The sequence below is a fragment of the Equus przewalskii genome, chromosome 17 (assembly GCF_037783145.1).
Source record: "Equus przewalskii isolate Varuska chromosome 17, EquPr2, whole genome shotgun sequence".
Classification (NCBI taxonomy): Eukaryota; Metazoa; Chordata; class Mammalia; order Perissodactyla; family Equidae; genus Equus; species Equus przewalskii.
This window is the reverse complement of record NC_091847.1, coordinates 39,235,644-39,812,359: the sequence shown is the minus strand read 5'-3', so window position 1 is coordinate 39,812,359 and position 576,716 is coordinate 39,235,644. Positions and strand designations below refer to the sequence as shown.

Here is a 576,716-nt window from a genome sequence, read left to right as displayed (position 1 = left end):
TGTATAGAACTGGTTTATTTCACTTAGCATAGTGTCTTTAAGATTCTTCCATGTCGTTGCTGTTAATTGTTTTTAAGTGGCATGTTTTTCATCAACTACATAGCAATTAATTCTATCTACACCTTATACCTTTCTTTCATCTGTGGACCTCAAAAACTTTTATGAGTATAATTAACTAGACTTCACAACATCCCTGTGAAGTAGATAATTATGGTACGGCAAACTGAAGTACTAAGAGATTGCCTAAGGTACATAATGAATATATGCCAAAATTCTGAATGAGGACCAGTGTTATGTAGTCCCTTGTTGAAAGCCTGAGACTAGATTTCTTGTTTATGGTGAAGCCATTCTAAGAGTTCTTAGAAAAACAAAATAAATATTTAATATCTCTATATATTCATAGCAAGTTCTTTAATAGAAAAGAGTAAAATATATATTATCTGAAACCTAGTATTGTTCATTAGTGATGGCAATTTTAGTTATAGGACCTAACTAATTATTTTTTTGACTGTATATTGTTAGATTGCTTAAATGCCTTAATTGGATCTTTGAAGGTTTGCAGTGGATTAGTTTCATTTCAGTCTTTTAGCTATGGTACATGAAACCTTTATAAAACTATGAACTTATGTTTGTCTTGATTGCTGGCTTGTTCAAGTGAGGTGGGTTTTTTTAAAGGCAGTCTTATAAGCAGCAAATTATTGATTTGGTATTTGTTGACAGGACTAAAATGGTCTCTAATTTTGATAAAAACTAAACTTTCCCCATAATTTATGCTCGGGTAATGTGTTTTAACTTAGTTAATAGTAATTCCTAAAGGCCTTACCTCTCTGTGTTGCTACAATTTGAGTTGAAGTTCCTAAAGTACTTACACTTAGAGAAATAAAAGTACAGCTAACAGCATATAGTTTTTCTCAAATGAAGCTCTTCATTATATTACTTCACTCAAGTGATTAGTTCATTTTTGGATTGTGTATATATTAGCCTCAAGAATGTTTCAACACCTGTTCTACCACCTTCTTCCTCTATCGGATGCCCATTTATGGCTCTAAAGCAGAAACCTGTGACCGAGTAAGTAAAGATTTTGAGAAGTGCTCATTAGTGTTGAAAGAACAGGGTGGTAAAGTTTGGAGAAACATGCAGCATGTGTATACTTTAATTTTTTAAAAAATTCATCAAGTCTAGGGGCTGGCCCCGTGGCCGAGTGGTGAAGTTCGTGCGCTCCACTGCAGGATGTCCAGTGTTTCGTTGGTTCGAATCCTGCACGCGGACATGGCACTGCTCATCAAACCACACTGAGGCAGCGTCCCACATGCCACAACTAGAAGGACCCACAACGAAGAATATACAGCTATGTACCAGGGGGCTTTGGGGAGAAAAAGGAAAAAAATAAAATCTTTAAAAAAAAAAATTCATCAAGTCTAATAGCCAGTTGTGCTTTGTTTGCATGGTTTTTATTATCAGCAAAATTATGAAGTTACCACCTGAGCTCTAGCTAAACTTCATGGAATAAGGCTTATGTTAGTTGTCTAAAAATTTTTTGAGTTAACCTGTGGGAATTGTAACTCTTCTAGGGAAGTTTCAGTCACACAGAACAATAAAGACAAGTGTTGCAAATGAAGACTATGGTACTTTTTGAGGGAATGACAGTCTTTTGTAGTAAGGATAGTGAAATTGTTGATTCATTTTAGTAATTTATGGAAATGTAAATTTATTTATAAGAAATGTGAGGGGCTCACCAGGTGGCATAGTGGTTATGTTCGCACGCTCCACTTCGGCCACCCAGGGTTCGTAGGTTTGGATCCTGGGTGCAGACCTAGCACCGCTTATCAAGCCATGCTGTGGCAGGCGTCCCACATGAAAAATAGAGGAAGATGGGCACAATTATTACCTCAGGGCCAATCTTCCTCAACAAAAAGAGGAGGATTGGCCGTGGATGTTAGCTCAGGGCTAATCTTCTTCACCAAAAAAAAGAGAGAGAAAAAAGAAATGTAAAATCATTGACAATACAAGAAGTGCTTTTTAAATGCCATCTGTTTAGATTTGTTTTTACCTGAAGTAGTACTACTGACAATGAGTTGTTTTGTTGAAGACAGTAGTAGGTTGGCAAGGGGACAAAAAGTTAGAATCCTGGTAAGTCATCTCTTTAAGGTTTTAAAGAAATTGTACATTCTTTTCTGGTTTTGCTTTTGGTTTTGTTTAGTACTTAAGGCAGCTCTCTTAAGGGAAACCTCACTTTGTTTTAGGTTATGATATGACAAAGTTAAGGGTTTTAAAATGAGAAACTGCCATGTGCTTTATTCCTAGACATCTTTTGGGAGGCTGTCGAGTCATCACTTTCTAACTTTCTAAGTATCTCAGCTGTAGCTGGTGGGCTTCTGATTATTTCTAACACCAAGTATTAATCAAAGCAGGTATTGCCTTAGAGGTCTACTTACCCTACCAGAAAGCCTGGTGAGGTCTGCAAAGCCAGATAGTGCCGCTATAGAGAACCCTGGCATTGATTATCTTGCTTTTGTTGATCAAAAATGATGAACAGTCAAAATAAAAATTGGTGGCTTTGAATTGATGAATCTGAGGACTCTCTTCCAGTTCTCCAAGTGTATGAGCACTTTATTTCAGGGAGTCGGTCAGTTGTCAGTTTTCACTGTACTCTATCCTTTTTATTAGTTTCAGTGTATTTTAGCATGTGGCAAGAATCATTAGAACTACTGCCTTCACAGCCTCTGTGAACATTAGGGAAAAAAGCACATCTGATACTTCACTACATGTGCTGCTGACAGTTGAAAGTGAGGACAAGAAGCATTCAGTGAGTAGGTTGCACCAAAAATACTGCTTGGAAATGGAACCCATATCTATTCAAAATGCGTATTTTCCTTCCTTTCTCTACCTTGGATGTCTTTCCCCATGAAATCAGGAAAACAACTTTTAGTCTGGATACCAACCTAGTCAGTGTTTGTACAAGTCAGGAAATGATTTCTATCACTTTAAAGCTTTGTTGTATGTAGATTAGGTATTTAAATTGATTGCTGCCTTTCTAACTTGACAAAATTGCTTAGCAAAATTAATGTTATATGATGTCTTCTATTTACATGCCCGCTCTAGACTGAGGTGGCAGGCTTCTTTCAAGTATACCATATTACATGCTTAGTTAAAACTCTTGTCTTGCTTTTAAAGCTTGCTCATCTGTTTTCCTTAAAACGTAGAAGAAAAGGAAAATAGTTGATAGCAAAAGAGATTTCCAGGGATCAGGATTACTAAAATTATTAATAAAATAAATTTCTTTTTTTTCTATGTCCTGTTGAGTTTTTAGTCATAACAGTGAGTGAGGTAAATAACTTCCATCCAGCTGGACAAAGTAAAGCAAAGTGAAACTTTTAAATACCAGGCAGTATTGATGCAACCTGAAGAAGTTTAAAACTTGCTTCTCTAGAACCCAAGACTATTTCCCCTTATAAGCACTATTATACATTAAGGACTCTAGAGTAAAATAAACCTTTTTCTTCTACCAAACTTAGACTTGAGAATGACTTAAAGGTAAAATAATTCCCATCCAAATGTGGAGTTTTTTTCCTGAAATGAACATATCCTACCCAACAGAGTTTTTTTCCTTTTCTAAAAAATAGAGAATATAAGTTTTCAGATATTTAGGAGGATCATTTACAGTTCAATCCTGGTATGGTTTCAGAAATGCCTGCTTGTGCTGTCTAATATGTTAGCCACTAGCTGCATGAGGGTATTTAAATCTAAATGAAAATAATTTAAAATAATTAATATTTCAAGTCAGTTCCTTAGTCACACTAACCATATTACAAGTGCTCAATAGCTACATTTGGCTGTGGGCTAGGTATTGGACAGCGTAGATACTGAACATTTCCATCATTGTAGAAAGTTTCATTGCACAGCACTGGATAGAGTATTCCATTAGTGATAGATCACATTTTCACCAGTTTCCCCAGTATATAGTTTCCTGCTATTTACAAGTATCCTCCTTCCCTCCCCGCAAAAATACTGCTTATCAAAGTCTGTGATTTTTTCCCGACCAAATAATCTCCCCAAGTAATAAAAAAAAAAATAAGTAGTAGTCAGAATTTGAAATAGCTAGATGATGGTAGAAGCATGTTTAGATTTTTATTAAGTTTTTATTGAATCTTAAAAATATATGCCAAAATATGTGTAGTTGTGGTACTTTAAAAAGAGAATGATGCAGACTTTGCATGTCTACAATCCAAAATTGCAATACTGAAACAATCTACAAGGAGCATGTGATTTATGAGACTATTTTTCATATGTAAATTTTAGAAATAATTTTTTATTGTGTAGCCACACCTTGGAAAGAGCATAGAACACAGAGAAAACATTAAACTGATATATAAATAAATGATTAAATATCTTAGAGACTATACTTTAAGTGCATTTTAGAATTAATCAGCATATATTTTCAATATTCAGATTGAGTGAGGTGAGAAAAAGCAGATAGATATTCTATTTATTTATTTCTTTGACTCTTCAATAAGCCATGTAGGAGTAAATATCCTTACTTTGTATATATTGAAACTTATGTAGTGTTGTCAAATGAAGGTTGAGACTTGGGTATGCTAACATTGATTACGTAAGGAAAGGCTTTTTCGGGGGGCTGAGGAAGAGGAAAAATAAAGATAGTTACATGCAAATTACTGGAAAAATACTCATATAATTGTATGTCATGACTTAAGATTCTTTTCTCCCAGTTTAACATTTGTAGGTGTTTTCTGAGGGTAAATATAGTTGAGATTTTCTCTGTGCATATTTACTAAAATAGTGACTTGTAGAGAAATAGCACATAACTAATATATTAGTTGAATTATGTCTTCATAAAATGTAATATTACTTTTTATGTGTACAATTTGAATATATTTTCTAGTTTCAAAATGATTTTAAAGAATTACCTTTTCCTTGTAAAAGCCACTTAGGATTTTTATGAGAAGCTTTAAGATTTGTCTAGCTTTAAGCTGTAGTGTCATTTCAATTTCATGTATGTTTTTGTCCCTCATGCATTTGCAAGTACCCAGTAAGCCATGTGTAAAAATTTCTACCACGATGAAGGAATGCCTTTAATAATTTTTTATTCTATAAGCTTTAGGGTTTTAAATAAATTAGACATTTTTAATTATAGATTTAGTCTTAATTATCTTGTATTTTTTTCCAAAAAAAAATATAAAATGGAATATTTACATACTTTTATCTTTTTATTTGGTTACAAATATTGTTTGAATGTAACTATTAAAAAATTTTAATACCTTTTTGAATTACAGTTTTATACAAATTATAATTGCTTCTTTCACAAGACTTTTTGTACTGACGTTTTCTCATCACAAGACTGTTTCTGTATTGATTAAAGTTAGGAGGATACTGGTAGGAAGTAGTTCCTTGACGGCAGGTCTTGGATACAGAGAGTAGGATGTTTCATCTATGTAGACTTCTTTTGATCTGATTGGATATTGGGGGGCTGTAGTTTAGAGAGAATAAGTTTCAGTCTTATCTTCTCTGATCCCTCTATGCATCGTTTAAAGCTAACACGTTCTCCTCCTTAGAAATCTTTCCTCTTTTGCCTTCAATCAGTGCATTTTTCCATTTCTCTGTTTCTTGGACTTAGACAAAACACAACAAAACACTGTACAATGCCATTTCTCTTGCTTCCCATGAGCCTTATTTATAGGTATCCCCCCAAATTCTGTGGATAGTCTGTTCTTTCTCTGTATTCATTCACTTGGTGAACTCATCCACACTCTTTGCTTGAATTGTACTTTTTTATATGACTGATTTTCAAATATTGGATTACTCTAAATTGCGATTTCTGCCTGTTGCTGGGAAGCGTCTCCGTTTGAACAGCCTCTGGTAACAATGAGCTGACTTACTGTCCAAAATAAAACTCACTCCATCCCACCACTGCAGGTTTCTTTCTTTGTGGCCCTAGTGAATGAGAACAGTTGAGATCATCTTTCATTCTCTGATGTTGTTGTTCCTATACTTTTTTTTATAGGTCATTTTCCCTTTATTTTATTGTTTTCTTCTCTGTATTTTACTTTTTCCTTTTTTAAATTAAGGTAACATTGGTTTATAACATTATATAAATTTTAGGTGTACATTATTATATTTCGACTTCTGTATAGACTACGTCATGTTCACTACCAAAAGTCTAGTTGTCATCTTTAACTGAATACATGTGCCCTTTATCCCTTTCGCCCTCCCCCTACGCCCTTCCCCTCTGGTAACCACTAATCTGTTCTCTGTGTTTATCTTCCATATATGAGTGAAATCACATGGTATTTGTCTTTCTCTATCTGACTCACTTTACTTAGTCACCCTCAAGGACCATCCATGTTGTCACAAATGGCAAAATTTCATCTTTTTTTAAGTGACTGAGGGGTATTTCATTGTATATATATATACCACATCTGCTTTATCCATTCATCCATTGACAGGCACTTCAGTTGCTTCCAAGTCTTACCTATTGTTAATAATGCTGCATTGATCATAGGAGTGCATATATCTTTTCGAATTAGTGGTTTTGTGTTCTTTGGATAAATACTGAGAAGTGGGACAGCTGGATCATATGGTATTTCTATTTTTAATTTCTTGAGAAATCTCCATATTGTTTTCCATAGTGGCTGCACCAATTTATATTCCGACCAGCAGTGTACAAGGGTTCCCTTTTTGCCAAATCCTCCCCAACACTTATTTCCTGTCTTTTTGTGTGTATGTGTGAGGAAGATTAGCCCTGAGCTAACATCTGCTGCCAGTCCTGCTCTTTTTGCTGAGGAAGACCGGCCCTGAGCTCACATCCATGCCCATCTTCCTCTACTTTATATGTGGGACTCCTACCACAGCATGGCTTGCCAAGCGGTGCCATGTCCTCACCTAGGATCTGAACCGGCGAACCCTGGGCCACCCAAGCAGAACATGCAAACTTAACTGCTGCGCCACCAGGCCGGCCCCACCTGTCTTTTTAATAGTAGCCATTCTGACGGGTGTGAGGTGATATCTTCTATGTACTTTTCATTTGTGTTTCCCTAATAATTAGTGATGTTGAACATCTTTTCATGTACCTATTGGCCATCTGTATGTCTTCTCTGGAAAAATGTTCAGATCCTCTGCCTAGTTTTTTATTGGGTTGTTTGTTTTTTTGTTTGTGAGTCATATGAGTTTTTTTTTCATATTTTAGAATATTAATCCCTTATCAAATATATGATTTGCAAATATCTTCTCTGTTTGTTAGGTTGTCTTTTCATTTTGTTGATGGTTTCCTTTGCTGTACAGAAGCTTTTTAGTTTGATGTAGTCCCATTTGTTTATTTTTTCTTTTATTTCCCTTGCCTGAGGAGACAGCATATTAAAAAAGATACTTAAGACCAATGTTAAAGAGCAGCACACTGCCTGTGTTTTCTTCTAGGAGTTCTCTGATTTCAGGTCTTACATTCAAGTGTTTAATCCATTTTGAGTTAATTTTTCTGTATGGTATAAAAATATGCTCTACTTTCATTCTTTTGCACATGGCTGTCCAGATTTCCCAGCACCATTTGTTGAAGAAGCTTTTCTTTATTGTATGTCCATGGCTCAGTTGTCAAAAATTAGCTGTCCATAGATGTGTGAGTTTATTTGTGGGCTTTTGATTCTGTTTGCTCTGTGTGTCTGTTTTTCTGCCAGTACCATGCTGTTTTGAGTACTATAGCTTTGTAGTATTTTTTGAAATCAGGGAATGTGACAGCTCCAGTTTTGTTCTGTTTTCTTGGGATTGCTTTGGCTATTTGGGATCTTTTGTCATTCCATATAAATTTTAGGATTCTAGATTGGATCTAAATTGAAATTCTTGATTGGAAAATGTCACTAGGATCTGATTAGGTTTGTATTGAATCTGTAGATTGCTTTAGGTAATATGGAAATTTAGCTATGTTTATTCTTCCAATCCATGAGCACAGACTATCTTTCCATTTGTTTGTGTTTTCTTCGATTTCTTTCAACAATGTCTTAGAGTTTTCAGAGTACAGATCTTTCACCTCAGTTAAATTTATTTCTAGGTATTTTATTATTTCTGTTGCAACTGTAAATGTAATTGTATTCTTGATTTCTCTTTCTGCTAGTTCATTGTTAGTATATAGAAATGCAAGTGATTTTTGTATGTTGATTTTGTACCCTGTAACCTCACTGTATTTGTTGATTACTTCTAATAGTTTTTTGGTGGATTCTTTAAAGTTTTGTATGTATAAAATCATGTCATCCACAAATAGTGACAGTGTTACTTCTTTTCAAATTTGGATACATTTTAGTTCTTTTTCATGCCTAATTGCTCTGGCTAGCACCTGCAATATTATTTTGAATAAGGGTGGTGAGAGGAATCATCCTTGTGTTGTTCATGTTCTTAGAGAAGTAGCTTTCAGTTTTTCACTGTTGAGTGTGATGTTAGCTATGGGTTTGTTATATATGGCGTTTATTATGTTGAGGTACTTTCCTTCCATACACATTTTATTGAGAGTTGTTATCATAAGTGGATGTTGGATCTTGTCAAGTGCTTTTTCTGTATTGACTGATATGATCATGTGATTTTTATTCTTCATTTTGTTAATGTGGTGTATCACATTGGTTGACTTTTGGATGTTGAACCATCCCTACATCCCTGAAATAAATCCCACTTGATTGTGGTGTATGACCCTTTTAAAGGATTGTCATATTCAATTTGCTAATATTTTGTTGAGGATTTTTGCATCCATGTTCATCAGCAGTATGGTTTTCCTTTATCGTGTTGTCCTTGTCTGTTTTTGGTATCAGGGTAATACTGGCCTCGTAAAATGACTTAGGAAGCATCTTATCCTCTTCATTTTTGGAAGAGTTTGAGAAGGATAGGTATTAACTCTTTTGACTGTCTGGTAGAATTCACCATAGAAGCTGTGTGGTCCTGGACTTTTGTTTTTTGGGAGGCTTTTGATTACTGTTTCAATCTCTTTACTAGTGATTGGTCTATTTCTATTCTCTTTTTCTTCTTGATTCAGTTTTGAGAGGCTGATTCTAAGAATTTATCCATTTTTTCTAAGTTATCCAGTCTGTTGGCATATAGCTTTTCATAGTTTTATCTTATAATGCTTTGTATTTCTGTGGTATCTGTTGTAATTTCTCCTCTTTCATTTTTGATTTGATTTCTCTGAGCCCTTTTTGTCTTAGTGAGTCTAGGTAAGGGCCTGTCAATTTTGTTTATCTTTTCAAAGGAACAGCTCTTAGTTTCATTGATCTTTTCTGTTGTCTTTTTTGTCTCTGTTTCATTGATTTCCCCTCTGAATTTTTTTATTTTCTTCCTTCTTCTGACTTAGGGCTTCATTTGTTCTAGTTCTTTTAGGTGTAGCATTAGATTGTTTATTTGAGATTTTTCTTGCTTCTTGAGGTAGCCCTGTATTGCTATAAACTTTCCTCTTAATACCAGTTTTGCTGCATACCATTGATTTTGCAATGATGTGTTTTCATTTTCATTTGTCTCTGGTATTTTTTTATTTCTCCTTTGGTTTCTTCACTGATCCAATAGTTGTTCAGTAGTATGTTGTTCCACATATGTATGACTTTTCCAGGTTTCTTAGTGTAGTTGGTTTCTATTTTTACACCATTGTGATTCAAAGAGATGCTTGCTATGATTTTGGTCTTCTTAAATTTATTGAGACTTCTTTTGTTTCCCAACATATGGTCTATCTTTGAGAATTTTCTATCTGCACTTAAGAAGAATGTGTATTCTGCTGTTTTAGGATGGATTGTTCTATATATATCTATTAAGTCCATCTACTCTAGTATTTCATTTAATGCCAATGTTTCCTTGTTGAGTTTCTGTCTGGACGGTCTATCCATGTGATGTAAGTGGGATATTAAAGCCCCCTAGTATTGTTGTGTTGCTGTCAATTTCTCTTTTTAGGTCTGTTAGTAGTTGCTTTATATACTTTGGTGCTCCTATGTTAGTGCATATATATTAATAAATGTTATATCTTTTTGGTGGATTGTCACTTTTATCATTGTATAATGTCTATGTTTGTCTCTTGTTATCTTTTCTAGCTTGAAGTCTGTTTTTCTGATAGAAGTTTGGCTACACCCGCTTTCTTTTGGTTGCCATTTGCTTGGAGTTACCATCTTCCATTCCTTCACTTTGAGCCAATGTTTGTTTTTAGAGCTGAAATGGGTATCCTGGAGATAGCATATGGTTGGGTCTTGTTTTTTAATTCATATAGCCACTCTGTGTCTTTTGACTGGTGAATTCAACCCATTTACATTTAGGGTGAATACTGATATATGAGGCCTTAATACTGCCATTTTAGCTTTTGTTTTCTGGTTGCTCTATATTTCTATTGTTTCTTTTTCCTTATGTTTCTGTCTGCCATTTCGACGTAGTGGTTTTCTGTGATGTGTTCCTCAGTTTCCGCTTTTTTAATGTTTTGTGACTCTGCTCTGATTGTTTTGTGGTTACCATGAGGTTTGTATAAAAGATCTCATGGATAAGATAGTCCTTTTTCTGCTGATAGCATTTTATCTCCATTTGCCTGTGCAGGTTGCATCCTTTTCCTCATCCCCTTCTATGTTTTTGTCATCACAAATTATCCCTTTGTGTATTGTGAGTTTGTTACCAAATTGAAATAGTTCTAGGTGGTTTTTTTTGGTGAGGAGGATTGGTCCTGAGCTGTTATCTGTTGCAAATCTTCCTCCTTTTGCTTGAGGAAGATTGTCCCTGAGCTAACATCTGTGCCAGTCTTCCTCTGTTTTGTATATGGGACACCGCCATAGCATGGCTTGATGAGCAGTGAGTAGGTCTGTGCTCAGGATCTGAACCTGTGAACCCTGGGCCACCAAAGTGGAGTGTGCGGACTTAACCACTACGCCCTGGGCCGGCCCTGGTTTTAGTTATTTTTAATGCTTTCTTTCCCTTTAGCCTTTATGCTATAATTGTTTACTAACCTATTCTGATATAGAGTTGCAATTTTCTGATTCTGTCTGTCCATTTTTCACCTTGCTTAAAGCTTTGTTTACCTTCGCATTTTTGCCTCAGGTAGGAGAGCCCTTTTCAACATTTCTTGTGAGACAGAGGCTTGCTTACGAGACAGTGGTAGTGGACTCCCTCAGCTTTCATTTTTCTGGGAAAGCCTTTTTTCTCCTTCATATTTGAAAGTTAACTTTGCTGAATAGAGTATTCTTGGCTGACATTTTTTGTCTTTTAGATTTGAATACATCATTTTACTGTCTCTTGGCCTGTTGAGTTTCTGCTGAGAAATCTACTGATATCCTAATGAGTGTACCTTTGTAGGTTACTGTTTTGTTCTCTCTGGCTGCCCTCGATATTCTTTCTTTGTCAATGACTTTTGACAGTTTTAATATAATGTGCCTCAGGGAAGGTCTTTTTGCACTGAGATAATCTATGTGTTTTATTAGCTTACAGTGCTTCTAAATATAGTTTGTTTCCTAGGTTTGGGAAGTTCTTAGCTATTATCTTTTTAAATAAGCTCTCTGCTCCCTTCTGCTTCTCTTATCCTCCTGGGATACTTGTTATCTTTATGTTGCTTTTCTTAACTGAGTCAGACATTTCTCAGATAATTTCTCAGTTTTTTAAAAAAATCTTAGTTTTCTGTCCTCTTCCACCTGAATCATTTCTAGATTTTTGTCTTAGAGCTCACTAATTCTCTCTTCCATATTGTCTGCTCTATTTCCAATGCTTTCTACTTTATTCTTTATTTCACTTATTGACTTCTTCAGCTCCAAAATTTCTATTTGTTCTTTTTTTTTAGAGTTTTAATTTCTTTGGTAAAGTACTCCTTTTCATTAATTTTATTCCTGAGGTCGTTGAATTGTCTTTCTGAGTTTTCTTTAACTCATTGAGTTTTTTCAGAACAGCTATTTTGAGTTCTCTGTCAGTTATATTGCAATGTTCTGTAACTTCATGTTTAGTTTCTGGACAATTGTCATTTTCATTTTGTGATACCATGTTACTGTATTTTTTTATGGTGTTTGATGAGATGTTCTTCTGCTGGCTTGTAGTAAAAACCTTTCTTACTTGGATAAGGCTCTGTTTTACTTTGATTCTGAGCCACTTCTGGTTGTATTGAAGAGCCTGCACTTTCCACCCTCCACTGCCCCTGCCAGAGGTGTTCTCAGTGACCACATTCTGCTGCTATGCCTTTGAGGTTGCTGGTGCCTTGTTGCTTATGTGTGGCTATAGTTGTGGGCATTGCCACAAGGGTCTTGGGGCTGGCAAGCACTTCTGCTGCTTCTGGGGTCACCTGGGTTGCAGGTTCCCCTACTGCGCTGGGGGAGGGGGAGAATGGTGTGGGAGCCAGAGTCACGAGCACCTCTGGGTTTCTTGGGTCTGTAGGTACTGCTGCCATGGGCAGAGAGGTAGGGAGTGGGGCTGGGGTCGGGGTGGCAGAAGCAAAGTTGCAGGTGCTGCTGCAGCTGAGAGGAACCCACGCAATGGGCTCTGCTGTCACTTTTAGCAGCCTTTCCATCACCCCAGTCACTGCTGCCACGTGTGCCACCTGTGCTGTTGTTCCTGGGTTTTCTGGGGGGTGCTGGCAATGCTGCTGCTGGGGACACTGAGTTCTTATACATCATCACTGCTGCCAGCGGGCTGTGGTTGTGGGTAGCACTGCCACTGCCAGAGGGGGAAAAGTACCCGGGTAGTGGGCGCTGCTAGGGTTCCTGAAGCCTCTGGTCTCAGTCACTAGCGTGGTTCCTGGAACCTCTGGTCACAGGCACTGCCACTGCTGTTGAGGTGTCTTAGATGCATCTGCTGCTGCTTGGAAGGCTGGGGTCTGTGGCATCACTGCCAGGGGGAGGGGGCTGGGTCTAAAGTACTGCTTTAGTTCCCAGAGCCTTTGGTTGTGGGGGTGCGGCAGTGGGTTCTGGTTCCTCTGGGAGCGTGGGCTGCCTGGGCCTCCATTTGCAGGGGTTACCGCAGTCCCTGGGGCCTGTGGAGTCAGGTGTGGCTGCAGTTCCTTGATCATCCACTTTTGGGGGCTGCTGCAGCTGCTTCCCTGGTTCCACCACCTCCACTGGGTCCAGTCTGCTCACCTTCAGATGTATAGATGTATGGATCTCTCAGGTGTTCTGGTGTGCTGTGTCAGGAATCCTTTGTTGGTCTAGGGATGTCTTGCTGGTTGTAAGGTAGAGGGGAGAGACAACAGGAACAACTCACTCGGCCACGATGCTGACATCACCATCCTCCTTGTTCCTGTAGTTAATTTAGCATGAAGTCTTCTTGTTTCTCCATTTAACAAGTATCTTGAGTTTCCCATTCCCTCTGCATTTCTTCGTCTTTAATATCCACTCTGTCATTATATCACACCTATAATGTACTGCACCCGTTTTCACACCACCTCCTGCCTTGCCTTTTTTTTTTTTTAAAGCTCCACAAACTCTCCCTGCAGCGACTTTTTAAAATGTATACCAAGTTGTTATGGTATATATTCCTTATTTGTTAAGAATTTTTATTTATCCTTCCTTCTGGGCTTAGTGCTAGAGGCAATAGGAAATTAGCAAATAATTATTTCCTCATTTATTCAGCAGCTATTTACTGAGTAGTTACTGGGTACTGTACTAATGCTGCAGTGATGTCTCATGGAGTTGGCAGCTAAAAACAGTCTCTGATGGTAAAGGAAGGCTTCTCTGAGGAGGTGGCATTTGCTATGAGACCTGAACAAAGTGAGAGTGATGTCCTATGAAGAGATGAAGAGCAGTTGCTCCAGGCAGGGAGAGTGTCAAGTTTCAAGGCCCTCGAGAGGGACAAGTTTGGTGTGTTTGAGGATATCAAAAGGGTCATTGTGACTGGAACATAGTACAGAGAGAGTGGCAGGAGGTGTTGTCAGGAGACCAGGGGACCAAGCACATAACAGGCCATAGTAAATACTGTGGATTTTATTTTAAGCAATGGGAAAGCCACTGGGCAGTTTGAGTAAGGGAGTGAGGTGAGCTGATATTTGCCACTGAGTTAAGAATAAGAGTAGAGAGACTATAGTGGTAATATAGGAGAGTAATACCTTGAATTAGTGAGGTAACAAGCAGTAAAAGAAGTGTTTTTGAATTAAGGACAGAATGAGGAAGAATAGTTGGCTTGGATGGAAATTGTGAGATAAAAAAGGAACCAAGGAAAGCTCAGTTCTGTGTGCTTGGACAAGTCATGTATCCTCTCTAACATCTATTTTCCCTGAGTGTATAATAAGAAATATCTCTTTCCCACTTCTTTGAAGGAAGTGTTTTGAGGATCTGATGAAATAATACATGAAAATCCATTATGAATCTTAAAACACTGTGACATTGTGTTACTTTTTAACACTAAACATTTTAAAGCTTACCTTAAAATGGGCCTTGTGAATTAAGAAATTTCTAAAAGCTTAGATTTTACAAGGATAAGAATTCTATGGCATATAGTACAGCTTAAGAAATAGTTTAACTTATAACTTCCCTTTTGGTTTATAGTTCCTTCCCGATCATATTTTCAATGTTTAATAGTTTTCTCACTATTCATAAGGATTAGCGTGAGGCACTTTCTAACATTAATTGATAGTAAGTAGAGTACATTCCAGCCATAAGCTGAGCTGAGAATCTAATCATAGAGGGAAAAGAATCTATAAACAATATCTGTCTTTTGTTTGTAGTGTATTTAAGACACTGTGCTTCCCTTATTAAATATTTGCAAACAAATAAAACTAATCCAAATGTTCTATAGTTTATTTACTAATATGTTATATTAACCCTGTGGTGTTGCCTTTTATAAACAAACATAATCTATCATACTATAATAATGACCAATAAATAAACTCCAGGCGTTTTATGCTTATTTGTGTCATGCCAATTGTACTTTTCTTGACAACTTTAGATTAATTTAAATATGCATATGGCATTAAGAAAGACAAAAATTCTAAGCAAACTTTTTAGTTCCTGAAATTACTTACTCAAGTATGATTCAGCTGAATACTGTTTCTGTTTTCCTATTGCAGATTTCTCAACAGTGATGTCACAAGATTGACCACATTGATCACAGTAAGATGAAACTGATAGTTAAGCTTTTAAGGATGTTTCATTTTTTTCTGAGAATGAGAATAGAAAATATTTATGTTAGACAATATTTATAACTTTAAGTTATTATTCTTTCAACAGCCAATTGAATGTTCATATTTTCAATGAATCACATCTCACACTTCTAGTTAATTATTTAAATACTTTTCAAATAATGCTTTAAATGATTTAAAAATATTTAAAATGAAAATTACTTTTAATTTATAACTGAAATTGTATGCCTAATTATGTTAACATATTTCCATGTGAATTATAATCTGAACATCATCTTTCTTTAGATTTTGTTTTTACTAAAAAATGGCAAAATATTTAAGGTGTTTCCACATTTGGAGAAAATTACAAAAATAAAATTACTTCAGACTGTAATCACTTATTATGGAAAGACTGTGAAAATCACCTTGAAAGGATTCTTAGGCTTCTTGCTTAAATTTTTCATTGATATTTAAATTATTTATAAAGAGTCTTCCAAATAGGGAGAATTGTTGTTAAAGGATAGTTCCCTTAAGTAACTGATACTTTTCCTCTTTAATTTTATTTAAAGTGTTAATTTCTACTGTGTATAAGGAAGTATGTTACTTAAAGAAGAACTTTATCCAAAGCCTTGAGCCACATTATTATAAAATTCTAACTAGTGAAATCTGTATTGCAGTAATGAGATTTTACAGAATTTTTTAACAATCCTTTTAAATAACAGAAAAATAAATTTAGAGTAAATTGTTTACTCAGTGAATCTGCTTCTTTAATCCTGTTTTAATTGTTCCTTAAATATAGAAGGAGTAATTATCAGAAATGTAAATCCATGTTTACATAATCTTTGTTGTATTTATGTTTTACTTTTTTTTTTAAAAAAACTGGTTCTTTTGTTAAGTGTAACATTTTTCAGAGGCCAGAGAGAACTTTCATTGTATTTTTAAAGGTTTTATTGTCATCATTGAGTCTACAGATGTTTGGGACATGTTCATTCATTTTCCTAGGGGAACATTTTAGCTTCTCTGATTTGTAGCTCTTTGCCTGTTTGTTTTTTCTTAATCAGAACTCTGTTGTCCTAACTGAATAGTTTATAACAAAATATTAGCCTATTTCTGTGGTAATCTTCTATTTAGCATCTACTGCTTTACAATCAAGGAAGTTAAAATTAGCATTGGATGAAAAAGGTGTGTGTGTGTGTGTTTAATTAAAAAATGACTCCCACAGTATATTTTTAGTATATTTTAATATTTAATTGTTACTGTTCTAAATTCAAGAATTTCAGAAAGAGAGGTGGTGTTCAATACTGTCAGATGTAAAATAAGTTAAAGACCAAGAAGTATTCATTTGAGAGGTTCATAAGTGACTGATAACAGAAACCCTTACTTTGTAATAATGTCAGGTTGTGAGGCTTTCTCCAACCCCTTGAGTAAAGAAGAGAGGATAGATTTCAGTACTGATTCAGACGAAGGTGCTATTGAGATAATAGTTCAAGTGTTGACCATGGGGCTGGAATAAAATCAGTCCAGGGAAGTGCTAATATATTCAGAGAGAATGGAGAGGTTAAGGGACTAATCAGAGGTGGACAAGCTGATGAAATGAGATGATAAAATAAGAGCTAAAAGAGTAGAATGTTGTACTTAGAGAGGGGAATAGTATAGACTGTTTCAGAGCTAAAGCTGTAGTATTTATTATATAATATACACCTTAGTTTTTTTTTCCTCAGAAATTTTTAGAACTGAGGAGAATTTCTCTTTTTTCCCCCTATATTACAATCCACAAAAATGTCAAAATCTTCTAACTTATTTCCCTTCTGCTTGGCCATCATCAATACCACTGAAGCTTATATATAATTCTCAGTTTAATCTTATTAAAGCATTGCTCTGATTCTTTTATTTTCTTTTATTTTCCTGCTTGAAGATGTGACTTCTCATTTCCTACAAGATTAAATCTAGACTAACTTGGTATTCAAGATCCTTTTCAGTTTGGCTCTAACACATTTCCCAGCCAAATATCCTATTATTCAAGAAGAAGAACCCTGCACTCTACCCAGTGTGGACTGTATACTCCACCTTGAATATAATTTTGGCTCTGTGCTTACATTCATGTCATTCCCTTTCCCTAGAATATTCTTTTTCCTTTTTTATGCTTTTTTTTATTTCTTCTGATGAAATCAAACCTCCCCTCTAATGCCCTGTCCACGTGTAATCATTTCTCTGAGGCCTTCCCCGATCATCCTAATTGAAAAGGATTCTCCTTCCCTAGTAGTTTGGTAAATCTTAATTTTTATTATTTCTGTGTTACTAACATATTCCTTTATATTTTCCATATTTTAATACACATTTTTCAACTGTACTCAGCAATGTTTGCTAGCAATTATAAATATCCCAGAGAGAGCTAAATTAATTAGTACCTTTAGTTTCCTTATATTGAAATAAGGATATTAATATATGAATATCCAAATTTGAATCATAGGAAGTAGAGTGAATAGGAAAGAGCATAGATTTTAGAACGAGAGAATTCAAGTACTGATGGCACTGTATGCTAGGCATGTGACCTTTAGAAATTAGCCTCTTTTTGCCTCCATATCTTCACCTGTAAAATGATGTATTACATGTATTTAAAAGGATTGTTACATTTAAATATAATATTAGTTACCTTTCTTCCCTCTTTCTTGTTTAACTTTATGGCTTACTCCTTTACAGATACACAAAGGGACATGAAATCAGCTGTAAAGATTAGGGATATATCCCAAACATCCAAATTTACCTTACTTACACATTGTGACCCTTTCATCTATAAGTTTTAATAAATGGATTTCTACTTTCTATATTACGTATATTAATGATAACTTTATTGACTTATACGAATTCCAGCAAGGAGGCTGATTTGATCTACTGATATAATGTGCTTTTATTTGGGGAAAGGGGGTCAGACCTCACTAGAATATCAGCATCTTAAAAGCCAGAGTGAACTTTAGAACAGTGTAGGTTGTGCCACATTCTCCTTATATAACAGATGAGAAAACCAAGGTCTGGAGAGTTGGAAGGGAGGTAATATGCATAATGGTTAAGAACATGAACTGGCATCAGAAAAACCTGTGTTTAAGCTCGTGCTCTGATATTATATAGCTGTTGTGATCTTAGTCAATTATATGGTCTAAGATCCAGTTTCTCCTCTCTAAAGCAGGGATAATATTTATGTCTCAGGAGTGGTGTGAGTATTAAATGAAGCACCGCACAGAAGCTGACACGTACTAATTCTTTTGGCCCCTCATCATAGTTATCATCATCAACTGGAAAGTTACTTGCCAAAAGTCACATAGTATGAGGCCTTGGCCAGTTTTCTTCTATCCTGTTATAATTTTTACTATTCTGTTCTGTGATCACCTCTTACTTGATTAGAAATCTCTAAATAACATTTACAGGAAGTATAATAAAATAAGTCAGATTTTTTCCTCCCAAATTTCCCCAAATTCTCTCTTTTCTAAGAGTATTCATGCAATTTCACTTTCATGCACTTTTATTTATATGTAATTTCATTAATACAATGGCTATATCTTATTTTTAAATATTCTTATTTAATATTTTACTACATATTTAATAATCTGTTACAAGGCAACTTTTCAAATAATTAGAGTGGCTTTTTCTGTTTTTATTAAAATTCCTTTTTGTCCCATGGTAATTTTATTATATTCGTAAATTTTATAGAGATTAGTCTCTATTAATAGAAATATTTAACTTAATTGAAATTTAGAAGGAATTACTATATAATTTTACAATGTACACACTATCAGAAATATTGGTTGTTAGATGGTAAATTTCAAATGTCAGTTATGTACCTACCACAGATAAGATATAACCAAGTGTGGCAATGACCGATTGTTATCAGCAAATATCGATTTTCCCCCTCTCCTAATTTTTTTCCCAGCGCATCACTTGTTATTAGTGCCGTTGAGTCGATTCTGACTCCTAGTGGAACCCTCCCCTGCTCTTTTTGCCCCATCCTTTCACATTCTGGGGCTATATCAGACAATGCTCTGCTGCTATTCACAGGGTTTTCATGGCCAGTGTTTTGGAAGTGGGTAGCCATGTCCTTCTTCCTAGTCTGTCTTAGTCTGGAAGCTCTAGAAGCACATTACTACTACCTGAAACAAGAATGTCATTTCCCAACATCCTTTGCAGCTACATGTGGTCAGGTGACTAAGTTTTGACTAGAGATATATAAGTACTGTGTGCAACTTGTAGAACGTATCCGTAAAGTAAGTAGAAGCAGTCCTTCTTTTTTCCCCCTTCTTCCTTGTGGACGTGATAATTGATAATTGGACAATGCGTGGAAACCCCAAACTGAGAATGGACAAAGCGATAAGATAGAAGATCCCTAGTAACTTTAGGGTGTCACCCTGCCTACACTGGCCTGTCTACATCTGGACTTTAACATGACAGAGATAAAATTCTATCTTTGTAAGCCACTGAGTTGTCACTCACAGCCAAAACTAATCCTGATACACCAAGATAATTTGACAAAGAAAGTTATGCCGCTGTTAAAATGTCTTTGATTTGTTTACATTTCATTTATTTTTCTTGAACTCTGCTGTCACTTTCGTTGGCTTGAATTTTAGGAGAAGAATAGAAAAGGGAATGATTCGGTCTGTCAAGGAGAGGAGACTAGGGAAACCTTTACAGAAAAGGAAGGCATCTGGGCCAGATTTTTGAGGTATGAATTAGAAGAGAATCCAAAAAAAGGAAATAGGCACATAGATTTTAAAGAGCATATGTTCAGGGACATGCAGATATTTTAGTCCAATATTGTTGAAATGCAAAATTTGAGCAAGTAAATGAGCCTAAAGGTCAGATCTTGTAGGAATTTACAAATCAAGAAGTTTAGTGAGTCCTAGGTACCTAGTGAAGAATCTTTTAGTATTAATCATGTTAGTATTATTTATGATTTTTCCATTAAATATTTTCAAAATAAATATATTTTTATACAAGTGCTGAGGAAGGAAGAACAAAACTAATATTCGCTGCTTTTTAAGATGATAGGTGCTTTCTGTTTGAGCCTTTAACAATTTTAGAAGACATGTTGTTATATTTTACAGATGACTAGCTGAAACTCAGAAAGGTCAAGTGTCTTTCCCAGTGTGTTCTATTGGTAGTTAAGTCGTATTTGGAAAGTACAAAAATTGACCATTACCAGAGCAATCTTCTGTATTATCTGTATTTTCTGTATTTGTATTATCTGACTTTTATTTTTCTAATTTTCTAATACTGAAAGTAAAGATACAATCAAATTTAAAATATCTTTGGTAAAATATAATAACAGGGATCAAACCATAAGTAAAAGTTTATGTAGGAATTTCCGTATTTTATGCCAACTAATACATCTAAAGTATTAAATTTAAAAACTCTAATATAGTAAAGTTGTAAACTGTGTCTTAAACATTTTGTTTTCTAGAGTCTGAATTGTGAACAGTATCTTCAAAATTAGTTTGTAGCAATCATTTAATTTACTTCATACAGATCAATTTCCCATTGCTATTCGTAAGTGAATATTTGGATAAGAGAAACCTACATTCGTCCCTACTGCATGTCCCCCCAAAGTTGCATTGTTTTGACATTAATGGAGCTAAAAGCATGCATGATGTTCTCCGTATGAGTGACTACAGATGTAAATGATACTATGCTGCAGAGACCCAATTGAGCTTCTTTGAACAAGTGAAAGCGTGCAGTGGCACTCACCCATTTGGTTTAAAGATTAGTTCTTATCTGAAAATTCTGAATGAGCTACTATTTAATAAATCTGCCTAAAAAAGAAAAAAGACATTAACCTTAATATAGTCTAGACATTATTATAGAAACATGAGAGAGTATAGAAGGAAAATTAGTTTTCTACTTTGGTTTGGTGTTTTTTATTGTAATCAGCAGAGAGTCTAGCACTTAGACTAGGTAAATATTTTCTGAGTTAAAGTGACTTGAAATGTAATCTTAGTAGACCATTCTCTTCATCTCACACTTTCAAGAACACCAGTGCGCACTTCTGCTGTGAGATGTGCGTTTACAGAAATACTAGTCAAGGAGTAGATAAAATAAAGTATAGTCTGCTGAAACTGTTTCAGAGAAGAGAAGAAGGGTGTTGTAGACTGAGTTATGGGATTACGATATTTGACTCTTACTTTCTTTTTCTATAAATACACAAAGGAAAAACTGTGGAGAAGAAAAGATTTTGATAGAAATAGAAAAATTCTTATTGTATAACATCAAAAGGGTACCTAAGTTAGCATGTCATAGACATTTTAAGAAGTCTAACTAATACAAATATTCCTGATGCTGTCCTTATGTGAATGCATTTTTTGAATGCATTTTAAAACATTACATCAATAGGTACATTTCCATCATAATATAAGATAGTACTTGTAAACATTTCCACATGCAAATTATGCCACTTATTTTGTGAATAGCACATCTAATGCTTGCAATTTTATTCTCTGATTTTCTTTCCTCTCAGAATAAACTCCGCAACTATTGTTTATAAAATTCATGATTTTTGTCTCTTTATTGCCCTTACCACTGAATACTCATGTGTGTCTTTTTTTCTACACTGGTTGTTTCATATTTTCAGTGTCAACCTTATGGAAAGAAATTTTAGAAAACTTAACACACTTGGCACTAAACTAAATGTCACAGCTCCCTCAGATGTTACTTCCTCCATAAAAACCTCTAGATCACCTTGCAGCTGGACTTAATCTTCCCATCATTTCTGCCTTTCCTAGGATTTGTTATTTCTATCATAGCATTGTTCTCCAACACTGGAATCCTTGGACCTGAGTATGTAGATGTATTCTCTGTGGGGGGAGAGAGTTTACTACAAGAATTTATAAATTTCAACCTTTTTTTGTTGTTGTTGTTTTGTTTTTGTTTTTGTTTTTTTTGGAGGAAGATTAGCCCTCAGCTAACTACTGCCAGTCCTCCTCTTTTTGCTGAGGAAGCCTGGCTCTGAGCTAACATCCGTGCCCATCTTCCCTTAGTTTATACGTGGGACGCCTACCACAGCATGGCTGCCAAGCAGTGCCATGTCCGCACCCGGGATCCGAGCCAGCGAACCCCGGGCCGCCGAGAAGCGGAACGTGCGAACTTAACCACTGCGCCACCGGGCCGGCCCCTATAAATTTCAACCTTAATATAAGCATATTCTTGGATCATCTAGGATGCTTACCTTATAATCAATTACTACCATGTACTTTCAGGGCTATGATTGTGTTTAATTATGTCAGTCTAATGAGAAAAGAACAAAAATTGATTTGATATGTACAAATGGTTCGTTTGTACCAAGTGAAGGCCAGATGACATCAGAGTGAGCTAAATTAAAGCTTTGTAGTAGTTTGAATAGAAAGAAAGGGTAGGAATATTAAACTGTTCAGGGAACCCTAAATAGGCATGCCAAACTCAAATGTAACTAGAAAATAATGGTGAAGTAGCAGTCAGTTCCATATTCATTTTGAGGACAGTGATTTCATTTTAGCAAAAATATATGATAGTTTGAAATCTGTTAGTTTTGTAGCTTTTATGTGCATACTTTGTAAATTTGTTTTGGTACTATGTTTGAATAAGATCTGGAAGGAAGAAGAAGACTTTATCCTTATCCATAGATGTACTTTTCTATGTATTTCTGTAATATAATAATTTAGTTAAGTCAACCTGTGTGTCCACAAGACATTTTTTTCTGTCTTTATAAGGGCCTATACATACTTAAGTTTCAGAAACATTCTTATAGAATGCTTATCTACCTTATGAGATGAGTCATGTGTTTGGCTATCTCAATTTCGCCCGTTCGGTTGTAAAGTCCTTACAATCTAGTAAAGGCATAGATTATGTTTTCTTCATTCTTGCTGTTTCCTTACAGTCTGTTACAGTGCCTTGTACCCAATAGTGGTGCAGCAGGTATTTATGAAATAAACTGGCCTATGCTGTGTGCCTCTTAGTGTGTTGATAATCTGTCAGATTAAACTTGAATGGATAGATATATAGAAAACATATAGGGGATATATATTTTAACAGTTTGAAATTCATATAAGTTAACAAACTTCTCATTTTAAATTAAATATCCCATAGGATTTTGATCACTTACAGTCTTGTGTAAACTGCTTTAATTTGATAATCAAAGGATCTGTAGGGTGACAGTGGGAGAATGAAAGATTTCATGGCAGGCCAGAACTGAATGTGAAGATGCAACCAGAGTGCTTCAGGATACAAGACCGTGCATCACTGTGAAAATGTAGTTTTACATAGTTAGGGCAGTTTAAGAACACTCATTTCCCAGGGAAGAGAGGACACAAGGGAATGGAAAGGTATATGAGAAGGTACTAAGAACACCATCCTCCACCTTTGGGATATTGCCTGAAGCCTCAGTGCCTAGGCAGTGTTTCCTTTAGCTAAGATGTAAGGAGAACTGGCATACATTTAAATTCTCTAGAATAATATAGCAAGTACATTTTCCACTTTTCCAATTCTGTCACAGTAGATTTTTGTATGATGTTGCCACAGCATAGCGTTCAGTTGTCTTGCTAACTTCTTCAATGTCTTCCTATTTCCTGCTTAAAATGAATTACCTATTCCTAAATTTCAAAGCCATTTAGTTAGCCTTGTCCTATCTACATAACTTCATTTCCCTCTACTTTTGAACACACAAGATTATTTTCTAGTCAGAATACTCCTATAGCCACAAAATATAGTGATGATTTTTGTCTGCATGTCTTTTTCCATACATTGGTTCCAACTATGACCTTCACTGAGCTCCCTTTCCTCTCAACATTTGATCTTTATTTCCTGTCCACAGACCTCACTTTTAAATTTTAGAACCCCTGTTTCCAGCTCTTTATGTGACATTGGTACCTGGCTATCCCACAGGCACTAAATTCAACATGTTTAAACTTGAACTCATCGCTTCTAATTTTCCCAGAAACTTCATATATTCCCTGTATTGGTCAGTGATGTCAATATCTATTCACCCACCCAAGCTAGAAATATTAGTAATCTTCAACAGCTTCTTTAAAAACTCTCATCTGATCTGACATCAAATCCCATTGATTCTCTACATGCAGTGTAATAATAAAAACTAATGTTTATGGAATGCTTGCTGTGTTCCAAATACTGATCTATGCATTTGATCTATAGTAACTCATTTAATCTTGCTAACAACTTTATTTATCATCCCTGTTTTATGTAAGAAAGACATATATTTGCTAACAGATTTACACATCACTACCGTGAAGCTGTCCATCCAAATTTTAAAAAAAAAGGAAAAAAACCCACCTTGAATATGATTAAGCCTAGTTTACAAGAAAGAGCAAGGACAGAGGGACATTTTAAGTGACACCAGGGGGGATAAAATCAGGAAAGTCCAGACTAGGAATCTCTAGAAGATGAAAGGCCTGTTTTCTTCAACTAATAACATTAATGTAAGAAAAGGCTGGCTTGGGGATGTGGTGGAAGCAGTTACAGATTAAAAGAAAGTTGAGAGACATATCAGCCAATTCTAATGTATGGATCATATCTGAGTCCAGATTCAAACAAACAATTAAAAAATGTTATGTGACAAAGAAATGTGTACACTGACTGGATTTTAATATTAAGGAATTATCGTTAGAAATTATCTTAGATGTGATAGTAGTGTTGGACTGTTTATGAACCAGCAAATCTGTACCATAGAAGCATAAACATCTTTGTCAGAGGCTGAGCTTGTGAAAAAAAGTGCATTCAGAAATCACTTTTTTTACTTCGCACCTCTGATAAAAGAGGATTTGCTAAAGAGGGTGACAAAACATTTAACCCAATACCATTATTACACATAAAATATAATTTTGTGACTTTACTAATATATAATTCTCCTACAAAAAAATTCACTATTGTGTCATCCTTTCTCAAAATGGTGTTTGTTTCACAGAAACATGGGAAGTTCAAGGGAATAAAAACTAATATTTCTAGAATCTCTGTAAAAATGATGATGATGATGACAGTCAACATTTGAGTGCTTAAGTATGTACCAGACACCCTTTTATGAGTTTATTGTTTTAACTTATTTCATCCTCCTAACTTCATGAGGAGGTAGGATTATTATCCTCATTTTATAGTTGGGAAAACTGAGCTATAGGTTAAGCAATTTGCCCAGGGTCACATTAACTTCATTAATCAGGGAAGTTCAGATTTCCAACCTAGAAAATTTGACATGGAGCCTATGTCTTTACTATGCTATACTGCTTCTCTTTTTCTCATGGTACTAGGTGCTATTAATATTTATCTCATTTATTTCATTTATCTGGGAATGTGTTAATTTCTCCTTCGTTTTCAGAGTATAGTTTTTGCCAGATATAGAATCCTTGGTTGACAGTTCCTTTTCTTTTAGCACTTTAAAATGTCATCCCACTGCCTTCTGGCTTCCATGCTTACTGATGAGAAATTGGCTGTTAATTTTATTGAGGCTTCTTTGTATATGGGTTGCTTCCCTCTTAATGCTTTAAAGATTCTGTCTTTGCCTTTGTCTTTCAACAGTTTGACTCTGATATGTGTCAGTGTGATTCTCTTTGAGTTCATCCTACTTGGTGTACATTAAGTTTGTTGGATGTGTAGATTCATGTTTTTCCCCAAGTTTGGGAAATTTTCATCCATTATTTCTTCAAATACTGTTTCTGCCCCTTTCCCTCTTCTCCTTTTGAGACATCCATAATGCATATGTTGGTGCTCTTGATGTTATCCCACAGATTCCATAGGCTCTGTTCACTTTCTTCATTCTTTTTTCTTTCTGCTCCTCAGACTGGATAGTCTCAATTGACCTATCTTCGCGGTTGTTGGTTCTTTCTTCTGACTGCTCAAATTTGATGTTGAACCCCTCTCGTGACTTTTTCCATTATAGTTTCTATTTAGTTCCCTTTTATCATTTCTATCTCTTTATTGATATTCTCATTTTGTTTATATATAATTTTCCTAGTTTCCTTTTATTCTTTTTCCATGGTTTGTTTTAGCTCTTTGGGCATATTTAAGATAGAGAATTTGTTGCTAGTAGACCTGCGCTATGAGAAAATGATAAAGGGAATTCATCAGGCTGAAATGAAAGGACATTAGGCAGTAACTAAAAGCATGAAAAATTAAAGAACTCCAATAAAGGTAACCACATAGGTAAAATAGCTAAGGAACATAGCACTTTGAAGGAATAGAAAGCCAGTGTAGCTAGAGTACAGAGAGCAAGGATTCTGGTTGAGATTAACAACTAGAAGATATAGGGCATAGTAGAAGAAGATAAAGATCTTTTTCCCTTTACCTTAAGAGTAATGAGAAATGTTTGAAGTAGAAATTGATGTTTAAATTGTCAACAACCTCGTTTTTTTTTTAAAGATTTTATTTTTTTTCCTTTTCTCCCCAAAGCCCCCCAGTACATAGTTGTATATTCTTCATTGTGGGTCCTTCTCGTTGTGGCATGTGGGACGCTGCCTCAGCGTGGCTTGATGAGCAGTGCCATGTCTGCGCCCAGGATTCAAACCAACGAAACACTGGGCCGCCTGCAGCAGACTGCACGAACTTAACCACTCGGCCAGGGGGCCAGCCCCTCAACAGCCTCATTTTAATTGAGGCTTACAGAAGTTAAGAACTTGCCTAAGATCATACAATGATTAAGTGGTAGAATGAGGATTGTATTCTTGGAATGTCTTGATCTAACATCTTGACTACCCCATTTCCTGTAAATACAAATTTAAGAAATGTTTAAGGAATTATAAGCTTGAAATTTCCAGGACCTGAAGTTGTTCATTACTTTATTATTTTAGCAGATGATAATTAAATGCCTACTATGTTTGAGGGATGTGATTTTACCCTTTCTAAATACAGTCATGGTTATATTAACTTTGTTACTCCTGCTTGTGACCTGTTGCTTCTCAATAAACAGGGAAACTCACTGTGTTCAACAGTGCCCATTAGAACAAACATTATTTGATCTCTTCTTATGATTTCTTCCACCTTTCAATCCCTGCCCTCTAAAAAAGAATTAACAATGAAAGCTAATTATGTGCCAGAAGTATCACTTTATCTTAGACTTACTGATATTGAGTAACTGCTCCAAGTTGACGTAATTTGTAATGGTTGTAGATGAGATTCAAATTCATTTTCTCCATCTAAAGACAATGATGTTTCTACTATAACATACTCAAAGAATATAAAACTAATTTGTGTTCAAGAGACCTTAGTATGTATATTTGGACATAGAGTGCATAATGCTCAATAAACATTTGCTAGCTTGTTGAATGACAGAAGCAGGATTATGGGAGAAAAGAATTCTATAATCAGCCAGTGTGTGCCCTGAGGTAATTTTCTGGGACGCATTCTTTGAACATGTGTATGTTGCCAATCTCTTTTTTATTTAACTGTCCTTATTTTTGTATACCTCAGTTATAGTATTGATAACTCATTAAGGAAGAGACATGATGTATGCTGTCTATTGGAAAGTTGCTTTTTCTCAAGGATTCTGCCTGACAAAATATTTCCTAGGTAGGAATTGTGAGCCATTCATTCAGTCAGTCAGTATATTATGTGTTTCACATTCAGTCACTCATTCATTCATTCACTCAACAAACATTTATGGAGCACTGACTTATATGTTTCTGTTGTCTAGAGCTATTGGGGACACTGTGGTCAATAAGACGTTCTTCTGTCATTAAGTTTACTTTCTAGTAGAAGGACAGAAGTAAAGAAATAAATAAAATATTTTCAAATATTGATAAGAGCTCCAAAGGAGAGGGAACACAGAGTGGGGGGTCAAGTACAATTGAGGGCAATACACACATAAAGTTCAGAGAAGGCCTCTGTGAGGAGGCAACACTTGTGTTGAGAAATGAGGCACCAGAAGGAGCGGTCATGTGAAGATCTGAGGAAGTAGCAATCACAGTACCAGTGTGGCTAGAACATTGTGAGCTGGGGAAATAGAGGTAGGTAAATGTCATCGAAAGTAGTTAGAACTTATTTCTAATGTGAAGAGAAGCCACTGAAAGTTTTTGTTAGTTTGTTTTTGGCTGATTTTATTTCCCCTCATTTCATGTTTAATTTGAAAATGTTCCACATTCAACCTTTCTCCTGCTGGAGGCTTTTAAGGAAGAAGCCATGTGTAGTACATTGGTGGCATTAAAGCATTATAAATTCTTTATGCTTTGTGTGAATTTATATTTTCTGAGGCATTCTATTCTCATTCCTAAATTATATACTGTTGCTATCCTAGTTAAAAAGCTTCCATCATTTAAAGAGAAATTTGTGGATATGCATTATTGCTTGATTCAATAAACATTATGTTGTGCCTTTTGAATTACACGTTAAATTTGTAAAGATGGAAAATATACTGTTCTCTTCTTAGGAGCTTACAGTCTAGTGGAGAAACAGATACGTAAACTAGTCATTATAGATGTGGTAGATGCCACACTAGGGGTATATGTACAATGTTTTTGAATATAGAAAGGATGGTGTGATCCCTGGTGGTGGGAAAGGCCTCATCAAAAAGACTCATTCTGCAGAGATTTCCCATCCTGCTTTTTGAAGCATAGTAGGGGCTAGGTGTCACTGTTTGAACAGGGATGATTATGCTGCAAAAAAAAGTCTTCAGAAAGAGCTGATTTCCAGCTATATAGCAAAACAAATAAGTGGTATCTGACTTAGTATACATGAGAAAGTCGAATTTCTCTTCTAAGGGGAGGGTGAAAAAGCATTATAGTGCTCTTTGTTACTGCTGCCCTTTTCCCCTTCAGTTTTCTCTCACCATTTATCCTCCATTTTTGTAAGTGTTCATGAGATAGGAAGAAGATAAAAGTGTTAAAACTTTTGAAGGAAGGCTTCATAGCAAATTTGGGGGTTTTCTGAGAGGGAGATGTGATTATAATAAGGGAATTGATTTATTTCTGAGCTTGCGATAGCATCTTCTGATGGTCCTCAACTGGGAGCTTGGATCTTTGCCCCACTCAGAATCCCAGAGAGATAGATAATGCTTCCTATCATGATATTAAGCAGGCCCTCTCACAACGTACATGCCAGAGTGATAGGAGATTAATGTCAGTACAACTGGAATGGACAACATGACCATAGTGAAAACTATGCACTTTGTAAGTCTTTTGGTCAACAATCAGAGGGAAGGTACTTAGAAATTAAATTATATGAAACCTAGACTGATGCCTAAAGAGAAACTACAAACTTACAAACAAATGCAGAGTACCCTCAAGCCAGGATATGACATGAGGAGAAATGAAACCAGCACAGTGTAATTTAGGGCATAAGTATGCTGAGAGAATTGGAGGAACTGAAGGAGAAGGGGTTTTTTCTTCCTTAGCAGTTAATTTAAGTACCGAATCAAAAAAGACAGTGTGGTGTTGTATAGAGTGAATATAAAAAGAAAAGATAAAAGAAAAATAGCAGCAGCAGAATTTCAAGTAAGGATAGCAAGCTTTTTCTGTAATAATCATTGACCTTTAAAGTTAATTGCACCAGAGTATTTGCCCCCGAGTTCAGCATCTGCCTATAGAAGATGATTTTTAACATGGACAAAACTGCATGAGACTAAGAAAAAGGACAGTAGGTTTCTGGTAAAGAGACAGTAGCTTGAGCACATATACTTACTTCAGCTGACTGCTGAAGTCCCACTAATTTGATAGAGAGAAGAGAAATGCATTTCTTAGAAAGGCATAAGCAAATAAATAGGATAAGAATGAATAGCAAAAAAATTCTAGAAGCTGGAGAGCAGGCGGATGAGTTGTAACTTATTTAACAGATTGAGAGAACTGAATAATCAGCTGGCATTGAGAAAAGCTGAGAAGGAATGCTGTTTATATCTTTGAAATCCTCCAGGATTCAGAAATGATGAGTTCCTGGTATCTCTGGAAGGGGCGGCAGTGACGGAGGGGGAGAGTGATAGGTACAGGTGAAGCTCTAGGTGCAAAGACTGTATAAAACTAGGAAATGTTTATTAAACATTTACTGAACATAAATAGTCTTCACCCATTAGAAGACAGGAGGTTTATCCTCTGGAGTGGATAAAACTGAGGGTCTCTGGACTAAGGTAAATGAAACACCTCTGTGGGCAGGGGTATCATAGGAAAAGGGAGATTGAATGAGAGCTTATTAAATACTGAATACTGTGATCCCCCAGTCACCTTTGCTCACTTGGCTCATAGAAAAAAGACCCAAAGATTAAAACATCAAAGGAGTTCCCCAGTGAAATAGCTTAGTCAGATCACCCTACAGTGAAATCCAGTTGACAAACCCCATATAAGTTTAGGTTTTTAATGTTCCATTCTATAATATGAGTGGTGGGCAAGGGTCTTCAGACATTTGAGGAAAACCTATATTAGAAATGATAGAGACCTAAACAGATAAATAGAAAAAAGCAAATTACAGGAAACAGAGACTCTACAGGAGGAAGAGAACTTAAATAATTATTATAATTAATGTCTTCAGAGAAGAGAAGGTAATGTATCTATGTCACAAGGAGAGTTTGCTATAAAAAATGAACAGGCAAAAACCAAAAAACTCTTATAAATTAAGATATAAACCAAAAGCTTACGTAGAAGGAATAGAAAGATAACATTGAGGACATCTCACAGAAAATAGATAAAAGAAGATAGAAAATTGGAGAGAAACAATTACAGGACCAAGTCTGAAGGCACAACATCTGAATAATAGGAGAGAATATATATTATGGGAATATATATATATATATACACATACATATATTTGAGAGATAGGGAGGAGGAAAATTGAGGGAGGAGATGTTTAATAAGTAATTCAAGAAAAATTTTTCTCATATAAAAGACTTTTTGCGTTTTTTTTAATGTTCTTGCCCTGGAGTACTTCTCCCTTTTCCCATTGGAAAAGAACTTGATCAGGTCCTATTTGGTTTTTTTTTTTTGCTTTTTTATTGAGCAATTTAGTGTATTCACAATGCTGTGCAACCACCATCTCTATGTAGTTCCACAACATTGTTACCACCCCAAAAGGAAGCCTCATAGCCGTTAAGCAGTCACTCTCCCATTTCTCTCCCCACCACTGCCCACCCCAGCCTGCCCCCAACAATCCTCAGAAACCACCAATCTGGATTTTATCTCTCTGGATTTACCTATTTTGAAGATTTCATATAGATGCAGTAATACATATGTGACCTTTTGTGTCTGGCTTTGTTCATCTCATTTTGGAGGTTCATCTACTTTGTAGTATGTATATTTCATTCTCATTTATATCTAAATAATATTCCAGTGTATGTACATACAACAATTTGTTTATCCATTTGTCCATTGATGGACATTTAGGTTGTTTCCATTTTTTGGCTATTGTGAATTGTGCCGATATGAACATGAGTGTACATGCATGTACATGGACATCTTTTCAGTTATTTTGGGTATATATCTATGAATGGAATTGCTGGGTTAGGTGTTAATTCTATGTTAACTGTTAGAGAAACCACCAAACTGTTTTCCACTGAATCATTTTGTATTCCCACGAGGAATATGTGAGGTTTCCAATTTCTCCATATCCTTGTCAATATTTTATTTGTTTGTTTGTTTGTTTAGTACTATAGCTGTACTAGTAGGTGTGAAGTGGTATACCTCATTGTGGTTTTTATTTACATTTCACACGTGGCTAATAATTGCAAGTGCTTTTTCAAGTGGTTATTGGCCATTTGTATATCTTCTTTGGAGAAATGTCTATTCAAATCGTCTGCCTATTTTTTAATTGAGTTGCTTGTGTTGTTGAGTTTAAGAGTCCTTTGTATCTTCTAGATACTAGACTTTTACCAGATATATAATTTGTACATATTTTCTCCCATTCGGTAGGTTCTTTTCATTTTCTTAATAATTTTATTGATGCCTCCCAAATTTTAGTTATTTGAAATCCAATTTATTTATGTTGTCCTTTGTTTTGTGTCCCTTGGTGGTGTATCTAAGAATCTATTGTCAAATCCAAGATCATGAAGATTTACTATTATGTTTCTTCTAAGACTTTATGATTTTATTTATGTTTAGGTCATTGATATAGTTTGAATTAATTTTCATATGTGGTGTGACGTAGGGATCCAATTCATTTTTTTGCATATAGATATCTGGTTTTCCCAGCATCATTTGTTTTAAGAGACTCTTCTTTCTCCCATCAAATTGTCTTTGCACCCTTGTCAAAAATGAGTTGGCCATAGATGTATGGGTTTCATTTCTGTACTCTCTATTCTGTGCCATTGGTCATCTTTGTCCTTACACCAGGGCCACGTTGTTTTGATTGCTGTAGCCTTGTACTAAGTTTTGAAATTGGGAAATGTGAGTCCTCCAACTTTCTTCTTCTTTTTCAATATTATTTTGGCTAAATGGAGCCACTTGCAATTCCATATAAATTTGAGGATTAGCTTTTTTATTTTTATTAATAAAAAAGGCTGTTGGAATTCTGATAGTGATTGAGTCAAATCTGTAGACCACTTTGGGAAATACTACCATCTTAAAAATATTAAATATTGTAAACTATGAGCACTGGATGTCTTTCCATTTATTCAGCTCTTTAATTTTTTTTAGCAGTATTTTGTAGTTTTCAGTGTATGGGTCTTTCACCTTTTTGGTTAAGTTTATTCCTGGGTATTTTATTCTTTTGGATGCTACTGTAAATAGAACTGTTTTCTCAGTTTCCTTTTTGGGTTGTTTATTGTTAGTATACAGAAATACAGCTGATTTTGTTTGTGTGTATTGATCTTGTACTCTGCAACTTTGCTGAATTTTTTAATTAGTGCTAGTAGTTTTTTGGATCTTGGAGATTTTCTGTCTTTGGGATCATGTCATCTGCGAATAGAGAGACTTTTACTTCTTCCTTTCCAATTTGGATGTCTTTTTTTTCTTCTTGGTGACTAATTTCTCCAGCTAGAACTTCCAGTGGTAAAAGTGGGCATTCTTGTCTTCTTCCTGGTCTTAGGGGGAAAGCTTTTGGTTTTTCATTGTTTAGTATGGTGTTAGCTGTGGGTTTTTCAGAATGTCCTTTTCATGTTGAGGAAGTTCCCCTATATTCCTGGTTTTCTGAGTGTTTGTTTCTTCCTTTTTTCTTTTTATCATGAAAGAGTGATGGATTTTGTCAAATGTTTTTTCTGTGTCAATTGAGATACTCATGTAATTTTTCCCCCTTCATTCTACTAATGTGCTGTGTTACACTGATTGATTTTCTTATATTGAACCATCTATTTACTCTTAAAACTTATTTACCTTCTCCAGTAAGCCTTTTCTTACCTTCCCAAATTGAGCAAAAAATCAGTTCTTCCATTGTGCTACTCGCTAGGATGGAGAACCTAGACTATACTCTTATTACTTCATTTAGTTGCTATTTGTAATTTATTTCCTTACATCATTTTAAAGATTTTCAAAATCTCTTAAAGCTCTTTTCTACTGTATAGTCTTATGAATCTGTTTAGGAAATATCTCTAATCAGTTTTTAAATAACATGTAATAAGTTGATTTTCAGTAAGAATTTTGTATATTGAACAGTACATTAGTAAATATAATATCTTCATTTGAATTTCATCTTTGATAATTTTTTAATATATAAAGAGATTTTTTTCTATTTTGCAAGGGACACAATTTTATTTTATTCTTAATTATGTAAACATACTGTATCCACTTTTTGGCGTCTTTGTCAACAGCCAGGCATCTCTGCATAAACACCTAAAGGCCTCTTTTTTATTGTGGTAAAACTGCATAACGTAAAATTTACCATCTTAACCATTTCTAATTGTACATTTCAGTAGTGTTAAGTATATTCACACTGCTGTGCAACCAATCTCCAGAACTTTTTCATTTTGCAGGAGTAACACTCTATACCCATTAAACAACTCCCTCTTTCCCCCTTCCTCTAGCACCTGGCAACCACCATTCTACTTGCTGTTTCTATGAATTTGACTACTCTAAATACCTCACATAAGTGGGATCATACAATATTTTTCTTTTTGTAACTGACTTATTTCACTTAGGATAAAGTCTCAAGGTACATCCAATGTTGTGGCATGTGTAAGAATTTCCTTCCTTTTTAAAGCTGAATCATATTACATTATATGTGTATATTATATTTTCTTTATCCATTCATCCTCCAGTAGACACTTAACTTGCTTTCACCTCTTCTCTATTGTGATATCAACCTTTTTTTTATTAAGATGATGAAAGTTAACATCCTTGTGAAATTACAGTTGTACATCATTATTAGTCTTGTTGTAGGTACACCACTTCACCCCTCGTGCCCTTCCCCCAACCCCCTTTCCCCTGGCAACCACCGATCAGTTCTCTTTGTCCAGATGTTAACTACCACCTATGAGTGGAGTCATACAGAGTTCGTCTTTCTCTGTCTGGCTTATTTCACTCAACATAATACCCTCAAGGTCTATCCATGTTGTTGTGAATGGGACGACTTTGTCCTTTTTTATGGCTGAGTAGTATTCCATTGTATATATATACCACATCTTCTTTATCCAATCATCAGTTGCTGGGCACTTAGGTTGGTTCCATGACTTGGCTATTGTGAATAATGCTGCGATGAACATAAGGGTGCATGGAACTTTTGGAATTGCTGATTTCAGGTTCTTAGGATAGATACCCAGTAGTGGGATGGCTGGGTCATAAGGTATTTCTATTCTTAACTTTTTGAGGAATCTCCGTACTGTTTTCCATAGTGGCTGCACCAGTTTGCATTCCCACCAACAGTGTATGAGGGTTCCCTTTTCACCAGTGATATCAACCTTTTTAAATGATATTTTTATTTTGTTTATTAAGCATAGATTTAAATTTTACTATATCACAACATTTAACATTGCTATCATTTGCTAATGTTTGAGGTTCTTACAGTGTCAATAAATACGTTGGTTTAGTTTTATAATTTTTGTCCTAATTCAGAAAAGACATAATCACATCCAGTTTGGTTTCTCATATAAAAAGAATTATCATTACAGTTTCTCTTCTCTAGACTGATTTTTGCAATAATAAGGACATCTTGATGTGCTGTATAAGAACTTCGATGAGATGAATGCAACTAAGGGATTTGGTGAAGATCTTGGGGTGAATTTGCTGAATTTTCATTTATGTCCTCATTGGTCCTATCACTGCACCTCATGCTTCTATTCTTTAACAAATTAAAAAATGTAAAAAAGCATCAAAACCATCATGGCAGCTATGTCAGGGTTCAGCTGTGTGATAGCGGGATTGAGTATCATGAGCACTCTCGTCCGATTGTCGCTCACCACCATAAGTGATGTGTACGTAAGGTTCTCAGCCTATACTCTCTTTGCTTACTAAGAAATGTTATTTATTATTAAAAATAGAGATTTAAACATGCTATTACCTCATTTAAAAATATGAACACTTTGAAACCGTTTCTGAAACACTTGAGAAGTTTCAACTTAGAGTGTTCAGTTGTAAGCTCTCAGTCACATATGTCTGCTCACAGTGTTGGAACTGAAGCCCACAAACTTGTTTCCAGTAAGTGTTTGTTGGATTGAGTAGGTTTTAAATGTGTATGTGTAGTTTTTGCTTATATATAATTTTACCCGTATTGTCATCCAGTTACTTCCTATTAATTTCCCTTTTCTAAAGCGCCATTTAAGGAGGGATTCATATATGAGGACTTGGGGACCAACCCAATTATCAAATCACTATAGCAGCAATAGCTCATTTGTACCTCTGCCTCACAGACAGGATCAGCATTGGCTAAAGATCTGCTGGACCATTGCAGTAATTCCACACTACTTCTTTACATGGATTTTACTTGGAGATGTGGAAAAAGAATTGATTTTATTTCAGGTAAATGTTAATAATGAAAAGAGAATATTCATATCTTTGAAGCAAGTTGGGTTCATTATTATTTGAAGTTGTGCTTACATTTTCATAGGTAATGCTTAATTATTCCTAATCCAGTTTCTTTGTCTTAGTATTGTACTGTGATCATTTTTGCATACTGAATATTGGACTTACTAGGCAAAATAGAGAAAGTTTATTATTATCATCATACTCTTCAAATAAAATAAAGATATATTTTAGTAAGAAAGAAGTCATCTTTGAAATCAAAGTCCATGAGTGCATAGAAATATTTCTCCCAAAGAATAAAAATTTACCACACTGTAGCACGTGCAGCACCTGCAAATTTAATTATATGTTTAGTTGAGTATAATGTTAATATTAAGCACTAAGAAATTGAGTAATAAGCTTTGATAACCTGTTTCAGTTATTTATTATAAGCATAGTTTATGGAAGAAATAAGGCAAGTTACTATAAGTTAGCTTTCCTCTTTTGTATGTTTGTTAAATTTAACTACTTTCCTGAAATTAATTAAAATTGTTACTTAATTTTAAAATTATTTTTGGAGTACAAATTGTTTCAGAATATGATTGAAATTGTAACTTAGTGTTTAGAAAACAAATTTGTTTGACATATCCCTCTAGAAATACACTTATAAATTCTCCATATATCTTGAATCATGACATTGGAATAAATAAGAGAGTTTTTTTCTTGAAATTATAGTACAAAAATAACTGAAATATGAACAAAATTTGTATTTGATTATAGCGTCTGTTGTTAAAGGAAGCACTGAGAATATTTTTTCCTTTAGCCAAAGTTCATATCCGTTATGTTTTTAAGATTATGCTTCAGAATTTATCTCTTGTTTGAAATGATGTTAAGTAATGATTTCCTTAGTATGTGGGTTGTCTGCATTAAAACAAAATTTTTTCTTTCATATACATCCATTTTATCTCACCAGTAAAGTTATGATATGCTTAAATACGGGAACTGTATCCTCTTTTGGCTTTCCCCTAGTTCCTAGTAAAAGGGTTTTAATGAATGAGCTAATGTCTAATGCCGGATCAGAAATGCAGGGTTAATTCTGAAATTGCTTCTGCTTTAGTTTGTGGCAGTTGTGTTTTTGGTTGCACATGTTAGGTGAAAGTAATTGTTCTTATTATTTTTGGATGAAGTACTTTGTATTTCTCAACTTTTTGTATGTATAAAAAATGTTACATCTTTAGTCAGTCAGGATTAAGACTCTTTCAAAAGACTGCCTGCCTCTACACTTCTAAGTTTATTCAGAAATTAAGATGCTGTCTCATATATAAAACTGAAAAGGGTCTTAAAATCATATTAAGTCCAGTATTCTCATTTTAGAAAAACAGAGTGACTGGCTGTGTGTTACACAGCCAGTTTATGGCAGGGACTCCAGCATCAGTGTCTAACTCCTAATTTTGTTTTCTTTTTCTGAAAATTGGTAACTTTATTTCTTTTTAATGTATTTTATTTTTTCATGTTATTTTAGAAAAAGGATCACATTTCAGGCCTATTTCTGTTAATGGTATCACTACTTTCCACATCAATATATGAACCCTGGTGTCATTTTGGATTACTCTCCTTCCTCTGGCTCTAGATAATCAAAATTTAAAAGTGCCCATGATCTAGCTTCAGTATCCTTTGCATCCTTTGTTTTCTTTTTATTCCTACCACCGTTCTATTTAGGTCATGTGCAGATTGCTCGTATTAGTTTACTTACTAGTTTCTCTGTCTTCAGTGTCACGTCTCCTCTTCTTAGTCATTGTGGATAACATTGCCACATTAACATGTTGGGAATCCTGATTTTTCCCCCATACCTTTGTTTATGCTATTCCCTTTATTGGGAAGATTCTTTTTCTACTCTGCCTATATATTCAAACGCTGCACACCGCTCAAGACCCAACTCAAATCTCATTTCCTCTCAGTACTGGCCACGTCTTCCTCAAAGGAGTGCCACTTGAAAATGTCACGTCAGTAAGTGTCTGTAATTGACATCTAGACTCATGGTATCCTATCATCATAGAGTGCTAGAGCAGGAAGAGACTTTAGGTAGCACTTATGCTAGTCACCTCACTTTACAGTTGAGTAAGTGGTTTTCCTAGAGTTAAGTGACTAATGTAAGTATTTGGAGGGTTTAGAGCAGAGATGTAGTAAGACTTAAGACTCCTGACCTGTAATCCAGAATTCCTTCTTGTGTAACATACTTCCTCTTATTGTAAAGTGCCTTTTCTTTTTAGATGCTTTTTCATAAGAGCATTTATTATTTCCTCTTCTTGAGGCCGAGAATCTTGTTTTAAACTTTTTTGTACTCCCTTAATGTTTTGCACAAATAGACCTGAATTCATTCTTTCTTTATTTTATAGAGAATTGCTTTCAAATAAAAGTAATATTTTAAATAAGGTTATTATTTCCATTTTTATAAATATTAATGACCTAGGATTATACTGCTTTTATATAAAAGGGATGAAAGACTTTTTAAATAGTTCTTGATAGTTTGCATCTATTTCTAAGATTTTGCTAAACAAAAATAGTAGGAAATAACAAAATATAATTGAAAAATTTGCTGTGTCTTTTATTGCTAGGTAAAAGGTTTTCTCTTGTTTACAATGTTAAGAACACTGATTTGAGGACAAAACTAGAAATCTTACTAACATTTCTACATTACTTTAATCTTTTCTATTTCTAAGTAAATGGAACGTTTTCTATGAAATAATTTTATAACAGATTGTATTAAGTGGAAATACGATACATTGCTGTTGTCTTAGTTATTAAGCCATTATTAAAAACTGCTTAGGTTTTTAGGTTTTAAAGTTTTATGAATGTATCTGGTTTAAAGCATGTAAGTAAAGCGACAAGAATTATAGCAAATATATATACTTTAAAATTCTTTTATAACTCAGCATGAATAAAAATGGTACATTACAGAACAGCTTAAATACCTATCAAGTGAATAAAGCATGGGCTTCATGCTTATAGTTGGGGATATATGTATCATCTGCTTTAGATGTATTACAGAGGTGATGTCAAGGTGAAAGCAGGCTTGCAGAATGGTTGGAAATCATTGATATTCTGACTTGGAGGCTGTAAATGGCTCAGTGGCAGATGGAGTCTTTGTCAAGGAAGAAAAATGGCAGCTTTGGAGCATCATAGATGTTTTGCTAGCAGCTCAGCACACAGGCTGTGACCTTCTAGTATTCAAGAGGCTTTCTTATGCTCTAATAAATTGTCCTCAGCTTTTATTCACCTAAGGTAGATAAACAGTACTTATCATATTTCAGTGCAAATTGAGGTGTTTCATTATAGAGAAACATAAATATGTTTTATTATCTAGTTTTTAAAGAAGTAAGCTTTTAAGAGGAACATGCATTTCTTGGTATCAGAAATATTTCTCAGTTAGTTTGCAAGGGTAAAAACAATAGAGTTTAATTGAAAAATTATTTTTTTAGAATCACAGAAATATTAAAGTCAGAAAGTATATTAAAACTCCTAGAGAAACCCTCTTATTTTACAGATGAAGAACCCACGTCTCAGAGACTGTGATTTAACCAAGGTCACTAAATAAGTTTATGAAAAACATTAGGTGACTGTTAGATTATTAGTTATTGTTTATATAAAAATCTTCAGTTATGAAAGTAAAGGAAACTACTCTCTTTGAATAAGACTTGGAACACCACAGAGTACACCTACTTATTCATGACAGCTGCGTAATGAAAGCACATATTTTAGAGGCTTTTATTTACTATTCAATTGAGCATATTTTTATTGGAAAGAATTCAAGTTTTTCATTTTAGTCTGTCATCACTAGACCATTGTGTAAAAAAATTTTTGTTGAATAGGGAGTTTATACCTGGGTTATAAAGTTATATATGCATGAGCTATGTTCTTACTCTTTAATAAGAACATGTTTAAACAATATTTTGCTTAAATCAGAACCAATTCAAATATATTGAAAATATATTTGAGTTACGTTGACTTATTTGAGTATTTTTTAAAACCTTTTCTCTTAGAAATACTGCATTTCATATTAACATATTTAAGAGTTTTGTAGATTTTATACTGAGATGTTTTGAAAAATAGTTGCATGTATCAGTGAGAATTTCTTCCAATTTTTACAGGAATATATGTCCCCATGAGAGTACATTATCATATGGAGTATGTTCAATTGGACAGCTGACCTGTATTGAAGAGCAATAAGTCATGGCTAAAATTAAAAGTGGGAGCATTACACACTTAAAACCCACTAAAGCATTTGACAATTGCCAGAGTTATAGAAAGGAATCACTGTACATCACAGAAGAAAACGACCCTTTGCTATAGAGGGTCAAGGTTGCTGCATTCAGTGCTTCAGGTTGTAGTCGTTTGAAGGCCAGTGTCTAAAGAAGTGCAGTTAAAAGAGAAATTTAACAATTATACAAAATGATATCTGTGCATTTTCCAAAGATAAAATTCTACAACAATTTTCCAGTTGTTTTTGATTAGGAGAAAAATTTGAAAGGTTCCAAAATCCTGAAGTAAGTCTTGTTTTTATTTTTGTTTTATCAATAAAACTGGTCAGACCTTTTGGATAGAATGTGGGCGTGAAAAATATTAGCTATGACATCATAAAGGAGAATACTGTTCCTAACAGTGGGTATGTTGACATGTAGCTATTTCACCTATTATCTACTTTACTGGGAAGAAAATACACTCAGATAGAGGTTAAATGATGATTACTAAATTATTCAAAAACTAATAATTGTCTAAAACATACAAGTGCTGAGGGTAAGGCAGTGAACAAAACAGACTCTGCACTCATGGGGCTTACAGTCTATCAGCGAAAGAGGTAACAGTTAATAAATTAATATTTACTGTATTAGATGGCAACTAACATTATGAAGAAAGATATAGGAAATTAAGGGTCCTGAGTGCCAGAGTGGTGGAGTTGGTATTTGTTATAGAGTGGTCACTGAAGGCCTTTCTAATAAGATAACAATTTAGCAGAGATCTTAAGAAAGTGAGAGAGTGAGTTGTGTATATATTTAGGTGAAGTCTATTCTAAAAAAAAGTACATGCCAAGACATTGTATTGTGATTGGGAGATTGTGCTTCGCATATTCCGAGAACAATAAGGAAACCATCATAACTGGAATGATGTGAGCAATGAAGGAGAGTAATAAGTGAAGCCAGACAGATTTCACGTAAACTACATTCAAAATTTGTCTTTTTTTTTTTTAAGAGAAGACTGAAAAAAAATTGTGCTCAAAGCTTAACCAAAGCCCGTAATGTTGCCAAACCAGCGGTCTCCAAGGTAGTTTTGGTAGAGCACTGGTCATATGGAGTATTGCATGAAAAAAAGTTTCCGTGGGGGCCAGCCTGGTGGCGTAGCGGTTAAGTTCACACACTCTGCTTTGGTGGCCCAGGGTTGGCCGGTTCAGATTCCAGGTGTGGGCCTACCCACTGCTTGTCAAGCCAAGCTGTGGCAGGCATCCCACATATAAAATAGAGGAAGATGGGCACAGATGTTAGCTCAGGGCCAATTTTCCTCAGGAAAAAGAGGAGGATTGGCGGCAGATGTTAGCTCAGGGCTAACCTTCCTCAAAAAAAAAAGGTCCTGTGGTCAAATAAGTTTGGAAAACATGGGATTAATGTTAAATGAAGTTAAATAGATTTTATTTCGTTTAACAACTATTTCTGTGCATTTTTTTTTTTTGAGGAAGTTTGGCCCTGAGCTAACATCCGTGCCCATCTTCCTCTGTTTTATATGTGGGACACCTGCCACAGCATAGCTTGATAAGCAGTGTGTAGGTCTGTGCCCGGGATGCAAACCAGCAAACCCCGGCCCACCAAAACACAGTGCGTGAACTTAACCGCTATGCCAGTGGGCCGGCCCCTCTGCTCCTCTTTTAATGTGCTGATGTGTTTTGGGAATCTTCAACTTACTTGACCCTTCCTTTCAAGAGCATCTTACGGGACTAGGGTTTTTTGTGCTTCAGTAAAAGCTTTATTATTGTACAATCCTACAGGTTAACTATAAGTTAATAGAAGGATTTTCCACAATCTCTGTTTCATAACTTCTCCCCTTTCCTTAAGCCAGCACCTCTCCCTGCCTGCTTTTTCAGTAAAGATGACATTTCTTCTTAAAAAAATATTTCTCAAATTCATCCTTACTTCTCTGTGCATGATGCCTAAATCTTTTTGTAGGTTTGCATCATGCTTCACCTAGGCTGTCACAGTAGCCTCCTAACTGGTGGCTCTGCCTCTGGTCTTGCTGTGTCCAAATTCATCATCCTCTCAGTGACGATTAAATTGACATCACAAATCTATCTAGGTTATTCACCTACTTAAAATCCGTTGCTAGTTTCCCATCACTACAGAATAAAATTTAATCTCTTTTGCAGGGCATATGAAGTCTTCCACAATCTGTCTCCTGCCTAATCTCTAAAATTTTGCCTAAATCTTCCATACTTAGTGCTCTCCATCTTTGAAACCGTTTACACTTCCTTAAAGCAGGCAGTGGGTGCATAGTCCTTTTGCCTTGGTTCAGTGCTTTTATCTCTTCCTGATGCAGCCTTTCCCCTGTGAGTAGACTAATTTCTCCATTTTAAAGGTTTAAAACAGATGTAGTCTTCTCCAAGAACATTCTCAAGCCCTTCCTAGCTAAATCAGATGCACTGATGTATAATTGTGTCAAAGCACTAAAACAATGAAATAAAAATATGCATTTGTGTTTTCTCCAATTCCTATACCCTAAATCTTGTATCTATCTTAAGTGCTTCATACTTTAAGGGGTACCCAATAAATTTTGAAATTAGCTCTATGAAGTAGTTGAAGACCTTCTGATAACTGATCTGTCAATTTTCCCTCTTTCCAATTCAAAATCTGTTTGGATTATAAATTTAAATGTGAAACATAAACCTGTAAAACGTTTAGAAGAAAACATAAAGGAAAATCTATTGCTCCTAACTTGTTGAAAAGTTCTTATATGTGACACAAAAAGCACAATCCATAAAAGAAAAAATCAGTAAATTGGGCTATACAAATTAAACCCTTTTGCTTTGCAAAAGACCCTGTTCAGACAATGAAAAGACAAGCTACATACTAGGAGAAAATATTTGAAAACTACATCTCTGAAAAAGGATTCATATCTAGGATACATAAAAATTCTCAAAACTCAATAGTAGAATTGCCAACAGTCCAATTAGAAAATGGGCAAAAGACATGAAGAAACATTTCACCAAAGAGGATCTACGGATATCAAATGAACACATGAAAAGATACTCAACATCACTAGCTGTCAGGGAAATGCAAAAATGAGCTATCACTCCTCACCTATCAACAGCTAAAATAAAAAACAGTGACAAATATCAAATGCTGGCAAGGATGTTGAAAATTGAGTTCTCATACACTGCCAGTGGGAATGTAAAATGGTACAACCACTCTGGAAAAGAGTTTGGCAGTTTCTTAAAAAGAAAACACTAAACATGTGCTTACTATATCACCTAGCAACCGCACTCCTGGACATTTATCTCAGCAAAATGAGTATACATGTTTGTTCATAGCAGCTTTATTTGTAATAGCCAAAATTGGAAACAATCAAAATAGGTGAATGGCTAAACACAGCATGATGTGTCTATACTGTGCAATACCACTCAGCAATAAAAAGTTATCAACTATTGATACGTATAACAATTGGATAGATCTCAAGGGTATTAGGCTGAGTGAAAAAAGCCAATCTCAGAAGGTTACTCTATGATTTTATTTATATAAAGACAAAATTATAGTGATCGAGAACAAATTACTGGTTACCAGGGGTTAGGGATGGTGGAGGAGAGGGGTTTGGGTGTGACTATAAAGGAGTAGCACAAGAGAGATCTTTGTGGTGATGGAATAGTTTTATACTTTGATTGCAGTGTTGATTACATGAATCTACACATGTGATAAAATGACCTAGGACTATATATTGCACTGATTATATAATACAACTAATTGTAGTTAGTTTCCTGGTTTTGATAATGCAGTATAGTCATGTAAGGTATTACTCTTGTTGGAAAGTGGGTGATGAGTACCTGGGACCTCACTGTACTATTTTTGCGACTTTCTGAAAATATATATTTATTTCAGAATAAAAAGTTTTAAAAAAGTGTCTTTTTTTTTCTTTTATCTCTGAGAAAAAAGCTGTTTTACCTTGTATCCCCATGTTCACTGCAACATTCTTACAATAGCCAAGACATAGAAACAATGTAAGTGTCCATCTATGGATGAATGGGTAAAGAAAATATGGTATCTACATACAGTGGAATATTACTCAGCCATAAAAAAGAAGGAAATCCTGCCATTTGTAACAACATGGATGGACTTTGAGGGCATTATGCTAAGTGAAATAAGTCAGAGAGAGAAAGACAAATACTGTAAGATCTCACTTGTATAGGGAATCTTAACAAAAAGAGAAACTCATAGATACAGAAAACAGATTGGTGGTTGCCAGGGGCAAGAGGGTGGGGGGCAAAATGGGCGAAGGTCATCAAAGATACAAACTCCCAGTTGTAAAATAAGTCCTGATAAAAACAGACAAAAAGTCGTTTCACCTCCTCACTAAACCTAAGATTTTATTCATGCTTTTTGATTTTATCCTCTTCTGTGTCCTCCAGAGACTTGTGTTTATTGATCATTTATAAGACAGATCCTTTTCCTTTCTTGACTGTTTTATTTAGGAATGTCCTATCTTAAATAAAATAGTAAATAGAAGTAAACAGGGGCCACCCCGTAGCCGAGTGGTTAAGTTCGCATGCTCTGCTTCTGTGGCCCAGGATTTCGCCAATTCAGATCCTGGGCGCAGGCATGGCACTGCTCATCAGGCCATGCTGAGGCAGCATCCCTCATAGCACAACCAGAAGGACCTACAACTAGAATATACGACTATGTACTGGAGGGCTTTGGGGAGAAGAAGAAAAAAAGAAAGAAAGAAAACAAACGATTGGCCACAGATGTTAGCTTAGGTGCCAATCTTAAGAAAAAAAAAGTAAACAAAACCTTTACTTCCTTCTAGTTGTTGTGTTTATATATTAAAGATATATATCCGTGTTTATATGTGTAGCTCTAGTTCATTCATTTTTAACTGCTGTATACTATTTCACTATATAAGCACACCACAACCTTTTATTTATTTTCCAGTATTTCACTATACAAATAATGCTACAATTTACATTTTTATATATGACTCCTTATGCACATGTATGAGAACTTTTTTGGGTTACGAATCTAGAAGTGGAATTGCTGTGATATGGACTACACACAGCTTTGATTTCACTGTGTTGCTTCATTTCTTTCTACAGTGGTTATACCAGTTTATACCACCAGTGCGTTAGAGATTTCCTGCTCTACATTTTTGCCAACCTTTGGGATTTCCTTAAGTTTTGCCTTCCCACTCCCTCTATATAGAACCTACTATGAAGTCCAATAGATTTTACTTCTACAGTATAATTTTTTACTTCTTGTTCTACTTTGACTAACCAAGAGGTAAAAAAAAAAAATTTTGATTCATCTTGTCTTTCATGTTCATGTCTGTATTTCTGACTCTATTGCCACAACCTTAGTTCAGACCCTTACCTCTTGCCTAACCTATTGCTACAGACCAAATATTGCAATAACCCTATTGGAAATCTCTCCTTGCTCCGGTTCATCTTACTTAAAACTGCTCTATCAATATTTCTATGCAAGTAGTTGACCATTGTTACCATTTGTTGCGTGGTGTTAAATTTAAACAGCATGTGGTATTCAAGGTTGCCTGCAATAAGGTCCTAAACAACCTTTTCAGCCATGTCTCCCACTATTTTCTGCATATGCTTTATGTACTAGCCAGATTGGATTACATTCATTTACTTATTAATTCATTAAACAGTAGATAGTTAATGCTCTTATGCTCTGCAGGTATATTAACACTTGAGTTTTGTAGGTGCTACTGCTATAAAACGAACAACTCGTGATTCTTGTTTGCATGTTACCTCAAGCTAGTCTCTTGAATACACCCACTGCTTTTCAGCCTCGGGCCCTCAGCATGTGTTTTCCCTGCACTTGTGATGCCTTTTTTGCTAGTTACTCCACCCAGTGATCTATGCCTTTCAAAATCGTACACACTTTTCAAGGCCTACTTCAGATGTTACTGTGAAACTTTTTCTGACATGCTTAGTCAATTTTGCTCCCATACTGTATTTATATTGCTTTCATGGCACTTATTATGTTCCATGTATTTGTCTTATCCTTCCAAGGTGATAAGTGGAGTACTTTGTCCATTCATCTGTATTGCCCTCGTAGCATTTAACATAATATCTTATATGTGGTAGACATACCATTAACTAAAATAATTTAATTGAAGATAACATACTAATTAAATCCAGCTTCACCAGTTAGACCTATTTGGGGAAAGATCAATTTGAATTAGGAAAAATGCTTAATTATGTAATTTTATCTAGTGTTCTTACTTTAAAACACTGTAGAACAAATGGAGCTAAACAGTGTCTCTCTATATAATGATCTTTAGGACTTGCTTTGATGAATAGTAAATTTTATTTGTAATTAGTAAAACAGTTGTTCAGTTTGTTTTTAGATTCTTAAGTAGTTGCCTTATGTCAGAGTATTTCAAACTGTGGTCTGAGAAATCAGGAGTTGGTTCTACTGAGAGGCCTTAGCTACTGCTGGTTGCCTCCCCTGCCCCAAAGAACAGCCCTTCATTTCTTTTTTACTATATGGGGCTTCTTCACAAGGTTTTATTTAAGAAAGGACTCTTCTGTTGACATAATTTAAAATAATTGCTAAGAGAGTGTAAATACTTCAATTTCATCCAATTATTTAATATTTTTCAGTATCTTACAAAAACAATTATTCCTGCCCTCTTATTCTTTGTCTTACCACAGATTTCAAATCAGTAGTCCATAGAAATAGAGGCTTCAGATAATTAAGGAAATGATAGGTAATGGGCTTTTAGTATTACAGATAAATTGTTTATTCTTGACTATTCTGCATTTTAATATGGATTTTTGAGGAGGTATTAAAATATCAGAAGTTATTGGAATCGGTATACAAATTGTTAGGCAGGCTGAAGAATTTTCTAGCTCATGGCTTCTTAAATTTCCATGCACGCAGGATTCTGTTTCAGTGGGTCTGGGCTAGGGCTTGGGAGTCTTCGTTTCTCCAACAATTCCAATGTTGCTGGTCTGTGGACCACACTTAGCAAGGAGCTACCTTCCAAAGCCTGTCTCCACATTTGAGGACTACCACCTTCCCCCTAGGCCCTTGGGAAAGTGGGTTTTCCCTATTGCCATAGACATTTGTTTAAACTTCCTGTTTATCTACAGTCTGATTTATAGTTTGCCATTTTATAGAAATTTCTATTTTTTTAGAGAAATACTTTGTATAATGATTGCTCTGTGATTATGTGGTTCTTTGCTGAAAATCATCCTTCAAGCTTTTTAAAATAGCCTCAAGAACTAGTAGACTGTCAGTGGCAACTTTCAGAGAGTTTAAGTTTAATAAGGAATGAATAATCTTTTCAGTTTACTTTTCCAACAGAATGGTAATACTGACTTTTGTTATTTTGCAGGGTATTGTTTGAGGTTAGACATTAAGGTATTATAAAAATAAAAATAGGAAACTTAATTTTGTTTGGCTAAGGCTGTTTTAGTTGGTATAAGTACTGGTTTTGTTTTTTTTTTAAACCTGTTATTATTATCATGAATTAGTAGCAATCATATACCACAGCAGGTTAGGCTGTTAATTTTATCGGTAGCACACGTGAATTGAAAACCTAATTTGTGTAAATGGACAACCAATAGGACAGATAGTCATTTAGTTAAATAGCTCATACTCAAAAAGTTTTAAATCAATTCTGAGGGACATTAATGCTTTTCTTTAAAATATATGCTATCAAGTACTTTCATAGTCTTTTGGGCTTTTATAGAAAATTATAATAACTAAATCATAAACTTAAATCATAAGTCTTTAAGAAAATTCTAAGAATTACTTGTTTTTGATAAATGAAAATTGGTAATTAACTTTGTAGACCAGGACAGTAGAGCATTTTGGGGGAAAATTGTGATTTTTATCTAAAAACATTAAATAATTTTCATTTTGATAGTTATTCTATCAGCCCTACATTATTTCACTTAATTATTGTCAGTAGTAGAAATTGCTGCAGGAATTATATTACAAAAGCAACTTTAACATATATTATTATTTTCGTATTTCTTATTAAGTAAGTAAGCACTAACATTATTATAAAAGTTTTCATATGGAATTTATGTCAGATGTTGATAAAAGTTTTTTTCAGACCCAATCCAACGGTTTTGTATAGAGATAAACCTCCTTTGTTTCTTCTGGTAACAACCATTGATTTTTTTCCCCCCAGAGGTACATTAATACTGCTGATATAATCAGAACAATTGGAATTTACATTAAAAGTAAATGTGGCGAATAAAAAGTAGTAGACTGTAATAGTATAGTCTTGATTTTGCTTTACCAAAGTTCCAAAATCTAAAGGACAAAAATACTGACAAGGTCAAGAAAAAATGAAAGAAAGAACAAACGATGCAAAAAGAAAATGACACTGAGGTCTTGGTTTAATACATATGTATTCCAGGTTGATGGTTGATTTCATTAGCAAATCTCATTGTTATGCAATGTCTGTTCTTCTGCAGCAAAATGAATATTGTATTCTCACAGGCTCTATGTGTATCTCTTATGTTGCATTAAATGAAAATATATACATTTGTAGCTTTGGTTTACTCTTTCAAGTTTGCCTTTTAGGAAAAGAAAGAAAGTTGAATTTTATTCTTTCTTTTGTTGTTAAATTTGTTCAAAAGGTTTTCAATTTATATTATAGATATTTTTCCTACTTTTGTTCTCTGAAGTAAACAACTATAATGTGGTTAATAATGTAACCATTGTAATTATCCTATAACTTTTTAAATGAATAGAATATAATCTTGATTAATTTAAGCCAATAATTAATATCAGCTTCTTAAGCGTATGCTTTCTAACATATTTTTAAATCTTGAGTGGTTTTTCTTATTGCAGGAAAAATGTTAAGCAAGTGTACATATTATGCCAAATGTAAATCCTTCTTACTTTTGCAGTAGCAAAAATTGTATGTTGAGATTACTATAGTTAGATTTGAATTTTCATAAAATAGGAAATTCAGAAATCAATTTCTGTAGCTACACATTGGAAGAGTTCATTTAATAAAGAATAGGCTGCATGACTGTCTGGGTTATGTATATGAGTTCAAATATAGATCAAACTCTATTGGCCACAATTGTGATTTAATTTTAGTCATTTTGAGGCCTGATTATAATTTACAATGTCTCTTGGTTTTTGTAGTGTTCTCAAAAGTTGTCCTCACAACTAAAATTCTTTTGACAAGCTTTGAAACTAGAAAGTCCAAGATTTGATTTAATATCAGCTGGTTGTATAGCATTTAGAAATTACGTATATGGTGGGGCCGTCCTGCTGGAATAGTGGTTAAGTTTGCACGCTTTGCTTTGGCGGCCCAAGGTTCATGAGTTCAGATCCTGGGCATGGACCTATACATCACTCATCAAGCCATGCCATGGCAGTGTCCCACATACAAAATAGAGGAAGATTGGCACAGATGTTAGCTCAGTGACAATCTTCCTCACCAGAAAAAGAGAAAAAAGAGAAATTATCTATATGGTAAAAATTGGCCTTCTGGCTCACTTGATGCAATCCTAGTAAATATCTTGGTTATGTTGGACAAACATGAGCTGTGATAAATATGTACAGCAATTTGTTAATGAATCATATTAAGTATTTGCATTTTATTGTTCACAGTGGGTAATATAAAACAAGGAATTTCAAAATCTTAGCAAAGGAGATCCCCCAAATAATTAGAGAATAATATAGAGATAAATCATGTACAGAAAGACACTTTTATGGACCCAAATAGTCAGGCTCTGAGAGAGGAGCATCCTGAAAATGATGAGATCTAAACTGATAACGAGGTCAAGAGACAGTGGGAAACAAGAGAAACATGATCTGGGAGGTGGGAGAACATAAGCTTGGCACCTTTGAGAGAGAGAAAAGAGAACAAGGCAACTGTACTAGAGGATATGGTTTGCTTCTACCTATTCACCTCACATGAAACCCAGATTGTAGTAACCTTGTTAAATTTTAGTAGTATTCAGTCCAGATATATGGTATCTTGAGATGCTACCATTATGGACCTCGTTTTTTCTACCATAGTTAGAAATACCAAACTGAAGAGGAATAGAAATCATCATAGGTTGAGCTCCCAGGCTGTTGAATTGAGCGGGCTTATGGAAGGTCACCAATGAAAAAGAGAGGAATTGTTTTAACTTAAAAAGAGAAGTCCCAGGCCAGCCCCGTGGCATAGTGGTTAAGTTCGTGCACTCCACTTTGGTGGCCTGGGGTTCACAGGTTCGGATCCCAGGCACGGACCTACACACTGCTCATTAAGCCATGCTGTGGCAGCATCCCACATACAAAATAGAGGAAGATGGGCACAGATGTTAGCTCAAGGCCAATCTTTCTCACAAAAAGAGGAAGATTGGCAACAGACGTTAGCTCAGGACCAGTCTTCCTCACCAAAAAAAATCCCCAGAGAGTTCCCTTTTAAGTGTCTGGACCTGCCTACTAGTTTCTTCTCCTTCATCTGATCTGGGACCACAGTTAATGCTTGCATGCCCATTTTGTTTATCAAACAGAACACCTGAATTTAGAAAATGAAATATGAATCTGGAATATGAAAAGGGACTGTGAATTTAGCAAAAGATCTTTGGGATTGTTGGTATTTGTTTGAAGACCCAGATTAGATAAATTACAGAAGCCTTCCTAGCAAGATGGCTTGTTTTCTGGGTAATATTTCATTATATTATAACAACGGCTTACACTGAGAAAATATTCAAAGAAACTTTCATATGAAATTTATTATTTAATTTCTGGAAAGATGCTGTTGAGAAAATTATTGTATTGTCCAGTGTTGCATTATTGAAAAGTGTAGAAGAAATTTCTCTCAATTCTGAGAACTAGGAAAAGTGTTGGTACTTGTTTGTAAAATATGCCTTATAGAGAATGAGAACTTTGTAATTTGATCTTGTTTCCCACTTTACTTTGATTGCTGGGAAGCTCAGAGCTGAACCACCCACATCTTAGAGTTGTGCAAGGCCTTATGATAGGCGTTTCTGTGTTGCAACCTTACCTTGTGATTCATCTTTCTTGCTTCCTCTTATTTTCCCTTTATTCATATTAATTTATATTTTAAAAGCATTATTTTCTACTACTCATATTTCTGTAAGTCACCTTAAATTGTTTTGGAATCAGATGGGATATAAATAACAATGTAAAGCTTATTCATTGCCAGCAGAAAGCAAGCAAATTAAAGTGGGAGCCTTTTTTCCTCCTTGTGTCCCTTGCTGTACGTCCCCTCTTCATTTTGCAGGAATTTCTTAAGTCGCGGAGGACTAATCTCGTCTGTGGTTTCTTAGACCTGCCAGGGGCAGGGGAATCCTTTCTGAAGCTTTTTGCCTGTACAGAGCTACCAGGTCTAGTTCCTTGTGCTAAGCATGCCTACACAAGAGTGCCTGGCTGAGAGAACAAGTACAGCTGAAATATATCCTAGAGAAGGAAAAGATGCCTTTTTCTCCCATGTCAGCTTAGAGGGGGTCTTTTTCTAACTCACAGGGTACCATATATATTACCCTGGGTTTTGTCCCTGCCCTTGTAATGTAAATTCTTTTTTGTTTTTTGAGGACGATTAGCCCTGAGCTAACATCTGCTGTCAATCCTCCTCTTTTTGCTGAGGAAGACTGGCCCTGAGCTCACATCTGTGCCCATCTTTCTCTACTTTATATGTGGGATGCCAGCACAGCATGGCGTGCCAAGCAGTGCAGTGTCTGCACCCGGGATCTGAACTGTCGAAAACCAGGCTTCCGAAGCAGAACGTCCACACTTAACTGCTGTGCCACCGGGCTGGCCCCTGAATTGTAAACTCTTAATACCAAAAGTTGCTGACACTTGATGAAAACTACCTTGAATGGGCGCCAGGGTGGCCCGGGGTTCGCAGGTTCAGATCCCGGGTATGGACATGGCACCTCTTGACAAGCCATGTTGTGCTGGCATCCCACATATAAAGTAGAGGAAGATGGGCACAGATGTGAGCTCAGGGCCAGTATTCCTCAGCAAAAGGAGGAGGATTGGCGGCAGATATCAGCTCAGGGCTAATCTTCCTCGGGGGGAAAAAAAAACCTACCTTAAATGAAACAAAATTTCAAAATAATTTTCTTCTACATTTTTTTCATTATCTTCTAAATTTGACCCATTGTGGGAAACTAAGATAGTCATAGATCTTTGAAATAATCGAGATAATAATTTCCTAATTTAAAATTTAGTTTTGTTTTATATATGAATTACATGTTCAAAGCTACCTATTTAGTAGGAATTATATTTTAAGTTTTCTGTAAGGGAAATAAGGGCTATGTTTTTGCATTTCAGCTACCTGTAGGGTATTTGAATTATTTAATTTGACCAAGAAATGCAACTGAAACTGTTAATTCCTTAGTCATAGTTTTCTGAAAATTTGCTGTCTGTTTCATGTGTTATCCTAGTAAAGGCGGATGGGTAATTGCTTTTTGCAATAATGTCATTCAATATTGAATACATACTCCTTTCAAATGACACACATGAAGTGTTTGTAGTGAGACTGTTCTGAGATTCTGTACTCTTGGCAGTCTTGTCTACTAGGGTCTTCTTTTTGTTGTTACTGATTTTATTGTCACTTTGTTTTGTTTTCTATTTCCGTACATTAGAATTTTATTTTGCAAACAGAGTAAATATAAACCTGATTTAAGTAATATAATTTAACACTTTGATATGATTATATTGTTGTAAAAGAGTTGTCAAGAGCTCTTTGCATTAAAGTTAAAGCATCTGTGTTCATAATAATTAGAATGTAGATGCATGGGGCTGGCCCCGTGGCCGAGTGGTTAAGTTTGCGCGCTCCGCTGCAGGCGGCCCAGTGTTTCGTTGGTTTGAATCCTGGGCGCGGACATGGCACTGCTCATCAAACCACGCTGAGGCAGCGTCCCACATGCCACAACTAGAGGGACCCACAACGAAGAATATACAACTATGTACCAGGGGGCTTTGGGGAGAAAAAGGAAAAAAATAAAATCTTTAAAAAAAAAAAAAAAAAAAGAATGTAGATGCATGGCCTTAGTGTATGTAAACTTTTTTAAGATAAATACAATTTTGTAGATTAAAAATATTTAGGAGATTTGTTTTAAAGGAGGGAAGTAGTTTATCATTTGACAGTGTGTTTGTTTTTTTTATGCCCTTAATTTAAATCAACCTCTTTTAACTATACTAGAAATTTCAGAGAATGAAAAAACAGCAATTTTGGGCAAAAAGACTAAGTACAGGAAACTTAGTTTTCAAGCTACTAATTTTTTTTAAATGCTCACAGGTAAATATTTTAAGTTTTGTTTTCTTTTTGAAATACCAATTTAAAATAATGCCAGGAGTAGCTTCAATTTATGTAGACTTTTTGATTCATTCATATAATTGAGATATTTTTTCCCAAAGATTACCACATAAATTGTAAAGTCATGTTTTTTTGGAGGAGCTTGTCCTAATAAAAATAGGCTTATGCTTTGACTAAAAATTTAATTTTTATATTCTTTATAACTCAGAAATGTCTTTTATCTGCTTTCTTGAAGTAATTGAAATTTAAAGACTTTTCCGTATATTTAGCAGGTTTTTGAACAGTTGTTCTCAGGGGTTTTTTTTAAACCTTGTTAGCATTGCCTTGTTTTTACAATTTACTTGCCAGAAGTAATTTTTAAAACCTGCTTAAACAGATTCATTTTTCAAGTATTCCTTATTATAAACTGTGTGCCTATGCATGTCAGGATTAAGCCTTCCTTAAAAAAGGAAGAAAGACAGAACTCTTTATTGTCTGTTTTGACGTTAATAAAATTAAGAAAAGAACGAATACTTGAGACTCAGCCTTACCTGGCTTAGTTTTGTCACGTGAGCATTCACGTTTACTGGTGATCTGTGTGCTCCACCTGCCTTTCAGTTTGTTTACCAGGAAATCAAGATGTGTAAACTGCAGGAAGTACTATTTGACCCTCTCCGACAGTATCTCATTACAATAATTGCTAATCTCTGAATAAGACAGCCATGTTTTGTGAGTAACTGAGAGAGAGAGGTTGTGTTAGGTAGATTTTAGGTGTTTCAACAAATAGAGCATTGTAAATGCTTACTTGGATTATGTTTTCACCATAGCGTTTGATAAAAGACATATGGTGACCTTTGGGGTCAGCAAAGCTAGGACACAATAGTAGCTGTTCTTTCCTGCCTTTTAACTGAGAAATATCACGGCTTGTTTGGGAGTGCTGTCACTGCTCTGAATCGAAAGGATAATGGCTACTTCCTGATTAAACCCACTCTCCACAGTAAGCTGTTAATGTTATACTGTATGTCTTTTTCTCCTGTAAATGCAATAGCATTTGGTGTTTTCTTTACTTTTTATCATTGTCTTTTCATAGATATAGCTGTTATAAATATATTCTGAAGTTGAAGTTTAAAATTAGAGTAGAAACTACTGTTTTAAGTTTGGAGGATTTTTTTTTTTAATGAAAAAGTATTTCTGTTTGGAATCAAATCCAACCATCTCATATACTTGTTGTAGATTTTGGCTAAAGAAATTAGCTTTTTAAAAAGACATTGAAATGATAAATTATTTTAAGCTGTCACTTTCTTGGCACTCTAAGTAAAATTTAAAAAATAATTTATATAGTAAATCAGATTAATTTCTTCAGGGATTATTTGGATGAACTAATTTTATTTTTGTTTAATAAATTTCATAAATCTATTTACATATTGCTGTAATTATTTTAAGTATTAAATTATTGTTCTTAAATTAGTTAAGAGATCTTTGTGATGTAAAAACAACATTAAGTACGCAGAATATAAGAAGGGAATAATGAGCTTCTTAGTTTTAATCCTAAAGCTGGCAGTCACTCCATCTGTGGTCGTGGGACAATCACTTAAACTGCTTACCTCAGTTTTCTTGTCTGCTGTCCATATGAATGCTAAGTAAAATCTACAGTTTGTTTATTTCTTTATGGCGGTACAAACTATAAAGAAAATGAGTTTTCACAAGTATTTTTTAAAATGGAGAACTGACTCTGAAGATAGGACAGGAAAATATTTAGGAGTCACAGTAGATGAGGAAATAATAGAATAATTATTTCTAGTGTAAGATAATAGACAATAAGGTTTAAAATAAACACCATATAATTGGCCTTTTAATTTGAACAGAAGTGTTAGTTTTGCTCAGTCCTTAATATAACATTACCAAAGGATTATACATGCTGTTGGAAACATGACAAAAATGAGAAGTGGAAAGCTTGGAATGATTTAGTAAAGAGTCACAAATATTCTTAAAGTATTTAAGTTTTTCTCAAAAGTCTTTTTCCTGGAAATGAGATTATTCACAGTAGAAGGAAGAAAGTATGTATGTATTATAGGCCTGTAAGTATAGTTCGTCTAAATTGCAAGATGTTTAATTTTAAACTCTAGTATTAAGTATCTTGGTTATATAAAAGAAAACACGTTATGAAATTATTAAGCATTGAAGGCAGTTATTGAAGATGGTTATAGAACCTAAGATCCAGAAATATTTAAAAATGTTCTGGGATAATGTAAATAGAATCCTACTTTTATTTAGAGAACTGAGGTACCTTCTTTTGCAAAATGGTTATCAAAGTTGTTTTAGGTAACCTGGTAATTTTTAATATAAATTATTGGTGCATTCCAAGGATATTCTAAAGATTTTATTTAGTGAATATTCTGAGTCAAGTTATTCAAGTAGGACACATAGTAGTGCCTCTACCTAATTTGTAATAACAAATAGTAGATGTCATTTATTGAATGCTTAATATGTGCAAACCACTGGACTAATGCTGTTGTGGGAGAGGCAAACTTTTACCTTTATCCTCTCAGAGTTCTTTTAGGCTGGGCCTGAGAAGTAAATTGACATAAGACAGATCAACAGGTGAAAAGCATACAAATTTGTTTAATACAAGCTTTATGTGACACAGGAGTCTGCGTAGGAACAAAGACCCAAAGAAATGGCGAAACCTACTTGTTTTATATTAGGTTGAACAAAGAGAGGCAATTGTGCAAAAGTGACTAAACTATGTGGGGAGGCTAAAGGGAGATAAGAATTATTTTAACAAAGTCTGTTTGTGTAGAATTCTCTGGGTCTCAACTTTTTGTCCTTGATGAAAAGAATGTTACCTTCCCCCTGGTATAGGGAGGACATCTTTCATATAGGAATTTCATTTAGTGCTTTTAAGAAAAAGAAGGAAGATCAGAGTGTTCTTCTTGTGTTTGCTGTTTCTCAAGTGCCTTTAGCTCAAAGTAGTCAATATGCTGGAGCAGCATATTTTGGAGTGGCATGTTCTGAACTCTACTATCATCTCATTTTATATTTGTGATAATCACGTGAGGTGCAGGTACCATCATTATTCCCATTTTTACTGATAAGGAAGTAGTTGTAGAGAATTAATGATTTCGTCAGTGTTCTTTAGTTTTGGTCTGTCGGACCAGAAACGCTAACAGAATCCAAAATCCAGAACTCAGTCTTCAGTGTCATGCCTTTCAGCACTGTGTTTATATTTTGGAGATAATAAAGGTGTGTACACCTTTGATTTAGATGGTTTTATATTTTTCATCAGTTTATCAAATATTATGGAGTGCTTACTAAGTGTCAGACACTGTAAGGAAGTACTGGCAATAATAATGGAAAGCAAAATAAAATCCTTTGTTTCAAGAAACTTACAGTTTAGTGGGAGAGGCAGGAAATTAACAGGCCTTTACAGTACAGTCTTATAACTGACATAATGGGGGTCAGCTCAGGGTGCTATAGGTGAGATAAACAATTATCTGAGATAGTCTTTTATTTACATATTTAATTTGCACTTTTGGGTGCAGTTCTAGGTACATGGGATATATCAGTAAATAAAACTTTTCAAAAGTCTCTGCTCTTGTGCAATGTATATTTTACTGGGGATGGAGATAAACAATAAGCATAATAAATAGGCGTATAGCATGTTAGAAGGTGACAAGTGTTACAGAGAAAAGAAACAGTAGAGCAGGATAAGAAGGCTGTGGTGGTGATGGGTTGCAGAGGCTGGGGAAGGATTTACAGAGAAGGTGATATTTGAGCAAAGACCAAGGAAATTAGCTATGTGGATATCTTTGGGAAGAGCCTTCCAGGCACAGGGCTTGAGATGGGAGCATACCTGATGTGTTCAGAGTGATGAACAGGGGGCCAGGGTGATGGGAGCAGAGTGAGGGAGAAGAGAGAGTAGGAGGAGGTATTGACAGAGGTAATGGGTGGGAGGGTCAGATCATGTAGGACTTTAAAGAACACTGTAAAGACGGAGGAGCCATTGCAGGGCTTTCATTAAATCTGGCTCATATTTTTAAAGGATCACTTCAGTTACTATGTTGGGAATAGACCATAGGGAGGCATTGACCACCAGTTAGAAGGCTCTGGTGATTGAAGTGATTGAAGGTAGGGGGTTCGATAAGGGTGATAGCAGTCAAATTCTGTGTGTTTTTAGGGTACAACCAAAAATTGTTTCTGATAGATTGGATGTGGGATATGAGAAAAAGAGAAGACAAGAGGACTCCAAGGTTTTTGGCTGAGCAACTGGAAGGATAGTGTTGCCATCAACTGTGAGATGAGGAAGGTTTTCAGATGGAGCAGGTTTGGGAAAGGGATGGGGAATCGGGAGTTTGGTTTTGGATGTCGTAGAATTTTAGGTGTCTAGTAGATATGCAAGTGGAGGTTGTGGAAGGGCTTTCCAGATGAGATACCATCTAAATTGAGGCTGAAGAATGTATTGGACTTACTCAAAGAGGTGGTTTATGATGAAATTTATGAGCATAGTTTATACAATTTAATAAATCTTGGCAATTTCTACTTCACGTGTTTATGAACCAGAGTAACACCTAAACATCTAAAAAGTAATGACATTTAAAAAGTAATAAAGTTATTTATATCAAAGAACAAATTATTCTGGGTGTTTACATTTTCAGAGTATTTCAGTGACTACTGTATTCATGAGTTGTACTGGGTGCTTTTATGTTATGTCGATTCTCACCATAGTGCCATAAGGTAAATATTATCCTCATTTTGCATTTGGAAAAACTGAGTCTGAGGGAGATTAAAATTGCCTAGGGTAATTGATATATTAGGTGATTTTTCTGGATTCAGATCTAGGTCTTTAGATTCTATTGCCCATGCTCCTTATTTTAAAAATGTATATTTTCAACTTGTAGATTTTAAAAACTTTTAGTTAAGGTCTCAAGGAGTTATCTTTTTGAACATTACTTATTCTGTATTGTAACATAGTGATACTTTGGAACATATGTTTGTAGATTTTTAATCATGGAGTCACGGCATGATCAAGGCTTGAATTCCTTGATCATAGGAACTTTTGAATTCCTACGCAGCCTTCAATACAGTTACCCATTACAGACACTCCCTTCACTCCTAGCCTCCATTTCCGTGTGTGGTGCTTAATATATGCTTAGAAATTTTTATCTGGTATCATCATCATCTTTATCCCTCTTTCTAATATGCTATAAATTTGGGAATCCGAACCCAAGCTTGTTGGAATCATGTGTAAATTATTAAAACCTCAGAGATTAAGGGCATGAGGACTTTCTAATTAATGAAGAATGAGTTTTAACTCATGTATTTTGTCTGATGGAAACCATTTTTTCTTTCCTTCCCTTTATTGTCTATTTTCTGGGCAAGTGAATTTGATAAATAGCTGTGTTTCTGACTGGAAAAGCAATATTCTCTGAGATGCCAGTGGGTATTTTCACTGTAAAAGTGCACATAAGTCATTCTACTTCAGTAGGTATAGAAATATAGTTGTTCATTGAAGCAGATTTACGTTTGATGTAATGATACTGTATTTTAAAAACTTAAACCTTTTGCCTTTAGATAAAAATATCTTATTTCTTAAATTCTTAAATTTCATAAACTTCATGTGACTTAATACTGTTTAAGTTTATGATATGTTTTTAAAGACACACTTAAGAGCACGTGGTTCACACATTCTGCAGGAAAGACATACTTTAGCAAAAACATTTTACGCATTTTTTAAAGTACTAATTAAAGAAAAAACAAACCTTGCTGTGGATTAAAATAGCCTATAAGCCTAAAAGGTCATTTTAAGCATGTACTAAGGACATAGGTAGGAAATTTACCTAGCCTTTATGTTTCTGTTCTATAAATATATGACTTTATTTAGAGTGTGCTGTTTTATACATTTTTCAAATTTTTATGCTATTTTTTCAAAAGAATAAAAAATATATCTATTCATCCTTCATATTTCTTCTAAAGTCTTCCTTTTCTTTGATTATTATATCCCAAATACCTACATATAATTTATTTTAATATCACTGTAATTATTAAGTGAGCTTTTAAAGTAAATAAAAATTTTTGGTTGGCCCCAAAACATCCTTTTTTATTGTAACTAAATTAGCTGTGTAATGTCATATTTTAGTTAATTCTGTTCAGGATTAGAAGTATATATCTTGAATATTTCTACTTAGACATAAAAAATATTAATAGTATGTTAAATATTTGTGTATTCCTCACCTATTTTGTTTTTTATTTGGACAATGTCTTGTCTTTAATTAAATTGGGGGAAAGAAAAATTTGGACAATGTCTTTAATTAAATTGGGGAAAAGAAAAATGACTGGTCAATCAGAAAATTTCCTGTTAAAAGTATCCTGTTATTGCCTATTTTTAGTAATTATAGTGAACTAAATCTGTTACATACTTGATTAATTGGAGTGACCAGGAAATGATTATTCTGGTTATTTTTTCCCAGAATGCTTTCTCTTAGCATTTGTTATTAAAATTTTTACTTAATGTATTTGTGCAAGTATAAAATTTATTTTTTTATGATTTGAAGATAGTAGAGGGCTACTGGGTCCTGATTTGACAATTTGAGCTACTACTAATCTTGTTTGGTAAACAAAGTACAAACAAATATTAAATATGAGTCTTGATTTGATAATTTGAGCAACTAATCTAGTTTTGTAAACAAAGCATAATCAAATATTAAATGTGTAACAGTAATTAAATAACACTAGAGATGTCAAAAGGAGGGTAAGATTAATTGCTGAGTGATGTAAACAAGCAAAATATTTTGAGTTGACAATAAGAGAAGGGTCACCAAAATGACTAGGGAAGGCTCCTTTAAGGAAAAGGGACCTGAGCTTCAAGCATTGAAGAAGGGCTTCAAACATTAATTTTTATAACATCTTTATTGAGATATAATTCACATATCATACAATTCACCCATTTAGAGTGTACAATCCAATAATTTTTGGCATATTATATCATTAAGTTTTTTAAATTGTAGAAAATTATATAACATGAAAGTTGCCATTTTAACCATTTTTAAGTGTACAATTCATTACAATCACAATGTTGTGCAACCATCACCGCTGTCTCTTTCCAAAAGTTTTCATCACTCCAAACAGAAACCGTAACTATTAAGCACTAACTCTCCATTTCCTTCCCCCCGCAAGCCCCTGGTAAACTTGAATCTACTTTCTGTTTCCATGAATTTGCCTATTCTAGATATTCCCTATTGAGTGGAATCATATGTTTGTCCTTTTGTGTCAGGTTTATTTCACCAAGTATAATGTTTTCAAGGTTCACTCATGTTATAGCATGTATCAGAATTCCATTGCTTTTTAAAACTCAGTAATATCCCATCACATACGTATAAAACAAATATGGCATATATATGGATGGATGTATATATCACATTTATTTATCCATTCATCTATTGATGGACATTTAGCTACACAAATATCTGTTCAAGTCTCTACTTTCAATTGTTTTGAGTATGCATGTACCTTGGAGTGGAATTGCTAGGTCCTGTGGTGATTTTAGGTTTAGCTTTTTGAGGAACTGTCAAACAGTTTTCCATAGCGACTGCATTCAAGCATTGATTTTTATTCTATTGTACTATAGATACAAAGTATGTAAAAGTTTAGACTGAATGAGTACTGGCTTCAGCACATACTGTCTACTTTCTTAATAGGAAAAAAGAAAGAAACAGAAAGCCATATGGTATGTGTGAGAACATGTGTATATGTAAAGAGCCACCTCTTAAAGTGAATTTTAGTAAAATAATTATGCCTTCTGGTTGTGTGTAATCCCAATTTTGCTTTAATATTTTATAGAACATAGTCATCAAATTTCTATTTTTCAGTCCATAGGAATCTATTGTAAAAGAACAGGTAAGGATATTTTCACAGGTAATTAGTGTAACTTAGTATATTTCTGCCCAATTTTAAGATATTTATTTTTTAGTTGTGTTTTTTGCATTATAAAGTAAAATCACTCGTAATTATATCTAACTGGAAAATATTCCCAATATATTCTTTTTAGTCATTTTAGATTAATTTATTTACTTCATATATGTTAACATTTTATAAGTCCGAGAGAAAAGACTAAAGGCATTTCACTTGACATTTTTAAAATGACTCTTAAAAGTGTAAATTCTGGGGGCTGGCCCTGTGGCCAAGTGGTTAAGTTCGTGCGCTCCGCTGCAGGCGGCCCAGTGTTTCGTTGGTTCGAGTCCTGGGCACGGACATGACACTGCTCATCCAACCACGCTGAGGCAGCATCCCACATGCCACAACTAGAGGGACCCACAACGAAGAATATACAACTATGTACCGGGGGGCTTTGGGGAGAAAAATGAAAAAAAGAAAATCTTTAAAAAAAAAAGTGTAAATTCTGGAAGTCAATGTCAGTTAAGAGAACAATGTTTACCTATCTTTTCATAGATCAGTGAGGCACCACTAAGCCAAAAAGCAGGCTTATATCAGTGGCTCGATAAGATCATGTGACCCAGGAAATAGGAAGCAATATTGCAATAGGGAAACTTTTTGACCTAATTACAAATTTCCCTAGGAGGAGTATATAATATCACAAGGTCACAAGCAGTAAGGAATTACACTTGTGGATTCAATGTGGAAGTAATAATAACAGATATAATGGGTCATCCTGATAAGAATATTGTTTAGGACATCATAGAAGTAATTTTTGGAAATAAAAGGAAGACCAATCAGAAACTTCCTTTAAATATCTCATCAAAGGATATGCATGAGAATATTTGCATAAGAAGTTTGATAAAGAACAATTTTGAGAAAATTGACACAAGATAGCTCATGGAATCATTTTTTTCTTTGTTCAAACCTCTGAGACAAGTTGCCTTAATACTGATTTGAGCCTAGTGAGTCTTTCCACAGCTAAGTAGGAATTGAGAACGAGATTATGGGATGTCTAAATTATCGACAAAGGTTAGGCTTGGGGAAAACTTTTAGGAAATAGGTTTCCACAGGATTTAAACCAAAAAGACAATACTCTACTGAGCACAGAATTGTGGTAGAGTTAAATATATTGAATAACGTAGTGAAAAATTAAATAATTAGATAAAATATGTTAAATGTTTTTATTGCAGCACTGCTGACCTGGTAAGAAAGTAAAGACTTGAAAGGGATCAAAAAACAAGTGTAACAGAATTTTAAAGAGGGGGATTAGAAGACAATGTTTGTTCAAATGTCCATAGTCCTCAAAGTGATCTGGAGATTCAGTGCAATCCCTATCAAAATCCCAATGATTTTTTTCTATAGAAATAGAAAAAACAATTCTAAAATTCATATGGAACCACAAAAGATTAAAAATAGCCAAATCAGTCTTTAGAAAGAAGAACAAAACTAGAAGCATCACACTTCCTGATTTCAAAATGCACTGCAAAGCTACAGTAATCAAAACAGTATAGTACTGACATAAAAACAGACACACAGACCAATGGAACAGAATAGAGAGCCCAGAAATAAATCCACACATATACAGTCAACTGACCTTCAAAAAGGGTGCCAAGAATGCACAATAAGGAAAGGCTAGTCTGTTCAACAAATGGTATTGGGAAAACTGCATATCCACATGCAAAATAATGAAATTGGACCCTTATCTTAAACCATTCACTAAATGGATCAAAGAGTTAAGTGTAAGACCTGAAACTGTAAAATTCCCAGAAGAAAACTTAGGAGAAAAGCTTCATGACATTGATCTTGGCAATGATATCATGGATATTACAGCAAAAGCATAGGCAACAAAAACAAAAATAAATGAGCAAGGCTATGTCTAGCTAAAAAGCTTCTGCACAGCAAGGGAAACAATCAATGAAGTGAAAAACCAACCTATGAAATGAGAGAAAGTATTTGCAAACCACATATCTGATAAAGGGCTAATCTAAAAATATATAAGGAAGTCCTACAATTCAATAGTAAAAAAGTGAATAACCTGATTAAAAAATGGGCTAAGGGGGCCAGCCCAGTGGTGTAATGGTACAGTTCACAAGCTCTGCTTGGGCAGCCCAGGGTCTGCAGGTTCAGATCCCGGGCGTGGACCTACACACTGCTCATCAAGCCATGCTGAGATGGCATCCCACATACAAAACAGAGGAAGATTGGCATAGGTGTTAGCTCAGGGCCAATCTTCCTCACCTAAAAAAAAAAAGTGGGGTGGGGGGAGGCTAAGGACTTGAACAGACATTACTCCAAAGGAGACATAAAAACAGCCCACAGGTATATGAAAAAATGCTCAAATGTCACTAATAATCAAAGAAATGAAAATCAAATCCACAATGAGTTTTCAGCTCACACCTTTCAGGGTGGTTATTATCAAAAAACAAAGACAGCGCATGTTGACTAGGATGTGGAGAAATTGGAACTCTTGCACACTGTGAGAATGTAAAATGGTGCAGCCATTATGGAAAATAGTATAGAGATTCCTTGAGAAATTTAAAATAAAATTAACATATGATCTAGTAATCCTACTTCTGTATATTTATCCAAAAGAATTTAAATCAGGATCTTAAAGACATATTACTGCTCCTATGTTCATTACAGCACTATTCACAATAGCCAAGATATGGAAACAACCTAAATATCCATTGACAGGTGAATGGATAAAGAAAATTTGGTTATAATGAATACAGTGGAATACTATTCAGCCTTAAAAAGAAGGAAATTGAGGCTGGCCCAGTGGCGCAGCTGTTAAGTTTGCACCTTCCCCTTCTCGGTGGCCCAGGGTTCGCTGGTTCGCATCCCGGGTGCGGACATGGCACTGCATGGCACACCATCCTGTGGTAGGCGTCCCACATATAAAGTAGAGGAAGATGGGCATGGATGGCTCAGGGCCAGCCTTCCTCAGCAAAAAGAGGATTGGCAGTAGTTAGCTCAGGGCTAATCTTCCTCAAAAAAATAAAAAGAAGGAAATTCTGCAATATGCAACAACATAACCTTGTTGTGTTATGTTATGTTATGTTATGCTACGTTATGTTATGTTAACATAACGGCATGAACCTTGAGGACATTATGCTAAGTGAAATAAGCCAGTCACAGAAAGGCAAATACTGCATGATTGCACTCATATAAGGTACCTAAAATAGTCAAATTTATCAAATCGAAGAGTGGAATGGTGGTTAGCAGGGACTAGGGGAAGGGAGAAATGGTGAGTTACTAATCAATGGGCATAAAGTTTCGGTAAAGCAGGATGAATAAACTTTAGAGATCTACTGTCAAATATTGTACCTACTGTCAACAATAATGTACATTTAAAATTTTAAGAGGGTAGATTTCATATTAAGTATTCTTATGACAATAAAATAAATTTTTAAAAAAATTTAAAGAGAGTAAAAAAATACCAAAGTCAGCTTTCATTTCAAGGTAACTGCTGAACCCTGGTGATTGGATTATTTATTAGGCTGTGTAATAGTCTGTAGTAGAAATCAAATACATCTTGCTGTTATTTCTATTTCAAAATATCTCTATTTCCATTTAGAAACACTGTGATCCCTTTTGAATCTCACCTTTTCAAACTTTTAAGTTCCTTCTTTTTAAAATTATTTGTACCTTTAGTATAACTAACTCTTATCTACTTTGTCCCTTCTCATTTTTCTTCTTTCAATTATTATTTTATCATTCAATTTAGAAGATTGCTTGTCACGTGATAGGAAGCATCAAATGAATCCTAGATGTAATTTGATTCCCGGTATCTCAGTGCACTGATTGAAACACATCTAATTTTTCAAAATTAAATTAATCCCTGATATGCCAACAGACACACATTTAAATAGACTTAATTAATGACTTAGAACTTTCTGGAACTAGTATATATGAAATTCAAATGAAATTATTTTTTGATATACCACTGCTCTTTTCTGGAAAGAATACCTTTCCAAGTCTTAGTTTTCACCTAATACTTGGAATTAATATTCTTTCTAGATATAATTTCATCATTTTTCTGGTTAATTTCTTTATTGCCATTTCTTGAGAGGTTCTACTCTAGAGCCTGATGCTTCTACACTTTTTTTTTTTTTAAAGATTGGCACCTGAGCTAACAACTGTTGCCAATCTTCTGCTTTTTTTTTTCCCCCTGCTTTTTTTTCTCCCCAAATCCCCCCAGTACATAGTTGTATATTTTAGTCATGGGTCCTCCTAGTTGCGGCATGTGGGACGCCGCCTCAACGTGGCCTAATGAGCAGTGCCATGTCCGCGTCCAGGATCCCAACCCTGGGCTGCCGAAGCGGAGCGAGCGAACTTAACCACTCGGCCACGGGGCCAGCCCCACTTCTACACTTTTTACATATGAAAAAAACAAAAATAAAAACTATCTATATAGACTTGGAGGTTAATATTCCAATCTGAAGAATCCTCCCCTTTACTGGTTGATGTAGTGTTTCCATTTGCTTTGAGAGCTTTTCCAGGTCCACTAAGAAAATAGAGTTAGAGTTAGTGTCTGACTTACTCTCCAAGTCTACCACATCTCTCAGTCATTCCAGGATTCTGCCCTAGACCTTTTGCCAGTAACCCTAGTAGATGATAGAGTGGTATTCAAGGTATGTTTGTGGCCTAGGCCTACTGTGCAAACACTGCCTTTTCCAGGATAGCACCAAATGTGCTATTCTGTTCATCCAAATGTGGATGAACTTAACAGCTGGCCAGTGTCCTTGTTTGCCTGTTGCTCTTTCCTGGTCTCCCCTTTTATCTTTCTTCTTTCTTCCAAGATTATCCAGAATTCCTTTTACTTCCTTACTCATGTGGTGATTTAAAGCTTGAATTTCGTTACTAAGTCAGCTAAGGATCTATTGCCTAATGAATTTTTTCTAGGGTTCTTAGCAGATTTCTCCAGGTTTTGGACTTCTTTTCAATAAATCAGGCTTCATTTTAGAAGGAAACCTCAGTTTTTTTTCCTCAGAAACACTGATATCGCCTTTGCTGCCATCCAGCTTTTCTTTGATGGCCATCTAGCATCTTTCAGAAGGCCCTCTTATTATTCCAAACTTTATTTGGGGGCCCCATGAATCTGTAATTTTCATTACCATAGTTTAGATTCCTTGTTAGAGGTACCACTACTTCTCTGTTGGCGTATTCTGCAAATCTTGTACCTGATAATGAACAGGAAGCTTGTATGTGAGTGATGGATTATTTATCAGTCCTACTAACAGTGCCAACTTTTGGACTCTTACCTCTTTGGATATTTTATCTTAGTTGTTAGATTCTTTCACTTAGCTCATTCTTTCCCTTTCCTTTTTCTTGTCCTCCTCACACCTTAGGATACAACTTACTGAGGGTGGAAATGACTGAGTACTCTTAATTATTCATCTCTGACCCCAAAAGGAAAGTTTTCAGGAAGTCGAAAATTGGGAAGAGGAGAACAAGACATTGATGGTAATGATGTTTCCCTTGCTGGCCCTCTATTATAATAGATAAACTGTTTCTGAAAGGCAGGCCCTCTTTTCTAAGCTGTAGGCTTAGTACTAATAGTACCCTTCCTGAAGGTTTGGGGTGTTTCCTGAACCAGGCCTATCTGGTTCTTTGTGGAATTTCTGCCCAAGTAGCAGGACATATTCCTCCATCTAATAAGCAGCTAATAGAAGTCTACATCATCCTTCTCTGGAAGCTTTTCTAAAATCCTTATTGCCTAAGAAGGGTTGGTTTGTTCTAATCTGTTTATTTCATTAATCATTCCTTAGACACGATATTGAAACTGAACTTTGTGGATATTCATTATCCTGGTGTAATATGACATATTACAACTCACATCTGAATAGCTGGGATAATGGGTTCCATTGCTAGGTCCAGTTCCCCTCCCCTCATCCTGGCTCCCTCTGTGTGCCTCAAGAAGTGATAGACCATGGTGAGGGCTACATGGATTCGTGCGTGGCTGGAGAGCCTTACCCAAGTAGTCACATGGCCTTGTAGAAACTTTTTTGGAGGAGTGGCAGTCCTGTTTTCCCTACTTCCTTTCAGTATGCGTAGTGGATATGCAAACCTCAGTTTAAATACTCTGCTTATAATATACTCAGACTTACCAGCCAGCCTTTCTAAGAGTTCTTTGAGAAGAGGCAGAAGAATCTTGGAAAGGAGAGATCCTGGGATTAGATTTCTCTGTCCTTGTTATGACAGGAGGATGACTCCACCTGTCCTTGTTACCAACCACCCTGAATGTTCCCCTGACGAAGGGCAGATAGTCTATAACACAGAGTTAGCTTATGCATGTGTACCGATTCAGAGCCTTCAGTAACTGTAAAGCCAATTATTTTCAAGTCTTTGGTTGTCAGTTCTAGTGTATAGAAGCTCCCTTTACACTTATCTGCTGTTACTTGTATAAATATTCCCTATCTTTTTATTTTCCTACCTGGCTTTTGGACCTTAAGATGATGATTAATTCTATTTTCTTCCCTTCTTCTCATGGAATCTTCTCAACGAGGGTCTCAATTTTTCCTACTCTTCTTGTACTCTTCTTAATCCCTCCTACCACCACATTTTAGCAGATCTTTTTCTTTTCTTTTCTTTTTCATTTTAGTCATCTTATAGCATTCTCAATATTATATACCAGGCCAACAATGCAGTGAACCCTAGTGGATGATTATATTCATTTGAACCTCAAAATTGGTATAATCTAGCAATGTTGAACTGAAGCTTTTTAAAGCACCATGGCAATGATTCTCAACTCTCGGTGGCCATTAAAATCTCCTAGAGAGCTTTCCAAAACTATTAATGCATATCCCCCACCACTAGAGGTTCTGATCTAATTTGTCTGGAGTTGAGCCTTGGCATGGGTGTAAATATATATATATTTTTTTGAGGAAGATTAGCCCTGAGCTAACATCTGCTGCCAATCCTCCTCTTTTTGCTGAGGAGGACTGGCCCTGAGCTAACATCCATGTCCATATTCCTCTGCTTTATATGTGGTATGCCTACCACAGCATGGCTTGCCACGCAATGCCGTGTCCACACCCGGGATCTGAACCGGTGAACCCTGGGCCACTGAAGCGGAACTTGTGAACTTCACCACTGGACCACTGGGCCAGCCCCTGGTGTAAATATATTTAAGATCCCTCAGGTGTTTCTAATATACAGCCAGGGTTGAGAATCATTGCATTAAAGGAAGTTTAGGCTAAAACTCTTTTATGTAGTTAAAAATTCATTTAATAGTAAATATTTGAAAACCTAGTAAGTGAGGGCACTATGCTGGAATTCTCTTCTACTGTGAAATAAATCTTGCACTTCTTTGTTTCACTAGATTCTGAATTAGGATTTGTATCGGTCAAATTTTCTCTAAGTGGATGAGTACTTGCATTTGTAGTGGGCTTATTACTTTTATCTGAGGATATTATGTAAGTCATTTTCATAACGTCACTCCTGTCCATCAAGATTTAAAATAAATTGATTGCAATTATATAATAAACATGTAGCTTTGTAAATCAAATTCTATTTACTAAGGCAGATTTTGAAACATAATTGCTCTCTGCACCTTTCTTTAAAATAGAACGTATATATACAGATTGAACAGTAGAACCACATAAATTCATGTGAAAATTTGTTAGAGGAATGTTCTGGATCTGTGCTTTTATATATTTGTGTATAGTGTTTTCAATATTCTGGATCTGTGCTTTTATATATGTGTGTATAGTATTTTATATCTATATAAAAATTATCTTGCTGTGTAATCTGATTGGAATCTCATTTATCTGTCTTCTGTGGGGTTCTACTATGCCTTAAGAGGGAGATGTTCAATATGAGACTCAAAAACTGTGTGTGACTCAACTGACCCCAGGGTATTACTGTGTTTTAAGTAAAATAAAATTAGCTAACACGAGTGACCTAGTAGACACTAACTCCTTACCTGTAATGAGTTTGACAAGTTTGGTATAAATATGGAAAAGAGTTTATTAGCACAAATAGATCACTTGGATGGCAAGTTAAATTTTTAGGTTTCCAGTGTTTATTAAAATTAGGAGAAGAGGCCTAAGTGCCAACGGAAGAATCTGTACTGTGTGCTTTTCAAGTCAGATTTATTGAATAATGGGATAGATGTACTAATCAAGAGTAATACATTTGCTTTAATTGCCAAGTTTGTAGTATATTTAGAAAAAGGTAAAGCAAAGTATAGACTTTGGTTTATTTTATTCAATTTACTTGACTAGTTTGTGAAAGCTTTTTGATAAGATTTTCTGATATACTTTCTTAGGTTAATGGCTTTTGGAATTAAAGAGGTCCTCAACTTGTCAATCCTCTTGGATGTCTGTTCGTTTATTTATTCAACAAATATTCATTGAGCACATTCTATGGCTAGGGCAGTTCTAGGTATCCTAGCATATAGAATGAAGATACTGTAGTAAACAAAGTAGACAGATTAGCCAACAGTCTTGTGGGGGGAGTCAGACAATAAATAAGAAAAATAAATAAAATTTATAGTATTTTAGATGGTAATAAGTGCTAAGGAGAAATGGTGTTGGTGATGTGGTGATAACTTTTAAATAATGTGTCCAGGAAAGGCCTCATGGAGAAGGCAGTGTAATAGGACATTTCAATATTCTGAACTAAACTTGCAGGAGAAGGTTTAAAAAAACCATTATTGGGGCCTGCATGGTGGCGCAGCAGTTAAGTTCACATGTTCCTCTTCTCAGTGGCCCGGGGTTTGCCGGTTCGGATCCCGGGTGCGGACATGGCACCACTTGGCAAAAGCCATGCTGTGGTAGGTGTCTGATGTGTAAAGTAGAGGAAGATGGGCACAGATGTTAGCTCAGGGCCAGTCTTCCTCAGCAAAAAGAGGAGGATTGGCAGCAGTTAGCTCAGGGCTACTCTTCCTCAAAAAAAAAAAAACATTATTGATATAATTCTAAAAGTAAAGTCCCACCCAAGAGTATGGAAAACCTATAGTTTAAAGATAACTAAATTGCCTCGTGTCAGATGCTGTTAATTAGTACCATAGTTGGAAATGGTGTCCAATCCTCCTTATTCCCAGTGCTCTTTTCTTCCTTGTTATCTTGCTCTTTTATTTGGAGATATGAAGATGAGATGTACTTGGTTGTTGTGTATGTTATTGTTACAGCTTTCTATTTATTTAGAAGGTCTATAATTACCTAAAAGATATTCAGTTTTTTAGGTGGATAAGAAAACATAAGCAGTGATAAAATTTGTTGCTTTTAAGTACAAAATTACAGAACACCAAAAGGATCATATTGAGTAAGTTGCCATTCATATTTACAACAGATTGGGGACTGCTTCAACCTAAGAATGAAGTAACATTTTTCTTTTCTTTTCTTTTCTTTTTTTGTTTTGTTTTTGTTTGTGAGGAAGATTGGCCCTGAGCTAACATTTGTGCTAATCTTCCTCTATTTTATGTGGCACACTGCCACAGATTGGCTTGACGAGCAGTGTGTGAGGTCCGTGCCCAGGATCCTGGCCTGCGAACCCCACCCCCAGCCGCCAAAGCAGAGCACGTGGACTTAACCACTATGCGGCTGGGCCAGCCCCCTGAAGTAACATTTTTCTACTGTTATGATAGTGGGATTGGGTTAACTAATAAAAGACTTGGAATGCAGGCAAAAGACTAACTAACTTTGTACTAACTTTAACAAGGATATGAGGGGTGTCCAACAAAGCAACCGGAAACATTGAAGTTAGTGTGGGCTATCAAAATAGTTATCAAAGGAAGCCAAGGTCTTACACAAACAATAAATGGAAGCATCAAGTCAGAAAAATGAGGAAGAATGAAAAGTTGATAGGAGTGACAGAAGCAGGGTAGAATCAAGTAGAAATAGGAGATTAGGTTCATGATTGGCAAGTTTTTCTCTAACTGTCTCTCTTATAGGTCCTTAATATTTGTTGTTGAGTTTGGAGTGATAGATTAAAGGAAATGTGTAGGCCTCGCTGGCTAAGATTTTTCCACTTCAGAAACTGAAAATTGATGAGCAGTTTGTTTAATTATTGACAAGCATATTTATGAAAACTTAAAGTTATTCCTACATTAAAAACATTTTATAAGAAATATGGAGAGACTTTTCTAAATCCTAAGTTTCTTTCTCATTTTTTATTTTGTTTTTCTTTTTCTTCCCCCCAAAGCCCCCCAGTACATAGTGGTATATTCTAGTTGTGAGTGCCTCTGGTTGTGCTATGTGGGACGCCGCCTCAGCATGGACTGATGAGCTGTGCCATGTCCGTGCCCAGGATCCAAACCAGCAAAACCCCGGGCCACTGAAGTGGAGCGCACGAGCTTAACCACTCGGCTGCAGGGCCAGTCCTTCTTTCTCATTTTTTAAAACTGACTGACAATTGGTGATAGATATTAACTCAGAATTCCTCATCTGTAAAATTGAAATAATAATACCAGATCTACCTGCTTCAAGATTTGTTCTTAGGGTAAAATGAGAATATATATGCACACTTTTTTCTTGCAAATTATCAAATTCCATAAAAATTTTAATGATCATTATGCATTTTCCTTCAAAGCTTTTTATTAAAATTTATGTTCTTGGTTATAAGGCTCTAAATATGATAAGCAGCAGTCCCTGCTTCTCAAGGATCTCACAGTGCAATAGAAAGCCACATAGTGAAACAGAAAATTGCTTTCGTATGCAATGTTATAAGTGCTTTAATTTGGGAGAATATGAGAGCAACAAGAAAAGAGTATCTGAGACTTGCTCAGTCAGTCAGAATGGTTCCCTGGAGTAGGTAATGAGAAGAGACCTAGAATCCATAAAGGGGGTTGCCAAGGAATAAGGGAGGGACATTTGAGGGAGAGTGAACATCATGTACCGAATACGTGGAATGGATGCAGGGGAGACCACAGTGTATTTGGGAAATGCCAAGAAGTTTGGTCACTTAGTGTATGAGAAGAGAATGAGACCAAAGAAAGTCAGAGGCCTCATTAAGAAGAAATTTTTATGCCAGTCAGAGGACCTGGGATTTTACCATACATGTGATGTAGAGATACTGAAAGATTTTAGGTAGGGGAGTGACAGGATCAGATTTTCGTATTAAAAGGATTAGTATTTTAAAAAACATAGGATTACTGTGACCATGTAAAAGAGGTTTGGAGAAAAGAGAAGGAGAGAGACCTCTTAATGACTTTTGCATTTGGCTAAAGGCTATTGCGGTATTTCCATAAGTAAGTACTGATTTAGGATTGTACGAAAAAGATGGTGGAAATAGAAGATATTTAGGAAGCGGAATCAACAGAAGACAGTGAATAGTTTATGTGGTTGAGAGGCTTATTTGACTCTATTAAATCCCTCTGTTATAAAAATCGAGCTAGTCACGTAACCATTGGAATGTTGTAGAACAAGTCTAGTAAGTACTTAGGAACTTATAACATTGGATAAACTTGTTAGTTCCCAAAGTGAGTTAATATAGCTTTAGCAAGTTAAAAATATATATATATATATATGTATATATACACACACACATGAATATATGGAGATGTAACAATAACTAAATGGTTGAGTGCCTGAGACAGTTTGATAAATGACACACGAAAGGTCATACTAGGGACATTCTACATTCAGTCTTGGATATAGAGGCTAAAATTGAGAATACTGACTTCAAAATTTCAATAGAGAATGCATTGAGTCAAATAGTGTTGTAAAATATGAAATCCAAATAATTTTTTTTTATAACAGCTTTATGGAGATATAATTCACATACCATACAATGCACCCATTTAAAGTGTACAGTTTAGTTTTTGGTCCATTCACAGAGTTTTGCAACCATTATCACAATCAACTAGAAAATTTTCATCATCCCAAAAAGAAACCCAATACCTACTGGTAGTCACTCCCCATTTTTCCCCAACCGTCAGCAGCCCAAGGCAACCACTAATCTACTTTCTGTCTCTATCTAGATTTGCCTTTTCTGACATATATAAAAGACATATAAATGGAATCATGCAATATGTCGTCATTTGTGACTGGCTTCTTTCACTTAGCATGTTTTCAAGGTTCTTCCTTGCAGCACGTATTGAGACTTCATTCCTTTTTATTGCCAAATAATATTTCAATGTGTAGATATACCATATTTTATTTATCTATTTATCCCTTGATAGTCATTTGAATTATTTCCACAATCATGTACAAGTTTTTGTGTGGACATACGTTTTCATTTCTCTTGGATATGTGCTTAGGAAAAGAATTGCTAGGTAACTCTGTTTAGCCTTTTGAGGAACCCAAATATTCTTAACTTTTGAACATTTGAAATAGAATATTTAGATGGACATTTACAGACAGTTTTGTAGTAACAGTACATATATATGGTTCTATCATTAGATTACATTTATTTCAGTAATCAGTAAGCTATTTATAAATGATACTTAAAATTTTTTATCATTTCAATCCTTATTTTAAAAATTATTTTATTATTGAGTTGGTACTTTGTCTTACTTTACAGAAATACTAAAAAAAATTAGCTCATTGTTGTATTCATTATAACACTGTATTTAACTGTTAAATGATGTTTTCATGACTTTAATGCAGGTCATGTTAGAACATGTTTGGGATGTATACTTAAGGCCTTTATTATGAAGGTAGGCAGCTAAATTCTCTGTGAGCAGTGTTTTGAATCTTCCAAATAAAGACTCTGCATATTATATTAATATTTTGGCCTGTCAGTACAGTAAGATGTGGGCAAATTATATGTAATTCAGAAAATAATAAAAAATTAAGAGGAAAATAGAAGAGGTATATTTGAAAGGATTAGTACATAATTTGACTAAATTTTATAATTAAGGGAATGATGGAGGGAATTTTCATAACTGTTTGTGAGTTTTGGGAGAATATAATGTCATAAAGAAGGAAACTGGGTCCCTAAATTACTGAAAAAAGGAGTTATATGGTCTGAACAAAATTAATTTTTTGAATAATGAAAGTTATGAAATTATGTATCAACTTCTCAGGAAAAAGCACTTTTGCTATTTTGGTTAAAAACTAAACTGAAAATGTCACTGTTATCTAAAAACAAAACTTTAAATTATACTGTTATCTAAACTTTAAATTATACTGTTATCTACATGTAAAGTAATGATGATGCTCTTTTGAGGGGCAAGCTGACGTGATAGCCTAATATACTTCTAAAACATGTATTCAGGTTTACCTGTGAAAGAAATCCGCTTGGAAGTGAAAATGTTCTTGATATTTTTAACTTATTTTTGCTCACATTTGACTTGTAAAAGAAATAATGATTGACTTTTAATGAGCTGTTTTCCCACTCTTTAAACTATGTTTAGTTTGAAGAAAATAAAGATATTTTCTTCTGAATTCTGGCCAAACACATAAGAACAAAATACCTAGCAGGAAGTGTGCTAGGCACTTTCTTGCAATAGTTCTTTGAAGTAGATGTAATTAATCCCATTTTACTGATTCAGAAACCAAGACTCAACAGACATACTGGCTATGTGTTGAATAATACAGTGATTTCATAAAACAAATACAGGGCAGTAAAAAGTCAGTGTAATTAGCAGCTTCCTGGGTAGAAGCTAAAGTGTTCTATAGTTCAAAGATGGGAAGTTGTGGCCTAGGATTAGTCAGATACTGCTTTATGGATAAAGTGACTCTTGGGCCTATATTTGAAGGAAAATAATATTTGAATTGTTGGAAGAGGAAAACAGAATATGTCTCAGTGGCATAAATAGCGTGAGCAAAGATGAGAAAAGACAAGACTAAACATGACATTTCTTAGGAAATTTTCTGCCAGTCTCTTTCAGTTGTGAATAACAGTACCCCACTAAAATTCAATTAAAAAGGATAGGTATTTGGAAGGCTACAGAGAAGTCTCAAAGAATATAGGAAAGTCAAAAAAGCAAGTCCAAGGAAAAGAAACTGAGATTGGCCGTACTCTCACCTTCTGTCTGTCCGATTGCTTGGCTTCTCTGTTCATCTGCTCTTCCAACATTTTTTCCAACCCACTTTTCTTTAGCTTAAATATTCTTAGGCCCACAGTCTTTATGATCTCCCACTCAGCAACAACTTCCCCTGTTTCTATTCGTTAAAATGTCTATGTCAAAGAGAATCTGATTAGATCATGTCATGTTTTAGAGGCAGCTAACACTTGTCATAGGTTCTTAACCAGCCATTATCTCCTTGGGTCACATTTGGTTCAGACAGTTTTGACCATAGGAGTGGGGTCTTGTGGCTCACTGTTGAGGGCCAAGGATTCCATCAATAGCTAGAAGTCCTATCTGGTGAATCAGACAGTCTATATAGAGGAAGCATAGGGAAAGTTCAGTGGGGCGTGGACCTTCCTACTTCCTGGATGGGGGTAAAGGATGGAATGTTACTTTCATGAAAACTGTTGTTTAAAATTACTTCAAAGCAAAGATCATTTTTCTTCCTGGTAGTCTAGTCTATCAGTGATGCTGTATCTCTCCAAAAATTTTCCCTCTCTCTCTCCTTCCCTTCCTCCCTTCTGCATCCCCTTCCTACCCCCCTAAGCTCACTCCCCACCTCTCTCATCCCCATAGCTCCTCTTTTCCAGTATTTCTTCTCTCATCTGGTCCTTAAGATGAGGAGAGATTAGACAAAAGTCTTGAGTTATCTCAGGGTTAAGAGAAATCAGCAGTAACAGGTTATGCCCTAGTGTCCAACACAGGTTCAAAACTTAGACATTATATGTGGTATGTGAGGAGGTGCATTAAAAACTTTTTTCTCCTGTATTTTGAATTTAGTAAAGTGAGCATATATGTACATTTCTATTTACCAGAAAAATTAAAAAATTTTGTGGTAATTTAGATTTGAGTTAAATTATGTGGAGAATAGTATGAAATGAAGAAAATTGAGAGAAAATTAAAAAATGAAAATTATCAGATGGTTAACTTTTATAAGGCAAAGACTATGACTTATTCATTTTTATATTCTAACAGCTAAACCATTATATAATTTTGTAGTAGATGACCAATAATAGTTAAATGAATTTATTGATAGGCCAGCTATTTCAGTACAGGAGGCAGAGAGAGAATAAATCCTTCATGTGTAATAATTTTTCCTTGAAATTTTATCAGAATTCTCAAATTTCTCATTGTCTTTAACTTCAGTAGTTTAATTTTTGAAAAGTGTTTCTTCTACAATTAAAATTTATGTGTAGATTTGAACACTCATCTCTGTTTCTTCCACATTACTGACATAAGAGATACTACCATGTGGTCTTTATAAATATTAAAATTTACAAGTGTAGATGAATCATAAATTTAATCGTTAGAGAATAATTAAAATTACATAATGTCCTGTATATTATAAAATAATTAAAAATCTGCACTTAGAATTGGATTCTAAGATGGCAATTTATTTTCAGAAGCATTTTTACTTTTTCATACTAAATGTTTTTATATTTTTCTGAGTATGAGAAAATGTATAACTTTTAATGTAGATATTCCTAATCATTAATAAAATAAAGAGTAAATGTAATATCTTCCCACTGCATATATTTTCCTACTTCTCTGTTTGCTCATCTACTTATATTTCCTGAATATATATCCATATATTTCCACCTCATTTCCTGAATCTATACATCTTCCAATACCTTGTACCACTGTGATGTCACTTAGCTCAATATCTTGCAAGAAAGAATCTGTTTAACTCAGCTTTGATCAGGTTTCCACCATTGCGCCAACGTACTAGACTATAAACCCTTGAGGCAGACTACTTAACCTAATTGACTTATTCATTATATCCCAAACATGTAGCATGCTTCATGGTTTAATAAGTGCTTTCTGAAAGGTTGAACATATGATGTTTCCCTAAATGGTTAAACTTTTTATAGTTTTTGCTGCTTATAGCATCTGCGTGAAAGAATCTTGATCTATCCTTAATTAGCTGAGTATGTAGAGTAGAAGACTCTCAAATTTAAGTGGCATCCCAGGCGCCCAGCTAATATAATGTCACATATTTCTTTGCTATACACTGGAAAGGTCCCTGAGTCCTAGAGGAATTCTAAGAGTTTTGTACAGCCACTCTCACTTTAATGGACTGGGTACAAAAAGCATGGATTCGTCTAGTGGTGTACACTCACACACCCACACAAACATAAACATACATATATATAATAGTAATCATTCCAGTATAGCAGCTGGTATGATTAGAGACTGTAAAATCGTCAGTGCTTCTCTATAAAAACTGGGACACCAAATAGATCTGTGTTTTTCAAGCTTCTCTGATCATGTCCCAGAATATTTCATTTGTTATGACCAATACTTATATGGATTTCGTGACCCTCTAATGGGTTATGACCCACAGTTTTAAAAATATTGTTGCATCTTGGACTAAAAAATTCAGAAGAAAATAGAAATGAATTAAAATTTTTGGGTTGGTAGCCAGTGTCTCTTCTTCTTGCTTCTCCCAATGGAGTAGTAGGTTCTTCTGGAATTCTGATGTAAATTCTAGTATAAAAGAGCAGTGAGATACCAAAGCTTTAGCCTCTTTTTCAACTCTTGGAAGACCCTACCTATACAGAGATTGTCATCTGCTCCAGTGGAGGGGCAGGGGGAAACCTATGCAAAGAAATTCTGTATCCGCCCCTGTTCTGTGAAGCCACCTTTTTTTTCTGTTAAGTTCTGTCTGTCTAACTAAATACGTTGAGAATTTATAGCAGGTATATGTATATGGCCTCTTCTGCCAAAAAAAACTGAACCTACAATGTTGCAAATAGAACAAAACTTGTGATTTGTGCTAAGGATAGCTTGATGGAACTATTTAAGAAGTAGTACAAGATATAACGAGAGTTATTTGAGGTTACCTTCTAAGTGGATAGTTTAAGCTTTTAAGTGAATTGTTTATAAATAGCTAAAATCCACCTAAGTCATCTCCAAGTGATTTTACTGATATTTCCAATATTTTGGTAATGTTAAATATATTCTGTGAAGAAACCATGATAGCATAATAGTTTCAATTTCTTCATGGAGGTGACTGCTGACCCAGATAACTTCTTGCACATCAACCTTCCTCAAGAAGACTTTAATAAGGTGATATCTGCCCTCAAGCTGCCAACTCATGCTTTGACAAGTTTAGCAGCTCTGGTTACTCAATATGAAGCGAGCTACCTTACTAAGCAAGAAGATTTCGGTGTTTGAGGGAAGAGTATCATTTAGACCGGCACTGTACAACAGAATTTGCTGTAATGATAAGGTGATCACTGTTCAGCACTTGAACCATGGCGTGTGACTTTTAAATTTTGTTTAGTTTTATTTAATTTAAATTTAATTATCTGCATGTGGTTGGTTAACAATGGCTTACCCCATCAGACCGTGCAGAGTTAGACACTGCTTTTGATGCATTGGTCTTTTGTTCATCAAAATTGCTTGCTGTCTAGTTGAAAACTGTCCTTAAATATTGGAATGAAGTGTGAAGAAAGGGCTTGATTTTTTTATCTAGTTGACGGTATAACTACACAGAGAAGAACTATTTAAAGTGACTTTTAAATATTGTAATTTGCCTATATATCCCTGGACTACATTCTGAGGACCACAAGAACTGTGTTTTCAGTAACCATATTCTTGTGTTAGTGTTAGCATTGTTATTGTTATGCTGAGGCTAGTGGTTGTATATTGTGTCATAAATCAAATGAGTAATTCTGTGTTAAGTGCTGAAGTTTCAAGAATTGAGATTTTTGGCACAAGAACTGAGATTTTCGGTATGTTAAAAGCAAGACCTGGAGATGTAAATATTGATACGGTACAATAAAAATCCTATAGTTCTGAGTTTAAGTTGAAACTGTTGACATGACCTGTGTCATTAAAGAATAAAATATGACTGTTTTTTAATGAATTGTTTTCTTTGAGTTGTAAAATCTAAAATGTGACCATCTATTATTTTTCTTTGGGAAGAAGATTGCAATAAGATAGAATTAAGACTATTTAGCTGAATTATTTTCACCCTTCTAAACAAGTTACTCTTAGGTTAATAAGGAAACATTTTTTTTATACATATGAATGGCCTTTATTTTAATGTCAGTGTTTTTTCTTTGGTTATAATATTTGGGATATTGAGATATTTTGGTACCATTTAAACTCAAAACTTTCCGGGTGTTTCCAGGAGCACCTGTAAGTTCTGTGCTAGAGTCTTAAAATGTCATTTTAATATTTCTTGTGATCATTTTGAAACAGATTTGATAGAAAACTGGCTGTTGTATCAGGATTTTATAATTTAATAGTTACAGAATTGCTATTTTTATTGCCACATTTTTTCTTTTTGAAGATGATGTATTAACTTAAGGCATGTAAATAATGAATACATGTTTTCATTTATTCAACAAACATTTGATAATCAACTGTTTTGGGCAAAATATTCCGCGAAGGCTCTGTGGGAAATGTAAGATACTACAACTATGATTTCTACACCCACAAGCTTAAAGACTGTTAGGCAAATTTATGCAAGTTCAAAATCGTAATACAGGATAAAATATAAGTGCAGTAAAAGAGGCAGTGATAAATGCTTTTTTAGGGATTGTAAATTTCAGAGCTTTGACTTCTCAAAACTGTTAATAGTCACAGTACTGAGGGTTTGCTGTCAATGGCTTCCAGCTTGGGTGATCAGGTAAGCCTTCATGGAGTATCATTTTCACCTAGGACACAGGGACAATTTGATGTGTGAATATTGAGCAAGGGGTGAAAAACATTGTAGGAGGAGAGCACAACTGGCACTAAGACAAGGATTTGCGAAAGTGTGGTGCAAGAATCAGGTGATGATGACAGTTGAGTTTGATTGGGGAATACTGAGAGGGAAAGTTTTGAGATGTGAGAAAGTTCATAAGGTCAGCCTAAGGAGTTTAGGCTTAATTTTATTGTTAATGTGGGGAAGGATGAGAGAGTATGTGCCATTACAGTGATTTTTTTTCATAAGATTGGTTTATAGAGAAGGGACAGTTAAATGACAGTTCAAGAGAAAAATGAAAAAAAGAATAAGGATAGTGATAGTGACGGTCTCTAACAACAGATGGCTATAATAGATATTAAAGAGTTTTTACTTCTATTATGGTGTGTGAGAAATCTTAAAGTAATATAGTTGCTGAAATTTTAAATTTAATTTCAGAGCTTTGAAATGCTGTAATCTTTAACAGAAGTTAGTGAATAGTCACCGAGTATGGAGTTAATTTTCTCCCAACCACTAGTGTGATTATATACTTGCTTTTTAGTAGATAGGGACATGTTAAACTAACAATCATTAGTTTTAGAAAGTATGAAACATCAGCAATACACATGATTACTTACATTTGAAATGTTTGAAATTACTTTTTAAACCTGTCTAGATACCGGTTCTATAAGCAGTTTGGTTAGATTTCATATTTTTTAAGCCTAGTTACTGATATCAATAGCTAAGTAAAGGAGAGGAAGACTTAGTATTTGAGTGTTGGTAGGTCTAGGTTGAATTTTTGTGAGCCTGTTTTTAAAATTATTTTTAAAGTTAATATGACCCTAAGACATATTACATAGATATAATTTGTATAAACTTAATAGTAGCCTTAAAATAGATTTCCCACAAATTTGTGGGGTTTTTTTTACAGATCATTATAACAAGTTCTGGAAAAGCTAATCTTTGAAAAATTTTCATGCATTCTGAGCAAAGGCTATAATGTCAGAAAGCATATTATAGGTGCATTCTGTTCCCAGTCTTGCCTTCATTTATGAGCCCTCTGAGAAGGTGGAATCTGACCAGGGATGCATGCTGGGGCTCCAGAGGTTAGCAGTGGGCTAGTCAAAGTACCGTTTAGTGTGTGTTAAATATCAGTTTATTCATGTGTCTCCTATTGCCTCTGTGACAAGGATTGTCAGTATCAGCTTTAAATTCTTCAAGGTGTATTTCTGATCTTATTAGTTTTGTAGAAATTGATGTGAAATAAGACTACAGTACTAAGATTTGGTTTTGGTTATACCCATGCTAGTAAACTCCCAGGAGGTTGGCAGATTCTATTGCTATTTTGACTTCTGTAGTATAAAATTTTGTATAAAATACTTGAACCATTTCCTAAGTTTTGGATGGAAAGTGTAACAAGGGGAGATTTGACTAACTTACATATTTTATCTATGTATTTTATGTCTGATTTGATCCAGATTTTCTTAGCTAAGGATTCTTAATTATAAGTAAATTTAGTATTCACAGAAGAATTAAAGCATGGATTTTGCTATATTCTTTTGGACCCTAGCATTGATAAAATTCTATCATAAATTTAGGGAAAAAATAATTAATATAGTAAAATAGTAATCTACCTTAGAAGCAAGATATATCTTTCTAAGAAATCATAGTTTTTGACATTGACTAAAGGAAGGAAAGAAAGAATAGAAGAAAAACAATACAATATAGTTCCAAGTTTTAGCTTACTTTCAGAAAAATCATTTTTCTGGTTCTTTCCCCAAGAGGGAATTCTTAAAACTTGAATTCATTTGGTAAGTGGTACACTTAGTTGAACTAGTATCCACTTTTGTCTAGAACTTAATTTTTCTTTGAATTTATCCAGTTTGGGATTTGCTCAGCCTCTTGAATCTATAGAGTTATATCTTTCACCAAAAATGGGAAATTTTCGAGTATTGTTTCTTCAAATAATTTTTTAGCATCACATCCTTTATCCTCTCCTTTTTTGACTCCAGTGACAGGAATGTTAAAGCTTTTGTTGTTGTCCCACACATTCCCTGAGGCTTTGTAAATTTTTTTTTTTTTTCCCAAAGAAGATTCACCCTGAGTTAACATGCGTTGCCAATCCTCCCCTTTTTGCTTGAAAAACATCCACCCTAACTAACATCAGTGCCAGGTCTTCCTCTATTTTGTGTGTGGGTCACCGCCACAGCATGGCTGCTGATGAGTGGTGTAGGTCTGCACCCAGGAACTGAACCTGGGCTGCTGAAGTAGAGCATGCCAAACTTAACCACTAAGCCATTGGGCTAGCCCCCCATTAATTGCTTTGAACAGTTTTTCTTTCTGTTGTCCAGATTAGATCATTTCTATTGATCTATCTTGAAGTTCGTTGACTCTTTTCTATATCATCCCCATTCTACTATTATGTCTGTCCAGTGAGTTTTTTATTTTGGTTATTACATTTTTCAGTTCTAAAATTTCCATTGGTTCTTCTTTATATCTTCTATTTTGTTGTTGAGATTTTCTGTTTTTCCATTTGTTTCAAGTGTGTTCATTATAACTTGTTCAATAATCAGCAGCTCATTTATGCTATGTAATCAAGAAATAAGTGTCAAGAACTAAGCATCTGGGGGCCAGCCCAGTGGCACAGTGATTAACTTTGCGCATTCCACTTTGGCAGCCCGAGGTTCACCAGTTCAGATCCTGGATGTGGACCTACACAGTGCTTGTCAAGCCATGCTGTAGCAGGTGTCCCACGGATAAAGTAGAGGAAGATGGGCACAGATGTTAGCTCAGGGCCAGTTTTCCTCAGCAAAAAGATTTATGTTTGCATTCCCTGAGTCTAATTGCTGCCAACTTATGCAAATAGTTTTCTTTATCTCCTGGTTGATTTCTGTTTTCTTTCATAGCTTTCCATTTGGGCAGGGCCACAGAGTCAGGTGATTAGATTTTGCCTAACTGTCATGCCTGGTTTTGGCAGTGGGATCCCAGCCGTAAAGTCATGCTAATGATATGTCGAAATAAATTTAGAGGGCCAGATGAGAGTCAGTGAAATTGTGAAAAGCGAGTAGAGAAGTGGAAACCATATATGTAGATGACTTCATTTTAAGAATCTTAGTTGAAATTGAGAGTAGAGAAAAATGAGGTAGCAAACGGGATGAGTGGTCAAAGGAGAGTTTTTTGTTGATTTTAAAGATGGAGGATAACTGAGAGGAACCCAGTAGAGTGGAGATACAGAAAAGAAAGGGCTTGACCAATGGAATAAAGTCACTTACAAGTTGTGAAAAGGTAATAATACATTCAAGAGAATGAAGGAAGGCCACCTCCTCCATTTTAACAGGAAGGAAGGAGAGGATGAGTACAATGTCATTAGGTTTTAGATTTTCTAAAAGGAAGAAAATTGTTTTTCTACAGTGTTGTAAATTCAACATTTAGCTCCTTCTAACCCCGAACTCGTAGGTTCCTAATTGTTAATGTCAATAGAGCCAAGCATCCCTTTCTACAATTACCTTATTTTGTTCTTATTCTTTTCGATTTCTTCTTAAAACGCAGAAAGAAGAGAGAACTAAGTATCCAGGCGGAGATTGAAAAGGACATAGCAGATAGATAGTAAGATACATCACTTCAAACCTCCCAAGTAGGTGTTTGACCCAGCCTGCCAGGGCCAGAGTATTTGAGGTGCAGAATTAGGAGGATGTCCTCCATGAAAGAATGAGATCTAATTTGAGGATATGTTGTGCAATGGCTTGAAATTAGGAATTAAAGACCAGGAAGGGGGCCGGCCTGGTGGAGCAGCAGTTAAGTTCACACGTTCCGCTTCTTGGCAGCCTGGGGTTCACCAGTTCGGATCCCGGGTGTGGACATGGCACCGCTTGGCAAAAAAAAAAGCCATGCTGTGGTAGGCATCCCACATATAAAGTAGAGGAAGATGGGCATGGATGGCTCAGGGCCAGTCTTCCTCAACAAAATGAGGAGGATTGGCAGTATTTAGCTCAGGGCTAATCTTCCTCAAGAAAAAGACCAGGGAAGAGCGAAAGTGCCTCCTACTTAAAGTTGAGGACCTAGATTTTGAAATCACAGTAAATAGGACTGGACAGATGGCCACGTTAAGAAGTAGTATGAGATGTATATCCTTTAGACCAGTGGTTTGCAAACTTTGTTTTAAAGCAGTGGGACCCTTTCTTCAAACAGAATCTTGTATTGAATCCCTATATACAAAATAGATAAAAGAGGACCTTTGATGGAAGCAGATGGCACAAGGGCTAGAGTCATAGCTTCTACCTCTTCCCCTCCATGCCGTCTTTCAAGGCACTTAAAGGTCCCCTAAGACTCTGTAGAACATTTTGATAGGTAATTTCCAGCAATAACAAAGCTTTAGAAATCTCCTCTTTTTTGGTTAATTTAACTGTTATTAATACTGGCACATGATAAATCATTCAAGTAATAGAAAAAGATAGATAGTGAAAAATAATTCGGCCATCCTAGATTCCAGTTCCCCAGTCCCTTTACCTAGAAGTACAAACAGTTATCAGTTTCTTAAATATTTTTCCAGAAATATTCTGAGCATACAGGCCTAAGAATATACCCTCTTTTTCTTCATTGCACATGAGATCGTACTGTTTCTATTCCTCCCCCCAGTACTCTTTTCATTTAAAGATTAGCTAGTGTAGATTTACATCATTCTTTTATAACAGCTGCATAGTATCCTATTAAAAGGATATACCATAATTTAATAATTCCTTACTGATAGAATTTTTTTGTCTTTAAAAGTCTTTTGCAACTAATATGTTGTAATAAATATCCTTTACATATGTCTTTACTGATATGTGTGAATATATTTTTTTGATAAATTGAGGACTTTTGAACAGGACAGTGATAATATTAGAAAGACAAATAATATTAGCGTGACTAGGACAAAAATATTTTTGCATGATATTCACAGACACTTACCCTTATTTTGCTCTTTAAGTGTGTTGTTTTCCCTGTTAGGTTAGCTCTGCTTCTTCCCCTGGAAAGGAAGTTTTTATTCTAGTTCATGAGACAGGTAATCCTTGGCATCTTTCTTTCCTTGGCATCTGTGTGTGTGTGGATATATTTCATAGAGTAACATGACTTCTTTTGGTAACTCTGCTGTATTTTCTCAGTCTATTATGCATTGACCTCAGTTACGACCCAGAAATATCTTAGAAATTCCAGTTAATTTTAATTGTGTTTCTCGGTTAAGCAAAGCTTTAGGTCTTTTTGCTTGTTCTTTGGGACCCCTTGCATTTGTAGATGAAAGGATCAATTAACCCGACATGTCTCTCTTTTTATCCTTCTAACCTTTGTATTGTTCAAAATTTCTAAGTCTAGTTGATGTTTAAATTCATGACTCTATCTATGGTTTAGTTGATCCATACATATTAAATCTTGCTCAAATCTTCCTTTATATCTTTTTCTTATATCTTAGTTATGATAACCTCTTTCTCACAGATATCTCATTACAAAGGAATACCTAGTCCTTTGGATGGAAAAGAATACTCCCTGAATAGATTATGTACTGAGCAGTATGAAAATCAGTGCTTTACTCTTGGATAATTTCATCATCAAGCCTCTTGAGGTGTGAATAAGGCGAGTAAATCTTTAAAAGATTTAACAGAAATCTGTAGTTTAGCATGATACACATTTGGAGATAGAACTAAGGCCAATGGAAGGGAGGGTAAGGAAAAAGTGAAATTGTTAAATATTTTAATGCAATGTGGAGGTTTTTGGGTTTTGCTTAATTTTTTTACTGTCAAGTTGATAAAACTCTGTTAGGGACTTGAGGGCTAGTTTAATTCAATCTCATCATTTTTCAGATAAGGAGACTAGTATTTAGGGCTGTCTGAGACTTTCTCCAGGTCACAGGCTGCCATGCAGAGCACCTGCTTGCCAGCTCCCTTTTGTTTGAGGATGTGATTGTTTATAGTGGTAGTTAAAATGTGTCAAGCGACAAAGGAAATTGATCCATTTTATGTATTCATGTTTTAAACCACAATATACTATACTTAATGACTTGAAATAACTATTTCTGAAAATGTAGGTAAATAAAAATTTTGTAAATAGAATCGTTTTCCTTCAAACATATTCAGAGAATAATTTTATTTGCTGTCTAATAATAAGGTATTTCTGCCTCATATCCTATTTCTCAAAATCCTTTAACAGTAAAATTTTTGGATGTTGCTTGGTTTTTTTGGGGGGCGGGTTTGCTACTTAATATCTTGAAGTATTATTTGTCCACATGTTCAGTTGCCTGGACTTTATCTAGAAAAATAATTATATAAAAGCCTTTGTCAGAACTTTTAGAAAATAATAGACTTGTAAATCTCTACTGTTAGTGATGCAACCAAACCAAAAGAAGCAGCATAGTGACTGTCTCTTGATATTCTTCCTAATTATTGTATGGCACTTGAGGTTACAGTGTAAGGAAAAGTAAGGGTTCACCAAGTCTATTTTTGTGCTTTGAACTCCCACAGAGAACTTTTGGTATTGTTAGCAAAGATAAAGACGCTCTTTAAGGAAACTCCTTCCAGGAGAAATATCTAAGTCTATTTTCATGTCTACTTTCTGAATCTTCAGTCTATTCTATAGCTATACTTTCAGTACTAAAGGAATAGTGCAACTGAAGCACATGGCAGCTGATCGTGTTTACAGTTCTTAGCCAACATGTCTTGCCCTTCCCTATTTGCACCTGTTCAGGTTTCTACCAAGCAGCTGTCAGTGTTCATAATCTCTATAATTACACTAAAAGGAACATTTGATATGCATGAATTTGAACAGTGTTATCATTAAGAACTGGTCATTGAATCTTTTTGAAGTGTATAAAATCATTATGCAAGGAAGAAGTTGTTTGTGGTAATTTTGGTTTTTATCTATTCTCAGAATTGTTATAGGTAAATATTGTAGTCAAATACAGTTACTTCCTGTTACACAGTATGCGTGAGCATTATAATATACGTTAATTGCATATCATATTATCGATTTTAAGCAATTAGGACAAAACAAAATGAGTTCTAGAAGTCACTAAAGATAGGTTGAATATAATTTTATCATTGGTTGCAGTGGCAATAAATAAGCTTGAATCATCTTATTATAATAGTTATATAGAATTATTACTTAACAGAAAGTTTTGGTTAATTGAATTCCAAGTAACCCAGTTTTGATACTTCAGATCAAGCTCTCTCAATCTTAGCACTACTGCCATTTTGTGCCAGATAATTCTCTGCGTGGGGATGTCCTGTGCACTGTAGGGTGTTTTAGCAGCATCTCTGGACTCTGCCTATGCAATGCCAGTAGCTCCCTCTTGGTTATGACAATCAAAATTGTCTCCAGACATTGCCAGCTGGTTGCTAGTGGGCGAGGGAGGTATTACAAAGTCATCCCCGGTTGACAACTACTGCTTTGGATCATGGGAAAGATCTGTAATGAATCAAATCATTTATAATCCCTTCATCATCTTCTGCATGTTTTTCTCTTGTTTTTCACATCAACAAATTTATTTTCTACTGTAGTGTCATATGTTAATTTTCAGTTAAAGTAATCTTTATCCTACCTGGTTAACTTTGTAAATAGAGAATTCCTAAGTCATACATTAGAAACTATACTCTCATAAATGGCCTTAAACTAAGAGACATAGCTACTAATTAATAATCTTCCATAGATGAGTGGGTGGTAGATGGGGGAGTCATGTTATTATAGTCCATTCGTTTTGATCTTGTAGTATCTGGACTGTTTTTGTCCACAAAGGATCGGTTGGTTGGTCGCGATTTGGAACCTGAAGTGAAGGTGGTATTCTTAACAAATGAGGGTCAGAATGAGAGGCTGTTATAGGAGTGCGAGTATCAGGTCTGGATGCTCTGGCTATAACAGAAATCTGGAAATAGATGGTTTTTGGTACCTAAACTGTTTTTATTTTAATGAATACATTTTTCTTAAATGATCTGAATAAATGAGTTTCTATCAATTTTTATGTAGTATGCTTGAATAATGAGTAACTCATGTAATCATAATTGTATTTTTTCAGCTGAAAATTAATGTATTTTGCATCTAAATTTGTGTTCCAGCTTATTTTGAAAGTTTTAAGGTAAAACACCCTACTGTTGATACTCATGCAATCATAAGGCCTTTATTTTTAATTCTTAGCACACAATCTATCAGGCTAAAAAATGTAATACCATGCCAAGCATATACATTAACCTATAAATAGATATGACTGAAATATTTACTTGAAATTAATAATCTAAAAATACCTTAAGATTTCTTTTACTGCCACACATACACATGGGTAATTATACACACAGACGTTCATTCATTTATTAAAAACAATAGCCGACAATTTTTAAATGCTAGGTACTCAGCACTTTACATACATTAGCTCATTTAATCCTCCCAACTACAGCTTCATATCACTCATGAGGAAATTGGAAGGTCACTGAAGTTACGTAATTTGTACAGGGTCACAGCTAAGCTCCGGACACCTTTTGAACCCCGATAACACTTGTTATCACGTACCTTGCTGACACAATGTAATCTGAATCTTCCTTTCTTCAAGGTTTAGGTTTATACACTTCAACTCCAGTTTACATGTATTTTTTTGAGTGCTTACTTTGTGCCAAACTTTGTGTTTTTTGTTTTTCTTTTAAAATAATTTTAGATTCAAAAAACAGTCACGAAAACAGAGTTCACAATTTTTGACCCAGCTTCCCCTAATTTTAGCAACTTGTATAACCATAGTACAATTATCAAAATTATAAAAATTAGAAATTGACATTGGTACAATACTATTAACTAAATTACGGACCTTATTAACTAAACTACAGACTGTTAACTAAACTACAGAATTTCACCAGTTTTTCCATTTATGTCCTTTTTCTGTTCCAAAATCTAGCCTAGGATTCCACATCACATTTAATTGTATCTCCTTAGTCTCCAACCTATGACACTTCCTTAGTCTTTCCTTTTCTTTCATGACCTTGACCCTTGATGAATACTTGTCATTTATTTTGTATATGGGCTCTCACTTTGGGTTTGTCTGATGTTTTCTCATGATTTGAATGAGGTTACATGTTATTGAGAAGAATACCACAGAAGTGGTATGCCTTTCTAAGGGATCGGAGGATACATGATAACAATATGTTTTATTATAGGTGATACAGTTTCTCCACTGTGAAGTTACTCTTTTTCCCTTTTTAATTAGTAAATATTTTGAAGGAGATACTTTGAGACCCTGCAAATGTCTTGTTTCTCTTCAAACTTTCATCTACTGCTTTAGCATTCCTTGATGCACATATATTTTAAACCATCTTTGAATAGTTCTCACAGTATGGCAATCTGATCATTGTTTTGTGGATTTTCTTCTTATCTTTTAACTTTCTAGTTGATGGCTAAGATTCCTTCCAGAGCTATGCTTGTGCTTCAGCAGGGGGCAATGCTAAATAAAATCTAATAGTATTTAGCTTAAAAAGAAAATTTTGAAAAGCCAATCCTTCTTAAATGAAGCATGAAATAATATCAATCCTAGGGTAGCAAAGGCTAGAGTGGATTTGTTAAATTTCTTTAAAATGAGAAGGATATATATATAAGATGAACATGGAGTAGTTGACCAAATTTTGGGTTACTAGAACTAAGAAATACCCATTAAAACACGAAAAAAAAAAATTTTAACTCACGCCCAGTGTAAAAGAGTACTTTACGTAAAAAGAGAATACTCAGCCACCTAAGAGATCATACTAGCTAAAAATATGTATCTAAGATTAAAATAGTTAAAGTAATGCAAGAATAATGTATATAGTATACTTCCAAGGAAAATAGCTACATGAGCATATTTTTTAGAAAGAGTTAAACCCCTTCCCACTTAAATAAACAAAGAGAACAAAGAATAATAAAACTGCGCTTTTACTGAAGCTAAAAAAGGCCCCCAACCTCACACTACTAGTTCTAGTTCCACTCTTTCTTATTGCCAGGTTTAAATTTTATTTTATTTTTAAATAATGTTATAAAGAATTTACTGCTACTTTATTTCTACAGAATAGATTCTCAAAAGTAGATTGCAAGATCTAAGTATATGTATATTTTTAATTTTAATAAATATTTCCAGGACAAATAGTCTCCATTGAGCAATATATTACAGACTGCTCATTTTGCCTTCTAGGTTTTCCTTACTTTAGCCCTGAATCAAGTTATATCAACAGAAAGAAGTAAACTTAGAGTTCATAACTTATTAGCCTATAAAAGTAATGCCTATTATTTATTAAGTTCTTATATGCCAGGTACTCAGCTAAAGTACTTAGCTATATTATGTCATCAAATTATTTTTGCTGTGGAGTACAAAATCAAAATTTTTTTTAAACTTCCCATTATTTAAAAAAATAATAATATATTTAAATAGTACATATTAGAATTCTTTGAGACAATGAGTTTACCAGGTATAAATTCTTTAATATAGCCTTTTTTCGGTAAACTCTATCTAGGTAAAGAATCTACTTTTTTTTCTGTTTAGTGAAATAAGGCTTGCTGGTGAAAATAGTTTGTAGGGAAAGATGTCAGCCATGGGCCTTGCCATCAGACAGCCACTTGTTTCAAAGCTCATTAATGACTGTTTGATGACCCAAAACTGCTCTTTAAGCATTAGTTCCAGGTAGCCATCAGCACCAACTATGCCTTTCCATGATGAGTCCATGATGAAGAGAAAGAAAAGTTCAGTGAGAATGTGGACACACTCATTATAGTAGTGCCATCATCTATAGAGATGATTGACAGCAATATCAGAATATGAAGAAAAGGTTTTAAATTGTATGTGATTAGAAAACTCTTTGAAACAGTCTTAGTAATGATGCTATGTGTGAACCTGAGATTACCTTTACCATATGTATCTAGTTTATGAGAAAAATCATCTACATACCATATGGATTCAATCAACATTTAAACATTAATCTTGCATTATTTTAATTGGTCAGTATTTTTAAATGAAATCAAACTATTCTTCTTAGAAAATATATAGTAATTACATGAATTGGCTGTAGAATTTCATACAGAAATCTTTTTTTTTTTTTTTTTTTTTTGAGGAAGATTAGCCCTGAGCTAACTACTGCCAATCCTTCTCTTTTTGCTGAGGAAGACTGGCCCTGAGCTAACATCCATGCCCATCTTCCTCTACTTTATATATGGAACACCTACCACAGCATGGCTTGCCAAGCAGTGCCATGTCTGCACCAAGGATCCGAACTGGTGAACCCCAGGCCGCTGAGGAGCGGAATGTGCAAACTTAACCGCTGCGCCACCGGGCTGGCCCCTAGAAATCTTTTTATGGTTAGATTATTTAAATGGTGAAAGTATACTTGTGGTTGATCATAAGTTCATTTATAACTGAGCAATATATTTTTTTGTTTCATACTATAACTTGTGTACTCCTTAAAGCAACTGTTAATTTCATGATTTCCTTGCTTAATTGTGTGATCAGTATATACAGAGAGTTTTAAAATGACCAACCTATTCTAGATTTAAAACAATTTTTTCATTGAGATATAATTGATATATAACATTTTATTAGTTTCAGGTGCACAACATGATTTAGTATTTGTATATATTGCGAAGTGATCGCCACAATAAGTCTAGTTAACATCCATCACCACACGTAGTTACAAATTTTTTTCTCGCACTGATATCTTTTAAGATCTACTCTCTTAGCAACTTTAACATATACAATGCGTACACCATGCTGTACATTATATCCCATGACTTATTTATTTTACAACTGGAAGTTTGTACCTTTTGACCTCTTTCACTCATTTCTATTCTAGATTTTTAGTATCAATATAAACTATTACAGTAAGACCAATGTAAGATTGTACCCAAATAGCTAAGCAAATTAATAAAGATGCTTAGAAGTAGTTCAGTTGTTATAAATGGGTCATACTAAGGCCATTTTGAGACCATTGTTTAAATATGACTGTGGTAAAAACTCTAAAATATATTTGTCTTTAGGGGGAGCTCACTGTATTGGAGATTAATTACCAGGTCAGATTCTTGCATGCTTAAGACCTACCATCACATTGCTATCTCAGTTTAGAAGACAGGGTTACAGTCCATTCAAATGTGGTGGTATTTCTTGATTCATTAAGATAACATGGGTATTTTGTTGTAAGTGAATAGATGATGAATTGATTTAGGAAGAATAAGAGATTAATATGTTAATTTTCCTAAGGCTGGGGCAACACACATATGTGTAAAGTTACTATGTTCAAACCACTATTAATTTTTATTTTCATATAAGGAAACACTGCCAGTCTATTAGAAGAGGATTTGGTATACTTAACATTAAACTTTCATAAATTGGTATACTGTGTTATTTATTCTGTATTTTATCTTTCTAAAGAATATATATTTCTAAACTTATTTCATATTTTTAAAAAATCTGCCTAAAAGTTTGACTTATTTTAAATATGTGTAATTCTTTTCAATAATTCCACTCTCCAAGATAAGACCGAGAATTAACATTTTTCTCCCTCTCATAGATATGGAGTCTGGAGAACGATTACCATCCTCAACAGCCTCCTCTACTACACCAACTTCATCATCTGTACCGTCTGTGGCTCCATCAGTTTCAAAAGGCGGCCTTTCCACTGGAGCTGCTTCACTTAGCTCTACAGTCAACCCATGTGGTGAATACCCTTTATTAACTCAATTTTAAAATGCCATCTTTTTACTAATTGGTATTCGTGGTGTTTTATCGAACTCTGAATGAAATGTTCTCATTACCTCCACTGACCTGTTGAACAGTGGCTAGGTTAAACATCTAGTCTCTGCTTTTTCTGGGTTTTATCAGTACACTGGGGTAGCACTGGTTATTCCATGCTTTTCATGCTTACTAGAAGCTCTGAGAGTTTCATCTTAATGTCTTAATTTGACCATTTTAATTAATAAATTAATGCATGTGAAGTCTTTTAAGACAATAGGCCCATGAGGGAGTGAAGAAATACAAAGGAATTCTTGGTAGTAAGATGAGGTACCAATGGTATGGACCCTTTGCCCTAATTTTGCTTCCAGAATTTGAAATGACCTTCTGCAAACTCCCGCTACCCCAGTGCACAAATATATACTAAGGCAGATCAATTACTTGATGGAAAATATTTTAAAAGTTTCAAGCATGACAAATTTCTCTTAAATATGAACAAAGTTTATATTGCTAAAAGGAGAGCTTTACTTCAAAAGTGGAAATACACTCAATTTTGATTAATTATGTATAAAGTATTTTAACCCCAAAATATCACTCTTTGCCCAAACACAGGTTTGTTAGAATACATTCCTTTTTTTATACCTAAACTTGATTACCTCATTCCTTTATCACCAGTAAGCTTTTTAACCTTAAATACTTTTAATTTATAGATTATTTCATATGGTTATAAGCAGTAAAACTAAATGGTATTTCACTTTTTCAAAATTAAATTTGCAATTTTGGCTACATGAAATGCATAAATCTGGAATGTTTGCTAACAAAATACCCTAGCAAATTGTCAAATATATATTTGATCAATTATTTTTATTTTTTCTAATCAGTACAGTGACAACAGGGATGTCATTTTGTTATTGATTTATCAGAACAATTTTCTAAAATTTCTTTAGGGATTACAAAATAAGTAAAATAAAATAGCGTTACATTTTTAAAAAAATAAATAAAATCTCTGTTCTCCTGCACCCTGTACAGTCTTGGTTAGGTCATTTAACAGCTTCATCCACACTTCTCTCATATAATATAATGATGGCTATGTAAAATAGTGAATGCCTTTGGTGATATACCGTGTTCAAAAATAGTGATGCCACAATTGGCATTTTACCTTAAGTTACTTTGTCTAAATGATTGCACACAGTTGTCCTTTTGTAATTATTTTTTCCTGCTTTTTATAACTGCTTTCCTTTGTTGTCAACTCCTTTCAGTGTATTCTTCCAATCTGCTGTGTTACTTTGTATTTACTTCTGAATTAGTCTTTAAAATAGATGATGTTTCTAGAGAACTGTCATTTTTTTATGTTAAAGGTTTCAATAGCGTCCTTGGGTACAGAGCCTTAAGTTTTCTGGACACTTTGCTGTCACCTATTTCTCACTCAGTTTTCTGAATTGGTAACGTGAATTGCGTGCAATTCTAGTTAGCCACATTTCGGATACTACCTTTTGTTAGGAGTGGTTGGGAGTTGCAGAGGGTCGGGGTATGCTGAGTTGCTGAATAACATCGGAAATTTTCTTGTCCAGACAGGAATTTGTTTTTATTAAAACTAAAAATTAAAAAGGTTGTAGAGTTTTTATGTTGATGCTTACATTGAATGAAAGTTTAGTTTATTTCTATATTTATTCAGAAATATATCATTTATTAACACATTATACTTTTAGTACCTACAGTATGAGTTTTTTCCCCTTCTAAGAAAATGGTTTTTTGTTTTTAACTTTCACAGTGTTGTAGTTTATATGTAAAGTAAAGCTTTGTATTAACTCTACACATAGGTTTCTTGAGAGAATGCTCAGTTGTCCTGCATAACTCAGTTTATCATATTTTCCTGTTTCTCTTAATTGTTTTTAGTTACTCATAGAGTGATAATGGGCCTGGCCTCTTTATCTTAAACAATTTGAATCTCCTCAATTTTTTGATATATAGAGACAGCAAAACAAGGTTTTCATCTTTAAAATGTCAGAACCTCAACAGTTCTTTAATGGCCTCTTTGAGGACATTCTGTTATTTTAAACAGTTATTTTAATTGGCCTTTCTCTGTCATCTTCATTAATTTGGTATGTCTATAGAAATTTTTCTGAGTTACAAAGGATGTAATTCAAACCTGCTTTCAAACTTTGAATGATCAGCTAATTTCTTTTGAATTAACACTTTGTCAGGGTCTGGGATTATACCTACCTACAAGTTAGCCTGTTCCTATTATGGATGCTGGCAGAAGACATGTGTCTCCTGAGTCAGAAATTTTATTATGTATGGCACAGCAAATAGCATGAGCATCATGTTGGCATTGGCTCCTCATGCCTTCCAAGTCCCACAGGGGTGACACGTTGGGGCCCAGTTGGATCTTATACGTGCAGTGGGTTTGGGTCACAGCTGAGGAATATTGAGCTTGAGGAATCCACTGCTTTTATAGTAAATGAAAGCAAACTCACTGTTTGTCCGGAAGGAGATGCTACCGCATCCTTCAAAGTTGCTCCCTGCAAATGTGATCCTGAGAAATGGCCTGGCAGAAGAGTGGTCAGTGCGTTGTCTTGCTTACCCAGCAGCAGCGTGCAGGGACCTCGAGGATTGCCTCTCACAACACGCCTTTAATTGTATTATAGTATCTTGGATAGAAAATAACAATAAAGAATGCAATAAAGCATGATTAATAAATGCAATAAAGAATGATTAATCTAAGGCTATCTGCATATATGGGTTTTATTGATCTTAGAAGAGTAATACTTTTTTTCCCTTTAAGGTTTGATTTTTTAAAAATAACTTGCCTACTTCTAAAAAATAATTTGGGACAGCTTTTAATAAATGTATTGGCACAATAATCCAAATAATTAACTAGAATATCAAAAGATAGGCTCTAAAAAGTAAAAAGGTGTTAGCTGAAGAAAGCCACTGATATGGAACAAAACCTTAATGAACTAGCTGTGAAGAATGAAAGGAATACATAACGGGTTACATGGCTCACATCCTAGTGCTAGTAAATGTATCAGTTCCTCAGGAAGAAAACAGACTTTTTTCTGGCCCTGAGTGATATGGGGAATATGCTGCCAGAACCTTCGTGTAAAATGCCAAATGATGCACAATGTCCTACATGCCAGTTTCACAGATATTCAGACTGTTCCACATGTTGGCTCTGAGTGAAAGCTGAGAGAACAGTATTTAAGCATACTTGCACAATTAAACTTTGCAGAATAGATTTGTTTGAGATTTGTGGTCATTTGACCTAATACAAAGAGAAATTTCAGTGACAGTTAAGTTGTGCCAGAGACCAGTGGTTTTCAATCCACTTTTGAGGTAGAACCCTTCAAACAAACACTTATAAAAATCCTAAATATATAAAATAGATAAACCGTTTAGAACTTCTCTGGTTAAACCTGGAGAATGCCTGCTTTTCTTTTAAAAATTAAAGAGACTGATTTACATATGTATCTTAATTGCCGGCCGCCTGCCTCTACAGAAAGTGCCAAATCATGTTATATTGAGGAAATTGCAAGTTGATCAGTAAGGCCTCAACTTAGGGTATGTGTCAGTTACAACAATGATTAACTATGAATAGGAAAATACAGCAAATAAACACATCAGCCTATAGATAGGCAGTCCTGGGTGGGTCATGCCATTATGGACGTGATCTCCTAATTTTATATTCTCTCTTCCGAACTATGGGACTTTCGTGTTCGCTTGTGTATCTCGTGGCTTTAAGAGGGCTGATCACCTACAGTGCTGTTTTCCAGAAAGGAAGAAAAACGGGTGCATGCCAGCTTCCTTTGACCTCTTTTAAAGAGCTTTCTCAGAAACCCCACCCAGAGATTTCTTTTTACATCTCTTTCATCAGAACTATGTGAATAGTAATCTCATTCCAGGAAGGCCAGGAAAAATAGTTTTTAGCGGAGCATATTCCTGTCCGGAAGAAAAGAGAGGTTATTGGTAAGGAAGAAGGAGAGAATAGATAGGCAATATTTGCTATCCCTAAGTGGAACAGAGGGACAGGAGGTCAAGCTGGGGAGGAGGCTAAGGTCAGATCATGTGGAACTTCATGTGCCATGCTTAGGAGTTTAGTCAGAATAATGTATTGATTAAAAGCAAAGACTTTGCAACTGAAACACCCTGAAATTCAATCTTGCCTTGTCCACTTATTAGCTATGTGAATTTGGGTAAATTACTTACCCCTTTCTGAGCTTTGGTTGCCTCCTCTATAAAATAGATATAACAATACCCATTTTGCAGCATTATAAGGATAAATGAGATAATGCCTGATATATAGTAGATGGCTAGTAAATTGTAACTATTATTTTTATTCCACTTCATCCAAGTGGAAGGGTTTTATATGATCACAAAATTTTGAAAATGATAGCTCTAGCAGCATGTAGAGCATCAGTTTGCAATGGGGATAGGACTAGAGGCAAAGAAGATTTCTGGGTGAGAAATGACAAGGGCCAAAATTAAGAAGTTATTGGAGATGGGGAAAGAAACAAAGTTCCAGAGATATTAAAAGTGTAGATTCTTATAGGGTATATACCATATATAATAAATATCCCATATATAAATAATGTAAAGGTGATGTTTGGAAAGAGAAGCTCTGACATAATTTGGATAACTGGGTGAGAAATGTGGAGGAGGAATACGTTGCAAAGAGTAAAACACTCAGTTATCTTTTTGCATGTTGCATTTGAATGGAATATATGTTCATTTATATATCCACACTATTGTTGGTGGATATCTGTGTTGTTTCCAACTTTTGCCAGTTACAGACAATGTTATGACCATCATTATACATGGATTCTAATGTGTATAAGTATACATTTCTGAAGAGGTCTTCAACTTTACTGGTTGTACCAATTTATTTTTCCACCAGCTATGTATTAGAATTCCTGATGCTTATCATTCATGCTAACACTTGTCATTGTGAGACTTTTTGATCAATGATGATTATGAAGTAGTGTTCTATTGAGGTGCCTTTTTAATAAGTTTTTAGCTTTTTGGATTTCCTCTTTTTTGAAGTGATTCTTCAGGGCTTTGGTGCATATATCTATTGGGTTGTGTATGTATTTCTTATAGATTTATGAGTTCTTTCTCTATTTTGGTTACTGCTCCTTTTTTCAGTTATATTTTTAGAAGATATCTTTTCCTAGACTATGGTGTGTCTTTTTTTATTCTACATTGTGTTTTGATGAATAGAACTTCAATTTTAATGTAGTTAGATTTATCAATATTTTTATTTACGGTTATGCTTTTTGTCTTGTTTAAGAAGTCCTCCTTTACCTCCAAGGTTATACATATATTTTTTAAGATATCACTTACCTCTCATTTAGTATTACTTTGAAAGTACATAGTTATCAGATATCAGGCAAGTTGTGATAGACTGAATTGACTTTTTGGTTTTGGAACTATACCACTTGGGGTTGTTGGTTGATATATGAGTCACTTCAACAAGAGATAAATTAAACCACTAAAGCTGTTTTAAGCAGAAAGAGATTTAGTACAGCAAAGTAGGTACTTATGAAATTATTGAGGAGCTCGCCCATGGCCCCCATGAATGATTTCAGAGCATTACTGTGGAACTGGCCTGCTTGAGGAAACTACCTCTGGTTCAATAAGAGCACAACTGTTCCAACTGATGGCTCCATGGATCATACCACCCCAGCTGCAGTCCACCGATCGAGAACCACTGACATAACTGGCTTCAGGGCTGGTCTGTGCTGCCTGCTAGATCTGCACCAGCAAAAAGGATACCTCGTGCTGCCAACCTGCCAGCTTAACTCAGCTTTTCTTTCTTTCCAAATACATCTGATGGGCAGACTCTAAATTACGTCTAGAATCCTGGCTGCAAGAGAGACTAGTAAATGTAGTTTTTAGTGGCCCAGCTTCTGCATCACAGGAAGGTGCACTAAAAGGAGGTTGGAACAAATGTTAAGTGAGCCAATTATCTGCCCATTTGAGCTCATCTGTGATAGCGCCCTTGCCATATCTCCTCACCTGTGGATCGTAGTAAACTTCTGATACATATGTATGAGCTTTATTCCAATTTCAACAGTTATTTCCTTTGAAAAAAATAATATTTCATCAATGCATCCAATAGTTCATGTATACTTACTACAATCCTTTGATATGCTGTTTTATGTAACAATATAAATTAAACCAAATAGAATAAATGCTTAACTCAAAATGATATGGCTCTTAACTGTCACAGACAATAGCAAATATCTACTGTTTCCTCTTTAAAGATTATAAAAGGCTTTTCAAGGACTTCATTCCTTCTATACAGTATCATATCCATCAGTATAAAGCATGCTCTTAGTATCTTCTATCCTAAAAAAGCAATACATCTTTCACCCTAAATACTCTTCTGGCTATTGCTCTATTTTCTGTTTTGCATTACAGCCGAGCTTCTGAAAAGATTTAGCTGCATATGCTTTGCCCTTTTCCTCATCTTTCATGTATATCTCAACTCACACCAATGTCACTTTTCTATCCTCATCTCACTCAACCTTTCAGCAGAACTGACACAGTGGACCACACACTCCATCTTGAAAATGTTTTTTTTGGAAAAGTTTTTATCGAATTGGTGTTATTTCTTCCCTAAGTGTTTGGTAGACTCCACCAGTGAAGTTATCTGGGCGTGGAAGACTGTTTTTTGGGGTTTTTTTAAACTATCATTGGAAGATATTAAACCATGAATTCAACTTTTTAAGTATAGATATGAAACTATTCAGATTAGCTTTTTCTTCTTTAGTGAGCTTTAGTGATTGGTGTCTTTCAAGGAATTTGTCCATTTCTTCTAAATCATTGAATTTTGAGGCACAAAATTGGTCTAAATACTACCTTATCTTTTGAATGTCTGTGGGATTTGTAGTGATGTCTTCTCTTTCATTGTTGATATTAATCTTTTGTGCCTTTTCTCTTTTTTCTTTGTGACTAGAGGTTTATCATTTTTGCTTTTTTGGTTTTTTTTACAAACTAGCTTTTGGTTTCATTGATTTTTCTCAACTTTCTGTTTTCTATTTCATTGATTTCTACCCTTTCTTATTTCCTCTGTTTTTCCATGAGTGTGATTTCCTCTTCTTTTTTTCTAATTTCTTAAAGGGAAAGCTTAGATCATTTATTTAAGACCTTTCTCCTTTTTTTATATAGGCATTTAATGCTATAAATTTCCCTTTTAAGTACTGCTATTGCTGTATCCCACCAATTTCGATATATTTTCATTTCCTTATCAATCTAGTAAAAAATATTTTCCATTTTCCTTTGTAAATTCTTTGATCAATGAGTTATTTAGAAGACAATGATTTAACATTAGATTTTTTTATTGATGTCTATTTTAGTTTCATTGCGGTCAAAAACATACTGATGGTAATCTGTGCTTTGTTTTTTGACTTCCCACTGCTGCATTTTTAGACTGGCCCACTGTGGGTCTCCTCTGTGCCTGTGAAAATTATTGGGTCAGCCAAGGACTTAGGGCAAAGATGAGTCTCTTTTTCTCTGTGGTTTCCTTGCTTCTAAGATTACCTTCTAATTTCCAGCTGCTCTGCCAGCTTTGGACTCTGTACTCTGAAACTTCAGGCTTTCTGCTGTCTAAGCTAATCATTGTGAAGGAATGCACTCAATAAAGAAATACATCAAACTCAAGAGATCTTTTGTGTGTAGCTCTGTCTTTCAAAAGTAGATTTCTCTACATTCTCTGCTGGTTCTTTTGCGGCGCCCTTGGAGTCCTTCCCCATTTATGCACAGGGTACTTGTAGCTAGGCATTTGAATAGTTTAAGCTCTGAATTTGGGTCTCACTTTTTCTGTGGTTTGCTCACTGCTGGGATTTCCGCTTTAAATTTCCTGATGTTTTCTCAGTCCTGGATTCTGACCTCTGGCACCTTTAGTTGATAAGCCTGGTGCTTTTTCTTCCACTGTTTTCTGCACTTGTAGCTGTGAGGTGTAGGCGGCATTATCAGACCAGAAACTACAAAGTCACACTTCTTACTGCTCTTGTTACCATTTTTCTAGATTAAACTCTCCCCTGGATTTTCTCTGCTTTTGGATGCTTTCTAGTGTCTTTAGTTTTGTTGTTGTTTTAAATCCAGTTTTTATCATTATTTTATGTGGATGATTCTTGCGACCACATCACTACTACTCCACCATTACCTGAAGTTGTCCCCCACCAAACAAATCACTTTCTTTTAAAAACATTTTCACCTAAGAATCCAGGGGTGACGTGTGACCCGGTATAGTGAATCAAACATCCTATTTCCCAGATGATAGTGATTGGTTAAGGAATGGGCATATGATGGAAGTCAGACAAATCAAAGACAAAGAGATTCCATTCTGGAATTTTTATTGGAACTGGTGAGGAATGATACCCTTTTGTCCCACAAACCTGGGAAGAAGGGCCCATGTGAGGAAGCAGCCAAGTGAGGAAGGAGGAATTAAGTCCTGGTAAACGTTCAGTCAGTCTTCTTTAAAGTGAGCCTTTTCCAAAAACTTTTGCATTATATGAGTCCATACTTTCACCTTTTCCCTGAGCCATTTTGAACTGGCTATTTTGTACTTTTCGCCCAACTGATATACACCCTCCATGATCTAACCTCTGTTTACTTCAGCTGTGTCTGGTGCTGTTCTCACTCTGGCCCGTTATCTTTCAACCTCACTGACCTTTCACTTCTTCAGATACAAAACATTCTTTCCCAACTCAGCTTCTCAAACATGCTCTCCCTCCATCTGGAAGATCTTCATGAGACTGATTCTTTCTCATGCTTTGTCTCAGGTTAAATGTCCTGAGACATTAGTTACAGAAGTCTCCTCCTCAAGTATCTAGATAATTGTTCCATTATTATCTATTTCTGTGCCTAATAATTTTCTTCATGGTACTCTTCACAATTTATAACTTAACACTTAGTGTTGTTTACTTACTTGTCTCTTTTTCTACATTTAAAGGTGGGGACCATATCTGTCCAGCACAAAATATATGCTCAAGAAACAATTGTTGAAGAAAGGAAGGGAAGGAGAAATAAACTTGCAGGACTTGAAAATTAGATGATAAATTAACTCTAATTAATAAATGTTCTAGGCTGTGCTATACTTTGCTTTGATAACACCAAATTACTATGTAGATTTTAGTTGGGAATGGGCATTATAAGCCACAGAGTAAAGAATCTTAAAAAATCAGTTGACCTTACTGAAGAGGCAATGAATAAATAAAATCCTGAAAGTTCAAAGTTATTATTTAATTAGAAATTTTTATTTAAAAGATAACCAGGGGGCCGGCTCCGTGGCCAAATGGTTAAGTTCACGCGCTCTGCTTCGGCGGCCCGGGGTTTCGCCGGTATGAATCCTGGGCGCCGACATGGCACCACTCATCAGGCCATGCTGAGGCGGCATCCCACATGCCACAACTAGAAGGACCCACAACTAGAAAATATACATCTATGTACCAGGGGGCTTTGGGGAGAAAAAGGAAAAATAAAATCTTTTTTATTTTTATCTTTTTGAGGAAGATTAACCCTGAGCTAACTGCTGCCAATCCTCCTCTTTTCGCTGAGGAAGACTGGCCCTGAGCTAACATCCATGCCCAGATTCCTCTACTTTATATGTGGGATGACTACCACAGCATGGCTTGCTAAGCAGTGCCATGTCCGCACCCAGGATTGGAACCAGTGAACCCTGGGCCACCAAAGCGGAACATGTGCACTTAACAGCTGCACCACCAGGCCGGCCCCGAAAAATAAACTCTTAAAAAAAAAAGAAGATAACCAGGGCTCAAGTTTACAGTCGTTAGAGAATAATCAAGAGAATGAGATAGGCCTGTTTTTGAGGGTTTGGGGGATAAAGCCAAAGTTTCATTTCAGTTTCTTTGAGTATTTATGTTGTAGTATGAACTATTATAATATTATTTTCCTTTTTAGTTGAGTTGCTTGTACTGTGGATACCTACACATAATAAATAAAGGCCCTCAAATGTTCAACTTGCTGGCTTTCTTGTCCCTCCAAATGGGGTTTATAATTAATGAGGGGTTTGATCACAAGGCACCAGATATTTTTGAAATATTATTTTACGTAACTTTTATGAGTAGAACTTTGTAGTTTTAATTTAGAATTTTAGCAGTAAATTACTAAAGAAAGGTAATGCCTTCAAATCAATTCAGTACTCTTAAAAATAAACCCAGTGTTATGGATTAAATTGTGTCTTCCCCCAAGAAAAGATATGTTAGAGTCCTAACCCCCAGTACCTCAGAATGTGACCTATTTGGAGATTGGGTCCTTACAGAGGTAATCAAGTTAAAATGAGGTCATTAGGGTAGGCTGTAAACAAATATGGCTGATGTCCCTATAAAAGGGGGAATTTTGGACACAGAGATATGCACAGAGAGAAGCCCATGTGAAGACATAAGAAGAATGCCTGAGGTTACCAAAAGCTCGGAGAGAAACATGGAACAGACCCTTCCTTAGTGCCTTCAGAGGGAGCATGGCCCTGCCATAGCCTTGATTCCAGACTTCTAGCCTCCAGAACTGTAAGACAATAAATGTCTGTTTTTCTAAGCTACCTGGTTTGTGGTACTTCGTTATGGCAGACCCAGCAAATTAATATACCCCGTATGTTTTCAAAGCTGACTTGACTAATTTTTGTTCATTGTGGGAAAACTAAGAATTTTTAATTGATTGAAACATAAGTAAAGCAAGATTTTAGAATTAGATGTTTTTATAGTTATCTTTTTCTTTCATTATTAAAATAAAGTATATCTATATTTGAATATAGAAGTATGTATAAAATATTGTGTATTTTTAGCATTTAGTCTATGAACTCTAAATCCGTTCACTAGGTCTAACAAAAATGCTTATTACAAAGAGGAACTGCTCCCGTCTTTTAAGAATAGTCCTTTGCCTGAGGATTGATACATCATTTGCTGAGCTGAATCAAAAGCTTATTCACCACCTTCAATGTTACAGTGGCAGCTTCTCTTCCCAAGGTTACCTAGGCTTTTAATGACTTGTTTTTACATTAAAAAAAAAAACTATCTGAAAGGAAAATAGTAACTTTTACACAGAATCTTGGCAGATACCAACTTAGCCACATGGTCAAAGCTAATATTACTAGTACCACATAGCAACTTAGTGGACCCCAGATATGTTGCACTGAGAAGGGCACATTGGGTACCCTTCCCCGTACTGCATAACCTCTTCTAATCATGAGAAAGCATCAGAGAAACCCACATTGAGGGACATTCTGTAAAATACCTGACCAGTACTCCTCAATGTATCAAGGTCATGAAAGACAAGACAGACGAACTGTCATAAATTAGAGAAAATTAAGGAGACAACAGCAGCTACATGTAATGTGGGATCCTGGATTGGATCTTGGGACAGAAAAATGGCGTTAATAGAACAGATGAGATCTGAATGAATTCTTTGTTTTAGTCAATTAATCAAGATTAATTTCTTGATTTGAAAAATTGTTTTTTGTCATATAAGATGTTAACATATGAGGTATGGGACATATGAGGAGGTTGGGATTGTGTACTATTTTTGCAACTCTTGTGAGTCTAAAATAATTTCAAATAAATACTTAAAAATAAAAATAAAGACTTTATTTCCATACCTTCCACCTTTTCAAATGTTAAAACATAAAGGTTCATTGGCTGGCCGTTATGAAAATACAGAAATGAAAGGAAGATTATTTGGGGGGAAATTTTTTGTCACCATTGCCTCTAGAATTCTTTTTGTTTGTTCTTTAATCCAAGTTCAAGTTAATAGAATTTGTGTGTTTTGAGTTTCAGAATATTTAAACATTAGTATATTTAAGAATTTTAATATTTGAGCCAGTAATTTGAGCATTTCCTTAATTTACAGTAATTTTGATGATGTTCACTTTGGTTATTACACTCAGTTATTACTAAAGTAGTCACATGACCTTTATTTGAATGCGCTACCATTTTTGATAATTAGCCATACTTTGCAGGTTGTATATTAGAGGCTGATTTTGCAATGCTGTAAAATTATCCTTACAAATGTAAAGAACCAGAGACAAGTTTAAAGACATCTTGCAACAAATTTGTATAGCAGTGAAAGATTAAAGACGTTTTTAGCACACAAAAAACAACATATGTGGAGTTCTATCATAGTAAGCAGTCTCCTTGATTTTTTAAAAGATTAGATGCTTTAGCATACTTACTCCTTATAATTATTTTATCTAGACTTTTTCTAATTGATAGGAGATTTTGTTCACTGGTAGTTTAGGTTTAAGGCATTAGTGCAGTATTTGTATTATTTTGTTCCTGGGGAGGGGGGAGGCCTTTCTTGTGTTGTGGCATGAAGTTCATTAATATTAATAAAGACACTTACAGTTACCATGCCTTGTTACTGAGATCTTGGCATTTTGTGTAACTGCTTTTAATCACTTATGAATAGATTGGCTAGTAGAATTTGAAAAGCTCTGCCAAAACATATTCTGTTTATTATAACGTAAGTTGAGAACTTAGGCATTACAGATGTATATTAATTTTTATTATGCCAAATGTACACATTATTACCTATCAGTTAAAATAGAAACTAAGAGTTACATTCAAATATTGAAACTATGTTTGGATGTTAAAAAGAATAATTGTGGTCTTCTGAAAGTATTTTCATTTTGTAATGTATCAGTTTGCAGATGTCTTCTCTGAGCAAAATTTAAGAGTTTATAGTCATAATAGGTTTTTATTTGGCAACATCTTCTGATGGTAGGTGTGTTAATGTGGGAAAAAGTTACTTCTTCAAAAGCGGAGCATTCTAATATCCAGATAATTTTATTTTGTAAGATTAATAGAGCCTGTTTGACTTGGGTTGTATTTTGTTTCATTTAAGAAGATATTCTGCATTTTTATTAATACAAGATATGCTTTGTTTTAAAAGTAGTTATAGCATTCACTGAGCCATCACTTGTCCGTGATCAAACATCACCTTGTGGGCATAGCTTGAAATTTCAAGACAGTTGGAGAAGGCTCAGGGCGTTGTCCTGGCAGTGGAACCAAGAGTGTGATCTAAACAGCACCCCCCACTGTAGAAGAAGATCAAAGTCACAGCATAGATGCTGTTACGTCAGCTTATAATTACCCAAAGAGTTTTTAGTACCATTGTAAAAGCCTTTTATAAATGGAGCAGAGAAAAAAGTGAGATATATTTTTAATCATTTAAAGAATGACTTGTGGTTATTATAGCCTTTTAAAAGAAGAGAAACAGGGAATTGAAAACTTTCATTTTAGAGTTGTTCACAGCAGGTATTAGGAAGTGTTGTCCCTCCAACTGATAAGAGTTTGCTTTATGCCGTGTTGTGTAGAGAGTAAAAATGATTAAGAAATGACTCTTCCTTCATAACCTTATATCGACCGTAGTAATGGTATGATAAAAGACAGATTGTGAATAGTCATGAATGTTGAAAGGAGGCCCAAAACATATCTGTCCGGGAGATTGAGAAATACATCTTGGGCAATATGTTTTTGAGATGTTTAGGAAAGGATTGATAGGATTATAAAGGCAAAAGAAGTAAAAGAGCATGTTGTATAAGCTGGGGGCTCTGAAACAGAAGAAATAATGTGACCGAAAATACAACTGAGAAACTTTTGTTAAGTACCTATTGCGTTTCAGGTTATGCCAGGTGTTGGGGATACTGAGATGAATGAGATTCAGTTTTTGCTCTTAAGGAGCTAAAATCCTAGTTTAGAATTCATTTGCATAGAAGTGATAGTTAAAACAGTAGAAGCACATGAAATAACTGAGGAAGAAAACATAAAGAGAAAAAAAGAGATGGCTGGACTAAATCTTTAGGAATGCTTACATTTAGAAAAGAAAATCCAATAAGATAGATGGTAGTATTATTGAAGATATAGTTAAGAAGAAGATCAAGATAATTCCATGACCTGGAATTTAAGGGTGAACATGGGTTTTAATAAGGAAGAGGCAATCAGCAATGCCAGATTTATATAGAGAGGTTAAGAATGAGAAGAATAAAGATTAGTGGGATCTAGCGATTAGGAAAACTTTAGTAACTTTACAGACAAAATGAAAGGGAGGCATGGGGCTTGACACAAATATTAAAGATTCTGAGAAGTGCGAGAAATAGATGTATAAGTAGGAGACTTTTCTTTCAAGGTTAACACACTGGAGAGATGGTGATGGGATTGAGAGGGAAGGAGATAGATAGGGCAGGGGAGTGGTAGAAGATTGGGAGAGACCAGAGGTCATGCTGAGAGATAAAGAAATGGAAATGTGCAAGTTGCCTTACAGTGCAATTTAACCGTTAAAGATCTTGGAGGTGGTAGAAATTTTGTGTGATCAAATCCAACGTGTACCTAAATGGAATCAAGGAAGAGTAAAGGACCAAGTGATAATTTTTTTAAAAAAGGTTAGGATCACAAGTTGGTGAAGTAGGCAAAAAGAAACTAGGAAGCATATTTGCAAGTTTAAATGAAGATTCAAGACAACTTCCTGTTCTGATCAAAGGCCTTTGGAATCAGTCCCATGAATGTGACTCTGCTGCTCTTAATGAGTAGTGAATTGATTCATTCAGCAGATGTTGTGTATCTACGGTGTACAAGACACTGTTTAGGTATTTGGGATCTATTACTGAGTCCTGTATATAACAGTATGAGTTTGTAATATTGAAATATTAACTAACTGTTTTATACATTGTGATGTAAAAAATAGTCTTATACTACTTAAATTATGTTCAAACCATGAGTTCCTCAAGGCAGGAATTATGTCATATTTATCCTTGTATGCCAGTTACTAAACATAGCACCTGATACTTAATAGGTATGTTTGTGAAATGTCTGAATTACTGCAACTGTTGAATAAAGAACAGAATAATTCTAGAAGATTTTTATATGGAATTGGTATCTGTGTTTTTTAAAAGGTGGTAGAAAAACAATACTAAAATTATATATAGTGTTACAGAGCCTTTTAATGAGAAAGGTCCACTTTTTTTTTTATATCACTGACTTCTAGATTTTTGCTATGAAGGCAAAGTACAGTAAAAATTATGAAATGTATTATGAAATTATTTCCCTTCTGTAGTACAACTTTATTCATATATAGCAGAGAAATTCTCTTATGCATATTTTTGATAATGCTTGGTATCACTGTAATCGTTATAATGTGGTCCTAGTCGTCTTTACTCAATACAAAACCAAATCTTTTCTCACCAACAAGGACTAGGCCCTATAGATTCCATTGTCACTTGAGTACTTTCCATGCTTTTATTATCTTCACCAAGAATTTTATAAGAAAGAATAAGAAAATTGGGGCCGGCCCCGTGGCATAGTAGTTAAGTTTGCCTGCTCCACTTCAGTGGCCCTGGTTCGCAGGCTCCGATCCCTGGGTGCTAGCCCTGCTTGTCAAGCCATGCTGTGGCAGCATCCCACATAAAATAGAGGAGGATTGGCACAGATGTTGGCTCAGCAACAATCTTTCTCAGCAAAAAGAGGAAGATTGGCAACAGATGTTAGCTCAGGGCCAATCTTCCTCACAAAAAAAAAGAAAAGAAAAAGTAACTTGAGTAAAGTAGCCTCTTTGTAAAGTTGCCGGGCATAGATATAATTCTCTGTACAGGAGTATACTTTTTTTTCCATTTGAATCTACAGTGAATAAAGCTCATATTTTGTTGAAATTTTCTACTCAGTTCTTCTAGATATCACTCTTTTTAGAGTTAAAAAGTGAACTTTTTGTTATCAAATTGTGTATGATTGGTTCTTAATTATTGCTGCAAGAGTGACAACTTCATTTAGGTGTTGCCTGTGTTTTCTGTTCATAAGACTCCAAGGTTTAGCTCATTTACTTCTTCACAATAATAAAATTAATGTTTTTACTATGCATCTAAGAATGCTGCTTACTACCGATTCATTAGCTGTTGTAGAGTATTTCTATCAGTTTCTGATCCTTTGTTATTTCAGTTTGTTCTGAATTTTGTATAGCTTTGAGTTTTACCCCACAAATTGTTTGTATTAAATCACTGCTACATATATGTAGTTGACATGTAATTTAAGAATTATTATTTTGTAAAATATAAATGACAAATGATTCTAAAATCCCCAAACTGGAATGTTCAATTCAACTTGCTTATCAAGAAAACTGATGTCGAAGGAAATGTAAGTGATTGTTACGTTACATTACATTTGATGTCCTAATGGAAATGTTTGATTAAGGACATCTGGTTCAGGACGTTGAATGGTTGGTGAGACCCAGGGATTTTACATGCAATCACATGTGAAGATAAATACTGATTCTTAACATTACAGGCTCGCTTTTTAGAAAAACTATCTGGGTTTTTGAGGATTTGCCAAAAATAAAAAATTACACAATCTTTCTGGTGGCGTGTCACTAGTCTTAAAGATAGTGATAGTTGAGTTACGTTTTTTCCAGTAGCATGCCCTATTTTGTTTTGACTCACCTTCAGTGCTAGTGCAGCCTGGAACTCTGATAGCACAAAAGTACCAAATTCACACATTCTCTGCTTAGGCTTTGATGAACAAAAACAAGGGTTGGCTGACTTGGAAGAAATACCCAGTCTGTGTCCTTCCCTTGTCCTCCCCCTCCCAGTTTCTTCGTGGGCCTTCCTCGTAAAGACACTTTGAGGCTCGTCCCTGTAAGATCTAGTGATTGCTTTGTTCTAGTGGGTCTTCGACCCTCAATGAGAACTCTTTACAGGCTGATGTGAGACATACTCGATGCAATTTATTTAAATTGTACAACTTCAATAAAAAGTATAGTGTTATTTCAATAAAGAATATAGGGTTTATATTAGTCTTTGAGGGTACACTCTGACCTTGCCGACTACTTCCTCTTGTTTTTCAGATAATGAAAAAGCAAAGAGAAGAGATTTGGTTGATAACTAAATAACAAAAAGTATACTTATCTTTAACTTATATTTTTTAATTTTCTTCAAACATATTATGTTAAAACTAATTAAATTGCAATGCACAGTCAGGTCTGAGATAAACAGAAGATAAGGAAGCCTTATTCTTTGTTAACAAAACACAATACCTTTCACACAGTGAATTTTTAAGATAGCCTGGAGTGTGGGGTTTGATACTCCATTTTCATAGTTGCAAGCCACAGAAGCTTAATTATTTCCTGGAAGTAAAAGAAGATTTCCAAGTATTAGCACATTTTCTGCCAAATCCCTACAAAGTATGAAAAATAAGTTGTGTTTTTGATTGTATAACACTCCAGCCTGGGGTTATGACACTTAGTACAGATTTTCTTTAGAGTAAAAGTGGAGATTGAAAAGTCACATATTTGAATTGAATGTGATCTGTCTCTCACAGAGCTAAAAAATGATTTTTATATTAATAACCACCCTTGGATGCATTTAGAAATATCTTAGTAAGTTTATGCATGAAATCTTTATGTTGTCTTATACATAGCTTTATTAGGCTAGGATATAATCCCTTCTTGGTATGAACTCTCCTCACTGAAGAGGTATTGGGTAGAGAACATAGCTTCATTTCTGGCACGTGGAAACTGGGAACTCTTTGCCTAGAGTGCATAATAATTTGAGTAATGACTTGGTGACACATACTGGACTTAATTCATTGGTTTTCAACTGTATTTTAGTAGAACGTTTTTATTTTCCATCTTATGAATAAAAAATTTTGATAATATATTAATGTACATGTATTAACAGAAAGTGTGCCTCACTTCAGCAGGTCAAACTTTTAGAATTAGTGAAAATTATTTGCTTAAAACATCATTTCTCAAATTCAAAGTGAATAAGGCTATACCATTCATTTTAATTATTTTTACAATACTTTCGTATTTCTGGAAACATCTTATTCTATAGAGTTTGAAGAGCAAAAATGCAAAAGAAAAAATGTAATATAAAAATTTGATAAGAAATTATTATAAATTTTAACTTTAACTATGAACGCTGAAATCAGATAAATCTCATCTGTTTTTATAGTACAACTTTAAGTGTGTTTTTTTCCCTCCCAGGACATTTATTCAGAGCAGCTGGGGATCAACCGTTTAACCTGTCCACAGTGTCGAGTGCCTTCCCAATGGTCAGCCACCCAGTCTTTGGTCTACATTCAGCCAGCTCAGGGCATTCAGAATTTGGTGGTTTGGGGACACTTGCTACACCCACAGCCTTAGCCGCACATCCCCAACTAGCATCTTTTCCAGGTAAACATCTGTTACAAACAGTGTTCATGGAAAGGAGGAAAGCTTGAAAATGTTCAGGCAGTAGTTTGTTTATTAAATTGAACACAAAGAATAGTCTAATGCCTGGTATATTAAAACTCTTGTGCAAGAATTGGCTCAATACTATTTATCATGGGCAAAAAAGTAAAACACACTATCTGTGCTAGATGGCAATGCAATTAATTTGGTATTCAAGTGTTTAGCTAGAGAACCAGGCATCTGCCACAAAAATGAATAATTAGGCCAAATTTTTCTCCTGCTTTTTATTAGAGGGTAACAGGCAGAAAAGTGTACATATTTTAAGTGTAGAGCTTGATGAATTTTTCTCAGCTTTATTTGATTTTTTAAAAAAATATCTAACTTATAGTGGAAAACTAAAGTCCAGTTCTTATAATGAATATCTCTGTTCTTTTATTTTGAGTTCTCACTGCTCTGTACTTTATAAGGAAGATGAGCTTGGCTCTTAAATTTCTATATTTTTCCATATTTGCTCAAAACAACTATAAATTTGCACCACTTACATGGTAGGAGGATTAGAATTATCTCAAATTCTACGGATTATGAGAACTCAGTTCAGTAAGATACCAGCTAAAGCTTACCTTAGACAAACGTGCTGTAATTTGTCTTGCTGTATTATTTTGAAAGTCTGAACTTTAATGTGTTTCCATTGATTAATTTTACTTTAATAAATTTTAGTAAAGGATGCATAGTTTAGTGTTATGTAACATAGTTTAAAAATTAGAGCATAAATCTAGAAGCAAGTAGACCTGAATTTAAATCTGGCTTTGCTATGTTTTAGCTGTGTGACCTTGAACAAGTAATCCAACCTCTCAGCCTCAGTTTTCTCATCTGAAAAATGAGGATAATAATAATAGTACCTGCCTCTTAGGGTTCTTGTGAAGATTAAAGGAAATAAGCCATGTTTAGTGCTGAATGCAGTGTTTGGCACACATAATTAGTAGATAATTGATAACTATCATTATTATTTTGCCCACTTTAATGAGTAATAAATTGTCAAGTGCTTCTTTGAAAGGAAACAAGTATCTTATTTGAACTATATATAGAATGGAAAGATAGTTAAATATATATTTCAAGTACTATTTCCTGAGTCATCTTATTTCTTTAATTCAGTTGTCTGGGAAGGGGGGGTGGGTAGAGATAATGTGACTAGAAAGCTAAAATAAAGTCTTAAACTAAGTCTTAACATTTATTTTAAAAGTACTCTTAGGAATTTATTTCAGTCAGTTTCTAGCATGGTTGCTTAGCAAGATGAGCATTCAATAGATATTTGTAGAAATAGAGGATTACTGAATAAAAATCAAAATAAGTAATAGTGATATAGTTAGTTACTGGTATCTTAAATTTTTTTAGTTGTTTTATCATAGTTTATTATATTATTGCTTTTCAGCATTTCTAAACCACAGTGTAATTACTGTATCATTAAAATCAAATACCCTCTCCCCTGGAATGATAGTTAACTTGTGTAAAGACTTACTCTTCTGGACTTCAGTAATGCTGATACTTCTACTGTATAGAAAAAAATTTAATAACTTCCCTAGCCTCCCTAAACTGTTCACTCATTCATTTGTTGTACAAAGTTATTTGAGCATCTCCTATGTTCTGTGCACTAAGCCGGGCACTGAGGAATACACTAACGCAGTACCTGTTATGTTGCTTATAGTTCTTACGCAATAGATAAATAGACCATTACAACACAGAGTCTTGTAATAGAAGCATAATTTTTTGCCAAATGAACAAAATCTATGCCTAGTTTTAGAGGACTCATTTGTTTAAGTGGTAGATTTGGTATAACATCTTAAACTTAAATTCTCTATAATTGGCTTTGTTCAAAAGGGTAATCAAAATGCCAAATTTTTTTAAATCACTTAATTAATAAATGTAGACATACAAGGAAGAAATTACTAGGAATTTTAAATGGGGAATAGCTTTCTAAAGATTTTATCTACTTCTAAATTATTCTACATTTCAGATGATTAAATCTACAGATGCAAAATTATTTCATGGATAGTAGTATAATAAAGTTATTTCCTTTTATATTGAAATAGTGCTTCATGATAACTTCTTTTAAAATACTTATAATTTTTGGTCATTATATTTTTATATTATATTGCCATGAATATTTTTGTGAAGTATCTGGCTCTGTCAAGTATGAAAGATTTTAAAATTCTACTGTATCTTCTAGGTTCAAATTGAGATTCCGTATATCATCTGAAATGTTAGAATCTTTCAGTTGAATATGATTGATGTTGCTCCTGTGTGGTTAGCTCCTTTGAATACATTTAGAAATTCATCATGTGCTGGTTTATGTAATTCTTATTTTGTGTATTTCATTTTATCCACAAGCTAGTTTGTTAGTGACTAAATTTTGCTTTTTATTTTCTTAAATTGGAAGATAAATAAGCTTGTCATTTAACAAGAATTAGATTGTTTCCTACGAAATATTAGACATTTGTAAAGTTGGTAGTCAGCAGCTCTACCATTTTCATCTTTTTTTTGATTAATCTTAAATACTTGTTTTTTCTTGTGCTGTCCTCTTATTTATAACATACACATTTTCTAATTGTTTTTTTCTAATCCCTATTTTGTGCTTATTTACCATTGACATTCTAAAGTACATTTTTATGTTTTTTCTGAGTTTATGTCTAAAATATTTGAATATTATTATACTTTGATTACCTTACTGATTTGTTGATTGTTTACAAAGTCTGTACATTCGGCTGTAATGCTTTAATTATATAGACTCTGTATTAAATAATATAAATATCTTTGGGAAACCTCAATCCCTTTTTATCAGCTATGTAGAACCTAGTTTTCAAACCTATAAATAACAATAGATTCCAACTGTGCTGATATAAGCCCAAAATACACAGTTTTTCTTCCTATCTAAATACACTTCTTTCATCTAAACAGTGGATAAATGATTAATGCTTTTGTATAGTTATTCTTGGTTCAGTTCCCATCATTCAGGCGCTGCTGAATATACATTGGTGTCATTTCACCAGCAGCGCCTTCCTGCAGAGCAAAAGAATAGCTTTTGCAGTTTTCTGCTTATACTGTTTTTTTAGACCTTTCAGAATGGCAGCTACCATGAGCATTTCACTTTTTTTTAAACCACATTTAGATAATGAGGGTGCACATCACTTTACATCCTATTTTTAATGAAGAGATATTCCCAGAAAAGCTTTCAAGATCGTATAATACAATACACTAACAATGCTGAATTTTTCCCATACTCTATTAGTGGGGTTTTTTCCTCTAATTTCCTTGTGGTTGTTACAGTCAATGAAAAATATCCCATATCTCTTGGAAGATTAGCCTGAGAGGTAATAACTGATCTGGTACTCTAGCAAGTTAGCCAGTTGGAAAAGATTGTTTCTGGGATTTTAGATGGGACAGTACAAGACTTTCCTTTGGATTGTTTTCAAATCTTTTCCTAATCTTTACCCTTCCTTGAAAAAACGTATTCGATAAAATCTGGCTTCTCTCCTTTTCTAGAAGATTTAAGTAAGAGCCACTGTTTGAGTATCTAAATTGCACTTGATGATTTTCTGCCATTTAGTCATTTTATATTGATAAAACAATCATTGTTATCTGTAATTTATGAGAGAAAGTATAAACAAAATTCAGGCTTTCTTCATTAACTTTAAGAGGATAAACTTTTTTTTATAAAAAGGGGATAAGCTTGTATTTTAATGTGACTTAATTGTTTTGGAAACCTTCTTTGAGCACTTTTCATTTCTTAGACCAAAAGAAAAAATGCTCACTGATTTTGCTATCTTTATGTTTTTGCTTGAATAGAGAATGTTCTATGTCATAAATACATTTGAAGTATACTGGATTACAGTAGTCTTTGTATTATTATTTAAACCACCTGATTTATCAGAGCCAGATTTATGTTGCATGTAATTTGAGGAAATTTTTAACATAGGTTGTAGATGGTAACCTTAAATTCTAAGGTTTTAAAATAGCTTAGTATACATATTTTTTTTCTTTTCTAATTTAGAAAAATTATGGTATAAGTCATCAGAGAATCAAATAGTTCTTTAAAATTCTAAGTTTTTAATTTTATTTTTAAAACCATAGACTACATTTCTTTTTCTTTTTTTCCTTTTTTCTTAAATTTTTTATTTAGTCAATGATAGATTACAATCTTGTGAAATTTCAGTTGTACATTATTGTCTGTCAGTCGCGTTGTAGGTGCACCCCTTCACCCTTTGTGCCCACCCCCCACATTTGTTTTTCATAAACTTGAACTCAAGAAACCTGCTAAGAGAAGATTCTTGGATGCCATTTTAATGAGAGGAATGATGGGTGTGTTACTTCTAATCAGCTGTATTACATCAGAAAGATGATCAAAACTATGTGTAGTTCAGCAATTCTGCTCCAAGATGAAACTTGAAGTTTGTTTTCAGGAATAAAATGTAAAAAGCATCGTTACATTAACTAGAAAGTTAATTCAAGTATTTTTGCTTGTTTGTTTGGCGTTTGGTTTTGAGGTGCAGAATGGTGGCGAACAACAGATGTTCATACTCGTACAGGGGCAACCTTCTTTCCACCATTACTGGGAATTCCACCACTGTTTGCTCCTCCAGCCCAGAATCATGATTCTTCTTCATTCCATTCAAGGACTTCAGGAAAAAGTAATCGAAATGGTCCTGAGAAAGGTATCCATATTAACTTAAGTACTACAAACCCTCCATTCCGGAACCTATTTTCAGTAGTTTCAAGTTTAATAAAATTTATATAGCATGGTGCTAGACACTTTCACATTGTCTTGCTTAATCCTTATAATGACTTTGAGATTGGAGGTATTCTCATTTTGCAGCCAAGGTTAAATAAGTTAGTCAAGGAAATACTGCTTATATGTTAATGTGGCACAGTCAGGATTTGAACCCAGATCTTCTAACTTCTATCTCCACTGTTTTTTCCTCTGTATCTCATTCCCTCCTTTATGTAACCCAATTTAATATATTACTTCTTCTGTAATTAAACATTAAGTTCATTAAAACTAATATCCTGTACTCCTTTTTTTTAAAGTTATCATTAATATTTCTGTGGTTAACTTGTTAGAATATCATTTGCTAATTAGAATAGCATTTTAGATGGTTTATAATTTTTCTTTTCACTTGAGTAAGTGTTTTGGGGAGTTTGCTTGAAAGGGGGAGTATTTGCATTTAATGATCTTTCTAAACATTTTTTTAATTGAGTGAAATTCACATATACATGCAATTAACCATTTTGACAATTCAGTGGCATTTAACGCATTCACAATGTTGTGCAATAACCACCTCTATCTAGTTTCAAAATATTTTCATCACCCCAAAAGGAAACCCCAGACTCATTAAGCAGTTTCTCCTCATTCTTCCCTCCCCCGGTCCCTGACAACCAGTAGCTTGTACTCTGTCTCTATAGGTTTACCTATTGTGAATATCTCATATAGATGGAATCATACAATATGCAACCTCTTGTATCTGGCTTCTTTCACTTAGCATAACGTTTTTGAGAGTCATCCACATTGTAGCATATATCATTACTTTATTCCTTTTTATGGCTGAATAATATTCTGTGTATAAACATGCTTACTTTTATTTTCAAGGTGTAAATGGGTCAATTAATGGAAACAGTACATCATCTGTATCTGGTATCAACACATCTGTACTATCCACTACTGCTTCAAGTTCCGTGGGACAAACTAAAAGTATAAACTCAGGTGGAGGAAATCGGAAGTGTAATCAGGAACAAAACAAAAACCAGCCTTTGGATGCTAGAGCTGAGAAAATCAAAGATAAGGTAAGTTATTCTTTGTAGGACAAATATATAACAGATCTATATATAAGGATGCTAAAGGTCAAACCACTGGAATCTGTAGAATAATTTATGAATTATCAACTCCTATTTTTGCAGATCTTTATTTTTATGATATGGTACTAATATTATGTATCTTGAAAAATTAAAATTGTCAGCACCAGTATAAATAGTACAAATAATAATAATAGCTAAAATTTATTGAGAACTTAATACATACCAGCTCTGCTCTCATTGCTTTGCATGTAATATCTATTTCAACTTTCCCTAATGAGGTAGGTACTGCTATTACAAATGGGGGAACAGAACCCAAAAATAGTTGGTCATTAAGTGGCGAGGGTCTAAAATCAGGCATGTTGATTCCAGAGACCATGCTTTAGGAAAACAAAAACAAAAACCCTTTTATTATGGAAAATTTCAAATATACAAAGTAGACAGAATTAGCATAGTAATACTGTGTACCCATTATTCAGTTTCAACAGTTATCACCTCATGACCAATTTTATTTCGTTATATCCCCAACTGTACAGGTTATCAATTTAATGCCTCAGCTCTAAATTCACCCTTTTCTCCTTTGCCAGTTGGCACAGTATTAGACCTTGTAAATAGAGGATCCTAGAGAAACACTGGAAGAGGAAGGGGCTTCTGTTCCTGGTTCTAGTGTTTTCTTTTTGCTCTTATACTGTAGCTGCCAGTGGGTGGCATCCTTGCCAGCTGGCACCTTCTCTGCCGGTTGTGTTCAGGAGACGCAGTAGTGCACATTGTCTGGTGAGTTTCACTGGCATCCCAGCAGACAGCTTATTAGTTTTGCTGGGACGCCAGTGGGTAGCTTTCTACCTAATTTCACTGGCATCGCAGTAGCAGGTTCCCAGCAAGTTTTTCTGGCACTCCAGCAGGCAGTATTTCTGGTGTGCCGGCTTTGACCTGATACCTCAGTGAGCTTCTCTGCCATCCAGTGGGCAATAGCCACATCCTCTCCAGCAAAGTCTGAAGCTCAGCCTTGGAGGAGAGTGGCCCTCTTCCAAGTTTATCTTTATTTTAGTATTCTACCTCAGCCCTACAGTAAGTGGCTGTTCTCTACATCTGCTATTCCAGTATGCTTTAGAGATCTCTTTATCCCTCTAAGTAGTTCATATTCTGTTACTAGTTAATAATTCTTTTTTCTTTTTTTAACAACTGTTGCCAATCTTTTTTTTCTCCCTTCTTTTTCTCCCCAAAGCCCCACAGTACATAGTTGTATATTCTAGTTGCGAGTGCCTCTGGTTGTGCTATGTGGGGCGCCGCCTCAGCGTGGCCTGATGAGCGGTGCCTTGTCCATGCCCAGGATCCGAACCAGGGAAATCCTGGGCTGCTGAAGCAGAGCATACGAACTTAACCACTTGGCCACGGGGCTGGCCCCAGTTAGTAATTCTTTGTGATAAAATTTCCCTGTTCAAATTGCTAATGTGGTTTCTGCATCCTGACAGGACCTTGTCTGCTCTAGAAGTGGTATCAGGAGTACAGTGGATGTGCAGGTCACAAGTGGTAAATTCATTCCAGTGTTCTGGTCTCTCTGAGCCTTTGGATTGCCTCTTCCACATCATGCCAGGGAAGCTGTGACATTTCAGGTTTATCAAATGTAGGCCACCACTGAGTCCAAGTTTCTTTCATCCAACCAAGTAAGCTGAGATACCTCCAGCTACATGAACTAACACATTACATCCAGAATTTCTAGTAGGTGCATTGTATCAGTGTATTTGGTCTGCTCTCATTTGTGATTTCTTCTTGAGTGAGAGGTCTTGGTTTATTCTGAGTTACAGCCTTAGCATCAAGTGCAAACATTTTGAAAACAAAGATAATACCTAGAGCAGTATTTACTCGTCTACATTTTATAAAAAACACTTTCAGGGCTTGGTTTTCTGGGGGAAGAGAGTCAAAAGTTTGTGATCCTGTACACATCACTTTCTCCACCATCTCAGCTGTAATATCAAGGGGACTGGGAAGCTTCTGACAGCATAGCAAGAAGAGCAAGATATGAGGAGGCACTGACTGTGAAAAGCATTGATCTGAACTTTAAATCTGAACAATGCGCCTCCCAGGCTTCAATTTTTAATCCTAGGGTTTTAGTCCTTTTTTAATGATAAAATTTATTTTATCAAATTTTGCTTTGTCCTTTTTCAAGACACCATCAAGCTCCATATAATTTCCAGGATTGGCTGAACAAATAAAGATTTCTTTCCTTTTGCCCAGCATATTTCATAGAAATGCCTCCTCTAGATCTTTCGGTTCCCTTCTTAACAGAAGTTAAATGTTTTCCAGAATACAGTACTTATGAGGATCTAGAGGTAGGTCGTCTGGCGAAGCCCAGAAGCCAATGGCACCCATCACAAACTCAACAGGATGTGCTCAGGCCCCAAGACAAGCATTTCCTGTCCTCTTCAAGCCACCCCACTGAGCACTGGAGCCAATGTGATAAAAGACCCTTGGTTATTACTTTCCAGGGGACACAAGTTTCAGAGTCATACCCTCTACCTGTTGCTCCTCAAATGTTCTTCCCTCTTCTCCTTTATGATTTGTTTCAAAGGCATTCCCATTAGTGGGAGCTCCATAGGCCTATCCCTGTGCTGCTGCCAGCTTCTCTGCATGCCAGCCGCTGACTGAAGTACCACTCATTCCTTACTGCCATAGTATTTTGAAGCAAATCCCAGACATCAGATCACTGGATATATTTCTGTATGTATTCCTAAAAGTTAAACATCCATGTTTTTAAACCTTAGGCTATCCTACTTCTTAGAAGTATCCTTCTCTTTAGAAGTAGTGCTAAAACTAAGTAAAATCTAAACTCTTCAGTGGCTCCACAATGCACAAGGCATTGAGCAAGACTTTGGAGGCATGGTTATGAAACAGACCCTGTCCTTACTTCTAATAAGGAATCTACATGGACATTCCTAAGCTAAATCAGTACTGTTGAAGTAAAACGTATTTCCAGTAGCAAAAAAACTTACAGAGGCACCTCGTTAATGACACGAAGAGATGGATTCTGAGGTACCATAGTGCTGTCTATAGACATCTACGTAGAAATAACTCTAGAGAGAGATTGGCTCTCACACTAGAACTTAAGATTTCAGAAGAAGAGCACCTTTGTGATAATTCATGGTCTGGCATGAATTTGTGGTAGTAGGTTGTTCAAGTAAAATGGAGGTGAAGGGCATTGGAACTGAAGAAGAAAATCCTATACTTTTTACCCAGTATTTTTCAGTTTTAAAATAGCTTTTTGAAAATTGCCTTATCAGCACTTTTCATAGGTAGTTTGAAAAAATGTTCTTCGGCTAATTTTGATAATCTCTCCTAGGGGGCAGGGTTACTTATTTCAGTGATGCTCGTTGAAAATCATTGATTAAGCCCAATTCCCTCATACAGGCTGCATGTGTGTTTAGAATAAATATATATATTTTAAATTAAACAAAGTAAGTCACAGACTAAAACACACAAACAGCCTATTGAGAAAAAAAATGAGACAATTGAAGTTGAACAAAGATCTGCTCCTGCTGCCATACTAGTTGTTGTTACCATGGCAGCCAAAACAGTCTTTTTAAAAAATATCATACGTTATCACTCCCTCCAGTAGTTTCCTATCCCACTCAGATTACAGGCCTTGCCATGGCCTGCAAGACCCCGTCTCCTCTGACCCCTGCCAGTCCCGCCACCTTCTTTCCTAGGGCTCTCTCCCTCATTCCCCGCTGCAGCTGGACTAGCTCACGTCTCTGTTCTTTGAACAGGTCACACTCGTTTCCAGCTCATGGCTCTTGCCTTTGCTATTTCCCTGTCTTGAAAGGCTCTTCTCTTATCCTTATGTGACTGGCTCTAGCTCTCCATTTTTACCTCAGCTCAGAAAGTTCTTAGCTGGTAACTGCATCTAAGCCTTCACCCCACCCCACCCCCAGCACACACTATCTATCCAATTACCCTGTTTTAGTCATGGTATTTATCACTAAACATTTATCTTGTTTGTTGATTTTCTTCTCTCTGTTCCCTCCAGGGCAGACTTGCCGTTGGTTTGTTACACCCTTGTATCCCCAGAGACTAGAGCAACTATGCCTGGTACATAATAGCCTTGAACATGTATTTGTTTTGCTATTGAAAGAAATAAGCATACAGTGTAATGAAAGTTCATGGACAGGGTTCTGAAAAACTTTCCCAGATTGAATGGGGAAGCATTAATAAGCTCCTCTTTGATCATTTTTTGATGAACCTAAGAAGGCTCATTTTTAAAATGTTTAAATGACAGAAAAGAGACATACCACCAAATCATGTGTGAACACAAAAGAACTATACACACACACACACACACACTAATAGGGACTAAAGAGATGAAATTGGTGATGTTGAAACTCATTTTTCTCTTTTTCTCTAATATCTGGACTTGTCTACTCATGTCTACCTTTTTTTTTTGTAATGGGAACTAAATTTGTTACCTTATAAAAGCACGGACTCTGCACACTGTTGGAGTATGCTCAGCAAAGACCACCTGCATTGGAATCACACAAAGTGCTGGTTAATGCAGATTCCTGTGCCCGGTTGGAGTTGAGACCCAGGAATCTGGTGGTGGTTCTTTTCTGTGAGCGAACATTATGCACCCTAAAGCTTTAGAGCCTGTAGGCCCCATTTCTCATGTCATCTTTAAATGAAAAACTACACAGATTGTTTGGGCATTGAAATAGGAGTTTATTTTTCTCTGCTAAGTCACTGTACTTCCCGCATTTCTTTCCTTTCCTAGCCCCTTCCTATCACAACAAGTGATAACTTCAGTTTAGATGCCTTATGATTTTCATACTCTTGCTATACTGTACATGCCTAGAAACCCACAACAGATTTTAGTTGCAAAGAAGGAGCTGCTTCTCTGCCCAGTAATTAGTAGGCTTAATATTACTATAGTTTCGCTTTGATCTCTGCTCTGGGCTGGTTCCTCCTGTGAGTCACACACTATTGCAGTTCAGTTCCTCATCACTCTGCTTTACTGTGAGGGAAGGAGATTGCTCAGGGAATGACGGTAACTATGAGTTGGCTTATCGAAGGGTGTGTCTCTGGAGGAAGCATTACAGTTGCTGGTTTGGAGCAGTTAACACAGACTACCACTGCAAGCAGAATATAGCAGCAGAAGTGACTCTCCTCACTCATATGCATTTTATTTTGATTTAAATTGAATTTCAGAAGGCAGAAAGGAAAGGGTATAGTTTCACAGTCTGTAACTATGGCTTCGACTTGGCTTCCTGTTGTAGAGATGTATTGTTGTCTTTCGTTCCCCAAACCCAGTAGTCATGACAGGCTGCATTTCCATTAAGACCATAACTTTTGTAATTCATTGTTTTTTAAATTTATTGCTGCTGCTTCTGCATTTTGTTCTTTTTCAGCAAATGCTATTGAAATATTCCTAAGTAATTTTGGGTCGTCCTCAATCTTGTTGCTCTATCGTCTCTACATTTCTCCTTTTCAGTCCTGCTATTGGCAGAGCTTTAACCTTTCCATTGTTACATAGTTATTTACTTTTAATTCATCTCATGATTTTTCTTCCTTTTATCCTCTACTGTTGCCTGTTCTCTAAACACAAAACTTCCTTTTATAAGACCTTTCTACCAGCTTTGGATTTTGTTTTTTCCTATAGCATCTTAAATGTTCCAGAAATTAATCTGTCTCTGTTTATCATATTTTTCTTTTTTGTTGTGAAATATGAAAAATTAAATTAATTGACCTAACTGAAGCAGCCCCCTAAGTCTTTTGCTACCTATTTTATCTTCTCTACAGCGCCTATTACTGTATGAAATTATTTGCTTTTATATTAATCATCTGTCTACTCTACCACTCCCACCACAACCACTAGAATGTAAGTTTCTTGAAGCAAAGTCTCTATCTTAGACATCATTGTAGTCCAGCACCTAGGGAGGTGTTTTTGGCGTGTTATATGTAAATATTTGACTACTGACTTTCTATCTGCATAAAGAAAGACTAAAGCTAATATATAGAAGCTAATATATAATATATATATAATATAATAATATATAATATATATATAAAGCTAATATAGAACTTCAATGTATGTAACCCTTATCTTAATTGGAGTTATTCTTTTGTAAATTGCTCTTTTTAATGTGTTGTATGTTTTGAAGCATGGCAGTCACGTGAGCAGATCTACATATATCCAGTACTCTGTGCATGACAGAGCTTGTGCTTTTTATTGAGAATTTCTGTCAGAGGAGTCAGTTTGACCAGTTTGTTGGATAATTACCCTTACATGTGACTTTTCCTTTTTCCCAAAATGACATTTTGAGATTAAAAATATAATTTGAAAATTAAAAGACCATACCTCTTACTGAAACTTGAGTTTTTCCAAAAATAAAGTCATGCTAAAAATCTTGTCTTTAATCAGAAACCAAGGAAGAAAGCTATGGAAAGTTCTAGCAACAGTGATAGTGATTCAGGCACATCCTCAGACACCTCAAGTGAAGGCATTAGTAGCAGTGATTCAGATGATCTAGAGGAAGATGAAGAAGAAGATCAAAGTATTGAAGAAAGCGAAGATGATGATTCTGATTCAGAGAGCGAAGCACAACATAAAAGTAACAACCAGGTATTAATAGTTTTGTTGGTAGTATCTACATATTATTCATATTTAGGAATTAATTGGTTTATCTTGACTCTCAAAAGTCTATAAAGTTTAAAGTTAATCATTGCCTTTAGTTCTTCCTTTTGCATAAGAAAGAATAGGAGATGGAGAAACATTTTTAAAGGGATATTTGGTGTATTTTTAGCAATCTTTATATATCTATCGTAAGTCATAGGAACACTTTTTAAAGTGTCCCTTTTTTCTCCAAGTTTTGCTGCTTGATGTTCTTTGTTTTAATAGCTGTTAAGAAGTTGCCTTTTAATTTTTATTTGCAGGTGCTATTACATGGTATTTCAGACCCAAAAGTAGATGGACAGAAAGCAACTGAAAAAGCCCAGGAAAAAAGAATACACCAGCCATTACCTCTTGTGTCTGAATCCCAGACTCACTCGTCATTCCAATCCCAGCAGAAGCAGCCTCAGGTTTTGTCACAGCAGCTTCCATTTATTTTCCAAAGCTCTCAGGCAAAGGAGGAATCTGTGAACAAACACACAAGTGTAATACAGTCTACGGGATTGGTGTCCAATGTGAAACCTTTGTCTTTGGTAAATCAAGCCAAAAAGGAAACCTATATGAAACTCATAGTTCCTTCTCCTGAAGTACTTAAAGCAGGGAATAAAAATACCTCTGAAGAATCTAGTCCTTTGACCAGTGAATTGCGATCCAAACGGGTGAGTTAAAAATTTTTTATAGAAGAATTTTATCATTAGAAAAATGCTTTTATATAGTCTTGTAATATACAAGTTTAAATTAAATTTTACTGTTATTTTTATACTTTCTTAGTCACCAGGAATAGAATATGCACATCAGAAAACTAAATTTCTCTGATTTTATGTTTACATATACATCTGTTTAATATATTTTTGGCAACATAATCATGTCATTTTCTCCCCAGATTTAATGATTTAGCATTAAGAGGAGAAATGTGTTTGAATAAAACATACTTCCCAATTACTTTTATTTAAAATCAATGTCCTTTTTTTGTAATATCAATATATATTTTTTAAAGAAATGAATTCTTTAGTAATTTACCTCTTTAGTCATATGATTTATCAATTTTAAGTGTAAAAATCCTTTATAAAGAATCATTTTCTTTTGCCATTCCTAGTGAATTATATGAAATACAAAATATTTTGAGTAACTTTTACTTATATACAAACACCAGAATCACTCATCAGAGAATTTTTTTCATCTTTATTTTTTTGCTGTTGATTTTATATTACTGCATAGTGTACATCCATATGTCCAGGAGAATTCTAGTAATTAAATGACCAGTGCTTTTTATTCTAGAACCAGCCCAGAGTGGAGAAAAAATATTATGTTTGAACACAGTATCCTGTCCTTTGGTTACAAAAATTATCATTGGGCATCGTAATCATTAGATAGCACTTGTAGGGCACTTACTGCTTGCCAGCCATTGTTTTAAGTGCCGAACATGCATTTACTCATTGGATTCTAACATCTATAAGTACTACTAATATTATTATGCCCATTTATGGATGATTAAATTGAGATTCATAGAATTTAACTCTCCCAAGATCACATTGCTAGTTAGTGATGGAGCTAGAATTCAAACCTGGGCAGTGTGGTACTAGAGTCCTTGTTCTTAACCACTGTGATATGCTGCCTTTCTTTCTCAAAAAAGTTGCGATGTTCTTGTCCATTGACTCTTATTTTACTGTCAAGAATTTAAGATCAGGGCCAAAGAAAAATGACGTGAATAAATAAGGCTTTTTTGATAATCTAAATGAGTAGTTCTCAAGCCTACGTATACATTAGAATCACCTGGGAAACTTTAAAAAAGAGATACCACCTCCAAACAATTGAATCAGGATCTCTTGTGTTGAGATTAAGGTATTATATGTCTAAAAAGCTCCCAGGTGATTCAGATGTGCAGCCAGATTGAGAACTAATCTAAATGAAATAACCAATGGTAATATCATCATAATATCATGCATATGATAACTTGCAATGCACTGATCAATCATAAGAAATTATCGCTGGCATCACATTATTGATTTTCCACGAATAAATTAAGAAAATGAAAAATTACATTATTTGGGGGCCTGCCTGGTGGTGCAGTGGCTAAATTTGCACATTTTGCTTCGGTGGCCCAGGGTTCCCTGGTTCGGATCCCGGGTGTGGACATGGCACCACTTGGCAAGCCATGCTGTGGCAGGCGTCCCACATATAAAGTAGGGCAAGATGGGCACAGATGTTAGCTCAGGGCCAATCTACCTCAGCAAAAAGAGGAGGATTGGTGGCAGATGTTAGCTCAGGGCTAATCTTCCTCAAAATAAATAAATAAATAAATAAATAATTTTTAAAAAATTACATTATTTGGGTTATTTTAATTTTTCATTAATGTATATTCCACTTTAAGATTAATGAATTTACAGAGCCACATCAAGTTATTTGCATAATGAAAGGCTTCTTAGTTAAAGAGTTTTATATGGCTTCCTATTAGAAAGTCATTTATTAAACATTTGCTTAATAAATTTAACCAAGGTAGGCTTTTTACACAAATGGTCTTATCTAATCCTTACAAAATTGTATGAGGTCTAGAACTAATGCTCCGAGAGGTTAAATCACTTGTGAACATCATATAACAAGTTTAGAGCAGAAGGATTTCAAACCAAGGTCATATAGATTTCAAAGCCCATGATTAAGATGAAATAATCCGGTGTTTCTGAAATAATAATGGTAGTTAATGGGAGAAATTTTATGTGTAGACCTTCACATTAGGCTCAACTCTAAATGACTTTATCTACTTTTTATTGGTACCTAGTATTGAGTTAAAGAGTATTTTATGAATAACTTCTCTTACATCAGCTCTCTTTTTTTATATGACAGTCTAACATGTAGAATTTTGCTTTATTTCTTATGACAGTCTCAGTCACTTCATGCTACCTGCTATCTGTCTACCTCCCTCACTATTCTATGATTTTCTTGAGTATTATTTAATCATTGGATCCTTCCATACCTTATACTGTAGACATTTAATTCAAATCAATATACCTTAATTGGATATATAGACCAGGAGTGAATTTTCTTTAACAAGTTTTGCCTAGAGGATTTTGTGTGTGTGTGTGTGGTCTTCAGAGACTCAGATAGCGGCTGGGGGAGCAAGAGCTTGGAGGTAGGACAGAGCTTCAGCCCTGTCTCTTCCCCTCCGCCTGTCAGCCAAGTGGATATCTTAAAGCAGCAAGAGACCCGCTACTATGCAGGTCTCCATTTTCTCCCCTCGTACTTCATGTCTACCACCCCCAATATCTAAAAGGATAACATGTTTGCTTACTAAAAGAGTAACTGATACTATTCTTGGGATAAACTGTAATGATACTTGGTTATTTTTGAAAACCTTCAGGTATCAATATATGGGAAGTGATTCTTCAGAGTTATAGAGTGATGAGCAATTTCAGATTTTAAAATATAAAACTAGAGAGAAAGTTTTTGTTTTCATGGCTGTTTTGATCATAGATGCATTTAGAAGGAAAACTTACTACCTATAAAGAAAGAGTACAAAATTATTATGTGACATAATTTCGTACTAAGAAATGAAAATACACTAATTTTTCTGCTTAAAATTTAAATCAGCATATATTAAGTAAGAAGTATAAGTACATTTTATATATACTTATACAGTATATAATATGTAATATTTATCATAGATAAATCATAATTAAATGATAAATTAATTAAAATTAAAATAAAAATTAAAATCATCATTTATCAAGTAAAATTAAGTATATTAAAGTATTTTATGTAGAATTTTGCTATAAAATTATTTTTAAAAGGTATATGCAATTATTTAGCATAATTTCCATATTTTATTCACTGAATACGTACTAATTAAGCACTTTCTTTTTGTGAGGCATTGCCTTAGGTACAAATGTTATATGACGGTCTTTCTTTACAAAGGCTGATTTTACCTTAATTTTCTAAACTAATACCGTGAAGATGTTAAATAAGATTAAGAAGTTTATATAGGAATTGCTTACTGCTTTTTAGTACTGGTGCTTTAAAATATATAGTGTCATTCTATATGGCATTCCATCTGCCTTTGTAATTGTGAAATACCTACCACGAATCTTTGCTGACTTGAGTGCTAAGAGCCTGGATCTGATGCTCACAGTACTGATGATTTTAATTTTAAGGCAACCATTTTCGTTAATGAATTTTACCTTCCGAAATTCAACTCTATTTCTCTTATTTTAATCATTCTACATCAGTTTATTTTTATATATTATTTTAATTACACAAATTTAATAAAATTCATATGATTTTATTCTTTTCAATAAGATTCTGATAGCCAAGTAATTTTTTGTTTCTTATTTGCAGATGTAAATTTTATGGCTTAATGGTTTACAAATAAATTTTTCCCAAGAAAAGTATAATTTTTCTAAACTGTTTTATTATCCTCTTTCCAGTGCTGATGTGCTGAAGGCACTCTAAAGCAGACTCACAGAATGTTGAGCCGCATTCCCCCCAGCTTCGTAGCACGTATACCACAAATAGTACAGGGTAGAAGAGAAGGAGGTAAAGGGGCTCGAAGAATGGAAGCAGTGAGTGCTTCTAGTTGGGACAAACATGCAGAGCTTCTGGGTTTGGATTTTGAAGAATGAACAGGATTTTAGCAACTTGAAATTTATAAGAGAAGGACGTTTCACGCAGAGAAAATGGTTATAACAAGATGTGGAGGTGGTGTAAGTGTGATATGCACGGGGCATGGCAAATAGTCCAGTTTGACTAGAAACTTATGTTAGTGTCCACTTGAAAAGTCATTTGAATATCAAAATGAAAGTATTTAGACTTTATGAAGTTGGCAGTTATGGAGGAAGCACTAAAGCTTTTGACCAGAGGTAATAATAAAATGAGGCTTATATGAAGATAAAATTGGCATTGGCGTCTAGCATATATTGGGACTTGAGTGGGAAGAAATGATAGTATGGCTTAAATTTGAGCAATACTTCCACAAAAGAATTCAAAAGACACAGTAATATGGCTGACTTGGAAAAAGAAAAGTAAAGGATGTTTTTAGGTTTTCAAGTTTGGATTATTGAGAAAATGGGAGCAATAGTAATGAGAGGGAGACAGTCAGGAAAAATATATATTTTGAAAAACAAAGACTAATTGAATTTTAAACCTCTAGCCAAGGTTCAGCAACCAACTAGTCATCACTTACCACTACTTTTATAGCACTTGTATATTTGATTTAAATTTGTATATGAGCAGCTGTTGTCAGATAATGAAGGCAAATAAAAGTCATCTTTACGTATTTATTTTAAATTTTTGTTTCTTTGTGGTAACATTGGTTTATAACATTATATAAATTTCAGGTGTACATGAAAGTAATCTTTGTTCTCATAGTACATCATTGTATGTTTTTAACTTATGTTTCAACAGGAACAATACAAACAGACATTCCCAGCACTGTTAAAGAAACAGGAGTCCTCTAAGAGCCTGAAGAAGGTTATTGCAGCTTTGTCAAATCCAAAAGCAACCTCTAGTTCACCAGCACATCCAAAACAAACATTAGAAAACAACCACCCTAATCCATTCTTGACAAATGCACTTTTAGGTAATCATCAACCAAATGGAGTTATTCAAAGTGTCATTCAAGAAGCTCCTCTAGCACTTACTACCAAAACTAAAATGCAGAGTAAGATTAATGAAAACATTGCTACTGCATCCAGCACCCCTTTTTCCTCACCTGTAAATTTGAGTACAAGTGGGAGAAGAACCCCTGGCAATCAGACAACTGTAATGCCCTCTGCGTCTCCCATACTGCATAGTCAAGGGAAGGAAAAAGCAGTTAGCAATAATGTAAACACAGTAAAAACACAGCAACACTCTCATCTTCCAAAATCTTTAGTGGAACAGTTTAGAGGAACAGATTCAGACATTCCCAGTAGTAAAGATTCTGAAGATTCAAATGAGGATGAAGAGGAAGAGGATGAGGAAGAAGATGAGGAAGATGATGAAGATGATGAATCTGATGATAGCCAATCAGGTTATTTTCTATTTTAAAATTTAAATTATTTCTCTAAATGCTATGTGAACCAAAACACTTCAAAGAGGTTCTTAATTCACAGACTTATAATCATTGTTATTCACTGTGTTTCACGCAACGATGTGCCTTTCTCTAATGAACTAGTAAAGTGTAGGAGTAAATGGAGTTGGAAATCCTAAACTAAATTCTCAGCTTTGTTAATTCACTTAACATTAAACAAATAATAACTTTAAAGTGAATATAAATGATGCATGAATTAAGAAATAATTTCACAAACTTGCTTAATTGTCATTTAGAACCATTTCATTCAGGGCCACTCATTCATCCTTTTTTTCATCTTTTCTGCTGCTTGTTAAAATGTGTCACTAGATACCTTGAACAAAGGTCAAATTGTAGTCACAGTCATTCAGAAGGTCCCAAAAACCTAAATCCCTGTGAATGTTCTTTAACAACACAGAATTTATTTAATAACATAATAGAGTACTCTCTGAGTTTATTTAGGTTCACTTTCTACTTTGGGGTTTTTTTTTTAACTTCTTTTTGTTTTTATTCCCCTAAACTCTCCTTGTTCCACAGAAGACTGAAAACATAAAATATAAGATTGCTTAGATTTTAAATACAAAGCTGAAATACATATTATAAAAGTTTTTGGATTTGTTACCAGTCAGCCACAAATCCAATTGTAAATTTCTAACCACCAATATGAATAAGAAAATAAAGTCAATTACACAATTTAAAGTATCTATAAGGTAAAAACAACCTACTTTCTCAGGGTAAGAACAACTTTTCTTGGTAATATTTTTTCCTGGGGTTCCCATAAATACAACTTTGCATGATAAATAATGCATATCAATGTTAATAACTTTCAGAGACAAATTTTTATAATGAACATCAATGTGGGTAGATAGTACTACACAAAACACTATTCCACAAAAGCTGTTTTCTAGGATCCGTTAAGATACAGTCCGAGTATCAGTCCTGTGTTTATCAAATTTTATCTAGAAATAGACATTACACATCTGTAGAAATGGATGCATGTATAGGGCTACAGTGCTAGAACAAACTTAAGTTATTAAATCTTTAAATTATCCCACACAATTATTTCTGTAATCCTGGTCTTTTATGAAGACTGAGAAACCTGATGAAGTCTTGCACCTAAATTGAATTAACTACAGCCAAAAAAGGCAAGAGTCTCCCCCAGAAAATCATTCTATTGTACTTCAAAGTCCAGATGAAAGAATAAAGGAAGTTCCAGGCTTCTCTTTCTCATCCTGAACCTAGTAAGCTTCTTAAGTGATTGGAGTCTATTAATTTAAATAATCAGTTCTATTCTCTCTATTCTGTAGTTTCTCCAATAAATTAAAAGCGATTTTGAAGCCACTAAGCAGAACTCTTGTGAATAGTGTCATGTGAGAAGAACTGTTAAAGTGTTGAGTAAAACAGATAACTTTTCATGAAGAATTTTGAGGATTTATAGCCCTCATACTCTGTACTCAAATCAAGATTGTATTTTTAAATTTACTCTTCAGGAAAGTTGCTCATTTGAGTTCTCAATCACAGATGCTGATTCCTGAACTATTCCATTTAGATACAAACTGCAAACTGTTGGTAATTATTTAGTTATAATATACAAATGCTTCTTTTACTTCCCAGAATCAGATAGTAATTCAGAATCAGATACAGAAGGATCAGAAGAAGATGATGATGATGATAAAGACCAAGATGAATCAGATAGTGATACTGAAGGAGAGAAAACTTCAATGAAAGTGAATAAAACAACTTCCTCTGTCAAAAGCCCTTCCATCAGTCTCACAGCTCACTCAACACCTCGTAACCTCCACATAGCACAAGCCCCAGGCTCTGCTCCTGCTGCCTTATGTTCTGAATCCCAGTCACCTGCTTTTCTTGGCACACCTTCTTCCACACTTACTTCAAGTCCAAACTCTGGTACCTACACTTTATTTTTATTATTGTACAATAGAAGTCAAACCATAGCAAGAATTCTTATTTATACTGGGTTCCAGGGATGATCTCATTAGAATACAGTGTTACAGCTAGATTTTAGGTTGACTAAGAAAGGTCAGCATGTATTCTCAAAGGGTATCACCCATTACCATTTTTATTCTCTGTGCTTCCAATTTAAGAACCTGATTGATAACAGCTCTTGATTTTGTGTACTTTCCTGCTTTTGTGTTCAGTTTATGCTTCTAGAATTTAGAATTTGATTGACAGAGTTTTTTGTATTTTATAAAATTGAGCTCACTTGGTTACTTAAAATACAGTTGCATATCTGCCCAACATTTAGCCAATGTCATTTGTGTTAGTGAGTAGCATTATTATTCCATTAACATATTTGACCTTTTATAAACTTCTAGAGGTCTTCATTAAAAGTTTTTACATTAATATTCCAAAACTACTCTCTATTCTCATTTCAGTAGCTAAGAAAATAAAGAGGTATACAGTAAAATATTACGTTGTTTTACTTATTTTACTCTTTTCTTGGAAATTTCTAGTTTTGCTTTCATTTGCCACAAACTAGTATGATATCCTACTAATTTAAGGTGCATGTATTTGTGAAACTTGGTCATTGTCTATGAAAAATTTTACATAAATCATAACCCTATTCTTTAGTACTTTAGATTAATTAAAAGACAGAGTAGTATTTTTGACTTTGGATTTATATGAACATAGAAGTTATATTATTTTTAAATGTGTGAGCCACCTGTTGAAATTTTTCAGCATCTTAAAACTCATATTTTCAAAGAAAACAACTGTACATGGCTTTCAGAAACCTCTATCAACTATTTCCCTCCTACTTCTTTAGCTATTTCTTTAATACAAAATGAGAGGAAAGCTATATATTTTTATCTTGCATGGTACTTTCTTTAGAGAGAAAAACTACTCTGTCATGCAGACCAAAGAAAAAAGAAAAAAAATTTTCTATACAATGTTCTGTTGAAAACCATCTAAAAATATTGTACAAGTTGCAGAAATACACTAAATAGTCCAAGTGATTAAGATATATTATTTAAAGAGAAGTCTCAAAGCTATCAAAAACTTGTCATCTATATAAACTAATCTTTCATGTTAACTGCTTGAATTTTCTTGAAGGCAGTTCCAAAAGAAGAAGAGTAACAGATGAGCGTGAACTGCGTCTTCCTTTGGAATATGGGTATGCAAAGCAGCGTTTCTCTTCATGCTCCCTACATATTTATGCTTGTGTGACTTCTCATCCTCCACTATTAATAAAAGTGAATATACTGCCTAATGCTGATTAGAGCGGAAGAGCTAGAGCAAAGGCCAGAGAAGTTGATCTATCAGAAAACTGAAATGAAGGCTAACTGCTATGTTTCGGGGTGGCAGAGCTGGGATGGCATCGTGCAGCCGGGTGGGAACATGACTGAGAAGGAAGCAAGAGGAAATCATTTGGCAAAGGGCAGGGACACAGTTAAGAGTGTCAGAGGTTTTTGTGAAGATAGAATTACAGGACAGTGAAAGCCTCTGTGAGCAAAACTGAAAGACTTGAGCAGAGTTTGGCTAAAATGGTTTAATTCAAACTGAGAATTTTCACACTGGAGGTATGTGCTCCTCAAAGAGCAGGGAGCCAGATTTTGGGGCCAGCCCAGTGGCCCAGCAGTTAAGTTTGCAGTTCCGCTTCTCCACAGCCCAGGTTCACTGGTTCAGATCCCGGGTGTGGACATGGCACCACTTGGCAAAAGCCCTGCTGTTGTAGGCGTCCCACATATAAAGTAGAGGAAGATGGGCATGGATGTTAGCTCAGGGCCAGTCTTCCTCAGCGAAAAGAGGAGGATTGGCAGTAGTTAGCTCAGGGCTAATCTTCCTCAAAAAAAAAAAAAAAAGAAAGAACAGGGAGCCAGCTTTACTTTACTCTTCTCACTTAAAACTTTTCAAATGTAAAAAATCAGTACACATTGGTTAATAAATATGTCCAAATACTCAAATACCAGTTGTTATTTCTAAAAAATTTAGTGGAGTTTCATGTGTAAATTGAGTCTTTAATTTTTAGTTGAATTACTTAGCTGAAAATCTAAATAATTTTAATAGTAAATGTATCTGAGTTGTATGGTTAGGGGTTTGTATTTCTTTGTATTTTTCATGTTTCTGAAAGAGCATGTGTTCATAAATTTTTTTTTTTTAATTTTTGAAAGCTTTCTTAAAATTAAAGTATGTTATAACCCTCATTTCTGTTATGTGTAGCTGGCAAAGAGAGACGAGAATAAGAAACTTTGGAGGGCGCCTTCAAGGAGAAGTAGCATATTATGCTCCATGTGGAAAGAAACTTAGGCAGTACCCTGAAGTAATAAAGGTACATACTTTTCACCAAATAACATACATTTGGTGCCTTTTAAGCATGCTTATGAAAAAAAAAGTGCACTCCTTTCTCAGATAAAGTTCCTTGATACAACATATTCTCTTGTATGGGACTAATGTACTTAACCTAAATTGATCTCCTATAAATCCATAGCCCCTTGATAGAATATGCAAAAACATTAGTGTCATCAAGATAGCTATACATCAAAGCTGGGTTGTAATTATTAAAACCTGAAGTGGAAAAATATGTGATTTTTTCAGTATCTCAGCAGAAATGGAATAATGGATATCTCAAGGGACAATTTCAGCTTCAGTGCAAAAATAAGAGTGGGTGACTTCTATGAAGCCAGAGATGGACCGCAGGTATCCACTTTTTAAAAAGTATAGTCTTTGAACCAAAAAGTAGTACCATAACCTAAATGAAGTAAACTTCACTACTCTCTGGAGCATTGCCTTTTGTTAGTTAATTCATATGGAGCTATACATATAACTTTGTGGTAAACACTCACCAAGGCCTCAATTTATTATGTTTCAGTAACAAGGAGCTTTGACATAGTAGATGTCTCTTTCTGATTTTTTAAGTAAATTTTTTCCTGTTTATTGACTCTATCAGTAATTTTACAGTTCATACAGGTATAAAAGTATCTGCATGTTCATGTGAAATATAGGAAAACATTAGTTCCCTGAAAGGTAAACAGTTTTTAAAAATTAATTTGAGTAGGAAAAATACGTTGTGATAAGTCAGTCAAAAAGGGGATAAATATGACTTAGTTTTTTGGAAGGATCTTATCCATTGGATTATGCAGTGCTGTATGGTCCATTTTTACAAGTTTGGTAATTTAGGGGGAGGGGGTGGAATTCCTTAATATTATTGGAGTAAAATTTCTGGTTTTTGCAGAAATTGAATTTTTACGTTAATTATACACATTTCTGAAAATATCAGTACAGCTCCCTTTGAGCTTGAGGGTTGAGTCCACAAGCTCACTAAGCAGCACAGAGAACCCACCGTGGAGACCTCGTTTCCTACATTTGCTTTAATGTTCTGCCTTTGTTCCTTACTTGGATTCAGCTGCATATCCTTATTATCCGCCTTGAACTTTAGCAGCTCCATTGAAAGAGGTCCTAGTTAAGGAGTGAGGAGACCTAGATTCTTGTTAATCCATGAAATAGTTTTGTGATTTCAAACAACAACAAACTAGGGGCCCCCTTTTCCCAAATTTTTTTACCTGCAACATGGAGACAATAATTTTACTTCCACCTCAGGATTATGGTGAGGTTAAAATGAGATCATGTGCATGAAAATGTTTCAAAAGATTAGAATGCTCAGCCAACTGAAGTTGATATTTTCTTTCTCAACTGAAAGTTTTTCCCTTTTGGCCATTATAATGCGCAGAAAGAAATTTTTGCTGGCAATTAATATTTTCTATTGTGAATAGGCAAGCTTTTCCATCCTATCTTACCCTCTAATTTTATAGTTATAGAAATAGAAAAGGTCTTCCTAATTTTGCAGAAGGTTTATTATGAAAGCTCAAAGATTGAGAGCATTTTCTAAGATCACACAACCTCAACCGGGAGACACATAACCAGAACTCAAGATTTCTGACAGTGTTCTTCTGCATTCATCATATAACCTATTTTCCATTGTTGTCCATGACTTTTTAAGGAACAAGTTATATCCAGATCCACTGGATTTACTGTTTACTGGTAATTCTAAAATGCCAAAATATATTTATCTGAGGTTTAACTTCTTTATGGAAATATATTCTAGGATTTTTCTATTTTTCTTTCTATTTTTTAAACTTAAAAATAATTTTTAACTCAGATTAAATCTGTCACCAAACAGAATCTCAGAAGTCTCATGAACCACAGTGTTATTTTACATACTCCATATATACTGGATCAGTTTTTTAGTCATAAAACATATTAGAAGGCAATAATAATTTTACTTAAAAATCTGTCTCATTTTTTAATCTTTTGATTCTTGTTATCAAATCCTTACTTGTCTTGTTTATGCCAAAGATATCTCTATGTTTTGAAGTTCAGTAGATTTTTGTTCTGAGAGGGAAGCTAATTGCTGTTCAATAGATAAACGATTTTTTATTTTGTATCAGTGATAATTAGACTTAATCTATAAAGCCTCATTAGGCAGAGCAGAATGTTCTTTGACATCCATTCACTTTTTATTAAACATAATCAGTGTTTTCCAAATGCATATTGTCTTGTTGAAAGATAAATTCCAATCAAGGAAATATGATGAATTACTAAATCCAGAATACGTTAAGCTGCCAACATTTCAGCAGCCTGATAAGGGAAAATATTAGCAATTTTGAGAGCACTTTTCTCATTTAAAAAAAAAATTAGTAAGTTGAATTCATTTCAGGATACTTTTAGAGAACAACAATTAAAGGTAAGTAATCCAAAAAAATGTTTAGTTAATTAATTAGAGATGCATATAGTTGTGGAGCCATATACCTTTCTATATATTGTATGATCAATATGTATAAACATATAGTAATTAGAAATATATATAATTATATAATAATTTTCTATGAAAATTAACAAAGATTATATTTTTGTTGATTAACCATGATGTGTAATAATTTTGGTTGGCCTAAATTTTGTAGAAGATATAAAATATAATTTGGGACAAGGACACCGTTACCATGCAGTGAGGATCTGTGTGTATTTACAGTATATCTGCCTTTCTAAAAATTATATAAATAGTCTGATGGCTGTATATGTAGTGAAAAACAAAACTATGCATCTTGAAAGGCTGGAGGGAAATATGCAGAATTTTAACGATGGATGTAATGGTTGGTGGTACACTGGGTCATTTTTTTCTTTCTACGTTTCACGTTTCACATTTTCTGGAATTTGCTTGTATTACATATAATGTGAAAAACAATTTCCCATTTAAAAGAATAAATGCTTCTACCCTTTGTAATCCAATAAAGCTAAGCATCCCGTTTTCCAAATGCATGGAGATTGTATATAGTGATTTTAAATGTTAATGCTACAGTTTTCCCAGCTTCTTATATTTATTTTGGGTGATTGATGGCAAATGAAATACCTTATTTGCAGATTCATTAGTATTCTTAATCACTCTCCTAATAAAACATTTGCATTGGAAAATGTATTTTCTCCATCATATTTTTATTTTTTCTCTTGAAACTTACCCAGAAAACCCCAATATTAGTTCTATAAGTTCTAATTTTGTTCAAGGCATTTCAAAAATTCCAAGAATGGTATTCCAAACCTCAATATTTTACTAATGAAATTTAGGAGATGATAATTTCTCCTAGAAGATAATATGTGCTGTAGAGAACCATGGTTATTTTGTATAAGTTAATCATTTTTAACTCAAGATATTTCTGAGCTTAAGATGATGATACAAATCTTTATTAACAGCAAACACTTGTTCAAAATATTAACTAACTTTCTGTATAATACAGTAGGATGAGAGGTCTGAAAGCTCACAAGTATTGAAATTTAAATATATTCATCATTAACTAAAGGACAACAATCTAATGATTACCTTTAAAAAAAGAGAGAGAAACCCTAATTTAAGTAGATAGGATTGACACACAAGAAATGAGGAGGGAAAAGCATTTAATCTGTTCATTATCAGTTTTATTTACTTCAGTCTACAAATGTGGTAAGAGATCTGTAAAATCAGCTACTTGTCAGTATCTACTGATACTTAGATATTAAACACTTCCTACCAGCTTCTGTAGAAACCATGATTTTTGTGATGGTAGACTTAGTGGAACAAAATGAACTTTAACACTCTTCATTAGTTCGTGCTATACTGGCTGGCTACCTTCCAAAGAAATTCTGTTAACTATTTTAGCCAGTGAAACCTCTTGGAAAAAGATGTAAGATAAATGGATTTCTTACAGACTTCTGCTCCATTACATTATAAAGAATTTGTGGAACCTAATGTTTATCATCGTTTTCATTTTATTTTGTTTTTGAGTGTCAGAATGATAGGAAGATTGAGCTAGACAAATTTTAGTAAATATAAAACAGAGTTGTTTTTATTTACCTAAATATGGTACTTAGGTAAAAAGGTAAAAGGTATTTACATTTTTATATGAATATATGAAGGCTTTAAAATAATTTGTTAATAACAAAGATTATTTTGAAATATATGATAATCTACTTTGAAAAGCATTTTTTGTGGTTTGTAGAGAACAAAACATTTAAGCATAAATGTGACAACTAAGTTTATTTTTTTCAACTAGGAGGTTCACAGAGTACAATAATGAATATTTATTATATTCAGGCCAAAAAAGCACAGAAAAGGAAAGATGCAAAGAAGGAACGGGTTAAAAGTGACTTGGAAAATGTTGCTTTCTCTATTTGAGATGTCTTTTTTTAAAAAAGATATTTCTTCTTTTTAATAGCATAAGGCCATAAGAAAAGAAAAATACCTATAGTTCTTACTGAAAAAAGCCTTTTTCTTAGCCATTTAATCAATAAATGTTTGTGTCAAATACTTAATGTGCCAGGCTTTTTTTTTCCCCAAATAAATTTTCCCTAAAGGCATTTTCTATAAAGGAAATTCTGAACGTATTTCATTATAGAAATGAAGTTGAAAGCCTGGCTTTGAGGAAAAACTAGCGGTCATAGAGAAACTGAAGAGTACAAAAGAACAGAAGTTATGATCACTAGCTTGGAGAAGCTTATTGTCTGAGGAGGATAAAACACTAAGGACAATGCTGTCCAGCTAAAACCAGCATTTTGTTAGGAAGGAATAAGGGGAGACTTCACAACAAAGCAGGCAACGCAGTTTCTGGCAAGATTGTAGTGCTGGTAATTATTTCAAATAAGTGAAGAACAAAAGCTTGGGAGTCAACAACCAGGGTTCTAATTCAACTCTGCTGTTAACTGCCATACCTAATGCAACATAGTTGTGGGCACATAAGGACACTGAGAACATGAAAGATCAGTACCAGAAATCTAAGTCTGGAAACTTATGTCACTAATCTGCCAGGTAGGATTTTTGATGGCTAGGCAAGGGCGTGTACTAGGAGGCCAACTGTGTGAATCCAAGTGTGGAGCTGAGGAGGTATTTGAAAGTCTTGACTCTTAGAGGGTAACCTACAGTGAGTAACTGGAAAGCATAGACAGCACTGTGGAAACAATTGTATCGAATCACATCTTTCTCAATTGTTTTTAATAGATGACATCCATCTCCCAGCATAGATAGCTGTTCTTACTCTTTCACATCTTTGAGTGCTATTCAGTATATGATATTAACCGACTATGATTAAGGTAGATTGAGAATCCCTAATGCTGTTAAGTTTATGGTATATAAAGCTATCACTATCTACCTCTGACACCATAAAGTAGCTAAAAATAGACATAATACTAAACTGTGAAATAGATATAAGGAAGTCCAACAAAATTTGATTTTTCTCAAAATGTTAACTTAGTTTTTTGTAAAATATGAAATGTCAAGCTCTGTCAAAAATATTTGATACCCTTGCTTTACTTGTGCCCTAAGATTTTGAAATTGATTCTGTTAGTGAATGTAGAAAACCCAGTTAATTAGACAATTCAGTATCCCTAAGATAAGGTGCAGACAGACCAGTTGCTCATGAGATGTTCAGCTATACTTTAGAGTATCATTTGTGAAGAATAATAGGTATGTTGAAATAGAAAGTCATATTTAAATTAAATCTCATAATATCTCCTCTTTTTTTGAATTTCTGAATACAGAAAACATTTAAAAATTTATTTGAAATAAGTGCTTTCTTTAAAATTCTGTTTGGTTTTTAAAGCATAAAATACTTAAGAGCAATAAATTTGTCAGTTTTCTCAAGAATTTCTCCATCCTGTATCTTAACTTTGTTCAGAAAGAAAATCTCACTACCATTTTCTTTTTCCATGCCGCTTAGAGATTACTCCAAACCTTAATCACCTTTCTAGTCTCCATTCATGCTTCTCCTTCACATCCTGGTAGTCCTCTCTCCAAAAAAAGACCAATGTATTCATCTTCTTTTCCAGCTCTAATTCTCACATCCTAATCCAGATCATCCTTTCTTTATCTTTTGCAGGTAAATATTCACCCTGAGCTAACATCTGTTCCCAACTTTCCTCTTTCTTTCTTTCTCCTCCCCAAAGCCCCCAGTGCATGGTTGTGTATCCTAGTTGTAAGTCCTTCTAGTTCTTCCGTGTGAGCCACCACCAAGACATGGCAACCGACAGACAGGTGGGGGGTTCCACCACCAGGAAATGAACCCAGGCCGCCAAACTGGTGAGACACCAAACTTTAACCACTGGGCCGTCAGGGCTGGCACCAGACCATTATTAATTTTTAAGTGACAATTGAGACAACTTCTTGTCCCAACCTCTAAAATCTTTTTCAAATTCATTACTACTCAGGGTGTGGTCCTTGAATCACCTGCATTAGAATAGCCTGAGCCTAAGGTCCTGGTTAAAAATGTTGGTCCTTTTGGAAAGAGGGCTTTCTCTAGCTTACCTTTAAAGAACGTATGCCTTGGACAGAGTAGGTGCCTCAACAAATGTTTTAAGCTGTAGAAATTATTTTGTAATATATTACAGTTTTACAGTGTACTTTTCTAATGCTTTACAGCCTATGGTGTGAAGTGTACTGATCTCATTTGCTTATTTACCTTAATTATTTTGTTCAATCTTCTGAAATCAAACATAAACCCTTTTTTTCCTGTCTCTCTCATTGTAGTGTTTGTCTAAGTGAATGTGTTATTGCTAAAGATTTAAATTAGTAACTCTTGAAAGCAGAATTATGATATAATAGTCTTAATTTGTCACCATCTCCATTGTGTTGATCATTTCTTTTCTTTTTTTTAATATACTATCATTCTGCAGCATGCTTTCCTGCTCATCATTTTTTTTTTAATTTTTATTTATTTGTTTATTCACTTTTTTGAGGAAGATTAGCCATGAGCTAACATCTGCTGCCAATCTCCCTCTTTTTTGCTGAGGAAGACTGGCCCTGAGCTAACATTCATGCCCATCTTCCTCTACTTTATATGTGGGACACCTACCACATCATGGCTTACCAAACGGTGCCATGTCCACACCCAGGATCCGAACCAGCGAACCCTGGGCTGCCGAAGCGGAACGTGCACACTTAACCACTGCGCCACCAGGCCAGCCCCGTATTTTCTTTTTATTCATATATTTTAAATCTTAGTCAAGAAAGATTATTTTCAGGAACATTTACTATCTTAGTCTTAGAAATTAAGAAAAAAGAATTAACAAACCTACTCTTTTGATGCATAATTTCTGATTGACAAAAAAGCTTATAACGTGAGTCAAGTGATGTAAATTGTATTTGCTCTTCCAGAGGAAAAGTTTATTGAGAAAAATACTTCTTTTTTTCCTTACCCACAATTATTTTAGCTACTCAGTGAATTAAAGCTATAATATAAGCTTCAAATTTTCCCAGCAATCCATTTCTCATTTTCTAAAATCCAGGAGTCAGAAAACGTTTTATATAGCCCCCAATACAATAGGCAATTCCCTTAGAAAGTATTTACTTTATAAATGTCAAGGGCAAAAATGTAAATGATAATGCCACTATATTTATTTGTCTGGTAAGTTTTGGGCACCAACATATTCTGTTCCTCTTTGACACAGGTATATTTTCCTAGCTGAATAAAAATATAACTGTAAAAATTGTAGAGCCAGCCCTGATGGCCTAGTGGTTAAAGTTCGGTGCTCTCACCGTTTTGGCAGCCCAGGTTCATTTCCCGGTTGTGGAACCAGACCGCCCATCCGCCAGTTGCTATGCTGTGGCGGCAGCTCCCATAGAAGAACTAGAAGGACTTACAACTAGGATGTACAACCATGCACTGGGCCTTTGGGGGGGAAAAAAATAGTAAGAGTGGCAACAGATCTTAGCTCAGGGTGACTCTTTCCTTGCCAAAAAAAAAATTGTAACTCGATAAAAAAAGATAAATTGATCAAACCCTTTAAACCTTTGCTAAAAGTTGATTTTATTATTAATAAGATACTTTAAAAACTGAATGCAGATTCCTTTACGGACTCTTTTATTAGTCTCTCTCTTCTCCAAGTGTCACAAATGTCACTTTTATATTTTTCAATTTATGTGATGTGTGCTGCCTTGTTTCCTAAAAGCATGGCAGAGAAATGAAAACCTAAACTAATCAAAAGCCTCCCACACTGGTAAACATAAAATTGTTTTGATGGCTTCTTTCTTAGTGATTTATGGCCTAAAAATGCAGTTAGTACAACTGTTGTTCCTACTGACTTCATTTGAAATCTCAGCAAAAAATTATCTTATTTTCCTCAGAGTTAATTTTTAAAATTATTTGTAGCATGGGAATTACTGAAAAGAAGTAGTAGATATTATTTTTTAACATATAAATATATGGACTATATGCATGAATTTTTTTTTGACACAGTCCTGCCTTGACATAATCTTGGCTGTGCTTTCATGGCCGAATATTTAGATCAGTGACTTAGCAAGTATAAGAACATCTTCGTAACGTCTATTAAGTACATCTAATGGTTAAGAGCCAGGTTTTAGATGAGACAGTCCTAGATTCAAATCACAGTTCTATTCCTCATTGCCTCTGTACCTCAGGAAACTATTTAACCTCCGTAGGCCTGAATTCACTCAATGATAATGTAGGGACAATAAAACCCACCATATTAGATAGAACTGTTGTGAAGATTAATGTATATAATGTATTCAAAATCCCTGGAACAAAGCACAGTAGTTAGAATGTGAGATGTAGCTCTCATCCATTGTGGTAGCAGGAGTAGTGTTTGTATTTTTAGTACCCATTGAATGAGATACTCAGAGACTCCTTTTCCCATGTTAGGAATCATGACACAAAACATAACTGAAGAAATTTTTATTGTTTCTGGTTGCAGAATTGCCCACAGTGGTTCAAGCTAAATTCCTAGTTAGAGATTCTTTTAAGAAAAAAAGCACATTTAAAAAATTTTCTTAACCTTCACACTAAAGGAATTATCTCTTTAAAAAAAAAGAAATAATAAAATAATTATTTTAGAAACACTATTTTTAAAAGATGCCTTTCCTATATCAGAACATATTCCTTTGGACTCTAAGTAAGGTAATATAACAATGTATTCATTTTGATTAACATATAGAGGATAATGAACACCAGACTCAGATTGTATGTATGCACTGAACAGGATAATACCTATAATACACTAGCATTGTGCTGATCTATGTGCTTGCATCAGGAAACTTAAACTGTGAAATCTCAAATATATACAAAAGTAGACAGAATAATGTACACCATGTACCTATGATCAGCTTAGAAATTATCATGTGGCCAATATTGTTTTACGTGTACTCCTATCTACTTCTCCTCTTCCATAATTTGTTGAAGTGAATCTTATACATCTTATTTCATCTGTAAATGTTTTAATTTGTATCTCTGAAAGATAAAGACTTGTATTCTATAATAGTACCACACTACCACTATCACACTTTAAAATGATAATTTCTTGATGCCATCAAATACCAGTCATTGTTCAAATTTTCAATTGTTCCTTAATCATCATAATTTTCTGCAGTTTGTCTATTTGAATCAATATCTAGGTAAGGGCCACACAGTGGGATTGTTTCATACATCTTTTAAGGCTCCTTTAATCTTTCCACAGTTTTTTTACTTCTTGAAATTTATTTGTTGAAGGAACTAGGTAATTTGTAGAATTTCCCTCAGACTGGATTTTGCTGTGTAGTTTAACATACACTTCTCACCCTATTTTTCCTATGAAATTATAGTAATTAAGTCTAAAGGCTTAATCAAATTCAGGTTTGACTTTGGGTGTGGTGGGGCAAGACTAATTTATAGGTGATGAAATGAACCTCCATCAGGAGGCTAAGGTCTGGTTGTCTCTCTTTTTGGTGATTGGCAGCCATTCAAGTTCAATGCTTGGATCCATTAATTCATCAGGTATTGCAAAATGCTGATATTCTAACTCTTACTTTCTTGATTTATTAGCTGTAATATTTCTATAAAAAGAAACATTAATGTGTTATTTGGATAGCTTAATGTTTGATTGAACTGATGACCCGTAAGAACAACCCATAGAGGTGTCATCACACAACTAATATTTTCAAATATTTGCCAATTTTGTGGTCACTGTAGTTCAGAAACGGTGATTGTAAGATATATATCTCTATTTATATGTTTATAGATACAGATATAAATCTCTCTATGTACGAGCAAGAATACCAAAGATTTGCCAATGGCTATGAACAATTGTAAATACAAATTTAATTTAAAAACTAAAATTCCTAAAGTTTGTACCAGCTTTATAAATTCCAAAATATCTGTGACTTTACCTAGAATTTTCTGACATATTGATCACTTGTTTTTATTTTGTTTGTAATATATTATTTCTATAAAATGTTAATTAAAAGGGAATGCAGTGGTGTCTTCTGAAAGAAGAGGATGTCATTCCCCGTATCAGGGCAATGGAAGGTCGTAGAGGAAGACCACCAAATCCAGAGAGACAGCGAGCAAGAGAGGAGTCCAGGATGAGACGTCGGAAGGGTCGGCCTCCGAATATTGGCAGTGCTGAATTTCTAGATAACACAGATGCCAAATTGCTAAGAAAACTGCAAGCTCAAGGTAAGAAATATAGTGTCTGACGCTGTAATTATCATACTAAAAAGTATAAGTATTTCTTATGTTTTTGACTTATGAGTGACTGACACTGCTCTCAATTTCTAAAAAGTAGATATTTGTGTTAGAATAAAAATGAGAAAATAAGGAGTCCCACTGGTAACTGGAGTTCTTTGATTAGGTAGGCTCCTCTCAAGAGCTGTACTCATAAACACATCATACATTGTGTGTTTAGAATTACAAAGGTGGGTGATAAGCTTTTAAGGCTTGCACAGAAAGGGAATCAACCAGCACTTGGCACGTGCCTTAAGGTTGTGCCAACCTTCTGGAAATTCTCATTTTAACAGCTCCCGATTCCTTGAGGTGTTACAAGGGAATAACAACAAAATATGTGGATCTGTGGAGTAAATTTTCAGAGAACTCCAATTACTGGTAAGTAACCCCAGTCTTTTAGTTTGAGTTCTTCTGTAGTCTGAATATATTGCATATATTTTCAAAATCCCCAACTAATAGATTTAAATAAAAAAGTATTTAAGATCACCAGAAAGCATCACTTCTCAAGTACAAAGTGCTTGTAATAACCTCAAGTGTATTTATGATTCAGAATTATCCATAAATTATCAACATGGAGTTCCAATGCTATGTCTAACACAGAGAAAGCTGACTAAAATAAAAAGTTGTGCTATGCGTTTGAGTTCTAGTTGCAAATGTGAAGCCTCTTAAGGCTATCTAAATGCATAGGAACATATGTATTGATGTCTTATATTCACAAGAATATATATAAACATAAAAATCCATGGAAAATAAAGGTTTAATAATAAAAATTGACTTAAAGGACTAACAGAATTTACTTCCTCTCATTGGTTTTTTTTTTCTGGATGAAAAGCCTGACTTATGTCTATTTATTGTAAACACCATCATAAAAATAATTTCTTTGTAGCTGGTTTGTTTATATTATAAAACAAATATCCCTGACAAATCTCGTAGAACAGCATGCTTTAAAATAAAGGACACTCACAAGTAGAATCATTATTACAGTTTTTTGTTAATCTATCCAGAAATGTCTACACACATATACACGTTCAAACACTCATATATATAATATGTATATATATATGCATATATAATATGTTGTGGTATACATGTATGTATCTTTTGAGTTCTAAAATAAATGGACTTACAGAGTACATACTATTCAGCTTTTTTTCCACTTAGTTTATCTTGAATATCTTTCTGTATCAGCACTTAAAAATCAATCTTGTGTTTTTAATGGCTGAATCGTAAGTGATACCACGTATGGCTCTACCATACTTCATTTGACCAGTCTCTTTTTGATGACTGTTTAAGCTATTTCCTTAATCTTTGCTATCACAAACAATGCTGAAATATATACACATTAAACGTATCTTTACATCCCTCTCCAGATATGCCTAGCTACAGTATAAAATCCTAGACATAGAATCTCAGAATCTCTTAATCAAAGGGTATGTGCCTATTCAATTTTAGTAGACAGCAGGCAAATATTATATCCAAATAGGTTGCCCCAATTCATACTCCACCAGTGGCGTGTAGGTTAACTGCCTGGCATACAACTTAATGTTGTGTAAGTTTTTCTCTGCCTTAGTATCTTAGTTAAATATTTTTTGTGTTATTTTATTTGGTTTCTCTTAAGACTTTGATCTCTCTTGAACAGTTGCTAGTGAAGTGCAAAAAAGAAAGTTAATGTATTGACAGATATAGCCGTACATGATGAGTTTTTAAAATTAGAATCGTCAATAAACCGCTCACTCTTTTGAAGAATGGATAATTGTGCTGTGTGCATTGTTTGCATAAAATAAGAAAGCTTGAAACTAACTGATACCGAAAGCATGGGCTCTTCATGCATGTTTTGCATATCTAGTACTAATATCATTAATACTTAGTATCCAAAATGGCAACCTTATATTTGCAAAATTACTTGAATTTTAATTTAACAAAATAGAAGTTAATTATTCACCTTTTACCCAGTGTTTTTTCTCCCTCTAGATGTTGAATTGGTTTCTATTGTACAACATACTTCTGCCTTCTTATCTTATGTTGTATTTTGCAAATTCTGTTATCTTTGACCTTATTGTGTACATATGTTCTTTCTGAACATATGTATAAATATTAAATATGTAATAGTAAATAAATAATTATTGTCAATATTTACAAATATATGTGGTGTAATATGCATGTTTTTTCTTGGAAAGAAAAGAAAGTAGGAATAAATCACTTTATCACCACTTTTATTTCTAAAAGGCTTCTACATTAACAGTTTGGGGATTCTAGAAGTTTCTGTTATATTTTATTGTCCTAGTAGGACTCAACTAGATTGAAAAACTGGATTTAATTTGAAGAAATGTTCAAAGCAGTAAAATAAATGTGAACTTAGAATGTACATCCAAGCATTGTGAAATGGGAGCTCTCTAATTTCTTATAAAATACAGTTAAGAAACTGAAAAGCTTTGAATATGAAAAAGACTTTCAAACTATATAAATAAACCTACCTGTTAATTGGCAACACCATTTCTATCTTAGATTTTCTAAGATATCAAGTATCACCTGCCCAGTTCATGTATCATAGAATCTGACATGCCATAGTCTATATAATGCACCAGTGTTTTAAGATGTACCACTAAGAAAGAAGAGTGCTGCCAACTGTCAGGCGCATTCTGACTTTAGGTATGTTTAAAAATGCATCTTAGAGTCAAAGAAATGTGGTATATCCAAATTATCCCTAATTCTATGTGAAAATAAACTTTATTTCGAAAATAAGCTTTCATCTATGAAATTTAAGCAGACAAGTAATTTCCTAAACCATAAAAGATATTTTTCAAATTAATATTTCAAAATTTAGTTATAACAGATAATATTTTAAGCAACCATAAACCAAATAAATGAGAAGATATTGAGAGCAATTTATTCCTCAGAGCCTCAGTGAATTTTCGAGGTCTCTAACTCATTCTCCTTCCTCCATAGTGTCCCTAATTTTTTAACATTTTTTTACATCTTCTTCTCCAACTGATCATAATATAAAATTTAAGCTATATAAATTTGTAATGATTAATCAAAATGGTATCTTCCTTGCTGAAGTGGAAAGATAGGAGTTGAAATTTTTGGTGTTTGTCTGTCCTAAGGTTTTAAAAGTTAAAATTGCCTTATACCTGTATGGGGCTTAAAATTGACTGATACATTCATACGCAAGTATGCACCTATATAGAATTTCCTTTTTATAAACCAAACTTCTATTAGAGAGCATCAATTTAGCTTGGAACAAAAGATCACACTTATGTCACATTTTCTCGGAAACGTTTTTTTAACCACTTAACACGTTTTTCATTTTAAGGCAGATTTGGGTCTTTACAGCAGAATTCAGTGAAAGCTTTCAAGCCTTAGATGCTAGAAAAATATTTTACCTGATACTGTATAGATGAGAACGATGTCCTTCAGGTATATTATTATCAGAGGTTGCTGACTCTGCAGGCCGGATTATAGATTTTTATTTCCCAGAGTATTTAGTGAACAGATTATTTTTATGTGGCTCAGAAATTTTTGATGATGCTTATAACCTCGTAATATTGAAAACTATTGGAAAATTGGAGATATACTTTAGCATCAACTTCCATTTCAACTTTGATTAACACTCCCTATTTGGTAGATAAAATTAGACCTTTTTACGTCCCTTTCTCTTTTTTTAAGTGTTAATGATAGAAAATCAGCCATAGTAATCAACTTCACCTCAGCTGTTACAGGACCTAGGGTTAAATTTTTATCTAAAATCTCAAGGTGTTCAAATTTCTTTAAGGATTTTTAGAAGTAGTAGCATATAGACTATGGAGTCAGAAAGACCTGGGTTTATATCTTGGCTCCGCTATTTAACCTCTATGAGCCTTAGTTATTTCATTTGTAAGCTGGGTTATTATGAAGTTGTTCATTTGTAAGGTTGTTATGAAGGTTACACAAGATCATGTAAATATAATATGATAGTGCAGTAAGTGGTGGCAGTTATTAGTAGAGCTCAAGTTATTCAGTTATTACCCAATCATATTCATTGTTGATGAATATAATATGTAGGTTTCTTAAAACTATTCCTCTGATACAAAGTTTAAAACAATGTCTAATGTCCCGTGGTATTTTCGAAAATGATTTTATGAGTGATGTTATATATACCACGTTTATAGTTAGAAGTATTCTGACCAAATTTGTCAGCAGAAGAAAGCATAACATTACGTGCTTTCAACAACAAAACCTCGGTGGTGTACAATACTAAGCATTAATTGCTTGTGCAGATAGAATCAGCTGGAGGGAAGTTAGGCAGCTCTGCTGATCTTGGCTGGGCTTGCTCACGTGTGTGGAGTCAACTGGCTCCATGTGTCCCAGCCTCCAGCAGCCTAGCCAAAACATGTCTTCATCGTAAAGGGCAAGGCATGAGAGTAGAAATAGAAAGAGCACAAGTACACTTTCAGACTTCTACTCGCATCACAACTGCTAACATCCTATTGGCCAAAGATCACTCGGCTGGACTCAGAATCAGAGGATGAGGAAATATATTCCATCTTTTGATGAGAGGAGCTGCAAAGTCACATGAAAAATGACACATGAATAGAGGGAAGAATGAAGACTTGGGACCATTAATTGTACCAATCTATCCCCGTTTCATACATTTGTCCTTAAAAATTATGAGAACTAGGTCGTCCTTAAAACTCCTTGACATTCTGTACTCTTTCTCTTTAGGAGATTTAGTCCGTCTCCTTCATAATGAGAATATCAGTGGACTCAGAAACTTTACCATTCATGTAGTTGATTGAAACACTGAGTTTGAGGAAGTTGTGTTTGTTTTATTTGGGTTCTTTCTCTTTTTTGTGTGTTTTATCTTTAAGACTGAAGTGCATTGCTGCTTTTACATTTCAGCAGCTACTTTCCTGCTAAGTGAGGATTACACAAAATGTGAAAAAAATGTGCTTAGATTAGCCTCTGTGATGAGGATTGAGAGAAGCATCATTTTTGTGTCGTTCTGTATATGTAGTTTGTGTAGTTCTGTTTTGTGTTTGATGAAACAGTTTGGCAATTTCTAGAGAAAATGAACAAGACATTTTCTGCTCTACCATTCCTCTACTTGACATCTAACCTTTGGCAATTTTCATAAAAATTACGTCCTTCCTGATGATACCAGTTTTATACAGTTATTGTTTTTACGCTAGCAGTAATGTAAAGTTGTTAATAATATTCCTTGAATTTTTGTGTTTTTCAGAAATAGCCAGGCAAGCAGCACAAATAAAGCTTTTGAGAAAACTTCAAAAGCAGGAACAGGCTCGGGTTGCCAAAGAAGCTAAAAAACAGCAAGGTGAGTGATTTAAATGGTATCATCAAGTTGAAGAATGAATATTGGGGAATTCCTAAGAGTCCTCTCCTCTTCATTCCTCTGATGATGATATCTGTGCTTTGGTTTTTCATCACAGCAATAATGGCTGCTGAGGAGAAGCGAAAGCAAAAGGAACAGATAAAGATTATGAAACAACAGGTATGTGTACGCATTGGAACTGATTTTTAAAACACAGGCATTATTTTAGGAACCTATTTGTATATGTATATATGCACATTATTTTCATTTTGATTTCTGAGAGAAGTGTATTTCACATTAATATCGTGTATCTTATTTAGAAAGTTGTCATCTTCTATTAGTTAAAATTCACCTTATTTTTAAGCTAAGTCTTCTCTTCTAAGTTTTTTAGGAAATGATTACCAAACAGTAAATTTGTATAAGTAGTTTTAATATCCTGATAGACTTTGAATATAAGTTGACATCTTGAATAATTTTCAAACTTTTTAAATTAATGTATCAGCAAATGAAGGATATTGCTTAATGTTCACATATTTTATTATTATTATTATTATTATTATTTTTGGTGAGGAAGATTGGCCTTGAGCTAACATCTGCTGCCAACCCTCCTCTTTTTCCTGAGGAAGACTGGCCCTGAGCTAACATCTGTGCCCATCTTCCTGTATTTTATATGTGGGATGCCTGCCACAGCATGGCTTGATAAGCGGTGTCTAGGTCCACACCCAGGATCCAAACCTGCAATCCCCAGGCCACTAGAGTGGAACACACAAATTTAACCACTATGCTGCCAGGCTGGCCCCTTAAATGTTCACATTTTAATAAGAAAAGCTTGTTGTTCTAAAACATGTAAAATACTAGTAAAAAATTCAATTCAAGTTATGTAGAATAAGGTTTGCTCCCATTGCTTCTGAATACTTTCAAAGCTACTTAAAAATTACTACTGCAAAAAATGAAGAAAGCTTTATTTCAGTATATCCAGCATTCTATTGTATATCTACAATGTCCCTCTCCTCTGTAATTTTCAAAATTAAGTATAGATAGATGATGTATCTATTTTAAATAGATTTAAAAGAAATTTTAAATTCTCATAGGGAAAGCATCACATGACAAGATAGTGAACTTCATTTAAGATGGGAGTATGTGAACTGTTCTCCCATCTCCCATGACATTTGGTCACGTGCCATATATTGACGTTTTTGTCAGTGATCAACTGCATATACAATGGTGGTCCCATAAGATTAGTACCATACAGCCTAGGTGTGTAGTAGGCTATACCATCTAGGTTTGTGTAAGTACATTCTATGATATTCACACAACAACACATTTCTCAGAATGTATCCCCATCATTAAGCAATGCATGACTGTATTCACATAACCATTAAAGCATAAAGAAAGTGGAGATAAACTACTATTCTTTAAAAAATTTTAGGGGCCAACCTAGTGGCATAGTGATTGGGTTTGCATGCTCCACTTCAGTGTCCCAGGGTTCACTGGTTCCGGTCCCAAGCACAGACCTACACACCACTCATCAAGCCATGCTGTGGCAGCATCCCACATACAGAATGGAGGAAGGTTGGCATAGATGTTAGCTCAGGGCCAATCTTCTCACCAAAACAAAATTTTTTTCAAAGAGCAAGTAGTTATTTCTGAGTATGAAATGAACTCAATTGTGCTATTATGTAAATAGCTCCTAAATAATGAGTGGCTTGGGCTGCATTTGATGCAGTTATCTCTAAGCTTCTTTCCAGTATTGACTAAAGCAGTATGATTAGAGAGAGTTGATATAAAATTGGGATTCAGAATTTATAGTTTGGGACCGGCCCTGTGGCCGAGCGGTTAAGTTCACGTGCTCCGCTGTGGCGGCCCAGGGTTTCGCTGGTTCAGATCCTGGGCGTGGACATGGCATTGCTCGTCAGGCCACGTTGAGGCGGCGTCCCATATGCCTAAGGACCTGCAACTAAGGTATACAACTATGTACTGGGAGGATTTGGGGAGATAAAGCAGAAAAACAAAGATTGGCCACAGTTGTTAGCTCAGGTGCCAATCTTTGAAAAAAAAAAAAAGAATTTAGAGTTTGTAGTCAGGAAGCCTGCAGTTGAATATGGGCTCTGCTACTTAATAATTTTGTGACCTTAGATGAATTCCTTAACCTCTAAGTCTATTTCCTCCGTTGTAAAAGAAAATAGCTGTATTATCTGAAGATTAAATGAAGATAATGAATATAAAGTGCCTACCACAGTACCTGGCACAAACCAGTGCTCACTTTTTAAAAGACAGATATAATACACCAAACTATATCGTATACTCTTTTACCATAATTTAAAGTAATCAATTGTAGACTTGAATTTCTTCCTTAGTTGGTTACTTGTGATTGCTGAAGACACTGTAAGGTTGACTGAAAAATATAAAGTCTAATGAATGCAATTATTAAAATATTATAAATATTTACTGCTATTACATATATATGTAGAAATAAGTTCATATTTCATTTTAAAGTGAAATACTACTGTTTCTGTTATACTTTTTTATAGCTTATTCTGTTTCCCAGTGGCTAGAGACCCATCAAATCCCATCAGCACTTTAAATTCAACTTTGTGATCCTAAAGTCTTGAAGTGGTTACAACCTAAGTCTACACAGTCTTCACTGTTCGTCAAAAAAAGCAATGGGGTCCCAGTGTTCTAGCACTTTAATACAAATGAGCTGATGTTAGATATTCATCAAGATATTTATCTGAGGCTAGTCTCAGAATGCTATCTGACTTACTCCTTATTGCCAACAAAGTGAATCAAAGTATAGCATAGGTCTGCTCACAGAGTCAGTTACACAATGCCTATTTTAAAGTCAGCTTTAGACTAGAATAAAATAGTAGCATGTGCTTCTCCTCCTCTGGATTGTTTTTTCCACCTAGTAGGCCAAAAATATCACCAGATAATCCTCAAGGCAATTTTCTGGATGCCTTGCCGGAAGCATTATTATGAACAGAAGGAACAAAGGCATTGGAATCTGACCAGAGCTTTGTATGTACTATTTGACTTTAGGAAAAATATTTACTCTCTAGGAACTTCAATTCTCTCTTAGGTGAAAAGAAGATAATTTCAAGTCCTATGTTCAGGTTTTTTTCTATGATCAGTAAGATATTTTATGTAAAATGCCCAGGTCAGTGGTTGGGTACTCAATATTATAAGGAGAACCTATATTATAATAACTTGTAAATAATGTTCATCTCTGCTAATGCTAATGAAAACACTATGAAATCTGTGTACATATATATAAATCACTTGGACGGTTAAGATAAAGCTCTAGACTGAGTATACTTAAGCCTCAGATTCCATACTTATCTCCATGCATAAGAGAACAATGAATGACTTTTGCTGACTTGAGAACATACCACCTTGTAACCTTAGGATTGATAGAAGCAGAAAAATTAAATCAAGTGTATGCTTTACTTAGGTCTCAAGTTCTAATCTAAATAAATACTTCAAATATGGATCAAGTCCAACCTTCTCTAAGACTCAGAAATGAAACAAAAGATAGACTTGGGTTTTGGTTTTTTTTTGGCAAGCTTTAATTAATATTTAAAACCAAAATAGGACCACCAACAGCAAAATCATAGCATATGATCAATCTTCTAAATTCAGAACAGTAATGCCAGAAATCTCATTATCTTGTGGTAGACTCCTGCAGGGAATCAGTAACATCAGTGTGCAAAAAAAGAAATATTTAAAAACATATTAAAGCATAGCTTCCCCAGACAGAGAAAGAGAAATACTGCACGATTTCACTCATATGTAGAAGATAAACAAATACATGGATAAAGAGAACAGATTAGTGGTTACCAGAGGAGAAGGAGGCTGGGAGTGGGCAAAAGGAGTAAAGGGGCACATTTGTATGGTAACAGACAAAAGTTAGACTACTGGTGAACATGATGAAGTCTATAGAGAAATTGATAAATAATAACGTACACCCAAAATTACACAGCATTATGAACCATTATGATCTTAATAAAATAATTGAAAAAATAAGTAAATAAAAAATATAGCTTTAAAAAAGTACCACTAGCATCTGGAAATTGGAGCAGGTATTGTAATATACACATTATAAAATGCGTTGGCTCTGGAAATCCTAGGGCAAATGCAATTTGTAACTAGGAAAATTTGGGTGTTTTTTTTGGAAACTGTGTGTCTATTCTCATCACTGCCAGTTTAGGACTATCAAAGAAGTGTATGAACATGAAATTAACAATGTGCTTATAGCATATGAAAACACTTTTTAAACTCAAAAGTTTAAAGTCTTTTCAAAATTTAGGTGATCACTGAATTCTAAAAGGAAAACTAGTACATTAAATTTAGATAATGTGAATACCAGTTATGTCATGTGAATCATTCTCTAGAATGTTAAATTGTAATTAATCCGTTTTTAACAAATGTTACAGATTTCTGAATTGGGCTTATTACAGTAGTTAAAAGCAATGTCATATTATCATGTTATTTATCATGTGAAATAAGAAACTATAATGTGGAAATTGTTAATAATCTATTATAATTGTCTGGCACTATAAACTTTTTTAAGTATCTTTTATTTAATCTGACATAGTGAAAAAGGGCAAGCACTTCTCCCTGTTTCATATGAGAGTAGTTATTATTGGCTCAAGATCACACAATGAATGACAGTAACTCAGGACTACCCATAGGTTTTGTGACTCCTGATATACTATTTTTTATATTATTCTATCTCATATTTATTTCAAATTAAGTATTATGTGTAGTTGCAAATATTTGTAAAGATCCGCTGGCTAAATGAGTTCAATCAGCTTGATTTACCTGATTTCTATATACTTATTTAACATTTGTATTTTATAAATTGTTTTGAGCAATTTTATAAAATCATTAATTTGATCTGAATGTATATATAATATTAAGCTAATTAATTAATTTTATATCCTCTATGGACAACTGTTGGTAATTCTGTACTTGTATCTTAAATTATTTTATTCCACTTAAAGACTTTTCACCTAGATATTTAGTTTATTTTATTATCTTAAATTATCGTAATTATTCCTACAGGAAAAAATTAAGAGAATACAACAAATCAGAATGGAAAAAGAACTTCGAGCCCAGCAAATTCTAGAGGTACAATTCTTTAATTTGGTATAATTAAACTAATACAGCCGTATATTTTCAAATCTGCAAAAATAAAAATTTTATCTGCATGCTCTCTCACTCTTACGAATCGATATGTCCACCAAAAATTCTCTTTTAACATAATGCATTAAGACCTTACCTGAACCTTACTTAGCAAGCTCATCTCATCTTCACAGTAAAAACCCAGGAAATAAGATAGAAGAGAAAGAACAATGGAAAACCTCTGGACAGCCAATTTAGTTGTCATAAAGTTCATGTGCCAAAACGCATGTTCTTTACTTTTAGAAAAGTCATTATGACTTGTAGTCAGATATTTGCTTTTAATTTAGAAATAAAAACATTACAAAAGTAAAAGTAAATTTTAAATGTACAAACAGTTTAACCAGCTCGGTTTTCTGGTTTCTGTTATACCCCTCTTCTTTGCAAGCTGACGGACTAGCTCTATAGGACATATATTGGCATCAGCAAAAGTGGTAGCCAAAAGACAGCAGGGGAAAATACAGAAGAACTCTATGTGGGAATTCAAAAGTCTAATCTTTTAGTTGAATGGGAGGCAATTTTCAGCACCTTCACAGCCAAAAGGCATTGTTCTATCAAATTGTGCAGTATAGGGCCTGGCCCCGTGGCCGAGTGGTTAAGTTCGCGCGCTCCGCTGCAGGCGGCCCAGTGTTTTGTTGGTTCGAATCCTGGGCGCGGACATGGCACTGCTCATCAAAACCACGCTGAGGCAGCGTCCCACATGCCACAACTAGAAGGACCCACAACGAAGAATATACAACTATGTACTGGGGGCTGTGGGGAGAAAAAAGGAAATAAAATAAAATCTTTCAAGAAAAATTGTGCAGTATAATAACTGATATTCAGAATAATTGCCCCAGTCATCAAGAAAAAACCAAATTATGTTTAGTGTACTGTTTCTAAGCAGGCATAGATCTCAAAATTGTTTCCATTCAAAATTGTGAAAATAAACTTGTAATGTTCAGAATTATAACCTCTCAGCTATTCAAGAAACGATTGCAATAAAGAACAATTTATTACCTGAGAGCTCCGGATAACTGAGGTTTTCAATGTTACGAGTTTTATCCCTTCTAGAAATATACACATATTCCTTTATCCATTTCAAATTAACTTTAAAAAACCCCAAATCGAAAATATTCCTGTCTTAACGTAAGTTGACAACTACTAGATAGTTATGACACGTCTACGTAGTTAATGACTTTAAGATTATGAAGCTCAAATTTGATAGCATGATCTTGATATTCAAAATGTGCTTTATTGAAGATTATAAGTTTCCATTCCATTAAAAAATGAACAAAAACCTTGAATTTAACCACAGTATACAGCCAGGAAAAATCAGATTTAATGTTTTATTTGAATCTGCTAAGTAATGGATTTATTTCTCTCAAACTTCAAGTATTAAAAAAGAAATTTCAAATAAAGTGGGCATGTGCATTTTTTAAATGTTACTGACTTATTTTTTAAATAACTTTTATTTATCAGTTAAAATTTATACTGTTTTCTGAATTTTTTACAGTGATCATGTTTTGCTTTTAAAAATCAGGAGAAACAGCAATAATGACATAAAATTCTTTTTTGTGATTATGTTTTAAAGTAAAATAACATAAACACTCAATTATTTCAGACTTTTAACAGCTTTTGACAAAAACAAGAAAAGCTGACATACTCATGAATTTAAGAATTTTGGTATATCTTAATGCTAATCTATATGTTAGAAATGAAATTAGTATGTTAAATATAATGTTAACTGGGGGAAAATTTGTAATTGTCCACATCTGTGTTATGTATTGTTTTGTACCTTGTGAGGTATGTAGCTCCATTTTCAAGTCTGAGATTATTTTCAAGCTGTGGTGGTGCTGTTGCCTGACTTTGAGAACTGTTTCACATACACAGGCTAAAAAGAAAAAGAAGGAAGAAGCGGCAAATGCCAAATTATTGGAGGCCGAGAAACGAATAAAGGTTAGTTTAGATGAGAAGCAGAGTTTTTATGTTTTAAAAATAAAAACTATATGATATTATACCAGTATCAATTATATGATAAAAAATAGCTCTCCTCAAAATGGCTATCTAAAAAAATGCTGAGTACAGATACATCTGTATATTGTATGCTTTTATTGTACATGGTATGTATACATTTTTATCTCATTTTATAGATTTTATGTGATGCTTTGAGCTCTTTAAATAGCAGACATGCAATCAGAAATGCAAACTATTGCATAACACCTATATGTAGCGTTGCTGGATAAGAATGATCGCCAAAAAGCTATTTTATGTCATTTATGTTTCAAATTGTGTCCCAAATCTGATTCGTATCTTAGATTTTAACTTTCTCTTTGTTAATGTCCAGCAACTATTTTAACTATTAAAAAGTGAAAAGCCAGGGCTGGCCCCGTGGCCGAGTAGTTAAGTTCACGCACTCCGCTTCAGTTGCCCAGGGTTTCACCACTGAGGCGGTGTCCCACATAGCAGAGCCAGAAGGACCTACAACTAGAATATACAACTATGTACTGGGGGGCTTTGGGGAGGAGAAGAAGAAGGAAAAAAAAAAGAAGAAGATTGGCAACAGATGTTAGCTCAGGTGCCAATCTTTAAAAAAAAGAAAAAAAGAAAGGCCTACAGAAACAAAACCTAACTTTATCAACTGTTATTTACCAATAATAAAATTAGCCATTGTTAATTACTGTAACTTCAAGTATTGTTTGGGAGTGTTTTGTTTTTGATTTTCTGGCATGAAGCGTAAGAGAGTAGTACCCTCCAGCCTCCCCCCCCCCCGCCACCCCCCCATACACACTCATTCCATCCCTTACCTTCTGCTTTTTCTGAAAATTGATTACTGAAAGAGGGTAGCCAAGTGATCCTACTGGTTCTGGAGACAGCCACCACAAATATATCTTACAAAAGCCAGGAAACTATTTGTTACCTTTTCTATAAAGACTCTCTTACTTTGTTCTTTAGATTTCTACCCCTTTTCATGACTGCCCTTAATATTAATTTTATCTCTGTTTTATCTTTATAAAAATATTTAAGTCGGTAATGTTCATAGAATTGTTTGCATTAAGCCCCAGCCCCTTGGCATGATGCCCTGAATCAAAGGTGGACATGAAAATCTCAAACTGATCCCATTGTCTCTTGTCACTTTCATTCATATACAGTGTATAGAAATGACATAAGTTCTGTTAATCATAGAATATATGTGGAAATTTATATTCAGAGTGGAGAGAGTTCTAAGCAGCTCACTTTGAGCATTGCACCATAATGGATTAAAATAATTTTTAAATGTGCCAGTTGTATCCAATATGCTCTGACCGTCTAGCTAATCAGTTAAGTGAATGTGCCATTGAAGCATGCTGTTAGGTCATTGAATTTAAGTTTAAATGGCTATTAAATAAAGATCCTTGCTAGTATAATACAGTTTTTATGTATTAGGTAGGACCATATGAAATTTCAATTATTTTTTTTTTTTGAGGAAGATTAGCCCTGAGCTAACTACCGCCAATCCTCCTCTTTTTGCTGAGGAAGACTGGCCCTGAGCTAACATCCATGCCCATCTTCCTCTACTTTATATGTGGGACGCCTACCACAACATGGGTTGCTGAGCAGTGCCATGTCCGCACCAGGATCCAAACCGGTGAACCCCGGGCCGCTGAAGCGAAATGTGCACACTTAACTGCTGCGCCACTGGGCTGGCCCCTTCAATTTTATAAGTAAAAAGTTATTGAGTAGTTGCCGTTTTATGTGGTTCACCCTAATGGAAAGCTATAGAATCTCAGAAAAGGAACTTTTAATACTTGTAGCATATTCTAAATCTTCTCTGCAAATCATATATTAAAAGTTTCTTATTTTTAAGGAAAAAGAAATGAGAAGACAACAAGCTGTTCTTCTGAAGCATCAGGTCTGTATACATATAGTTATACAATTATTGAAATGTATATTTTGTAATTTTCTTAAATCTATTTTGGGGAAACTCTTCGAAATATTTTCTTAAAGATTTCCAATATAATTCCTGCTTAAGTTTTTCCTTCATCTTAGAGTTTATTGCCTTGCTTTGGTATTGGTGTCTTTTGGGGGGTTAAAAATTGGTTTCATGACTCTGTGATTTCTGTTTCATAATGTTGTGCCAACTCTTTCTACCAGGAGTTGGAGAGGCATAGACTAGATATGGTATGGGTATGTTTATTTTTGTACATCTAACACCGCATTGTGATTTGGTTGTGATATGGTTGTCATAGCAATGCATAAAGTGTAGCACTGGCTGCTGTCATATTACATACTGCTGCATGGCTTTACAGCACAGTGCATTGCATACATCTGCTTGTCTGTCTATAAAGAAGTGTGATACATCTCCAAGATTTTTAATTGAATAGTGCAAGCCTTCTATAAAGATGCTGTCTAAAAACTTACATTACTGATGTCACAATGTTGGGTCACATTACAATTAGATACAATTATGACCCATATTCTCCCATCATTCTAGGTGCAAAACTGCCATTGAATGCAATGGGAATTTTGAGTTAGGTTGATGAGAGAATATGAAATATATTCTTGTTTTATAGACAAATTTTAGAAATAATTTTAGAAATATCCCTTTGGGGGGACCACATACATTTAAACGAAAAGAATCGATTAAATATTATAACTATGAGATTTTTTATTTTAAAATAAAGTGAGATTATCAAAGTAAGCTAGTGCTTACCTTGTTTTCATACTGTGCATTTTAGATTTCACTTATTAGCCCGTGGTGCAGCTTTTGTGGCTTTAAGTAGCGCATCAAGTGGCAGACATCAGTAAATAGGAATATCTCATTTCATTGGTGTTGGTATATGAACCACAATTAGTTTAAATTGGTATAATAGCTTTAAAAAACTTTCTAATTTGTTGGTGGTTTATTGGATTTACAAAATGATAGTGTACTTGAAATAAAAATAACTAATTCTAAAACCATGAAGTGAAAGTGATTATAGATCAATTTCTGCATGATCTAAAAATTTAACACCACAACCTCTAGTTTAATTGGCTACAGTACATATTTGTGGTTTTTCTAATAGCAGATGTAAGGTAACTGACCTGTTCCAGCCAACCATTATGCTTTTTGTTCTGCCAGCTTTTGAAGGAGCATCACAACTGACCATGAGTAAATCTTGTATGCTTCTGTTTACACTGTCTCCATGTTCATTGCTTTACCTTTTTGCTTTTGATTGTTCTTGTATTTGCTTTCTAAACCTGAACTAAAACATGCACAGACTGGCCATTCTTGTCTTATATTTAGTATTTACTGTGACTTGTCTATAAATGCTAAACATGCTATACTGAATTTGTTTTGTTTTGTTTTGTTTTGTTTTTTTCATTCGTAAATCAAGCTATTAACTGTGGTTGAGTTATTTTCCTAATTTTATCTGGCCTAATAGGAACGAGAGAGAAGGCGACAACATATGATGCTTATGAAAGCTATAGAAGCTCGTAAAAAAGCAGAAGTAAGTATATGTTTCTGGAAAAATGTTACCTTGTCATAAATTAATATTTTTTCCTAAAGCATTGGCACTTCTATGTATTAATTTTTCAGCGTATTGGTTTGTCATGATTTACTGGCAAACCAAAGGTTAGAGACAATAACTAAGTGTTAGAACATAAAAGAATGTAAGGATTCCAATGTATGCCTTGGCTGAGATTTTAGTTATCTTTTTTTAATGTAATGAATGACATTCATTTGGATAAAAGTAGCTGTTACTGTAACCAGAATTTCACAAAATTAATGTTACAGCATACCTAGACAAGTCCTGTGTGTCCTAATTCAAACAAGTCAGTCCAGCCGTGGACTTCTGCCATCAGAATTATTCTTTAGCATTCTACGTGTAAAATTAGTACTAAGTACTTTTCTTAAGATAAACTTTTAACAGATAATTCAAAATAAGACAATTATTGAAATAAGTCAAAATAAGCTTATTTGGAATTTAATAGAAATTAATTAACAGTTAAATGTTACAAAGGAATGCATTCTGCATTAAAACATTTGAATAGAGGTATGGCCATTATAACCAGGGCTGTGGAGTTTGAGAGACTCAGATTCACATACTGGCTCTGAACCAACTTGCTTTACCTCTTCAGGCTATTTCTTCTTTGAAATTGAGATAATGATACCTACCTCCTAGGATTATAAGATTACCAAGTATTTAATAAGTGAGAATTAATGAAAATAACAGTCTAGAAGTTGAAAGGCCTGTATTTTAGCATTTTGACCTCAGCTCTGGCTTAAGTTACGTTATAGATTTCTGATATGTAGAGACAATATGTGTGTTGTTTAGGAACCTGAGCATTATAACCAAGTTACCTGGATTTAACTTCTGGTTTCAGTACTTTTCAGCTATATGACCTTGGGCAAGTTATTTAACTTCTCTGTGATTCAATTTTTTCCCATAGGATTTGTAGTGATGATTAGATGGGTGTGTATCTGTGTGAGTGCATGTGTAAAGTTCTTGGAACAATGCTTGGCACCACATAGTGCTTACACTTGTTTTTGCTACGTAGGTGTTTGCTGTGTAGAGGGGGGCCTAGCAAGATGCATAGTCAGGGTTGGGAACCACTAACATAGATCACCTCTAAAGGCTCTTCAACAATCACTTTCTTTGACTCTCCTAAACTTTACAGAAGTTTTGCCCTAACGTTTTACCTACTATCTTTTTTTCCCTACCCTGTCAATTATCCGGGCCCATTGACACCCTCTACACCTAACATAATGATGGAATTTATGCACGGATTTATGACCATAATCTCTGAGAAGTGACAGGCAGGAAAAGAGAGAGGTAACACATTCCAGGAATTGGCATGGCTGCTCTCTCTCTTCCCTTCTGAAAGCAGTATGGGTGGTAGAATGAATAGGGCAGAGGATTAATTAAAATTCTGAAAGCTCAACCTGATTTCCTCTAATCTGGAGAGATAGGAACTGAGGGAGTAACTCAGGAAAAAACCTGGAAAATCCCTCAAGAGATAAGTTCTTCCCTACCAAGTATTTTTCTTACCAGAAGGACTGAAAAGAAACAGGGCTTGTTGTGATTTTTCTTGGCAAGGAGGAAAGCTAAGGAAAGCGGAATAATGAAAATAACCCAAAGCATTATCTTCAGACATACTAGGATTTAGCAGAAGGGGAGACGCAAGAGAAATGTAAGGATAAGACCATCTGAGGGAGAGAATGCCTGGGTTAAGAGGTACCCAAAAGACCCAAAAGACACGACGTCTTCTGTTGGTTTTCCATTTTTGCCCCGGTGGCCTGGGAGGAGAGTAGGAAAAGTGCTGAAGAGAGGTGGGTAAGGTTGAGGTTGAGTGGAAAGTAGCAGCCCAGGATAAATGAAGATAATTAAAATTAAATCTTCCAGGAATCAAAGCCCAAGAGCACCTTTCATAGGAAAATGATATGCCCTTGACTAGATAGAGTCAATCAGTACAGTGCTTCCAATAAAACGTGGAAAGGAATATGAGAAACCAGGTACAGCTCTCCCTCTCCTAGCTGCCTTCATCCTCCGAAGAAAGAAACGTGAATAGTGTGTAGAATATTCTCCCTTCAATCTGAAGTACTTACAAGTATAAAACCAAGTACCAGATAAAGTGAGAAGGATCTAAAGGGAAATTAACCCACCTATACTGGAGCAATACAAGTTCTTGCTAGGGCTGCCCACATCAAGCAGAAGTATTTAGAAAAGAAGTGTCAAGGCAACCATGCCAAAATATTAAACAAACAAACAAACAAAAAGTAAATATGTGCTGCCGGGGTCCAGCCCCAGCCGGATCCAGGTCTCCTGAGGGATGGACGGCGTCGGCGAAGGAGGAGGCAGTGAGACAAGGAGTTTGGTGTCCAAGTCTAACTTTAGTTTGTATATGTATGATTTATATAGGGTTCAGGGTATGCAAGGATGATTTCATGAAACAGTCCCAGTACATATTTTTGGCTCGCGTTAGCGGGTTTTTGCAAGGTAGACAATAGTCCTAAGAGCAATTGATTGCAAGGTAGACAATAGTCCTAAGAGCAATTGATTGTGTGTAGGCCCGGGGGGAGTCAAGCTTCTATAATTCTTTACTTCAAGGAGGCTACCCCCAGCGGCCTCCTGACTCAATGGGCCGTGGCAACCACTGTCCTCCCAGAGAGATCTGTGGGGGCCACAGATTTCTTTGTTCCCTCTCCACTCCTATCGCTCCACCCGACCAAAGGATGGGTCAAAATGTTCTTTCCCTAGAAGATGTTTTTCCCCAGAACTTTCCCTAGAATATTGCAGTGTATCATTCTCATTCCCAGGGCTGGGCTGACTTCCCCTGAAATAACCCCAGGTGCAGAACAGAGTGAGCAGAAGCAGGAAAGTCAGAAGTACCAGGGAGACTTGTTGCAGGGGCAACCTGGTAGAATCCCTCGAGGGTCGCCGTGTGTCCCCTCCTCTCTCTCCCGGACTGTGTTACAAGGCAGAGGCTTAACTTGTAGGCTGACGGCTCCCAGCAATGTGCATATATACATAACGTAATAACTTATAGAACCTGATTTCCCTGCTTTCATCCTTGCTTTCCTCAGCACTCCCTATGCATTCTCCACAGAGCAGCCAGAGTGATCTTTCAGAAAGTAAGCCGGATTACATCTTAACACCATCCAGTGGCTTCTCATTGCAACTGTAATAAAGTCCAGATTCCTCACCATGACATACCAGTCCCTCATGCTCTGACCTCTGCCTACCACTCCAACTTTACCTCATACGTTTGTCCCTTATGGCCTATACTCCAGTCATTTTTGTCTTTTTATTATTCCTAAACAAAAGGTTTTTACTGTTGCGGTTCTTCCATCAAATATTCAAGTGCTTCTTATTTGTTATTCACTCATAGATCTAATGTTAACTTGTCAAAGAGACCTTCCCAGAACACCCAATTTTGCCTTTTCTTATACCTCACCTCTGCAACTCCATTCCATCATCTTATTTATTTTATACTTGTTTATGGTCTATCTCCTCCCCAAATGTGAGATCTATGAGGACAGTAATCTTGTCCACCTTATATACCTTTGTATCACCACTGCCTTGGTTAGAGTCAAGTATACAGTAGGTGCTTAGAAAATTGGAGTTGAGGGCTGCCCCATGGCCAAGTGGTTAAGTCTGCGTGCTCCCCTTTTGTGGCCCAGGGTTTCACCAGTTCAGATCCTGGGCGTGGACCTAGCATCATTTATCATGCCATGATGAGGCAGGTGTCCCACATAGCACAACTAGAAGTACCTAAAACTAGAATATACAACTATGTACTGGGGGGCTTCAGGGAGAAGAAGAAGAAGAAGAAGATAGGCAACAGATGTTAGCTCAGGTGCCAATCTAAAAAAGAAGAAAATGGGAGTTGAATGAATGATAGGGTTAAAATGAAAGTGACAGTTAAAGTGCTAAGAAAACAAACTGAGGATAAAACAAAATCATTGAAGAATGAGTATATCATTATGTTTTCTGTCTACATAGTTATCTTTATATAATAATTATGAAATCTTTGTATTTTATTTTACTTTAGGTGGCTTTCTTTTTTTAAAGTTAAACATTGAAGGAACTATTATTTAAAAATAACAATAACATATGTCACAAATAATCCCTTATTAGAATGTTTGAGAGAATCCCATAGGTAAAACTGAGTTCTTAAAATACTGTTGGGACCCACCCCGTGGCTGAGTGGTTAAATTCACACACTCCGCTTTGGCGGCCCAGGGTTTCACCAGTTCGGATCCTGGGTGTGGACATGGCACCACTCATGGGGCTGTGCTGAGGCGGTGTGCCACATAGCACAACCACCAGAAGGACCTGCAACTAGAATGTGCAACTGTGTACTGGGGGCGCTTTGGGGAGAAGAAGAAGAAGAAAAAAGAGGAAGATTGGCAACACATGTTAGCTCAGGTGCCAATCTTTAAAAAAAAATGTTATCCTCTGATAAATGTAGACCTGTGAACAGGACTAGATAATTTTACCAGTTATTCTGATTTTAAATTGTGTTCCTCTGTTGAATGGTACCTATAGATCTGTGATCAACTAAGTATTTTTTAAATTTCTTAAACTACTATTGTGTACACAGCATTAAATCAGATACTGTGGGAAAAACAGAAAGAATATTAAAGACACATTCTATCAGATCAGAGAGAGAAAACTTTACAATATAAACCGTTAAGCAGTAACTAGGCATGTTTTTTTGCAATGATCCAAACTTTTACAAAATCTTTTACATAAACTTATACCTCCAGTGAATATTAACAAAATATTCCTAAATATGCTTGTCCATTTCCTCATTATTACTTGACATGTACAAGATGTAACTAGTTTAATGCCAACAATGGGCGTATCTTGACTTCAAGTTCTGCCTCCTAATACCTCCTAATAGCCTAATCTGTCATTTGTTTCTGTTATTAACTATTAAAAGAGCAAACTTTATTGTGAAGTTAAGGCCATATGATACTTAAGCATGGCCAACTCAAAATTCTGAATTGGCCTACGTGTGACAGTTGATTCTAAACTTTAACACCTTTACATTTAATTATTAAATTGTGCAGAAAGAAAAATAGGATAAAAATTCAAATGTTATGAATAATGTTTAAAGAATTATGAGGTTAAAAAAATAAATTGCTTTCACATTGTTAATTAAAAGTCTCCTGTAACATCTGAAATTATTCCAAGAAACTCCCCATATCCGTCAAAGTAAGAAGGTAACAGAAACACCACTTCTATGTTTCTCTGTGTACACTACACTGATCTTACTTTTTGATTTAGTATAACTCAATATAAAAAAATCCAAAATTTATATTGGTTCTCTAATTTAGATATCTAATTTCTGTAGTTTTTCCTTTATATACTGTGATTAGTAAGAATATTCAGACTTATGTAAATTACCTTATTATTATCATATTAATTTTAAAGGATCATTAGTATATCATCATAGTTCATAAATATTTTCATAACATAATGTAGAAGGAATAGTCTTTAGCCTCATGAATAAAGAAGGTTTATTTCCTAGTGTAATTCAAGTAATATGAAAGACATCTGCTTTCATTATTCCTATTCCCTGGAAACTTAGCTTATTTTAAACAAAGTGACAAAGTAGCTCAAAAATGTCGTTTCATTTCTAAAAACTTCAAACTGTACCAGTCACAAATTTATAATCACTTTACTCATATTAACTGAATAATCACCCATAGTAACCATAGCAGTCTTTTGTATGTCTCCCCAAGGATCAATAAACTACAAAAGGTTGTTAAACATGCATCTATCACAGAGTAACTGTGTCAGCACTTTGAGAGATAAAACCATAAAATAGTAGAGAGTAGTTTAGATTTCAGAAGTCATCTAATAAACAATTTGAAAGCAGAAAAGATGCATAACCCCTCCCCCAGTGATTCAAGTCATGAGAATATTTTATAATCTTATGTTTATATTAATCATTAGTGAAAAATGAAAAGTAGAATTGCGCATATAGACAGTTTTGTTTAAGCAAACCTATTTTTCAGTTGAAGACATAGTAAATATACTTACATGACATACTCATGTATCGTACTTAAACAGTGTACTTATAATGTACTTTATTTCAGTTTTAAAATTAAATTTTCTTTAAAAACAAAATGATTTTATATTATCTATACAATAAAATATTAAGTATCATGTGACAAAGTAGATTTTGGAAAGAATTGTTATCAATTTAATGTAAATATATTAAAATCTCTGACTCAAGAATTATTAACAGTTTGGATTTTAATTTCGGAGACATTTGTACAGTAGCTATTCTACACGTATTTAAAGATACTTAATGTAAAGTCAGGACAGAGTTCTGTGCAATACTTCAGTGGATTTTAACCAAATGTGATAACTGGGAGGTTTTATTTCTAAATATTTTATATCTATAAAATATAAATAAAATATGATTTTAATTAAAAATATAAAATATAAGGAATTCTTAATCATGTGATTCGTAACTTTTTTATTTGTTTAAACCAAATTTTCATAATATCTTAAATGTAAAAACAGGACCTTTAAGAAAAATTATCCTGATTGTTCTACTCATACTCAATATGTGACCCTAAAACAGTATCATTTTTATTCTTTATATCTGTCTTCTATAAAAGGACCGATGTATTAATCTTATCTAACACTTCTATTCTTCCTGCACCCTGAGGTAAACCTGTGTCTCTTAAATTATATTTATGTCTCTGAAATGTAAGTACAAGCTGCTGTCAAAAGAAATGTATTCTCCTAATTATGCCCAGAACAAACATGTAAGAGACCCAGTAGAATCGTAAAATTCAGAAAACATAGGCGTCTTTGCAACATGGTCTCTTAAAAATGGCCAGTTTTGCACTCTGATAAGTTGTAAAACTTTACAATAACAGGTCGTTCTACCACATTTATTGTTTGGTTTTTAAACTTCTATAATTCTAAAATAAAATAAATTTATTTCATACATTTGTTATTGTGCTATGGATTTCTGGAAATACTTTAATTTATGCTTTGGAGTCCCTAAAATAATCTTTTTTATGTGAGTAAAAAACTGGGTTTTATATTTTCACCGTAAGTATTTTGGGCTGTTTAAGATAATCTGGATTTAATGCATTGGCTGTCGAAAGAAATTTCAACTTTGAAATGAAATTTAAATGACTTCTTAACTGACATATTTGTAGTATTTTGATACAAAAAATTCTATTTCTGTAATAAAAATGATAAAAAGATATTTTATTATAAACAACTTATATTCCAAGAATCCATATTTATTTAAGAATTTCTGCATCTAGAAAACTGTGGGAGTAGGGGGAATGAAGGCCAAAAACAACTGGGAGGAGGCATACTAACTGGCTTGGAATTATTTAGAGTCAATCTAAAGTATAGGCGTGCGCTATGTTTTGTAGTCATTTGTAGGAAGTCTAAATTATTGCCCTGAAGTTTGACCAATATTAATGTAAAATATGTTTTAACGTTCTTTTCATATTACGACAGGTTTAGTAAGTCTTATCTCTGGTGGGTCAAAGATCTGTTGTGAACTAACCTTGCAAAATCAGAAAGTTCCATTGTGAAATCCTAATATTTGACATAGCAACTAAATATAATATTATAGAAATTAGATGTAGGATTAAACATGGCAACTTAATTTGTCAAGAAAAGCATAGGTGACAAGTGAGGAATATGTTGCTCTTTCAAACAGTATACGAAGTCTAGAAGAGAGAATACTACAGAAATTTCAACATCTTCAAATTTGGCCTGAAGAAGCATGCCACTTTAAACTTCAATTTCTGGGAAAATTGTCAGATAATAAAAAGTCTATTTAATTTTGATACAGGGGAAGTCTATTTGCAAGCACATCAGATCACAACAAATGCAATTAAAATGGTTAAGAAATTAATAATATTGGAGTAGATGTGAGAAATATATTTTATATATTTTTTAATGCCTAAATATAACCTGAATATTATTAATAAATGTATTGAATGGCACTTTTGGATACAAAGTTTGTGTATACCTGAAAATAGAAGATATCAATTATGTTTGTTCACAGTATAAAATATAAAAGGTAGTGAGAAAATTGGCTATTGAATATGTGTAATGATTAATAAATATGTTAGCCTATCTTCATGTGGCGTTTGGAGACTTAATCATTCAGCAGATTAATAAATGCTTAAATAATTTTTATATGCTAAGGCACACCGAATATGTCCATTAGAGTCATATAACTATTATGTGTCAGAAATAATAACAATATTAAACCAGTGGGAGAGGAAAGTTCAACTGATACAGGCTTGAGAGTCAGAGAGAAAGATAAAATCGTTAAAATCGTTAAAAACTTTCTTGAAGTGTCTGGCAGGTTAGACTGCTGGGAATTGAGTAAGTTCATTAAGAAACAGGTAAAGAGTTTGTTCCTTTGACCTAGTAGAAGCTCACACTAAAGTGGGAGAGATCAACTTTAAATAAATAATTATCACACAGTGCAATAAATGCTGTAATAAGTTATATGGGCGCTCAAAAAGAAAACTATTAAAATGCCTGAAGTAGTTATGGGAACTACTTTATTGCTGTGTAGGGGAGGAGGAGCTGTGCATTCCAGGCAGAGAGGATAACATATACACAGGTGCAGGGTTGTAACTAAACACCTGTGGGGGCGGGGAGGAGGAGGAGGCAAAGAGGATGTCAGTCAGTTTTAACCTTGTATACACACCTGTCTTGGCTTTGTTGCTTCTCCTCCTCCTCCTTCCCTCCTTCTCCTCCCTCCCTCTGCCCCTCAGGCTCCTCTTTCTCCTCCTACTCCTCCACCATCATCATCATCCAAGCAATGCCTTAAACTGGTTACACTGTCTTCTCAACATAGGTATATCACGCAATGTGACTAGAGCGTGGGAAATGCACTGAGAATCATGATACAAGACCAGAACTTCTATGGGGCTAGATTGTGACTGTCTTTATGTGCCATTTTAAATATTAGTTGATTATGGAGGGGACCCTAGAAGCTCTGGTTCTTCAAGAGTCATCTTGTACCAGAACCACAGAATTTAATTAGTCCTATACAATTAATTTAAATTCAGTAAATTTAAAAACTCAATTTTTCCTTTGAAGTATCCCTAATAGTAGACAAAAATGGATGCCTGTCTTTAAGTAATAAAGATCCTACAAATTTCTAAGATTTCTTGGAAATCTCTATTTTATCCTAAAAACTGATGTCACTTTTACATTCCATTCCATATTATAACCATGCTTTTTTAATTGGGGAAAAAATATTGCATATCATTAGCTAAAAATGATATTCAAGAATATAAGCCATAGTTATGTCATGGCATTAAATGCACTCTAACTCATTGTCTACATATCATTGAAGTGTGTATGTACGTCTAGAATGCCACCAATGTGAAGTTGGCACAGTGAAAAGAGCATTAGTGTCACAAAGGTTCTTTCTCTGTTTTTGAAAAGAAATGGTAACTTTCAAGAGTTTTTAGTGAGTAGTACAGTAGTCTCAATTATTATATTTATAACTACTATTATGAACATTATTAAGAATTCTAGGTTAGTTCTATATAGTAGAAAAATTTACACCAACTACTTTGAAATCTATAAGAGACATTTAATATGTTTTTTCTATTGACAATTGCAATTCATTATTCTGGTAAAAAACAAAAAAGTTGTCTTCTCTTCTTTGGAAGAGTTTTTAGAGCAACATTTCATATGTTTAAAAATTGAAAGTCCAATTCTGGAAAAAAATTGTTCTACCAATGATAATTTGATTTGAAAATTTATACTGCATTGTGGGAATGTTACATGTTAACTGTGTCTGTTTCACGTCATTAGACCCTCTTGAAACTTCTTTTAATTTATAATTGATAAGATTAATTGTAGATCTTTCTGTATATCAATAATCTCATAATATAACTTCCTTATTTCCCTCCCAAATGTCTGCATGAATCAGTAACCCAGAAATTTAGAGGCAAAATAAAAATGAGCAGTAAATTGAGCATATCATATAAAAAGGCCCTCATGCCCTGGCCTCTGGCTCTGTATCATAATATTCAGCAATTACTCAACCTGCAACCTACATTCTAGTCTTGGACTACTAGTAGTTTCTCAAACACACCATGCATTCTCAACTCTCTCCCTCGAATACCCTTCTCCACTCCTCTCTGTCTCCACTTTGGCATGCCCTCCTACAACATTGTGCTGTCTTACCAGTGGTAATTGAAATAGAAATGCTTAGAATTTGGGCAAAAATGCTAATATAGTTTAGGAAGCCATGAGTGCTAATTTAAAATTATAGGTAAGAGCTATGAGAATTAAGAGAAATTGGTAATAGGGAGGAGGTGGTAGTGTTTAATTGGGATTTAGATATACAAGATGGGAGTAATGACCTTCCTGATTGGAGTTCACCAATATAAGGAGGTAAGGGAACAAGAGATGTTCATCAGGAATAGCAAATAGTTTGACTAAATCTACATAGAATATAAAAGTGGGAGATAATGTTGGAAAAGAAGAGTTCTGAATTCAAAAGTAAGGTGTTGAACTTTATTTTGATAAAAATAAAGAAAAATGAAAGATTTTTAATCAAGGAAGAGACATGATCAGCCTTACAAAAGTAAATCCATCATTAATGTGTCAAATGTGAGAAGTAGTAGGTCAGAATTGCCTGATGATCCTACTGTTATTTCTTCTCTAAGTAAGAATTGTATTTGAGGGATGACAAAGTAATGACACCGATATTATTATAGAAAGTCTTTTGACTTCTTCCAACAGAATGTCATCCCCTACAACAGGGAGACAGGATGATTATTTCCATATTCTTGCCATTACCCCAAATATTTTTTTTTTTTAAGATTTTATTTTTTTCCTTTTTTCTCCCCGAAGCCCCTCAGTACACAGTTGTATATTCTTCGTTGTGGGTCCTTCTAGTTGTGGCATGTGGGACGCTGCCTCAGCGTGGTCTGATGAGCAGTGCCATGTCCGCGCCCAGGATTCGAACCAACGAAACACTGGGCCGCCTGCAGCGGAGCGCGCGAACTTAACCACTCGGCCACGGGGCCAGCCCCACCCCAAATATTTTTTGAATGCTTTTGGAATTGCCTTCAGAACCCATTTTACATTCTCTTAAGTGTTGTTTATAGTGGTAAATAAAACCTTTATTTCATCACAGTTGCTATCTTAATACTAGTTAATTCACTTTGAAAGAACTGCTTTTGCAAATTCAAACATACTGCTTCCACTTACCTGCTGTAAAATTCTCCCTTCCTTCCTGGACCTACACAAAAATTTGTGTTAATACTGTTAACTTTATTTCATAAATACATAGTTGCCTATGTGCATTTTGTATACATGCTTATATTAGTAAGTATTTTATTCTCATACCTGGGAAAGGATTGAATAATTTTTGAATATTGGAATAATCTGGGTTGAATCTAACATTAATCTGTCTATCTATCTTTCTATCTATAGTTATAAGATTATTTTGAAATTCAAAGAATGAAAACACTTGAAAAGCAAAATAAGTCATTGTTTCTAGGTAATTCCAAGTCTATTCCTAAACCTCCTAAGAGAATTCTGTTCATAGAAATAACAACACTTTGATCACTTTTTAAATTTTAACTGAAGGTTTTTCAAACACTTAATGATTAAAGAGAATATGTGGACATGATTTTCTTTTTAAGGAAAAAGAACGATTGAAGCAAGAAAAACGTGATGAGAAAAGATTAAATAAAGAGCGTAAACTAGAGCAACGAAGACTAGAATTAGAAATGGCAAAGGAACTAAAGAAGCCTAATGAAGACATGTGCTTAGCAGACCAAAAGGTAATTTATCTTGTAAGCCATTTCATTAATAAATTTAATTTTTCCTGCGTTTTCACCTGATTTTGTTGCCAGAGCGGCCATTATGAAAGCTTTTCATTTTTATCTAGAGCAGTGGATTTTCAAGTCTAGATCAATCTGCCTCTCCTGGATGGCCAATAAACCTCTCTAGAGCTCCCGTGCTGATAATGGCAGTTCTTAATATATGAGTGGAGCACTACAAACCTTTTTAAGTGAAGTAAAAATACTGCAGAAGTCTACAAAGATGAATTATAGAAGTAGATAAGATTTCTATGTTTCATTTGGTTCTTCCCAGGCATTTAGGTACAGTAAGATCTAATTCTTCCCCACATCCCCAGTGATATTTACATAAATTAGGATTCATAATCTATAACCTCCTTCAGTGCTTTAGTAATGTCAGCTAACTTTTATTGAGTATGTTTACTACATGCCAGGGACTGTGCCAAGTACTATATATGAATTCTCTCATTTAATCCTCACCACAATCCCATGGAACCAGTATTTATGCCCATTTACAAATGAGAAATCTGAGACACAAGAGATTGAAGAACTTGCCCAAGATTACACAGCCAAAAAGGGGCAACTTGGATTCAAGCCCCAATTTGTTAAACTCCCGACTCCATACTCTTTATCATTTTGAAAGCCAAAAATATGTATCCAACCTAAGTACTTCATGTGTGTTTTCTCTTCCATCATGCTTCACAGACATGTAATGTTGCTAAAATACATAAAAGTAGAAATTTCAAAAAACCAAAATAATCTTGGTAACTGGGCATGACTTCACATACTTATGAGTAGAAATGAATTGTGTTTGACTATAGTTAAGAAGATAGTATTTCTAGAAAATTATTATCAATAATGCATATCATCCCTATAACACTGTCTCCATAATATATTATTATACTTGGTCAATAGCATCTATATTTACTTATATGCCATAGTCATCTGATATACAAATAATGATTGACTCTTGATGTATGTAAGCTCTTTTCTAAAGTGTTTAAAGCAAATTTTTAATACCCTAATGGGGATTTAATTTTATTAATATTCTATTTACTTAGCATAAATGCTCTTAAATAAAAATGAAAATATGCATACTAGTTTTACTCAATAGGATGCTAAAAATTTCCTAAGCACTGAGTGGATATATAGGTAGTTCACACATTTAATAAGCTCCTAGTGAGCAAATTGTTTTTAATCCTAAGTGAGCTTTATATTCTTGCATCTTTTATTTTCATTTAAATCCATATGCACTATGTCAAATATATAAGTCCATTTTAAACCTTACTTTTGTTAGCTTTGTTATATAAATTTTTAGAATCATATGGACATGTATTTGTCTGATATGGTTCAGGAAAAAAGAAGACTCAGAATTAAAAGGTTTTTAAATGGAACATAGAAGATTTGTGTGGTATCAGCTATTATCCATAGTTCTATGTTTCCACATAATATTAGTAGAAAAAGTCTTTGGTTAGTTATTTCAGTAAGTAAAGGATGAAGGGATTTCTTTTTAACAAGGACCAATTCAGATAAGTAGAAGTATTTACAAGTCATATTTTTTCCCAATCAAAATTTAAGGTACTGCTATTGAATCCCATTCATGGACAAAAATGTTTTTAATTTAGATTATCTATTTATTTAATTTTTAAATGTCCATGACAACTGATAGTACAGTTTAGTCATTAAAATGTTAATATGTGAGCATATTTGAGAAGGAGCAAAATAGGCAGCTTACTAATTTTAATACTGAAACTCAATATTTTGCTGCCCACAGGAAACCTAGAGACTGTTAGTTGTAGTATAATTAGGTTCTTGGTAGGGTCATGGGTTCTAGTCATGTGGACTTAGGAATTTATCTGCATTCATTAGCCAAAGGTGGTGCCACTCTCTCCAACCATAGAGCCCACAGATATATACTGTTAATTTCTGAGCTACCAAAAGACTGTGAAGTATAAATCAGACTCCATCATTAGAAGAAATCAGTGCACATAACCTGCTAAGTATGTCCATGGTAAAGTACTTTTGAAATGTTTGCTTCTTATGTTGTCTAACTTTTGCTGATATTATATAACACATCTTTTATCAATATGTGTTAATTAAAATTAGTGTTCCCTTTTGCAGAGGTCTAAGTTTGTATTGACTTCAACCAAAATTTATTGATGATTACTTGCATTCAAGATCCTATGCTTAGTACCATGGGGTTGAAGAAATGCCCCCAGGGAATTTACAAACCAGAGGGAAAACCACTGGTACAATGCAAGAGAAAGACAGCAACTTATTCTACTTCAGAAGATATAAAATCATGATTTTTTAAGTTATTTTTTGTTTAATTTTATTTTCAGCCTTTGCCAGAGTTACCTCGTATTCCAGGACTTGTTCTCTCTGGAAGTACATTTTCAGACTGTCTCATGGTGGTGCAGTTCTTACGAAACTTTGGTAAAGTTTTGGGCTTTGATGTGAATATTGATGTTCCAAACCTGAGTGTTCTTCAAGAGGGATTGCTAAATATAGGGGACAGCATGGGTGAAGTGCAAGACTTGCTTGTGAGGCTCCTGTCAGCTGCTGTGTGTGATCCAGGTCTAATTACAGGATACAAGGTAAAAAATATATATATAAATTTTTTTTTAATTTGTACTATCAGTGCATTGATAGCTGGCTTTAGCGTGTTAGCAGAAGACCCTATGGACTGATCCATATTTTTCCACATCACATCTCACAAAGTTAAACGTAGATTTGCTTCAGGTTATAATCAGTACAAACCTAGAAAAACCTGGTTCATAAAGCCTGAGGAATGTAGAGCTTTCCCAAATTACTCTCTTTGCCTCTAGCTTTCAGCAAAAACCATGTTGATTTAAGGAAATACTCAAGTGATATTCAGCAAAAGAGAGAATTCATAATTCATAAAGCAATTAGAACTCGTGTGTGCCTTCTGAAATTATCCTGTGTTCTCTCTGAATCACTGAGTAACTGAAGCTAACCAAAGCATCTACAGACCAGCATAGATAATATTATAGAGATAGTAGATAATATTATAGATAATAATAGATAGTATTACACAGAGAGAAGCTTTCAGGCCCACCTGTTACTTTTTCCTCCATCTCCCTGTTCATTCAGTATACCAGGCAATAAAACCCATAACACCATAGAGCAGAAAACACAAAAATAGTGTTCTTGAACCTCCCTCCCACCCCACTACCACTACTGATAGAATGTCTAGATGATGCCTGGAAAAGCTTGAGATACTTTCCATAGCCAAAGAAGGTATGACAAACGATTTCTACCCATGAATTTATATAGTCTTCTCCCCGCCTAAGTTTTAACCAAGGGTTTGAAGAAGGAATAGGAAGATTACAAGTACTTGAATACTTGTCTATCATCTGTTGCCTATTTTTATCTTCACTTCATCAAAACTGTGAATAAAGCCCTTTCAGTAATATCTAGATTGTATGCTACCAATATTTTTAAATCTTATTGTTTTTATGTTATGAATGGGTACAATCAATACTGATAAAAATGCCAAACTTTTATAGGCCAAAACATCTCTTGGAGAACATTTGCTGAACGTTGGTGTGAATAGAGACAATGTTTCCGAGATTTTGCAGATTTTTATGGAAGCCCACTGTGGACAAACTGAGCTTACGGAAAGCCTGAAGACTAAAGCTTTTCAGGCTCACACTCCAGCACAGAAAGCCTCAGTCCTGGCTTTCCTGATCAATGAACTGGCCTGCAGCAAGAGTGTGGTGAGGTATGCAGATGCCCAGACTTTTCTGGTTATTCTTCTCTGTTTGGAATTTGTCTAACCACAAAGTAATACGAATTACTTATGGAAATTTCAAAGTGATGGAGTAGCACAAAGAAAAACATGAAATTTACACTTAATCTCACCATTCAGAGATGACTACTACTAATAATATTCTAATGTGCTTCTTTGCAGTCTACTGAAAAGAAAATTTGGATCATACTATATATAGTTTTGTGATCTGTTTTGTTTATTTAACAATGTTGTTAATTATTTACATACAAAATGTAAAAAATATTTTTTCTTGCTATGGCACCAGAATTCAGCGCTGTTGCAAGAATCCAGAATTTTTCTTTCCTTGACATCTTTCAACGATAGATGACTACCTGATTTTCCTTAGTAGCCATTCATAGAATTATCCAGTTACTTTTCATTTCATTATGTGCTAATACAACCTTAATATTATTACTTTATTGACATATTAATTCATGCTTTAAAAAAAAGTATCTGATCTAATTTAAGAGTCAAAGTAAGTTCTCTGCTCTAGTATTTCAAGATTTGGTGAACACATCCATGTTCATCTTGTTCTTGCTGTTCATTATTTTACAGATTTTAATTATGTTACTTTTGGTCCTTTACCTTTCTGGGGAAAGGATCAATCCAAATATTTTACAGCCATGCATTTCTACCATTGCTGGACATTTTAAGTCTTCTATATATCTTTTAGCTGTGCTACTGTATTAATATAATTTTTCATTTGTTTTTGCTGTCATTGGCAGTCATCATTTTTACTTACCAAAAAACTACATCAATTTGCTTACCAAATTAATGTATTGCATATTGGATTAATTTATGTCTTCTAATAAATTTTTGCATTGGCAGTGAAATAGACAAGAACATTGATTATATGTCAAACTTGAGGAGAGATAAATGGGTGGTAGAAGGTAAACTTCGCAAGTAAGTCCTATTTTATTAAGATTAATATATGATACAAGTGCCCCAGTGAAACAGGAATTGTGAAGATAGAATTTAAACTTTATTTTGTCTAAGAATTAGAAAAGGTAAAGCTTAATTAAGACGGGATAGAAAATTAATAAAACTCAGGGCCAGATTTTACAGTGGACAAAAGATATAATGAGATTCATTGAGCTCATGTGCTTCAAACTTAAACAAAGTCAGTTTATCTTTTTTCTTTCAAAGAAGTCAAGCAATCACATTTTCTAAGATTGTTGTTGCTATCAGGTTACTTTTGTCATAAATAGAATCTGTTTGGAACTACCACTTTTTTTCTTAATTGCTTTCTGATTAAAGTTTGCTTTTACAGAGAGTCTAACATACCCAAATGTATTCAGCATTAAAACTTAATTAGCTTCCTGCCAGGAAATACAATACTGAAATTATTCAACTTCTATGTTAAGAGGATAGTTTCTCTGTGGTAATTTGAATTGAAATTTATTCAGTCTGATAGTATGGGATCAGGCATTATCACTTGGCCATTGGTAGAGTTAATCTTTTCAGTTTTCTAAATTTTATTTTTTTAAATGTGTTCTAATTTCAATGAGATATCCAGAATAACTCTTGAAAGTTAATATGTTCTGTAATTTCTAGAAACATATTTCTTAAATTTCCTTAATTCTGATTTTTATTGTCATTGATTTATTGCTTACTGTGAGAGAAATACCATAGGTATTTTTGCTTAAAATTTACATTATGCTCTTAAAAAGTATAGAGAGAAGCCTTTTCTTCCATCTCATCATTTTTTCATGTTAAAAGGCTCAGAATCATTCATGCTAAGAAAACAGGCAAAAGAGACACTTCAGGTGGCATTGATCTTGGAGAAGAACAGCATCCATTGGGCACACCCACTCCAGGACGCAAGCGAAGAAGGAAGGGAGGAGACAGTGATGATGATGATGATGATGACGATGACAGTGATGACCAAGCTGATGAGGATGAGGAAGATGAAGAAGATAAAGAAGACAAAAAAGGAAAAAAGACTGATATCTGTGAAGATGAGGTAATCAAATTTAGGTTGACTTTAATTCTTAACTAAGACTGCATAACATCGTGAAAAATAACAGAATTTGGAGTCGACTGGGTTTGGGTTTGAATTCTATTTTGACACTTACTTGCCTCAGTTTCTTCATTTGAAAACTTAATATTATAATATTCACTTCACAAAGCTTTTTGTGATGGTTAGGTAAATATTGAATAGAAGGCCTACACATAGAAGGCACTTACATTAATAAAAGAAGTTAAGTTGTTCTTTTTATGTAATGACTTGAGAGTTCTCCGAAGAACTATGCAGATTCTTAATTTCAAGTGTTCTCTTTCATTCTATTAACATACTAACCTACATTTGTACAATACTTCATGCCTTGAAAGTGTTGTCAGTTCTAGTGAAACTGATGTATTTCTCAAACACTGGCTTACTATGTGCCTAGCTCTAGGCGCTTCTTATCAAAGATGAATAAGATACTGAAAATCCCTTCTCAATTTACAATCTCAGTGAGGAGGACTTGCAGTAAGATAATGTAATGTTTTAAGTGTTAACTGCCTTGATAGCAGTTAACAATGTGCTAGGCAAGTACAAAAGATGGGCATTTAACCTTTCTGAGAAATAAATTCTTACAGAAGCTTTCTGGACCCATTAGCTGGGCTGAATGTTAACCAGGGAAGAATCCATGGAAAAATGTTCCACAGACAGAGAATAGCATGAGCAAGGGTGCAGAACTGAAACCACAATGTGCTTTAAGGGACTTATAAGTTCTTCAGTGTTACTAGAGAGCCTTATACATAACAATGATAGGAAGCCATTGAAAGGTTATAAGTAACGGAATGACATGGTCCAACTTGATTTTTAAGTACCTTACTATGGCCGCTCTGTGGAAGATAGAAATAGATTTGGGTAGGGCAAGATCAGAGGTGGGAGGATCAGTCAGGAGATATTGCAGTAGTTTAGGTGAGTTGTGAGAGGTCTGAAACTAGAGCAATGCTAGTTGGGATGAAGAAGGAGGAAAGGATTTAATAAATATTTAGGAGGAAGAATGAGTAGTATTTGAAGATGGACCTTTAGGTTGACGGAGAGGTAGGATTGATTCCCAACTATCTGGCTTGGGAGATTGCATGCTATTGTTGCCATTAACTGAGATAGTGAAATAGGAGGAGCAGAGAAAATAGATGATGGGGAGGAAGGGAGTACAGAACAGATCGCTGAAGATAGGAAATGATGGTAGGTTTATTTTGGACACGTTGAGTTTGAGATGCCTATGCAGAAGTTCAGCAGTCCGTTGGATTTAGGAATCTGAAGCCTGAAGAAGAGTTTAGTCTTAAAAATATAGATCTGGAAGTTATTAGCACATAAAAAAAAATCATGAGGTAAATAAGTTTGCACAGGGGAATTGGTTCAGTGAATAGAGTAGTGGACTGAGGTTGAAACCCCAGGGAACATTAATATTTAAGAAGAGTCTGCAGGCTTCTTGTGGAAGAAGGAATAGTCAGAGAGGTAGGAGATTTCTGTGTGGGTTGGGGATCCCCAAGACCACCTCCAGAGTCAGTGATTCACTAGGAGGACTCAGAGAGCTCAGCATCCAGTCATGCTATGGCCATGAATTATTACAGAGAAAGAAAACAAAGCAAAAGCAGCAAAGAGAAAAGGCATATGGACCAAAGTCCAGAGGAAACTAGGCTCAAGCTTCCAAGAATCTTTTCCCAGTGGAGTCACACAGGATAGGCTTAATTCTCCCATCAATGAGTTGTGACATGTATAAAATGTCGTGTACCAGGAAAGCTCATAAGAGACTTGGTGCCCAGAGTTTTTACTGGGGGTTGGTCATACAGGCACCCTCTGCATAGCCTGTGCCAAAATTCCAGACTTCCAGAAGAAAAATAGGTGTTCAGTATAAACGACACAGCTTGTTAGCTTGTTAGCACAGCTTAGGTCCAGTGAGCCAGTCATACCGGTTAGGGTGGGGGAACCCTCTGAAAGTTCCCTGACACCAGCCTAGAGTCAGCCTTATAAGCAGACCTTTCAAAGGATAGCAGTCAGGCCTGCAATGTTAACTTTTTTCTACACAAGTAGTAATAACAAAATCAAGAAAATTAAACATTTCAAAAAGGAGGGAGTGATAAACAACGTTAAGGCAGCGAAATCCAGTGTGGTGAGGACTATAAAGTGTTCATTGGACTTGGCAACATAGAGATCATTGGTAATCACTGCCAGCAGAGTTTCTTTCGAGGGATGAGAGCAGAAGCCAGGCTGTGACTGATTGAGAACAATAGAAAGTGAATATGGCTGTTTCAAGCTTTGTGTCTCAGAAAGAAAGGGTAGTTTCTACAGGGAGACAAAGACAAAGATTTTTCAGATGTGAAAGAAGTGAGATGATTTTTGGTTGAAGGGAAAGTCAATAAAATGAGAGAGAGAGGTTGACAATTAAAGAGATGAAGAGAATAATTAGTAGTATAAGGTCCCTCAAGATATTGGAGAGGATATCCACCTTGATTGCAACGTGAAGGGGCTAGCTTTGAAAAGTACGCTAAAGGGAAGAAGGCAAGGTCATAGAGGTGTGTGTGTGTGTGTGTGTGTGTGTGTGTTTAAGCGAAGCTACCATAAGCCATGGAAATGGACATGTATGTGTCTATGGGACATATACATACATCTCCCATGTATAAAGGGGAGATAAAGATTGAAGTTCACCTTTTACCAGAAAAGAATGCTAGAAGTATTGATCGGGCTACAGAATGGCTCTCACAAAACAATATACAGCCAACCATACCTTCTACCCTCAATGCCAGGAGTATTTAGTTAAGGAAGTCTAGAAAGAATTCTTTTCCTTTCTTACATCAACTCAGTATTGCTGGAGAAATAAAGAAGGCTTAGGGGGGGTGAATTTACTGATGGAATATGTGAAAATAATATCCAATCAAGACCAATGATATCTAAATCAATTTTTTGGCTGAATCTGGATAATAATGTAGAGGAAACTTATAAGATCATGTGCTACACAATTCTCTTAAGTAAAAAGGACATAAATGCAAAATGCTTTCATAAATTCCCCTCAATATTATATTTTAAATCGGATGATAAAAATCACTAGAATGAGCTTTATTTCTTTTATGAGTACCAATCCGAAAAGGAGACTACCTTGAGATTCCTTGCAGAAATTATTTCATAATGTTGTACTTTTAAAATCACTTGATCATATACTTTCATGCTGTGACAAATAATGTGAAGGGTGTATAATTTGGGTACCAGAATTGTAATTACTCAAACAAAAGATATCATTTATAACCAGTCTGCTTCTTGGGCAAGTAGAGCTGTTTCCATAGCAAGAATTAAACTTTTCTGGTCGGTATTAATCACCTTTTCATGGAATTAGCATCCCTTTTCAGCACTTAAGATAAATTGTTTTAAAGTGTTAACTTTCATAAATTTGACAACCTCATATTGGGATTTCAGTGTATTCTACTGGACAGTTATCCCACTAAATTAGAATTTATTTACAGAAATTACTTGTTTCCCCTGTTTTTTTTTCACATGGAGAATTAACAAACCATACTTTTTTTCTTTAAGGGAGATAAAAACTAGTAAAAATCATTATTAATGATTTAAAAATCATTATTAGTATTTCTTAGACCAGATATATTATTTAAAGTAGTATTTTTTTATGTGTTGAATTATAGTTAATTAGATTGTAGGGTTTTACTTATCAAAATCCTGGCAAATGTATATCTTGTTACTAATGTGAGAAAGCAGTTTAAAAACTTTAAAAAATAATAAATATTTTAGGACCTAAGTAGCCAAATTAGCATTTCCTTTCAATGATCTGAGAGTTATTCTTTATAATGAAGAACTGGTAGCCACTTATCAATTTCCTAATAAAATAAAATTTTAACTATTTAATGAAACTGATGGTAAGATAGGCACATTATTCCTCCAAAAATAGCTTTGGCCTCTTGATTAAAGTATAGGTAGAATGGCAGTAGTTGTTATCCTTAAAGAATTAATTGCAGGAAGCCTTTCCATTGAGACCCATGTGCTCTCTTTCAATTAGAAGATACTACCCTTGACCAAGTCATAGCCCTTGGTCTCAAAGATGATTTCCTCTTCTCCTCACTCTTCATTCCTTCAACCTGTGAGTCTTTCCCTAATACTTAGATTTGTCTTGGAATCCATGTAAACTTTAACCTCAGAAGTTGGCATGTAGGAGGTTATATGGACAATTAGACTCCAACATATAGGGACATAGATGGCCGCCTTTTTTGGTTGGGAAACCCCGGAGAACCATGGCAGGGATAGACCCTGTGTTCTGTGTTTTGTTGTTGCTGTCTTTCTCTCTGGTCTTTCAAGTTACTTCATACCTCTTAAAATTATAAGACTGCTAGTCAAAACGCTTTTAAAGAAAACTTTAGTAGACATTTTACTTCTTTTTCATCATAGGAAGAGTCTTAAAATGGCAGTTATTTAATTTGGTTGATACATAGCTACTTTGATATCTTATTTCAAATATTTGTTGATTGAATTGTATTTTTACATAAGCAAATTATCAAACATTTGTCCTACTGGTCAAAAGATCACATTAGAATCATATAGGTATATAAATATCTATTTGAGAGTCAAGATTTAAGGGTCTTTGAACCTGTTCTCTTCTAAGGTTTCTTTTAATCCTAAGTAGGAATCATGTTACTATTAGAACAAATAATATACCTAAATGCCTTTGTAAGTTGTTTCCATAAATTTGGATAAGGAGTGGATAAATTATAGATAATGATGAAACTATTGAGGTTCTCCTTTCTCTTCCTTTTATTGAGGAGATAACCATACTGGTCTAGAAATATCTGTTCATGAGTGATTGGTGGCAGTGTGGCTTTTTAAAAGTGCCTGTAGAAAGTGAACATCATAAACAAGCTCTTGTTTTAAAAGATGTACCTGCATCTTCTCATTAAAGTACAATTTTCAGAAAGAAGGAAAGTGACCATATTTACATATTATGTGCCAGAAACTCGACTAGTTGCTTTCAGATCTGTTCTTATTCGTTCTCACAAAAATCCTATGTTACGGATAATGTTATCACCAATTTACAGATAAGGAAACAGTCTTAGAAAAGTTAAGTAATTGTCCCATACAAAGTAGTACCACTGAGATTCAAAGAAACACGTCTCCCTTCTATTACTTCATGCTTTCCCTCAAAACATGTAATTTTGGGGTGGTTTTCTTATATTCATTTTCTAGAATGAAAAATTTCATAAAATCACATGTGAAATTTCCATTTATGACATCAGTACTAATATACAGTAGGGATTATTTTTCTTCTAGAAGTTCAGTGTGTTAAAAATATAACATCTTCTTTGCTCTAAAAATGACTCTTTCAGTTAATGGTACCAATATTTTTGCAGTTTCCCAGATTTAAACACTTAACCTCATAATTTACTTCTTCCTTCATCTCTCTCATCCCTCTGCCTCATATCCATGACTCGCCAGGATTTAACAATTCTAACTATGTAATACCTCCTATATATATTTGCTTTTCTCTATTTCTATTTCTTTTACCCTGTAAGACCCACATTTTCCTTCCCTCTTGAATTATTGCAGCAATCTGCTAACTAGATTTGCCAATTCTAGTCATTTCCCGGCTCCAGGCCATCTTATAACTATTGCCATATTAATTGTTGTAAGGCATAGTTCTGATGTTTAACCTCCCTCAAAGAATCATATTGTCCATTGCTAAGCATTTACAGCTCTAGACAATTTAATCCTAAGCTCATCTCTCACCTCACCTCTTCATGTACTTCTCATGTCAAGATCCGTCACACTCTTTCTGGAATGCCGTTCCTTCTTTTCTCTGATTGATCAATTCCTAACCATTCTTTGGTAGCTAATTAAAACACAGCTTCTTCCACGTAGCCTCTCTTGGTAGAGATTCCCATCAGAAGTAATCTCACCCTCCTCTGAACTCCACAACTCTTAACTCTCTCCTTCTCTTGAGGTCCTTATAGCTTCCTACTATTTTTTTTTTCACTGTAATGTTTTATGTGTCTCCCTAGCAGATTATTAGCTTATGGAGAGCAAGAACTGAGTCTTTTTTGTTCCCGTAGTGCCTCTCCTAGTACTTTGCATATAGGAGGCTTTCATTAAATATTTGTTGATTGGTTGGATAAATAAATCTTAAAAACAGGTAAATGATACTGTATTTTGTTATGTATAGGATGAAGGTGACCAAGCAGCAAGTGTTGAAGAGCTAGAAAAACAGATTGAAAAACTGAGTAAAGTAAGCACTTTTCAGATTACAGTTTACATCTTTTTTGCAGTGTTTTAAAAATCCACCTTGTATGGTGTTAATTTTTGTGGCTGCTAAATAAAAGCAAACTTTTTGTAAGTAATTAAAATGAGGAGCTCTAGAAACATTCTCACAATTAAACCTTAAAAATTTAATGCCAAAGTTAAAAGCCTGCCTCTTAAAACATGGAACTAAACTTAATCCTCACCTGTATTCTTCAGCTCTTCATTTAAATACAAAATATTGATAAATGCATAGTTTTATTTCTTGGAATTAATTACTTTTAAAATTCAGTTGAATTTTATGGTGATAGTTTCGGCATCTTATGTTTTATTTTAAATTAGTATATTTGTGAATTTTATTTGCATTGGATTTACAAACTGTACATGTTTATGTACTTCTCATTAAAAATTGCATTTGAGAAGCATTAGTGAAGTTTTAGATGAACTTCTTGTTAAAATGAGTTTTTAAAAGTATTATCAGATACCCATATATTATATCAATGTTAGAGTCATCAGAGATTTATCCCAAAATTCAGTTATATGGTGCATATATGATTATATACAGCATCAGAATAAGAATAGAGATATACAGGTATGACCAATTACATATACAAGTATTATTTGTTATACACTGTAACGAATAGAATTGAGCCAATGTGCTTTGGCTCAATAAAATACCTAATCACATTGTTTATTGTCAAGTATAAGACATGCTTTACTATAAGATATCAGATAGGATAAACTTATATTTTTAATCCATGACAACAAAAATAATTCCATTTACCCACAAAGTAATTTCTATCTTTATAAATATTACTGAAATTGAAGTCAGGCATGTTACTATTTAGCTCTTTTGCTATCTTTTCCCAGTAGTAAAATCTATCTGCTCTAAAGTCATAGTAAGTGTAAAGTCACTTATATATTAATTTTTAAAGCACTTAACACCCATAGCTTAATTATATGCATCATTTTTTAACAGCAACAGAGTCAGTACAGAAGGAAGCTCTTTGACGCTTCTCACTCTTTGCGTTCGATGATGTTTGGCCAGGATCGTTACAGACGCCGGTACTGGATCCTTCCTCAATGTGGGGGGATTTTTGTAGAAGGCATGGAGAGTGGTGAAGGTAGGAACTATTAATCTATTACAAAGTAGTAAAAGAAACCATATTTTTAAAAACCCTGTTACTCCTTCAATATATTTTTGTGCTTCTAGAATCAGATTTGCTTCATGGATAAACATTGTAAACCCTTGATTCCCATTCCTTTTGAACTCATAATGCCCCTTTCACTGATAAATATTCCTTCCCTGAACATGACTTTTCTTCTGCTGCTCTTTCTAACATCAAACATAAACTATTCTTTTTCTTATCTAGCAGACAAAATCTTCACCTCTATTATCCTTTATAGCTGCTGCTCCATTTCTCTTCCTTCCCATTCTCAAAGTTTCCAGCAAACTTTAACCTTTGCAACAAGCATCCATTCTGACAATATCCCTGGATGTAACTTGTTTAAATCTAAGATCCTTGTCATAATCCACATTCATCTTGAAATCTTGTTCATGTTTGAAATTTGTGATCACCTCCTTTCCCATTGAACTTCTTCCTTTCTTGAGTTTTGTGTTCCCATACAATCCTAGATATTCTCCCTTTAAACTACTCTTTTGCTGACTCCATTTCTGTTACATTAACTAGCACACTACATAGCGCATTTGTGTGCTCAATAAACCATCTTGAATTTAACTTTTCAGAACTCTATGTCTGGGCATTTCTAAATGTTTAAGTTCTGATGGGGCCAAAAGTGCTTACAGGCTTCACGGTTTAGCTCTTGCCTACGTAGAGACAAAAACTTCTTTCAACACATTTTTTTGAATGTCTACTATGTGCCAGGCATTTCTAGGCACTGCAGGAGATCAACGATAGATAAAACATAATCTATGCCACGTAGAAGTTTAACAGTCCAGTGGAGACAGGGGATTGATTAATCTCTTAGATGTCTAGAAATTATATAAAGCAGTTTTTTCAAGCTTTTTGTTGTTAGTGGTGGAACCACCCTTTTTTTAAATAAAAATTATGTGTGGCAGGGCAAGGGAAGCTGTTAATGAAATAACACATGTAAACTGCTTAGAATAGTGGCTGGCATGTACGCGTTGTCGGCATATAGTAAACGGTGTTGTTATTGTTTTGCACAATAACAGATTTGCTGTAGATTCAAATTATATGAAGTAAGTATAAAATCACGTATTGGAATGATGTGTGGAAGTCGTGCTCTGCCTCCCCAGGGCGGGAGTTGCCGCTGCAATCATGAGGGGTACATGAAGCCTTCAGTTTTCTTTTATTTCTTTTTAAAAATTGATGTAGATGGGTCAGCATGTTGATTTAATAGGATAGTGTAGTGGTTTCTTTTTTTAACTGTTTACTTAAAATATTTTAAAATAAAAATATTTTTAAGCATGGAGAAAATAAATAAATTTAAACATAATAAATAAGTGAGACTACATCATACTAAAAAGCTGCTGCACAGCAAAGGAAACCATCAACAGAATGAAAAGGCAATCTACTGAATGGGAGAAAATATTTGTAAATCATATGTCTGATAAGGGGCTAATATCCAAAACATATAAAGAACTCATACGGTTCAATAGCAAAAAACTAAACAATCTGATTAAAAACTGGGCAGAGGACCTGAAAAGACATTTTTCCAAAGAAGACATGCAGATGGTCAACAGCCTTATGCAAAGATGCTCAGCATCACTAATCAACAGGGAAATGCAAATCAAAACCACAATGGAATATCACCTCACACCTGTTAGAATGGCTCTTACTAAAAGACAAGAGATAAGTGTGGGTGAGGATGTGGAGAAAAGGGAAGCATTGTGCACTGTTGGTGGGAATGTAAATTGGTGCAGCCACTATGGAAAACAGTATGGAGGTTCCTCAAAATTTAAAAAAGAGAACTACCATATGATCCAGCAATTCTGCTTCTGGGTTTTTATCTGAAGAAAACAAAAACACTAACTCCAAAGATATGTGCACCCCTGTGTTCATTGTAGTATTATTTACAATAGCAAAGAAACAACCTAAGTGTCCATTGATGGATAAATGGATAAAGTAAATGTGTTATTCACACACACACACACACACACACACACACACAGGAATATTATTCAGCCATAAAAAAGAGTGAAATCCTACCATATGCAACAACATGGATGACCTTGAGGGCATTATGCTAAGCGAGATGAGTCAGACAGGGAAAGACATATGTTGTATGATCTCTCTTATCTGTGGAATCAAAAAAAAACAAAAATGAAAGCAAAAAAAACAACCTCATAGATACAGAGAACAGACTGGTGGTTGCCAGAGGCAGGGGGCAGGGGACAAGAGAAATGGGTGAAAACCAATTTTTTTAGCTTAAATAAATTATTTAAATAAAAAATCGTATGCAGAACCCCAATGTCTAAGAAAAACAGAATTGTTCTGATTGATGTATTTGGGGAACTTGTAGCCTTTCCAGATAGCCTTCTATCCTGTATACTTGCTTTCTAATCCAGGGGTGGCCGGCCCCAGAGGCGACTCTAAGAAATATTAGGACTTTGCAAATTAGAGAGTAAAGTCAGAGCCATCAATGGTATAAATACAGAATTCCTAAAGGGCTCAAAACAGGAAAATGTTATATACCCTACTTAGTATTTTATCATAATTTTTGGTATACATGGCTCTCTCTACCACTGGACTGTGAGCTCTTGAGGGCAGAGATTAATTTAGGCAGGGAAACTGCGCTAAAATAAATAATCTGGGAGTGAAGTACACATTGAATTGGAATAAAAAGGGGTGGAGAAGTCAGTTGTGAGACCATTTCAGTAGCCTGGATAAAAAGTAGGGGGACCCTAAACTCAGGTGAAACAGGGAGAATGTGAAGACAGAGATCTTGAAGGTGGAATTGCTATAGGAAATTATTGAATATAATGTAAGAAAAGTGGAATCAGAGATAAATTTGATGAATGAATCCTCAGTGGAAAAATTATGATGTTTTAAGCTGAATCAGAGGAGTCAAGACAAGGAGTTTGTTGGAAATGAAATTAAAGTGTTAGTACAGAAATCTAATTTAAAATGACAAAATTGTGAGTCACTTGAGGGTGCGGCTGCATGGTATAGCTTAAGAGCAAATAGAGAAATGTCCAGGCAAGTGGCTTTGCCTGAGCTGTAATGAGAATTGCCTGAGAAGATTAAAAAAAAAATACCTGAGCCCTACCCCAGACCACTTAAATATTCTTCAATTTGATTGAGGGCCACATCATTCTCAGTCACCTGGGCGTGTAAAATTGAAGTTATCTAGCACATCAACTTTTCCTTCAAAATGTGTGAAGTCAATCTCTGCAAAACTACTGAATTCAGTTCGTTATCAATACATACCTGGATTATTACACCTCTCCTCGACTTCTCCATATACAATCCCCTCCTTCTATTACATTTTGTCGTTGTATCATGTCTCTACTCCAAAACCTTGATTGACTCTGTGTTACCTATAAGATGATGTAATAAATCTGAATGTATCCTGGCATTCAAGGCCCTCTATAAATCCAACCTCAAAATCTTTATGCTGTTCTCCAATATGAATTTACATAAACCAGTCCACTCACTGTTGCTCAGCACATGTACATTCCTCCCTCTGTGTCTTTGCATACTGTGCCTTGCCAAATTCTATTCAATATAATGCTAATTTGATTTCTCTTCAACCATCTAAATTTCATCCTTCTTTCTTGACCCAGCTCAAATCTTAGCCCTTTTATAAACTTCCCCAGCTTATTTAAGTGGAACTAATTTTTACTATGTGTGAACACCTAGAAAACCAAATAATTATGCCGTTATCTTGGCACTTTGATATACGTACTATTTATTTATATTACTTAAATTTAAACATCCTTCTTTGTACAACATTGTATTCTCCCTAATGTTAAGCATAGTACTTTACATTACCACAGGCAAACTGAAAATACTTTAATTAAGAAAGTAAATAATAATTGTATTTATAATTAATCAAATGTCTTTGTAATTTAAATAATTAAATAATTAATTAAACATCTTTTTTTTAATTGAGGTTCATAGTAGTTGACATCATTGTGAAATTTCAGTTGTACGTTATTTCTTGTCTGTCACCACAGAAGTGCTCCCCTTCACCCCCTATGCCCACCTTCCATACCCCTTTCCCTGGAAACCACTGAACTATTTTCTTTGTCCATGTGTTTATTTATATTTCACATATAAGTGAAATCGTATGGTGTTTTTCTTTCTCAGCCTGGCTTATTTCACTTAGCGTAATACCCTCCAGGTCTAGCCATGTTACTGTAAATGGGATGAATTTGTCTTTTATGGCTGGGTAGCATTCCATTGGATATATATATATGCCACATATTCTTTATCCAGTCATCAGTCGATGGGCACATGGATTGTTTCCATGTCTTGGCTATTGTGAACAGTGCTGCAGTGAAGGTAGGGGTACATATGTTACTTTGGATTGTTGATTTCAAGTTGTTTGGATGGATACCCAGTAGTAGGAAAGCTGGGTCATATAGTAGTTCTATTTTTAGTTTTTTGAGGAATCTGCATACTGTTTTCCATAGTGGGTGCACCAGTTTGCATTCCTACCAGCAGTGTATAAGGGTTTCCTTTCCTCCACACACTCTCCAATATTTGTTGGTTTTGGTCTTGGTAATTATAGCCATTCTGGTTGGTGTAAGGTAATATCTCATTGTAGTTTTGATTTGCATTTCCCTAATGATTAGTGATGTTGAGCATCTTTTCATGTGCCTGTTGGCCATCTGTATATCTTCCTTTGAAAAATGTCTGTTCATATCCTCTGCCCATTTTTTGATAGGGTTGTTTGTTTTTGTTGTTGTTGTTGAGTTATGTGAGTTCTTTGTATACTTTGGATATCAACCCCTTGTCTGATAAATGATTTGCAAATATGTTTTTCCAGTTGGTGAGTTGTCTTTCCATTTTGTTGATGGTTTCTTTTGCTTTGTAGAAGTTTTTTAGTCTGATGTAGTCCCATTTGTTAACTTTTTCTTTTGTTTCCGTTACCCAAGTAGACATGGTATTCAAAAAGATATGGCTAAGACCAATGTCAAAGAGTGTACTGCCTGTATATTCTTCTAGGATCTTTATGGTTTCACTTCTTACATTCAAATCTTGAATCCATTTGGAGTTAATTTTTGTGTATGGTTCAAGATAATGATCTACTTTCACTCTTTTGCATGCAGCTGTCAAGTGTTCTCGGCACCATTTACTGAAGAGACTTTCCTTTCTCCATTGTATGTTCTTGGCTCCTTTGTTGAAGATTAGCTGTCCTTAGATGTGGGGTTTTATTTGAGGGCTTTCAGTTCTGATCCATTGATTTGTGTGTCTGTTTTTTTGCCAGCACCATGCTGTTTTATAAGAGTAGCTTACAGGGGACTTTTTTTAATTTTGGGTCTCTCTGATTGAATTTGTAGCTATTAGACCTTGGTTTCCATTCAGGCCCTACCACTTAACCTCTCTGGACCCTGATTTCCCTCTCTACAACAGAATTTTTTTTTTTTTAAGATTTTATTTTTTTCCTTTTTCTCCTCAAAGCCCCCCAGTACATAGTTGTATATTCTTCGTTGTGGGTCCTTCTAGTTGTGGCATGTGGGACGCTGCCTCAGCGTGGTTTGATGAGCAGTGCCATGTCCGCGCCCAGGATTCGAACCAACGAAACACTGGGCCGCCTGCAGCGGAGCGTGCTTAACCACTTGGCCACAGGGCCAGCCCCCTCTACAACAGAATTTTAATAGGCTCTATATAAATTCTTTGGTTGTTATAAGGATCATGTCAAATGGTGGATCTAAAAGAGCTACAATGTGATACATAAATATTAATTGTACTTTATACTGTTATTTGTAGTCCTTTCTTAGTATAGGGGGAAAGTAGGAATAATTTTTCACCTAAAGCTTATTTTCTCATAAATTTTTTATTAATTCATTGATGAATGTGCAGTTGCTATATTCTTCTAAGTGGGATAGAAGTTATCAAATAAATAACAGGTGTAGATTCCTTCTCTTTATCTTACGGCTAATTAAAATAGAAAAAAAATCATGATTTTAATCATCAAGTATTTAATATGCACCTATATTGTGCCTTGTACTAAGCACAGTTTGGATTCAAAAGAATCAATTAACCTGTCTCTATCCACAAAGAGCTCATAATCTGATTGAAAAAATATAGCATATATGAAGACAAAGAATAAGAGCTTATACAGGTATAATATAGACAAGTCCTGTATCTCAGAGGCAAGGCTGATAAGGATGAATAAGTACCAAATGGTAGAAACTACCATGAAATAAATGAATAATGAAAGTTAATACGGTATTTGTGATATGCAGTATTCTATTCCTCTCATTTATCACTTTTTAAAAGGTCTCAAAGCACAATCTCTTCTTAATAAAGTTAGATTTAGGGGCTGGCCCCGTGGCCGAGTGGTTAAGTTCGCGCGCTCCGCTGCAGGCGGCCCAGTGTTTCGTCGGTTCGAATCCTGGGCGCGGACATGGCACTGCTCATCAGACCACGCTGAGGCAGCGTCCCACATGCCACAACTAGAGGAACCCACAACGAAGAATACACAACTATGTACCGGGGGGCTTTGGGGAGAAAAAGGAAAAAATAAAATCTTTAAAAAAAATAAAATAAAATAAATAAATAAAGTTAGATTTAACAAATTAATTAAAAGCTTAAATGCACAGGTTTTTTAAAAATCCCTGTAATATTATTATAATCAGTAATTTTACATGGAGAAGACATCAGATCTTAGATTATCTCCAAAGAAAAATATTAATTAAATTCATGTTGTGGAAGATGCAAGGTAACCCACAGCATGAGCGAAACACACAGTGCTTATGACAACTAAGTTTATCAGACATGGTAACTCAAGAGGAGAAAGAACAAGGCACACAGTCTCTCCTAAGTCCCCATGGTGGTTCCACAGGGATGTGCCTCATCCGGATGGAGACTGGACAAGCAACAAGAGCACTCCAAGAGAGACGCCTGCCTTCATACTACTCTACATTTTTAGGTTAGTCCAAGAGGAGGTTGAAAACTCTTTGTTTCTCTAAGCAATAGCATATATATCAAAGGACCTCTGAACCTGGGAACAGCACTAGGGAGTGTAAATACAAAGGGCCAAGGTCCACACACTGAGGGCCCTGGGAACAGTGCCAACATCAGCTATGGGCCCTGCTGTCCCTCTGCAAACCAGCTCAGTGACTAAGCTGGTTTGTTGATGGGGCTCAGGAAAGAGGGAAGGAGGAGAGCCCCTGTAGCCAGTTAGCTAAAACTACGTGTTTTTTCCCCTTCATCTACCCTGTACCTTTGGTGGCTCACTACATGTATACCTTCCCATCTCGAATGGTTATCAATTGGATTTCAAATGCTGCCTTCTGAAGGCGACATCCGATAGCCAGAGAAATTCCAAAACAAGTAATATACCGCAACATTAGGAGATACAGAGCTCCCCTGAGCCATCCCCTGGACTATCCAACAAATAGTCCAAAGCTGTGCATTTATATAATATTATTCAAGTCAGGGAATCAGTGCTAATTTGTTCAGTGATAGGAGCATTGTCCCCCAAGACAGCTGATTGTGGGTCATACTCTCAGCTTCATAGGTACCTGTTCAAGGAAAGAGCTGTTGTGCACAGTAATGAAAGCCTGTGTCCCTGATACCTGCAGGTAGGCTCTGATGCTGGCACTGGAGACCACAGCTGGGAAAGTCTCCAGTGCCTTTTAGATTTTGAATTTCTGTTAGCACCATGCTCTAAACAACTGAACTAACCATCCAGTTTGAGTCTTTATAAAAGGTCTCATAATTATTCCCAAAGGGTGTAGACAGTGTTCTGTCCAAGTAGGAGGCAGGAATATCCTGCCTTTCACATAAGAAAACAAGCTCCATTGGATCACAGAGAGTGTTAACCAGTCTGGTTCAATGCTACATTTTGTATCCACATGGTGTTTATGCTTCCCCAGGGTTAGCACACTGCCAGTGTGCTGTTAGTTAGATTCAACTGCATGTCTGAATGGAAAACAGTGCCCCTGATGTGGGAAATGGATCAGTGGGAGCTGAGATGTCAGGAGAAGAGTGTCACTGTGCCCTGAGGAGACAGAGTTTTACACAGAAGAACCACGAAGGACAGGATTACAGATGGCCAGGGCAAATGAGGACCCTGAATAAGGAGGAGTGATTCCTATGCTGTTGTCTGGGAGGTGCCTCCAAAGGTCCCCCACAGTTAAGTAGGTTGAGGATGACAAATCCAAAATCGTGATAGGTTTGAAGTGAATGTCATTGTGTGGGATAGCTGCAGAGGGTTTTTCAGTACAGTTTGTTCATATCTGTAAGAAACAGAATTATTCACACTCCAACTACCCTCTCACCTTCTGTGATTAGGATGTTCATACCCAAGCAAAATCCATCATTATCTTCAGAGGTGATCCATACAGTCTCTCCTTTTTTTCTGGAACAATAAGTTCCACATGAAACCGAAAGTTATCATTTTCCCACCAAAGATGTCTTCCAGGTGGAATACACTGTATGGTATAAGGACTGCAGCAAAATCTCCCACAGGTAGAGTGACTGTACAAGAGAAGTTTAGAACTGTTTGGAGTAAACAGAGAATCCAAATTGCTCCTCTTGAGGGTGTAGCTTGCAAGTGTCATCTGGAAAGCAGGAGTATGTGGACATTTGTGTCTATCCAGTCGTCTGTAATATGAACAACACAAACCTCCCAGCCACCTGTTAAAATCATGATAGGTACCAAAAAAGGAGAGGAATATTGAGGTATAAAAACTCAGAATCCCAGCATACTAAGCAGATTCTTCATTTCTGCTCTTCCACTCTAGGATACCAAGGAACTTTAACAAAATAGAGAGACCTTTCTGAGGGATAAGCAGTGTTCAAAGTATAAACAGTAGAGGGCAGCCAGACCAGACAGTCTTAGAGAGGTCATTGTTGAAGGGGTTGGTGTAGCTATCTTTTAGAATGCTATTCCAGCATCCTATACTACCTATGGATAAGAAGGAGCATGGATCAGTCACCCAGTACCGTGTTGGCAAGCCCGTTGTTGATTGGCAGCAGCTATGAAAGGAATTCCAATTGTTTGATTGTGTCATTTCTGGAAACCCTGATATATGACAAATATGTTTCAGTCCTAATAGTATGTATATTGTCTGCACATGCAAGAGGCACAGTAATTCCATATCCAGAAAAGGTGTATACCATTCAGTGACTAGCAGAAATCAGATACTCAAAAGCTAACAAATGCCATCACAGTCTCTTTGCGAGAGACTTCAGTCATAGGCACTTGCAGGGCTAGTATCAAACAGGGGTGTTAAATTGTGAAATGGTTTTGCTCAGTACCCCTACCTGAATCTATTCTCGTTTATGAAACACAATCTCTTTCTCCTCCAGGTATGCAACACTGTTACACAACCTAGGCAGGCCTTGTAAATACAGATGAGTTTTGGCAACATACCTGGCCAACAGTTATGGAAGCTACCAGTAGAGGTCACAATATATGTCTAGCTGATACGTGGACATGCTTGTGCAGGACTTAAATACCCCAGGGTTTCCATGCCAGTATGCAATCTGATAAAGGAACTACTGGAGTTCAGACTAAAGGTCCAAAAGCCTTTGCAGTGATTGTGATTCTGGTCTTTCAACCATAGGTAACACCAAATACCAACCCCAATAGAGGAACTTGTTTGCCGATGCTCTTTTGCATTCTGCAACAAAAGATACTTGGTCTCTCGTTTCTAGCAAGCCCATAAATGTTTGAGGCTCTTCTTTCCAGCACAATGAACTGAGGAGTATGGTTAGTGATCCCTTGGAGGGGGACCTGGGGACTGAGCCCAGCCATAGTCTTCCTTAAGTTTGAAAGAGCCCAGATCAGAGAACAAAGAAGCCTTGGTCCAGGACTTGAATCAGACTCATAAAGTAGAGCTGATGACTGTGAGTATTCCCACCCGTGGTCCCATTTCAAAAGAGTCAAAATGATATAGGGTAAGTCCCTCCGTTCTATTCTCCGAGTCCTTTTCTAAAGAGTCTAGAAGCTGTACGATCTTACCAGAGAGTTTGGGGGATCGCTGAAGGAGATTCCTCCCCAGGGACCTTCTCCACCTAATCTGGTGACTCACCCTCTCCTTGACCACTCTTCAAGTCTATGAATCATTTGATATTCTGTGTCTCATCTCACAGATCTCTATTCTACAGTCTCAGTGGGTCTTTTAAGTTTTTGAATAGAACCACACTCCCACACTCTAGAATTATGCGAACATCATCTCTGTCTTGTCAATCCTTCTGTAAATGAGCAATATCACATTTATTGTTGGGACAGAGCCTCTGCAGTAGTCTAGCCTGTCTATCTTTATCCTTCCTTTGTTCCTTTTTTCTTTTAATTTTGTGCAGAAACCTCTGCCACTTATTAGACTCTCTCTTTTCATTTCCCCCTCTGAGATGGGGCTTGTATGACCTAAAAGAACTATTCGATTTCTAACAGTGCCTCCAAGATGAAGGAGTAAAGTCAAAGCCATTGTCCCCTTAGGTGCACCTGTTCTGATTCAATCTTCCAACATTCTCTGCACCAAGGGCATGTTGTCAGGCCTTCCCCTCTCAAGCCCTGGGTTTTCTTACAATCATGCTAACACAGCCAGCATCTCAGCAGCTACATCCCCTGTAGATCTAGTCCAGTTCACATTCAAGAGTCTCAAGAAAATTACCCCAATGGGGATATGTTTTACCAATGCTACCAAGCATCCAGTTTGGAAATGGGGTGGCAACAGCTGTCCCAGCATTATTAGTCAACCCAGACTGCTCATTCTGTAACAGAGACATGTGCTTCCCCCTACTCAGCTTCATTTAATACCTCTGTGGTCCCCTCATCATGCAAATAAGCAAGCCAAGCCTCTAAGGATCTTTCCAAGAACTTATGGTAGTGGATCTGTTGAGAACCCAGCTCTGATTCTGTATACTGCTGGATTCCTTTCTGCTGGTGTCCTATAGAGCAGTCCTCACAATAACTGGCTTCATTTCCATAGGGGCCAGTTGCTTCATATGTTTTAATAGAGGGATAGTGGGAGTTTGCCCTACTTTCCCCTGTAAAGGGGCTGCCATCACTCTTTGTAGTTTACCCTTCACCTTAGGACTCATGGAAATCTCTAAACTGGTAAGGAGGGGGGACAGAATTAAATTTCAAGCCACTTTTTAACCAATAGTCACCCTCTTTAGTGTACCACTTTAGAACGTCTACCATCCTTGGGCATCGCTTCTGAGACCGTTGTAACTCTACCAAGTGAATTACCACTGACCCCAAGGAGAAATTCTTCCACACCTGGGTACTTCCATTCCAGAAATCCATGATATCAGGACTTTGTTGGATACCAACTGTTGTACAAGATACGTGGTCACAAAAACCACCAATGACACACATAGTGCTAATAGCAGCAAAGTGGATTAGTGAAGGCAACTTAAAAGCAGAGAAGTAACAATACATAGAATCTCTCAGTTCCCATACTGGTTCCGCAGGACTAGGATGTGTGACAAGAACACTTCAAGAGACAAAACACTATACCCTGCACCTTTCTGTATATTTATGGGTTTGTGTGAGAAAGGGTAGAAAGCTCTTAGTTTCTCTGAGTGACAGTAAACATATCAGGGAAGCTTCAGGTCTAGGAACAGTGCTGGGGGTATGCACACCAAGAGTCAAAGTCTCCGTACCGAGGGCCCTGAGAACAGTGTTGACATTAGCTGGCTAAAGTCCCTGCTATCCTGCAGGCCCTCGGGAAAGTGGGAAGGAAGAAAGCCCCCATGGCTACTCAGCTAAAACCAAGAATTTTTTCTCATTCAATTCACTATCTTTTGTTTTGTTTTAACGATTTGGGGTATATTAGATTGTAGATAATTTATTCAATATTATAAGGAAAACAAACAAGTTTGTTGTTAATCATATGTATAAGCTGTGATGTGAATGTTACTTTCATTTTGCATTAAGGTATGGTTACAGCATTAGGTCTATAAGTATAAAATGTAATTCCCGTTATGGATATGTGGGGGAATCTTACCTGAAGGGTGAAGGTATTATGGTATCACTCATCTTTTTTAAAATTCCTGGATCAGACTGGGAAGAAACAATCCTAGATGGATACGGTAAGACTTGTCCATCTTATCATGGACATGATAAGAATCTCTCCCTTTAGTCTTCTCCACAGTAATAGCAAGATGTCTCCTAGGAGCTGGGTTGTGGTAGCACTGTTGACATGGAGACCGTGGAGGTGCCATCAAATTACTCCTGAAGTTACGCTATACTGAATGGGTAAGGGCCTTTGAGCCCTGGGAGGAAGCCACTGAACAGAGACCTGTACTCTAAATGCCAGTGTTTTTACCTTTCTTGCGTTCTTACTCTGTGTTTCACTTGGAGTTTAGTAAAATCTATTTGAAAGTCTTAGCCTGCTTCAGCCCAACTAAGGAGAGCCAAAGGAAAAAAATTTTCCCTTAAACTGGGAGTGGTGGACCCCTAGGGTCCAGTGACAACTGTTAGGTGAACTGAGAGGGTTCAGAGTGATTCTGATAAAACTCAGGAAGATGTAGTCTCTTTCTAATATCAACCTTGCTATTGTTAGGATTTGTTTTAATTGGGAAATGGTATTTTGTTTGTCATTATGCACTTGCCATTCTAGCTGGAAAGCTAATCAGGTGATGAGCACTCCCTCTTTCATCTCTTACTTGTCTCCTGTTTAGTCTGTTTTGAGGATGTTTATTAATACTCAGTGACACACGTCAAAGAAGTAAGGGCTGCAAAGAACAGGGGACTATGTGAAATAGGACACAAAACTATTTAAAATGAAAGAATCTCTTTATCCTAAACATCCTATATACATTTTCAAATTTTTTTAAATAATATTTACATTTTAGTTAGAGGTTTAGCTGTTTATAATTAAGCAATTTGAATATAAAAGTTAAAGACAACCATGAATAGGCTATTAAAATGTATCATCAGCTCAGTCTACTTGATTGGATACAAATGGAAAGTTATCTGTGGGTCTCAAATCAATAAGAATTGGTTGATTGGTTGGTTAATCTATTTGTTTTTGGATATGTGACAATGGTTTTTGAGATAATAGTTCTCAAAATAAATCAAAGACAAATACTAGTACTTCCTTAGTAGCCAATAACTTATATTAAGTTAAGGAAATTTGTAAGCATGGGTATATGAAGAGAATATTTGTAACTATTTTCACATGGGCCTGATTGGAGGTGATGAAGTAGGGTGGTCTTCTCAGGACAAATGAGCAGAAATGCATAAAGCTCCTATGAGGTACAAGATTTTTTTCTGATTGTTTTTAAGATTTCCTCTATCATTGGTTTTGAGCAATTTGATTTTGATATGTCTTGGTATAGTTGTCTTCATGTTTCTTTTGCTTGGAGGTTGTTGAGTTTCTTGGATCTTGGTTTATAGTTTTCATCAAATTTGGAAGTTTTTCAGCCATTATTTTTTCAAATTTAGTGTCCTTGCCTATTAATTCTACTGTCTTCTTAGTTGGGGGCAGTTTTCATTGTTTGATTTTTCTGATTAGGTGTCATGTTTTCCTGCATCTTTGCACGCTTTCTACTTTTAATTGGATCCCCAACATTGTGAATTTTACCTTGTTGAGTGATGGATATTTTTGAATCCCTGTAAATATTTTTGAGGTTTTTTTAACTGAAACAGCTAAGTTACTTGGGAAAAGTTTGATCCTTTTGGTCTTGCTTTTAAAATTTGTTAGGCGGGACTGGAACAGTGCTCAGTCTAGAGCTAATTATCCCCTAACTACTAAAGCCAGATCCTTCTGAGTCCTCTACCTGAGCTTGCCCAGCCTCGTTGGTAGGAACAGGTACTATTCCCAGCCTGTGTGAGCACCTGGCACTGTCACCTCTAATCCTTTCAGGTGGTGCTTTCCTGGTCTCAGGTAGATTCCTCACACATAGGCACAGATCGTTACTCAGCTGAATACTCGAGGGGTCCCTCTGTAGATCTCTGGAGTTCTCTCTCCACACAGTCTCTCCTCGCTAGTACTCTCCCCTGAGCACTCTAGCCACTTTGGTCTCTCTCCTCATCTCAAGGAGTCGACCAGGTTCTGCCTGGATTCCTCCTCCCTGTGCTATAGCCTGGAAACTATGCAAGGCGATAAGCTGGGGCACTCACAGGGCTTACTGCATTTGTTTTCTGTCTTTGTTGTCTGATGTCCAGTTTCTTACAAACTGTGTCATATATTTTGTCTGTTTTTTGGTTGTTTCATGCAGGAGGGTAAATCTAGTCCCTGTTACTCCATATTGGCCAGAAGCATATGTCTGAGGTATAGGATTTTATTTTGGGATAGAAACTAATTTCAAGAGAAGCATTTGAAAGCTATTTCAAGCATTAATCACTGATTGCTTAAATAAATTATGATGTATCTATATAATAGAAATTATGTAGCTGATTGAAGAGTGAGGTTCAGTTACATGTTTTGCCATAGAAAGCTGTCTAAGATATATAGTAAAAATATTGAATTTATCCTTTTATTTTATCATTCAAGAAATATTTATTGAGCCTCTATTTTATAGCAGCCACCATGTTAGGCATTTGGGATCCAATAATAAGCAAGATAGTCACTGCTCTGCTTTTGAGTAAAGCTTGTTGATTTACATTCTAGTGTGTGAGTGGGGGATGGAATAGAAAAACAAACAAACAAAAAGCTGTTGTGTATAATGGTAAATTCTGCAAAGGAAATATGTAGAATGATAGTCTAAGGTGAATGGGATGGAGACGTTACTTGACATAAGATGGTCAGAGAAAACCTCTGTGAGGAAATAGCACTTAATCTGAGACGTGAAGGGTAAGGAGCCAGTCAACAAAACAGTATCCTAGGCAGAGGGAGCAGCAAGTGCAAAGACCCCAAGAAAGGAAAGAACTTAGCTTGTTTGAGAAGCTGAGAAAAGGGGGAAAGGAAGAGCAAGGTTAGCAAGGACAAGGGTGGCCAGAGGTTGTAGAGGTTTTCAGGAACCAGATCGTATAGTGTTGTAGGCCTTGCTTAGGAGTTTGGATTTTATTCTAAGTTGCAGAAAAAGGAATAGTAGTATCCCATTTATGTAATAATGCAAAATGATAGTCACATATATGCGTATGAGATTTCCAGAAGGATGTATTGACGTGATTGGTTAACCCTGGTTACCTCTGAACAATAAAACTAGGGACTGAGGGAGTAGAGCCGAAAGGGTTAACGTTAAGCCTCTCATTACTGAATATTTTACCTTGAATTATATTACTTCTCAAATTGAATAAAGTAGTGGATTTATATTTTTATAAGAGTTCTTATAAATTATTTTTAAAACATTGATCAAAAATATGAGCCAGAAGTTCACAAAGGAGAAATATTAATAAAGCTATGAAAAGATATTCAGCCTTACTACTGATAAGAAAAAAATAGAATTTAGATTTTCACTTCCCAGATATTGGCAAAGACAAAAAATATTGATAGTATTCAATTTTGTTGAGAGTGTAGGCAAACAGAGGCTCTTGTGTACTTCTGGTGTGAATTTGTATTGATTAGACTTTCTAGAGGGCAATTTGACGACGTATTTCAAAAACTCTGAAAAGTACATATCTTAGGACTCAGTAAGTTTTTTTCTGGAAGTTTATCCTAAGGAAGTAAATCAGAAAAAAAAATTTTAAGTCTAAAGATACAGATACGAGATCGTTCATCATTTATAGCATTGTTTATAATAGTGAATAACTGGGCCCTATTAATAGCCATCAGTAGAAGATAGTTGTTTAAATTATGATCAAGTCCACTGAATGCTCTATAGTCATTAAAATTTATGGTGTAGTTATATATTTATTGACATATCAGGATGTTTACAGAGTATTATTCAGTAAAACATATAGGATAGAATATTACGTATATAATAGGATTTCCTTTTTTTAATTTATAGGTTTAAATGTGTATGTACTGGAAGGATTTATACAAAAATGTGAATAATAGTTCTTGCTGTGTGTTAGGACTTTTAATATTTTTTATATTTTAATTTTTTATAATGGTTAATTACAAAATCACGTTGGTTTTTCAATGAGCAAAAAAGTCTAGTCTATAAAAAAGGAAAAACCAGAGAGTATTAAGTAATCTAGAAAAGTTTGTTAAAATATTTATGCATATAACTTGATAAATAGTAATAAAATATAGTATTGGTTTGATTGCGAGTCACTGATCTTCATAATACTTTTCAATTTTGTAGGACTAGAAGAAATTGCAAAAGAAAGAGAAAAACTAAAAAAGGCCGAAAGTATCCAGATCAAAGAAGAAATATTTGAGACTTCTGAGGATACAATAAATTGTTCAAATCCAGATCATTGTGAGCAAAAGGAAGATCCTAAAGAAAAAGACAACACAAATCTATTTCTCCAGAAACCTGGCTCTTTTTCAAAATTAAGCAAACTTTTAGAAGTAGCTAAGATGCCTCCTGAGACAGATGTAATGACCCCCAAACCAAATAGTAGTGCAAATGGGTGCACACTGTCTTATCAAAACAGTGGAAAACATTCGTTGGGCAGTATTCAGTCAACAGCAACACAAAGCAGCGTGGAAAAGACAGACTCTAATAATCTGTTCAACACTGGTTCAGGTGGTCCAGGGAAGTTCTACAGTCCTCTCCCCAACGACCAGTTGTTAAAAACGCTGACTGAAAAGAATAAACAGTGGTTTAGTCTTTTGCCAAGAGCACCCTGTGATGACGCTTCACTTGCCCATGCCGGTACGCCAACTGCTTCCTTGGTGACCCCTCAGTCCCAGCCGCCGTCTAAGTCACCTTCGCCTGCCCCTGCTCCTCTTCCTGGACCCTCTTCTGCCCAGAATCCTGTTGGCCTAAATGCATTTGCTTTATCACCTCTTCAGGTTAGTACTGCTAATTGTAACTCATTTTTATTTGCTTTATTTAATCTTTGGCCCCCTGAAGATTTTCAAAGGGAATCAGTTGAATATTTGTATTATCCTTGCCACAGTTTGGAAACTGAAAAGAGTCAGAATTGCTATCACCAAACTCCATCAGAACTACCAACTTCTAGTCTAGGTCTAAGGCAAAGGCTTCTTTAATTACTTTTTAACTTACTACTGTTATAGTATATCTGAAAGGCAGTTACTTTGGGGAGCAAAAAAGAGCATGGAATTTAACATTGTTGCTACTGTATTTAGTTTTCCTTTAATCAGGATAAGTGAAAGAATATTTTTTCAGAATTTTAAAAATAATTTCAGATTCTAAACATTTTCCCTAACTTCTACTGTTACAATGTTGTTTCATTTTGTTTTTGTCTTTTGCAGATGAAAAGCGGAGTATCTATGATGGGACTCCAGTTTTGTGGATGGCCCACTGGTGTGCTTACTTCCAATATTCCATTTACATCACCTTTACCCAGTCTGGGATCAGGGTTGGGACTATCAGAAGGAAATGGTAATTCATTCTTGACTCCCAATGTTGCTTCAAATAAAAGTGAATCTCCAGTACCACAGACTGAAAAAGTCTCTTCAACTCAACCTGCAGCTGTTGAAGTAGCAAAACCAGTAGATTTTCCTAGTCCAAAACCTATTCCAGAAGGTAGGTACACTGAGATGGTTTATAGCCACTTACTTTATTTCATTGTTAGAGCTTCCTATGTTATAACTGAATCTTTGATGGTTTTATGCATAGTCAAAAATCTTTTGATTTGCATTGTGTCATTAATTCCTATTCAAAATATTTGTAAAAGATCTACATATTTATCTTGACTTAGAAATGCAGTTTGGTTGGTGGAGAATTATTGACCCAGAGGACCTAAAAGCTTTGCTCAAAGTGCTACATCTCAGAGGAATAAGAGAAAAGGCATTACAAAAACAAATTCAGAAACACTTGGATTATATTACTCAAGCCTGCATCAAAAATAAGGATGGTATGTACCTAAAACAGATTTCTGCTTTCCTGCCTAGTTATGAGAATTCATTCTTTGATCTTAAAACATATTTTAGTGTGTCTTAATTCTTAACGTATTACTAATAGGCATTTTTTTTTCTATTTTGCTCAACAAACAGTAACTATGTACATTTCTTAAATTGGTATTACTTTCTTATAATTTTTTATAACCTGCAGACATATTGTTTTGTTTCTTAAAAAAAGATGATTCCAACTTTTAAGAGTAAGCTTCCTGCATGTGCAGAAGTGCATTTGTGTGTGTTAGGTTACCCATACATGTTACCCCTGGAATTTTATTCACTTTCTGGAAGAAATCATTGAGGGATAAAGTGGATTTTAAAATTAATTTCCTTTCCAATGTAGTTGCTATTATTGAATTAAATGAAAATGAAGAAAACCAGGTAACTCGAGATATTGTGGAGAACTGGTCAGTGGAAGAACAAGCAATGGACATGGATTTGAGTGTTCTTCAACAGGTAGAAGATCTAGAAAGGAGGGTTGCATCAGCAAGTTTGCAAGTAAAGGTAAAATTGACTTGGAATAAAATCTTTTTTTAGGATAATGGAAGGTAACTAATATTTATTATATGCCTGATATATGCCAGGTACTGTGCTAAATGTTTTCACTTTATCTCATTTCATTCTCAAAACGATCCTGAATTAATTTCCCCCATCTTACAGGTAAGAAACAAGGCTCAGAGTAAGTAAGCTGCCGGTGGTCATATAGTAAGTGACTAAATGTGAAGTCAAACCAAGTCTGTCTGACTCCACAGCCCGTGTTCTTTTTACTAAATCTTGCTGTGTCTTTAATGGTATTCAAAAATATCATTTCTGGTATGCATTTCTTTACCACAAGCAGAATTTCACAGTTTTACTTGTGATAGAAGTAATACTCTATCAGACTCCTACTATAGTGTTTCACATAGGACCAGGACCTCCCTTGTATACAAGCCGTGTTATATGTCAGACTTTTACTCTATATAACTTCAAATTGGAGAATATAGATATACCCAAATATACCTTATATCATGATACACATGCTCACACACACCCTAGGTATGTTTGTAAAGTTTTAATTAATTTATCTACTGGGTATTATTACCATGTCACAAGCAGTGATTAGAAGTGGCTTCCACTGGACAGGCGAAAGGAAAACTTTACCTTTATGCAAGAATTTTTGGTTTTGTAAAGAGGAGTGTAACGGTCTTCTCAATTGATAATATGGTGATGTCTCTGAGACTGAATGGATAGATGATGAATAAGTGTGAGACAGACACATGAAAAGGCGTGGAAAATGTAGTCTCCATGTAATTTGATTTGATATTTCATTTTATTGAGAGTGAGAAACTTAAGCCATAATACTATGCCGTCCAATGGTTAAAATTTTGCTTCATAATTACTTTAATGCTGACAATTGGAAACTTTTGAGGATCTCCGAAAACTGTCGTTTTCCACAGCTAATCAAATATCCTTTTCTTGCCACAAACATAATTACTAACTTTGGGAAGCAAAAATTTATTATTGCTGAAAGTATTGTGCTGGCAAACGATATGTATCGTCCTCTTGGTACCATAATACAATATAAAATTGCTTCATTCATCTGGCATCTTCAACAAATGAAGTCTTGCGTACAGGTTAATTTTCTGGAGAAATGAAAATTATTCCATTTAGTGCCATAATATTTTAACATGTTTTTTGGATCCCTTATGTTATGCATTACACTGCCTTCTTACTTGAGAATAATGAGTTTGATTATTATCTTGGTTACACAAGATCATCGAATGAAGACCAATTGTTAGATAATGATTCCCTCGGGAAATGTTGAAGAGGTTTTGCCCCTACATTAAATGATCCTTGTATGCTTTGCTGTTTAAACTGCTACATCTACTTTCTATAGTCTTTCTCATCTCTCGTGGTCAGTTGTTACCACTTGCTGGTTTAAATTGGATTGGTCCTACTAGCCCTGTTTTTCTCCAACTTCCCCCCATCTAACTTGCCAATTCTAATTGGCTATTGGTTTGGGAAGCATATCATCAAGCTTTTAAAATTATGTATAAAGTCAGAGCATGGGCCTGAAACATTTTCCTGGAGATATACTCAGATTTTGGTGCATTGACCTTGTCACGTTACTGTCTGCTTAGATGTTCTTGGCTGTGTTCTTAGAGGCTAAGATAAGTGGAATTTGTTTTTTAAATGGGATATTTTAGCATCCTGTTAATAAGGTATTACTGAATTATCCTGTATTATTCTAAGAAATGAATTATAGTTATATTAGTCTTGAAGAGTCTAAAAACACAAGTGATGAAAATAACCACAAAACGTTATTTTAATATCTATAGAAGGTTTATGATGCTTTTTTTCTTAAAAAGAAAATAGAGTTATGTGTTTAGCCTGGGGAATTAGCCATTGTGAAGACACCTTAAGCAGGTGGCCTGGGACTACTTAAGTGCATTCATTTCTATTTTAATATTTTAGCACTCCAGCTTGCTAATAATTTGGGAATTCTTTTTTTATATTGTAGAAAAATCTGCACGTCTAGTCCTAGTTCTGTTGTTGAAAGTATACGAAAAGCCTAATCACTCTTTCAGCTCCTCTAAAGATGGCTCCTGTATTTCTTTTTAAGTTTTCTCTTTTGCAAACTAGTTAATTCCTTCAACTGTTGGTCCTATGAAATGGTTTCCATGTCCATAATTGTCTTCTGAATAAACACCAGTGTCAATATCCTTCTTAAAATGTTGTACCCATAAGTGTACATAGAGTTGTCTGAATGTGTGCATAGGACCTTTACTTTCCTTAATCTGGCACTATACTTCTATTAATGCAATTTGAATTTGTAACAGCTTTTTAGCACGCACATCGTAACTATTGCTACACTGAGTATGCACTATAAAAAAATCTCTGGGCCTCTTTCAAAGTGCTTGTAAGTGAGTTATATCACATGTGGTATTTCTGTAATCAGTTGTTCAAACTTGAAAGCTAAAATTTACATTTATCATTGTTCTAGTTTCATTAATTTCATTTGATATTTTTCATTTCATAATAATTTCATTTTGATTTTTGAAATATTTTCCATATTTCAGCATATGGAACTATTTTTATCAAGTCCTGTCGTACAGAATATTGAACTTCCTTCCTAGTTTTAAGTCACCTGAAGATTTAATAGCAATCAACCAGGTTATGCGTAAGTGCATTAACAGGACAAATATAGAACCTTTGGACATTGGCACTGAGGACCTCTTCTGAGGTGATAAGCTCTGTTAATTACCATTCTTTGGATATAGTTTTCAACCGTCTAGATTTCTCTAACTCTAATCTAGTTTTCATTTTTTTGTCTCATTAGTTGCCTTGCAGAAATCAAGATATACTATGTTTACAGGGTTCCCTCGATTTAGCAACTTAGTATCCCTTTTAAAATAAGGGAATGAAGTTCATTTGACATAACTGGTACCTAATGCACTTATGTATACTATTCATAATTCCATCCTTACTTTCTAAATATAAATGTTCTACTGAGTTAAAGAGGAAGAATTGACCCCAATATATAAGATAAAATAATTATCCCTAAAGAAATTTAATAAAAAGAATATTCTATTTTTCATTTAATATGCATTTGCTATCTATTCCACATCAGCCAGTAGATACCACGGAATTGGGTAAAATGTGGTTTCTGCCCTCATAAAGCTTGCCATATAATAGGGAGATAAGACATGTGTACATCTCTCCAAAATCTAGTAACTGACCGCAGAAAAGTACAAAGCCATGCATAAATTTAGAAAAAGAATACTATGCAACTTCTGGTGGAGACAAGAGAAAGATCAGGGAAGATTTCATGTAGAAGTCAAGATGGAACTTGAGAAGATGAGTATGCTTTTGAGAGTCAGAGAACAGGAAATACCGTACTAGCAAGAGTGAACACCGTGAGCAGAACACCAGGATATGTTTGGGGAGTGGCAAGGCATGAAATTTGACTGCAGGGTAGGATGCATGAATGGGAACATGAGAGAAAGAGGTAGATTGAGGTACTCAAATGTCGTGGTAAATGTTTGGACTTTGTTAAACAGTAGGGAATCTTTGAAGGATTTTGAGCTAGAGGATCGATATAAGCAAACTGAGTTACAAGGTCATTCATTTATTCAATCAACATCTATGTATTGAGTGCCCACTATTTGCCTTCACTGTGTTGGAGATAAAATGAATAATAGCAGACATGGTCCTGGCCCTCATGGAATTTAGAGGTAGAGAGATGTTAATCAAATAATCACAGTAGTATAAAATTGTGACTGTCACAAGGCTATGGAGTATTATATGGTCCTATGAGAGCTGTCATAGAGAAACTTACCTCCTAAAGGAGGTCAAGGAAGGATTCCCTGAGGAAGTAGATTTTAACATGAGAGCTGCAGGGTGAGTGGAGTTAACTAGGTAAAGAGGAACAGGGAAAAGCTGTTCAGACAAACATAACAGTCTATGCAAAGCTCCTGAGGCCAAAGGAAAAATGGTGAGTACATTTTTGACCTGTACAGAAGAGTGGTGGAAGGAATGAAAATGGGAAGGAAGAGCAAAGTTCAGAGACTACGGAGAGGTTTCCGTTTCAGTAGTCCCTTGAAATTAATAAACATTTAGTCTTCAGAGTACTTTGCTGTTTTTCATCATACCTTTCATAATATCAAAAGTTACTAAATTTCCTTCTTTAAACTGCACTTACAACTGTTTCATTTAATTTTCTGTTCTTGTTTCTACCTAGCATTAGGAAACACAAGGTAAAAACTTTTAGTAAAGATCTGCTGGTGTCTGCTGCTGTATTTTAAGTAAAGGTAATTCACCCAGCAGGCATTTTAGGAGGAAACCATAATAACGTTATTCTCTTGATATATAGGGTTGGATGTGTCCAGAGCCTGCATCAGAAAGGGAGGACTTGGTATATTTTGAACATAAGTCATTTTCTAAATTGTGCAAGGAGCATGATGGAGAATTTACTGGCGAAGAAGAAAGCAGTGCACATGCACTAGAACGGAAGAGTGACAACCCCCTAGATATAGCTGTAACCAGGCTGGCTGATTTGGAGCGGAACATTGAAAGAAGGTATCTGAAGAGCCCCTTAAGTACCACCATTCAGATCAAACTGGATAATGTGGGCACAGTTACTGTCCCTGCTCCTGCACCATCCATTAGTGGTGATGGTGACGGGTAGGTTATTGAGATTAACTTGAAAAATTATTGTGCTTCTTTGCTAATTGGAGCCTATTTTCTATTGCCTGTTATCTATGTATCTTCTTGTATGTCTGTGATCCATATGGATCATGCTATTTGCATGGTGCTTTGTAAAAACATTTTTTTTTGTTATGTGCGTTGATAATCCTGCAAAGTGATCTTACATTTACCTGGTTGTGACTAAGCTTTGAGGCACGTAGCCACAGTCTGTGCACTACATCAATTTAGTTGCTTAAACCTTATACTTATTGGCTGTTACGTGTTTTTGTCATTGCTTGGCTTTCAGTGTGATGATTGTTTCACATTCGGTAACTGTAAATGTAGACATGACCTACTTAATTTTTCTATATTTCAATGCAGAATTGAAGAGGATATTGCTCCAGGGCTCAGGGTATGGAGAAGGGCATTATCAGAAGCTCGCAGTGCTGCACAGGTAGCTCTGTGCATTCAGCAGTTACAGAAATCAATAGCATGGGAAAAATCAATTATGAAAGTTGTAAGTGTTTTTATTTAAGAAATACTATAACTAATTTACTTTGTTCTGTTTTTTTCCAACCTCCAGATCCTTCTTAATTATACATTACTTATTGTCAAAATAATGTATGCTGTACTTGAGAGTGCTTAATTCTTGAGTGCTGTGTAGTTTCATATTTTCCTCCTTATTTTGAACTTTTTCAAGGAACCTACCAAATGTGTTACTTTTATTTTTTAAAATCTTGATTCTCCCTCCTTTGAATATTGTTTATAACTCTGACTGAAGTTGTCTTCTACATTCTGTCAACATAATAGTTGTTTGTTAATCTAAACATCTTGAAGGCCTTTCACTCTTGTAAACATTCCAGTTGCTAACATTACCTGCGACATATTCACTGCGTTCCTAAAGTGTCTTTATGTTTCTATCAGTTTTCATTTTTTTAATGCTAAAATACTTGGATTAATAAATACAAAATAAGCAGAGAACTCTTACTTTATGCACTGATATCATGTATTTGGCATTGCATGATATGACATAATTTGACATTAGTTGACATGAAGAGTGGATCTTTTAGTCTTTTATAATGAGAACTGGTTTTTCAGCTTCTTTGTTCAAGCCCAATTAGTTATTTTCATGTAGTGGCCTCTACTTTGTACCAGGTACCAAATGCTATATGTTCAAAATAAAAGCTTTATTTCATATGTTTTCCAGAGAGATATTTATTTTAAATGATGTATGTGTTCCTCTTGCCTCTTATGTATCATATATAAAAATATCTTATTATATGTAGACTTTTATGAATTATTTTAACATTTGCTTTTGAATTACAGATTAGCTTTAAAATTCAAACATTTGAGATTTCATGAATGAATAAGGATAAAATTCCTTTACTTAAAACAGTCGTTCCCCAAAGAAGTAATCCTTAAATAATTTAGCATTCTTTCCTTCATTTTTCCCTCTATGCCTAGACTACTCAGTGTCATATTCATTCTATACAAATAAATTTGGTTTCTTCTGTGGTTTTTCACTTCTTCCTAAAATGTCCATGGCATAAAGAATCTGCAGTTTTCACAGTATGCTCAAATTTGGGTCTTTCCTAGTCTGGATTAGAATTTACCATAAGTTTTAAGGTATTGCTCAGTTCGTCCAGCACTATTTTTACCAGGTAAAAATAATTTGTCTTCTAAAAATTATTATTAAAACCAGTTTTAAAGTCACTGTAGACAAATATATTTGGTGAAATGTAGGCCATAATGATCAAAAAAGATTGAATTCCTATATCAAAATGAAATTGGTACAGTTATTTTTCTCATCTACACCAAAACAATCATCGTTTGGTCAGTTTTGTTATAACCTATACACAGAAACCCAAAACTTGTACCAAAATCTGCCTTTATATTAGTATACTTACTTTCTGCAACCTAAAACTTTATTTCAGTTTCTGCAAAGTCGTAACCTTTTCCATGGTATTAATATACACATATCATTATTTAACTCCATCTCTTATAATTTTTCTTTTTTTAATGTTTAATAACACATTATTTCCTATGAAACTACCTTAAAAAGAAAGCAGAGTTTCATATTCAAAGATTAATGAGAACTTTATAATCTTTAATTAGAAATGTAACAGTGCCTATAATGGTCTTATGTCCTAATGTTAAAGTGCTCAATATCTTTAGAAATACCCTCTTTGCCAGAGACCAAGCTTACCAAGAAAGAAAGAGCTGTTAGAATTTGCCTCCAGATAATTCTCTACCCACCTTATGCTTCATACTGTTGTGAAACAATAGGCAGCACCCACCATTTTTTACTATGGTAGCAAAGGAGTTAAAACCAAGTATTAATACATTTGCTCTACATATTGCAAGCTATTATTGTGATTTTTCAAAAGTGTTATCAACTTGATATTTGCCACCTTTTCTTAATAAGTATCTGAAAATAATTTTACTTTTAAATAATAAATGTGAGGTGTAAGACAGACTTTATAGTATTTTTAATTATCTATTGCAGAAAACGGTGAGAATTTACTTAATGTTCCTGAATATGACTTTTAAATTTTGTTGTTATGGGGATTTAAATATAACCTTCCAAATGTTGTTTCTTAGTGTTTTTCAATAGAAGTTTTAAAAATTTGACTCAAATTTGGAGAAATACACCATATTAATGTATTTAATGATGTGATATTAAGAAAAGTCATAAAATAAGTATTTTCTGTTGGAACGTTAAACTCTGCTGCTTTTGCTCTTAGTACACATGCCACTTTTACTGTTACATATGTATTACATATGCTTGATAGATATTTGTTAAGTTGAATAGTGTGTGTCTGCCATTTTGATAAGATTCTTAAGCTATCATTGGTATACATATTAAGTTATATTGCAACTATTTTAGACTTTCCAGATTAAGATTTAATGTTGTATTGATAATTAAACAAATTAAGTTTGAACAGTTAAGCTATTTTGTTTTTAAGAGTATATAAATACATAACTTTGAATTAGTATAAATGATTTACAGTTTAAATATTTTCATTTTTTAAAATATTAATTGCAGGACATTTTCTACTGACTGGGAATATAAATTGTCAAAATATAATGTTGGTACTTACTGTTTTTTAAGCCATCTTGAAAGTTTTTACTTGTCTAACTTTCCTTCTTTCTCTTTGTGAAACTTCTTATACAGAATATGTATGCATGGGAAAAAAATCTTCTCTTTACAGATTTTAAAGTTCTTAATGGTATTAGAAATTTGTCAACAGAAAAGAAATAATTTTACTTTTAGTTCTAGAAAATAAATCATAACCTTTCTTAAATTCTTTGATTTAATTTATTGTATCAATATTTTTTTCATTAGAAATCATTTTGTAGGATCCATTTTCTGCACTTATGACACATGTTTGATTGGGTTGATTTCCAAAGTTTCCTGGTTTGGATACATTTTTATATCAATCACAAAAAAATAGATGGATAATTTAGTCAAAATAGAGGGATATCTTTTTATTATTATGTATATAATTCTGTAACTAATACAAGTTTCCTAATTTTGATTTCAAAAATTACTCTAACTCTTACTTATTTCTTTCTCAGGATATCATGAGGATGCTAAGATAAGCAAAAGATGAAATATATTAAAAAATTAAAACACCATGTATTAAAGCTATTCATTGCTTTATGTGCTCTAATGTCATGTTAATTATTCCATATGTTAATGTGTACATGCTTCTGAAGTGTGTGCAGGCATTCAACCTCTAGCTTTGTTCTTTGCAGTGTACCTGAAATGTGCATTTACCCCAATTGAACTGCTCACCCCGTCATGTGGTCCATATCTGTGTAATGAGAGATACATAGATGTGTATGGCTACTGTATATTTGTTAGCAAGCGGAATGTTCATTACTAATAAAAATTAGGAATTATTGTATGTTTAATATCCCAATGACTATTATTCATAGCAGAGTGTTAATTTCAAATGATTTTTCATATATTATAGTATTGCCAGATCTGTCGAAAGGGAGATAATGAAGAACTGCTCCTCCTTTGTGATGGCTGTGACAAAGGCTGTCATACATACTGCCATAGACCCAAGATTACGACTATACCAGATGGGGACTGGTTTTGTCCAGCTTGCATTGCTAAGGTAAGACTGATCTAACTCTAGACCTTTTAATTGCGAGATCCAAATGCAGAGTTTTATGGGGACTTTTTAAAGATAGAAGACAAATACCATAAAATTCGCCTTTTTAAAGTGAACAGTTCAATGGGTTTTAATATACTCACAAAGTTGTACAACCATCATCACTATTTAAATTCAGAACATTTTCATGACCCAAAAGAGTATCCTTTTTCCATTAGCAGTCACTCCCCAAGCCCCCTTCTCCCCTCAGTCTTTGGCAACCCCTAATCTACTTTCTATCTCTGTGGATTTGCCTATACTGGTCATTACATATAAATGAAATCATACAATATGTGGCCTTTTGTGTCTGACTTCTTTCCCTTAGCACAATATTTTCAAGGTTCATTCATGTTCTAACATGTATCAAAACTTCCTTTTTATAGTCAAATGATATTCCATTGTATGGATATACTACATTTTGTTTATCCATTCATCAGTTGACAGACTTTGTTTCCACATTTTTGCTGTTATGAATAATGCTGCTGTGAACATCCATACACAAGTTTTTGTATGAATGTATGTTTTCACTTCTCTTGAGTATGTACCTAGGAGTAGAATTGCTAGGTCATATGGTAATAACCATATATATTTTAAGTCACTTTCCAGTCACATTTAAATTAGAAACCTGTGAACTCGCATACCAATTGATTAAAGAGAAGCAATAGGATAAAATAGAAAGAAGTGGGTTTTAGAGTTATAAAGTAAGGAATAAGAAGTGTGAAAGGGGGAGCCAGCCCCGTGGCCAAGTGGTTAAGTTCACGTGCTCCACTTCCCGTGGCCCAGGGTTTCGCTGGTTCGGATCCTGGGCACGGACATGGCACCACTTGTCAGGCCACGTTGAGGCGACATCCCATGTGCCACAACTAGAAGGATCTACAACTAAAAATACACAACTACGTGCTGGGGGGATTTGGGGAGGGGGAAAAAAAAAAGAAGTGTGAAAGGGTCAAAATATATTGGAGGGCCAGACTCTTTGTTACGTATTCCCTACTTCACTCTTGTCCACGTTTAATCTCTTACCCTAATCATTACTAGTAACTACCACCTGTCCGTAAATTCAATTCCAAACATCCATCTGTCCATTGTCTCCTTTCTTCCCAGTCCATTCCCTTGAGCATTCCACCTCCAACAATTCTTTGATCCCATCAGGACCTTCAGTTCATTTATCTTAAGATCTTTTCACTGTCCCTCTCCCCCTTCATGTTCTCTTTCTTCCTAACCTAGCTTATAGTGTGTCAGTATCCTGTTATCATGATCATTGCATCTACCTTTAGCTCCTTTGCCTCTCTCTCACTTGGTAAAACCATCATTCTGGTTAATCCAACTCTCTGACTTCTCCAGCACCTATACCTTTGTATCTGAATATGGCTAGAGAAAACACCCAGCCCTTCAAATTGAGGATGTTAAGAGAGCCTTTAATGGTGCCCAATGTTTTCTCTCCAGCTCTGTCTCCTCCATCCTCATTCTCAGCTAATGACTTTACTCCCATTTCACTGTGAAAAGGGAAGCCATCAGAAGACAATATCACAAGAATTTACCACCACATCTATTATCCTATTATTTCATCGATTTCTTTCAATAATGTCTTATAGTTTTTGTTGTATAGGTCTTTCACTTCCTTGGTTAAATTTATTCCAGATGTCTTATTCTTTGTGTTGTGATTGTAAATGGGGTTGTATTCTTGAGTTCTGTTAGTTTGTTATTAGAGTATAGAAATGTAACTGATTTTTGTATGTTGATTTTATATCCTGCAACTTTGCGGTAGCTGTTGATTATTTCTCATAGTTTTCCAATGGATTCGTTAGGGTTTTCTATATATAGAATCATGTCATCTGCAAACAGCAAGCAAGAGTTTCTCATCTTCCTTGCTAATTTGGATTCCTTTTATTTCTTTTTCTTGCCTAATTGCTCTTTCCAAAATCTCCAGTACTACGTTGAGTAAGAGTGGCAAGAGTGGACATCTTTATCCTATTCCTGTTCTCAGAAGGATGGCTTTCAGATTTTCCCCATTGAGTATGATGTCGGCTGTGGGTTTGTCATATATGGCCTTTATTATGTTGAGGTACTTTCCTTCAATACCCACTTTATTGTTTTAAAAGGATGTGGGATCTTGTCAAATGCTTTCTCTGCATCTATTGAGATGATCATATGGTTTTTATTCCTCATTTTCTTGTTATGGCATTGATAGATTTGCAGATGTTGAACCATCCCTGCATCCCTGGTATAAATCCCACTTGTTAATGGTGTATGATCCTGTTAATGTATTGCTGTATCTGGTTTGCCAATATTTTGTTGAGGATTTTTGCGTCTATCTTCATCAGCAATATTGGCCTATAATTTTCCTTCTTTATGTTGTCATAGTCTGGATTTGGGATCAGGGTGATGTTGGCCTCGTATAGAATGAGTTTAGAAGCATTCCTCTTCCTCAGTTTTTTGAAATAGTTTGAGAAGGCTGGGTATTAAATCTTCTTTGAATGTTTGGTAGAATTCTCCTGAGAAGCCATCTGGCCCTAGACTTTTATTTTGGGGGAGGTTTTTGATTACTGTTTCAATCTCTTTAACTTGTGATTGGTCTATTCAGATCCTCTATTTCTTCTCGATTGAGTTTTGGGAAGTTATACGAGTTTAAGAATTTATCCATTTCTTCTAGATTGTCCAATTTGTTGGCATATACTTTTTCATAATATTCTCTTATAATATCTGGTATTTCTGTGGTATCCATTTTAATTTCTCCTCATTCATTTCTAATTTTATTTATTTGAGCCTTCTTTCTTTTTTCATTAGTGAGTCTGGCTAAGAGTTTGTCAATTTTATCTTTTCAAAGAACCTTCTCTTAGTTTCATTGATCCTTTCTACTGTTATTTTGGTTTCAATTTCATTTATTTCTGCTCTAATTTTTATTATTTTCCTCCTTCTGCTGACTGTGGGCTTTGTTTGTTCTTGTTTTTCTAGTTCTGTTAGGTGTAGTTAAGCTTGATTATTTAAGATTTTCTTGAGGGGCCGGTCCCATGGCTGAGTGGTTAAGTTCACATGATCTGCTTCGGTGGCCCAGTGTTTTGCCACTTCAGATCCTGGGTGCGAATATGACATCACTCATCAAGCCATGCTGAGGCAGCATCCCGCATGCCACAACTGGAAAGACCCACAACTGAAATATACAACTATGTAATGGGGGGCTTTGGGGAGAAAAAGGAAAAATAAAATCTTTTTTAAAAAAAAGATTTTTCTTGTTTGTTAAGGTGGAGTTGTATTGCTATGAATTTCCATTTTAGGACTGCTTTTGCTGCATCCAATATGAGTTGGTATGGTGTATTTTCATTTTCATTTGTCTCCAGATGTTTTTTTGATTTCTTCTTTAACTTCTTCAGTGGTCCATTGGTTGTTCAGTAGCATGTTGTTTGGTCTTCACATCTTTGTCCCTTTCCCAGCTTTTTTTTTTTTGTAGTTGATTTCTAGTTTTGTAGCATTATGTTTGGAAAAGATGCTTGATATGATTTCAAGCTTCTTAAATTTATGGAGTCTTTCCTTGCTTTCCAACATATGGTCTATCTTTGAGAATGTTCCATGTGCGCTTGAGAAGAAGATGTATTCTGCTGTTTTTGGATAGAATGTTCTATATATATCTATTAAGTCCATCTGGTCTAGTTTTTCATTTAGTTTTGCTATTACCTTGTTGTCTTTCTGTTTGGATGATCTATCCATTGATGTAAGTAGGGTGCTAAGGTCTATATATATATCTATTAAGTCCATCTGGTCTAGTTTTTCATTTAGTTCCACTATTTCCTTGTTGTCTTTCTGTTTGGATGATCTATCCATTGATGTAAGTGGGGTGCTAAGGTCCCCTACTATTATTGTGTTGCTCTTTATATCTCCTTTTATGTGAATTAATAGTTGTTTTATGTACTTTGGTGCTCCTGTGGTAGGTGCACATATAAGTGTTATGTCCTCTTGCTAGATTGTCCCTGTGATCATTAATTATGTACTGCCTGTCTTTTCATCTCATTGTCTTTTTATCTTGAAGTCTACTTTGTCCAATATAAGTATGGCAACACCTACTTTCTTTTGTTTGCCATTAGTTTGGAGTATTATCTTCCATCCCTTCACTCTGAGCCTGTGGTGTCTTTAGAGCTGTGTTTCCTGAAGTCATCATATTGTTGAGTCTTGTTTTTTAATCCATCCAGCCACTCTCTATCTTTTCATCAGAGAACTCAATCCATTTACATTTAGAGTTATTATTGATATATGAGGGCTAAATGCTGCTTTTTTATCACTTATTTTCCAATTTTTCTGAATTTCCCTTGCTTCTCCTCTTGTGAATTTTGGACTGCCTGTTCAGTTTGGTGGCTCTCTGTGATGGTTTTCTCTTTATTTATCATTTGTGACTCTGGTTTGATTTTTTTGTTTAGTGGTTACAGTGAGGTTTGTATAAAAGATCTCATAGGTCCGATAGTCCATTTTCTGATAGCCTCCTATTTCCTTAGTCTAAGCAGCTTCCATCCATTTCTTCTTCCCCATCTAAGTTATTGTTGTCACAACTTATTCCATTTTGTGTTGTGAGTTTGTGGTTAAAATGAAGTGATTATAGTTATTCTTGATGTTTTCCTTCCCTTTATCTTTAATGTTATAATTAAGGGTTTGCTAATCTGTTTTGATAGAGAGCTGTAATTTTATGATACTGTCTGCCTATTTATCTCCTAGCTCAAGTCTTTTGTAAACCACCTCCCTTTTTTTTTTCAGATTTGAGGGCCTTTTTGATCATTTCTTGTAGGGTGGGTCTTGTGGCAATGAACTCCCTCAGGTTTTGTTTATCTGGGAAAGTTTTAATTCTCCATCATATCTGCAGGATACTTTTGCTGGATAAAGTATTCTGGCTGAAAGTTTTTGTCTTTCAGAATTTTGAATATATCATTGTGTCATTCCATTCTCTCCTAGCCTGTAAGGTTTCTGCTGAGAAATTTGCTGGAAGCCAGATAGGGCTTCCTTTGTAGGTTATTTTCTTCTCCTTTGCTACCCTTAATATTTTTTCTTTGTCATTGACTTTTGCCTATCTTGCTAATATATGCCTTGGAGAAAGTCTTTTTACATTGATGTAATCAGGAGCTGTATTAGCTTCTTTTATTTATAATTCCAGCTCCTTCCCCAGGCTTGGGAAGTTCTTCACTGTTATTTCTTTGAACAAGCTCTCTGCTCCTTTCTCCTTCTCTTCTCCTTCTGGAATACCTATAATCCTTATGTTGCATTTCCTAGTTGAGTTGGAATTTCTCTGAGAGTTTCCTCATTTCTTTTTAGTCTTAGTTCTCTCTCCTCCTCCATCTGAAGCATTTATGTATTTCTATCGTCTAAATTGCTAATTCTGTCCTCCATAATATCAGCTGTAATAATTAAGGACTCCAAATTTTTCTTTATCTTGTTCATCATGTTTTTCCTCTTCATCATTTCTGATTAGTTTTTCTTTATAGTTTCAATCTTTTTTGTGAAAAATTCCCTCTGTTCATTAATTTTATTCCTGATTTCATTGAACTGTCTTTCTGAATTTTCTTGTAACTTGCTGAGATTTTATATGATAGCTATTTTGAATTCTCTGTCATTTAGATTGTAAATTTCTGTGCCTTCCTGATTGATTTCTGGGTTTTTGTCTTTTTCCTTCTGGTCTGGAGTATTAAAATACCTCTTCATAATATTTATGGGGTGGATTTGTGCCTTCGCATAGTGATAGTATCTAGTCACAGATTCCACCTGTCACCACTGTGGGGGACAGCAGGAGCTGTGTATTCTGAGCCTGCCGCAATCCCTGTCAGCTGTGCTTGTCTGAACCTGGGCCACTCCTTAGGACCGCAGTGGCCCTGTGGGCGCTCCCCCCAAATGGGAAGGCAATCATGTGGGGCTTAGTGCTACAGCCACCTGTTCCCACAGTCCCACTGAGGTGTGCCCCCACCTTCAGGGCTGCACTGGTGCTGTGGGCATTCTCAGCAGCCAGGAAGTCATTTACCTGGGCACGCAAATCCATTGCCACCTCTTCCTAGGTTTCACTGGCTGTTGTGCTTGGTGGGACTCCTCTCCACTGGATCCAAGCCTAGGCCACTGCCTGGGTACCACAGTAGCACTGTGGGCTCTCCCACTGGACAGGAAAGCAATCACAAAGGGGCTCAGGGCTGCTGCTGTCTGCCCCCATGGTCCTGCCAAAATGCACTCCCCCCATCAGGGCTGCAGTGGTACTATGGGTGTTTGCAGCAGCTAGGAACTTGTTGACCTGGGTGCACAGATCTGCCACTGCCTCTTCCTAAGTTGCACGAGCCTTTGTGCTTCATTGGCAGAGCCTCCTCACTGGGTCCAAGCCTGGGCCACTCCCTGGGACCATGGGCCCTCCCACCTCCCATGCTTGGGCTCAGGGCTGCCATCACCTGTTCCCACAGCAGTGCTATGGGTGCTCCAGCTGGGAGAGCAGTCTCAGGCATGCGCAGGGCTGCCAAGGGGCCAGAGAGTGCTCACCTGTCTCCACCACCTCCTCAGGGGTAATCCATCCGTCTTCAGATGTGTAGCCTCACGGGTCTCTCAGAAGTTCTGTTTTGCTGTGTGGGTATCCTCCATTGACCAATGAATGTCCATTTAGTTGTAGTTCAAAGGAGGAGAGAGAAAGAGAACAGCTCACTCTGCCATGTTGCTGACATCTGTCCCCTGGTTCACTCTTGAACTCACACAATTCTGATTTCCACCTTTATAATTTCTCCAAAATTACTCTTGTCATGACCACAAATGACGTTGCTCAGTGCAGTGATCAGGGCTTAGGCCTCATCTAACCTATCAGTTGCATCTGATAGCATGGAACACTCCCTCCTCTTTGAAACCCTGTTTTCAGTTGGCATCTAGGATACCAAAATCATCTAGTATTCTTCTTGCCTTTCCTCCTTTTCAGTCTCCTTTGCTGGTTTTTCTCACCTCCCTGATCTACAAACGTTGGCGTACTTTCTTAGCTTCAGGGTTATCATCTGTAAAATGGGATAGTATCTGCTTTGTAGGGATCTGTGAGGATCAAATATGGTCATGTGTCTGAAAGTTTTTATAGCTTGAAAGTTCTGTGATGTGTTTACATTAATACTTTATTACATTTTAGACTATATTTTACAAAATAGCAAAGGGTCCCACATGGCATCATATTCACTAATAATAGCTTTTATATTTGTCATTACTTGATCATTTTTGTCATATGTAGTTCAATAATAATCTTCACTAGTTGTACATACATTATCTTTTAGCTTCATAACTAAGTTATAGAAAGTTTTTCTAATACTTTATGAATTACCAACAAATCAGTGTTTTAAGTCTTAGGGGTATCATCTGGTAGGTTATAGAGGTTTTGTTTTTAGTAAATTTGCTTGAATTAGAATTCTGGCTATCTGTCATTCGAGGAGTGGACTAGGAGATACAAGATCTATGATCTCATCCAAGCCCTTCCCTGTAAATGCAGCTTTCTAAGCCTCTGCTTGTTTTGTTTTTTTAATGTAGTGAATTAGATGTTGTGTTTCTTACAGCAACAAAAAATATCATAAACATTTGATTTTGGTATTTAAGGATCTTCTTTTTTTTTAAGATTTTATTTTTTCCTTTTTCTCCCCAAAGCCCCCCGGTACATAGTTGTATATTCTTCGTTGTGGGTCTTTCTAGTTGTGGCATGTGGGATGCTGCCCCAGCGTGGCTTGACGAGCAGTGCCATGTCCGCGCCCAGGAATCGAACCAACGAAACACTGGGCCGCCAGCAGCAGAGCACGCGAACCTAGCCACTCGGCCACGGGGCCAGCCCCTTGGTATTTAAGGATTTTTAAAGTTAAGGTTTTAAAAATATCTTTCAAGTTAATTCATAGCTATTTACAAATATTTATACTATCCATCTTGCTCTCAAATGGCCATTTCTACATAAATCATTGTGATTAAGAATTTTTCCTCTGTGTGTATGTGTGTGTGCATGCCAATATATGTATATACATATACTTTACTGTATTTTTATATATTTACATGTATTATATATATCTCACAGGATCACAGAATCAAAAAGACTTGTTTGTAAGTATACATATTTATACACACTCACAGACATACACACACGCAAAGTTTCAAACTCCTGTGCCTACAAAAACCAGATAAATAATACAGAAGAGGTGGGTCTGTGGCAAACCGGGAAGTCATGCCCCTTTTGAAAGTGACACTCAGCGCTCAACGCCAACCAATTGTTGTCATGTAGACATGTGGACCCAGTGTTCCAGGATCTACCAATATTTCAAGATTATGGATTTTTATGCATAGCTTCCAAAATGTTAAATACTGGCAACAAATTCAGAATTTTTACAAGCATTATATGAGCCAAACAACAACACATTCTGTGGGCTTTTTACAGCCTGTGAACCACCAGTTCACAACTTCTGATATATGACTATACCAACGTAACAGAAATGTGCCCTGTGTGTGTAATGTAATGGGTTCTGCTTAAGACATATTCAAGTTCCTGTTTGAATTTGAGCTCTAACAAGATAGAGAGAAAGGGTGGGCAGGGGGGTATCTCTGTCTAAGAACAAAGTAATCAGGCAATGGGGTAACTGTATAAAAGCCTGCTTATGATAGCATGCGTATGTACACAATGTACTGAAGTCAGCTGAGGAACATCATTTGTTAAAGAAGTAGACTTCATTGTCTTTTGAAAAATCACAAAAATCTTTTGATTCTGTGATTTAAATTTCATGTTTTCTTAATGTAAATATTAATTTGTTAGAAAATGATCCCAAGTAATATTTTAGTTCACATAGGAACTAGAAGTTTTTACCTATTATTCATGAAATTTTGTTATTTTTAATTAACACAATTATTCGAGCTAATTTAATTTAATCTTCATTAAGTGGACTTTTTCCTCATTATTTTAAGCATTTTCTTTTTTTATGATTTCAGAATTCTAAAAGCTCGGTGTAGTATGAAAACTCAAAATAATCACACTTTAGTGAGTAAAAATTAATAAACTAAATGGAGAAGAGACTTAGTAAAACATTTTAATTATTTCAGTTAGTTACAAGGGATAGTGATCTTTGATATGATAAGGGGAAGGTGTTAGATTTATGGTTTGCCTTATGTTAGCCAATTAAAATATTTCCTTAACTATGCTTTTAACCTGCCAATAGAGAACCAAATAATTTTAATTGCTTGATTAAGAGCAATTTTTAAGAAATATTGCTAGAAGAGGTCATGAAATCCCCGAAGAAACTGATAAGGAAATACTCCAAAGAAATGCTTTTGACCAAATTCATTTCAAGAATACAGCCAACTTTAAATATTGGTTAGACTGCATATCTGACTCTGCAGTCAGATTTCTTACCAGTCTGGGTAAGAGAGGAAATAATTTTCTAAGAGACAGTAAACACTATTCTGGAAACTCGAAACAAAACCCATGCATTACCAGTGACTTTGCATGTGTCTCTTTTTTTTTTTTTCTTTTTATTAATGTTATGATAGATTACAACCTTGTGAGATTTCAGTTGTACATTTTTGTTAGTCATGTTGTGGGTACACCACTTCCCCCTCTGTGCCCTCCCCCCACCCCCCCTTTTCCCTGGTAACCACCGATCAGATCTCCTTATCAATATACTAATTTCCACCTAGCATGTGTCTCTTTTATAATCTGTTATGTTTACTATAACATTTAACTCTCAAAATGCAGACTTATTTCCCTGTTCCTAAGCTGGAGGAGAAGGGGACTCACTGCTCCATGCGCGTGCTGCCTGCAAGTGGTGGTTAGATTACGTGAGGCCGTATTGAGGGTTTCTTTCGTGTAATTTTAGAGCCAGAATGACCTCACTGGTTTTGTGGCTTGTCTTTCTTATTTTGCAGATGAGAAAACAGGGCTCACAGGTATTTTTATATAAAGTTCCATAGCTAGTTACTGACAGAGCTGTAGCTGGAATTCATATCGTTTGATTCTAAATATAATCTCTCTTATACTATTTGTTTATTTTTTCCTCAAAAACAGACATCTTTTTTTCTTTTTTTCTCATCCTTCATCACTGCTTTGTTCATACCTGGGAACCACAACTTTGTGGAACTCTCTTCTTATAGAAAATGCTTTTTTTTCTTTATCCAGAAAAAATATCAATTTCTAGTATATTTGATCACTTATGAAGGACTTTTTCTCTATTTTAGATGAGCTACTTTTTATATTTTAGGTTAGCCATTCTATTTCATGAGCTATTTTTCATGTTTGGCCTAGTTTTTAAGTTACCTCTTCAACTTTCTTATGAATAAGTTCTGTATTTTTGTTTATATTCACCTTTGTTCTTAATTATATTGTACTCTAAAAGATAATCCTTTTGTATCTTTAAACTCATTCAGTTAGTGACCTGACTAAAGGAATACTGCTGCTAAATTCTGTAGTACTAAAGACTGTTTAAATTACAGTGAGATCAGGGGGGCTGGCCCGGTGGCCGAGTGGTTAAGTTCGTGCGCTCCACTGCAGGCGGCCCAGTGTTTCATCAGTTCGAATCCTGGGCACGGACATGGCACTGCTCATCAAACCACGCTGAGGCGGCGTCCCACATGCCACAACTGGAAGGACCCACAACTAAGAATGTACAACTATGTACCAGGGGGCTTTGGGGAGAAAAAGGAAAAAATAAAATCTTTAAAAAAATAAAATAAAGTAAAATAAATTACAATGAGATCAGCATCTTCAAGTTTTAAGAATTCTTAGCATAGATTTTTTTCATCCTTTATTCAATTTTAGCCTTATATTATGGGAGAACAAATTCATAGATCTCTTTTGAGAATAATAAAATTATCAACCTTCTAGATCAGAAATAATATTCTTTTTGTTTGACATGTCAGCTTTTCATAATTTAAAATAATAGAAGATCTGTAGACAGTTATTTTCTTATTCCTCCTTTACTTTTTTTTTTAATTAAAGGCAAGTGGTCAAACTCTAAAAATCAAAAAACTTCATGTCAAAGGAAAAAAGACTAATGAATCAAAGAAAGGCAAGAAAGTGTCTTTAACAGGGGATACTGAAGATGAAGACTCTGCATCTACAAGTAGCTCACTAAAAAGAGGAAACAAAGACTTGAAAAAAAGAAAAATGGAGGAAAACACTTCTATTAATTTGTCAAAACAAGAAAGTTTTACTTCTATTAAGAAACCTAAAAGAGATGATGCCAAGGACCTAGCTCTTTGCAGGTATTATTTCCGTTTTCATGTACTCTATATTCATAGCATCCCATTTTATTTGTTTAGAAATTTTCTGCCATATTAAAGGTGACTTTTTGATAGTTTGTGTAAATAGGAAAACCTAAGTCTATATTATAAATAGATATATTCTTTTATCTTTTTTAACAAATTAGTTTGTATTGTTTTTACTTGAGAGATTACGATGTTAATTTTTAATAAAAATAGATAATGCTGAAGCATAGATACTGATTGCAAACATTATTTTTTTTAGTATGATCCTTACTGAAATGGAAACTCATGAGGATGCATGGCCTTTTCTACTTCCTGTAAACTTGAAACTTGTTCCTGGTTATAAGAAAGTTATTAAGAAGCCTATGGATTTTTCCACAATTAGAGAGAAATTAAGTAGTGGACAGTAAGTAAATCATTCAGTTCAATATTTATTGAATGTTTGATATGTGCTGGTACTTTTCTAGTGAGCCAAAAATACATTAATTAACAGCAAAGACATAGGCCCTGCCTTTGGAAAGGGTGTGGGTATGTGTATGTGTGTATTTGGTTATGGTAGTATGGCATGAAAAACAAGTCAATTAAAATTATTTAAACAATTAAAAAGCAGTGTGATAAAGCTGCTTTTTCCATTGGAATGGTACCAAACCCAGCCTGGGAGGTAAGGAAAAGTGTCAGGTAAGTCCCCCAAGGTAAGAAAGTAAGGTATAAGCTGGCGCTTGTATTGTGTATCAGTGGAACAGAGACACCGTCTTTTGTGGATTTAACAGAAATTGACTCTATAATATTTTCAGATTATTACAGTGTAGAGATAGAAGTTCACTAGAAGTTTTAAATATTAAAAATGTTATTATGAGTTGTTGGAGTATGTTAAAAATGCGTCTATTAAACGTGGAATAAACTATTATTTGCTCCTCTCTACCATATTCTCTTTGTGGTCTTATCCAAAGAGTGAAATGATTTCCTGTTAAAGATCACGGTTAATAATCTTTCTGGGGCTGGCCCCATGGCCGAGTGGTTAAGTTCGCGTGTTCCGCTGCAAGCGGCCGAGTGTTTCGTTGGTTTGAATCCCGGGCGTGGACATGGCACTGCTCATCAAACCACGCTGAGGCAGCGTCCCACATGCCACAACTAGAAGGACCCACAACAAAGAATATACAACTATGTACTGGGGGGGCTTTGGGGAGAAAAAGCAGAAAATAAAATCTTAAAAAAAAAATAAAAATAAAAAGATAATCTTTCTTAGACCACTTCAAACTCCTGCCAGAGAGTAGCAGCTGTCAGTGGAATTTAGTTGGTTCTGGACACTGGCCCATTTTGGAGCCACAAGAATGAGGCTGTTCACTTACAGAACCCCCACAAAGGCATTCCACATGTAAATGGCCAGGGTCTCTGGGGCTGTATTCTCTTCTCCCTTCTCCCCTGCTCCCTTTCTTCCTGCTTCCCAGTTTAGCTTAATGTAGCCTGTGCCCATCACTTCAGGCAGTCACAAAAAATATGGAGAAAGAAGGAACTTTACATTGGAAAAATAGCTATAAAATATAGTTGAATTATATCACTATTGTTATTATTATCATTATTATTTAGCATATCATTTAATTCTTCCTGGACGTTCTTTTTGTAAAAATTGCTGTGCTCCATAATTTACACTATTTAGAAGAGTTGAGCAGAACTTAACTCATAATGGTCGGTATCCCTTTCACGTATATCAGCTGATTTACTCGATTGACCAAATTACTAATTCATTTCTTTGGAGGCTGAAATGTCAGTCTTTCAAAGGATTATGTCTGTTTTGTTTTATTTTTTTAAAAAATTACAGAAAGGACCTGCCCAAATTCAGAAAACATTTACAACCAATAAAACTGTTGGTTCTAATGTGAACCAAACAGCAGAAGCTGCTCTCTAGATATGGGACTAGCTCTTTTGCTTTTTCCATCAAAATAATCAAATATTTTGCGGGGTGGGTAGCACAACTCACTTTATAATCAACATGGCCAAGAAGACTATCAGTGTTTAAATTAACTCTTGGCTTTAGCTTCCATGATTCCCTGATTCCTGGATAGAGACCTCAAAATCCCCAAAACAAACAGGCTTATACATTAACACAGAATAAGCAAAAGAGCTACAGAATCGAAGCCCCCTTTGGAGAATGAGTCCTGGTGAATGGAGGAGGTCACAGCGAAGGCAGGCAGAGAGAGAGAAGCAGTTCTCTATAATCCTGTTTGTGATGCCAGCTTTGTGGGAGGCAAAATTCAGTGGATTCAGGCTCCTCTAACTTTGAGTTGTTTGATTAAACGCAAACTGAGTTGGAACCAAAACTCACAAACTATTTCAAGTTTTTAAACTAGAAATTTTTTCTAGAACAGAGGAGAGGAGGTGTCTACTTTAGTAAATCTTTCTGGTTTCCATCAGCTGTCCATCCTTCTATAAGAAAGGCACAGATGTGGGTAGGGCGCTTCACCTAGCATCTTACCTAGAGTTCTCTCCTGGATTCTAGCCTCCCCAGCATTAATCATTAACTTTTTCTTGTAGTAAGGAACAGTCTAAAGAGATAAATATTTCCCAAAGTAACTTTAAAATATTTTGTTAAAATTATTCCCACACATGTTGTATGATTCCATTTATCTGAAATATCCAGAATGGGTTCATCCATAGAGACAGAAAGACAGATTGGTGGTTGCCCGGAGCTGGGAATAGGGAGGAATGGAAGTCAGTGCTTAATGGATGAAGGGTTTCCTTTTGGAGTAATGACAATATTTTGGAACTAGATGGAGGTGGTGGTAGTACAAAGTTGTGAAAGTATTAAATGCCAATGAATTGTCTATCTTAAAATGGTTCATTTTATGTTGAATGAATTTCACCTAAATAAAAAATAATAATAATTCCCAGAAGAACAGGAAAATGCATGAGGTTACATAAGAACTGACTTAACTCTGTGAGCTCACTACAGATAAATAAATTTTATTACTTTTATTATTGCACATATCAGAAAGAGGGAGTGAAAGATTGTACAAGGTATTTCATCAAAGAAATAGTTCCACTTTTCCCAAATTTCAGAGCTTCAGTGTGTGCTTCACAGCTGTTTCTAATGAGTAAATTATTTTAGTATCCATCTTATCATAAATTAGAATTAAGTTAAATTTTAATTTCCAAAAGGCTTCTTTCAAAATGTGTTGATTTGACTTGAAATGAACCACTCCTTTCTTACCGATAAGCTTAGGCAGGTTCACTCACCTTCCTGTCTCTTCCCCGTGCTCTTGCAGAGAAAGAGAACTGGCCTCATCCCACCAAAACAGCACTGAAGCCACAGTGCTGCTTCCTAAGAGGCAGGTCCTCATAATGTCATCCTTGGTAAAGGGATAGCACATGCTTTTTTTCCTTGTTTTGGGTCATCATACCCCAGTACTTGAGCAAAAGAGCATATTTGGAGAGAGAAAAGGAGAAATGGGAAATGGGGAAGTTTTAACATAGAGCAGCATATCCTGGGATGTATGTGAAAGCTATGGGGCAAGTGTAATGTTTATGGTGTGTAGGAAGCATGTACATTATTTCTACTGCAACTGAATATTTTTGAAGGTGGATAATAGGGTACTACAAGTGATACCATGGGTCAGAGGAGTTAATAAACTACTCAAGGGGGTGAATCCTGTGGGTCAGGTGGGAAATTGGATGTAGGGAAATGCTAGTTGGTTGAAATGTGTTGATCTTCAGAGAAATCTGTTTTTCCATTTAATCTGTCTTTAAATCCTATATGGTTCAGAGCACATGCAGTTTTTCAAGAGTTCCCTTTATAAGAGGCTATAGTATATGTTATAACAGTTTAAATGCGGTTATCCTGATCTTTTTCTGTTTCCGCTTAGTTTTACTTTCAATTTTACCTTTTATTACCTCTGCAATTGTTTACAAAACAAAACCACCCTACCGAAGCAACCTCTAAATTGTGTGTTTTCTTTCAGGTATCCAAGCCTTGAAGCCTTTGCTCTCGATGTCAGGCTTGTTTTTGACAACTGTGAAACATTTAATGAGGATGATTCTGATATAGGTAGAGCTGGCCACAGTATGAGGAAGTATTTTGAAAAGAAGTGGACAGATACCTTCAAAGTGAGCTGAAGTTATAAGAATCTTTTCTTTTTCCTTTCAAACAAGGACACATGAGACCAGCAATGTGAACTGTATTTACATAAATGTGCAAGGCACATTCATAATGACTTTTTTTCCTTAAAATAAGTATCACAAAAAAAAGTATCAGAAGAATGATACCATTTTTAAAGGCTTCACTCCTACAACAACCAAGGCCCTTGGTTATTGGTTTGTGTGATTTGTCAGCTAATTTAGGTAGAACAGGGAAGCACACCCAAAGAATTTTCAAAGGAAAGGGTGTTATAGTGCAATAGCAATTAAAATATATCAAATCGCACTGAATATTCAACACCAGAGCTCTAACATGGGAAACGGTTCTCCTTTCCCTCTCAATAAATATCTATTTTTCATTTTTTTACTTTGTAGTTTATTTTTTAGTGAATGTATTTAATTTTATGAATTATTTATGATTAAACCACATCCAGAATCTTCGTTTTCTGTGAAAAGGAAGAACTAGAAAATTGCTTTAAATCTTGAAACTACAACAAGGAATGTTTTAAAGTATAAAACAAAGCCAAGTGAAACTGTTTACACTGATGTGCTATAAAGGCACCAAAAATAAACTTTACTGTAGAGTTACAAGTACATTTATATATATATATATGTTGCTGCATCGCTTGTGTAGTTAAATTGTATTTCAAGACAGTGAAGAAAAATTGACATGTATATACTGTTCATTATTGTTTATATTAAGTCTTGTTTTAAATATGTATTATGTGTATATATTGTTTGCAGACATTATTGTTTATGCCTTAGAAGGACTGTAGCATTTTATTTTAGTCTGAAGGTAATTATAGCTCTACAGCTTGTACAGTAATTATCCTCTACCAACACTGTGGCGTCTCCTTGATCTTGGTAGTGCCTGCCTTTGAAACAGGGTGTAGGGGATATTAGTTTTCCATTTTTCTATTTTGTTATATAATTTTAAGCCACCAGGGCCTAAATTAAAGTATAATCATTTGTATCCATGTGGAATAAAATTGTGACAATTTCCTACGCACACAGTATTTTTTCATAAAAACATTTCCCTCCCATTTGCCTTGCCTCAGAAATAAATTTAAAAGACATTTGTAACCACTGTGTTTTATCTACTGTGTGTTGTGGTGGCCTGTTGGAGGCAAATAGATCAGAATTTTTTTTGTACCTATGTAAGAGTACTTGAAGTTTTATTTAAAATAAAATGTTGTGGAAAAGGTAGCATTCTTTTTTTTAGGAGTGTTATTTTTCACTACTATGTGTGGCACGGATACAATAAAAGACTTTTACAAACTAGTTTTTAGTTTTTCTTAATGAACCTGAAAATATATTCTTTTCAAAAAGGCAGTTAAATTAAATTTTATTTTTACAGAATTATAAAGGAAGAGCAGCAGAATGTGCTTCAAAGAACATTAGTCTGAGAGGGCTTAAGTCAAGTAGTGTGACTCTCATGAGTCTCTGAACCTCTCTGGACCGCATTTTGTTGTTTTTTCTTTCACATTTTCCTATTGAAAATGTTAGAATACATTTTTAAGGTCTTGCTCTGATAGGAGAAATGTTTCCATTGGTAGACGTATAACCCACTTATCAATAAGAAAAACTGGCCAGATAAATTAGTCTGCTAAGTCTTGAGATACAAATTCAGGCATTCATGAACTGTGATTTGATGCCCTGCTGAGCTCTGAGCAATCACTGATGAACAAGACGAGCACAGGCCCTGCCTTCATGGAGCTTACACCTAGTGGAGACGCGGTCCTTAGATAGTGTCGCTAGAAAATGGCCTTTAAGAGTGAAAGGAGAAGAGAAAAGTTTTGAAGAAAAGATTCCTAACTTTAAAATGCTTGGAAGCCGCAGAGTATTTTCCAAAATCCCTAGATTGTGAAGACTTAGATGAAAATCAGCTGTTATTGTGTAAATATGTCAGTTTTTGTTAATCAAATACTGCAGTGATGCCTTAAGGGGCTGGTGCTTAATCAAAAATACCATGTGGAGCGAGGAGCACGGTGATGCTGGGAGTAGTGTGTGGTTCTCTGTTTATGGAACTGCCAGATGCTCCCTGGGGCCTCTTCTTCATGGGGGTTTGCGACCTTAGGGATGATACATGCTTATGTTAATTTACATTAGATGGTGTATAAGTGGCTTAGATGGTGTAATAACATGTCTGCTGTCTGAGGGGCTCATAAATAAGAAATAAAATACACACAGAAAAGAGCAATCTTTCAAGACTGTTAATTTTCTTTTAAAAGTAAAATATCCCTGAAAAATAGGAAAGCTTGGTAAATATTGGCTACTTTGGACATGGTATCCTCATTGTTGTTACTAAGCAGGAGTAGCTGTTCCAGAAGTGGTGGGCAGGATCCCAAAAGGGCCACAGTTGGTCTAGTAACAACTGTCACTATCCATATGTGGGTCGTTGGTTGTGTGAGTGAGTCTTGCACTCACAGTGCCCTAGGTTGGGTTTATCCTCAATAAAACCAGTAGCATTGTTCTCCCCTAACGTAGAAAAATTTTCCCAACCCTCTCCTATCACACAATTACAAGTATACACAAAATACTTTCATTAAGATAAATTAGGCTTTAACCTGACTGTCTCCATTTTAGTCCTGATTGCTCTGTAAATTATAAAAAACTGGCCTGCCCTCAAGTTTAGGTTTAGATTCACTCAAGTAGTGACCAATCAAAGATAATCAGTCAAACAGTCCACTACTATTAAACCCAGAAAATTATCATCAGTTTGAAACATAGTGTATTTCTTTAGTTGTTAACCATAGTGAATATTAAACAACTGAAGATCTGTCTGTGGGTATACCTTGAACTCAACTAAATTACCATAAATGCAAGGTAATCTCTTTTTCTTGTTTCAACCCAAAAAGGAAATTTGTTAAAAGCATTAATTTTGATCAGAATCATGAGAGATCTAATCTTTCTTTGGTAGCTCACTGTGCCCCCTCTATGCTCCTTCCCTTTTCTATCCCCTCCACCCTTATATAGTTTCAAGAAATTTAAAATTCTGTTCTTTAGCCTCTCGTGAAACACATCCTTAACGAGGAAATCTGATACCAATCATTTACTCCTTATTATAAATTTTATTTGCAGGCTACCTCTCTCAAGGTTATTTGCATCTTAAATATCTCCATGTGAGAAATGAAAGGAGTTTGTGTTCTGTTAAGAGAATTTCATTCCAACAAGAATTCAGGGGAAGTATTTAAGAGAATTGAAATTTTCCTCCCACAGGAATGACTCTCATAAAAACTACAACACAAAGAAAACTAGTAGAACCTTTCAACTAGGAATTTTGCTTCAATAAGATCTCTTAGACCTGCTTGGGCCACATTACAACTCTACTAAAAAATTTTTTTAAATTTTTTAACAACTACATAAAATTGCGGTAATTCCTCTCCTCAATTCATGACGTTCTCTTCACAAGTGTTCTTGCAAAGCCCTTTTTTTGTTTCATTTTCTTACTTTGTCCTTCAACTCCTCTTCAATTCCCTTCCCTCCATATCCAACCACTTTTAATGTCTCTCCAGTCAACCTTTTATGTATTTATTTAGCAAGATGTGTATCTTTAAAAATATGTAGTGTGAAAAAATATAAAGTGTTTTTGAAATTTGTATCAGTTCATTATGCTATAAATCTCATTGTTTTTCTATTTGTTTCTTTTGAGTTGAAAAAATGTGTAAATCTAGTTCATTACTTTTGATTGCTGCAAGGTATTCCATCACGGACATACACTACATTTTACTTCCAGATTTCTCTAGGAATGAAAACCTAGGTTGCCTACGGTTCCTCGTCACTGCAAATATACCCCAGTGAATGTTGTCATACACGTCTTCTATGGACCCATGTGTGGAAGCCAGTTTCCTAGATGGTCCCAAGTGATCCTCGGCCTCTGGTGTTCATGCCCCTGTATAATCCCTTCCCACCTTGTATCATGGTTAGCCTGTGTGACCAACAAAACATGGCAGAGTGATGGTGTGCGAATTCCCAGACTAGGTCATAAGATAACATTGCTGCTTCCACCCTCTTCTCTTGGGTCACTTGCTCTGGGTAAAGCCGACTACTGTGTTCTGAGGACGTTGTAGCAGCCCTATGGGACAGCCAATAGCTAGGACCAACTGGCAAGCCATGTGACTGCAGCATCTTAGAAGCGGATCCTTCAGCCCAAGTTAAACATTCAGGTATCTGGAGTCCCAGCCAACATCTTGACTGCAACTTCAAGACAGACCTTGAGCCAGGACTACGCAGCTATGCCACTCCTGAATTCCTGACCCACAAAAACTGTGAGATAATAAATGTTGTTTTAAGCCATTCAGTTTTGAGTAATTTGTTATACAGCAATAGATCGCTAATAGACCGTGGTAAGAGTTTCTCTAGGGTCTACACATAGGGGAGAATCCTCACGTCGTTAGGTATGTACACACTTCCTTTCCACGCTGTTGCCACACTGCTCTCCAGATGACTGTGCCGGTTTACACCCCTGCCAGCCGTGAAAAGGGATTCTTTTTCCCTACCTCTCAACCAATGTTCAATATCTGTTTGGATTATTTTTCACTAGCAGTTTATTACAGATTTTTAATTTGAATGCCACATTTTGAAAAGTATCAAGCAATTTTTCTAATCATATTAAGCAGCTCCAGCTTTGATTTGCCTTTTTGTGGTTTTTGTTTTATGTAGATATAGCTAACCCTATCTGCTTTCTAGGGGCTGTAAAAACTGCCGTGAATTGTAATTTCAACCAGTGATATTCAGGAGATGAAACATTAGCATTTGCTCTGGTTGGTTGGAAAGACTCATAAAGGGAAAAGCTCAGGTATATGCAGGTAACTAGAAAATACTGAGAGTTCTTAGGCATTGCTGAGGCTAACATAGATTTGTGAGTTCCTGTAGAAAAAGCAGTGCTTGGAAGTGTGGGAAGAGTTGGCTAAATGCAGGCTTAAAGGAAAAGCTAATTTGGACCCTCTGGACCTTCACTGGAAGAGAATTTTGCGCCTTAGCCTTTAAATCCAGGTAGATGCAGGGGCAAAATTAGTATCTGAAATCTGTTAGTAGTTTTTTCACCCTGACCATGCACATGAAGATCAGTTGGGTACTCACTGGATGACCAAAGAAAAGCATTGTGAGGTATGCTATAAATCATAGGTAGTTCATTCTTTAAAAAAATTTAATTTATAAAAAAAATTTATTAACTAAGTATCAAGTGGGATTTCTATGAGTACCCATTTCTCTGTTCAGACTGTTCAGACTCCTCACTATGTCCTTTAATAAAAAATAGCCCTAAAAATCATGGCAGTGGATGTCAAAGAATGTGATTGAATCTTGAAGAGGACTTCAGTAGGGAATGACAGAGACTTAAGGCTTATAGCCAATTGGGAATAGATCTGGGCCGAGGTGAAAGGAAAGCTCAGCAAGTTCATTAGATGGCCAATGGCGGGTGAGGCGTTTACATGACAGGTTTGTAGGGAGACAGTGGGAGGCCTTGAGAGACCATACACTTGTTCTAGTCAGTCCTCCAGTTCTCGATATTTCTTCAACTCCTTTTTCAATATTGCTTTCAGCATTTGTAGTACACTTTTCTGAATATCTTCATTATCAATTCTTTTGAATATAGAAGTGACTTGTTAAACATTTTAAGGCAGGTTCTATTCAGCCACAAAATTATCGTGTACATCTACGATCATATTGGTAAACAAAGTGAAAAGCTGGTTACAGTATAGAATGTATAGTATTTCTGTTAAAGCATATTTAATGCACTTAGCATGGGGAAAATTCTGCAGGGATGTTCATATGAAAATGTTGACACTGCTTTTTTTCTCGAATTGGCAGAATTTGGGAAGATTTTGACATCTTTTTCATTTTCCTTATCTCTACATCACATCTCTGCAACAAATGTGCATATTTTTTATTTTAACATTTAAAAAGTCACAAACCAAGTATAAATTTAGCTGGTAGATATAACTGGTGAATGTACTGAATAATGTCATTTAAAGATTAAAGACTGAAGCATAACATTACATAATAATTGAGTCGTGGTTTGCTTTCACATGCATTATCTCACTTAAGTTAAATAGCTTTTTATTATACAGGTAGTTTCCACGTGGAAGACACTTGAATTGCCTATTCGGTAGCTGTCTTGTGTCCTTCCTTCCTCCCCTCTTTCATTCCTTCCTTCCTTCTATTCACTCTTTGTGGATGTTGGTTGGTTTCAGGGGAAAGCAGCCCTTTTTTCAGCCCCAGGGAGGTAAGTCTTAATTAGTAAGCCCACCATGGTAATCCTATTCCTCTTGAAAGTGACTGCTTAAAGAACGGGCGTGTGATACAATTCTGGGTAGTGACATGAGAGAAAGTCTGCTGAGGGACTTCTGGAGAATTGTCCAGAAGAGAACTTCTGTCCAAAAGGGACATCTTCTCTTGTGGTCTTTGGAGATGATTGTGGGAGGCCAGTGATGCTTGGAGCGATTGCAGCCATTATTCAGCTTTGCAGAGACAAATCCGAGAGAAGATAAAGGTAACGCTGAGGAGGGAGGAGAGGGAGACGAAAGAACTTGGGTTCTTGGTGACATGAACGTGAAATTAATTAATCTTGGAGCCACGCTACCTCTGAACATTTTGCTGGGTGACATAAATTTATTCTACTGTGTAAGCTGTTTTGATCTCAATCTTTTGCTTCAGACAAAAACAGATATAGGCAGGGCTACTGCTTCTCAGCTGTTCAGGCTACATGCTGCACAACTTCAAAGGGCTCCATTCGTATAGACCAGGATAGAGCCCATTTTACAGATGAGAAAAACAAGACCAAAAAGGTCGAGTAATTTACTCATTGGCTCCAAACTCAGTAAATCTGTTAGGACTCAAACACTTGTCTTTGGTCTTCAAAAGCAGAATTTCTCAGAACGTGATAAGCCTGATTTTCTTGATTACTTCAAACATGCTTTAAATGCATTTTTCCACCAAAATATTCTAAAACTGATTTGAGCATTGGTAGCATTATGGAATAATAATAAGATGGTAATTTTTTTTATTGAAGTATAGTTGACATACAATATTAGTTTCAGATGCATAACATAGTGATTTGCCTACATATTTACGTACATTACAAAATGATCACCACAGCAAGTCTAGTAAACATCTGTCACCATATAAAGTTATTAAATATTGACTATATTCCCTATGCTGTACGTTACATCCCCATGACTGACGTTTTATAACTGGAAGTTTGTACCTTTTAATCTCCTTGACCCATTTTGCCCATCTCCACCTCATCCCCCACCCCCGGGAACCACCAGTTTGTTCTTTGTATCTATGAGTCTGTTTCTGTTTTGTTTTGTTTATTCTTTTGTTTTCTTTTTTACATTCTACATATAAGTGAAATCATACGGTATTTGTATTTCTCTGTCTGAATTATTTCACTCAGCATAATACTCTCTAGGTCCAACCATGCTGTTGCAAACGGCAAGATTTCATTCTTTTTTATGGTTGAGTAATATTCCATTGTATATATGTACCATATCTTCTTTATCCATTCATCTATCAATGGACACTTAGGTTACTTCCACATCTTGGCTATTGTAAATAATGCCACAGTGAATGTAGGGGTGCATATATCTTTTTGAATTAGTGTTTTTGTTTTCTTCAGATAAATACCCAGAAGTGGAATTACTGGATCATATGACAGTTCTATTTTTGATTTTTTGAGGAACCTCCATGCTGTTTTCCATAGTGGCTGCACCAATTTACATTCCCACCAACAGTGCACAAGGGCTCCCCTTTCTCCACATCCTCACCAAAACTTATTTGTTGTCTTTTTTAAAAAATATTTTTAAAGAGTCTTTTTTTTTTTTGGCAAAGATTGGCACCTGAGCTAACAACTGTTGCCAATCTTTTCTACTGCTCCTCCCACTCCCCCTCCCCCCGAAGGCCCCCAGTACATAGTTGTATATTCTAGTTGTGAGTGCCTCTGGTTGTGCTATGTGGGACACGGTCTCAGCTTGGCTTGATGAGTGGTACCATGTCTGTGCCCAGGATCCAAATCGGCGAAACCCTGGGCCCCTGGAGCAGAGTGACCGAATTTAACCATTCAGCCATGGGACCGGCCCTGTTGTCTTTTTGATAATAGCCATTTTGACAGGTGTGAGATGATATCTCATTGTAGTTTTGATTTGCATTTGTCTGACTATTGGTGATGTTGAGCATCTTTACATGTGTCTGTTGGCCATATGTATATCTTCTTGGAAAAAAATGTCCATTCAGATCTTCTCATTTTTTAATCAGATTGTTTGGTTTTTTGCTACTGACTTGTATGAGTTCTTTACATATTTTGGATATTAACCCCTATCAGGTATATCATTTGCAAATATTTCCTCCCTTTCAGTAGGTTGCCTTTTCATTTTGTTGATGGTTTCCTTTGCTATGCAAAATCCTTGTAGTTTGATATAGTCCCATTTGTTTATTTTTGCTTTTGTTGCCTTTGCCTGGGGAGACAGATCCAAAAATACTGCTAAGACCAATATCAAAGAGCTGACCGCCCACATTTTCTCCTAGGAGTTTTATGGTTCATGTCTTACACGTAAGTCTTTAATCCATTTTAAATTTATTTTTGTATATGGTCTAAGAAAGTGGTCTAGTTTTGTTCCTTTGAATGTTGCTTTCCAGTTTTCCCAGCACCATTTATTGAAGAGACTGTTTTTTCCTCATTGTGTATTCTTACCTCCTTTGTCATGGATTAATTAACCATATAAGCTTGGTTATTTTAGCTTTTTATTATACAATATTTTCCATGTGGAAGACACTTGAATTGCCTAAAAGCATGGGTTTATTTCTGGGCTCTCTATTCTGTTCCATTGATCTATGTGTCTGTTTTTGTGCCAGTACCATACAGTTTTGATTACTATGGCTTTGTAGTATAATTTGAAATCAGGGGGCATGATACTTCCAGCTTTGTTCTTTCTGAAGATTGCTTTGACAATTCGGGATCTTCTCTGGTTCCACACAAATTTTAGGATTATTTGTTCTGGTTCCGTGGAAAATACTTTTGGTATTTTGATAGGGATTGCATTGAACCTGTAGATTGCTTTGGGTAGCATGGGCGTTTTAACAATATTAATTATTCCAATGTATGAACGCAGAGCATGTTTCCATTTATTTGTGTCATCTTCACTTCCTTTCATCAATGTCTCACAGCTTTCAGAGCACAGGTCTTTAACCTCCTTGGTTAAATTTATTCCTGGGTATTTTATTCTTTTTGATGTAATTATAAAAGGGAGTTGTTTTCTTAATTTCTACTTCTGATTGTTTGTTATTAGTGTATAGAAATGCAATAGATTTCTGTATATTGATTTCGTCTCCTGTAACTTTGCTGAATTCATTTAATAGTTCTAATTTTTTTGTTGGGATATTCAGGGTTTCCTATATGTGATATCATATCATCTGGAAATAGGGACAGTTTTACTTCTTCCTTTACAATTTGGAGGTCTTTTTGTCTTTTTTTTTGTCTGATTGCTGTGGGTAGGACTTCCAATACTATGTTGGATAAAAGTGGCAAGAGTGGGCATCCTTGTCTTGTTCCTGAACTTAGAGGAAATGCTTTCAGCTTTTCACTGTTGAGTATGATGTTAGCTATGACTTTATCATATATAACCTTTATTATGTTGAGGTATGTTCCCAATCTATACCCAGTCCTATATCTATACCAATAAGAGTTTTATCATAAATGGATGTTGAATTTTGTCAAATGCATTTTCTGCATCTGTTGAGATGAGCATAACATTTTTATCCTTCATTGTTAGCGTGGTGTATCACATTCTTTGATTTGTGGATACTGAACCATCCTAGCATTCCTGAGATAAATCCCACTTAGTCATGGTTTATGATCCTTTTAATGTACTCTTGAATTCAGTTTGCTAATATTTTGTTGAGGATTTTTGCATCTATGTTCATCAGGGATATTGGCCTACACTTTTCTTTTTTTTTTGTAGTGTCTTTGTCTGGTTTTGGTATCAGGTAATGCTGCCCTCGTGGAATGAGTTTGGAAGCTCATTCTTTCATCTTCAACTTTTTGGAATTGTTTGAAAAGGTTAGGTATTAACTCTTCTTTAACTGTTTGGTAGAATTCTCCTATGAAGCCATCTGGTCCTGGACTTTTGTTTATTGGAAGTTTTTTGATTACCAATTTAAATTCATTACTAGTAATTGGTTTGTTCAGATTTTCTATTTCTTCCTGATTCAGTCTTGGAAGGAACGTTCCTAGAAATTTATCCATTTCTTCTAGGTCGTGCAATTTGTTGGCATATAATTGTAGTAATCTCTTATGATCCTTTGTATTTTTGTGGTGCCAGTTGTAACATCACCTCTTTCATTTTCATCTTATTTATTTGGTCCCTCTCTCTTTTTTCCTTGATGACTCTGGCTAAAGGTTTATCAACTTTTTAAATCTTTTCATAGAAGCAGCTCTTAGTTTCAGTGATCTTTTCTATTGTTTTTAGTCCTTATTTTTTAAATTTCCACTCTGATCTTTATTATTTCCTTCCTTCTACTAACTTTGGGCTTTGTCTGTTCTGTTTCCAGTTCCTTTAGGTATAAGGTTAGATTGTTTATTCAAGATTTTTCTAGATTCATGAAGTAGGCCTTAATCACTATAAACTTCCCTCTTAGAACTGCTTTTGCTGTGTCTCATAGATTTTAGAACATTGCATTTCCATTTTCATTTGTCTCAAGTATTTTTTAATTTCTCCTTTGAATTCTTCATTGATCCATTGGTTGTTTAACAGCACGTTGTTTAGCCTCCACATGTTTGTATTTTTTCCAGTTTTCTTCTTGTAATTGATTTCTAGTTTCAAATTATTGTGGTTGGAGAGAATGTTTAATATAATTTCAGTCTTCTTAAATTTATTGAGACTTGTTTTGTGGCCTAATGTGATCTATCCTGGAGAATGTTCCATGTGCACTTGAAAAGAATGTGGATTCTGTTGTTTTTGGATGGAATATTCTGTATATATCTATTAAGTCCATCTGATCTAATGTGCCATTTAAGGCCAATGTTTCCTTGTTGACTTTCTGTCTGGATGATCTATCCATTGATGTAAGTGGGGTGTTAAAGTCCACTACTCCTATTGTATTACTGTCAATTTCTCTGCTTATGTCTGTTAATATTTGCTTTATGTATTTAGGCACTCCTATGTTGGGTGCATAAATATTTACAAGTGTTATATCCTCTTGTTGGATTGATCCCTTTATCATTATGTGATGCCGTTCTTTGTCTCTTGTTACAATCTTTGTTTTAAAGTCTATTTTGTCTGATATAATTATTGCTACCCCAGTCTTCTTTTTGTTTTATTTGCATGGAATATCTTTTCCATCCCTTCACTTTCAGTCTCTATGTCTTTAGATCTGAAGTGAGTCTCTTGTAGGCAGCATATATATATGGGTCTTGTTTTTTTATCCTTCCATCCGCCCTATATCTTTTGATTGGAGCATTTAGTCCATTTACATTTAAGTAATTATTGATAAGTATGTACTTATTGCCATTTTGTTGTTTATTTTCTGATTTGTTTTTGTAGTTCTTCTCTGTTACTTTCTTTTCTTGCTTTCAACGTGCACAGGTTTCCAATTTCTTCACATCCTCACCAACACTTGTATTCTTCCTTTTTTTGTTTGTTTTGTTTTTCGATAGTAACAATCCTAATAGGTATATAGTGATATCTCATTGTGGTTTTGATTTGCATTTCCCTAGTGATTAGTGATGTTTAACATCTTTTCATGTGCTTCTTGGCCATTTGTCTTTCTTCTTTGGAGGAATGTGTGTTCAAGACCTTTGCCCATTTTTTTTAAGACTTTTTAAAATTTATTTCCTTTTTCTCCCAAATCCCCCCAGTACATAGTTGTGGGGGTTCCTTTTAAGTTCTGGGTCCTCCTTCTAGTTGTGGCATGTAGGATGCTGCCTCAGCATGGCTTGATGAACAGTACCATGTCCACACCCAGGATTCAAACTGGCGAAACCCTGGGCTGCTGAAGCAGAGCGTGCAAACTTAACCACTCAGCCACAGGGCAGGACCTGACCTTTGCCCATTTTTAAATCAGATTTTTGTTGCTGTTGTTGAATTATAGGAATTCCTTATATATTCTGAATATTAACCTCATATCAGATATGTGATTTACAAATAGTTTCTCCCACTCTGTGGGTTGCTTTTTTGCTCTGTTTATGCACAGAAATTTCTAATTCTCATGTAGTCCAATTTACCTATCTTTTCTTTCAGTGTCTATGATTTTGCTGTCATATCCAAAATATCATTTCAAATCCAGTGTCATAAAGTGTTCCCCCTATGTTTTCTTCTAATAGTTTTATAGTTTTAGCTCTTGCATTTAGGTCTTTGATCCATTTGGAGTTAATTTTTTTTTTTTTTGAGGAAGATTAGCCCTGAGCTAACATCTGCTGCCCATCCTCCTCTTTTTGCTGAGGAAGATGGGCCCTGAGCTAACATTCATGTCCATCTTCTTCTATTTCATGTGAGATGCCTGCCACAGCATGGCTTGACAAGCAGTGTGTAGGCCCACGCTCGGGATCTGAACCAGCAAACCCCAGGCGGCTGAAGTGGAAGTGCAAACTTAACCACTGTGCCACCGGGCTAGCCCCTGGAGTTAATTTTTGTATATGGTGCAAGATAAGGGTCCAACTTAATCCTTTTGCATGTGGATATCTAGTTTGTGCTATACCGTTTTTTTTAAAAAACTCCTTTCCCCATTTAATGGTCTCAACACCCTTGTCAAAAATCGTTTGACTATGTATGGAAGAGTTTATTTCTGGGCTCTCTATTCTTTTCCATTGGTCTATAAGTCTGACTTTGTGTCAGTATCACACTATTTTGATTACTTTAGCTTTGTAATAAGTTTTGAAATTAGTCTAGTCATTTCCCATTTGTTTACCACTCTTGCCATTGTAGTCATCCTCTTGAACCCAGATCTGATTCTGTCAGTCACTTGCTGAAAATATATTTGTGTAATATTAAAGGCTCTTCAGAGCTAGACTTGTCCTATTTTCTTAGCTTTTCCTCCTACAATTGCCCCATCCTCTCTTCCCTACGTTGTCTATTCATCCCACAAAAGTACTACAGAACACAATATATACTTACCCTCCACCTGCCAAATCCTATTCATCTGTGTTTTCCTCTACTCTCCTTCCCACCCTTCACTCCCAGGTGGCAGTTACTTTTTACTATGAGATGCTATAGCATTTTGTTACCATCAGAGCCATTATCACATCACATATTAAGTTGTACATGCATGCATGCTTCCACCCTCTAAAAGTTGAGCTTTTTGATGGCCCTTCAAAGAATAATTTCTTTGTGCTTGCCTTTATCAGAGTTATCACATCTTGTCTATTGCAGTTACACAGAGAAAGTAGTGTTAACATGTATACTACACTATGCTAACTACTTCATGTGCAGTATTTTGTTTAATCTTCAGAACAGTTCTATGAGACACATGACATATGAGGAAAACAAGGCTTACAAATGTTTGGTTACATAGCTATTTAAGTGTCAGAACTAGGATTCAAACCTGCAATCAGGTGGCCCTAAGCCATGCTGTTAGCACTAAGCTCTGAAGACACTACTGAGAGATGGCTGGTTAGTGAAATATAATAGGGTCTGAAGACTTACCTACTTTCTTATAGGCTTGGAAATGATTTTATCAAGATCCCCAAAGTCAATCACACTCAGGGTTGCTGACATGCACCAATGTCACTAAGTAAAGCATAAAATAGGATATCAACTAAATTATAATGGGAGAGATTCCTTTCCAGCGACTAAGGTACCATGTCAAGGTTTCCACTGTTACCATATCTGTAGGAGAGACTGATCCACTTGAAAGATGCTTGGTGAGCATAGAGTCAATACCATGAGAATGAGATGTACTCAGGAGTGTTTTATCCAGGCATTGGTAAGAGCAGGTGAATCAGCCCTTCCCCACAATATAGCAAACCACAATAGAGTCCCTATATCTAACAACTTCTGGGGTTCTCTCCTGGACAACATATTAAGCAGCACATTATGCCCCTCAAGCTCTCCTTTTGCTCTGTTCCATGATGTATCCCCATTTTTCATTCCTGAGAAACTGAACTATCTCAGCTTCCTTGGTTATCACTTTTTCTAGTTTTGCCTGTTTAAAATTACATCTAGCTATCTGAGTGAAATTATGGACACTTCCAAAGCTCATGATGAGTCATGTGTTTTTCAATATGCTCTTGTTGCATGTTTAGAGATTCTTGTCCTTTATGCATGAATTTAATTGCCTTTCTTCTCCTTTCAAAATTCCTGTGAGCAGCTAGAATTCATATTTCCCCACAACTAAGGGTATTGCAGTTATTAACTGTGTATCTCCCACTCTCACTTGACATAATTCCTCAAGAGATTTTGTCTTACACATTTGTAAACACCCAGCATTTAATATAGTGCCTGACATACTAAAGGTACCCAATAAAACTTTACCAATAAACCTTCCAATCAAGGAATATATTCAAAAGAATGAACCACTTCCTCTGAAGGCAATGCCAAAATTGGGGTTCTAAATATATTTTTAAGTAGCAGCTATGCTAGAATAAATGTTTGATTTTCAAAACTGATTGCTTTGAAAAGGATAGCTCTTATTGTATGTATATGTTTGACTATAATTCATGAAATAGGCAATCATATTACTTTATAATCATATGTTGAAGCTTCACAATGTTCTGAGAGAGTACAGCTGCTTCCTGGGATATGTTGAAGAGGCTATGTCTATAATAAAGGGCCTAACTAAGTTCCAGGTGAATTCAATAGGTGAAAAAGAATGGATTACCTGATACCAAGTGGAATTTCTTTGTGATTCTCCAAATTGCTTCCCCCTAGTCTCTAACTTTGATCTCACTCCCTTCCAAGGGGGACTCTAACTTTGATCTCATTTCCTTTCAAAAGGGACAACATCTGCCATCTGGCGTAGTCATTAATGTGATAAAATCAAAGGCTTCTAGCTTTCCATCTTCCTGGGCACATGGTGGAATTGTATTTCCTATACCCCCTGTGGTTGAATGGGGCCATTTGACAAGCTAGTTCTGGCCAAAGAGATTTGCATTAGTTAATCAGTCCCTGGTTAACTATGACGAACAGAATACCCTACGAATTCACAATGGACATATAACATAAGCAAGAAATAAACCTTTCTTGTTTTAAGTCACTGAGATATTGGGGTTCATTGTAATTATACCATATCTTAGGCTACCCTGATATTCACAGATTGGCTATCAAACTGTTATATTAGAAGGGAAGAAAAAGTAAGCCCAGTAGGGCTTAACATTCTAACTCTCTATATCCCATCACTTAAGAAAGGGTGCTAGAAAAGAACTAAAATGCACAAGAGAGGAAAGTGCGATAAAAGATTAAGAGGCTCTTGAGAAAGCAAGTAGATTGAACTGGAGTACTCTATATTAGTCAGGAAAAACTACTAATATATTTCGCCGTAGGTTAAAAGAAGAAACAATGCTTTTGAGAAATGTCATGATGAAAAACAGAGTCACCAAGAAAAATGGAGAGGCTGGCTCGCTTTTTGACCCAATGGAACTTTAGGCTGCTATCGATTTGTGTGGACAATGCCTTACGCTATTTGGAGACCGAGGCTGTGATCCAGCTAAAGAAGAGTGACAGATGTGGTAGGTTTCATTAATGCAAAGAATTGCTGGGCTTCAGCCAAAGCAGTGCTTAGAGGGATGTGTATAGTTGTAAATACCTATGTAAAAAAAAAAGAAAAGAAAAGAAATATCACAAGTCAATAACCTAAATTTCCAGTAGAAAAAGAAAGCAAACTAAACCTAAAGCAAGAAGAAGGAAGGAAATAATGATTAGAGCAGAAATTGTGAAAGAGAGAATAGAAAAATCAATTAAACCAAAAATTGGTTCTTTGGAAAGATCAACAAAATTGACAAAGCTTTAGCTAAACTGACTGAGAAAACAAGGGAAGACTCAAACTGCTAAAGTGAGGAATGAAACAAGGGACATTGCTACTGACCTTACAGAAATAAAAAGAATCATAAGTGAATGCTATGAACAAATGAACCCCAACAAATTAGATAACTTAGGTGATAATGGACAAATCCCTAGAAGATACGAACTACTGCAGCTGAGAAAATCTAAATAGATCTATAACAAGCAAAGAGATTGATTTAATAATTTTTTTAAATCCCACAAAGAAAAGTCCATGCCCAAATAGCTTCACCACTGAATTCTACCAAACATTTAAAGAAGAATTAACACCAATTCTTCACAAACTCTTCCAAAAAATACAAGAGGAAGGAACACTTCCCAAGTCATTTTATGAGGTTAGTAACACCCTAATACCTAAATCAAACAAAGACATCACAAGAAAAGAAAACTAGAGATCAATATCTTTTATGAATATAGACACAAAAATTCTCAACAAAATACTAGCAAACTGAATCCAGAAATATATAAGAAAAGTTATACACCATGGCCAAATGAGATTTATCCCAGGAAGGCAAGCTTGGAATCAAAATCAATTAATGTAATGTGCTATATAAACAGAATACCAAACAAAAATACTATGATCATCTCAATAAATGCAAAAAAAAAAAAAAAAAAAAAAAGCATTTGACAAAATCCAACACCTTTTAATGATAAAGCACTCAACAAAGTAGGATAGAAAAATCTTCTTCAATGAGATAGAGAACGTTGACAAAACACCTACAGCTACCATCAGATTTAATGGTGAAAGACTCAATACTTTCCCTTCATAAGAGGAATAAACAAAGATGTCTACTCTAACACTTCTAGTCAACACTGTAACTGAAGGGTCTATCTGGGGGAATTAGGTAAGAAAAAGAAATAAAAGGCATCCAGATTGGAAAGAAATACATAAAATTATTTCTATTCACAGATGACATGATCTTATATATAGAAGGTCCTACAGAATCCAAAAAAAACTATTATATCTAAATAACAGGTTCAGCAAGATTTCAGGGTACAAGATCAATAAATGAAAATCAATTTATTTCTGAATACTAGCAATGAAAAAACCTGAAAATGAAATTAAGAAAATTCCATTTATAATAGCAGCAAAAAGTATAAAATATTTAGAAATAAATTTAACAATAAGAGTACAAATATGTGCCCTAAAGACTGTAAAACATTCTGGAAAGAAATTAAAGAAAGCCTAAATAAATGGAAAGATATACCATGTTCATGGAACGGAAGACTTGATATTCTTAATATGACAGCAATCCTCAAATTGGTCTAAAGATTCAACACAATGCCTATCAAAATCCTAGAAGGCTTTTGGGTAGAAATTGACAAGCTGTTTCTAAAATTTATATGGAAATGCAAGGGCCCAAGAATAGCCAAAACAATCTTGAAAAAGAACAAAATAGGAAGACTCACACTTGCCAATTTCAAAATTCACTAAAACCTGCATTAATCAAGAGAGTGTGGTGCTGGCATAAGAATAGACATACAAATCAACAGAATAGAATTGAGAGTCCAGAAATCAACCCTCACCTTTTTGTCCAGTTGATTTTGACAAGGATGCCAAGATAATTCAAAGGTGAAAACAGTCTTTTCAACAAATGGTGCTAGGATAACGGGATACCCACATGCAAAAGAATAAAGTTGGACCTCTCCCTTACAGCATACACAAAAATTCACTCAAAATGGACCAGAGACCTAAATATAAGAGCCAGCATGACAAAACTCTTAGAAGAATGCATAAGACTAAATCTTTGTGACCTTGGATTAGGCAAAGCCTTTTATATCCTATACCAAAATCACAAGTGACAAAAGAAGCAAATAATAAATTGGACTTCATCTAAATTAAAAACTTTTGTGAGGCAAATGATACCTTCAAGAAAGTGGAAAGACAACACAAAAATAGCAAAAATTATTTGTGAATCATATATCTCATAAGAGACTCATATCCAGAATATATAAATAACTCTTAGAGTTCAATAATAAAAGATAAATAACCCAATTAAAGAATGGGAAAAGGCTCTGAATAGACATTTCTCCAAAGAAGATATGCAAATGACCAATAAGTACAAGGAAAGATGCTCAACAATATTAACCATCAGGGAAACGCAAATCAAAACCACAATGAAATACCACTTCAGAACCACCGGAATGGCTATAATAAGAAAGACAGACAATAATAAGTATTGATGAGGCTGTGGAGAAATTGGAGCCCTCATACTGCTGGTGGGATTATAAAATAGCATCGCTGCTTTGGAAAAGTTTGGCAGTTCCTCAACGTATTAAACAGTTAGTTACCATATAAGCCAGAAATGCTACTCCTGGGTATATACCCAGAGAACTGACAACATATGTCCACCCAGAGCCATGTACACAAATGTTCATAGCATTATTCATAATAGCTAAAAAGTATAAACACCCAGATTCCATCAGCTGATGAATGGATAAAATAAAACATTGTATATTGATATAATGATATATTCTGTGGCAATAAAAAGGAATGAAGTACTGATATATGATACATATTACAACAAAGATGAACCTTGAGATTATGCTAAGTGAAAGTGTCAGGCACAAAAGGTTACATATTGTAAGATTCCATTCATATGAAATGGCCAGAGTAGGCAAAGCTATAAGGATAGAAAGTAGATTAGTGTTTGCTAAGGGTTAGGGATAGGATTGGAGGGATTGGTAGTAACTGCTAAAGGGTCTGGGGTTTCTTTTTGTAGTAATGAAAAATGTTCGCAAATTAGATTGTGGTGATAGTTGCACAATTCTGTAAATATAGTAAAAACCACTGAATTGTATACTTTAAATGAGTGAATGGCATGGCATATAAATTACATGTCAAGCTGTTTTAAAAAAAAAAAGACTCACTGGCTCACTGTTGAGTTTCAGGTGATACAATTATTGTAAGTGGGGACCCAGATATTGCCCGTTTCTGAAGGGACTATGCCTGACAAAGTAGGAAGCCTCGGGAAAGATGGGGCATATTAAAGACATCCCAGGTGGAACAAAAGAGTTCAGGCCCGTTACATATTGATCTGATTGGACACTATCCCTTGGGTATGATTATCCTAAATAGGTAAAGGTGGGCGAGATTTGTTTAAACAGAGAAAGCTGCTGGCAGTCCTAGACACATTGACTTCATATCCATCACCATGGAAAAAAACCACAAGACAAGTCAGAAAAACAAATGTCTGGGTATTTTTCTTTTTCTTTCTTTCTTTCTTTCTTTTTTTTTTTTGAGGAAGATTAGCCCTGAGCTATCTGACGCCAATCCTCTTCTTTTTGCTGAGGAAGACTGGCCTGAGCTAACATCCATGTCCATCTTTCTCTACTTTATACGTGGGACGCCTACCACAGCATGGCTTGATAAGTGGTGCCGTGTCCACACCCAGGATCTGAACTGGTGTGAACCCTGGGCCGCCGAAGCAGAACGTGTGAACTTAACCACTGTACCACCAGGTTGGACCCTGGGTATTTTTCTTTGACAAGAGAATTTGATTTAACTTAAATTGCTTTGAAGTTTTATAACTTTGGACTTTAATTTTCAAGGAGATTTAATCTTTGGTCCTTAATGTCACAATGAATTTCATAATGAGAAGAAGTTTATAGTCACATTTTGCTCATTTTGTTGTTGGGGTATCTTAATTTAGTCGTTTGATCTCATTGCAGAACCTCTCATACGCAAATTTGGACAACATGGCTGCACATATTTAGAATGGGAACTAGATTAGAGAGTAAATGTTAAGGCTTTGGTACAGAACAGCGTTAGAATCAATGTAACTAATATGCTGCTGTGGCCCATTTCAGAGCTTTCTGGAGCAAAACCAACATTGACCTCTACTGATTAAAAATGACTCACAAATGAACCATACTTGGTATTAGGAGAGTGACATTATGAAGGTTAGTAGCAAGACAGTCCAGAAACTCCAGATCTCCTCCCGTATTCTCAAGGGATGGCCATACTCCCGGCTCAATGTGTTAAGAGCCAGGAGTGAAGAGAATAAAAAGCTGCTGAATGTTGGGAGTTGGAGGAGCATTTTACTCCTGGGTTCATATTTCCACATGAAAGGATGTCAGTCCACTCTCTCCTCATGCCTCCCCTCTCTGATAGGAGAGTTAAAGACAAGAGACTGGGGCTTTATGGCTCAGTCCGCCTCCACTCTCTTTGGCTCGCCTATGGGAGCGTGGACTCTGGTCGACTTGGGCTTCGCAGCAAGCCTGGCAGCAAAACCTACCAGTAGAAGCCTGTGGTTTTTCCGCACTGCCGGTGACTAGGTGAGCGAGTATACTTAGATCTGGGATTCAGAATAGGAAGCCCGTTATTCTGTATCCCTCCCCTCTGCAGCCTAGACTTTTTATTATTATTAATTATTTTTCTTTTATCAAGGTCATAGTAGTTTATAACATTGTCAAATTTCATTTGTACACTATTATGTCAGTCACCATATATATGTGCCCCTTTCTGCCTTATTTCACTTAACAAAATACCCTCCAGGTCCACTCATGTTGTTGCAAATGGGACGATTTTGTCTTTTTGTATGACTGAGTAGTATTCCATTGTATATATATACCATCAGTCAATGGGCACTTGGGTCAATGGGCACATCTTGGCTATGGTGAATAGTGCTGCAATGAACATAGGGGTGCATAAGTCTCTTTGGATTGTTGATTTCAATTTATTTGGATAGATACGCAGTAGTGGGATAGCTTGGTTGTATGGTATTTCTATTTTTAATTTTTTAAGAAATCTCCATACTGTTTTCCAGAGTGGCTGCACCAGTTTGCATTCCCACCAGCAGTGGATGAGGGTTCCCTTTTCTCCACATCCTCTCCAATATTTGTTGTTTTTTGTCTTGGTGATTATAGCCATTCCAACAGGTATAAGGTGATATCTCATTGTAGTGTTGATTTGCAATTCCCTGATGACTAGTGATGTTGATCATCTTTTCATGCATCTGTCGGCCATCTGTGTATCTTCTTTGGAAAAATGTTTATTCATATCCCTTGCCCATTTTTGATTGGGTTGTTTCTTTTGTTGTTGTTGAGTTGTATGAGTTCTTTATATATTTTGGAAATTAACCCCTTGTCCCATATATGATTTGCAAATATTCTCTCCCAGTTGGTGAGTTGTCTTTTCATTTTGTTCCTGGTTTCCTTTCCCTTGAAGAAGCTCTTTAATCTTACGAAGTCCCATTTGTTTATTTTTTCTTTTGTTTTCTTTGCCCTAGTAGACATGATATTCAAAAGGGTGATTCTAAGACCATTGTCAAAGAGTGTGCTCCCTGCATTTTCTTCTAGGAGTTTTCTGGTTTCACGTCTTATCTTCAAGTGTTTAATCCATTTTGAATTAATTTTTGTGAATGGCGAAAGGTAATGATCTACTTTCATTCTTTTGCCTGTGGCTGTCCAGTTTTCCCAGCACCATTTATTGAGGAGACTTTCCTTTCTCCATTGTATATTCTTAGCTCCTTTGTCAAAGATTAGCTGTCTGTAGATGCGTGGTTTTATTTCTGGGCTTTCAATTCTGTTGCATTGATCTGTGTATCTGTTTTTGTACCAGTACCATGCTGTTTTGATTACCATAGATTTGTAGTGTATTTTGAAGTCTGGGATTGTGATGCCTCTGGCTTTGTTCTTTTTCTCAGGATTGCTTTAGCTATTCAGGGTCTTTTGTTGCCCCATATGAATTTTAGGATTCTTTGTTCTATCTCCATGAAAAATGCCTTTGGGATTGCATTGAATCTGTGGATTGCTTTAGGAAGTATGGACATTTTAACTACGTTTATTCTTCCAATCCATGTCCATGGAATATTATTCCATTTCTTTATGTCATCATAGATTTCTTTCAATAATGTCTTACAGTTTTAATTGTGTAGATCTTTCACCTCCTTGTTTAAATGTTTTTTTTTTGTAAGATTGGCACCTAAGGTAACGTCTCTTGCCAATCTTCTTTTTTTGTTCTTCTTCTCTTCTCCCTAAAACCCCTCTGTACATAGTTGTATGTTCTAGTTGTAGATCCTTCTGGTTGTGCTATGTGGGACGTCACCTGAGCATGGCTTGATGAGCAGTGCAGTGTCCTTGTCCAGGATCCAAACTGGCGAAACTCTGGGGTGCCAAAGCGGAGCGCATGAACTTAACCACTTGGCCACAGATCCGGCCCCTACTTGCTTAAATTTATTTCTAGATATTTTATTCTTTGTGTTGCGATCGTAAATGGGACTGTATGCTTGACTTCTCTTTCTGTTAGTTTGTTATTAGAGTATAGAAATGCAATTGATTTTTGTAAGTTGATTTTCTACCCTGCAACTTTGCTGTAGTTGTTGATTATTTCTGCACTTGATCTTGGCTAAAAGGCCAAGAAGTGATTTTTGTTGACTATTTCTAATTGTTTTCTGATGGATTCTTTAGGCTTTTCTATATATAGAATCATGCCATCTGCAAACAGTGAGAGTTTCACTTCTTCCTTGCCAATTTGGATACCTTTTAGTTCTTTTTCTTGGCTAATCTCTTTGGCCAAAACCTCCAGTACTATGTTGAATAAGAGTGGTGAGAATGGGCACCCTTGTTTTGTTCCTGTTCTCAGAGGGATGGCTTTCAGTTTTTCTCCATTGAGTGTGATGTTGGCTGTGGGTTTGTCATAAATAGCCTTTATTATGTTGAGGTACTTTCCTTCTATACGCATTTTATCAAGAGTTTTTATCACAAATGGATGTTGGATCTCGTCAAATGCTTTCTCTGCATCTATTGTGATGATCATGTGGTTTTTATTCCTCATTTTGTTAATGTGGTGTATCACACTGATTGACTTGCAGATGTTGAACCATCCCTGCATCCCTGGTATAAATCCCACTTGATCATGGTTTATGATCCTTTTAATGTATTGCTGTATTCAGTTTGCCAATATTTTGTTGAGGATTTTTGTGTCTATGTTCATCAGCGATATTGGCCTGCAATTTTCCTTCTTTGTGTTGTCCTTGTCTGGCTTGAGATCAGGGTAATGTGGGCCTCGTAAAATGTGTTAGGAAGTGTTCTGTCTTCTTCAATTTTTTGGACTAGTTTGAGAAGGATAGGTATCAAATCTTCTTTGAACGTTTGTTAGAATTCTCCAGAGAAGCCTCTTGCTCCTGGACTTTTATTTTGGGGGAGGTTTTTGATTACTGTTTTAATCTCTTTATTTGTGATTGGTCTAGTCAGATCCTCTATTTCTTCTTGATTCAGTTTTGGGAGGTTGTGTGAGTCTGAGAATTTATCCATTTCTTCTAGATTGTCTAATTTGTTGGCATATAACTTTTCATGGTATTCTCTTATAATCCTTTGTGTTTCTGTGGTATCCACTGTAATTTCTCCCCTTTCATTTCTAATTTTATTTACTTGAGCCTTCTCTCTTTTTCTCTTAGTGAGTCTAGCTAAGGGTTTGTCGTTTGTTTATCTTTTCAAAGAATCAGCTCTTAGTTTCCTTCATCATTTCTACTGTTATTTTGGTTTCAATTTCATTTATTTCTGCTCTCATTTTTATTATTTCCCTCCTTCTGCTGACTTTGGGCTTCGTTTGTTCTTCTTTTTCTAGTTTTGTTAGGTATAGTTAAGGATTACTTATTTGAGATTTTTCTTGTTTGTTAAGGTAGGCCTGTATAGCTATGAATTTCCCTCTTAGGACCACTTTTGCTGCATCCCATTTGAGCTGGTATGGTGTATTTTTATTTTCATTTGTCTCCAGATACCTTTGTTTTCTCCTTTAATTTCTTGAATGATCCATTGGTTGTTCAGTAGCATGTTGTTTAGTCTCCACACATTTGTCACTTTCCCAGCTTTTTTCCTATAGTTGATTTCTAGTTTCATAGCATTATGGTTGGAAAAGATGCTTGATATGATTTCAATCTTCTTGAATTTATTGAGGCTTGCCTTGTTTCCCAACATATGATCTGTCTTTGAGAATATTTCATGTGCTAATAAGAAGAATGTGTATTCTGCTGTTTTGGGATGGAATGTTCTGTATGTATCTACTAAGTCCATCTTGTCTAATTTGGTGTTTAATTCCACTACTTCTTTGTTAACTTTCTGTCTGGATGATTTATCACCTGATGTAAGTGGGGTGTTGAGGTCCCCTACTATTATTGTTTGCTGTTAATTTCTCCCTTTATGTCTGTTAATAATTGCTTTATGTACTTTGGCACTCCCATGTTAGGTGTATATATATTTATAAGTGTTATGTCCTCTTGGTGGAGTGTCCTTTTTATCATTATATACTGCCTGCCTTTGCGTCTCATTGTCTTTCTATCTTGAAGTCTACTTTGGTGTAAGTATGGCAACGTCTGCTTTCTTTCGTTTGCCATCAGCTCAGAGTATGGTCTTCTATCCCCCATCACTCTGAGCCTATGTTTGTCTTTAAAGCTGAGATGTGTTTCCTGGAGGCAACATATTGTTGAGCCTAGTTTTTTAATCCATCCAGCCACTCTGTGTCTTTTGATTGGAGAATTCAATCCATTTACATTTAGAGTGATTACTGATATATGAGGGCTAAATACTTCCATTTTATCACTTGTTTCCTGGTTGTTCTATATTTCCCTTGTTTCTTGTCTCATGTATTTTGGACTGCCAATTCAGTTGGATGTTTCCTTCTGATAGTTTTCTCAGTTTTCTCTTTATTTATCGTTTGTGTCTCTGTTCTGATTTTTTGGTTAGTGGTTACTGTGAGGTTTATATAAAAGATCTCGTAGACATGCTAGTCCATTTTCTGATAGCCTTTTATTTCCTTAGTCTAAGAAGGTTCTATCTTTTTCCTCTTCCCTAAGTTATTGTTGTCACCACTTATTCCATTTTGTATTCTGAGTTTGTGATTAAAATGAAGTGATTAGAGTTATTTATGATGCTTTCCTTCCCTTTATCTTTAATGTTATAATTAAGTGTTTACTAACCTCTTCTGATAAAGAGCTGCAATTTTCTCATTTTTTGTTGTTGTTGTCTATTTATCTCCTTGCTCAAGGCTTTGTAAACTCTTTCCTTTTTTTCAGGTATGAGGGTCTTCTTGATCATTTCTTGTAGGGGGTAGGTCTAGTGGCAATGAACTCCCTCAGCTTTTGTTTGTCTGGAAAAGTTTTATTTCTCCATCATATCTGCAGCATATATTCACTGGATAGAGTATTCTTGGCTGAAAATTTTGTCTTTCAGAATTTTGAATATATCATTCCACTCTCTCCTAGCCTGTAAGGTTTCTGCTGAGAAATCCACTGAACACCTGATGGGGTTCCTTTGTAGGTTATTTTCTTCTGCCTTGCTGCCCTTAATATCTTTTCTTTGCCATTGACGTTTGCTAGTTTTACTAATATATGCCTTGGAGAAGATCTTTTATATTGATGTAATTAGGAGTTCTATTAGCTTCATTTACCTGCCATTCCAGCTCCTTTCCCAGGTTTGATAAATTCTCTGCTATTATTTCTAAAGATTTAATTTTTTTTTCTTTTTCCTCTCCAAAGCCCCCTGGTACATAGTTGTGTATTTTTAGTTGTGGATCCTTCTAGTTGTGGCATGTGGGATGCTGCCTCAGCATGGCTTGATGAGTGGTGCCATGTCCGCACCCAGGATTCGAAGCAGCAAAACCCTGGACTGCTGAAGCAGAGCGCACATACTTAACCACTCGGCCATGGGGCCAGCCCCAGTCTGCTATTATTTCTTTGAACAACCTCTCTGCTTCTTCCTCCCACTCTTCTCCCTCTTGAATACCTATAATCCTTATGTTGCATTTGCTAATTGAGTCATATATTTCTCAGAGAATTTTTCATTTCTTTTTAGTCTTAGTTCTCTCTCCTCCATCTGCTGCATTTCTATATTCCCAACCTCTAAATTACTAATTCTTTCCTCCATAATATCAGCTCTGTTTTTCAAGGACTCCAAATTTTACCTCATTCATTGCATTTTTCATCTCCAACATCTGTGATTTTTCATTTTAGTTTCACTCTCTTTTGTGGAGAATTCCCTCTGTTCATTAATTTTATTCCTGAGAACGTTGAACTGTCTTTCTCAGTTTTCTTATAACTCATTGAGTTTCTTTATGATAACTATTTTGAATTTTCTGTCATTTAGATTGTAAGTTTCTGTGACTTCATTATTGATTTCTGGGTACTTGTCATTTTCATTCTTGTCTGGACTGTTAATATGCTGCTTCTTTTTTTCATTTGGTGAGGAAGATTGGCCCCGACAACATCTGTTGTCAATCTTCCTTGTTTTGCTTGAGGAAGATTGTCCCTGAGCTAACATCTGTGCCAATCCTCCTCCATTTTTTGTATACGGGATGCCACCACAGCATGGCTTGATGAGCAGTGTGTAGGTCCATGCCCAAGATCCGAACCTGCAAACCCCAGGCCACCAAAGTGGAGTGTGAGAACTTACCACTCTACCAACTGGCTTGCCATGGAGTGTTAATGTACTTCATGCTATTTGATGGGGTGGACTTTTGCTGTTGCATAGAGGTAGTATCTGGTTTCAGATTCCACCTGCCACCACTGGGGTGGCAGGAGCTGTGTTTTCTGAGCCTGATGCAACCCCTGGCAGATGTGCATGTCTGTTGGAAGCTCTGCTGACTGGGCCCATCTGCATTTGTCTGCTGGCTGCTGCTGCTATATGCACATAGGCACAGGTGCTCTGGTGGGTATCCACTGCTCTAGCTGACCAGCAGAGCTGGTGCACGAGGTGGGAGGCATGGAGGGGTGCTTTCTTTTGCACGTGTGATTCAGTGTACCACTGCTCTGCACTCACTGTCTGCCTGCCTAGGCTGCTTGGCTTGGTGTGGATGCCCAATGATTGCTTAGTCACCTCGGCATGGAGCTTTCCCACAGGCTGAAAGGCAACTTCAAGAGCATAAGCATTCCTGTTGACAGTTGCCTTTTCCCCCTTCTCCTCTCAGAGTCACACCCTAGATTGCTACCACCTAGGAGAGAGAGGAAATCCACTTACCTCCTTCCACTGCCTCCTGGGGTGGGGGGAAGGGAGTCCAGGAACCCCATCTTCAGACATATGGCAGTGTAGACCTCTCAGACATTTATGGTGTTGTGTCACTGTCCTCTGATGGTTTGTTAATGTCCTTTTCATTGTATCTCAGCAAGGAGAGACTAAGGGAAGAGCTCACTCCACCATGACGCTGTCGTCACTTCCAGCCTAGACTTTTTCAGTATTGAAGGGAATATTTTGATTTCCATTCTTGTCTCTTACACCTCTCTAAATTGGCATGGAATTCCAGTAGGGAAAACAGGTGCTATTTATTGGCTTCTTCAAACTATAATGAATGTAGCTGGAGCACATCAACTTTAACATTCCCACTGTCAGAGGCAACTTAATAAGGGATTCTGTATAGTTCTAGGCATTTATCACATCAACTTTTAAATTTGACTGGTATCTTTCAAGACTTTTAAAATTCATCTATTCATATATGGGTACGTGGTACAAATTGCTATTAATGTATCCTAAAAAGTACTTTTTTAGTATACTAAAATTATAAGTAATTATAAAAGCCATCATATACATAAATTGATTGATTATATATTGAATATTTATGTCAAATATTTACTATTAAGCTTCATTTTTTTTTTGAGGAAGATCAGCCCTGAGCTAACATCTGCTGCCAATCCTCTTCTTTTTTGCTGAGGAAGACTGGCCCTGAGCTAACATCCTTGCCCATCTTCTTCTACTTTATATATGGGACACTCAGCACAGCATGGCTTGACAAGCAGTGTGTAGGTCTGCACCTGGGATCCGAACCAGCAAGCCCCAGCCTGCCAAAGCAGAACATGCGAACTTAACTGCTGTGCCACCAGGCCAGCCCCTTAAGCTTCCTTTTTAAATACTTTGAGGGTATTAGTTGCTATACTGGTTAAGTTGTCTTCTAATTGATAAAAGTCTTCTGTGACATCATGACATCTGTTCCATCATGTAAATCTGCCATCGAATCGTTTCAAATATCTTGCCTTAAAACAGTAATGGTTTCATATATATTACACTTATTAGCAGTAGAGCTCTCATTTTTCAGTGTAGTCTGACTAATAATTTAATCTACTTGGGAAAAACTATTAGAATAAATCCATGGAGTATGAAGGAATCAATATGAACTTTGATGCTATGAGGATTTATCAATAAGAAGTCTGGGTAGTCAATAAAAAATTAATAACAGAGAGGCCAGCCCAGTGGCACAGCAGTTAAGTGTGCCCATTCTGCTTTGGTGGCCCAGGGTTCGCCGGTTCAGATCCTTGGTGCAGACACGGCACCACATGACAAGCCATGCTGGGGTAGGCCACATACAAAGTAGAGGAAGATGGGCATGGATGTTAGCTCAGGGCCAGTCTTCTTCAGCAAAAAGAGGAGGATTGGCAGTAGTTAGCTCAGGGCTAATCTTCCTAAAAAAAAAAAAATTAATAACAGAGCCCAACACATGTGAGAATGTGACTGAGGATGAGGTATTCAGAATTTATTTTTAAAAAGCCTTTGAAGATCATACAATGAGGAGGAAACTGGAACCCAGAGATTTTAAATGTCTTACAAATAAAAGTTGAAATCAAACAAGAACTCTGGTCTCCTAACTCCTGTTCTAATGCTCTTCACATTACCTCACAATTGTTAGGGATGACCATTTGTTCCTTCCTTCATTGAATAGGTATTATACCAGGCATAAAAAATTCAGTCATGGTCTCTCAATGAACTCATAGGTTGCTGGGTGAGGCAGGGAGACTAATAGAGAGGTAGTCAAAATCATTGCAGTGTCGAGGGTTGTATATGTTAGAGATACAAAGAAGGAAGTGATACCATATTATGGAGTCAGGGAAGACTCACAAAAGAGATGATCACTGGTCTCAGTCTTGAAAAATGATTCCAATTGTAATAGTCAAAAAAGATAGAAAAGTCACTCCAGATAGAGGCACTCGTGTTCACGATGAGTTCAAGAGACTTCAAGAATTTGGTATAGCTAGAACAAACCATAAGAACAGAAAGAGGCAGTAGATGAAGCTGAACAGGTATCTAGGGGATAAAACACAGAGAGGTACCTCAGGTTCGAAGCAGTTCTGGCTGATGTAAGCAAAAAAAGTCCATGGGAAGGATGTGCCGTAGCTCACAAGATTCAACTAAAGCTGAGAAGCAGGCTTAAGGAAAGACAGGAAGTAGGGCAATTCTCTGGGTCTCAGTAGCAGGAACTGGAGCAGAGTCTCTCTAAGGCCCTGCATTAGGAATGACTCAACACCAACCACTTACATCTCTGTGTAACTCCACTTAAAGACTCAAATTCCCAGAAGAGATTGATTGACTATATGCTTAACCCTGGGATGTGTGTAGTGGGGACGGGGTGTTAGGAAGGCATTTCTGATACTTCTGCTGGGACCACATGGAAAGGGAGAGACATAGCGCCCCGAAGGAAGAACTGGATGCTGTTACCTGAAGAAGAGGAAAGAAGGCTCGGCAGCAGAAAATGGCAGGTGTCCACTACAAGGGTTTTATACCGAGCTAAAGAGTTTAGAATATAGTCAGTTACCGTTTATTGACTTCCTACTTGCACAAAATGTTTCCCAAAAGTGTGTCCCATGGAACTCTATTCCTTTGAGATGTTCATGAAAAATAGATTTCAAGGTTAAATCAAGTTTGGGAAACACTGCATACAATGTTCCCCCTCTAAGAGAATTATTACAGGCATTAGCAGAATAAAGCCTAAGACGTTCTTTAGCAAAGAAATCTGTTTAACTTTAACTCACCCAAACTTATTTGACTACAAAAATAATTTTTAAAAACAATGAAATATGTATTAACATCCACAAAAGTTATTTGAAACACTCTTGGAAAGCATTGAATCTTCTCATTTAATTATCATAACAACTCTTCAAGGTATTTTTATTCTCATTTTACAGATGAGAAACCCAAACTCAAATTTATTAAAACAGATAAGCAATCACAAAAATTTTCCCAATGTTTCTGGTTTGGATGACTGCATGTTTATCGTAGTACCATTAAAAGCATAAGGGATTCAGGAGGAGAAACTGAAGAAGAAGTTCCCCCACAGTCAGAGTGGTGTTATCCTGAAAACAAAATGGTCAAACTGCAGATATAATGGCCCCTCCCCAAAAGGAGTAGCAGTTTTCAAATTTTAGATAAATAGCAATAGTGAGTTTGAGTTTACCCCATTTTAAGCAAAGATATTGTGCTGGCATATTTCTGTTGTTAATTTACAGAGGTGATAAGGGAATTCTAAAAACTGTGAAGTCAGCCTTCAGTTACTGTGCTTACATCTCTCTAGCAGTTGCCTGAGGGTTCCAGTTGTCAATAGCTGCATAACCAAGCACCCCAAGACTTAGTGGCTTAAAACAACAATCTGCAGTTTGGACAAGGTTTGGTGAAAAGGCTCAACTCTGCTTCACAGGGCATCAGCTTTGGTGGCTCAACGGAGAGTTGGAGGATTCTCTCCCGAGAGGGTTACTCGCAGGCACTGGCTGCTGGCTGGGGGCTTAGCCTGGCCTGAGGACAGGAGCCTTAGTTCCTCTCCATGTGGCCTCTATATGTCACCTGGGCTTCTTCACATCATGGTGGCTGGGTGCGAAGGGAGAGTGATCTGAGAGCTGTATTGCTTTTATGACCTGTCTTGGAAGTTATATACTCTGTTACTTGAGGCAGTCACCATGACCCACCCAAATCAAACGGAAGGGACATAACCTTGCCTCTTGATAGGTGAGTGGCAAAGTTCTGGAAGAGCATGCGGGATGGGAAATATTGTTGTAGTCATTTTTGAAAAACGTAACTTGCCACGTTAGGTATGACATTTTATTATATTCTTTTAAATATGACAAGCGCCCTTCCCTCTGTAAGTTACAAACAGAAAGTAAAACTAAAGAAGTATCTTGATTTCTTTTAGGGAAAAATCAGTCAACTAGTTTGAAAGTCACTAGTGAAAAACTGGAGAAATATTAACACGAAACAATGAGGTTAAAATAGAGACCTAACTCTATTTGGTCAATAATTGACAGGATATTCTAGTATGGGAAAGACTGGTATCATCAAAACATTGCATTCCAGACTACAATGGCAATGAATGGGAAACCTGATTTGCTAATTCTGCAAGCTGGACTATTGCTAGGTGAATTTGATTAGGCAATGTCTGTTATATTTTCTTCTTATGTAATCAAAAACCATGAATCTGAGATAAAAAATGGGACTTTCTTCCCCCAAGAATGCATTTTTAACATCTTGAATTCTCTTGAAGAGCATTAGCAAAAAGATACTGTCAAATAAAGAATTCAAGCAAATGAGACAGAAGAAATAAAAGAAAAAAACTTAAAACTATGGGAAGTAGAAATTTAAAAATCCATAAACAAGAAAAATACTTCTGGTACAAAAGAGGAAGAAAAGGGCATAGTAGGAAATACAAGATTTCTTTAGTATATACCAAATTCCAAGGGTCATGCGTGTCATCACATTTCTCTCTGGTATTTTTATTTCCAGCCACAAGTACCATCAGGCACTTCTCACCGTGCCCAGCATGCACCTTCCTCATCCTCTTTGTTTGGTGGCTCCTGGGTCCTCCCTTTATCTATACGGAGAACCAACTCAAAGAATTCTGCTCAACTCTCATTACTTGGTTGGCACCCCAGGACTGTGAGCGGTTTAATGGAAAGATGGCTAGTTAAAGATTGTAAAGTTTATTTAATGGCAAAGAATACGGGGAACTCAGAGAATGTGCCATAATGCAGAATATAACAGCAAGCTCCCAGACAGTTACAGTGTCCCAGATCCCCAGAGTTCTCTAATGGGAGGTGGCACTGTGGATGATACCAGGTGTGGAGAGTGAATGCATCAGCATGAGAAGCCCTGGGCCATTCTCATGGATAGCTCAAAAAACTTTTTTTGAAGTATGATAGACACAAACACAAATGCACATATCATATGTTTTGAGCTGGATACTTTTTCTTTTCTTTTTTTTTTTTTGCTGAGGAAGATTCACCCTGAGCTAACATCTGTTGCCAATCTTCCTATTTTTGCTGGAGGAAGATTAACCCTGAGCCAACATCTGTGCCAATCTTCCTCTATTTTGTATGTGGGTTGCTGACACAGCATGGCCGTTGACAAGTGGTGCAGGTCCACGCCCAGAAACCAAACCCAGGCCACTGAAGCAGAGCATGCCAAACTTAACCCCTAGGCCACAGGGCCAGCCCCAAGCATGACACATTTTTGCAAACTGAACACCTTAAGGGAGTTTTTATATCTTGTACTCTGTCCTGCCCAACTGTTCTGAAAACTCTGGCCTTGGGTTTGCCTGCAGAGCTGAACAACCCAAATATGTTGGTATTTACTGTGAAACTGGGTGTTTCCCAAGCTCATCCCTCAGCTGGCCCATGCTGCAAGCCTATTCAGGACCCACTCCTACCCATCTGTTCTAATTACTCCAGTGCCTATCATCTCTCTCTCTCTCCTTTGAGCTCTTGGTTACTCTCAACCATACATTTCAGTAATCAATGGCTCACTAGTCGATTCACACCTATTCTGTTCCCATTTGATTGCATTTTGAGATTGCGTTGTTGCTCACTATTTAATTGAAAACTTAGTTTTCCTTTAAATATATCATTTAAAATCGCTTTCTATAATTCTCAAGTAGTAATATTACTAGGAGCACAATTAGAAATTAATGATAAAACAGGATTATTGACCACAGTTACATAATTGAAGCAAAGAATGCATAAAATATTCAAATCTTCAATATTCCAAGTCAAAGTTCAGCTATTTTGACATTCTGTCTGTCCCGTGAGATAAGATAACCAGTTCACTCATGTGCTCAAAGATCTCTACAAATTCTTACAATGTTTCTCTAGCATATTGGCAAAATATTTTAATTAACATCTCCCAAATTGCCAGCTGGGAGACTGCAGACCTACTACAATAGGGCTTCCCTCTCTGAAATTGCCTTTCCCTCCAGGACAGGCAAAGCTGACCATACCGGCCTCGAGGTTACCCTGCTAAACTACCAGCATGTGTAGGCAGGAGTTTCTTTTACTTAAAGAATGTTATAACTACTTTTAGTCATCAAATTAGTGAGAACAAAAAAAAAAATTACTCAAGTCTGTCAAGGATGTGGAGAGACAGGCACAACCATATGTTGCTGAGAGTATAAACAACACAACTTCTCTGAAATGCAATATGGCAAGATGGATTAAGAATCTTTACACTCATATGCCCAGTAATTCCATTTCTATTTAACAATTTCCTTAGCAAATGTTCCTAAATGTGGGTAAAGATTTATGTACAAAGCCATTTAATCCAGTATTATTTATAATAAGCACAAAAATATTGAAACAACCATCCAACGACAGGGAAAATGTTAAATAAATTATGGTATGTTTCTGGAAATGTGGACCATTAGAAAGAAAAGGTAATTAAGCTACTGAAGAAATTTTAGACATGGAAAATGCTCAGGATACAAGTTTAAGTTTTAAAAGGCAGTTTGCAGGACTTTTTGTAAAATCATTGATATTTATATGAATGAAAGTGAAAGGAAATGTTATCTCTGAGTGAGTTATCTTTGAGTGGTGTGATTATTGGCGATTTTTCTTATTTATATTTTCTATATTTCCTACAGAGAGCTCTATGATTTATACAATCAAAAAGTTGTTTTTAGAAAAATACTGTTCTGGCAGTACTTTGGCACACAGTCAGGTGTTCAAAGTCTCAATCATGATGCACTCGTTAATCAACTTAAAAATCCCAGCGGTATCTCAAATCATGAATTTTGATCTCCCCTTTCCCGTTTCTCTTTTTCATTACAAATCATTTCCAGTAATCTCAATTTCATCTCTAAATCTGAGCATTTTAGATTACTCTTCAAATATATGGCTTTAGTTTCCTCACGTTGATAATTTTGTTTCCTTGTTAAAGAAAACTCTAAAGTCGCATGCATTAAAAGTAAAAGCTAGCTATCTGTGATTTTTGCTGAACATAGTCCTATACTGTGTCATGCACTTAGTTAAGTATTAGCATGGTTAGGAACTTTTTTCTGGACTTTTTAATCTCAAAATGGATTCGCAAGATCACTTTGTCGTCAGTTACACATGGAAACCACGGTCTGTGAGCCTAGGAGATACACTTGGAAAGGCTAGTAGAAATGCACATCGGATTCAGGCGACTCCAGGATATCCACCCGGGCCTGTCCAGTGGACAGCTGGAACCGCAGGACTAAGGCCCAGAGGCAAGCAGCCTGCCCTGGCCCTGGAAACAGAGATTTCGGAAACCTGAGCACAAACGCTACGGCAGAAGACCCCAAGTCGTGGACCGCTGAGGGCAGAGCTAGCCTAAACAAAAAACACCAATCAGAGAAGTCAGAGAAGAGACAGAGGAGAGTAGAGAAAGACCAGAGAGGAAGGAGATTGAAGACCTTTGAGCTGGAATAACCAGAGTTGATACAATGCCCCTTTTAAAACCACATGTCAGGCTCTCACTAGACCTTGGAACCTCGGCTTCCTCAGTTGGGAAAAGTTGCAACTAAAGAGTCTTCTTAAATCTTATCTCATCTTGATCAGCTTCCTCAACTGCGGGAAAACTGCAACTAAAGGTTCTCCTTATGCCTGAACTCATCTAGAGCCTAATCCTTCCCATGAGCGGGCTGCAGGACGCGCATGCGCCGCGGCGCGGGCTGGCCCCCCCCCCCCCAGAGGGCGGAGCCTGTTTCTTTCGCTTTGGCGTTTCCACGGGCGCCAGCCCCGCCCGCCGCACCTGCGCGTCCCGTGCGCTGTGCTGCTTGCGAGCCCCGAGGGCGGCTCCCGCCGCGGGGGGTCTGCTGGGTGAAGGGGGGCGCCCCGGGCCAGTTTAGCAGTGGTGGCGGCAGGTGGGGGAGCGCGACGGGGCTTGGCCCGCGGAGCCTGCTCGCTCGGGGCGTCTGAACGCTGTGTTTCTCGGAATCGTTGTAAGCGCGCGAAAGGGACCGGCCAGGGCCTTGACGGGAGCGAGGCCCCCGGGGAGCCGGGCGGGCCTACGCGGGTGGCGTGGAAGCCCAGCTGGGCGCCTCCCGAGCGCGGGTGCTCGCGCCCCGGACGGTCCGCGCCCGCCTGGCCTCCCGAGGCCGCCCTCCTGCCTCTGGTCGCCCAGTCCGCGGAGGGCCGGCCGGCTCTCAGAACTGGGCGAATCCCCGGGCCCTGCGAGCGCGGGCCGAGTCGCGGGCTTGATGTGGGTGGGGGGGAGGGGGGCTCTTGGCACGGTTTGCGTTTGCTCTGGGTTAGACGGATTTGCGTGTGTAGACGCTGGCGAGTGGACCCGGTTTGCCCGGAGACTGAGCGTTTGGTGTGACAGCTGAGGCCTGAGTGGACCACGCCCCGAGGCAGGTAGGGGAGGCTGGAGAGCGCTTTTCAACACAAACTGTTCCGCCGACGCCGTCTCTGCCCTTCCATGTGGGGCTTGTCACTGCAGAGGGAGCCGAGAGCCACAGGGGTGTGGCAGCCAAAGTTTGTTTGGAAAATTACCTGCGTGCACTCGCACAGTTGGGATTTGAGAGATCTCCGGAAAGCATCGTCTGATCTTGTTTTCGGTGCAATGATAACAGGCGATAATCGATCTGGATTTTTCGTGTTTTTTTTCTGTTTGTTTTCTAGACGTTATTGGGGTTTCTGTTTGAAAAAAAGAGGTTGAACTTTTGGAATAAGATACATAGTGGAAAAGGTAGGCTCCATCTCTTTGTGATTATTTCTGTCAGTTAGAACAAAGGATTGTGAATTTTACCATCCAAGGTTATACCTGTCCTTTCAGGGCTTGATTATCGCCTCATTCTATACCAGTTTTCCACTGTCAGATTATTTTTAGTATTAGTAGCTTTATTTTTAATTTTCTGATCATTTCATATTATGCTCATATATAATCTTTAAAGGCCAGAACACAATTGGATTTAGGAAAAAATAAACATCTGTTCAACAAATATTTGTGCACATTAGGTGCCTGACTGTTTTTTACGTATTATGGATACAGAAATGAGAAAGATGGACAAGATCTCAACTCCTTTGGTGCTTACAGTCTAGGAAGGGGAGACAAGCAACAAATACACCAGATGGTGGTAATTGCTACGCTGAGGACTGAAATAGTGTGATGTGCTAGCCTAGAGAGTAGCTTCTTTAGATTGGGGAACCTTCTCTGAGGAGGGACATTGAAACCTGAATGAGGACTAGGATTCCAGGAGCAGAGGGAAGAGCATGTCAGCGTAAGAAAACTGCTTTATGAAGATGGAAGACCAGAATCCGTTTGACCAGGGAGGCTGGAAAGCAGTGAGAGGGAGGGAAAGTGGCAGGAGTTGAGGTCTGAGAAGTGGGCAGGCAATAGCCTCATCACAGAGGGTTTTGTAAGGTGTGGTGAGGAGTTTGCATTTTATCCTAAATTTGTTCTTAAGTGCAGTCTGGCTAAGTCCATTTTTGGCCGCTCTTTCTCTTTGGTTTCCTTGATTTATTGGTTCTTCACCTCAAATGTTTTTATTCTTTTTGTTCTTGATCAAACTAGATGAAAGAACATGACAGGATAGCTTTCAACGCTGCCACTTAAATTTTGGGTGAAACCGTTTGTTCGTTTTTATGAGTGAACCATTCAGTTCTGCATCTTAAAGGCAGAGCAATAGCCTTGGCTCCATCCTATGGAAGGAGCGACCTAGTCAGTATGTTAAAACAGTGAAAAATCTTTTGAGTTGAGATTAGCAGATCTGGAATGAAGCAGTGTTGAGAAGTAGTTAAGGGAAAGGCTTCAGAGGTGAAATAAATACCCAGAGTTTTGGATGTTCAATGTCAAATTAGTTTGAAGTTATTTGACAGATTTTTTTTCCAGGAGTTATGGAACTTTGTTGGTATGGCGGTGGTGACTGGGATCATCATCAGAGGTTAAAGTCTTATAATTGTTTTATTTCTCTCCAAATTATCCTTATCCCAGGTGTAATAGATTGAATGTAGGAGCTTTCATTGAGCAAATTCTTTGATTTTGGCCCTTTTATAAGGATTTGAGTTGCATTTCTTTGATTCCTAGACTGAAGTAACCTTTATCTATTTAAACATTGCAGGATATTTTACTTCAAATAAAGAACATGGTGAAACTAATTCACACGTTAGCCGATCATGATGATGATGTCAACTGCTGTGCGTTCTCCTCTGCCCTCTTGGCTACTTGCTCCTTGGACAAAACAGTTCGCCTGTACTCTCTGAGTGACTTCAGTGAATTGCCACACTCCCCCTTGAAGTTTCACACCTATGCTGTCCACTGCTGCTGTTTCTCCCCTTCAGGACATATTTTAGCTTCATGTTCAACAGATGGTACCACTGTCCTGTGGAATACTCAAAATGGGCAGACTTTGGCGGTGATGGAACAGCCCAGCGGTAGCCCTGTGAGGGTTTGCCAGTTTTCCCCCGACTCCACTTGCTTGGTGTCAGGGGCAGCTGATGGAACGGTTGTTATGTGGAATGCACAGTCATACAAGTTATATAGGTATGAATATTTCAATCCTTCCCATTTTTAATCCTATTAACAGATCTACCAAAAAAATAGCAGAAAGCAGAACGTTTTGATGACTTTAAGAAGCAGGTAATTTTAGACATGACAAGGAAAAATATTTCAACTTCTGAAGGTCATCCAAGCAGATGTTTCATATAATTCTTGTCGATTTGCTTGGCTCTGATTTTTAAATTTCAAATCTTTCTTTTGTAAAATAAAGGTTAATCTTGTTAGACTTTTATGCATTTTTATTGTAAGAGTGAGGCAAAGAAAACAGTCTTTTGAATAAGATTCGTAATTCTGGGCTTTTTGTCACTCGTGGCTCATGTTCTCAGTAATAAAGTAATAGTAGGTAAGTCTCACCTGTTTCCTGATGAGGATTCTTGCTGCGTAAATGACCAAGCCCAGAAAAAAGAACTTTGTGAGTAGTAGCCACCTGAAAAACTCCTTTCGGATAAAAATACAACAGTTAATTTACACTGGTGATGTTTGGTTGCAACTTACCAACATTAACAGAATGTAGTTTTATGTATTTATATGGTAGTGAAATACATGTAACCTACCATTTTCACCATTTTTAAGTGTACAGTTCAGTGACGTTAAGTACATCAAAACCCACAGAGTTGTAAATGTTACCAGTTAAAATAGTCTAATGTACCTTCCTTCCCTTCTTCCTACCCCTCAACATCGTTGGGAGCACAGGTGCCAGCTGGTCAACAACTGTTGCTCATTTACGTTTAGGTCTTTGGGTTGAAGAAAATGATGTGTTTTAAGTGGTGTTAATAGTGTACAGAGAAGGCATGAAGAATGAAATGTCATTCTTTTTATGAATGAAATACAGCTGTCATTAGGGAATCTTCTTTTTCGCTTATCAGGTGATAAATTCTGCATCTATAGGATCACTTCCCTAATGTCTGTAATTAGTGATGTAAAAATGATCCACTCCTGTAGATTTAAGCACTAGATGGAACACTGTTTTGTTTTTTACCAGTTTATCTTTCCTAATTGAGAAAATAGTGTTGTCAGCACAATGCTTCCTTATATTCCCAAGATAACTTTAACTTGTTCACAGCATTTTCTTTTCATAAACGATTTATATTTGAAGATAAGATGAAAGGCCTTACTTTTGCTTCTGGGTGATTTTAACACAAAATTTGAAAGTACTTTTTTCTTTTTAATATATGACTATAGTTGATGTCATTGCTTTTGGTAAGTTTTGTAGATTTTAGTGTGTTCATACTGACTTGCCATTTGGAAAAATATGAAGATATAAGGGCTTTGGATCCCTATAGTTTAGCCTTGAACACATTAAGATAATGTTTAAATCCTCTGTATGAGAAAGCATATCTCAGTTTATAGCCTATAAATGGTATTTTACTTCTAGAGACATCTCCTGCCCTTTCTCTCTAGTTCTGTGGTGACCATTTATCCTCTTTTTACTATATCAAGCTGCTCTTAGAGATTGTAATACAAAGTAAAAGATGCTCTGAAATGAAAACCCCCTTGTTTTGCTTTTATTTCAGATGTGGTAGTGTTAAGGATGGCTCCTTGGTGGCCTGTGCATTTTGTCCTACTGGAACCCTCTTTGTCACTGGCTCCTCGTGTGGAGATTTGACAGTGTGGGATGATAAAATGAGGTGTCTGCATAGTGAAAAAGCACATGATCTTGGAATTACCTGCTGTGATTTTTCTTCACAGCCAATTTCTGGTTAGTTATTTTAGTCTCTTAAGCATTACTAATTTGTATTTGTAGTTTGGATATGACTTTTAGTTCTTTTGTTCATTTTCATTTCATCCTTAGTGAAAGGAGGAGCCCTTTTAATTCATTTCTTTTAAAGAATCATCCTTCTCCTGTATCTTTTTTGATCAAAATGAAGTCATGAAGAAATACAGGAAAATCAGATTCTTTAGTGTATGTGGGGGATGACTCAACCTGGTAGAATGGATCTGGGCTCCTTGAATATGGTAATTCGGAGGACTTCACTTTATTGGTTGTACTGTGATTTTTCAGGTACAGTATATTGATATTCAAATAGAAATGTGAAATTAAAAAATTAGAAACAGAAGCTACATTTTCCGTTTAGTAATTTAATCTTCCAAAAGCTAAATTTATAAAATAAGATGTTTACCAACACAGTTCATTTTTAGAAAAAGAAGAAACAAAAACTCCATAATACAGGCTCTTGGTTTTAAATGGATACAGTGAAATGGGAAGTTTTCTTCTTGTATTTTCGTCTTCTGTGTTAGGACAGAAGTTCTGCTTTTATCCATCCAGTCTTGTTGCCAGACCAGTGCTGTCTTGAAGCAAGATAATGTGAGCTACATATGTAAATTTAAAATTTTCTGGTAGTAGGCGAAATTGATTTTAATGACATTTCATTTTACTCAATATATCTAAAATATTTCAGTAATTGATAATAGAAATTATAAGATATTTTACGTTTTTTTGGTACTAAGTCTTTGAAATCTGGTGTGTATGTCACATTTCAGTTTGTGCTAACCACAATTCAAGTGTTTATAGCCAGTGTGGCTAGTGACTACCTTATAGGACAACTCAGGTCCACACAGTAGGCAGGATGGTTTTGTCACTCCCCTGTTTCAAACCTGTCAATGGCTTATCAGAATAAGATTAAGGTGAGAATATGAGAATATAAGAATAAGATTAAACCAAATCTAAAACACAAAGCCTGTAAGTACCTTACACATTCTGTTTCCCTGCCTCATCTCTAATCATGGTTGGCCTCGTTCATTCTCTTGCCGCACTGGCCTCCTTTCGTTCCTCGAGTGTTTCTAAGATTTGTCCAAGGATTTTACGTGCGGACCCCTCACCTGGTTCACCCTAAGTCCTTTACCTTTAGATTTCAGGTAAAAAAATCGCTTGAGAGGAGCCTCGCCTGCTCTTACCCCTTGCACTCAGTCTAAACCATTTTGATATAGTCTTTTATTTGCACGCTTTTTCTTTTATAGTACTTAGAGAAGTATCACAATTTTTAATTATATATTTACTTATATGGATTATGTTTAATGGTGTTTTTCCTGTTAGAGTGTAAGCTTGTGAGGACAGGGCCTCGGCCTGTTTTATTCACAGTGCCTGGTGCATGTTAGGCCTTGAAATGGAGATTGATGAGAAAGATTCCTTCTAGCGATTTGCTGAAAGTTTTTGTTTTTGTTTTTTAACCTTCTAACATCATGTAGCAAATTAATAGATTTCTTTTTCATGAACCCATTCTTATGTTAACTTTTCTACCTAATTTAATTATGATAATTTATTCTTTTAATATATTGTTTTTGTGCTGTTTTATTCTAAAAAGACCAGCTTGTAACAGACAAGAACCGTTTCTTCCATTTCTGTGGAACGTTCTCCAAATCTTATAGGCACTCAATGAATCTTTGATGAATTACATAAATGGGGGAAATTTGTTTCTTTTTTAATTCTAAATTATCTGAAAATAGATTTTCAATTAAAATATCATTATTATGTTAATATTAGAGTAAAACTAAGGGCATCCTTGTCCTGTCTTCAAAAGGATCTGCAGGTGGTGGGGCCTGGAAAGGTTCAGTAAACCAAGCAGAGAATTCTCAGTGAGATTCTAAAATAAGTGTAATGCCCACATCCCTACCCTGCCTTTGGAGTGTATTTCAAAGTATATTTCTCAGTATAATTCTAATGTGTCCCTTCTTTAGTTTCTTTAGTGCTGCTTCTGTTGAAATAGATATTAACCTATGTGTAAATTCCCTGAAACAGATTGATATATGCTTTAAAAGTGATTATTATAGGAATTTGGGGGAACTACTGTATTTTCTTAAAAGACAAAGTATGTAATTTTAATTTGTTTAATTTAGTATTTGTTAATATCTATGTATGACATATTGACTCCTCTGTCTTTGTGACATTTTGCTCAAATAAGGAAAAATAATCCTGTTTGTGCCTGAGGATAAAGGATCAATTCTCTCCAGTTTTTAAATGATAAAGAAAGTTTAGATTAGTTTTTTGTTACAATTTAAATATTTTTCCTGAAGAAAACTGTGTTTTTAATATTATATTTAGATATTAAGGCACATTTTAAGCTCCATAATTTTACATTGTCTTAGCTGAATTCTCACAAATTAGAAACTTCAGAATTAACTTCAAAAGATCTATTTAGTCAAGAAGCAATGAAAAGAAAAAATTTTCCTGATTGGATCTAGTGCTTAAATATTCTACCCTTAGCCATTTATTGAGTAAAATGTTTTGGCTTAAAAAAGACGTAATGGGGGCCAGCCTGGTGGCACAGTGGTTAAGTGCACATGTTCCGCTTTGGCGGCCCGGAGTTCACCGGTTCGGATCCCGGATGCGAGCATGGCACCGCTTGACAAGCCATGCTGTGGCAGGGGTCCCACATATAAAGTAGAGGAAGATCGGCACGGATGTTAGCTCGGGGCCAGTCTTCCTCAGCAAAAAGAGGAGGATCGGTGGCAGATGTTAGCTCAGGGCTAATCTTCCTCAAAAAAAAAAAAAAAGATCTCTGAGAAAGGATGCCCTTTGGTTGAACCTGTGCTATGAAGTGAAAAATGCTATTAAAATATGGAAGTCCCTTGGAGTTAGAAAAACTTTCAGTGAAAAGGAAGTTAATTTATTGTATGTTAAATAAGGTATGTGTGCTTTCAAGAAGACAGAGTCCATAGAAAAAATTTGTTTTACATACCCAGGTGTATAAATTAAATACCACATACCCAACGTTTGCAAAACCAGAGTGCAATCTTAAGATGGATATTAGGTTTCTTAAATGTGCTGTATTGCATATGAGTGCAAAAACCTCTTTTGATGAAACCACATCTGTGATATTAGGTGGAACTCATGTAAAACTGAGTCGATGATGTCAATATTTACATTACTCCCAAGTATTTAGGAACTTATTTAGTAGGTATGTAAAGATACACTGAAATTATCTAAATAAGCATAAAAACTAGTGAGTTTTTTGTGACACCGAATTTACTGATTACTTTCCCTAATTTGTGTAATATTTTCCACCAAATCACATGGATCGAATTGATGTTATTTTGGATTTATATAATTCCAGCCTTTGTCTTGAGTAAATCAAATGGAAAAAAAATCTCTTTATTATTCCATGTGAACTATAGACTAACCTTTTAAGAAATGTTGATATCCTTAAAAAATTGGGAATAATTAAGCATTTAACACTCATTATCATAACTGACTTTTCTTCCTAATATTTCCCATCAGTGCTGGCCCCATAGACTCTAAAATTGGGTTGGAGGATGCCCTAGGTTTAGTGGCTCAATATTGGCCCTTGAAGCCTTGAGTTATATCCTTAGTGGGAGGTAAATTAAAAGGTATTTTGTTGGGGCTGGCCCAGTGGCGCAGCAGTTAAGTTCTCACGTTCCACTTCAGCAGGCCGGGTTTGCCAGTTTGGATCCCGGTTGTTGACCTACATACCACTTATCAAGCCATGCTGTGGTAGGTGTCCCACATATAAAGTAGAAGAAGATGGGCACAGATGTTAACTCAGGGCCAGTCTTCCTCAGCAAAAAAGAGGAGGATTGGCAGCACATGTTAGCTCAGGGCTAATCTTCCTCAAGAAAAAAAAAATTTATTGTAGCAACTTCAGGAGCTAAAGTTATAATCCTTTGAAGTACCTTGTTTAAAAGAAATTCTTTAACCAACATTTTCATTGTATGGTATAAGTTAATATTGTCTGTGAATATGGTTTAAATGAATAGAATTAACAGATCTCAGTATGAGAAATTGAAAAATTTTTGCTTTAGATGTTTTATCAATTCTTGTGTATTTATTTTTAACAAATTTACATTTATAGATGGAGAACAAACACACTTTTTCCGATTGGCATCGTGTGGTCAGGATTGCCAGATCAAAATGTGGGTTGTTTCTTTTACGCATGTCTCAGGTATGGATTCAACTAGTGGCTCTCTAAAATTATTTGTGATCCAGATAGAATTTCTATTTTAATTGATCTTTTTACCTAAGGTACTCTGAGTATCTAAAAATGATCATAAAAATATGTTTTAAGAACTTTTAATCAAAGTAATTACATAGATGTGATTTAAAGATTGACCACTCACTGCTAATTATGACGTCACCACCACCACCACACTTATTCCTGCTTACCAAAAGTAACCACTTTGCACTTGGTTTTCAACTCTTGGTGGTTTCCACAGTTTCTGTAAATATTATTTATACCACCCTATTTTAAATTTATTCACTATAGTTACTGTTATTTTGAGTGTGGGGGTCTTTTTCCCATGCATGGTACTAATCCTCCAAGTGACCCTTCAATCAAGAAACTTACGTTGTTCAGTTTTGGAGTACAGCATTTCTTTGTGATAGTTCTTTAATGATTTATATGTATTTTCCCCCCAATTTATCTCTTTTTCCTACTTTATAGGGAAATTCCTCACCTTTATCTTTTAATTTTCTTCTGAATTTTTTATCCCATCTATCATCTTTTCAATTTCTAAAAGCTCATCGTCTTCTCTTTTTCTTTTTCAAAGTGTCCTCCTTTTATTTTATGAATGCAAGATCTTCTCAAAACTCTCAGGATACCAATTAGAGGCTTTTTGTTTTGTTTTGTTTTTGTGTTCCCTTCTGTTTCCTGATCATCTTTGTTTGCTCTGGGGCCCTTTTTTTGTTTACCCTGATCTTTCTCTTTCGTGTGGTTACCTTCTTCAAATGTTTAGTGATCCTTAGTACTCTATTTACATTGAGGAATTAGACAATAAGATATTTAGAAACCCTGCATGTTGCGGTTTGTTGTTGCTGGCTTCCCTTTGGAATAAGAAGGTGGGTTGTGGGTTGGGGGCTTAGAGAGTGTGGGTGTCTGTGTTGCCCTGGGGCTGCGATGGAGCTCCCCTGGCAGTCATTATTTTCCTTGGAAATATTTTGCCTGGGGAGAAGCATCTGGCTTTCATGCAGCATACTATGGGTGAGGTCAGGGAGGGCCTGGAGGTAGACGTTGAGTGTTTCATAAGCAGACTTTTAGTTAATTTTTCTGTTTTCATGTCCTTATCTGTGTCGTTCTGTCTTTGCTTTTCCTTGCCGGTGATAGTCCTAAGTGTTTTGGGGTTTTCTAGGGCAGACTAGCTTTCTTCTTGGCTATAGCCCCCTCCCTTTGCATTTAGGGCTGTTACTCCTCTACACTGCCTCTCGATTAATTTGCTTTCTGCCTTCCCAAAATTGGTTTCAATTTCTGATGTGCTGATGCCCCCCTTCCTGTTCTCTTTGTTGATGTGATTTTATATCTTTATTAATTCCATTGTTATCATTTAATGGGAACTCTGAAATTATATGGTTCATTGGCCATCTTGCTTCAGATACCTAAAAATATTTTGTTACCTAGTAATCTTCAGTTAAATCACAAACTACATTTCATTGTTTATAATTATTATCAAAGATAAAGCTGGACGCTAGTTAAAATGGTAAGGACAGAGTTTAATCAGTAATATACTATTGCAATAGGGAAAAGAGTCCAGCATGAACTGAACTCAACTTCAGTTGAGGTGACTGGGCGTTTTAAAGGGAGAATGAGAGAATAAAGAGGGGTATAAGTGGAGGCTCTGTTGAGTCAGGGAAGTGAAAAATTACAAAAGCAGGAAGGGAGGAGTTGGTCCATGTGAAATTCATCTGAGTTTGCTGACTGACAATGGAAGTTAGGCTCCTACCCACCCACAGAGACTGGGGGACAGGGGCCCTCTCTTCAGGTGTTGACTGGAGCAAACAGTAAATTCCTTGGCAGCCTTGAGTTTTCTCAGGCAGGCACTTTAAGGGAGCTAGGGTCATCCTAGGGGTGCAGCCTTGTGCTCTTAGAAAGTGTGTTAGTTTAAGCAAAGGTCAAGGTCAAAGCTTAGTCAAGAAGAGGGCTCCGAAGAGCTAGCTAGAGTTTGGTCAAGGAGAGAATCTTGTCATTATCCTAGTGCATAGAGAGGGGCCTATTGCCAGGAAATACATACATTTCTTTTTGTGGAAATTTAGTTAATTTATTGCCTGTTAGGTTACGTTTAGTAGTTCTTTTAACATATTCAATGACATGCTGGTGAAGATAAGAGTTCCTTTACTTCTCTGGTCTATCTTCTTCCTTCTGCTCCTGTCAAAGTAAAATTCTTGTAAGAAACCATAAATATGTTCATATATGTAGATGTTCTAAATACAATATATCTTTAATACTTGTTCAAAGGTAAAGCTTTTCATTCATTGGAAAATGTTTTTACACTGACTCTTTAAAAAACATATATAACAGTTTATAAATGTGCAGTTAAAGCCTCTTTATAAAGCATTTATCATCATTTGCACCTAATTATTTTAATTGCTTATTTGTAGGAAGGAATAGATAGATGTGTGGATATCATACTTGAGAATGTAACCTATTCTTATGGTCATAGTGCAAATTTTACAGGTCTTCATTTGGTTTGCAACTCAACATTTTTGCTTTGTTTGATAATGCTTACATCTTTTCTCCAAGATAAAAAAATATATTTTTCTATTTTTGATAGAAATAAAATGTATATTTAATAATAATTAAATAAAATATATTTTTTGAAACATTTACCTGCTCTAATGACCTTTTTGTTTAGTTAAATGCTTGCTATCTTAAGAGCCATTAACACTTCAAAAAAGTTTTTATTAGGTCTGAGAAAATTATAGATTTCACTATTTCCTTGTCTCCCTGGACGAACTTCTTAATAATTATTTTTATAGATTGTCCGTGAAACATGTTGAATTCCCTTGGTTTATCTTTAAAATAGATGTGATATTTCTTTTCAGTAATTATAGAAAGCATAAAAAGGATTTTAGTGTTACCGTACTTTGTAGGAGTATTATAAGATATATTGGAAATATGTATAAATTACCACTGATTATTTTTTATTTAGGGAATGATAAAATATTTCATCAGACTTAAAAAACTATAGCCATTTGATTCTTTTTAGGCATTTGGGCAATTGAGCTATATATGTATATGTTTTTTATTAGACACCAAGATTATAGTGTAGTTGAAAATTTTATATTTTTATATACTTTAAAGAGCTTAAAATTTAAAAAATAAGTTGATAATTATAACCCCGCCCCTGGTCTAGCCTTTGCTGAGCGCGCCATTTTCTTTCCCCATTACTGAACTTTTGAAACCACTTAATCACACTGCCTTCCATTACCTGAGTTGCATGAGGATTTTTTCATTTTTGTGTCCTTTAGGCACTCAAAGATTATTTATTGAATAAATAAGTGAAATAGTTTTGACTTAAAAAATAAATTATAAGCATGGTCACCTTGCTAATTTTTCTCACCTTGTTATTTGCAGGTTTTGAATTAAAATATAAAAGTACACTGAGTGGGCACAGTGCTCCTGTTCTGGCTTGTGCCTTTTCTCATAATGGGCAAATGCTAGTCTCGGGGTAAGCTATTTAGTTTAATCTCCTTAAACCATTTTGATATAAAATAGACATATAGAAAAATACATCAAACATAAGAGAATAGCTTGATAAGTTACTTTGATGCAAACCTGTGTAACCATTATTCAGGTCAAGAAATAGAACAGTAGTTGGTTCTGCTCCAGAAGTCCTCCCCTTTTAAGTGCCCCTTTCTGGGGACAACACCTTAGATAATACATAATACTGCTTTTTTCTTTTAAACTGATTTAAAACAAATCATACAATATGAATTAGTTTGTGTCTGGCTTCCTTTACTTAACATAATATTTATGACATTCCTTCATGTTACCGCGTATATCTGTGGTTTGTTGATTTTCATTGTAATATTCCATTGCATGCATATACCATACTTTATCCATTTTAATGTTGAGGAACATATGGATTATTTCCAGATTGGGAACATTATAATAATAATTCTGTGAATATATCTGTATCTCCTGGTGCACATGTTCATGCATTTCTGTAGGGTGAATACATAGAAATGGAATTGATGGGTTACACAATAGTTGTATTTTCAACTTTGACAGTAACACCAAATTGTTTTCCAAGTGGTCAAACACCCCTACAGTAGTGTTATTTCAAATGCTAGCCTATGCTTGGTATTGTGGGTCTTTTTAATTTTAGCCATTGTGATAGATGTGAAGTTTTATCTTATTGTGGTTTTAATTTGTGTTTCCCTGAAAGAGTGAGGTTAAAACCTTTTTCAGAAATTTATTGTCCATGTGTATTTCTTCTTTTATCAGGTGCCTGTTCATGTCTCTTGCCCATTTTCTTCTGGATTATCTTTTTCTTATTGATTTGTTGTTGATATCTGTCTGTCCGTCTCTCTGTCTATCTATCTATCTATCTATCTACCTACCTCTCTATTTCTGTATATGAGCCATTTATTGGTTATATGTGTTGCAAATATTTTTCCCCTCTCTTTGGATTTGTCTCTTCTTAGTTTATAATTTTAGTGTAGTCAATTTCTTTATGTTCTGAGGTCATGAAGATATTTTCCTATATTATCTTCTAAAACCTTCATTGTTTTTCCTTTCTCAAATTTGATTTGTGTGTATGATATGCGATAGGAATCTAGTTTCATTTCTTTCCATGTGGATATGCAGCTGTCCCAGCAGTATGTATTGAAAAGACCATCTTTTCTCCACCATTTTGCTATGTTGCCTTGTCAGAAATCACTGACCATGTGTGTGTGAGTCTGTGTCTCAGCCTGCTATTCCATTCTGTTTTTCTGTTTGTCTCTCCTTGCTCTGAAACCATTCTGTCTTTCCAAGGCTTTAGATTTTGGCTATTCCTGGCTTTTGACACTTCCATATAAATTTTAGAATTAGCTTGTCAGGTTGCCTCCAATTCCCCCCTCCACACATGCAAACCTCTTTGGATTTTGATTGGGGTTATATTGAGTCTGATAAATTTGGGGAGAATTGACATCTTTATGATATGGAGTCTGCTAAACCATGAATGTGTCCTATTTCACCATTTATTTTTCTTTTGATTTCTCTCAATAATTGGTGTGTGGAAGTCCTCCTCATCTTTTGTTAGATTTATTTTGAGGCACTTAATTTTTTTGTTACTGTTATAAAAGATGTGGCTAATATAGAGAAATATATGTGGAAAGACAATGGATTTTTCTATAAAGGTTCTAATTTTTGATTTTCTATGTACAAAATCATGTCATATGTTAATAATGATGGCTTTGTCTCTTCTGTTCTAGTCCTTGTACTTTTGACATCTTCTACGCCTTACTGAACTGGCTAACACTACCAGGATTAGGGGAATCATTCCTCATTGCAAAGGGAAAGCTTTCATTATTGCGATCACTGTAGATTTTTGAGAGATAAGCTTTATGCGCTCTTCTATTCCTTCTAGTTTCTAAGAATTTTTTATCACGAATAGGTGTTATATTTTGTCAAGTGATTTTTCTTGCATCTTTTGAAGTCATAATATGATTTTTCTCTTTTATTCTATTAATATGGTAAATTATACTGATTTTTCAAATACTAAACCAACCTTGCTTTGTTGGAATAAACACAACTTAGGACATATTATTTTTATGTATTGCTGTAGAGAAGTCAGTTTTATTCTGACTTGCTCCTTTGAATGTAATTCATATTTTTTTTGCTGGCTGCTCACAAAATTTTCTTTTTGTAGTTTTCTGCACGTTTACTTTGGTGTATTTAGATTTGGGTTTCTTTTTATTTAGTTTGCTCAGAATTCACGGAACTTCTTACTAATGTCGAATGATAGTTTATCAGTTTAGTGGAAATTCTTATTCATTATCTCTTCAGATGCTGCCTCTGTCCGTTTTTTTCCTCTTCTCTAAATCTAGGACTCCAGTTAAATGCAAATTATACCTTCTCACTGTGAACTTTATGTTTCTTTTCTATTTTTCATTCTTCTATTTCCTTTGCTTCGTTCTGAATGGTTTCCCTTTTACTGATAGTCTCTTCAGCTTTATTTAATGTGCTATTAAACTGGTCTACTGATGAGTCCTTAATTTTTATTTTATTTTTCAGTTCTAGAATTTCTATTTGGCTTTTTTTCAGGTCCACTGTGTCACTTTTTGTGATTTCTAGTTCTCTCGAAAATTTTAATCTTAGCTTTTATTTTTCAAAGCTTTATTCTGTAAAGCAGTTTGTTTGGGACACAGTAACATGATTCAGTTCCTTTATATTCTCCTTTTGAATACTTTGGTATGTTTTCTCCTTCCTGCCATTGGATTTCTAAAACTTTCCTGTCTGATATCACAGGCTATAGCATTCAAACCCACATTCATGGCTCTTCACAGCACCTTTGGCCCCAGCTGAGATATTTAGGCTCCTGACTTCCACTTAAAATGTTCTGGACTAAGCCTGATAGTTCTTTTCCCCATATGCTTCAATCCTTCCCAAATAATCAGCAAAATAATTAGCAATGTAGCCATTCTATTAGATATGACTCTTTTATTTCAAGAGATGAAAATAGTTCATCATCAAAAAGCATTTATAGTAATTCTTTTTTTACCTAGAATTGAAATCAGTGGAAAGTTTAAACAGAGAAAGTTGGATTTCCTTCTCTTGTTTTGGGGGACATTTTGTGCATTTCACTCTTGAGAGGTTAATCAACAAAATGTTTATATGAAATTCAGCAAATATTTATGGCTCTCTTATGTGTCCACCTCTCTGCTGGTGGCAATAGGGCATATAAAAGGAAGTATAAGACAATGTTTGTGCCCTTGAAAATGTTTTAATTCTCTGTCCTGATAGTTGATGTTCATGGTGATAACCTAATAACGCTGAAAGATCCTGATATGCTTACCCTCTGAATCATGGAAGAAGTGCTAAGTGATACTCAATATAGTTTTTGTGTTAAGGTCATTTTATAGCATTATAATGTCTTGTTTCTTGTATATATGTGCATCTTAATTAACTAACATATTATATTAACTGGAATGTTCCTTTTCCTTCATTCTGGATAAATGGAGGTTTACATTATTAAATACTTTTTGGTGTACAGTGTTGCTCTAGGTCGCATTCAGATAGTCTTCTGAATATTTTTAGTTTATTTGGATAAATATACAGGCAAGTGAATGAGTTGGAAATGTAAGTTGGTGAAATATAAACATTTAGTTTTTTAGGAGAATTGAGAGACATGTTTGAACCATATTTGATGAGTCGATAAATAAGTTAATTGGTCAATGATAGAGAGATTTCATTTGTGACTAAAAGTCATTGGTAAGGTACAGTAGATACATATGAGAAAGAGGGAGACAGTGGGGAAAAAGTGTGTAGAATAAAAGATATCTGAAAATAAGAGGCTAGACAGGAAAAATGAATTGACAGCAGAATGGGATTGTAGGTGAGAAGTCTGCTAAGGAAGTTGTATAGGGCATAGATATGGGTGACCATGTAAAAGGCGGTACAGAATTTATAGACGCAGATAGGGGAGGATTGGGCAACTAAAAGGCCATTCCAGGTGGCAGGAAATTCTTGGCTAGATTAAAATGTGTGGTAAATATAAAGAGGAGAAAGGGGAATTGAGGCTGTAAGAATAAGTGGTAGAGGTGATGGATTTAAGAGAACTACTGAAACTTTTAAAGCATTCTAATAGACATTGCCTAGCTATACCAGATGAGTGCTAATGCTGAAGTAAAGAAATGGAATCACGATTTAGGTCAGAGGTTCTCATACTTTTTGGTCTTAGGATTCTTTGACACTCTTAAAAGTTATTGGGGACTCCAAAGAGCTTTTGCTTATATGGTTATATATATCGCTATTTACAGAAAATAAAACTGAGAAAATGCTAAAACATTTTTAATTCATTTAAAAACAAGAATGAACTCATTGCATATTAACAACATTTTTTCTTAGGAAAAATAAAAAAATAGAAGAGGGGCAGTATTTTAAATTTTTGAAAATCTCTTCAGTATCTGGGTTAGCGGAAGATACATTGATTCTCATGTATGCTTCACACATTCCATTAGCTTTCAGAGTTATGATGACATCACACATCATGGAGCAAAATATGTAGGAACTTTTCCCCTTCATCTTTCTCCACGTCTCTCCTCTAATAACTTTCTTCTAGCTGCTTAGCAGAATTTGTCCTCAGTTCCACTCCACTTCTCCTGATCCAACCAGATAAAATGAACATTGTATGTATTAGCTTCTATTCAAGCAGGAAGGGTCAGTCTTTATAATTCAAATAGAGGCTGTCTCCTTCCATAAGTTCTCAGTACTAGTAGTTAGGATTCCTTGGAAACTAGTTTAAAAATGCCCATTGTTGTTAGAGTTTTAAGAGTTCAAGAAGTAACACCCTCTTTTCTTGAGTTGAAAACCAATGAGAGAGAAATATAGGATAGACAGTCTGGGTAACAGACTATAAATCTGCAGCTGACTTGCTCACGTGCTCTTGGACAGCACGGACTGCCGCAGACTTGCCCTGCAGGGGCAGATTGGAAACAGGAAAATCCAGAAGGGACTGCGCCACGTGGCTTAGCGTCTGCCGCCAGACTTTCCAGTCATCTGTCCTTCCTTTTCTGCTAAGCAGGAGAGAACGAAGAGAGGCCAGGAATCTCACTCCAGGAGGGATGGGAAGTGTCCCCCCTCTTCCCAGCAAGATGCCTGTTTATATTTTTTCTGTTTCATGCATGTGGACGTTCAAGTTCCATTGTCATAAATTAGGAGTGGCTTTAACAAACAACCTCTCGCTCAGTAATGACTAGCATAAGAAGACTTACGCTCACCCTTCCAAAACTCAAACCATCTTTTTTTTTTTTTTCCTGTTTCTACAACATTGTTGACAATCCTATGGAACAAGTCAGTTCATTTAAGTAGCCTTAAAAGTACGTGTTGCAATTTGTTTATCATGGAGGGTTATCAGATGTTGCATTGCTTGAAATTTTATGTCTTCTGAAAGCTTTAGTGAAGTTCGAATAGCCGTGCCATCTTCTTTAGGCTATAACTACCAGGGTAGTTATGCCATGGCCCATTATGAATCAATTTTAATTTTAATGTGTTCCTGGGGATGATGTTCTAGGAAGTGTAAAAGCCAAAAACGTGGGTTTTAGAATCACATAGAACTGAGTTTTAATCTCAGCCCTACCACTTACTAGCTGTATGACCTTAACAAGTTCCAGTTCCATCTCCTCTCAGCTTCACTTTTCTGAATTATAAAATGGGGAAAATAGTAACACATTCCTCATTAGATTGTTATGAAGATTAAATAAGAAAATGCAGGCAAAGCATTTATTACTTAGATTTGGGGCATAATAATTGCTCAATGCATGTTTATTAAATATTATGTATATTATAATAATGCATATTATTTTGTATGTAATCCAGAACATTGGGCAGTCGTATAACATGCCATTTTACCCTCTCATTGTCTGATTTCTGCTTTTTCTAAATTAACTTTTAGCTGTTGGCCTATACTGAGGGTTGTTACAAAACAGCTGTTTGAAACCATGTTCATTCAAGAAGAGTTGTTGAGGACTTGGTTCCCAGCATCCTCTCTATAAAGACCTTGGAGGAAATAGTTCTTTCACGTCTCAGTTTAAGGAATTGATGTCTCTTTTCCAAGCATTGGGTTTGTGTTTCTATCTTAAATTGTGTAACAGATTGTTTCCTTTTTTGAATTGCTGTTGAAGAAGCTCGGAACCAAATTTGCAGTCCTCCGTTAGCAATGTAGGCTGGATTTTATGACATATATTTTGTATACTAATCTTAACCTTCATTCCTCTCCCCACCTCATCCTTATGTTCTCTTCCTCATCAGTTTCTTCACTTTTTTTTTGGTGAGGAAGATTGGCCCTGAGCTAACATCTGTGCCAGTTTTCCTCTATTTTGTATATGGGATGCCATCACATGGCTTCATGAGCAGTGTGTAGGTCTGCACCTGGGGTCTGAACCCACGAACCCTGGGCTACCGAAGTAGAGCATGCAAACCTAACCACCACAACAACAGGCTGGCCCCACCTCACATGATTTTTATCTTGTTTTTGCTCCATCTTTGTAAGAGACTGCAAATACTTTCTGAATGGGAAGAAACATAGATATGTTTAAAATAAAAATGCTTGTGTGTAAAATAAATCTTTAAACCTTGGGAACGTACTTGACCTAAAGAAATAGTTGTTGATAGTTTTATTTGATTAGTTTTTTGGCCATTGTATAAAGCTAGTTTGGATTAATATGCTGTGGGTGAATTCTGACATGGATGGCTGTACAATGTCACTATAATGTCACTGATCTCCCTTCAGCCTATGATTATACTCTCTCCCATATCAAGCACACAACTGTCTGTGTTGTTGCTCTTGTCTAGTAGTTGTCTAGATATAATTGACATGTTTCTCGTCTATTCTTGAGTGAGTAGAGTTGAGGTTTTAGAGTGCCACAAAACTGCAGAAACAGATTATCAAAAGGCTTGAATACTAAGGCCTCCTTCTTAAGGAAAAGTGGGGTTAGGGTGACAGGGCAGATGGGTTGGAATGGGGATACAGAAAAGTTAGAGGAGGAGTTATATAAAGCAGGCAGGAAATGTACAACCAGGGCAGCAAACAGTTGGATTTTTTGTGTGATGTTGGTTGAGGTTCAATTTAGGGAATAGTTTGAGATTTTATATTGTTTCAGTAGTTACAGAGTATTTTATTTTGTGTCTATTTACAGTGATTCTTTTATCTCCTGGACTTTGAAACTCATATCTCAAATATCAAAAACTGTTATTTTTCCCTAATCCTAATTTCCTTCCTTCAAAATCTAATCAGTCATCAAATCCTGTTGCATCTTCCTTTCAATCCCTATTAGTCAAATTGGAGGCTATAGGAAAATGTGTTGAAAATCCTTTTTCTCTCCAGAGTCTGCAGGTCTCTGTCCATAATCTCCATTCTTGCTTGGATTCAATGGACTCTTAATTAAGAGTTCTTCTTGTTTGGTCTTTTGCTCCTCAAATTCATTCCTATACCTCATCAGCAAGTGAACCTGTTCCATTGCCTTCCTATTCCATTGCTTTCATGGCTCCCTATCTGTTGCCTACAAGACTGTCTAAATTTCTTGGGCAGGCACTCAGGGTACTTTGTATTTTTGTTCTAGTCTGCATTTTTGGCCTTATTGCTTGCTATTTCCATATGTAGACTTTTTCTTGTTGCCCTAATTTCTGTCTTCCCAGCACAAAGCTCACGAAGATTACTAATGATGATCCAGCTTCTCAAGTGATACATCGTTAGGATGAGTTAGTTTTAATTGCAGTAGTGGTAGTCTCAGAAGATGGAATTTCCTTTTACTTTTCTTTTTTAAGATGCTCAGAAGTAATAATAGCGTTTTCCCTAAGAATTTTAGATATTCCAGTAATAATACCTTGTACCTTGAGGAATTTAAGACTAAATAAGAGTGGTTTATAAATGATGTCTAGCATATACATGCTCAAATAATGTTAGCTGCTAATATAATTTCTCATTTTTTTTTGGATGGAATTTAACATTTAATGCTATAACTCTTTTTTGACATTCTGAATGCATTTATAGCCCTCCCATTTTCTTGTATTTTATTTTATATTTGGATGTTTAAAGAATAATTCCTATTTTGAATTTATGACAAAGATTCTGCAGTCAAAATTCGTCATCAACACTGGATAGCCAACTAAACAAGGAATTTTAAGTCTTATTTAAAGGAATTTTAAGCCTCCCAGTAGGTATGACTCCTGTGGTCAGACTGTAATCAGCTACGTTTTAGGAATAAGTGCAAATATTATTCAAGTTGTACAGAAGGTAGTAAGTAACACTTGTATTGTTCATATGTTTTCTTGCCTTGCAACATTTCCAAATGGGGAAATATCCAAAAAAGACTATTTCCAAAGGGGGAATATATCATGTAGAGGCATATTTATCTATTGTTTTTAATTATGTGTTTTGTTATAGTATTACATTTTTTTGGTATGATGATTTTTTTCATCATTAGAATAATCCCAGATGGTGGTTTTTAATTTTTATACCATTAAAAGAAACCATGTAGAGTCCCTATCAAGTTTAGAATTACAATTTTCAAAAATGAGTCACAATCAAGATGTGTGTATATGCGTGTATATATATATCGGTAGATTAGTAATTAAGGCACAGCCATATTGACGACAGAGAACAATGCTATCTGAAACAAAAACCAAGTAGCAAGTAATAGCTTTTCCTTGTATTATTTTTCCCTTTCAGTTACTGACTTGATAGGGATTGTGTCTTATTTATACATCACAAATCCTTATTCTGTTTGTAGCTATATAGTATAAATAGCACATGCTAGTGTTTAATAAAGTTCATAATTTTCTGATATATTTCATATATGGCATGTAGTTTTTTGAATAAAAGTTTATACATGTGAACAAAAAGATACTGCATCTAAATGTATATCAATATTTCGGTCTTTTCTAAAAAAGTTGTTAGAATGATTTAAAAATACTAATTACATAAATGCTGTACTTGGTTTTTATGGAACTGTTCACCCATAAATTTCCTTTTTCTTTTAAAGATCAGTGGATAAGTCTGTGATAGTGTATGATACTGTAAGTATTTAAAAATCTTGTGTGTGTGATCTGTGTAAATTTTGTTTATTTATTAGGCTACTGAACTTCAAGTTTAGTTAGGCAAGATGAAAAAAATGTATACATTTTTTCTGTTTAGGGTGCCCAAGAGTATAACATACATTTTCAGAAATGCTAAAATAGTTGTGCAAGTGAGATACTGGTTTTGTGATTTTAAGATGGACAGATGTTTAATCTGATCAAAGAAAATACAGAATTAAAGAGCACCGGTATCCAAAAAATTACTTTAAATCCTTATTCTTAAACTTTTACACCAATTTTCCATAATAGCAAAGAATGAATGTTTACCCCAGGGTTTGGGGAGGGTATAGTTGAAAGTGGTGGTTAGAGTCCTGGCTGGATTTAGGGACTAGTATAAGGAAGAGTAGGTTATTATGGATTTAGAAAATGGGAGTTTTTGGTAGATCCATGTGAATAAAGGCTGAGTTGCATGAATATGAAGAAAAATGGATGTTTTACATATAGTCATGTGCTGCATAGTGATGTTTTGGTCAACCATGGACTGCATATATAACAGTGGTCCCATAAGATTAGTATCATATAGGGGCTGGCCCCGTGGCCGAGTGCTTAAGTTCACTCACTCTGCTGCAGGCGGCCCAGTGTTCGGATCCTGGGCGTGGACATGGCACTGCTCATCAAACCACGCTGAGGCAGCGTCCCACATGCCACAACTAGAAGGACCCACAACGAAGAATATACAACTATGTACTGGGGGACTTTGGGGAGAAAAAGGAAAAACAAATCTTTAAAAAAAAAAAAGATTAGTATCATATAGCCTAGGTGTGTAGTAGGCTATACCATTTAGGTGTGTATAAGTAGACTCTATAATGTTTGCTCAACGACAAAATCGCCTGACAACTCATTTCTCTGAATGTATCCCAGTCATTAAGTGACATATGACTGTATAGTGAAGATGTAGTTGACAAAAATATTCTCCAAGAGAAATCCATGTTGACTGGAGACTTTTTTTTTTTGGTGAGGAAGATTGGCTCTACCCTAACATCTGTTGCCATTCTTCCCCTCCCCCCTTTTTTTTCCCTCCCCAAAGCCCCAGTACCTAGTTGTATATCCTAGTTGTAAGTCCTTCTCGTTCTTCTGTGTGGGACACTGCCACAGCATGGGTTGATGAGCAGCCTGTAGGTCCATGCCCAGGATCCAAACCAGCAAACCCCAGGCTGCAAAAGCAGAGCATGTGAACTTAATCACTGCACCACCAGGCTGGCTCGCCATGAATGGAGCCTTATAATGATTGAGTTCAGGCTGTAGCTATGCCAGCAAATGAAATGGATATGTAAATTATCAAAGTGTAGTGGTTCAAGCAAGGAATCTAAACTAGTCCTCCACACAGAAGTTCAAATCATTGAGAGTTCTGGCAGGAAATGTGAAACAATACTCAAACTAGGTGAAGTAGAACCTTAATATTTCTGATGAAATTTTCAGAAAATTTTACATTCACAAAAACAGCTATAACATTAAATTTTCTCCATAAAATATGTATATGAGTCTCAATTAAATACATATAGATGCTGGATGGCCAGCTAAGTGTACTCAAAATCTAAGTGCCTAATTTCTATTTGCTGGTCCTGCAATGGCTACAAGTCAAATGTCGTAGGAAAAATACAAATTATTTCATGTAATAGACATTTAGGTTACTGTTAGTAAGTTCAAATGAATCGGCAAAAGCTGAGAGTCTGTTATACTAAAGATTTCTAGGAAGGTGGTCCGTAGATAATAGTGCTGATAATTGAGAAAGAGTGAAACAAGTATCTGATAATATTCTCAGTTATAGATGTTATGCTCCATTCATTGGGTAAAGTTTCAACATGTATTAGTGACTAATAATAATAATTACAGTTCACTTAGCCATTTATGTCAAATGAGTTTTTATCTGTAACTTTACTCTTGCCTGAGTAAATCTAAAGCTGTTTCTCTTGTTTTTCAGAATACTGAGAATATACTTTACACGTTGACTCAGCACACCAGGTCTGAACTTTCTCTCTATTAATATAATTAAAATTAAATATAATTAAAATTAATGTAATTTAAAAAAATAGCCTGAGGATACCTAATTGTTGTTTTTATTAACTAGGTATGTCACAACATGTGCCTTTGCACCCAATATCCTTTTACTTGCTACTGGTTCAATGGACAAAACAGTGAACATCTGGCAATTTGACCCGGAAGCACTTTGCCAAGGTTAGTAAGGACATCGTATTTAACCCTGTTCAACTGCATTCACCATTAAAATCAGAAATTCAGTAATTTTTTTGACAAATTATTCACATTGCTTTTCTCACTATGAAGTATACATCCAAGTTTAATGTAATTTAAAAGTAATTTCAGAAAAGCGAGTCTTAAAGTAGTTGACCTATGTTAAAACTGTTGGTAAATGCTTTTGGCGCACATTCAGGTTTATCACATCTCCCATGGCTTTGTAAGCTCGCTATTTATACTCTGTACTAATTTTTCAGATAAATATAGCCTGGGAACAAAATAGAAATTATTGTTTTATTTTGTTGGTTTTATTTTTGGCCTCATCAAGCAATGTTGCCACATAATTTAGGCATTTTATTTTTATCAGTGTCAGAATTAACCAAATAGTGGTGCTGATAAGCAGATGATAGAGCAAATAGAATACTTTTGCTGACATGAATTTTATATAATAAAGAAAAATTGTTCTTCCGGAGTGAAAAATAAAAAGCACCAAAAGAGCAGTATTTAAAGTAGTATTAAATGGTGCATAGTATTTGATTTTTTGAAATTTCTTTAAAGGATGTTAAAGTAGTAAAACACAGATTTTAAAAAATTTCATTTACTTTTTAATTCAAAGTGAGAATGTTTATAAAGGAAATACTTTTTCTTTTGTTTATTTCACTTGCCTTTTTGTGTGGGTTTTTTTGTTTGTTTGTTTTTTAAGCAGGGAGCACAGAAGATCAGCCGAAGCAGTTTATTGAAGATTGGTCAGAGGACGACGTCTCAACATGGCTCTGTGCACAAGGTTTAGAAGACCTTACTGGTCTCTTCAAAATGAATAACATTGATGGAAGAGAACTGTTGAATCTTACAAAAGAAAGTCTGGCTGATGATTTGAAAATTGGTAAGATTAGTGCAACATAGGCAGTCTTAAAAACAATTTTTAATAATGTACTCTGAGATTGGTTTTAGTTGCATTAATGGTTTCCTCTTAATATTCTAACCTAGTAAGTAAGCTGGTATATATCTTCGCACAGAAGGACCGTATATTTTTATTAGATTATGGAAAGGAAATGTTACATAGCATTTCTTTAGGTAACTAAAGCGACCATGTAACTGTAATTTTCAAAACATATATTTTTTAAATTGAGATATAATTCACATATGATAAAACTCATCCTTTTATAAGTGCACATTGCAGTGATTTTTAGTATATTCACAGAGTGGTAAATCACCACTATATAATTCCAGAACATTTTTCTCAAAAAGAAACCCCATGAGCATTAGCAGCCACTCCTTATTCCCTTTCTCTCTAGCCCCTGGCAGTCACTGATCTACTTTCTGTCTCTAAGAATTTGCCTATTCTTGATGTTTCATACAAATGGAATCATACAATATATGGCCTTTTGTGTCGGGCCTCTTTTACTTAGCAAGTTTTCAAGGTTCATCCATGTTGTGTCACATATTAGTACTTCATTTATTTTTACAACTGAATAATATTCCATTGTATGATTTTATCACTTTTTGCTTATCTATTCATCAGTTGACTGAATTTAGCTTGTTTCCATTTTTTAGCTGCTATAAATAATGCTGATGTGAACACTCATGTACAAGTTTTTGTGTGGGCATCTATTTCCAGTTTTCTTGGGTGTATAATTAGGAGTGGAATTGGTGGGTCATATGGTAACTCTGTGCTAGCCTTTGAGGAACTGCCAGACTATTTTCCCAGGCAGCTGTGCTGTTTTACGTTCTCACCAGCAGTGTGTGAGAATTCCAGTTTCTCCACATCCTCAACACTTGTTTGCTTTTTAAATTATAGCCATCCTAGTGGTTTCTCATTGTGGGTAGTTTTTTTTTTTCCCCTGAGGAAGATTAGCCCTGAACTAACGTCTATTGCCAATTTTCCTCTTATTTTGCTTAAGGAAGATGAGCCCTAAGCTAACATCTGTTGCCAGTCTTCCTCGTATTTTGCTTGACGAAGATTAACTCTGAGCTAACATCTGTGCCAGTCTTCCTCCACTTCCTATGTGGGTTGCCGCCACAGCACAGCTGTTGAGTGGTGTAGGTCCACACTCGAGATCTGAACCTGCAAACCTGGGCTTCTGAAATGGAGCACACCAAACTTTACCAGTATGCCACTGGAGTGGCCCCTCCTTGTGGTTTTGATATGCATTTCTCTGATGACTAGTGATGTTGAACATCTGTTCATGTGCTTGTTGGCCATTTGTATATATTGTTTGGAGAAATGTTGATTCAGATCCTTTGCCCATTTAAAAAATTGGGTTATTTGTCTTTTTTCTGTTGTTTATATAAACTTGGATACTAGACTTTTATCAGATAGATGATTTGTAAATATTTTCTCCCATTCTGTGGGTTATCTTTACACCTTCTTGATAGTATCCTTTGATGCACAAAAGTTTTAAATTTTGATGGAGTCCAGTTTATCTGGTTTTTTTTCCCTGTTGTTACTTGTGCTGTAGGTGTCATATCTGAGAAACCATTGCCTAATCCCAAGTCTCAAAGATATACATCTGTGTTTTCTTTTATGACTTTTATAGTTTTACCTCTCACATTTTCTGTGTAACCAGTTTTGACTTAATTTTTATACGGTGTGAGGTAAGAGTCTAGCTTAATACTCTCAGATGTGGATATCCAGTTGTCCCGGCACCATTTGTTGAAAAGACTATTCTTTCTCCTTTGAATTGTCTTGGCACCCTTGTGGATCAGTTGATCATAAATTTGAGGGTTTATTTCTGGATTCTCAATTATATTTCATTGATATGTTTGTCTATCTTTCTGCTAGTTCCACACTGTCTTAATTACTATAGCTTTGTAGTAAGTTTTAAAATTGAAAAATGTGCCCTCCATCACCCATCCCCACCCAAGGTTGGTTTTGCTGTTCTGGGTTCCTTGTATTTCCATATGAATTTTAGGATCAATTTATCAGTTTTTGCAAAACACAGCCACTTGATTTTGATAGGGAATGTATTGATCTGTAGATCAGTTTGGGGATTATTGTCATCTTAGTATTGAATCTTCCAGTCCATAAGCACAGGATGTTTTTCTGTTTATTCAGGTATTAATTTCTTTCAACGATGCTTTGTAATTTTCAATGTACAAGTCATTTTTTAAGTGTCAAATTCAGTGGTTTTTAGTTTATTCATAGAGTCATACAGCCATCATGACTATCCTATTTCAGAACATTTTTATCTCCCTAAAAGAATGCCCTTCTCTCCTCTCCCTGGCTTCTGGCAACCACTAATACACTTTCTATCTCTATGGGGTTTTATAAGTAGAACTGTACAATATGTGGCCTTTTGTATTGGGTTCTTTTATTAACAATGCTTTCAAGGTTCATCCATGTTTTTCTATGTGTAAGTACTGCATTCCTTTTTATGGCTGAATAGTATTCCATTGTATGGCTATACTACATTTTGTTATTCATTTATTCATTCATTCAGCAGTTGATGGACATTTGTGTTGTTTCCATTTTTCGCCTACTATCATCAATAATGCTGCCATGAACATATATGTGTGAGTTTTTGTGTGAACGTGTTTTCATTTTTCTTGGGTATATAATTATGAGTAGAATAACTCTACATTTAACATTTTGAGGAACTGCCAGACTGTTTTTCAAAGCAGTTGTACCATTTTACATTCCCACCAGCAATGTTTGAGTTTTCTAATTTCTTTATGTCTTTGTTAACACTTATTACCTGTCTTCTTGATTACAGACATCCTAGTAGATATGAAGTGGTATTTCACTGTGGTTTTGATTTGCGTTTACCTAATGATATGGAGCATCTTTTTAAGTGCTTCTTGGCCATTTATCTATCTTCTTTGGAGAAATGTTTATTCAGATCCTTTGCCCTTTTTAAATTGACTTGCCTTTTTGTTGTTGAGTTGTAAGAGTTGTTTATGTATTCTGGATACTAGATCCTTATCAAAAACAGTTTGAAGTCTCTTATGTTTGTTAGAGCATGGCACTCGAATAACATAGATAACAATAATGTATGTTATTAATAAACATACATTAATATAATCAAATAATAAACATAAATAATAGTAAACATAATAACCAGACACTATTATCAATATGCTTTGTAAAATCTTAATTAACCAGAAAACTTAGGAAATAGGATATCCGTAGTGAGATTTATTGTTATGAAGACTCAAATAAAAAAATATTTGTTATAGAAAACCATTTTAAAGTATAGTGTTATATTTTCCTTATATATTAAACATAATATGTGAAGCTATTTAAATCTCTTGGAAGCTTATGGCCTTTTAAGAAGTTAACAGAATGATGATTTTGTGAAAATACTTAGGGCTAGATAGTTTTGTATTCAGGCCATGCTGTGAAAGTTATTTTTGTATATCTAATGACTTAATTTCCATTATAATTTACTTTTTTCTCCTGAAAGTAGGTAATAGAATGTAGGTTTTCTTTTAAAGTTCTCATGAATTTGGCATCTTCATTAGTTGATTTTCTCATTATTCTCTCACAATAAATACTAACAGTACTTTATCACACAGAAGCACTTGACAATGTAAAATAATAATTTCAGATTTCAACCAAGGATGTTTGAAAATATGTAAGAGAAACATAGTAAAAATAAGAGGAATAGAATTCTATTCTGATAGCTAGATAAATAAAGAATAAGAAATTCTTACAGGATTCAATTAATGGCCTGAAATAGTTTTTGAAGGATGGGTGTCAGGTTTAGTAATTACAGTCATTTTAAAGTTCAGTGAAATAGGTTTTGAAACAAGCAGGCCCGAGCCAAGATTGAAATGTAATTTAAATAAGTCCTGTGGTGGTCTAATAGCTGAATGAGGAAAAGCATTATTATGAGTGGAGACAGAAATGTTGCACGTTCTCTAGTAAATCGGGACTCTACTTTGTGTTTGTGTTTAAGATTTGGAAAGTTAGCAAATTCAACACAGAATAAATTAGTAAATAAATAGACTAGGGCATTATTTTTTTCACATTCTAAAGTATTTTAAAGTTTTTGCAAGATTATAAAAGGATCAAGAGGCTAACTTTAATCTTCTACAGGTGCTATTTTAAGCTACAGTGAATTTCTCTTAGTCTTGACTTTTAAGGAAAGCAGACTTCCTCAAAACAATAAATCGGAGTAATAGAGAATTGAAATTGGTTCTAGAAAAAAATGTGTTAGGAGGCAAATTGTTGAGTGTATGAATGAATTTTACTCTTTCAGTGCATAGCTATCTTACTTGCATTTGCTTTTTTGGTACAACTGTTAAAATAGTTCCTATGTGACTGTGAATAAATATGAATTTGTTTAACATTCATCATATGGACGAAATTGATTATATTATGCAGTAAAGTACATTGGAATGTTAGAAACCAAAGTGTTATGTCTATTATGTTTGACAGTTAAAAAAATTATTTTTAAGGAATTACGCAGTCTATCAAAACTTTTCTCAATGAGCCTTTTGTGAACAAACAAAGGCACTTTATGTAGACTGGAATATCTGTTGGAATCTAGTGCTTTAACCCAGGATAATAGACCTTTTCTAGGATCATGTTAATGAAAACCAGTGGTAGAACAGATATAGTTTTAGGTAGGAAATAACTCCTTATATCCAGTACTACATTTTCATGAGGAATGTCCAGACAGAGATTCTTGTACAAGGTACAAAAGATCCTTGGCACTGAGAGAGATAGGTCCTAAGACATTTGTGAATCCATGAATTTGTGAACTCTACTATAGTATTTAATATTTCATTCAGAAGGCAGAAAGGATGAAAGGTGAGGAGCAAGAAAGTCTCACTGAGGTGTGATACGAGGCAAGCAGTAAGTCCTCTAACTAGGCATGTGACTTTCATCGGCATGTTGGCCTCGGTTTATATCTAGGTGTCAGGAGTATTGCAAATTGCTCCCTATCTTAGAATTGGGAATTGCTGTAGATGATATAACAGTAGAAAGTTGGAATGACAAATGCCTAGGAACTATTGTATATCATGTCAGTCCTTGCACTTATATTAAATAATTATCAATCATATATTCCTAATTGGAAATGAGATTTTTTCAAAGGGTTCCCTCTTCCTTTTGCTCTTGTCTTTCCAAGAAACCATGAAAGCACATGAGATATTTTTGTCATTTTATAATCTAAAAATTATAATACCAAATTACTGTATAAAATACTTTTTCAAACTTTGTACATCGCCTCTTTTAACATCCTCAGATTTTGAGTTTCATGTCTCAATTCCTAGTAATGCACCTTTATGTAGTTTTTCACTTGTTGCCCAGCATCATATCATTAAGTAATAGAACACCTACCGTTTTTTTCTTTATACATGATTAAAGTGAAACAGTCCCTTCAAATCTAATTATTATGGGCTTGTGCACTGACCTGCTACTGGAGTGCGCATAACCCTTCCAGTTCAGCTGCTGGTCTTAAACTGGCCCACCCTACTTTCCAGTGAGTACTTGTTGGGCATTTTGGGGTCTCCTTTCTTCAGGCCCATCGGATGTCCTGTTGCTTCCTTCCACAGATGTCAGCCATGGGTCTTATGGATGGCGTGGTTTCTCCTCACCCACTTATATTGTGGGGTCATAAGGATTCCTAGCTGCCTTGTTTTGTTGGAAATGTTGGTGGCATTTGATTTTGCTATCTAGTTAGTTGCTCTGTTTTTATGTGGGGATTCAGAGAAATTAAAAAACTAAAATGCTCCTACTACCATCCTCTCAAAATTGTTTTAACAGTTCCTACCATACCTATAGTTGTGTGTCCCTTTTCTTTCCTACTATAGTTTTTATATCTTTACTGTTTTTCTCTTAATCATTCTAGTCAGAAGTTTGGTGGTTTTTGTAAAATTTATTTTTCAAAATAGAAAGTACTTTTTTCCCCTTAAGAAATAAACTTTTGGTTCTGTTGTTCTCTGAGGGCAGTGGAGAGGTGATTCAGTATCCAGCCTGTTGGGCTGTGCTTGTCAGGTCTAGGCTATAGCGCTGTCTTGTTCTGCTCCAGTTGATGCTGGCGTTGCTGCTTTGGCAACCGTACTTACAGGACAGAGCTGGAGAGAGTGAAGAAAGTAGAAAGGTCTCTCTTCCATTCGTGTATGTAGATCTGTGCCGTAAGCTGTCCTCTCCCATCTCCCACTCTGGAACCTGGTTACCTCTGTTTCCGTAGGGGTTTTCAGAGATTTGTATGTTTTTTAATTTTTTTGGTGAGGAAGATTACCCCTGAGCTAACGTCTCTGCCAGTCTTCCTCTGTTTTGTATGTGGGATGCCTCCACAGCATGGCTGACAAGTGGAGTAGGTCTGCACCCGGGATCTGAACCTGTGAACCCAGGCCGCTGAAGGGGATCACACAGAACTGTAATCACTTGGCCATGGGGCCGGCCCCCGTTTTGTATTTTTGATGGTTATTTGTGTTTAGACTCTATCAATTCTCAATTATATAGCATTTCCAGAGTTGAGTAGGGGCTGGGGAAGAGGGTACAGGAGCTAGTGGCCTATTTAACTTGTCATTTTATAGGGACCACGTACCTCTTCAGGGTTATAGTAAATATAGCCAGAATTACCTATTACCCATACTGAGGGTTTACTAGCCATCAGCTGGTAAGGGTCCTTTCTTTGTGAGCAGTTAAGTTTAATAACACTCACTCCCAATCCCCAGTTATAAGGAGATGTTTGTTTCTGGCTAAGCTCTATGGATATGATTTGGTAACTGCTTCCCTGAGGGCAAAGCAATCTGAATCCATTTTTAAATGACATCAAAATTGGACAAGGATCACACTCAATTTAACCTTTTCTAGTCTGGGCATTTTGAAGTAGGTTTTCTGTATTCTCTACTATAAATATTATAAACATTCTAATTATTAGCACGTATGTGTAATATTTTTGACAGGGAAATATATGTATATTTTTCAGTATATTAAATGCTTCTATGTCCTTTTCATTATATGTTGTGTAATTGTCCCTTTAAATGAGATGGCTACTGTCTAATTATGAACCATGTTGTGGTGCTTTTAAAAGATTCTTTTAAGAATCCTCAATTTGGTTTTGGTGAATTACATAGGAAAGAGGTGATAGGAAAGCAGTGAAGCAGTCCCTGAGGGGCAGGCAGCTGCCGGCTTGACTTGCCATACTTCCACAGATGTGGTCAACGAGTCCGAATAGATTTAACCTCATGACGCAGCAGGCAGCTTGAGCTTTATGTTCAAATTGGTTCCCCATTCCCCTTAAGTCTTGTGGGGGCAATTTGTGGTTGGGTCATAGCTGAGGAACCCTAAGCTCACGAAACTCCCCTTCTTATAAGAGGACAGCTAGCAAACTAGCCCAAGAGGAAGGCATTGTCTTTGTACTTGTCAGGAAACAAATCTGCCCTCTGGGAGGGAGATGCTATCTCTAGCTCCAGGGGTGTTTGCAAACATCCTTTTGCCGAGACAAAAGTGTCCTAAGATGCCTACCAACCCTATGGAGAATTACCTCCCAGCAGAAAGAAAGCTGATTTGGCTTTTTCTTCTTCTTCTTCTTCTTCTTCTTCTTCTTCTTTTTCTCCCCCAATCCCCCCAGTACATAGCTGTATACTTTAGTTGTGGGTCCTTCTAGTTGTGGCCCGTGGGACGCCGCCTCAGCATGGCCTGATGAGCCATGACATGTCCGTGCCCAGGATCCGAACCAGCGAAACCCTGGGCCGCCGCAGCAGAGCGCACGAACTAAACCATTTGGCCACGGGGCCGGCCCCTGATTTGGCTTTTTATGGGAACTATGAGGCATTCTGAAATGTGATTTTTTTTTTCTTCTATTCACCCCACCCCCAAAAACCTCCATCAAAAGTAGAACTGTCAGCTAGTTCTAAAAGTGTAAACAGGTAATAACACTAAACTTCCTAAAATTAATTATACTAAACTTCCTGAAATTAAAAATTAAGATAATTTTTAAAAGTTAAAAGTAACAATATAAATGAATGAAACGCGTGTACAGTCTTGGACAAATAGATGAGCTTTTTTTGTGATTGTGTTTCATACAAGAATCAGCAAATACTGTATCCGATTTCATAAAGTTTAAAAATATAAGATGGAATTTTTACATTATTGAACTGAGCATCTTTAAAAATGATTTTTAGGAAATTGTTTGTTGTCTGAATAAATTAACCAGTGGTAATGAGCCTTTTCTGATTTTGGTTAGTACGTTGGTGTTTGGCAATCTGAGATTCTTGAGGAAAAGTCGGAATCTAAGGTTGTTTAGAGTAACCTCTCTATTAGTCGCTGATTTACTTTAACCGCACAGTATTCGATACTACAAAGATTCATTAAAAATTTCTAAAGACAACAGTTCCATGTGGTAAAACGGTATGTCTGAAGATTTTTGGTTGTAGTAGATAAAATCTTTCTCTATTTGCTAAAGATTTACATAAAGGTTACCAGAAGGTCCCCAGCCCTAACAGAATAATTTCTTTTCAGAATCTCTAGGGCTGCGTAGTAAGGTTCTGAGGAAAATTGAAGAGCTGAGGACAAAGGTGAAAACCCTTTCTTCAGGAGTTCCTGATGAATTTATATGTCCAATAACTCGGGAACTTATGAAGGAGCCTGTCATCGCATCAGGTATGTGTGATGCTCTTCTGAGTTTCAGGGCTTATTGTGTGCTAAGTGAGTAAATAATGTAGGCAGTTCACAGAAGTTTATTTAAATGTGGAAAGTTTTCAAAACATGTCTTATTTCTCATAAGTAGTTTCTGGTTTCTTGTTCTTTTTAAAAACTCATTAGATTTCAACACTGTGTTTCTTAATGCATAAAATTGGATGGATTAAGTTTGGATAAGATTAGAGACAAAAGGAATACGTTTTACAAGTTTTACGTAAACTTGCGAAGTATTTAGTTACTAGAATGTAAAGTTAAAGTATTGTTTTTTAAGATAGATTGTTGAGATCTTTTATGTTTATTTTGTTGCTATCATAAATTGAAACAACCTTACAGAAAGTAAGAAGTTAAAGATTATAAAGTTGCATCATTCCATATTAATTTCTAATCTTTGTCAATAAACACATACATACTTTACATAGTTGTGATCAGTGACTCCATATTACATTGTCTTTTTTTATTTTGGTGTAAAATTTTATTATGTACATTTCTGAATATTGACGTAGTCTACATAATTTTCAGTTTTAATATCTTTATTCCATTGTGGCTCTATGCTACATTTTGTTTGACTCTTCTGGGATTTGGTGTATGTATGTTTGCAAATCTTTATGTTGTAAATAGCATTGCACTGATATCTTAGCACTCCTTTCTTTCTGTTGTTAAACATTACTTAGGGGCATTTCATGGCATGTGTGCCCCAAAGCAGAATGAACCAATCAGGGAATAGTTTATGGACATTAAGAACAATTTTGATAGTTTTTGTTAGACTTGTTATTAGATCGTTTCCTAGAAAAAAGGTTTAGAGTGCTATCAGCAGTATATTTAAGTGTCCCTGTTTTGTGATCATTGAATTTTATAACTCTATTTTTGTGAGTTTAATAGTTGTTTGAAACTTTATTTCTTACATTGCCAGGGAGGCAATAAATTTTTCTGCATGGCAATTTGCCATTTAAATATGCTTGGGTGTAAAATATTTATTCATCTTCTTTGATAATTAACTTATATGAGGGGCTTAAATACTGACCTTGCATGCTATGTCAACATGACTAGTGGAACCAATCATATAGTCTTTTTTTGTTAATATCATTTTAATGTAATTGTCTCTGCTTGCTGTGAACTTTTGTAGGCAGGAGCATTTTTCATTCATACAACTGTAAACATCTTTTCTTTTAAAGAATGCTTAGCTCTCACATTTGGCATTTTATATTTGCTTTGAGATATTATTGAACCAATAACATATGTTTGTATTTTTTATAAATTTCCTCTTTTAATTGTAATATAATATATCTTCACTGTGGGAGAATTTTTCAATCAAAACAAAGGTGTATAAAGTGAGTCATCTCATCTTTCTGCTCCCAAAGGCAAGAACTAATTATAATTCTAGATATTTTTCTCTGTGTATTCTTAAATATCACATTTTTAATACCAATAGAATCAAGATATTTTTTACAAAACTGTGTTTATAGACTTTATACTGTTCTGTATCATGCCTTTTTTTTGCTGAAATTGTCTATGGACATTTGCTTTCTAAGTCATAGTCATCAGTAAATGCTGCTTTAATTTTTCTTTAGTTCCCAGGGAGAGAAGAAGGCATCATGTTATCTACTTTATTCTCTCTCTCTTTTTCTTTGGTGAGGAAGATTGGCCCTGAGCTAAAATCTGTTGCCAATCTTCCTCTTTTTGCTTGAGGAAGATTGTCACTGGGCTAACTTTTGTGCCAATCTTCCTCTATTTTGTATGTGGGACACCACCACAGCATGGCTTGATGAGTGGTGTGTACGTCTGTGCCCGGGATCCGAACCCGCAAACTCTGGCTGCCAAAGCGAAGCATGCGAACTTAACCACTATGCCACAGGGCTAGCCCCCTACTTTATATTTTTAGAGGCTGCCTAATACTCAGTTGTGTCTGTATCCTATAATTTATTTCATTCCCTGTTGGTTTTTTGCCATTATAAACTACAGCAGTAAGCGTCGTATAAATTAATTGTTGCAATCTTAATGTGAATGTTTCTGTAGGATAAATTACTTAAAGGTGAAATTACTGACAGATACTGACAAATTGCCCTTTCAGCAATATAGGGGGTCCGTATTTCCCACATTCTTGCCTGTACTGGATATTAGCAATCTTTTAATCTTTCTCAATCTAAAATGTGAAAAGTAATCTCAGTTTGCATTTCTTTGTATAATATTGAGTTTGAGCACTTTTTAATGTTTTTAGCCATTTATAATTTTCTTATAAGCATTTAATTCAAGTTTAGTTCTTTTATTTTTAGTTTTCATTATTTAATACAAAAGATACTTATGGGAGGCAGCATGGCTTAGTAGTTGAGCAAATGCACTGATGAACCAGTCTGTCTGAGTCTGAATCTGTTTCATTACTTATTAGCTGAGTTACCTTGTGGGAGGCTATATAACCTCTCTGTGCCTTATTTTCTTCATGTACAAAATGGGATGCTAGTATTTACCTCATGGGATTCTTGTAAGGATCAAATGAGTTAATGCATGTTAGGTACTTAAAAGAGCACTTGCACATAATAAGCACTCAGTAAACGTCAGCTGTTTTTATTCCAGCTATGAAATTATCTATGAGTGTAGCAATGGCTGTATATTTTTGGCTTTGGTGTGTTGTATTAGGAAGCTTGTTTGCAGTTGAAAGAAACTGAACTCGAATTAGGTTAAGCAGAAATGGCAGTTAATTTATTAAAAGTTATTGTAGGCACTGGCCCAGTGGTGCAGCAGTTAAGTTCACACGCTCCACATTTGCAGCCCAGGCTTTGCTGGTTTGGATCTTGGGCATGGACCTATGCACAGCTTATCAATCCATGCTGTGGCAGGCGTCCCACATATAAAATAGAGGAAGGCGGGCATGGATGTTAGGTCAGGTTTTTAAAATGTGTATACCTGTGCATCCACCATCACAATCAAGATAATATTATCACAGCCCAGAAAGTTCTCTCATGCCCTTTACAATCAGTCCTCCTCCACCCCTGGCCTTACATAACCACTGATCTGCTTTTTGGCACTGTAGATTATACTTGCCTTTTCTAGAATTTGATATAAATGGAATAATTCAGGATATACTCTTGTGTCTGGCTTCTTTGGCTCAGCAGAATGCTTTGGATTCATTTATCTTGTTCATTTATCTTGTATCAGTAATTCATTCCTTCAGATTGCTGAGTAGGGTTCCATACCATAACTTGTTTATCTATTAACCTGTTAGCAAACTTTTAGGTCTTTTCCACTTTTTGGCTATTATGAATGACGCTTTTATAACATTCATGTACATGTCTTTGTCTGGACATGTTTCATTTCTCTTGGTTAAATATTCAGGAGTAGAATTACTGTGTTGTATAGTAAGTGAATGTTTAACTTTAAAGGGACTGCCAAACTGTTACTCAGAGTGGTTGTACATTTAAGTTCCCAACTGAAAATTCCAGTTTCTCCAAGTTCTTCCCAACACTTGGTATTGTTAGTCTTTTAATTTTTGCCACCCTAGTGAGTGTGAAGTGGTATCTCATTGTACTTTTAATGTGCCTTTTCTGATGACTAGTGACGTTGAGCATCTTTTCATGTGCTTATTATCCATTCATATATCTTCTTTTGTAAAGTGTCCCTTCAGATATTACCCCGGGCTGCCAAAGTGGAACATTCGCACTTAACCACTGTGCCACTAGGCAGGCCCCTAGGTCTATGATTTATTTCACATGTGAGATAAGAGTGAACATTTCTTCTTTTCCTAAATGGATATCCAATTGTTCCAGCAGCATTTATTGAGAAATCTTTTCCCATTGAATTATCTTGGCACTTTTGTTGAAAATCAACTGAGTCTGTATACGCTATATCATTGGTGCATTTCTAGACTTTCTGTGATGTTCTCTTGATCTTTATGTTTGTCCTTGTACTAGTTACCTCAGTGCCTTGATTACTGTAGCTTTACAGTAAGTCCTGAAGTCAGGTAGTGTAAATCATCTTAGTTCTTTTTCAAAACTGTTTTAGCTATTCTTGGTCCTTAGCATGTTTCCATATAGATTTTAGAATCACTTTCTCAGTTTCTACAGAAAAGTGTGCCAGGGTTTTTTTGTGTATATATGGTAAAAAAAAAAAAAAAAAGTAAAATTTACATTTTAACCATTTTTAAGTGTACAGTAGTGTTAACTGTATGCACATTGTTGTGCAACAGCTCTCTAGAACTTGTTCATCTTGTAAAACTGAAATTCTACATCCGTTGAACAACTCCCCATTTCCTCCTCTCTCCAGTGCGTGGTACCCACAGTCTACTTTGTTTCCATGAGTCTGACAGTTTTAGATACCTCATACAAGTGGAATCATACAGTAATTGTCTTTTTGTGACTGGCTTATTTCACTCAGCATAATGTCCTCAAAGTTCATCCAGGTTGTTGCAAATGGCAGGATTTCCTTCTTTTTTAAGGCTGTATAATATTCCATTGTATGTATATACCACATTTTGTTTATCCATTCTTCTGTTGATGGACACTTGGGTTGCTTCCACCTCTTGGCTACTGTGAATAATGCTGCAATGAACATGGGTGTACAGATATCTCTTTGAGATCCTGTTTTCAATTCTTTTGGATTTATACCCAGAAGTGGAATTGCTGGATTACATGGTAATTCTATTTTTAATTTTTTGAGGAACTTCCATACTGTTTTCCATTGTGGCTGCACCATTTTACATTCCCACCAACAGTGCCATTGTGTAGTCTTGGCACCCTTGCTGAAGATCATTTGACCACATTTGTGAGGGTTTATTTCTGGGCTCTCTCTTCCATTCCATTGGTGTATATGTTTGTCTTTGTGCCAGTACCACACTATTTTGGTTACTGTAGCTTTGCAATATGTTTTGAAATCAGCAAGTGTGAAGCCTCAGTCTTTGTTCTTTCTTAGAATTGTTTTGGCTTTTTAAGGTCCTTTGAGATTCTATATGAATTTTAATATGGATTTTTCTATTTCTGGAAAAAAATGCCATGGGGATTTTAATAGAGATTCCACTGAATCTGTAGATCATTTTGGGTAGTATGGACATTTAAAAAATATTAACGCTTCCAATCCATGAACACAGGATACCTTTCCATTTATGTGTGTCTTCTTTTATTTCTTTCAGCAGTGTTTTGTAGTTTTTCAGTGTAAAAGCTTGCCAGGATTTTGGTTGGGATGGTGTTTAATCTGTAGATCAGTTTGGAATCGACAGCTTCAGTCCATAAACATGACAGAGCTCTCCATTTATTTAGGTCTTCTACGTTCTCTCAGCAGTGCTTTGTCTTTCAGTGTGAAGGTTTTGCATATATTTTGCTAATGTTATCCTTAGATATTTCATATTTTTGTGACTCTAAATACTAGTTTTTAAAATTTCAGTTTCTAATTCTTCATTGCTTGGTATTTCGCAATTGATTTTGTGTTCTGTGACCTTGCTTAGTTTATTAGTAGTAATAGCTTTTTTTTTTTCAGATCCTTTAACTTTCTTCATACATGATCATGTCATCTGCAAATAGACAGTTGTATTTCTTTTTTTATGAAAATAATTTATCATCTTGCTGACCACACTTTGACAACCACTGTTTTAATATATATTCTGCTGTGCACCCTCTTTAAAAAAAACATGATGAAATCAATGAAATCTTGAGTTACATCTGAATCTTTTTTTTTTATTGAGTTAATGATAGATTACAATCTTGTGTGATTTCAGTTGTACATTAATGTTTGTCATTCGTGTTGCAGGTGCACCATTTCACCCTTTGTGCCCACCCCCCACCCCACCTTTCCCCTGGTATCCACTAATCTGTTCTCTTTGTCCGCATTTTTAAATTCCTCATATGAGTGGAGTCATACAGAGATTATCCTTCTCTAACTGGCTTATTTCACTTAATATAATTCCCTCAAGGTCCATCCATGTTGTTGCAAATGGGATGATTTTGTTCTGTTTTGCAGCTGAGTAGTATTCCATTGTATATATATACCACATCTTCTTTATCCATTCATCAGTTGATGGGCACTTAGGTTGCTTCCATGTCTTGGCTATTGTAAATAATGCTGCAATGAACATTGGGGTGCATAGGACTTTTGGAATGGCTGACTTCAAGCTCTTTGGATAGATACCCAGTAGTGGAATGGCTGGATCGTATGGTAGTTCTATTATTAATTTTTTGAGGAATCTCCATACTGTTTTCCATGATGGCTGCACCAGTTTGCATTCCCACCAGCAGTGTATGAGGGTTCCATTCTCTCCACAACCTCTCCAACATTTGTAAATCTGAATCTTGAACCAGAATATAGAAAGAATTCGTTGGCTAACTTTTAGTCAGTTTAAATACCTATTATTTATGATGGTATATTTAAAACTATACATCAAGGATGAACAGAAACCTGTGATGCTCTTCCGCCCTTGTCTCCATCTGATAAATTCTTAGTCATCCTTCAGATCTGCCTTCTCTCTAGTGAGGCCTTCTCTATAGAGCCCTTCCCCACCATAATTACAAGAAGGATAACAGTATTATTATTGTTAATAATAGTATCTAACTTTTTTCAGTCACTAGGAGCCAAGCAAAGCCAAAATACTTTATACATGTTATCTCATTTAATTCTTACAATAACACTGAGGAAAGTACTGGCTTTGGGTGGCTGAAGGCTTAAAAAAAAGAAAAGCCTCTGGCCTCTAGTTCTATGCTGTACACACCTGCTGTCCTAGCACTTACTGCATCCAGATGTCACTGTCCACCTGCTCTGTCCCACACAAGGTGAGTCCTTGAGGTCAAAGGTCAGGCTGAGTCCCTCCAGTCTCCTAGGAACCATGTGGCAGGGCTCAGTCAGTGCTGGATCCACGAGAAAAGGGACCAGCTTCCCGATCCTCTCGCCTCAGAGCTCTGTGCTCTTGGTCCTCACCACTCAGCCAAGCCTGTGAGGTTTGCTGGGAGGAGAAAAGGGTATGGGTGTGTGCGCTGTGGGGTCGTGGGTGCCACGGGGATCTACCAAGCATGCATGCACCGAGGCCAAAACCTTTCTCCTCTCGACAGATTTCTTTCTTTCCAATCTGTATCCACCTGGCAACCCCACACGCAAAGGGCATGATCTGCTCGCCATGAGACAGAAGCCAATCGTCAAGAGGCAAGATGGTGGTAGAGAAAGGGCATTTTATTACAGCTTGCTAGCAAGGGGGAAGATGGCCAAAGAATGTCCAAAAGAACCATCTTAAGGGGAACACAGAATCTTGAGTAGTTATATAGGCCAGTGGGTTATAGGGGAGGGGGTCAGGAGTGTTGACCCAGAAGTTGCCACACCAGATCTTTTCAGTTTTTCATTGATGATGGCTATCAGCATAGACTTTCTGTCTGGGGGTCATTGCATTCCTAAGGAACTCAAAAGAATGAAGTTATTGTCTTACTGCAGCTGGGAGGTATATGCACAAGTAGGGGTTGTAAAATCTGCAGAGCAGGTGGATCTCCTGGAGGGTACATACCTAGCTGGGTTAGTCAGGCAGAGGTCATTTAAAGTTATAGTATGGTTTCTTTTCTACAATATGGCTTCCCTTATGTCAACCTTTTGTTGAGCTGGTTTCATTATCACTGTGGCCAGGATTTCCAGTACCATGTTGAAGAGAAGTGGTGAGAGCAGACATTCTTACCTTACCGTACCTTACCTCACCCGGCTCTTAGGAAGGAAACATTCCAATTTTCATGTTAAGTGTGATGTTAGCTGCCTCTATCAAGTTAAAGAAGTTCCCTTCTATCCTGAGTTGCTGAAAATTTATAAAATGCTTATCCATTAAAGTAATATGTTTTTCTCCTTTAGCCTGTAATATGATAGATGACCGTGTTAGTTTTCTGTTGCTGCCGTAACAAATCACCACAAAATTAGTGGCTTAGAACACTTCTATGGGTGAGAAGTCCAGTGCGGTCTCACAGGCTAAAATCAAGGTGTTGGCAGGTTGTGTTCCTTTCTGGTGGCTCTAGTGGAAATCCATTTAGGTTGTTGGTAGAATTCAATTCCTTGTGACTGTAGGACTGAGGCCCCTGGGTTTTTTCTGGCTGTAAGCTGAGGGCTCCTCCCAGCTCTGATAGGCAGAATGATAGCTCCCCAGAGATGTCCATGTCCTAATCCCCAGAGCCTGTGAATGTAGTGTTATGTGGCAAAGAGCACTTTGCAGATGCGATCAAGTTAAGGATCTTGAGATGAGGAGATTCTCCTGTATTACCTGGGTGGACCCAGTGTAATCACAAGGATCCTTATAAGTGAAAGAGAGAGAGAGGCAGGAGAGTCAGTCACAGAAGATGTGACCCCAGAGCAGAGGTTGGAGTGATGCGGGAACAGGAGCCAAGGAATTCAGGCTGCCTCCAGAAGCTGATAAAGGCGAGGAAACAGATTCTCCCTAGAGCCTTCAGAACAAACGCCACTGCCAACACCTTGATCTTAGCCCAGTGGAACTGATTTCATGCTGCTCATCTGCAGAACTGTAAGATAATAAATTGTGTTTTTCAAAGTCACCGAGTTTGTGGTAATTTGTTATAGAAGCAAGAGGAAACATACACTGGCTTCTAGAGGCTGTCGTATTCTTTGGCTGGGGACCCTCCTCCTCCATCTTCAAACCCAGCAGTGTGGGTTGTATCTCTTTGCATCACATTGCATTTCTTTGACCCACTTTCCTACCTTCCTCTTCTGCTTTTAAGAACTCATGTGATTAGATTGTACCCTTCTGGATAGTCTAGGATACTTTCCTATCTTAAAATCAGCTGACTGGCAACCTTAATTCCCCTTTGCCATGTTAACACCAAGTATTCACATGTTCCATTATTCTGCCTTCCATAGTTACAGTCATTGATTTTTTTATTGTGGTAAAATAAACAGATAACATCAATTTTACTATTTTAACAATTTTTAAGTGTACCGTTCAGTGGTATTAAGTACATTCACGGTGTTGTGCAACCATCACCACCATCCATCTCCAGAACTCTTTTCATCTTACAAAACAAACTCTATACCCATTAAATAATATCTCCCACTCCCCCCTCTCCCCAGCCCCTGGGAACCACCAGTCTACTTTCTGTCTGAATTTGACTACTCTAGATACCTCATATAAGTGGAATCGTACAATGTTTGTCCTTTTGTGATTGGCTTATTTTACTTAGCATAATATCTTTAGGGTTCACTCACACTGTTGCATGTGTCAGAATTTCTTTAAGGCTGAAGAACATTCTGCTGTGTGTATATACTACATTTAGTTTATCCAGTCATCCAAACATAGTCATTTGGGTAGTTTGCACTTTTTGGCTATTGTGAATAATGCTGCTGTGGACATGGGTATACAAATATCTGTACAAGTCCCTGTTTTCACTTCTTTTGGGTGTATACCCAGAGGTGGAATTGTTAGGTCATATAGTAATTCTGTGTTTAATTTTTTGAGGAACTACTATACCATTTTCCACAGTGGCTGCACCATTTTAAATTCCCACCAGCAATACATGAAGCGTTCCAACTTTTCTACGTCTTTGCCAATACTTGTTTTTTCTGGGTTTTTTTTTTCATCCTGTTGGGGTGAGGTGGTATCTTGAGGTTTTGATTTGTATTTCCCTGATGATTAGGATGTTGAGCATCTTATCATGTGTACTGGCCACTTAGTATATCTTCTTTTGAGGTTTTTTGCATATTTCTGCTTTTTTTGTTGTTGAGTTATAGGAGTTCTTTATATATTCTGGATATCAATCCCTTATTAGGTAGATGGTTTGCAAATATCTTTCCGATTCCATGAGTTGCCTTTTCACCCTGTTAAAGGGTCCTTTGATACACAAAAGTTCTTAGTTTTAATAAAGTCCATTTTATGTACTTTTTCTTTTGTGGCTTATGCTTTTGATGTCATATTCAAGAAATCATTACCAAGTCCAGTGTCATGAAACATTCCCCCTATGTTTTCTTCTTAAGATTTTTATTGTTTTCTTACATTTAGGTTTTTGATCCGTTTGAATTTTTAATGGTCTAGATTCATTCTTTTGTGTGTGGATATCCAGTTTTCCCAATGCCATCTCTTGGAGAGACTGGTCTTGGCACCCTTGTTGAAAACATTTGACCATATTTGTGAGGTTTATTTCTGAACTCTTTATTCTATTGGTCTCTATGTCTGTCTTTATGCCAGTACCACACCATTTTGATTACTGTTGCCTTGTAGTAACTTTGGAAATCAGGAAGTGTGTGTCTTCCAACTTTTTCTTTTTCAAGACTGTTTTGGCTATTCAAGATCCCTTATGATTTCATATGAATTTCATGATGTATTTTTCTATTTCTGCAAAAAAAAAAAATTATTGGGATTTTGATAGGGATTGCGTTGACTTTGTAATGCTTTCAATAATATGACAGTTTTAAGTTCCAGTCTGTGAACATGGGATTTCTTTCTTTTTGTGTCTTTCTTTCAGCAATGTTTTATAGTTTTCAGTGTATGTCTTTTGCCTCCTTAACTTTATTACTAATTATTCAATTCTTTTTGATGCTGTTTGTAAATGGAATTTTCTTAATTTCCTTTTTGGATTCTTCATTGTTAGTATGTAGGACCACAACTGATTTTTGTATGTTGATTTTATATCCTGCAACTTTGCTGAGTTTTTTTTGTGGAACCTTTAGGATTTGAGTTGCCCCCTTTACATATTGCTGAATTTGATGTGCTATTATTTCAGTATTTATGGTGTTCATAAGGGATATTGGCTGTAGTTCTCTTGTAATGTTTGACACGGTACGAGGGTAATTCTGGCCTCATAAAATGAATTAGTAAGTGTTCCCTCTGCTCTATTTTCTGAGTTTGTATAGTATTGCTATTATTTTTTCCTTAAATGTTTGATAGAACTTACCAGTGAAGTCATCTAGGCCTGGAGTTTTCCTTGTAGGAGAGTTTTTAACTGCAAATTCAATTATGAATTCCAATCTACCTTTTAATAAGTTAGTTCATCACCATAAAATATTCTTGTTGGCATAATTTAACATATTTTCCCTTGAATTTTTGTCTCATATGTTTTAATCTTGGCTCTCTTGCTTTTTGTTTATGGCTGTGTGGTATATTTGGATCTACTTATTTAAAAATAAACATAAGTGTACATCTTGAATTTTCACATAATGAATAGTCTTTCACCAAGGGTAATCAGTATCCTGACTTTAACATTACAGATTAATCAGAAGCACATTTTTATTAAGCCTTATCTAAATTAAATCATAAAATGTGTCTTTCGGGTCTAGCTTTCATTAGGCATCATGTTTGTGTGATTCGTCCTTGTTGCAGAAAGCAGTAATTTGTTAGTTCTCATGTGTAAATATACTAGAATTTATTTGTCCATTCTACTGTTTTAAAAAGTGCTGCCATGAACCTGTATTCATGTTTTTTGGTGAACATACATGTGCATTTCTATTGGGTGTATTCCTAGGAGTAGATATACACGGTTATCCAGACTGGTTGTATCAGTTTAGACTCCCACCAGCAGTGTCTGAGAATTCTACTTGCTCCAGAGCCTTACTTCCATTTAGTATTGCCTGTGTCTTTCATTTTAAGCTTTGTGGTGCCACCCACTTATTATTTTTGTTAAAGTAATTGTAGATTCATATGCAGCTATAACAGATCTTGTACACTTGCCCAGTTCCCCCACCAGCAGCATTTTGCAAAATGATACTATATCATCACAACCAATATATTGACATTGATGCAATCCACAAATCTTTAGATTTCCCTAGTTTTTTTATGTATTAAGTTCTGTACAAATTTGTCCCTTTTGGAGGACAGAAGAGTTCCAAGGACCCCCTTCTTGTCTTTCTATAACTACATCCATCACCTACCTGCTTTCTTCCCACCTGCCTCCCTAATCTGTACTCATTGCTAAAATTTGGTCGTTTCAAAAGTGTTATGAATGGAATCATACAGTAAATAAACTTTTGGGTTTAGCTCTTTTTGCTTAGCATAATCCTGGGAGAGTCACTTTCCATTTTTAGCCTTCCTGTGTTACTTTGTTTTAGAGGTGTTCCCTGTGGAAAACATACGGTTGAATTAATTTTTTTGAAAAACTGTCCTCATCTTTAATATAATTGAACCGATTTCTTTTTTTTTTAAAGATTTTATTTTTTTCCTTTTTATTCCCAAAGCCCCCAGGTACATAGTTGTGTATTTTTAGTTGTGGGTCCTTCTAGTTGTGGTGCGTGGGACGCTGCCTCAGCATGGCCTGATGAGCGGTGCCATGTCTGCACCCAGGATCTGAACTGGCGAAACGCTGGGCCGCTGCAGTGGAGGGCACGACCTTAACCACTGCCATAGAAACGGCTGGCCCCTGAACCGATTTCTTTATACTGTGATTGATACGTTTGGCCCACTTCCTGCCAGCACATGCTTCCAGTTATTTTGCTTCCTTCTAGTTCCCTTTTCCCCTTCTTTCCTGATCACATGTCCTTCGTGGCTTCTTTCCTCTGGTGTTTTTGAAGGCTTTTACCTTCTCCTATTGAATTAACTACCCCAGAAAAATTTCCAAGCCACTTCTGCCTGTATGTCAGCATTCTTATACAGTATTTTTATTCATCCATCATTTTAAATTATTTTTCACCAAGCACATGCTGCTTTCATAAACAATACAGAAATAATTATTTTGAAAATGTGGAGATTCTGGTGTATCCTTCCAGATATTTTTCTATCCATTTATAAATTTGCTCTATGGCAAATGGGATATGATACATACTTTAAAAAAAATTTTATCAATATATCAGATAGTATTCCTTGTCAGTATATTCAGAACTATGTCACTCTCAACTACAGGACAGTCTTTCACGGTGTGAATGTGCCATAAATGAACCGTTACTCTGTTGACTGATTGATAAACATCTTCAAATAATTCTGTAGAAAAAATCCTCAGTCATTTAGTATATAGAGGTACATTTGTTTAAATATTACTTTTGAATAAATTCTTAATACTGATAGGGTCCTTCTAGTTGTGGCATATGGGACACCACCTCAGCATGCCTTGATGAGTGGTGCCATGTCTGTGCCCAGGATCCAGATGGGTGAAACCCTGGGCCGCTGAAGCAGAGCACAAGAACTTAACCACTTGGCCATGGGGCCGGTCCTGCACTGCCATATTTTAAATTCTTAGTTTTAATTATGATTACTGTTCATTATTCTTTTTAACAATTGGTTTAATTTTTGCCCATTTAGACCTCAAGATAAATTTTCGAATCATTTTGTCATGCTTCAAAAATCTGACATTTTGATTAGAATTACAGAAAACCTAAAAACTATATGTTAATTTAGGGGTGGGGTGAGGAGAGTGACAACTTTGCACTAGTCAGGTGTCCCATCTATTCTTCCTTTCAGGTTTATTCTGAACACTTAAATATGTTAATTCATTTATATAGCTTTTTAGAAAAATCAGTGTTCACACTTATAATTCATTTCAAAATTGTAAAAACCTGATAAACCCTATCTGACCACTTTGCTTTTTTGCAAAACCCTTCAGTGTTTTATCTCAATTATTTATGGAGAACACACTCTCTGGCCTCTATTGTTGCAGTACAAGTATAATTCAGTTTAATTCTGGTTTTTTGTTTCAGAGTTTTTCTTTGATGGGTATTTTTACTTCTCTTGTTCAGGGTGCACAGTGCTGCTTGAATGGCATTCTATGCCATTGTTCAATTCTGGAAAACAGCCACTCTCATTCTCTGCTGTTCTATCCTGTATTATCTCTACAGTCTTTCTTGGTAATTTTCTTAGACCTACCTACCAGTCATCTACTCTGCATTGTCTAGGCACTATTTAACCTTGTCCCACTGAGGTTTTTTCACAATTCCAGTGACTGTTATTTGTCACTTCTGGAAATCTGATTTAGCCTGTCGATTAAGGGCATAGACTCTGGAGCCAGACCGCTTGGCTTAAATCCCAACTCTGTCGCTGCCGACTCACGTGACCTTGGAAAGTTGTTCAGGCCATGCATCAGCTTCTTCATAAAGCTGTGGTGCAGATTAAGTGTTAATATAGGTAACAGTGCCCTGGAACAGTCTAATGACAAAAAAGAGCTATATGAGTATTAAATATTTTTCACAGTATATTGTTTCTTAGATTCAGCCTTAGTTTAGAAATACTCACAGGTTGTATTTATTTTCATTTTCTGAGGTTTGTGGGGTCCTAATCCTGCTCTTTATTGTCTGCGTGTGCCCTGTGTCTGCTCATCTTCAGTCAAGTATTCTCCGTGGAATTCCAGTGTGGAAAGAGGGTATAGCTTGAGGGAGGTGTTGGGCTTGCTTTGTCCATTTCCCAGAACAACAGGTGGGCAGCAGTGGGCTGAGCAAGCTTTCTTCTTGGACAACAGATATAAATTCAGAGCCCAAGCCAGGGAGCTAATATTTTTCACTTGAACTTTTCACTAGGGTGAAGCCATTTGAACCTGGAAGTCAGCTATCTATCTAAAAAGATGCTTCTTTTAGTTGCCATTTCTAAGTATAATGTAGCAAGAAATTTTGGGATCTACTTACTCTGCTTTATTACCAGAAATGGAAGTCTAAGGAATGAATAAATCTTATAATAGGTATCATTACTGTGGCATTTTACCAGAATCTATTCATCTGAGTATATTAAACTGAAATAAAATTTTGTGAATGTTAAATATTTTTTACTTCCTAGAACTATCTGGTACAGCTCTTTTTTTCTAAAGATTTTATTTTTCCTTTTTCTCCCCAAAGCCCCCCCAGTACATAGTTGTATATTCTAGTTGTAGGTCCTTCTAGTTCTGCCATGTGGGACACCGTCTCAGTGTGGCTTGATGAGTAGCACCATGTCTGCGCCCAGGATCCAATCTGGCGAACCCTGGGCTGCTGAGGTGGAGCATGGGAACTTAACCACTTGGCCACGGGGCCGGCCCGAGTAAAAGCCTATTTGAAATTTAGACACTGGGGGAGAGAAAAAGACTACCAGCTAATTTGAATATTTCTTATAGTAAGGAACCAAGAGACACTAATAATATTCTTGGTCTCTTTTTAAAAGATATTAGTGTAAAGGTAACCAGTAGATCAAAAATAGAAACTTCCCTAAGCATCAAAATTGATGGAACCCAGCTCCCATAGTGAAAGAATTTATATAGGTGATTTACAAAAATGATAGAACTATTACTAAAGGTACTGGTAATATTAATAAACAATTTGGCTTAACTCATCCCTAAAGGGACAAAACTTTTAGAGCAGCTACCAAAGTGCAATCCAAGCTAAAACAAGGATCCAGAAGGTTAGAAATAAAAGGATAGGCAAAGATGAGACAACTGAACATGAAGAAGGGGTTAAATACTTGTCTGCAAAAGTAGAATTCCGACCCCCAAAAAATTTATAATACTGAAAACCACGATTCTCAGTGAAGATAAGCCATTACTAGCCATGCAGTCCCAAACACAGCAACAACTTTCATAAAGCAGAAATTACAGGTAGTATAAGGAGAAAGCACAGTGATAGACATGATCATACCTCTCAGGCCAAAACAGATCAAAGTAACGTATGAAACTCGGATGTTCAAAAGTACACCTTTTTGAACACACATGGGACATTCATATTTAAGCACCAAACACCACCACCACCAGAAATTATACAAATAGCCTTATGTCACCATGATGGAATGTAACTAAGAAATTAATAACAAAAGTGGGCTCCTTTCACCTGGAAGGTTAAAAACATGCTATTGTCAGATTTATCTAGTCTGGTGGCAAATGAATTAGCTATCATTGAACTTACAATATTTCACCTAGTAATATTAACATGCACATCATTTATCCGTAATAGGCCAGTGAGTGTGATGGTGCTATGTAAGACTGAGGTTCGTTATATGTACTTAGCTTTTTATAAATAAAAATTGAGTATATTTTCCTACTCAAACTCTTCTTACAACGCAACAGTAAGACAACACATTTAAAAAATAAACAAAGGATTTGAATAGACTTTCCTCCATAGAAGATATCCAGGTGGCCAATAAGCACTAGAAAAGATGCTTAATATCATTAGGGAAATGAAAATCAAAACCATGATGAGATGTCACTTCCTACTTCATCACAAGAGACTAGAATCAAAAAGATGGAAAATAACATGTTGGGAAAGTAAAATGGTGCAGCTGTTTAAAACAGTTTGTCAAAAAGTTAAACATAGTTACCATATGACCCAGGAATTGTACTTGTAGGTATATATCTAAGAGAACTGAAAACATATTTTCATACAAAAAGTTGTATGTGAATGTCATAGCAGCCTTATTGATAAAGCCTGAAAGTGGAAATAACCCTGATGTCTCATCACTGGATAAATAAAATGTGGTATATCCATATAATGGAATATTAATCAGCCATAAAAAGGAACAAATACTTATACATGCTTCATGGATGAACCTTGGAAACATTATGCCAAGTGAAAGAAACCAGACACCAAAGGCTACATATCATATGATTCTATTTATAGGAAATGTCCAGAACAGGCAAATCTATAGAGACAGAAAGTAGACTAGTGGTTGCCAGGGGAGGGGATAGTGACTGCTAATGGGTACAAGGTTTCTTTATGGAGTGATGAAAACGTTCTGAAATTAAATAGTGATGGATGCACGACTCTGTGAATTATATTAAGAACCACTGAATTATATACGTAAAAGGGTGGATTATGGTATGTGAATTATATCTCAAATGGTGCTAACAGTATCTGCAGAAAGCATCTACCATCTCTGGGACTCTTGAGAACAAAGGGAAGAAGTTGAGGTGATCAGAACCTCACATGGGTCTCTCAGAACCAGAATCCCAGCCTCTCAGAAGGGGGAGCTACCCAGCTGGTGCTAGTCTCTCTAGAGGGGTAAGGATAAGACAAATTTGTGCAGTACCTACAATGAAGCAAACAAAAACGTCTGGAGTGTAACCAACTATCCCTGCTAGAAGAAGGGCCATAGCTAGGCACAACTCTGCCAGGAGTTCACCCTGTTTTTGTCTCCCTCTAGGGGAATCCTATGCAGGATCTAACAGGGAGCCAGCTGGCAAGGCAGAAATGTGGTTTTGCAGTATCTGGGCCCCAGCCCCAGCACGCCAAGTCCTCAGCATCACATGTGGGTTTGGAGCTGAGAGACAATAGCTTAACAGGGCTAATCAGCATTTAGCAAGTTAAAGAGAAATCAAGAGCCTTCGTGCGTGCGTGCGTGCGTGCGTGCGTGCGTGCGTGTGTGTGTGTGTGTAAACAAAAAGTGGTTAAAAGGTATAGTGGAAGACAATTTACAATAACAAAAAACCCTAGACATAAAAAATATGCAAAATTTTGCAAATAGACGTGAAGAATACTATAAAACTCAGCAAGATGCCTCAGAAGTCTCAGGAAGACTCAGCAAGATGTCACTAGTAGGTTTTTTCTTAGAGATACAGAAACTGATTACTAGGTTCCACTGGAAAGAACACACAACAAATAACATATTAAATAAAAAAGAGTGTTGCTAGCCCTACCAGATATTGGAACATGTTATAAAGCCTCTATCAATAACACAGTGTGGGATTGGCACATGAACAGATAGACCAATGGAAAGTAATTTTTAAAAATCCAGAAATTGGTCCAAGGACATTTGGAAATTTAGTGAATAATAAAAATGGCATTTTAAGTTAGTGGGAAAAATAAGTAATTTAAAGAAGTAGTATTCTGACAACTAAATAGCCATCTGGAAAGGATAAAACTGGCTTCATCTCTTGTACTGTACATCTAAATTAATTCCAAATGGATCAGAGATATAAACATAAAAAAATGAAACCTTATGAGTCCCAGAAGAAAATGTAAGTAAATTCTTTGATAACCTAGAAATAGGGACTCTTCTCAACATGGACTCAAAGTCCAAAAGAAATAAGTGAAAAATCGGTGAAGTGTTAATATTCTATAGATATAAGAAATCAAAGACTTAAACAATTAACATCAGTCCTTTTCAAACTCTTCCAAACTCATGCTATGAGGCCAGCATTACCCTGATAACAAAACCAGACATGGACACTACAAGAAAAGAAAGTTACAGGCCAATATCCCTAATGAACATAGATGCAAAAATCCTCAAAATATTAGCAAACCAAACTCAATACATTAACAGGATCATATACCATGGTCAAGTGGTGTTTATTCCAGGGATACAAGGATGGTTCAATATCAGTAAATCAGTGTGACATACCACATTAACAAAATGAAGTATAAAAATCATATCTCAATAGATGCAGAAAAAGCATATGACAAAATTAAACATTCATTTATGATAAGAACTCTCAACAAAGCAGGTATAGAGAAAACATACCTCAACATAATAAAGACCATATATGGCAAGCCCACTACTAACATCATACTCAATGATGAAAAGCTGAATTTCCTCTAAGATCAGGAAAAAGACAAGGCTGCTCACTCTTGCCACTTTTATTCAACATAGTATTGGAAGCTCTAGCCAGAGCAATCATTCAAGAAAAAGACATAAAAGGCATCCAAAAAGGAAAGAAAAAGTAAAACTGGCTCTCTTTGTGGATGATGTGATATTGTATATAGAAAACCCTAGACTCCACCAAAGAACTGTTAGAACTAATCAACAAATTCAGTAAAGTTGCAGGATACACAATTAACATACAAAAATCTGTATGCTAGTTAACAGGCTATCAGAAAGAGAAATTAAGAAATCAGTCTCATTTACAGTTGCATCAAAAAGAATAAACTACCTAGGAATTAATTTAGCCAAGGAGGAGAAAGACCTATCATAAGACACTGGTGAAAGAAATTGAAGACAACACAAATAAATGGAAAGATATTCTGTGCTCTTAAGAATTAATATTGTTAAAATGTCCATACTACCCAAAGCAATCTACAGATTCAGTGCAATCCCTATCAAAATTCCAATGGCATTTTTCACAGAAATAGAACATACAAGCCTAAAATGTGTATGGAAGCACAAAAGATGCCGAATAGCCAAAGCAATCCTGAGAACGAAGAACAAAGCTGGAGGTTTCAGACTACAAAGATTTCAAACCATATTACAAAGCTATAGTAGTCAAAAAAGTATGGTATTGGCATAAAAACAGACACACAGACCAATGGAACAGAATAGAGAGCCCAGAAATAAACCCTACACGTATATGACCAATTAATTTACAACAAAGGAACCAGGAACATACAGTGGAAAAGGAAAGTTTCTTCAATAAATGATGTTGGGAAGACTGGACAGCCCCATGCAAAAGCATGAAACTGGACCACTAACACACCATAAACAAGAATCAACTAAAAATGGATTAAAGACTTGAATGTAAGATCTGAAACCATAAAACCCCTAGAGGAAAACATGAGTGGTAAGCTCCTTGACATTGGTCTTGGCAGTGATTTTTTGGATGTGACACCAAAAGCAAAGGCAACAAAAACGAAAATAAACAAGTAAGACTACAACACACTAAAAAGCTTCTGCACAGCAAAGGAAACAAAATGAAAAGACAACCTATTGAATGAGAGAAAATATTTGCAAATCATCTGTCTGATAAGGATATCCAAAATACATAAACACATACAACTCAACAGGAAAAAGCCAAGCAATCCGATTAAAAAATGGGCAGAGTAACTGAATAGACATTTTTCCAAAGAAGATATACAGATGGCCAACAGGTATATGAAGATGCCCAACATCACGAATCACCAGGAAAATGCAAATCAAAACCACAATGAGACATCACCTCATCCCTGTTAGAATGGCTGTTATCAAAAAGACGAGATAAGTGTTGACAAGGACGAGGAGAAGAGGGAGCCCTTGAGCACTGTTGGTGGGAATGTAAACGGTGCAACCACTATGGAACAGTATGGAGGTTCCTCAAAAAGTTAAAACTAGAACTACCACATGACCCAGCAATTAATTCCATTTAGGAAGCAAAATCACTAACTCGAAAAGACATCTGCACCCCCGTGTTCACTGCAGCATTATTTACAATAGCCAACACATGCAAACAACTTAAGTGTCCATCGATAGATGGATAAAGAAAATGTATGTATACACAATGGAATATTATTCAGCCATAAAAAAGAAGGAAATCCTGACATTTGTGACATGGATGGACCTTGAGGGCACTGTGCTAAGTAAAATAAGTCAGAGAAAGACCAATACCATATGATTTCACTTATAATGTGGGATCTAAAACAAAACAAAACACCAAACTCAGAGAACAGACTGGTGGTTGCCAGAGGCGGGTAGTGGCATGGGGAAGGGGCACAATGGGTGAAGATGGTCAAAAGGTACAAACTTGCAGTTATAAAGTTAGTAAGTCCTGCGATGTCACATACAGAATGGTGACTGCAGTTCATAAGACTGTGTTGTACATTAGAAAGGTGCTCAGAGCAGATCTTGAAAGTTTCCCATCACAAGAAAAAAGGAAACAATTGTAACTGTGTGGTGTGACGGACGTTTGCTAGACCTACTGTGGTGATTCTTTTGCAATATAGACACGTATTAAATCATGTTGTGCCCCTGGAACTGATAATGTCAATTATATCTTAATTTAAAAAAAAATCTTCCTAAACTAAGGAAAGAGCAACCTAATAGAAAAATGGGCCAAAAATATGAACAGTTAGTTCACAGGAAAAAGAAAATCAAATGGCTTTATAATGAAAAAATGTTCTCTCTCATAATAAATTAAAACTACCTGATACACTATACCATTGCTTATGAGAGAATGATAAAAATCCAGTTTGACAGCGTATTCTCTTGGTAAGGCTCTGGGGAGAAAGGCACTCATCACCATTTCTAGTAGGAATAAAGAAATGGTAGAATTCCTATGGAAGTAGTGGCATATGTAGCAAAATTATATACATTCACTCTTATATACATTCACTCTTTGATGCAGCAATCCTACTTCTGGCATCTCCCCCAAAATGATAAGACTTCATTGCAGCACTATTTGTAAAAGGCAGAGATTGGAAACAACCCAGATGTCCATCAATACATCCATACAGTGGAGTACTGTGGGGGGGGGGGATAAAAAAGCAAGGTATAGTTAAGTAAAAAACAAATCAGGTACAAAATAGTGTATACAGCATGCTAGCTTCTCTGTAAGAATGTATGTGTACTGAGTGTGTACTCATACATTTGCTTGTATTTACACGGTTACCTATATGAGAAAGGAGGGAACATGGGTTGGAGAGAGGGAGAATGGATTCCTCTCAAAGTACCTTATTTTATAGTTGTTACCTTCACAATCACTTAAATGTTTTCACAGAGTTAAAATAAATCATGAAAACAAACCAATCTCTAAAAATTAGGAGGATAAAAAGGGAAGCAAATGGACCAAATTGTATGTCAAAGTTGGTAACATAATCAAACAGAAGAATTTTTTTTTCAAGTGATTTTCAAACACAGTATTTCAATTACAGCACCCTAGTGTATCTGTCTTGGTGACAGAGCCAGAAAGTCATCTTACGTTAGTAATATATTGGCATAGATAGTTGAAACAGTTGTATGCGTTGTAGATTAAAGCAAATAGGTTAACGTGTGAATGTAATTAGGAACTAAGATTTTCAGTTTGAAGTACAAGTATAAAGAAGAAAGTAGTGAAATGAAAACTCCAATCTTTGCATATGCAAACGCAAAGAATTTTGCAAGAACATGGTAATTAAAAACTTCAATGGGTGGATTTTTTTTGCATCATAAATCCATTTAACTGTCAAGTGCTTAGTAAGCCAAGTTCTATAATCTCTCTAATGTTTCCCTGACTTCTCACTGTGTTGAAAAGTTTTTCTGAGTTATTCCTAAGGCTCTTTTCTCTCATCTTCAGCCACGTTAATTTACACACATAGCTAGCAGCTCTAACGGGGCAGTTTATCTTCACTACCACTCCACTCCGCCTGGCTTCTTTCCTTTCTGCTACATCTGAATTCTTTACAGCGTCCTTTTCTCAGTTGTAGCGTTCAAAAAGAATCAGTAAAATACTGACATGGTTCAAGGTAATGTGTTCAATCTTAATCGTAAATAGCAGAATTCAAGGTGTTGTGGCAGAAATATTTTGGGAATAGTGGCACAGGACAAGAGTGCCACTTAAATCACAATAAAGGCCTTGGCAACGGAGTTTTTATACCCAACTCATTTTAGTAATCCTAACTTGCCTTTCCTACATTGCAAATAATTTGTTTTTTTTTTTTTTTAGATGGCTATTCATATGAAAAGGAAGCAATGGAAAATTGGATCAGCAAAAAGAAACGTACAAGTCCCATGACAAATCTTGTTCTTCCCTCAGTGGTACTTATACCAAATAGGACTCTGAAAATGGCCATCAATCGATGGCTAGAGACACATCAAAAATAAAATTGTTTATATTATATTGTATTTATATTTTTCAGTGATCTCATTTGAATGGTTTAAAGGTAAATACTGATCAGACATTAAAAGCAAAACAGGAGAAAGGTAAACTTAAATTTAGTTACCTATTTACTGTTTTCATTCTTTAAAACATATGGACTAAATAACACATCTAACTTCTTTTCTACTTTTATTATAAAAGCGTTTTGGTACTAGTGAAAAAAAATCTTAACCTGTAGAGAAATAAAGTTTTACTTTGACTTTAAATTGCAGTGCTCAAATTTATTCTTGTTTGATATAGGTCACATGCCATTAGAACCAAAGATCGGAATAATCTAGAATATAACAGCTATTTAAATCCTAGTTATTAGCCATTCATTTGATAACTCTTTAGAATCCTTCTAAAGAGAATTTGTAGCAAAATAATTATAGATTTGTTTGAGAAAATCACTTCAACATGTTTAATAGGCAATTTTGTTGAATTCTTCATTTGCAAGGTGGTAATGATTTTTTCCCCACTGTCCAAACCTGGGTACAAGTTAGATGGTGGAATAAATGATCACAAATACGTCAAACTGACTTTGCTGAAATAGATAAGTGGCAAACTACCCCTTTTAGAATTGAGAATTCTTGAAGTTCTCACATAATATTCGAAGCTAGGGTGACTACATTTTTACACAATAGACTGATATTTAATACAACACCCTGATAAGCGCTCACTCAGAAGAAAGCCTCGAGTTGAGGAAGCCGAGGTTGCACTGACTTGACATACCTGTCAAATTGTTTACAGAATAGAAGCCGTGAGTGGGAAAGCTGGTTAGAACTAAACTGTAAGAGCAGACGGGGACCCGACTGTGTGTTCACCCCCAAAGCCCTCGTTGTACTTGTTCAAAATCTGAAAACTCAGAAATAAAAGTAATGTAATTATGTATTTAGTCAGTCTTTTCCTATATTTTATAAACCTATAGCCAGTATGATTTATGTTCACAGAAAGGTTAGTCTAGCTAACACAGAAATCTCCAAATACCTTTTCGTTCTAATTGCTGCTTTGTAAAATTCCTGTCATTCTAATGTGTTACTGAATTTTTATTTCCTTTGTTTCATAGCTGGGATTCAGAGTCTGATTCTAGAAGAGTATTTTTTTTTATACTACACATACTTCTCACATTCTTATGAGGACAAAAAAGGGTTGGGAACATGTTCTAGAAGGTGTTTTTCTATTGTATTCTATAGAGGAAGTATGTTAACATAGTTCTAACAAAAGGTTTTTCAATTTATGGAGCCCACCATCGGACCAAATATCTTTTGTTTTGATAAAATAATAGACCTATTTTCCAAAGATTGGTTATTTTTTAAATGTGTTAAAGAAGGTGATTTTCTTCTGTATGTTTCACCAAATAGTTTCTTGTTAAACAAAATAGCTGAGGAGCTGGCCTAATGGCACAGCAGTTAAATCCACACGTTCCGCTTTGGCGTCCTGGGGTTCGCCGGTTCAGATCCCAGGTGTGGACCTACACACCGCTTGGCAAGCCGTGCTGTGGTAGGTGTCTCACATACAAAGTAGAGCAAGAGTGGGCATGGATGTTAGCTCAGGGCCAGTCTTCCTCAAGAAAAAGAGGACTGGCAGCAGATGTTAGCTCAGGGCTAATCTTCCTCCAAAAAAAAAGTAAAAACAAAAACACAAAATGGTTGAAAACTTAGATGCCAATAACTTACCAAAGTGGAGTGTTTCTGTTTTTGTATACAAACAAACCAAAGCCAAACAACTCCTCCTGCCCACAAACACCCAAGCAAACAAAAAACTTAACAGACCAAATCCAAAACCATCCACAGGAAGGGACAGCACCAGCCCTCTGCTGTGCTCTCCCCATGCCCCACCGTCTGTTCAGGGCTGTGTGGGGGCAGCACTCACCTGCCCAGCACTCAGTCCTCGGGACTGACCAGCGGCTGCTCAAGGCTACTTCATTTCTTTCTGGGGTTACTGGACCAAATACTGTACTTTACTAAGATTAAACTCATTAAGTATCCTATTGCCAGTAAAAACGGACACCAAGATTTCTGGAACAGATAAGAAAAGGATTAAAATGCTCAACTGGGTGCATTATTCCTATTTCAGGCAAAAAGACTAATTTTCTTCCTTTTTTTTTTTTTGGATGAGGAAGATTCATCATAAGCTAACATCTGTTGCCAATCTTCCTCTTTTTTGGCTTGAGGGAGATTAGCCCTGAGCTAACATCTGTGCCAATCTTCCTCTATTTTGTATGTGGGATGTTGCCACAGCATGGCTTGATGAGTGGTGTCTAGGCCTGCCCTGGGATCTGAACTCGTGAACCCCGGGCCGCCAAAGCAGAGCATGCCAAACTTAATCACTATGCCATGGGGCCAGCCCCCCAAAAAACTAATTTTGACCCTTGAATGTTTTGGGATTTATAGAAGCTGTCACTCTTGTTCTGAAATTATTATTAAGTGAAATTAAATATGCATTTGGTAGTTTAAAAATAGGCTTTTCACTATTTTCTTTAGGGTAATGAGATCTCCCAGGATTAAAGGCAGATAGTTGTCATCAGGATATTCTCTACTTATCCATTCTGTCATTTAATACAAAACAAATTCTATTAAGAGTCTTTATTCCATATGGAAAAGTACAGTAGTTGTGCAGAAACAAAACTACATAACAAAAGAGTAAGACTTTCACAAATATTAAAGAAAACAATAAACAATAAATAAGCCATAGTAGTTAGAGCAGAACTCATGAAAAGCCTATAAAAAATGATAAAGCTGTACAAAGTACACTGTACACGCTCAGGACCAAATGCAGAAGAGTGACACCAGAAGATTCCTGTTGATACAAAACCATAACGATGCTCACTGGAACTTCGTTACAACTATTCATTTTTAAAACGTCCTGCAAATATAGAACTTCCTTCTCCCCCACTCTAGAAAATAAATTTCACATCCCAACATATAAAACAAATATACTCCCACGTCTCTCAAACTAGCATTTTAACATCCTCCAATGCACACCATTTTCATATAAAAATACCTTTAAACCAAGGTTCATTCCTGTACCTTATCTTTACAAATGAATAATACATCAGTTTGGATTTAAGTAGCACCTCAAAGGTGTTCATATAAATGAGATAAAGTGCCGTTACTGGTATTCTGTTAACATGCCATAATAATATATTGTTCAGTGCAATAACCAGCATGGATGAAGCTTAGAAAAAACATGCAAATATATGACTTTTTTTTTAAGATTAACTACTTGAAATAGTTATATTTACAAGTCTGAATACAACTTAGCTATTTTAATATGTACAATATGGGACTATAAAGTAATGATTGTATGATAAAACAAAAGCAACAACCAACCACACCTCAAGTATCCAAATTAAATACTGTCCTTGCAGGATCTCGGAAGGCTTGTTCCAGGAGTGCTATCTATCGTTGTTAAAAGCAGTTTGGGAACCAGTTGAAAACTAATTTACGTGTCACCAAGAATGCTGTACTCTTAATATTTTAGCCCAAATCCAACATGACCACCAATTATGATTCCAAATGGCTTATACTGTTTCCAAATATTAAAAACACCTTGAAGCGGGAATCTAGTTCCAAAAAAGGTGCTATAAAAATATTTTAATGAGAACCATAGCACAGATATAAGTGTTTAATCCTCTTAAGGGAACTGCTACGAAGGGAACAATACTTAGATGTTCTTATTTTGCTTAAAAAACAAAAAATCAGCTATATAACATTTACAGTCACATTTATGTTGAGCTAGAAATCACTCAGGTCTTAAATATATACTTTGGGATTTGACTCAATGGAACTGTAACTTGAAAATTTCATCTTTTCCAGAATACATCACCTGGATATTATGTCTTGAGTTAAACCTATCGCTAGACGTTTGCATTCTCTAAGAAGTATTATGATTTTATCACATAGCGAAGGCTAGGAGGAAAATGGTAACCAAACAATTTCATAAGAGAAAAGCATGAGTTAATGTCTTCTCAGCTGTCTTAAATTTTTAACTTAATACGCATTACTAATTGTAGTTTTCGATTCTGGTCAGCATTCTTATTTATGGTGACGTCTAGCTATTCATCCAAATTTTATCCCACATTTTGAATATATCAATGGCATCCGATCCACCCCCAAGGAAAAAAAAAAAAATATGGCTAAAAAGTAATTTTTCTCATGAAAAACCATTTAATTACCACCAGGAGCCAACACACAGTTTTCCAAATTCCACAAATGGGCCTCTCTTAAGGCTCACACGTTTGACTCTATGAATGATCGTTTTGGTTTTGCTGAAGGAAGGTGACTCCTGTGGGCTTCATTACTGATATGAGGCTGCTGTTTAGAGAGACTTTCCTGATACAGATGAGAAACAGTCTTAGTTATCCTGCTATCTTGACAGTGACTTGGGATTTGGCACTTCTTTTCCTCTAGCTCCTTCACCTGTGCCCCATTGTGGACACTTCCGCCCAGGGTAGGAACAGAACAGGTTTTGGCTTGGTTATTATATCCTCCTGCTTGTCTGAAGGAGGGCTTCTCCGAGTTCGAGGCCTGCAGGCCAGCTGCAGGAGACGTGTTTGTCAGTAGCCCCTCTGGCACCTGACAGTGCCAGGTACGGTTTGGAGGATTGCTCTGCTGTTGGAACCTTGCTGTCTTATCCATGATGCCCATGAACGGAGTATTGCGTGGTCTGTGCTCCGCTGTGCCGCTCTGAACCTGGTTAACCACCTTGTCTTTAATTCGAGCATCTGGTCCTTGGACCTTGAAGCCATCTGAGAAACTGCTGCTCGAAGTCAAACTACTGGTTGAACTTGACATCTTAATGCTGCTGGACGGAGAACCAGAAGAGCCTGAGCTGGTGAGGGAAGCCGGGTGTCGCATGTCGCTGCAGCTCCCAGGCCCGCCTTGGTTGAGAGGGGCTACATCCACAGCCATGGGGGCATGAGACAGAAGCCTCTCTGCAGTTTTTATCTTGCTTGGTAGAGGATACGCAGGGCCACTCTCACCGTGCTGCAGCTGGGCACTGTGGCTGGGGCCCAGCCGATCTCCAAAATGGCCAGAACCAGCTCCCCCCGCGAAAGGACCTTTTCCCTCCAAATGCTGGCTTCTGCTACCAGCAGAGGGGGCAGGGATCCTACCTGGCATGGGACTTGGGGGAGGATTCTGAGACGAGACCTGAATTTTCGTGCTACTGTTTCTCACGCCAGACTGTCCAGAACCCAGATGTTGGTTGGTTTTCACTATCTGTGCCTGCTTGGTGGGCTGCATAACCAACCCCGGCTGAGCTACAGGCTCCCGCAGGGGCTTGCTGATTCCTGGCCTGTTCTGTGGCGACACTGGCCTTATTTTGGACTGTAATCCTTCTTGGAGGTTTCGGATATATGGGGAGGGGACAGATGAGGATGGCTGGGATCTGGGAGTTGGGGAAAGGGATTCTTCCTGGGGAGAAGTTTCTTCTTCTTCTTCTTCAGCCTCCTCAAGATGAAAGTGGTCGTTTAATCCAGGGGTCGGGGCGTCCTCTTCGTTATCGGAGTCATTGGGCAGGGCGGGTGGTGGGCACTGCTGTTTCTGCTGTTGGCTCCTCTGGAGTTGCTTGCATTCCTCTTCCACGCGGGCCAGGAGCCTCTTGATTTCCTGATTGGTGGGACAGAGTTTCACGGCTTCCTGCAGGTCAGCCAAAGCTGCGACAAACTGCCTTTAGATTAAAACAGAAACATAATCACAAGCCACGTAACAACATGCTCTGAATGTAACTGTAAATAAAACAGCTCTGCTAAAAGGAAAGAGAAGGTAGCTAAGGGGGTTTTGAACACTTACTGTGGTGGAAAGGACCCATTTAACCAGCTTAGAGTTACTCAGTGACTCAGTGAGAGTGCTACATTCTAACCCAGAGCTGTGCTACTCCAGGGACCTGCTGTGTCTAAAAAGACCACTGGGCTGAGGTGGTGGCATAAATCAGTGGGTGTCAGAATCCTCTAAAAGTCATCTTCACCACCCCCTTTGACCATGCCCACCTCTTACTCAAAAGTTTTATGACTCCTCCTCCCTTCCCTACCACACCTCTTCATGTCTCTAGTCGGCAGTTTTGCTGATAATGTGGACTAATCAAGGAACTTTATTTTGCAGTAAGTGTCACCTGGGGTTAAGGGGAGGAATAGTCATTGAGATGTCAGGAGAAAATAAAGGTTTAGCCATTGCTAATAATATCCACTTTTGTGCCTCTCAGAAGCTACCAATTTAGTATTAAAAGGGATGAGAGGCATTTGAGTAATGCTTATGAATCAGAAGCCCCCCAAGTCAACCAGCAGCTTTGATACCACAGAAACACAAGAAGGCTTCTCTAGTCACGTATCTAACCCCAGAAAGTACCTGCTGTTTCTCTTCGCTCTTGCCCTGGCATAAAAGGCTTCATAGGACTTTGGTTTCAACTCGAGAGCCTTGGAAGCAAATTCTTCTGCCATGCCAAAGTCCTGGTGTCAATATTTAAATACGTGAGTCAAAAGAAGCACTGAAACATGATTACGGGCAACTTTTTAATACAAGTTTTGCTCTGAAGGTTAGCAGAGAACTGGGACATAACTGGAGAGAGATGAAGGGCAAGGTAAGCTTGTTTTTTTTTTGTTTGTTTCATTTTCAAGTTAGGAGATAGTAAAAACTTATTAATATTCTTAAGAGAAGAATCCAGTAGAGAAGCAGACATTGATGATTCAGGAGAGAGAGGAGAACGGAGGTAGAAGCAGAGTGCCAGAAGGCACGAGCAGGTGGAACCCAGCACACCAGCGGAGGGCCAGCCAGAGAAGGGCATGGATGCTTCATCCACCATAACAGGAAGGCAGGCAGAGTATGTGGGCACAGAAATAGGCAGGTCAATAGATTTGGTGGTGGGAGGATGAAGTTTAAAAAAAAGTACAAGAAAGAAGTACTGAAACAAATCTAGTTACTAGTTACAAATTGGCTATGAGTTAACTACTATTAATTACAAGTTAACCAGTTACTGGCATACCCTCTGAACGAACTTAATAAACACTAGGCAAATTATAACGTCTGCTGTGTTGAATGTTACGATGCCCTTTCCTTCTGAATCTGGGGATGGGCACTCCAGACAATGCTGGCGGTATACAGCTGGGAAGGGGCAAAGGAGCAGTTTGCATTTGCTTCTCATCACTGAGGCAGAGGAAACTATACCCGAGTGCATTCTCTCAACATCTTGAGAGGTGGGTAGTGACAGTGATCTCCAAGAAAAACAGCTTCCTATATGCCAGGTTCACAGAGATGTACAAACAAATCAGAAAGGAGGTCCCATGGTCTGGTCTGTGGAAGGGCTGGCCTTCACCCTTGTGAAAACATTCCACTGCTAAAGGATTGGAATAAGGGGGCACAGCTTACGTTTGTTTTTCTTCGGCAGCGAGACAAATTGAGATAGAGGGAAACTCTTAGTTCATTGAATGGTCTCATGTCCTCTCCGAATCCTTCTCGAGGAAACTTCCTTAAGGCATACTGGTACCTCTGGGCTGCCTCTTTCATCTTCCCTTTCTAGGATTCAAAAATCACAGAAATGTATCCTTTTCCAGAGGCTCCAAGAGGAATAAGCTCCCACATCCTCAAGGTCCTGGTGAGGTTATTCTCCCCTCACCCAAAACCATTACAGCACATTGAAAGGATCCTGATAAGTGCTGTAGCAGAACCAGAACGCTAACTGGCATGTACACACACGGCCTCACCGTACGCACAGGCTTCCGCACATGTGCTTCATGCAACACGAAAGAGGCCAGCGTTCTAGGAAGGTATCTGCAAATGGCCAAATTGATAACTATCAATCTTAATACTTCAGATTATCTTTCCTCTCTGTTACATATTTTTGAAACTATTTTCATGAATGATTTCCCATCTAAAGATATTTTAATGCTAAACGTAACAGAAATTAGATGAAAAAATGATACAGTTCCTAAGGCAAGTGGAGACTTGCAGATAAACCCAGAGCTTGCTGTAGAATACTAATTTTTCTCTTAAAAGGAACTGAAGCACGGACTTTAAAAATCAGAACAGCACCGCACGTCATTTTCAAGGCTAAAGAAATTCATTTGCTCAGTCAGTTCTGTTGCACAGCAGGTATGAAGTCTGTTGAAAATGGCTTGATATTTCTAACATAATTGCCTACCAAAATTCGTATTAAAACCACTTCAAAGCCACAACAATACACACCCTGAACTCAATTTCAAACTGATTCCAAGCCAGGAACCCTGCTGGGTCATGCTATGTGCCTATTTATTTGTTATTAAAAAAAGAAAAGGAAAACCTAAAACATAGCAAGTGCAGCAGCCTTGTGGCAAAAAGGATTAAAATGGTCACAATCTAGTTTTTTGTTTTCATAATCTTTTAATTCTGGCTAATCACAGATCTGGAAAGAATAATGATCTATGTAAATGGCCAAACATCCCTCTAAACTGGGGGTTGGCAAACTACAGCTTCCAGGCCAACTCTGGCCTGCCACCTGTTTTCACAAATACAGTGTGATTGGGACACAGCCACGCTCATTCATTTATGTATTATCTGTGGCTGCTTTTGTGTCACAACACCAAAGCTGGGTAGTTGTGACAGAGACCATACAGCAAATCTAAAATATTTACTATCTGGCCCTTAAACTTTTTTGGTCTAAGCTGATGTCTTATCTTGGAAAATTTAAAGTCCAATTTATTAATCTGTAACTCATATTTCCATTTGTAAGGGAAAACAGAAAAAAATTAATTCAGTCTCATGAGTAACTAAGCATTATATGCTATATTTTTTTTTTCCTGCTTTTTCTCCCCAAAATACCCCCAGTACATAGTTGTACATTTTTTTAGTTGTGGGTCCTTCTAGTTGTGGTAAGTGGGATGCCGCCTCAGCGTGGCCTGATGACCAGTGCCGTGTCCGCGCCCAGGATCCGAACCAGCGAAACGCTGGGATGCCGAAGCGGAGCGCACAAACTTACCACTTGGCCACGGGGCTGGCCCCTACCTGACTACCTTAAGTAAAAATATCTCTGGAAACAGTTTCAAATTCCAGAAGCTTACAGATATTAAAAATAAGATAATAAAGGCTTGTGAGACTTAATGATTCTTTTCTTCTGAAAATGTCTCCTGAGTGTTCCTTGCCCGTGTGGCTCATGACTCCGTGCACTGAGGAATCTGCACGATGTGCCAGTTGAACTAGAGGCAGCTCTGTCTTCACACCAAGGCCTCAGGCTTTGAGTCATAGTTACAGCTGCAAGGATTCGTTCAGAAATAATGGTTCTCGAACACAAAGAGAAGTGCCTTCTACCTTGAAGCTTCTGCTGCAAAGCTATGAAAGCCTGGGCAGGAGGCCAGGTGAGCATCTCTTGGAGCTTCTATTACAGCTAAGCTACACAGATGCTGGGCAGCAGCACAGCTACGGCCATTACACACCAAACTAAGAGGCTGCTCATAGGCCATTACAACAACATACAGAGAGGCAAGACCACTTACTTTGTACATCATATTTCCTTCCTCCATCAATTTCTGTAAAAGTATAATCAAAATATCAGGTTTGGAAGTAGCCATCGCCCAAGCAGCATTTCCTGAAAAATAAACACACATTCAGAGGCCCTGCAGTGGTCATGGAGGAGAGGAGTTCAATACTTCTGTGGCCCCACCACAGCTAAGATCACAAACAGCAGAGAACCCAGCTGCAGAGGACACTGCTTGTGTGTCCTGCAGGCCTCCAGACAACAAAATAACAAAGGGAAGGGAGCAGGACACTGGTGAGCTGGCGTCCCGTCTGATCTGTCTACGCTGAACTAAGCACTTAGGCGGGGAACTGTACCTGGCACAGAGTTGTTACTCTGGTGAAAAATACTGGGAAACTAACATGTCAGAGCAGCTGTGACCCATCCCTCCCTTCTGACGGGAATCTGGTGGGGGAAGTCAATTAACCCAGGCCTCAGAACAGTCTCCTTGTTTCCGGCATGCCATGACTGCCGGCAAGTGGAGGTGTGTGTTCTGAGCATCCTCTTGCTCTCCGCTGCACAGTCTGCCGTTCACATCTACTCTGAGCTGTCTTAGCTTTGGCCCTTCTGCCCTCTTCCCACCACCCATGCTCTCGGCCCTCCCTGCTCAGTCTACGTCCAGGCCCTCCCAGCCGGCAGCACGGCCAGCCCCCTGTGAACACCTGCAGGGAGCAGTGCTGACGAGCACAGACTCAGGTTCAGCCATGACTCCTCCACTTACTGGGACCTTGGGGAAGCGATTTACCTCCTGTGGGCCTTGGTTTTCTCCTCTTTAACATGGTAGTATTACCATTACCTACTCACAGGGTAGGTGAGGATTAAAGAAGTTAACGCATGACACTTCTCAGAAGAGCTCCGACACTGTGAACTGCTTACTAACGTTAGCGAATCTCATCATCTTCATCACGGTCCCCTCCCCAGAACTGCTGTGGGCTAAGGGTCTGCCACATCAAACCCAAACAGTGAGGTTCCGGGTGCTCTTTCCCCCACATCCTGAACGGTGTGCCATGCTCCAGCCAGCCCTACAGAAGGGGCTCTCCCCACCCCCTGATGGCATATTCAAGGTCCCCCCTCTTGTCTCCTGTCAACACATGAACTCTCCCTCACAGAAATGGTGCCGGGGCTGCCATTTCCTACCCAGCTCACTGTGATTACTCTACAACAGTGGTTCTCAAACCTGGCTGCCCACGAGAAGCACCTGTGAGCTTGCGTAACCACTGAGACGTGGCCCCGCCCCCACCGAGCGTCCTCCAACTGCTCCCCGGCATGGCTCCCGGGCATCCTACACCCCGCAATTCTGGACAGCCCTGCAATACGGCCTCTGCTTCATACCCACACTGGCAGTCATACTCTGAGCTCTTTAACCATTTTGGACGGCAGTTATTAAATGAGCCTTAGAAAGGGAGGGAGAAAAAATCTCCCAACACTTGACATCTTACCCTGGGAGCAGGTTAGGTCTTCATGGTCCCTAACGTACTCTAAATCTGAAGCTAACCTCCCACTCACTGCTGAACTGAGGTGTTCACTGACCTAATTTGGCTCCTTTTCTCAGCAGTGTAACCACCACAGATGTGTTTCGACAGCCAATGGCTCTGTCCAAGGGACGCATGCCACTGTGGTCCACGTGCTCAACCACGGCTCCCTTCTCAACCAGATACAGCACCTGCAGCGGGGAGAACAGAGGCCCTGAGGAGCGGCTCGCGGCAGGCGCACGCAACCTGCCGACCTCCGCATTCTGGTGCAGGAGCTGGCAGTCTTAGTTTACTCCGATCTTAGATGCCTCTCGCAATTAAGGATCCTAAACGGAAATGAAGTTGACAGGAATCAGGGAAGAGGAGCTGCAATCCACAGCTAAAACTCACTCTGTTAAAGTAATTTTTACATCAGCAATGAGAGAGGCAGGTGAACGCTCCCAGGGATGGGCACGTTGTGTACATGCACTCATAGACCACGGATGGGTGCACACACGTCATCATCCCTCTCTCTCACTCCACTTCGCAGGCCACAGAAATGAGACATAGTCACCTCTCTATCTCCAATTACTCAGGAGGTACACTTGTGCAATAGCTCCAATATGCTGGCAGGCTATGGCAATGGGCACTTCAGAAACACACAGCCTGAGTATAGCAAACTGGAAAGATTAGCTGCTTGGGATCAGATGGACTCAATTATAACTCACTTTAAGGCTTAGGAAAGACACCTGATTATTGTGACTGTGAAAATAGCAAGTTTGAGACCATGGTACGATGACTGATTTGATATAATAAAATAGTTGTCACTTAGATTAAACAGAGAACAACAAGAAATACTACTTTGGCACTCAAATTGCTCTATTTACTGGAAAAGAAGTCTGTAGCCAGTTTAGATTTTCAAGTGGATCTGACAGATAGATCCCAGCAGTCTGCCAACTGTTCAAAATGACACTAGAGGGATTAACATCCAGAATATGTGAAGAACTACAACTCAATAACAAAAATCCTGATAACCAAATTTGAAAATGAGCAAAGGATTTGAATAGACATTTCTCCAAAGATAATATACAAATGGTCAATAAACATATGAAAAGATGCTCAACATCACTAATTATTAGGGAAATGCAAATCAAAACCACGAGACATCACCTCACATTGTTAGGATGGCTACTATCAAAAAATACAACAGAAAACAATAAGTGTTAGTGAGGATGTGGAGAAATAGGAACCCTATGTACTGTCGGTGGGAACGTAAAATGGTGTAACCACTCTGGAGACAGTATGGAGGTTCCTCAAAAAATTAACGAGAGAATTCCCATATGATCCAGCAACCCCACTTCTGGATATGTATCCAAAAGAACATGGATAGATTTTGAATAACTTGCAGGACCTCAAAGAGATATTCGCATCCATGTTCATAACAGCACTACTCACAACAGCCAAGAGGTGGAAGCAACCCAAGTGTCCACCAATAGAAGAATGGATGAACGAAATGTGATATATACACACAATGGAATATTATTTAGCCTTAAAAAGGAAGAAAATCCTGTTTCATGATACAACATGGATGAATGTGGAAGACTGGCTAATTGAAATAACCCAGTTACAAAAGGACAAATATTGTCTGATTCCACTTATATGAGGTACCATAGAGTAGTCAAATTCAGAGAGACAGAAAGGATGAAGCCTGCCAGGGGCTGGGGGCAGGAAGGAATGAGGAGTTCTTTAGTGGGTACTGAGTCTCAGTTTTACAAGAGGAGAAAGTCTGGACACTGGTTGTACAACACTGTGAGTGTACTTATTAACACTACTGAACTCTTCACTTAGAAATGGTTAAGACGGCACATTTCATGTTGTTATTGACCACAATTGAGAAAAAAAAGAGAGACATTAGAATGCTAAACTCTTTCACTCTTCCCTAAACTATAAGACTTGGTAAGTCAGTATAAGCTGAAAAAGAAAAGCACGGATATGCCAGGTTTAGTTAAATAGCTGTTTTTGAAAATCGATATTGAGTATGGTTTACAATGTTCAGGAAATTGAGACCACTTAACTCTAACATCTTGCCTTTTAAAAGCATCAAGATACTGATTGATGTGCAGGGCAATGCTGGCTTTTGCTCCAAGGTCCACAGCTTCTAGCACCGAAGACCTGTTTCTCTAATTAATCCTCACATTAGACAAATTTAACTATTCAAAAATGGTAACTCTCAAGGAGCTGGATTTTCCTCTACGACCTACTAAGTACCTGAGATGTGGAACCTGGCAAAGATACAGTTTCTCCCTGACAGTTTGCAGTTCTTTTTTTCTTGAGGAAGATTAGCCCTGAGCTAACATCTGCTGCCAATCCCCCTCTTTTTGCTGAGGAAGACTGGCCCTGAGCTAACATCCGTGCCCATCTTCCTCCACTTTATACGCAGGATGCCTGCCTCAGCACAGCTTGCCAAGCAGTGTCTTGTCCACACCCGGGATCCGAACTGGTGAACCCTGGGCTGCCAAAGTGGAACGTGTGAACTTAACCACTGCGCCACCAGGCTGGCCCCTTGCAGTTCTTAGTGTATTAAGATTTTAGCCCCTCATACCTCAATTAGACTTCAGCATTTGTCAAAGAGAAAGAGATAGTGCCCAGAGCATTTTATATTACTTCTAGACAATGCCACATCACTTTAAAAACAAACCAGTTAATTATTTCATCAGCAATTTCTCATATATAGGGAAGTGATTTTTAAATGATCTATACAGGAATTCTATTTATATGGATTATTCAAAATAAACACACGTGCATATGTGTATACATATTCAGGTATGTGTCTGTTGTATGTACAGTCTGTAATCACGCATTTTTAAGCTTTTAAGAGTCTATTAAAATATTTACTACAGTTGTGGAATAGACTGGATGTCACAGCAGAATTAAAGTGACAGATGCGGCCCTGGCCTGGCACGCGGTGGGGGAGTGTGACCACCTGTGGGTACCTACAGTGTCTGCGTCACCATAGAAGGCGGCCAGGTCCAGGGGAGTGCGGCCATTCTTGTCCGTCTGGTCTATCTCAGCTCCTTCCGCAGCCAGAAACTGGACCACTGCCCTGTGACCCTTCAGACAAGCCCAGCTTAACGCCGACAGACCCTCTTTGTCCACAGCAGAAAGGGCGGCACCTGAAAGAAAAGCCCATTCACAGAATGTGAACTCCGGAAGACAAAGCCCAGACCCAAACCTCACACCCGCCAACACGGAGCCTGACCGGCATGGCAACCAGGCACCATGAAATGTGCAGCCGACGGGCAAAATGGTCATCTTTGTTACAGCTGAGTAATGGGTACGCAGGCTTCATTACCTAGCCCCTCTACTTGTGTGCACGTTAGAAAATTTCCATAACAAAAAGACTATTAAACTTTGAATCAGAAAGTCCTGAATGGGTGTGCCAAAGCTCTTTCTTTGCCCATCCAAAAGAAACCTAAGCAGGGCAGACGGTGCTGCTACCTTTTGAAAGGAGAAATTCCACGGTGCTCAAGTGCCCCTCACAAGCAGCCACCATGAGGGGCGTCCGGCCCTGCTTGTCACTTAGGTTCACATCACAGCCACGTTCCAACAGCAACCTAACGATCTGAAAGAAACACTCCAAATTACAATCTCCCGGCTGTATTTTAAATTACGTTCACTATACCCAAGCAGGATTTTCCACCTTCAAAGGTAGTGAAAGGTCTCTCCCCTTTTAAAAACCGCCCTTGATTTGTGGAATCAGTGGGGCCTGTACAATCTTTCTATTTTATTCTATTCTTTTGAACAGAATCTTCTTCCAAATAGATACTCTTTTTAACATGCTCTATTTATTTCTTTAAAGATTTTATTTTTCCTTCTTCTCCCCAAAGCCCCCGGTACATAGTTGTGTATTTTTAGTTGTGGGTCCTTCCAGTTGCGGCATGTGAGACGCTGCCTCAGCATGGCTTGATGAGCGGTGCCATGTCCGCGCCCAGGATTCAAACCAGAAACCCTGGGCCGCCGAAGCAGAGTGCGCGAACTTAACCACTCGGCCACGGGGCCAGCCCTTAACATGCTCAATTTATTACTAGATCTATAAAACATGCACATTCTGGGCTGTAATTTGGAGGAGGGAGGTTGCCAATCACAATCAAGTAATGACTGGACAGCCACAAGAGGGCATATGGGACAACTGAGCACAACCAAAGGGGGGTAAGGAATGGCCATGGGTCCCCACGCTGGCGCTGAAGCTACGTTCCTGTAGAGGAAGGGCACAGGCCAGAGGAAGGGGGCACAGGAAAACATTCACCCACCACACCCCGACACAACCTGCTTTTCTAAGACTCAGGGCTTGGCGGAGGGCTCGACCTTCACAGTGCGCAATTTTTAGCAAAGTTTCCTGGAGGAGATCCTCAGCCTCAGGACCATGCCTGTAAACAGGACCTGGTGATGAGGGTGGGGAGCAAAAACAAGAAACCAGAGAGGCGTCTCCTGTAACTACCATCCGGGGGAATGGCTTGATCCAGGGTAGGAGAGCCCCTCTCTGACATGATATTCATTCTATCGCCACAGCAACAGAAAGTGGCATATTTCCATTGTTTTCTTGTTCTTGATACACTAACAAATGCTTTCCAAACTTCCCCAGGACTAGGAAACAGACCTGGAGAGAGGATTAGCCAGGGCATCATGCAGAAGCCATGAGGTGACAGGGAATGGACAGTATAAAGCAAGCTCTGGGAAATGAAAGGAGAAAAGCCAAAATCTTGCTGCGGGGACCCGTTAGCTCCTACCAGTGGAGCCAGCAGGAATTAAGAGGGACGTGATTCCATGACGTAAACTTGGGTCTAGAAAATTCTTTCTATAACAAACATGGTAAGATCCATTCATTTGTCATTTACATGTAACCTGGTGCCAGGCACGGGGTAGGTACATGGCCACTGTTCACAAAATGAAGGAGTAAATGACTGAACCTGCTCTCAAGGATCCTCTGCTCCCTTGAGTTAAAGGCAACAACATGTCACCTGCAGTCAAAGAAATCAGCCTGCATCACAGGGGTGGGCCAGAGGGAAAAGGCTTCCTTTACTAAAGAGCACAACGCTACCACTCTCCATCCAAGGATGCTGGACAAATGGGTTGCACGATCGCAACCCAACAGACAGTTACAGCAAGTCTTCCATTATGACAGTGCAGCCCACCCACCCCATTCCACTCCCCCAAGTTAAAAGGAAGTAGCTGTGGGTCTCTGACATGGTTACCAGCCTTGCTCCTAGTTACCAGCCTACGTGGCTGACTGCGCTGGCCTGTCAAACGTTTGCCTTTATCAAGCAGTACTGACAGCACAAGCAGAAGCCAAGAACACGAAAAAGACAGACAGGGCCCAGGGGAGCCACGTGTGGGCTCTCCATCCAGGGGAGATGGGCAAGAGTGAACTCTATCCCCACCCGTTGTTTCTGAAGCATTCCGGGGCCCACTGGGTACCTGCCAATGCCCCTGGCGTGCTGCACAAAACAAAGGCAGGACCCCTCTCCTGTTAGCCCGAGACACAGCAGCTCCGCGCTCCAGCAGCAGCTCACAGACCTCCAGCTTCCCTCGTCCGGCAGCAGCAGTCAGGGCTAAAGGAAAGTCACAGGGGAGGAGTGCGTTAGTATGTGGAGGCTAACGGTGGTCACAAGTTCTCTGACACTCCTGCCACTGAGAGGAAGGGCCTCTGTGTCCAAGCCCCCCTTGAATCTGGGTGGGCTCTGTGACAGCTTTGACCAAAAGAACACAGCGGAAATGACACTTGTCAGTGTCTGGGCCCAGGCCCTGAGATGGGCAACGTCCACTTCTGTGGACACTCATTCTTAGAACACGGACGAGTGAGGAAGCCCAAGCAGCCCTTGGTGAGACCCAAGGGGAGAAGAACCGAGGCCCGTGTCTGGTTGACGGTCCCAGATGAGCTCTCAGCAGACGGCCAGCAACAAACTGCCAACCACGTGTGTGTGCCATCCTGGCAATGGGGCCCAAGGCTGAGTCAAGCCACACCAGCTAAAGCTCTGTGAGCAGAGGTGAGCCACTCCTACCGAGCCTCGCCCAATTTGCCGAGTCAGGAGCCACTGTTTTCGCTTTATTGTTTTATTATTACTATTATTTTTACAGGAAGGGATGACCAGAATATAGCATAACACAAGCACAGAGATCACTATTATTGTCCAAGTCTGGCCTCTTACCCTAAAGTCATAAATTCAACAAGAACTAATAATTACTGAGGCAGTCAAGAGCACATCAAATCATTCTGCCTTTATGGAGCTTAGTCTCTGTAACAAGTGAAGACTCGGGATTAGGAATGTCAAGAAAGCAAGAAAGGGGGATCAGATTGTAGAGGGCCTTGAGTGCTTGGGCAAACAGCCCAGCCCCGTGTGTGATCCTGCAGGCAGTGAGCCGCCTGCTGGTAGGGGTGGTGCTGGGGGGGAGGGGGACAGGATGGCAGGGGGAGGGGAGGAGTCAGGAATAAAAATGGCATGAAGGGAAAGTGAATATCAAGCAGGGTTCTCGTGACACCCTCACAACAGTGACTGTGCCTTCTATCCCCTAAGTCGTAATTCTTAATAGCTGTAATTCTTAAAAACAGGGGTTTAGGGGCTGGCCCTGTGGCCGAAAGGTTGAGTTCACGTGCTCTGCTTTGGCAGCCCAGGGTTTCGCCAGTTCAGATCCTGGGCAAGGACATGGCACCGCTCATCAGGCCATGCTGAGGCGGCATCCCACATGCCACAACTAGAAGGACCTGCAACTAGAATATACAACTATGTACTGGGGAGCTTAGGGGAGAAGAAGAAAATAAATAAAAAATGTAAAAAAGACTGGCAACAAATGTTAGCTCAGGTGCCAACCTTTAAAAAAAAAAAAAAGAAGGGTTTAGTTAGAAGAGGTGCCTCTAGTATGTCCTGTGATCATCACCTAGAGGAAAGGACAGCAGTAGGTTGCGGGGACAATCCCAGGCCAGGACAACAAGCTTTCAGTTGAGAAGAGGACAGGAAAGGGCTGAGGGTGAGGGATGGAGACATCTCAGGAGGGAGCATATACGACGCCGAGGAGGAGGAAGGAGAGGAGGAGGAAAGAAAGGAGGGGAGGAGGAAGGAGACCGTGGAGTGGAATGCTGTGGCTCTGTTCCTGGTGCCTGCCTGCAACAACTTTGTTTTTAAATACAGCCTCACAGCTACAAATTTCCAGTTTCCAGAACGGATCGAGTGTTCCTAACAATCAGTAAGCCATGTCAGGATGAAAATGGGGAAACAGAGAAATAGGCTCTTCACAAGGTGAAGTCCAAATGCCAGAGAACTTATGAGAAGTGCCCACCTCATCAGTAATCCAAGTAACCGAGAAATGGATGTGGAACAATGGGGACGCTCATATGCTGCTGGTGGGAGTCAAGACTGGCTGATTCGTTCTGGAAAACAGCCTGACACCATTGAGTAAAGCTGAAGATGCACACTTCCCACCACCCTGGAGCCACCCTTGCAGACAGGCGCCTGGAGGGGCCCCTGGGAGTGCCCCGAGAGCTGCGTGCAACAGCACTCAGAGCAGCCCCGAACTGGACGCAACCCTGATGGCCGTCAACAGTAGAACGTGGCAGTAAATTGTGGTATAGTCAAACAACGGAACATTCCACAGCAATGACAACAAATACTATGCCATCTCACAAACTTAACATCAATTCAAGGAAAACACAAAAGGACACACAGGCTGACTGTTCATACACAGAAACAGCACTGCCGCAGTGGTCTTGGAAGAGGCCCATACGTGGGCCTCCTTTTAGAAAGGGTGGGGCCTAGCTCAGCTGCGACTCACTGGGTCTGTGTCCCACTCTCCTGGGCACCTAAGACCAGGGGAGCCAAGGGCTCAGGAATGCAGCTTTCCACACGCACGTCTAGGTCCCTCTGTCCTCCTCAGAACCCCTCTCAGGAGAGACGGCCATACCTACTCCAACTGCCAGTCAGCCTGGCCATGGAGTAACCCCCAGGAGCCACACACATAAAAGGATGTAAACCTGGGCCTGATCTCCCCATGACAAAGAGCAGTTCCTCCGAGGAACAAAGAAGTCCCAAGGACACAGTGCCATGGGGCCAGTGAATTCACCTCCTTCCATGTCACAGAGAGGCACCCACATCTGCCCTACAGGTCACAGAGCTCTGCTTCCACCCTGGGGGCCTCCTGTGCTGGGAAAGTGAGGACGGTGGCGAGGCTTGTGGGAGTGAGCGAGTCAGGCAGCCCTACTCTTGGGGACCTAAGGATGTCAAGGTCAGGCAGAGGAAGATGGAGGAGAAAGCAAACCCTCTCTTTCCAGAAGGGCAAGTCAGCTCGACTTTGCCTCTGGCCCTCAGTCCCGGAGGCAGGGAGTGTGTGACCAGAGTAGCTCGTCATTGGGCAGTCTTTCATCATGCTTTCCTGTCATAAGAAGGGCCCCTTTGAACAACAGCTGCCATCTGCATTCTGATTTTCTCACGGCAGCCCAACCAGAACACACACAGGCGGGAAGTGCAGCTACCGCGGATCTCAGCTGCAGGCGTCACTCCCATCTGTGTTACATACCCGGGCGTGTTGTCACTGATCATACATCTAAACTTGTAAAAAAGTTATGAGTAAATATCATTAACAGAATGGTATTTATGCCAGTTTTTATATCAGGTGCACTGGGGCAGAGGTGGGGGGTTCCCATACCCAGAATGTTTGAAGATCAGTGGCCACGGTGATCCTGTCTGTACTATGAGAGTCTAAGCTAGCGGGCCCTGCTGCCCAGGCATGTCTAGTGCAGTCGGCTCCTGCCGTGACGGGAAGGTTAACGAGTCCTACGGAACATGGGCCTTGGGGCACTTCATACATTATCTGGAGGGGATCTGAACACCACCCCTGTGAGTGGTGCATGAGATGGAAGATCCGGGCAGTGAGCCACACCCTGGACCTGCTGCTCCTCTGCAACCTTCCTCGAGGCAGCAAACTCCTCCTCCTCCCCTCTCTGCTCTAGTTGTAGTTGACTCTGGCAAGGAACGAACGAATGAATGAACACACACACGTGGCTGGTGGGGACATGGCCAGCGCGTGTGCAGGACAACATGGAAAGGAGAAAGCTCAGGGCTCCTCAGTCGATGAGGTCTGAAGCAGCTGATCCACCCTAACATTCCATTCTCTTTTATTTGGTAAACAAGTTCTGCCGTATTATAAACGGGGCCTTTAAATCAGGAAGTCTGTTGCAGCTGCCGATGAATTTTTGCAAGAGCAGCACATCAAGAATGACAGCCGGCACTAAAAATAGGGCCGTGTGTTTTATGGAGCCACCACAGAATCCCGAAGTGGGAGCAGCTGACAAGCAGACGAGAGCGCCCCCCAGGCCTGGCGACAGGATCCTGTTCTGTTCCTTTACAGCCTGACTGGCTGTGCATCTGGTGATGAACTTCCTTTGGAGGTGACACAGCACCTACAAGCACAGGCTGAGTCTCACAGCTTCCTCAGGCCGAACACAGGCCACATTCTGCACAAAGATCCTTAACGAGGCTCTGGTTTTCAAGGGCTGCCGACAAATAGGACCTGTGTGTTCCTTTTTTCACTCAGATTGAATATTTTTGGCCGCATCACTCAGGACCCCTGAGGCTAGGGTGTCTCTCAAGTTTCAGCAGCCACAAGGATTGAAGGATACCATATTCGGAAACAAGCGAGACTGAAGAATAGTCAGCCACATGTTTAAACAAACAAATCACTGGCAAGACTCTGCTCAGGAATTCCAACTATTCTGCCGAGAAGGCCGACCTCTGAGCTGACCACCAGCCTCTACTGAGGGTCAACACGCTCTGCCAGGCCACAAGAAAAGGGGGGAGGGACGAGGATGGAGGAGAGACCACCCGGCAGGGGGGCAGGCCTTGTCTTCTGGCGAATGAAATTCAAAGATGAAGGAGAAAAGACTTGGTATCAAATGGCAACTCTACAATCAAGGTGAACACATGGCACTTCCGAGGACTCAAACTGGACACAACTTCTTTTACTTGCAAATTCCTTAACAAAATGGCATTTTTGTAATTAAATTCCCATGTAAGTATCTATCATTTTCTGACAAGTCTGAATAATTTTAACTCAGCAATACTGTCCTCTGTCTTCAGAGCATGAGTAGATTTGTCACAGCAGGTGTTCATTTTAAGAAAACCCAATTAACACTCAACACTATGAACTTATTGAAAACAACAGTGAGACATGGTTCTTTGTAAAATGGATCATTTGCAGGAATCTTTTATGTATTAAAGTTCTCTGGGCAAGGATTTGATTTACAAAAACTCAACTCTCAACTTGCCAGGAACACAGTCATTCCACAGACAGGGCTGTTAATAACATTTTATGGCACATCTGTCACTCAAACACACAGGGCCGTGCTACCTGGGCACAGGATGGCCGGCTCGAGGCTCTAACGATGGATCGTTTATTTTCCCCTCATATCCCTCTGTCCCCAGCTTAGAGACTTTCAGAGAAGGGTGACAGGTCAGTGCACAGAAGCGGTTCCCCAGTTCCAGACAGTGCCCTTTCCATACCTGGCACACTGATGACCCAAATCACCCTCCAAGGCTGGAGCTGAGCATGTTAGCAAAACTGCTCACACCTGAGAAGGGCACTTCCTCCTGGCTGAGGTAGCCGAGAATGAGGTGGGTAGAGTGGCTCAGCTTTGCTTTCTCTACTTGTGTTTATTTGTGCAATTTCTTCCCAAATATATTGGATTTCCCCATCTTTTATAAAAAATGAATGGAAAACGAAAAAAATGAAAGAGCCAATATTAATTGTAAGGAGCGGGGTTCTCATAAATGTCATCTAGTTGGGACCAAGATGGAAACCATTAGATGTGACAAAGGCTGTGATGTTTGAACCTCAACTGGAGGCTTGCTGGACAAACCCCACGCAACTGGAAAGGAGAACAGAAGCAAAAAGTGCACATGAAATGCTGAAAATCCTCAGCTGTTTTATCTAAAAGGTAAAATGTAATTAGGGATTTTATGATTTTTTTTTTTTAAAGATTTTACTTTTCCTTTTTCTGCCCAAAGCCCCCCGGTACATAGCTGTGTATTTTTAGTTGTGGGTCCTTCTAGCTGTGTCATGTGGGATGCTGCCTCAGCATAGCTTGATGAGCAGTACCATGTCCATGCCCAGGATCTGAAGTGGTGAAACCCTGGGCCGCCAAAGTGGAGCTCGCAAACTTAACCACTCTACCATGGGGCTGGCCCCTATGATTTTCTTTTTTTGTGAGCAAGATTAGCCCCGAGCTAACATCCATTGCTAATCTTCCTCTTTTTGCTTGAAGAAGATTGTCCCTGAGCTAACATGTGTGCCAGTCTTCCTCTACTTTGTACGTGGGACTCTGCCACAGCATGGCTTGATGAGCAGTGTGTAGATCTGAACCAGTGAAACCTGGGCCGCCAAAGCAGAATGTGGGACCTTAACCACTACACCACTGGGCCGGCCCCAATTTATGATTTTTTAAAAAACTCTTTGGGAATGGTAGCCCCTCCTCCTTCACTTTCCAACAACTGACCTTTTACGTCACAGCAGAGGCTGACCGCAGCCTGGACTTGGCTTTGGTGCCATTGGGTCTGGGGTAGGCTGTCACACTGAGGGCCTCCCGGAGGCTGGCCCTGAGGTCCTGACTGAATGAAAGTAGCATCACTCCCCCCAACCCGCCCAAACAACAGGCAACACCCCCTCCTCCACCTTCTAGGAACAGGGCTAAGATTTATAAACGCCAAATCTCACAGCCTCGCTTTGTTAGGCACTTCCTTCCGTTGTTGAGGGAGGGGAGAGTTTCCGTTAGAAGAACAAACTTCCTAACAGCTATAAATTCTTCATCTCCACAAAGACTGGGCAGATATTTGACCTAATCCTCAACAACGTAAAGGATAAAATGTAACACAACAAAGATTGCTCTTACTGAAAAATGTCACTGTGTTGGGAGACGACCCCCCGAGAAACCTCCAGGACCCCCAGCCCTGACTGAAGTCCCTGCTGGGAGGGGCGCAGCCGCTCAGCGACCTTATGACGGGAAGCCAGCACGGCCCAAAGGCTCTCTGAATTTACCAAGCTGTTGTTTGGAACACCTTCCTTGTTATTCTGACCCTCCTTATTGTTCTCCACTTGGCAGAAGTCTCCCAGGAGGCCTACAGCGGCAGGCCGGGCTGGGGTCAAGGACAGGGAATCTGTGTTCCAAGGCAACAGGCAGCCACCAGGCATCCCATGAAGATATTCGCTCCCCCACATCAGCCCAGTGCCCGACGAGCTCCCTACGAGGGGCTGAAACAGGGCGGGAAGCAAATCTGAGGAACCAAGACACCCTTGACACGTTACAAGTTCTCCTGTAAAAACACTCTGTCAGTCTCCATGAATAGATTAAAGATCAAAAACATGAATCTCAAATTGCCAAGGAATTCTTTAAAGAAATAAAATGTGTAATTGTCACTAAGCAGGACTTCCTATATGACCAAGATTCTTTTCTGCCCTTCGTATCCATAAAGTAATTGCAAATAACTGTGAGATTCTATCACTTAAGCATTCATTTCAATGAATCAAGACCAAATGTACAGCATAAATTAATATATACAATAATAATTAACATTAACAATCAACTCATCGCAACTCTGGCAGCACATTATATCTATTGAACACTTAGAACTGCCAAGCTCTGGGCAAAATACGATGGGTGAATTCTCATTGACTCTTGACAAGAATCTTTTATTATGTCCATTTTATTGAGGCAAAGGAATCGAGTCACAAGAGGTACATCATTTGCCCCAGATCATGAAGCCAATCAGTGTCAGTCAGTGAACTCAAGCAGCTGAATGAACTAGAGCCATGCTCTCAACCAAAATAGGAAGATCCTGACATATTGTAAAATACTATGTTACTTGTAAAGTGCTCCCTATATGACACTTCACGGCCCTTCAAATTCACAAATTCATTTAATATACAACTAACTTCTATGAGGCAAGTACCACTCATCCTGGTTTCACAGATGAGGAAAATAAGACCCAGAGAAGTTAAACAACTTGCCTAAGGTAACACAGCCAGTGGGAGGCAGGGGTAGGATTTGAAGTCAACGAGTCTGGCTGGAGTCGGAGTTCTTAACCCCTATGCTGTTGCCTCCAGGAAATCTCCTTTAAAAATATTTAACTAATCAAACAGACTATGAATGTTGTTTTAGACCAATAATATCCGAAAACACTCTTCTTCTCCTGAAGAACTGGTAAGCTTTCTCCCATGGACAGTAAAAATAATCTACAATCACTATGTTCCCTTCTCACTCTGGTTACATGGCATCCAATGGCCAGTGAACATTCAGGACATTATGGCAGGAATATCTGTGCTATTTCTCGTGTGCTATTCCTGACGCTATTTTCCCCCATTCTTATATATTATTATTTCAAATAAGCCTCTCAAATCCTTTGAGGAATAATCTGCACTATAAATAACATAAATTCAATTTAAAAACAATTTCCTAAAACATGGACAACATAAATCACATTTCATAGAGACTTTGTTCTAAAAACCTATCAGAAGATCCCAGCCTTGAACAGCTGTTACTTCTAAAGTGTGCTGAGAACGCTCACATTTTTGATAGATCCTCTTACACACCAAATTATTTAAAGCATGTATAAAGTGCTGCTCTTCACTCTCCCCTTAAAGGGCTGAGCACGTGCCGTGGGGACAGCTATGTGCAGGACTCCACATGGGGGGGGGTCAGCGTAAAAAGGGGGCATTTTCACAAAACCACTCTACACAAGTTCACAACCGCTCTCAAAAAAGAAAAGTAAGAGGGAATCCAAATATCATTTCAATCAGAATTTGAAAGATTCAATTACGATTTCTCTGAGGGGGCACAGGTGAACCGCGTGTAATCCTTCTAGGAGTGGCTGATTGAAAGACAAGCCACAGTGTTTGTAGGTAAAGAAGCTCTAAGCTACCGAAACGTAGTTGTGCATAGTCATGCGCTGTGTAACGACATTTTGGTCAACAAGAAACTACATATACGATGGTGGTCCTGTAACAGCAGTAACACACAGCCTAGGTGTGGGGTAAGCTATACCATGTGGGTTTGTGTAAGTACACTCTATGATGCTTGCACAATGACGAAATCGCCTAACGACACATCTCTCACAATGTATCCCCGTTGTTAAGCCACGCATGACTATACAAGTTTTTATGTTGAAAGCAGGAGTTTGTTGTCACTCTTTTTAAATGCATAGGGAGAAACTACTCACGAGAACAATGAACCCCACGTACAGCACATACGACGTGATAACGGTGGTGAACACAGTTCTGGTTAGTGTTCAAGCCACCAGTCCATTTGCACCTGAGACACACACTATGGGTTTTTGACACGCCCTACTCCTTGCCCCTCCGCCTACCTTGGAGGGAAGGGACACACAGGTCAGCTGATTTCTGCTCCCATCTCAGAAGAGAGGAGTGGTCTCCAGAACACACTCATGTCAGGGGTGAACCCATGGCATCTGCTAGAGCAGGAAGAGGACAGAGTGTGGACAAACCCCGTCTCCTTAGTTCTTACCCCCAAATCTCCCTCTACTGTTAGGGTGACCCCCACACCCACTTCCTTCCTGCCAGGGCTGGAGTCACCCCCTCCCCCAGTGTCCTACATTACCCTACTTTGTTTCTCCTCTTACAGGGTCCTAGGTTACCCCACCTCATCTCCCTCCTTTCAGGGCCCTGAGCTAGCCCCTCTCCCATATTCTCCAGTGTTCTGGGTTACCCCCTCCCCCAACTATCCAGGATCCTGGATTACCCCTCCCATCCTGAGGTACCCTCTTCCTCACACCCTCTAGGGTTCTGGGTTACTTACTCTTTCATGCTTTTAAGCCAAGAAAAATCAAGAGCTTCCACCCTTGTTTGAACCAATAGAAACCTGGATTTCCACTAGTCCTACCATCCTTTCTTAAAACAAACACTAGCAGAGGAAGGAACGCCATGACAAGGATTTTCCAACAGTACCAGTGAGATGCTCAGGGCTCCAAAAGATCGAGTATCTTAGGTGCACAACAGCAAGTCACTTAGCTTTTCTCGACAGGATACATTTGACAAATTCTCCACATGCCCAACAAGCAATGGACAAATGCTTTTTTCCTTCCAGGCTGTCACCTGAAATTCTGCCTTGAGATGTACATACATATGTGAATGCCAAACTTAATCCAGTAAGTTTGAAATTTACTTTAAACCCTTATCAAATAACAGCGCCCGTCTCTCCAGAAGACGTAAGGTAAAATTCAAACGAACAGAGGGTCATTTTTAAACCAACAATAAGGCATCCTGTTCCCTGGGATGCATGCACTGTGTTCTGCGGCAGCCTCGGGTGTGACAAGCTCGGCTGTCCATGACCTGGTCCACCTGCAGTTGAGAGCTGAGGGACACCTCACCTCCAGGAGGACAGGCAGAGCCACCAAGTGGGAAATTAAAGCAGTTCCATGGAGACAAGACAGAAACTTTTAAAACATCAAGGATGAAATACAACTCATTATCTGGCTTCATGGCCCAGTAAGCAAACAGGTGTGAGGACCCTCCACCCCCAAGACTGGCCTAGAAACACCCCCATCCCAGCTGACAGGGCCAGGCCTCAGATTTAAGTTCCAGAGGTAGCTAGGTCCTATCCAGAAGGAGAATAGTGAACTGCGGTTAGTGGACATGCTGAGCTAAACTGCTTCAAGGAGCTACAAAAAGGGAGGGCTGTGTAGCTAAATGACCTACTCAATTCACAGTGGAGAAAGCTCAGCCCTTCCTGGAAATAGAGGCAAATAAGGTGTTTTTACAGCTTTAGCAATCAAAAACAGTATTTATAATGACTAAACTTCTTTGGCAAGTATTTACCAACTAACATAGCCCAGACAACATAAAAGAACACTTTACATGAAAGATATCAGTCAGACTTTAACGCCCTCTGATGGGGCATCCCCTTTCAGAAATAGGGAACGGCAGTTCTTGGCTGATGGGCAAGACAGCATCCTATCCATGTGTGAAGCCCAGGACTCTAGGCCTGTTGGCACACTAGCTATAAAGCAGTAAGAAGGATTTCCAAGGGGCCGGCCCAGTGGCACAGCGGCTAAGTGCGCATGTTCCGCTTCGGCAGCCCAGGGTTCACCAGTTCGGATCCTGGGTGCGGACATGGCACCTCTTGGCACGCCATGCTGTGGTAGGCATCCCATATATAAAGTAGAGGAAGATGGGCACGGATGTTAGCTCAGGGCCAGGCTTCCTCAGCCAAAAAAAAAAAAAAGAGGAGGATTGGCAGTAGTTAGCTCAGGGCTAATCTTCCTCACAAAAAAAAAAAAAAAAAAAAAGAAGGATTTCTGAGGGGACAACAGTGTGAGGACACAGCACATCCCGGGGTGGGCAGTCGGGCTGGTGGTGCCGGGAGGGAGATGTTATGGACACAAAGATGGGGCTGGCATGGGCTATACTATCCCTTCAGCCATGCCCACACCACGTTTGGTCACTAATAGCTGTGTTCACAAAGCTGCAATCCAGCACCCAGCCACACCCTCAGCACATGGGCAGCACTGGTGACTTGGACAAGACTTTCTAAGCCAACCTGCAATCCAGTGGGACATGACCTGTGCTGTGATAGACACAAAGAAACCTGAAGACTAGGTCCTCACAGGCAACTGGGCTCCTTACCCCTCCCGCTCCAACAACAAAATTTCTCCCACATTTTTCTGCAAAGTGAATGTCACCTACTTTAAAAATTACAGGGCTTAGTTTTCTTTAAACCCACTTGTCCATTCAGTCAGCACCTATGTGACAAGCACCAGAGTAGACCAGTGGCTAGTGGCGACCAAGTTGGACAGCACAGATAGAGAGCATTTCCACCCTCACAGAAAGTTCTACTGGACCACACTAAACTAGACAGTTGCCGTACACATGGATGAGCACAAGAGACACGGAGATCTCTGTCTTCCTGAAGCCCGTGATTTGGGGAAACCGGCTTTTATCAAATAAGCAACATCAACAATCAAATTTTTAAGTCCTAAGTACTATGAAGGGAACTGCAAAGTGACCCAAAGGAGCTGGGGGAGGCGAAGGCGCTGCCTAGAAGACTGGCAAATTTGCATGTAAAATGGCAAACATTGAAACAGAAGGGCCTCTATTCCCCTAGAAAGAACGAGAAGTCCTGCCCAGAAACAGACAGCAGGCCCACAGACTCAAGAGTTGCCTGGAGTTCAGAAACACAGCTCCTCTGACAATTCACAACAGCATGAGGTCACCAGTTAGGCATCTCTGATCATTTTGGGCCGACTGACACCAAACACTGACATGGAAACAGTCATTCAGTTGGGTCGGGACTTCGTGGGAGCCAGCACCTACTTGTCATGGCTGTGGAATGCCCAAAACAGAGATAAGACAGGCATCTGATGGGCTCTTGTCATGTTTCAGGCTGCCCAAAACCATGGGACCAAGACCGTGAATGTCACAGAGCAAAGGGCCTCGGCTGCCTTGAGGGCAGAGCCGCTGTGGGAGACACACCAGCAAGCCCAGTCCTTTGAGCTTTCTTCTGACAGTCCCACGACTTCTCCAGCCGAGTGACTGTCATACTACTTCATCGGAGCGCGCACGAGGAGAAGCACTGAAGAGCTACCCGACTACCGCTGGATTAGTAAAGGGCTGGATCCAAACATCAAGCAGACAGAAAAACCAAATGGCTCCAGAGGCTGGGGAAGAGGGAGACTTAGATAAATTAGGCTCTTCACTCTACGAAACCAGTAGAGATATTCTGCATGTTTTCTAAAAGCCATGGGTTTACTGCAATAAATGCCCAAACTAAACATTGTTACCACTTTACATGAATGTCTTACAAATAGATTATACTTTCTTGTCTCTTTAAACCTAAGATAGGAACCATCCCCTTTTGTGATGATGTCTAGTGACTCTGGGTCATCAGCAGGGAGACAGTCAGGGTACTGAAGGCACCCAACTGTCCCTACTCCCACCATCCCCACATGGACTGGCCTGAGTGACGACGACGGACCGTTCCCTGTGCTCCCTCCCCTCTGGCTGTCAGCTGTCAATCACCTCTCACCGATGACCCGCTGCTTCCAATCAGCAACAGGCACAACAACCACCCTTCTGCAAAGTAAAGTAGACACACTAGGACTGCAAGGGTCTCTCCTGGCAGAAAAGCACTTTGTGCATGGATTTACCACCCCCACTTCTGGAATGTGGCTGAGACAGAAGAGATGGACAGGTAGCTGTGCTCCAAACAGGGCACACAGCTGCACAGAAAACAACGGGCCCTTCAAAGACGGGTGCACGAGCCAAAAGCAGACCACGGAGATCCTGCCTACTAACCCCATCAACTCCTATTTTAAAGCCAAGCTGTTCGTAGCTAAATGCATACTGAACAGACTTGTAGAAACTTATACAAGGGTTCAAAGAGAAATAATGAACTGCATTATTCATACAAAGCTTCGAGTTGTTCCGTCATCTTCTTAGACCCCAGACAGGGTCCCTCTCAGGATCCCACCCTCAGGCTGTGACTGGAGACAGACAAGCTCCATCCTAGAGTGTTTGAGACACAGAGCACCACTGACCACACCCAGGAAAGAGGACCAAACAAAACCAGGAAACAAAACAATTGCTTTCCCTTCCCAGGGGCTAAAGCAATTAGAACCAGTGCACACAGCAGGTGTGGCTGGCACAAGCCGGGGAAGCGCCAGGCTGCTGCGTGGTGAGAACAAGGAATATGAGCTGACAGGGCCTACTGTTCCAGGAGGCATTCGGGGTCAGGTAACATGGACCCTACGGGCCAAATCCCAAACACAGACCTCAACATCTGAGTGATTCATGCAAAGCCCCCTATTTGCAGCTGTTCCCTCATCTAAAACTTCCTGTGCAAGACTTCAATAGATTCCTCTGACAACCGCAGACCTGGAAGGGAGGAGGGTTCGGGGTAGTAGACACTGGAGGTCATTTCTGAAGGAACATAGGAGAAAGGTATGAGACAGAAAAATGCAGAGAAGCAAGACTGGTTTTATTGACACACAGTCTACAGAGCTGCCGGGTCCCCCTAAGCCTGAGAAACAGTGCTCAGCTTTTTCTCAGCTTAACTTAAAAAAAAAAAGTCTCTCAAACTCTTGGCTGACGAAATTCGCCCTACCGCCTGGTGAGGAAGGGTGCGAGCTGCTTCTCAGGCTGCAAAGTGGTCTGAAGGTGACGCACGAGGGTCTGGAAGGGGCTGAACTGCTACTCATCTTCTCATGAAGATTGGTGGGAAGTCCGCAGTTTCTCTTACACGTCTCTTTAGCCATCACCCTACCAGATTCTCAAGGAAGGGGAGGGGGGTTGCTGAAATTCAGGACTGGTCATCACGGGACAAAACAGACCACTCCCCCAGAGCCCTCACATGCAGGCCTTCTCTGGAGTTTTCTTCCAGAAAGAAAAATCATCTTCAGTATTACAGGTTGGAGATTCCCACATGAGCCAAGCATGTGCCATTACTATCACCAGCACTAACCCCCCAGCGTCATCACGGGCACCTCTCATCATGCTGTCACTGTTAAGCCGGGCACTTTCCACAGCTTTTCACAGCAATTCTCCATTTGTCCTGAAGTCATGACTCATCTGAAATGACTGGGATGCCTGTTAGGAAAACAGAGTCCTGGGCTCACCCTGGACCTAATCAATCAGAATTTCTGGGCACAAGAGCCCAAGGGGTATATTTGGGCAAGACTGCCTTATCTCATTCAGTCTTCACCATGATCTGGAAAGCAGGTACTATTTACCCCATTTGACAGGGAGGCAAAGTAACTTGTCCAAAGGTGCTAAACTAGGCAATGAAAGGGTAGGGATTCAGACCTTCTGGCTGAGCCCAAAGCAAAATCAAGCACTGACCTACTCAGCTATGCTACTGGCCACAACACAATACGAAAGTGGAAGGAAACTTCTTTCACCAAACTCTAGAGTAGCCTGTACTATTTAAATGGGCGGGAAAGACTCCATAAAGAATTAAGAGCAATATTTAAATCTACACACGTTTAGCCCCAAGCCTAATCCAACCCCATTTGGGGTCCTGTGTGCTCCTTGGAACCAGGGGCCACGCCACCTCCTCCCACGGCCCACAACTAGCACTGCAGAGCATGGCAGCAGCCCTGGAGGGAGGGTGCCAGAAGGCTCCGAGATGCAGGCGTGCAGTCCCCACCAGGAAACTCTCTTGAGGCTTTCTCTCAGTATGAGCTGGCCAATAAACTCAACACACTACCATTTGGCTTGTTAGAAAATCATTAAGAAGCATTTGGAAATAAATCTGTGCAAGAGAAACATAAGTCATATACACTATGTACACACATAGGACACAGCCTGGAAATGCATATTAAATATCCTTGGTTACATCTATTAAACAACTCATAACTTAAAGTCTTACATTCTAGTACCAAGTAAGTCAAATGGGAAATTTCCAAGCAGCATTATCCATATTTATCTGACATTTCAGATCTTCATTAAGATGTACTCACCTCAGGCTTCCTTCCCACACTACAGTTCACACACATACCCTGCACCAATGGAAATGGACTTGGTAGCTTGTATTTGGTGTTTTAAGTTGTCCCCATGAGGCCCGAGTCTACTCTCATTGCACAAGGCAAGCCCCAGCCTTCCTTACTGAGCACCTTTGACTCAACTGAGCACAGGGCTGGAAGCTCCTGCCCTGCTCATTCTGCACGGTGGCAGGAGACCAAGTTGGTTAGGACGTGGGAAGACTGCAAAGCAGAAGCCACCACCTTATTTAGGTATCTCTAAGCTGACATTCACCAGATGCACAGGAACTACGAATCTAATTCAAAATGATTCAAATTTTATATGCTTCTAGAAAAGTTTTACTATTCATTTGGGAAGGTTTAAAAGCTCTAAACTTCAAATGCCTCATGATAAAATAACAATAAGACTACATGCATCCCAAGTCATTCTTAAGACAATTAGGCCAAAATGGGGGCTAAAACATTAAGAAAGTTGGCCCAGACTACAAGCAGTGGAATCATAATTACCTGTTTCTCCCCACAGCGTGTCGGTGCCATTGACGTCTATTTCATGTTCCTTTTCCAGTTCCAGCAAGCACTGGACCACCTGTCAGAAGTGGCAAGATGATTTAAGGTGAGATCTTATAGCCATATGCACTTATCGCATCCCACATATCAAAGGACAGTGTTTTTTTTTAACCATGATTATCTCATGCTGCACAAGGAGAGAAAATATAATGAAAACCGTTTTCAAGCATAATTCATATGCTATTCACATTTTCACTTTGAGAAGAACTAAAAAAAAAAAAACTCAGTGAATTTCAGCAACATTGTTCAGGATTACTAGGTACTCAGAATTCTAATGAATTCCAACGTGACCCAAATATGCCAGCCTAATCAACAGAGGACACGGGAGATCACACAAAGTGCAGTTGCTGCATAAATCGCCAGAAAATGGTGAATCCATTTTTTCACAAGTATGGAAAACAAAGCGATGTACACCTTTTCAGTAAAATAAAATAAATGGTAGTGTCTAGATGATTTTCCATTGACAGCATTATTCTTCTTTTCCCTATGAGAATACTCCCCGTCAAAGTGGTTGGGTCACAGGTGTGGAGGCAGGAGTGCTAGCTTATGGGGAAATGGAAGTAACTGAGCCCCAAACCAGAGCCAGAGTTCACCCTGTGCAATAGCAGCGACAGGAGAGCAGGACAAAGCCATTTTCCAGTCTCCCAATCCACGCCCTCTGCGATAGGCTGAATAACGGCTCTGAAATCTGTCGCCATCCTCCTCCCGGAAACCTGTGAACATCACCCTAGATGCCAGGAAGGAATCTGCAGATGTGTATATGAATCTTGAAATGGGATGATTATCCCGAATTATACACCTGACATAATCACAACTCTCCTCACAGAGGGACAGGAGGAACCAGGGTCAGAGGAAGGAGGAGATGGGACGACAGAAGCACAGGTAAAAGTGATGCCCTGTGAAGACAGACGAAGGGGCCACAAACTAAGGAAGACAGGTAGCTTCCAGAAGCTAGAAAAAAGCAAGGAAACATCTCCTCTAGAGCCTCCAGAAGGAACACTGGCTTCCTGACACCTTAGTTTTAGCCTTTTGACTTCCAGAACTTAAGAGAATAAGTGTGTGTTGTTTTAAGCCACGAACGTCTGTGGTCGCTGGTTACAACAGCATTAGGAAACTAACATACCCTTCCAGTCTCTGGTGAATGAATCCTGCCCTCTTCCATGAAAGTCACTGGCTATGCTGAGGCTGCTTTTGCACAGCATTCCTCCCAGCCAGCTTTAAAACAAGTCTAGTTTAACACGAGTTGAGACAAAGGTCACTGTCCTCCCTACGATGATTTACCACACTCTGGACCCACTCAGATTTTGGGAACAGTTTAAAAATGAAAAACATTTACATTTTCTGATATGTATAGTCAACATGCTCTCTGTGTATCTATGTAAATGAGTATTTAAAAAATATTTATTTATAGTTTTATTTTAAAGGAATAATAATAAACCCATCAGATGGTAACACAAGACATTTTTACGAAATGTGTATTTTTAAATAAAATGAATATTTGTTCCAAAACTAAAACATATATGTAAGTTGACTGGCATTGTTTCATATTTTTGTACATCTCTTTTATGGCTTTCTTAAGAGAACACAGCTCCAATCTCTTATACGTTTCCACATTCAACTTGCTGGAATATATTGTGTTGTTTGAAGCATTGTACGTGTGTATTTTTAACGTTTTAAATGCCAAAAATCAGCCAGTCAGCAGTGCGTGTGTACATGTGCTCATGTCTGCCCTTGTGTTTTAAATGCCAAAAGGCAGCTAGCCAGCCAGTCACCTTTGCACCCAAACTGGCTTTAAGTCATTGTGGGGAAGAATCTTACCAAAAACCAGCAACTCCATTTGCTTGAAGATAATACAGAGTAAGAAATACATGGAAGAGCGCAGGTAAAATATTATTAAATTCACAGACACGGGTCAGGAGATGACAACTAAACCTTCAAACTGAGGAATACCGACATCTTTCATAAATAAGTGCTCTATTTAACTACTGCCTGAAGTCTTCCTTCAGGGCGGGAACTGCGAATGACAAGCATTCTTACACGCTCTCCAGCACTGAAGTTCTATTTTTAAAAATCCTTCCAATACTCAAGAACAATTTTAGAATTAGGATTCCATGTGATTATTTTTAACAGATCACGAGGACAAAAGAATGAATCAAAGGTTAAAAAAAAAAAGTGCAAGACGAGTGAGGCTAGTCTAGAGGGTAAAGGCAGAAAAGGGAAGGGAGAGAGAAAAAGCAGCGCCGACAATGAACGCTATGGAAAAGGTCCACGTGGAAGCGGCCTTGCCCCATAGCGAGAGCGCATGCGCACCCGAAACTGGAACTGCGGGCTCTCCAGGTTTTCGCTCACGGGAGGATGTGATGCCAACAGAAGATCTTTACACGTGGTCAAACTAACGCTTATCCCTTGACATCCTCATTTTCTTTCATTCCTTCAGTGTGTCACAGGTAGCAACTCAGACGAAGGTGATTGGCAAAAACACCGACCCACGGGGCTAAGGCTTCCAGGTTCCCAAGAAGGGCTCCCGGCACCCTCACTCACCGAGCCGTGGCCCATGCTGGCCGCCGCCGTCAGCGCCTGCTGCAGGGCTTGGCTCTTCCTCAGCGCACCTGGCTGGGGAGGACCGGCCGACCACTCACAGGTCAGCAGGTACCGGAGAATGTCACCGTGGCCCCTCAGTGCGCTGTGGACCAGCGCGCACTGGCCTTTCTTATCCAAGTGGTCCACCTGCGGGGCAGGAACAGAAGGTCACAGTTTAGTATTACCTCTCTGAGAACATGTGTGAACCATAAACACCGTGTGCAAACCCCATCCCACTGCAGAGCGATGTGGGGTTCATGTTCCAATGCGTCTTTCTGGAGAGCACCAAATGTCCGTTTGAATGACTTGGTCCTAATGAACACACCCACCACTGCAGGCCTCGGGCCTCCTCTGTAGATCTAGTAGTCACAGGCCACCCGCCTCACTCCCTGTGCCTCTCCAGGAAACGACTCCGAGTTCTGAGTCCTCTGGGGAGTACGTGTGAGGACGCACACCAAACCACAGCCAAAGCCCTGTGCTTCCCACCTTCGGTGGCCTGAGTGGCCTGAGCTGTGATGAGCTCCGATTTGGAGGAATAGAGCAGGTCTTTAGTCACCAAGCCAGGGCAGCTAGCAAAAGGGAGGGATTGAGAAAACACCTCTCTGAACAAGGAAGGTCAGGAAGGGACTCAGAGTGGCATCTGACTGGGGAGGGAAGCTGCTTGCAGGCGGGTGACCTGGGACATAATAGTAATAAAGTGTGGCCACAAAGCAGGGAAGCCCAGCTAGCCACAAAGTTGGAGTGTCTGAGTGCTGTGTACCTACTAAAACCCAAGAGGCAGCAGGCAACGTGTCATTCCCTGTCCAAACCCAGCAATGTAGGGCTGGAAGAGGAGCCCAGGGTCCAGCCTCGCCTTGCTTGCAAATTCTTGGGATGCTCTGTACCCCCACCCAGAGGCTTTGCAAAAGCCACATATGTAACCCCCACCCTCCTCCTACACAGCCTTCAGCCAGGCTGGGGAGGGGCCTGCTAGCCTCCGAATAAAGCTAAGCCACAACTTGGATATGGGAATGGAGGCGTGGTGACGTACACTAACGCTCACACGGGCAGCCTTAACTGCAGCATTTCCCTTCTCCGGTCCACCCCAAAATGTTGTATTTTTGAGAGAAAAAAACAAAAAGGCGCCCACAGTTACTATATAAGCCTAATGTCTTTTTGTTGAACCTTAAATATCCTAAATACAAATAGATTTAGTCTGTTCTTTTTTAAACGCATCGCCTCCCCATGAAATTCTGATATTAAACCTAAACAGTTTACGGTGAGCTTGGCATGGTTCTTATCTATTAACATTGATAGTCCTAGAGCCACCTGTTTAATATATAGTTACTTCATATTAATGCTAGTATATTATTTAATGCTCACACTACATACTGGTGTTATGCCCATTTTATAGATGAGAACCTGAGGCACACAAGCTCAACAACTTGCCCAACGTCCTAGCCAGCAGTTGGAGACATGACGATTCTGGTCCATTTAGCTCCTGCAGCCATGTGCTTAAGCACATACATGGCTTCTAAGACTCACAGAACTCATTTTATTGTTTTAAAAATGACATGAATGAAATGGGATAAGATCAAGAGAGGGGGAAAAAAAATCAAACATTTAAAATCTTTTCAACCAATCTGTGATAAGTTTTAGGTTGCCACTTGCAGGCTTTTGAAAGGATGGCCCTACTTATGCTGGTGGCCAGGGGTCTCCCTGGTACCTTGCCTCCCCTTGGGCAATATTAAGCAGAGTAGGAGCTTATGAGCAAAACACATGGCCTCTCTCTCTCCAAGGCTGGACAGTCGAGCACGCGCATCAGACATCACACACTGACCAGCGCCTACAGCTCCACCCTGCTTATGTGGCAATTTCTGTTCCCTGTAATTCAACAAAAAAGAGACTGGCCCAGCTGATGATAATTCCAGCAAGGACCTAAAGACATTCCCCAGACCCCACCCCTCAGGGGAAGGCTGCTGCTTACCCTGGCCCCCTTCTTGGCCAGCAGACACACCAGCTTCATGTGGCCGGCAGCTGCCGCATAGCAGAGGGCGGTCATGCCATTCTCTGACATCCCATCCAGGCAGGCACCAAATTCCAGGAGCAGAGTGACCACTTCCTCGTGGCCGAGGTGAGACTGGACGCACAGGATGGGGGCATTATTTAACACTTCTGTCCTGTAGTTCACGTTGGCCCCTCCCAAAATCAGGAGACGGCTCACCTGTTGGATAATGTCCCCCAACAAGATTAATTTCGCACATAAATGTCAGTCACAACAACATTTGTGGAGAGGGGCAGTATCCTCATTTTAATCCAGTGGTTCTCAAACTCGAGCGTGCACCAGTCTTACCTGGGAAATGTGCTAAAAATGCACATTCTCGGTGGTGGAAATCTAAAATGGCACAGCTGCTATGGAAAACAGTGAGGAGGTTTGCCAAGATCCAGCAATCCCACTTCCAGGTATATATCCAAAAGAAAAGAAATCAGGATCTGGAAGAGGTATCTGCATTGCCATGTTCACGGCGGCCCTATTGACAACAGCCAAGAGATGGAAGCAACCGAAAATGTCTGTCGACTGATGAATGGATAAACCGAAGTGGCATATACAGATGATGGAGTATTATTCAGCCTTTAAAAGGAAGGAAATCCTGTCACATGTTACAACATGGATGCACCCTGAGGACATTATGCTTCGTGAAATAAGCCAGTCATAAGAAGACAAACAGTGCATGATAACACTCACGTGAGGTACCTAGAGTGGTCAGATTCAGAGAGACAGAAAGTAGAATGGGTGCCAGGGGCTGGGAGAAGAGGAGGGGGACATGAGAGTTGTTTAAAAAGTATGGAGTTTTAGGGGCTGGCCCCGTGGCCGAGTGGTTAAGTCTGTGCGCTCCGTTGCAGGCGGCCCAGTGTTTCGTTGGTTCGAATCCTGGGCACGGACATGGCACTGCTCATCAAACCACGCTGAGGCAGCGTCCCACATGCCACAACTAGAAGGACCCACAAAAAGGATATACAACTATGTACTGGGGGGCTTTGGGGAGAAAAAGGGAAAAATAAAATCTTTAAAAAAAAAAAAAGTATGGAGTTTTAGTTTTACAAGATGAAAAAGTTCTGGAGATCTATTGCACAATAACGGGACTATACTTAACACCACTGAATTCTACACTTAAAAATAGTTAAGATGGTAAATTTTACATTATGTGGATTTTTTTTAACCAAAATTAAAAATAAAAAAAAGTTAAATAGCCCATTCTCAGGTCCCACCCCTGGATTTCTGATTCAGTAGGTGGAGTGGGGTCTGAGAATGTATACTTTTAATGAATTCCCAGGTGATACTATCTAGGGACCACACTTTGAAAGATCACCGTTTAATCTAAATAAAAACAGAAAATTCATTTTTCTGGTAACAAAATAATCGCAGGATTAAATAATTAACAGTGAGATAATAAGCCAAAAGTAAATGCAAATGCTCTTTCCTTCATAAAGAAGTGTACCTAGAATAAAAAGCAGAACACGTGAAAATGTTCTTGTGTCCCTGGGATTGTCAGCAGCACAAGACTCCCAGAAAATAATCTGCTTTTTCTACTAATTACTATCTACCTCCCACTAACTGCTTGGATCCAGATACCAGGGGAAGTTTTTCATGTGTAGATTTTAAAATAAAATCGCTGAATACCTTATGCAAATGTTAACTATACTAATATCTTCTTCAAATCTCCAGATCACTGAAAAAAGTGACACTCCTTTAGGACCTATTAAGATGCCCTCTCTGACCTCTCCCAGCACCCTTCCCCCGCCTCCCCCATTGTGGCCACGCTGGGTCCAATGCTTGTCCTGCAATGATGGCAAGCAGGCCCCGCGTCCTGGCCTTTTCATAACTTATGGTTCCCTCTATCAGGAATGCCCTTTCCATAGACACAGATGACAAAAGATCACTTCCTATATAGGTCTCTGCTCCAATGCCAGGACACCAGAGAGCAGTTCCAGCCCCCCAGCCATAGAGAATACTCCCATCCCTCCCGCCATGCGCACCCGTCCGCGCACACGCACGCCCCCACGCACGCATCAACCCCAGGCACTCTCCACCCACTCCGCACACTCCATCTTCCGGCTTAGCCCACTGCACCACATACCGGCTGTAAGATTCAGAAGTTCACAGAGAAGAAAGGCCAAGCAAGGCCCTCCACCAACAGGATGGTCCGCGCGTCAGATCCTCCGCACCTCTAGGACTGTCACTTACATTTAAGCAAGGACAGATCGTGTACAAGTGCCAAGAAGGCCCCATGAGCCACCACACGCCCCGTCGTTGTTTACACCCATCAGAGGGACTATCTTGTAGCTCCACCCAGGGCATCAACAAGCCAGCCTCCAGGCTCCCACTGCCAACCAGCACTTGTGGATGGACAGGCAGAGAACACATGGACGAGAAATGAGAAAAGGTGTCCTTGGTCTGACACTGACATGTAATGCACGACCTTGCGCAAACGACCTAATCGCTGACGAGTCTGCTGCACAAATCTACATGGGTTCACTCTTAAAAATAGCACCAGACTCAAAAATGATTCAAAAGCATTTTAAAATTCTAAGTGCTAAACAAAAGGAAGGGTATTTTACAAAATTATTTCCCTTTGAGCAACAACTTAGAATGGAAAGAATAGGGTAACGCTGGTGAAATACTTGGGGACTTTATGGATGCCTAGGAAATTGGTTCTTAGTGAGAGGAGTACAAAAGAACCTTAGCAGCTTTTTCAAAACACACATAACACCACTGAGGGGCACATCAGACTCTGGTCACCACAGGACAGTCAGGAATAGTTTGTAAATGCCCTGGGTGACCTTGACAGCCAGTTACCGTCTCTCCCATCAATCCTATCCTCTCTTGAAATCCATGAGCCTAAGAGAAAAAGATGAGGGATTAAGTAGTCTGAGTTCTCAATCCCTCCTTAACTAACTTGCTGTGTGATTTTTAAAAATTACTCAACCGCTCTGTTCTTTCAGGTGCCTCCTAAGAAAATAGTAGTATGCCACCCCATTCCACCCGACAGGTACTCTGTGCTAACAATGTCAGAAGGTGTACTTTCAGTTCTTTCTTGCTGAATACCTTAGACGACTTTATCTAGAAGGTATGTACTTAGGGGTAGAGCTTTACCTAAAGATGGCTGTCATCACTTCACACTTCATCTACTTCTTGGGAAAAACGTTTCCTTTGTTGGTGTAATGCTGTGGGTATTTTTAACGTTTAACCCCCAATCAGCTCCTGGATCTTCCTCTAGCCCATGGTTCTGAACCGCGCTCTACACTGAAACCACCTGGGAGCTTGAATGTTTCCAGTGCCCGAGCCCCGCCTGGGAGACTCTGACTTGGCTGGGGTATGGAGCGCTCCCGGGTGATTCTAGCTGGCAGCCAGGACTATAAACACATCAGGTGATAAATGCACCTGTGGAGCATGGGCTGCTCAGTGCCAGGAACCCTGCCAGCTGTGTGATTTGGGGCAAGCTACCAACTGCCCTCAGCCTCAGTTCCCTCGTCTGAAAGATGGAGCTAACAATTTCACTTCGTTGGGTTGTTGCAAGATTAAAAATGAATGTGACACACACATACACACGCATACAAAGCACTCAGGACAGCCCTCAGCATCCTGTCGATGCTAAATAAATATTTGCTACTGTTATAACCACCTATCATGGAATCTTCAGAAGGGGCAAGAATCCAGGTCCCTGACCCCTGGAAGGCACTGGAGGGTGCTCTGCCCCAGGCACCCAGCGACCTGAAGGTTCAGCCCCCCTGGCCATTCACCAACACAGAGCAGCAGGGAAACCTCATGCTTATTCGAGGGCACAAGAGAGTCACCTGGACCCACCCAAGCCCCATGGAAGGCAGCTGCTCTTAACAACTGCCAACGGGCACATCCACAAGTTCTCAGGTGCCTACAGAAGAATTCCCGTTTCCAGAAAGTAGGTGAAGCACTAATAAAAATAACTCACTTGACCATGTAACACATGCCAAGTGTTTTTCCAAGAGCTTCAACATCCGGAGCAGGTTTCCCATCACTCTGGGAGACAGGCTCTTTTGTTACCTCCATCTTACAGGTCAGAAATCTGAGGCTCAGAGGGAGTGAGGCACGGGTTAGCTCTGGGCACAAAACTCATTACTGTCACAGAGCAGCGCAGCGGGAGCCGCGGTCCCAGCTAAGGTCACTCTGCCTTCAAGGATGGGGTTTAAATGGTCCATCCTACAGATTTTTTCCCAAGTGCATGGGAAATTTCCCATCATCACCACCACAGGAGCTCTCCCTGGATAACATCTGGAAGTGGCACTATCATCTATAAACTTTTGGATTTAATTTAAAAAAAAAAATAGAAAAGGGGGTTAGGCGGTAGGCCAAGTGACATGGTCACGAGGAACAGAAGAGGCCAGCATGGTTGTGAGGTGAGAATCTCAGTTTTCTCAATCAGCATATTGGAGGTTTGCATCAACACAACCGGTTTAAAATGTGTATGTCCAACTGTGATGCAGAATGTGACCGGATCCCTCTGGCAAGGGAAGTTAGGCCCAAGTCCACACCTAACTCCAGTCTGCTCCCCTCCCTCCCTTCCACTGAGAGAAGAATCAAAATCTGAATTCTCCTGAGTCTACAGCCTTGAGAAGCCCATGGCTGGCAGCCAGTCTGATGGGACAGTGTGAACAAAAGAATCAGCTGGATGGGAGCCTGGAGACCCTGGGGGCAAGGACCCCAATGGGCCAGCCAGGGCTGGGGCTGGCATGACCTTGGCCTGCTAACAGGAGACTGCATTGTTAGAAATCGCTGGCATGCCACTGAAATTAAAATCCATCCACCAAGCAATCATTCTGGAGCAAGTCACTTTAATTTACCAAAGTGGCAAACTGCAATTATTGCTCAAAATGACATCCATTCCTGTATGACAACATTTAATACTCTCTAAAAAAAGTTCCTTAATTGCATGCATAATTTTAAATTACTGTAATTTGTTCAAGATTCTGTGAAAACCCGTTTTTTTTCCTTGAAAGATAAAAGAAACTGAAGGATAATGGAAAGCCTTAAAATTCTGTAACCAAGTTATATAATTTTGGGGAGAGTGTAGATGTGGGTGACACTGGAGTTCTAGAAAACAAAGTAAAGATGAATTCCTCTTAAAATTTCAAGTATGTTAAAGAGGAAAGTCCACAATCCCAGGAGAGTCAAGCTCACACATAAAAGCTGTACCTTTTAATTTACTGTCTGAAAACCTCATATTCAACAGAATATGATGTTTCCCATTACTTTTCTCCACGTTCAAAGAAGAGCTTCTGTGCCCATAATTCATTAAAGTAGTGTAAATAGATATTGCCATTTTTATTCTTATTTTTTTCATCCTTGCCATCATTATAGAATTTTAATAATTATGCAGAAGCCAGAAGATATACTTTTAGCTGAAGTGGAAGATGAAACAATGTCATTACAGCTACCTCAACTCTAATTTCTTCAAAATTTAAGTAAAACAAAAATTCTCCATAGGACCTCTTCATTACGTGAAGCCTAAACTTAGCCGGGCTCTCACCTTTCTTTTGGAGTAACTCCAGCTAGAAAGGAAGAGCTGCCCTCCAACGGCAGCCCCACAAAACCAGCCTCCCTGTGCCTCCACCCTATAAAACTCGCACGTGGGGCTCAGTCGGGACTCAAGGGAGTGAAACCACGCAAAGCAGCGGGCAGAGCACTGGGGTCCTGTGAGCTGTTCTCCAGGTGGACTCTGCTCCCAGGTGTCTGGCTGAGGGGCAAGTCAGGCTGAAACCCAATGTGCCCCCTGCCCATTAAGCCTGGAACCCTAACAGGGGACTGAGTCCGCCAGCTTGAGGTGGCACTTTCTGCAAAGACCCTGTTTACATCCACATGGGGCGGTGGTCTTTCTCTAATCCACACCAAGGCCCTGCACTGGGCAGCAGGGCTCTGGGAGGGTCATGCCGGACTCAGAACACTGCTGGATCCTTCCTGACAGCTAGGCTCCTCAGTCAGCATCGTTACACTCTCCCCTCTAAATACACCAGGAAGGCCGGGGAGGGAAAAGAGGGCGAGAGCACACATCTACCAGACACGGGGAAGTGCTCTGCAAGGCCCAGACCCCCAGACACACACCCGAGGTACAGGTATGGGGGATGGGACCATGTGTGGACAGAAGGGGAGGAGAGGCACAGAAGCCCTCCAGGAATGTCCCCTGTAGTGCCATCCCTGGGGCATGTGGGCCCCTTCCCAGGTGGGTCTGATGACTCAAAGTGAGGAGAAGTGGAAGACAGACGCCTGGACCCTTCCAAGGCTTCGCTTGTCCTTTGCTGCATGACCATGTTGGGCCACCCTTGTGCTACTAACGAGGGAACATGTATGACTGTTTTCATGGAGGTGATTGAAGGGGAGGACCTCCGAGTTTCTGCAGGCAGCTGGGCATGTCAGGGCCTTGGGCTGAAAGGTCTGGAGTCTAGCAGATACGTCAAGCTGGTGAGGAATCCAAAATGCTAAGACATTTGTGATCTCATCTTATTTTGCATTGGAAAAGATGGTTGTAAGCGGCTATAATGTAAACCCGTGACTCCAACACTCTTGGTGGGAGTTAACCCTTCTTTGTTGCCTTAACCAGGTACTTGGCCTCTGTGTGTTTGATTCTTAAACTGCATTAAATGAAGGGAGAAAATCTATCCTAAGAAAAACCTCAGCAGAATACTGTGACATGACAGACATGACGAAGGGAGAGGGAGCTCTTGGTTCAGCAGCGGGCCGACCCTGATACGCTTCCCATGGTCACAAACACGTGTGTACACGAAACCTTTAGTAATAGTTTTCCTTTGTGTACCCATCTCTTTGTGTCACTCATCAATGCTTAATTTCCTACGAACCATCAAGAGATAGTCCAGATTAGAAACGCAGGACACTTTAAAAATCAATTTTCCCTGGAAATCTCCCTTGACCTTTGGCTTCCTTTGTGAATTGCTTCCTTATCACATCTACTCTGAAACACTCACCAAGCACTCACATAGCAGCCCTGCCCACCCGCATCTTCCTAACCAGGCAAAAGGTAAACTTCTAGAAGAAAACAGGTAATAGAGCATTCAAGCTTGAGTGATTTACCGCAGGGAAAAAGCATCATTAGAAGCTCCTCCACCCACTCTGGCCACCACCCAGTGCAGGGGGAGGGTGGGTAGGACGGCTGGAGGAACAGCAGCCGGCGCCGGGGCCGGGAGCTCTGCAGAGCTGTGCAGAGGGGTTGCTTACCTTCACGTTGGGAGTGTAGAGATTCCTGAGAGAGGCGAGGGCGGCAGACAGCCCCTCAGTGCTGTACCCGATCCACAGGGCTTGGAGATGGCTTGAAGAGATGCCCGTCTTCTTACTGAGGCCCTGGAAGCAATCAGAGACAAACTGGCCTCAGCATCTCCTTTCCCACTAGAGCATCAGCCTGAATGTGGGTGTGCCTCGGAGGGTGCAGGTCCGCACTAACGCCTGGAGAGAGCTGTGCTGCAAATGCCTGGACCTGTGAGCCTTCCCTCCCTAAAACCAAGGGTCCAGAATTAGCCTGCTTTTGCTACACGAACCAACTGTACGCCTGGGGAAAGAGATGACAAATGAGGAGAAAGTTTCTCTTTATAGAAGTTCTCCAGTAAATTAAAGGAAGAATAAATGATAGATGATCACCATTCTGCAACCTCTAATGAATGAATGAGTCCAGGCAGAAACCAGTAGTGGCTGATGGCATCACCCCAAGAGAAACAAGCACAAATGCTGGGCCTCTTGATGCAAGAAACATCATATAGAGTAACACAGAGTTTAAACTCTAAGTATACCTAGAAAGTAACCGTGACACCCTGAAAAAAAAATCAAATCTAAATCTGATTAAGCCTCTAGATACAACTACCAAATGATAGGAAACCCAGAGGAAGAAGGAACATGTTGAACTAGACCACAAGAAATAAGGATATACGGGCTGGCCCAGCCCCGTGGCCGAGTGGTTAAGTTCATATGCTCTGCTTCGGCAGCCCAGGGTTTCGCCGGTTCAAATCCTGGGCATGGACATGGCGCTGCTCATCAAGCCATGCTGAGGTGGCATTCCACATGCCACAATGAGAAGGACCCACAACTAAAAATGCACAACTATGTACCGGGGGGCTTTGGGGAGAAAAAGAAAAAGGAAAAATAAAAATCTTTAAAAAAAAAAAATAATAAGGATATAATCAGAAAATCCAGCTGGTACAAAACTCTATCAGTCAAGTAACTCAGGTCCTTCGACAAAGAAATAACAATGAAACAAAAGGGAATGAAGTGGAACCTTTCGGGGAAAAGAAATTTAAAAGAGATTTAAAGGGGGAAAACGTAAAACTCAAGTGTAGCATTTAGATACACGCTGGAGTGAATCTACGTCAGAACAATGGTAATTTTCAGAGGGGAAAGATGGGGTTGATTTTGGAACGGGCTCACGGAGGGCTCTGAGAGCTGAGAAAGCTGTCGAACATCTTTAAAAGTAAAACGTCAAAATGACAACAGTGAAACCCTTGCTCACAGTGGTTGTCTCACCTTGAAAATGTGCGCCTTCAGGATGTGATGGCCAAGCTCCATGGTCTGCTGGCGGTTCAGCTTGCCCTCTTGTCGAGAAAACATGAACGCCAGGAGAGCGTGCCCATTCCTAGGACAAGAAACAAAGACTCTTATAATAAAAGACCCCTTATTTCACCACACCATAGGCCCTCGGGTGTGTACATTGCCACGTGACCCCAGAACTGTTCTCCTGGTGCTTCAAAATGGGTGAAAACCTGCCTCTTTACAAAAGATGGCCAATGCTGTTTATTCTTCAAGTCACTTAAAGGACTTTTTTTTGGAATTCTCCTCTCTCTCTGTGGAGTGACCCAGAGAGAAGCCCTAGCACAGGGCAGGTCTTTACCTTTGGAACCACCCCCTCTCTGTTCATGATGCATCACTCTCTCATCACCTTATTTGTTGATTTATGTCTGTCACAAAAATATAAACTCCATGAGGGTCTTGGAGTAACTCCAAGTTTTGGTAACTCCATTACCAAATGTAAACTCTAAGGGTCTTGTCTAAGTCACAGCTATAGTCACAATACCTAACAAATGTCCACACTTAGTAAAACTCAAATATGTATTTCTTGGATGGATGGATGGATGGATGAATGGATGTAAAAATGAACAGATGGAGCAGAACTATCACTGCATCTGGTGTTCAGGCCTCCCCTCAGGATAATCACCATTGGGGACAGACCTAGGGCAAGGGGCAAGACCTTACAATGGGATGGGAAAAAAAGCCTTGATCATTGCAACAGCTCACAATCAGAAGCACCCAGAATTCTAGGCCTGGATGGAACACAAAGGTAAGCTAAGATGTATGAGTGGGCTTGCTATGTCTGGGCACATAGTGGGCATTCAACTGACACCACCAATGAATCCCCACTAACTCTTTCATGAAGGAGCCATGCTACCCACTTTCCCCTCCATGTCTATAGGACTCATTCTGTCTCCTGTGGACTCTATGCCTTTGTCTGAGCCAATTTGTTTGGAAAAGATGCTAAGGGTTGCTTACTCCAATAGCAGTGATTTCTGCACGATGTGAATTATTTCTATTTTTATCAACTTGACAACTTTGAGCTGCTATCTTGTTGGGGAAAAGCAGGTAGTTGTGGAGGAAGAGGTGTTTCATAAATATTATGAAAAAATGCATTCTTCTAAAGATGACTGAAAGCATACATCATTTAAACAGTTTTTATCAATACAGATGCATGCCTCTTTCTCAAATAGGTTATAAACCATGCTAGAGGTGAGGAAATCAAGGCAGGTGGAGACCAAGAGATTGCTTTTTATACAAGGGAAGGCATGGCTTTTAAGGCAATGTTGCCACTGAGTGTTCCATCCAATGTCTCGTAAGGGTCTGGAGCTCTCGCATGAGTGTATACCCTGTGCGGCCTTGCACACGCTCCACCTCCCAGACCTCAAGCTTGGGTTTCCCCTCTCAGATGGTAGCGTCCCACATTCCCACCTCTCCTGCTCCCTTCCTCCCATGGAAACCACTCTCTGCCACCTTCCAGTGCTCCAGGCCTCCACGCCCTCTCCCTAGTCCCTGTTCATGGGTTGGTCCCAGGGTTCAACCTGGCTGACATCACTCCAGTCAAAGGCACTCTCCTAACCACAGGCTAAGCCATCCTTGGTCTCCCAGTCTGCCAAGCTCCGTGGCCATGCCAACTGTGTCCGCAACAAAGACACACTATGGTAAGTACCATGGCTGGCCCTTATCAGGTGATGACCATACATCCTCAGTGGCTGGGCCAAAGGTTTCTAGCGCTCTGAGCTAAGCACATGGCTTCCCACCTCTCTGAGGAGACAATTCACCATGCAATCAATCAATAGATACCTGTGCTCCTCTACGGCCCATCTACTTCTCCTTCCTTCCCTCCTGGTCAGAATCACAAGCCCCCTTCTAAGTCTACCCACACTCATAAGTCTGTTCACTTCCCAAAGCTTATAGTACACATCAAGTTTTTACTATATGTCAGGTGCAGAAGCTTGACTGAATTATTTCTCTAATCTGCATAGTCTTGTCAATCACTAAGTATTATGATTCCCAGTTTGTTTACATGAGGAAACAGAGGCTGGACAGGTTAAGTGATCTGCCCAAGATCAAATGGCTGGTAAATGACTGAGCAGAGATTTGAATTGAAATCTACCCAATATGTGTAACATGATTTATCATTCACTCATTTGTTCATTAACATTCCTCGATAATGGGAATTCCACAAGGAAGAATGCAAGGTGCTTCCCTTGAGGTGCTCTCAGCGAACAAGTAAACAAAATCAGTAAAGATCTCATCAATAAACAAGATGAAATTCAGCCAGAATGGTGCCATGAACAGACTCGTTGGGAGTACAGAGGAGGCAAGATGCCCACATTCCCTCCCCTTACCCTCCTGCATGTCCAATTTCTCCTTCTTTATGGATTATGTTTCCCCACACTGTCTCAATGATGTCCATTCTCCTGTGGTATTAAAAACCAAAACAAATGCCTTCCCCACACTCAACCACAAACCTTTCAGCCCTTCCACTTCCCAACGCAGGGTGTTGGCTCTCTCCCCTTTCATTCCTCACAACCTAATGGAAGGAATCTCCTTAGGATCCAGGACCCTCCTCCTGGACCGGGAAGCCAATGGCTTCCTCTTAATCCTCATCTTCCTTTCCCTCTCGGCAGCACTTACAGCCCTAACCTCCTTCCCGGAAGTCCTTCTCTATGTCCCAGAAGTCCAGTGCTCCTTTTCCTCTCACTACACTTCCTCACCAAGTCCCACCATCCCCTCGCAGCAATCATGCCAAGGCTTCAACTCCAACTTGTCCTCCAGCCTTCACATCCCACCTGCCATCAGAACCTGTCCAGCTAGGGGTTCCACCAACCCTGCAACTCAAACTGCTGAAAACAAAAGCCAGCTCTTGCTCTGCAAAACCCACTCAACACCTCCTGCCTTTCAGTACCCTTTCTAAAAGAACAATGCTATGCCGAAGTTTCTGAGGCTTAACACCTTGATGTCATCTATGGCACCTCCTTTTCTTGAGTCTGCCCACAAGGCCAAGCCATGCCCGTTTATCTCATGTCAGCAAGGCCTGTCTCTACCCCACTGTGTCCCCAAGCCAGGTCCGCCAAGTTCCCACTCCTGTCTGTTACAGTAGTCCCCAGGCTCCGCACCCTCCAACATTCTGTCCATGTAGACCCTCCACACTCTAGAACCTTCACAGGTTCTCCAGTGATGACTGTTATAAAAGGCCACACTCTCTAGCACATCCTTCTGTTAGCTCTTTCCACTCCTCTGTTCCATGACAAAAGCTCCAGCCAAATTACATTTGTTTTTGCCAGAACACAGCCTGCTCATCCTGCTGCTATGCCTTACACAGCTCCTCCTGTCTGCAGTAGCCTTGTTCCATCTATTAAAACCCTATCCAGTCAGTCCTCAAGTCAAAGACTTGTGGAAAAGAAAGCAGATGGGAGACTATTTTAGATTTAAAAAGTTTGGGGCAACCATAAAGAATCGGTGGATCAAAAAAAAAACAGAATCGATGGATCCAGAAGAAATCATCAATGGCTCCGAATATCAGAGAGAGACATTAAGACGTTAGGTGTCTCCCTGATGAAAGTACTCACTACCACCTATTAAATATCCTTTCAAAAAAATTTTAAAAATAAAATAAAATCTGACCAAGGCAGTAGATTTAACTAACAATTTATAAGAAATAGAGGTGATAGATAAACATATTAAAAACCACCATGAGAATGCACACAGCAAAATTCAGATTATAGAAAACTATACAGGACAAACTACCCACTTGCTCTTTTTAAACAAATAATTGTAAGGAAAAACAAAAAGAGAAAGAAGAGGGAATCTACAGGATAAAAGAGACACAATAAAATGAATTTTGTGGATCTTATCTGGACCTTGATTCAAACATACTAAAAAAAAGGAAGGAAGGGGAGAAATTTGAGTACAGCTAAATGTGTGACGATATTGATGAATTATTAATATTTTAGGTGTGGTAATGGTATTGTGGTTAAGTATGAAAATGTCCTCTTTTTTTGAGGTGCATAATCAATTATTTAGGGTAAAATGTCACGATGTCTGCAATTTATTTCAGAAAAAATAACAGATGTAACAAATACTGAGAACTGTGAAGAATGTTTAAGTCTAGGTAATGTGGAGGGAGGGAGAAACAGATCCCTCTCCTGTAACAGCCACCGTCACACAGTGAAGAGATTCTTTCGTTCCTTTTACAGGTAAGAAGACTAAGCTTGGAGAATTAAAATGATTTGCGCACAGGAAGTACATAAGGGACCACTGGAAACAGGATTTTAATCCAGACCTCGCTTAAACTCTATTCTACTGTTTTCCTGTAAGGCACCAAGATATTCACAATAGGTTTTTATGGTTATAAGTAACCCATGAACAACTTACAGGCCCCACAACAAGGGCACGGTGAAGTACGTTCCCATTTGCCTACTAGGATGTTTGCATGGTCTTGAAAAACGACACTTTACTACTGAGATTTCCAAACAGCTTGCTAAAGTGTCCATGATGTGTTAAGCAAAAAAAGCATGATGAGAATTTTAATATAGAAAAGATGATTTGGAGAATATTTAAAATGCATGGAAAGAGGCAGAAATAAGAAGTGAAGTGTCATTGTCTCTGGGTGTTAGATTTTCTTCTTCTTCTCTATAATTGGGGCAAAATTACAACTACTAATTGGGATGGGAAGAGAAATGCTACCCATCTCTCTAGGCCTGATCCAAATGTACTTGTGTGTGTGAAACATTTTCCAGCAATGGTCTCCCCCAGCTGGAAGCTTCTCTCTCTTTCCTGAAGTCCCACATGCAGGGGGCTCCCTTCCAGCACCGTCACTTCCTGCCTCACCTGCCCTCCTGTGTGGGAAGCCCTGGAGAGCCGGGCCCTTGTCCCAGGAATCTGTGTATCTGCCACAGTACTCTGCACATAGTGGGTCCACAAAAACTTTTGCTGAACTGAATCCAGCAGTGTCCTTCCAACATCGTTCTATATATTGTCTGTCTGCTGAATGAGGTTCAAGAATTATAGTGGTCTGGGGTAAATGCTGACTTGCACAATCCTGAGAAGGGGCACCTCCTTACACTTTGCACCCTAAGTGCCTCTCTTGCCTCAGTCCTGGTTCTACCCGTAGGAACACACCAGTGCTCAGGTGTCTGACTGTGACCAGCTACTCATCCCACTCTCAGCTCCACCCCAGGCTGTATCACCCTCATGCCACCTACCACCCAAACTGGAGCGAAGCTTAACTGTACCTACAGTCCAACTGCTTCTGCCTCAAACCCCAGGAAGAGATCTACATCCTCCTGTTGTATTCTTTCAACTTGTTTCCATGTCTCTACAAACTCAACTACAGCCTATCTTCCTAGGAAATGATCTGACTTTTCCCAGAAAATAATCTGATTTGGCTAAATACGTCACAGCACGCATTTCACTTTATTACGTTCTGGCTAAATAACCTGGGAGTTACAGTTTATTGCCCCAAACCAGGTTGAAAAGATAACAAATTTTTAGCCCAGTGTCACCTAAGAAAACAATACTCTCCACAACATGAAACAACAGCTAGACCTATTGGGTGAACGTGAAGTCAATGTTCACGGGGAGAAAGGTAGTGTGTGGCTCACAGCGCTTATTCACCTCCTCATTTGTGGACTCCAGCATCTGGTCAAATGCCCAGTCCAGCCCAAAGGGGACCGTTGAGCAGCCTGCCAGACCTGTTACAGGGTCGGGAGCAATTTTGACTCACGGACAGCAGAAGCCATTCAGGATAGCAACAGTGCAGGCCAAGGTCAGGGCCAGGCAGAAGTGGGAGACATGAACATACGCTAACCTGAAAGCACCCACACCCTCGAATTCCACGACCTCTCGCCCTGACTAGCACCAAGCCACACGACAGGCAGGCTCACTGCCCCTCGCCCCTGGGCAGTGAGGAGAACTGCATCCTGGTCCAGCTCTGCTGCAAATCCTCAGTGGAACCTTCGACTCCTTGGATGCAGCTGCCCTACCACCATCTCGTAAATGGGGCATCTGAGATCTGAACCTCTCTCCTCTTCACCCCAAATCCCAGTGGGTTACACCAAGCTGAACCACAAACACAGAATGAGGTGGTGAGACGTGAGCACTGTGCTCCCCTCTGGGCCGAAGACACATCTGATCCCTGGGACAAGATGCTACATGCTAAAGAGGTGGTGGGCAGTGGTGGTGCTGAGCGTCCAAGACAGTCCACAGGCCCCTAGGGAAGACCTGGAGCCATGAACAGCCTCTAGAGAAGCCTGCTGTCTCTGGAGCTGACATCAGTTTCCCACGTGTGACCCCTGTGAAAGCAGACAGGGGTCTAGAAGAGAACAGACAGCAAAGAAATATCACCCAGGCGTTGCCTAACTTCTCTTTCATCCAAATGTCCTGAGGAGTCCTAAAATTCTAGCAATTAAATGACGGAAGCTTCTGTTTAGTAGCAGACAGAATTTTCCATTGCCCCTCCTGAATTACTCATTCCGTGTTGCCTTTCCGTTAAAAAACATGAATTAAGTTCGAAATCCCTTCCCCAATCACGCATTAAGACTCCCTGCACAGAGCTGACAGAAAGCGGCCTGTCATACCTGGGCTCACACAGGAAGGCCGTGTTTTCACCATCTGCTCTCCAAACAAGCCACTCCCTGAAGGACGGGTGGCAGAACATGCGAGTTTTGTCTCGCCTCTTAATGAGGAAGCAGGAGAGGGCATCCATCCTCTGCTGAAAGTCTTCCCAGCTCTGCTCCCCTTGTATGTGGCCGGCATTAATAGCCTGGAAAATCTGCTCGTCCGTCATGGGGTGGAGGGACGCCAGGGCCACGTTTAAAATCGGAAGTGCTCTCTCAAAGGCGGACTGGGTCATGAACTTCATGTTGCACTGCAGCAGATAGAGCTCAGACAGAGACACGGGCACCACCTTGTAGCTGGCACTTTTGATGACCAAGTGTCCCCTCTGGAAAAGGTCCAAGGTGAGTTTGAGGTACAGGTAGGAGCCGAGGCTCCGGAGCACCAGGTGGCTGCTCACTTTCCCGATGAGGGCAGCGTCCGCCTTGCCGTTGAGGGAAATGTTGCTGAGGATGTCCTGGCTGCTGCGGACCCGGTGCTGGACATAAGCGTGCAGGTCGCTGTGAATGTCCTTGTTGTCGGGAAAGTCATCTAAGGAAAGCTTGACGAATGGCAGAGCGCTTACGATTTCCTGCAAAACAGCAAAACCCACGGTGTGCCTCCACAGAGATTTCTTTTTTATGTCAGCGGCATTTCAAACCAGATTCACTAGTTTTCTTTCAAGGAGGATTTTCATGGATTACAGGGACTCATTGTTTTGTATTAAAACATGTAATAGGATAAATTGAAGATAAAAAGCTTATGTGAAAGAAATCCTGATGCGAGATCAAATCAGTAAAGGCTTTCCTAAAGCCCTCACCGGAGGACCCAGAGCCAAGCGCAATGGAGGAGTCCCAGCAGACGACAACGACCTGGCTGTCCCAGCAAAGGGGTAGTGAGACCCTGAGGAGACCTGATCCCCATAATCCTTACATTACGCAACTGGTTATATAACAAGGGCACACAAATCAACACTGTACCTCTAAGACCCTGGCCAGACATCAAGATAAGAGGCATCCCTCTTTGTGTATCAGATACTGGGGCTGGAAATCTGAAACTGCCCCCCAGGCGATGCTCCAGGGACGGCCTGCGGTTATAACACTGCGTACTTTGAAGGAGCCCGCTATCACCTTTTTCGGTGGTTGGCTTTAGTAAACTTTTAAATTGAAGTACAACATACACACAGAGGTGCACAAATCATAACTGCACAGTGTCATTAATTGTCACAAAGTCAGACACACCTGTGTAACTAGCAGCTGGACACAGAACATCACCAGCTCCCAGAAGCCCCGTGTCCCTTTGCCATCCCAAAGATAAGCACTATCCTGACACCTAACAGCGGATGAGTTGTGTCCCTTTTTTTTTTTTTTTTTTAACTTCCCACTATCATTTCTGAAGTGTGTGAGCACATGTCCTCATTGAATGTAGTAATTATAGGAGGCAGGCTGAGTACAATTACCCCCCCCCTCTTTCACATCAGTGCTAACTGAACCTCTGAGAACATGCACAGCTAGTACATAAAGCACAGGACTCCTGTTCCTGAGCCCTATCGATGGGCACATTCTGCTTACTGTGTGAAAAATGACGGAAAGGTGTATGAATCAAATGTCCATAAAAACAAACATCAAGTTTGAGGTCTATAAAGAAGCCAAATGCTATTTTTAAATAAATATCATCATAATAGGGTAAAAATCAAACTCTAATGTCTAATGCCTTTACTGAAAAAGGAGAGGGGTAGAGAGAAGATTGTTAAAATAGACCTTCTTTCAGGCCTTAAAAATCTTTCTCCTTCAGGGGCCGGCCCAGTGGCGCAGCGCGTTAAGTTCGCATGTTCTGCTTGTCGGCGGCCTGGGGTTCACAGGTTCGAATCCCGGGTGTGAACATGGCACCACTTGGCACGCCATGCTGTGGCAGGTGTCCCACATATAAAGTAGAGGAAGATGGGCATGGAGGTTAGCTCAGGGCCAGTCTTCCTCAGCAAAAAGAGGAGGACTGGCAGTAGTTAGCTCAGGGCTAACCTTCCTCAAAAAATAAGTAAATAAATAATAAAATTAAATTTAAAAAAATCTCTCTCCTTCATCTCTCCCTTTTCCTTTAATAATAATAATAATAAAAGTCCTACTGCAAACTCATGCAAATAACTACCAGCAGGAGGAATAATTTTAAACTCACAGACTGATAGGCAGACACCTCAAACAGTTCCCCCAATGAATTATGGGAAACTGGGGTAGACACTTCCATTTTAGAAGCACAGGTACAGTTCAACACTAACAGGAAACTTACCTGACATCTTATGGGGTAAAAAGGTCAAAGTTTTGCTCATTTGGGGCCCTGAGGACTAATATTTCAAAGTCCTAATATAGTTTTCAATTCAGCAGCTAAATGGTTTGCAACAGTTTGAGTTGTTAGCATTAATCATTGTAAAATTTGGGTATGGGGTCTTGGAAAGAGATTTGAGAAGTCTTTTTTACCTGAAAATTTGCTCTCACAGTCACAATCAACTTCAACCAGGCAGGAAATTTCGAAATAATTTTGGTAATAAATGAAGAAAGAGTATCTCCATAATCAGGTTTATGAAACTCAGCTTCATTTAAGCCATCTATCAAAATAATGTATTCTTCTTCAGGAATTTTCTGCTCTAAAGGATAAAATAGTTTTTTTCAATTAAGAAATTATACATTTCTATAAGATGGCACCACCCAGTGTATTTTAACGTACTGTTTAAAGCGTTAGGAAAAACTAAAAAGGTTTACATATGGCAGAAGAAATGGTTTTCACAGAAGCATATTTCCTATTAAATTTATAATGAAAACCAGAGCCAAAAGAAAACCAATTTTCACAAAACAGTTTTCAGAAACATATTGCATTACACACATTTGCAGACTCTCACCCATGTATATGATACAGTTAGCTCTTCGTAAACTGCTGTCGGTGGAGTAAGTACAGCAAAGATAACAATACAGAGATGAAATCTGGAAAAGAGTCTAGGTTCCCCTGCAGAACTCCCTCAGTGGATTCCAGGAAAGGAGAACGGACCCCCAAAGGGCAAAGCATCCAGCCCAAGGCTCACAGCCAGCTGTGGGGAGAGCTCCACTTTACAGAATCCTAAAACGGGGCTCTTTCCCACGAGCCTGAATCGAGTTTTCTACTTATTAGTGCCAACTTTCTGCCCAGGGAACTGAGAACTGATGATATATCTGTTTCAACCCCTACTCTCTAGCACCTTCTGGCAGAAGCACTATAGGCAGGTAAACCAGCTCAAAGGTAAGGAGCCAAGGAGGAGGATGGAAAACCAAAGGGTGTATATCATCGATGATGCCCCCTACCTTGTAGAATATTCAAGGGCAAAAAATTAAACAGAAACTTCCAGGCTTCAGGTTCAACTCAACAGAGCAGAGGCCCTGAAAAATATGCTGGCAAATTCCCTAAATAATCAATTTATTCCTCCTCTACATAAGAGTGCAAAATACGCAGGCAACAGTTTCCAGGGGGTAAGTCACTAAATAACCTAGTTACAAATTAGCTACTTTGAAAATGTTCAACTATGGGGTTAATTCTTGTTAGAGATGTTTCATTGAAAACGACACCATTGGGGCCGGCCCAGTGGTTAAGTGCGCACGGTCCAGTTCTCAGCAGCCCAGGGTTCGCCAGTTCGGATCCCGGGTGTGGACACGGCACCGATTGGCAAGCCATTCCATGGCAGGCGTCCCACATATAAAGTAGAGGAAGATGGGCACAGATGTTAGCTCAGGGCCAGTCTTCCTCAGCAAGAGGAGGAGGATTGGGAGCAGTTAGCTCAGAGCTAATCTTCCTCCAAAAAATAAAAAATAAAATAAAATGACACCATTCAGGGGGCAAGGAGGGACCTTGGGAAGATGGTTCTGAGCATGAGGGGTGCACTGATTCACCGCATCCTCTCTCTGGGCCCACCTCACTCCCACCCCAGGGCCCAGCTGACCCTCCTCCTTCTGAGGACTGCCTCGGGGACTGCAAAGTACTGATGAGAGAGGGGGCACGGGCGGCTGCTCGCAGGTACCGTTTCTCAGGTTTGTGAGTGGTTCCAGCACTCCTCTCTTGAAGGCGGCCACTGGGTCCTGCACACAGGATCTGAGGCTCAGCATGCTTTGTAGCTGGGGCTCCTTTATCAGCAGGTCTCTGTAGGCGGCCAGCTGATGGGACCGGCAGAGCAGAGCCGCGATGCTGTGCACGAACTCGGGCACCAGGCACGTGTACGTGTTATCGGCCTGGCAGTAGTGGTAGGCCACGACCTACGGGGGAAGCAGAGCCGTCAGCATCACCTCACCCTCTCCACTCGGCTCCTTCCACGCTCTAAAACAGCGACTCAATTCTCCCGTTTGCTGAGACAACAAAATACAGTGCTTCTATTCCCTAAGACGGAGTCATGATTTAGCTTGATTCATTTGTTCCTTCCTTCACGTGCTTTGCCAATTCTAGACATATTTTTCATTGCAGCCATAAGTCCATCTTGATGACACTAAGATCAGCACAAGTTATTCTATATTGAATATAAATTAATAAAAGTCATTCATAAAACCTGAAGTCTACCCTGGCTTAAAGCAATTCCAAGCAATCCCAACGTTCTCAACATCCAAAGTACCATCTTCACTACAATTCTGTTTTCAAAAACAGCAGCAGCTCCTTGGGAAACTCATTTCCTGCTCCCAAAAAACAGGTAATAAGGTTGGTGGCTATGAAAGCCGGCCTGTACAGTCACAGCAGCTTCCTCCTCCAGGCAGCGTGGCTCAAGCCCCCTCCCCACACCCATGCCTCAAGTGACCCTGTGGGGGAGTTCAGCAGCAACACTGTTTGAAGGACCGAAATCAGAAATTACCCCATTTCTGCCTATCATGTGAAGGGACCCTGAGGAGGAGAGAGGTTCCTGTCTAAGGACCAAGAGGATGAGGAGTGTTCCCTTTGTTGGGATGGATTTGAAGTGGCAGCAGATTATTCACTGAAGAGATCCCCAAGGAAAACGCCAGATACGGAACTCTCCTGTGAGTGAGAGGTACGATGCAGATAAATGAAAAATCTGATACTTCCCTAAATGAGGATGCAAGGAGGAATAGAATCATGAGGTAAACAAGTTGAAACAGGTCAAACACATTCGTGTGAAGTGCCTTCTGTTTTTCTGAAGAACTTGAGTCCCTGCTGTCCCACTCAGTTGCCTCGGCTCCACGCCACCCCGGCACGAGGAGGACGAGAACCACAAGCGGCTCACAGACAAGGGCAGCAGGCACACAGGTGAAACACCTTGCCACGGGGACACAGAGAGTCCATGGAAGACCTGGGATTAGATTCCAGGTCTGCAGACTCTTAAATAGCAACTGGCCAGAAGAGATGTGGCCAATTTGGAACCACCATGTGACTTCTGTTTTAGATTAAATTTATCATCAACAGTCAGAGGAGAGCCGACTGCTCTTCCATTGTCAACTGGACAGAGATTAGCAGGAACATGTGAGGACACGTGAGCTTGTAAAAACCACCAACAAGACAGCCAGGACCACAGTCTATCTAACACGGCGTTTGACAAACGAAGTCTGGCAACCCAACGGTGGCTCATGAAGTCAATTTGGAGCCACAAGAGCTTTCTTTTTTAACAAAGTGAATTTTATAGGATGTAAAAATAAGTATAGTCTATAACACTTTTTTGTTTTGATGAGGAAAATTGGCCCTGAGCTAACATCTGTTGTCCATCTTCCTCTTTTTGCTTGAGAAAGATTGTCCTTGAGCTAACATCTGTGCCAATCTCCCTCCACTTTGTATGTGGGACGCTGCCACAGCATGGCTTGATAAGTGGTATATAGGTCCATGCGCGGGATCTGAATCCATGAACCCTGGGCCGCCAAAGCAGAGCATGCAAACTTACCCACTATGCCACCGGGCAGGCCCTATAACACTTTTGCTTCAGGTGTGTGTGTGATCATGTGTGTGTGACCTGCAGGTCACAAAGTGGTCTGAAGAATCATGGTAGCAGCAGTGGCTCTGAATTCTGCACTACATCCCTCATGTCAGATCACACGTTCATGACCAGAGGACTGCCCCAAATCAGTGGTCAGGGCATCAGGGCTGCCCATGCCAGGTGAGGAGCAGCCCTCATCTGGGAAGCAGAAGACAGGAGCAGGGATCGGGGCCAGAGAGGCATTCATTTCAGTCTCCCTGCACCCACCTCAACCCCTGAGGTGTTTCCTTACTAGATGCCCCTCATTGCTGCCCACTTCTGCTGGTTCTCCAGCTTTACCAACTCACACCACGGCTGCCCAGGGAGACCCACGGGGCTCACCAGGAGTGAGAGGTGTAACTTATGCAGGAGGGCGGCTTATGAAGCTGTGACGAATATTGAGCAGATGGAAAATTTCAGAAAGACCTTGATAACCATGACTCTAGGAAAGGAAAGTCAGCTGCCTCTTTTATAACATCACAAGAAACCTCTGACAGAAGGATGCAGGGATCCAAGGGCCCCAGGCAACGGAGAGCAGGTGGAAGAGGCCTCTGTTGAAGGCTCCCAATCTCCTGCTTTCAGACCAAATGAAGGAGAGTACGTGCTTATAAAGGCGGATTTGTGGCGAGTGCAATATCTTCTGCTCCTTTGAGGAACTCTTTCAATCGACTGTTTAAGATGAATAAAAGTCGACTGCCAGCATCCTAAGACATTTATTTTCATTAAGACCCTTTACTTGGAGTATACTCCTACTCTATCACAATTCTATCAAAAGCTACACTTTTGCATTAAGCAATTGTTGTCTCTGTTTTAAGATTCTTTTTTTTTTTTTTGGCCAACCTTCCCCTTTTTCTCTTTTTTTGCTTGAAGAAGATTAGGCCTGAGCTAACATTTGTGTCAATCTTCCTCTGCTTCATACATGGGATGCCTCCACAGCACGGCCTACGAGCAGAGGAGGTCCATGCCCGGGATCTAAACCTGTGAACTCAGGCAAGCGCGGGGAACTTAAACCATTTGGCCACGGGATCGGCCCCTAAGATCCCTTTTTAAATTCATTTCTCAAAAGCCAAACTAGCAAATCTCTCTCTTTCTGGAAAGGCTCCCATGGAACAGGAGTAGATTACCTTAGAAGCAAGGTACTTCACTGCATCCTCTTTTGGTCTCTGGTGCTCAGGAGTATCAGACCCAGACCCAGGGGGCATTTTAGCCGTGTTGGTACCACTTGTAGAAGAACTTGGTGAAAGCAACGGAGTGAAAGGAAGATCCTGGGAGGAATCTGAAGCTGCAGAGAAAAGAGACCAACTTCATTATTTACAACCTTGGAACAGGGGTCTGGTGGGATGTTCAACATAATTCCTGATTAGACTCACAGAGCACCTCAATAGGCCACGAGTGAACATGGTTCCAGATGCAAAGGTTCAGAGGAGAACAAGTCTCCCTCTCAGCCCTGTCTCCCACCCACCCAGGTGTCTCCCCGGAGAACTGCTGTTTCTGGTTTCCTTTATTAAATTCTTTCTGGTTTAAAAAAAAAAATCTTTCATGGCTCACTTGTTCCTGCTCACCATGTTAGAGACACTTTCTATTAACGGGTTTATTGCACAAAAAATAAGCTGTGAATAGACAAATATTTGGCTGCTCCATCCCATTTCTAAGTTAGTTTTTACACTTTTGGTGAATCCAGTATAGAAGACAAAGGCTGTCGAGAACCTGGTACAAAAGAATTCTGCACAGACTCGTTCTGGCTTGTTCTGTCAGGAGCCTAACCCCCTCGGTTTTAGGACCCAGAATTCCCCGGGGCCCGTGATCAGGCCTCACTGCCCCATCTCTGCCCAGATAAAGGGAGCTAGGCCCTACAGGTGGGAGAACACCAGGGACGGCCGGCCTCACCCCAGCTTATAGCTCCATAAGCACCAGGATCGATGGCAGTGTTCAAACAGCTCTCTACGATGCGATGGCAAACCTGACACAGCAGCTGGAATAACTTGAGGAAAACTGGGAATTTATGTCTATCCAAACAGCAATTTCCTCCATCTATCTTAATATTAACATAAAAACTCGACAAGTAGTTCAACACAGACATACTTTTAGGTGATGGACTTGGGCTGTTGGAAGCAATCTGCCTCATGCGGCTTCCGTGGCAGCTAAGTGCCACCAACTTAGAAATGATTGCCGTCTTCCCAAAGCCCACGTTTCCAATGACCACCGCTCCTCTGTTTTCTGTCAGTTCTGTGTTCCTCAAGTTCTCTTCTATCTGGTGAAAGAGCCAATCCCTTCCCACAAACACAGAGTCTGTTGTTATGCTGGGTACTTCAAACAATAGGGGTTTCAACAAAATGTCTTGTGGCTTGTAGGGAGCAAACCGTGCTTAGGGGGAAAAAAAAAAAAGATCATTATTTTACAAGAATGTCATAATTTTACACACTAAAAAACTCAGTTTATCATTGCCTGAGTGTTACACTCAGTATAGTCTTTAGTTTTACACCACAAGGGATCTGTTAGTATTTCCACTCTGGTTCTATGAATACTTCCATAATACCTCATTTAACATACCCTATTTGTCTTACAAAGGGTCCTATTAAAATGACTTCCGAGTCCTTTCGTGCCTCTAAGCTTTCTCATGACTCAAGGCAGACACACAGAGAATTAGAGAAAGTGATGCAAGGGGCAAAATCGTGTCTCATTCAGAGTCTGAAACAGTATTTAAGACATATTTCTTCCACTACTGTATGAGTAAAATGGAAACACATTTTCCCTAGAGACAGGGCCCCAGCTCTCATCCGGGTGTGATGGCGCTCTGCCCCTTATGGTGAGGCTGTTGACCACAGTGTGTGTTACAGGTAGATGCAGGAGATGACCAACGCAGCCCAAGGAACCGAAACAAAGCTCATTCTTTGTCGGTGACAAAAAAATCCAGTGACATTAAATTACCCCTCACTTCAAAATAAGATAGTGCAGAATTATTTTTCAACTCCAGAAGCAACTTAATCACATATCCAAAATTGTTAAGGATGGCCTTGTAGCACACCTAACAGATAAACTTTCAGCACACACACACTTCACGTCATGTTTTTAAAACAGCTGGCTTAAATGCAGGTTATCACAGACTTTCCAGGGTTAGTGAATGAGCTCATCATATCCATTATCACAGTGGATGCAAAGATAAATACCTTTAACTTCTTGTGCCCTACCTCCAGCCGTATTGTGCCATGGTAGTCGAATTGACGTTCGAAGAGGAGCATTTCTCTGCCCATCTAAATAACTCAGATCTTCCAATTTGGTTGAGCTTGTCGCTGTAATATTAAACTGAAGTTTAGTCTCTTCGAAGTTGAGTTTAATATCATACTCAAAGTATATACATTATAAATTACTAAGCAATTCCATTCAGGCTTTCACCAAAATATACTTCAAGGTGATTTTGGTTTTGTTTGCCCACCCCAGTTTATTTTGCCGGCAATGTCATTAATTGAAAAGTGGTAAAAACCAACTGTTCCTCATTCTTAAATCAAAGTCATATTGATATGGTTGCTAGAATTCTCCATTATTCCTAGAAAGAGATGGACTTCACCAAAAATTTTTATGAAGAAACTTGACAATCACGTGTCACTCAATAAAGCTTCAGTACTTACTGCAAACACAGAGCATGGTACTAGAATCTTCTTTGCAGCTCTGGAGAGCCTTCCGCTGTGGCTGGAATTCCAACCTTGTTAGTTAAGTGAGCAGATTCTGCGTGTACAATTCCACAGTGCTCAGAACACTGAAAGTCAGCTCTTGGCAGTAAAAGCCATGTAGACTTCATTGGAAATAAACATAATCCTAAACTTCAAATTTTTATGTATATGTTATATACTATTATATATGCATGTGTTCTTTAAAATTCTAAAAATAAGGAATCTTATTTACCTCTAATCAAATCAATAAGACTCATAGCACATAGGTACCCGTCAAAAAGCATTAAGGGTTCATTCAAACATACACACAAGTTGGATTACAAAAATAACCACTACAAAATAATTTTGCTAATTCTTGGAAAATCTTACAAGCAAATATACAGTGCATGTTTTTGCCTTAAAAAAAAAAAAAGAGCCTCCTCCTATATACATCCTAGGTCACAATGTGAGAAATCTAAATAAGATTAACCTAATTTGGTCTGTGGGTTAAGTGGCACAACATAAAGTACTGCTGATCCTAGACATACGATGATCCTCTAGGATAATAAAATATAGATGTCATGTGAGGGCAAATGGGGGGTGGAGGGAGTAAGGAGGGAGTCAGATTCCAAGGGCTAAGGCCTCTAAGGGCTGGTGAAATCATAAGTGTGACCAAGTTTTGAGGGACAGAAGTCAAGCTGGGCCATCTGTCTGCTGAAAACCCTCTAGCCATCTCAATGGGCTCCGATGCAGTATCCAGCCACCCAGCCCCATCTGCCCAATCTGGCCCTTCCTATTTCCCCTCCTAAGGCCTCAGTCCTTTTCTTCATCACTGTTAGCACCACCTCTTCTCATTCCTTCATTCAACAAGCCTGGCTCCATGGCCTGGATGTGTGACGGTGTGTCCCCTCAAGCTGCATTCTCCAAAGGACCATCAACCACGTGCCCTACACCTTCATAGTCCATAGAGAAACATCTGACACCTTGACTCTGCAATAGCATACACTTAGCTTCTGTATCCTTTTGGTGCACAGCTTGTTTACAAATCGTGTACACATTTACATCAATATTCCACACAAATCTTTCCTGTTAGAAAGATTTAGCTAATTCCTTATGCAGGACTTCCAAATGGGCCTCATTTATGGGAATCCAATGGCAGCCTCTAGCTTCTCTCCAGGTCCTTTACAACCAGGATGTGTGAAACTTCCCTGGGGGCCACCAGGACCACACCCATCACTCTGACTTCCTAGAATACTACAGCTTGGAACAGACTTCCAGGCTCCTGTCTGGGACCTGGCCTCTGACCTGGGCTTCTGCAAACACCCCTCTCCTCAGCACACCTCACTGTGAATACACCCACATGTTGGAGACCGAGGGAGACAGGGCAGCCACAGTTGTAACCCATAAGCCAGTTCAGTTCAGAGCTGGAACAGCCACGAATGTCTGAGCTGCTGCTTCAGCTCTGGAAAACAAACCACTTGGAGCCTCCAAGGGGTCTCATACTTCCCTTCCTCCCCTGACTCCTTAGAACATGACATTCAGTTTATAATTTTGTGACAACTGAAAGGATTAAGAACATGAGACTATAAGGGGCGTTCCAAAGAAAGGATTGCAAAAAGGCCCTGGTTTGACACAGATGCAGGAGATGGCGAGATTTCAAACACCACTGCTTTCAAATTTCCAGTCATCACAGCTTTAATCCAAAGGATACAACAAAGCGGTCTCCGCAACTCCACCGCTCTGTCTGATTCTCCCTTTCAAACATGATTGAGCTTCCTTGAGATGGACCACCACTCAGCAGGGCTGCAAACCACGAGCTGCCCGCCACCTCTGCTGTCTATGGTGTGGTCAAGGCCAGTGAGAGACGGAGAGTCAGAGCAGCGAAGCTTCAGCCCCAGCTGTGCTTCCAGGTGTTCCCTGCCTAGCAGAGCAGCCCACCTGGACCACATTCTGCCTTCTCACAGAATAGATTCTGGGACATTACCAGCACAAGAATTAGACTCCCTTCCGGTATTTAACAATAAATGCTTTCAAAATTCACAACCCTACTGAGGGCCGAAAAAAATCAGAGGTAAAGCAATAATTTCATGCTGCAATAAACCTGCTAGTATCTCTACAATTAAATTAGTTATACACTTATTGCACACACACATTGTGTCTAACATCTGGGTGAGAAGTACATTTTAAGATGCTGCAGGAAAGAGGTTTTTTGGGGGCTGGGGTGGGCGGTTGGAGAAAGAAGCAGAGGGAGATTTTGCTAAGCCGAGCAAAGAGAAACATCTGTGGAAACACCATAGACTAACCCATCAAAGGTAGACGCCACTAAGTTCAGGGTAATTACTAGTTAGAGTTTCAAGAAAATTGGCTAGTAATTGTGTTTGTTGGTTTCCTGGAAAACTAAGCACAGTTTAGTTCTGTGATCCACTTAGAAAGTAGTTCAAAAGAAAAAAAACAGTAGTCAAAAATAGTAGAGCCCCTTTATCCAACTTCTAAGACACCACTTGAAAGGTGTCTCACTCTACTTTTAATAAAGGATAAAGTGTCCGTGTCATACATTTGGATGTGGTATACAGTAATCACCTGACGGCAGCACTCTAAATCAATTCCACTCTAAGAAATACCTTTACAAAGAACATCTCTGTATAGTGAAACCATCTCCAAACCTGGTCAACTTATTTTTATAACAGACAACTACAGGCCTCGAGACAGGCTCAACGGCAGTAAAGGCTGGCAACCTCAGTCCCCAGGGGGGCCGGGTCCCTTGGAAGAGCTGTGAAAAGAGGCCTGCCGACAGCCTCCCTTCACCGGCCAGCCCTCACTCTGCCCTCATACACCAAATCAAATTGTTTGATGCTTCCTATCAAATGGCAATTTATTTTGTTTACATGGATCTTCACATGCAAATACTTCCAAGAGACTGTAGGGCACGGGGCTTACCAACAAGCTTAATCCTAACATCGAGTGTTGCCTACTGCCCGATTTGTAGCAGCTTGCCTTCTAATCACTAGACAAACAGTGCTGCATCTCGTCTATACAACCTGAATCTTTTCTTGTTTTCAATGATACTTGCAAAATCTTGCCATTCCTTCTTAACTGAGGTTCATCTTTAGGGGTAGGAGGGCAGGCAATGAAGAATCTACCAGACTCCTAGCTTGTTAACAGATACTAATGGGTAAGGCACTTGCCTATTTCCTTCCAAAATATGCTTTTGGTTTATAAAACATGCAACACAGAAGAAATGAGCACACCCATCAGGCCAGGCAGTCACTGCTTGAACCCCGAGCTAAAACTCTCCCGTGCCACAGGAGGTCTAGCTCGAGTGCGTCCATAAGAAGGTAGTGAATGGGCACAGCAGAAACCAGAACGCCTGCTCTATAATCACTGCAGCCTCCTGGAAAAGCTCAGCTCACACCCACCGTCACTTCACAGGGCAGGAGACCACATAAAAGAACATCAAGCAGAAAACACAACCCCAAATGGGGTGCTTTTAACACTGTTAATGTATTAATGTGTTTCCTAATTTTAAAATACCTTGATTAAATTGATTACAAGTTTGCTATTTTGTTGAAGTCAATAAAGCTATCAAGTTCTGGGATAGTACAAATGAACCCCTCATCCTAACTAGGTAAATATGGTCTAAAATGCCTTGGGTGCAACATATGTCATAGATAGTAGGATGGCAGTGGGAGGACACAACAGCTTTTGGAAGAACCACCATTCGATGCGCATAAAGCTCTCCGGCACTTCTCTCTGGCAGACATGCCTTCCGGAAGGAGGCCATTTCACTTCCTTTGAAAGTGAATCAGAGTTGTGCCTCAGAACTTTTCCATTAGGGCCATTAATTTATCAGCTGCTTCAGACTTCCATTGTAAAAAACACCCAATAACAATCAGAATGGCCTGCCACATCCTGAAGGAGTATAAATTACAGAAAAATCCTTTGAAGTAGGTAGAGAGGACCTGGGTCCATGGGTTAGTAAAGGAGAATTTTTAAGCGCTATGCTGGTAACAAAGAATGACCAAAGCAAGCTCCTCTTCTACATTCCATCCAAGAGCCCTGGGTTTAGAAACTCAGGCCCTTAAAGCAGGCACGACAGCTCAGATGCAGAATTCCTATTCCCACCCACCCCAGACTACTCTCCCTGCTTGACGACCACTCACGGACCAGTCAACTAGCAACGGCCACCGCTTTTGTACTTTTTTAGCTCCAGCTGCCCCATCTTGCTAAGGCGAGTCTGTCTTGCCTATTTTCATTTCCTCCATTGAGAGCTCTCACTTCTGCTTATATTTTAAGCTGTGAGGCTCCCTTATAACTATTATACAGAAATTGGACCTCCTGTGTGTATGACAGGCCTCCATGATACAAAAATAAGTTTGAAAGCTGGATTAGAAATTCTTTGAGCTGATATTCACCAACTCACTCTAGACAACAATTCCTGTTTACCAAGATATAATAAAAAGTCATGAATTTGCTCAGGCTTAAAAGAACAAAAACCAAGAAGAGAGATTTTTGTATTTTCTTCCCTCATGCACAAAAAGCCACATAGTCCAAATCATAGATTTAAAGACAGCCAGAGCAGAAAGATCACTTCAAGACCATTAAGCTCCATCTTACCATGTTTACAGATGGGTAAACTGAGGTCTAGAAAGGGTTAAGGACCTGACCCAAGATCACAAAGCCGGCTTGTGTCTGGATTAGATTCCCAAGTGAAGAGAGTGAACACGGGGCGCCTGAGACCCAGCGAGATAACCCTTCCAGGCAGAGGTGGCCTTACCTGCAACTGAGTTGGGCCGTGGCATTATTAGCGAGCTGGAGCTCTGAGAATAAGGGACCGGACCATCTCCAGCTGAGGCGTCAGCTTTGGGTGACACGCTCTCCGCTGACCCAGTGGGCTCCTCTTCTGCCACTGGGGAGCAATTATCTGCCCTGCGATCATGAAGCACTCCCTTCTGTACCCCTAACCTTAGGCTTCCGTCCTTATTCCATTCCAAACTGGAGCCACTCCGGTCATCGTTTTCGGATGAACTTGTAATTGTGGCTGAAATGAGAGACCAAAATACTTTGAAGGAGGCCAGGCACAGCTGGGGCTGTTCAGAGTTAACACACACACACTGCCCTCCCCGTGATCAATGGAAAGTTTTCCGGTCTACACAGATTTTTATCAAAGTATGTTTCATACAATGTATTTTGGTAAATTAGAAGAATGTTGCTTATCAGGGGAAATAAACTGCTAAATCATTCTACAGGGGAGGGAAAAAAACTCCGATAAGATGAAAATGAAAAAGCTGTCTGAAAGCATCTGAGAGTTAATGGTAAATCTACGTAATTTGGAGATAATGTATCCTCTTTTTAAGAAAGATGAATTGCTCTCAAAAGAATTCAGATCTCATTAAATTCCTTTGAATCTTTAAATATTTTTTTCCAAAATAACAACATCTATTTATGGGGGAAGGGGGCAGGACAGCCCAATGGTTAATACAGAAGAGATGCAGGAGAAAAATCTATGAAAACAAAAACACAAAGTCAAGCAGAGAACGCGATCTTTAGAATTAAATGTTATAACATCTGCTCAAGATGATCCAGAGAGGCTGACTTGACTTTATTCCTTTAGCAGCACAGAATGGAAAACCTCTATGTAACCTGCACCGGGATATGCAAACAAAGGAAGGGATGCTTGACTGCAGATTAAAATTTAACCTCTAAGAAAGAAAACCAGCACAGAAAAACATCTTGGCAAAAGAGGAGGAATACGATGAAGGAAAGCAGCAACAGTCACCCTACGTAGCTTCTACAAACAACCACTTCAATTCAAAGATGACGAGCTATACAAGATCCCCATGCAAGCACAGGTTGCTGTGGACCCAACACTGGCATGTGTCCTTGAGAACAGGGGCCATGTGCTCTGATCCCTTTGTGTTCCCTATTTGGATCCCGGCAGCCCGGCCCTTAACTGCCTGCGGGACTTAAATGGGAGTGCACCAGGTCAGAGTGTATTCAGAACCCGGTGGCCTAGCTTAAGCTGCTTCAGCTGCATACCCTGACGATATGACACCTTAACAGGCTGGTGAATTAGCTCCCACAAACTCTGTTATCTAGGATCAAAGAGTCTGAAGGGGTTTTGTTTTGTTTATTTTTACAAGGCTTTTTAAGGTTGAGGAATAAAGACAAAACAATTTCCTCACTGTGACCGCAGGGCATTCTGTTGTGATTCTAAAACTGTCTTTGCCCTTGCTGCTCCAGTCTGGACTTACTATCCATTGCTCGTCTCCCTATTTATTTTATTTTTTTAAGATTTTATTTTTCCTTTTTCTCCCAAAGCCCCCCAGTACATAGCTGTGCATTTTCAGTTGTGGTTCCTTCTAGTTGTGGCATGTGAGATGCATGGCTTGATGAGTGGTGCCATGTCCACACCCAGGATCCGAACTGGTGAAACCCTGGGCCGCTGAAGCAGAGCGCGCAAACTTAACCACTCGGCCACGGGGCCAGCCCCCTGTGTGTTTCTTTAAGGGACCATTCATATGAGCCTAAATTTAGCAAGTATGACTCCTTCCATCCTAAAAATGCTGGTGGTAATAGCAGCAGCTAGCATTTATTGAAGGTTTCTGTATGTCAGGGAGTGTGCTAAGTGCTTCACAGGAATACTCTAATTTATTAATAAGATTATTGCTTATCAATGGTAATTAGCTAGTAACGGTAACCCTGTTAATAAGTTGTGAGTGTGTTACAAACCTTCACCTGTAAGTGCAATGTTTGGGACTCAGAATGCTTTTCTTGCAGACATGTTGCAATCGGTTAGGCTCTACCCCAACATCTAACTTACAGGAAAAGTTCCAGACTAGGGGTGGCAGTGATGTGTTTGGTTTTATTGCTGGGGCTGTTTTATTTGGGGGCACAATGATAAATGAACAGAAAGTCCAAGTGATGCTTTTTCTCATTTGTGCTCCCTCAGGGCCATGCACTTCAGAATCAAACCCCCAAGGATCTGAGACCTAACTCAGACCTCAAGCAGTGGGAACAGAGACTGGGACTTCCCTACTTCCTGTGACAAGTGACAGCACCAGAAGCAACAATGCAGGGTCCCGGAGAAGCAGCTGAGGCCAGCACGGACGGCCTGGTCAGAGCTCCTGGACTGCAGGGACAGGATGAAGGTCCAGCTCTCACTGCCCAGTCACAAGTCTCCAGACCCCGCTGAGACGCAACACTCAGGTCCTGGCAGCAAGCGGAAGGAGAGTAGCTGGGAGAGGAAGGCCCTCAGGTGCAGGACCAGGAGCTGGGAGGGGAAGTCTCAGATGGGGTCGCCTCTTAAAGAGGAGGGTATTACAAGTTTATACTATGTTTATAAGTAGAAGATCCTCCCACTGCCTTCATGAAGTTCAGCTAAGAGACACATTCCACTGTCCACACTCGCCAGGGCCCTGGGGCAGGCAGGTGAGAAGAGCTGAAGCCAGGAGCCCTCCCACAAAGATGCCCCACTTCACAATATTCCTCCCTGAGGTCCAATACCAGATCCACCTACACGCCATGAAGCCCATGCAGCATACTTTCATCTCAGCGCAGGCAAGATTAGGCCCTGAAGCAGACCAAGGCCCCACAAGTCCAGGTTCCCTACATGACCTAAGAAGCACACCAAATGGGGAGCTCCATGGTCTTCAAGAAACAGAAAGCTGGTTCTTACCACAAATGACAAGCTACTCAAAAAGACCTATTTTTCTTCCAGGCTAACAGAAATTCAAGCTCCTAATTAAGTTAACCCAAGTCACCTTCAAGTCAATACACACACACACACACACACAACTAGGGCAATATCTTAACTATGATGACTTTTTTTAAAAAAAGCTCTAGGGGCTGGCCCGGTGGTGCAGCGGTTAAGTGCACATGTTCCGCTTCGGCAGCCCCAGGTTCGCTGGTTCAGATCCCAGCTGCGGACATAGCACTGCTTGGCAAGCCATGCTGTGGTAGGCGTCCCACGTATAAAATAGAGGAAGATGGGCACCGATGTTAGCTCAGGGTCAGTCTTCCTCAGCAAAAAGAGGAGGATTGGCAGTAAATGTTAGCTCAGGGCTAATCTTCCTCAAAAACAAAACAAAACAAACAGCTCTAAAAAATAAGTGCCATTTGACATTTCCCGGAGACTGGGTTATCTTTAAAGTTCCGTAACAACTCAAAAATTCTAACGTTATTCCTCCGTCCAGTACAGATGCCATCATGACTCAAGACTGGGCCTCCACCACTCTTCTAACATGCAGGATTCTGTGAGATGAGTTATGTTTCATTTCATTAGTTCCAGCCTCATGTTTTGTGAAGCTATGAGGTTGAGCTGTGCCTCACAATTTAGTATTAAATTAGGTTTCACATTGCTCATTGATTCACAGGCACTACTTCTGACTCTCCATGTCGTTTGAAAATTCCTCTTAGCCAGGGACAGTGTGTTACGGTCCGCTGTGGTAACAGCACATTTAACCCGACCTTCTAGCGCACAGGGCTACACTACTTCCTAAGCACTTTCGAAGTACATTGGACATATATGTGATGCCCACATCCCACGAGAAAAGGTGAGTGGGCTAAGAACCATCAACCCTACTTCACAGATATGGAAACAGACTCAGGGGAAACTGTTATCTCACACAAACACATACACACACACACGCACGCACGCACACAGAGAGCTAGTGGTGTGTCCAAGAGCAGTCCCTCTGACTGCACATGCAGTATGTTTTCAAACTCTTTTTCCCTTGCACAGTGCTCAGCACAGAAAAGGAGTTCTGTAAGTATCTGTGGCTAAAAAATATTTTGCATTTCATGAAATCTGCCTTGTTAAAAACTGTAGCCCCTGGGCAGGGGCTAGTGGAGAAAGGCCATTCATGGGCTCACAACAGCCAGGAGGGGGTCACGGGTCGCCTGGGAGTGAGGGAAGCAGAGAGATCCACTCAGTCATTAAATGTTTTCCTATATAAAGCTGCAATAAAACTGTTTTCCTTCTTCTTCCCCTCTTTCCTTCACCCGCTCTTTGCCTTTTCAAGGTTCTTTCATATGATGGATGTACACTTAAAATAGAATTTTAAAAAATCAGTATAAGTCCAGGGTCCAATAAGCAGTTTGGTGGGATCTAAAAAAGAATATCAAGAAGAAAATTAAACTGACTATAGCTTTCATCCAGAATTGTTTAGGAACTAAAAGGCCATTAATATCAAGAGTATACTACATAGAGCAGAATTCTTTTCTCTTTGAGCTTCAGAAAAGACAAGAGGTGAAAAGTGCCAGGGGCTTGGGTTCAAACCCTGGCTGCTTTCCTTCTGAGGACCTACAAGGGGGCATGCCCCTCCGGGCCCAGCACTAGCAATGGGTACATTTTTCTCTGTACTTTACAATCATCTTATGTGTTTGATGCTGTTTCTCTCTATATATTGGCTACTAGGAATCTTAAGAGTAAAACTTTCTGCCCACTTAAGAGCAAAATGAATGAAATCTTATGAACCTGACTCCTGATTTCATCTTTCTCTTGCTCTTCTTATTTCCTTTCTTCCCTGGAAAAATATTGTTCTACTAAATGTCTCTTTGTGAGCATTTCAAATCCATTGGGGAAAAAATAATTATAAATAAATAAGTATGCTTAGGAAATAACAACAATGGTGGCTAACACAAATATTATTATAGTGCTTATTATGTACAGGCTCTTACATAAGCCCTTAAGGGCTCTTCTAAGCCCTTACCATGCCTCAGCTCACTGAATATCATAACAGCCCTATGGGCAGGAAGCCCCACAAGGACTGTTCTACTATTAGAAAACTGTGAGCATGCATCCCAAATACACGTCTTTATAAATTATGCACATGTACTACTCTAATTTATTATAATATAAAACACACACAAAAATGTACAGTTTGAAAGGATAAAAAAAAAAACCCAGAAATTGACATTTTCTTCAAGCACTCCATACATTGTCTTGCATTCTCCAGTTTCAAAGCCAGGGCTCTGTGAGGAGAGTCCTTTGTCCTTCCCTGGTTGTGGCGGAAATCAGACACAAGGGCATATGTAAAGTGCCTCATGTGTCATGAGTACTCAAGGATGTTCCCCCCACACACAACTGAAGAAAAATAAAGTAGCTAAAAAACCAAACATTTTTTACCTTCTGTATTCAGTTTAACGGTTGACATGAAGAGTTTAAAAGTTAAAACACTGGACCAATGAATTGTAGATCAAACAAGAAAGAAATATAATGGTTACTTATAAAAGTGGGAGAAAGGAGGAATTGAATAAAAAAGGGAAATCCAACTACTGCAGATAGCCTCCTCTGACCTGACTGAATAAAGATCACTAACGACTTTCAAAAGAGAACGCAAAGAAAGTCTAAAATGAGATTGAGAAAAGATCAAAGAGACAAGTCAAGGAAGTGACATGCCCAATACCCTGGGCCTCTTGACCTGACAGAAGGTTCCGCTCCTCTCCTTTGCACTCACTCTTCACATGTCACACAGTTCAGGCTGCCATGCTATTTTTCGGATGTTCCCAAGTGACAAAAGGAAAGATGGCATGGAGGAAACCGGCCCGCATGAAACCTTCTGAGCAGAAATGCCAGGCTGCACTGCTCCCTCCACCCTGCTTGCAAACTAACCAACCACACAGGGAACAGAGTCTGCAGCTCCCCTGGAGTGACTGCTTCCACCTCCCTCAGCCGAGCAAGGAGAGGGCTATGGAGAAGGCACTCAAGCTAACTCACCCTCGCCTGGAATGCCACATGGAAGCCAGCCTGAGGTACCTTTGGTTCCAGGGACATTCTGGCCTCTCCTTCTTCAGCTTTCCATGGACAACAGCCTGGCTCTTCTGGGCAGCCCTGTGTAATGTGCTGCAGGGCCCTGCCCCCCTTCTTGCCTTGCACGGGAGCCCTGTGCTTTGGCTTGTAACAACCAGATCTCTGTACCAAATCTCCAGCTCAGTGCTCACCACATTGTGCAATCTGTGCTCTGCTATGACATGCAGCGAGGCCAGGGACCTGAGCCATGCATTCACAGGAGCATTCATCAGGCCCTTTGACTGTGAAAAGACCTGAAAAAGTCAGCTGGGGTAGGGTGGTGGGAGAGAGGAGGACAGACCCACCTTGCTCAGCCACACTGCCCAAACTCAGTCTGACATAGCAGGTAACAGTCTCCAGAGAAAAGCCTATGAACTTAAACAACATGAAGTTTTCTAGCGATAGCACATGGCACAGTGTTGTGGTAAAGCTTCGCATAACCTGTATGCTAGATGCATACATATATATATTATTGTTTATACCCTATACACTGGAGCTTCTAACATAGTCCAGTGACTCTACAGAGTTCTGGACTCTTCTGGAAAAGAACATAAAGCACTATTAGTGGTTGGTATTATTATGCACCTCTACAGCATACATCTTCCATCAGAGGTGTCAATCATTGCCATGTTTTAAACCTTTTTCAGCAACTGACAACTTGCCCAGGTCTCCAAGACCATTCTTTGGTTCCACAGTTACACAAGTTTTGAAACAGATACTGTGCCTTACCTTTATTGTCTCAGTACTAAACAAAATTGCTCTTAGTACACAGTAGGTGCCAATAAATGCTTGCTACACCAACAGAACAGCCAGAAGAATCCAATCATAGTCTGAATAAAAAGTACAGCAGGTGCTTTGCTGACTCGAATCATCACCAAGCATTTCTTTCCCACATTACACACATTACCAAATTATATATGTAATGGCAAATTTTCCTCCTTCACCCAAGAGATTAAAAAAAGCTTCTATAATTAAGGATGATTTTTTAAATTGCAGGCAATGTAGCAAAATGAATATTAACACAGATCTGAAACACTCTAAATAGTTATTACCAAATCAATTTCAAAGCATTTCAATTTAGTAGCAAGCAGGGCAATACAGGTGGCAACAAGGTAGCATTAGCATAAAATCAAAAGGGCAGGATTTACAACAAGTTACAAATGAAAATAAAGTACAATTAATTCCTCTTTGTATGCCTCTCTCTGCAGCTGATCATCTCTCTTGGGACACAAAGTCCAGGAAATTAAAGGTCTAAAGCTACCTCTGCAATCGCTTTCATTTTACGAGCCTAGAAGGGCGTAGAAGAGAGACACGGGAAGATGAAAAAAAAAGTTATCATGGGCCGACTTTTATGTCCTAAGCAACGGGGCAGAAAAATAAATATTGCCAAACTCCAGCAAGCACCAGCAGGATATGAATCAAGTGTCCTGTGTTTTACTGCAAGCCAGTTTTGCAGAAGTGTTTCTGTGAAGGAACTAAATTACCCCTGCCTCCCAGCTTCACAGGGAGGAGTAGCGAGCAAATGCAGCCCCCCCACACACCCCCGCAACCAAAGAAAGGGGAAGGGCAGCAGGAAGAGTCTAAGTTCTTTATCCTTTTCAAAAAATTCTCAGCACTTAATCATCCTGAAAGCTACCTGGTGGAATGTGGTGGTTCCGGTGTTGGGGAGGCAGGCAGGTAAATGACACACCTACTCTGTGTGGGAGACACACCAAGAGGGGGAGATGCAGCCAGTCCACTGAGAATCCCCTCCTCTCCCTTCACAGCGCTGTCCTAATACCACCCCTCAAAGAGAAACAGATTCAGGACACTATGAAAGTCATTTGGAGATTGTAAGTGTCAACAGGTACAAGCAGAGAGTAGAGGAAGGGAGTGGAAGGGACGACTGATTTTAAACGGCCTCTCTCTCAGCCAGAACTTTTCTAATTGATACCTGTAAGGCCTTCTCCTGGGCAAATCTATCAATAACAGATAGGAAGAATTTATTATTTTGTTACTCTTGATAGGAAGCTGGGTTTTGTTTGTTTCTCCTCTTCCAATCTATATCCTCCTTCTTCCTAAATAGAGAAATAGCCCATTTTCATGAAATACACACACATAAGAAAAAGTATTGATCATGATATGATATCAACAAAAATCAAATAATACGTTTAGACCAAAAAGTGCTTTAAAATCCACTACTTTCGGTGATGCTTTTATTATTTAAAAAATCAGACCGGTCTTTACACACATTCCAATGAATATACATATGCAATTTTTTTCTAACCTGGGATTAATAAGAGTTTACAATTTTCATTTGAAACAGTTGGAAGCAAGTCATATTCAAAGGAGTGTCACTAAGAAACATGGAGAAAACACCTTGAAAAGCTACTTCTTTATGAAGTTTTCCTTTTCAAAGCAAATAATTAAAAAGCTACTTTATGGTGATTGGGTACAGCTGGGTTTCACGTTGAGCAGGTCTTCACATTGCAAATTTGAAAAAGCAGACACTAACTACTAGGGAATGCCACTGATTTTAATACATAAAGGGTAAGGAATTTTACTTAAAAAGAAAAGATACTCATGGGGAATTTAATTAATCCCATCCAGCTTAGATAGTATTTCTACATGACAGAATTATTACACCTCCAAAGACACTCATGTAGGAAGAACCTGGACCTCCTGAAATAGGATGAAGTGGGCCTCCCCTCTGTACGACAGAATAAAGTTGCAACAGGGGGTGGGGAGGGTCCCGCTAAGCCCTGGCCTTCACAGAGAAACACTAGAAGGGGTCCAATAAATTCTTCCAATGGTCGTTAGCCTGCCCTGTCTCCTACTAAGCAGTTCCTAAAATGAAAATTCTCTTCACCAGCAATATTCAAAACCAGTAGGAACAGAACGCAGGCACCCCGGGGCAGCCCTGAGAAGGCTGTCTGGGCGTGTGGGAACATAAGTTTCCTTGCAAGCATCTGGTGGGCAAAAATATTCAGATGAAATATAATTGGCATGACAGAAATCAGCTTCAATAGTAAGGGGAGGCCCAGGAATTTTGAGGGATGGGTTAGTACTGTTGGAAATGTCCCCTAACTGCCCTAAATAAACTGTGCTAATACTGTACATGGAACTCTGGTCTGAGGCCTGTAGGGGCGCCTATAGCTACCCAGAGCTTGTAATGGCACAGCAGCTGTGTGCACTTTATACCCGCCCACCCCCAAAACCTTTGCCACTCCAACCCGGGCTGTGTGTGTTGACAAATCTTAAATAACTTAAAATGGAAAATTAAATGGAAAGCCTCTTCCTCCCTTCCCCAGGCCCTATGTAATTTGGAACATGGATCCTAACCAGCCTGTTTTACAAGCAAAATGCCAGGCTTTCCAAAGCAGGAAGCCAAGGTATCTCACCTTCATCTCTGCCCAGTAGGTTTGCTGTGTTCTTGAATGTTCTGCTCTGTCAAACATTTAAGATGCCCAAAGGCTGCCATTCCCAGGCTACACCTTACAAAAACAGGCATGTTCTTCTGGTAGAAAAAACACACACCCCACCCCCAGCGATCAGAGAACCACAACTGAGTCACAGAAACCTGTTTCCTGAAGAGGCACTGGCACCTGCATACCCTGTCCTGATTCGGGAGGAAGCTCTCTCCCTCCTCTGGCCCCACCACTCGTGCCTCTTCAAAGAACTGCAGCTAGAGTCAGCCTACAAAGGAAACGCTGGCTTTTTTCCCTTCTCCTCCCTACCACACCTCCAGTGTGTACCCTGGCAACAGGTTCTAATTCTGCAGGTCACGGAAGGAGAGAGAACAGAGGAACGTTGTCACCGGCACAGTGTTTGCCTCTCACCCACTTACAGTCCTTGCTTCCTGCAGGAGACCAGCTAAAGCAGCATGAAGCACGATCTCCAGAAGCTGGGGATCCTCTGTAAAAGAGGGACTTACCACTTCCTAATTCCTCCTGCTTTCATCTCCATTGTCACCATTTTTCATGTTCAGCCAAGTTAAGGGAACATGTTGACTTGAGCCGAGGAATGAAGGACAGCCTCAATGACGTGAAATGTGTCATTTAACTTTAACGACAAGACACAGCTTAAAATATAGATGACCTTAAAAGATTTGACAATGCCAATTTGGAACGGGAATCCTGCATAGCTTCTTTACAAACCAACTAGACATTCCCTTCTTCAATGCAACTTAACAGTAGTAACAATTCCTTAATTTCTCATTCTCAACACCATGCTAGGAGCCCAGTAGATAGCCAGAATAATTGAGATGAGACCCCTATCCATATGGAGACAAAATTAAATAATAAGAGTAAGTAAACTGAAGGAAAAATGTTGAGATGTTACGGAAAGCATACAATAGGGGGACTACCCAGTCCAGGATTGGGTGGGGCTGTATTAAATAAGTACTAATTAAGAGTCTCAAACATTCCTGTGGCTCAGTCTTTCATTGACAATACAGAAAACCAAACCAGCAACTTTTCCTTCCTCTCTTTAGAACACTTTTTAAATTGCAGCACTGTATCTCAAAAAAGAGAGATGAATAAATGAATGAATGAATGAGGGTAGCTTTCTGTTACTAAAAACGTTTCTAGCTATCAAAACAAAAAACTGGCTTGGTTATAATCAGAGGCATGTAATGCCAATGCCAGAACATACAATGAAAAGAAAGAGACTATCAAAAAAAAAAAAAAAAAACTCGTTGAAGGGAGATGAACTCTATGGAGGAGAGGAAATTTCAGAAGAGCTAAGAATGCTGTAAAGAAAGTCGTCTGGCTATCACAGAATTAATACTCAGAGATCTATCAATGGTGGACAGCTCAGAGAGAGACAGGGCATGAGAAAAGAAGCAACATAGGGAAAAATTAGTTGGATTAGACTAAATAGCAGGTGGGGAAGCAGAGAGAGACAAGAACGGAGAATTAGATGAATAAATTCAGAGGAAGGGCTTGAAGCTGAGTGAAAAAAAGTTAAATTTGCTACAAGAATCTCAACCCACCATTTCTATGAAATGTCCAGAATAAGCTAATCTATAGAGACAGAAAGTAGATTATCAGTTGACGAGGGCCAGAGGTGAGGGGGGAAATGGAGTGTGACTTCCAGTGGCTAGAGGGTTACTTTTGGGGTGATGAAACGTTCTGAAATCAGATGGTGGTGATGGTCACACAACTCTGAATACACCAAAAACCATTCAATGGTTTAAATGGGTGAATATTATGGTATGTGAATCGTATTTCAATAAGACAAAATTGAAGGAAACAAAAACCCACTGAAGATCCTGATCCAAGTGAAAACTGAGAAAAGAGGGTGGCTTCCTTATGCTGAGGGGCCCTTCACAAAGCTCGGGTGAGGTCTACACCAGGGAGCCCACAACCCAGTCCCAGGAATCTCCAAGATCTTCTGGGCCAATCTCCAAGATACAAACCGGATGAACCCGCAACTTGGTTTTTCAAATTACACTTGAAAGAAATTGCAGGTGACTGAAGAAAAAAAAGAAGCTCAAATGTCATTCCATTTGATTACATACTGATGTGGAATTGAGTGGGGTTCTGTCCACAATAAAACGTAAAATCTCTCCCAAAGACCCGTGCATAACTGAGCAAAAGGGAAGGAGTTGAATTGTTCAGTGGAGTGCCGATGTTAAACAGCAGGACAAACTGAGAGCAGAGGAGGACCTCAACAATCTATCCAGGGGTCCCCCACATCTGTGACCTGAAAGGCACTAAGCTGGAGCCCTGAGACACAGACACCCAGGCCCACCTGCAGAAACGTAGATGCAGTCTTTCTGCGATGTGAAAATAAAGGCTCTTACATTCCATGGATGAGTCTAATGTGCACCTGGGACTAGAAACTACTGAACTAATCAGATCCTTAATTTTACAGAGAAGGAAAAAAGTGCGCAAAGAACTCAATTAAATGTCACTCAAGTCACCTAGCTAAGCAGCCTAAGTGTCTGGACTGGAATGCGTGTCTCCTGACACTCAATTCAGGACAACCACACCTACTGTGTGGGTGTGTGTGGGCAACAGTGGAAAATTCTGACTTGAAAACATCGGTCGGATCCCATTATAAGAAAATGAAGAACAAACTCCTGAGGGGAAATAAGTGACCTTGAGATTGAGCTGGGAAGATTTCTCTACACATGTAGGGATTTCACTGCCCTCCTGTGTGTCCTAGTGGGACCCGATCCCCAACAAACAGAATTAATTGGCGAGGAGGGAAGATTTTTTTCTAACTACACAGGCCAGATCTGATCTGGAAAATTTTTTTTACCAAAGGAGCCCAGTGTTATAAAATGAACACCCAGGAATGTAAAAACGGATGCTTCGTTCTCTCGGCTGTACATGGAGCCAGTGCTGTCTGCAAAGAACAGGGCGGGCCCTGGCCGACCGACCTTCACAGACCACGCTAAAACCCTCTTTAAGAAGTGCCTGGTGAATGCTCTGGCTGACGTGCATGGAGCCATTACATTACCGAGCAGTGTGCTTCTTACCTATAATTCCACTGTCCTTGCTTTCCAGTGTGGAACTAGGGCTGCTAATGGTCTCACAGGGACTTTTGCTGGCTGCCGTCTTGCTGACACAGCTATTCAAGGTTGAGCAGGGGCTATCGGTGCTGGGAGATGCGGTGCTGCTTGTTAGTGTGGAGCAAGGACTGACGCCTTGGCTCAGAGCTGTGCACTGCAAGACGAACGGAAGGAGGAGTTAGCACGGCTTACCCAGGACGCTTCTACACATTCTTTTGTTTTTGTTGCTAAAACAATAAAACTACAAACATGAAAATGGAAAACAGGTTTTAAAATCTAGGGAGCTTAAGATACACATGGTCTTCCAAATTTTAAAAGAGAAATAACCTTGTTCTGCTCCCCTCCCTTATGATGTTCTTTTTTTTTTTTTTTATGAAAAAGGCAGTCTTAGAAATAATTTAGTGGGAATGCATATTTGTAAAACAGAAATAGCAAACAGGCAGACTTCCTTTCATTTAAAGTCTGCAGAAGACAAATGGGTTCTTTGACCTCTGCACGGGAAATCTGGGGACTCTGTTTTTGTAATGTTTCACAAGTGCTGCAACCTGATTCAGTTCCTGAAGATTTATGGGCTCTGCGATCAGGGGAAGCAGACATGGCCACTGCAATCTCAAGGCATGACACCCTCTCAGAGACCCCTCACAGGGGCAGAAGCTGCGGCCCCTCATTGCTATTCAAACGCACACCTCTTGGAAGTGGCGGGCTGCTGCTCCCTAGGATGGGGAGTGCTCTCCGGGAGATGAACCATTTGATCTCATCTTATTTTGTCTCTGCCTCTTCTCCTATAAATCTCTTCCTCACCCCAGTGACCCTCCAAAATCTCCACGGCTAAAAAAGCTCAGGAAAGCACATACCAAAGCAGCCAGATGAGAAGAATGGTGCTATAAAGATAAAAGTAGTATCATTACTAAGGAATTCTTTCAGCCACGTTAACTCATTTAGCCACGCTTCTCTGGGTGGTGACTACAAGGTTAATGTGGACATTTTCTTAAGTTCTGCCCTCTTCTGCTTCTCCCCACCTCCCCGCTGCAAAAACCTGCCAACAAACTGTTGAAATAAATTTCAATACACAACAGCCTAGACTCCTCTGCCTGAATGACTCCCTGACTCAAGGAGGCGGGAAGAGCATTAACCCTCCATTCATTCTCTGAACAGATATGAAATGCAGTGTCTTCCCCGGGCATTACCATGGTTTCATTTTTTTCTTCAATGGTTATGTGTGTGGCACTTGGGATCCCTTCTCCCAGTAAAAATCCCAGCCTTGTCAACAGTTCTTGAGCTGCCGGTGAACAGCTCGGTTCATTATCGGCCTTTGCTTCTGGAACAAAGAAAGAAAACAATGAAGATGCCCCTCTGGGGAATTTCAGTATTGCATCTGGAGGAGTTGGCACTACAGCTGCTTGTCTGGTGCTTTTGTGTATTTTTATAAAATGCACAAAGTTTGACAATGCTGCCTGTCCTCTAGCAATACATTCTAATTAAGAGGCCATGACAGGTTAAGAAAACAGGAGAAGAGCAACTCCAAGAGCAAAGGGTAAAATATTTGACCTGAATCAGAGGAACACAGTGTTATTATCTGATAGCAATTCCCACTTCCATGTCATGTGAAAAACGGGGACTTCAGACACCAAAGATAGAAAAAGGTCTACTCTTCATCTTACTCTTTAAAAGACAGTGTGGCCAATGCCCACAGGAGGCTGAAATAACGTAAAACCCAAGCAGCAAGCTGGCAGAGACCCAGTTACTTAGATATCAGGGTAAAGCCGAAATCCAAGCTCTCATTAAAGGCAGGCAGGCGCAGGACTACTTCAGTGGAAACTTGCTCTGCATTTCCCACAGCCTTGCAAGTCAAAACCAGGATTCCAACTCAAGGATCAATCATCAGGAATGCACATTAGAACCAAGATTTTAAATCCCAGTGAAATGTGTCCCAAGACACAGGTCCCAGTAATACACTCTGCTCCCTAAGCGGAGGTGTAGAAAAATCAGGCTGAGTTCTAAGCACACTCCAAAGTAATGCTAGAAGCCGGTTTTACCTGAAGGTCACAGGGCATGCTGGGAAGTCTTTCCTTTCTCTGGTCTCCCTAAGGCTGGCTATCTTGCTTTTCACACTTAAGAGATTTTATTGTTGAATTTGATTTAAATATTGAGTTGTAAGTTAACCCTGCATCGGAAAGCCTAAGGGAACTTAATTATGGTTGACAAAATGGCATTCTTGTCATTCTAACACCTCTCTTACATTTGTAAATCAGCATCCATCAGGGAATGAAATAACTTATAAAGCAAACTATGCTTACAGAAGTTAAAACTTAAGAACAATATGCAATCTCTAATATCGTCACTCATCTTAATGGTTTGTTCCTTTTTTGTTAATTGACTAAGTACCTAGACTCATACATTCATCAACCAATTTTCCCTAGATGTGGAAATCTTCAGGTCTTAGAAAAATAAAATGAGGAAAGAACAAAATTGCAATGTGGTACCTTAGAGCTATGGTATTACCACCGAAGTTCAATGCCAACTTTGCCTTTTGTAAAGAAGCACAAAAATCAAAATAAGCAGAGCTGAGAAGACCATCTGTATTCACATATCAGTTTTGCTAAGTCACGTTCCCAGGATGGCAGCTACAAAGGAAACTAGGCCAGCTGTATCTTCAAGGAAGGAAGAGCACTCCACCTCTTGCTTGCTCTCAAGAGCTCCCAGTGTTTGGGGTGAGAAGAGGAGCTGTTTGCCAGCTTGGATGTTATTTAGTTACTCTAGAAAACTGAAGGGGTAAAATAAGGATGGCTTGATTGTTCTGGGTTAAGAGAACCCTGATGTTTCTGGATCACTTGAATGAAACTCATAACATGAAGGGGCAATGGCCCCAGGCCAACAGGGGTAGGAGAGCCACCCAGTGGCAGGTCAACCACACTCTCCAGGCCACTCTACAGAAGGTCCCTTCCCACCACAGATCTCCAACCACAGTTTGACTCTCAAGGTACAAGGGCATTCGGGAAAAGAAGGCAGGAGCCAAACCAAAGCAACACAACCCAGGCACACCCAAGGGCTGAACTGCTTCAGAGCAGGATCCGTCCCACCCTCCCTCTCCCCAAGGCTGAGGCAGGGCAGTTCCTTTATCTCAGGTGGCAGCTGAACCAGAGAAAGAGAACAGGATGCAGATGGAGAGGGGAAGAAGTGGGTGGGGGGCAGAACTCAGCAGTTTTTCTACTCCACGCCCCCCTTTCCTTTCGAAACAATCTCTAAACTGCTACCCAATTGTGACTGTGCCCCAGAACTCTAGCTTCTGGTTCAACCTGAAACTCCGGGAAAGAGCCAGAAACGACTCCCAGTTGGCAGCTGCTGTGGAGGCAGAGAGAGCAGCTGCACAGGCTTGGCTGCCACAAAATTTACCCTGACGACAAACAAGGCCACAGTCTATGGCTCACTTGGGGCTTGCTTCGAGACCCTGCATGCTGTGGAGGTCCAGGGTGGGGAGGATGCCCCCAGCAGAGTCACTGCAGCCTCAGCACTGCGTCTGCAGTCAGACAGCCCAGACTGTCAAGGTTTTCACTAAAAAATATATATCCAAAGATAATTAGTCATCCAAAACTCCCCCTTCAGACAAGACAGGGAGCAGTGGCAATTCCAGGTTTAATGTCTGAATCGACAAGAGACATCCAAATTCATGATTAACTTGTTCTCTTAATGGTTCGGCTTGGACTTTGCTGCTACCAAAGTTCCAAAACCCTACCTGGGTTCAGGATGAATGAACAGACCTTCTTTATTTCAGTTTTTGCATCCATTAAGTCACTGCAATTTTATTTCTTTCAAACCCTTCTGTGTTTTCTTGTTATTCTCTCTTCTAAAATGTGACCTTCCCCTCAGAAGACCCTCGAGTCTGAATTTCTTAATCCATGTCAAGCCCTCTGCATCTTTCCTCCCCTAATGCACAGAGCCTTCTCTCACTGAACTCTTCACGCTGGCAGAAGGACCCCTGGGTGAAGTGTAACAGTGTCACGCTGGGAGAGATGAGTTGCCTGGGAACTCAAACTATACACTCAACTGTAAAATGGAAATGCAGTGCCACTTCCATAGCCAATCTTTAAATACTGAGATTCGAACAGACAGGATTTTCTTTGAGCTAATTCTTACTCGAAAATGACCCCCAAACCAAAATCCAATGGGACACTCTAAAGGAAGAGTCTATTTTATTTTGTATAGTTAATATTAAATCACTCATCAATAATGGGTGTACCTTACCCAATACTAGTAGGATGAGGCCTGGAGAGAAAGATCTCATCTCTTAGCAATACTTTACATCTCACAGAGTTAAATATCTAAAGAATTTAGGATGGCTGTATTTGGAGTTGAGAGAATAACTGGCCTCACACTCCCTGGGAATCCACTAGGCAAGTGGAGCACGATATTCCTCCCAATCATGTTTTCAAAGAATCCTTGATATCACACCATTGTGGAATAACCAGGTGGAGAAAGGCAAAGAGAATTTCTTGGTTCACTTCTTGCCTGTCTCTTTTTAGCTGTTCTTACCGTTGGAACACATGTGGGGCACAAACACTCAAGTGCCATCCATAAACTGACCAGCTCCCCAATTACCGCCATCATAACTTCAAACGTACTTGTGTCCTTAATCATCATCCCTTTACTCTTCCCTACAGTCTCGGAAGAAAGGATGTTTCTCCACACTAAAGCTATTCTGGACCCCTTACAGTATGAACCTCTCTAAACCTCAATTTCCTCTTTAGGGAAGTGGCCATAACCCCCTTCTTATAGGTTGTGAGGCTCAAAACAAAAATGTGTGAGAAACACCTTATAAGCCAAACATCTTTAAATAAGTTGCTATATCAAAATTGGTCACTGTTTCTACCAACTTTAAGACCAAGAGCCCACTTTCTCACTATTATTTCATTTTCTGGTTTCATGGATTCATATCTATATTCATGTGCTTATATTTCTCTTACCTAAAAATAGTTTTCTGTTTACCATTTTTCTGTCTTAAATAACTTTTTCTGAACTCACTATTCCTTCAAGACAATCAATTCCCTATTTTTTCTGATTATCAAACTGTTCCAACTTGGCCCTCACTTACTGCTTTCATTTCCCATCTAGTCATTTCTCACAGCCAGACTCTATTGGAACCGTGGAGGTCCCTGGAGATTAACAACTATCATTCCATCTAGAGGAACCTTTTTTCCACTCTCATCCTCCTCAAAATCTACAGAGCAGGGAGCTTTGTTGACAATGTTTGCCCATTCATTAGCACATGACCTTGAATAACTGACTTAATATCAGTTTCTAAGATAGTACTTTTTTTTTTTGAGGAAGATTAGCCCTGAGCTAACTACTGCCAGTCCTCCTCTTTTTTGCTGAGGAAGCCTGGCCCTGAGCTTAACATCTGTGCCCATCTTCATCTACTTTATATGTGGGACGCTTACCACAGCATGGCTTTTGCCAAGCGGTGCGATGTCCGCACCCGGGATCCAAACTGGCGAACCCTCACCGCTGAGAAGCAGAACATGAGAACTTAACCACTGTGCCACCGGGCTGACCCCTAAGACAGTACTTCTGAATCAGGTCTGTTAAAATGTGATATGGTCTTGACTGATGTTAAACCTCTTCCTCTGCCTCTACCTGTCCCATAACCTGTTTCTTGACTAACCTCCTACCTTCCTTGCCTTTTATTTACAAGCATTTTCCTGTTTCTTTCTGGCTGGTCCTTCTCCTAAGCCATCACCATTCATTCCTCCTTGGATCTCCAAAAATAATATTTATATAAGAGCATCTATCCATGAATGTGCTCTGGTTCTGTCAATAGTTGGTTTCGAGTCTGTAATGTGAAAACATTTTATCATACAAATTATCTTTAAGCTTTTATCTCATTCGCCCATAATGAAATTGTCACCAAATCATATTATTTTTTCTTTCAAAATGTCTCCTGAATTAGCCTTTTCCTCTTCAGTCACACTGCCACTTATCTCTAAGTCCTCATCCTCTCAAGTCTAGATAACTATTAGACTCTGGGTCAATTTTCTCATCTATTTTTACTTTCTCCTTCTCTTCCTTCCTGTAAGCCAGTGGTTCTCAAACTTTTTGTTATCAGATCTCACTCTTAAAAATGAGGACTGCAAAGTGCTTTGGCTTATGTGTGTTATATCTATTGATAGATGGAAAAAGATATTCCATGCAAATGGAAACAAAAAGAAAGACGGGGTAGCAATACTTACATCAGACAAGATAGACTTTAAAAGAAAAACTATAACAAGAGATAAAGAAGGGCATCACATAATGATAAAGGGAACAATTCAACAAGAGGATGTAACACTTGTAAATATCTATGCCCCCCAAAATAGGAGCACCTAAATACATACAGCAAATATTAGCAGACACAAAAGGACAAATTGACAGTCACACAGTAACAGTAAGGGACTTTAATACCCTGCTTACATCAAAGGACAGATCATCCAGACAGAATATCAATAAGGAAATTTTGTCCTTAAATGACACACTAGACCAGATGGATTTAATAGATATATACAGAACATTATACCCCCAAACTGCAGAATACACAATCTTTTCAAGTGCACATGGAACATTCGCCAGGAGAGATCACCTACTAGGCCACAAAACAAGTCTCAATACATTTAAGAAGACTGACATAATATCAAGCATCTTTTCTGATCACAACAGTATGAAATTAGAAATAACTATAAAAAGAAAACTGGAAAAGTCACAAATATGTGGAGATTAAACAAGATGCTACCAAACAGCTATTGGGTCAATGAAGAAGTCAAAGGAGATCAAAAACTACCTGGAGACAAATGAAAATGAAAATACAATATACCAAAATCTATGGGAGACAGCAAAAGTGATACTAAGAGGAAAGTTTATGTAATACAGGCCCACCACAAGAAACAGGAAAAATCTCAAATAAATAATCTAACATTACACCTAAAGGAACTAGAATAAGAAGAACAAACAAAGCCCCAAATCAGTAGAAGGAAGGAAATAATAAAAATCAGAACAGAATTCAATGAAACAGAGACTAAAAAGACAACAGAAAAGATCAATGAAACTAAGAGCTGGTTCTTTGAAAAGATAAACAAAATTGACAAACTTTTAGCTAGATTCACTAAGAAAAAAAGAAGGCTCAAATAAATAAAATCAGAAAAGAGAAATTACAATGGATACAACAGAAATAAAGTCCAGGACCAGATAGCTTCCCCAGTGAATTCTACCAAACCTTCAAAGAAGATTTAATATCTATCATCCTCAAACTCTTCCAAAAAATTAAAGAGGAAAGGATGCTTCCTAACTCATTTTACAAGGCCAACATGATGCTGATACCAAAACCAGACAAGGACAATAAAAAAAAGAAAATTACAGACCAATATCACTGATGCACATAGATGCACAAATCCTCAAAAATATTAGTGAATCAAATACAATAATACATTAGAAGGATCATACACACCACACTCAAGTGGGATTTATTCCAGGGATGCAAGGAAGGTTCAACACCCCAAATCAATGTGATACACCACATCAACAAAATGAAGAATAACAATCACATGATCATCTCAATAGACGCAGAGAAAGCATTTGACAAGATTCAGCACCCATTTATGACAAAAACTCTGAATAAAATGGGTATAGAAGGAAAGTACCTCAACATAATAAAGGCCATATACAACAAACCCACAGCTAACATCACACCCATCAGTGAAAAATTGAAAGTTATCCCTCTAAGAACAGGAACAAGACAAGGATGCCTGCTTTTGCCACTTTTATTCAATATAGTATTGGAAATCCTAGCCAGAGCAATTAGGCACAAAAAAGAAATAAAAGGGATCCAAATTGGAAAGCAAGAAGTAAAACTGTCACTATTTGCAGATGACATGATTTTATATATAGAAAACTCTAAAGAATCCACCAAAAAAGTATTAGAAATAATAAACAAACACAGCAAAGTTGCAGGGTACAAAATTAACATACAAAAATCGGTTGCATGTCTATAACAACAGAGAAATCAAGAATACAATCCCATTTATAATTGCAACGAAAAGAATAAAATACCTAGGAATAAATTTAACCAAGAAGATGAAAGACCTGTATACTGAAAACTATAAAACACTGTTGAAAGAAAGCAAAGATGACACAAAGAAATGGAAAGGTATTCCATGCTCATGGATTGGAAGAATTAAGACAGTTAAAATGTCTCTACTACCTAAAGCAATCTACAGATTCAATGCAATCCCTATTAAAGTCCCAAAGACATTTTTCACGGAACTAGAACAAAGAACCCTATAATGTATATGGAGCAACAAAAGACCCTGAATAGCCAAAGGAATCCTGAGAAAAAAGAACAAAGCTGGAGGCATCACACTCCCTGATTTAAAAGTATACTACAAAGCTGTAACAATCAAAACGGCACAGTACTGGCAGAAAGACAGATATACAGATCAATGGAACAGAACTGATAGCCCAGAAATAAACCAACACACTTATAGACAGCTAAGTTTTGAGAAAGGAACCAAGAACAGAAAAAACAATGAAGAAAAGAAAGTATCTTCAAGTAATGGTGCTGGGAAAACTGGACTGCCACATGCAAAAGAATGACAGTAGGGGCTTGCCCCGTGGCTGAGTGGTTAAGTTCACACACTCCACTTCAGTGGCCCAGAGTTTTGCCAGTTGGGATCCTGGGTGCAGATCTAGCACCACTCATCAAGCCACGCTGAGGCAGCGTCCCACATGCCACAACTAGAAGGACCCACAACTAAAATATACAACTATGTACTGGGGGGCTTTGGGGAGAAGACGGAAAAATAAAAAATAAATAACATCTTAAAAAAAAAAAAAGAATGAAAGTAGACCACTATTCTTATACCACACACAAAAATTAACTCAAAATGGATTAAAGACCTCAATGTAAGAATTAAAACCATAAAACTCCCAGAAGAAAAGACAGGCAATATTGACATTGGTCTTAGCACTATCTTTTTGAACATGTCTCCTCAGGCAAGGGAAATAAAAGAAAGAAAGAAACAAATGGGAGTACATCAAACTAAAAAACTTCTGCAAGGCAAAAGAAACCATCAATAAATCAAAACAACAATCTACCAAAAGGGAGAAGACATTTTCAATCATATATCAAATAAAAGGTTAATATCCAAAACATAGAAAGAACTCATACAACCCAACAACAAACAATTCAATTAACAAATGGGCAGAGGGTCTGAACATTTTTCCAAAGAAGATATACAGATGCCCAACAAGCACATGAAAAGATGTGTTCAATATCACTAATTATTAGGGAAATGCAAATCAGATATCACCTTATACCCGTCAGAATGGTTATTATTAAAAAGACAAGAAATAACAAGTGTTAGAGAAGATGTGGAGAAAAGGAAACCGTCATAGATTACTGGTGGGAATGTAAACTGGTGCAGCCACTATGAAAAATAGTATGGAGATTCCTCAAAAAATTAAAAATAGAACTACCATATGACCCAGCTAGTCCACTGCTGGGTATTTATCCAAAGAACATGAAAATACTAATTTGAAAAGATACATACACCCCCGTGTTCACTGCAGTATTATTTACAATAGCCAAGATTTGGAAACAACCTAAGGGTCCATTAACAAATGAATGAATAAAGATGTGTGGAATACTACTCATCCACTAAAAAAGATGAAATGTTGCCATTTGTGACAACATGGATGGACCTTAAGGGTATCACACTAATCAAATTAGTCAGATGGAAAAAGCCAAACACTGTATGATTTCACTCATGTGGAAGATAAAGCAACAACAACGACAAACACACACATAGACATAGAGATTAGATAGGTGGTTACCAGAGGGGAAGGGAGGGGGAGGGCAAGAAGTCAAAGAGCACATGTGTACAGTGATGAATGGCAATTAGACCAGGTAATGAACATGACGTAGGCTATACAGAAGTGGAAATACCGTATGTCCACTTGGAAGTTCTAAAATGCATAAACCAATGTTACCTCAATAAAAAATTAAAAAAAAATTGAGACTCCAAAGAACTTTGCCTTTTGTGGTTTATACCTATTGATATTTATCTTAAAACTAGGAATTTTTAAAATGTATGTAATTCATTTTACTTTAACAAAACTTATGTTAACAAGTAATATTTTTAATAAGAAATAACTATATTTTCAATTTTAAGAGTTAGTTAAGAAGGCGGCATTGTTTTTCATTTTTGCAAATCTCTTTTTTGGTTTGTAAGGAAGATTGGCCGTCAGCTAACATCTGTGCCAACTTCCTCTACTTTGCATGTGGGATGCCACCACAGCGTGGTCTGATGAGCAGTGTGTAGGTCTGCGCCCAGGATCTGGACCCATGAACCCCAAACCGCCAAAGCACAGCACATATCTCAAACCTAACCACTACACAACCGGGCTAGCCCCTGCAAATCTCTTTTTAACATCTGATTTAATGGCAGACAGCTGGATTCTCATGTCTGCTTCTGCATTCAATCTGTTGTGATATGCACTTTTGGTTGAAGCATGTGAAGAATTGTGGCCTCAGACAGATGTGTAGTTGCGAAAAGGAGGAGCCTTTTCAGATAATTACAGATATTCTTCTTTGATACCTCACCAAAACTTGACAAGTAGCGATTTCTTAAAGGTTAGTTCCAATGTTGACTCTGAATCCGCATCAATGAACTTCTTGTGTGGTGTTACAGCAAAATTCAATGGTCTGTTTTATGCTTCAAATGGATTTTTACCCAGGCAAAATTTTGTAACATCATGTATTGGGTCATTTGGAAAACACCGGTTTTGCAGATCTTGCAAATGTTGATACACTTTATTACACAATACCAAAACACCATATTCATTAATATCACCACAGATCTCAATTGAAAAGGCCTGGGAAGCTGTCAAGCTCGATGTGACAGACGCAAATTTCCAAAAATCTAATTTTCACTTGAAAGGTCAAATTTTATCATTGGCAACTAATCCTGTCAGGTTTAAAAAAAAAAAAAAATTGAAATGACATGCTCATTTTGTTCCTTTTCGAGAAAATGTGTGTCAAATGCCCAATTTCAAATAACCATGGCTTGTCAGTCATTTTTAAGTAAAAATGATGTTCCATTAAAAAAATGGCTAGGTTCAGCTTGCAATTCAAACAATCACACAAGTGCTTTTCCTCGAGACAACCATCATACTCCAGCATGCAGCACAAGTGCTTTATGCAGACTTCCCATTTCATCACAGAATATTAAAAAGATGGGTATTCTAGGGTCGAGATTTAATAACATTCATTATTTTTAGTGTTTCGTCAAGGACATTCTTCAGTGAATCATTTCTGACGCAGGTGCGTGGTGATGAAAAATACCACATGCTGCCCTAGTGGAGCAGGCGCCCTACTCTGGTGTGCACACCAAGGTATCACAAGTCTTACCAACAACTGCTTTTACACCATCAGTGCGAAAGAAATGGGAATACCTTTTTAGTATTATTTTGAAGAGCTGTGATCTCACGGACCCCTGCGAGGGTCCTGGGGACACCTAGAATTCCACAGTGCACACTTTGAGAACCTCTGCTTTAAATCTTCAATTGTACTAAATTCTCCCTTTTCTTAAAAGTAAATAAAAAACCACAGGTACACACACCCCCTCAGCCTTTTAACTGATCTCTCATCCTCCCTTACCTGCTCAGCTCCTAGGGGTGATCTATCCTCACTAATTCCATTTCCTTATCACTTACCTACAACTGAAACTCATTCCCCTTCACAAGTCTCCTGAAACAGCCCTGTTAGGCACAATTTTTTTTTTTTTAACAGCCCATCTCCTCTTTTGGTTTTCCTGTACATTTTTTCCTTTTTAAGAAAGTCTATTTTTTAAAAAAGATTTTATTTTTCCTTTTTCTCCCCCAAAGCCCCCTGGCACATAGTTGCATATTTTTAGTTGTGGGTTCTTCTAGTTGTGGTCTATGGGATGCCACCTCAGCATGGCCATGTTCGCACCCAGGATCCAAACCAGCGAAAACCTGGGCCGCTGAAGCAGAGCCCGTAAACTTAACTACTCGGCCACGGGGCCAGCCCCTCCTGTAGATTTTTGATCTTGCAAATACTCTGTCCTCCAAGGAAGAAAGTGGCAACTGTCATATCAGAACAGAGACACAGAGGGAGAATCCATAGTTCCAGGATTCTGTGGGGGCCTGTAGATTCTTCTCCTACCCTTTTGCTGGTGTTTCTTCCACCTTTTTCACAGCTCATGAACAACATCCCCAAGTCTTTCAGTACCCTTCTCTCAATGACCTTTTCTCTACTCTAGTGCACCTGGTCTCATGATATTCCTTTTAAGCAAATGGCTGCCCAGTTTACATCTTAAGCTCTTTCTTGAGCCCAAAAATTTGATTTTCCAACTGTTCAATGGACACTTCTGCTGGTGTTCCACCAGCACCTCAAATTCAACATGCCTGAAATTGAACTCAAACCAAAACCGATGGTTTTGTTTCTTCCAGTGTCCTTCTAATAGTCATCTCAAAGCCTTGAAGTCAATATCTTTGTCCCTTAAGGCTCCCAGGTCCTTGCAATTCCTCAAGAATCTTCTCATTCATCACCTCTTCTTTCCTGGTCCTCCTGTTGTAATTTGAGATCTTAATCTCTCACTTAACTACTAAAATCATTTTCTAACCATTCTCCCTGATCTTAGCCTCCTTCCTGCCCCACTCCATCCTGTACTCTGCTGCCATGTAAATCTCAAGGCACAGCTCTGATTAAGTCTTTCCAGGCTCAGCACCTTCATCTGTACCCAATTCGTCACACAGCTTGGATTAGTCAACACTACTTCCCCACTTGGATTATAGTCACTCTGTATACAGGTCTTTAATCTCCCACCAAACTCTAAGACTCCATGAAGGACCTATGCTTGATAACCCATCTCAAATAGCATCCAACATAGTAGTTTTCACGGCATAGGTATTTAATTACTGTTTATTTATGGAAATGCAGAATGAATGGATACCCTACCTCTAGTCTCTCTTCCACTGCACACATATGAGGAATGTCCTCATTCTGTACTTTCATCTAATTAAAACCTTATTCAATCATTGGTCAAATAGCACATCACCCTTCTAAGAAGCTGAAAATTAAATAGCAGGAGCAAGGTTACCCTTGGGAAAGAAGAGGAACATGATCAGCAGGAAATACAGTTATGTCTTACTCTTAAACTGAGTAGTGGGCAGACAGGTGCCGTTATTCTTCATACCTGTTTCATTCTCTATATCTTTTTGAATGTCAGAAATAGCAATCAAAAACATAAGCCATCAAGACCTATCAAGACCCATTCCTCCCAATAAGATAGTTTTGCGTTTCATTATTCTGCTGTTTCATATGCGTTAGTTTTACTTGCTAACCAGGCTGCCAGAAAAAAAGTTCCATCATATTTTGAGACAGATCTTCACCGAGTAATGACTCATAAGACTAACACTTCTTCATTCCTCCCCATCAAAGCTTGCTCAAGTAGCTAACGACAGATTGGAGTAAATCTAAATGGATTATGGTTGCTCCTAATTCAAAGAAACATAGCTGTGAATCCTATTATACTTTAATAATCCTACCTAATTTCTCTGGTTTTGTATTTTCCCTTAAGGCAGAGATATTGTTTTGTGGATAAATGACATTTTTTTCCCCCAAATAATGTCTGTTCAGCAATAGGAACTTATTTGTGAAGAACTTATTCTGTAGGATGTGCAGCTTATTAGGTCCATTTGACAGGAAAAAGAGGATTGCATTTTGTTTGAGGACCTCATTAAATCCCTCTTTTTTGTCAGAATAGAAAATGCTGTTTTTCAAAAATTTTTTAAAATACTGAATAAAGTAGAATGTCTTTCCCTAAAGATGTCTCCAGGTAAATGCAAACTTTAATAGACCAGGTTCTTTGCTTACAATAAAAATGTTCACCTGCCCATATCATATAACCCACTTCCCAGATGGCTAAAAGATGCAATTTACACATAAACACTATTACTTATAAATTAAGGAACAAATTCAAAGTGCTCACTGGTTTTGTTTTATTTTGATTTAAATTTCAAACAGAGAGCCAAGAATCAAGAATTTATGGAACTACATGACCATAAAGCAAGGCGGCTTAGTCTGGAAGGGTATTTTAAACATTTAGGAATAACTTGATATTTCAGTGTTTATGTGAAATTTCAAAAGCATTTCATGAGGAGCTGTTTTCAATAGTTTGTTAGTCTGGCAAATACTGAAATGCTACTATTAACAGCACCCAGAAAAGTGTCTTCGAGACTTAAAAAAAAAAATGCCCAAAGGAAATATGGAAAGTATACGACCAAATTTTAAATTAAAACTTAAATGACGATGCTGATATTAAACCCTAGAAATGACAGTTTGTCCATCATGCAAATGTACATGTTTGGGTTAATACTCAAACTCAATTAGTTTTAGTTCCCTGCAGCCTCTCCTTTAGGTTCAATGACCTGGACAAAAAATTTACACTTTAATATGGCAAACTTAATTAACCCCATTGAAATGTAAAGGATTCCATAGGGATTACAATACTTTACTAATTGTCAAGTTGAATTTTGTTAGGTAACCATCTCACCTCCTCATCACCCACAGATAACTCTGCTGGGGCTTCCACCCACATCATGGTACCCCTGCAAGACCAAATGCCCACAGACATGAACCACACTCCTTTCCCAGACACCTACAGTGGGGGAAACGTACCCTGTTTCTTAATTCTAGGCAAAATTCCTAGAAACTTTTGGTAGTATTTGTAGCCCAGGTATGTCATAATTTCAGTCCCCATGGAGACTGATGATGCTGGATCTGAGAGCACAGGTCTCAGGAGTGAGCGCGCATGCAAACTGCTAGCCTAGTGATTATCAATCACAATACTTGAATTTAGCTCAGCTGGCAGCCAAAGAGAAGAACGCCCCCTGCCCCCAGGAAAGACAGCCAATTCTGCCTTAGACAAGGTAGAGAGAAGTTGACAATGGGAACTATTTTATAACCTCTTTTCTTTGCCCAATAAAAATCCTAAATTTCTCCCCCATTTTTACCCCAAGGGTAATCTTAAACTCTAGACAGGACCTCAACAATACTCCCCGCCAGGGAAGAAAAGGTTACATAATGGAGTCCAGGCCAGCCAAAATGCCAGCGGCATAACCAACCAGGACTACAAAGGCTTTGGGGGGCGGGGAGGAGGGAAAGGGGTGGCAGGCTTATTCTGAAATGGGAAGACAGCTCCGTAAATTTGATTATTGATATTTACTTCAGAGGAACAGATTTTTATTTTCCTTTCGACACCCAGAATAGAAATGAGAGAAGAGATTGACAGGCGGACATCCTGAACACGTGAATTCACAACAGAGAGGGTCCTCACCTATGCAGGATGGCTGCCCTAACCAGACGCCACCGTGCACTCTCCCCTCTTCACCAGCACACACCCGGTGCCCTGCCCCTTCTCAGCACAAGCTCTAGTGTGAACCTCCCACCTAAACCAAACAACGAGGTGTCTGGACAGAAGAAAAAAGAGTAGAATTTCTCAAGTCAAGACGCAGGCAACAGCACCTCTTCCCTGCCCAAAATGCCCAGCTCCTGGCCCCATCTCATCTTCCACCCACCCAAACTCCTCTTCCTGATTATCATCTCCTGCCAATCCCTCCTCTCAGCTCATTTTCACCTTTATTTTCACCACTTTCACCTCATTCCATTCTCCTACCATGTCCTACTTCGTCCCTACTCCCCACCATGCATCTGCAGAAACAAAATGCTCACACGGTGGGTAGCACATAGAGGAGCTGTACCCCTCGCCACCCGTCATCAGGGAGAGAACGACACCAGGGATTCCAAAGTGGAAATATGGATGGATGAGTTTCCCCAAGTTCTCTTTCAGCATTATACACAAACTTATGCCCACACTGAGGGTAAAAGAGGCTTCCCAACATAGCCCAGGATCCCTAACCACATTTCTGTAGGAAAATAGGACATAAGTTCAAAACACACAAACTAAAGACCACAGACCTGAGTTGGTGACTCCCCAGAAAGGAACAAACAGATAAATTCTTGAAGTGACTTTAAAAAACAAAGAACTATTAATATATCTATTAAATGCTTAAGTTCATAATGTCTATTATACATATTTCCAGATACAGAAGAAGAAAGCAAAATATAAAATTTCATGAAAAGGTTTCAATCCATTTTTTTGTGGCCCTATTTCCACATTCCCTGAAGAAAAATTTTAGATGTTAAAAAAAATAAGCTTTAAAGAGCTACCAAATGCTTTTAAGAAAACTAGGTATTATAAGCTTTGTCCAGCTAAAGTTTCAACTTTTCAGCCAAAGCCTTTAGAATATTCTAAAACGATGGAGTACTAAAAACAAAACAAAGTCTTGGAAGCAGTCTACTGGCTGGCTTTTCATATCCCCCCATGCCGGGGAGGTCAAAATTGAGAGGAAATAAGACTCAACGCTTAAACAATGCATATGCACCCACTCAACTAGTCATACACTGTGTATATAATTCCAAGAATTTACATGAGCTGAACAGATCTCTGCAACTGCCCGAGGGAAGAAAGAAACCCTCCCAAATACATTCAGTTTAGCAAAGCATTCCTGCAAGAGGCACTCAAGTTTCACTCAGAAATGGAGTGTCATTACATAAAACCTTCAGGGGGTAAAATCATTGAAAACATATTCTTACCATTCTCATTGGGCTCTGTTGGCTGGGACACATCTCTGAACGGAATTATAACTGCATCTCCAGGCACTCTGGGGCTTTCCACATACTTGGGCTTCCTGACGGGACCTGCAGTGGGAAAGATCTGAGTGTAGCTAATTTTTTCCAGATGCAAACAAAGCTTCAGAATGTACAGTGTGTGTCCTCACTAGGACCCAAATATGCCTAAAGGAAGAGCCGGCCCCTTCCCCTCCCTTGAACACACACACAGTCATTTCAGTACAGACGGGAATGTCCAGTCTGGGCTGCCAAAGGAGAAAGGGGTAAGCTCGGTTTCGAGAATGTCAACTCTGACAAAAACAAAAGCTGCTCCTTTGCTGTTAAGTCTCTACAGCTGTCTTTGGTGTATGTCAAGTAAGTGATTTTGACATGTTCGAACCTGGACGGCTTTTTTTATTTGGAATTTTTCTCTAACTGGGACAAAGACGACTGGGTTGCTTGGTATCTCCAAAGTCAGGAGGCAAGGATTACAAACAGCCAGGCTGTACTATCAACATGCTCTGAGCGGCCAGAGAATGCAGGCATTTTATCAGACTGGTGACGCACAGCAATTGTGTGGGGCAGAGAAGATGATTGCTTTCTTGGCAGCTGACATAGCTGCCTTCAAAAAGGCGCAGCAGCCAACCTGGCATGCGATTCGGGGGACACGAGAGAGACCCAGAGTTCTCTCTCTCACTTCCCCCGCAACCTCAACTTATCATCAGAAAATCAGGAATTCTTAAAATTGAATGGAACCCTCACATATTGCTGGTGGCAATGTACAGGTACAGCCACTTTTGAAAAACAGTTTGGCAGACCCTCAAAAGGCTAAACGTCAAGTTAGCATATAGCCCAGCAATTCCACTTCTATGTGAATATATATTCACACAAAAATTTGTACACAAACGTTCACAGTAGCATTATTCATCATAGCCAAGTGTCCATCAACCGATGACAACAAGATGTGATATATCCAAACAATGGGATATTATTGGGCAATAAAAAGGAAGAAAGTGCTGATTCATGCTCCAACATTGATGAAACATGAAAACACTATGCTAAGTGAAAGAAATCAGTCCCCAAAAGACTATACATTATATGATTCCATTCATATGAAATGTTCAGAATAGGAAAACTTACAGAAAGTATGAACGGTTACCAGGGGCTCAGGGATACGCAGGCTTGTGGAGTGACAGCTAAGGCGTATGGGACTTCTTTTAGGGGTGATTAAAAATGTTCTAAAATTAGGTTGTGGTGATGGTTGCACAATCTTGTGAATATACTAAAAACGGCTGTACTCTATACTTTGGGTAGATTGTACAGTATGTGAATTACATCTAAATAAAGCTGCTTTAAAAGAAATATACTGCCTATTCCATTCCATCTGCTCCTTTCAAACATCATATTACATTTTGGTCCAGAATCATCCACCTGACTCTCATTTCCCTTGGTTGCCTTATACTTAAAGTATGCTTTTAACAAGGCCAGAGAGACAGGAACCACTTCCCATCAGTAAGAGAGAGGTTGGTGAGAAGGGTGCCAGATAGGGGTCCACAGGTCTCCCTCCTTCTCCGCCCTGAACCATGACCTTGACCCTCTAGGGGCCTCAGCTCAGTCACTGCACACTGAAAGGAAGAGTCAGGCAGATTCTGAGCATCCTCCTGTGTCAGACACCTTACGCATCTGAGAACTTCAATTCAGAGTATGGTTTATGGTGAGAGATGCTGCCATCTAAAGGTTTTCTGCAAAAGCATCTACGCTCCTATAAAAATAAGCCAATTCCCAGCCAGCTATAATGTACTACATCTTAAAATAGGCTACATTATCAAAGAAGCTTATGGTACTTGACAAATAGGGACATTATTTCAAACTTTAGAAACCATGGTTTTTAAATGGCTAACGTACTATTTAATCATATGGCTGTCTTCATAACTTATTTAATGGTGTCAGAAAGGGAATTTTTTAAAGGTTAAAATAGAATGGTCACGGGAGGGGAAGGGAGAATATAAGTGGAAAATGTAGGCTCTGCAACAATATACAAAGTATCATTCATATTTTATCTAAAACATTCACGTATCCACATAGAAATATGAGTGGGGGGGGAAGACAGTGGGTAGAGGGGAAATGAAAATATTTGTTGTGTAGGAGCCAGAAACTAGGAAGAAGGGCCCCAATAAGGCAGGTAGAAATGCAACCAGGAGAAATACGAGAACCTTTCTACACTTTTGGTTCCCAACCTACTCCCTACAAAACAGATCATAGGCATTTCCCTCCCATCATCTGCTCTCTTTCATTTAAAGGACTTAGGGGAGGTAAAGCCCTTTATTTTTATTGTCTGATGACTTGAATTGCCCCAACCAGCAACCACGCCACTGCTCAAGAGACACCTGTAAGTTTCTGCTCACCTTAACTCTTTAGGACATAGTAACAGCAAAACTAAGACACCTACTTCCAAGCTCCAATCTACCCACCCCTCACCTCCTCCAACAATATTCTCTAATACTAAGCACCCCCTCTTAAAATGTGGGCTATTTCACATGGATGTGCAATGGTTTTTGTGAATGGTTAGAACACCAAACCCCAACATCATCCAAAACCTTCAGAAAGCAGCCATGCCCCTCCGTTTGTCTGTACTGTGTTCTGTTTAGAGGCTGACCACTCACTATATGAAATACTCAACAATGAGGAGTGAGGCTGTTAGGAGCAAGACCTCTGGAGTTGGGCAGACCTAAGTTCAAATACGGTCGCCCTCCCACCCCAAGTCGGGCCTCAATACATCGCAGAGCTAATAGATGAATAAGTGAGCCCCTGCTCCAAGGGAAAAATCCATGCAAGCAGAGACCAGGTGGCTCTGGTTCCCAGGCTGAGCACAGTGCCTGGCACAGTGAGCAGTGATGCTAGCTAGGAAAGGAGACCTAGCATATAACAAAGTAAATAAAACGTGTTTTCAGGAGTCACCCAAGGCTAAGGACTTACATACACTAATTCATTCAATTCTAATAACTTTTGGAATAAAGCACAATTCCCTCCATTTTTAGGTCAGGAAACTGAGGGTCAAATCAGTTAAACAATTTGCTAAGGGCGTGCATACGGCAAAGCAGGAATTCAAATAGTTTTGCACTCTGTGCAGGTTTGAAGCTCATGCACTGAACCACCACTCAGCACTTACAAAACTAGGAAACCTAGATTAAACGTGCAATTCTAGAAAAGGCCAGGGCGGTGGAACCTTCTACCATGCAACAGTCCATGGGCTTTGGCTGTATAGTCAACAAATCTTTTATTCATGCTGTCTTGTCTCTGATCTCCCCTCATTTTTACTGGGAGTTGAAATATTATGAAGTGAATATAAACAACTGCTCTCCAACACGATCCTTATTTAAATTGCTTTTCACAAAGAGCTGAACCTCAAATGCTATAAAACAAGATAAATGTATAACTATAGAAGTTTTATTCTTTCCCCTTCTCAATCACTCATTAGAGAGTGTGTGCGCACTTTCCATTAAACACAGCAGATGAACACTCATTTGACTTCACTCTGTTTCAAAACACCATTAAAGTTGCAGTAAAGGGATTTGAGAGAGACCAGTGGGGAAAGGAGACGACCACAGGAAAGCCACCAAACTTCGGAAAGTGGGAAGCAGACTGCCAAGGGAGCCGTGGATTGAACAGACCAGAAAAGGTTAGTGCTGGAGGAGGGGGAGGGGAGGACTTAGCACCCGCCACCCAGCCTCAGAGACGCCAGATCCCTCTGAAGGCAGGGACACAGGTGGGGCCGAACACAGGACAAAGAGTTGAAATTCATGTCAGGGAGAATTAGACACCCAGAACCCCTTCCCAAGTCAGGGAGCATTCCTTCCCTTATCCTGGAGGTGGGGTTTTTCTCTGGAAAGGCTCAAGTCCAAGACCACAGAGATTCAAGAGCTAAACTCTTGAGTGCTATACTAAAAAATTGGGATTAAGAAAAATTCTACATGCGGATGGGTGGGCCCCAGATGCATCTCCCCACGCAGCTCTGAGAAGGCGGACAGCAAGCTCGCCCTCCACGGCAGGAAGAGATGAGAGCACTCTTCTCTGGGGATACTCACCGAGAGAAAAGACCTATAAATAATCACAGTTGGGTACGTGCCCCTGAAGAAATGGTGGATCCCTGGCCAATCACGCTGGCATCAAGGCTGCCCTCCACACACACCCAGCCCTTTCAACCAGCTTTTGAGCACCTCGTACTCACACACAAACTAGGATCATCAGACAGTCAAGGAAAGACCCTACCCTCAACAATGACCAAAACGGGTTAAAAAAAGAACTCTGAGGAATGAGAGAAAACAGGAGGAACCCTCTCCAGAAAGAGAAGAGCTATTGCTTCCACTACACGAGCTGTTACTAGGACAAGAGACCTTCAGGGTCCATGAAGTGGTCAGCTGAGCAGACTGCCTGCCGAACGAGGACAAGCGGAGGCCAGTTCCAAGCCACTGTAATCACAGGCGCTGATCTTACACTTAAACTGCCATCGACGAAACCACGATGACACTGATTTCCACGCCACTGAAATGAAAAACTGCCTCCGAATGAAGTGGCCACATTCCTCATCACCAGAGATGAAAACTGAAACATCCATCTCCTCCAGATCCCCTTCCTCAGGGGAAACTTGCCCAGCGCCTTTCTACACACAGCTTTTTGTTTAAAACGAAATGTTCAACATTCCCAACCACAGAATACCTTAAAGTAAAATAATTTCCCCCCTTTATGTAAACCAAGTGCTGTCAGGTTAATCCCCCCAAATTAACCAGAATGTAGTACCACATAATAGTTACCCAGAAAGCATAGTGTTCTGGCTACTAGCTATGTTGTAAGGCAAGAGGCTCTTAAAAACAAGGCAAGACTGTCAGGTATTAGCTTGAAAATTGGCTCACCTAGAAGCCAATGTGTTTGCCTGTCACAGCTGCCCATCATTGCTGGGGAGCTGACCCACCCTCGGCATTGGTATAAAGAAGCACTTTTGAAGCTTTACAGGACACAGGGATCCCCTGTGAGGGTTGGGGGGGGGGGGTCCTTGTTAAAATGCAAACTATGATGTTCTTAGGAGGTGAGGCTGGGACCACGGGCCTTACATTGGTAACCAGGGTATCAGGTACGCAGAGCAGAGACCGCCATGGGCAGGGCCTCGAAGGAGGACCACCCTACTCCTGTCAGGTCGAAGCAGGATCTACGGCCCTGTGGTTGGAGTACCGACTTACCCAGTTTACAAGGTTTAAGGTAAACGGGGATTGTTCTTGGTCATAAACTAAACCCATTTCATTGCAACTCTGGATCTGTGGCCTCACCCCAATTCCCCCAACCCCCACCCTGTACTGTGAGATGCAGGGGAAGGGGGCTCTCCAAGTTAAAGACAGAGGGCTCCTAAGAGAAAGAGAAACACAAAATAGGCCCCAAAGAGGTTCAACAGCCATAAACTTGCAGGTACCCCGAATGCAGCTTGCAGAAGAGCTCCCACCAGCTCCTTGGTACAAAAGGGCCTGCGACGGGCTGGGAGGGGAGCGGCAAGCGGTCTACAAGCTGGGGGCTCAGCACTCCCCAGTCAGTCGTCTGCCTTTATGTAAATCTCCAAACAGACTTTTCCCAGCGGCCAGTTTTCCTACTCTTTTTGACATTTTAATCACACAGCTGACTATCTTGCTGCTTAGAAACTGCCATATAAGGAATATTTTTTAAAAAGGGATGGCAGAAATAAACCAAACTGGGCTTTATCTCCAGGCAGTGAAAGAGAGAAGGGCAGGGGTTACTTTTCATTTCTGAGTGTTTCAGTTAAAAATAATTACATATATATATGAAAGCAATATTTGCGATGCAGAATACCTGAGGTGACTTATTGCATTTAAAGCAGATCTTACATTTTTCACAACATCTGGAGACTATGAAACCTGACACTTTGTGTTATCAATCATTTTAGAGGTTTTTTTTAGCATCTTGAACTTTCACAGTAAAGGTTCCTGCCAATTTTATCTGGTCTAGGTTTGCATTTCACATTGGGAAATGCTTACAACAAGATGAGAAAAACCAAAAGGAGATGAGTAAGAGGATTGGGGCGGGGTGGGGGGGGACCTTTATCACTAAAGCAAATGTCATCAAATAGCCATTTCCAAATGGTAAATGATCAGATCACAGTCTTGGAGTTTTAAAGAGCATGATACCTAGACTTCCAAAGTCTGACCCTTCTCTCCCCTGTACCCCAAAAAAGTGTTGGAGGGAGAGAAGACAGGAGGAGACACGGAACTTAGGACTGAGAAAGGGGAAGCCTTGGCCATAAGGAAGCACTCTGTGGCAGGACCCTGGGCCGACTCCCAGCTTGCTGAGTTGAGGTGGGGCGGGTGAGTCGGTGGGACTGCCCACGACCCAGTCTGTGAGGGGTGAGAGCCTCCTGGGAGGATTCACTCTGAGGCAAGGAGCCGCCAGATGACGGATCAACGCAGTCAGAACGCCTCAAGCGAAGGGGAGCGCAAGTTCAAGCACAGTGTTTTGTCCATGATGTGAATTTCTCCTATGAGAAGAAAAGGAGAAGCTGTCAATAAAAACCTAAAATGCTGCTTGAGATCGCTCTACTCCAGGGAACGGCAAAAGGCAGCACTAGGCTGCTCTGACCCACAGGCCTGGGAACTGGGAGCTGAAGCGGGGCAACGCTCCAAGAGAGAAGGGCACCAGCTGCCCCAGAAGCAGGAGCTTCCCTGGTCATGAACGAGCACATGTGACATATACCCCGGGGGGATTTCCAGAAACTTCCAGAAACACTTTTACAAGGGCCTGGTGCCTTGTGTAAGGAGAGGAGGGTAGCAAGTCGGTGCAATCTGAGTTACTGCTACCAATGTGACCTCATCCATACCCAAAGTCTGGTGAGGTCTGGGGAAATTTAGGCGGCAACTCAAGGGAAGAAAAAACAGAACGTGAGAGAGAAAAAATGGGTCACCTGCTGATGGTGAATGAAATATGAAAGTTACTGGACATTACTTTCAATAAGCCTCTTTTTTATTTCAAATACCTCATTTTTTGAGAGCATCGAGAAAGGTGGATAGCCTTTATTCATTCATGCAACACACAAGGCACAGTGCAGATGCAAATGTACATTACCATCAAGGTACTTAACTCTGGTAGGAAGACAGTACATCAAAATGGAGCCATGCTCCTTTCAATAGGCATCATTAAAACAAACGTTGACAAACATTTTCAAGTCTCAATTTGTAGTGTGCGTGTTTATAGCACTATGAGTACAATAAATGCCCAGCTCAACAAAGTAACATGAGTAATGTTTCCGCTTTCTTCCAATGCAGTTTGATCTATCATACTGTTCCTATAGTGCATGTAATTGTTTTTATCTATTAAGACGTAGAAATGCATTAACTCACCTTATTAGTTTACTCAGAAAATATCTATCGCACGTCCACCATGTACCAGGCACACAGGGTGAGAACAAGACATGACCACATTCTGCTGGGCATCTCAGTGGAGGGGGCAAGAGTCTCTGTTACATCGTCTGAATTTTATTTCAAAACATTTCAATATAAACAGTGTGATAGAAATGTGTGTCAATTGGCTTTAATCTACCACCTAAAGGCAATCAATTATTTCATTCTGGAATACCAACTCCAGTAGTTAACCAGCTTTTAATCAAAAGGCCACACTCAAAAGAGGCCACTGCAAGTCGGTCAGCCAGCCTCCCTTATCACCAACCAACACCCCTGAGGTTACAAATAGACTTTCACACTGGTTAAATTACTGACTTTGTTCACTAGTATCATGGTTGTTGGATACTTACTTTCAGTGGTGAAATTCATGACATTTGAGGTAAGAGGATTGATTAGAAATATCACAGAAGCACTCCGGACCTTGTACGACCCAGCTATAAAAATCCAGCAGGGAAAGGAAAGAGGGGAGTGGGCACAGTGGGTGAAGGGGAGCACCTATGTGGTGACAGACAAGAAATAATGTACAACTGAAATTTCACATGATGTAAACTATTACAAACTCAAAAAAAAAAATCCATCAGGTCCTTAGAAAGGTGCCCTAGGCTTGATACTACACGGCCCCAGGTCCAGCTGCTGATTCCAGGGAATTATTAGGCCCCTGATGCAGAACAGCAGGAAAACCGAACTCTATCTGCCATAGGCAGAACTCTAAAGATGTTACTCCAAGACTCCTGTCCCCTGGTTATCGAATCAAACACAATCTGGTTACTGCTGTAAAGGGACTCTGCAGATGGGATTAAGATAAGTCTTAATTACTAATTGGCTGACCTTAAAATAGGGAGATTATCCTGGATTATTGGGTGGGTACAATGTAATCACACACACCCTTAAAAGCAGAAGAGGAAGACTGAAGAGTCAGGAAGAGACAAAATGAGGCAGAAGAGGGGAGGCGGTCAGAGAGACTCAAAGCATGAGAAGGATTCGACCCTTCTGGACTTGACACATTGCTAGCTTTGAAGATGGGTGAAGGGGGCCATGAGCAAAGGAATGCGGCCAGCCCCTAGAAGATGTGAAGAATCCCCAGCTGAGAGCCAGCAAGGAAACGGAGACCTCAATCCTGTAGCAGTGAATTCTGCCAACCTGGCCGAGCCTGGGACTGCTTCATACCCTGAGCCTCCCTCCATAAAGGAACATAGCCCTGCTGACATCTTCAGCTCAGCCTTGTGAAACCCAGAGCAAAGAACCAGCTGTGCCATCCCGTGCCTGGGCTTCTCACCTAGAGAACTGTGAGATTATAAATTTGTTTTAAGATGATACATTTGTAGTCATTTCTTAGGGCAACAACAGAAAACTAATATGTTGTCCATGAAATACTGTCATATTTGTTACAGGTACATAATGAGAGCAAGGTGCTGTCACGGCACCAACCCCCTAAAAGGACAGAGCTGGAACTTTACTAAGCATATAAATCTAGTTATCTGGCTGTGTTGTACCAACTTGCTAATAAATCTATGTATGGGCAGAACTCAGTCTGAGCCTTGTTTTCCTTCACACCTGAGTGAGTTTATAGGGAAGAAATCTCCAGCCCTCACCTCCTCTAACTACTGGTAGCAATTATAATTAACTGAAAAGAACCTAATACCTGAAGTTGGTTTCATTATGCTGGTAAGAATCATTAACCAAACCATCACAAATAAATGAATAACCGCAAACTTGGGTTTTAAGATGTCCTTGGAAGAAGGATCTGAGTCTTTCCTGGAATGGTAATTTCAGAGTTTCTCTAAGGAACCAGGGAAGGAGCTATCAAGGGGAATGTACACTGTTATTCACACTAGTGGGCAACGAGCTCTATGCTGCATGATGAAGTGAAATGACTCCACAAAGAGGGTGGCAAGGTCCTTGAGGACGTTCTTTCTCTGTGGGTTCAGATGAGTCGTGCTCAAAGTCTGGTCCCTAGACCAGCAGCAACAGCATCACCTGGGATCTTGTTAGAAATGCCAATTCTTAGCCCCAGTCCAGACCACTGAGGGATTCTGAGGCACGCTTGAGTTTGAAAACCACTGCGTTAGCCTGTCTGGTGTAGCTACAGAAGACCTCGCCCAGGCCCTGAAGCAACTTACAATCAAGTATGAAGACGGGACAGAGACAGCCACCCACGGCCAGCTGGTGTTACGTGACTTGGGGAGGAAAGCAGCAGTGAAGGCAAGAGGCAGGACCTGGCTGGGCCTGAGGATGAGGTGCGAGTGGCATTGCTCCTGGAGGGAGTGCAAGAACTGGGAGAAACAATGTTCTACTCTTTCCATTCCTACACAGAATAAGAGCAGCTCGAGGAAGAGAACCTTGCCTCTTATTGGGTTCCTTACAGTTCTGTGTACTCAGTAGGTGCACAAATATTAATTTTGACAATAAAAACTTCCTGCTTTTTAAATGAATTATGCTTATTTGCTATAAACTAATAACTTCTAAGGAACTTCCTGATTTGGAGATATTTTTCAAATATTCATCCAGTATAGTGGCTACTATGGAATCCTGTTCTAAACCCATTCATTCTTTTCTGTCGAGGGCTGGAGATTTGGGGGGAAGGGAAGGGGAGGGAGGGAAAAGTGTGGGTCCTTGTCCATCCAGAGGCTCCCACCTGTTGGCAGGTGCTCCAGGGCCCCTCCCCAACCATCACCGAGAAGGTAGGAGAAGAGCAGCCCCACGTCTCTCTCTCATCAGCTCTCTCCCCACAGTGGCCAGGTCAAGACTTCTCCATCCTCCTCACACAAACCTCTGCCTCACACACGTGCACACCCCACCCTCACCCTGTACAGGAACCCTCAGCTCCTACATCACAGAGAGTGGCCACCAGAAGGAACAGCTGAAACTTTCCTCAGCTCCATCCTCACACTCACTGGCAATGGTACTCATCCTGTCACATCCACGTAAAGCTAATCCTTCTACCTATGCTCAGGGTGCCAAGATCAAGGGCAAGAAAGGGTGAGATATAAGAACTGTTGCTCTGGTTAAGAGGATTTATCAGTTTCATCAGATTAGGTTAAAAGATTCACCACAGATGTTAGTTACAATCTGACTAGGTGGCACTGAGACTATTAAGAGGGCCCAGTTCAGATAATGGGTGACCATGACACACCTAGTAGAACGGCTAAAATTTAAAAAACAAAAAAAATTGATTAAAAACTGCTGGTGAGGATGCAGATCAACAGGAACTCTCCCACGTTGCTGGTGGGAAAGCAAAATGGTACAACCACTTTGGAAAACAGTTGGCATTTTCATGTAAAATTAAACACACTTAGCATATGACCAAGCAACTCCACAGCTAGGCACTGACCCAAGAGAAATGAAAATGTGCATTTACCAAAAACACCTGTGTGTACATATTTATAGCAAGTTTATTCACGATCACCAAAAGCTGGAAGCTACTCAAATGCCCTTCCACTGGTGAATGAATAAACTATGGCATATCCATGCAGAATAATATTCAGCAATAAAAAGTGCAGAGGTATTAACACCCACTACAACATGGATGAATTTCAAATGTATTATGCTTAGTGAAAGAAGCCAGATTCAAAAGCCTACATATACTGTATGACTCCATTTATATGACATTCTGGAAAAGGCAAACCATAGGCTTAGGGAATGGATCAGTGGTTGCCAAGGGGCTAGGGTTAGCAACCCCAGCTCCCGGGCAACCACTGATCCATTCTCCAAGCCTCTAGTTCCTCTTTACACAGGAGCAGGATGAGGGAATATTTGGGGGTGAAGGAACTGTTCTGTACTGGATTGTGGTGGTGGTTACAGACTCTACACATTTGTCAAAGCTCACAGATCTGTACAACAAAAAGAGAATTTTTCTATATAAATAAAAAAAAATGCTTTAATGAAAAAAAGGGGGCCAGGGGCCAGCCCCGTGGCTGAGCAGTTAAGTTCACGCACTCTGCTTCGGCGGCCCAGGGTTTCGCTGGTTTGGATCCTGGGCGCAGACATGGCACCGCTCATCAGGCCATGCTGAGGTGGCATCCCACATAACACAAATAGAAGGACCTATAACTAGAATATACAACTATATACTGGGGTAGGGGGGTGGTTTGGGGAAAAGAAGAAGAGAAAAAAGAAGGGGCCAGCCCAGCGGCACAGTGGTTAAGTGTGCAGGTTCAGCTTTGGCAGGCCAGGGTTCCCCAGTTCGGATCCAGGGTGTGGACATGGCACCGCTGGCAAGCCATGCTGTGGTAGGCATCCCACATATAAAAGTAGAAGATGGGCATGGATGTTAGCTCAGGGCCAGTCTTCCTCAGTAAAAAGAGCAGGATTGGCAGCACTTAGCTCAGGGCTAATCTTCCTCAAAAAAAAAAAAAAAAAAAGAAGAAGAAGAAGATTGGCAACAGCTGTTAGCTCAGATGCCAATCTTTAAAAAAAAAAAAAGTGGGGGGAGGGACCTGACTTAGGATGTCCATCTATGTAGGGGAGTTATGACTCTAACTGTAGGAAGCCTGCACCCTGGGCAAATATCTCTGATCCACTGAGAGGCAGAAACAGATAGAGGCCAGCCCCAACATCTATCATCCTCTTCCACCTTGGTAAGAGAGCCCCTGTTTTCAACTGTCTGTTTTAAAAAGTACCCAATACCTGGAAGGAGAAAAAGAGAAACTATAGGGGGATCCCTTCAGTGAGGTTCTGGGGGTTGTTTATGTAAAGCAGACTCTCCAGAACTATCTCATTCTATAGGTGTACACTCTTGATTGACTTTCTATCAACTGAACTATTTTACAGCTCTGCAAATTGCAAAAAACTGATAGCAATGCAAATTATTCCTGTCCATAGCAACGCAAATGAATTTTGTCTGGCAGAGAATATAAATCTCTGTAATCCAAATTCTCATTTAAATTGATCTTAACATCTTACTCATTTCCTCCTTAATTAACGAGCTAAACAAAATTGTTGACATATGACCCTTTTTTATTTGCATGTCATATTTTTGCCTTTTTGAAAATTATACCTTAGGGCATTAAACAAATAGAAGACTGCATTTTCCAGCCTCCTTGGCAGCTAGGTAAATGCAGCCTTTGGGAGGAAAGCAAGTGTTGGGTGGGATTCCAAAGAAGACTGTTTAAAGGGAGCCGACCTAGCCGTGAGAGCCCCTTTTTGCTCTTCTCTCTCTCCTCCTCCTGGCAGGAAATGCTGCCATGCTAGTTGGTGCTCTAACAGTCACAGTGGACCAGAAGGTGACCTTGTGGTGGGAGGCTGTGGTAAGCTGATAATGGCTCCCAAAAATGTCCATGACCTAATCCCTGGGATGGGCAAATGTTCTCTATTTGGACAAGTGGTTTGCGTGGATGTGATTAAGCAAAGGATTTTGAGACGAAGGAATCACTCTGGATTATCCAGGTAGGTCTAAAAGGCCATCACAAGAATCTTTATAAAAGAGAGGCCGTGGGAGGTTAGACCTCCACACACAGAGAAGGCCACGTGAAGACAGAGAATGGAGTGAGGCAGCCACAAACCAAGGAACACATGGAGCCACCAGAAGCTGGAAGAGGCGAGGAGCAGAAGCTCCCCAGAGCCTCTGGAGGGAGGGCAGCTCTGCTGATACTGTGATTTCTGACATCTAGCCTCCAGAACTGTGAAGAGAATAAATTTCTGCTTTTTGAAGCCATCAAGTTTGTGGTAATTTGTTACAGTAGCCCTAAGAAACTAATACAGATGATGAGCACTAAGATAGGAACCTGGTTCCCTGATGACACCTTGAGGTCACTAAGGCCCTATATCACCTATATCTAAACTGTTAACAGGAAAGAGAAATAAATTCTTTTTTTTTTTTTCTTAAGATTGGCACCTGAGCTAACAACTGGCCAATCTTTTTTTTTCTGCTTTATCTCCCCAAATCCCCCCGGTACATAGTTGTATATCTTAGCTGCAGGTCCTTCTAGTTGTGGCATATGGGACACTGCCTCAATGTGGCCTGACGAGTGGTGCCATGTCTGTGCCCAGGATCCGAACCCTGGGCCGCCTCGGCGGAGCGCGCGAACTTAACCACTCGGCCACGGGGCCGGCCCCGAGAAATAAATTCTTACCTTATTTAAGCTATTATGTATTCGATTATTTTTTACTTGAAGCCAAACTTAATCCTAATACAGTCACACACACTGCATAACGATGTTTCGGTCAGTGATGGACCACATATATGACGGTGGTCCCATAAGATCAGTACGGCACAGCCTAGGTGTGTAGCAGGCTAAACCATCCAGGTTCGTCTAAGTGCACTCAGGTGATTTCATCGTTGTGTGAACATCACAAACGACTCATTTGTCAGAAGATACCCTGGTCGTTAAGTGACATGACCATACAGTAACATACTGTGATTCTGAATTGTCGGCCCTAACCTCACCTTGCCTGAGCTGATCAACTATATTGGTTGTCCTGCAACCTCAGCAAGGTTGAGAATTAAACGAAGAGTGTGAAGAAATAAGTCAAACCCAAAGCACTGATACAATTGTGTTACATTCAGGGATAAGTTTGCCATCACTGGACATAATCAGCGAATACGTCCAGGAAAGAATTTTTAATGTTTTTAAAATGTGGCATATCAGTATCTGACTGATTAACTTGGTGATTCCTATTTGAAATAAGTAATTTTTAGCTTTAAGTGAAATTCATTTTAAATATATAATTTTATATTAGATTATAAACATAAAATTTCTAAATTGAATTTAAAGGCTATGGAAAGCCAAGTTTAAAATTATTAACTATAATACATTGAACAGTAATTTGAAATTCATATCATCATGAGTACACAAAATTCAGCTCTCAGGGGGCCGGCCCGGTGGCACCGTGGTTAAGTCTGCATGCTCCACTTCGGCAACCCGTGGTTTGGTGGTTTGTGATCCCACGAGCGGACCCACATACCACTTACCAAGCCATGCTGTGGCAGGCATCTCACATATAAAATAGAGGAAGATGGGCATGGATGTTAGCTCAGGGCCAATCTTCCTCAGCAAAAAGAGGAGTGGCAGCAGATGTTACCTCAGGGCCAGTCTTCCTCAGCAAAAAGAAGAGGATTGGTGGCAGATGTTAGCTCAGGGCTAATCTTCCTCAAAAAAAAAAAAATGCTGCTCTCAGATATTAAAAAGGCTCATTTTAACAACCATCTCTCCACTGTATAAAGTCAGTCTCTCGCTTTCAAAATGCTCATTAGACGGAGTTTGAGATGGGAGAAAGGAGGGAGGGAGGGATATAAAGAGAGAGGCAGGAAAGAAGAAAGGAAAAACACATTCCCTTAACTCCAAGACCACTACAGTCTACTGCCTATCCCACTCCCACAGCCCAAGCCAGCCAACAAGGCTAGCCATCATTCATTTCTGGTCCCTCTGCTGAATTCTAGAACCTTCCATGTGCCACTGCAGTTCCCACTGTCATCACTGTGTACTTGTCAGCATCCCCCAGAGAACCCACTCTTCTGTGTTCCTGGCATCTGTAGAGAGGTGGCACTCTGCTCTGAGACACCGTCTCTGAGATCAGGAGCAGCTTGCAATCTTGTTGCACATGGTCAGAGGGCTGGTGTGTCAGGCCACACACAAGCGGCATCTAACAATCCCAGAGAGTTCCACGACAGGCTCCTCTGAGACTGAAACCAAGAGCAGGGCAGAGGTTGGGCTTGTGAGCTGAAGGCAAACGCCCTTCTCTGACCTCTTTGGAGAGGAGCTCACACTTGAAATCATGTGACTTCCATTATCTCAAATACCTCTTGAAAACATCAGGAACCTAAGAGAGCAGCAGCAAAGTGACATTTTGGGGCTTAGCTGTTATCTCTTTCGAGTTTGAACAGGACAAATTGCACTGACAGATGACATAGGTAACCCATGACATCACTGACAAGGAGCCAGATGACAAGCCACAGGCAGAGCACAGCTCCTCATGAGATTTAACTTTCTATCTGTGTCCTGGATTCAGGAGACAACAGAGGGAAGGCTTTCCACATTAACTGAGTTACAGTCCGGGTTCTTTGAGAATTTTTCTTACCCATCAAAGCAACTATAATTTTCCCTCACCTCATTCTCAAAAGCTGATGAAGATTAACATAAAATTTAGAATTCCTGATTACACACTGATTTATTACAACAAAAAGAGCGGCTGTTTCTTGATTTTTTTTTTTTTTAACCAACTAACAGGCTGTCACACAAAGCTCCAGTTTAGCAGTTGCTAACAGTCACCTAGGTCAACCACAAGGCCATATTAAATTGTCCCACCATCTGCCCCACCTCTCCCATTCTGAAGACTCTTCCTACGGATGTTAACATCCCAGGAGGCAGAGCCACTAATCCCAACCCGCCCCCATTCCCACACATCATGGTGGGCATTAGGAAGACGCCTGGCTGCTTTCCACACAGGCTTAATTACCTTAAAACGTCTGAGCAAAGAAGAATGAAACTATTAAAATAAGTCCCCAATCTGCCTACAGCCAAAGAAAAATAGCTCCAGAAATTTGGCTTTCAACCTGTTGTACTTTTATACCTCAGCTATTAAACAATTTTGAATAATCATAAAAAAAGCTTACCTTTAGATAAATTTTAAAAGTTAACTGTATGCCAAAAGAAATAACTATTGGGAATTTTAACATGTTTACTTTTTATGTAAATCTGTTCATTTATAAAGGCAAAGTCAAAAGGTAGCATCTCTTTTAAGAACTTAAAATATTTTTTCTGAAAAAACTTTAGCCACTAGACAGCACACAGGTCAGGAAAGAGAATTCCGCAGTTGTTCCTACAACACGCTGATCGTCAGCATTTACCACACGGTGGCGCTGCTCAATGCTAATTTCAGACTAAATCCAGGAGCGCGCATCTTCACCACCAAGACAAGGCTCGCACCCATTAGGAGTCAGAAGCATGAAGTCTGGAAATGTAGTTTTGTTTTGTTTTTAAGGTTTCAGGTAACATACACATGGTTAACAGTCCATATGGAGGAACGAAACTGAGGAGGCAGCAACTCTCTGCCCATTTTAGGCTGGACCTAACAGAATATTCCAACATATTTAGCCCCTGCAAAGGCTGATCAGCTTCACTTAGAGCCAACAAGGCAAAATGTGGGGCAGAAGGGCTGAGCACCCGAGTTAGCTGCCTCACCGTGCAACACTGAAATGTTATCTACCTGTGAATCTATGCTGATATAAATAAGTAAATGGGGAAGACGAGATGAGTCTCCCATGCAGAAAAATTCCAAATAATTTATGTAGACACTCCACTCTCAAGGAGGGAAACATAACACCCCATCTTTCACGGTGGGCTGTGCAGAGACTTCCATCCAGAGTACAGTGTGGACAGGGACGTAAGGATAAAGAGTAACTATACTGTGGAGAAACCTGGCCACCACTACCTTGGCCAAAGTTAACATAACTGTGGTAAGTCACATTGCTAATATGCAGCATCAACACGATGTGATGAGAAGAGCCCTTTACTTCTGTGGTCTTCCTCACCCAAACCCTGTAACTCCAGTCTGATTATGAGAGAAGCATCGGACAAATCCCAACAGAGGGGCATCCTACTAAATACTGGAACAGTATGCCTCAAAACTGCCAAGGTCATCAAAACCAAGGAAAGTCTGAGAAACTGTCACAACCAAGAGGAGACCAAGAAGACATGACAAATAAATATCATGTGGTATCCTGAATAAGACCCTGGACACTGGGGATAACCTAAAGAAATACGATTGAAGTATAAACTTTAGTTAATAAAAATGTATCAGGATTAGTTCATTAGTTGTGACAATGTATCATTGTCATGTAACTAAATGTACACGTAACTAAATGTTAATATAGTTACATGTCCCTTAATGAAGGGTTTATCTTCTAAGAAATCCATCAATAGGCAATTTCATCATTGTGCGAACATCACAGAGTGTACTTACACAAACCTAGATGCTATAGCCTACTACACACCTAGGCTATGTGGTACTAATCTTAGGGGACCACCATTGTATATGCAGTCTGTCGTTGACTGAAACATTGTTACACGGCTCATGACTATAATGAGACAAACTGGGTATGTAGTATACGGGGGAACTCTGAACTACCTTTGCAACTTTTCTAGAAATCTAAAACTATTCTAAAATAAAAAGTTTACTTTAAAAAAAGTTGATCCAAGGGGCTGGCCCCGTGGCTGAGTGGTTAAGTTCGCGCGCTCCGCTGCAGGCGGCCCAGTGTTTCGTTAGTTCGAATCCTGGGCGCGGACATGGCACTGCTCATCAGACCACGCTGAGGCAGCGTCCCACATGCCACAACTAGAAGAACCCACAACGAAGAATACACAACTATGTTCCGGGGGGCTTTGGGGAGAAAAAGGAAAAAATTAAATCTTTAAAAAAAGTAAAATAAAAAAAAAAAAGTTGATCCAAGGCTCAAATGGTAACTAAGAGACAACTTTCACATACAAGAGAATGCCGTTATCTTCCATATTAAGGAATTTAGGCTGTGTTCCTGACAGTCCCTTGACATCTGCCAGAGAAGGAGGGTTAGTATGGGCTGAATGGTATTCCCCCAAATTTTATATATTGAAGTTCTTAATCCAAGGACCTCAGAACGTGACTGTATTTGGAGAGTCGGCCTTTAAAGAGGTAATTAAGTTAAGATGAGGCCATTGGGGTGGGCCCTAATGCACTCTGAGTGACGTCTTTATAAGAGGAAATTTAGACACACAGAGAGATCCCAGGGATGTGCAGACACAGACGAAAGACCTGTGAGGACAGGTGAGAAGGCAGCCATCTGTAAGCCAAGGAGAGAGGCCACGGGGGAAACCAAAGCTGCTGGCACTTTGATCTTCAACTTCCAGCCTCCAGAAGTGTGAGAAAATAAATTTCTGTTAAGCCACGCACTCTGTGGTACTTTGTTATGGCAGCCCTAGCAAACGAATACAAGAGTGATGCAGAAAAACACTGCTTCACTGAAGGTCACATGAAGGACAATGGTGGGAATGCAGAGCTTGATGGCTCCTGTGCCATCTGTACCTTTTGAGAGGGATCTGACCTAAGGCTGCTGTTCTGGGCGGCCATGAATTGAAGTGGAAATTATCCGGGCTTTGGCATCAGGGAGACTCAAGTCAAATTCTAGCCAGTCATTAACCAGCTGTATAACCTTCAGGCAAGTTATCTAAACTCTTGGGTCTCGCCACCAACTGTAAGTGGGGTTAGTACTTACACCTCAGGGTTGCAAATGTTTATGAAGTGTCTAAGACACAGTAAGTACTGAATAAATACTAAGTTTCCATTCTCCCCTTCCTTTCCTCTAATACAAAGTCAGGTTGGCAAACTATGATCTAAGGGCCAAATCTGACCCATTGCATGTTTTTACAAATAAAATGTTAGTGGAACATAGCCATGACCATTCATTTATGTATCGTCTATGGCTGATCTGCGCTACAATGGTGCTGAGTACAACACAAACCGTGTGGCCCTCAAAGCCTAAAATATTTGTATCTGGCCCGACAGAAAAAGTTTGTCGATTCTGCTCTGTCATCAATTACCATATTTCCAAAAGCTAACAGACACTTTTCATTCCTTATCATACTTGAACTTCACAGCATCTGCGACATGCCATGTCTTGAAATCTCTCCTCCTCCCTTGAGGCCAGCGATCTGAGCTCAGGCTCTGCAGTTCCAGCTCGCTGGTGCTCTTCACACGCAAGGCATTGTGGAACATCCAAGGTTCAAGATATTCAAAGTCAAACTCGCCACCCCGCCCGACCAACCTGTGCCTGTAATGCCACACTGTAGTTACTCACACCAGCACCTCCACCTGTGCGAAAGAGCAGGCTTTGGAATCCCAGGGGTCGAAATTCTGTCAGAGCCTTAAATACCTACAATATGAGAATAATGACCACCTTGGAGACACAGTAACAATAAAATAGGGGGAAAATGTAAAGCAATCAGCACAACAAAAAATTTTTTTTTAATCTGGATACATCTAGAAAACCAAACTAGAGACCTTTGCAAGCTTCCCGAGTGGTATGCAAAGAACACGTTTGAATCTCGAGTGTGCCGAGATATAAATCCCTCAGCTTTCTGGTCTGCTGGACAGTCTGGGGGCAGTACCCTAAGGGACAGTCCATATCCCCCAACTGCTGGACAAATGTTTCCCACACGTGCCATGATATGAAAACGGCTAGCAAGCCCTGGCCCTGAGCCATTTTGCACTTTCTTTCTTCCCTAATGCTCATGTACGAAAAGGTCATCGCAACCTACAGATTATTTTTCCTAAAACTTTCTGAAACAGATCACCTCCCTCCACTCTCCTCTGCCACTGCACAGGTTTAAGCCACTGTACTTCATTTGAATCACTACAAAAGAGTCCCAACCTGTCTCAACTCCAAGATGGCCTGTAGGAAATAAACAGTTACTGTCCTAAAACCCAAATCTCTTTTTTTTATCCCTCCACTTAAAAAACGGTCAAAGACACCACTGCCCAAAGAATAAAATCCTTCCTGGCACCCACTGTATTTCCATCCTTGTCTCTGATGCTACCTGCCCCACTGTGCCTTGTGAGCTCCAGCCACTGCAGTCCAGTCACTGCCATTCCTGCATGCCTTCCAGACTTCCCGTGGTCTGTTCTTTCTCTGGGGGACGGTCTTCCTGCTCGACCCAACCCATTTGCCATGTAACTCCTAACTCATGCTTAAAGAACCCCCTCCAGTGTCACACACACTTGGAACCATACCAGCTCCCCCAAAGCAAGTCTCACTCTTCTCCATGATGTCCCAACACTTTGTAGACATCTCAATGTCCTAAAAGTCATCACCTCTCTCACTAAACTGGGAGGTCTCCAAAGCTTAGGGCCAAGTATTTATTTACATTTATATCTACCTCATCTCTAGCCCAGAACCCAACACGTACCTGATGCTCAATAAATCTGTATGAAACAAATGTTTACGGAACCTCATGAAATCACTGAGTGAAAGAAAAATTGAAACAACTCAGAGTGCCTCTGAGGCCATTCGGAAAAATAAAGGTCACCACCAAAAAAATAGTCACATCCACCTATGCAGCGTCCTCTTAGGATGAAAGAGATCCTGGAAAAATCTCTTGCCAACTTAGCTGCCAGCAAGTCCTGGAGAGCTGGGGGGAGAAAGGGCTCATGAGAGGACTAGTGCATAAAAAGCAACTATTTTTAAAGGCCAAAGGGCACACAAACTAAGAATTTCCAGTTTGAAAGGAAGAAACCGGGAAAGTAAACCACAAAAACAATGAAAAGGTGTCCAAATGCAAATAAAAATGTGATTCTCTTAAGCAGTCTGCTGGGACATTTCTTTCCCGTTTCAGGGAAAACATGTTGGACTCGACATGTCGTCCTTATTTTTTCCTTTCTGTGTATTATAAAAAAATCTACAGGCAAGAGGTCGACTAAGTCAAGGTGACCCACAGGTATCAAGCTATGGTAAGATTTTTCCTGCCTTAAAAAGACCTGTTATTCCTCAATTGCTTATTAAAACACCTCAAGCTTAAGAAAAATACACAGTAAAACCTAATGTTGAGTAACTCTCAAGTCCTCAGAAACGGTTTAATGTGTACTTCCTTGACCTGGCTGCTGACATCACTGCTTCCTGACTGAGAGTCTCACAGGGCTCAGGTGCCATTCTCGGGCAACTTTTCCAGCCAGGCAGAATGAACCAGCAACCTCGAGCCAATGCAGAGATGCTGGGTGGTCTTCCTACCCTCACCCACAAAATCTTTGGTATGAGTTCGCTTCCTTGTGAATTGTTTCTCATACGCCTCCAAAACTCGGTTACTTGCTTTCTCACTGGTTGATCGTTATCACTTTCAGTAAAAGCTACAAGACCAAAAATAAACAAACAAGGCATGTGGACGGAAGCAACACATACTCAGGAAATGAAAACCAATGACAAATCTGATGAGTTCCTTCCACAGAAGCTGTGGACAGGTCAGCTCAGCCACAAAGCCACGCCCAGAGCCAACCAGCCCAAATCCAAATATTAACAATTTGGTTTGAATGGTTTGTTCAACATTTACTAACCCAAACCCAAATAGCAACAATTAGACTTCAAAGGTCCCTGCACTGAAGGAGTGGTGCCTTCCTTGCTGTCCACATCAGAGCAAGACTGAAGTCAAAAGAGGATGATGTACAAGAGGGGCCGACAAAGGGGAAAGGGGGTAAATGACCCAATCTTCGAAGCTAGGGGCAGCAGCAGCACTTCTCGAGCGTGTTTTAGGAGCTAGGCGCCTTGTGAACATTCCCTTATCCTCTCAAAGACCTATATGATACATCATTTATTCTCATTTCCAGATGAGGAAACCAAGAATCAGAAAGGTTGTCAAGTGACTCCCAAGGACACAGAGGTACTAAGAACAGGAACTCAGAATTTAAACCCAGGTCTGCCCGTCCTTTACAGCCAGAAACTTCCCATGACACTACACAGCTTGGGTAGAATTTCTCCATTTAGAAGATGGCAAGGGAAAGAGGGAGTGTAAAGAAGTTCAAGTTTATCTAATGAAGATAAGATCTGCTTAAACCTTACAACTTTACCAAAAAAAAAAATCATGGCTGGCCCCACGGCTAAGTGGTTAAAGTCCTGTGTGCTCTGCTTCAGCAGCCCAGGTTCACAGGTTCAGATCCTGGGCACAGACTCTCCACTCATCAGCCATGCTGTGGAGGCATCCCACATACAAAAAAAAATAGAGGAAGATTGGCACAGATGTTGGCTCAGGGCTAATCTTCCTCTAGCAAAAAAAGAGGAAGATTGGCAACAGAGGTTAACTCAGGGAAAATCTTCCTCACCAAAAGAAGAAAAAAAGAAAAAAACAATCATGTACTCCAAGAATCTTTTGCATGCATGTACTCAAATTTTAATGTAGATATATGAGTGCATATATATTCATTCAAATCTTAGAGTATATACATCTGGCTCTAATAGGAACTGTATAGCCGAGGAAAAAACGTAGATTATTTTGTAAAAGTAAGCTATTTTTAATAAAGGAAATTTCCATTGAATTTTTGCTAAAGAGCTCAAAGTCCACAATCATTTTTTGACTGACACAGAGGAGATTCCTAGCTGGTAAGCCTCACTCCAAGATGTCTAATTCCCATATCAAATATTAACACTAGACTCTAGGATATGTACAACAGCCATATCTTTCCTTTTGATTACTGAAGATCCTCAACATCCCGAGTCCTTGTGAAACATCAAAACGCCCAAGACAGAAGTGCCCCTAATGCTTCCTGCATCCTAAATGACACTTCCCCCCCCAGCATTACAGTGGAGTTGTAACCCAGGCACGGTTACCTCACTTGCATTCAACCACATGTGCTCTACAAGATGGGGGAGGATTCTGGAGGACGAGACATGGGCAGCTGCTGCTCCCTCAGCCACTCTCAGCCCCTACAAGCCCCTCGTATAATGGGATTCTGGTGCATGAGGTGCGTATTTCTGGTATGGTGCAGTCCTAAGTAGAATGTGTCTACTTCATCTGGTGCTCATCCAAATATGCCACAATCTGTGTCAACAGCAGAAGAAAAATGGCTATGCCATGCAGAGACAGTATGTCTGCATATGACACTTATGGGCAATTTAGGGGATGTTCAAAGGAAACCTGACGCAAAGGTTTCTGCCTTACATGCTGACTTTATCACTTACCTATGAAAGGAGCAACTTTATTACTCTGCTGTCATAAATAGCTTCAGACAATAAGTAACTGTCTGCTCAACTTCCGCCAGAGTTTTGCTCTCATTGCCCGGTGAGCAAATGTGGACCATTTGGAGTACTCACTCTCCATCAGCTTCCTGAATCACTCTCTCATTTTATACGGAGCTCTCGGGAACTTCACAAACGACTGAGACAGGGCACCACCAGGCATCCCACCTTTTTGCCCTACCTAAATTTCTCTTTTCTGCTAAGAACCATTGCTTTCTTAAACCTTTGCACTTGCATCACTAGTTATAAGAGCTGGCTTCCTTTATAGGGCAATTCTACACACATAATTTTAATCACTTCATATGAATCACATGAAAACCAAAAGAAGACAAATAACACAAGTAGCTGGTGGCAGAGCAGGAACTGGAACCCAGACGGTCAGTCAGTCACTACGTTATGCTGCTTTCATGTCCTGTTCACAGGGAACAAAGCCTGCTGCACATCAAGAAGACATACACTTGCCAAAAAACATACAGATCTGAGGGTGAAATCCCACTGTGGGGCATCTGGCTTCGGACAGAGAATCAATACTGTGGGAATCCATCCAGGGCCACTGAGTCAGTGAAGGAAGCTGAAGTTGGGCTCCAAGGCAGATGGTTACACTGAAGTAGCAACCACCATGGGAGAGCTGTGTTTCAGGCCCCACACTTCACAGTCTACATCTCATTTAAATTTCACTTACCCTATTGGAGAAGCACCGTCACTACACCCCTCTCTCTCAGATGAGGAAATACCTGTAACCTCGCCAAGCATATCAAGTCGAAAGTGAATCCGGTTCCAACCTGCCCAAGACTGAGGTGGATGGAGACTTCTGCACCTATCAAGATCATTAACATCTTAGCTAAAATCAGTCTCACAAGTCCCTGACTTACGGTGGATAATTTCTCCTCCTAGGCTTTTCAAAAAGAGCTCAATAGGAATAGGCCTACAGCTATTAAAGAAACTGAATCAACAGTTCATAACCTTCCAAAACAGAAAGCACCAGGCCCACATGGGCTCACTGGTGAATTCTACCAAACATTTAAGAAAGAAATTATACAGTTCTCTACAATCTCTTTCAGAGGATAGTGGCAGAAGGAATGCTTCCTAACTCATTCTATGAAGCCAGGATTACTCTAAGGCCAAAACCAGACAAAAACACTACAAAAAAACTATAGACCCATATCTCTCATTAACTCAGATGCAAAAATCCTCAACAAAACATTAGCAAATCGAATAAAAAAATGTATAAAAAGAATTATATATCATGATCAAGTGGGATTTACCCCAGGGATGCAAGGCTGCTCCAACAGTAGAAAATCAATTAATGTAATCCATCACATCAATAGGCTAAAGAAGCAAAATCACATGACATTAATAGATGCAGAAAATGCATTTGACAATACCCAACACCTATTCATGATAAAAACTCTCAGTAAACTAGGAATAGAGGGGAACTTCCTCAAATTGATAAAGAATATCTATAAAAACTGGACTTGAGGGGCTGGCCCCGTGGTCGAGCGGTTAAGTTCGCGCGCTCTGCTGCAGGCGGCCCAGTGTTTCGTTGGTTCAAATCCTGGGTGCGGACATGGCACAGCTCATCAAACCACGCTGAGGCAGCGTCCCACATACCACAACTAGAAGGACCCACAACGAAGAATATACAACTATGTACAGGAGGGGCTTTGGGGAGAAAAAGGAAAAAATAACATCTTCAAAAAAAAAAAAAAAACTGGACTTGATAAAGAATATCTACAAAAACTCTACAGCTAATATCATACTTAATGATGAAAACAAGAAGCTTTCCCACTAAGATCAGGAAAAAGGCAAGGATGTCCCCTTTCACCATACCTTTTTCTTTTTTGTCTTTTGAGGAAGATTAGCCCTGAGCTAACATCTGCCACCAATCCTCCTCTTTTTTGTTGAGGAAGACTGGCCCTGAGCTAACATCTGCATCCATGCTCCTCTATTTTATATGTGGGCCGCCTGCCACAGCATGGCTTGATAAGCAGTGTGTAGGTCTACAGCTGGGATCTGAACTGATGAACCCCGGGTTGCTGAAGCAGAACATGTGAACTTAACCACTGTGCCACCAGGCTGGCTCCTCATCATTCCTTTTCAACATTGTACTGGAAGTCCTACCTAATGCAATAAGGCAAGAAAATGAAATAAAAGGTATACAGATTGGGAAAGAAGAAATAAAACTGTATTTGTTCACAGACAACATGACTGTCTATGTAGAAACTCTGAAAAAATTGACCAAAAAAGTCATGGAACAAGAGCAAGGTTGTAGGACACAAGGTTAATATACAAAAGTCAACTGATTTCTATACACTAACAACGAACAAACAGAATTTTGAAGTTAAAAACACAATACCATTTGCATTAGCACCCCCAAAATGAAATATTTAGGTATAAAATATCAAAATATGTGCAAGATCCATTTGAGGAAAACTATAAAATTCTGATGAAAGAAATCAAAGAACTAAATGGAGAGAGATTTCATGTTCATGGATGAGAAGACTCGATATAGTCAAGATGTTAGTTCTCCCTAACTTGATCTATAGATTCAATGAAATCTCAATCAAAATCCCAGCATGTTATTTTGTGAATATTAACAAAGTGATTCTAAAGTTTATATGGAGAGGCAAAAGACCCAAAATAGCCAACACAATATCGAAGGAGAAGAACAAAGTTGAAGGACTGACACTACCTGACTTTGAGACTGACTATTCAGCTAAAGAAATTAAGACAGTGTGGTACTGGCAAAAGAATAGACTAATAGATTAATGAAATAGAATAGAGAGCCCAGAAATACATCCACATAAATTTATTCAACAGATCTTTGACAAAGAAGCAAAGGCAATACAATGGAGCAAAGTCTTTTCAACAACTCGAACAACTGTACATCCATAGGCAAGAAAATGAATCTAGACACAGACCTGATTCCCTTCACAAAACTTAACTCAAAATGGATCACAGACCTAAATGTATAAGGCAAAGCTATATATAAAACTCCTAGAAGATAATGTAGGAGAAAACCTAAATGAGCTTGGGTATGGAGATGACTTTTTAGATACAACACCAAAGGCACAATTCATGAAAGAAACAACTGATTAGCCAGACTTCATTAAAACTAAAAACTTCTCCTCGGAGAAAGAAAATGCCAAGAGAATGAGAAAACTAGCCACAGACTGAGAGAAAATATTTGCAAAAGATGTATCTAATACAAGGACTGTATTCCAAAATATACAAAGAACTCTTAAAACTCAAGAATAAGAAAAGCTGATTTAAAAAATGAACGAAATCCTTAACAGACACCTCATCAAAGAAGATATACAGATGGCAAACAAGCATATGAAAAGTTGTTCCAGAGGCCAGCCCAGTGGCGCACGGTTAAGTTCACACGTTCCACTTCAGCAGCCTGGGGTTCACCGGTTCGGATCCCAGGTGTGCACATGGCACCACTTGGCAAGCTAAGCTGTGGTAGGCGTCCCACATATAAAGTAGAGGAAGATGGGCATGGATGTGAGCTCAGGGCCAGTCTTCCTCAGCAAAAAGAGGAGGATTGGCAGCAGTTAGCTCAAGGCTAATCTTCCTCAAAAAAAAAAAGAAAGAAAACAAAAGAAAAGATGTTCCATAGCATATGTCATCAAGGAAATGCAAATTAAAACAATGAGACACCACCATACACCTATTAGAATGGCCAAACCCAACAAAACACTGACCACCTCAACTGCTAGTGAGGATGTGGAGCAACAGGAACTCTCACTCACTGTTTGTGGGAATGCAAAACGGTACAGTCACTTTGGAAGACAGTTTGTAGGTGTCTTATAAAACTAAATATATTCTTACCATATGATCCAGCAACCACATGATCCAGCAACCATGCTCCTTGGTATTTACCCATGGGAGTTGAAAACTTATGTCCATACAAAAACCTGCACACAGATGTTTAAGGTGGCTATTCATAATTGCCAAAACCTGCGAGAAACCAAGATGTCCTTCCGCAGGTGAACAGATAAATAAACTGTGGTACATCCGGACAATAGAATATTATTCAGCACTAAAAAGAAATGAGCTACCAAGCCATGAAAAGACATGGAGGAACCTTAAATGCCTATCACTAAGTGAAAAAGCCAATCTGAAAAGGTTACATCCTGTATGATTCCGACTATATGATATCCTGGAAAAGGCAAAACTACGGAGACAGTAAAAAGGTCAGTAGTTGCCAGGGGTTTGAGGTAGGGTGAGGGGGAGAAATGCATAAATGAAGCACAGAGAACGTTGAGGGCAGTGAAAATACTCTGTATGATACCATAATGATGAATACATGTCATTATACATTTGTCCAAACTCACAGAATGTCTAACACCAAGAGTGAACCATCATGTAAACTCTGGACTTGTGTTAATGTAGGTTTGTTGATTTTAACAAACGCACTACTCTGGTGGGAGATGTCGATAACGGAGGTGGGGGAGGCGGGCTGTGCACGTGTGGGGCAAGGGGTATATGGGAAATCTCTGTACCTTCTGTTCAATTTTGCTATGAATCTAAAACTGCTCTAAAAGAATAAATTTTATTTTTTTCTAAAAAAGTAAGTTCATTAATTGCCACTTAGAACCTTTGATCAATAAAGTAGGACTTTGGTTGATAATGGACTGCTCAAGAAAATCACACCTCTTTGGAAGAGATTCCTAAATTTTATTTCTCAGAACCCTTGTGCAGAGAAAGGATTCATGTGTAACTGTCAGGCTAGGTATTCCAGATAAGGCCCCAGAGGCAAAGCTTAGTGGTTTCAATGCTCCAGGACTGAATAATGATTTTCCCGATGGCCTGTTTTCCTTTTGTAAGGCACTCTAGTTCTCACCAACCTCTCTTCTAGAGATCACCATTCTGTGCTCACTTCAGTTTCCCCACTCCAGGCTTTGCACACTCTTGCCCCTTCGCCTGGAACACAGCCAGCCCTTGCCTGCTGACACACACACAGACTTGTTTCACAACAAAGTTGAGGATTCATGCTGGAACTTCAATCTTTCCTTCCTGTCTATTTCTGCTTTACACGAATGTCCACTAACGTTAGATACAGATACAATAGCTTCCATGGGCTTCTGTGACTTCTGGGTTTCTCTGTGAATCAGAAACGATTAAAAAGAAGAGATTCCCACCATCACTGTCTCTGCCCCCATCTGTTTTCTTGAGGTAAAAACACTCATTTCTGAGCAGGGCACTGGGTTTGTTCTAGCCGCCATCTGACGCCACCACAGGGTGCAGCTGACACTGCTGTAAAGTGTGGCTGGATAAAACCTCCAGTCATCATTAACTGCAGGCGGTGGGAAACATGCAGCAAAAATGCCAAAAGCCTGAGAAAATAGGAGAGTGACAGGAGCATAGAAAAGCAGGGATGTGAAGGCTGCTGACAAACCAAGTTTAAGATATTCTCCTCTTTGCTCACTGCCTGATGATAGATAGCAAAGCCCTGAGACAGAGAGGACCTTAATTAAAGTACCAGTTCTCTCTAGATAGGGGGAAAGGTATGTTCCTAGCTTTATAAACGTTAAGGCTCTGTTACATTTAAGTTGCTTATATGTCCATTAGTATAGGCAACCCTCCGTATCTGCAGGGGATTGGTTTCAGGAACCCTCTTGGATACCAAAATTTATGGATGCTCAAGTCCCTTACATAAAATAGCATAGTACTAGAATATAAGCTGTGCACATCCTTCATATACTTTAAATCGTCTCTAGATTACCTGTAATACCTTTGTTGTTGGTGGTGCTGTGGAGCCGATTTCAACTCCTAGCGACCCTGTGTACAGCAGAGCAGAACCCTGCCCGGTCTTTTTGCGCCATCCTCTCACCTTCTGGTGCTGTATCAGACAATGCTCCACCACTATTCACAGGGTTTTCATGGCCAATTTTTTCAGAAGTGGGTGGCCAGGTCCTTCTTCCTAGTCTATCTTAGTCTGGAAGCTCTGGTGAAATCTGGTCAGCATGGGTGAGCCTGCTGGTATTTGAAATACCAGTGGCACAGCTTTCAGCATCACAGCAACTCGTAGCCACCACAGTATGACAACCGACAGAGGGGTGGTGTGGTTCCCTAACTGGGAAGGGAACCCAGGCTGCAGCAGTGAGGGCACTGTATCTTAACCGCTAGACCATCAAGGCTGGCTCTTAGAATAATTAACACAACGTAAATGCTATGTAAGTAGTTGTTATACTGTACTGTTTAGGGAATAATGACAAGAAAAAAAGCCTGAACAAGTTCAGTACAGACAAAAGGATCGGAGGCCTTTCAATCCGTGGTTGGCTGACCCAGGGATGTAGAACCCACAGATACAGAAGGTAGACTATATTTTCGGCCAATCATGTGGAGCTGATGAACGTGGACTACTAAAATCCTATTCATTTTAATAGGTGCATACCTGTGCCCCATTCACCAGGGTAAACTGAAGGAAGTGATTAGATCCTGTTCTCAAGGCTTCCAAGGGGAAACAAAGACAAGGGGCTCATAGAACGTCAGGGCAAAGAAATGCAATAAAAAACCATGCAGAGGCAGATGAAGTACAGTGCTACAGGCATTTGGAGCAAGAATTTTCCTCTCTCTTAGGGAAAAGGAGAAATGTAAAGGAAGGGTAGATGAAGCAAGAGATGCAAGCCACACCTAAGGTCAACCCAATGGAGAAAGTTCTGACCCAGGGCATAGGGAGGAGAATTAGCAAAAGGGGAAGTGGAACAACAGGGCTGGTTTAGGCATAGCCATGACTTGGTCAATCAAAGACCATTCAGTGGGGAAAGAATTGTCTTTGCAATAACCAGTGCTGGGACAACTGGATATCCACGTCAAAGGATCTAAAAGTTGGCCCCTACCTCACACCATACACAAACAATTAACTCAAAAGGGATCACAGACCTAAATGTAAGAGTTAAAACTTATAAAACCCTTAGGAGAAAATATAGGTAATAAATCTTCGTGACCTTGGATTAGGCAATGGTTTCTTAGATATGACATTAAAAGGATGGCAACAAAATAATAAATTAGACTGCATCAAAATTAAAAACTTTTGTGCTTGAAACAATAGTATCAAGAAAGCAAAAAAACAAAACCCCACAAAATGCAAGGAACTTTTTGCATATTGCATAACTGGTATCTAGAATATAAAAAGAATTCTTAAAACCTAATAACAAAACTACAATGGGATACCAGTTCACATGCACTACGATGGCTATAATCAAAAAGGCTGACGATAACAAGTGTTGACAAGGATATGGAGAAACTGAAAACCTCATACTCTGCAGGTCAGAATACAAAATGGTGCAGTTACCTTGGAAAGGAAATTTGGCAACAGTATACTTCAAAAGGTTAAACAGAGTTATCATATAATTCAGCAATTCTACTCCTAGGTATATACCCAAGAAAAAAACAAAAGATACATCCACACAAAAACACACATGCAAATGTTCATAGCAGCATTATTCATAATAGCCAAAAAGTGGAGACAACCTAAATGTCTATACGCTGAACAATGGATTAAAAAATGTGGCAAATACATATACAATAAGATATTAGGTAATAAAATGGAATGAAGTACTGATACCTGCTCCAACATGAATGAACCCAGAAAACATTGTTACACGAAAGAAGTCAGCCACAAGAGACCACATGTTGTATGATTCTATTATATAAAATGCCCAGAACAGGCAAATCCATAGAGACAGAAAACAGATTAGTGTTTGCTTAGACCTGTGGGGTATAGGACTTGGGACGGAAGGAAGAGAGGAATGTGGAGTAATTACTAACGTGAATGGCTTTTTTTTTAAGGGCGATAAAAATATTCTAAAATTAGATTGTGGCAATGGTTCAAAACCCTGTGAAAATGCTAAAAAACATTGAACTGTAAACTTTAAATGGATGAATTACATGGTATGTAAAATATCTCAATAAAGCTGTTTTTTAAAAACACAATGAAAAACTTCATAAATTTGAACTCAGAAAACAAAACTTCTCTGAGTTATAAAACACCACAAACCTAAATAAATGGAAAATGATGAACAGGGAAAAAATTTTAACGACATACATGACTGATAGCCTTAAAACAAACAAGAAAGCTGTGCTAAGAAGAAACACATTTTGCCCCAGTAGAAGACAAACATCACAAAAAGCTCCCCAAAAACAAAAATGATCAATGAGTATATCCATTCTCAACATTAATCAAATAACTCTTCACCCAGTATTCTCACTTTTATAGTCCTTCAAATGAAAATATCACAGATGCCTTTAAATATTAATATACAAGAATGTTCTTTCACTTTTCTTTATTTAGCAGAAAACGGGGAACCTCTTAGATGCCCAGTGCCAGGGAGAATGGGCAAATACATCACTGCCATTTATGTACCACAGAAACAAGGCACGAAAGACATTCAACCAAGCGTCAAAAGCAGTTGTCTTTTTGGGCCAGCACTGTGGCCAAGTGGTTAAGTTCTCGGGTTCTACTTCAGCCACCCAGGGTTTCGCTGGTTCGGATCCGGGGCGTGGACCTAGCACTGCTCATCAGGCCATGCTGAGGTGGCGTCCTACACAACACAACCAGAAGACCTACAACTAGAATATACAACTATGTACTGGGGGGCTTTGGGGAGAAGACAAAAAAAAGGATTGGCAACAGATGTTAGTGCAGGTGCCAACCTTAAAAAAAAAAACACAAAAAACAAGTAGTTGTCTTTCTGGCGGTATACAGGGAACCAAGATTTACTGTATCTTTATTATACACATTTTTGTCATTTATTTCCCTCCTCAAATATTATTTCTATAATTTAGAAAATGAAGATAAAACGTATGTATCTACCTTCATTGACAAGGAATTTATGAGATAATCACGTATTATCAGTGGTATGCAAACTTTGCCACACATTTGAATCACCTGAGAAGCTTATAAAACATCCCAGTGCCCCAGCCATACCTCATAGGCGTTAAATCATAATCTCTGAAGGTAGGACGCAGGCACCAATAGTCTTCAAAATCCCTGGCATGATGGCAAGGTACAGCCAAATTGTATACAGGGGAGCCAGGACTCCTGGGCAAGGGAATAAACAGCCCTCAAAGGCCCTTAGGTTCAGAGTGAGGCAGACACATGCACACAGGTTCTGCATGTAAACGCAGAACAACAGAAAGCACATTTGTCCTGGTCACAGCTTCGCACGGCAGTAAGGACAGGCAGGGCCATCTACTCCTCGGAGGAGGCTGTCATATGACAAGTCCCCAGGAGGCAACAGAACGTTGTCCTATTCACCACAGCAAGAGGAAGTGTCCTTGCTAAAGGTCAGAGCCCTGACTGTGGCCTGACCACTCAGGGGTGAAAGCAGGGCTTAGAACTAGCTGGTTCTCCCAGCAGCCTCGTGCCGGGACTGCGTTTCCTGTGTTATTCTCCCCCGGACCCCCCGCCTCCCCCTGAGAAGAAGCCTCACAGATGCATGTGCGAACGACCTTAAGCCTGTGGACTCCCGCTGTGCACGCAGCCAGAACACAAACCCATGTCAGTTACAGCTCATGTGTCAACAATGTACAGGCAGAATAATGCAGACCGGCATAGGAGAAGGTGCTAGGGACAGAAGGCAAGACCTGAGCTTAGGCCAAGCTCCCAATAACTTGCACATTGGGGCAAGTTCCATAATGGTGAGAGGTCTTTGCTTCCATTTCTGCAAAGAGGCCTGACTGGACATTCCCTAGAGGCCCTGCCAACTCTAACATGTCTATGATGCTCCATGATCCTCACCACATAACAGAGACCGCGATGGGAGCTAAAACTGGAAGCCAGCTGAGTGTTTTTCTAACCATGAACTTGATCTGACTCAGCTGTGATAATTCCCCTGACAGTATCGTAGAAAGAAGGAAAATGGAAATTGTCTGAGAAGTGCAGACAGAAGGGAAGTTCAAAAGAGGAAAGTTACAGAATGACTTCTCTTGGCCTCTTACTAATTCTCAGCAGTCCACAGCTAGGTCTGACAAAGCACCTACTAGCACCATCCATTTAAGACTGTTCCCAGAAGACGTTAACTTCAGAAAGAGGCCTCTCAAAGAAGGCTGGAGGGAACGTGAAATCAATACAGCTTTTCTGGAAAGGGACTGGGCAGTATGTATCAAGAAACTTTTAGGCGGGCTGGTCCCGTGGCTGCGTGGTTAAGTTTGCACGCTCATCAAACCATGCTGAGGCAGCGTCCCACATGCCACAACTAGAAGGACCCACAACTAAGAATATACAACTATGTACCCAGGGGGCTTTGGGGAGAAAAAGTAGAAAAAAAATAAAATCTTTGGGGAAAAAAAAAAAATGCAGTCTAGGGCCGCCCCGTGGCTGAGTGGTTAAGTTCACACGCTCTGCTTCGGCAGCCCAGGGTTTCACCAGTTCAAGTCCTGGGCACAGACATAGAGCCACTCATCGGGCCATGCTGGGGCAGCGTCCCACATGCGACAACTGGAAGGACCCACAACTAAAAGCACACAACTGTGTACCGGGGGGATTTGGGAGAAAAAGGAAAAATAAAATCTTTAACAACAACAAAAAAAATGCTGTCTATTTGGTTCAATAATTCCACTTCTGGGAACCTGCCACTCTTGAGATATTAGATATGTGTAAAAATCACTGGACAAAAATATTCGCATCAGGAATTCTGGAGACTGCCTGCAAAATAATGTGAATGTACTTAACGCTACTGAACTGTACACTCAGAAACAGTTAAGATAGTAAATTCCATTATGTGTGTTTTACCGTAATTAACAACTAGAAATTCATAAGAATTTAATAGCAAAAACAAAACATCTTGCTCATGCCACGATTTAAAAAAAAAAACTGAATAATGTCCTATCCAACAACTGGAAATTAGTTTAAAAATCAATTATGGAATATTGACACAATAGCTATTAAATATGAAGTTCTTCAAGAAAACTGGCAATTGCTCATGATACAAAATTAAGCGAAAGGGGGCAGAGCACATGTTTAGGTGGAGCAGATTGAGAAAAACCTAGAAAAGCAATACACTAAGAGTAGTTCTGTCTCTATGCTGAGATTTCCCAATTTTCTACAAGAAACACTCTGGGGGATGGAGGGGGCAGGGTGGGGGAGGAGGGGCTGTCTCGGCAGACATTAACTTCTGGTCCAAAAATCAAAGGGCAGAATGACTTCTACTTTACAGCCTGTCAGCTTTGAGGTTTTTCCCTTAAAGAAACAGACAGCCAGAGCGGGGTTCAAAACTGCTACATCAGCTCTGTCAACTGAGACAGAAGTGGAAGTGGAAGCAGAAGTCCAAGCAGCCAGTACCACCCAGACTCTACAAGCCAGCAAGGATGAGAACAGCAGAATCACTCTGTCTTCACCATCTGCTGTCACACCCCCAGCACAGGATTTTAAAAGGTTGCTTCTCATTCCTTTGCTCCCTTTTGATTGTTTCATAATGGGCTCCAAAGTGATCTGGGAAATGTAATCCAAATATAAAGTAACTAATGATATTACTAATAAATAAACTACAGGAAATGGGTTTTGCTCTTCCCTGGAAGAGGAAAGGATACATTACAAATATTAATGAATTCTTAATCCAAAAAAGGCTTGCAACAGCCACAGAACTACTTTAATGCATACTGGTCTTTGTTTTCATTACCAGAAAATGTATTTTCCATTAAAAAAAAAACGAAAATTTGAAACAACACTCAGAAAACAGAATCTTCTGCCAGCAGTGAAAAAAAACCATAAATAAATGGAGCAAGGTTGTAGGAGAGTAAATAAAAATAATAACTAGCAATATAAGTGGAATGTAAGAAACTCAATGGTGACATGCAGGGTGACCTCATTGCAAGGTTCATTAACCTCATTAGACTGTCTCTGGCCCAGAAGCTAATCATCAATTGTATTAATACATAAACTTTCACGAATACAGGCTGTATTGAGTGCCTATTACAGGGGTTTACAGGATTTGACCTTTGCTAGAATAATAGTTTCAGTCCCTGACAGTTTCTTGATTAGCATCAATTAGTGAAGAGTTTCTATCCAAACAAGTAAAACAGGTTTGTTTGTTTTTTTAAGATTTTATTTTTTTCCTTTTTCTCCCCAAAGCCCCCTGATACATAGTTGTATATTCTTCATTGTGGGTCCTTCTAGTTGTGGCATGTGGGACGCTGCCTCAGTGTGGTTTGATGAGCAGTGCCCTGTCCGCGCCCAGGATTCGAACCAACGAAACACTTGGCTGCCTGCAGCAGAGCGCGCGAACTTAACCACTCGGCCATGGGGCCAGCCCCTGTTTTTCTTTTTTTTAAAGCACCTTCTTAAAACAAAAGAGAGAGAGAGGAGTCTTATCTTACAAATGACAACAGAAGTCATGAAGGTAATTTCAGAGCTGGGTCTGAAAGATGACAAGATCCTGAAGCAGAGCCGGCTGGGGGCAGTAGGAGGTGGGAGTGGGGAGGCAGAGGGGGAGGGCTCCATACCTATGGGCGCTGCACGCACACCATATTTACTGTATCATTAGCAACAACGGTGCTCGCTTTTTAAAGAGACGGCCATTTTTAAATCCAGTGCACGTTCACAACCATATGTCAACTATTTTTACAGGCAGGTAGAACATTAGGGCTCTGGATACTTTTCCAACAATATGGTTTAAACTGAAATCTGTGTGTGTTAGACACTGTGGAAAAAACATTGTTTATTGTCTGATGTATTCTGAGTCACTGCCATTTTTAAGCACGCATCTCTGCCCTTAACTTCCCTTTTCAAATTAAAATTACCAAGATGAGGAAGCCAAATTACCACTGTGAGACACTCATTTGCTGTACAAATTTGGGCAATACACAAGCACTGCTCCGCTAGACAAGTATCTGCTTAGTGTATTTAATTATCATTTGGACCAGAAGCATCTACGATGGAGAATATTTTCTTCAACCCATTAAAAGGTTGAATGTTGCAAAACTACTCCCTTTGATCCGTAAGGCCTTGCAAAGAATTTAGCAGAAATAAATTTTATTCCTATGGAGAAAAACAAACTTTACGCTATTTTCTCAAAACCAAAGATATCTAATTCGGCCTGGATACAGAAGGAGACAAGGCCTCGTCAGGGATTTCCCGGCTCGTGTGCCCGTAGCCTCTCTGAGACCCTTCTGGATAGGCCACTCTTCCCAAGCTTGCCGTGCCATTCGCTGCTACCTCATGTCCCACTAAAATGCCACGCACAATAAATCAATAAATAAGTCGTAACTATGCGAGGTGATGGACTTTATTGTGATCATTCTGCAATACATATATCTATAAATCACTAAGTTGCATGCCTTAAACTTACACAATGTTTGTATGTCAATTATATCTCAAAGAACTGTGGAAAACACAAAAAATAAGTAAAAATTTTTAAAAAGATTAAAGTTCCACTAAAACACACACCAAATTTGTTATTAATAACAAAATTATACCTGAAGTGCGGTATTCTCTAGATTCTCTCAGGTGTTTGCCAGTCCTAAGGCCCAAGCAGCATCAATTCACTGGCAGTAGCACAGATTACAGGATGGAAAATTGTCCTAAAGATCAAAGCTCTGCTCTTGGCATTACCCTCAACTGAGGTCCCTTAAGGATCCCGAGAGGTTCAGAACTCTCTTTATTATCTGTTTTATATAGATGAGGTTAACTTAGAGAAGACATCACGCCCATCCTCATCCATCAGACATGAGAAGCACACACAGTAATTTATGAACAAAGGACAAATGACAGGGCTGACAACAGAAAAAGTAAAAGGCTGTGCACAATTTATAGAAAGGAGAGCAATTCCAATGGGGTAACTGACAAGAAAGGCAGTGTGGGAACTATGATTTGAAAGAAGAAAAGAAATCCAACATCTGACAAAGAGATACAGCCGTAGGGGGAGGGCCAAGAGCAGGAAGGACATTCCAGGAATTTCCCTAAATACTGATAAACAGGTCAAATTCCTTGGCACAGGAAATCACTTCATACCAAAAAGGTTTCCAAGTTCCAGCTAATGACAGGATTGGAAACAATGTTGTCCAAAATAAGAAAGTTCTAAAACAATAAAAGATTTTGGGCATCCACCAATTCATACCACCATCTCTAACATTCAAAGCCTTAAGATGAGCCCTATTAATTTTACCCCCAAACCCCAAATATTCACTAAAACGATTCAGAAATAATGCAGATGACTTCTCAAGTAATACAAATATTTAGGAAACCAGAAAAACAGATAACCGATTTCATAGCCAGGGCACATTTTCGACCAATTCCAAAAAGGTTTACATGTAATTGAGAAGAATCCTCGCCCTGGCATATGACCAATAAGGTCCCAAACTATCCTGCTTTCAGTACACAAATAGCAAACCTAAGAGAAGATCAAAGAATGATTCCAAGTATCAGTATTTTGGAAAGGCTTTCCTCACATTTGACTCATAACCTCTCAAAATTAAGCAATGTTTGGGTTTTTATTGGCAACATTAAGTGCAAAGAGTTGGTAACAAGGAGGGAAGCCGAAATACTTTATACAAGTAATCCATAAGTCCCTTATTCTGAATTTTCACAGTCAAATGCTGTATGATGTAATCAAGTAAAACACATCAGTATATAACATTTGGTAGTAATAAGTGGACTGTTGTCAGATTACACTTGCCTAAATCCATTACCTTTAAACGCACCGCAATGAGTGTAGATTACAGTATTACCTAATTCATGAGCAAGATGACAACAAAACTGTTAGTTAACATTAATATTGATAACAAGGTCTTGAATCTAAAACTCTAGCCTGGGCAATCAAAACAGTTTATATATAGGGTGAACTATAGCAATGAGTCCATTCACAGAAATTTTTTTTTTTTTAAAGATTTCCTTCTTCCAGAAGTTACTGTAAAAGAAAAAAACCTTCTCCCAGAAGATTTCTCATAAACATTAGTCTTGCTTAATTTCAATATGTATGTTACATTTCTAACCAAGACAGCTAGTTTGGGGCTGTTCTCTTGCTTGTTTACCTGGGGATTTTTTGCTTGATCTTGATTGCACGGAGTGAGACTGTCGAGGCAGCAGAGGTGATGAAGGCAGAGACATCGAGACACCTTTGGCCAAGCTCACCCTATAGGTGTCCTCTGCTACAGGAAGACTGCTCATGGAAAAGTCACTCCCATGGCCAGGGGGCTGGACTGGAGGGGAAGTTTCGGGACCAAAGTCACCTCCTAGAGTGGAGAGAAAACCTTACATTAGACCATCCAACACAGGTAGATGCAAATTTAATTCCTAAGAACTACATTCTTAGAATATAATTCCCATATACCATATGTGTGTGTTGAATATTTTTTTAAATGATCTTTTTTTCTTTACCACTCATAACTTTTTACCCTGCGAGGGTAAATTCAAGTTTCACTACTCAAGCATCAGTGGATTCTGCCTCATACCCCTTTCTGCAGCACACCAACTAGAATGGTTTCATTCCTAACAGTGGGTCCAGAAAGCCACTGATCTGAGATTATACCAAGGTCAAGTATGAATGATCCACAAGAAGCTTTGATTTCAGCTAAAGTCAGGGAGGGGGGTTACAGGTCTCATAGAGGTATCAGTAGAATGGATTCAAACAGCAACATCCATTCCAGAATTCCCTGGCCTCCCACCACTTCTCTCCGCTAAGAATGATCAAGGAGGGTTTATCCTACTTCATTCCTTCCCAGCACCATACATCTGTTCTCTCATCTCATCCAGTCCACAATGCCCACAGCACACAGTCTGCTCTCCTACAACTCAACCAGCCTAAACCTTTAGTCACGTGACTGGAACCATGGCTCGCTTATTAAGTAGGTTGTCTTTGGTATTCAACCCCTAAATGAACTTAAGGGCAAACAAGCTCACTATGACAAAATTAAACATTCTAGGGTATACAGATCCAAAAAGAACAAGAAAAATACAGAGGATGTAACTACAGTGTAGAAAGTACACAAGAAAGAATATGTAGGCTAGGTCTAGCCTCTCCAAAAACAATACAGTCGGTCCTCAAGTATTCAGATCATATGCTCCCTTCCTATTGCTCCTCCCCAACTGATTACCACCCAAAGCTACTGAGGAAGTGCAAGGAGAGAAGGTAAATCATTATCCTGATGATTAAAAAGCATCTTTAAGCTCTAAATTACATACAGCATAAGTAGAAAGATATAGAAAGTTTTCCACAAGCAAACCAGTCTCTCTGACAAAAGCTAGCCAACTAGTACTTATCATGCCTTCCTGACTCTGAAAAATCGAGGCCTGGATTTGAACTGAAAGCTGTCTAGCCAGGCAGGAACTCAATTTTTGCAGATCTTTGTGTACAAGTCTCAAAAGGGATGCAACACAAACCGTCAAGTTACAAACTGCATTGCTGTACTTGTTTTTCACATTAGGAGGCATGGGGAAGCACAGTCAGCCCCTCCACAGACCTAGGGATGGGGGGAGGTGGTGCTTAAAACAGGCAAGTAAGCTCATGCCTGACTTTCAAAGGCAACTCAAAACCAGCAGAGCTGAGAAGAGCAGAACCATGGGTTCCACAATGGGAAGTTGGCAACATCAGAAAGGTAATTTCGGTCTCACTTGGGCCAGCTATGTTGGAAGGGGTTTTAATAAACTTGGGAAACTAAAGATTTATCACTAAATGCCCAAATGATTGGCATTTGAAGAAACAACCAGAATTACCAGGAAACCTTCACTACAATTTTCAAAAACAAGAACATTCATGCAAACGCCCAAGACAAATAACATTCTGTCCCTGTGAGAAGGAAACAGGCAGGAGGTGTGGAGATCCCAACCTCCTAAGTCCGTGTGAACAGCAATGTCCCCACTCTGGTCCTCCTGCAACCCTCGCCCCCGCCCCGCCATTTCTCAAGTGTGCACTGTAAGATACCACTACCACCAACTCCCAGGACACAGGAGCTAACTTACACCATCGTGGATGAGCCTGAAATCTTTCAAAAACCTCCTCCTGGGGGCCTCAAGCCAGGGCATGAGCCTTCCCAGCTGCCTCCCCTTCAACTGTCTGACAACGAAATGGATCTTAAGGCAGAACTGGGGGTGCACCAGAACACCAACTCCCATTGGGGCTGAATGCCTACCACTCCGAGGAGACTTGTGCAAGTAGAAGGGACAGCTGTTTTCTCTAGCCCAATACCTGGCTCTCATGACCAGTCCCCACCAGCACACTGGTCTCCTCTTAGGAATGCAAGCAGGTGCTGTGCCTGCAACAATGGTGCCTGGTCACCAGGTTCCTGGATGTCTAGCAAGAAGCACTAGGACACAGACAAGAACTAGAAAAGCACCGAGGCCACAGCCCCACAGGGTTATACACATGGGACGTGGAGGGGACCTGGAAGAGGCAATGCTGGTTTCCTACGTGGTTTGAAGAGAGCTACATTGCCCTGTGGATGCCCTTACCCACCTAAGTCATCACCCTGGTTAGTCAAATGGCCATGGGATGGCCTGACAGGCACTGTAAGAAGGCACTGTCTTTCCTATGCACACACAAGTATTTCTGACCTACACACACACACACAAAAAACCCAGACTTCAAGTGCCTTAATTTGAGTAGGGACACAAAATTAGGGAGAAATGCATCTATTATGACAACACCAGAAATAAAAAAGTAAAGCTCATTACTGAGAAATACTTAGGATTCTCCAATGTGATGCAAGAGGAAATTGGAGATCGAAGGGTAAAAGAGAATTAAAGAGTTGCCTAATTACAAATTCTGCCCATAAACTTTGTTTACATCAAGCAAAGCAAATATTTTCATTAACTGCAAGACTGGTGGAGATGAGTTTCCAAAGCATGCGGTAACCATGAGGACCTTCAGCCTTTGGAGCAGCTGCGACTTGGCACTTTGATTTTATGTGGTCTGCAATAAAAAAGGACTTAGAGGTGGGGCTTGGGAAGAGGGGGTCTATATTTCAAGTTTACTTTGACATCTCACCATAACATCAGTCTGAAACATGTTGTTCTGTTGGTTTGTTTTTCCTATGCACAATTAAAGATCCCTACCTTCCATCTTCCTTTTATTAGAAAGGCACAAAGCAGGGAGAAGTTTTATGTACGAACAGGCGGCACGAAGCAAGCAGGGTGATCCAGCGGCTTAGACGCTGGAGACAGCACTCCGGAGCCCGCCGCTTTAACTGCACAAGGGCCAAGGGGTTCAGGTCAAAGTCAGTCCAAAAGCCTTGCAACGACGCCAGTGGCAGAAAGTGAAAATCTCTTAGGGGCATCCACGAGAACTATACAATACTGGTTCTGGGAAACATGACACCAGAAATTCTCCAGTTGATTTAACATTCCTCAGCAGATGCTTAAAGAGGTTTAAGAGGAATTAAAATCATTTCACTGCAACAACCAGCGAGACTGGCACATTTCTTTTAAACTGGAATAGACATTGTTTTTCTTTTAACTGATCTATTTTATTCCCCGTCTCAATTAAGTGATAGGAAGCCCACTTCAATCATCCTTCCTGTTGCTGCGGCAGAAATGCCCAGGCCAGGTAGAAGGGTGCATCCTCTCCAGGGTAGGAAACCACGTCATCATCCAGCAGTGCTTTAACGGGCTGCCTCCTCGTCCACTGGCAGGTGTTTCCCATGGAACATTTCTACACCACGGACCCTCTCATCCACCCCAACATGCTTCTCATCTCAGAGAGCATCTAGTCCAATCACAGTGTTTCACAAACAGGAAGCTGGGGCACGGGGGTTAACTGTGAGGAGCAGGGGCCACAGCGAGAACCACCCTCCAGAGTCCCCTCAACTGCCAACTCAGGCTCTAACGTACTCAGTACTCTACACATTTAAGAACCTTACTTTGAAAAAAAATGGAGATCCCCAAAAGAGACACATTTTTATATAAGTTAAATCTATAAGGGGTCAGCACATTTTTGCCAGAAAAGGTTAGGCTTTGCAGGTCACATAACGGTCTCTGTTATTGATATACATACACATACACCCCTTCTCTTATTTTAAAATCACTAATTCTCTAAGTTCCAAAAATAAAAGACTAGAAAGGACACAGGGGCATAAGGGTCTTCCTGTTGGTAATAAATATAAGTAAACACACACATCTACACATACATACACACAAAAGAACTATAAATCCAAGTCATAGTTTACAAAGATAATGGAATTATCAAAGGGGATAAAGCCATCCAATAAGGCATTTTAAATTGGCAGAAAGGGCTTTTGATAATAGTTCTTTAATTTTTTTTTTCACTATTACAGACTGTGAAAAGGGATTTAAATTCATGATGGAAGAAAATTCGAATCTGGGAGATGATAAATGTTTAAAAGCGGCAATGCAGAATGGCAACGACCAACATCACAGATTAAAGAACACGGAGTGCAGGATTAGAGAAGGCTTAAAAAAAAACGAGGGCAACAAAGCCAGGGAGATGAAAGTAAAAGCACATTTCAGAAAGAGTCAACCTGAGAAAGGCCAGGGTGAGCTCAGACATTCAGGTAAATAGGTCTGCAGATGCAGGAAATAAGATTTCCATTTATCGTGCCATTGAAGTGCCTAGGTGGAGGATGGGGAAATGGAGGCTTAGAATAGAAAGAGAAAAGATGTTCTGTTTATCCAGTTCCAGAAAACGAGACTTGTGCAATACATTTAACTAGGGCATTAAATGTGTTAGGGCATCTTTTGTGCAGTCCCAGCCTGGGAGTGCTCTAATGTTTCTTAAACATATTTTCCATCATAAGGTTTTATAACCATATAACTCATATATATTTACAGAAACCCAGAAAATTAGAAAAGATGTCATCCCACAAAATCCAATATCATTTTTGGAGACTTCAGAAGGTTCTCTCTGCAACTGAAAGCACTTTAAACCATTTTACATCTTAAAGGATCTCCCCAAATATACAGCCAGAGCTACTGATTGTTAACGTGCATTTTCAAAAAGAAAGCTAAGATAAATGTATCCAAGAAAGCAATTTTCCAAAACATTATTCACACAGTCATGACTAACTCTCAAAAAATACTGCTAAGAGGCAAGAAAGCAGCTAACCCCCAGAGTACAGAAAAACCTGGTCAATAGGACACGTCTACTCTTTTGAAAACACCAAGTGTGTTCTCAATGGGGATCAGTAAATACTATCCTCATAGTTTTATTCTTAATACTCAGTGGTCACAGAACCCATGTACTTTAACCTGAAACAGATGCTGAGTAAGCACACTGGCAATTCATATCTAATTATCAAAATTTTTCCTTTAAGGCATGTCATCATGCAAGAGTCTCTGCGCTTTAAGAATATATGACGTTGGGCCGGCCCAGTGGCGCAGTGGTTAAGTGCACACGTTCTGCTTCGGCGGCCCAGGGTTCGTTAGTTCGGATCCTGGGTGCGGACATGGCACCACTTGGCAAGCCATGCTGTGGCAGGCGTCCCACATATAAAATAGAGGAAGATGGGCACGGATGTTAGCTCAGGGCCAGTCTTCCTCAGCAAAAAGAGGAGGATTGGTGGCAGATGTTAGCTCAGAGTTAATCTTCCTCAAAAAAAAAAAAAAAGAATATATGACCTCAGAAAAACTCCCACTCCCAAGTGCCAGAGGGGTGCATTTTTAAATAATAAATGCTTTCTTAGGTGTGCTCTGTGTTAGGACAGGGTTTTAAAGCACTTCATGTCTACTAACTCATATCCTCACAACCACTCCATAAAGCAGGTGCTATGATGACGCTTCCCCTTAGACGAGGAACCGAGGCGCAGAAAGCATCAAGTATCCTGTCCAAGGACACCGGCAAAGGGCAGAACTGAGTCTGAACCCAGGCAGTCAGATGCAGAGTCCATTCTCTCAGTGCTGCTCCCCCAACAAAAGGCTACAGAGATGTGCCTTTCACCACTATGTCACTTTATATACTTAATAGGGAAAACCAAAAATAGTATATGTAGGTCTACTCGCAGTACCAGGCCACTGTGAGAAGAAACTTGTTCCCTCATCTATTTTCACTTTTCCTGCCGGCTGGTTAATTAGCGCCACAGCACTCCTGGAACACTCCATTTGGGAGCACCCAGGCCCAGCGATCATTAATTTTCTTTCAGTCACACCTTATGCTGTCACCAAACAAGAGAAACGGATCTGAGATAGATGTTTAGTCATCAAGCACCCTAAATAGTTTTTTCTCCTTTCACTTTGCACTGTAAATTCATTAACTCTTACAGCCTTTGGGCTTGCTGACTCTGCCCGGGGAGGATGGGCTGAATGCCATGCCCATCACATGAAACAAAGAATCCGACCACCCCGCCTGGCCCAGATGAAGAATGAAATAGCAGGGCAGCTGTGGTCAAAAGCAACAAGGCAGGGTTCACCTCAAATCTGCATGGAAGTCATTGTTCTACATTTGCATGTCAGGACATACTCGTTACCCAGGCCCACAGGTCCTGTCGAACCCAGCACCCTCGGACTCTGCAGATCTGCCAAGCCTGCCACTACCGCACACGGTCAGAGCCGAGGTTCCCAATCCCTGCACAGACGGAAGCCCGAGCCCTTCCTAGGGAGGTGGCTGTAAGGCGACGGCTCAGACACTGGCCGTCAAAGCTCGCCAGGGGATTCCCACGTGCAGCCAGGACTGAGAAACACTGAGGCAAGAAGGTAGTGAAAAAGATCTGCAAAGATTAGTGGTTACCGGAGGGGAAGGGCACTGTGAGGTGAGCAAAAGGGATAAAGGGATGCATGTGTATGGTGATGTATAAAAATCAGACTACTGGGGCCAGCCCGGTGGCACAGCAGTTAAGCATGCACATTCCGCTTCGGCAGCCCAGGGTTCGCCGGTTCGGATCCCTGGTGCAGACATGGCACCACTTGGCAAGCCATGCTGTGGTAGCCATCCCACATATAAAGTGGAGGAAGATGGGCACGATGTTAGCTCAGGGCCAGTCTTCCTCAGCAAAAAGAGGAGCATTGGCAGCAGTTAGCTCAGGGCTAATCTTCCTCAAAATAAATATTTTTTTTAAAAATTAGACTACTAAGGGTGAGCACAATGAAGTGTACTCAGAAATTGCTAAATAATAAAGTACACCCGAAATTACAGAATGTTATAAACCATTATGAGCTCAATAAAATTACTTGGGGAAAATAAAGATCTGAAATGTTTGTGTTCCTATTACAAGGCAACGAGGTGGGAGAGATGAAAAGGAAAAGAAACTGGAGGGAATACTCAATCATGTAGATGACTGCAATGTTTCCACTATTCAAAATGTGCATTCCTTGAGCGTGTATGTGTGTATATCTGTATAGACACATGCACACACACTGTATGTTTATGCATACAAACAGAAGAAAGCATACGCACTTGCATGTGCACCGCGATCTCTAAGGACACACAAGGAACCAGTAGCAGCGGCTGCCTCTGGGAACAGGAACCAATCAGGTGGGAGCATGGATGGGAGGCATACACTTTTAAACGGTTTATGTTTTTTCCTATGTGCATACATTTCCTATAAACATTCTAAATTTACATTCCCTAGGATTAAGCCATGTGTAGATGTGAACGTCTTAAGTCTAAATGGGCCACTCGCTATGGCCTAACTGGGCAAGCAGGTATAATGTAGTTCTATTTCACAAAGACAGGTGACAGTGACAGGTGTGGGGCTGAGTGCTTGGAGGTGAGCTGTTTCCAGCTGGCGGAGGTGGACGGAGGGCAGGGGACTAAGAAGAGCGTGGGGTCCTGCTCTGAAGGAGGTTGAATGCGTGGTAGCACTGAGCGCACTTGCTCCCTTCGTCCTTGGGCTCTGTGCAGGCACACGTTTCTCTTCTCCCAACCCTGCACCCTGGCTCTCACCCATGTCCGGACCACCTCTGCTGCGGTGGTGGAGTGTGGGCGTACTTGTGCATGCAGCTCACACAGGATAAGGCAGAGCCCTGGGGAGACATCAGGTCTACCAGGGAGAGGGCAGGGACAGGGGAAAGACAGGCATGGGGAGGGAGGGAGGGGGAGAGGTGGGAGGGGTAGCAGAAGAAAAAGGAATGAAAGACGGGACCATGGAATACAGAGGTATAAGGAAGAGAGGGAACAGCCAGAAGTGAAGGGAGGTGGGGTGGGGGTGGGGCCCAGGTGGTAAAAGCATAATTCCAGATTCTGTTTAAAATTGCATCTGAGGACCAAGCCGGCGGCATAGTGGTTAAGTTTGCCCACTCCACTTCAGCGGCCTGGGGTTCACAGGTTCAGATCTTGGGTGCAGACCTACACACCATTCATCAAGCCATGCTGTGGCGGCATCCCATATACAAAATAGAGGAAGATGGGCACAAATGTTAGCTCAGAAACAACCTTCCTCAAGCAAAAGGAGGAAGATTGGCAACAGATGTTACCTCAGGGCCAATCTTCCTCACCAGAAAACAAAACAAAAGAAAACAAAAAAAACTGTATCTGGCTAGCAGTCCTGATAAAGCCTCTCCAAACACCCTGGTAAAACACCTTTAACTACAAAGTAAAAGACAAAAACTCACAAGTGCAAAACTATACCAAAAGATATGGGAGTGCCAGAAAAGGAAAGAATTCCCAATCATTTTAAGGAAGACAATGGAGCATCCTCTGTTGTTGTTCCAAAAACTGGTGGCCTAACCACGCTTCAGCCACCAAGTGGGGATGACACGTCCCTAACCCTGGTGTCTGCTGAATCACCCCCCCAACACCTACCTGCAGGAACCAATAGATTTGGGTAGGTAAAACAGGGATGATTAGGTCTTTTCTCTTTCGACGAAAAGCCACAAATACCTCCCAAAATATTAAATGGTGGGAGACTAAGGAAACATATCGCTTATTAGTGAGACAAAGGGAGTATCTTCTTGCAGCCTCAAAGAAAGAAAACTGAGAAAAAAATTCAGTGAACTGCTTGGTACCCTCAATAGAATACAGGATGGCATGGCCTCTATACCCTTCTCATGGTGTTTCTTTTTTGATTACTTTATCTATTCTAAAATTAAAAATAATAAAAGAAAAAGAAGGAAATTTAAAAAGCAATAGCCAAATTATGATCCACATTTCAGGCTTAAAGAGTAGAATTAATACTAAAAAAGTTCACTCATGGGGCCAGCCCCATGGCCGAGTGGTTAAGTTTGCCCGCTACACTTCAGTGGCCCAGGGTTTCACCAGTTCGGATTCTGGGTGCAAACATGGCACCGCCCATCAGGCCACGCTGACATGGCGTCCCACACAGCACAACCAGAGGCACTCACAATTAGAATATATAACTATGTACTGGGGCCTTTGGGGAGAAGAAGAAGAAACAAAAAAGATTGGCAACAGATGTTTGCTCAGGTGCTAACCTTTAAAAAATAAAAAGTCCACTCACGATCAAGAACAAGCTTGAGGAGGTCGCCCCAGGATGCAGAGCAAAGGGGCAAACATGTGAACGACGTGAGAAAAGATGTAGGGATGGGAAACAAAAGGCATCTCTGAGAAGAAACAAGGACATGGTAATTTTTAAAATTCAAACACAAAACAACAACAACAACAAAAACAATCTTTTTTTAATTGACCTATGCAGATAAAAAGGACCCCCATGCCGTAGGCTGTTTTCCTAAAGGGAGACCCAAACCCAGACTCATCCTGGCAAAACTTCAAGTTGATGATTTAAGAAGAAATTATCACAAGCATCCAGGTAATTATGTAGTTTAAAAAAAGAATTAATGGCATACAAAACCACAGAGACTTTCAAAGGAACCAGAACCTAGAAGCCACCTGCCTTCAGACTTCTCCTATCAGTTCCTAGGGCTGTCGTAACCGACCGCCACACCTAGGTGACTTACACAACAGAAATTTATTCTCACCCTTCTGGAGGCTGGAAGTCCAAAGAGAAGGTGCCGGGCAGGGTGGCGCTCTCTCTGAAGCCTACTGTCCATGCTTTTCCCTTAGTTTCTGGTGTTGCCTACAGTCGTTAGCGTTCCTTGGCTTGTAGACACATCGCTCCAATCTCTGCCTATGTAATCACACGGCATTCTTGCCCACATCCATGTCTTTGCTCTTCTAAGGACACCAGACATAGTCAATTAGGCGATCCAGGATGGCCTCATTTTAACTTATTACATTTACAAAGACCCTACTTCCAAATAAGGTCACTTTCACAGGTCTCAAGGATTAGGACTTCGATGTTATCTTTTGCGGGGGGGGGGGGGGGGGGGTGGATATAATTCCACCCACAACACTTCTCTTCTCCAACACCAAAAGCTAGAAGTCAAAAAGGAACATCTACAAAATTTGAGGGAGCAGATAGCATGACCAAACCTTATAAAACCGAACCAAGTTTTCTATCAAGTGTAATATGAACCAAAAAACATTCTCAGATACTCAAAGTCTCAGAAAATGCACAGCCCACTTATCCTTCTTGAGAAAGAAGTTACTTAAGAATCAAAATTAACTACTCAACAGTGGGGACATTGTGAATTTAAAAAAGAAGCAATAAACTATAACCCAAGCCCAGCCTTCAAACACTTCACTCAACTCCTCCTCTTCTGCTTCCACTCCCTTCTCATTCAGGAAATGTGTTTTTTGAACCATATCCTTCACCCCATAGTGCAGAAAGAATCTCTTACCTTATCTGTCAACCTCTTAAAACAATAGTGCCCTGTGCCAGAACTTGCTAACAATGGCTAACATTTTTTACGTGGTTGCGACACCGGGCAGAGAAAGCTCTCTTCACCCCTTCCACCCTCCCTAAATAAGCAGAGTAGCACAAAAAAACTGCAATAACCATTTTCATTGCCAAAGAACTGAAATTACAAAAAAAGAAAAATTTGAGTTTACCATATAATCAAGATTTTTTATAACATGTGGAATAAACATTTAAGCCAGTACACACCATTTTGTATGTGCCATATGACGACGATGGGAAAATAATATGCACCACCAAAAGTTAGAAGGAAGTTCGATAAAATGTTGATGGTGGTTATTCTTAAGAGGGAAGAAATATCAATGGTTCTCTCCCTGCCTTTTACATTTTAAGGTTGACATAGGTTCTGACATTTTTATAAGAAGATGTTTGTAAGATAAAACATACTTTATTTTCCATTAAACATTTATTTGAAACATACATTTGTATCCATTTCCTTTTACTTCTGGAAGTTTCCCAACAAGCCCCCTACTGGGTACCCGTCAAGTTCCTGCCTTCATGAGTCCCTTTCCCCAGGAAGGAGGTCTCACTTTTCCCTTATCCAGACACCTCTAACTATGCCCGCTGGTTTTCTCAACCCACCTGGCTCAGACTTGCCCTTGTCCATCCAGCCCAACCTGTCCACAGTCATCAGTCTCCTGGTTCTTACTGATGTCAGATCATCTTCCTTGTTGAGTGTTCTCACACCGAAGTTCTGGACTGGCTTCCTCCTACAGTCTCCGTGTGGTCCAAGATCCAGTTCCTCAGCCTATATACTTCGAAGTAATAAAAACGAACCTCTCTGCCCTAGCTCTGTCTACACTCTGACTTCTCTACTTTTAACTTCCAATCTCCAACCAATCGATGCTTCTCTTAACACTAAACTTTCTCAAAAACAACAATCTGAATATACCCTCAAATTATAACAGCATAGAGAACTCACTTTTTCCAGAGAACTTTCTTGGGGGTGATATGAGGAATGATGAGGGTAGACCACCATACTGCACATCTCGCATCTACGTGAATGGTGCCCTAGAACTGTGCAATGAGGCAGCCCTAGAGATTGTAACTACGCACCGGATATCCAACTCCTAAAGCCATTCTCCACCTCAATTACACACCTAGCCCCACCATCACTGCTGGAGCTCACCTACCCTTGAACTTCACATTAAGTACGTATTCAGGTAACTTACTTAGGATTGGTAGGATTTATCTAAGTTCTCTGTCTTAACTATACAGTAATCCCCCATTATCTGCAGTTTCTCTTTCTGCTTTTTCAGTTACCCAAGCTCAACCATGGTCTGAAAATATTAAATGGAAAATTCCAGAAATAATTCATAAGTTTTAAATTGCTGCCATTCTAAGTAGCATGATAAAATACCATTCTGTCCTGCTCTATCCCATCTGGGACGTGAATCATCCCTTTGTCCATCATATTGACACTGGATATGCTACCACCCTTTAGTCACTTAGTAGCCATCTCAGATTGACTGTTACGGTACCTCAGTACTTGTGTTCAAGTAATCCTTATTTTACTTAATAATGGCCCCAAAGCACAAGAGTAGTGATGCTGGCAATTTGGATATGCCAAAGAGAAGTCATAAAGTGTTTCCTTTAAGTGAAAAAGTAAAACTTCTCGACTTGGTAAGGAAAAAAATTTGCATGCGGAGGTTGCTAAGATCTACAGTAACTTTTATTACAGTATATTGTTATAAAGGTTATATTTTATTATTGCTATTGTTAATCTCTTACTTTGCCTAATTTATACACTAAACCTCATGATAGGTATGTATGTATAGGAAAAAACATAGTATATATAGAGTCCAGTACTGTCTGGATTTCATGCATCTACTGGGGGTCATGGAACATATGCACTGTGGATAAGGGAGGACAACTACACATGCATGCTCATTGAAAGCATGGGCCCTAACAATGAGGATGATTAAGCTAGCAATTATTAGGACCTTACCGTGTGTACCAGACACCTTGATAAACATTTTATAGACATTAGGTTATTTATCTATCCTATTCCATGGAAGTAAATGCTGTCATTGCCCCCTCGTTACAGATGAGAAAACTAAGGCCTAAGGAAGCTAAATTAGTTGCCTCGAGTTCCATGGTTTGTGAGTGGCAGGTCCAGATGTAAACCTAGGCAGTCTGAGCCCACAGTCAGAATTCTTAATCACAGCATCACAATGGCCTGCCTTCCTACACCACGCGGATCCCCTAACCAAGGTGCACACTGAGCTTGGAGTCTGTTCAGTGCTTAAGAAACACTGACTGTCATCCACAGATAATTTAGCAAGTCATCTTTCTCTGAATGATAATCATCAAGAACATTCTGTCATATTGGACATGCTGACATTTTGGGGGTGGAAAAATAAGTGGAGGGAAAAAGACTTTTAGAACAATAGCATAACCAGTACACCACCCCCTCACTAACTACTCACATCCAAACTCTGGCAGTGCCGTCAGCAAAGCTGTCTGCCAACAGGCATCATTACAAGAGAAGGAGAATAAAAGGGAGCTGCTAGCATTTATCTTATTTCAACTCCTTACAAGGAAAATAGGACCTATAAACATTAGAGGAAAAAAAATGCCTCAAAGTTTCTAGGTAGCATTTAAAGTTTCTTCCCCACAAAAAACATAGTAAAAATGCAATACAACCAATTCAGTGCACAGTCTAGAAAAAAGACTAAACCAATTATGTACACGTGACTATTTAACAAGATCTTTTCCTAGCCTGTAGTGGGGGGGTAGGGAATGGGAGAGAGAATAAGACGACTTTATATTTTCTGCCTCTGTCGTTTTATTTGCTATATTCCTGCTTTATCACCAAAACCACCAAAAAAAGAAAGAAACAAAGAAGAAAAAATCCTTGCTCGGTTTTTGAAACAGCAGCCTCAATGACATGTCTTGTAAAATATCTTAGCAACAACGTCAATATTGTCTCACCACAGCTCCCCATATTAACATTCCACTCTAATCATGATTTCTCAAATAGAAAATGCAATGCGAGTTACTTACTTCATTCACTCTCTGAACACCATTCTGGGAAGACAGCCCACTAACAATTTCTATAAAGTTGCATGTAAATTAAACATCAAAATTATATTCAATAGCTATTTGTTTTTGTGTATGTAACTTGCAAGTGTGAGAATAAGCAAACATTGATAAGGAATCTGGATAAACATGAGAACCAAATAAAATAGACTGACAAATTACTTTGATCAAATTCTGTCCCTTGTTATTTCTGTAAGGGAATCCGTTCACTCATCTGCTCGTATATCTGTATTTCAAATTCATCCTCACAGGGCTGCCAAAAACAGGGTTTACTAGATAACAGGGGAGACCCTTCTCCTAAGGGTTTTCAAAGTCACATTCACATACCTCTGCCATGGGCAGTCGAGGCTAGCACTGCATAGACAGAAGAACAAACGGCATACCAGTGGCTCCCAAACCTGGCCAACCATTCAAAAACCATTAAAAAAAAAAAATACAGAAGCTGGGGCCCCGTCGCTGGTGAGTGATTCAGCAGGTCTGGTGGGAATTTGAGCCACAAGTGCTTCCAGCGAACCAGCTAGGTTTAGGAATTGCTGGACTCAACAACTACACTAGGGCCCATTCTGTAAGGCCGTGGTGACTATTGAAATCGCACGGGCACAGCACCTCTGAGTGCACACACATCTTCTCTGCCCAGAATTCTGGAGGCGGATCCCCGCGTTCAGGCCTTCCCCCTCCCCTCTCTCAGCAAACACAGCCCTCCCAGACTGTTTACAGCAACTGTCCCACAGCACTGAGCTAAGGGCAGGCCTATCCCCACGGCTCGCTCCTCCATCTGCACCAGGTGGAATGGCCAGGTCATGTCTGCCACACAGACAAGGGAATGAAGGAAACACAAATATCTGAGATGTCGCCATTTACTAAAGCCAAAAACAGAGGGTGATCAACGGGTGGAAAAGCAAAGAAAGCAGAATGGTGTAGAAATTACCATAAATTATAATTAAGAGCAAACATTTATAAAGTGCTTACCTACAGTCCAGGCACTGTTCTAAGCTCTCTAACTCGCTAAACCCTCAAGACAACCAACACCTAGGAGGCAGATACTGCTATCATCTCCATTTTACAGATGCAAAAATGGAAACAGGGAGGTTAAGCAACTTGACCTGGAATTGAAGAGAAGCCACCTGGCTGCTATACTGCCCAAAACAGAGACAGAGAGATGAACTGGGTTCACATCCTGACTCTGCCCCCTAGTAACTGGGCAGTCTTAAGCTAGTTCTTTAACTTCTACTAATAAGCTACTGATTATGTGAGGTAACTGTTCATAAGCATTTAGCACACTGTCTGATACACAGTGAACAAAGGGCAACTTTTATTAGTACTGCCATATTTTCTCCAAGGGGATTCACTTCCTGGTGAACTGTGGTTTGCTTCTTGGTTTCTTCAACATCTTGAGGAAGAAAAAGAAATCTCTCACCCCTCCCTCACAACATTTGCGTATCAAAAACTTGTGATACAAATTTAAGTGGTTGTATATTTTATTTCCTTGCTTAATGGGCATTTCCCAAAACCAAGGATATCACATGGTAAAAGCAAAACAAAACAATTTCCCCACACTGTCAACATTATCATGACTGAATTTAAGAAAAAACAAAGCGTTATTTCATTTGACCCTCACAATTACTATCTGACACACATAGAGACTATTACCTTCATTTTATAGGCAAGAAAACTGAGGTTCAGAAAAACGAAACAACTTGTTCAAAGAGAACCAGTAGGTATGTTCAAACAGGAACTCTTACCGAAGTTTCCTGAAGCCAAACCAGCACAGGGCTTCTTCATCTTTAAGATGCTGCTTCCATAAATGAGGGGGGAGTTGCAGCACTGTTTGGGGAGTCCAATAACCACGGTAACAATTTAATGGACGCAGAGGGAAAAACTCCAGAACCTCTAATCTTCAGAATCTTAGAGCTAAGGATGTAGCTCCAAGAGGTTTAATCAGATTAGCGGCATCAAAACTCTCACGCAAAGCAGGGGAAGAGAGCCGACCTCCATGAAATAATGGTTTGTAATCTCTCAGGCAGTTTTCAACACTGAACTCACAGAATTAAAATAAAATCCTTCACTTAATCCCATCAAAAATGAAGGATGGCTTAGGAATCTAGGTTTTATAATTCAAAATTAAACATGACCTGTTTGACTTGCTTAGAACTCTAGCTAGTAAATGACCAATGGTCAACCAGTTACCAAAACATTAAAACAGCTATTGAACCCAACAGAAAAAATAGGTAAATAAACAGGGAGGACAGAGAAAGAAAATTTAAATCTTTATTTTTGAAAAATACTTATAGAACATATACTATCCGCCAAGCACGGATTTAAGCACTTTATAAATATTAACTCCTTTAATCCTCATAAATGACCCATGAGGCACAGAAAGGTTAAGTAATCTGCTTGAGTTCACACAGCTGGTAAACTGCAGAGCCAGGATACAAATTTAGGCAGTATGGTTTCAAATGGCCAATAAACATTAAAAAAAGTGTTTGAATTCATTCTAAAGAATTGCATAATTAAAACAACGAGATGCAATTTTTGCCTATCATACAGGCAAAGACAAAGTAGTTTGACTATAACCTATGTTGGTAAGTACATGAATAAACAAGCATTCTCATCTACTGAAGGTGGAATTATAAATTTAATGTCACCTTTTTGAATGGCAATTTGACAAAATCTAGAAAAATTATAAATGAAAAAACTTGTTAACCAACAATTTTTCTTACAACTCTTCTTATGAGAGTACAGGCACTTATGTATAAGAAGATTCACTTGAGTATTGACTGTAATGACAACAAAAAAGATACAACCATCAATAGCAGAATAACAAAATAAATTATAGGATATTTGTCCAACATCACACTGAGCAACTTTTTTAAAACCTATATATTAGTATGTGCTAATATGAAACAATGTCTAAAACTGCATTCAATCAACACAGTAATTAACAAAATAAAACACATTGTAAAGTCCCTGTGGGTTTTCCTAAGTATCTATACAGGTGTGTATACGTGTGCATATGCTCATATATGCACAGAAAACATCTAGAAAGATCAAATAAGAAACCATTAACTGCCTTTGGGGGGTAAAAAGGGAAGAAAGAAGAAATGAGGATGAGGTCTTTACTTTTAATACCATTGTATAGCTTTTTAAAATAGTTGTATATTATATTTAATTACTACACTTATGGTGTTTAAATGGCTTCACCAAAAAAAATAGGATGGATTTATAACAGTCTCAAGGACATTAGGTAGAAATGGACTTTAGGATATAGAAATAGGAATATTACTCACAGTGACTGAGTCTAGACTAAGACCAGGTAAGAATCTCAGAAATAAACCTAGAGAGGGAGAGGGGAAAAAAAATTCTTCTAGAGAAGAAAAAACTCAAAAATATCACTAGAGAGAGAAATTATAAATACAAAGGAAATCCACTGTCTTCTATCTCAGGGATATGTTTTCTTTTATGTTTACTCAGTGCTACAGATAAAAATTATAGAGCTAGCCAAAGACATAGTAGAAAGTGAACTAGTCCAGAGTCAAAAGCTACACTTTGATCCCATCTTTGCTTTAACTATATGATGTTAGGCAGTTGGCTGGACATGTGCAGCATGCAGGTGGCTCTCTTCCATCCTTAACCTGGAGTTTGCATCCAGGCTCTTGTACCAGCCAGTTCCATGATCTATAAAAACTCTAGACAAGTGCCCAAACCATCACAGCCACCTGTGTGCACGTCCTGTATCAGAGACATCATCATTCCTGGGTACGCTGTGCTCTAGAACAGTCTCAGGGCACAAAGAATGGCATCATGTACCAAACCTAGCAGGTAGATGCTCCCAAACTTTCTTTAAAATGGGCAACTCTCCAACACACATAAACCTTACGAGAGTGAAAAATCAAAAACCAAGTGCTGAGGTCTTGTTTTATCTTTAGCCCTAAGATAGAGCTGTGGTCACCAGAACATAGGGGAAAAAAATCTCCAAATCTATCCTGCACCTTGAATGGCTCATGTGTTATAACCAGCTTGTCCCCAAAGTGGGTAGGATGTGGGAGACAGAGTGGAGATACACAGATCCTACTTTCTAACTCTATGATTTCAGATGTGAATAAGCGTTTCTCAATTTGATGCTCTCCACCAGGAGTGGGGCTACCCAACTGGTTACCCCTAATGGCCATCCGTCAACCGCAGGACAACTGCAAAGTCAAAGCCCTCATCCCTTTAAGAGGAACAGTAAGTTTAAATCATCCTTCATGGACAAAAAGGCAATCTAGGTCAAAATCTTTGCTAGCCTACCTCCCTCCTCAGGAACTACATTTGCCAGTAGAATATATGAAATCAAGTTTTTTATATTTCTGTGAAATAGAAATAAAACCTTGGAATTCTCCTTCTAGGAAATGCAAGTAGGTCACAGGAAAACTCAAAAATGGAGGGTTTTTTATGGGAATTAAGAAGCTACACACAACAAAGCTTTTTAAAAACAAGGTCCATATAAAATAAGACTTTTTTTTTACTTTTTATTTTTTTAAAAGATTGGCACCTAAACTAACAGCTGTTGCCAATCTTTTTTTTTTTCCCCCTGCTTTATCTCCCCAAATCCCCACAGTACATACTCGTATATCTTAGTTGCAGGTCCTTCTAGTTATGGGATGCAGGACGCCACCTCAACATGGCCTGACAAGCGGTGCCATGTCTGTGCCCAGGATTCGAACCGGCGAAACCCTGGGCCGCCGCAGCAGAGTGCACGAACTTAACCACTCGGCCACAGGGCCAGCCCCAAAATAAGACTTTTTTAAACAGAAAAGTAGCTTTAAAGAAAACAATTACTTATGAAATTAGATTTGACCAAAAAATAGACTCTGAATTGTTAATTTGTATTTCCCTAAGTTTTCTATTGCATTTACACATATACATATAAAAATGGAACCAAAGTAAATAAGTGCTGTTGTTTGAGAATTTCGCCATGTCCTTTATGATGATTCAGACAGGCTGTGACTTGCTGGAGGTCTTATTGGCCATAAAAAGTGGAAGATCTAGGACGAGTCTTGATTTCTCCTCCTTCTCGGTCCAGAACTTCCTCTAATTATGGCTCTCACAGGAAACAGGCAGTTCAGGATGGACCAGCGTCATCCACTACGTGCAGGTGCCTGACACATGACAAACGCTAAGTATTTGTTCCCTTCCTTCTCTAATTCTTTCATCCTTATTATTTCCCCTAAAACACATGGGAAAGTTACAAAGTGGGTGAGGGATGGGCCTTCCACATACAAAGACCTTCATTAATTAAGGATATGTTGAGATGAAACATCTCAGAAACTTTATACGTACTTAGAAATCTATCCTTAAAGCTGCTTGCTGACTCTTGGAATCTCTTTACCAAGGGAAAAAACCTTTCAGTTTAAATTAATGAAGAAAAAGGATAAAACCCAAGTACTTGAGATAGGCTAAAAGGCAAAATAAATTATTTTCAAAGTATAAACCACCATACAACAGACAATGAGTCAGCACTTTCCCTGTTTTGTTATGAGGGAAAAGGGTAAAGATGACAGAAAAGCCTTTAGTATCCAAAGGCAATGGCGCAATCAGTATTTAAAGATAAGAAGTCATGAAAAGAAGCTTCTAGAATATCACTCTTTTGCCTGAGATCAGTCCTACTCCCCCCTTCAACAGAGAAGAAACAAGAAGTTTTAGAAGGGTTTTTTTTAATTGGTTCTTTAAAGTTTCCTCAAGAAAGAAGAGATGTACTGAATATCTAACAGAAGCCAGATGTCAAGCTAGACACTTTGCAAAAAAGTTTTCTTGTTTAACTCTGACAACATCACTGTAAGGTACCTTACCTTAGCAAGGTTAAGAAATTTATCCAAATTCAAGTAAACCAGGAGGGGATCAAGCTAGGATCCGAATCTGTATCTTCTAATTCCAAAGTCTATGTTTTTTTCGAGACTCTGTGACACGTATGAGGGACAACAAAGAAAAACTGATGAAGGAACCAATTAAACCACAGGGAACAGCATTCCTGCTCCTACTAAAATCCTGCCCGGTTCCACTCTATGTTTAAATCATATCCTAATATTTTGCAGAATTTGTTTAAATGCCCTCTAAAGAGAAATACAATACCTTTAGGTCAAATTATTTCTGCTTGTTTTGTTGCTTGGAAAACATTTTTGGAGTCAGTTAACAACAAGATACCAAATATCCATAACTCAGCAAGACAGTCACTGCACTGAATTCCTAAATAATAGTCCACAACCGCAGAAAATGGGCAATGATAATCAAAAGCAGCTTCATATTTTCCGGATAAAACAAAGCATCGTTTGTATTGAGGCATTTTTAGAAAGTACCAGGGAAAACCAGACTGCAGCCTGGAATGGCTTAAAATACCACATTTAACAATCACATCAATGGCTTTTAAACTTTAGAGGCCTACAGCTTCCTTTTATGACAAAGTCAAAGTGAAGGATTAGACAAAAAACTCACAGATTAATTCAGTGCATACTTAAGTTTAGAGATTAGCCAATGCCTTAATTAACACCATTACTAGTGCATTTAGCCAACCAGCTGGGTTTCAACAATGAAAAGGTGAAGGTCAAATGTTTTTTTTTTTAAATATTGCTTTATCTAAATTGCTTCAAACTAAGCCCCCCTGCTGAAAAAAGAATACAAATAATTAAACTGAAAGGAAACGACCAATAAACAATTATTTTGGCATATTAAGCAACTGTTCCTTAATCAGTCTCTATTTTAATGGAGGCAGTACCATAATTAAGAGTTCACCAAGCTTTGTTCTTCTGCCTCAGCTTGGAGCTACTTCCACACCAATATGGAGCAACCAGGAGAGCTGGAGAGGGCAAAAGATGATGGTTTCAAGATTCGCAGAGGGCAAGAGAGGGAGAGGACCAGCCCTCTCCAAGGAGGGCAACAGGCCTTGCCCATCTAATGCTTCCAGATGCCACGAGCTCCTGGGTTAAAAGAAAAAACCAAAAACACTCTAGACTGTGAGTTTTGATTATATAATAGATGTTAAAGAAAATTATATTTCATTCCTTGGAGATCAGTTGGGAAAAAAAAGTCCAGAAAACTAGCAGTGCCATTTACTCACTAGGTAGAAACTAGCTATTATAATGAGCTATACCAGATAGCTGTGCTTGGTTAGTTTCTGATGTGGAGGAGACCTGCCCAATGTCTAAGACTAAAGAACCTTCCACAGTGTGCATCTTGGTGGGAGGTGAAGTCCACCTTACCCTACAGAAGCTAAGAAATCCAAATACACTCATGTCCAGCCTCTCTTGCAGCTAGAACCCAGGCATGGAAACCAGGCTCAGCCATTTAGATGCACCTACTCCACACTTTCAATTATTTCTTGGCTATTCTTAAGCATTTTCTCTTCCAGATGAATCTTTAAATCACGTGGTTATGGTGTATTTTTTAAAAACTGACAGGATTTTTTGGGCAGTGAAAATACTCTGAATGATACTATAAGTGCGGATAGATGTCATTATACACTTGTCCAGATCCAGAGAATGAAGCACACCAAGAATGAACCCTAATGTAAACTATGGATCTGGGGTGATTATGATGTGTCAATGTACATTATCAATTGTAACAAATGTACCACTTTGGTAGGGGATGTTGATAATAGGAGAGGCTATGAATGAGGGGAGCCAGGGAGTATACAGGAAATTGCTATACCTTCTTCTCAATTTTGCTGTGAACCTAAAACTGCTCTAAAAAAATAAAGTCCTTAAAAAAGAAAATAGTTGGGATTGCATTACAGATTAAATAAGATGTATAGATAATTTTGTGAGAGCTGGTCAGTTTAAAATAATGAATCTGCCCATTCAGGAATATGGTATTCCTTTTGGGTTTTTTTTGTTTTTTTTTTTTTGAGGAAGATTAGCCCTGAGCTAACTACTGCCAATCTTCCTCTTTTTTGCTGAGGAAGACTGGACCTGAGCTAACATCCATGCCCATCTTCCTCTATTTTATACGTAGGACACCTACCACAGCATGGCTTTTTTTGCCAAGCGATGCCATGTCCACACCTGGGATCCAAACCCGAGAACCCCGGGCTGCTGAGAAGCCAAAGGTGCAAACTTAACTGCTGCACCACGGGGCCAGCCCCTGGTATTTCTTTCCATTTATTCAGGTCTTCCTTTAATTCCTTCAGTAAAGTTTTATTATTTTCTTCAATATAAGGCTCGTACATTTCTTCTTTAGGTTATTTAAAGTTTTTGTTTCTATCATAAAATGGGCCTTTTTTTGCTACTCATTTTCTAATCAGTGCTGCTGTACATAAAAGACATTAATTTCCTATGCTGCTCTTATATATTCAGTCTAAACTCTTATTAGGTCCAGATTTGATATCAGAATACTCTCAATCTTAGAATGCAGTAATTATTTTTAAATTAAGTACATTTAATAATAGCAACATGAAAGTTTTCTGATAGCAAAGGTTACTTAGACATGTGGTGGAAGGTTGCAGACCTCTCTGGAGAGCTTCAAAATAAAGAAAACACCTCATTTGCTTATTTTAGATCAAGGGCCTAACATAAAAGCAGGGAAAGAAAAAATAGATGCCCTCGTCTGGACCTCCCCACATTATGGTTTAATATTGATTTTTGCTCCCTTAGGCCTAACTCAAAGTCAAGAGAGAAATACAGTGCTCATTTGCAATGATGGACTAATGGGGACAGGTAAATGTAATTTCCCAAAAAACATTTTAAAGTTTTTTTTTTTTTTTAAAGATTTTATTTTTTCCTTTTTCTCCCCAAAGCCCCCCGGTACATAGTTGTGTATTCTTCGTTGTGGGTTCTTCTTGTTGTGGCATGTGGGACGCTGCCTCAGCGTGGTCTGATGAGCAGTGCCATGTCCGCGCCCAGGATTCGAACTAACGAAACACTGGGCCGCCTGCAGCGGAGCGCGCGAACTTAACCACTCGGCCACAGGGTCAGCCCCCATTTTAAAGTTTTTAACACTGCATTCTCCAACTTGATTCTATAGCCTCCAGAAAACACTTTTTGCTCAGCTATAAGCATTTCCTAGGTAAAAAGTATAATTATAAAAAAAAAAAAAAAAAAGAATTTTGCTATTCTTAGAGTTTACTCAAAGGCTTTCAAAGTTTAATACTCACTGTACATATTTCAAATGCCCTTATATACATATAACTTGAATTTCAATACCTGCTAAAATTTTACCAATAGTTTAAAATAGATATATGTGACGTTTTCTTTTCAGGATAGGAACTGAGTGTATAACAACTTTTCAACACTTCCGAAAAATTGTTTTCTTTTGAAGAATACTAAATTTAACTCAGTGATTATATTTTCCAAATTCTCAAAATAGCTTCGACATAAAAGTGTAGTTCAAGATTGTCTATAAAAACAAAGGATACGAAAAGCTGAGCTCAATATTTGACATGAATATTTCCTAAATTTCTATGACTGAGTTCAAGTATATAAAAATGAATTTTCCTTTGTCTTTGCAACCAAGAATGGTTTTAATTGGAAACAGTAGAGCAAAATTTTTCCATATTGCAGGAGATATTATTACCCAAGTTTCAAAGCAGTCTCAGCAGATTAGCCAGCTTTCATTTACAGAAAATCTTAGCTATGATTTACTTATATAATGAGAGTTGGCACAGAGCTCAACATATAAATGATCAAATTCCAAGTATTTTCCCTAATCATCTTGTGACAACTTCATCAAGATTTAAAAGTCCATCTGTTTTGTTCCCCAACTAATATAACCAGGTTCTAGTTAAGAGAAAAAAGGCACATAACATACAGATGTTTTATGAAAAATGTTCCCATTGCTTTTTCAAGTTGGTTTGCATTAGTGAAAAGCCATAGTGTAGGATCATCATGAAGAAATAATTCAGGACAATCAGCAGTTGATCTTAAAGACCAAAGGGAGAAATAAACCCAAAATCACATGCTCTAAAACGGAAAAAGTCTCAAACACAAACTGCATTCACCATCTGGCCCATCTGAAAGGCAGGGTTCCGAAAATCATTAATATACTGTTATTCCACATGAGTCTGGCACTGGTCAAAGAGTACGGTAGGTCTGTTGTGAAAGACTCCGTGACTAAGTAGGGAGTTTTGGCTTGGAGACCCTGGCCCTGAGAAAAATAACCCACTGGTTGGCAGCGCCAGCCCAACAGACAGCTTAGGACCTAACTATGCTGGAAATTACAAAGGCATCTAAAGAAGCAAATAATAAAATTCCTAGGATGAGTGTCAGGCGAGCCAAAATTGAAAATAAATTTTTTTTTAATGGCTTTCAGGGAACTAAAGAGAAGGATGCTTTGGCCTTGACCCAGCAGAGGGTGAATGCCCTCCTGGATAGAAATTATGTGAACTGAAAATTCTCCATAGTAACAATTCTAATTAATTATTCAAAGCTAGAGGTTGATTTTCTAAGGTTAAGAGCTAACTATGGTCTCCTGTTTCTATCATTAAAAACTGGTTTCTTCTTTTCTTTGTACCTGCTTACCCAGGCATTAATGAGAAGCTTCTTATGGGACCTTAACAGCAACTTTACAACAAAGTCTCTAAAGGTAAGTCTGCCATTGTGCAGACTTTGTTTAAAGGATAATTAATAATAAATAGAAAATTTGTCTAGGTTTCATATAACCAAAAAGTTTCTCTTATACAAGTACAGAAACAACAAATATTAACATTATCTATTATAAAACCTTTTGAATTAAAGAGTTAACCATAATTCAGTGATGTTTTGGTAACAAGTGTATTTATTTATACCTTACTAGAAATTAAAACTCAAATGTTATTCAATATACAATAACTCAGAAAACCAGTCATTCTATGACTCTGGATTAACGTGAGTTTACAGAGTGAAATGGCACACTTCCGGGAAATCAATCCATGCTAACAGATTTTCATTGTGCAATACAGGTAGGCAATATGTAGTTTTTCTATCAAAAGAAACTTGCTCCAGGGTGTAACACTGAGCGATCACCAAAACAAACTTAAGAGGAGTTTCTCACATGGAACGCAGACTAGAGTCACAATGACCACATATGCACCAGTACTCTACCAACAGGAATGAAATCCAAGCCACATGAAGTAGCTCTCATCATAATGAAACCTAGCAGTCTGGCATTAAGTGGAGCTACACCTGTTAGGAGGAAAATTTGATACTCAAAAGATGAGGACTAGTCAGCCAGCAGTTGCTCGAACATATAAAATGCAATCGCCTGTGGAAAAAAGGAAAAGGCTTTCTAGAAACTAAATTCCTGGACGCACCTGCTATCCCTCAATGTCTCTAACTCTGCCTTTGGATATGAATGACCTGTTAAAATTAGGAACCTCACACATCTTCTGGGAAAGGATTTGGTTCAGAACCCAAATTCAACTTTCAAAGTCACTTCCCATAAGAAAGCTCAGAAATACATTTAGTTTTTCATAGCCTCCAGTACTACATGTGTCTAACCCATACCACTTCTCTGACCCATTCCTGATGCAATGTCATCTGCCCAGCCTGGAATGGGTGAGGTCTCGCTGCCCCACGCCCACCACGCTTGTTCAACTCAACTCAATCTTCTACGCATACCTGTTTCCTTCTTGAGTCCCTTTCCTCCCTCTCGGCTCTTCTTCAGCACAGCCTTTAACATTTTCAATGCTCCTTTGCCTCTAAAGAGAAAAGGAGGGGAGGGAAGAGGAATTAAGGGTTGTAAGTTGGAATATAACTTGCATATTGACACAAGAGGTAATTTGTGTGGAAACAAACAGATCGCTCAGGATAAACATAAAGGTACCTTGAGTTTTACATTAATTTTCTATGAATAAACTAAAATGGGAAACTAAATACTAACGACACGAGTTTTTATAACTTTTAATGAATGATGAGAAGTTCACTGTCTTGTTATAAAAGTTAAAAAAAAAAAAAAGAACCCAACAGTGCATTCTCAGCATTCCACATCTAATTAAGGTTATGAGGCTAACTCTGGGCACGTTACTGTAGGATGTCTGGCACAGGAATGCGGGGCTCCCAAGCCTAGTTCATCAAAAGAAAACATTAAAACAGAGAATCAAAAAGATGATGGTTAAGAAGGAAGCTACCTAGTTAAAAGCATGTTTTACAGGTGCTACTGATTATATAACCACAAAGAAAACATTTTGGAAGGTTATCAGAATGAAACATACCTTGTAAGCATTGCAAAATAAATACAGTGGGAACACATTTTTAACCCTGATGTCAGGGGATCCGATCAAACAGCACACACTACAGGAGATTTTTACTGCATATTGTTATAACTTTTTGGAGGGGGTAGAGAAGAAAAGAAGAACAGATCTATGGCATTACAGCTGAATCCTTTAAATAATGAGCTGTATTCTTAAGCAGGGTTGTACTGAGCATAAAAACAACACAATGGCCCAGGCCTTAGCTGAAACATGAAACCACTCCTATAGCAAGAGACAGACAAAAGGACTATTATTTCATCATTTGGTCAGTCTCCTTTAGCTCCCTCTTCCCTGCACTGACTCAGATGAGATGGCTGGACAACTCCAGACAGTAACAAATCTGAGTGGCTTGTGTTACCATCACACCCTTGTTAATGCACTAAGGAGAGGAAGGTAGAAGGCAAGCAGTTTGCTCTTGAAAGAAAGGAGAAAAAGTAAGGAGAGAGGAGAGGAGAGAGAGGGGAAATGAGAGCGCAACTCCTACATAGAAGAGGTCACCCAACCTGCCTAGTCAGCTTGAACGGTTAAAATGGCATCAGTCTAACACCCCACACAACCTCAACCCCAGAATGAAGCAGAGGGATTGTGGGGACCACCGAGAGGGAGGAAGAGTCCCAACGTGCTGCCATTCACAGAACCGCGCAGCATAAGCGCACACGGTGACCTTTCTTATCACTTGGCCCAGACTTGTGTTTATTTTTCTAAGCCCTTTGTTTTTCTACAGCAGAAATAGAGACCCTAGGAGGCTGACTTGCCCAGGGGTCACGCAGCTAATTAAGAACAGGGCCAGAATCCAAATCTGCTGACTCCCAGCAAGAGTCCTCCTCCTTCCACGCACCAGCCTCTCCTCTCAGAGCAATGAAAACTTCGGGCAACAGCAATCAAACAAAATTCAACAAGAAACAAACCTGAGGGACACGTGGAAGATAGTATCTTAAGCAGAATTTGGAGAAAGCAATAGTGAAGTTTATTAGGGCTAAATCATCTTACAAACAAGTCTTTACACACAAAAGGGGCACGGTTTAGAGCCTAATTCTTTTTTAAAAATGCTACTTGAATGAACCCCGGTGAAGAGACTTGGGTTTCACCTAAAGGGCAAGCACTCTATCTGGAAGACAGCCACAGTCCGCTTCCCTAATAAACTGCAGAACTGTGGAAACACAAATTTCTCCTGACGGTCATGCTTAAAAGAGACAACGCAAAATGCTGTAGCATAAAAAATGGAAGCAAAATTAAATAATAAATAGATGCCTGGTAAGCACATTTTATTTTCCAAATAAATCAATCAAACTTCAGAGTTTGTCATGTAGCAAAGACTACACACTTTAAAAATAAAACACAGAAAAATACTGATGGAGCCATGCCAACAGAGCTCGTTCAAGATCTTTCAGTGAACTCCTCCAGAGCCCCGGATTTCCCTTGATCACTGAGCAGCTCGGGTCCCATAATGGTGGTAGTAAAGCTGCCCGTGATTAATCACCCTGCTCACCACCAATCCACAGCAGACCCACCGTGCTACTCAGAATACATGTTCCACAGGGCAAGGACTAGGAGACACCAACTTGGGCATCTCATCCCAGACACCCTGCATGCCTATTTGGGGGAGCTCAGCTGTTTTCAGAATAGTTGCATCTTCCATATCAGTCGTCTTGACTAAAGTGCAAGAGGCTATCAGATATCTGCTGTAATTTTTTTTTTTTTTTTGAGGAAGATTAGCCCTAAGCTAACATCCACTTCCAATCCTCCTCTTTTTACTGAGGAAGACTGGCCTTGAGCTAACATCCATGCCCATCTTCCTCTACTTTATGTGTGGGACGCCTACCACAGCATGGCTTGACAAAGTGGTGTGTAGGTCCGCACCCGAGATTTGAACTGGTGAACCTCAGGCCACCAAAGTAGAATGTGTGAACTTTAACCGCTGCACCACCAGGCCAGCCCCTCTACTGTAACTTTTTTTTTTTTAGTTCTTGCTTTCCTGCATTAACAGCAGGTCAAGGCAAAAGGCTTAAATTTATATTTTAAAAGCTATTCAAACCTTGACCTGGAGAAACTTTGATGATACCGGAGTGCAACAGTAAGGAACCGCCCCCCACCCCCACCCCATACACACACACACACACACACACACACACACACACATACACACACACACCTGAAAGGAAAAAAATAAGACTGCTCCCAGTGAGTTAAATTCTGAATTTAACACAGATCAGAGTGGAGCCATGCAAAGCTACCCAGGAGTCCCAGTCATCCGTGGCCTAAAAGACATAACTGGAACTTCATATTCATCAACAGACCTAAAGACTGTGCCTATCTGCAGTCAGAAAGAACCACAGCAATAGGCTGGAGGGGCCAACACTGGCAGAGTACAGTCCAGAGAAGATTATCTGGCACATGACAGAATCCTATATACTTACAAACACACACCCCCACATCCAATTCTGGAAACAGACCCATCAGGCTTTCAGAGACCAGTGCCACTAGACGCTGGTATCATAACCACTTTCCCTTGTTCCAATTCTATTTTCACTGAGCAACCCCTCATGATTTGGCTCCTTTCTTAGCCTAACAGCGGGGAGAGAGTGTGCTGCTCTAGTCAACCCAACACAACTGTCTGGCTTATTGAAAAATATGATTCCGGGAATAAATTAATAAACCGGTGTTCTGGCTTTAATCAAAAGTTCTCATGAGCTTTGTTAAAGGGAGTCACTTTGCCAAGTGCAATTCATTTAAAACATGGAGAATATTGAGTTTGACCCCACTTTGAGTACCAAAAGGAAGACAGTGGTAAATTCTTGAATATAAAGGCCACCAGGAAGCAATCTTGTGGGGGCAGCGAGCAGGTTCTCCCCAAGCGACACCCTCTGTGTCACCACACTTCCCTTCCCAAAACAATGTCGACTATTGTCATTTTTCCCCTAAAAAGGGTGAACACTGACCTGCCACAGAAGTGAACCAAACAGAAATGATGCAAACCAGCCTTCCAGACACAGTAATTCAGATGCAACTGATTAAATGACAAGCCCAACACACTGAAAAGAAACTGCCAGAAGGCATCAAGTTGCTACTAGAGGACCATACATGTGGTGAGGAAGTACTTTCAGACAAGCACTACAGGATATAACATAAGAAATACTGTCTTTTTTCACTTTAAATATTATGTTATAGACCAAAAGGCACAGGTGTAACGCAAATAAATACTGGCCAGATAGAATCCCTCAACTTTTGCCCATAAAACCTTAGCATCAGGGGTGGCCCCGTGGCCAAGTGGTTAAGTTCGCGTGCTCTGCTGCAGGCAGCCCAGGGTTTCGTTGGTTCAAATCCTGGGTGCGCACATGGCACTGCTCATCAAACCACGCTGAGGCAGCATCCCACATGCCACAACTAAAAGGACCTACAACGAAGAATATACAACTACGTACTGGGGGGCTTTGGGGAGAAAAAGGGAAAAAAATAAAATCTTAAAAAAAAATTTTTTTTTTTAATTTTAAAAAACCTTAGCATCTATGACAGCAAGCAGTACAAATATATGGTTGGATTTAAATACTTAAATCCTTGAAAAAGTAGAGAACTTCAGCTGTCATTTCTTTAAATTATTTACTTTTGAGGAAGAGAGGAAAGATCAGCCTCTAAGTTACAACTGAAATTAGCTAACGGGAGAAAATTTCCTATAACGTTCATTTATAAGAAACTAAAACATGAGTATGTGACATCACCCTCAGAAGACTAACGACCTGAAGTCACCTAAATCTCCTTATTTTTCTACTATCATCCAACATGTAAGTTTCCCAGGTGCCACAGATTCCTCCTGTTAAAACCTTCAGAAGCTAAATCTCAACTACCAAGCTTACTTTCACTTCTTGAATTTCTCCTTTTAAACATAAAGCCTTCAGGGATAGGTACAACGTCCTCATGTTGTTTGTCAGAATTCTGCACAGTGATTACAATGGTATATAAAATATAACAAAAGTTACCCTAGATAAAACAGTGAGACGATTTCAAGACAAGCCAAAATCTATTTCACCTCGAAACCACAATGGCACTATTGTAGCCATGACCGCCACCTTGTCTGCAATCGTAGACTAATACTGGCATTAAAATTTTTCTCTTCTAGAGTGCCATACTGCCTGTTTACACAATTTCAAGTCAAATCTGTGAGCTGAGGGCAGGGACCATGTTTATTCTCTAATAGAGACAAACAGAAGCCAGAACACAGGCTTCACACCCACTCTGTTCTCAATATTTGTTGACAGATTTAACTAGGCTGCAATGAATACAGATGCGAGAGTTCCTCCAAATCAAGCAATTAACTGACATTTATAGCAGCTTATAAGTTACAAAGAACATTCCTATATATTCTCATTTGCAAGGAATGCAAAAAAAACTCAGTTAAATCCATGCGACATCAGGCAATGAGATACCAGGCAGGAAAATGCTGCATTTCATAATATCCCTCACATCCATACCTGAATTAACCTTAAAATATCAAGATAATAATAAAATCTTATTATCCACTTGTCCTGAATATCTAAACACATGCTTTGTGCAGACTCCATTTGAGGGAGCTTCTCCCATCACACTATCATCCATCTGACCTCAAAGCAAAGTCGTCTCTGAAGGTGCCTCCTTGGTTTCATCAAAATAAATCAATAAAGGGGCTGGCCCCGTGGCTGAGTGGTTAAGTTCGCGCGCTCCGCTGTAGGCGGCCCAGTGTTTCGTTGGTTCGAATCCTGGGCGCGGACATGGCACTGCTCATCAAACCACGCTGAGGCAGCATCCCCCATGCCACAACTAGAAGGACACAACAAAGACTATACAACTATGTACTGGGGGGCTTTGGGGAGAAAAAGGAAAAAAATAAAATCTTAAAAAATAAATAAATAAAATAAAAAATAAATCAATAAAGCCAGAGTAACAAAATTTACAAGTGAAACACTGGAAACTGAGGTGTACGTAATAATTTTTTTTTTTTTTTAATTTCTGGAAAAGAGAGAAACACCAAAAACAAATTTGGGGCCCCAAAAATTTTTGTTCAACCTAGTAAGGTTTGACTCTTCTAAATAATAGCCATGTCTTCCATATGACTACCTTTAGAACTTTTCTTTGCATTAGCAACCTTTAGTATTTATCAAAAGAAAGGAAATGGGTGGTGGCAGTGGGGGGTCTGAAGCAGCCTACAAGATAAATAATATAGAAGAGAGCAAATAAGAGAAAACAAAGCAGAATAGAGACCACTGAGGAAACAAAGAGGTCTGGAGGGGGCAGTGGCTGCTGGCTGGAAATTGACGGAAATCTGCATTATAGAAGCTTCCTGAAAGCAAGAGTCATATCTCAACATTCTTTTAGGGTTTCAGAGGCTGGGAAAAACCAACCTTTGACGAATACTTGAAATTCCAGGAGGTCTCTCTCACTTTCTTTTTGTTTCCCTGTAGTACATAAAGCCTAGGAATCTAGAGACCTCATCCTAGCCCTGGTCCTAGCATTGTGACCTGAAACCAGTCACTGAACTTCTGGAGGATTCAGATACTTTGTCCAGAAGAGCTGGGGAGGACAAGTGGGCTATTAACCAAGCAATCACAAAACAACTGTGATAATAGGTAAAGAACTGGCCTTTGGTTTTGCTTAAGTTGCATAGCTGGGAAATATGGCATCATGAGGTTACAATTTATTCCCTAAGAGACAAAGGCCCAACCATTCCGATCTTCTTTATTCAAACCCATTCTACAAATTATACTTCCAATTCTACTGTTCTTTTCTTTATAGGTAGGTTCCTCTGAGGCAAAAAGACTTCAGATTTGAGTATGAGTTATTAAAAGTCACAAGTAATGTTAATTTAAAAGAGTTGTGCGGGAGCCGGCCTGGTGGCTCAGCGGTTAAGTTTGCAGCACATTCTGCTGCAGCGACCCGAGGTTTGCCGGTTCTGATCCCAGGCACAGACCTATTCACTGCTTGTCAAGCCATGCTGTGACAGATATCCTACATATAAAGTAGAGGAAGATGGGCATGGATGTTAGCTCAGGGCCAGTCTTCCTCAGCAAAAAGAGGAGGATTGGCAGCAGATGTTAGAGCAGGGCTAATCTTCCTCTAAAGAAAAAAGTTCTGGGAAGGAAGTTTTGAACTCGAATGTTTAAGTTCTGATGCCCAAAATTAAGTGGAAACTCCCTGTTAGATTAAAATCACTTTCAACCTATACTTAAAATATTCTGCTGGAAGATATACAAGTTGTTTCGGGAAAAGTTTCTTAAGAAAAGCTGACTCTCGGGGCAGGCCCTGTGGCCTAGTGGTTAAGTTCGGCGTGCTCTGCTTCAGTGGCCTGGGTTTGGTTCCCAGGCAGGCACAGACCTACACCACTTGTAGCTGCCATGCTGCAGCAGCGAGCCACATACAACATAGAGGAAAATTGGCACAGATGGTAGCTCAGGGCGAATCTTCCTCCGTAAAACAAACAAACAAACAAACAGTTGACTCTCCTAAGCCAGTACTTCAAGTTGCTAGAAAATTACTACATGTAAGTTTCTTTAAAGAAGTTATTTTGATAGCTACTTGGCAAAAAGGAAATTTCACTTTTGGAGGAAAATATGAAGAAGCTATTTCCCTCTAGCCACAACAACCATTTTTGTATATTGTGAAGGGATGTGTTATGTGCGACTTCCCAGGCCATGGCAGTCAAGGTGTCTTCTCTCTGATTCTACACCCCACTTTGCACTGGTAGATGGTTATCAATCAAACTTACGGTGAAAAATGTTGAACTCTACAAATCCTGATGGCACCTAGCAATGTACCTTATATACAACAAACAATAAATCTCTTTAAATGAATGAGTCACAGGGTTTTTAGGGAAGGGAAGTCAAAATCGATGGCAATTCTCTCCCACAAGGGGTTTGGACTAATAATTTAAGGATTCTTCTGGTCCCAAGTACTAATTTCCAAGTTTACAGTCAAAATTATCTGGCTTATCCACAATGAACAACACATTCCCATAGCTGGATCTGTTTTGTTATCAGGCCCTCAGAAGCATCAGCTACAGGAAAGTCTTTTTTTTTTTTTAGGTATGCTTTTTGGTGAGGAAGATTGGCCCTGAGCTCACATCTATTGCCAATCTTCCTCTTTTTTTCCCTTCCCCAAAGCCCCAGTACATAGCTGTATATCCTATGTGGGATGCCACCACAGTATGGCTTGATGAGCAGTGGGTAGGTCCATGCTCAGGATCCAAACCAGCAAACCCCAGGCCACCAAAGTAGAGTGCAGGAACTTACCCACTTACACCACCAGGCCAGCCTAAGGAAAGTTTTAGTTTGTTATTTCAAATACGCATACAAAAGGGATAAGTACGATGACAAAAAAGTCAAAACCTGAAATCAATACATTCTCCCTCAAATCAGGAAGGGCTCAGATAGGGGAATAATCAAGAGCAGCCTTCCTGGCAATAATCATTATGCCTCCCGGGCCAAGGGCTATTGTGCAAGGCGGAGCACCAGTCTTGCAGAAAGCCCTGCTCACCTAGGAGCTGTCTTCACCTGGACGCTCTCCAACCAAGCACCTGCCTCCCCACCCTAACAGCAAGATGCTCCTAACTGGAAGACAAAATAACTGCAAGATTATCACCACCACCACCACCCCCCCAATATTCATAGTTATTTAGATCTATCAGAGAAAGTAAATTTCACAAGCCCACTTCAAAGCCCACCTTTCAAAATCTCCCCCTCTTAGAAGGCTTCTTAACCTTATTTTAATTCTTATCCACCTGCTTCCTACACTAGGCTATGAGCCTCTGGGTGGTCAGACCCTGCCCCGCTCCCCATCCCAGCACAGTATTTGTCTTCTCATTTTAATATCAATGGATACACTGTGGAGGAACATACCTTTAACCTACATATAATTCTCAAAGGGAATGGCTGTACCTTAAAACAGATTTCCGTACTTCAATAAATTTAAATATGTAATAACCTCATTTAAAATGCAAGATCCTGAACACCAGAAGAACTTGCCCTGACTCTCCTGGGCCAGCAAGTGGCAGAGACAGGGTTACAACCTGGTTTTCCAATTAAAGAATAAGCATTGAGTTAGCAATTGCAGGTTTTTCATTCTACGCACATTCCTAGGTATCTACTCAAAGAAGAATACAAAGTCAAATATAATACGATGGAGGAGGAAGAGAAAAATGTCAACAAACATGGGCAGGAAGGAAGCCACAAGTGCAGGCCTCCATTTTCTCTATAAAGTAAAAATAGGGTATGAGAGGAACAGTGAAGTTTCAGAATAGCCGTTGTAGAGGAGAAGGCAGCAAGCACAAGATTAAAAGGACAGCTGAACCCGGGTTTCAGACCAGGCCACGGCACCAATGAGGAAACTGTGCAATTCCCTTCTCTGATGTTCAGTCCCAAGAAAGAACCATCCAGAGGATGAGAGGACTGATCAGTGATTGGGCATTTGGAGCACAGGTCCAAGAAGACTGCTAAGGGTGCTCGTACCAGAGTGCTCAGGGTGGCATGCCAGGGCATCAAGGCTGGACAGGAAGAGTGAAGCCTTTAGAGGGATGACAGCCAGAGAGAAGAAAGAGATCGCAAACAGTCTCAAAGAGATCAAAGAGCAATCACAGTTGGACTAAGTGAATGAGGAAGTTGAAAGAGCGTCTGGTCCTTTTAAATAAATTTTAAAAATTTTGGATGTGGAACAATTCCAGACAATGATACAGCCCACATGATGGCTAATTGCATGGTTTTGTAAAGTGGAATGTCCTTACGTGAGGGGTGTTGGAAACAAAGAAGTCAAGGAACTTCATTCTTGGTCTGCGGAATTCAGATGCTGCTGCAGTCAGGGAGGCAGATTTAGGATATCAACAACATCCTAACAGCTAACATTTACTAAGTGTTTACTCTATGTCAGTTAAGGTGAACAGTTGCACGTACATACATAATCTCATTTTATCCAAAAAAAAAAATTATCTGTGAGATAGTTTATTATTTCCTTTTTATAAATAAGGAAGCAGAAGGTTAAGGAGATTAACAACTTGCCCAAGGTTGCACAGGTAGTAAAGGTGGAACTGGGACTTGAACCCAGGGCTGACTTGAAAGCTCAGGCACTGAGCAGTTGCCTCCAAAGTCCTCAGTGAACTGGGGGGAGGGGGTACAGGGAGGTGACCAGGAAAGCACAAAATACAAGCCTCAAAGTCAAGGTGGCTTTTGCACGAGAGTGGAAATGTAGTTGTTATGGGTCCAGACAAGGAGAGCTGGGAGAAAACCAACATCAACCCTGCACCCCAGTGGTCATGAGGCCAAAAGCTCGTGGAGAAGCACTAGGGTTTCAATATGAACCACAGTCTTTGAATGTGGTCCCATCCTCTCTCACACAGCTCAGGGGAGAACATGACTAGGGCCACAGGATCCTCCTCTGTGTAAGGTTTACAGCAACTGGAGACCCAAGTCCCATCCCTCCTTATGGTGGTCAGCTCCATCACAACCATACTCTCATTACACTCTCTTCTCTTTTCCCTTCTCCTTCCTGTTCAGTTTTCCAATTCTGTCATACTACAGAGCCAAAATCTCCAACTTACACTGACCACCTTCTTAATGTGTGGCGATTACAACTCCCTGAACAAAGGTAGGCTTTGGGCAAGTTATTTCGCCTTTCACAGACTCAACTGTCTAATGGGAATATGGCTCCCTTTCCTGCTCGACTGAACAATTTCAGGTCTCCTCCATCTGAAGATGCAATAATTTTAAGGGTGAAACTTTATTTCTTGTTCTTAAGACCACTGTAATCACGGTAGCTGATAAACCATCACCAAAGATGAAAAAAAAGAACACTTCAGAGGAGTCTATGGCATGGGTGATAAGCCTTTAGTATAAAAGGAGAAGAGAACTTGAAGACATGTCAGAAAGTCCATTTTTCAAAAAGTGTTAAAAGGCACTCAATCAATCAATGCCAGCTGAATAAAGTCTGGTATTATAAATCTAAAGAAATTAAATTTTTTAAATTGCACTGCATCTGGCCTCAAAGTGAAAAGGGTCAGACAACTTCAAAGATGACCCATGAAAGGCAGCTATTTATTACCAAAAGATCTCTTGCTTATGTAGCTGACAGATGGGTCTTTCACTTAAAGCCCCAGAATATAAGACATCAAAATCCCTCCTCCACTTCTGTCAGTGACTTGGTATGATGCTCTGAACAAGGTTATAACCTCCCTGGGCCCTAATTTCATTAGGATGGGAGTTCTCAATCCTGTGTAGTGTTTTGTTTTTTTTTTTAACTCCCCCAGGTGATTCTAATGCACAGCCAGCAACACTTATTTACTACTAACTATATTCCAGGCACTGCTTGAAGCACTCAGTATATAGACAGATAGATAGATAGTCATTTATAGTCATTTAATCCTCGCAACCACCCTCTGCAGAAGGTACTGTTAGTATCTCCATTCTACAAGGGCACCGAGAGGCTAGTGACTTGCCTGAGGCCACACAGCTCAGGAACGCAGAGCCAGGGTGCCCATCCAGGCAGTCTGGCTCCAGAGCCCGGCCAGGCAATCCCTATCCTATGCTATGCCTTTTTTTTTTGCATAAAAATGAGAGAGACTAGCCCCAAGGGCCTGGTGAGGTGGTCAAACACAGAGAAAATTGCCAAACGGGAAAAAAAAATCATCTTTGACCATACACACACATACCCCTGCCCTCCCAGAGAGCAGCACCCATGCCTCAAATCTATCCTGAAAAAGAGCATCTTCCTCCTTTCAGAGATACAAACTGTCCACTCCCTCAAGTTCTTCTAGGCAGCAACTTAGAGTTATTTCAAACTCCACTGTTGTCAGTTTGTGTGACCTGGAGGCATCGTGCAACAAAACACATGCTAAAATGAGCAAGCTCTTCAGCTCATGAGCTCACGGGGGAGGACACTGGGAGCTGGGCCATACTGCCAACAGGGAAGACTACGTGGGGCAGAGACCTCTGTGTCACACGGGCAATGCTTCCCCTTTCTTAACACTTTCCTAGGAATTAGGAACTATATTATTCAAGAGCAGCTCAAAAAACCACCCTGTTTCTCACTGAATGAACTGCATGAAGCTTGTTAAAAGGGGACAGGAGGGGCAACGAATGGGAAATTTCTTTCTCTGGGCAATTTTACATAGTCCAATAAACATACTTAGGTTTTAACCTTGGACATCAAGTTCTAAAATAGAGCATGCTTCGAGCCGGCTCGGGGCAGAGTGGTTAAGCTTGTGCTCTGCTTTGGCGGCCTGAGATTTGCTGGTTCAGATCCTGGGGACGGACCTACACACTGCTCATCAAGCCATGCTATGGTGGCATCCCACATAGAGGAACTAGAAGGACTTGAACGAGGATATACAACTATGGACTGGGGCTTTGGAGAAGGAAAAAAAGAGGAAGATTGGCAACAGATGTTAGCTCAGGGCCAATCTTCAAAAAAAAAAAAATTAGGGTATGCTTGCAGTAATAATGCAGTGGAGAGCTGAATCAAATTCATGCAAGCCACACAGCATCATCTCTTCCCACAGCTAAAGCAAATAATAACACATGCAGCACTGTGCTCTTATCTGAAATTTGTAAGGGAAATCATTCTTGGCCATAACATTTGGTTACAGTAAGCAGTCTTAAAAGGAACTGCCACAGGGCCTGTGAGAACAGTCACATGGGAATGGGCGATGGCTTTATTTTCTAATTCATTCCAACATCTCCCACATGGGGAATACCAGAGCTCCAGATGATAAAAGTCAAAGACAAGTCATGCTAGGAAACAAAAACCAAATATGTTCGGACTTCTCTTGTTTTTAATGTTAACAAATTCAGTCTCAAAGTAAGATGAGAAAGATACAAGAGTGCCATCCAAAGCAGGAGTTTCTGATCTTTTAACCACCATGGACTGCTTCAGCAATCTAGACCCTCTAATCAGAACGTTTTTCAATGATTCTGATGTAGAAAATATGATTACTAAGAAAATCAATGGTATTGAAACAGATATCAAAATATTTAAAAAGCAAATGTGTGATAATGGTAATGCGCGCTTCTCAATGCGTAAATAACAAGACAGCAGCAGGCTAACAGCTATTGTAGTTTACTAAGCAGTGATGGGCATAAATGATAGTTTAAATTATGTCCAATAACATGATACAAAAATCCGTGCCAAAGCCACAGGTACTACTGACAGTACCTGGTTTCTTGCCCACTTTCATGATTGAAGGAAAGGCCACATTTTGGTTAGAAGTTAGTGAAAATAAAGATGTAAACTTTTTTCTCCACCCATCCAAGTTCACAGACCCCCTGAAGTCCATTCAGGGACTCCAAGGGTTAGGGACCCCAACCCAGAGAATCAGAGTCAGACTCAATGGAACAATTACTCAGACTTGCCAAGAGCTCAGCTAATTGCCCAGGTGCTTCCAGAGACACAGTAGCTTGGTTTTATTCCACTCACAGAACCACTGAAATTCAGAAAATTAAACAGTAATTTACTGATTGGCACACACTAGCAGGAGTAGGCATTCCACATATGCACCACTCCTAGAAATTAAAGGCCAAGTCCCTAGTTTTCACAGTGGTCTGTAAAGGTTCTTTTTAACAAGAAAGTCCATCACCGCCAAATTACTAACTCACCCACAATAACCAGCCTGGCACTGCAGGAGAAAGACCTGTGGAAATTTACAGTGTGAGACAATCTACAAAAACAGGAAAGTCGGGTTGAATGACTGGGACAACTGTGCTTTATATTGATTATGTTGTTCTCTTGCATGCTCTCCCTATTTTTTAGAAAGGTATTTAAGGTCTAGCAAGTCTAGTCTTCCAAAGAACTGGATCAGGCTTCCTAGAGAGGGCGTACCCAAGGCTTGGCCTCTCCAGCCCCCGCTGCCTCATACATACAGTCAGGCCATTTCCCAGCTATGTGCTCCAAATCAGGGGATGCCCGTATGAGGATAAATATAATTCAGAGTCCAAAATACATGGACTTAGGTTGGGCCATTGCCAATTTCTCATGGATCCTGGGTAACTGAGCCGGTTTTTGTTTTCATGGTCAGGACCCACAACAACAGCTGCAGGAGCACAATACTTTTTCTAGACTAATAAAATTACCTAAGTCTGGTTCACTGTCTCAGCTGTGGCAGCAGCCAAACTTCCCAGAAAGAGGCAAGCCTCGTGTAGTTCTAGAAGAGCTGGGATGGTAGCTCTGAACCAAACTAAAGGCATTCAAACCCAACCCAACAGCAAAACACACTTAAGCTAAATTCTTCATTACAGAGTAATTCCTATGCATGGAGATTACAAACGTTATTTTTAGGAGTCCCGTAAAACTTTAAACCAAACCTAAGAAGCTCAAGCTTTACACTTGAAGTTATGTGACATGCCATGTATGAACATCAGATTTTTTTTCTCTAAAACCCAGTGAAAGTTCAATTAAAGCCCTTAGTAACTCCGCAGTGAAACCTTTGATCATGGATTCTGTCACCACTTCCCTTAACACAAACAGACAGTACGACACATATCTCAGACCTAAGGAACAAGATCGGTATTGTGAAGTGGCACGGAAACCACACATACACATACATACAGACACAGATCATTTTTTTCTTTCTAGTGGAGGGCATGAGGGCGTGAGTTTCAGAAACGACAATCTCCAAACTGAGAAGGTTCCTTATACACGTCCATGTAGCACAGCTACAAAGTTATTTCCTAAACATAAGTGTGTGGTCCCAATGCCTCCCTTTAAGGAAAAACAGCCCAATGAGAACGCAGTGGAAAACAGGAACACATGTTTCTCGAATGACTTTGAATTACAGACAGTGGATGTGAAATTGTTCTCAATATGATGAAGATGTTGCACAGATGCACTAACTTTTCACGGTCTCAGGGAAACATCTTTCTGGTCCAGCAACATGTGTGAGTCTGCAACAAAGCTGGATATGAAATAATTTTTAAATATCTGGTCCTTGTTTTTTATGCACACATCCCAAACCAAGTCCATTCTGCCTTCTCACAAACCTAATAAAGCCCATGTTTCAACATACTGATAATTCACTGGAAACCACAAAGCCATTCATCTCCAACTCAGACTTATATTATGACTTCTTATAATTATCTCCTCTTATCAATACTGTAAATCTGGGCTAGCCCCAGGGCTGAATGGTTACGTTCACATGCTTCATTTTGGTGGCCCACGGTTCTGCCGGTTCGGATCCTGGGCACAGACCTAGCACTGCCCATCAAGCCAGGCTGAGGCAGCGTCCCACATAGCAGAACTAGAAGGACCTACAACTAGAATATACAGCTATGAACTGTGGGGCTTTGGGAAAAAGAAGAAGAAAAAAATACTGTAAATCTGTTACAAATAGAAGAATTTTACTCCACCAATCCAACAACCACCATGAAAATAACAGCAGAGGTGGCGACACAAATACACCCTGTGGCAGGCACTAAGCTTTTCACTGTGAAGTACCGTGTTTAGTCCTCACAAGAAGGAGGTAGGAACTGTAACTATCTTCTTTGACAGATAAAGACATTGAGACTTGGAGAAACTCAGCACCCAGGCCACACCTTCGCTCTTCACAGCACACTCCACTCCCTCTTTTGGGGGAAAGAACACTAGAACCCTGCCTTCAGCACCCTAAGCCTTGGATCCCAAGATTAAATGATGTACAAGACCAGCCTCTATTGTACAGCACGGGGCCTAAAGATAGCATGATGACAAAACCCCAATGTTATTGTGATAATTTGGTTTTATTTAAAACTGTATCACCATGTATTCCTAAACATTTATATTCTTCCTTCTGCAAGAGAAACTGGATGCCATCATCCCAAACATCCAATTCCAAACTAGTCACTCTTGGCTCTCTTTTCTCTGCACCAATTTCCTTGGAAAAATGATCTGAATACCCTCTTTAACTGCAACCTCCACGCAGGTGACTCGCAAATCTGTTTCTCCATTGTTTTACCTGTGCTACCTACAGTAGTTCATTTCCAACTTGCTGACATCAGCCCTGGCAACAGAAACTCAAAGTGTCCAACAATAACCTCGTTTTCTTCTTCCTCCAACCTCCAAAACCCACTCACCAGCCAGTGTTCCAAGTTCCTGCAGATAAGCACCACTCCCTTTTAGTGCTTTAGACTCAAGGCCTCTCCATCCTCATGGCATCCTTCTTTGTCTGATACACAGCCAATTAAATTACTAAGTATCACCAATTCCATCTCCCCTCCGCTTCCTCCCACCATCCTGGGGAGGTCTTCACTATCCCCTACTGGACTACTCCAAAAGACTCTAGCCTGATTTCCCTAACATCAGGCCAAAGTGCATGAGAATCACCAGGAGGGCTTGTTAAGACAGATTGTTGGGCCCCACCCCCAGAGTCCTGATGTTTAGGTCTGGGGTGAAGCTGAAACTTTACATTTCTAATAAGTCCCAGCTGATGATGATGACATTCCTCAAGGTCCACACTCCCGAGAGCCACTGCTTTAGATTCTCCTGCCTCGCTTTCCATCTTACATAAATTCTTCCTGAATCTTTTCTTCATGGACCAGTTGGAGGCTTTTTAAATCTGAAAATGTAGGCCCCTGATAACTAAGTTTGGACAATAAGAGCTAGTACTCACCAAGTACCTATCGTGCTTTAAGTGAATTATCTCTGCCACATTGCAATGAAAACAATCCTGGGGGGCCAGCCCGGTGGAGCAGCAGTTAAGTTTGCACGTTCCACTTCAGCGGTCCGGGGTTCGCCGTTTCAGATCCTGGTGTGGACATGGCACCGCTTGGCAAGCCATGCTGTGGTAGGTGTCCCTCATATAAAGTGGGAGGAAGACGGGCATGGATGTTAGCTCAGGGCCAGTCTTCCTCAGAAAAAAGAGGAGGATTGGCAGCAGTTAGCTCAGGGCTAATCTTCCTCAAAAAAAAAAAAAAAAAAAATCCTGGAAAATACATGGCATTGCCCCAAATTCACAGGGCAATTTTGAAAAAAACATGAGACTTAGAAAGGCTAAACAATTTCCAAATTCCACAATGACAAATTGGCTTTATATAGTCGTGAAAGGGGCCCCTCAGACAAACTTCGCTACCAAAATATGATGGAAAAAGGAGAACTATGAAGGAAAACAAGAGCATTTCCTTCTCAGGACAGGGCAAAAGGAGAGAGCTATGAGGATATAGAATACACAACCGTCTGTGCCATGATTTAGGGTTTGTTTGGGTACAGCACAAAGCATGTCCAAGTCCATCCTCCCAGGATCAATTTAACAGAATAAAAACTCCAGTAGACTCTGCTCTAATTCACTTGCCTATACCTAAATAGCCACTGTCTGGTTTTTGTAGAGCATATCCTCATCTCTTCTAAAATAGTTATACTCAGAATTAATAACAAACATCAGATCTGTGTCCACCATCCTTATTAACAAGGTCTTTACTTGAAAGGGCCTTTTCTGCTTTTATTACTGCCAGCATGTGAATGATTCAATCAGTATGATCAGAGATTTAGAAGAGTTTATATTTTCACATGCTGTCATTTATAAACAAAAAAGAGATGCTCATCTGAGCCAGCCAATTATCGACTTCCACAACTAAACAGAATTCCTCAAAAATACCCCTGAATTTTAAAGCACTTTCCCTTATGTCGGCCCATCTGATTCTCATTACAACCCTGTGAGGATAAGCAGCTTGAGCCCACCATCCTAATCTCAGGTTACTCAGCTAATGCACAGCTAACAGGAGGACCAGGGACTGAACCCAGATGGAGCCACAGAAGACATGCACCATGGTTCTGCCATTACAAGTCTTGTCTTTAGCACCTACTGTGTAAGAAAAATACATATATTACAACACACAAATTGGAGTAAGACCCAGTTACTGGCCTCAACAAAGTCAACCTATTCATCAGAAGCCTAAAACAGCACTGTGGCATTATGGGAACAGAGAAAGACAGAGTGACATGACGGTGAAGGCTTTGGAGTCAGGCAGACCAACTTGTAGGTTTAAACTTCCCAAATCCTAACTCCACCGTGCTTTACTTGCTCTGTGATCCTGGGCCTGTAATTTAATCTCTCTGAACTTTAAATTCCTCATTTATACATAAATGATATACCACAGAATAGTTGTGGAAATTAGAAATAACATATGACAAGTATCTAAGTCTATGCCTACCATGAAATGTATATTCATAAATGATTGTAATTGCCTCATGTTATTGTATCTACTTACATAGGACCAACTACAACTTCTAAAGCCCAAAATAATTAAATGTCATTGGAATGCCCTTTTCCTTTTTTATTTAGGATATTAAAATGATAGGACTCAATCACCAATTAAGATATGGGGCTGACTGAGGGAGGGTGAAGGATGAGTCACACATTTCTGGCTTGAATAGCGCCAATGACCAAAGTGGGAAAAGCAGACACAGCATGGAGGTGACGGGATTTTTTTTGGGGGGGGAGGAGGTGCAGGCAGGAAGCAGGCAATAATTAGGAGGGAAATGAGTTCAGTTCAGATATCCCAAGTTAAAAGTACCTATGAGTCATTCAAGTAAAATGTCCAAAAGATTGTTTGAGACGAGGGTGAACTCAGAGAAAGACTTGGAGGTCATTAACATGTGGGTGGCAGCTGAAGTCATGGAAGTATTGAGGTCCTCCAAAGAGGCTGAGCAGACGAAAAGAAAACCACCAAGGACAACAGCCCCAGGAATATGAACACTTAAGGGCAGACGCAGCAGGACTTAGGAAGAAATGAAAGAAGGAAAAAGAAAAGCAGTCAAGAATGGCACAAAGGAACCCAGAGGAGAAAGTTTCAAATGAGGAGCAGTCAGTAGTATGAAGTGCGACAGAAAAGTCATGTCAGGAGTCCTATCAGAGGCCTTTTGTGACCTTAACAAAAGCAGTTTCCATGAAGTTGAAGCAATGGAAACCAGATGATAGGTCATCTGTAAGGTCCCTCCTAAACACTAAAATTCTTTGATTTCAAAATAGAAACTTACCATTCTCCACCAAACCATCAAATTATTAAAACTTCAAATAACAATGGGTTGCAAGGTTTTCTTTCATACAAACGGGAATTTGCAAAAGAGACAGTCATGTGCTGCATAACAACACTGCGGTCAATAACAGACCACATATATGACGGTGGTTCCATAAGATTTGTGCCATATAGCCTAGGTGTGTAGTAGGCTATACCATCTAGGTTTGTGTAAATACTGAAAGGGAGGAAGAAATTTTCCTCTACCAGTAGGTTCTTCAGGCTGCTCTAAGAATTAAACTGATGTGACACAGATTAACAGGAGAAAAACAAACAAAAGTTTAATAGCACTTATACATGGCAGAAACCCAGGAAAATGAAATAACTGACCAAATGGCCAAAGTCCTCACCTTAAATATCATCCTCAGCTAAAGACAAAAGATGTTTCAGGTGGGGAGGGTCAGGGACTTCAAAGGGAAGGAAAGTAATTCAGAAGTAGGTGAAAAGGAAGAAATGTTTGGAAGACAAGTGTTTAGCCACATAGAAACAGAAGAACACAGAGTGGAGCCCAACTAACAGGTTTTTTCAGTGTCCTGTCTGCCACCTAGCTCATATTATGCTAAGGTGATAGCTTGCTTCCTGAGACAGGTTTTTTTCATCTGAATTCTTTTAGGCAGTTAAGGGGGAGGTAACAAGAAAAACTTTGAGTCTTGCTTCCTAGGAATAATCAACCTAAAATAATCTTCATGTTAAGGAGACACATTTGGGGCAAATTTTGTACCCCTTCTCCTTCAGAACACTCTATGATGTTTTCACAATGACAAAATCTCCTAACAACACATTTCTCAGAACATATTTCCGTCGTTAAGCGACGCATGACTGTAGTTTAAAAACCACAAAAACCATTTAACGTGATCTTTGCTATTAAACTCCTATTTACTTCCTGAGGTTTGTCCAAGGGAAGGAGAAAAGAAAAATTAGCTAATTCTCTGCCACCCAAAAAGTGGAGGAGGAAAAAAAATTGTATAACTTACTAAATAAATTTCCTGTCCAAAAAATCTCTAAGGGCAATACACTTAAATTGCTATTTCAATGTTACTTTGAGAAATGTGTTACCACAGGTCAAAAGGCTTTGGTTTCAATATGCAAATCTCTGCGTGCTTTGGAAAAATTCCATTTAAGCAGATTCCCACCTGGATTTCTAAATAAGCCTAAACTCTTGTTAAATTTAGTAAATTGTTCTTCAATGTCATCTTCCTCATTCCTTGTATACTTACGACCCCAGAAAGTGTTGTCCCAGGCAATTTTAAATTAAAGTTATAAAATGGTCTACAATGCAAATTATGGCACAACACGGGAATGTTTGGCTTGGCAGTATAAACTGGTTAAACTAGTTAAGAGAGTTCAAAAATAATTCCCCCAAACATCTGCTCAGGCTAAGAAAGAGGTTTTTGTTTTTAAGTCTACTCCACATACAAACATTTTTCAAGAAGTTACACACCACCACCTTTTAAGGAGCTTTAAAGAGAAATAAACATAGACAGCAAGGACTCCCTCCCTATCCCCCAAATTGTAGCTCAGCACACCTGGGGCAAGTCTCAGTATCCTAATTTCTAAAGCTTCATGGGAGATTCTGATGTGCACTCCCCTGCCATGCTCCTGTCGAGAAGCTCTGCCTTTGGAAGGATCCCCCAAAGTCTGGGGGGCAATGTGGCCACTCTGTTCTTCATGGACGAGCAAGGCATGACAGGAGGGGTAAGTGCAGAATATGAAATCCTGCCAGCACGCCATGCTGGACAGATGGCAGAATACACCTGCATGTCACATGGATGTTTGAAGAATTCACAGAGGTTTGGAAGCAGCTTTAACCTTGACCCCTGTCTCCTATGGGGGGATCCTGCGCTGAGTCTTCAGCACCCCCAGGCCACCATTCTGTCCAGGCCCTCCTGGGGACGCCCACTCCACTGCCTCAACCGTGAGCAGCTGAGCATAAGGAAGAACAGTCCTCTGAGCCCACGATGGGACTGCAGATGCTCCATTCCCAGCCAATTCTCTCTCTTCTTAAAGGAAAGAGGAAATACTTGAGTCTTAACTGCATTCTACACACTGGAGATAAGGAATGCAAATAAAAAGATGAATAGAACAAAAATCTTACCCTTCAGGAGCCTCCAGCCTCACCAAACCCCTTGAAGTAGCTATTTTTGTTTCACAATTTACACGTAAGACTGCAGTACAGGAAAACCATAAACCACACAACTAGAAAATCCTCCTTGAAACTGGCTAGGGGAACGACACAACTCTGACTAAATTAACAAGACAGTCTGCAGAACAGGCAGGAGACAGAACCTAAGCCAATTGTAACTGGCATGACCCTAAAAAGCCAGCCTAGGAAAGCAGGTAGGTAACGCAGGTTGTAAACGTTCCCTTGTTTGTCTCCCAGTAGCTAAAGAGAGGTTTGTAATTCAACTTCACAAAGTGTTTCATGGGGAATGGGGAACAGGAGAATGACAATGATAAAGAATAGACAGCCAGTCTGACATTACTAAAAATCTGAAGTTATCAGTTGTACTTCTATGTATGCAAACTGTAAACCAAGATATTAAGCCATTCACTCAACATACATTCAATGTCTTCAGTAGAAAAGTACTGTGCTAGACACCATAAAAAGACCGGAAAACCCTGAAATAGGCACAAATAAGTAAAACTAGAAAAGTTTTGAGAGAATGGACTGATGCATCCATATTATTATTGAGTGCTTTAAAATAGTAACTAAGACACTGATATTCAAAAAATTATCCTTAAATTTGTTTGAATAAAAGACTAATTTACTTTCAAAGTCCTCAAAATTTTCAGAAAATAACTTATTTTGGAAAACTTGCTCTGTCAGAATATGGATTCTCTCTGGGTCTCACTCACCTCGCCTCACCCCAGACTCCACCTTCTTGCAGCAGAGAGGAGCTGGCTCACTCAGGGGGCACCCGGAAAGTTCCTCTGGACAAGTGGACCACAGAAAGCTGGAAAGAGAACTGGAAAAAAGAAAACCTGTCAGCACACTCATCCTATGAGACAAGAAGCACAGAGTTTTATAAAATTAGCTACAATCTCCCTAAAAATCCCAACAAAGCCACGATGGAGAGGAAAGAGACAACAGCATTACATACCACCAACCCAAGAGAACTCAGCAAATCCAAGAGAACTTGTTCCTTCTGACACCCTCTGTGGGGGGCAGCAAGGGACAGGACATTTACTGAAAGTCCCTCGTCTTTAGCAGGGCTCCGGAAGAGTTCCCTGTACCTTCCGCCCGCTCCTTCAGGTTTTCTCTTTAAACGATGCTACTGGGTTTGCAGCCCAATACCCAATGAAATGTTTCAAAGGTTCAAGACAAGGAGCCGAGAACCTCTCTAAAACCTCTAGGGTGCTGAAATTCTCCAGAACACCTCCTTCCCATATTTCCTGCCTCACTCCTCACAGGTCCCAGCTCTCTACACAACTCACCATTTCGAAACACACTGCCCGCTTTCACACTTTCGCTCTCCCTGTTCCCTCATCCTGAAACACCACTCTCCCACTCTGGAAATTCATCATCCTCCATGCACAGCTCAAATAGCACCTGCCTGCCCTGCCCCACGCCCTTGGAATCTCACCAGTCCTTCCTCTGCCCTCAGAACACCCTGCTGGGACCTGTGCTCTAGCACTTGCTTCCTTCTGCCTTGACCTCTGCTCTGACCGGTTTCTCAAGGGCTGGTTTTACCTGCCATCCCCTACACCACCCTCCTGAGAGGCAGATGGTCCACGCATGTTTGCTGATTGAAGGATTCCAACAAGAGGTTTCCCGTGACTGACTCAGAGTCTATTTCCCTGGGAAATTTTTTTACTCTACACTGCTCCTGGAAAATGTTCTTTCTCAAGGGCACCCTCCATGCTCAAACACACTGACAACCAGGCTCTCGCGCAAGTCAATGCCCTCCTCACAGTACTGCTGCCGGGCTTCATTGCCAGAAAGGACAGAATCGTGTGTGGTCACGTTTGGACCAACCAAACCACTTGGCAGGGCACCAGACTACTAATAGGTTTGTGCATGCAAAGGCTGGGTGGAGGCCTTTTCTCCCCTTTAAGTCTGCTTAATGAGGAGCTACAGAAGACCTGCCCCCCCTCACCCATCAGGTTTTCAAAGATGAGAATGGAGCCCAGGAGCTTTTCCCTGGGAGGAAACCTGGGACTGAGGCAGGGGACAGGTTCAGCCTTCCCCCACTTCAGAGACAGCTGAGATCTCAAGCAGCTCACGGAGGAGAAACCCACATGGACCAAGGGGTCACCTCGTGTCAAATGTTTAACGTTTCCTCAAAAAGGCCTCATCTCGTGTTCAGCAGCAGCCCACAAACGCAGCCAAGGCTTCTGAGCACCCCAGGTATCTCCTTCACCAGGTTGCTGACCTCACTGGGTAATATTTAAGCATTCACTGCAGGACAGCACCACCTGGTGAACAGTAGCTCAAATATCTGAGGCGTCCTCCTATTATTTGCTCATAAAAAGGATCACCTGCCTCTTTACAGAGGGCTCTGGCAGCCAGGGAGAGATTCATCTGGCAGCTGCTTCAAGTACTTCAGCCAAGCTCCTTTCAGAGAACGCACCTCGGCAGAAAAACCAGGCTTCTCACTGTCCCAATGACAACCGACGGACAAGTATAAAAGTATATCCACAACACTCCTGCTGTCAGACAGACCCTCTGCCCAGAGGACCCACAGACGCGTGTGCACCCTTAAAATTAGATCTGTAACAGGTTATGCACACACATACTTTCTCTTTGGCCTCTTCTCCACCTAGAGCAATCCATTTGTTACACTAAGGGCGGGGGCGGGGGGGGGGAGTCCTTTCTGAGTTTAAGACTACAAAGGCAGAGCTATAAATTACAGGGTGACAGAGGTTCCAAGGGGAGGTGGCTTCCTGTGAGAAGGACTGTCCCCACAGCCTGTTTTTGTGGTGATGAGATCACAGAGTTTCGATTCTGTATTTGGTTCTACATGGGTTTTAAGGGCCATATTCAGTAATTACAGAAAGGAAAAAGGGAGGTCAGCAAGACCAGAGGAACCGTGAGTGGGGTTTGAGAAGTTACTTAGAACTAGTTACACACTCACCCACTGGACTCAGGAGAAACTACGCCTCAGGTTTTCGTGTTTTGTCCTTCAGATTCAATTTTAAATTAACAAAAAAATGGAACTTCTTACTTTGTTTTATCCTTCCTCCACTCAAACACACAATCCAAAATTGGGGCCCGAGAAAGTGTTGAAAAAGCAGCAGTACGCCACAAAATTGTCTGAAGTAAAATGCAAAACACGACAAAGTACATTTGTTGAAGAATTTTTACGAAACCTAAAACACAAGAGTTTAGAGACTTGCTGAAGGATGACCTTTCATTGCCCATCACTAGCTTTTTATTTTCAGATCTAATTTCCAATTGGCTCCTTAAAAAAAAAAAAAGACCCTGAAAATGCTTTTGAAGAATATTATGAGGGTTTACCTCCTGGTCATCCCTCTCTTTCAAGGATGAACAGAGAGACTTCAAAGTTGTTTATCCAATAGGAGTACGTAGTCATCAAAAAAAAATTTTTTTTCTCTCAAGTAGCCTCCTAAAAACCTAACATTGGGCCTCCTCAGACCACAAAACAAAGACTACTGTATGTGTTCACGGACCGAAGCATGTGACCATCGATGCCATGTGACAGCTGAATCCTCCGGGGCACACAGTCCTGCAGCATCACATACGGCTCCGCTAGAAGCTGAGGCCCAATGAGGTTAAAAAGCGTGAGGAGGGTCACTCAGGCACAACCTGCTGCATCTGAGAGTTCACGAGGAGGCTCAGGTCACATTCAACTGCGAGGACAGAGTGGGCAACAATACCACAGAAATTCTAAAGCAAATAAAAGAAAGCTCTTGTTTTCCTTTCGTTTCATTTTGAATGCTGGTGCTTAATAGAAAGCAGGCTTAAATAACAGAGGAAGATAAAAAGAAAGCGGGACTTGGCATTATTTAAAATTACAGAGGAATTAAATAACAGAGGAAGATAGGAAGAAAGTGGCAAAAGGCATTATTTAAAAATACCTATTTCCATTTCAAATCTTGCAGCTTCCGTTTTCCTTGAAACAGGTGTACAGCTTGTACTGTTGACATCGATCAGCTAGACTGAGGTGGTTTTCCATACTAACCACCCATCAGAATCTCCTGGGGAGCTTTCAAAATTCTGATGCCTAGACGAATTAAAACAGAATCTCTGGGGATGGGGCCCAAATGTTGGTACTTTTTAAAGTTAACCAGCTGATTCTCATGCATAGCCAAGACTGGAACCACTAAACCTGACCTATTCCCAGGGTGTTTTCTTTTGTCTTCTCAATGGGGATGTGAGGAGGGGCAGGAAATATTTATGCTTAGAAAAAGACGTGGGAGAAACACAAATGGACCAAGGAGAGAGCTGAAGGAAGGTGCAGTGAATAACAACTTGTAGATGCTGATCACTGGGCTGGGTACAAGGTGTGGCCTGGAGGTGTACGCTTCAGGAAGGAGAAGACAGGAGTGGGGACAGACTGGGTAGTTCCCTAAGTAAGTCCTGGATGGCACCTGCCATCGAGTTGGTAAGAGGTAACCATTCAAAGCTCATCTATAAAGAACATCCTTATGTCAAGCGTTTACTATGTGAGAAGTGATATAATATGATGGTTTTCATATGTGAAGAAACTACTAAACTGTATTCACCACTATGATTTCTCCTGGTTCCTCTACTAATAGTAGTAACAGGGTTTTTTGGTTTTGTTTTTTATTACTGATGATCCATATTTTCTTGCTCATCAAATCTGACAAAGCACACACTCAATTTAGGATAACTGCCAGGAGTTACAGCTAGCTCATACAAGGGCTGAACCTCAACTTGATCTCAATTAGCATCATGATGTTCTCGGAGGTGACAGCAAGTGGATAAGAAAGAGAACCTGGGTACCCGGGTAAAGGGTGAGGACTGTGGGAACACTGTCTCCAGCTGAGGAGCTAGTTCTGTTCTCACCTCCATGTTCCTTAATTCTTAGGGCTACTTGCTCTGTGCCTGTCCTTCTGTAGAAGAGTGACAAAAATCAGGCTGTCCAGCTTGGATGCCTCTTTCCTAACTTCCCTCACGGAGGAACTAATCAGCTTTGCCTTATTCATCCTTTACCAGTGTTTCCCAAAGTGTGTCCTGCAGGCCAACTGTACCAGAATGACCCAGCCATTCCCGGACACCACCCCAGACGCCCAAGCGTCTGCATTGTAATCAACCACACAGACACAACAGTCTGTGGACCAATCACAACCCTCACCAATTCCTCCACTGAAATGGATTTATCAGATGTGCTGCCAAATCTCTCCAGAGCCTCTGCCACTTCCTAACTGGGGTTTCATCAACTCGCTCTCCTCCTTGGTCTCCCAGTGTATCTGCTCTCCGCAATGGATGCTGCATGGCCACTTACTCAAATACCACTTGGATCCCAGCAATGCTGGCTCAAAGTACCTGAATCAAGTCACTCCCCTCTGAACTTACAGCTGATGCAAAATTTTTCTACCACTTTCAGTTCAGGGTTTCACGTCTGTTAGTTCTCTCTCCCAACTAAACATTAAGCTTCTTAAACGCAGGGTCCACCTCATGGCTATCTTCCACAGGGCTCATTACATCTTAGGTTTCAAGAACAGTAGTTGACTGACAGACCAAGGTCTTGCCTCAGCCCCGGGTTTTCTTCATTCACCTTCTTTTCATTTTCCCTGAGAAAACTGTCATTCTCTCCTTTCCATAACAAAATTGATTCAGATAAGGGTGGGAGAAAAGATTTCATACTAGTGGGGAAAAGAGGGAAGACAGAAGTCATAAGCTAGCAACCTCAACTATCCAGCAAACAGCTAGGAACCAAGATTTTAGTTTTTGCAGCTGCCAAAATCTGCAACTAAATTCACGCACAATTCAGAAAAAAACTTCCAAACCTTTCCCCACCTCTAACCCACACCTCTTTCCCAGGCCCTCCCTGAGAGTTATTTACCTTCTCTTCTAGATACAATTCTAACAGGAGGGAAATATTTGGTTTCCCAGGTCACTGTAAAGAAGAGGGTGGAGGGCGGCTGCTAGATCAAGACACAGTGACAACCCTGAGAAGCTCCGACTGACAGGAGACAAGTTATAATATCCCAAACAGTAGATGACAGGCTGTCAGAATTTAAATAGCCTTTCAATGCCCCGAAAGTGTCCAAGGACACCAAAACAAAGCATTTCAAAACAGCACAATTAGTAGCTCTGAAAGATGATCCCGGGCACTAAGAAAAGGTTATTTCACTTTCAGTGGGTCTCCAGCCACTACATCCAGGAGAGAAGATGCCCACAGGGCCAACTTCAGTCCCTAAGACCCAAGTGTTCTCAAAAATAGGAAGGGGTACTATATCCGACAGCAATGCACTGTCTCTATGTGGTCTCCATACCACTGAACACCGGGACAGACTTTCACAGGCAGGCACACAACCCTCAGCATTGCCTTTCTGATGGGGAACCTTCTGTCTGGCTACGCCCATACTCACCCCACACTCACCATTTCTCATCTACCTTTTCTTGTGGTATTTGTGAGTAAAGCTCCTCACCAGATTATAAACTTCCTTGGGCAGAGGGACTGCACCTTTGTATGGACACCATGTCCCCACTCCACATCTGGAGCCGATGCCTGCTGACCCTTTGCCAGTTCAATCTGTCTAGAAGTCCTAGCTAGACCAGGTGACCTTAAGGAGGCAGCCATTTAAATAAGTATGTTTTTAAATAGCCCAAGCTTTTCTATAGTCTTTAAAAGTATTGATTTTCCTGCTTTCTTACAGAGTTAAAAAAACAATAAGTTTAAATGTTAGGATTCTGCGATCAATGAGGCAAGCTTCAGTTTATCTTGGAATCTAATCTACATGGGACACAGAGCCAAGGAATAAATTCTGTACCCACTGCACGTGCCTATCTGAACCGCAAAGGTGAGGGTGGGTTTTTCCTTCATCTCAAGTAACCTAACCTCAAATAGCTTCAACCATTCTCTATTCAGATCTGATTACTGAGGAACTTCATATTTATGTCTTGATAAGTAATAGCATTCAAAAGTACTGATTTGCTTCAGGTTTAGTAAAGAGAGTATTTTTAACAAATTTAACTGGTAATTCTATAAGGTTATGATTTACACTTGATTCAAGAAAATTTTTATCTGAGTTAAAAACTAAATCTATTTCCAGACTTACTAAAGTAATTCTCGGTCTTGTTTCAAGCTCATTGTTGAATGTGCAACTTACACTCTAAGACCCGTTCACTCACAAACAGGCTACAATAACCCACCAGGGAACTGAAAACCTCTCAATTTATGTTGAGGTTTCCAGGCCTGGCCTGCCATTTTCAGCTTCTACAGCCCTTCCTTCCCCACAGCTGAAGCCTCTTGACCCTTGCCCCACCCTCCCCTCGCTGGCTCAATCCAGCAGAAATTTCTAGAATAGAGATTTAAACAGCTCGGGCCAAGTTGCTCTTGCAGCTTAACCGGCCCTGACCTTGTGTCTAATAACAAGGCTTCTTTCTCTGGCATTCCACAGGCCTATCTCACCCTCTAGCTCAGTTGTGATAACTGCGCCTGAGCCCCTCTCTCGATAAACCTGCCAGTGCCTGGAGGCAGAGGCGATGCCTTGCTCTTGGCAAGCCTCCAGGGGACTAAGGTCTACTCTGAACCCACAGGGCTGCAGCTGGTCAGGGGACATGGGTGCCTGTGTCAGGCTACTCTGATGCCCTAGGCCACTCCAGACGACTACCTGCCAGGCCCCTAGCACTGAAGACCCCTGTTCTTTCCTCCGGGCACACTGGACTTCCTCCCAGCTGTGAACACCAGGTCTGCTGCCCCCACCACATGTCCCCCATCCCTGGGCAGGGAGCTCCAGGCCCAAACTGGGCCTTACTAGGAAATGACTCAGATCACAAAAAAGCTGAGGGTCCTCTGGCCAGAACACAAATAAGTCACAAGAGCTGGATCTTAACCCATCAGAAATTAAAACCCCAGCAACAAAACATCAACAAAGCAAGAGAAAATACGATATATCTTTTCCCCGAGAATTCAACACCCACATTTGACTTGTCGGTATGCTGAAGCCATGGGACACTCGTTCACTAGTTCTGAGGTGAAACCTGAGGAAAATCAGAGAAATATATCTTCCCTGAGTGGGGGGGCAGGGGGTCAGAGGGTTTCTTATAAACCATTTCATCGCTAAGACCTATGGCTACTGAAATTACAAATAAGAAAACAACTGGGTATTTCTTCTTTCCTAGAAAACTAAGTCATCCTCTAAAACCCTATTAACAAAGCTAAATTTGTAAGTACACTTTTATTACTATCCTTAAAAAATAAAAATTAGACATTAAAACTCTAGCTCGCTAAACTGTCTTCCACTTTCAAATAACACAAAAAACAGCAAACTTCATTTTCTGGTCAAAGGTTATTTTGAAATACCTATCATTTTCTACAGAATTCTAGCTTTTTCTGCTTTCTACTACTATTCTGTAGAAAGACTTTTCCCTCTTGGCTTTATCTCTTTGCTTTTTGATCTTGTTAACAATCCCAAAAATTCCAACCTTGCAATTTTTTCAGTCCTGGGAAAGAATCACATGCAGTCATTTGACAACCAAAAGCAGTGTCAACACTTCCTCAATGACACAGCTGCTGTGAGTGACCAGTAAATAAAAACTTGGTTTTTTTTTCTTTTTTTTTTTTGGAAAATGATGTCTTCTCTCAAAAGCAATTCTCAAAGTTATTGAACACAAGGTCAAAAACAGTTAGGCATTAGCAAAGCAAGAAGTACTAACTACCTGTGATAAAGCACAGCAAAGATACACGAACAAGAGGGGCTGCCTGATGGCTCTAGACAGCAGAGGACCCACACTGTACGCCATGCATTACATGGAACGCAAATGCGGTATTACGAACCTAAAAAAAAAATTAGGTATATGCTCCAGCAATCCCAGTTCTGGGTATTCATCCAAAAGAATTGAAATCAGGATCCCAAAAAGATATTTGCACTTTTATATTCACTGCAGCATTATTCACGATAGCTAAGATGTAGAAGCAACCTAAATGTCCATTGACAGATGAATGGATAAAGAAAATGGGCGTGTATATACACACACATACACACACACACACACAATGGAATATTATCCAGCCTTTAAACAGAAGGAAATCCTGTCCTGTCCCATGCTATAACATGGATGAAACTTGAGGACATTATGCTAAGTGAGATAAGCCAGTCACAGAAGGCCAAATACTGCATGACTCCAACTCATATGAGGTATCTAGGGCATCTAGAGTCAAACTCAAAGAAGCAGAATGGAGGTTGCAGGGGCTGAGGGGAGGGGGAGATGGGAAGATGTTGTTCAAAGGGTGTAAAGTTTCAGTCACGGAAGATGAAAAAGTTCTGGAGATCCGCTCTACTACATTGCACTTATAGTTAACAATACTGTACTGGACACTTAAAAATTTGTTAAGAGGGGGCCAGCCCGGTGGCGCAGCGGTTAAGTTCGCACGTTCTGCTTTGGCGGCCCGGGTTCGCTGGTTTGGATCCCGGGTGCGGACATGGCACCGCTTGTCAAGCCATGCTGTGGTAGGCGTCCCACATATAAAGTAGAGGAAGATGGGCACGGATGTTAGCTCGGGGCCAATCTTCCTCAGAAAAAAAGAAGATTGGCGGCAGTTAGCTCAGGGCTAATCTTCCTCAAAAAAAAAAAAAATTTGTTAAGAGAGTAGATCTCATGTTGTGAGAGTGTGTGTGTTTTACAAGAATTCAAAAAGAAAAAAAGAGGAAAGAGGCTCAGGAATTCGGATTATGCAGGCTGCAAAGCTCCCATCCCTTCTACTGCTTTATATTGCCTGCAAGCAAGGGAACTACAGCCAGTATAGATTAGCATACAATTAAGGGCTGAAGTGCAGGGCAGGAGAAATGGAGAGGGACAAGAGGCCAAGGGAGGCTGAAGCAGTTGAGGAAAGCATTAAAAAGGAGGGCAACTTAGGCCAACCCCTGAAGGATCAAGCTGAGCCTGTGGAGACTGCAACAAGTCTGGCATCCAAGTAATGACTCTGGGCTGGTCCATGCCAAGACCTCCTGGGAAAGAGCTTTCAAGGCTGGAGGGGCAGTAGCATGTAAAATGAACTCCACACTTCCAGCTCATGAACTTGACACTGCGGGCGAAAAACTGAAGCAAAACCAAAGGAACTAGTCAGAGTACCCTAAGTCATTCATAATCTAGCTCTCTGAGTTTGAACATTTTCCAAATCCCAGAAAAGCCCTTGCTATGTGACAAATAAGTAATATAAAAAGTCATAAATCACAGCCCTCCATCAGGACCAGTCTGAGTTAAAAAGATCAGAAAGAAGACGAGATAAATTGTATAACACTTCCAAAGGAAAGAATAAAAATATGGTGTTAGAGGGGCCTGCCCGGTTATGTAGTGGTTAGGTTCGTGCACTCCACATCGGCAGCTCGGGGTTCCCCAGTTCAGATCCCAGGCATGGACCTATGCACTGCTTATCAAGCCAATGCTGTGGCGGCATCCCATATATAATAGAGGAAGACTCGAACAGATGTTAGCTCAGTGACAATCTTCTCAAGCAAAAACAGGAAGATTTGCAAGAGATGTTAGCTTAGGGCCAATCTTCCTCACCAAAAAAAAAAAAAAAACCAACCAAACAACAACAACAAAAACATGTATTAGAGTAACATTCCATTTATCCAACATCCCTAAAAAATTAGACACGCTAAATAAATGAATCTTGTAGGTAATGAAACTGTTCCCTTTAAGTATAAAACCTGTGTTTTGGAGATATCTGCATATGGACTGATAGTGGATGGGTATTAGGGAATAATTCTTACTTTACTATGTGATAATGGCTTTGAGGAGGGTGTCTTTCCTTATCAGAGATGCATACCGAACTCTTTACAAGTAAAATTACATAATGCCTGGAATGTGCTTTAAAATGCTCTAACCACATAAAAACAATGCAAGGTTAGTAAAACAAGATTGGCAAAATGTTAATACTGGTGAGGCTGGTTGATCGGTATAATGGTTTATTATAAGCCTCACTACCTGCATGTTTTTGACAATATCCATAAGGACTTTTAAAAGCCCCAGGTTAACCATTTTGGAGTAAAATTGTCTCTAACGTTTACTACCTAGGTTCCAGGTACCTTATTAGCCTACATGGATCTCTTTCTACCTGGAGTGTCCTTTTACTCGACCTGGACAACTCCTATTCACTCCCCAAGACTCCGCCACCTCCCATTCACTCCACAGCAGAGGTCTCAATTTCCCCCGTGCTCCCACTATATCCCAGTCATCTCTACTATGGACCCTTATTACACTGTCTTGTATGTGCATATGAAGCTGTCTGCCCTCCTAGACTGTGAGTAAGAAAGGGACCCTAATTTGTTTGTCATCATATGGCCAGGGCCTGGTACACAGTATGCACCTGATAAATATGTGGGGATTTAACAAGACCTAGCCTGGAGTGGTCACAAAAACCCAGTTAGCATCCTGCCACGGGATCTCAGGAAGGCCTGTCAGGCTGCACAGTGCGTGTTCTTCCCAAGCTAATGTCCTTACACAGTCAAGCACGCTAACTTCTACAGCTGGCCTCCATTCTAACTTCCAGATTGTCACTCCTTATGGCTAGAACCCCTGAACACACATCAGTGTTCACAATTCAAACGGTCTTCAGATAAAAGAGATGAGGCCCCGGGCACACACTCAGGAGAAAGGTGCACATGAGACACATGAACTGTCTATTCTGGGCTGCTCAGAGGGCTTTTCTGCTTAATTCCAAAATTGCAACCTTGCTCAAGATAACAAGATTGCCAGGTGATACATAACTGTCCCTGTGCAATGCCAGCAGCTCCTGCCCGAGTAATAGACTACTAAGAGCATCAGCTGAGAAAGGGTGGCATTCCAGCCACTCCCCTGACAAGTGGTGTCACCTCAAGGGAGTCATGTCACTTCCCCTCCATTAGCCTTTGTCTTCACTGATGAAAGTAGGAATACCTCCACAGGCTGTTGTGAGCAAGGTTTTAAAACCTATTTTTAAGCAGAACTCTTTTCTTATACAATTTTGAAATTATGAAAAAAATAATGATCTCTCAATTTCTCTAGAAAAAACTTTCAGTTGTCTTACATTTTCAGTTTTTTAAATGAGAGTTTACAAATCCCCTCTTAAGCTCTCTTCAAACTTTGACTTATGGCCTCTGCTGCACACTCTAGCCCTTAATTATATGAACTCTGTATTGTTTATCCTTCTCTCACATGTGGACAACATGGTAAAGTAGAAAAGACAGGAACTCTGAAGTCACAGTAATCTGGATTCCTGTGCTGGCTTGTCAGTCTTTTTCATGTCCTTTTTTTTTTTTTTTTTAACTTTAGAGCAATCTTCTTTGGATGTGTGTGGGAGACACTAAAGTTGAAAAAACATTTAAGTTCACTAATTCCTTCAGTTTTAATTCCAGTTTTATTCTGTTCAATTTAAATAAAATTAAATTTACTACTTTATTTTAAATGTCTTCAGTATATTTCTGGATGGTAAAATTACTTTTCTCGGTTTTAAAAAAATTTGTACCAGAAGCATAGATTACCTTTGTTACTGGGAAAATAATTTCTAAAAAGAAAAAGCCTTAGTAATTTTCAGCTGAATGAGAGAAGGGTTCAAACCATGCCCTCCAGCTTCAAACTTGGATCTAAAAACTACTGACATCTACCAAAGTGTGGGCAAAGGGTCAAATATTAGATAAATGTGATGATTACTATATAATTCATATGTACATTACCTGTTTTAAGTTAAACATTCTCCTTACATTTTGAATTACAGTATTATCTGTAAGATAATCAGACCTTTTAGTTTAGGGTCCTGTGCTAACGAGCTAAGGACTTCCGTCTCTTAGCCTCATGTAACTCCAGACTCCAGGCATCTCTCAAAGGCACCGTAGATGATCCAAACCCACACCTGTACTAGCAAACCATTTCAAATACCCTGCTAATGATCCATAGCTCAGAAGCCATTTATAGGAGTAATAACACATTATTACACTTTCACTTAACAGCTCTGTTTTCCCACAGATATTGAAAAGATAAAAGTAGAAACACTATGGTGTCTAGAAAAAGACTACTGGGTGAGAGGCCAGAAAAAAAGGAGACACTGCCTATCCCACACAACAGATGTGTGTATCCAAGAGGGTTCTATCTATACCACTCACAGATATGTGTGTCCAAAGGGTTCTGGTGGTGCCGTACAACAGATGTGTGACCTTGGACTATCTCTTAAATTCATTGGCCCTGACCAGCTTCATATGCAAAGTTAGCAAATTGGATTAGATGTATTCAAACTCTTCCAATTCTAAAATTCAATCCAAAGCCACAAATTCGGAATTAAGTGACTCTGAATTAAAAGAAACAAGACACGCAAAATCATTAACACAGCAGTTGGCATGCAGTAAGCATGTCATAAATGCTGGCGACTGTTATTACAATAAGGAGGTTCAGGTTGGTGTCTGATATACAAGCTACCCAGCATATATTTGAATTTCTTTGGCAGAACTCTCTAAAGGAAAAAAAAAAAACACTTTCAAGTCTCATTTTAATCAGCATTGTTAAATCGAAGGAGCCCAAAACAAAACAATAAATTATGAAGCTCTACATCAAAGGATATGGGCCTCTCAAAATCGACTGGCTTTGTTTTGTTTTAAATTAGGCTTTCAGTGAACTCGTGGCAGCACGTGGGAAGAAAGCATGAGAGCTGTAAAGACTCATTCACTCAGCACACATTTACTGAAAATTGCTATATGAACGTTGCAGTTGGGGAAGCAAAGATCAGCAAGACCTCGCCTCCCCGTTGAAACAACGGCCAGTGATGAATGTCCCAGGGGTACAAACTGTTGAGGGCCTTGGATAAGTAAAAGGTTATCCTGAAACCTTCAGAGCAAAAGTCTCAAACTCGTGGGCCACAGATATTTTGTCTGGTCCACATGCTCTGTTTTTGTTTTTAATTGAGTTAGGTTGCCAACACTTAGAAATTGAGAGGTCATACATAAATAAGCAGTTCTGGCTTCTCTTGGAAATTTGGAAGTGCCAGCAGTAGTAAACCTGCACTCCCGCTCAGCAACAGCCTACGGTAGCTGAGCAGCACATCCACCTCCACTCCTCCCTTAATGAACCCCAACACTGGGGCTGAGGAGCAGCTTCCATTTACCATCAGCTCACTCCCTCCCAGGCCTGGGATTCTGATTTCCTTTGCCCACTCCACCTGCGCACAATCAAGGAGCTTCTTAGGAGCCCAGGCTCTGGAGCAGAGACTGGTGAGCTGGAATCTCCACCCTGCCACATACCAGCCACGTTATTATCTTAGGCAAGTAATTCATTACTCAGTTTCCCATCTGCAAAACCAGGGTATTAATAGTATTTACCTCCTAGGATTGGTGTGAGAGGAAATGTGCTGTTACCTGCAAAGTGCTTAGAGCTGTGCCCGATATATAGCAACTGCTCTATAAATATTAGATGTTACAACTTTCTGGCCCCTGAGGGCATATGTTTCAAACTTCTGTCCTAGAGCTTTAATATTCTAAAGTTATCTATTAAATTATTTTATGATCAAAAAGAAAATGGCATATGCTGAAAGCTGTTCAGATACAACTTAAGAACTACCAGACTCACCAGACACAAGGGACAAATATTAAATGATTTCACTTATATGAGGTAGTTGAAGAGGCAAAGTCATAGAGACAGAAAGAAGAATAGAGGTTAGAGGAACAGGAGGAGAGGGGGACAGGGAGTTAGTTTTTAACGGGTACAGAGTTTCTCTTGGGGATGATGAAAAAGTCATGGAGACGATGGTCATGATGACTGAGCAACAATCTGAAAGTATATAATGCCATTAAACTATACACTTTAAATGTTAAAATGTCAATTTTGTTACGTATATTTTAGCAAAATTTTTTTTAAAAATGAATTACCAGAGCCAACATAATTTACTATTTGCTAGAATTAAGTTGTTAATGATCCCAAAGACCCAAATGCACTATAAGTTCATGTTCTCAAAAGCCAAATACTGCATTTCCCACAACAGTTTAGGAAGAACAGTATTAACTATCTTAACAGCTGTGCAGCACAACCGTGGGCTTTCCTCTCAATCTGGAGGCCTGGTGGGAATGCATCTGTAGCAAATACAGTATGAGGCTGGTGGGATAAACTTTTAATACCTGTCTACAGCAGCCGGGCTGTTCTTCCTTCATTATAGAATGCTCCACACAGACACCTCATTCTCTCTTTTCTCCCAACAAATATACAAAATGGGAGGCTTCCTGCCAAGCACTATGTAACTGGCTGCCTTTGAACTGTGGGATGCTGGGCAATAATGACAAGAGGTTTTGATCTCCACGCCTGTTCTATAATAGCATTCAAAATGCACACACACCCCAAAAGATTCCTGCCAGGCTGTAAATCAACACGCACAAGAGACCGTCCCAAACTGTTTCAATCAGGGTCTTATTTTCAAATTTCTACATGCTACTGCTTTCTATGGCATCTTTCCATTTAAAAAGAAAAAAAACTAAGTAAAATATAAGCGAATTTAAAACTACTTTGAAAACTGCATTTAACCTGAGAAGCACACACACAAAAGGTATAGCTAGTATATGTTTGCAGTCTTCCAACTCAGCACCATGGCAAATATTTACTTCCTAACATTTACAGGGCCGCCCCCTAGGAGTTTACAATCTTAAATCAGACAAACTGCATCTAGCTCTAAGAAGAAACTGCAGCACACTTGGAAATTTCTTAGATAAACAGATGCCTTTTTGGCACAAATGCTGTTTGGCAGGAAAGATCCCTTTAAATATTATTGAAAATTCAAAGTGATAAGACATAATATATTTTATCTTTTAAATATTACATTCTGAGTACCAATCCAAACTTGAGGTACAAACACTACCTGGTACCTTGATTTCCACTGCTGCCTGATAATCAGGAGACCAATTATCCAGGTGGCTGTATGTCCTATATATAAACCCTCAAACACTGATGATCATTTTCCCCTGCCAGGACAAAAAAAGTATTCCAAAAAGACTAAAAGGGAAAAAATCATAGGCAAAGCACACACTTTAAAAACCAATGTGGGGGCTGGCCCTGTGGGCGAGTGGTTAAGTTCGTGTGCTCCGCTGCAGGCAGCCCAGTGTTTCGTTGGTTCGAATCTGGGCACGGACATGATACTACTCATCAAACCACACTGAGGCAGCGTCCCACATGCCACAACTAGAAGGACCTACAACGAAGAGTATACAACTGTGTACTGGGGGGCTTTGGGGAGAAAAAGGAAAAAAATAAAATCTTAAAAAAAAAAAACCAATGTGTACATCAAGTGACAAGTATTTTTATACTCCAGGGGTCAAAGGAGGACAAGATAAATGTTTTTACAATTCACTAAAAGACAGCCTCAAGCAAAACTATCACCATCTAAGAAATAGCTTCAATCTAAGAAATGGCTTCAATCTATAAACCAACATGGCAGGAACCGTAAGGAGAGGAGCTGGTATTTCTGTGAGGAGAAAGTCTGGGCTTCCCTGTCCAAGCTGCATATAAATGAAACAACAAACATTTATTAACCAGGGCTAGGAAAGTTGTTGAATTAGGAGAGAAAAAGAGAGTGTGACACCAGACCTGCTGCTGTTATGGGCTGAACTGTGTCCTCCTCAAAATTCACATAGAAGTCTTAACTCCCAAAACCTCAGAACGTGACACTCTTTGGAGATAGAGTCTTTATACAGAGGTAATCAAGTTAAAATGAGGGGCTGGCCCAGTGGCGCAGCGGTTAGGTGCACACGTTCCACTTTGGCAGCCCAGAGTTCGCCGGCCTGGATCCCGGGTGCGGACACGGCACCACTTGGCAAGCCATACTGTGCTAGGCGTCCCATATATAAAGTAAAGGAAGATGGGCATGGATGTGAGCTCAGGGCCAGGTTTCCTCAGCAAAAAGAGGAGGATTAGCAACAGTTAGCTCAGGGCTAATCTTTCTCAAAAAAAAAAAAAGGTAAAATGAGATCATTAGGGCGCGCCCTAATACAATATCACAGTGTCCTTATAAAGGGGGAAATTTGGACACAGAGACAGACATGCATAGATGCAAGATGATGTGAAAAGACACAGGGAGAAGACTGTCATCTACACGCTAAGGAGCATACATACATCCTTCCTTCACAGGCCTCAGTAGGAACCAACCCTGCTGACACCTTGATCTGGGACCTCCAGGCTCCAGCACTCTGAGACAATAAATTTGTGTTATTTAAGCCACCTGGTTTGTGGTACTTTGTTACAGCAGTCCTAGCAGACTAATACAGCTATTTACCAACCATGTGGCCTCAGGCTCGAAACAGCTCAGTCTTCAGAGGCCTTTCCTATCAAGTGGTCATAAGATAACACTCATGCAAGTTATCAAATGGCTATGTAGCTGGTCAGCACGGTGTCAGGCACAGTGGGTCACAGAAGAAACCTAACACTCTCTCTACCCTCTCCTGTGAAGATCTTATCACCAAATTGGCATGAGGAATGTATAATGCATTACAAATGCTGCTATAAATGGGGCCAAGAACGTACTAAAAAAATCAAATTCTTTACTTATCAGCCAACAACCAAAAACGCTGAGCCAATTTTTAAGACAGGACTTTTTCCCAGGACAAAATGGCAAGTATATCATAAATACTCTCATGTTCTGTGAAGTCTGGGCACATCAGGATGTGTTATCCTCTGTCTCACTTTGGGACACATTTTACTGAAGGAATATGACGTAAGTGCCCTGCTTTGTCCACCAAACAGAATACAATATGCCTTCAATATGTCAGCCTGTTTCATCTCCCTAAATACATAATTGATTTTCAACATTTTATGCTCCAGTTACTGCCCAAAAGCAGACTGGGAGCAGTTCATATTTTAAATGCTGCTTCCTTTAAAGTATAAAAGAAGTGATCAGAACAAGTAACGAACTGTCTTCAGTTTTCCTTGGAGGAGACATTTGTGTACCATCTTCTCCAGTTTCTCTGTCACTCACATATATACCCCTCATGTATCAGAAAGGAAACAGGACTTATATAACCTGGCTAAAAAACAGATCCACATATACAATGAGAAACAACCAACAAGAAGAGAAGGAATTTCTTTATTTAGAACACTGAAAGAGTAGCTACTTACATTCCCAATAGAAACAGAATTAGGACCAATGTCAAACAAAAATTAAAAGCTTAAACTTCCCTTAAAAAAAAAAAGTAGAGCTATATATTTAGGTCATTTTATTTTTAACCACAGCCTTCTAAATGACCTGAATATCCCAACATCCACACTAAATGACAAGTTTTGTAATTCCTATGAATAATTTAGTTGGGTAAATTTGTTTTACTTGTTGAATAAAAATGTTACTTTAGAAAATGACAAGCCAGTTGCCCACAATAATTTTCAGTCTCAATATCTTCCATTACTCCTAGGAAAAAACAGCATGTGAGGGGAAAGAACAACTTTAAAACTAGGTCTCTCGCACAGCAGAGACTTCAACAGCCATATGGCCAGGGGCAGTTTTTGTTCACCCCAAGTTTTCAATCTATTTACCACCTCTCCAAAAAACTAGAATTACCAAGGTATTTTAAACTTCCAAAGGCATATGGCTGAATTCAGATTCTGAAAGACAATGCTATTAGCACAATCAGTTACAGTGACTTTCTTAGAACATCGAGTGAATGATATATGCCAGAATATTTTACTTTGACTTCTACTAAAATGGAAACAGAAGCAGCATGGGCCTCAACAACAACAATATGGTTAGGGGCTTTTTTGTTTTGTTTTGTTTTTAAATCCAACTCCACTTTTACAAAAGCCAGTGTCTCAAGTGGAAGAAAACAATTTATCCAGCATGTTGTTGGCCTCAGGAAACAGAATAGCATTTATTACGTGGGAGAGGGAGCAAGGAAGGGATCTGCCTGGTTCCTGTTCCCTTTTATGCGGAGAGCCAGCCTCTAGCTTACCCTCTGGGCTTCGCTCCTGGCCCCACTCACCCCTTCCTGGAAGCCTATTGCCTTAGATAATACTTGAAGCTTGGGAACAGAAACTGGGGATGGGGCCCCAGCCCCACCCCCTTCTTCTTCTTAGGTGCCAAGCTACCCTCTGGACGTACACATTCAAGTCTTCTCAAACATTCCAGCCATCCAGGAGCAGGCTTCCATATGATGATCCAGCACTGTCTGTGGGCAGCCAGGTTAGCCTAATTATTGTGGGATTCAGTATTAGGAAGCCCTCTGTTGACACATACTTAAGTCATATTCTCCAATATTAGTTCTATCAGTAAAAAAGGGTGCAACCTGAATTCCTGATGTCTTCTTTCTCTTTGTCTCTATCAGAACTGGTTCAGAACTCAGACTGACAGGAAAAACAGGGCTGTCACTTATCGCCCCCCTCCCAAATCCCAACAATCCAAAAGAGTTTTTTGTCTTCAAGGGATAGAATTTGAGATCTTGCTATCTTTTAAAAATTTATTTTACTTCTAAGTAAATTATGAGAAAATAGAACAATTCTGGGGCCAGCTCCAAGAAAGAGTGGTTAACTTCGGCGCGCTCTGCTTCGGCAACCTGGGTTTGAGGGTTCAGATCCCAGGTGTGGACCTACACTACTCATCAGCCACACTGTGGTGACAACCCACAGATAAAGTGGAGGAAGAATGGCACAGAAGTTAGCTCAGGGCTAATCATCCTCAAGCAAAAAAAACAAAAAGGAAGATTGGCAACAGACGTTAGCTGGTTAATCTTCCTCAGCAAAAAGAAAAGAAAAGAAAAGAAAATATGACAATTCTAATACCCTAAACACTGTATTTCATTTCATTCAAAACTTACAAGTCACTGTTACTATTATCATGACCATTTCTCATTGTATTCCAGCTTATACCTATTAGTGATAGCTGAGTGAACTTGTCCACGTTACTCTCATTTGTAAAATGGGAATAGTGATATCCCTACCTCGTGAGTATGATTTACAGAGCGAATGAAATAATGAGGATTAAAGGAAAAGTACATAAAGTACCTGGAACATACACAGTGGATAGTGTTAAATAAACGTCACCTCCCACCCTCATCTATTCAAAATGGACACACTCATTTAGAACCTCGCAGGGGCTTTAGATTATTCCAATGAAATTTTCTTCTCCTTTTAGAGGAGGAAATTGAGACTCAATGTGAACAAGTGATCTGCCAAAGGTCACCCGGTGAAAATTTTTAAAAGCCCTCATTCATTTCTACAAACACATAGTTCTGAATGTTGTTTCCTTCCCAGTCCTTGAAATAGGATTTGGCAGATTCTAATCTGTATACTACAGCCACGTGTTAGTATTAAATCCTTCTTTACTGGACAAACAACAGCGAGGAAGAATCGCAGGGTTTATGGGCATGCCTGCCACAGGCCAGGCCCTCCACTGGACACTCCCACGGTTTCTCACTGGAAGGGTGAGAAGGGCATGGTTGCATTCCCCTAATGAGTAATGTTTCTGGAATCAACATAACTCTTCCTTGATTCATTCCTTTAGTGAGCTCACTTTTCTCAAGGACTCCCAACAACCCCAAATCCTTATTTTACCAGTTTCTAATTCTATTCCTGTCACTTGTAAGTATTTGCCAACTATCACAGTTTCCCAAATTCCCCATCGAAGCCACAAACACATCAACTAATTATTTATGAGTGACTAAGCCTTTTTTATGTAAAATGAAGGGCAGGAATATTTACTACTAATGTTCTCTGAATGATATCATCACTATCATTTAAGAAAACTTCTCCAGGGCTGAATGTTGCCAAAGACTAGGTCCTTCTATCTATCCCATCTTTCAGAGAAGTTCTTTAGGGAATGGAAGGTACCCACCAATGGTCCATATTTGCTACGTCCTCTGGTTCTTTAACATCTGGCCCACCAATTTCCAGAAGAGGCTTCTTTCTCTCTTATTGTGAAATGCTTCTGCTGAAAATATTCCAATAGTACTTAAATCCAGAAACAGGTGACGTTTTTAACAAGCTTAGAAAATGTTAATATGTGGGGAAACTGAGACAAATTTGCCAGCAAATATCCCACAATAAGGACAATAAGCCACACTCTAGGCTCTGCTCTTGCCTTTCCACAGACGTCAGCGGCCTCCACCCTGGCCTCTCCTGGTGGCTGAGATTAGAGCCGCCTCCTCACTACCCCTCCACTCGCTATACTTCCTGCCAAGGTCCAGTCCAGTAATTTCATCTTATTTCCACCATCTCACTTCCAGATGATTATTAACTTGACTGCCTTATCACTCCATTCAGGTCTAACCCTCTCAAACAGTTGAAACACCTGTCAAATTTAAGAGCAATTTTCCATACCTTCTGTATGTACTATATTTTTTCCTCTATTCCAGCACGTCCAGCAATCAGTTATGAGGAAGTGATCTGACCATTCCAACAGGGACACTTTAATCCTTAGCACTTTGGTTTGTGACCACCTCACAACACATTCAAGCAGATGGCCAGAGACAGCTTTCTGCTTTATTCCCCAAAACATCCTAAACTCAATCTGCCTGGCAGTTTACCTCTCTCAATGTCTCATCCACACGACACTCTACAAGAGCAGCAAACCCTCCTTCAAAAAATACTGTGTGCTTTCTCGTCTAGATCACTTTCAGGCTTTCTAAACCAGATCAAAAGTGAAGGGTGCAAGTGATCTTCTGGAATACAGAAAGAAAATATTAGAATGTCTAATAACGTTTACTTGTCTCATTCCTTTACTTCTATTTTTGTGTATTTTATAATGATTATAATTCATAAATATACAAACCTTGCAGGTGTGAGCAAAACAGTATTTTATTGATAGGACTGCTGTGTCAAAAATGTTTAGACTACTGGGCTAAACAATAATACTTTCTTATAATATGCTTTCTTGGTGCTCCATGGACAATGCCTACTAAAAATGTTGTATTTCTAGTTGTTTGGCTAATAAAATATTTTGTATTCATGTACTGTTTAGATGGTAACATAATATTCTTATTATTAAAATCAGACCTCACTCTTGGCTTCCTATTATATCTCTGTATAATGTTTCTCATTCAGGTCTATTCTTTATTATTATTATTTTTTGAGGAAGATTAGCCCTGAGCTAACATCTGCTGCCAATCCTCCTCTTTTTGCTGAGGAAGACTGGCCCTGAGCTCACATCCATGCCCATCTTCCTCTACTTTATATGTGGGACACCTACCACAGCATGGCTTGCCAAGCGGTGCCATGTCCACACCTGGGATCTGAACTGGTGAACCCAGGCCGCCAACTTAGCATGCGCCAGACCGTGCGCACTTAACCACTGTGCCACCGGGCCGGCCCCTCAGGTCTATTCTTTTTTTTTTTTCCCTTTTTTTCCCCAAAGCCCCCTGGTACATAGTTGTATATTTTAGTTGTGGGTTCTTTTAGTCATGGCACGTGGGACACTGCCTCAACATGGCCTGACGAGTGGTGCCATGTCCGCTCCCAGGATCCGAACTGGTGAAACCCTGGGCCACCGCAGCAGAGCGCATAAACTTAACCACTCCACCACAGGGTTGGCCCCAGGTCTATTCTTAAAGACAGTCTCCATAGCTAAAAAAAAAAAAAATTTGTCTTTATTTCAAAATTAAAACCAAGTAAACAATCAAACATCCTTTAAAAGTTAAATGACACTCAAGGCAAATTTTCAAACACATATAGCACTTACAAAGTACAGGCACTGTTCTAAGTTCTTTCTCATTTAATCCTCATAACATTATAAAACTACATCATATAATTATATTTATTGTTAATAAAATTAATCATAAAATTAGTATTTTTTAATAGATGGAGAAATTTCCTTTTGTAAAACTCAAGACACTCTAAAACCACAGTAAATAGCATTTTCAATGAAGAGGTTCTGAAGACAAACCACTATTCTGTGTGCTTTCCACTTTCTTCATCTACCTTCTGTCAAGGAATCCCAGTTATTAATGGTGTGGCCTTGGGCAGAAAGTTTAACCTCCCTCCACGCCTCAGAATCCTTATCTGCATTAAGTTCATTCATTGGAGAGCCTACTCAGTGCCAGACACTGTTAATGGCTGGGGAATATAGCTGTGAACAAAAGACAAAATCCTGTTCTGAAGGAGCCTGTTAAGTAATACCTGATGGCACTTGGCCCAGAAGATAACCGCTCACTATAATGTTAGCCATTATTATCTCCCCAAACTAAGGACTACCCTTAGTAATCACCATCTTAGTCCTATTTTCATTTGACGGTAAATCCCGCTTGCCTTATTCTACTTAGCCCCTAAATGTTTCTTAGCTGGAGAAAAAGGGCACAAAAGGGGACAGTTAAATGAGTCATCAGAATTTGGCACAGCAAGCATATAAACTCTCTACCTTTCCTTGAAAAGAATTGTTGTAAGGCTCTATTATCCAGCCAGCTACTGGGGGTAAGACACATCATAGCCAGGAACAAGATTCTGTAAACGACTTTTGATGGATAGCAGCCCCCTGCGCTCCAGATCCTCCCAGGACTTTCCAATGATGCTGATGAAGGTCTATTTACACCTGGAGGTTACAGCTGACGTGCGGATGCACGGCTGACAGCTGCAAAATTTCACTGCAGTGCAACTTAATCCCTAACGATGCCAGTTTCCAGGCCGCCCTTACCGGACCTGCCATGAGAACATCTCTTTATTTATTCAGAATTATTATATAATCACAAACCACTGTCACCACTGCTACACAGAAAGCATTGCTCAAGCAGCCTGCCTTTTAGCACAGAATCTAAAACCACTAGCAGGAGAATAAAGGAATTCTGCTGAATCCAAAGTAAACACGTGAAGTAAAAGGATAACAGGAACTCCCCAGAGAGCACTTCCCTTATAAACAGCTTAGATCACTTCACAAACACCTCGAGAAATCCCAATATCTGAGACAGGCCTGCATCTCTACCCAGGGGTCACAAATGCCACTGGACCCCACTGAAGACAGGACACCCCGTAAGAGTTTAGGTTACAACCTCAAAAACTCGTGAGGAGCCAGGTAAAATCTATCTCCTAATCTATGTATTTCAACCATTCTGTTAAAAAGAAAGAAAATCTGCAGCAAATGTGTGCAGTTTGCCGATCACCTAGAGAGGCCGTGATTTGACCTCACCCTTGCTCTTCGGGCTTTAGAAAAACAGTCAATCTTTCTCACAGCCCCCTCCTCCTCCCCTCCTCCTCGTATTGATGCACCTAAAGTCAGTATCAGGTTGCCGACTTCAGACTCAATGGGCAGCAGGAAGGAAGCTCAGAGGAAGATGAGAAAGGGGGTACAGGCTGAGCTCCTCCCACTCCACTCCTGGAGGTCTGGACAGGTCTGCACTGTGCAGACATCCAGCCCCTCCCACTCCAGGTCCCAGTCTGGGAAGAATCTTCTGCCGACAAGACTGTCTATAGACAGCAGACACACTCCACACAGGGCCCTTATGCTTCTCTGCAGCCCCCAGTCCACTTGTGAGACCAGGTCAGTGGTACCTGGACTTTCAGCCAGCTCCATCACAGCTCGTGCTCAGCTGGAACATGGGAGGGCAGTCCTTGCAGCTGACCTCTCACGCCCTGGTCCTGCTTCTCTCCCATTCCCCACCCTCCCCTCTTCATCTATTTCCCCTCTTCCAGTCCTCCCTCTATCAACAGCTCCCTCCCTCTCCCTTTCCACTACAGCCTCTGGAATCTTCTTTCCATTGTTAACTTCCCTAGGGGGTTACTGGTAAGGGTTTTGGAGGCAGGGGCCTCTGGTAGCACCCAGCCTCCACCATTTCTGGATGTATGACCTTGGGGAGTTGCCTAATCTCTTCAAACCTGAGATTCCTCATCTGTACACCAGGATTACCTCATCTCTACAAGTGAGGATTAAATAAAAATACACATAAAGCACTTAACAAAATCCACAGCATACACTCAAGTATTTACTAAGTGTCCGTTTTGTACCTGGAAAACTGTCAAGGGTAGCGATCATCATTTTCTCCCTCCACCAACATTTTATTTTTTTATTGTGGTAAAATATATGCCACACAAAATCTGCCATTTTTAAGTGTACACTTCAGTGGCATGAAGTACAGTGGCATTCACAGTGTTGTGCAACCTTCACCACCATCTATCTCTAGAACTTTGTCAGCTTCCCAAATGGAAACTCCGCATCCATTAAACACTAACTTCCCATCCCCTCTGCGCCCCCCTTGATGCGGCCTCTCTCCACTGGCAGATGCTGGCTGAGCCCATTTCTCTTCCAACCTCATGTAAAAAATTCATCCTCCCTTGAAACTCACAACACTCACAGTCATACCACCCTCCTCCCCATTTCTCAGCTGTCACCTATCTATGTTTGGTAATTTCCCCTCATCCACCAAGAAAACAGGGGGAGGGACTTAGTTCACAATTTTCCCTTCATCCAAAGGTCAGTTCCTAAAGGAACGAGAGCATGGAGAGGTGAGAAGCACGTACAACCGCAGTTACTGTCACTGAGCGCACTTGTGCCTCTAATCCTTGGCTCCTGACTCTAGTCAGCCATTCCCAGGGTCACAGCTCAGAGTCAGAGGGCACCATTCAATGCTCTCACTTGATGACCACATCTTCCTTCCTTCCAGCTCTCACTCCCTCTCACTCACAGGCCACTTGCTCTTTGATGTCCCTGGAGTGTGACCCCTTCTTCATCCCCTAACAGCATGGATCCCACCGCTCATCATCTGGCTCACCCCCTTTGCCAGGACCCTCGATTTCCTGCAACGCTCTTGTTTTGCCACACCATGGGAATCAATACCACAACACGGCTTCTCCACACCTAAATCCTGGGCCCAAAAGTCCCAAAGAGAAGTCGCACCACTCACAGAGAGATACCACTACCCTTGAATGTCTCTAACCCAGAAAGGCTCTCAGTATCTTAGAAAGTGCCCCCCATTTCCCTCAACAACCATCTCAAACCTTTATCATCATTCTCCTCAACCCTGCTCTAACTCCTTAGCCCTGGTCTAGTAAACGCCTTTTCCTCCCACTTCACCCAGAAAACCCAATCCAGCAGGTCTGATATGCTAACAGTCCAACTTCCTGACTCTGTTCCTTACAATCAAGGTATCCACATGCACCCTCCCTGGCTTTTCCTCTTCATTCCTACTCCAAATCAACCTTTCCATTGGCCTCTCCTGCACTCCATGCTCCCTCCACACTTACCCACTTTGTTCCCACACACACACCACACCATTTACCTTCCAGGCCTCAGCTCGCATCCCCTCTGCTCAACCCACACCTCACCTTGCTACTCCCTTGATACGCAGCTCAACAATCACCTCCTCCAGGAAGTCTCCCCTCACTCCTCCTCCTCCTCCTCCTCTAATGCTCCATACGCACCTTGAAAACTTCACTTTACCATTTCCTCTGTCTCTGTCCCTGAGAACAGAGGCCACACCGTCCATCGTGAATCCTCCATGCCTGGCACATAGGGGTGCCAATAACCGTTGAATAAATCAAAGGATGAGTACAGCAGACCCTGCTTTCTGCTCTGAAGTGTTTTATTAAATGTTTTTATTGAAATGTTTTATTAAAAACATCACCAATTAAGATTTATAACGAGCAGCTTACATATGATGCCACACCTTTTCCTCCTCTGACCCAGGCTGAGGAACAACCCCTCCCCCTGCCTTCCCAGAACACATATTCCTTTGATGAAAGAAAAAACCAGAAACAAAACACTACTTCCTTCTCAACCAAAACAGAAAACCAAAAATAGCAGGACAGTTTATGAAAAGCATCCAGCTGACACTGGCTTAGGTAGGGATAAGCGCAGTTGTCCGAGCTTAAGAGGAGAAAGGGAAGTTTACTCTGGATGGCTATTTGGGGGAGGCGATGATATTTAAGTACTAAACAAGAAAGCTGACCAAAATAATAGTCTCAGGTCTATTTATAAGGCAAGGGAGGAAGAGGAAGTGGGTAACTCCAGTGGAAATTTCCTTTCTTTGTCTAGTTTTACCTCAGGTACGGCCTCCATACTAACTTCTCTATACTACTTATGATAATTTAATTTATAGGAAGTGATTTCAAAGGGCCCTGGGGAGCTGCAGATGGTACCTCAGGGGCCCATCTGTTTAAGGATGAAGGCTTGGCGTACACCATTACACCACTCTGACCTTCCTCAGCAACTTCCTATCTGACAGAATCTAGATGTTTGCTCTGTCAACAAGATATTTGTGTTTGTCCCCAGCCTCCGGCTTTGGTTCCTGATTAGTTTTAAAATCATTATGCACCCAAACTGAATAGGGCTACTGTTAGCAGCTGTAAGGTCCTCTTCTGGGCAAATCCCCAAGTCTGTGGCCTTCAGGGAGTGATTTCTGTCCTTTCCGCATAATTACACACTCTCCTGATTGATGAGCTGATCAGTCGTCCTACCCCCATCCAGAACTGAAGCTTCCCCCCTCTCGCTCTATTTATTTTCCCAGGGGACCCGAGGGGACAGCAGGGGAGGGAGGCCTTGGGTTCTCCCCAAATAAACGCTCAGGCGCAATACTTACAACTTGAGCACTCAGCACCGTCCCAGTCCAGATCTACCTTCCCTTCCAGCCATCCTGAAAGCTGCTCACATTGGTTAATACCGTTTGAGGTATTGGAAACACAGGGCAGGGAAAAAGCTGCTAATTCCTGGACGCTCACAGACCCCACAACACCCCAGTGCCCGCAAGCACAGATCCACTTCAGTCAAGCACAGACCCTTGATCATTCAGTGCCTACATAACCTACATCCTCTCCAGCACTTCACCCTCCACTATGCTCAGTAGGGAACAACCACAGACATAATGTCAACTGTGAGTGCCTGGACAGCAACCTTGGTGGACATTACATTTTAAACAGGTTTGGGGTTTCCTGGCGGGGGCAGGGGGAGCACATGTACTTATGTCTGCAACTTATTTTGAAATACTTTTTTTATTTTTATTTTTTTATTTTTTGAGGAAGATTAGCCCTGAGCTAACATCTGCTGCCAATCCTCCTCTTTTTGCTGAGGAAGACTGGCCCTGAGCTCACATCCATGCCCATCTTCCTCTACTTTATATGCAGGATGCCTACCACAGCATGGCTTTTGCCAGGTGGTGCCATGTCCACACCCGGGATCCAAACTGGCAAACGCCAGGCCTCCAAAGCGGAACATGCGCGCTTAACTGTGGCGCCACCAGGCTGGCCCCACTTTGAAATACTTTTTAAAATAAAATGGATTGATCAGTAGGTATGTAATAAAGCAGAGATCACATCTGAACTGCTGATGAACACTTAGACAAAATAGGTATTAAAGAACTTAAGCAGACAACCTAAGTTAACAGTCTATTTAAATACCTGACATCAATTTCTATTGGTATACACGTTTTATTTTATCCTTAGTACTTTAATACTTATTTCTCAGTGTACCCCACGACACCTATAACAACGGCGAACCACAGAGATTACTCAGATACTAATAAAATGAACAGATTCTACAAATTTATTTTTTTTAACTACTGTATTAGGTTGATTTTAATAAGTTTAATCGCTGGAGGTCTTTCAACAAAATTGCAGAAGGAGAACGTTCTTTAAAATTCAACAATAAGTAAATAGTTAAAAAATTACGTTACACCTACAGACTGGAATATGAACTACATGCAATCATTAGAAATCATTTGTAAAATACAAATCAATAGTAGATAACATGCATCATGTGTGTATGTAAAAACAGCAAACTACACCATAAAAAGTCCAGCGTATCATTTAACTTATTATCCTATGTGTGTAAGTCTGTGAAATCAGCAGTGGTGTACTGGAGCTCCACATCACTTCCAGGTAGGAGAGGCAAAGAAAAGTGAGCAGAATGCAGGGCTGGAGGATGCCCTCGGGTCAGCCATAAGCTGAGACTAACAAAAATGGTAAGGACAGCGGTGCCTGTGATAATGTGTTTACTACAGACAGAAGCACAGGAGAGGAAGTGCGAGCTGTCTGGGAAGCACTCTCAGGAATGTGGGGCTGGGTGGAGCCTTAAAGGACCAGAGAGATTTAAACGGGGAGGAGGGGCGAGGGGAGGGAGGGAGGGAGGCAGTGTGACTGGAGATGGGTATTAAGAAGTCCACCCATGCAACTCGGAGGTTTTGTCATTATTCCATCCTGTAAAAACCCAAGGAAAATCTTAAGCCACGACAGCCACAGCAGGAGCTTCAGTTTACAGTGTCCGCCCTCCGGCAAGTCACCCTCTGGCATAGGGTTTAGGGTGGGTGGGGGAGGATTACATAACAGGATCTGGTTAGCCTCCAGCAGATTTGATAACACTCAAGTGGCCGATAACAGGAGCCCAGCTCTGGGTTTCCAAAGATTAACATTTTTACATTGGCATTTACACTCCACCCCTACAAAAAGTGCTTTTAAAAAGAGAGTAGCACATATTAACACATGGTAACCATCCACTACACTGGAAAGTTCAACGGCAATAACAACGACCAACTTCCAGCTTGTCATAACTTTTCAATGAACAACACTGTGCCCACCAGCCAGTCACCTCTGGGACCAGATCACACACAGGTATAAATAGAGAGACAGCTACAGGACAATCTTACAGAGGCACAGAGGAAACACAGCCAGGGAAGCCCCATCTCAACAGTAAGAGCTCAGGAGGAACCAGTACTTGAACATTTGACTAGATAAGGCAGCAGGTGTGTTACACACATTATCTCTCAGTCTTCACAACCAGCAAGGCAGGATTAGCCTTGTAAATGGCCACTCAGTTTGGAACTGGCAGAACTTAAATCCATACTCAGCTCTGTCCAGCTCCAAGCCCGTCATCTTTCCTCTTAGAGTCGTGTCATCTGTTCCAGCAAACTCAAAAGTAGACTTAAACATACCTTTAGTATCACTGGTTAAAAAAAGAGAGATCTGCTCAATTTTTTCTCAAAATAGTAGTTCTTTTACAATGTAATTCATACATGATGCCAAGAATTCAATTTAAAAATCTAAAGCATAGCCTCAAGCCCCCATGCAGTAAAGCTACCTACTTATGATTTAGTAAAACATTATTATAAAACCCACAAATAATCAAGTTGATTACAAGTTGTAAGGTTTTTTTTAATGACTGTAAATCTAAAATATATTAAAAACAACTTTTTTGCAGTAGGAAGACCTCAAAGGGAGACATGAACATCAAGATTGATTTTTTCATTCTCAATGAGGACTATCTAGTTTGAATTTTAAAATATATTACAGGGGCCAGCCCGATGGCATAGATGATATAACTTCAGCATGTTCCACTTCAGTGGCCCGGGTTCGCAGGTTCAGATGCCAGGTGCAGACCTACACCACTTATCAAGCCATGCTGTGGCAGCCACCCATATACAAAATAGAGAAAGAAAGACTGGCAGAGATGTTAGCTCAGGGCCACTCTTCCTCAAGCAAAAAGAGGAAGGCTGGCAACAGACAACAGCTCAAGGGCCAATCTTCCTCACCAAAAAGTATACATATATGTTATATATATATATAACCATCTTCCTCTATATCCTTTCTTCCCTCTCCTCCCCCATCCACTCACTCTCCCCTCCCCACAAAAAGAGACTCTGCTTCTACCATTAATTGCAAAACAACAATTCTACCTGTGATCTATAAACCATAAAATAAAAAAGGTTAGGACCCAATGACAGTTTAATCTACATTCCAGAAATAGGAATCCCCCTGGAAAGTTAAAACTAGATATGTCAAGGACACCTGAGTAACTTGGCCCAAACCACCCGAAAAGTTTTTCATGCTAAAATGATTTAATTTCTTAAGCACTCTTTCAATGATTTAGAGTGATGCTGTCAAACACACACTGTAGACGTTTGCAGTATCACTGCCAAATTCAGCGCATTCATTCACACAGGAGGCACTCAAATGCTATTTGTTATGGAGTAAAAGCAATTCGGGATAAAACACAAGGTCTTCTCTTTAGACCAACCAGAAGAGAACTGTAGTAATTAACTTCTTAAAAATTTAAGAAGAAAATTTAAGGGTTGAAATTTGGAGGTGGAGAGGAAGGGAATGGCTATGTTTTTATATTTTTTTAAGAACAGAGGAAGATGTTTTGTGTTTTCCAAAATACGGATTACAAAAGTCATACATAAATAATGAAAAAATAGTATAAAATTAATTTTTTTTAAAGGGAGAATTGTTCAACCGCAGCACCCAAAGATCTTCCATACTTTTTTTCTACATATACAAACCCATTTAAAGGGGCCTAGCTTAGGGCCTGCACATAGTAGACTCTTAAATGTGTCAAACAGTTACATAATAAATACTTTGAAGGAAAAAAAGCATAAATGTGATTATAGCATACATACTATTTTATAGCCTACTGTTTTTCAACTTCACAGTAAATAGAAGACATCTTCCCACATCACTCCACTCAGCTCTCTCTTACCCTGTACACAGCTGCTTATTATTCCATTGTATGGGTGACCAAGTTTTTCACCAAGCTCCTTTTGAGGTAAATATTTGTTTTTCCCTTTTTTTTTTTTGGCTATTAAGCCATACGGCCAAGAATATCCATATAATATTAACTTTATGTCTTTGTACAATTATTTCCTTAGCATAAATTTCTAGAACTGGAAATTCTGGGTCAAAGAGTTGGAATGCTTTTTGTTTTTCGGGTTTTTTTTAAGATTTTATTTTTCCCCTTTCTCCCCAAAGTCCCCCAGTACACAGTTGTGTATCTGTAGTTGTGGGTCCTTCTAGTTGTGGCTTGTGGGACGCCGCCTCAGCATGGTCCGATGAGCGGTGCCATGTCCGCGTCCAGGATTCGAACCGGTGAAACCCCAGGCCGCCAAAGCAGAGCATACAAATTCAACCACTTAGCCACGGGGCCAGACCAGAGGTGGAATTTTTAAATTACACACGTTGACAGGTGGCCTTCCAGAACAGTTGTCCCCATTACTTCTCCCAACTCTGTATGCGAGTACTCACTTCCCACCTACACTACTAATGCCCAGAGACATTAAGTAACTTGCCCAAGGTCATACGACTTGTCAAAGATGCTGCTGGGGTTTGAACCCAGTTCACTCATGACCAGAACACACAGGAGAGCAATAAATTTCTCAAAAAGGTCAAAATCCCATTCGCCCCTCCTACATGAAACCCAACCATTGCTTTCTCCAGCAAAACCTACTGTAAATTCTGATTTCAAGAACAGTGGACAGACGGCTGGGGCTAGGAGAATGAATTCAAGGTCGAGTTCAGCCACTTACAGCTGCTGTGTAACTTTGGGAGGACAGCTTAACCTGAATCTCTTCCCTTGGCTGATAACTGCCCATATCTACCATCTCTACCTTAAAATGCTGTTGTAAAGCCCAAAAGGAACATCCATTCCTTCAAAAATACTTGCCAAGCCCTTCCCCTGTGCCTTGCACTCTGGTGACAAAGAGGCCATCCCAGCCCCAAGGGTCTAGGAAGAGATGACATCAATCCAACAAACCAGCCCAGCTATGATAGAGAGTACGCCTGAGCAGGAGCAAATCACAGGGGCCACGGGTAAAGGAATGACGGTGTTCCACAAAATAGCAGCTATTCAAAAAGATAAAGAGAACAACTACACAACACCTGGGAAAGCACAGGAAATCATATGAAACAGAAGAGCCTATAAGTAAATGTATATTTTAGTTACAATTGTATTTTTCACAAAGGTATATGCAAAGAATGAAAGGGAATAAAATCATGGACGTTGCATTAAACAAATAATATCACTCTTTTCTCTTCTTTTCCAAACTTTACAGAGCATCGTTTAACATTTATAATTCTTAAAATATTTTAATTGCTATGAGAGCACAGATGGAAGTGATTAATTCTGACTGAAATAATGTATGTGAAAGTGGCAAATTCTAAAACCCCCCATGAATGGTATTATTGTCAGAGTATGAAATAATCTAGCATTCTGCATAATAGCATTACAGTACAGTAGCACAAGTTATTTTTAAACTCTGCCTCTTGGTTTCCGGCTCACCTGATAATGTCCAACATTAGTCATTTCTTTACAGTATTTTCCTTTTTTAAAGAAATGCATGTATGTGGAAAAATGGCCAAACAGTACAAAAGGGTCTGCAGTTAAATGCTAGTCTGTCGTCTATCCCAGACCTCCATACCCCTCCCAAAGGCCATCGCCATAAGTAGTTTCTCATATATACTTCCAAAGATACTCTATGCACATGTATTTTTTTCACTTAGTAATATTCTTGCAAGTTTTTCCTTAAGAGCATATATAATTCTACCTCATTCTTTTAACGTCTGCAGATACACTATTGCATGGATGCACCATAATTTATTTAGCCAGACTGCACACTACAAAAATGTATGACAGGGGTCGGCCCCAGTGGCCGAGTGGTTAAGTTAGTACGTTCTGCTTCGGCGGCCCAGGGTTTCACCGGTTCAAATCCTGGGCGGGGACATGGCACCGCTCATCAGGCCATGCTGAGGAGGCGTCCCACATGGCACAACCAGAGGCACTCACAACTAGCATATGCAATTATGTACTGGGGGGCTTTGGGGAGAAGAATTTTTTAAAAAAATGTATGACAGTGCTATTAAACATTATTTATATAATTTTTTTCCTTTTTTTAAGATTTTATTTTTCCTTTTTCTCCACAAAGCCCCCCGGTACATAGTTGTATATTTTTAGTTGTGGGTCCTTCCAGCTGTGGCATGTGGGATGCCATCCCAGCATGGCCCTACAACCGGTGCCATGTCCACGCCCAGGATCCGAACCGGTGAAACTCTGGGCCGCCGAAGCGGAGCGAACGAACACAACCACTCAGCCACAGAGCCGGCCCCTTTTCCTTACATTTTGATTTTTCATCCTAGCAAATTTTACATCTTCTAAGTTCTTCAGCAAGGCCCACCAGGCCCTTCATAGACACCAGCTCTCTGGGCTCCTTTCCCAGGCCTGCCCGCTTCCAGCCAAATCTTGGCTGCATACAGTTCTACATACTCCACCCATTGCTCATGCTGTTGCTTTGGCTGCAACCCATCCACTTTCCTTTGCTTGGTTAATTCTTACACAGTCCTTCAAGAGCAGGCTTAGGTATCACCTCCTTCAGGAAGGAAAGAATCTCCCAAGCCCTGGGGCAGAGGAAATGCTCCTGTTCTCTCTCCTGCCACATGCTGGGTCTTGGCACGGGAACCTCCTCATGATGAGTATGTGTCAGCCCTGACCACTAGATTTCAAGTTCCTCCAGGACAGAAACCCCATCTCACTAATCTTTCTAACTGCCAGCGTTTAGTACAAAGTCTGGCACACTAAATCTATTTAATACCTGCTGAATCGAGCCGAAATGAATAAGGAAACCTCTGAACACCTATCAGGTGCCAAGCTCTACTCTAGATGTCCCAGACAAACATTATTTCTCACTGAGCACAATGATTCCCATTCTATAGATAGAGAAACTGAGGTCCCAAAATTAAGAAACTTTTCCAAGGGCATTAAGGGAGAGCTGAAATTTCACACCAAATCTACTCCAGAATCATTGATCTTTCCGTTAGGCTGTTTACCTACATGTTTTGATGTTGAAAGTTAAGTGAGGAAGTCCAGTATGCAGCCCTGAAGGGCAGGACATCTTCATAATTATTATGGATAATCTAAGGGCACTGCAGTCCCTCCCAGAAGTCATCCAAAAGCATCTAGAATGTAGGACTAAAATGGCAGAAAAGAAAAGGAGGTTATGAACAAGCAAATCCTGTCTACAGCGTCCACAAATAGACACTTGGCATACCAGGCAGTCTTTCAGGAGCCATTCGAAATAAAGAGAGCAAGCAGGCTCATGCAGCTGCAATATCCCTGCTTAATTCCACCAGCGTGCTCTCCCTGTGAGCACTGGCAGTGATCCCCCAAGTTCCTCTCCCCACCCCCCAACTCTGCAGCACCTACAGTCCCCATACCACTCACTGAAAGTGACCTTTGGGCCAGCCCCCCACATGATTTAAAAGCTGACCAGTTCTGTACAGACAAGCCACCCCAGGAAACCCTATCAGTGAGTGAGGGGTGGGAGAGAAGGGCAGCACTGTAGGTGTAGGTACCATGGTCCTGTTACCCTGCTATGCACCCTGGGACCAGAAAAGGGCCCTCATCTGCAAAGTGGACGTAGTAGGAATGCCAGCTCCCACTTAAGGCCTTTAAGAGAATGAAATTAGATCATTAAGAACAGCACTTAGTGTCCATCAACAGATGAATGGATAAAGAAGATGTGGTATATATATACAATGGAATACTACTCAGCTGCAACGTAGAACAAAATCATTCCATTTGCAATAACATGGATGGACCTTGAGGGAATTATGCCAAGTGAAATAAGCCAGTTAGAGAAGGATAATCTCTGTATGACTCCACTCATATGAGGAATTTAAAAATATGGACAAAGAGAACAGATTAGTGGCTACCAGGGGAAAGGTGGAGTGGGGGGTGGGCACAAAGGGTGAAGTGGCGCACCTACAACACCAATGACAAACATTAATGTACAACTGAAATTTCACAAGATTGTAACCCATCAACTCAATAAAAAAAAAAAAAAAGAACAAGCACTTAGCACAGAGCCTGGCACTAAGTAAGGGCTCGATTAGCGTCTATTCAATGATGGAACAAACCAACCAGAGAGCAGGTGGACTCCTCCTGTCCCCTCCCCCAGGACAGGCACTCAGGAAAGGGAACTGGGAAGCCCTGTAATTAATGTAGGAAGTGGTACTGGCATTTAGCAAAGGTGGGAAAACAAGAGGAAGCTGCTTCTCCCTCCCACACACAAGAAAATTGAAGCAGTCAGCAGCAAGCAGTTAATGAACCCAAACCTCGTTAACTAGGAGAGACAAAGAAGCAAAAATTATCCCAAGAGTAAGAACTGCACTGTGCAGTTGGCCCTAAACACACTGCCCAGTCCAATAAGTAGGTACTTAAGGTGAGCTGAATGAGGCACGTGCCCAGGCTCCCCTCTCCCTCCAGAAATTCAGGGAGGATGGCCGGACGCAGGTCTAGGTGTTTTGACAATATCTAACTCAATTCCTACAACAATCTTCAAAGGTACCCACATTCCAAAGTCACAGAAAACAAGCTCAGGAAGGCTGGGTAACCAGACAAGGGTCACACTGAGACCAAGGGGCTGAGATGTGACCTGAACCCAGTCCATCTGGCTTCAAAGCCTCCACTCACCAAAAAAGACACACCTTGGGGGGTGGGGGATGGGCAAAATGGGTGACAGCAGTGAAAAGGTACAAACCTCCAGTTATAAAATAACTAAGTCTGGAGGATGTAATGTACAGTATGGCAACCATAGTTAATAATACTGTATTGTGTATTGAAAAGTTGCTAAGAGGGTAGATCTTAAAAGTTCTCATCACAAGAAAAAAAAATTTGTAACTATGTGTGGTGATGGATGTTAATTAGACCTACTCTGGTGAACATGTCACAATATATACAAATACCAAATCGCTATGTAGCACACCTGGAACTAATATAATGTTACATGTCAATTATATCTCAATACACACAAAAAAAGACAATCAACAGAGAGGAAGAGGCGTGGGCCCTAGGCTGGGGTCGTGACTAATACCAAGCAAATGGTATAATAACCGGTTGGTTGATAAGGTTTAAAACTCAGATTTCAAAGAGGTGAGTACTTTTAAGTGGCTTTCTCCAACTTTACTGAGATATTATTGACATATAACATGTATAAGCTTAAGGTATACAACATGATGAAGTGAAAAACATCTATACTGCAAAATGATTACCACAATAAGGTTAGTTAACACCTCCGCCCTCTCACAGAATCATCATTTTTGAATGTGTGTAGTCATAACATTTAAAATCTACACTTTTAATAACTTTCAAATACGCAATACAGTATTGTTAATTCTAGTCATCATGCTGTACATGAGTTCCCCATTCTGTGACTTTTAATCTGTGACAAGCTAGGCCATTCCTAGGCGACCAAGAACCCCAGGGTATTACTCCTCACTCTCTACGGCTCAGGTTCCCTCTTCCAACCTCTTTTCCATAAGCAAGAAAAATACTCAGAATCTAATTTCACTAGAAATCTCTTGCCAAAGATCCACTTAAATAGGCAAAAACAAACTTAATTTTGAGGGCTTGCTGCTTTTGAGTATTAATCCAAATAACTAAAAAGCATCCTTGGCCAAATTAAATATGAATGTCCATAAGTTCCTAAAAACAAGCAAGTTTCCTAGGTGCTGATTTTTACTAGAGATCAAGGTCACACTGTTTAAGGAGCTATCCAAAAGCTCCCTGAAAGACGTGAAATTAAAAGACAGCCTAGGCCATGCAGAGCCAAACATTCTCAAACGTATGATCCTGTTGCAACCTGCCTCACTTCACCCAGGATCTTGACATGAATGCAGATTTCCAAACCTACTGAAACACCACCCACGGGCAAGGACTGGAAACGTGCACTCAGAAAAAGGGTCCCAAGTGATTCCTATGCACAATACAATACAGTTTAGGTCTAGGGGCTCCAAGGGTAGGGGCTATGTCACCCATCCCCTCCTACAGAAGCCCTACGCCAAGCCTGCCCAGAGGACTTACAGGAGTTTCCACAGGGAGACTGGGACGCCGCTTGAAGAACCAAATTTCCAACTGCCTACTGGGCATGTCCAACTGGGTATCCTAGAGGGGCCCCAAACCCTGCCCCTCTCCTCCTCCAAGAGTTCTCAGTTACCTGTATCGTTCATCATCCACAGCTTGCTGCCCAGCCTGGAAACAGCCTTGCTCTGTACCTTCAGTCAGCTGCCAAGTATTCCTTTTCTGTTCTGGAAGAAGCTTCCATCTCACCACAAAAATTATCTCCCATGTGCATCCTTTGAGTTCTCACTCCCTCTGTTCTAAAAGCATGGTGGCAAAGGACTGCCAACCTGAGTTTAAATCTTGGCTGAGCCAGGACACGTTGAGCCGGTGTCCTTCTCTGCGAAATAAGGATGACAACAACAGCACTCTATGAAGTTTTCTGTGAAGGTCCTGAGCTAACGCACCTACGTGCACAATAAAAGGTATTCAACTGACACCAATTCTCTTCCTCCCACTAACTCAGGCCTCAAACATCATCTCTCACCTGACCTATTTCAAAAACCTCATAACAGAGAGCCCTGCCACCCATCTGCCCCCACGCCAGTATCTCCTCCACACCACCGCTGCGAAAGCTTTTCTCCAACACACAGCTCTGATTACATCATCTCCCTGCTTTGAAACCTTCAACAGCTATCACTTGCTTTACAGGATCATGTCCATACTTTTTAGCCTGCATGCAGGGACTTTTGCAATCTGGCTCTTCCTCCCTGCCACTGTACCCAAATGCCAAGCACCATCTGTTCTAGTAACAACACCCCAAACATGACTTGTATTTTCATGCCTCCCGGCTTCTGCTCATCATGCTCCCTTCATAGAAAGCCCATCACCCTCTTCCCCACCTGGCAAAGTGCTATGCATCCTTCAGCTCCTCCCTAAAGCCTTCCCCAGCCACCAACTCCTCCTCCCCTCTCTCCTCCTCCCCCTTCCTTTCTCCTCTACTCTCCTGCTGCACATGTGTCTAACATTTGTACTATGCATGCACTTGTCTCCTCTGACTGAGACACAGAGCTGGACCTCAAACTCAGAAGGGCACAATAACAGCCCTCGAGAAACATTTGTTGGAAAAATTAATGCCAAGACTTCCACGACCCTTTGAGAAATGAAAACAGTTTCTAATTTGTCAAACAGTTAACACCTTCATGGTAACTTTTTACTTCTAAAACTCATAAGGATATTTCATTCATTGAGCTGGCTAAGACTGCTCTTAATGAAGGAAGCCAAAAAGCCCTGCGAAGGTGAAACGTCTTTAAAAAGTCCATTGGCTTAGAACTCAACCACCATCCCTCTAGAAATGGTACCTCCTCACTTTTTCCAGGATGGGAGGCGGACATCATGCTCTTTGATTCCTCCTGGCTTGACTCTTGGTATATGGAGCTGGACAGTTTAAGGGGTCCCTCTCGCTTAAACAAAACATTTCAGAAAGGAAAGGATAAACAAAACTGTTACTTAATGGTAGGAAAGAAGAGTAGAAAGCTCAAGTGCAGCTGGACTCAAGCGCCCTTCGGGGATCAAGTTCATGCTCAGAGAATAGGTACCACATGAGCATGGAGCAGCGTGAGCCCTGGTCTTCCTGAGACCTTTTCTTGCACAAGCCATTAACAAAGCCAAATGCCCCAAGACTTGGAAACAGCTGATAGACGAGAATACTCCTTGGTTTACCCATAAATGCCAAGAAGGCAAGGCCCATAAATGTCTATTTAAGGAGCCTGCAAACTCTTCTTCGACTTCTCCTGTTCAAAACTTAGGATATACTCATGCTCCTTTTACATGAGTCTTTAAGAGGGCACAAGCCATGAAGGAGCACCTTCTCCTCCCTCCCCACTGTGAGGACCGAGGCCCTTTAGGGAAGCGCTAACGCCTCTCCTCTGCAGGGAAGGCTGCTCTCCTGGTTGGCAATAACCCTGTTCATAAATAAACACACACACATGACTTGAGTGTGGCACTACAGACTTATTCCATCAAAATAAAATAAAGTTTATTGTTCTAAACCACACGCAAGCAAAACTCCACTGAAGGCTGTGGAGCTTCTCACGTTCTCCACTGCAGTAAATAAATGGATTTTCAAAACACTAATTTTAATTAAAACCAGACTTGTTAGCAGTATCTTCACGCCAATAATAAAATACCATTTTTTTCTCTGGTTTCTTCTGTATAAATGTCCCACTTGTTTGTTCAAAACATTTTATACAAACATCTAATTGTTTTAATATAAGCAACCACTAACTACACAGATTATCTTGAAATCAAAGTCTTATCAGACTTTTGTGACAAGTACCTTAAAACTAGCAATTTTAAAAACACTCAGAACTAAAACTTCCATTCAAAAACTGATCCAGAAAGTTGAATTTAAAAATATGGTTAAGAGGAGAAGGGAGAAAAGGACCTGTTTTTTGCACCTATGAGCCAAGCACAGCACTAAGCGTTTTATAGAGGTTCTCACCTTCAGACTTGGCAGGGACCCTAGGAAACAGGAATTACTACCCCATTTTACAGACAGAGAGACACAGGTCAAGGAAACTGCCCAAAGCCACACACAAAACCACAGTTCACCTTGCTTCAAAGATCACGCTTTTTTCACTCACTATACCCTATATTTTTGTATTTTTAAAAACGGAAGAGAATGGGCCGGCCCGGTGGTACAACAGTTAAGTTCGCATGTTCTGCTTCGGTGGCCCGGGGTTCGCCAGTTCAGATCCCAGGTGTAGACAGGGCACCGCTTGGCAAGCCATGCTGTGGTAGGCGTCCCACATACAAAGTAGAGGAAGAGGTACATGGATGTTAGCTCAGGGCCAGTCTTCCTCAGCAAAAAGAGGAGGATTGGCAACAGATGTTAGCTCAGGGCTAATCTTCCTCAAAAGAAAAAAAAGTGGAAGAGAAAAAAGGAGTATGTGTGTATATTTTTAGTGTACTACTGTAGTTACAAAGTATCTACTCTGTCTAAGGCAAATTTTAATGTATAAACCAGTATTCCTGCCTGCTAAGGGATTAAATATAGAATGTGCTGGGAACTGCCTATGATAGCTACCATTCATCACACAAAGGGACTTCATATACACTGTGCTATTCTTCATTAAGACGCATAGAATTCCTTTAGGTTTAATTTTTCCCAGACATACAACAAGCACTTGGAAGGATATAAAGGGAAAAACCTTAAATATCAAATTAAGTTAGTAAAATCAGCTATGATAGGAACTTTTATTTACATGTCTCAGTTTCCAAAACAAGGTACATATAAAATTATCACCCTGAGGGTATTCTCAGATTTACAGCTGAACTTCAAATTAGCATAAGCATTTATCAGAAAAATATTGTTAAAATTTATCAGAGATGGAATTAATGCATATTCCTAAATTAATGTGCTTAGAAATAAATCTTTATAGAATCGTGTTTTACTATTCCAACTCAGATACCCTGTCATTCTGAATAAAATTCAACCACCAAAAATGTTTAACACTCAAAGCCATTTTACCCAAGAGGCACATGGTTTATAGTCTTAAGTTATACTGAAAACTTATATCCATTTAACCAGGCCAACTATTCAGAATACCACTGTATTTCCAACCACAACTGGAATAAATTAAACTTGCACCCCCTCGATATACCAATAAAATTAATTTCCAAACAAACTCTAAACTACTACTTCTTTATACTTTACAAAAAAAAAAAAAAGCTGCTTATGAATTGCTAGACTAAAATGCCTGTTCCCAAATCATAGCGGGGAAAAAGGTAGAGTCTGGGACCTATTCTTGCCAAAAATATTTAACCTGAATCTAAACATGCCTTTAGATCTGACCTTTAGTTTATAGGAAATACAGTGACAAAGGGACAAGGTAAACATCATCACAAGGAAACAAATTCAGGTATGGGACATCCTACAAGTTCTCTTCTAAAAATCGGGAGGAAGAGGGAAGGGGCGCTGAGATAATATTTTGCTACATTTAAAAAGACTCAAGAGACAAAAATAACAACAACCCACAGTGCAATATGTGAACCTTGATTGAATCCCGATTCCACAAAACAAAAATGGTGACAATGACATTTGAGGGACAACTAGATGACATTAAGAAATTACTGTTAATTTTGGGGCTGGCCCCATGGCCGAGTGGTTAAGTCTGTGCACTCCGCTGCAGGCGGCCCAGTGTTTCGTTGGTTCGAATCCTGGGCACGGACATGGCACTGCTCATCAAACCACGCTGAGGCAGCGTCCCACATGCCACAACTAGAAGGACCCACAACGAAGAATATACAACTATGTACTGGGGGGCTTTGGGGAGAAAAAGGAAAAAATAAAATCTTTAAAAAAAAAAAAGAAATTACTGTTAATTTTATTAAAAGTGATAAAGAGGTGATTTTTTTTCTTAAGTCCTTAGTTAGAAATGCATACTTAAGTTTGTCAGGTGACATTATATGATGTCTGCAGATTTGCTTTAAAATATTTCAGCAAAAAAACAACCCAACATTGTTCTCTGGCCAAAAGATGCTTTGCAAAAAAGTTTCTACACCTCAATGCATTTGGGAAATACTAAACACTGTTTCCCTTCAAGGAGATTCAGAATGAACATTAGAAATAAGGGTGCTCAGAAATTCTACAGTTAAAACGGAAATACTCGTTTTACTTTGGTTAATTCAGATTTTCCCACTTATTTGAACACAGAATCTTTTTTCCCTGCATAACATTTACCAATTTCCTGTGAATCAGTTTCCATGGAACCCATTTTGAGAATTCCTGCTTTATCTAGATAAATCACTCTGAACTAAGGCTCTCTTAAATCACGTGCATGCTTCAAGAATGCTGAATAGAGGCCACCCCAGCTGAGGGGTTAAGTTCATGTGCTCCACTTAGGTGGCCGTGGCTTCGCCAGTCCGGATCCGGGGCGCAAACCTAGCATCGCTCATCAACCCATGCTGAGGCGCATCCCACATACCAGAACTAGGAGGACCTAAATCTAGGATATACAACTATGTACTGGGGGGCTTTGAGGAAAAAAAAACACAGGGAAGACTGGCCACAGATGTTAGCTAGGGCCAATCTTTAAAAAAAAAAAAGAATCCTGAATAATAAAAAATTCACAATTGCCTCTATTTGCAATTTAGGAGACACTCATTTTTCCTGCGTTTTCTGCATCTATAAATAATGATATGTTTACTCTTTAAGTTAACATGTTTTCATTTATAAGTTGGACTCTTTCTATAATATGAAATTGGAACTGCAAAATTCCCCCCAAATGCAGTTAAATTTTAAATTCATCAAAGTTGTCAAACCACACCTAGTTCTCACTGTCAAAACTACCTTGAGATATTTCAAAGGCTTCCCAAACCCTCTTCAATGACTCCTCAAAATAAATTACTGGCTTTACAGTAATAACAACAACAACAAAAACATGAAATCAAAACTTTTGAAGGTTTTCAGGTGGTACTTAAGATTTTCCTGTAATTCACCTCAAAGTCTCCCAGATTTCCATCTTCATGCACCAGAAGCAATTCTATTTTTATGAACGGGTCCTTGGGTACTTGAACAACTAGATCCCAACAAATTCACTTTATCACAAATTCTACTTACTCCATGACTAAAAGTTTTACAGCAAGCTTTCAACTAATATCTGTAGTTCATTAGCGAAAAATTGTGTCCTATTCCATTTAAGAGCCTCAACACTTAAAAGCTCTCTGGAAGTAAACTTTAAAGAAAACAAAAATGGCTAACAAAGAAATCTGAGCTAGAAGTCACTGCTACAAGGAAAAACAATCAAACGTGATGTCTCCCTGGCATCTGGGAAGCAATTTGCAATGTTCAAAACCCTTTTATACACATCCTCTCACCTGACCCTCAAAACCCTGGAGAGATGTCTGTTTTCCATCATGGCAGCATATATCTAACGTGACTCAACTTGAAAGCTGACCACTTGTCAACCCCTAATCGTCCTTACTACGGAGAGAATATTGGCATAAATAATTTGATTCAGCTGAGCAGTAAAGAGACCATCACCTCCTGTCTCTCAATGGGGATGTTCAGGCCAGACCCTACCATGGAGCCTATCTCCCATGATTTTGCTTGGTGGTACTTGCAGACAGCTACCTGTCCACAGGCACTTAGATCTTCATACATCTCATCCTCCAGGCCTTTCCTGTTACTCCCCAAGGAGAGCAGACTCTCCTTTGAACTCACTGCAACTGCGTAGGATTATCCAGCGATGTTTTTGCACCATCATCCCACAGAGCTTCCCATTTTCACCCAAGTCAGCGTTCCCACGTGAAAGGAGGACAGTGTGTGACTCTAGGCAACATGTGTGAGGAGAGACAAAACAGCTTTGAAATAAAAATGACCCAGGTTTGGATCCTGGATCTTCCTGTCTTGGCCATGTGTACTCCTTGTCCTCACTTCCCTTACCTATATATGGAGCTCTCTACCTCCTAAAGTTGTCAAGAGCTGGAGGAGAGAAAACCTCCCCATGGTAACCGGCAGAGAGCAGTGTCTAACAACTTTGGGTTCTCTGCTTGCCTCTCATTGCCCCAAAAGGGGAAACAATCAATTTTTACAAAATGACAAAGGCAAGACAGGATCCCAAGCAACAAGAAGCCTACAGCCTATAGGCAAAGCAAACAGGTGAAAAACTTAATAATAAAAGGCAGAGGGAGGCGCTGGCCTGGTGGCGCAGCGGTTAAGTTCACACGTTCCGCTTCTCGGCAGCCCGGGGTTTGCCAGTTCAGATCGCGGGTGCGGACATGGCAGCGCTTCGCAAAATCCATGCTGTGGTAGGCATTCCACGTATAAAGTAGAGGAAGATGGGCACAGATATTAGCTCAGGGCCAGTCTTCCTCAGCAAAAAAGAGGAGGATTGGCAGTAGTTAACTCAGGGCTAATCTTCCTCAAAAAAAAAAAGGCAGAAGGAGAAAAATATTATAACGAACGTACAAGCAATGTGCTAGGCAGATTAAATAGAAGGAATTATTTAAATGCAGAAGGGGGAAATCAGAAAAATGTTAATGAAAAGCAGTATTTATTTGAGCTAGGCCTTGAAGGATAACGAAAATCTCAGTGTTGGTGGGGAGGAGAGAACAGTTTCCTCAGAGGCAAAATTGAAACAAAACATGTGACAGTTACAGAATGGGCAGGAGCTCCGTGGCATTTGCAGAGACACAGAGAGGACAACTGGGTCTGGAAAAGAGAGTTAGGACCCAGATCACGGAGAATCTTGAAAGCTATGAATAAAAGGGGAACAGGTATCAGCTATGGTGCTTTAAGCTGCAAGTAACGAAAAATATGTGACTGTAAGTAGCGCACACTGTGGTCTCAAATTTGATTATGCAGCCCTAACAAGAAAAAACGAAACGTACTCCCAACATGTTATGCTATATATAATTTAAACATAATTAAAACACTAAAGTTACAAATTATATGTGCATACAAATGTAGTGCATACATTATAAAACATCCATTAAAAACTTTTTTAAAAAAGGGAATGATTCAAACGGTATTCCTTTTTTTTTTTTTTTTTTTTGAAGATTGGCCCTGAGCTAATATCCGCTGCCAATCTTCCCCCTCAACGAAAGCCCCCTAGTACATAGTTGTATATCCCAGCTGTAGGCTCCTCTATGTGGGACGCCGCCCCACTGTGGCTTGATGAGCGGTGTGTAGGTCTGTGCCCAGGATCCAAAGCAGAGAACCCCGGGCTGCCAAAGCAGCGCATGAGGACCTAACAACTCGGCCACAGGGCTGGCCCCCAAACACTATTCTTAAGTTTACTTTTATTTATTAATACAAATCCATACACAATTTCAGTGCCAACTTATTAAATTTGATTTAAAAGTCATTTCCTAATCTCATAAGGAATTTCTTCTTCTTATATACTTACATCATCATCATTAAACTTTCTTTGCAAGAATCTTTTTAAGGCACTTGCCCATTTTGTAGGAGTCAGTTTACTTAAAACTAGATAATATAATCCATTTATATGGATAGAGTTCACCGACAGCAAGAATGTGGGTACCACTGTCAATTCCACCAAGATGTAAAATGCCTACTGTTTCCTCAAGCAACCTCATATAACCTAAACGACAGGAAACTTTCAGATATCTATCAACCAGTGTCAACTCATCTATTAAATATTAGTAAAGCTTTTTTTTCTAGATAAAGTTTTAATATTTCCTTCCCTCCCATACTGAATGGTCTAGCACACTACAATTTGGAGATCACTGCCTCAAACAATAACAAAAAATTTTTTCTCACACAAGAAGTTCTGAGTCACAGCGGTTTTAGGGTTGGTTAATTTAGCAGCTAAAAAAAGTCACTGTGGTCTTAGGCACCTTTCATCTTTGTACTCTGTGATCCTCAGAGTGTCAACCTGATCTATTTTGCTGACCTTACCTTCTCAGTATGGTGGGACCCAATAGGTGTCACATATGTACTCATGAACCAGTCACTAGCAACAGGTATGGTATTACTAAAGTTGATTGGCTTAATCAAGGTTTACTCCCGGGGGCAGGGGACAAACCCAACTTACCCTGAAGTACATGGCCAATAGAAAACTAATCAAAAGCAGAACTGTGTTATCAAGTAATGGGGTAAATTATAGCAATGGCCCCTACAACGCATCATGTAACCACCAGAGCATGAGGGAGCCTAGGCTCAGGCAGAAACACCATCCAGCTGAGCCCACCTCCAATTTCTGAATCCTGATCAAATAAACGGTTGTTGGTTTAAGCCACAAGGAGGGGTGACCAGGTTGGGGAATGCCGTGACACAGGCAACAAACCATTCCTGCTATAGCACTCTACGTATGTAGGACAAAGGGGGAACAAAGAACTACACTGTTTCACTTCCACAGATTTTTTTTTTTTAATTCTAACATCTAGTTCAGAGTCAGCAAGCACTCAATAAACATTAATAATTGATGTTACTAATCCCAAGTAATTTAGAATAAAGCATGGCAGAGAGAGAGGAGCATAATGGGTTACATGGGAATAATGACCAACTCTCGAGTTTTCGGCAGTAATTCAACACCCTGTTACACAAATGCCTGTGTATGCAGCAATTCAAATCCCCACAGAATGTGGAAAAGTCTACTACTCTCCAGACTATGGCGCGCACATCACAGGAGCATTAAAAACGTTCCTACCCTTTGGCATACTGGTATGTTGTTATGACCAGCAATACCACTTTTGGAAGCAGATCCTTCATGAGACAGCTAGCTTTTTTGTTTACCCAGCCCCCTCCCGCCCCCCTTAACAATAACCCCCTTCTTTGTGGCATACTTCGTCTCCCCACAGTCCCATCTTGTGGATCTAATGGGGACTGCCAACCGTAATTCTCCTTTGGCTGGCATCAGGCCAATCCGGGTTCTCTCCAGGGCCCTCCCAAATTGGAAGTAAGAGCAAGGAGTCAGTTTTTTGATGCTGTGAGGTTCTGAAGCTACCAGCAGTCAGGTACCCCTATGTGCTGAGCATTGTGCTGGGCCCCGGTGATTTAATGAGTAAATCATATGTGAGCCAAAGTCTGACAGCCTAAGAGATATTTATTTCCCACACACCTAAATGTCAAAACGGACCAGTTAAATAAACTATGGTAATATATGTAATGGTTTACTAAACAGCCATTAAAACAGTGCCAAAAAAGAATGTACTGAAATGACAGGGGGAAAAAGCACGTTACATACCGTCCTCTAAACCATGCAAATTCATTATATGCACCCTTGTATGTTGAATCTCTTTCATATTTCCTCAAAAGCACACATAATATAGGATCCCGGTTTTGCATGAGTATATATGCATGAAAAGGTCATAGCCAAGTGTTTCTTAGAGTCTGCCCCACCCCCGACCCCCACTCAGAGGTAATAAGCCACTGCTCATGAGAGGCAAGTAACCCTAGGTGCACTGGGGTGGGGCAGGGAAGGTGGTGAGTCATCGTAGCTCTGGGCTATACAACTGAACATCCTGGGTTCACATCTGTAGGCAACTGTGGCTGGAAGATTTGTACTTACAAATTCCCTCATAGTAGAGGCAAAAATCGGCACTAAAATCCAGGGACTATGACATCCCTCCGCAACACTTTTCTTGCCCTCGACATTCTTGCCTATGGCACTCACCTTTTCAGCATATTCTCCTTGATCACGCACACCTGCAGAAGCCCCTAAAGACAACATCTATGCTACAAGGGTGACCCTCACGAGAAACGCAGCTGAACCAAACCAGAACCGCTTTCCCTCTTCACAAGATAATGTTCCCCAACAGCCATCTTTATCAAAAGTCCTCCCCTATCATTCAAAAATCCTTTCTCCTGATAATAAAAAACCAGAAGCCATTCCTCAGCTTTGCTGCTCTTGTCCCTTTCTGGTACACTGATAACAAAGTCTCCCAACTTTCTTAGCAAATACTGCTTCATGAAACTCTCTCCTCACACACGTGGAAATGGCAGCCCTCACAGTCAGTCAATGGGTACTGACTGAGACATCCTCTTTTTGAGGTTTAAACCCACTGCTTAATATTTTGAAAAGACAGTCTTCTAAGAATAAGTTTAAAACGCTGAAGATGGACAGGCTGCTCAGACATAAAAGCGCCTATAGCTTAGCACATAATTTTATTTTAGAATCTTTTAAAGAAAATCCATACCAGCTTCCAGATGAGCGTCAAGCTGCACTCAGTGCTCTTAAATAGGCAAGCAGGACACGGAACAAATATTTAGAGTCAGAATGAAAATGGGTCACCTGCAGCCTACTACTTCTTTACCGTTAAACCGATGACATAAGGGAAGAATCTATTTAGCACAGAAAATGCTGCAAAATCAGACTTATTCAGACATCAGTAGAAACAGCCTAAGTACAATGACACCAAAAAAGGGACATTTATCCAGGCTTTGTAAGTCAGCTGCGAGCTACCAAGATGAAAGGCAAATGATATGTTCATTTCTTATTTTAAAACAGACGTACAGATTTGAGAAGTGATTTCCTTAAGAACGCTGTCTGGGTTATTAGTCCGGATTATACATCACACTAGATCCTGAAGCCTACTTAATAAAAAAGAAGTTGAAAATAAACAAATGATTAGTTTGAGGTATATGAATTTCTGAAACTCTCTTGGGGAGAAAGTTTTATTAGCATTATTACTGAACTGTTTTTAATCTCTGACATCAAAGCATAGATGTTAACCCTGGGGCTTTGAAACCAGAATAACTCATAATGAAATACTGTGAGAAATTGCCACATTTAACATTAGTCTGTCAAGTTTAAGCCAATTCACAGGTGACTCCATCAATAGAGAGAGAGGTATGGAGGAGGGAATAGGGAGAATCAGAAGACTTAGGTTCAAGTTCAACTCCACCATTTACAGATGATGTCGAGCAAACTGATCTAACTTGCCCAGCCTCAGTTTATTTAACTGAGGGTTCAAGGAAAAAATATGTAAGTAAAGCCCTTTATAAACACCAAAGAACTGTTCTAAGATTACAGCACTGGCTCCAGCATGCCTACATTTCTCAAACTCTTGGAGATTCAAAGAACTTTAGGGTTGAAAGGTAATCCCATTTTAGGGATGATAACAACGAGAAAACCAAGGCCCAGAAAGACTTAAAAGCCATGTACACAAACACATTCCTTCTGATGGGAGGCTGGGGGGAGGTTCTAGTTTTTCCACCACTGAAATACACATTTTAAAGACAGTTCAAAACAAAGCTATCCTAGGGACTAAAAGAAATCCCTCCCCAGCAATATACATACATCTCTCCCTCTCTCCCCCCTTTGTTTTTGTAAACTTTATTTCTGTAATTTACAAGTTAAACTAAACTTTTCATCAGAAAGAGAAAAATAAAGCCATTTCTCTGACTATGAGACTCACAGCCCACTTTTAACCCAACCCAGACAAACCTCTACAATGGGGTTAGAAATGTCTAATGGAAACTTCGACATAACATTAACCTCCAGCTATGCTGGCAGGCGTCATTACAATATGGATTACCATTCTACCAACCCAGGGATGCTGGTTTTAATGTCCCCTGAGAGATAAAGATTAATCAGCAACTCAGAGGGGGCTGTTGCCTAAAAATGGACAGTTAAATTGAGACAATTCCATTGTCTTTAAAATTGTGCCCTCCATCACCCAGTATCAAAAACCCACTGTGGCACCGAATAAATTGCATGTGGTTAAAGAGACAAAATGTTCTTTTTTCCTACAGGCTGTTATGGGAAGCAGAAAAAAGCTGACTACGAATCAGTTATGTTTTAGTTTCACGACGGACGTAAATTATGATAATTTGGACATTCTGGTGGTTAAACCAAGCAAGCAGGAAAACCATTGCTTCCAAGCCTCAGCAAAAGTTAGGTTTGTGGCATCACAGCTGAAAGACAGGGTCGTGCAAAGCGACCTTAAATTTATTTTTGGACTTTCCTGCTCCAGTAACATCGATGACACTATTTCCCATCCTTTATTGTCAAATCACAACAGTCCGGAAGCCTGGACTGAGCTCACTTGGCAGGTAACAGGAGCAACCCTAGGAGGAAGTCCTGAAGGATGTCAGATACCATATTTCCTTTACTCCCGCATACTTTTCCTCTTCACACCACCAGGATATATTTACCATGAGTTCTGACTGACACCCACCAAGCATTCTGGCTGACAAACTTAGCAAAAACTGGCATACTCTAAGGGAAGGCCCCTTGTGAGTGTTTTAAGTAGCTTAGATGAGAAAAACATTCAGACTACCACTATAATGAACATGTCTCAGTCGCTCATAAATTCTTTCACTCCCAGCAATCAAGAAGCAGCTGTTAAAATCCAGGAATCTTCCTAGTAGCAGACCTGAGAGACCTCCAAGCTGGCCAGAGCCGCTTCACAACTGCTTTCTTCTCCTTCCCCTCCCCCATCCCAGGAGTGCCAGCCTGGCAGGAATAAAGACGACCCAGGAAGGAAAAAAAAAGAGAGAGAGAGAGTAGCGGATCTGGTGAAAGCAGAGATGCAGACTCCCTTTATTTCCACTACAGAGAAATACCAACTCTTTGTACCAACCAGCCGGCCTTCTCCTTTCCTCTCCCATCCCCACACCCTCCAAACACATTAACTTCGGCAGTCTGGTAGTCTGGCATTGCCAGTTAGCGACCTCAGCAGTCCTAAGCCCTTTCTTCAAACATTCTGATCCACACACTTCCTTTCCGCGGCAGAGTTCGAGGCCCATCCCACCGGGAGACTCAGCTTCCCTTACCTTGTAACCCGCCCAGACGGCGCTGCTCTTAGGGTCAAGTTCAAGATGAACGTGCCCTCCTAACCTCCTCGACTTGACTACAAGAGGGAACAGCGCTACCGAGACGACTCCCACACGAGGCACGGGGATCTGGGGCTGCTAAGATTGGGCTGGAGGGGTCAGTGAGGGGAAGACTGTCGCCAAGCCCGGCGTCCTCAGACCCCCCTGGCCGCGGCGCCGTATTTCTACCTGGCCACCGCCGCATTTCCTCCCGGAGACTTACACAATAAGTCAACTTAAGTTTTGAGAACGCCGGTCCACAGACGTTTCTGTCTGCAAACACGCCGCACAATGCCTAGGGCTTCCTTCCTCGCCAGCCGTTCCGGAAAGCTGCCCGACCAAAGCCGGGAGCCTCACACGCCCCCAGCTGCATGTCCGCACCCCAAAGTCCCCCATGAAGAACGTGCGCCCTGACCTAAGTCCCCCAGAAGTGACCACTCTCCACGAACAAGGGGATTCACAATCTTGATACAATTCTCGTCTTTCTCAGCCCCCCCCAATGTCTAATCCTAGCTCACCGCCCCCCCACACCCCCCCAAGAACGTGGACATGTTCATCGCAGTGTTCTCGGAAGCGAAGCAATAGCCTTTCAGCCCAGACTGGGGCAATACGGCACCCCTCCCTCCGGCTTAATTCCACCCGGCAACTTCGCGACCTGCGCTCCCCTTCACTCCGGGGGCGCCCTGGACCCCGCGGTACCAGGCGCGCCTCTCCCCCGCCTCCCCCGCGCCAGGTACCAGGCGCAGCCCAGGCCCTTGCCAAGCCCGAGGGCTGCAGAGGAGGCGGGAAAGGGGGCGAGGAGGTACTTTGGGGAGGGGTGGTCCCGACACTCGAGCGTCCAGCCGCGCGTTCCCGGTGCCCCCGAAGCCCAGCTCCGCGGGGGACCGGCTCGGTCCGGCGCGAAGGGGACGGCGAAGGGAAGGCGCCGACTCTCCAGAGCCGCCGGGACCAAGGCCCAGGGCGCCCAACATGTCCGTGCCTATCCCCGGAAAGCTCCCGAGTGCTCCCAGCGCAGGGGGGAGGGAGGAACCAGAAACTTTCCCACATGCCTTTCCCCTCTCCCCATCACTGTCTCCACGTCCCGGGGACCCTCTCCTCCCCTCTGCACCGCTGCAGCTGGCCCTGCCCGGGACGCACGGAGGCCCGCAGCGGCGCCGGGGCGGCGGGAGTTACCTGCCGGGAAAGTTTCCAGCTCCTCGGCGCGGTTCCCCACCCCCAGGGCCGGGCCTCGGGGCGCGGCCAGCTCGGCGCTCTGCGGCTGCCTCTCCTCCGCTCCCGAGGCGGCCGCGGCTCCGGCAGCTGCCACAGCGAAAGCTGCGCTCCGACCCGTCCCCCCGCCTCGCTCGGCCCACACCGGGGCCTCATTGGCAGCACGAATCCCCGCCCTTGCGCGTGTTCCCGAAGGCACCTTCCTCTCGCGCGCCCGACCCGGCCGCCCCTCCCCGCCCCGGGCTGCGGCGGCTCCCGGGACCCACCGGGGCGCGGCGCGCGAACTTTCCGCCGGGCGCCGGCCCAGCGCCTTCCCGCCCCACATCTCTGGGCCGCGTCCCCGGCTTCCCCCAAGGGGCTAGTCCCCTGAGGCTGCGCCTGGCCCCCTCCGGGACTGGATCATGATAGGTGATAAGTCTTTTTTTCAACCTCTTTAAAAATCAGTGAAGTGACCCGTCTTCCCCTCCTTGCTGCCTTTTGAAAACAACCGAGGAGGACATATGGGAGCAATTAACCAAGCTGAAGTTTTGGTGGATGCTTTAGGGTGACTTGTGTGGTTTCTTGAATTTTCTCTCCCTCACTTAACTACATACACACACACATACTCAAACACACTCACTTTCTGGGGCAAGAATGAGCTAAGGGAGTTGGAAGTTGTACAGGACATCTCGCCTGCTGTGTCTCTTTCTTTCCCGAAAGCGAATTAGGGACGTTCAGGACCTGGTGTCTGCAGCCTCCTCCGACCGCTCTGGGCCTGCCCTATGTTGTCTGTGCTACATCGACGGAGGGCCAATGTCTTGCTTCTGTCGGCGGGAAGAGGGAGGTATGGAGCGGGGAGAAACACAAAGATGCTATTATTGTTTCGGTTGGTAGCAGTAAATTAAATTCCCGAGTTCCCAAAATGTTTTGTTATTCCCCAGCAGAGCGAAAGCCGAGATAGGGGCCTACAGATTCAGGAGTCCTGGGTTCGCCAGCACCCCTCAGGAATCCCAGGCAGCCAATTCAGGCTGGGAGGCACAGCCCTCTCCACACCCGAAGGCCTTTAGGCCAGCCTTGGTCTCGGAACGATCAGCTAGGACTGCTGCTTCCTTGTGCGGCCTGAGGGAACGTGCACGGGTCACCCCAATGGTGTGTCTGGAGCAGCGAATACAGAAGTTGCTGTAAGTGGATTTATTGGCAACCCCTAACCTCGCTGTGGCAAACCCGCCTTTAAAGACAACTGTGTTTTAAATAAGTTCCTCATAAAAACTTCAACCTCGTGCAGAGCTTCCCAGTACTGTAAAGATACCCGGCGATAAGTATCCATATTTAAAGTTCTTATGAGAAGAGACAGGAAGCAAAATGCCACACAATCTTTCTATGTAAATAAAAGATGACTCAAGTTTGCTGGATTTTTCATCCATAGTTTCAAAGGCCTGATATTACTGTGCTGATATTTGAGCAATAAACATATCAACAGCCTTGAAGTCTTCCTGAAACAAAGCAGGATATGAATATTTAAAATAAAATATAAACTTGTTAAACCAGAAAAGCTATTGACTTATCTCTGCACTTCGAAATGTCTCATTGGACAACCAGAGGCACTCACAACTAGAATATACAACTATGTACTGGGGGGGCTTTGAGGGGAAAGAAGGGGGGAAAAAAAGATTGGCAACAGTTGTTAGCTCAGGTGCCAATCAAAAAAAAAGAAATGTCTCTGCTGAAAAATATGGTAAGGTTTTATTTAATTTCTCTTGAAATGAAATGCATGATCTTTCAACAACAGATAAAAAACATGATCTTTCAACAACAGATAAAAAAGCCAGTCAGCAACATTAATGATGAAAAAAAATGACACAAACCAAAGAAAAAAACCCCACGGTAGTCTAACTAATCTGAAATATTAAGATGTAAAAGAAACAATCCTAGGGAGATAGACTGGTACACTTCTCTGCCTCACACTTCTTTATAATGGGTGAAATGTGTAAGGGAGGAAATATACATCACCTTCCTTCTTTGGCTCTTCTAAGTTATATTCTCCAAGTTTTTGATGAAATTGCGTAAACTGGGCTTTGAAGACAATGAAATTCAGTTTTTTCTTTCTATCAAAGCTCTCTCTGTAGCAAGTAGAACATCTCTAAAGTAAATATGTTAATTACTGGCATCATCTTTAAGTTATTTTTAGTTGAAAAATTTTTGTCTTTATAGTTTCAGAAGTCATAGTCACTAAAAGTAATTTCATCACTGCCTAGTTAGCCGTGTTTAACATTCTCAACAGGCATACAGCTAGCAATCTGAAATTTGTACACGGAATGGCCCTGTCTCCCCTTCTTCCTGTACTGTTTATATAATCCAAACTACATATGTTATTATGCACGAACTGATCTTCAGCTTTAAACAGCTAACATTACATACAGTATGTCATACTAAGAACTTCAAAGCTGTCTTAAGCTGTAAGTGAAAATGGTACATTTTATAGAATACAAGGCCAAAAACACAGTAATAAAAATTCATGAGTGAGAAAAAAAAAAGAGGATCCTTAAGATCTTCTGTCAGAAAAAAAATTTGAACATTTTCTAGGCATCTAAATATGTGAAGTATTAGCTGAGCCCAGGTTCAAAAAATGAATTTTAATGCTTTTTAAAAATCTGCTTTTCCCTTAAAAAAAGTGTTTTATTTAGTTGTTAGGTGATTTGTATTTTTAGGGGGAGGGGAGAGCAAGAATCACTTTTGTTTTTCTTAGGGTATTTCTGCTCATCCCATCCAGTTTAAAAAGCTCACTCATTACATTTCTGTTGATTCCAGCTGAAAAAAAGAGAGCAATATAGACCACATGACTATTATATGTTGAACACATTCGCCAAATATACATACCAGATACTGGATTCTATTTTTAAATTGCTAGCAATGGAGCTTTTCTCAGTAGAGAGAAAGAAAATAGCAAATAATAAACTGGTTATTGTACTGCACAATTTACCGCCCAGAGCAATAGGCTGAGGAAGGGGTGAGGAAAGAATGTGCCTTGTGAGTGTTAGTATGCTTTTTTCCCTCGCTCAGATTCTTAAGTACTTCTATTTTAAATCAAGCCTAAGTTAGGATCATAGCCAGTGTTTATTATGGTATGTGTAGTATAGAATACAGAGTGAGAAGTGAAATGTTTAAAACAGTATAGTAATTAAATACAAAAACTGAGACAGGACCAAAAAACATAAGGCAAGGTAGGAAACCCAGACTCAAAATAATTCAGCTCATGGGGGCTGGCCCCGTGGCCGAGTGGTTAAGTTCGCGCGCTCCGCTGCAGGCGGCCCAGTGTTTCGTCGGTTCGAATCCTGGGCGCGGACATGGCACTGCTCGTCAGACCACACTGAGGCAGCGTCCCACATGCCACAACTAGAGGAACCCACAACGAAGAATACACAAGTATGTACCGGGGGGCTTTGGGGAGAAAAAGGAAAAAATAAAATCTTAAAAAAAAAAAAAAAAAAGTTAAAAAAAAATAATTCAGCTCATGAACACTTTTCACCTCCTTTGGAGCATCTTTTAACATTTATAGAATTCATTCTCCTTTGGTCCATTCATTCTTCCTTTCCCTTTTAACATTTTGGGGAGAAAAGAATTATTAAAGACATGGGAATAATGAAATAAGTTGGGTCATAGTTAGAAATCAGTTGGGAAAAGCAATGAAATGACATACCCCTGCACAGTTCCTACATGTGTAATGATCTGTGGTCACACACGTGTGCCACCACCGTGGTCAGTTGTGGGCTAATGGCAGACACTTGTCCAGGGATAGTAAAAGCCACGGTTGTGCACAGTTAGCCAGACAGTTAAATTAGACATCATCCAATGGGACATATAAACCTCTCTGCACGTCTAGCACATGGCCTGCCAATATTGTAGAAACTCATCCAACAGGGGATAGGCTGTGAATCCTTTAAACTGATAAGGATGGGCCGGCCCCATGGCTGAGTGGTTAAGTTTGTGAGCGCCGCTTTGGCGGCCCAGGGTGGGTCTTGGGCGGGGACATGGCACCGCTTGTCAGGCCACGCTGAGGCGGCGTCCCACATGCCACAACTAGAAGGACCCCCAACTAAAATATACAACTATATACTTAGGGGGATTAGGGGGAGAAAAAGCAAAAAAGAAGATTGGCAACAGTTGTTAGCTCAGGTGCCAATCTTTAAACTGATAAGGAGTCCACTGAGGGAAGAAAGTAGGGAGATAGAATCAGAGGTTCTCATTTCTTTATGAGAATATAGGAGTAGCTAAAATCCTGGGAGGATCTGGTTCAAGATGGCTTGTGCTCTAACATTTTATATACAGATTTAGTCCAATCTTCTGACGGTGAACTGGTCTCTAGGGGGAAATAGAAATTTCCCATGTTCAGGAAGGGTGACGTAATGTAATCAGGTAGTAATCCCTCCAATAAATGTTGTTGAGTCTGGTTAAGATGGCTTAAAAAGAAATGTGCTGTTAAGTTTGGGTATAACAAAAGCATTTTAGTATTCTCCGCCTTGGGAGTGGTGCTTTCCCTCTTCTCAGGAAGTTGTATAAAAAGGCACTGACATTGGAGTCATAATCTAGACTTCGGTTCTGACTTCGGCACCTATTGTTTGTGATTCCTGGCGGTTCAGTTGTTTTGAGCCTCCGGTTCCTCATCTATGAAATAAGGAGGGAAGCATAGAATCTCTGCCTCACAGATTTGTCAAGATGGAATAAAATAAGGTGGAACGCACTTAATAAATTAGAAAATGCTCGACAAAAGCTACATTTATTTAAGAGACAATAAACTGTGTTTTTCCCTCCCCATTACCTGGGACCACTTTGGTTGGAATAACAACCTAAAGGCTTCATCAGAGCAGTCTGGAATGCCCACATTTGCCAAATGTGAAAGGAAGAGTGCCTTAAAGATTATTTAGTGGTAGATAATAACTCCAATTAAGCTCTCCGAGGCTCATCTGGGGATAAATTGGCAGTTCTTGTCTTAAACAGTATCAGTCAGGAGCCATTCACAGAGTTATATTTTTCTCCTGTGTTAGTGTTAAAGAGGAAAAATTGTAGTATATATACAATACAGGTGTACCTCATTTTATGCAAATCAACATATGGAAATTCTTAATTACGCAGTGTATCAGTATATTGATTTAAAGGGGGTAAGGTGGGGGGGGGTGCTTAAATATGGTGAGCCTCACCAAAATGGAGACTTTGGCTTTGCATAAAAATCAGGTTGCTGTTTCCCCTTTGATGACCAGACAACCTAATCCAGAAACGCATGGGAATATTGATGATGATGGTGATCAATTTCCTAGAACAGAAGAGGTTTCTCCGCTAAAGGGCAATGCAGAATAGACAGAAGCGACTTCCAAGCCAAAACATGCGTAAAGCAGGATTCCTGTGTTTAGAAAACTATTTTTAAAACTAGTCTTGGTGATTTTAATACAATAATTAAAATTCTATCTAAAACAGCCTATTAAAGATCTGAACATTTTAGATTTGGGGCAGAAATGTTTAAATACAAAGTTTTGCTCTCAGTCTCTTTCGTGTGTCTTGTTTAAATGTTTCAGTGGCTTTTACGGGAGTCATGACTGCCTAAGAGAAAATAGGGCACAATGTAATTATCAGGAGAAATTAAACCACTGGGCTTCATTAGAGAAGTTATCCTTACCTAGAGCATTTGCTCTAAAAACCAGCTACTTACTAAAGATTGATCTGACTTCCCAGTGAGCTGTAGCTAAAGCCCTGTTACCTTTCAGTGAATTCAAGGCTCTTCCTAAGCCTCCTTTTGCTTTTACAGCTAATCTATCGCTTCTCACTCTTCAACGTTTCCAGTGCCTTTGAAAAGACCACCTGAAGGGAAAGAGATTACTGATACAATTACAATAGAAACAGGTTAAAAGACGATGTCAGGAACCCAAAATAAGACAGCAATCACTGGGGGTTAAAATTAGATGGTGTCCTCTTAGGCTCTTCATCTTCTTTGTAATTCTCCACGACCTCATCCTACCTCCAGGACCCAACTGGAACATTAGAGGCCTAAACCTTGTTGACAGAGAATTGGTATCTGCAATTGAAAAAGAAATTGTCCAATTATTAATTTGGGAAGCTGTATTTAACTTATCATTCAAAATCAGGCGGCATGCGGAGAAACTAACTCACTCACACATTGCTGAAGGAAGTATAAGATGATACAGCCACTCTGGAAAACGGTGGGGCAGTTTCTTAAAAAAAACTAAACAGGCAGCTACCATATGACCCAGCAACTGCACTCCTGGACATTTATCCCAGGGAAATGAAGACTGTGTTCACACAAAAACCTATGCAAAAATGTTCACAGCAGCTTTATTCATAATAGCCAAAAAGTGGAAACAGCTCAGACGTCCTTCAACAAACTATGGTGCTTCCATGCCGTGGAATACTAGTCAGCAATAAAAAGGAATGAACTATTGAAGCACATAACTTGGATGAATTACTAGGGAATTATGCTAAATGCAAAAAGCCAATTCTAAAAGGTTACATACTGTATAATCCATTTATATAACATTCTGAAATGACAAAATTATAGAGATGGAGGACAGATTAGTGGTTGTCAGGAGTTAGGGATGGTGGGAGGGAGTATGGCTATAAAAGGTCAACAGAAGAGATTCTTGCAGTGATGGAAATGTTATTTTTCCTGATTGTGTCAATGTCAGTATCCTTGTGGTAGTATAGTATAGTTTTGCAAGATGTTACCATTTGGGATAAACTGGGTAAAGGGTACAGGAAAGCTCTGTATTATTTCTGACAACTGCGTGTGTTATTAACAATGATCTCAAAACAGAAGGTTTAGTTTAAAAGAATCATCGGGGCCAGGCCCGGTGGCGCAGCAGTTAGGTGTGCATGTTCTGCTTCGGTGGCCCAGGGTTCACCAGTTCGGATCCCGGGTGTGGACATGGCACCGCTTGGCAAGCCATGCTGTGGTAGGTGTCCCACATATAAAGTAGAGGAAGATGGGCATGGATGTTAGTTTAGGGCCAGTCTTCCTCAGCAAAAAGAGGAGGATTGGCAGTAGTTAGCTCAGGGCTAATCTTCCACACACACACACAAAAGAATCAGATGGCAAAAAATACTCAGGAAAAACAAAATAATAATAGAAAAAAATTACCATTTAAAAAAATGTCCTGTGAATCATCACTTAGAGTAACAAATGTATCAAAAGTAAAAACTGCCTCCAGATGTTGATTAAAACATAATATCCAGAGGCCCTTGAGAAGAGCCATCTGTACAATAAATAATGGTGATGACCAAATGGCAGAGTGGCTTAAAAGTTGGTCATAATGAGTTTGACAGCTTTTCCCACAAGAATGTGAGCTCCATAAGGACAAGGAACATGTTGCATGATTGAATGAATACAAATCGTGCATTTTTTCCCAGTTACCTATTGCTGTATACCAAACGACCCCAAACTCAGTGTCTTTGTATAATAACCATCTAGGATTTGACTGAGCTCAGCTAGGCAGTTCTCACTCATGGTCCCTTGCGCAACTGCAGTCAGAATGTGGCTCGAGTGGATTCTGATACCTAGACGGGGAGGACCCAGAAGAGCTGGGACTCCTTAGGCATCTCTCTATCTGTGTCTATGTGGTTTCTTCCACGTGGCAGCCCAAGCATAGCCGAACCTCGTACATGGCAGCTGAAGGCTCCTGGAGTGAGTTTCCAAGGGCAGTTGTGGAAGCTAAGTGGCCTTTTCTAAGTGGCCTTTTCTAGAGTCAGAAGTCACACAGTAACTGTTCATATTCTTGTTGAGAGTTGCCATGGTATAACAGAAACACCTAGCCTTTAGAGATAGGCAGACCTGTATTCACTTCTCCCCTTCTTAGCTTCGAGCCTTTGGCAAAGTGGTTTAACCTCTTTGCAACCCAAGGTGAAACTGTTATCTTAATAACTGGCATCAGAATTCCCCTTTAGAAGGTCTTTACTGGGAAAACATTCATTGGGTCAGGAGGTGAGACCTCTGGTCCCGAGTATGAGATAAGTGGCAAGGTATCACAGACAGGGGCCAGACTGCTCTGAGTGTGATGAGGAGAGGAATGTGGGTTTGCTTCCGAGGAGAGGAGGTAACAGGAAACTATAAAATAGCAAAAGGTATGAAGCAATGTGTATAAAGGACTCCTCCCCTACCCCCCAAGAAGTTCCCTGCAATGAGGTGGCTAAAGGACACTTTAAGAATGAAGGAGTGCCTATTGTTAAATTGAAAGTTGTTTGTGGTAACGCATTGCTTCTATGTGTCCTTCTGTGCCATTCTCCCTACCTCTGCAGCTGACATATGAGCTATGCTTTTAATGATGATGATTTTAACTACTTCTCAATACAATGGCACATAGTAGATACTCAATAAATAGTAACAAGTATTATAGTTGTTGATCAAAACTCAAATTTACGTCTTAGTAAAAATGACTAATTAGTTATTGCTTGATATACCAGTTAAGGCTAGAATCCGAGAAAACTCAGCTTAAAAAGGCGTAACCAATAGTAGAGTGCTACTGGCTCATGTAAGTGGTGAGGCCACGGGAAGAGCAGCTTCAAAATTGGATGACCCAGCAGCTCAGCAAGGTCATCAAAGATCCATTTTCTTTCCATCCTCTGCTCAGCTTAGCTTTGTAAAATGTGAGCTTCATCCTTCATCTTAAAGCTGATTCCCCTTAACAATGGAACATGGCTGCAACTGCAGCTGGGCTGTGTGCATCCTTGTCGACATCCAGTAGGAAAGAACACACATTCTTGTCCCCACATTTCTAAGCAAGAATCCTGAAATTCACCTCTATTGGACCAGCTGAAGTCCAATGTCCGCTTCTAAATCAATGATAATGGACTGGGGCCTGGGACATGCTGATTGGGCCCAAGTCACTCATGTCACATCTCTTGGTGTTAGAGGAAGATGTGATTAGTTTGCCTCGAAGCATGTGGGCTACACCAGGAAAGGGGAAGTTCCCAAATGACTATCTGATTAGAGAGAAGCAAGCCAACAAGTATCTACTGAAATGAGCAAATATGGGTTACAGACAAAAATCCTTCAAATTATGAACTATATGGGGAAAAGTAATCAAGGAGATCTTTGATATTAAAAAACAAGTTATATATTTTTTACCACAATTTAAAAAACAGGTTGGAAATCACAGCTATAACAAGAAGCAAAAGAAAGGGAAGAGAACAGGATAAATCGATCCAAAATAAAAAAGAAAGATTGGAAGGAAAAAACACAAGCAAAGATAAATTAATTGTAAGAGTCTTGGCTTAATAAAAAGCTATTAGGTTTTTTTTTTTCCTTGAACATGAATGACACAGAGGCCTAATTATAAGGTTTATTAGAGTCATCATCAAAATGGAACAGAAAAGAACAGAACAAGAACAACTTGTAATAAATCTTGCCTAAAAAAAGGTAGGAACAAATACTAAATAAGAGATGGAAACAGGTAAAGAAGCATCTGAAACCCAATTACCTAATGGGACATTTATGTGACCTTTTCCCCTTTTAATGTATAAATACTTTGAATCTTAAAAATGGAATAAAGAAAAATAGTTTTTAACAATAGATATTGAAATTGTATAATATTTGTATTAGTTTCCTGTGGCTACTGCTGCAAATTACCACAAACTTGGCCATGCTGTGGTAGGTGTCCCACATATAAAGTAGAGGAAGATGGGCACAGATGTTAGCTCAGGGCCAGTCTTCCTCAGCAAAAAGAAGGATTGGCAGTAGTTAGCTCAGGGCTAATCTTCCTCAAAAAAAAAAAAAAAAGATGTCCACAGGGCTGTGCTCTTTTCTCCCTCTGAAGGCTCTCGGGAGATCCTTCCTTACCTCTTCCAGCCTCTGCCGGCTCTGAGCATTTCTTGGCTATGACTGAGTCACTCCAGTTTCTGCCTCCATCTTCACATGGCCTTCTCTTGCTCTGTCTACGCCTTCTCTTCTGTCTCAAATTTCTCTCTGCCTTTCTCTTACAAGGACACTTGTCTTTGGATTTAGGGCACATACCCAGATAATCCAAGATGATCTAATACCAACATCCTTAATTTAATTACATCTACAAAAGACTCCTTTTTCCCAAATAAGGTAACATTCACAAGTTCCAAGTATTTGGATGTGGACATATCTTTTTGGGGCCACTCTCAACCCACTATAGGATTTGTTGAAACGGAAAAATAAGCCAACGAAATTGAATAAAGATCCTAAGACCAGATTTAAATCTACAAATCAATTATATTTGCTAGTGAAATCTTCAAAGTTTTATTTTTTCTGTTTAATACAAGTAATTTATTGTTTTGAAATAATGCACATATATGTAATCATCTAGAGATTTTTATCATTAAACTTAAAGTCATGCAGAGCAATTAAGTTGATGACAAAAGGGGAAAATGTTTACAGTTTTAGGAAAATCCAGGGGCCTGCCCCATGGCCGAATGGTTGGGTTTGTGCACTCTGCTTTCATGGCCAGGGTTTCGCTGGTTCAAATCCTGGGTGTGGACATGGCACCACTCATCAAGCCACGCTGAGGCAGCATCCCACATGCCACAACTAGAAGGACCCACAACTAAAACACACAACTATGTACTGGGGGGCTTTAGGGAGAAAAAGGAAAAATAAAATCTTTAAAAAAAAAAAAAAAAAGAAAATCCATTTCCACCAACAATTTTTAAAAATGCAAAATAAGACTTTGGGGAACCATCATACACAAATTACCCTCATAAAATACGTATTAGAATTATAAGACCCGGCTTATAAATCAGACACTCATCAGTAAAATAGAAACCAAACCAGGTATTTCAAAGAGAGAGTATTTAATATAGGAAATTATGTTGTTGGGAGAGCTGAGAGGGCAAAAAGGGAAAGGTAGGTGACCCTGAGATTAGTAAGGACAGAAAGACAGAAAGTAGCTGGAGGAGGCGGCACTACGATAACAAGATTGCACTTCTTACTGTGTCACTGGGAGGGCCAAACAAGATGCCGGGAACAAGGGAGGGGGCATCCAGCAATGAGGGCTCTCCTAGAGATACTGCCAGAAACAGAAAGGAAGAGAGTTGTGACCTCTGTCATCTTTCCTTCTAATGCCTTCTGATTCTCTGCTGGCACCTTCCATTGACAGAATCTAACAGGAAGCCAGCTAGAAATGAAACCTGGAAAATATAGTTTGCACGATCCTAGCCCCAGCATTTTGAAGCAGATTATAAAAGGGTTGATGTGGAGCTAAGAGACAAATAATCACCGTATCCCGTGATGTGGAAAAGCAGGTATATTTCTACATTGCTGATAACACTGTAAGTCAGAGCACAGTTAGAGCTGAGTAACTCTTCATACTCATTGACTAAATAATTCCACTTTGGGGAACATAATCGAAAGAAATAACCTAAAGCCTAAAAAAAAAAAAAAAGAAAATTTGTACAAAGATGTTGGAAGTAGCATCATTTATTTCAGTAAAACCACAAAAATAGCCCATATGCTCAACAATAGCAAGATGATTAAGCAAACCATGGCTTATCCATGTAATAAAATACTCTTAAGCTTAAAAAAAAACCCCATATATTTCAAATAAGTATGAAAATGTTCATACGAAATAAATTTAAGTGAAAAAGGTAGAACTCAGAATTGTATGTCTACTGCAATAATTACAACTGTGTAAAAATGCACAGAAGTATATTAAAGATTAGGGAGACTTGGCATGAAGTAGCTAATTTAGAGCTAATGTTTCTTAGGCTTCTTTTCTTCTATAAAGTTGCTTAAATTCTTAATTAAAAAAGAAAAGTAAATGAGTATTTTATTTGTAGATTCTAAACCAACTGAAAATTATGTGTTTCAGGTTAAGCTGCTTTGAAGAAAAAAAACAGCGTGCACACACACACGCACACGCACGTACACAGTACAACCTGGCTAACCATTCCCACCATAGCGCTTTTTACAACTCGGGCATTAATCACTGCCATGGCTCGAGGCCAGTGTCCGATTGGTCTGGAGATTTTATTTTACAACCTGAGAATGCTGGCTGGCTCCCAGTGCCTCTGCTCTCCCGTTCTGAGCTAAGCCTTTCTTCTTGTTGCTATACTTCATTTAATTTACTACAGGCCAGGAACTGTTAGAGTTAACTAAAGTAATGAATAAAGATAAGATGGTAAGTACAAAAAACCCCCAGCATTTTAATGACTATTTGAATTTTGGTAAATATTTATAGCCTCAAAATGATTTGTCCTCTCCCTGAGCCTGAAGTGCCTTATCCCATGCCTGAGATAAAGCTCCCTAAACCCAGAGGGCAGAAAGGCCACACCTTGGATTCACCCCTCCCCCAACCCAGGTTGCTTCCCAGAACCGTGATGTGCCAAGCTCCTGGACTCATGAACTCTGCCTCATTAGCAAGCTCATGCAGATGCTTGTCACAGCTGCTTCAAGACTATTTGGAGTCTGAGAGTATGTGGTTATAGCTGGGAAAGTATGACAGCATAACTGCCTCCCGTAGGGACCTCCTGGCAGATTGCCCAAGAGACCTTGGCCATGCCCTGGGTTGGCTCTCTGTGTGACTGATTAAGCAGTTAGAGGAGTTACAGGAGAACCAAGCTCCAAACTTGATCAGCTGGCCATTTTTGCCTTTTGTGATTACTTGAGAAGCATGTTCCAAAGGGTTCCTAGCTTCATATTCCAGTTTCTCCACCTAGCATCTGTGTAACCTTGGTAAGTTATTTCAGCCCTCTGTGCCTAGGTTTCCTAAGGTATAAAATGGGGAAATAATAGCTACTTCACTGTTTTCTTGCAAAGATCTGGGATAATGCCCTTAAGGCTTAATGGAGGATATTGCTAGTTGTCTACCCAAGACCCATTCTACCTTTCTTTCTTTTTATTTTTTGAGGGAGATTAGCCATGAGCTAACATCTGCTGCCAGTCCTCCTCTTTTTGCTGAGGAAGACTGGCCCTGAGCTAACATCCATGCCCATCTTCCTCTACTTTATATGTGGGATGCCAACCACAGCATGGCTTGCCAAGTGGTGCCATGTCTGCACCCTGGATCAGAACCAGTGAACCCCGGAGCCGCCGAAGTGGAGCGTGCAAACTTAACCGCTGTGCCACCAGCCGGCCCCTCTAGCTTTCTTTTTTATTAACAGAAATCCATTTTGTTTGGGGTGGCAATGTGCCGAGATAACATACTCCCTCCACAGATTCCCTTACAGCTATGGTGACCATCTGATTCCGTTCTATAGGGAGGGACTTCCAGGAAGCAACAGTTTCTGATAAAAAAAGAGACAGAGCCAGCATGTGTGTTCTGCCCTTTGCCCTTCCTTTTTCTTTCTGTATAGAATGGGGATACCTGGAAGAAAAGCAGCCATCTCGCAACTAAGAGAACAAAAGCCACATGCTAGGGATGGTAGATCAGGAAGCTAGGAGGAACCTGGGTTCTTGATGACTCTCTCACGCAGCTGTACCAGGAGTTGACTCTACCTACCTCCGAACTTCTTGTTACACGAGAAAAATGAACTCCATTTGGCTGAGCCACCGTGGTGTGGTTTCTGTTATATACAGCTGAATGCAATCCTGATCGAAGCACTCAGTGAACTGCCTGCCAATAATAACACCATAGTAAAGGTTACATTTTATCTTGCTATAAAGTATCCTAATTACAAGTCAGCTGTCATTGCAGTGAGCACTAAGAAGCGTTCACAGCTATTGTTCTAGAATTTGGTTGTAGTAAATAGTGCATTATCAACTAGGGCTGGTAAACAGTCTCATTGTTCAGAGACACTGGCTGTAATAACATTTGTTCAAATAGAATTTGACACTGTATTGTAGTTTTTTTATTGCTGCTAGGTTATATTCAACTAACCCTCTAAGGAGATGATTTTATTGATAAATTGAGTGAACTTTGAGGGGGAAGGGAATAGGACATTTAAATATTTTGATCAACGTTTATTTTATTTGGTGGAAAGAAATGTTCATTTTCAAGAGATGCTTGTTTTATTTTTATTTATGAATATAGTAGATTAGTTCTTTTGGAAATCAAGAACCTGTTAATGCTTTGTAAGCAAGAGCAGCATGGAGGTAGGGAAAACAGAATGTTGTTGATTCACCCAAGAGCAAATCTGAAATGCATAAAAGCCCTAGGAGATCTCTCAAGATTTTCCCAAGGGTGAATATATGACACCATAAATAGCTTGCTCTCATGTCTCTGCTTCCCCAAGCTCCTTTACTTGGACTGAAGCATGGATTCATCCCCACGATCGGGAAAGCTATTTCTGGCTTCAGTCTGGAAATATAACTTCATCATGTTGACTAGGGCGAAATCAAAGAAACTATCAGACATCTCTTCAATCTACTAATTAAATTCTGGTCCTCTTCTTTCCATTTTTATGCTTTGTTGTTCAAGTAGAGGAAAACAACAGGGTAGGTTGGGTTATGCTGCAGTAACAACACTAAAATGTCAGTGGCTAAAAATATCAAAATTTGTTTCTTGTTCATTCTCTTCACCCTTCGTGGGTCAGAAGGGATACTCTCCTGATTGTAGCCTTGAACCCAAGCTGCCAGAGCAGCCACCATTTTCAATGTTGCCAGTCACTATGTCAAAAGGAAAGGGCCTTGCATTGGCAGTTTCAAATATGTGTCATTTTTGCTCACAATTCATTAGCTAGAACCAGTCCCTCGGCGCCACTCGACCAAAAGTGGGCCATGAAGTGCAATCCTGCCATGTGCTGGGAAGAGGGGCACCAGAAAGAGATGGCAGATCACACTAATGACTTTCAAGAAACAGTGTTACTGAGTGCCTGTTATCTACCAGCCGCGTGTCAGATGACTTAGAGTCTCCAGTTCTCATAACAAATTGGATATTTTTTCACTTTAATTTTCAGATGAGAAATCTGAGGCTTAGACAAGTCAAGCAATTTGTCCAAGAGTCCCATCTAATATGTAGATTTGATTTCAGTTTCATCTAATTCCAAAATCTCTGCTTTTTCCATTATTTCCCCAAGCCTCCTAGAATAGCATGCTCAGTGCTCACAACCTCACAACTTTGGGAGTTCGGGTGGAATCAAAGGATAAAGAACAGAGAAAAGGGTTTATTGTTAAGAAATGCTTCTTTCCACAAAGACAAACAGTGCATACTTCTGTGGCCTCATTAGTATAATGAGGAGACCAACTGAACTAACCTAACCAAGGACCTGAAACTGTACTCCACAAGATCAGAAACAAAAATGACTAAAACGAGATCGTGGAAAAGGAGATACTGGGGATGCCAAGTGGGTCAGACAGACAGTGCCATCAAATTGAGAGGCAGTATTATGCTATTTCTGTTCCTCAAAAACCTTCAAGTGATCACTTCAGAGTGGCTCCTATTACCCAGGGTGATGCCCAATTGCTTTAAAGAGCTCTCTTTGCTCTTACATAATTCTCACCTTTAATCCCTGAAGAGTGTTTGTAATTTTGCGAAGTTCATTAAAAGCAATATGTATATATTTTTTATTGCTGCTCTGAATGTACTCCTTCTGACAGGGATTCACATTTTGAAGTGAAGTGTGTACTGAGACAAGCCAGAGACACTGATTCTGTCTAGAAGCCTCAGGCAGAGTATGGTTGGGTACCGTTGACCTGTTTCTAGGAGGATGTAATTTTCAGCAAGGAGAGGATGACCCTTTAAACTTTTAAAATAGCTTTTACACTGTGTCTCATTTCTACTATATAGCTGATGGTAAGACCTTAAATATTCAACTAACGTTGAAGATATTGAGATAGCTAGATTTTAATTTCTCTAAGTACACTCTGAAAGAAAATTTATAAACCTGAAGGAATAGAATTCCCTCTCTTGTGAAAACCGTATCTAAAAATACTTGTGATACGATGTTACATGTAAAAGGCAATCCGTCCACTTTACAGCAACATTGGTTCTAGAGCTTTCTAGCTTCATTATACCAACCTGGAGGCGCTTGGATGGGTCAAGGCCCCATGCCACCTCTGATTAGTTCTATTGTAGCAGTGCTTGTGTTTGAGTTATAGATCACAGATGATTTTCCGCCCCCACTTCTCAATTTTTCTTTAGTATTACTTTTATAACACTTTTATGACTAAATATTTTTTAAACTTGAAAAGACCATTTACAATAAGAGTTCTAATACAGCAGATTACACACTCCTATATTCCTATAGATTTTTTTTTAATGGCAATCGCTGTGAAGATAGAGTATCAAAGACTTAAATAGCACTCTTAAAATAATCAGTAAGGCATGGAAGTCAAAACTCAATTTTAAGAGGAATGTCCTAGAGTTGAGGGTCAACCCCTCCTTATAACAGCCCAAATTTAAGTCACCTGAATAAATAGAGAGAGGAGAAGGAAAGGGCAATCTGAACTCTGTAACCTCTCATATTTAAAAGAAGAAACCGAAGAGGTAATTCCAATTGACCCTTTGTGTTTTATGGGTTTTGCATCTCTGGGAAGGTTAAGATGACAGCCCATTCTAAACACACGTCCATTTACATTAGCAGCTTTTTCTATGGGTGACTTAAGTGCATATTTGAAACATTCCAACAGAGAAACAAAAAAGACATCAAAGGACCAAATAAATCCATACAAGCATGGGAATTTGAGAGCCAGTTTATTTGGGCTTTATCTCACTCTTATTTGCCTACCACAATCCAAATGAGACCATAAAACAGTCAGTACTCAAAAGACCTGCTTTCCATAGTCAAAACAGGGTAGATCTTGATCCTCTTTTGGGACTGTTATAGTAGATGCTTTGACTGTGTTAGCAAAGGGAACCAGGGGAGGGGGTTGGGACAATCATCTTACTAACATATTTTAAGTGAGTCAAATAGGTGTCAAGTTTCTGTCTGAACGCTGATGAAGCCCGGATACTAAAAACGAACAAGAACAGGTTGAGAGCAGTTTTTATACTCCTTGGGTGGTTAGCTGGAATGGCCATGACTGGAATGGCCCTGAACACCCTGACTTGGGTTGATGATGTAATTCAAGTTGAACAATTACTTTAACTTTTCAGACAGTCAGTCTAGGTCTAGATTCCTTTGTCTTAGCCTAATGTTCTCTTTGTAATGACTTTTCCCCTTCTTCTCTTACACTCCCTCCTCCCTGGATGGTATTGTTACATATGGAAAATTGCAGACGTTTAGTTTATATAACAGGCAAGATTAATACTCACTTTTTAAAAAATCTGGTACATGAATAAAATCCGTATAACAGCACATACAATACTCACGTAAAGAACTCTGGGGCCCTTAACTTTAGTAAGAGCTAAAGAATGTTTTTAAGTGGAGAGGAAGAAATGATGGGAATATTTGCTACAGGATGCAGACATCAGTCCCCTGGTGCCATTAGCTCAACAGGAATTAAATGTAACTATGAACAGAGGAAGTCATTAAGTCAATGGTATTTTTTAAGGAAATTCTTACTTTGCAACCTGGCTAGACTGATTTGTTGGGTTTGCCCAAGGAGTGCAGAGATTAAAAAATTGGGTAGAAGAGAAGAAATAATGTGAGCTAAAGACAAATACTGACGTTCTAACAGGTACAACCCAGAGGAAGGCTATGGAGGTGACAAGAAAGAAGCAGATATTAAATACTTAACTTCTTTAACTGGTGTCTTAACTAGTGGCATTACCATTAATCAAAACTGCAAATTTAAGTAGTGGTTCTCTAAGGAAAAAACCAGAAAGGGTTTCTTTGTCCTTTGAACATTTGAACGACAGAGAGAAATGCTCTTCTGTGGTATTCTCCTTTGCAAATCAGGGATGACTGGGTAATATTCGGTCAGAAAAACATAATAATGATTGATGACTGGCAGTATCTTATATTTTATATCACTGAGAGTAAGTATTTTATATATTTTTGGCCTGTTTCTCTGTATACGCAATTACCACCACTAGTCCCTGAGAGTTTCCTACATGTTTTTTGAAAGGTATATTATTCTTTATAGGTCCAGCAAATGATGAGCTAGTACTTTTTCTTAAAAGTTGTCATTTTTAACTTAAAATTTTTCTTTTAAAGATTTTATTTTTTCCTTTTTCTCCCCAAAGCTCCCTGGTACATAGTTGTACATTCTTCGTTGTGGGTCCTCCTAGTTGTGTCGTGTGGGACGCTGCCTCAGCATGGTTTGATGAGCAGTGCCATGTCTGTGCCCAGGATTTGAACCAACAAAACACTGGGCCACCTGCAGCGGAGCGCTCAAACTTAACCACTCGGCCACGGGGCCAGTCCTAACTTAAAGTTTTTTTATTTAAAAATTACACATGCTGGGCCTGGCCTGGTGGCCAAATACTTATAAAGTTCCACGTGGTCCACTTTGGTGGCCCAGGTTCACAGGTTCAGATCCCAGGCATGGACCTACTCCACTCATCAGCCATGCTGTGGAGGCATCCCACATACAAAGTAGAAGAAGATTGGCACAGATGTCAGCTCAGGGCTAATCTTCCTCAAGGAAAAAAAGAGGAGGATTGGCAATGGATGTTAGGGCAATCTTTCTCAGCAAAAAAACCCCCAAAAAACGAAAAACCACACATGCTAATTATAATAATGTGATCAATGAAGAGGAATATAACAAATTTTTAAAGGTTTCTCCCCTACCCTTCTCCTCTTCATACTCATTCTAGTTATTTATTGCTGCATAACAAATTACCCCCAAAACTTAATGGCTTAAAACAATAAACATTGATTATCTCATACAACTTGTGTGGGTCAGAAATCCAGAGTGGTTGGGCCAGCCCAGTGGCGCAGCGGTTAAGTTTGCACGTTTCGCTTTGGCGGACCAGGGTTCACTGGTTCGGATCCTGGGTGTGGACATGGCACCACTTGTCAAGCCATGCTGTGGCAGGCGTCCCACATATAAAAAAAGTAGAGGAAGATGGGCACGGATGTTAGCTCAGGGCCAGTCTTCCTCAGCAAAAAGAGGAGGATTGGCAGCAGATGCTAGCTCAGGGCTAATCTTCCTCAAAAAGAAAGAAAGAAAGAAAGAAAAGAAGAAGGAAGGAAGGAAGGAAGGAAGGAAGGAAGGAAGGAAGGAAGAAAGAAAGAAAGAAAGAAAGAAAGAAAGAAAGAAAGAAATCCAGAGTGGCTTAGCTGGGTGGTTCTTGGCTCAGAGTCTCTCACAAGCTGCGGTCTTGGTGCCAGCAGGGATTATTTCATCTGAAGGCTTGACAGGGGCTGAAGGATCCACTACCAAGGCAGCATCCACTCACATACCTGGCAAGTTAGTGCTGGTTGTTGGCAGGAGGCCTCAGTTCTTCACCACACAGACCTCACCATAGGGCTGCTGGGTGTTTTCACAAGGTGGAAGCAAGCTGTGCCCTGGGTGAGGGATCCAAAAGACAGAGCAAGGAGGAAGCCGAATGTCTTTTAGAACCTAATCTTGGGAATCACACACAGACTAAATCCAAACCACATTCAAGGGGAGAGAAACGGGGCCCCACCTTTTGAAGAGAGGAGTACTGAAATACTTTGAACATTTTCTTAAAACCACCACAGTGCTCCTATTCTTTAAAGGTAATCACTGGGGCTGGCCCAGTGGCATGGTGGTTAAGTCCACATGCTCTGTTTCAGTGGTCCAGGGTTTGCAGGTTCAGATCCCAGGCATGGACCTACACATCACTCACCAGGTCATACTCTGGCAGTGTGCCACATACAAAATAGAGGAAGATTGGCACAGATATTAGCTCAGGGACAATCTTCTTCACCAAAAAAATAAAATAAAAATAAAGGTAATAACTGTTAACATATTGGTATGTAACTTTTTTGTTTGTTTGTTTTGAAGAAGATTAGCCCTGAGCTAACATCAGCTGCCAATCTTCCTCTTTTTTCCTGAGGAAGACTGGCCCTGAGCTAACATCCATGCCCATCTTCCTCTACTTTATATGTGGGAGGCCTGCCACAGCATGGCTTGACAAGCAGTACCTATGTCCACACCCAGGATCTGAACCGGCAAACCCTGGGCCGCCAAAGCAGAATGTGCGAACTTAACTGCTACACCACCAGGCCAGCCCTGTACGTAACTTTCTAAACCTTTTTCTATGCACATACAAATATATATATGATGTACGTATGAATTTAAATATAAATGTATATATGTGTCCTATGTATTTATCGTTGTCTTACCAAACTTTTAGAAAATACTGTGTATATTATTTTGCAAATTTTTATTCATTAAATAATTTATTAGGGACATCGTTTCTTCTCATAACACATAGCTTGTTCTTTTTAATAGCTACATAGTATTTCATTTGATACTTATAATTTATTTACTATTTTCCTAAAGATGTACATATGGATTATCTACAGTTTTTTGTTACTATGAATAATGTTGCAGCAGACATTCTGGCGCATATAACTTTATCTGCTTATTTATTTCTGTATGATACATTCTCATAAAAGGAATTGTTATATCAAAACATTTCTGCTTTTACGATTTTGATAGGCACTATCATATTGCCCTTCAAAAGTGTAACATTCATTTAGTCATTATATTGGTTAGGGTAGCTACAGTAATAAATACAGCTGAAAATTTCTCATAAAGACCATAAGTTTATTTCTCTCTTCTCTAATAGTTCAAAGCAGATTTCCCTTCAGTAGCAGTGGGGCTGGAGGGATGGGAGCTGTTTGTCCACGCAGCTCTTATCCACATAGAACTTCAAGGATCCAGGATTGTAGTGTCTCTACCATCTTTATGAAATTCCAGTGGCTTTCGTTGTCACCATCACCATTCTAAGCAATAGGGAAGGAGGAAAGAAGACGAAGAGATGAGCCTGGAACTTTTTATTGGCCAGACCTGGAAGTGGCATTCATTGCTTCCGCTCACATTTCAAGAGAGCTGCAAAGAGTGCTGGGAAATGTAGTAAAGTTGGGCAACAATATGCCCAGCTAGCTTTCTCTGCCACAGGGCTTTAAAAATATTTAAAATTGGTATGTCGCAGATATCAAGCAATGAAAATGGATGCTAATTATAAACAAGCAGAAGAGCCAAGCAGTACATACCAGATAAAAATTAACCCTGCTATACAGCCATGAAGAATTTAAAACCAAAATCCCAATAGCATTTTTTATGGTCTCAAAAGTGGATTTTTGTTTTGCAACTTAAGTTGTTTTGAGCTGTTCCAAAAGAGCAAACTTTAAAAGGGAAGAAAAATGAGGATGTTCCTCCCTTACTAAATATCAAAACACACTATGAAGTTACAGTAATTAAAACAATGAAGTACATATGGATGGATCAATGAGACTCATTATCATAAAGATATAAATTTTGCCAAATCCTGGGGCCAGCACCATTCCCGAGTGGTTAAGTTCGCGTGCTCTGCTTTGATGGCCCACAGTTTCACCAGTTCGAATCCTGGGTGTGGACATGGCACCGCTCGTCAAGCCATGCTGAGGCAGCGTCCCACAACTAGAGGGATCCACAACTAAAAAATACACAACTATGTACTAGGGGGCTTTGAGAGCAAAGGGAAAAATAAAATCTTAAAAAAAAAAAATTTGCCAAATCCTCACCTGTATGAATCATCCTTTTTCCTGGAGACTACTCTCTCCAAGCCTGTCATTATCTTGCTTCAACGAAGAGTGATTGCTCTCTAGGTTTCCTGCACTGCCTGGGGGTTCTCTTTGTGGCTTTCCTATTTTCCTTGTTCTTTGCTTTTTTCTTGGTTTACTCACTCATTTTGCTGGAACCCAAACTTTAGTGGCTTCCAGAGAAAGGGCACCTGGAAGATAAATCTTTCAGGGCCTTGACTGACTGAAGATATTTTTATTCCTCCTTCAAGCTTGATTGACAGTTTAGCTGGGTATTAGTTGATAAACATTGGTTTTTTTCAAAACTGTCTTCTGGCATCCAGTGTTGCTGTTAAGAAGTCTAGTGTGGAGGCCAGCCTCATGGCCGAGTGGTTAAGGTTGCATACTCTGCTTCAGCGGCCCAGCGTTTCGCCAGTTCGGATCCTGGGTGCGGCCATGGCACCACTCATCAGGCCACGTTGAGGCAGTGTCCCACATAGCACAACCAAAGGCATTCACAACTAGAATATGCAACTATGTACTGGGGGGCTTTGGGGAGAAGAATAAAAACAACGAAGAAGATTGGCAACAGTTGTTAGCTCAGGTGCCAATCTTTAAAAAAAATGAAAAAATAAAGTCTAGTGTCTTTCTCCTACCTATTCCTTTGTGTGTCACCTGTTTTTCTTTCTTGAAGCTTTTAGAGTCTTCTCTTTTTCCCTGGTGTTCTGGAATTATGTGAAGATATGCCATGGCTTTTTGTTTCTTTTCCAGTCTCATTTGTTTCACTAAGCATTCAGTGGGACCTTATCCTCTGAAAATTCACATCATCTAGTTGTGGGGATTTTTATTCCATTATTTCTTTGATAATTTCCTTCATTCTATTTCATTCTATTTAGTCCCCTTTTTTTTTTTAATCTCTCTAGCCTATTAATGAGATGTTAGAGTTCCTGGATTGATTCTCTAACTTTCTTGTTTTCTCTCAGCTACTTTTCCATCAGTCCTTTGGAAAAAAGACTTCACTCTTGTCATCCAATTAGATAGAATATTCATTGCCTGTAGGCTCAGACTTCCTTTATCATTGTCTTCATAGGTTGGTCATCTGCCCAAAATTTAAAAAAAGAAATGAGAGGGAACTTAAGTACAGGGCCTGGACTAAGCCTCCTCAGCAACAGGAGTGCTGGTCCCCATCATTATGGGAACTTAGTCCCTTGAAATCTTTCCTTCCGGTGCTCCTGCCAATGCCATTTAAATAACTCACTTTCTATTTGTTTCAAATATATATGTTTTCTGTTCACAGTTACCTTACTCTTACTCATACTCCCTGTTTTTAATGATTCCTACTGCCTTATGGCATCTGTGCACAACTTTCTCATCTCTGGTGTCTTGTAGCTTTTCCTCTTATAAGAACAGCTTCCTTGTATTTTTCACAAAACAATTCCGAGACAATCTAATTATCTATGTAATTACCATCTTACCTGTTTGGGCAGATCTGTTTCTCCAGGCCACCCCATATATCTCTGCCCTATAGCTTGGCTGCCCTTGAGTCGGGTCACCATTTCTGGCAAAAGCTGTGGACTGGGGTGGGAAGTGGGTCAGGAGATACCATCAAATAAATCCTGTCTGAGGAACCACCCAGGGCTACTCTTCTGTCAAGAGGCTGTGGGTATGGGAAGTATTCAGAGGTAAGGCTAGCCCTTTACAGTGATTTTAGCTAAGATACTCAAGCCTTTGGAGGCTCAATGGCCTTTTTGAAAAATGGAAATAATTAGATATCTCCCAACTATTTCAAAGGATTGTTATGAGAATGAAATAAAATATTGTAAATTATAAAGCATTGCACAATAGAGAACAACTTGCAAAATCCCTGGCATGTAATAGATGCTCCATCAACAGTGGTGTACCAGGACGCTGTAAGGTGCCTGTACCAAAGTGCACTATGCAGGTCCACTGCTGAGAACTACAGCGCTAAGCACCACACACTCTTAGTCCAGGGCACTGCCAGGCACTGGGGCTGCCAGCAGGGCTTTCTGACAGGGCCTGTCAGAAGAACCAGCAAGTCTATCATCATTCCTGCCTAGAAGGCCAGGGAGTAAGAAGTAGGGGACCTTTTGGCAGGGCTGCAGAGTTCTTGAGGAGAGGCTATTCCCTCTTCTTGCCAACCTAGAAAGAGGACCAAAGGCGCATCCTCTTCCTGAAGCACAGGGAAGGACGCCCCATGAGTGTGTGTGTGCACGTGTGTGTATATAACCACATCTATTCCTGCTCCACTGAGTCAGGGACATGTGCAAGTCTCTAGTGTGAGGCTGCCAGTGCTGGAACTAGCAGAGATCCTGCTGACACCCCGTATGGAGAAAGGGGTGGGAAAGGGATGATGGAGCTGAAAAAGAACAGATGGTCTCTTTTAAAAAAGTTTCCCCTAAAGCTAAAATTTTTAATTAAAAAAAGACTAATTTTCTTTCCTTTTTAAACACCCCTTTTTATGGTAAAATATAGCACACAGAAAAAACATAAGATGTGCAGCTTAATGAGTTATCAAGACAATATCTGTGTAACTATCACTAAGGTCAATAAATAAACATTGCCGGTCTCCCAGCAGTCTCCACCTTGTGTTTCCTCAAAATCAGAAATGCTCCCTCTCCCCAAAGGTAACTACAACTTGACCTTTATACTAATCACACTGTTGCTCTTTTTTTTAAACTTTTTTCATCAGAGCATGCATCCCAGAGCACTATACTTTAGTATTGTTTGTTTGGGGATTTTATATAAATGGAATCACACAGTATGAATATACATCATTTTGTCTATCTATGGGCATTTGGTTTGTTTCCAGTTCAGGAGTACTGTTAACATGGTGCTATGAATGTTCATTTTTTATAAAGATTCTATTTTTTTCTTTTTCTCCCCAAAGCCCCCCGGTACATAGTTGTATATTCTTTTTTTTTTTTTTTAAAGATTTTATTTTTTTTCCTTTTTCTCCCCAAAGCCCCCCGGTACATAGTTGTATATTCTTCGTTGTGGGTCCTTCTAATTGTGGCATGTGGGACGCTGCCTCAGCGTGGCTTGATGAGCAGTGCCATGTCCGCGCCCAGGATTCGAACCAACGAAACACTGGGTCGCCTACAGTGGAGCGCGCGAACTTAACCGCTCGGCCACGGGGCCAGCCCCCATAGTTGTATATTCTTAGTTGTGAGTCCTTCTAGTTGAGCCATGTGGGATGCTGCCTCAGTATGGCTTGATGAGCAGTGCCATGTCTGCGCACAGGATTCGAACCAGCGAAACACTGGGCCGCCGCAGCGGAGCACACGAACTTAACCACTCGGCCATGGGGCCAGCCCCCAGTGCTATGAACATTCTTGTACACGATTCCTGGTGTGTGTGTGTGTGTACATTTCTTTAGGATGTATACCTAGGAGTGGACTTGCTGGGTGACAGAGTGAGTCAATTCTCAACTTGACTATAAAAGGTTTTCCAAGTGGATTCCCAATGTATGTTCCCACTAGCAGTTTAGGAGAATTCTCCTTGCCCCACATCTAAAATGATAATTCTTCATTCTGAGATAATGTACTTCTATATGAAAAAGGGTTTTTTAAAAAAAATGAAAAAATAATGATGGTAGAATTAATAGGTCAGTCTTTTTGAGTGACTTTACGTGGCAAAATAAAGATCTAGTAGTTCCATTTAGGCCCTATTTTTTTCCCCCTGAAGCTGTACTGGACCATGGCATCTCAAATGCTAGAAGCCATTGTCCTACACAACATGATATAGATTGTCCCTACTTGTCTTTTTTAACATCAAAACCACTTCATACGTATAATAGTCAGCCTCCCAGATGCCTCCGAATGAACCTCCTCTCTTGGTATTCATGCCTTTGTATAGACTTCCTACATTGAATACGGGCTGATTTTGTGACCAATGGAAGTGTCAGTGTATGAGTTCACAAGCTAGGTCATAAAAGACATTGCTGCTTCAGCATTGGTCTTTGGATCCATCACTCTGGGGGAAGTCAGCCACCATGTTGTGAGGATGCTCAAGCAGCCCTGTGGACAGGCTCACATAGAAAAGAACCAATTCCGCAACACCAGCTTGCTATCCAAGTGAGTGAGCCACCTTGGACAAAGAACCTTCAGCCTCAGTCAGGCCTTCCGATGATTTCAGTCCTCCAGACTTTGAGTTCTCGAGCTAGACCCGAGAAATCATAAAGCAGGGATAAGCCATCCCCCTGTGCCCTGTCTGAATCCCTGATCCACAAAAACCATGAGATAATATATGATTATTATTGTTTCAAGCCACCAAGGTTTGGGATGATTTGTTACACAGCAAGAGATAACTAACGTAACACACGTGACCACCTAGGAAGCATCCTTGCCAAAAATTTGAACTTGAATCTGATAATGCCTGTATATTTAACTACAGGTTTAGAAGAAATAGAGATGACAGAGAAATATGTCAAACAAGTGTACCACAGGGATGCGATTAACAAAATTGAGAATATAGGAAATTCTGCAGCACAAATGACCCAATTTCTTCAAATAGTAAATTGAAAAGAAAACAAAGATGAGGAGGAGAACCTAAAAAAGACTTACAAAGAAAGATAGTTCTATTCTTCCCAATATTTGCTGCCCACTCCTATGGGAGAATTATACTGCTCTTCTCCCCACTGACAGCATCTTTGGCCCTGAGATTTTCTTTGACCAATGAAATGTGAGGAGATGTGATGGTTGCTACTTTTGAGCAGAAGTTTTAAAAGTCATTGTATTTCAACCATTCCTCATTTCCATCTGCCAGGAAGTGGGTGTATCCCAAATAGGGACTGTTTCTTCAGCCCGTGGCCAGGAGCGAAGAGGATGCAGAGCTGACTCATGATGGAAATTCACGTGAACAGAAAATAAACCTGAGTTGTTGTAAGCCACTGTGATTTTGGAGTTGTCGGCTACCACAGCATAACCTGGTGTAATCTGATCCGTGCAAGAAGTGTTTCAATCAAATACAACAGATAAACTTTGTTAGCATTCCCAATTTATGAAACCATTGTAGAAATTTGAATACGGACTGGATATTTAATGATAATTAAGAATTGCTGTTTATTTTTTAGGTGTGTTGACGGTATTGCAGTTATGTGTAAAACAACAAAAAGAGTTCTTATATTTAGACGCATGGAACAGGAAGAAGGGAGAGTAGGTGGGGAGATAGACTGGTCAAGAGTTGATAATTGTTGAGCTGGGTGGTGAGCACATACCAGTTTATCATACTATTCTTTCTACTTTTGTTAGTGTTGAAAATTTCCATAATAAAAAGTTTAAAAAAATAATCTGTTGATTTTAGTTCCAGAGTTGTTCCTTGACTTTCAAAGGGCTACAGAAAATATGGGAGCTGGGAGGAAGGAGCTGACCGATTAAGTTTAGTGAGTGAGTACACAAAGGAGTTGTTTGGATCAGGCCTCAGGAAGAAGACACTGAGATTGATCATTCTCAGTGAGAAAGATGTTTCTTCAGGAGCATTATATCAGGTCAGAGCAATATCAGGGAAAGATTCAGAGCACTGGACAGATGTGGGGAGCTCTGGACATGACAGTCTCTGCCTCAAGTGTGAAAGAGGAGGTGTGTGCCTTAAGTAGAACTGTTCTCCCTTCCCTGCCTATTGGCAAAAATCAAATGCAGTATCTTGCTTATCAGTTGAAGCATCTGAGTGTTCTCTGTCTGTGTACTGAGCACTAAATGAATGTTTGGAATTAGGAGGTAGATTGGGAGCTTGTCCTGTCCACTCCATGCCTCAGCCTGGAACTGTATTACTTCCAGGAATGGTGCGTTCCTTTTGAGTTAATGATAGGTTGTTTTCTCTTGTTCCCCTTGTCTCCTACAGAGCGCTCCAGTTCACTCGTCATGAGGCTCCAGGCTGCATCTCCATCGTCTGCACTGCAAGGATAGAGTTTCCTGTAAGTGGAATAGACAAAGTAGCTGA

General features: G+C 38.9%; 3 protein-coding genes and 1 non-coding gene across 119 annotated transcripts in view; 3 read left to right on the top strand and 1 right to left on the bottom strand.

The window, feature by feature from the left end:
- BAZ2B (bromodomain adjacent to zinc finger domain 2B) overlaps positions 1–229,031 on the top strand; it is a 296,344-nt gene extending 67,313 nt beyond the window's left edge. Inside the window, exons 2-38 of one of the 50 annotated variants that reach the window (XM_008513680.2) lie at positions 14,987–15,029; positions 92,429–92,575; positions 110,572–110,760; positions 115,296–115,463; positions 116,396–116,589; positions 123,008–123,208; positions 123,520–123,915; positions 128,651–129,257; positions 130,911–131,204; positions 132,369–132,429; positions 133,476–133,584; positions 133,851–133,952; positions 144,007–144,217; positions 149,484–149,576; positions 149,692–149,753; positions 154,638–154,703; positions 156,627–156,692; positions 158,581–158,625; positions 158,868–158,900; positions 160,139–160,204; positions 171,880–172,020; positions 174,381–174,635; positions 175,569–175,783; positions 176,660–176,734; positions 177,551–177,794; positions 183,982–184,044; positions 185,035–185,179; positions 201,365–202,020; positions 202,444–202,717; positions 202,893–203,048; positions 203,432–203,592; positions 207,941–208,251; positions 208,636–208,771; positions 212,235–212,381; positions 223,354–223,619; positions 223,882–224,025; positions 227,576–229,031. In XM_008513680.2, coding sequence (XP_008511902.1) covers positions 92,431–92,575; positions 110,572–110,760; positions 115,296–115,463; positions 116,396–116,589; positions 123,008–123,208; positions 123,520–123,915; positions 128,651–129,257; positions 130,911–131,204; positions 132,369–132,429; positions 133,476–133,584; positions 133,851–133,952; positions 144,007–144,217; positions 149,484–149,576; positions 149,692–149,753; positions 154,638–154,703; positions 156,627–156,692; positions 158,581–158,625; positions 158,868–158,900; positions 160,139–160,204; positions 171,880–172,020; positions 174,381–174,635; positions 175,569–175,783; positions 176,660–176,734; positions 177,551–177,794; positions 183,982–184,044; positions 185,035–185,179; positions 201,365–202,020; positions 202,444–202,717; positions 202,893–203,048; positions 203,432–203,592; positions 207,941–208,251; positions 208,636–208,771; positions 212,235–212,381; positions 223,354–223,619; positions 223,882–224,025; positions 227,576–227,729 — 6,651 coding nt within the window. In that variant the 5' untranslated portion in view covers positions 14,987–15,029; positions 92,429–92,430 and the 3' untranslated portion in view covers positions 227,730–229,031. Of the gene's footprint in view, positions 1–14,986; positions 15,030–53,943; positions 54,332–92,428; positions 92,576–110,571; positions 110,761–115,295; positions 115,464–116,395; positions 116,590–123,007; positions 123,209–123,519; positions 123,916–128,650; positions 129,258–130,910; positions 131,205–132,368; positions 132,430–133,475; positions 133,585–133,850; positions 133,953–144,006; positions 144,218–149,483; positions 149,577–149,691; positions 149,754–154,637; positions 154,704–156,626; positions 156,693–158,580; positions 158,626–158,867; positions 158,901–160,138; positions 160,205–171,879; positions 172,021–174,380; positions 174,636–175,568; positions 175,784–176,659; positions 176,735–177,550; positions 177,795–183,981; positions 184,045–185,034; positions 185,180–201,364; positions 202,021–202,443; positions 202,718–202,892; positions 203,049–203,431; positions 203,593–207,940; positions 208,252–208,635; positions 208,772–212,234; positions 212,382–223,353; positions 223,620–223,881; positions 224,026–227,575 lie in introns of those variants that run through there. The other 49 variants (XM_070579975.1, XM_070579976.1, XM_070579973.1 and 46 more) reach the window with 49 other exon arrangements.
- Positions 229,032–262,382: 33,351 nt separating this feature from the next.
- WDSUB1 (WD repeat, sterile alpha motif and U-box domain containing 1) lies at positions 262,383–318,071 on the top strand. 18 transcript variants are annotated; one of them, XM_070579964.1, is made up of 13 exons: positions 262,417–262,655; positions 262,987–263,070; positions 263,338–263,404; positions 264,777–265,198; positions 266,728–266,912; positions 271,021–271,110; positions 274,513–274,606; positions 283,626–283,659; positions 285,641–285,681; positions 285,788–285,894; positions 286,619–286,795; positions 295,331–295,471; positions 317,653–317,831. In XM_070579964.1, exons 4-13 carry the CDS (start codon positions 264,801–264,803, stop codon positions 317,808–317,810), a joined length of 1,425 nt encoding a protein of 474 aa, XP_070436065.1. In that variant the 5' UTR covers positions 262,417–262,655; positions 262,987–263,070; positions 263,338–263,404; positions 264,777–264,800; the 3' UTR covers positions 317,811–317,831. The 18 variants fall into 18 exon arrangements, with proteins under 18 accessions (XP_070436070.1, XP_070436067.1, XP_070436061.1 ...); XM_070579955.1 differs by having other exon boundaries at positions 262,426–262,655; positions 286,616–286,795; positions 317,653–318,071; XM_070579969.1 differs by lacking the exon at positions 262,987–263,070 and having other exon boundaries at positions 262,383–262,577.
- A 2,343-nt stretch (positions 318,072–320,414) lies between these two features.
- On the bottom strand, positions 320,415–549,564 carry TANC1 (tetratricopeptide repeat, ankyrin repeat and coiled-coil containing 1). 50 transcript variants are annotated; one of them, XM_070579938.1, is made up of 28 exons: positions 549,264–549,376; positions 498,069–498,178; positions 476,594–476,673; positions 451,365–451,565; positions 432,465–432,539; positions 413,229–413,333; positions 397,714–397,844; positions 396,494–396,680; positions 384,013–384,276; positions 378,780–378,881; positions 377,674–377,955; positions 376,716–376,873; positions 373,669–373,900; positions 372,104–372,270; positions 369,617–370,224; positions 362,991–363,099; positions 361,698–361,820; positions 354,420–354,656; positions 352,415–352,600; positions 349,814–349,892; positions 334,254–334,387; positions 332,277–332,400; positions 331,776–331,951; positions 328,858–328,990; positions 327,308–327,399; positions 325,209–325,355; positions 324,192–324,292; positions 320,415–323,517 (listed from the first exon to the last, which is right to left on the bottom strand). In XM_070579938.1, exons 7-28 carry the CDS (start codon positions 397,714–397,716, stop codon positions 322,077–322,079), a joined length of 5,085 nt encoding a protein of 1,694 aa, XP_070436039.1. In that variant the 5' UTR covers positions 397,717–397,844; positions 413,229–413,333; positions 432,465–432,539; positions 451,365–451,565; positions 476,594–476,673; positions 498,069–498,178; positions 549,264–549,376; the 3' UTR covers positions 320,415–322,076. The 50 variants fall into 50 exon arrangements, with proteins under 50 accessions (XP_070436039.1, XP_070435998.1, XP_070436006.1 ...); XM_070579897.1 differs by lacking the exon at positions 432,465–432,539 and having other exon boundaries at positions 378,759–378,881; positions 549,264–549,563; XM_070579905.1 differs by lacking the exon at positions 432,465–432,539 and having other exon boundaries at positions 549,264–549,563.
- Positions 549,565–576,379: 26,815 nt separating this feature from the next.
- On the top strand, positions 576,380–576,569 carry LOC139076880 (U2 spliceosomal RNA). Its single transcript, XR_011528917.1, has one exon. It is a non-coding gene; the product is annotated as a U2 spliceosomal RNA (small nuclear RNA).
- The last annotated feature ends 147 nt before the right edge of the window (positions 576,570–576,716 follow it).

What these genes read in the sequence shown, in the direction of transcription:
- WDSUB1 (XM_070579960.1), top strand. Translation starts at nt 264,801, where the DNA reads ATGGTGAAACTAATTCACACGTTAGCCGATCATGATGATGATGTCAAC. An exon ending in TTCTTCACAGCCAATTTCTG is followed by an intron (nt 266,913 to 271,020) that starts GTTAGTTATTTT and finishes TTACATTTATAG; the next exon opens with ATGGAGAACAAACACACTTT. An exon ending in TTCTTTTACGCATGTCTCAG is followed by an intron (nt 271,111 to 274,512) that starts GTATGGATTCAA and finishes TGTTATTTGCAG; the next exon opens with GTTTTGAATTAAAATATAAA.
- TANC1 (XM_070579897.1), bottom strand. Translation starts at nt 476,654, where the DNA reads ATGTTAAAGGCTGTGCTGAAGAAGAGCCGAGAGGGAGGAAAGGGACTC. An exon ending in CACGCTGTGGGGAGAAACAG is followed by an intron (nt 334,388 to 349,813) that starts GTAATTATGATT and finishes ACTTTCCTTTAG; the next exon opens with CCCTGACTGCTGCTGCCGGA. An exon ending in GAGAAAAGGAGCCAAATTAG is followed by an intron (nt 327,400 to 328,857) that starts GTCAGTGAACAC and finishes TTTATTTTTCAG; the next exon opens with GAAATGCTGCTTGGGCGATG.